The 460,163-nt window shown below is 43.6% G+C and overlaps 5 protein-coding genes and 1 long non-coding RNA gene across 9 annotated transcripts; 1 reads left to right on the top strand and 5 right to left on the bottom strand.

Moving 5' to 3' along the window:
- Positions 1 to 12,224: 12,224 nt before the first annotated feature.
- LOC117069312 lies at positions 12,225 to 28,484 on the bottom strand. Its single transcript, XR_004431499.1, has 3 exons — positions 28,190 to 28,484; positions 19,905 to 20,080; positions 12,225 to 12,884 (listed from the first exon to the last, which is right to left on the bottom strand). It is a non-coding gene; the product is annotated as an uncharacterized LOC117069312 (long non-coding RNA).
- On the top strand, positions 25,928 to 61,988 carry DNTT (DNA nucleotidylexotransferase). Of its 2 annotated transcripts, none has more exons than XM_033187378.1 (11): positions 25,928 to 26,298; positions 39,246 to 39,420; positions 40,146 to 40,274; positions 41,506 to 41,676; positions 43,582 to 43,653; positions 45,210 to 45,333; positions 48,908 to 49,040; positions 50,168 to 50,276; positions 55,293 to 55,535; positions 58,791 to 58,871; positions 61,036 to 61,988. In XM_033187378.1, the coding sequence occupies exons 1-11, from the start codon at positions 26,096 to 26,098 to the stop codon at positions 61,120 to 61,122; spliced, it is 1,527 nt and encodes a 508-aa protein (XP_033043269.1). In that variant the 5' UTR covers positions 25,928 to 26,095; the 3' UTR covers positions 61,123 to 61,988. The 2 variants fall into 2 exon arrangements, with proteins under 2 accessions (XP_033043269.1, XP_033043261.1); XM_033187370.1 differs by having other exon boundaries at positions 58,788 to 58,871; positions 61,036 to 61,459.
- Positions 61,989 to 68,810: 6,822 nt separating this feature from the next.
- OPALIN (oligodendrocytic myelin paranodal and inner loop protein) lies at positions 68,811 to 82,866 on the bottom strand. Its single transcript, XM_033187353.1, has 6 exons — positions 82,660 to 82,866; positions 78,985 to 79,020; positions 75,116 to 75,148; positions 73,448 to 73,567; positions 72,003 to 72,059; positions 68,811 to 69,539 (listed from the first exon to the last, which is right to left on the bottom strand). The coding sequence occupies exons 1-6, from the start codon at positions 82,660 to 82,662 to the stop codon at positions 69,366 to 69,368; spliced, it is 423 nt and encodes a 140-aa protein (XP_033043244.1). The 5' UTR covers positions 82,663 to 82,866; the 3' UTR covers positions 68,811 to 69,365.
- A 5,557-nt stretch (positions 82,867 to 88,423) lies between these two features.
- Positions 88,424 to 239,279, bottom strand: TLL2 (tolloid like 2). Its single transcript, XM_033187340.1, has 21 exons — positions 238,633 to 239,279; positions 205,103 to 205,213; positions 170,180 to 170,257; positions 156,258 to 156,413; positions 152,054 to 152,171; positions 144,877 to 145,055; positions 143,439 to 143,544; positions 135,777 to 135,901; positions 132,949 to 133,064; positions 127,516 to 127,618; positions 120,204 to 120,320; positions 118,938 to 119,083; positions 118,251 to 118,446; positions 109,985 to 110,110; positions 109,081 to 109,241; positions 107,619 to 107,799; positions 102,757 to 102,882; positions 100,507 to 100,634; positions 97,400 to 97,613; positions 93,852 to 94,102; positions 88,424 to 92,026 (listed from the first exon to the last, which is right to left on the bottom strand). The coding sequence occupies exons 1-21, from the start codon at positions 238,805 to 238,807 to the stop codon at positions 91,892 to 91,894; spliced, it is 3,048 nt and encodes a 1,015-aa protein (XP_033043231.1). The 5' UTR covers positions 238,808 to 239,279; the 3' UTR covers positions 88,424 to 91,891.
- Positions 239,280 to 243,305: 4,026 nt separating this feature from the next.
- TM9SF3 (transmembrane 9 superfamily member 3) lies at positions 243,306 to 315,915 on the bottom strand. The gene is made up of 15 exons (XM_033187328.1): positions 315,615 to 315,915; positions 305,251 to 305,446; positions 293,896 to 294,018; positions 289,730 to 289,890; positions 287,093 to 287,170; positions 280,311 to 280,442; positions 278,228 to 278,394; positions 274,917 to 275,011; positions 270,502 to 270,632; positions 259,491 to 259,630; positions 257,315 to 257,383; positions 253,920 to 254,066; positions 253,300 to 253,383; positions 253,097 to 253,173; positions 243,306 to 247,550 (listed from the first exon to the last, which is right to left on the bottom strand). The coding sequence occupies exons 1-15, from the start codon at positions 315,708 to 315,710 to the stop codon at positions 247,483 to 247,485; spliced, it is 1,764 nt and encodes a 587-aa protein (XP_033043219.1). The 5' UTR covers positions 315,711 to 315,915; the 3' UTR covers positions 243,306 to 247,482.
- Positions 315,916 to 322,103: 6,188 nt separating this feature from the next.
- Positions 322,104 to 451,548, bottom strand: PIK3AP1 (phosphoinositide-3-kinase adaptor protein 1). 3 transcript variants are annotated; one of them, XM_033187302.1, is made up of 17 exons: positions 451,388 to 451,548; positions 440,568 to 440,984; positions 386,789 to 386,925; positions 382,730 to 382,874; positions 381,527 to 381,669; positions 381,270 to 381,402; positions 378,678 to 378,874; positions 375,492 to 375,681; positions 357,797 to 357,892; positions 356,098 to 356,295; positions 352,667 to 352,732; positions 349,580 to 349,785; positions 345,541 to 345,613; positions 338,674 to 338,829; positions 332,945 to 333,015; positions 331,249 to 331,367; positions 322,104 to 324,437 (listed from the first exon to the last, which is right to left on the bottom strand). In XM_033187302.1, the coding sequence occupies exons 1-17, from the start codon at positions 451,398 to 451,400 to the stop codon at positions 324,380 to 324,382; spliced, it is 2,418 nt and encodes an 805-aa protein (XP_033043193.1). In that variant the 5' UTR covers positions 451,401 to 451,548; the 3' UTR covers positions 322,104 to 324,379. The 3 variants fall into 3 exon arrangements, with proteins under 3 accessions (XP_033043193.1, XP_033043199.1, XP_033043207.1); XM_033187308.1 differs by lacking the exons at positions 440,568 to 440,984; positions 451,388 to 451,548 and adding an exon at positions 432,284 to 432,972; XM_033187316.1 differs by lacking the exons at positions 440,568 to 440,984; positions 451,388 to 451,548 and adding an exon at positions 399,823 to 399,895 and having other exon boundaries at positions 323,366 to 324,437.
- Positions 451,549 to 460,163: the final 8,615 nt, after the last annotated feature.

Genomic DNA, 460,163 nt, shown 5'->3' with positions numbered 1-460,163 from the left:
GAAAAGTCCCAGAAGCAATGATGGTCCAAATTTTACATACATCAAAGATGCTCAATTACAAATATAATAAGAAAAGAATTCTCCACTAAAAGGAACCACGTTCTCCTTGAAGAAAGGGTTGATTTCAGGGAAAATAAAAGGTGAACCTGGACTACCTTGTGCCATAAAAGTACTCACTCATGGGAGGGAGAAGGGAGCTGAAAATGGTGGAGAAGTGATAGGGATTAGATAGATTCCCTGGATTTTTTTTTTTTTTTTTTAAAGACAAGTTCTCACTTGTCACTCTGGCTGGAGTGCAGTGGCGCCATCATGACTCACTGCAGCCTCAATCTCAATCCCCTAGGCTCAAGCAATCCTCCCACCTCAGCACCTGAGTAGCTGGGACCACAGGCACACAGCACCATGCCCAGCTAATGTGGCACAGATCTTTGAAAGAGGCACATAGGAGCAGATCCTTGAAAGAGGGTCCAGTAGACAATTTTGGGACCATTTGAGCATTTATAAAAAAAAACCTGTAATTTATTTTAAAACATGAAACAAATAAAAATCCACCAGTCCATAAAAACATAACCAAAAAACAAAGTCATTTGCCAACACTGAAGGTAACTATTCCATCAACTTTTTAATTGAAAATTTAAAAAATTAAATCAGTTGGAAATTAAAGAATAATAAAGCAATTACCCTGATGTGTTTAGGAGAAATCAAAAATCCTCAATTTTCACAGAATATTAGCTAATAAATGTAGAATGAATGACAGAATTAGAAAACTACCATTTTGCAACCCCAAATGAAGAATTTATTTAGGTAAGGGTCATCAATTAATGCTAAAACCAGTAGGTAAAATGCTGTTGGGGAGCATCATATCCCTATGACATCACAAGGTATCAAATTCCCACGCCCGAGGCTGCTGGCTGATTGCAAGGCTGACCTTTACAGAGTTGACAACGGACTCTACTCACGTGATCAAATTCAGTATTATCCATTTTGCTTCCGATGCAAGATGAAGTACATCTCACCTATGAAATATCTCAATTTAATCAACTTTTAAATATAACTTCCAGCTTATACAGAGTGAACACATAATGAATCATCCAAAGTAGGGCATCTCTGGGAGGGAAAGAAGACTCAACTAACAATTATGCCAGGACTGCAGGTGTAATCAGGGAAGACATTCCCAGGCAAACTGGAATGTGAGATCCTGCTAAGTTTAGAGGAAATAAAAGGGATACAGGAACAGGCTGAACAGCATTAAAAGAAAACAATTATAATAATTTAAAAATCCAGATGTAGAAATTTTACAAGACTACCACTTGGTCTTCTTAATGTTAGAAGACCAAGGATGCTAGATGGTATGAGGGAATTGTTAATGTTCTTAGGTATGGTAATGGTACTGTGGTAATGTAGAGGAAGATCCTTATTCAGATATTTTTGGGAGGTACACTGATGAATGTAAGTTTTAAGTGTCATGATGTCTATAACTTATTTTCAATTGGTTCAAAAAAATGTTAGCAATGATCAAAATTGGGTGATGAGTGTATGGGTATTCATTGTACCAGTCTTTCAACTTTGCTACATATTTGAAAATTTCATGTAAGAGTTTTAAAAATGGCAGGACTTGAAATGTCTCTAACCCTCAACCCTTTCTAGAGAGCCATCTAGGATATTGGAACTGCCTGGTATCCCAGGCCTCCTCATCAATGCTGTCTCCATCAAGGAGAAATCCTACCTGGGGCTCTCCTGACATAGTCATCTCATCTTCCAAATATTGTTCCAATCTTGACCATTTTCTTATTTCTCGTGGCCTGTCCAAATCTTACTCACCATCAATGGCCACTTTCTTTTGGAAGCTTGTCTTATTTCCTTCTAGTCCACTTGGGCCTCTACTCTGATCTCCTCTATCTCCCTGTCTTTTGACCATAGTTTTGACTTATTTTTCATAAGTATATATGCTGTTACCATGATAAAATTATAAACATCCCAGCAAAATGACTATATTCTATTTCTTTGGTCTTTCTCTATGGCAAGCACAAAACTAGACCATTCTTTGTACATAATAAATATTTTCTGAGTTAAATGTGGAAGTTGTTAGAAGACATCGACAAAAAAAATAGTTGTGAGATGCAACTACTTTTCAAACTCAGGAACTGAATTGATGTTGAAAATCATTGATATTCTAATTGTTTACCTATGCCGAATGGGGAACTATATGGCCATGGAAGCCCTGCTTTCCAATCACAGTATTTCTTTCAACGGAGCCTGGTCATAAACTAAGAGCCCTTTTCAAAACGTGTTCAGGAAGTCACTGCTAAGTACTCAGAGCAGACGGTCCAGCAGAAATGTATATGTCAGACTGTCCAAAGAGAAGAGTAAGGAATCAAACTTCCATCTGTCATTAACACCAGTACTACAGTCTCTTTCATATCGTGTCTCCGATTCCACTTGCACATCTTACCTACCTCCAAACTCTACTTTTAGTTCCCTAGCTGTCCAAAGGGATCCCTGGACTCTCCAGGCTTCCTTTGCATTTCCTTTACTATCATCCCCAGAACAGTCTCCACTGGACAATGGTAGCCCCTGCACTATGGGACCTGGATTCCCTTTTCTTCAAAGTGCTGTGATATTGGACTACATTTTATGCCCTGCATTAGTCATAATTTGTCAGATCTGGAATAGGCCCTTGAGAGAAAGCTGCCAGATTTAGCAAATAAGAATACAGGATGCCCAGTTACACTTTAGATAAACAATGCTTTTTCAGCAAGAGCACATCCCAAATATTGCATAGTGTCCTGTTTTTTATCTGGCAAATCTGAGATGAGGAAACCAAGGCCTAGAGAGTGAACTGACTTGCAAAAGTCCATTTTAGAGAAAAACCCCAAGCCAGAAAAAAACAAGAGCAGAAAGAACTAAGATCTCCTTACTCCTGACCCATGTATAATGTTTTTTTGTGTGTGTGTATAAAAACAACAATGTCTGTGGTCAAGATGTGTTGAATCAGTACAAGGAAGCAAATTTCTCATGAAAAAAAAAAATTTGTACTTGCTTTTCTATCAATTATTTAACCAAATAATTTGGGCCCCTAGGGTGAAATGGCTTAAGGAAATTCTCAGATCTCCAACCTGACACTATCTGAGTGGAATAATTCAAATTCCTTCTTAACAAATGGCAAACCAAAGACTGGACAGACTGGAATATCAAAGAATGTATGTGGAGCTGGACTGAGGGAGCTGAATGCGTCACTACCATCCTCTCGGACCACGACTGCCAATCTGCGTGATTTCAATGTTCTGCTTTTTTACAAAAGAGAAGACCCTGGATATAAAGCGTAACAAATATTTATAGAAAACCACTTTTTAGGAAGAAATCTTTTTAGATATTCTATAACATTACTATCTTTCAAATCAATACATAACTGGCTAATATTCCAATAGGAAAATGTGCAAAGAACACAAAAGGTTAATTCACAAGAGAAGACATCCAGATGGCTGATAAAAATATAAACCAGCTCACAATCCCGCTAAACCAAAGAAACACAAATTAAATCAAATATAAAATACCACTGATTTTTTAACCTACCAAAGTAAGCTTTTAAAATGTTAAAAAATTCAGGTTTGGCAAAGGCATTGTTAAATGGGTGCTCTTGCCACTGATAGGACAACAAATTGATAGAAACTTCCTAGAAGGCAGTTTGGTTCTAGGTATTAGGATTCTTAAAATGTTCATATGTTTAAAAGAAAAATATAAAATTTTATTAATTTTTCCTAAGTGTAGAATTATTTATACCAGTATAGAATTAGAAACGATGTAAACATTCAACAATAATATAACTTCATAAATTATGATATAGCCATGAGTGGAATGCTCTGCAGCCATTAAAAACAGTGTTTTCAAATAATCTATAACTATATAGGAAAATCTTCACAATGGACCAAAAAAAAAAAAAAAAGAGCAGGGCCCGAAACTGTCCATATAGTTTGATTCAGGTTTTATAGTCTCACACACCAATACAGAGGAAAACACACTGATATATTAAGTGTAAGTGTGGTTCTCTCTGAGTGATTATCATATCCACTTAAAAAATGTTCCTAAATTTAAAGAATCTTAAAATCTTAAGATCTTTGGATTTATTTTTAAATTACAGTACAAATTTGAAACATACTTTGTGTACAGGTAAAATATAACTGCTTTGTATAAGTTCCTTACAGCTGCCATAACAAATGACGACAAACTTGGTGACTTAAAACAACAAATTTATTGTCTCGAAGTTCTGGAGACCAGAAATCTGAAATCAAGGTGCCAGTAGGGCCATGCTTCCTCCAAAGGCTCTTGGGAAGAATCCTTCTTTGTCTCTTCCAGCTCCTTGTGGCTCCAGCCACTCCTTGGCTTGTGGCTGCATAGCTCAAATCCCCACCTCTGTCTTCCCATGGTCTTCTCGCTTCTCTCCAAGTCTCTCCTCTGTGTTGCTTATCGGGACACTTGTTATTGAATCTAGGGCCGGCTCACTTAATCCAGGATAATCTCAAATAGGCATCCTTAATATAATTAAATCTGCAAAGACTCTCTTTCCAAAAAATGTCGCATTCACAGGTTCTAAGGGTTAGGCAGTAGACTTATCTTTTGGAGGACTCCCATTCAACCTGGCGTAGGAAGTGGGACTGGACTCTGGAGGCGGGGCTCTGACACCGACCTAGTTGAGGGACTAGCAAAAATAGGTCCGTGGCAGAAGCACCTCCCCCTAAGGCACGCCCAACAGTGTGCTGTGTCAGTTTATCACTGCCATGGCAACACTCAGAGGTTACTGACCCTTTCCATGGCAATGACCTGACAACCTGGAAGTTACCTCCCTCATCCTAGAAATTTCTGCATAAACCAACCCTAAAAGTGGGCATAAATATGAATGCTTCACTATCTCTGAGCTGATGCTCTGGGCACATTGCCTATGGGGTAGAACCTCTGCTGCTGCTGTACACTGCTGCTTCAGTAACAGTTGCAGTTTAACACCACTGGCTCACCCTTGAATTCTTTCCTAGGTGATGCCAAGAAGGCGCCCAGGCTAAGTCCCAATTTGGGGGCTTGCCTGTCTTGCATCAAACCCACTATATACCCTAAGATGGTGGTTTAACTTACAAATGTCAAATACATAAAAAGTATTTGTGTTTCGTTTGACTCTTTTAACTGCAAGTAACAGAAAACCCGACTCAGGCTGGATTTAAAAAGAAAGGAAATTGTTGGTATACCCAAATATGCTGCATCTGAGCAGGCTGCAGAGTTTAGGAACCAAACACTATGGCTAGGACCATTTTTTGCACTCTCTGTGAGTCTTAGCAAATTTATTCCTTAAAGATGGCCAGCTGGCTCTGGCTCAGTGGGCTGCTGGATCTAGCTCATATCAACTATTCAGAGAAAATTGTTAAATTTTCAGAAGTTTTGTGAATCTATTGCTAACACAGCCATTATTTGAAAACAATAAATTATGTAAGATTGCAATTCAATAAATTATATTTTCAAAATGTAATAAATACTTAACATTCATGTCTTCCTATTTTACATTTTACTATTGTCTATGCTCTTGAGGTGAGTTTCATCTATTGCACTTATATCTACGGTGGAAAGACTATAATGGTCGTCAACATTACGTTAGAGCTTGAAATCGGCATGGTGGAGGTGTTTCCACCACAGGAACTGGCAAATGCTACAAATCAGAGCTGTTTTTTGAGAGCCAGTTGTTAAACATTCACCACCACACCACCATTCTAGCTGCCCCAGACTCACAGCCCCTCAGGTTCAAGTACAGCAGGATAAAGATGGCACCCTCAAAAGTAATGAGATTCACCCTCATTGGATATTTTGCCCGTCTTTCCATCTCTGAGCCAAAGACCAAAGACAAAGGGAAAGTGATACCCTGTCCTCCATCCTGGAGCTAGGTTAGCACACACCCAAGCCTGTATATTTAGGGTGATCACTCCATGACTATCAGGAGACGTCACTGGAAGAAGGGAAAAACGGCTGCTGGGGAAACGTGAAAGTATACCCGCCATAGTTGTCAAGCAGTAGCTTACACACGGTCTCAATGTCTCCTTCTTTCATTCCTCATTGATAAGAGGCACATGGTTCTGGACCAATGAAGCTCTGGTAAATGGGGTGAGATGGGCAGGTTCTGGTGTAAGATCTCTTCCCGATAACCCCCAAACCTCTCTTTTTGGTGGAATGATGTCCCCACTCTCTTCTCCCTCAGGCCTGTTTTTTGTTTTGTTTTGTTTTGTTTTGTTTTGTTTTTTCTTGAGACAGAGTCTCGCTCTATCGCCCAGGCTGGAGTGCAGCGGGGCGATCTCGGCTCACTGCGAGCCCCGCCTCCCGAGTTCACGCCATTCTCCTGCCTCAGCCTCCTGAGTAGCTGGCACTACAAGCGCCCACCACCACGCCCGTCTAATTTTTTGTGTTTTTAATAGAGACGGGGGTTTCACCGTGTTTGCCAGGATGGTCTCGATCTCCTGACCTCGTGATCCGCCCGCCTCAGCCTTCCAAAGTGCGGGGATTACAGGCCTGATCAGGCCTGTTTTTTTAATGCTCACAGCTTGGCTCCAACTTAGATGAATGGAGCATACATTTATAGGTTGTGTAGGTTCCTGCCCTGAGATTTTTTAAAAAATGAATGTATTTCTTCCTTTTGAGGGGTTCCTAGTCAAGTGGAGGAGACATATACAAATAAATCATGACCACATGATGAAAAGTGTGCTTTCATAGACATGTGGAAAAGCTGCACTGAGAGCTAGTGGGGAAGTTCAGAAAATTGGGGACAGACTCCCAGAGAAGAGGACATGTGTGAACTGGACCTTTACATCCAAATAGGAGGTTTCCTGTGTGGCTAGAGAAGATGTTCCATTCCAAAGGAACACAGAGAGCTAAGGTACCACAAGGTCACCTGCATTCCTTTATACCACCTTTCTTTCAACACCCCAGACACCCCAGAAAGATTTCCCTTCCTCTCTCACTCTCTTTACCATTCTGAGCCAAAAATAGAACCCAAACTTGGGAGTCACACAAAAGCACTGCTGGATGCAGACTGGGGTGGAGGATGAAGAACACACTCAGGCTTTAAATTGAACACACAAAGAGCCTGGGCCATTGGAAAGACCCACAGGCACCTTGGAAATCTCCAGCTGCCTCCACCACGACATCAGGTGAAATCCATTCCTCTTGGAGCATAAGCATTCAAGGCCAACCATTCCTTGCTTTGTTAGCTTTTCTTTTTGGCTCAATTACTGTATCAGCACAGAATCATTTTCTATTTTCATCGCCAGGGCAGACGTTTCTCCAACAGTCTTTTGAGCCTGGGGACCAAAGCACCATTTATAGCTTTGCTTCTATGGGAAAAAGTGCTTTTAAGTACCAAACAACCAAACAACTGACTTACAAATAAATGATTCAACTCAACTGCCCTTAAGCAATGAGCTTCCTGTAATGTTTTGCACAGTTCAGTGCCAAAGGCTAATGTGTGTGTGTGTGTGTGTATGTGTGTGTGTGTGTTTAACATTTCTAAATATGGGCGCCAGGTGTTGCATTTTCAGAGTGACCGAGTCTAACTTTTTTCTTCTTAAAGCAACAGAGTCGTTTTTTTAGTGAACATGTATCTGTTTAAAAGGAAAGGTGAAAGAAACGGCAGGGGCCACAAAAGAAAAGCCACACTGAAACTTTAGTGGAGAAAGATATATTTGCACGATATAAGAAAAGAGGTTAACTTATTTTTAAAACTTTATTATTACAGATTAAGGCAAGCCTCCAAGCATAGGGAAAGTTCAGAGATCAAAGCCTCTTGCACAGCTTGGTTTTACTTTGAGTCCAGCAACCCAAATATATCTCCACGATGAGGTTTCTAGTCTCTTTCAAAGCAAGCCCAGATGAACAAAAATTTTAAAAGCACGCAGTGAAGATAGTACATAAACGATGTCCCTGATAAATCAGTATCAGGGTGACCCCATCAGAAGGAGTGACCATGCAAATTGCTTTTTTGCATCAAAAGAAAGCGACAGGGCTTAGTGCTTCATTCATTTCAGTCTCCCACTCCTTGATTCCTCTCTATCTCTTTTCTACACCCTTGACTGATCTTCTGTTCTCAGCCTTTTCATTTCTCTCTCACTTCCTCTAACAACAGCGTATGATATAGTGAGGATTAGTACTCCCAAACCAAAAAAAATTAACTATAGTTTTTTTCCTTTCAAAACAAAACCACTTCTTTACTGCTGTTCTTTGAAGATTCTTGACCTTTGTGTATACTGGCATGATGAAGCGTTTTTCCCTGTATGCATTGGTATATGATTTTTCTATATCCTGGAATCGTAGGTATTTTAATAATACTGATAACTATCAAACTTTTAAAAACTTGCTTGTGGCCAGGCATGGTGGCTCACGCCTGTAATCCCAGCACTTTGGGAGGCCGAGGTGGGTGGATCACCTGAGGTTAGGAGTTCGAGACCAGCCTGGCCAACATGATGAAACCCCATCTTTACTAAAAATACAAAAAATAAGCTGGGCCTGGTGGCAGGCACCTATAATCCCAGCTACTTGGGAGGCTGAGGCAGGAGAATCACTCAAATCTGGGAGGCAGAGGTTGCAGTGAGCCGAGATCAGGCCACTTCACTCCACAGTGAAACTTCATCTCTAAATTAATTAATTAATTAGTTTAATTAAAACATAAAAACCTGCTTGTGCTTTTGAACAACATCCAATATTTCATGGAGGGCAGGACCGGCTACATATGTTGTGAGATCCAGTGCAGAATGAAGATGAGAGTCCCCTTCTTCGAATTGTAAGACAAGGTGAGAGTCTTCTGAATGTAGGGCCCTGTGTGACTGCACAGGTCCAGGTCCATGGAGTGGGCTCTGTGGGTGGGTTTTTTTATTCATGAGAGCACACACACATGGACACACGGACGATTCTCTAGACTAGTACAGAATTAACCAAAATTCACCATGAAAATTAAATCACGTGACCCCCATCAAAAAGGCCAAAGTATCCTGTGCTGGTTTCCAGTATACTTCCTGAGAATTCACTTACCATCACTGACAGAGAGAAAATATTGTTGTAATTCGTTACAGCACCTGGACCAACTGATGAGTGGGGTGTTTTGGGTAACTTGTTTACAAATTTTTAAAACTTAATAAGCATACACAAAATGTGCTGAACAGAAAAGGAATTTTAGAGCCACCTTTCCCTCAGGACTGTGAGCATTTGTAATACTGTGTGTGGAGGGTTCCAGTGCTGGGAACCATGATTGACAGCAGCCACCATGTGATCGACTGATGACCAGACTGATGGATTGATAAGGCCAGGTTTGCAGAAGAGAACTCTGAAGAGCAAGTTTTTCTGGTTCCAACAAATTAAATCACAGTCACATTTTTCTTCAATTAGTGACCCATATCTGTTTTCACTTTCTCCTGGACCTTCTGCTGGTCCCATGGATTCCCCCTCCCCCTTTAGCCCCTACTCATTGTCCCCACCCCTTGTTATCTGGACACTTTTCCTTCCCCTGTGATAATAGAGTCATTATCCCATGTCCTTTCTTGCAAACTTGACAGGATATTAGAGGCATCTTCTTCCTCCCAGGCTTCTGTTGCCTTCAAAGTGGGGTGGAGCATTTGTCTATGGGATGGAGAAGAGCGAGTGTCCAGATTCCAGTTGCACCTCTTGATTGCAAATGGTTTCTACTGCATCTCCCAAGGGCAAACACAAGTCACCATCATGAATTTACAGTTTGTTCTCAATTGCCCACTCCAACCTCCTATCTAGAGTCACATGAGCATTGAGAAATGAATGTTGTCTCATTCAATCTTTATAATGCCTTGGGCACAGATGAGAAGAAGGCTTTGGAGAGGTTAAATAACTATTAATAAGAGGAGGGATTGTGATTCGATCACTGCATTAACTGACTCTCACCATTGTTCTGTACAGTCCACAAAACCTTGCTATAAAGTAAATCATAAAACAAAACTTTAACTAGGTAATCATTATATGTACAAGATTCTGAATAAGCTCATTCATTCTCCCTGTGGTTTCCCATTTTCTACCTCCTTCCAGATCATTCTTCCAAGTGTGGCCTCAGCTCCCTCTCCCTGGCAACCCAGTGGATGATTCTAACTTCCCAGTCACCTCTTTCTTTCCTACCAACCCCTCACTGCCACTCAGATGCTGTCAGAAAACACATTTAACCAAACTAAAAATAGCAAATCCAGAATATTCTCCAGCAAGGAGAAATAAGCTAACCATCTTCAAAGAAGGTGAAAGGATTTCAAGAATGGTGAAACATTCACAAATCTAGAATTGTGTTGTACGAGTTAACTGGCAATGGTGTACCACCTTGTAAAAATTCATATAACAACTCATGTGCCTGTAGTCCTGTATAGTTTATAAAGCACTAATGCACTTTAACTGCACAGCATATTATGGCATAGATGCCATTATTAGGTCCATTTTTACAAAGGCAAAAGCTGAGGCACACAGCAGTTGCATAACTTCCCTACAATTAGTCAATATGAGAAGTGAAGTCAGGTTTTCTAACTTAAGAGCCTGTGTTCTTTCCACTCTCCCACACAGCTATTTGTTGAATTAAATTTTCAGATCAATGCACTTTTATTTCTTCTTTTTCCAAATAGCAAGAGATACAATTCAGAAAGAGCTCAGAGCCTCGTCTAACATTCTGCAGCTTAGACATCCTCCTGCTGCCAAATTTAGAAGTCATGGGCCTTTGTGTATTCTTTCAAAAGTGAACTTGGTTTTAAATAAGTGGAGAAAATATGGATTATTTAATAAAAGAATCTAGGACAAGTAGGAAGCTACTTGGGGGAAGAGAAACTTGGATCCAATACCTCACTTGATACACAAAAATAAATTCCAGTGGATTAAAGATTCAAATGTGAAAATAAATCCCTAAAAAACCTAGAAGAGAACATTATTCCCACCCCTCACCATCCCACTCCACCCCATCCCACCCGCTGCTGCCTAGGGTTTAGAATCTCTGAGTGGGAAAGGGCTAAGTATGACACAAACGGAGAAGCCATAAAGAATAAGATTGATATATTTGACTACACTTAAAAAATCTGCACGTTTAAAAGCCACCACCATTAACCAAGTCAGAAGTCAGAAATCAGATTGGGGGAAGTATTTGAAACCTACACACAGGAAGAAGACTAATTTTGTCATATATAAACAAATCACACAAATCAATAAGGAAACACCACACACCCAATAAAAAATATGCAAAAGACAGAAAGGATGATTTATAGAAATACACATGGACCTTAAACAGACAAAAAGATGCACAACCTCACTCATATTGAAGAAAAAGCAAATGAAAACTCCATTGGGATAGCTTCTTCTACATTTCGTATTTGCAAACATCCCAAAGCTTGACAGTACACCGTGTGTGATGAACGTGAGACAACGGGCCCATCACCTCTCCGGTGTGTAATCTGAGTGCAAACTGGCATATTGTCAATAGAGAGCAATTTGCAGATTGGCAATAGCTATACAAATTTAAATGCACATATAGAGGATTTAGGCAAATTATCTGTCATCAAAGTGCCATTAAGTGTAACTGATGGAACTTGGATTTGACTCCAAACCCCATGCTATTGGCACAGCCCAGAGCTGGAAGACTACACAACCAGAGCAGCCCCTACCTACACATTAAACAGCTATTTAATTTGTACCTATGAATGCAAGTAATATTTTCCATTTTTAATATTTAAATTTTTTATAGACTTAGGGAGTATAAGTGTTGTTTTGTTACATGGGTCTAATGCATAGTTATAAAAAGTCCAAGCTTTTAGTGTAGCCATTACCTGAATAGTACACATTGTACTCATTCAGTAATTTTATAATATCTCCCCCTCTGTCCCACACCCCTCCTAGTCTCCAATGTCTATTATTCCACTCTTTAGGTCCATGTGTACACATGATTCAGCTCCCACATATAAGTGAGAACATGCAGTATCTGACTTTCTGTTTCTGAGTTATTCATTTAAGATAATGGCTTCCAGTTCCATCCATGTTGCAGCAAGAGACATAATTTCATTCTTTTTTCATGGCTGAGTAGTATTCCATTGTATATATTATATATATCACATTTTCTTTATCCAATCATCCATTGATGAACACTTAGGTTGATTTCATATCTTTCCTATTGTGAATAGTTCTGCAAGAAACATACCATTGTAACACCTTCCATTTTTTAAAACATTTATTTTTTAGAGCAGTTTTAGGTTCACAGCAAAATTGAGCAGAGGTAAAGAGATATCTCATACACCTCGTGCCCTCACAAATGCATAGCCTCCTCTATTCTCAACACCCCCACCAGAGTGGTACATTTGTTACAATCGATGAACCTACACCGATACATCATTGTCACCCAAAGTCCGTAGTTTACGCAGGAGGGTTCGCTTTTGGTGTTGTACACTCTACGGGTTTGGGTAAACATATAATGACCATTATAGGTGTCATACAGAGTAGCTTCACTGCCCTAAACATCCTCTGTGCTCTGCCTATGCATCCCTCAACATCTTTAATTTTCATGATAAAACTGGAAGAAAAGTGTTTATTATGTATGTCTTATGTGTGAAGAGACTGCAGCTCAGAGAGGTTTATTGCCCACAGCCATATAGCTGCTAAGTGGTAAAACCAGGCTCAAAGCCAGGGTTAGCCTTTCTTTCTACAGAACTGCTGCCTCCAACAGCTGCCTCTGCCCTGTGCATGCTGCCCTCTAGAATCCGAAAAGCTCTGTAGAAGGAGGGACCTGCGTTACAAGATGCTGGTCCTCAAGATTTGTTGGTCAATGAATGAAAGGTGTAATTCTGATGTTCGCCTTTGCAGATGAAGAGAATGCTGCCTTTTTTCTGCAAAAAGAAAAACAATTACAAAGCAAAAAAGAAAGCAGTGAAGGCTAAAAGGAATATTAAAGTCTTCTGAAATAAAGTTATTTATTCACAATAAAATACTCCAGACTTTCTCCAACAGGGCCTTTGCTTTATAACCCAGAGGCCTTTTAGGATAGAAAACGCTGACACCAAATGGTGACAAGTAGAACTCCCATGTCTGGGACAATAGAAACATCTGAAATGAACTCTGCTGTGTCTGGCCAGCTCACTGAATGGCTGCACTAGTTCCCAGAAAAATTGTCTTGTCAACAGCGCGCAGCGAGTTTCATTTTGCAACATTTCCCACACGTGTATGTCAGGATTTGCTCCCAAGAAGCCGGCATTCCTTCTCTGCCACCAGAATCCCAGAACATGCCAGGTGTGGCCCACTGTTGGCTGCACTCCCTAAGTGCTAGTTTTCTCTGCCTTGGTCTACAGTGGGTGGATGTGCATATCCACATATGCACATGCAAATGGATAGATGCATGTGTATATTCATAAGCTCGTGTTTCAGGGTCCAAAATCCCTTACCTTTCCTTATGTGTACAGAGAAAATGTGAGCTTTGTTATTTTGTCTATAGAAGAGCTGATTTTCTTTCTTCTTGCTGGGATGTGGGAAAAGAACTAAAGCTTAGTTCCATCTTGCCATTTCAGTCCAATTCAATAATTTTAACTGTCCCATCAGGTAACTCAGTTTTCTCTGCTTGGATAACTCCAGGAAATGTAATATCTTTCAAAGTTCTGTCTCCTCCCTTCAAGATGGTACCCGGGATATGGGAGAAGCATGTGGCTATTTGTCCTTGTGGCATTGTGGAACACTGTCTCGTAGGTTGGCTGGTGAAGTGGAGCTGGTACTTAATGGGAAGGCAATACCTTCCAATGTCCTGCTTTCTGCCACCTGGCAAGGGCTTAGTGGTGCAAGTTTGAGTTGTCTAGACTATAGAGGAAAATGACCCACCAATTAAAAGTAGTTATTTCATTTAGCAAACCCAAATATCAATAGAGAGTAGGGAAAGAGTCTATGCCTTTCTATCTTTTTAGCTTTACATGCAGGAGGACAAGTGGAGTTATCCGTCTCAGCCGTACTCAACAAATATTCTAAACCACTGGTTTTTCAAGGTTGGTGGCACAGGAGGATAACTATGGAGTTTGTAAAACACATGGATACTCACCCCCACCCCCACCCGCACCCTTTGGGATTCAGATTCTATTAGTGTGCAGTGGAGCCTGGTTACTGATATTTTAAAAACTCAGGTAGTTTATTGTGTAGCCAGGGTTGTGAACCAAAGTTCTATGTAGAGAACAAACATGTATGTAACAATGTATTCATGTAACAGGCAAACTGGTTTTTTGTTTGTTTTTGCTTTGTATCCATTGCTCTGGACTGAATGTTTGTTTCATCCACAAATTCACATGTTGTTGCCGTAATCCCCCATGTGAGATTAGGAGTATTTGGAGTTATGCCTTTGGGAGTAATTAGGACATGAGTGTGGAGCCCTCCTGAATGGGATTAGTGCCCTGAAAGGAAGAAACACAAGAGAGATGATCTCTTTCTCCACCATGTGAGGATACAGCAAGAAGGTGACCATCTGCATAACCAGAGCGAGAGCCCTCACCAGGAAACTTATGAGCTGGCACCTTGATATTGGATTTCCCAGACTTTAGAATGGAGAGAAATACATTTCTATGGTAATTTTGTTATAGCATCCCAAAGTGACTAAGACACCCTGCTGATCTGGGAGACTCTAATGTGTGGAATTTACCTAGTTTTCCTGTAAGAGCTGCCAGCCTCCTCTTGGATTTTCCTGGCACTCTTCCCCTTCTCTCCCTGTGCCCTTCTCCTAAGTTGTCTGAGGCAAACCTCTTCCTCCAGTAGATGTTTTTGCTGTTGGACACTCTTCTGCCCTTTCTAACAGAGCTGAGATTTACTAGTAGTACATAGGTTTACTTCCTCTGAGACTAAGTAACCTGCTCTCTCAGAAAGCTTTGGAAAGGAGCTAGGCCCTTTTTCACCAAGTTAAAACATTTTGGTTAAATATAATCACACCATTTGGCACCTAATTATAAACTATTACCCCCACAACTTAAAAATATTGAATATGAGATTTTCTGTTATTTTTAAAAGGTAAACAATTACTCACAGACCTTTATAAAAAAGATTACTATGTTGAAAGTGAGTCCCCACTTCCCCCTACTCCCATCAAATTATTCTGACTGAAAAACACATGTTTAAAATAAATGTCTCAAATTCATTGCATTGAGAGCTGAGTTTGGTACCAAATTCACAATGTGACATTGTTTCTGCTGGGCCGTTGAACCCCTTTTTCCTCCCAGGTGGTGATGAAAGACTTTCACTTCCTGGCAAAGAATAAAAGAGGGTTTTGGCTGCATCCCCAGCAAAACCAGCTTTCGATAAATGGTTTGGCACAAATACTTGTGGGTCTGAGCTCTCCCCTTCTATGCATTAAGGGTGTATCATTGACAGAATTGTCACTGGTCTCTCTGGATGGAAGAGGAATGGTGTTCACAGCCTATGATTTGGGCCTGTCCTCTATGTACAAAGACATGTGCTAAGCCCTCTAAGGCATACAAAGAAGGTTACACTCTAAATGGGAAGACAAGCCATACTTGTGTATATAAAGGAAGGCGGTCAGGGGCAGAAGGTAACTAAAATAGGGTAAGTATCAACAATGTGTTCTTAGGGTGAGTTCCCAGGAAACCAGACCTGAGATGGGAATTTGTGTGCGGAAGTCTATTGGGGATGCCCTTGGGATCATCACCTATGGGGGCATGAAGGAGTAGATTGGGCAGAGAAAGAGTTGAACCACGATTTGGTTACAGTACAGATCTCAGCCAATCTAATAAGATGCTCTAGAGTTAGGCTGGTCTTTCAGAGTTGTCACCCCTTGAAACGAGATGACCTGGCCTTTGTAATCTTCCCCCGATTGTTAACCAATAAGTGGAGGGGCCTGTCCTTAGGCAGGTGTCTGTCTTTGTCAGTGAGCTATCACCTCCTAACACTAAGCCATCAGCTCTGCCATTGTCAGTGGCGGAAGGAATGGTGCCTCCCTCCTGAAGAGGGCTCTGGGCAGCTCACCACAGCATCCACTACAGCGGGGGATCTGTGACCTTGAGGATAAATGTGTTTTTTTTGTTGTTGTCGTTTTGTTTTTTATTCTTTGTTCTTTATTCTATTCTTTGTAACCTTCTTCGTATGCCTTAGAGGACTTGGCACATGTCTTTGTACATAGATGACAGGCCCAAATTATAGACTGTGAACACCATTCCTCTTCCATCCAGAGAAACCAGTTACAAGATGGAGTCTTGCTCTGTTGCTCAGGCTGGAGTACAGCAGTGTGATCTTGGCTCAGTGCAACTCCGCCTCCTGGGTTCAAGTGATTCTCCTGCCTCAGCCTCCTGAGTAGCTGGGATTATAGTTGTGTGCCACCATGCTCAGCTAATTTTTGTATTTTTAGTAGAGACAGGGTTTCATCATCTTGGCCAGGCTGGTCTCAAACTCCTGACCTCAACTAATTCTCCTTCCTCGGCCTCCCAAAGGGCTGGGATTGCAGGCATGAGCCACCGTGCCTGGGCCAAGGATAAATGTTTATAGCACGATGTAAAAAAGGTACATTACTAAGGCACTGGGAGTAACTGGGGAATCTGAAGCATATTGTTATGATCAGTCTCTATTTGCTATTCGTTTCACTCTGATAAGACTGTCTCAATCCCCTAGTGTTATAAACACTACAAATACTACTATAGCATAAAATGCCCTCCATAAGATCCAGTAAACAATAACTGAAATATTTAACTGACTCTTTTCAAACCATAAAGGTCAAACACATTTCAAGTTTGGTTTAATTCTATTTTACAATTTTGGTTTTATAACCCAAAACTATTGTTTTCCAGTTCACTGCCTAAATAATTGTGAGATTCTCTCTGTCTCTCTCTTTATTTATTTATTTATGAAATAGGATCTGGCTCTGTTGCCCAGGCTGGAGTGCAGTGGCACAGTCGTGGCACAGTCATGGCTCACTATAGCCTCAACCTCCTGGGTTCAAGCAATCCTCCTGCACCACCACACTCAACTAATTTTTTTACTTGTATTTTTGTAGAGACAGGGTCCTGCTTTGTTGCCCAGGTTGGTCTTGAGCTCCTGGTCTCAAATGATTCTCCAGCCTCAACCTCCCAAAATGCTGGGATTACAGGCATGAGCCTGGCCTCAATTTTTTTTTTTAAGGTAGACTTTTTTTTTCCAGTAGTTTTTGGGGAACAAGTGGTGTTTGGTTACATGGATAAGTTTTTTAGGTGTGATTTCTGAGACTTTGATGTGCCCATCCTCTCTCCTTTTAAAATGATTTCTTTATGATCTGCCTCCTTGGTCTGGCACATTTATGCCTGTTTCCATCACTACCATCATTAGTTTCTTTCAGATCTTTGCTAAAATGTCACCTCCTCAATTAAGCCTAATTGGATAATCTTAGACTGCCACCCCAACCCGATCCTGGCATGCCCTGTCCCCTTTATTTCTCTCTACAGCATTTATCACCATCTGGCCTGCTTGAGATTCTTGAATAATTTTATTTATTGTTTGTTTCCTTCCAGTAACAGACAAGTATGTAAATCTCATGAAGCAGGGATTGTTGTATTCACTCTGTATTACTAATGCCTAGAAGTGCCTGGCATATAGTAGGCACGTAGTCAATATGAGTTGAATGAATGAATGGTACCAGTTGAGGCTTCCACGGTTCTCTTCTGGCCATTTGCAATAGTGACCCAGCTGGAGTAGCAGCTTCAGATCTCTGTACCTTTAAGGAGTCCCGTTCTGGACCGTGATACATACACATCACTGCAGGGCTGCCCCTCTGTGGCCCTGCCTCAGGCCTGCCACTGTCCTGCTCGGAAGCTCCCATGACTTCTCAGTGCCAACTCAGGCTCTGGGCGGTCTGTGAGGTCTGCTCCAAACCTGGCTTCTCTCCGTTTCCCCCATCTGCTCAAATCCTTCCAGCCCTCCTGGCCCGTGACAGGCTCCCTCCCCTGTGAGTGCCCTTCCTGCCACCTTTTCCCGCCCTCCTCTGAATTCCTCCAGCAGATGAGTGTAAGGGGACAAGTTAAACATCTTCCAGGGCCTTCTGAGGAATGTGAGGATAAATGGTAAAGCACTTCACAAAGCCTAACGTCTTTAGAGATGACTATCACTACCCGTATGTTTGATAATATTATTGTATCATAAACTTCTCAATTCATTTATATATGTCTGGAAGGTTGGAGCTAAAGCATCAAGCCAGATTCTCCAGTTTACCAGTAATAAAGCTGATCTTGTGACTCTGGTCACAGTGGTGTGCTGGAGTCAGCTGATGCCAGTTCACAAGAACCCATGGTCAAATATTCTGGAACTTTGCGAGCCGGCTGCTAAACATTCACATGCACCCCACTACCAACAGACCCATGCTTGTTTCGCACTCAGTTCATAAGCCCCAGGAGAGAAAGATGTGTTTAACTGCTTACCTTAGAGACAATATCAGTCAAGAACAAGAATTAAAAGGATGTGGTGAGAGAAGAGAAGGAGCAGTTTGGGGAGTGATAATGAGTAGTTCTGTTTTAGCGATTTTGAATAATATTTTTCAGTGGAATATAAATGGGTCTGGTGCTCAAGAGAGAGAAATGGGCTAGAGATAAAGATTTGGAAGTTATGGGATATTGGCAGGACTAGAGGATTTTACCCCCAGATACCCAGGAGCCATGGCCCCAACCACTGATCCACAGCACAAGGTCTATCATCTCGCCCAGGCTCTGTTCTCATTCTCTCCAGTGGCCCCAAGTCACATCTTATTGTAATTGTCTCCTGATTGCTTCCCTTCTTTCTCCCTCATCAATTCACCCCATTCATTATTGCCTGATTAATTTCCCTAAGGCACCATTTTGGTCACCTTCAGTGTTTGCTTAAACACCTTCGACAGCTCCTAACTCTTTGCAAATAAAATCTCAACTCTCCTATTCAAATTTGTCCTTGAAGCAAATCCCTGTACTTTCTCCCCTCCATGCCTGATATTCATGCTGTCACCCATAATTTTGTATACAGCTAAGTTTAATACACATTTTGGAATAAAGACTAGAAGTCACAAATAAGCTGCTGTTGTACATCAATTCCATTGTTCTAACTATCACTTCTTACCTTGTAGATGAAGGTGAACCCCTGTTATAACTAAAATTTCTTGTTCTTGTTAGACACCCAACATGTATAGCTACCGAATGCTTCTTAATGGCAAGAAACAAATTTTCCAAGCTTTATTTTTCATTCAAGACACCCTACACATGTTCCTGGCAAGGCAGTTCTAAGCTCCAGAAGACACTTGCTGCCAAGAACCAAACACAGCTGTTCAGGCAACAGAGGAAGCTGGTGCTCGGTGAAAAACCAAACCAAAACAAAACCCTGCCCGCACATTTGAGGATGGCACAGGTCCCAGATCTACACCTTGAAATGAATAGATGATACAAGATATTTGATATAAAAGAAAATAAAAGTGCCGGAAACAGAAGTTTTCTCTCTCAAACTGACTTCCTCCACTGTGCACAGAGAATAACAACAGGACTCCTAAGGATAAAAATAATGTTTGCTGATGGGGAGAGGACTGCTTCTCCACTGAACCATAGAAAACCTAAAATCCTCCCCATTGTTTCTTGCCCCATACACTTGTACTCAATAAAGATCTGTAAGAATGATCATGTGGAGACTAAATATTACCCAAAATGGAAAAAATTTAAAAACAATCCCAAACTAAGAGGAGCAGCGGCTACCTGGGAGCATCAGCACGGAGGCCAGTGAGCTGCTGTGTTCTTTGTTTCCTCATAGCCATCATCACCCGAACAGGCAGGAGCATTGGTCACATCTGCCAGCATCATGGTGTTGGCAGCGTGGAGGGGAGGACAGAACAGTGGCCCAGCTCCCATGTGGACCAGGCAGGCAGTTGTCATGCTATCTTATTCATCACTTACATTGTGAAGAAGTTGGCACTATGACTGCTATTTTACATGTTGGAGGCTGTGATCCCCCCACGGGGTAAGGGAATGGCTCAAGCTCACACATCTGGCAAGTAGCAGGAGGTTCAGGCTTGTACAGCTCCTTAGGCACCAATACTTCCAGTTGTGTTGAGAAGGGTGCTGTAGGTGTTCTAAAAACAAACAAACAAAAGGTAAGCACGCTGAGAATATAATGGGTGAACACAGTTTATTACAAACCTTTAATGTTCTAACACACATTGTATAGAGTTTCTCTGGTTTCCCTATACTTAATTCACTACAGAATTTTTGTTTTGCCTGGAACACTTCATGGGACCAGTGTTCCCATGAATCATTGCAGGACACCCCTCTGGTCTCATTGGAGTCCTAGGTCCGTTTTATTTTTTTGTCTTGTTTTATTTTCTTTTTTGAGACAGGGTCTCACTCTGTTACCCAGGCTGGAGTTCGGTGTCATGAACAGGGCTCTCCGCAGCCTCGACCTACTGGGCTCAAGTGATCCTCCTGTGTCAGCTGTTCCTAAGCGGGCCTGGCACCACTTTTGGAAGAGTCTAGGGAAAGCAAAAGGCCATTGGGAAGGACTGTGACAGGGTTACCTACAAAGTATATGGGAACACAGGGAAGGGAAGGGGGAACAAGGAGAAACCTGGGCTATTACAATAGCAATGGACAGTTGTGGGAACTTGCATGCCAGTGCTCTTTGAAGTGCTTTAGTCCTCATAGGCACCTGTAAGATAGAAATCATTCTAACCTCCGTTGCAGAGATAAGAGAAATGAAGCACAGAAAGGTTTGGTAACTTGCCCAAGGTCACACAGCTCATAAATGTCTGGGTTTTGATTTCAGGTCGTCTGGTTCCTTAACACCTGTATTCTACTTGCTCATATTGAAGGGACATTTAATTGGGAATGTTTAGGATGGAGAAAGGTGGTTGTGGCAGAAGATTTATATCACAGTTGCCCAAGCAGTGTAAAAGCTTAATAACAATATCAACGGCCAGATGCAGTGGCTCATGTTTGTAATTCTAGCACTTTGGGAGGTCAAGGCAGGTGGATCACCTGAGGTTGGGAGTTCGAGACCAGCCTCGCCAACATGGAGTAACCCCGTCTCTACTAAAAATACAAAAATTAGTCGGGTGTGGTGGTGTGGACCTGTAATCCCAGCTACTCAGGAGGCTGAGGCAGGAGAATCACTTGAACCTGGGGGTTGGAGGTTGCAGTGAGCGAAGATCATGCCACTTCAGCCTGGGCGAAAGAGTGAGACTCCATCTCAAAAATAAATAAATACATAAATAAATAAATAAATAAAATCAACTACATTTGAATTTGAATTTGTTCTTCAAACACTTACTAGTCAGCCTAACTTACCAGGTACTGTACTATGGTGCTGGGGATTCAGCTGTGAATACAGCAAGACTTATAGTTCAGCGTGGGGTGTACACAAAGGATTAAATCATTACAACACAGGATGGCACATGCTTTCATGGGCAGAGAGGCACAGAAGACTGTGGAATCAGGAAAGGCACCTGACTCACACTTAGGATAGCCCTTTGATGCTGTATTAAGGATTTTTCACTCTAGATGCTGCTCAAAAGGAGGAATGGATGGTATGGAGATGTTTCAGAAGGACCACACCTTCTTGTCCACAGATCCACACTAATAGCTTGGAATTGTAGAAAGGCCCCAGAATGGCCTGACCACTGCACACTGTGGTCCTCCTTTTGAAGGTTCTTCTCCAGGAAGTGCAGGGCTCTGGGGCCTCCCTGCTCTCTGCCCCAGGCTTAGTGCAGATGTAGTAACAACCCTTTAACTGGGAGTCTCCACAACCATCAACCAGCACATCATGTAATCCTGGGTGTGGCAAGAGTAGGAATACTTCCTTCCAAATCCCATGTGCTCCCTTGCATTTCCAAGCCCTGCTGCAGTTAGGTGGGACTGCGTGACTAGTTCTGGCCTGTGGGCTATGACCAGCAAGAATGTCTCTCATTTCTGAGACAAAGCTTTTAATTGCTGATGCAAGACATCCTCATCTCAGTGCTCTCCTCCCTGCCATGGTGACTGAGATGGGCTCATAGCTCAGGTGGTACAGGTACACAAATGTGAAACCTCCATCAGCCTGAGTCTTGAATGGAGCAGAATTCTCCACCAAGTAGCATAAGCAAATAAACTTTTCTTAAGACACTGAGATTTGGAGATTACTGACCAATCTAGTAGATCAAGGAGAGTGCTCAACATCTGATGCAAAGAGCTTCGGAAAATTGTTGTATAGTAGGAAGAAATCAATTCCTGCTATTGGCAGCAATGCCAAAGAGGATAAGGGAACTCTGTATAGTGTTTTATTATGTTCGAGGCACTTCATGAGCACGATTTAACTGAGTTCCTGAAAAGGCAATGAGACATCTGTGTTCTCAGACCTTATTTCACACCTCCCTTCACCACAGGGATTGGTTTCACTACATTAATGGCTGAAAAAGCAAAAAGAGGACATTGAGGTAACTCAGAGAAAGAAACTGCAAGAAGCACAGTACACCACTGGGCTAGAGCAACAAAGGGATGGAGCCGGGATTGTTGAACACTGGAAAAGGGATGGAGCCGGGATTGTTGAACACTGGAAAAGGGATGGGACCAGGATTGCTGAACACTGGAAAAGGGATGGGACCGGGATTGCTGAACACTGGAAAAGGGATGGGACTGGGATTGCTGAACACTGGAAAAGGGATGGAACCGGGATTGTGGAACACTGGAAAAGGGATGGGACCGGGACTGTCGAACACTGGAAAAGGGATGGAACCGGGACTGTCGAACACTGGAAAAGGGATGGAACCGGGACTGTCGAACACTGGAAAAGGGATGGGACCGGGACTGTCGAACACTGGAAAAGGGATGGGACCGGGACTGTCGAACACTGGAAAAGGGATGGGACCGGGACTGTCGAACACTGGAAAAGGGATGGGACCGGGACTGTCGAACACTGGAAAAGGGATGGAGCCGGGACTGTCCAACACTGGAAAAGGGATGGAGCCGGGACTGTCGAACACTGGAAAAGGGATGGGCACTGGAAAAGGGATGGGACCGGGACTGTCGAACACTGGAAAAGGGATGGGACCGGGACTGTTGAACACTGGAAAAGGGATGGAGCCGGGATTGTTGAACACTGGAAAAGGGATGGAACCGGGATTGTTGAACACTGGAAAAGGGATGGAACCGGGTTTGTTGAACACTGGAAGTTTGGAGCAGGGCTCCCATGGAGCTGGAACACAGATCTTTAACGAGGAAGTGCTGCTTGTCGCCCCTGGTGCCATAGACGTTCATAGGGAAACCTCTGCCGAGCTGGGACCTTTCAGATATCGCTTAGCTCGTATTGATACCTCTGAAGGGTACAGTAAGGCTGGGTCTGGTTGTGCAGAAAAGACAAAAAGAAAAAGAAAAAAGCTAAAGACTCGAACCAATCACTGCTGTCCGAGTAGAGAACCATTACTGTGAAGACCCTGACAGTAGCAGCAAGCAAACAAAAAAGGTCATCTCTTTCCTCTTATCCAGACTTTTAGTCTCCCTCTGGTATCGCCATTGGCAGAGCCTGACATAAAGTCAGCTGGCAAATGAGAAAGAGAATTTGCTAAGTCCTGGCCTCAACCTCATGGAATCCACCACAAAAAAAGGTAGATTTGCAGCCGAGAGATGACAGCCTGATAACCAGACAGGCATCGGTACATTTGAAATTTTTGTTGGTAATCTTTTCAATACCAGTGACTCAAAGCAAATTAAATATGACATTGGATGATTTAATAGTTTTACAAAACATATATATCTGATTTCAGATTGAACTGGAATGTCTCTGAAAACAAAACATAAATTACTATGAACTGACATTTATTGAAAGGGCTACCTTTGTGTCATGCACTCTGCCCAGCAGGTTATGTGGGCTATCTCAGTCCTCATTTTACAGAGGAGGTAAAGCTGAGGCTTAAAGAAGTTAAGCAACTTGTTTTGAAGCTTCAAAGCAATAGAGACAGAATTTTTATGGGCAGCCTGACGAAGCCTGAGCTGTTAGCCACATCTCAGTACTACCTCCACATTCTCTTTACTGCTTAGGTGGCGCACCATTACCATTAGGTGGCTATACCTTGGAAACAAACACAACAACCCCAGATTCTTGCTAGAATGATTTACATACTCCCTGCTGCAGCACCATTTGGCAGCTACGACTGCATTCTAACATGAAGCATTCAGCTCTTCAGTAACCAAACACCTAATAGTGAGGATCAAAATGGACTCTCATCTCCCAGTTGATCTCTAGCAAACAGTCATAGTATCTGGGAATTTCAGAGCTGTATTATAGGCCCTTACCAGATGTCTGAATTCCCTTCTGTTACAGCTCAATAAACAGTTATCCAGCACCTGTTTGAATACTTTTCATGACATGTAACATACAACTGTATAAAGCTGCTCTCTGTATATTTTTAGACAGCTGAGTGACTAAACAGTTCTTACTTGAGGAGAACTGGAATCTATTACTCTACAAGTTCCACCTGAAGATTTTCGATTTTGCTTTCTTGAGCAACACAGAGTGCTTTGCCCATGACTTAAGGCAGCTGTCACGTCACTCTTCCCCTAGCAGGGTTGTGAGGTGCTCATGTGCTTTTGGAGATAGCAAAAGTCTCAAATAACATGGCACAGACAGCCAGGCATGGTGGCTCACACCTGTAATCCCAGCACTTTGGGAGGCCGAAGTGGGATGATCACCTGAGGTCAGGAGTTCGAGACCAGCCTGACCAACATGGTGAAACCCCATCTCTACTAAAAATACAAAAATTAGCCAGGCGTGGTGGCATGCACCTGTAATCCCAGCTATTCAGGAGGCTGAAGTAAGAGGATCGCTTGAACCCAGGAGGCGAAGGTTGCAGTGAGCCGAGATTGTGCGACTGCACTCTATCCTGGGCAACAAGAGTGAAACTCCATCTCAAAAAAAAAAAAAAAAAAAGAGGGACAAAGAGTGTTGGAGAAGACAAGTACAGAGGAAGGCTCCTTGGTGGTTAAGAGTGTGTCTTTTAAAATCAGACAGATCTGAGTCCAAATCCTAGCTCAAGCATTTCTCAGTTGTGACAATTCAGTAGCTCTGTGACCCTGGGCAAATTGTTTAGCCAAATGAGAAAGGTAGGACCACCTGACAGTGGTATTGTGAGGATCCAGTCAGCTAAGGCTGGTAGGTGCTTACCTTGGCCATGTAGCAGATGCTCAGGAAATGAGATCTATAGCGTGTGTTAATGAAAGACAAATTTAATTTTGCACATAAAGTTATGAAATGTCTCCTTATGGCAGTGATTCTGATCTAAAAGTCATACCATCCCACTGAAGAAGACCTATTTTAGGGTTTATAACAGACTACACTCTGGACAAACTTAATCCACTTAAAAAAACTAATAAACGTATACAGCATTTGCAATCCAAAGAACTGAATTCAAGATCTGGTTTGGCCCCTTATTCTGTGATCTTGAATGATTGAGCCTTGGTTCTCTTGTTTATAAAATGTACCTATGTAAGTGAACAGGTGGTAAATGCCCACCATGAAATACTATGGAGCAGTTAGAAGCAACAGAGCAATTAGAACACAGACCTGGAAAACATAGTTCCTAGTGAAATAAAAAGGTGATTGGCAGAATGAGAAATGTAACAATGTCATTTATGTAAAATCAAAACAACCACAAGCAGAATAGAACACCCATGCAAATTACAGACATCTAGTACAGTGTCATGATTGTCTACAAAAGGAGGAGAATGCAAGTGAGTTGGGAGGTTTAAAAGGGATCAATAAATAAAGACCACAGAGGGGCCTCAGTACATTTAGAAACAAATAACATGCAAACCATGCTTCCCTACCTTCCTCACAAGGTTACTCTGAGGAGCTAATGAGATTGTGCGTATGAAAACAAAGGTTAATTGACTGTCTTCATTATGATCTCCATATTGGACAAATGAACTGAACAGAGATAAAAATTCCCCATCATACTTTGGCAGGAAGCTGTTGCCAGGGCAGCACCCGTGAAGCCCTGCCCTGGCTTCAGAGTCTGCTGCTGAGATGACATCAAAACCCTTCATGTAGGAGGGTGGCAGTCTCCTTCCCTTCTGGAGACACCACCTGATGGGCCAGCCAGAGGCAGCAGCAGCCTCTTCCCATGGATCCACCACGAGCATCCCACTTGAGCCCTCGGAAGAAGAGACCCCGGCAGACGGGCGCCTTGATGGCCTCCTCTCCTCAAGACATCAAATTTCAAGATTTGGTCGTCTTCATTTTGGAGAAGAAAATGGGAACCAGTCGCAGAGCGTTCCTCATGGAGCTGGCCCGCAGGAAAGGGTTCAGGGTTGAAAATGAGCTCAGGTAGGACAGCATCGATCTTGCTTTGTAAATAGGCAGGGGCTTTGTGAATAACTTCTTGGGAACCCAAGGAACCTGTTTTTTCTTCCACATGTGGAAGAGGCGATCTTCCCACTGGGAGAATAGCAGATTTGAAATCAAAGAACAACTAGTTAAGGAAAACGAGATAAGTGGGGACTGAATACAATTATATTGAAACTAGTTGACACCAAAAGATGAGATAAATTTTTTATTTTTTGCTCTTCACTCCTGTGAGATGCATTATTTAGGGATGATAAGCAGAACACTAATTGGTAAATGTAATGCTGAACTACTCAATTTTATTCTTGACCAAATTGAACAAAGTATCACTGAGTTCAATAAAAAAAGTTTTGGCTACTTTGATGCAGAAAGTATGATTTGGTTGCTTGGCTCTTACCTATACATCTGGGCGTGCTGAGGCAACTAGCATCTGTGGTGGGCTAGGATGACTAGCCAGCTTACCACAGGCACCCAGATGTGGCCTTGATCACGTTTTTCCAAAGAGCGGTCCTAGTGGGGTTCTTAGAAAGAGAGATGCTGGGTAAAGATGTATTCACTGTTAAGACAGCTCTGTCCAGGGGTGACAGACACCACACTGAGTTAGATGTAATCAGAGCTCAGGCAAGGAGGTAATGGAAGCATTTGGACCACATAGATTGGTTCACTCACTAATCCACTCACTTTGAACAGCAATTATTCTTGTTGTTTTTCTAACTGCTGTATAAACTTTTCACGGGTCTCAAATAGATGAAGAGAAAACAAAACAAAATCCAGAAACAAATGGTATTGTAACCTTTACATAAGTGATGGTTCTGGATTAAACTGTTAAGGGGCTTGCAATGAAGGAGTAATGGTTTATGCAATTGACTGATTTGACTGTGCAGGGAATAAATTGACCACAAATTTTCAGAAAAACTATAAAAATTTTATATGAAAAGACATTTTTATTGTAAAAATAGTCTTTGATATTTGAAAATAAAACTGACAACCATGTCATGAAGAAGAAATGTCAGCTTCCAAGTGTTGAGGAGACATATTTCAAAAGTCAATTTTTAGATATATTCACGTTCACAGCACCATGATTCATATGATATTGACTTTTCATTCATTTTTTGCTAAAATGCCCCATTCAGAAATTCCTGAGTTTCCCATGGCCTTTCTTCCGCCTGATTTCTCTCTTTGCAAGGTCTCCTTTTCTCTCTTGCTGCCTCTTTTTAACCTCCTACAGCCACTCTGAATCTCATTTTCTAACATCTGTTCCAAGAAATCCTACATTTCATCTAACTGTTAAGGCTGCCTAATCTTACGGACTTACATAGAAGGTTAGAGTTGGAGAAGACAGGAAGATTATATAGGTAAAGAAGCCAAAAAAAAGATTTCTTTTTTTTTTTTTTTTTGAGACGGAGTCTCGCTGTGTTGCCCGGGCTGGAGTGCAGTGGCACAATCTCGGCTCACTGCAACCTCCGCCTCCCAGGTGCAAGTAATTCTTCTGCCTCAGCCTCCCGAGTAGCTGAGACTACAGGCACGTGCCACCACACCTGGCTAATTTTTGTGTTTTTAGTAGAGGCAGGGTTTCACTATGTTGACCGGGATGGTCTCTATCTCCTGGCTTCGTGATCTGCCCGCCTTGGCCTCCCAAAGTGCTGGGATTACAGGCATGAGCCACCATGTCTGGCCACAAATAGATTTTTTAAAAAAGAAATTAAAAGCCTTTGCAAATATGGAACTGCTTTTCATGGTAAAGAAATTTGGCAAGGGTTAGGCAGGAAGGAAAGAGCCAGAAGTGCCACTTACTGGAAAGCTCTCCATTGAAACGTCCAAGCTTCCAGCAAGGACCCACTGATTTATTATAGACACAGCAATGAATACATACATGGCAGCTGAGGCAGGCACTCAGGAAGATGATGGGAGGTAAGTTTCTTCTGTTGGCAGGACAGCTGAAGAGGCAGCTACATGCCCCAGATGCCTGCTGCCAGAGACCAAGCCCAGCTGCTCAGGAGCCAGAGGAAGCTAACTGGTGCATGGTGAGCAAACTGCTGCTGTGCATTTGATGATGGCAAAGTTCCCAGGCTGGTAGCTCAGAAGACACATTACATACAAATGTGCTCTATGGCGCAAAAATAAACCACAGGAAGTAGAAGTTCTAGGTCTCAAACGGAATTTCTGTACATAGATATATAGACTTTAATTGGATAGAAAAATAAAAATTATTGTAGGGTAAAAATCTCTAGATAAGAAATTTAGAAACCTCAAATCCTGGCTCTGAGCCTCCCCAGCCATGGGGTATGGGGCACGGTCCCCTCTCTTCCCATTGATCTTAGTATCCTGATAAATGGCCTGTCTGATGTGATCACCAAATGAGATAATGCATGTCAATGTGCTTTGATAAACTAAAACAGTTAGACAGATGTAAAGTGTCATTATTTTCTTGTGAATTGCTGGATCCATTGACCTTTACAGCAAAACCCTAAGGAACGGGCTCTCCCTCCACAATATGAACTAGGTCAAATGATATAAACAAATAGAACAAAGACAGGAAGGAAACCCATCAACATGTTATAAGTGGTTTTTTGGGGGTGGGGGTTAGTAGGGAGAGATTATGGCTGTTTTTATTTTCTGTGTTTTCCAATATATTTATTTATTTTTTTGATACGGAGTCTCGCTGTCTCCCAGGCTGGAGTACAGTGGTGCGATCTCAGCTCACTGCAACCTCCACCTCCCAAGGTTCAAGCAATTCTCCTGCCTAAGCCTCCCGAACAGCTGGGACTACAGGCGTGCATCACTATGCCCAGATAATTTTTTTTATTTTTAGTAGAGATGGGGTTTCACCATGTTGGCCAGGATAGTCTCGGTCTCTTGACCTCGTGATCCTCCCGCCTTGGCCTCCCAAAATGCTGGGATTACAGGAGCACTGTGCCTGGCCTCCAATATATTTTTTACAATAAGCATATATATATATATATATATGTTCACATATACATATATAAAAACTATGTATATATAAGTGTATATATATACATATATGTATTTTTTTGAGACAAGGTCTTGTTTTGTCACCCAGGCTGGAGTGCAGTGATGCCATCTCGGCTCACTGCAACCTCCATCTCCCAGACTCAAGGGATCCTCCCACCACAGCCTCCCAAGTAGCTGGGACTACAGACGCAGGCCACTGTGCCCGGCTAATTTTTGTAGAGATGGGGTTCCACCATGTTGCCCAGGCTAGTCTCGGACTCCTGGCTCAAGTGATCCTCCTGCCTTGGCCTCCCAAAGGATTACAGGTGTGAGCCAGCATGCCCAGGCTACAATAAGCATGTATTTTAAAAATAAAAATAACAAAGAAATCTGTTTTTTCAGCTGATAGGCAACAATTTCATTGCTCCTAACACATTCTTTTGCTGCCAGGAGGATTAAATTAGAGGAAAAACCTGATTCCTGCTTTACCTGGGCCTGAACACACAAATTAGAAATGGTGTACCTCAAAGTGTTGCACTGTCAGGAGCTATTTCATTCTCCAACATGCATGCAACATATTTGGGTGGGATTTCGCTAACATTTATGCTATATTGCAAAATACGTGCCATTCAGTGTGCCATAGGAAGCTGGTTTTAAAACGTAGATCAGGGAAAGTATTAAAACTCTTGAGGTATTTTTGCATATTTATTAAAAGAATACTGAATTTTATTCCATGGCTAACTTCCTAAATTTTAGAGCAACTTGTCACCCAGGTCGAGCTCGAGAAGGATCAGAACCTACTACTTGTCACTTTATTTCATCCTGGGTTCCAATACATAGAGCTATTTTAAAATTTCATTCTGTCACCAATCCTCCTCCATAAACACATTAGTTAAGCCCTCTGTGTCTTGACCCAAATCATTGGTGTTGAGGAAGAAAATGCACGGCCAGGAAGGTTGGTTCTCCATCTTTGCATCTCCCTAGCAGTTTAACACTTGCCAAGTTCCATTATTCAAGCAGCTTGACATGACCAGAGGATACTGTCATCTTTCCTAGACTTCCATAGTTTATCTACAAGGGTGCCACTGGAAGGCATTGTCTTCAATGAAAGCAAGATGCAGCATCATGTCATCACCAATAAAGGGCTTTGTTAGTGCCCACTCTGTGCAATATTTGTCAGGTTGTGGAGACACAAAATAGTGGAAGGCATGAGTCCTGCAAACAAGCAGCTTACAGTCAGACAGGAAAGTCAGGAATTGTACCTTTGTTGCCACCTGGAATTAGAAAAGTAGCATAGCATATTCCAAGTTTGAACGAGTTTTCTTTAGAAAAAAAAACTAGCATTTGCCTGCTCATTTTTTTACTTTTAGTCTTCTAGTATTATTTTGGTCTAGTTTTATCTAAACTGGCTGCTTGCACTTTCCATCCAGACACTATATAATGTTTGACACGTGGATTCTGTCTCACTCATTATCCCAAAACCATTGCCTCTAAAAGTCCTTGTCAATCTCATGGTAGTAAAATGCATGATTTTTTTCCACCTCAATGTTGGTAAAGACTCTCTCCTTGACCAAACTGTAGCATGGCTTCTAGCAGTTATCCATGTCCCCAGGATGGCCCCCTTTAAAATGCCTGCCTGAGAAAGTTCATCACTGCCAGGAGAACGTCCTGTTTATTCCAGTCAAACCCTGGCAATAGGCAGCTGGCCCCGTGAACCCTCTCTTAAAGCAGTTACTTAGAAAGTTGCAATGATAAATCCTTTCCCTGTCCCTTTGAGATGTAAATCTTCTAACCATCCAGAACTGTCTTCCAAGGATCTGAGAAAAGTAACTCTTCAAGGAGACAACTCCGAGTTCCAGATTCTGTGGGAGGGTGAGGGCCTAACTTCAGAGGACCATGCTCTAATTTACACCACAAAAGTTTGCTTCTCCTCCAGATAAGCTCCAATTAACAAACCCAGATGGCCTAGTCACAGGGACCAACACCCCTACTACCCCTCAGGGCTTTCCCCTAGCAGCACACCCCAGTTTTTTAAAAGTCTCATGCCTTTTGTTCCCATAAAGTTGAATTCACTTCACACTGGAGCCTCTTTCCTATTGCCATCATTATGACTGGACAAAACCATCCTTCCCACTTTAACTAGTACCCAGCTTTGTTTGTCTTTAGCAATGTTCTATTCTACACTTCAAATTTATGGTATCTGAAATCAAAATATTCAAAGTCATTGTTTGCAAAATAAGCAGAACACCAGTTGAAGGAGGTCAGTTACCTGCTCTAGAAAATAAAAGTTGAACTGGCCACTCCCCAGGCCTCTTCCAGGTCCAGAATCCAAACACCGCTTATCTGGTTTTCTTTACAGTTTTTCTCGCTCTTTCCCCACTACCTTGAGTGCCTTCTCCCTTTACCTCTCTGCTTCCAAGACCTTAGACTCCTGAAAGCCCCCAGAGAGAAGCCTTCCTGTCATGCATGTCCGTGCAAAGACACCACCAACAGGCTTTGTGTGAGCAACAAGGCTGTTTATTTCACCAGGGTGCAAGCGGGCTGAGTCCGAAAAAGGAGTCAGCAAAGGGTGGTGAGATTATCATTAGTTCTTATAGGTTTGGGATAGGCGGTGGGGTTAGGAGCAATTTTTTGTGGGCAGAGGGTAGATCTTCTTACAAAGTACATTCTCGAGGGTGGGGAGAATATTACAAAGTACCTTCTTAATGGTGGGGGAGAATATTAAAAAGTATCTTCTTAAGAGTGGCGAGGGTGTGTTGTCACAAAGTCAATTGATCAGTTAGGATAGGGCAGGAACAAATCACAGTGGTGGAATGTCATCATTTGAGGCTATTTTCACTTCTTTTGTGGATCTTCAGTTGCTTCAGGCCCTCTGGATGTGTACATGCAGGTCACAGGGAATATGATGGCTTAGCTTGGGCTCAAGGCCTGACACTTCCTCCCTAGAATGCTGGTGGGAGTCACTGCCTAGGGTGGGCTCCCAGCTTTCCCTTTTGATGAGCAAAAGCTCTTAATCTCATCCAATTACCCCTCTCTGACTCCACGAGGCCACGTGTAGACTTCATCTACAGACTTAGACAATTTTCTTTCAAATAGGAGGCCTCAAGAAATATTTGCTCAGAGAATGATTTATCTGGTTAATATAAAACCAGCCCAAGGAACTTGTGTTTACCAAGAGTAATTTTTGTAATGAAATTTTTTTCTGCAATGCATGAGTATTACTTTTGTAATCAGCAACATAATAAATATTTTATTTTTATAACTTCAAGAGCATGAACATGGGATGTAAACTTTAGTCTTGCTCCAATCCAAATGACTTTGTATTTCAAAATTTGCGGCTTTAAATTAATAAAAATTTTCTTAATCCCATTTAAGGTGGATCAAAAAAAATCAAGGCAAGATTGTCTCAGTCATAAGTACAGCAGGACTGGAAACAGAATCCTGTCCTTTGTGGTGCTAGTAAGAGTTTGCGATAAAACCAAACATAACTGCCTGATCTTTCTGTTCCAAGGATCCTGAAACAGATTAGTTGCTAAGTGAAATTGGTAGAAGGGTTTTTAAACTGTAAACAGTTCAGTTTAACTGTAAATGACTATTTAAGTCATTGTTTACAAAGTAAGTCCTACTTTGGGAAGAATCAGGAATGACCTCTCCCTGGAAAGAAAACAGCAGGTGACCATCCATGAGGATCCAGAAAGTCAGACAGAGGGTGGGAAGGAGTCTATGCCTAGGCAAACAAAAATAGCTGCCACTTTCCTCATGGAGGGTTTTTCTAATTATGCTTCGTGAAAGGCAGGACTAACTAGGAAAAGAAAGACAGGGAGAACAGAAAAATTGTTACCTGAGGAAAAAAATGCAGAACTGAAGTCTGTGAGTCAATTCCATAACCCAGGGCTTTTCAGACATCTGAGTGCCACAGTCACGATTCTTGTAATATCTTTTACCACATCTATTATTATAATATATACGTAATCTGTTTCGTTTCTTTGTTTTTTTGGGGGGGATACAGTGCCTTGCTCTGTCACTCAGGCTGGAGTGCAATGGCGCGATCTCAGCCCACTACAACCTCCACCTCCTGGGTTCAAGCGATTCTCGTGCCTCAGCCTCCCGAGTAGCTAGGATTACAGGTGCGCGCCACCACACCCAGTTAATTTTTGTATTTTTAGTAGATACGGGGTTTCACCATGTTAGCCAGGTTGGTCTTGAACTCTTGACCTCCAGTGATCCACTCAGTTGGGCCTCCCAGAGTGCTGGGATTACAGGCATAAGCCACCACACCTGGCCAGTGTGTTTCTTTTCATTGTTCCTAAACTGACTCATTTAAAATAAAATTAGCCTTTTTCTAAGGAATAATATCTATAAAAACTATGATCTGAGATGCATAATTTAAAATATAGATATAAATGAACACGTAGACCTTTTAAATATTCAGTTGTGTACCTCCTAAAATGATGTCATGTCTCTGCAGAGAAACAAGTACCATGTTGGAAAACAAAACCTTGCTGTCATTGAGGCCAAAGGCTCAAGTGGGAATCAAATCAAGGCTCTGGCAGTTCAATAGAAAAGATCTTTCTCTACAGTGGTGTTTCTCAAAGTAGAATTGTGGGTTGGTTTTAAAACATAGGTCCTCCCGTGGAGAGAGAGGGGCGATTTCCCTGTCCTTTGCATCTGAGAGGGCTGGTGACTGATTCAACCAGTAAGGTACAGTGGAAGTGACACTGCGTGACTTTCCCTGGAACACAAGCTCTGGGACCCCAGAGCCTCATATAAGACATTGGAGCCTCGTCTTAGACCACATAAAGTTGCTTGGATCCCCAGTCCCTAGTTGCACTGAACCCAGCTTTCCAGCCATCCTCACCAAGGTTGCAGAATGTGGAACCACAGGGAACATCAGCACCTCAGCAGAACAATACAGGACAGAGGGATCACCCAGCCAAGCCTGCCTGAAGTCCTGACCCACAAAATTGTGAGATATAATAAAATAGTTGCCTTTTTAAGCCCTTATATTTTGGGATCATTGGTTATGCAACAGTAGATAACGAAAACAGACTGACTATATCAGAATCACCAATGGAGCTTGTCAAAATGCATATTCCTGGGCCCCAGGTGCAATTCCCCAGGGATTCTGAAGTCTGGTAACGGGACTCAGTAATCTGATTTTAACCTAGCTTCCTGGATGTCTCTCATAGACACTAGAGTTTGAGAGACATTCCTTTAGAGCTATTAATTAATTCATTCATTTATCCAGTCTACCATCATCTTTTTACCATTACTACAAACCTGGCCATGTGCTGGGCTCCAGGGATAACCCAGAGACCATGCCACTGTCTCTGCCCTCAGGGACACCAAGGACCAAGCTGGGCACCTGACAGTCAAGCGCTAGTTGAAGGAGGAGACCCTGAATCTCCTTCCCTGTAGGAGGCTGAGGGACCAATCCCAGTTCCCTCAGAATTGCTATAATTGGTTCAAGACCTCCCAAACTCAGTCCAATGCATTAACAATTGGTCGTGGCCAAAGAATTAGGAGAAGATTGAATTCACTGATATTTCAGGAATAGCCGTCTCAGCAGAACCTTGGGATCTCTGAGGTTGAGATTGGCTACCTGAGGGTTTCTGTCACCTTTTATGATAAGAAGGAAACCAAGGTCTCTATGGGCAAGGTAGAAACAACTTCAGCCCCAATCACAGATTTATTTGTCCTTGAAAATGACATTCATGTATATTTTCCCCCAAGTAGAAAAGTGACCATAGATAATTCATTACAGAAAATGAGAAAATACAGAAAAGCATTTCAAACAAGCAAACAAAGTGCCCCTCAGGCATCTAACCACAGTCTAGCAGAACGTTAAGAGGCTGCTTGAGTCAGGCACACCTGGGTTTGAACCCCGGCTTCATGTGAGCTCCCCCAGGCTTGGTTTTCTCCTCTGTGATTATATTGCCTACTGTGCAAGGCTGTTGTGAGGATTAAATAGGAATATCTGCACGTGTGTATGTCATTACCATTATCTTTGCTAATAGGGGAGTATTTCTTTCTAGTCTGATTCTCTTTATATGCCAGTATTTATTGTTGGTTACTTAATAGTGCCTTGAGCCCCCTCCCCTCTGTACCCCCCAGCTTTCGAATGTCCCCATCAGAGGCAGGGCTGTGTCCAAAGGAATCCTAGGTGAAGAGATGGTGGCGATGGAGCAGGGGTGTAGGAGTGGATGATGAGAGGCCAGAATTTGGACGATGAGTCCAGGGCTCTCCCTTGACACATCCAACTCCCTCGGAGGTTTAGGGAAAACCCAGAGCCCAGAGAGCCTGACAGCTTCCCTGTGGCTGCTCCGTCTTGATGTGTGGTTATGGCAGCTGTTCTTTCAGATTTTCTGGGGCAGTGCTACATGTCCTGTAGTCTAGTTTAGTCCATATAATATTGTACATAAAATAGCAAAACATAAATTCTATGTGGCAGCAGCAAGGCAATACATTTACTGGTGTTATATGAGAGGTGCTATTCCATCTGTATTTCTGCCCTTGGGAGGAAATCAGTTTTCTTGTTATTATGATACTCATCCAGATGTTGTCCCTCTGCAACAGGAGGAAGTGAGCAGCTCCCTCCTTTTCCAAATAACACAAAGTAATGGATGGACAAACACACAGACTTTGATGACAACAGCTATAAGATCAAATCCCTGCTCCATCAACTAATTATTCGCTGGAAGAAATTTTTAACGTCTCCAAGTTTATCTCTTCCAATTTTTTTTTTTTTTTTTTTTTTCTGAGACAGAGTTTCACTCTGTCACCCAGGCTAGAGTGCAGTGGCATGATCTCAGCTCACTGCAACCTCTGCCTCTCGGGTTCAAGTGATTCTTCTGCCTCAGCCTTCCAAGTAGCTGGGACTACAGATGTGTTCCAGCACACCCGGCTAATTTTTTATATTTTTAGTAGAGACAGGGTTTCACTGTGTTAGCCAGCATGGTCTCGATCTCCTGACCTCGTGATTCACCCGCCTTGGCCTCCCAAAGTGCTGGGATTACAGGCATGAGCCACCACACCTGGCCCGACTTTTTGGTTTTTGTGTAGGCTTAAGATTATTGTTGCTGTTTTGTTTGGTTTGCTAGTTCTTAATGAACAGGAATTGGGAGTTTCAATCAGAGTCTTCCTTCATATGATGTACAGCCTGTCATCCGCAAATTTGCTTGTATTAATTAAGAAATGCATATGGTTCTCACCCAACAATGTGAGCACGGACATTTCCACACTGTTTCGGAGAATCCCAGAAGAAGAGGCAGTAGGGGGAGTGGTAAGAGCGTAGGTGGTGAGGGGTCCTCTTTAGCATACACTTCTCCCTCTAGGGTTAGGCAAAACTCTATTTATTGTAATACTATTATAATAAATAAGAATATATCATAAGTATAAGAATATAATAATAATGTTTTCCTCCAAAGGGCAGAAATATAGATGGAATAACAATTCCTACTAATCCTTGATCCAAAGAATCCTTCAGGAATTTTATTATACATAAATTTTGGAACAATGTGGATCTAGAATAGGGAAGCAGTTATCCATCTTCCTTTAATTCTTGTAGAGCATTGCTTTGCCACGACTTATTTCTGCTTGGGCCTGCTGCACATCCTGCCATCCAGATGGTCTCAGCTCTGACCCCAGCCCCCACCTCTCTCTGAGCACCAACCTCAGATCCCAACTGTCAACCAGATATTTTAATTTGGATCTCCTGCTGTCCTTCAAATGCAGCATGCCTGAAATAAACCTCAATTCCACTGCTCCACCCGTTCCCCCAAAGAGACGCAACTTCCTAAATCTCGATGTCTACCAAAAGTGCCATTACCTTACTGTGATGAATATGCTGGAGTACTATTTAACTCCCTCCCCGACTTCATTTTTCATAGGTAAGCTGATGCAGATGTCCACCATATTTCTCCTCTGCCTTCCTGTGCCAGACTGGGTTAAAATCATCTCACACTTACACTATCGTTTCATCTTCCTAAGTAGCTCCCCAACCCTTCCTACCCCATTATGCTCCCCTCCAAATCACTGTTATGTACCAGACTCATCTTTTAAAATAACACTGTAGTGCCATCAACGTTCTGCTCACAAAAACCTTCACTGGCTCCACAACCCCAGAAAATAAGATCAAACCTCAACAGGCTTCTAAGACCCTCTAGAATGTAGTTGTCCCTACCAATTCAGCTGCATCTACAATTACTTCCCAATATAAACTCTCCACTCCAACCCAGGCCATTCTCCTCCCTGTCCTTCTGGCCCCTGACCCTTTTCTTCCAGGAGAACCCTAAGTTCTGCCTGTTAGGTGTGTCATTTAAGACTAGACACGAAACAGCTCTTCCACCAACCAGCTGCCTCTCCCAGCTCACACCATGTTCTTTTCCTTCTCTGAACACGGCAGATCTTCATGCCTCATGTCTTGTCGTAATTCACACCATAAGCCATCTGTTTCACATAACATACTAATGTCCAGGAACTTCCTTTGTCTTCTTTGGTACCCAACCTCCTCCTACTACCATCACCACCACCATTATCACAAGGAATCTAGGGTTGTGCGTATAATAGTAAATAAAAAAATACCTCATGAATCAGATTCTATCAAAAAAAGAAGATAGAGAAAGAGGAAATCAAGGAAACAAAATAGGAGGAGGAAGAGAAAATATTGCTGTGTTTTCTCTTTGATGCCTGGGTATGCTGTGTGCTCATGCTATTGCTCAGATTTATAGACTATTTGAACTGAAAGGATCTTAAAAATCACTGAGTGCAGTAATATAAGGCTGACCATGAAGACTTATTAAAAACTAGAAATAACGTATCTGGCCCAGAAAAAACAATAAAAAAGATGAGTATCATTTGCCAGCTGTGTGACCTTTAGAATGTCACTTGACCTCTCTGTTCCTCAGTTTCTTCATTTTTGAAGTGTGAATGATGTAACACTTATTGAGGAGCTAAATGAGATGCTGTAGGTAAAGCACTTGGCCAATGCCTTAAACATGGTAAGTGCTAAGTACCCGCTAAGAAGAAGATCCCTGTCCAGACTTTGAAAACATGTAAAGCAAAATTTCTTGAAGGCTGGTTATAAATAATTAATTTATTATTAATAATAAACTGTGAGAACATTTAATGGGATATTTCTATGGTCTCAATATTTGTGTCACCCCAAAATTCATAAATTGAAACCTAATCCCCAAGGCGATGATATTAGAAGGTGGGGCCTTTGGGAGGTGAGTAGGTTATGAGGGCTCCACCTAGTGGATGAGATTAATGTCCTTAAAAACGAGGCCGGAGAGAGCTGCCTTCCCCTTCTGCTATGTGAGGACACATAGTGGGTGCCATGTATGAAGAATGGCCCTTCACTGGACACCAAATCTGCCAACCCCTTGATCGTGGACTTCCCAGCCTCCAGAACTGTGAGCAATAAGTTTCTGTTGTTTATAAATTACTCAGTCTAAGGTATTTTGTTAAAGCAGCCTAAATGGATTAAGACAGTTGCTTAATCCATGTAAGAATAGCTACGTCTGCACCTATTTCTATGTTTACTTTGGATCATGATATAAAACGTATTTCTAACTGTGGGTCACAGTAAAACAAGTTTGAAAGTCTTTGGATTATTAAAGTCCTCCACTAGTAAAAATGGAGCAGCATGCCAAAACCTCATGTGGAATGCTAGGTGCTACTTTAAGAGCAATTTCATCTTCCATCTTATCTGGACCTTGGTTTTCCATCAACACCTCAGTCCTGCTAATGTTGTCTTTATTTTTCATGCATCTGACATGTAATCCAGACCACTGTTGCCACACTAATTAATGTAGAGAGAATTCACTTGCATGCAGGCCTAAATTCTCCATATCTATGGTTAGGTCTAGTGTGTGTCTTTCTCCAGCAGATGGAATGCTCAGAAACCTTGAGGAAAGAGGAGACCTTCCGATTTTTGAAAGATGCTTCAACTGGTAACTCTGTCTTGCATTTTGCAGTGATTCTGTCACCCACATTGTAGCAGAGAACAACTCAGGTTCAGACGTTCTGGAGTGGCTTCAAGTACAGAAAATACAAGTCAGCTCACAACCAGAACTCCTTGATGTCTCCTGGCTGATAGAATGTATAGGAGCAGGGAAACCCGTGGAGATGACAGGAAAACACCAGCTTGTTGTAAGTGTCATGAGTGTGATTTTCACTGTTCTTTGCTTGATGGTTAAGAACATAAGCTTAGAATCAACAGAGTTGGGGTAAACCCTAGATTCTCTGCTTACTTCCTGTGTGACCTTGGGCAAGTCACTTAGCTTTACTAAGCTTCAGTTTCTTCCTTTATAACATGACATAACAATAATGCCAGCCTCACAAAATGGTCATGAAGATTAGAATAATATACATGTAAAGCACTTAATACAGTGTGTTAAGTATAGTAGGCACCTTATGAGTGATACCTATTTTCCTGAACACATTTATAAACAAATATTTCAAAACATTTAAACCTTGATATTCTGGCAGCCAGAAAAGCAGGAGATTCCTTTTTTTCTCTTACTGTGATTATTCAGAAAACAAAAGAAAACAAAACAAAAATTAAGCTCTCAATTCCAAATATTTGAGCAATTGTGCTAGAATCTTTGGGAAGAGGGGTTGAACCATAAGTACGTAAGTTCATAGAAAAGGAAGATGATATTTAATTGATAGGTCTTTTCATGTTTTTTTTCAGATTTCAAAAATAATACATGTTGATAATAGCAAGTTCAAATATTAGAGATGTATATAACATAAATTTTGAGTCTCCTATAATTTTATCCTCCAACCACAGACATCTACTTCCAAATTTTTCCATACATATCTATTATTACTATTAATTTTTATTGAAAATGGATGCTTATGCATTTGTTTAGGTGAGAAGAGACTATTCAGATAGCTCCAATCCAGGCCTCCCGAAGACTCCACCAACTGCTGTACAAAAGATCTCCCAGTATGCGTGTCAGAGAAGAACCACTTTAAACAACTATAACCAGATATTCACGGTAACAGGACTTTACATCAATACCCAGGGCAAACGAAGGGCGTGCAGCTTCTTTCCATGGAGCCGCAAATTACATTATAAATTTTTCTGAAAACCTGGGGAAGTTTTCCTCCCACCTACCCACAGCCCTGGCCTGATCTCTGATCCTTCTATCCTTCTTTCTATCAAGAATGGGTCTCCTTCCTTCCTGGAAATGGACAAATACATTTAGGTTATATTCTTTAGAGACAGTAGATTACTATTTACAGAGAGTTGTCATTAATGGGCACAACGCTTGTCAAAGGCAAATATTCTGAAAAACCAAATATTGGAATTAGTCCAAAACATAGGAAGAGTAAATTACATAGAAATGGCAACAATGCATCAACAGCCTTTGCTGGGAAACCAAAAAATTGAGCAAACCTAGATTCCAGCCTTTCTGATAGTCACTAGTTTGGGCAAGTCAATTTCTCTCTCTGAGCCTGTTTCCTCATCTATTCAAAAAGAAATTGGATAGATCATATCTAAAGCTCCACTCAGCCCTCAGATTGGTCATGGTGTTTTGAACGGCCCTGGCACTAAAAGCTCACAACTGCTTGTCTGTTAACCTAGAGTCAGTGGTTAGCTGGATGAAACATGTAGTAGTAGATCAATACAGAGCTTTTCATTTCTAGACTTCCAGCTCTATGTCTGTGTTGGAAAGACCAGGAAATTGTAGTTACTGGATACGCTGAGCATGGTATCACACAGCTGCAGCGGCTTCCTCCCCTGCTAGAAATGCAAACATGCCCTACCTTAAATAATCCTGGCTCTGGGTCAGTGTGCCTATGACTAAACTCATTCATTCAACAAGCCTGTGTTAAGCGCTGTGTTTTACAGGGATGCTCAGTGATCAAGGCAGAATTCTAGCCACAGGCTAGTGGGAAGATAGTACAGAAGGAGGGATTATGCTGAGTCATGACTAGCAAGATGCTGTGAGCACCAAAGCACTCTTTAGTTAAATCATCTGTGAATGTTTAATGGCAGTGTACTCCAAGTTTCTGTATAATGCATTCTGGTACCTGTGTTTTCAATTCAACTTTACTCCATGACACAGGAGAGGAATACAAGGGTATGGGAGACCCCATCCTGACCTAGAAGGAAACACTCAAGTGGTATTCCAATATTTAAAGGAGAGCAAGAGGCCTTTGTGAGTGATCACTGACTCAGGGGCTTGGAAGCAGATCTCTTGCTTATCTGGTTTTATCCTTTAGGATGCCTTTGATATACTGGCTGAAAATTGTGAGTTTAGAGAAAATGAAGACTCCTGTGTGACATTTATGAGAGCAGCTTCTGTATTGAAATCTCTGCCATTCACAATCATCAGTATGAAGGACACAGAAGGAATTCCCTGCCTGGGGTCCAAGGTGAAGTGTATCATAGAGGTAAGGGTGAAATGGGATTTGTCCCACTTCCCAATTGGTAGGTGGGGATGGGGGAGAGAGAGATGTAGCTAACAGATTTTCCTGTCAACTATGTAGATGTGGTGTACATCACAAATTTTCCTTTATACACATTCCTCTCTCTCTCCTGTTTCTGTGTGTGGTGTGTGTGTTTATTTAGACTATATATATATGTGCATATATATGTATGTATGTGTGTATATATATATATGTATGTATATATTAGGGGTTGTGAATATCCTAGTCACATGGCACCAAAATACGTTAGTGGTGGCAGGTGTCAGAGTTACTGATAGTGAATCCGTTCGGTCTGCAGCAACCCCAATTATTGCTTCTGCAGAAGAAAGTATTCGGCTGAGGGGCATAAGGCAGAAAAAGACTGAGGCAAGTTTCAGAGCAGGAGTGGAAGTTCATTAAAAAGCTTTAGAGCAGGAAAGAAAGGAAAGTACACTTGGAAGAGACCCAAGTGGGCAACTTGGAAGGCAAGTGCAGCGTTTGACCTTTTGACTTGGGGTTTTATACGCTGGCTTACTTCCGGGGTCCTGTATCCCTTTTCCCGTGATTCTTCCCTTAGGGTGAGTCACCCGCGTGCACAGTGCCCTCCTTGTGCTTGGGAGGGGTGCACGCACAGTGTGTCTACTGGAGTTGTATGCATGCTCACCTGAGGCATTCTTCCCTTTTCCAGTGGAATGCCCCAGAAAATCATACTCTGCCATTTTGTCTCTTAATGTGCATGCTCATGCCCACTCACCCAATTCCTGAGATTTTATTGGAAGCTGCTGATTACCAATTTCAAGTGTTTTTATCTATTGGGAAATTGCTTCTCCCTGGCACCAGCTGTGACCAATTATCATTTTATAGTGTGATAACTGCCAGACCGTCAGGGAATTGCCTCTCTCTAGCACCAGCTGCAACCAATTATCATTTTAGAGCCATAGTGGGATAACTGCTGGACCATCACCTGATGGTCGCCTGACATTCCTGGTTTGGAGCGGGGAGCCCTCTCCTACTCCGCTCATGGCTAACTAGCTACGTACTATAACATATAGATAGATAGAGGCATGTTATGTATAATCCATACCCTAATATTATCACAGCTGGAGTTACATGGAGCCAGTTAGTAGGAACAGAACTCTCCCATATTGTTATTAATCACAGTGAAAGACTCAAGTGACTTACAAGCTTGACAGCAGGGTAATGGTCTGATTTCAAACAGAGGCTGCGTGGAGGACCTCAGTTCCACCTGGGGGCGCCACCTTAGAGCAGCGGTGCATTTGACATCAAGTGGAGTTGGTTCTACTTCTCTCCAGGGAGAGCGCTGGAGGTTGTGCTTATTTATTGAACGGTGTTTAGGGATTCCCCAGCAAAGCAAGTCGGTCATCTGGTAGTAAGTTTCTATATAGTCAAGTGCAAGGTATATTATTCAATAACAATTATCCCAACTCTACTCAGAGGAGAGGGGCTCTGAGCTAGATATTACAAAGGCTTGAATGTAGATTGGCTTTTTGATGGGTCCAAAATTAACCTTCTCAATGGAAAAGTCTTCTTATTTCAGTGGTCATATTCATTTAAGAGAAAATTATTACCAATATTTGGACATACATTTTTCAGCGAAAATTTTGGTTTGGAATTCTGTAGATCTGGACCCTAACCATTTGTATCTTTGTTCCTAAGGATCATAAAGGGGTCCTTGGGTATATGATGAGCTAGCATTTTCAAGATTATAGAGAACTGTCTTGTTTTCTCCAGATCAGTTAAGGAAATACCCCAGGATGCGATGCATGCACATTTCATGAGAAACCAAGCAACTAGATCCGTGAATTTGAGAGTCTTAGACAGTAATTGTCCAACATCACTAATTTAAAGTATTTTTCAACTATCCACTAGGAGATTATTGAAGATGGAGAAAGTTCTGAAGTTAAAGCTGTGTTAAATGATGAACGATATCAATCCTTCAAAGTAAGTGATTTTACATATATTTATTGCAAATAGCTTTTCAGTTAATCTTATTACTTATTCTGGCTGGTTGTATTAGTCAGCTTGGGCTGCAATAACAACATACAGAGATGGGTTGGCTTAAACAACAGAAATTTATTTTCTCACCATTCTGGAGGCTGAAAGTTCTGGATCAAGATGTCAGCAGGGTCAGTTTCTGGTGAGGGTTCTCTTTCTGGCTTCTTGCTGTGTCCTCACATGCTCCCCTGCTCACATGGCAAGAGAGAGAGAGCAAGAACAAGCAATCTTTCTGGTGTCATAAAGATACTAATCCTGGGCCGGGCACCATAGCTCATGTCTTTAATCCAAGCACTTTGGGAGGCCAAGGGGGGTGCACTTGAAGACAGGAATTTAAGACCAGCTTGGCCAACATGGTGAAACCCCATCTTTACTAAAAAATATGAAAATTAGCCAGGTGTGGTGGGGCATGCCTGTAACTCCAGCTACTTGGGAGACTGAGACATGAAAAAAGCTTGAGTCTGGGAGGCAGAGGTTGCAGTGAGCTGAGATAGCGCCACTGTACTCCAGGCTGGGTGACAGAGTGAGACTGTCTCAAAAACAAAACAAACAAAAAGACACTAATCCCATCATGAGAGCCCCACTCTCATGACCCCAAAGGCCCTGTCTTAAATACCATCATACTGGGGATTAGGACTTCAACCTACAAACTGGGTTGGGAGGGGGAATTCAGTCCATAGCTTTGGTCTAGGAAGAAAATGCCTAAATAAATTCAGGTGCCCAGATAATTGCCATGCTATGGTGATGTACAAATTGCCTTACCCTCCAAGAGTCTGTCACTCATGGGTACAAACATCATGGGACATGAGGATCACGGGGGGTTGGTGGGGACAGGACAGAACTGCTCTTAAAGAGCAGATTTGTGTCTGAAAATCTCCTTACTGCCTCTCCATTTAATTGGAAGCAGGGTTTATCACCTCCCAATTTTCCCTGCCTTAGAGTTGCAGGTGGAAGGGACTTCCACCAGTCCCTTCATTGCAAACGTGATGTACAGGCCTAAAATATGGCCATGAGCAGGAGCACAGGCTTGGAGTGTAAATAGACCGGGGTTTAACTTTGGGCTGTGCCACTTCTCACCTGTGTGATGGTGGAGAAACTATATAACCTATAGGAGCATCTCTTTTCAAAATGCGAGGGTACCTATGCAGAGCACGAGTGTCGGTAAGAGACCCAGCAAAGTGGAGAGCCCTATAGAGATACCGTATCACTCATGGACAGCACAGGCAGGCCATCCATTAGACTACACCTAAGCCCTGCACAAGTGCCAGAACCTGCTTGTTACTTCTGTTTCATTTTGTAATGCCACATGTCAAGAAAGGACTCATCTGAAACAAAAATGCCCTTAAAAATGACCATCACCCACCTGCTTGTCATATTCAGGAGGAACTAGGTCAAAGAGTGTTTATACTTTTTCTTCGTTGCGTGAGACCTAGAAAGGGTCATGACTCGGATGTTATAATGATTATTTTAGAGACTGATAGCATACCTTCCCTCCATTTTAGCTCTTTACTTCTGTATTTGGAGTGGGGTTGAAGACTTCTGAGAAGTGGTTCAGGATGGGTTTCAGAACTCTGAGTAAAGTAAGGTCGGACGAAAGCCTGAAATTTACACGAATGCAGAGAGCAGGTAAATTCTCTCCTAAAAGTCATTGTTGCTATGGGCTGGTCGGGTGGTGGTGGAGCTCTAAGTCAATTACACTGCAACTCCAATCTGGGAGAGCTGGGACACTTCTCTGATGTCCGTTGATGCTTGGATCTAAATCCTAGCTACAGCAGTTTCCAGTTGTGTGATCTTGAGCAAGTTAGTTAAAATCTTTGAACCTTAGTTACCTAATCTATAAAAGGGAGATAACATTGATACTTAGCTGGGAAGTCAATCAGATAATGCAGGCAATGCCTCAGCACTGTGTCTAGCACAAAGCAAAGGCACCCTCCATGGTGGCTGTTGGTGGTCCTTCATCCAAATGTCAAGCCAGGTTGTGCTGCTGATCTGGTCCTTACTGACTCTTCTGGACATTGGGTCCTGGCTTTCTCCCTGGGTAAGAGTTGTGGGTGAAGGGTCAAAGACAGAAGGGTTGGCTGCTTGAACAAACTAGAGCTGTTGCCTGGCACAAATGTGAAGATGCTCTAGAAACTGTAAAACACCAGGAAAATAGAAGGGAAGTGGTAGAAATCTAGGCACAGGGTTGATGTACCCAACCAAGACTCTTTAGCCTAAGTGAAGACTGTGGTGGGACATGAGTGCTGTCATCACCCACCTGAAAGCCTGGCAGGGCCTCTCAGAGGTTGAAGGTAGCCTAGTCACTTCCATTTATGAGGCTCCCAGTAAGTTTTTTAAAAATGAAGGGATGACAATACAGTGTCAAAAATATTGTGTTTAAAAAAAATGTTTACTTTTAACAGGCAATAAAAATACAACACAGTTGTGATTCAAAAGGAGTCACAGCCACAGTCCCCAGCACCATGGCTCCTGGAGTTATAGAGAATGAAGTCATCATTTTTTTTTTTAATTTTTATTTTTTTGAGACAGGTTCTCACTCTTTTGCCCAGGCTGAAGTACAGTGGTGTTATCAAGGCTCACTGCAACCTCTGCCTCTTGGGTTCAAGTGATCCTCCGACCTCAGCCTCCCAAGTAGCTAGGACCACAGGTGTGCACCACTACACCCAGCTAATTTTTTGTAGAAATGGGGCTTCACCAATGTTGCCCAGGCTGGTCCTGAATTCCTGGGCTCAAGCCATCCACCTGCCTTGGCCTCCCAAAGTGCCCAGATTACAGGTGTGACCCACCACACCTGGCCCCAGATTTTTAATGATGTGAAAGTAAGAAAATCTGTTGCCAGAGAAGACCAGGAAAAAAAGGTAGACAGAGATTTTCTGTTTAAGTAACGACAAAAACAAACAAATAAACAAAAGCAAGCAATGGTAGAGGAAGCAAATCCAATCGTGGTAGGTCCTATCAGTGATGCTACAGAAGACCCCTACTCATGTTTTTGTAAAGTTGCTCATCTTTGAAAGATTGCTGATCATACAATGCCACATAGGAAATAAAAGAATCTAAGAAAAAAAGATCCAGTATTTATATTCCAGGACCCTGAAAGCACACGTTTAATAAGCATGATTTACACCAGTTCTCAAGATGCCATTCAAAATAAATTTAAATAAGTATTAAACATAAGTAGCAAGTAAGTGGTTTGGAATGATGAGTAAAGACTCTCAATGCTTAGAGAGAAATTGGGAAGCAATATAGTGTTTCACTTGGATGAAACCCTTATCAAATGACGTCCAGTGCTCTCAGGATCTAAGGGCTTCTAATTCCCCAGCTTTGTAAACTGGATTTTTTCTCTTCCTATTGAGCTTTTCCAACCCTTTGAATGAAGCAGCTTTATTCATTTAGTCAATCAGTGATTTCCATGAAACTGTTTAATGCTACCAGTTCTATGCAGAAATCAAGGAATGCCCTCCCACTATACTTATACCCCCACAAGTGGTTATAGGCACCCCTTGGAGCAGCACTACACTGAATGGAATTGTCAATGGGAATAGCTTAGAATACTGTGAAGGGTAAGCTAATTGAACACACTGAAAGGACAATTCATGGGTCAGATGGATAACCTGATTAAGTTTTACTTATATTTGCACTTGATTGCAGTTCCCTGAGGCTTGAGCATGCACATGCCACATTTGCCTTGAAAAGTCAATTTATGAACTATAGCAGCACATATTTAACCTTATGCTGTGTGATAAGTTTCCTGTGATAAGTTAGTCACCCTGCCATACCAAAAAGGAAAGTCAATTAAATTACTTTCATGGATGTCAACAAATCATCATAGTCTTACACGTTCATTCCTGATACCTGCACATCTTCTTAAAGAAATAGTTGTGAATCATGACTTTTGGATCATGTATATCACTGCATAAGCACAGGTGTTTGTGGTTACCCAGTGAGTTGTGCTTTGAATCTTAGTCATGATGACAGGTTTCTGCATTAGAGCCTAACAGAGCATTACTTCTTAGATCCAACTCCTCATGCTCACAAAAATGGCCATGTTGCAATAATTTTTAGAAATGTGGCTTTTTATAAAAATAAAAAATAAGTATCCATATTGATATAAAGAAAGTAGTGTTCCACAAGTGGTGTGGTTTGGTATTGGACACAGTTTATAGGTGTGTTCATATGAATGCCATTTTCTCTTGGTCTTGCCAGCATATTTCTGTGACTGTCTCCATTAGAGATAACATGGGAAGTTTGGCAGGGTGTGCAAGCCAAATGGCCACCCTGCTGCCTCCCTTCCACAATCCCACAGTGAGAAACAAGGACCAATAGATTTACTCTTGTCATTTCAGAGGGCCAGTGGTAGGTGAAATCACACAGAAGTAGACTTAGGCTTTTCAAAAGAAAGAACTGGCGCAACAGAGTTTACAATTAGGAAACAGGCTCCTCTGGAGGTATCAGAGTTCCCCATTATTAGAGTCAAACAGAGTTTGAATGGCCCCCTCTTGGAGACCCTAGATAGGAGAGCAGTGATACGGAAGCATGATTTTATGTCCCTCAGGCTCTATGGATCTAATCACCGGGCTCATCTCCTCGCCAATACTTCACCCCAGTCCTTGGAGATAAGCCTCCCTTCTCCTTTGCTCTTCCCCTCCAAATCTCCCTCCACACCGCTCTGTGGAAACCAAGTTGTTAGCTTTTCATCATAGCAACTCTGAACTTCCATTAATTCATGCTGGTCAGGCAAAGAAGCAACAAGCTAAACCACCTAAGATATTTCCTGCCTTGCTTCAGACACACATCTACCCTGCTCCTATTCTTGACCTTAATTTTTTAATGGATCCATCACCTTCCAACTCCAGATCTTTATGTGTTACCTTTTAAAAAACAGTAGGACAGAGCTTATTGATCAAGAAGGCTGGTTCTTCGGTAGGAAGTCAGATCTGAACAGTTTGGATTCCAGAGGGATGTGAAATATTGTCTCCTTCTTAGGAAATTGTGAGCCTCTCGGTTAGAAAGCAAAGATCCAATGTTACCCTGCAAAATTCACAACCAGGAGAACCACATGGGTTGTCCTGTCTCCATGGAAATGGATTTTGGTGTTGATGCCTGTAGTCATGTTAGCTCTATTGTGGGGACAGAATCCCCTTCCACTGAGGGCTGGTTGTTTCACACGCTCTCTTCATTGACCTGTCAAATGGCCTCTCAGGATTTCTGTATTATGAAGACCTTGTCAGCTGTGTGACCAGGGCAGAAGCAGAGGCTGTCAGTGCGCTGGTTAAAGAGGCTGTCTGGGCATTTCTTCCGGATGCTTTCGTCACCATGACAGGAGGGTTCCGGAGGTAAATAACTTGGGTGGCTTTGCCTCCTCTGCCCTAATACTTCAGTGGCTCCCTGACTCGGACAGGCATCTGAAATGGCACAAAGGCCTTTTGTGATCTGGTGCCAGCTTCTTGCTGCAGCTTTGTCTCCTGCCCCTCACATTTCATTTCAGCAACCCCAAATGGCTTGTCATCCCCTACACATTCAGAGCTGTTTCTTGCCTTGTTGCTTTGCTTACTCAGACTTTTCTGCTTTGACTGCCATTCCTCAAATTGTCACTTGGCTGACTTCCCCTCATTTTTTAATACTCAATTTAGATGGCACCTCCTATAGAAAGCGTTCCTTGACTCCCTCCTTCTCCATGCTGGATTAGAGCCCCCTCTTCCATGCTCCCTGAATACCTGCAAAGCCCTTGATCCACAGAGTTACAGTGATTTGTTCCTGTGTGTGGTTTCTGCACTAAGTTTGTAGAGCTTAGTTCTCAGCAAGACTATTGCATGATGCCTAGCACAAAGTAGGTGCTCAAGAAATCTTGGTTGAGTCAATAAATGACTGACAGAATGAATTCATGAATGAGTGAACGCTTCACACGGATGTGTGTGGTTGTTGGATATTGAGGCCTACATTTCAGAAAGGGATTTCTTTCCTCCCACAGCCTCCACCACCTCTTTCTCCAGCCCTCTTACCTGGTGGCTGTTGGCCATTCTAACCAAATAGGTTTGGGCAAGGGAGAAAGTAAGAGAAGATCAAATCTAAGACAATGGCTTTACTCCATGTCATACTTCCAAGAGTGCTACCTTGTATTATGTGATAACAATTCTTGGTTTGCTTGCTGTCATGCTTGTCTCTATGTGTGTATGTGTGGGTGCATGTAGGTTTGTGTGAGTGTGTAGAATAAATAATTTTTTGTTATTTTTTGCCCAGATATACATAATCACATACATGCTATATATGACTTTTTCTGTGTCATAAATTCGTTTTGTAAGGAATAAAGATGTATAACCAAGGATATTTTGTTTCTTGAAAAAAATGTCAAGAACCTTCTATGTTGCAAATCTTAAATATAGGGTATAGAAACAAAGGTTATTTTTTTTAATGAAGACTAAAATCTAATTGATTTCCATTTTATACTGCTTTTGAAAATTAGGGGTAAGAAGATGGGACATGATGTAGATTTTTTAATTACCAGCCCAGGATCAACAGAGGATGAAGAGCAACAACTTTTACAGAAAGTGATGAACTTATGGGAAAAGAAGGTGAGAAGAAAGATGAAAAATACATGCACACTCATACATTATGTTAACACTTGAATTTTGCACATTACTTGCCTTATAATTGTGTAATGACTGTCTAATCAATTCTCAATTATTTGCAGCAGCTTATACAAAGCCATATGACCTACAATAAGACTTTCCTGTTTGGGTCCTAGAGTACATGTTATGAATATGTCCTGTATCTTGTTTATTTGTACTTACCCTATTGCCAACAGGGCCAAGGGTGGCTATGCATTTGTGTTTGACATACAGAGGCACCCAAACAAAGTGAAAAGCATGCATTCTAAAGACCTGGGAAATGTGAGCCAGAAAGCTGCAAGCTTGGGTGAGGGGGCAGGACTGCAAAGACTGGGATAAAATCAGTCTAAGAGGTGTTGATAGTGCCTTGAATTCTATGCTGGTCAATTACCATCTTGACTTTGTACTGAGATGGAATGAAGGAAACTAATGAGGGCAAGCTGAGCCCTGCAGAGGTCATGGTTCAGAAGCCCCCATGTATTGCAGAGATCAGACTTGTGACAGGCCTATTGCCTGGTGGAGGAAACCAAAGTAAGCTGAACTAACCCTGCAGCCAGAGCCACATGCAGGCCCTGACTCCTGTCCGACTCTAGTGAGAGCCTCACTTCCTAGAGAGACCAGAGGGTCCTACTCTTGGGACCTGTAGATAGGCTGGTGTTTCTCCTCACAGCTTCATCTTTCCTGAATAGTTTGCTTCTCTTGGGTGTGGACCAAGCTTACTGATATCCCAGAAAAGGAAGACCTCAGATAAAGTGAAAATAAAAGCTAGAAACACAACCCTAGGGCCAGGGGCACTGGAAATGAAGACTCAACTTTAGAACCAGATCCAAATTCTTCTCTGAAGCCATTCCCAACCCCCTCTGTCCCTCTCAGGGGAACGAACACAGGGCAGCCAGTGGCCCTAAGAGTGAACATAATAGACAAAGCCAGGGGATGGCAGCACAAGGAAGAGTCAGCGAAGTGGCCCACTGGTCTGCTCAAGATTTTGTTGACAATCTTTCTTATCAACGAAAGATTCTCACTGATAGACAAGGGAGCATGGCTTGTGGACCCTGCTAACTGAGGCCTGGTGGAGAGTGGGCTGTCTGGCTCCGTACCTGGAGGCCCTGCAAAAATGAACCTATCTGACCTTGTCCTACAGGCACCCTCCCCTCCCCATGCCAACACTATTAAAGACTGGAATGGGGTAGGGAGATAGCAGCAGAGAGTCCTCTTTCCATTGGTCTTTCCCTAGTTTCAAGGAAGTCACACTTACTGCTGGTCCCCAAGCAGGGATGGGCATTTTATATGCTGGCGCTGCACAGAGGCTGATGTTAATGTAAGCACGTGGGTTTTAGATTTGGGATTTTAAAAGCACAGCCCCCCCGTTCACTAGCTATATGACTTGGGATGGGTTACTTAATCTTTCCAAGTTTCACTTTCCCCGTCTATAAAACAGGGGTAACAACAAGCTTCTCTCATTCATTAAAGGAGCAGATTAAATGAAAGAATCAGATAGAGCACTTGGTGCAGTATCTGATGAATGGTAAAAGCCTAACAAATGGTGCTGACTATTATCATTATCTCTTGTGCACAATTATTTGTTGAACTCTGCCTGAGCGCCTGGCACTGGGCTAGGTGAGGGACTCAGGACTGGGTAGGGGCTTACTCTTCCCCTTCACTCACTGACAAACATTGACAGCAGGGAGAAGCTGTGGGGCAGTTTGCAATTTGGTGTCTCAGCCCTGATTAGACCCCTGCAGCTCCAGGCCTGCCCACAACACCTCGGTTGTGAAATCGGCAGATGACTTCTTCATATTTAATTTCCCCCTCTGCCTCACTCCCATGCCCTGCCATGCCGACCAAAAGCTGCGCTTTCCAGATTATAAAGTCTGTGCAGGTACACACATGCACATTCTCTCACAACATGCACAACATACGCATCCAGTGTTTCAAAACACCTGCAGAGCATAGTGAATAACCAATGGTATCCGGTCAAGTCACCCATCAGATGACTCTAAATGTGATCTTTGCAGGAAACCCCTTGGTCAGGGGTGGGAGACAGGGAAGCAAAAATCTTGGAAATATTGATCTTGGGGGGAGGGCTGCCATCCCCAAAGACTCCATTAGCCTGAGTTCTCAATGGCACCAGTGGTTCAACCCAAAGAGGGGAGGTTAAATGACTTTGGTTTTGGTTCCTGCCTGGTGGGTGAGACCTTGGGTATGGGACCCTAACTGTTCCGTGTGGCCACATCCCCAGTTCATGGAACTGCTGGGAGGTGGAATGTATTGACAGACATTGGAGGGTAAAGAACATATTCACTTTGAGAAACTGACATGAGTTTGAATACTGGGCGTCGAGTCTTCCCAGAAGGAGTTGGAGGGAATTGGAAGCAAAGGGCAGGGAAGGGATCCTGGCTAGAGAGCCTCACACTCAGCCATGTGACCCTCCTCGGAAGGCATCTGAGACTAAATTCGGATGGATCCTTCCTGTGGGAGGTCAAGCTGAGTGCATCTCACTCCTGCCCCACAGCTCTCGTCCTGAGAACTGGCCGCTCTGTACCCTGGGGAGGGCAGGAGGGACGGAGAGGCAGGGAAATGTCTCCTCCTAGTCAGGAGTTTCTCAGTGTCTGGTAGGAAAAAATAAAAGAACATGCTGATGTAAATATTCAGTCAACCAGTGGGTATTGATGGGGAAGCCTGAGCCCAGAGGGCTGCCCCGTAGATAGCCGGGGCTGGAGTTCTAGAGGTGGCATCAGGGATTGTGTGCATGTTTGACAGCTGTGGCCTGCTGCAGATAACCTTCTAAACACACAGACAGGAGCATTACGTTCAAGGATGCGTTCTCAAACACCTTGCAAAATTCAAGACAAAAGCCCAATAAAGAATGGCCCATTTTTCTCTCACCCACCAAGTGACTCCACCATGTGGCAACAGGACAAGCACAGTTTACTATTAGGAATCCAGCTTTGTGGCCTTTCTTTTTTTTTTTTTTAAGGGAAGGTGTGTTATTACAAATTTGGCTTTCATGTGAGACTTCTTCGTATTTTTTATATCTCCTTTTTCAAATTTACATGATTGAAATTTACACAAAAGGCTGCTATTCTGTACTAATTTTAGCAAGTTTCCTTAAAAAAGTAGAAATGTGTTTTCCTGAGCTGGTGATTAGAGGTTAACTAGGGCAACATCTCCCACCTCCTCCAGAGGGCCTCCCTAGCATTAGTGCTTCCCCCTTCAAATAGTGTTTGTTCTTCAAGATGTTGAAGGGTGAAGAATTCCCTCTATTGAAGTCAACAAAATAAAAAGTATCTTTTTGAATTGAAATAATGTCTTGTGCAGGTTTGTAGAAGAAAGGCAAAGCATGACTCCTAACAATAATCAATTTACCAATGATGCTCAAAGTGTAGTCCTGGCCTGGGAACACCAGCATTGCCTGGGAACCTGTCTGAAATGCCTCCCTCCCCCTCCTGCATCACTCTGGGGACAGAGGCCGGCAAACTGCGCTTTAGCAAACCTTCCAAATGCTTCTGAAGATAAAGCTTTTAAACATTGAACCTAAGGAGTACATGGTAACAAATCACACATCCCAGTAACTTGATGACATTATTTGAGGGTTACTTGCTGTTTTTGTTGCCAGATTTAGCGGTTGACAGCATGTTTCTCTCTCCCGTTCTCACATCTGCCCTGTGCCATCAGGAGCTCCCACCAAGAATGGCAACTAGATTGGTCACACCTTAGAATCACTTGTCCACTTTCTGGATAGGCAACTTTAGATGACACGTGTCATTAACTTTATCCCACTTTCTCCAAGGCAGGTGGAGTAACACTGTCATGAGAAAGAGCCTCCGAAGTGCTACCTAGAAATAGCAAGTCATCCTGCCCCAAAGTTAGACTCAGCCTCCAGCCACAACGCTTTGGGCAGGTTAAACCTAGTCATCGGTATAATATAAAGGGACACTGTCTTTGTCCATTTACATTGCTATAAAGGAATACCTGAGGCTGGGTAATTTATAAAGAAAAGACGTTTACTTGGCCTATGGTTCTGCAGGCTGTATAAGAAGCATGACACCAAGCATCTGCTTCTGGTGAGGCCTCACGGGGCTTACACTCATGGCAGAAGGCAAGGAGGAACTGGTAGATGCAGAGGTCACAGGGTGAATGAGAAAGCAAGAGAGAGTGGGGAGGAGCCAGGTTCTTTGTAACCCCCAGCTTTCATGGTTGCTGACATAGTGAGAACTCACTCATTACCATGAGGATGAGTCATTCATGAGAGATCTTCCCCTATGACCTAAAGACCTCCCGTTAGGCTCCACCTCCAACACTGGGGATCAGATTTCTACATAAGGTTTAGAGGGACAAACATCCAAACTGTAGCAGACACTACTAACTCAAAGCTGCCCTCCCCAGAAACAATATGATTTTTTATTTTATTATTTATTTATTTTTGAGATAGGGTTTTGCTCTGTCTCCCAGGCTAGTGTGCAGTGGTGTGATTATAGCTCACTGAAACCTCAACCTCCCAGGCTCCAGGGATCCTTCCACCTCAGCCTCCTGAGTAGCTGGGACTACAGACACATGCCATCATACCTGGCTAATTTTTAAATTTTATGTAGAGATGAGGTCTCATTACGTCATCCAGGCTGGTCTCAAATTCCTGCAGCATGGCTTTTTGTTTATGGTTGGTTTGTTTTTAAAGGACTAAGAAGAGCCCAGAGCACTAGCTGAGGTTCAGAAGTGGAGACGGAGATTTTCTTGCAGTTTGGCCATTAAGTGGCTTTGCCTCAGCCTCTCTCATCGCTAAATTTCTTTTCTGTAAAGGGAAGATAATGTAACCACTTTCTTAGTGTTTTCTCCTAGTGTTTGCGGGTAGACCTTTAATGAAAGATCAAACACATGTCCACATTCTGCTCAGATCTGTGAAGATTTCGTTAAGAATCCAGTATAAAATCATGGCTCCTCTTCGTCAGGGCCTTTTCCTGACGCCATTCTGTTTCTTTTCAGGGATTACTTTTATATTATGACCTTGTGGAGTCAACATTTGAAAAGCTCAGGGTGCCTAGCAGGAAGGTTGATGCTTTGGATCATTTTCAAAAGTGCTTTTTGATTTTCAAATTGCCTCTTCAAAGAGTGGACAGTGACCAGCCCAGCAGGCAGGGAAAGACCTGGAAGGCCATCCGTGTGGATTTAGTCATGTGCCCCTACGAGCGTCGTGCCTTCGCCCTGTTGGGATGGACTGGCTCACGGGTAAGCGCTACATGGACCCATGGGATGATGTTAGCTTTCCGAAAGACGTAGGTCGAGTCTACCTGGGCCCAGGGGAGAGATGATGGCAACAGGGGCTGGGTGACAGGGGAGGGGGCAGTACCCAGAAACCTCTAAATCAAGGCATCCTGTCCACACATGGTCAATTTAAATTTAATTTAAAACAGTTATTCCCAGTGTGTGGTCCCCAACACCAGCAGCAGCAGCCTTACCCAATAACAGGTTAGACATGGAAATTCTTTACCCCACTCCAAACCTATGGAATCAAATCAGCATCTCTGGAGAGTTCTGCCCGGAAATTTGTGTTTGGAAAAGGCCTCCAGGTGTTTCTGATGCAGCTCAAGTGGGAGAACCACTGAAGTACAGAAACCAGCAAGGGGATTGAAGTAGGAAGCAATTAATAAAGTGAAGAGGCAACTCACAGATTGGGAAAAAATATCTGCACATCATACATCAGATGAGGGGCCATTATCCAGAATATACAAGGAAACCAAAAGACTCAATAACAAGAAAACAAATAACCCTGTGTAAAATGGGCAAAGGACTTGAATAGATATTTCTCGAAAGAAGACATATAAATGGCAAGTAGATATTGCCATCTTGCTTAACATCTCTAATCATCAGAGAATTGCAAATTAAAACCACAATAAGATGTTATCTCACATCTCTCAGATTGGCTATTACCAAAAACATGAAAGACAGCAAGTGTTGGTGAGGCTGGGGAGAAAAGGGAACCCTCTTATATTGTTGGTGGTGTTGTAAATTACACATTTTGGAAAATAGTATGGAAGTTCCTCAAAAAACTAAAAATAGGGCTGCCATATGATCCAGCAATCTTACTTCTGGGTATATATCCAAAGGAAACGAACTCAGTGTGTCAAAGAGAGGTCTGCACTCCTGTGTTCACTGCAGCATGATACACAATAGCCAAGATATTATATGAAAGCAACCTAAGCATCCACAACAGATGAATGGATTTTTAAAATGTGGTATATGCACAGTGGAGTATGACACAGCCTTTCGAAAACAGGACATTCTGTCATTGGAGACAAGATGGTTGAACCTAGAGAACATTATGTTAAGTGGAATAAGTCAGGCACAGAGAGACAAATACTGTATGATCTCGTTTCTGTATATGTAGAATCGAAAACAGTCAAATGCGTAGAAGTAGAGAATAGAATGTAGAATGGTGGTTAGCAGAGGCTGGGGGTTGAGGGCAGAAAATGGAGAGGGAAAAGGGTCAAGAAGTACACAGTCAGGTAGGTGGAAGAAGCTCTGTTCTATTGCACAGTATGGTGACTATAGTTAATAAAAATGTATATTTCAAAGTACCTAAAAGAGAGGATTTTTAATGTTCTTAGCACAAAGAAATGGTAGATGTTTGAGGTGATGGGCATGCTAATTAGTCTGATTTTATCATTCTGCAATGTATATACATGTATCAAAATATCATATGATCCACAAATACATACAATTATTATATGTTAATTAAAAATAAAATCGAGCTATACAATTTTTTTGAAAGAGTACCAGTTGATCCCAGACCTGGTTGCAAGCTCCTGCTCTGCTTCTTACTGTTGGGTGATCTTGGACAAGTTCCCTATATCCTGTAAAACTCAATTTTCCCATCAGGAAAATGAGGACGATGACCTTAGCTACTTCCTTGGGTTGCAGAGACATTAGGTGATGCCTCAGCACCAAGCCAGCACGTGGCCAGTACTGGATAAGCAGTAGTTCCCATCTCCTCTCACTCACAGGAGAGGACACCTGTGATTTGAGTCCCACTTGCATGTGTTCCACCCTCCCAACTAGACACCTCACACTGTTTCTCCTGTTTTCCCAGGTAGCTGGCTGTTGCTTTGAGTGAAATGAGTTCGTAGAGGGTTTTATACAGATGAATGACACAACAGAAATTAATTGTTCTCAGCCTTGGGTTAAATATCAGGTGTCTTTGCTTTGGACTGGAATTAACTCAGTGCAGCATCTTAGCAGTGGGATTTCTTACTCTAATCACAATGTTGACTGACAACTAAATGCTCCTTTCATTCTTAAAAAAGGGGGAAGAAAAGAAAAAATATACCATAAATGCAATTTGTCTGATAGACATAAATCTTTGGGAACACATAGTTGATTGAGAAAGGGGAAAGTTCCAGAAAGAAGTCCTTGGTTATGCAATGTAATGCCAGTTAAGCATCACTGACTGAAGTGGTTGACCTTTGCCCATTTTATTTTTAATATGGACATGTTTTCAGCACATTCTAGTCTCTTTTCTCAGAGTTCTCAGAAATTGTTGCTGTTGGTTCTGCAAGGCACTGGCAGAGCACTAAACTCTTTTGCTTGTTAGCCGGGTGAATAAAGGACTTCTGATTGCAAAGTCCATCTCCTCACCCATCCCAGGTTAGCTTTCCTAAAATAGCAAATTGTTCCTTACCACTAGAGGGCACCAGTATCCCAGGCTTGCTCCCTAATCCCACATGAAGAGGACAAAATTTCTAGATTGCGTTTCTCTCAGGATAACTAGTCTCCATGGCAATTCGTTGCCCTCTTTTGCCAAGGTGTTCCTGTCCTCTGTCTTAGGCTTCATGTGTTGCTCTCTTCAGTCTCAGAGCCCATTCCTGACGTGGGAGATGTCATCCAGGAGCAGGATGACTTAGAACATCAGTTTCATGGCATCTCCGTGTGAAAGGATGTTAAAGCCAGAGGGAGCCTTAATCATGTCTTTCCTCCACCCTTTCATTCACTCAACCAAGATTCAGGGAGTCTGGATGACTTGTCAGGGGATGCACAGCCAGGAAGGGACAAAATCCAAGCTGGAATGGGTTCCCTGACTCCTCCATCCTCTTTTACAATAACAATATTCCAAATCATTTAAAACCCACCAAACTAGTATTTATCCAGCATTCACTCTGGACCAGGCATTATTCTGGTACAATGCTCATGCTATTCATTTATTCATTCAATAAAACATTTGCTATACATCTTCTACATGTGAGGCACTATTTGAGGGAATATGGTTGTGAACAGAACAAACCAGGTTCCTGCTCTCACAGAGCTTACATTCTAGTGTGCTCGTGGGAGCACAGACCTCTGTCACCGGAGAACTTGGCCATGGGGAAGGAAAATCACTTTGAGAATGTTTAGTGGAGTTAGATATTTCACTAGAGGGATGTAGCCACCTAATACTGAAGACATTCTAGATGTGTTAATAATTTATTTTAACTATCTCCTGTCCAGCAGTTTGAGAGAGACCTCCGGCGCTATGCCACACATGAACGGAAGATGATTCTGGATAACCATGCTTTATATGACAAGACCAAGGTACAGTTCTCTTCCTAAAATGGGCTACTTTGATCCTCATCCCCAAGGCTGGCCCCCGAGCTCTTTTCATGAACTGATTTTAGTATCCAAGTATGGTTTCCTTTGTTATGCGTGTTCTATTTCCAGTTGATGAGAGTTGAGGGCAGCAGGAAAGATTTCCATAGACTCACAGTTTCCACCTGGCCCAGAATGCACTTCGAGAGCTTTGGCTGAAAGATGATGAGCTAATTGGGCTTCCAGAACCAGTCCAGCAGTGAATATTAACGGGTTTGGTATATCCTTGGTGTTGGCAATGAGTAATTCCAAAGTAAACCAGGGATCCCCAGAAATCACAAATACTACTTGTGTACCCCTCAAATGCAGGGGCAGTGGCATTCTGAGTGGCCACGTAGGCCATTAACAACAGTCTGCTGCAAGAAAGAGAGCAACAGGGCTGCCCTGAGACATAAATGAGCAGCCAGCCAGTCTCACTCACCAGCCATGTCACTCATTTGACGTGCTAGTCTTACTGTGGTCATGATCCAATTTAGCCCTCAGCAAAACGATAGATGACTGGAGAAGTTATGAAGAGTTAAATATCCAACTGTTAAATCCACAGTACTAAGGGCTACTCTTCTTACAGTGATCAAGGACACCAAAATAGGCTCCAGGGGAAAGAAAACTCAAAATAACTAGAAGTAATGGTACTAGCCAGGCACAGTGGCTCACGTCTGTAATCCCAGCACTTTGGGAGGCCGAGGCGGGTGGATCACTTGAGGTCAGGGGTTCAAGATCAGCCAACATGGTGAAACCCCGTTTCTACTAAAAATACAAAAAATAACCAGGTGTGGCAGCTCGCACCAGTAATCCCAACTACTTGGGAGGCTGAGGCAGGAGAATCATTTGAACGCGGGAGGCGGAGGCTGCAGTGAGCCGAGATCACACCACTGCACTCCAGCCTGGGCAACAGAGTGAGACTCTGTGTCAGGAAAAAAAAAAAAAAAAAAAAGTAATGGTCCTTTCCCTCTAGGAGCTTATAGTCTAAATGAGGTGTACTCAGTTAGAGTTGTCTCAGTTACAAGTGTCAGAAATCAAATCTAAAGTGACAAAAACGAAAAAGGGAAGTTGGGTTATATACCGCAATATCTAAGGGTTCAGGGGCAGCCAAATATGGGTGTTCAGGCAGGCTTCCCTCAGTATTGCCTTTATTCACAGGCAGGTTTTCCCGTAAGTCCCACTCTTCCAGTTACTTCAACAGAGAAGAGCCTGTTTCCTAATAGTTTCCCCAAGAATCCTACCTGGTGCTCATTGGCCAGGACTGGGTCATGCGCCTATCCCTGAACCCATTACTGTGGCTCTGATTGGCCAGACTTGGGTCATGTGCTTCTTCTTGGATTTGGGAGCAGCTCCACCTAACCCTCCTGGACTGAGAGTCAAGAGGAGCGGTTTCCCATGGAAAAATCCAGGTGCTGCTCAGAGAAGAGGGGGCTGTGGATGCTGGCAGGAAAGCCTCGGACACTAAGCATGTGGGTGAAGGCAGATTCACATAGTACAATGAAGGAACACTTACCAATTAATACATTCTAAATAGTTCAATGTAAGCAAGTACCTTCTATGTGCCTAGCACTGGGCTATGTATAAGAAGGGACGGAGAAGAGCTGCTTGGTCTTAAAGAGATAACAGGGTGGGAGCCTGCTGGGGTTAGAGGCAAGCATGGAAAGCTAGAGGAAAACCCAACACATACAAGTATCCTATAATTACCAGCAGTACATAATTATGACTGCATGTTAGAATTACCCAGTGCGTTCAAATAGATTGATTACAAGACCTCTCCTGAGCTTCTGATTTCGTTGGACTGGGGTATGGCTCAAGCTTCAATGTTTATCTTTTAAACTCCATCAGGTTGTTCTAATAAATAGCTGTGGTTCAGAACTACGGCCCATAGGAAAAAATATACAAATGGCTTTCGCTGAATATGTTAAAGCTGTTATGATTTTGCCTTAATTCATTTAGTATCATATTTTGGAAAGTCATTTAAAATGACATTTATACTCAGAAGCAGGGCTCCTGTTTGGGCTATAATTCATTCTGACAAGGCAGTTTTGTAAGTAACACTTTCACGGTGTCCACGCCATGGCACTTATGAAAAATATCTGAATGCACATATTTCTTGTTATGTTTTCAGAGGATATTCCTCAAAGCAGAAAGTGAAGAAGAAATTTTTGCGCATCTGGGATTGGATTATATTGAACCATGGGAAAGAAATGCCTAGGAAAATGTCAACCTTTTTTCCCTATTGTTTTCAAGTTAAATAAATTATGCTTCGTATTAGTAAAAGATGCCATAGGAAAGTTCGGGGTTATTTAGGTCTTAGTGAAATGCAGATCGCTACTAGAAATATATAGCTTTGGAAACATGGGAAGGCGCCGCTGGTAATGGGTAAGGTTCTAATAGGCCATGTTTATGACTGTTGCGTAGAATTCACAACGCATTTTTCAAGAGAAATGATGTTGTCATTGGTGGCTGATTCAGGGAAGCTCATCAAAGCCCACTTTGTTCACAGTGTAGCTGAAATACTGTCTATCTCTAATAAAAACAGAAGGAAACAAGATGATGGAATCTGTTTTTCTTCACTCAAATATTATAAACTATTTTAAAACACAAGTGTAACCAAGCGGAAGAATGAAGAGCTTACAGTTTCTCTTAAGGGGACAAACAGGCTTAATTAGAAGATGCAGAGATTCCAGAGGGGATTTGGGTCCCTTCTAGAGCTTGTGGAGGAGGGGTGCTGCCTCTGGACTGGCTCAGCTCGGCTCGGTGCCTGCTTCTTCCTGGCCATCGTACAGCTGGTTCCCTAAACATCCCAGCACAACACCACGTAAAGGATGTATTCTCCCTGCCATCATGCTGAAAGAAAAACAATGTCCTCAACCACCAAAGAAATATCTCCCTCTTTTTTCCATCTTGGAGCTTCTGTCTACACCTATGGCTTAGTCTCTCTCAGGAAGTCAATCTCTCTTGGCTTCTTCATCTGAGGGTACCCAAGGGAAGGGAGGGAGCCCTGGCTGAGGGAAATTTCGGAATTCCCAGGCTACAGACCTGTTCTTTCCTCCTGCCTCCTCCAGGAGGCATAGACCCTTTGCCTTGAAGGGAATTAACAGGTCATCTGTTCCAGCTGCTTCCGTGTCTTCAGCCTGCTAAAGAGCTGGGAGGCCCATGACGACCCTTCTCCCTTCCTTCCAGTCCCTCTGGGAAGAGAATACTGGGAGATACAATACCTTTTGGCTATTGTGACTAATGCTGCTATGAACTTTGGTGTACAAGTATCTGTTTGAGTCACTGTTTTCAATCCTTTTGGTAGGGACCTAGTAATAAAATTGCTGGACTCAATGGTTATTCTACACTATGTTTAACTCTTTGTGGAACCACTGTACTGTTTTCTATAACAACTGCACCATATTACATTCTTAACCAACAGTGCTCAAGCGTTCCAATTTCTCCACATCCTCAACACTTGTTATCTTCTGCATTGTCTGTTTTGTAATAGCTATCTTAATAGGTGTGAAGTGGCGGGTGAAAACTTTTGCCCATTCTGGAACGTAAAGACAGTCCAGGCTGAAACTAACACACGGAAAGGGCCTCAGGTTGTGTGTGTATGTGTCACATCTTGAGCTGATGGCTAAAAAAAACTGGGGACAACAAGAGGGTGAACAGCAGTCACCCCCACTGACCTCAAATCCCAAAATCCACACAGTATTCTAGTCTTTTCTGCTGTCCAGTGTTTCTCAGTTATGATATTCAAGATTATTCTAGGTAGTAAGTAGATTAATATTTTCATACTGATATAATCAATAAATATTTATTGAGTGCTTACTATGTCAGTCATTTTTCTAGGCACAGGGCATAGAAAAGATAACAAAGCTGTCAAAAATCTCTGCCTGTATGATTATAAGCATAAAGCTTATGTTCTAGAAAGGTGTTCGTGTTCGAGAGGTGTTACGAAAATGGTTCCTTATTGATGATAGTGATATAAAGCTTCCTTTTTGGAGTAGGCTTATTTACATAAGAAAAGCAACTCAAGGTCAGGGAAATCATTTAGGAAATATTACCAGTGGAATGGGGGTGTGGCAAGAATGAGGAGACAGGGACGCAGGTGGCTGACATTTGGGAAATGTGCAGGTGGCCTTGTCGCCTTTTCTGGAGGTCCCCACCACACAATAACCCCAGGAGGTCCATGCCAGAGGAGTTCCCCCATCAGAGAACCTCACAGATTCTAAATGCTACTTTCCTTATTTGAAAAGGCCTGTTGGATATTTCACAAATGCCCATGTCTTTGTTTTTCTTTCTTTCTTTTTTTTGTTTTTCTGTAAGCCAGAATTTTTAATCAGTTCTGGACATTTTTTTTTTTTTTTGTGCTGTAGGCCAGAATTTTTTTCAATTATTGTGGTGCCTAGTTACCAGAACTCAGCCTTCGTCAGTGCCTCCTACTTTGGGAGCAGAGCGCCCTCTGATGGCTGACAGAAGAACTCTTGGAGGCAAGCACAGTATGATACAGCACATAAAGTAGGAAGTCGATTGATTATCTGTTAAAAACATTGCAACTATACGTAAGAAGCCATGGATCACCGATGCTCTATTTGTTCACTTTTTTCCCAGTCTTTAAAATCTGTGTTTTATTTGGGGTAATTTTTATTGCTGTATCTTCATGTTTACTCATCTTTTCTTCTGCAATGTCTAGTTTCATTAATCCTCTCCAGTATTTTATCTCACACATTATAGTTTTCATCTTTAGATTTATGAGTTAGGATTTAAAAACTATCTTCCATGCTTCTATTTAACATATTCAATTTTTCCTCTGGCTTATTAAATACCTGGAATATAGTGTAACTGTTTCAATGTCCTTGTCTACTAATGATATCATCTGTGTCAATATTGAGTCAGTTTCTATTAACTGAGTATTCTCCTCATTATGGGTCACATGTTCCTCCCTCTTTGCAAGCTTGGTAATTTTATATTGGATTCTAGACATTGTGAACATTGTGAATTTTTTCCTGAATATTTTTGTATTCCTGTTAATATTCTTAAATTTTGTTCAGGATGTGGTTAATTTACTTGGAAACAGTTTAATGTGTCCTCATCTTGCTTTTGAGCTTTGTTAGGCAGCACTAACATAGTCTAACCCGGGGTTAATATTCTTCCCCACTACTGAGGCAATACTTTTCTCAGTGTTCTACCTGATGCCTGGTGAATTATGATGTTTTCTACTCTGGCTGTTTGGGAACAGGGACTGTTTCTGGCCTCGCACTGAGAGGCCTGGCCCATTAGAGCTTAGAGTATTGTTCCCTCTAATCCCTTTGTGTGGTTCTTTCTCCAGCCTTGGGTAGTTTTCTCACATGCATATGCTGATCAATAGAATAATCAAAGGGTCTCCTCTGTTTCTGTGCAACTCTGTCTCCAGTACTCTACGCTGCAAATTCTATTCACCTTGACCTCCATGAACTTCCAGCTCTATCTCACTAACAGCGTGTGCAAAGGCCATGTGGTGCAGGGACCATGATGTCAGAGAAAAGGCCCACATGGCAGGAGGGCCATGGCATAAAACGAGCAGAGACAAAGCTCTTGCAGCCGGAGGTTCCCATGTGTCTGAGTTGCAGAGAGAAAGCCTATGTTTGTGGACAGACCATGGCATCTGAAGGGCAGAGAGGAGGCCTAAGTGGTTGGGGCAGAGAAACTAGAAGGGCTGGGACACAAGGCTAGGCTTTCCTTAGCTCTCAAAACAAAGACCCATCTCCTTACCTTGGCTTTCATAAGTGGGTAATCCCTGGCCAGGTGAGTCAACAGTAATCACTGTTTGACTCTTCATGACAAAATCAGTCACATTTATGGTAAAATTTTATCAACATGATTTGTTCTCGCTCACAATCAAATCTCTCAAATCATTTTAACCTGGAAACGAAAGTCTATGATACATTGATTCTCTGTCATTACAAATCAGATTTTAAGCCCCAGGGTACACTAAGCCTGTCCTTCAGAGGCCCCCATCCATTTTAGAAATAGTTCTACAGCCTATTGGACAGACTCAGCCAACTTCCAAAATGTTCCCCAGTCTCACCTGTCCAGTTTTTGTATTTTTCACCCCTTAACTTGTTGGAGTTCAGGCAGCCTCTCTAGAGAATGGAGGAGAGAAGGTTTTTTTCTGAGTTTTACTTGGAGGTACAGCACTTTTTTTTTTTTTTTTTTTTGAGACGGAGTCTTGCTCTGTCACCCAGGCTGGAGTGCAGTGGCCAGATCTCAGCTCACTGCATGCTCTGCCTCCCGGGTTTACGCCCTTCTCCTGCCTCAGCCTCCCAAGTAGCTGGGACTACAGGTGCCCGCCACCTCGCCCGGCTAGTTTTTTGTATTTTTTAGTAGAGGCGGGGTTTCACCGTGTTAGCCAGGATAGTCTCGATCTCCTGACCTCGTGATCCGCCCGTCTCGGCCGCCCAAAGTGCTGGGATTACAGGCTTGAGCCACCGCGCCCGGCCGGTACAGCACTTTAATGTATGCCCTGACATAACCAGACTTTTCAGTCATTTGGAATTCTCAGAGGATTGAAGTGTTATGCCCATTTCTCCTTCTCCTTTAACTTCAGATAAAGGAAAAAGAAAGACAGTATAGATTCTTATCTCATTTGAGCCTGAGAGAGCTAGTTTTATGTCTTTGAGCTTAGAAGCAAAGCACCTGTATAAAAGCTTTCCTCATATTATTTCCTTGGATGGAGATTCACATTCAATTGGGTGGAGAAATGTTTCCACAAATGTTTAGCATTTTCGTTATGCCCCCAACATTGTCTTAGGACCTGGCAGGTTGTCTGACATTGGAAGGAAGCCAGTGCACATTTGTTAAATCAATTCATGCATTAAGCAATAATTCTCATCAAGATGGTGGGAGTGCAAAGATTATATGACTTCACATTCTTTCAAAAATTAGTTATCACTTTTTTGTCTTCAATTAACATCGCAATGTTGCAGGGAGAAATGCCTTAAGCAAAACTAATAATTGTTATTTCTTGGCAAAATAAATAAGTAACTCTCTCTCTCCACCAGCAGTCAGGAACTGAGAAGAATCATAGAGGGTATAGAAGGCTGTGCTGATGGGAGTGAGGAACAGGCAGGCAGAAGGAGTGCTTTGCAGGGTTTGGGGAAAATCAAAGCAGAATGTTTGGACTGGATGGATGTCACTTTAGAGACAGACCAATTCAAACACCAGATGATACAGGAGGAAATGAGACCCACACACTTCGTGCAGCCTGCGTAAGGTGACTCTCAACTTACCAGCAGCCCTGGGTTAGGGAAGCAGAGCTTCTGACTTTGGGTTTCATCATTTTGTTCACCACACAGGGCTGCCCTCCATGAAAGACTGAACATCTTCTAGCCTGGCAGAGAAAGTGCCAATATCGGGAACATCCCTGGGATAATCTTGGCTCCAAGGACAGGGCCAGTGTTCTCTAACATAGACAAAGAAAAGCCACAAACATTTTGTAGGTTCATAAGAATGGCCATTTTACTTTTCACTTCATTCCAACATAAGTTCTTGGGTATCATAGCAGAAGTAAATGACAGAAATGCTGAACCTTTCTAGTTTAATAGAAACAATGTTTAAATAAAGATTCTAAGCCACAGATTATAAGTAGAATTAAAATAAGTGATACAAAATACAAGTCATCCCTCACTTTATAGCTACATGGCTTAGTCACATGCATATTTCAATCCAGCTTCACAACCACTCCATGGGCTAGGGGGATGAGAACTGCTGTCTCCACTTCACAAGTACAGAACTGAGGCTCTGGATGATCAACAATCAGCCCAAGGGCTGACACCTGTAAGTATCAAAGCCAAGGCCACGGCTGAGTTCTCAGTAAATCCAAGGTCCTTCATGACATGCAAGAGAAGTACAAGCACCAGGATGACTGGGCACGTCTCTTTAAAAATGGCTAAATCTGCTTGTTTAAGGTAATTAGATCCAGAAGACTCAGCACAAAACTAGTTTCAAAAGGGGCTTTGAAGAGCAGGTGTTGACATGTGGCAGAGATTGGGTTTATAGAACATGTTCTTGGTTATTCAGGGAAGAGGGGCATGTTTCTGAGCAATCAGAAGCCTTGTGTGAGAAAGGAATATTTTCTAGGATATCTGTGTGGCTCACAGAGCTGGTGGATGAACTTAAGATGCCCTGGACCCAGGCCTTCCCACTGGGAGGAACCAGGCTGCCTGGAAGCCTCCTCATGGGAGTGAAAGTGAAAGCCTGTCCCAAGCTGGCTGAATGACAGGATGTTGCTCCTTGGCCCATTCCTGTGGTCCTGTCTCCATCCACTTGGGTCCTCTCGATTTTTCTTTCTGCCACACAGCTTTTCCCCATGATATCCAAGGACTTGGATCTTTTCTCCATTCCCACAGAATAGATACAGCCCTCATTTCTAATAATATCTTGGAGAAACTCTTGCCTTCCCCCAGCCATCTTTACTTTCCACACACACACACACACACACACACACACACACACAGAGTCCATCACAGAACTGCCCTCCTTAAATACTCTCTGATTACAGACACAAGTAGGAGCAATGAATGATGTGTCTCCTAGGCCAGCTGGGTGGTGGGTTGGCTGACACATGCTAGAAGGAAGTCTGCCCAAAGTCACAGAGGAAATGAAATTTGTATTGAAGGCAAAAGAAGAGTACAGTAGGGGAAAAAAAAAAAAAAGGCTAGGGAGGGATTGGAAAATGGGAAGAGGAGTTACTGGGATAAGAGAACGCTGGAGGGTGGCCTATCCTGGAGTAATCCACACAGAATAAGGCAACCTGGTTCTAGTTTGCCCAATAGGCTCAATGAGCCAACATCACTTGAAGTGGCCTCTCCTTTTCCATTTGGCCTCCTTGGAGACAGTCCTCAGCAAGCTGAAGCGGCAATGCTATGCATGGGTTTAAGGGCTCTTGTTTAATCTGAAGCCTTTAAAAAATAACATAAAAGAAACTGTAAGTTTAACAACTATCCCTAAAGCACAAAAGCTAAAGTTATTTGAGGAGTTGCCATCAGAGGTATCATAATGTCTTACTTTAAAAATTAAGCAAAATGTTTCATTGTAAAGACGAAGTGTTGTTTTAATATGAAACATGAATTTCCATCAACATTAACATCTTTAAGGTTAAATGTAACACTACCAGTCTCTGTATTTGGAATTTGGAACTTGTAAGAACCTGGCTTTTCCTGATTCATATGAGGACACGATCACACCTAGATTGGAAGATTCACATACTACCCGCAACACCTAGAATCATCTTTAGATAACAGTTTGGACCACAGGTCTTGCAGAAAGTTTGCCCTAAATGTTCCCTTGTGTGACCCTGTGACTATGGGGAACAAATGCTGGTGACTAGCTATTTTATCAGACAAGCAATATGGGAAGAGGTGGGAGGAAGAGGGCAGAGAGAGAACTAACATTTTGACTGGCAACTGAGTAGCAGAACTTCCCTTTATTTCTTATTTAATCTTTTCAATTATGACATGAGGCAAATAGTTCCCCTCCTTTAAAAAAGCAAAAACTGAGGCTTAGAAATGTTAAAAAACTTCTCCAAAGTCGTACAGCTGCTCAGTGGTAGGTGTGACTTAAGAATCCATATTCAAGGCCGGGCGTGGTGGCTCAAGCCTGTAATCCCAGCACTTTGGGAGGCCGAGACGGGCGGATCACAAGGTCAGGAGATCGAGACCATCCTGGCGAACACAGTGAAACCCCGTCTCTACTAAAAATACAAAAAACTAGCCGGGCGAGGTGGCGGGCGCCTGTAGTCCCAGCTACTTGGGAGGCTGAGGCAGGAGAATGGCGGGAACCCGGGAGGCAGAGCTTGCAGTGAGCTGAGATCCGGCCACTGCACTCCAGCCTGGGCGACAGAAAAAGACTCCGCCTCAAAAAAAAAAAAAAAAGAATCCATATTCTTTCCACTGCTGTATGACATGACTGAGCCATGTGCTTCCCTGTGGTCAGGGAATGTGTGGCTTCACGTGATTTCTACCCTGAGTTATTCAGAAACAATTAACTGATTCCTCTCATACATCCTGCATAAGTTTCATTTATATCCCAACTTGCACCAGGCTGACCTTGGCAACACTTCCATGGAAGTCAGAGCTGATGGCTTTTTTGAGAAAAAGGATATGAAAAAAAAGATGAGAAGGCAAGACACTCAGAAACCAAGCCCCTTTCCCAAAATGACAAAGAAAAGCAAATTCCCATTGGGAGCAGGAACAGGATCTAAGGACCCTATCTGGTGAGTCACATGTACTAACTAAAGCACAAGGTCTGAGAGTTGGAATTAACCATATTGGGGATGTCCCCTAAGGAGACAAATCAGCCCCAAAGTGTTCCAGATCTGTAAATGAAATTTGGATTGATTAAGAAACAGCTTGGCATCTCTCCTCTCCAAGTACAAAACCCTGCGTTTTCAACCCTGTTCCAGTGCCAGGTCTGCTCCTTGACTGAGCTGCATCATTCCAGGCTCAGTCTCGGCACAAGCCACCACAATCCCCTCCTTCTTTCCATTTCTATAGTAGGACGGTAAGGGTCATGCACAGGTTCCTCGCTTCCTGCTACAGTCTTCACATATATGTGGGCTTCTTGTGCTCCCATCGTATTCTTCTCATGTGTGGGTGATCTAGGATTCTTAAGGAAACAAATAGGTTTTTTAAAAAATGACTGCAGAGAATTCTTCCATACAAGATGGACTAACAGCAACCACATTTACCCTCCCACCTGAAATAACCAAAATCAGACACAACATTTGAAGCAATAGTTTTCAAGACATTAGACAACAGGCAAGGAAGGACAGTGGTCCTTGAGAGACAGAAAACAAATGAGGAGAGACCCATAATTGCCTGCTCTTACTGCTTTGGGAGAGCTTTCAGGCCACTCAACTATCTTTTGTTTATTGTTAATAAAGTATCTCATTTTTTGTCTTTTAACTTTTAATCTATTTGTGAATTTATATTTAAAGTGAGTTTTGTAGGCATCATATGGTTGGACCTTGTTTTTATAACCAGTCTGAATATCTCTTCCTGTTAATTCGGGTATCTAGACTATTTACATTTAATGTGATCATTGATATGGTTGGGTTTAAATCTACCATCTTGCTATTTATTTTCTGTTTGTTCTACCTATCTGTTTGTTGTGTCTTTTTAACTCTTTTTCTACTTTATTTCATATAGATTTTAGAAGGACCTCATTAAGTTCCATGAAAAAAATTGATTGGGATTTGTTTTGAAATTACATTTATTATATAGATTAGCATTGTTTGACATTGTAATATTATTAACACTTTCTATCCAGGAGCATGGTATATAACCCCCATTATTTAGGTATTATTTAATAGTTTTTTTAACCAAAGTTTTATTATTTTCCATAAAGGTATTACATATTTTTGTTAGATTTATTCCATAGCATTCTACATATTTTTATTACCAATTACCATCACAAAATGGTAATTTTTAAAATCACTTTTTCTAATTATTGTTGATGTTGAAAGTGTAAATTACTTTTGTATATTGATTTTTGTATTCAGTAAATTTGTTAAAATTTCTCGTTAATTCAAGTAATTTTTCTGTAGATTTAGCTTTTCTTTTCTTTTCTTTCTTTTTTTTTTTTTTTTTTGAGACGAAGTCTCACTCTTGTCCCCCAGGCTGGAGTGCAGTGGTGCGATCTCGGCTCACTGCAACCTCCGCCTCCCAGGTTCAAGCGATTCTCCTGCCTCAGCCCCTCTGAGTAGCTAGGATTGCAGGCACTTGCCACCACACCTGGCTAATTTTTGTGTTTTTAGTAGAGATGGAGTGTCACCATGTTGGCCAGGCTGGTCTAGAACTCCTGACCTCGGTGATCCACCCGCCTTGGCCTCCCAAAGTGCTGAGATTACAGGCGTGAGCCACTGCACGCAGCCAGATTTAGCTTTTATATGTCGACAATCATATCATCTGCAAATAATCACAATTTTGTTTCTTCCTTTTCAGTGTTATATTTTCTAATTTTTTGTTTTTGAGATGGAGTCTCACTCTTGTCACCCAGGCTAGAGTGCAATGGTGCGATCTCAGCTCACTGCAACCTCCACCTCCTGGATTCAAGCAATTCTCTTCCCTCAGCCTCCCGAGTAGCTGGGATTACAGTTGCCTGCCACCACACCCAGCTAATTTTTTGTATTTTTAGTAGACACGGGGTTTCACCATATTGGCCAGGCTGGTCTCAAACTCCTGACCTCAGGTGATCCACCAGCTTCAGTCTCCCAAAGTGCTGGGATTACAGGCATGAGCCACTGCACCAGGCTTATACTGTCTAATTTTTTAAAATCCTACTTCATTGACTAGGATCTAAAGTATAATATTGAATAGAAGTGGTGTTAGTGAACATCCTTGTTTTATTTCTGATCTAAAGAGAATGTTTTCTACATTTTACTGTTAGGTATGACATTAGCTGTATTTTTTTTAAAAAGACATCTTCTTTCAAGTGAAGGAAGTTCCCATTCTATTTTTAGTTTGCTGAGAGTTCATATCACTGTTACATTTTTTTTGAGATGGTCATGTGAGTTTTCCATTTTAGTTTGTCAGTAAAATAAATTATATTAAATTGATTTTCTGCCGGGCGCGGTGGCTCAAGCCTGTAATCCCAGCACTTTGGGAGGCCGAGACGGGTGGATCACGAGGTCAGGAGATCGAGACCATCCTGGCTAACACGGTGAAACCCCGTCTCTACTAAAAATACAAAAAACTAGCCGGGCGAGGTGGCGGGCGCCTGTAGTCCCAGCTACTCGGGAGGCTGAGGCAGGAGAATGGCGTGAACCCGGGAGGCGGAGCTTGCAGTGAGCTGAGATCCGGCCACTGCACTCCAGCCCAGGCGACAGAGCAAGACTCCGTCTCAAAAAAAAAAAAAAAAAAAATTGATTTTCTAATATTAAAGGAAGCTTGAATTTCTGTTCAGCCAATAAAAATGCACTGAGAATCTTCTTTGTGCTTGAACTTCCTCTTGGTCATCTCCTTTCCACATGTGCTCATACTGTGCTTCTTTTGTGCGTGAAAGGCTTTAAAACACTTAGCTTGTTTACTGTGTGAATGGTATATAGAGAGTATAACCAAGAGTTCTTACCTCAGATATCTTGGGATTGTCATCAATTTCTGAAATTTCACATGGTCTGTCACTTTCCTAAATTGGAAAAAATAATAATAATAAAAGAAAGAAAGAAAAAGAAGTGAAGGGGCATAGCATTTGACCATAACTATGATTAAAATCAGTGGTTTTTAAATCTGAGTGTGCATTAGAACAAACAAAACAAACACAGAGACATCTAATAACATCCCCACCTCAAACCAAACCAAACCCATACCCAAGCCAAGAAATATCATTGTGAGTTATCCAAAAATAATCCAGGGTGAGAGTAGAGATGAAACAATATTGGCCATGAGTTAATAATTGGCTTCATTATACTCTCCTCTCTATTTTAGTATAAGTTTGAAATTATAATTAAAAAGTTGTTTTTGTTTTTTTCAAGATCAGTGCCACAGCTTTGTCATCCAGAAATTCTGATTTAATTGGCTTTGGTGATTGGAAATTTTGAGCTTCCTAAGTAATTTTAAAGTGCACTAGAGGTTGAGAAACTATTAACAATACCACCACTAACCACAACACTTCTTAATGTGCTTCAAATTTACAGCTTGTCGACTCATCTTTACATGTAAAGATGTTCATCATCCATTATCTCATTTCATCCTTAGAACTTTCCCTACCTCTTAAAATAGGGAGGATAGTTTCTATGACTCCTGTTTTGGCGTTGAACTAACCAAGTTGTCCAGGATCATATAAATCATAAAGGGGCAGAGTCTGGTTTAGAACCTGAATTTTCCATCTCTTAATTAATGCTTACCCATATGATAACAACTGTGAATGCGAATAAATAGAGAATGGAGTTAGAACCCAGAGTCCATGTGACACAGTTCTGTCACAACCATGGAACCTTGTTGGATATGGGTCTAGGTGGCCTTTGAATTCTAAACACAGTCCCCAGAACAGTCTGGCATTGGGGGCATGGATTGGATGGGGAGGATATAGATTCCCTTGTGAATTATACATGTTCAGATGCGTGAAAAAGGCAAAGATAGATAGAGCCACGTACTTCTGGATACATTCCTACCATGGACACCTCAGCCCCTCTTCGTCTCCTATCTTTCCTAACATTATCTCGATCCTCTCTTTGTGAAGCTTGTGCGCTTTTGTTTCTCAACTTTAGAAAGCACACCCACTGTACAGACATGTGTTTGCCATGGCAACAGACATCCCTCTCCACTGCTACTTTTTGTTACCCCAAATACTATCCTTGCCAGGAATTCCTCAACTGACCTGAAGGTTTTATGACAAATCAGCTCTGTTTGGTGCCTAATGTCGTGTCTGCAATGGAAATTATGGCCCAGAAACTTCCAGCATCCTGTGCTCAGGAAATAGACATGGGCCCTGAATTCTGACACCCTTAGTCCAAAAGCCAGTTCACTGAAATACTGCCTGCCTACACATCTGGACCCAAAGAAGCTGGTAATCACCTCCATGGCCTCAATGCTGCTTCTTCTTCGGTGAATCAAAGTAAATAGTAAAGCCACCAGCAGGGCTGTGGCCACCAGGGATGGGATGCTCGCCGCTAATCCAAGAGAGGGCCCGCAGTTCTGGCACAGAATGAAAAGCACAGGGTCAGGGGAAGCCCAGAGTCTTCAAGAATAAAGGAAAAATTCAATAGAATAAAAATAAAACAAAAAATCTGCATGGATCACAAACATCATCTACAAAATCAAAAGGGTAATGAAGTACTGTGCAAAAATGTTTGTAACACACATGAGAAATGACTTACTTTCATAGGACTTAATTTAAACAGTTTAAATCTATTGGAAAGGGTAATGATCAAGCAGAAAAATGAGCAAAGGATACAAACAGGTATTCTTTAGAACAGAAATACAAATGTCTCCTCAATATAGGAAAAGCTGAGATACAATTCAGAGCAACAATTAGATGCCATTTTCGCCTGTTTGGCTAAAAATAAAGGCTTTTATTATATACCACACTTTTTTTTTTTTTTTTTGAGATTGAGTCTCGCTCAGTTGCCCAGGCTGGAGTGCAATGGCACAGTCTCGGCTCACTGCACCCTCCACCTCCTGGATTCAAATGATTCTTCTTCTTCAGTCTCCCAAGTAGCTGGGACTACCGGCACGTGCCACCACACTCAGCTAATTTTTGTATTTTTAGTAGAGACAAGGTTTCACTATATTGGCCAGGCTGATCTCTAACTCCTGACCTCATGATCTGCCCGCCTTGGCCTCCCAAAGTGCTGGGATTACAGGCGTGAGCCACTGTGCCCAGCCATACCACAATATTTTAATATGAATTTTAAAAAATTTATTTGCACTTAATGTAAAGGACGAGTTAATGGGTGCGGCACACCAACATGGCACATGTATACATGTGTAACAAACCTGCAGGTTGTCCACATCTACCCTAGAATTTCAAGTATAATAAAAAATAAATAAATAAAAGTGACCTTTAGCCTTTCAAAAAAAATTTATTTGCACTAAATGCATTAACCAATTAATTTTCAAATTCCTATTTTGCTTTGACTGGAGTGGAAATAGTCATGCTTTTAGTCGCATAAGTTTTCAGATTTGCAGACTATCTGGAAATATTGAAGATAATCTGCAGAATCCCTATAAAAGTGCAACTCATTTAATAATGGATTCATCTTCACTTTTGGGGGGAATTGATTTTATTGAAGAATAATAAAAGTATATGAATCATAAATATATAAGCTGATGACTTTTCACATGAGGAATACATCCATAAGGCCAACACCCAGATCAAGAAACAAAACATTAGCAGCATCTCAGGATCTCCCTCAAATCGCTTCCAGCCTCCTTGTACATGACCACTATTCTGAAATCTATTGCCATAGAGTAGTTTTGTCTGTTTTTCAGCATAATATAGATGCAAATATAAGATATACACTCCTTGTGTCTGGCTTCTTTTGCTCAATACTTTGTGAAATCCATCTGTGATTTTGCATGTTCTCCCTCACTTTTGAGCTGAACTGGTCAAGAATAATTGTTGAGCCAGATTTTGTGCTTAGTGACAGTTCACCTATCAAACTTTAAAGCTCAAAACAAATACACAAGACGGATGGAGCATTATTATTATCCCCATTTTATAAATTTAAGTGTTATAGTTACCGTTTCTTTCCCACTTGTAACAGGAGAGGATGTCTGTATGGAAAAAGAACATATATTGTAAAATAACAAAAAGTCTATAGAATACACATTATATAAGACAATCTGCCAAAAGTTAGGCCACAAAGCCTAAAGTTTATCCCTTTGCTAAACTTTCTGTTAACAACTACCAAACAGAACCTAACTTGATTGCTTCCCAGGTAAGAACTGGAATAAAATTTGGCTACCAGGAGAAAAGAATTAGGAAATTCAGGCAATGCCTTCATTATTCACCCTGCAGATGTGCCGTGACACATTTTACAACTCAAAAGGGCTTCCTTGTGTCCCAGTCAGCACACCTGGCACACTTTGGGCCTACTTGTCCCCATTGCTAGAAGGGAAACACATATAAATACTGGTGGAAGCAAGGCTCTTTAAGGAAGCCTTGCTTGTTTTCAAGTAAGTATGTGATGAAGCAAATGGCAGAAGTTGTCAAATACCCATGCTCCTGGGGATAATTCCACATGAAACGAATGCATTACATGCTTCTGGTTCACCTCTTAAGCAAGGTTATTGGATTTCACTCATCTATAAGATATTTCAGGCGAGAGTTTACCTTGATTAAGAAATCTAAAGGAACAAAGTTCTGCATGAGAAACTACGTAAACCACACTAAGTGGTATGCTATGGGATTAAGAGCACAGGTCCTGGGCTCACACTGCCTGCCATAGAACAGTCATTTCTCCATTCACAAGATAAGGGGCTGCCTGTCTCCATCTATACAATATCTACAGGGATAGTAGTAGCTGCCTCTAGGGTTATTAGGAGGATCGAATGAGGAGCAGAAGTATGAACTCTTGTTATCCCTTTACACTTTGCAAAGCTCTGTCCAGATCTGTTATTTATTTAATACTCTCAGCAATCTCATCGAGTATATTGGAGTCCTGGGGCTTGGACTTTTGAAAATTATTAACTCCATTTTACAAAAAAAAAGTAATAGATCTCAGAGAAGTTACGGGATTTGTCCAAGGTTTCACAGATAATCATAACTCTAATCTAAACTTGGGTGTTTGACTTCCAAGCCCAGACCTCTTTCCCAGAGAGCTCCCATCAAAAGAAGGTTTTGATGACCAGGCACTGACACGTGGTACTTAAATGGTTGTACTTTGACCTAATCACAATCTCCCCCATCCCCACATTACTTTAATCCTGCATTTCCCTAAGGTGTTCTGTTTCTAAGGGTAGTAGGAAGAATCAGCCATTGTTTCAGGTAAGAGTTCCTGTCTTCAGAGTACAGAAATATATTTAGGGTGGCTTTGACCAAAAAGAAAAAAACAAGGAAGGTGTTAACCCTAAGAATATAGTAGTGTCCCATGGAGCCCAAGGACAGGTGAGAAGCTGGTTTCTCCAGGGACTGGAGCTGGGAACGGGGAACTTGTGTGAACTGAAGGCACACTCCTTTCTCCTTCACTCCGGAGCAGCATGGCCTTCTGCCTACACTGTTCTCTGATGTTTGCTTCTCTCTTTCTCTTCAGATGAATTTTTCTGCCCTCATAAACTTCTGCTAATTGTACCAGCTAATGCCATGGAGCACTTAGGATGTGCCAGGCTGTTCAAGAATTTTTCCCATATTGACTTATTTATTCTATACAACTGCCAGTGAACACTAATGGGACTATGACGATCTCATTTTACAGATGAGAGGAGCGAGGCACAGAGAAGTGAAGCAACTTGTGTGAGGTCACACAGCCCTAGGTGACACCCCCCCTCAAGCAGTCTGGCTCTGGGATCCATGCTCTTAACCACTGTGCTACATGGCCTCTATGGCCTAACGCAGTGTCTTAGCCCCATTTTTCATACTTGACAGTTCAGTATAGACTGAACTGACAAATTGACTGAACTTGACATTTCAGTCCTCAGCAGGGACTGGCCAGCAGGGAGCCCTGTTCCAAACTCCCCACAGAGATCCAGGTGTCCACCTCTGTCCCACTTCCCAGGGCACTGGCATTCCCAGGCTACCCAGCTGCACTGAAGTGGAAGGGTTATGCAGGAGAAATGTGACTTCCAGGCAGGATGACCTACCATCCCCATTGTCCAGAGCGCTGCCCAGGACTTTCGGTGCTAAAAACAGACAACACCAGGCAAAGCAAGATGGTTGGTTGCTCTACACGGGATCAAAGGGGTGAAGAGACAGTTCTCAGAGAAATGAACTGTTAACCACGAAAGTACTCCAAAGGGTGATGACTGGCCACATAAGGGCCCTCTTCTATCCTACTCACCCCCACTCCCCAAGAAATGGCTTCTTGCTTCTCTGCATTCTCTTGATGTGACAGGCCAAGATAACACAGAATCTGGAGTGTCTATGGACCTGCTGGGTTCCGACAGCCAGGGGAAAGTTCCAGCAGTGATGGAAGGGAAAGGTTTTAACAGGAAAAGGAGGAAGAATTAGGGAATTTGCCTGAAGCCAACAGGCAGAAGCTGAAGCAGGGAAGCAGAGCAAGTTGGGGAAGTTCAGAAGTGCCCCCTACCAAAGGCTGGAGCAGGTGCCAGTGTATTCAGTTCACAGAGGTCTGGGCAGACAGTGGTGGGCACCACAGGTCCAGCAATAAGTCACCAGGTTCTAACCTGATGCTACTCTCTAGAACTGTGCCCCCATGTTTCAGTAAAACGAGCACTGGCTTAGGAGTCCTCTTACGAGTAAGAATCAGTTTATTCTCTTTGAATAATCATACAACTTATCAGAAAAATGTGGCACAGCCAAGCCCACTAAAAAACTGGGCCAGAAAAATGCCTTGCTCAACCATAGCAGCACTGCTGATCCGATAACAACCTTGGCTGTTAGTGTTATCTACATGCAATGTGCAAACAGAAGATGGAGGATCAGCTGTGGACCGAAACTCTACCACTGACAGTTGAAAACCTCAATTTTGATTTGCAACTAAATGCCATAATCAAGAGCCATAAAATGTTCATTCTTGTTGACCCAATCACTCTCATTTTAGAATACATACAAGGAAATTACCTTAAATGCAGACGAGAATTCTCTATAATGCCATGTATCACAAAGTTATTCCTAATGATAGTTAATCAACTAAAGAAATAATTAACTTGAAAAAATATTGTGCGATCATAATATGATCACATGATTATGTGATCAACCATATAACAGTTATGGTTATAATGACTAGTGGAGGACATTTAGATATAAAATTATATAGAGAGTAAGGAAACGATAGTACAAAGCAACAAAAGTCAAAATTTATGTAACGTCAAGCAGGACAGGAAGGGGTTATACCAGTTTTCTGCTGATGAGAGTTTAGATGTTTTATTGCTGTTGTTGTTTTCCTATTTTCGTTTTCAAAATGTGTATTTATAAATTTTATAATGGAAATAAATTATCTCAGCATCTCTCAACTATTCCTGAGTGCGTTTTGAAAGTCTATGTAAATGGCTGGGCGCGGTGGCTCACACCTATCATCCCAGCACTTTGGGAGGCTGAGGTGGGCAGATCACCTGAGGTCAGGAGTTTGAGACCAGCCTGGCCAACATGGCAAAATCCCATCTCTACTAAAAAAGTGCAAAAATTAGCCGGGCATGGTGCTGCGCGCCCATAATCCCAGCTACTTGGGAGGTTGAGGCAAGAGAATCGCTTGAACCCAAGAGATGGAAGTTGCAGTGAGTCAAGATCATGCCACTGCACTCCAGCCAGGGTGACAGAGCAAGACCTTGTCTCCAAAAAAAAAAAAAAAAGAAAGAGAAAGAAAGAAAGAAAGAAAAGAAAGTCTGTGTGACTTATCACCATGTGTGAGGTTTATGTGAGCTCTGGAGATCTACTGTAAATTCTGCACTGGTCTTCTCTGCGTTGCCTGGTGAATGGGGGCTGCTGTACTTACTGTGTTCGCCGGCAAGGTGAAGTTCAGTGAAAAACTCTGCAAGATAGAAGTAAATATTAAAGCTCCCAGGGATGGTCAGCAAGCCCCTGACTTCCTCAAATTCACTGACCCTGGTGGATTCCGAGAGGTCGTTGATCCTATAGACTCAGCCAGCCCCCATCATCATGTCCAATCTGGGCCCCAAAAGAAGGAAGGGGAGGAAAGAAGCCTGTCATGAATTCCTCCCTCAGCATCAAGTCAGTCTTGCCACCACCCTCAACCAGGTCCTGAACCAGGATCAGATGAAGAGGCAGCCTGCAAGGCTATTGCCTGAGGGGTCCCATTCATAAGGGCCCCAAACACTTACTAGAAATTCAGCAAAATGCTAAAATTATGTTTATTCCCCTAGAACTCCTTTGAGAGAGAAAACTGGTGAATTTAGAAGTACTTTGTGTTTTCTCCTTGGAGTAGAAGGTAAGACCCCCAAAGGGCATGGTCTGACAAGAACACCTGATCCTTACCTGGGGAAGGCAAGGCTTCTGTTTTTGCTGCATCTGAGGCAGAGGTTCTAGGCTGCTGGAGCTGAAGTGGCCAGGAGGACAGGGGAGCAGCAAACCCTTCTCTTTCCTCCCCTCACTTAGTAGCTGGTCTCATCTCTCCCGCATATATGGAGTCCAAATTTAAAGATCGTGGGCTCAATGGAGCACCAAATAGCCTGCCCAGGGCCTCAGGTGGCTCCTTTCTTCTCCCTGTCCCCAGCCCCTGTTACTCCAGCCTTTCCAGGCTGCTCCTTACCAAGTCCCTTCCGTACCTAGGTTGGAATGATGGGTGGATCTGTTCTGACTCAGCCGGTGAAACTATTTTCCCCTCTTTCCGTGGGTGGAAGTGGTCTTGTTCCCACTTTCTGCACTCTCAGCCCTTTGGGTCCAGCCGCCCTGGATGAATGCCTCCTGGCTGGGCCCTCCTTCAGCCTTGGCCTCCCTGACCCCCAGAGATTTCCCTGGGCTTGGCCTATACCACAGCTCCCCATCTTTCCAGCATCCCAAGACCAGATTCTGTCATTCTAGAAACAATGCATTTACTAAGTTTTAAAATTAAATGTTATCCAACAAGAGGAATGTTGTGAAACATTAAAGAATCCAAAGGAATCGTGTTTCACACCTGAATTACCTGAAAGATCATCTCTCTCAAAATCCTCATTTTCCAGCAGAGGAAACTGAAACCCAGGGACTCATCAAAAATCACCTCATGGACAAATGAGAACAGTTAGAGCCTATGTCTCAAAACCAGTCAATGGGCTCTGGTCTATGTGACTCAACCCCAACCCGAAAGACAGTAACAGAGGAGCTCACCCCAACACAGGCAAACTGACAAAACACCTGTTTCAGCTGACTTACTGATGGGTTGGAATTCAGATGGGTTAATGAACAAGAAAATCTTTTGTGAACCAGAAGTGTTTCAAGCACGTAGAATGGGTAAGTCCCCCTAGCTTTTGCCTCATATATTATGTCCTTCAATCAAGGTGGCCCTGCTCAGCTAGCACGCTTCAGTGGTGACTCTGCTCACTTCTCTGCCTCTTGGCAATAGGACACCCACATTTTATAGAAAGTAAACCAAGCCTCAAGAATTTGAACAGGTTTCCCAAGTCCAAACAACTACTTAGCCGTCACCAGAACCTGAGAGTCCTGGTGACAACCTCTTTCTACCCCTCTGCAGGGCTTCCAAGCAACTCCAATAGTCTCTGTGGATGAATCAGAGCACCCAGGCCGACAGCACTGTGCACCTCTGCTTCTGGGATGATGCTGGAACACAGGGACGTCTGGGCCTCTTAGGTCAGGGGCCTCTTGCTTGAGGGACCTAACCACCTCTCTTCACACTAGCACTAAACCAACAGGTGCTGCAAGGACACTGGATGGTCGCTGCACTGAATGCAGCTGCCCAGAGCCTTATCTCATCAGTGGGCACTGAGGACTGATGTCAGCAGCCCTAAGACAAAGCTTCCTTTGGGAGGACAGCAGAAGAGGGCGTGCAGCAACAAGTGGGCCATGCATGCGTTGTTTATCAACATTTGGATGACGGAGATTTTGGCCAATTTTAGAAAGACACTCATATTTTGTAGAAACACAGTACAGTGCTCTCATGGAGAGAAAAACATCGCACAAATTGGGGTGGAGAAGAATCTGATGCAGTGCCCTTCAGAGACACAGTTGAGTAGGGTGATGCAACCCTGGGCTTGGAGCCACCTGATCTAGATTCGAGTCCAGACTTAGCCACTTAGGAGCTGTGTAGTCTTGAATAAGTCACTCAAACTCTCTGGTCTCCATTTTCTCACAAAAAATCTATTCTCCAAGGCTCAGTTTTCCCATTCTCAAAATGGGATGCTATTAACTTGCCTTGCCCACTTCACAAGATAAGACCCAAGGGAATACCGTAATATCATCTGTGGCAGCTCCTTTCTCCTAAACTGTAAAATGCTCTCTGTGTCTTAGGGATCACGTGGTAGCATATTCTTTATGGCCTGGCCAGCACAGAGCTAAGGATAGGAAAGTTCTTGTGGAATGGAATTGCAAGCATGAGTTAGCAATAATCAAAGTACTAAAATTTGATATAATACAATTATTGCTTACTGCTATTCTGAGCACTATGCAATATCCACACAATGATTTTGAAGGTGCTTTGGGATCTCAGTGGCTGAACATCCTTCATTATAAGTTTGCAGTTTGTGAGAGAAAGGAGGAAGAAACAGGATAAAAACTTACTGCTATTGAAGGTATGCCGGGTATAAGAGCCTGTACTCACAACCTCCCCATGAAGGGAGCACTATTATTCCTATATTATACCTGTGGAAACTGAGACCAAGATAGGTTTTTGCTCACCAGCTTATAAGTGGTAGAGATCAGGTTAGATTACAGATCTTCCTAACTCCAAAGACTGAGTTCTACTCCTTTTAATAATCCTTTCTGTGAGAAAAAAAAAAAATATTCCACAAGAAAGAGAGATCATGCAATATTTTTCTTTTTGTGTCTGGCTGATTTCACTTAGCATAATGTCCTCCAGGTCCAAATAGGACAAACATGGCAAATGGCAGGGGCTCCTCCTATTCTGAAGCTAATATTCAGTTGTATATATACATATAAACCACAGTCCCTTTACCCATTCATCCACTGATGGACACCTACGTTGTTTCCATAATTCTTTAGTAAATCACAGAACCCTCTTCTGTTTTCTCTTCTAACTTAGCAAACTTCATTTGACTGAGTCACAACCAAACATGTATCACAAGTAAACAAGAAAGATGGAAAATTTCTGATCAGTGATGACCATCCATGTCGCTGATAATGGAACAAAAAGCCAGATTAAACAGGTAAGACAGATAAAATCGCTGATCAGATCCATTGCTTCAACCAGAAAGTGAACATAAATTAAACATCTACTCTGCACTCTTGTATGTGGGGGTGGGGGTTTAAAAACAAACCTTAATATCAAAATAAAAGACAGACAAGATCAGCAAATATTCAGTGAGAAGTTTAAAAAAGTATTAGTATTTTGCATATACGAAAATAATTTAAAATCAAGTCCGTTTGCTTCATTGTACATTTCATTGAATTAGGAGATGTGAGCTTTAGAAGCCTGGAAATTGTTTCTTATAGTAAGCAATGAAAGTTTGATTGAGAAGAGATGCCAGCTCTCACTTACCATTTCTGACAGTCTCCCAAGAACCTTCTTCGTACACTGCCTTTGGCAAGCTCCTTTCTCACTGGCGTTATTGGCTTGTGTCTTTCATTTGTAGGAACAGTTAGCTAACAAAGCTGCAGAGGCAGGCTGAGAGGTGGCTCCAAGAGAACCCTAGTCAAGCCATTTATGGTCAGGGGAGTAGCCAAGCCCTCAGTCCATCCCTCGGGAAAGATGAGCTGCTGCTCCATGGCCACTGTGTATGGCCTGGTTCACCCACCCTCTTTGCCTTGATGTTTTGTCCTTCTTACTTTTCAGGCTGCTTTCTTGGCTATACCTCCATCTCAGCAAAGAAGCCACAGCTGGCCTGAGAGCTTGGGGCCTTCTGCAGCCTGTAGCTCTTTGGAAACAATGGGTTACACAAGGCTGAGGCTGGCCACTCTATCCCCAGCTAACAGGAGCCCACATTAACCATGTTACTGCTCATGATGGAGTCAATGTGTTACATGGACAACAGCATGGACGTTCAGGATGTCTGGAGGAGCGGTGGGGTCCCATTCTGTTGCAGGAGTAGCACTGCTGGGGGCTCCAGCCGCCTCAGGGTGCTGCACTCCCTGGACAATGAACTGCCTGATGTGAGTTTGGCCTCACATCCTCTTTGTTTTTGCATTTTGGGTGAGAAGCTCTCTAGACCTGGAGGAAGCCATGGACTTGGGCTGCTTTTAACTTACAATTTCCCTGTTAGGGATTTGCCTCTTTAAAATGGTGAATGAGTTGCCAATAAAACCACAGAATTAAACCAATAATTTGACCATTGAAATGAAAACCGCTGTGAAAGGAGCAGACGGAGTGTAAGGAGAGAGCGACTCAAGTGAGAGAGGAGGCCATTGCTTTAGATGACTCTGGGAGATGGCACTGAAGCTGTGCATGAAAGATGAGAAGAGGGCAGACATGTGAAGGGTTGAGGGAGGACAGTCCCAGGCAGAAACCACAGCAAATGCTAAGCCCTGCAAGCTTGGTGCACTCGCAGAACCCGAAGGAGTGAGTTTTAGCCCTTTTGATGCAGCACGGGAGGGCATGGTAAGATTTTCATCCTTAGGGCCTTTCCCAAGGGTTTTTCAGTGGGAGAGATGCATGATGTAATTGCTGGTGACCGAGATTGGTAGGGCTTCTCTGTGGAGTGAGGATTACAGGGGAAGAGAGTGGAAGCAGGTGGCTGGCTAGTGGAGTTCAGGTGAGCGATGAAGGTGGCTGCTGTAGGAAGAGAGCAGTGAATGAGTGTGTGACTTACTGCGGAGGTGGAGCCACTGGCATTTGATGATGAAAAAAATATGGGGCAGGGGAAGGGCGAGGTGAGGGAAAGAGAAGAATAAAGCCAATTCCTGGGTTTGGGGCTTGACTAACAAAAATGGAGACACTATTGGCTTAGGCAGGTAATACTGGAGAAACAGATTACCCTTATACCTGAGTAGCCTAGGGGCTGTCCAAGTGGAGGTGCCAAGCAGGCAATTGGATAAAGGAGGTCTGGGGCTGAAGACGTCCGTTTGGAAGTGGCCAGTCTGTGGATGGTTTTAAAGCCACAGGTGTGCATGAGCAGGTAGACAGGGCAGAGGACCAGGACAGCTGCCAGGGGTTGACAGATATTTAGCAGCCTGGAAGAGGGGGTGTCGCCAGCAAGGAGAGTTCAGTGAGGCAGGAAAATCAGAGAAGTTTGAGGGTCACAGGAAAGAAATTTGATTCAAGAAGGGGAATGGATGTTGGTTAATTGTATCAACTGCTGCTGAGAGGTAGCCTCCGAAGAGGTCAGAAGAGCCTTCTGATTCCCAGTATGGGGGTTGCTGGTGGCCTTGACAAGAGCAGTTTAGTGGCACAGTGGAGACCAGCTTGCCTTTAATCAGGTGGTTTTTCCATCCTGGTTGCACACCTGAATCACCTAGGAGGCAGTAGAGGGGCTGGTTATAAAAACTCTTGATGCCTAGAACCTGCCCTCAGAGACTCTGACTTAATTGATCAGAGTGAGGCAGGGGCATCCTCAGGGGACGCTAATGAGCAGTCAGGGGTGACAGCTGCTGTTCTAATCAGTTCTTGGACTGTGGTAATCAGCCACTTGCAACATGGCAGACACTGATGCTATCCTCAACAAGACCAGTGCCACCTCTGCCTCGTGGGCTTCCAGTTTCCAAGACTCCACAGTGACGGCCTAAACTGAACCTACTGGAGACAACATGGTCTGGAGAGACCTATGTTTGGAGCCACAGCTGCCCTGCTGGAAGCTGCATGGTCTTAGGCAAGTGAAATAACTTCTTCCATCTGAGTCTTTTAATCTACAAAGCAGGGATGATACAATTTACAGCAATTAGACTACTTAAATCAGCACAGCTTGTACAAATGATGCTTTTAATTTTCCTTGACTGGCATAGAATCAGCCTGGACCACAGAACTCCAGTTCATGGCCCCAGCACTCTCTGGCAAGGCTGTTTGTGGATGGGGAGGGCCAGTGAGGTCCTTTTTGGCACTTTTTTTTGCTGTCCATCCACTGATCCATAACTCTCCCTTCTGACACATTATCTCTTTAGAAGAATTGTTGACATCTTCAGGCAAATGGTGGCCCTACCTAAGTGTCCATCAGTCATGATCGCCTGGTCACAAGCAACAAAACCAGATTGTGCTTAATTTTTTAAAAAGAAGAATTTGGCCCTGGCGTGGTGGCTCACGCCTGTAATCTCAGCACTTTGGGAGGCCGAGGTGGGTGGATCACGAGGTCAAGAGATCGAGACCATCCTGGCTAACACGGTGAAACCCTGTCTCTACTAAAAACACAAAAAATTAGCTGGGCGTGGTGGTGGGCGCCTGTAGTCCCAGCTACTCGGGAGGCTGAGGCAGGAGAATGGCGTGAACCCAGGAGGTGGAGCTTGCAGTGAGCCGAGATCGTGCCACTGCACTCCAGTCTGGGAGACACAGTGAGTCTCATCTCAAAAAAAAAAAAAAAAAAAAAAAAGAGTGAGATTGCTCCCAAGCCTTCAGGATCAGCAACTACCAGATAGTCTTTTGGAGGTGTCTTTCCAGGGAAAGTGAGCTCCAAAATATCTCAGCCCTTTTGCCTCTCTGATCAGGACTCCAGTCCCAGGAAGAGGACTTGGTTGGTCTGGCTTGGTTCATATGGCCAAGGATGAGGTACCACCTGGCTAACAGTCCCCCGAATGAGGGTCCCTCCAATGGAAGAAGAGGTGGTTCTGCAAAATGAATTTGGCATTGTTACCTAAAGGAGAAGGAATGGATAAAGTGAGTAAGCTCTCCTTCTTTGCAAGTTAGGCCTGGAAATCACCTCCTTAGAAACCACAGATGGACTGCCCTTAGTGGGTGAAAGGTTGGGGCCACCAACTCTGAGAATCTCGGATCATTTATATTTTGTCACCATTTAAATTTGTACAAGCCCAATCACATGGATATTCTTCTCTGCAACAACTGGTCAGCTTAAAAAACTGAACCATTCTAAATGACAGGTGGCTGTCTTAGTCCGTTTGGGATGCTAAAACAGAGCACCACAGATTGAGTGGCTTATAAACAACAGAAAGTTATTTCTCACAGTTCTGGGGGCTGGGAAGTCCAAGATCAAGGTGCCAGGAGATTCAGTGTCTGGGGACGGCCTGCTTTCTGGTTCCTAGGCAGCTGTCCTCTCTTTGTGTCCTCACACGGAGGCTGAGGGATCTCTCTGGAGCCTCACAACCTAATCACGTCCCAAAGACCCCACCCCTCAATACTATTACTTGGGGGCTGGGGTTTCAGTATATGAATTTTGTGGGTATACAAACATTGTTGCAGTGGTCTTGTTCTAATTTTTAGAAATCTTTATCTAAAATATTAAGGATAAGGTAGGGATAAAGTGAAATTTTAGAACAAACAGAAGAATTATAGTCATTTTCCTGTCGACAAATGTCACACGTGAGAGTCATCACTGCTGCCCACCAGTGTTGCTGGTTTGCCTTGTTCTTGTCATGAAGTTAAGGACATTCATGTGACTTGCTGTGATCAGTGAAATGAGTAGAAGTAATGTATCATTGCCAGGCAGTTTTAAAAGCCAGTGTGTCATGTGTCACCCTTTCTTTCCCTGTATTATAAAACCCAGCGATGTTCTGATGCTGCTGCTCCATCAGCCTGGTCCTGACTGAGGATGATATGGAAGAGTTTCCAGATGACCAGAAATGAATGTGTAGTGTGGACAAGAAATAAATCTTATGTAAAGCCCCTGAGATTTGGGGGATAGTTGTTGCAGCATAAGCTAGCCTATGCTGACTGATATACCAGCATTCATACCCTTGCACCAATGGGACTCATTGTTAGGTCTAGAAGATAAACCTTGCTGAAAATCTATAGCTATATATCACCTTTCTTTCTTTTCTTTCTTTCTTTCTTTCTTTCTTTCTTTCTTTCTTTCTTTCTTTCTTTCTTTCCTTCCTTTCTTTCTTTCATCTTTCTTCTTTCTCTTTCTTCTTTTGTTGATTTTCTTTAGCTTTCTTTTTCTTTTTCTATCACCTATCTACCTATATCATCTATTTATCATCTATCAATCACCTATCTATCATCTCTATGTAATCGGTAACTGCAAATGGGCAGAAAAGTCATAAAATCTTGAGACTATGTATAGCACAAAACAACTGCCTGTGTTAAAGGATTTTGCATTGAGAGCAATCTGAGTGCTTCTACAAACACAACTGTATAATTACCCTTCTGTAATATAACCCACAAAACTCCAAAATACCCCCAAAGCCTCTTCATCTAATCAACCTGAAGAAGATGTCCTTTATCAGATGGAGTCCCTGTCTTTGTGTTAGAAATGACCCTGTAGGCCAGGCGTAGTGGCTCAAGCCTGTAATCCCAGCACTTTGGGAGGCTGAGACGGACAGATCACGAGGTCAGGAGATCGAGACCATCCTGGCAAACACGGTGAAACCCCGTCTCTACTAAAAAAATACAAAAAACTAGCCGGGCGAGGTGGCGGGCGCCTGTAATCCCAGCTACTCGGGAGGCTGAGGCAGGAGAATGGCGTAAACCCGGGAGGCGGAGCTTGCAGTGAGCTGAGATCCAGCCGGTGCACTCCAGCCCGGGTGACAGAGCGAGACTCCGGCTCAAAAAAAATAAAAACACAAAACAAAAAAAAGAAATGACCCTGTATCAGTCAGGTTCCCTGCAGGAGACAAGTAATATACCCTCATTACTACATTTGAAATGGGTTTATTAAAATGACTACCTATAAACATTCCCCTTGGGGGAAGTGCAGTACCCCAAGGTTAGACAAGCAGGGTGTCATTACCACCCCTAAGCCTGAAGTGGCAAGTAGGAGGGACTTCCAGGGCCCCCAGCGGTGAGTGGGGGCTCACCTACTGGGAGCCATAACCTTCAGTCTTGGGTGTCAGATATAGTCCTCAGACGCATGTCCAGATAGAGGAGGGTGGCGAGGGGAGCTGAGGGGCAAATGGAAGATGTCTACCACATCTGGATGGTTTTGGCAGCAGACATCTTCACAATCAGGTTGTCAGATTTTCAGCTTGTTTTGGTGTAAGAAAGGGAATAAATTTGAAAACCATCTTTAGTTTTGCTGGTGACTTTCTGGGTCCATTAGTGAACTCTGTTCTGGAGCTAGGCAGTTGGGTACTCACCAGACAGTGGAAGGCTGTAGAGAAGGGCCCCCTTTTAGTACTCTCTCCCAAGCTCTTGTGATATTGGAGAAAATTATCACTGAAAGAACCTATCTGGTCTGAATTAGCAATACAAACCCAAGACACATCAATAAATCCACATTCTTTAATGAAACCATCCTTTCTAGGTAGAGACATATGTTAGGTCCTCTCTACTTTCTCTTTGAAACTGACATCATTTCATGAAATGTAAAATTACACAAAATAAAAAATACCCATATGTTTACATATAATACTTTAAACAGTTTTCCTTTTTAAAAAGAAAACTTTTAGGCATTTGGGATTGATGTTCAGAAGTTCAGTCTACAAAAGAAACTTTAAAAACATCTGCTAAAGCCCAAGGAACATTCACTCACAAATGGAACGCTAACAATATCAATCTGGAAGTTATCAAAGGGACCCAATCAACAGGACAACTCACTGTGAATTTGCTAGTTAGCAGGATTTTACGAATTATTTCAATCAGCTGAGCAATTCGTGAGTGATATGAAACTTTACAGCAGGGGTGTCCAATCTTTTGGCTTCCCTGGGCCACACTGGAAGAAGAATTATCTTGGGCCATGCATAAAATAGACTAACACTAACGATAGCGGATGAGAAAAAGAGTCACAATAAGAATCTCACAATGTTTCTAAAAAAGTTTACAAATTTGTGTCGGGCCACATTCAAAGCTGTCCTGGGCCATGGGTTGGACAAGCTTGCTTTAGAGAGAAATTGTAAAATAGAAATAGAGGGGAAACTTCACCTTACAGGCAAATGCCTCTAAATATTTACCTTAGAGGAAAATAGAGGGAATAGTGGATCAATGAACAGCCTCTCTTTCTCTGAAGAAATTCCACTGGCTAAAGTTAATTCCAGACTTTTTCCTGCCCTGCAATCCAGGCTTAGGTTTTGCTAGACCAGATTACATCAGAACTGAGCCAGACTAAAAACCCAGACCCCAAATCCTTCATTAGCCTGTTGTCCTAAGACAATTCTCTGAACTAAAACTATTTTTGCAACTCAGTGTCATCCCAAGGCTTGGTACCCAATTAAAGCACAAAGCAGGCTGCAGCCGTATCTTCTACCTCTACTGTTTGCTTCTGGGGATGCTTGGAGGCAGGTCACTGAGCAATTGGAAGCACCAAGGCAGAGGCCTGGGTCTTTCTGCTGAATGGACTCTGTCTAGTGAAGCCAGCCTCGAGTTTCTTTGCAAGAACCCGTGTCATGCCCCAAGTCCCCACAAGTGTGGGCTTCCAGAGGAGCGGCCCAGCTAGCCCCAGCTGAATCAGAGCTTGTCTTTTCTGCGGATACGTCACACAGAAGGCCTAAATAAAGGTTTTTCATAAGAGTCCCATTGTTGCAAATTGGCCATATGGTGACAATTGTTGAAGCTGTGTGTTTTTGAAAATGTTCATACTTAGGAGATAAAAAGAAGTATCATTGTTTCACCGTCCTGCTGAGCAGCACCAACTCTGTTTCTGACTCCCTCCCACTTTGCTATGAAATTTGTTAATCTTGCTTAGACTTCTAAAGGTTAAAACTGCAGAATTTTCATTTTCTTGGAGAAAGAACCTTAACAGCCATCTTAGGTATCCCAGTTCCAGTTTCAACTCTCATAGACAAGATGAGACCACATAAAACCTCAGAAAATACAAAAATCAGAGAAATGGAATCTACCCTAACAGGCAGGTGGGATTGGAGCCATGAGGTCAGCTGCTCCATTTGCCCTATCAAAGCGCACGTGGGGCAGGGTCTGCCATATGCACAATATGAGCGTGTAGGCAGAGCCTCAGTCCAGTGCCGAGAAAGGCGAAAACAGAGTTTGGTGAAAGGAGAGGCAGGAAATGGAGAGCCAATCCCGCAGGGCCCACAGTAAAGTGAGGACCAGGGATTGGCATTTTCCACACTGCATTGATTAAGGCTTTGACAGCTGATCTTTTACATACATACATATATACAGACATATATTATTAATAAGAATACTTTAATTTTTTTCTATTTTAAGGAAAAAAATATTCCCACGCATTTCTCTGACCTTTCCTTGTATTATTCTAGTTTTTGCTCCCAGCAATCACTTTAATGAGACACAGTCCTCTAGTGCCATATTCTGATCTGTAAAAAATATAACCTTTCACCTTTTTACAAATACTTTGTCTAAAACGATGCTGATTCATCCCAAAGGAATTCTGGCGCATGGGAGCTCTCTTGGCTCTAACCAAAATCACTCGTGTGCCGCCCTGCGTTCAACACCAACCAAACAGGACTTACAGTTATGTAAACATTATTTAAAAATTATTCCAACATAAATACTCTTTTAAAGCTAACATACCACAGCTTTTAGCTCATAATGCCCATAGATGCCTTAATGAAATGCCATTCAAAACTACCTCGCTGTTTAAATTATACCTTGAGGTGCTAAAATTATGTAAACATCATCCTCTACACTTCTCTAGAACAAGTGCCAAGTGTTGTGAATTCTGATTGCAAGTTGGTGATTGAATATTAGTTAATCAGAACAAAGTTACCAAAGCATTCTTTAACCTGATTGGCTACAGGAAGCTAGTCACTGATTGACTTGTTCCACAAGGTGATGATTCTTACATAACTTATAATTAACCAGTCCTCAACAGTGTTCACCCCACAAGGGACCTGAATTGGTCCCTCATAAGATGTCTTTGCACATTTTGCAAATGCAGTTTGAATTGGATGTCAAGGAGTCCAGGTGTGCCACGGCAAGTGCCTCCAAAGCTAAAAGAAGAAATGTTCTTCAAAGCCCGTGGAATTCCAAGCACAGGTGGAGTCTTCTCAAAGTCAATGAATGAAAAAATTTCAGGACGAGCCACAATATTGTCTTCTCAGCAGACGGGACTCTCGCCAGCAAATGTTCTGCTGTATTCATAATGGATGCCTTAGCCCCCAATGCAATTAGGGAGTGGGGAAAACCAAAGGGACAAGGAGTGTGAATGACTGAGAAATGGCTTCGTGGTCTCCTAATTTCATGACAATGATGTTCATACTCGAAACTTTCTCTGTGCACACTGCTTACTGTGATGCCTTTTTTAGTCCTGACATCCATCCGTATTTTCAGGTTTCTTGGTTGACATGTCCCTGGCAGAGAGAAAGAAAATGATTCCAGCCAAAGCTGTGAGCCATATGTTAGTCACAGCCAAGCTTTCATCCCTTATGCCCAACATAGACAGAAGACAGGCCAGCACCTTTGCAACCAAGTCCAGATTAGAGGAACGGCCAACCCCAAGGCTGGCCTTTTGCCACATAGGAGGAAGGGACAAGGAGAATGGGTATGAACAAACATAGCTTGAATGGTCAGTGACTTCAATCCTAATCTTTAACAGTTCATAAGTGATAACATTGCAGACAGAATCAAAAGAACATTTTCTCTTCACCTTGTTGGCCAAGCTTACATGACTTTCATTCAAATATATACCTCCAAGACTGGATTCTGAGTTTTTGTTTGAGAAAAATACTGTACACTGTTTTAGGGCAGATTTTTCAAGGTGCTATTGTTGTAAAAACAAAAACAAAACATTCTCAGTTTCTGTCTTTCAAGAACATCAGCACTATTTCTTCATGTGCAGGGCATCTTGGAACTTGGTGCTGGTATATCGGGCATGAAAGCCTTTCTTGCTGATGGTGTCATCTGTGTGGAATCGAATCATCAGGGAATCTCCCGCAGAGTAGATTTCTTCTAATGGCTGAGGAAAGGAGAAAGGGAAAGGAGAAGGACTTTAGCTGTGATTGGAGTTGAAAATTAGGAGGACGGGAGAGGATCTTATGCAAGGACACAGGATGTGTCCCTGGTACCAGAGACTCTGAAGAGCATCCAAACAAGCTTCTTTCCAAAAGAAAACATTGCAAATTCTGCTCCAGAGAGCTTTGCAGGCCCTGCTCTTCCAAAGATGATGCTAGGTGCATAGCTCATATAGAATCTATTATTTATTAAGTACGCAGGTGGGTCAGGTGCTACGCTAGGCACTTCCAGATCTTATGTAAACTTTACAGCAACCTTGTAAGGCAGGTACTATCCCCATTTTTCACTTCAAGAAACTGAGACTCAAGTTCTCCCAGGTAGGCGGGACCCAAGCTCCGGCCCTTCTGATTGTAAAGGATGCACCATGCATCACCGAACTCCAGGGTCATCATTGTGATGTGTCTCCCAGGAGACCTGAAACAAAGACCATTGTTCAGGCCTCTGTCCCTTCCAAGGACAAAAACTGGGATGGAGCCACCACATTTGTCAGAAAGGTTTTGCCAGGTGGTCTGTGAATGGGAGCCACATTCCAAGGCTGTTGCCTGCGAGGTTCTAGTGGAGCCAAAGTGAGCTTCCCCCACGGTTAACCGCTCAGGACTCTCCAAGAGGTTCCTTTCCACAGACCCCACAGTTGGAAAGACTTTATCAAAGGCAGTGCATTGGCTAAGTGCCACTTTGTCATTCTTTCTTTTCTAGAGGGTGAAAGAAGATGAAGGGAATTATTCAAAAAATATAAATGACAATTTGAATTTCTGTTTAGCACAGGAGCACTGGTGACTCCAAAATGATGTGATTTAAGTCCAGCCAATAGCAAAGAAGCTTGAGCGACCAGGCCTGGAGGCAACAGAAAGGAGGGGGCTGGTGCCCAGTATGGGCAGTGTCCAGTGTGGTGCAGCCAGGGGAGTGACCGGGACACTGTACTGGCCAGTGCACAAACTCCCACCAAGCACCAACTATATGCCAAGCCCTATGTCGGGTGCTGGAGAAACAGCAAACACAACAGGCCCACTGAAAAAGTGAACAATGAGAACACTGATGATGACCTTGAGTACAACTATTGTTGTGTATAGTGTGAGTGACTTGTAATTTTCATAGGCATTTGGTTTTGCTTGAGGAGAGAAATGTGAATATAAGAAATATATAAAAGCATAATTAACTATTTTTAAAGCCTGGGGGCCAAATAAAAATGGAGGAGAACGGCTGTGCGTGGTGGCTCACGCCTGTCGTCCCAGCACTTTGGGAGGCCAAGGCAGGTGGATCACTTGAGGTCAGGAGTGCAAGACCAGCCTGACCAACATGGTGAAACCCTGTCTCTACTGAAAATACAAAAATTAGGTGGGCGTGGTGGCACATGCCTGTAATCCCAGCCGCTTGGGAGGCTGAGGCAGGAGAATTGCATGAACTCAGGAGGCAAAGGTTGCAGAGAGCCGAAATCCAACCTGGGCGACAGAGCAAGACTCCGTGTCGGGGGAAAAAAAAAAAGTGGGGGGAGAGGGAAAGACTTTGCAAAAATAGGGGGAAAGTCCCAAAAGGAAAAGTGCTCTTCCATGGCTGCCTCAGTAAGGGGCCTTCAAGGACTGGTCCCTTGGCTGCCTCCCAGCCTCCTGACATTTCTCCCGCTTCCCACTCCACTTCAGCAAAACGTGCCTACTCGCCGTTGCTCGTAAGTGGAGGAGGTGGCCAGGACTGAAACCCAGGTGTGTCTCACTCCACAACTCATGCTGTGATTCATCACACTCTGCCCCGGCCCCAGCGTCTCCGGGACTTACACCAGAGCCACAGAAGCGGCCGAGCCTGGGCGCTGAGCTGTCGTAGCCGTCGTAGGCTTCCATGAAGTCGTAGCCGCAGTCGGCCTCCTCCTCAACCTCAAAGGTCTGGAACGTCAGCTCCACGCCGTAGCCGTCCTCTGCCACGATCACCCAGTCGCAGTGGGCCTGGCTCGGGTAGTTGTTATCCCCAAACTGGGCATGGGAATAGAGCTCTTTGGTCTGCACTTCAGCCTTCAGCCTGCCCCCGCACTCTGGAGCAGAGAGAAGTGAGATGTCCCCTCAGCACAAGACACCCTCGTGCCTCCCGCCTGCGTCTGCTCAGTTTTCTCTACAGAGCCTGGTGCGTGCCTGGCAGGAGAGGCCAGGGAGTCTTGTCACCCCATCTGATGGAGGAGTACACAGAGGCCCCTGACTCCCAGGTCAGGGCTCCCTCGGGGGTGCAAAGTGGCCCTTACAAGCCAAGGTCGCCTGTTACCAGCTTGAGAATACGTGAGCATGCCATTGAAAAGAGCTGGCTGCTTTTTGCTTTTTCCAGTTATGGAGACATGGAGCCAATGGATGGTTCGCTCACTGGTCGCTGGGATGTGGGTGGACCTATTTGCCACTTTATTCCCTGGAAGGGTTGGATGCATCTGAGAAGGGCTCACGCTCGCCAAACGGACTGACTGTAATTTGTCATTTCTACCAACAGAGGGCGATAAAAGCACATCAGAACTGCGGGTAAGCGCTCAATCCTGGAAACTTCAGATCCTATATGACTGGTTCTTGCAACTGAGGGCATTGACCATAGGCAACTTTGAGGTGCCCGTGGGTGTCACAGGTGAGCTGCCCCTCAGGTTCTGGGCTTGTATCCTGTAGCCTTTGTTTCTGGGTTTTTTATTATACAAGGACAGTAACTCTTGTTGGCCCTGGTCCTATATACAGTACCTTGTGTCTTGGACACTTAAGCCCACATAAAATAAAATGGATATTGGCCGGGTGCGGTGGCTCACGCCTGTAATCCCAGCATTTTGGAAGGCTGAGACGGGTGGATCACTTGAGGTCAGGAGTTTGCGACCCGCCTGGCCAACATGGTGAAACCCTGTCTTTACTAAAAATACAACATTAGCAGGGTGTGGTCGTGGGCGCCTGTAATCCCACCTACTCGGGAGGCTGAGGCAGGAGAATCACTTGAACCTGGGAGGCGGAGCTTGCAACGAACTGAGATTGTGCCACTGCACTCCAGCCTGGGCCACAGAGCAAAACTCCATCTCAAAAAAAAAAAAAAAAAGTAAATAAATAAATTAAATAGATAGACAAGATTGGTCTAGATTAGCAAGCACCAGAAATTCTGGAGGCAAATTCTTGCACAGCCCCTCCCCTGTGTGCTCCATGCCCCCAAGGGGCCCAGGCAAACACTGTTGTAGATTCTGGGCCACCTGGCCCCTAACACTCCTAGGCCCCCCTGGAGCTCCACGCCCCGACTGGCCCAGTCCTGTCTGACTGCCCATTCTGAGTCCTGTGTTGGCTCTGGCTTAGAATGTCTTACAGGTCTAACCCGTTTTGGGGAAATTTCAAATTCCTGAGAGCTGGGTGGTCATGAAATGAGCACAGAGCAGGGCGGGACACCTCCCCCTCCATCCTGCCGGACGCCCCCACCCTCCCCACCTGCCTGGACCCCGGGAGGTGGACCCCTGGCCTGCATCGGTGACCCCCGTGCCCTCTGCTGCAGGTTCAGCCATGGGAGCACCAGCAGATCAGATGGAGGGAGGAGAGAGAGGCCAGGGTATTTAGTCCCCTGATTGCCACAGCTGTTCTTCCACTTAGGTCACAGCTGCAGCCACAGGGTCTCTGCATGCAGCCCTCTCTGCCGCCAGCTTCCAGGAACTGCTCCCTCCTTTCATCCTCTGGGTCTGGGATTGCAGTTCCTTGCTCTGTTGGCTTTACTGTCCTACAGTGTCCCATACCCTCTCACCCCTTTGCAACCTGTCCCTTTATTAACTTCTCTTCAAATAATGACTGTGAATGTGCCCCCATTTCCGGCTAGGACCCTGAAGCACCTCTATTCTTCCTAGTCTCTATCTGCAGGGACAAGAGGGCTTTTAAACTTCCCTGGGGGAAGCTAAAACTAGAAGCTAGAACTCCTCAGGGAGTTTGACAGGGTTCCACAAACCATGCAGTGTTTTCTGCTGCGCAAGGGGAGGCCCAACTGCCTCAGGATGCTGGTTGCCATTTTGTTTGACCTAATTTATATTTTCTGGTACTGAAAAAAAACTGGGGGTAGGAGCTGTTAAAAGGATCACAGGGTCGCATGATCGTGAGCTCAGACTCAGCATTACAGAAGCAGAGTGGGCTTCGGGTGGCCACCGGCTCTGACAAAGGACACAATTGTACATCAGGATCAAAGGGTCAGATTTGCTTCCGTGGGCACTAGTCCCAGGTGGTAACATTTTAATGGCTAAAGAGCAGAGCCAAATTTCCTATTGACATTCTTCTACTTAACGAAGTAGATAATATAAGTTATAAGCATATACATTTCCCACCAAAGCACCTAATACAGCTGTTTACATTTTGAGTGGAAGAAAAAATCATGGGGAACAGAAACATTTTTCACTTTCCAGAACTGGTCCTTACAGGGATAAAAGTCTGCTTTCACCACTCAGTGACCCAACTTCTGGCTTCATACACCAGCAAAATGCCCGGGCTGGAGTGCAGTGGCGTGATCAGAGCTCACTGCAGCTTTGGACTCCTGAGCTCCAGCAATTCTCCTGCTTCAGCCTTCGGGGTAGCTGGGATCACCACGCGTCACTCTATTTCCTAGTTTTTATTTTGTAGAGATTGCAGTGGGGGGCGGGGTCTCACCATCTTGCCCTGGCAGGTCTTGAACTCCTGGGCTCAAGCAATCCTCTCCACTCAGCCTCCCAAAGTTCTAGGATTATAGGTGTGAGCCACCGTGCCTGGCCAAAATATATTTTTAAAAAGACAGGAAGAAAGGAAGGAAAGAAGGAGGGAGGAAAAAATGGGGCACTAACAAAAGGTTGTCCATTTCAAATTGTGTCCATTAAGGGCATTGAAAGAAAACAGCCATTTTCCTATGGCTGCTGAGGCTTCATTTTATTTTTTTATTTTTTAAGAGACAGAGTCTCACTCTATCACCCAGGCTGGAGTGCAATGGCACAATCTTGGCTCACTGCAATCTCTGCCTCCAGGGTTCAAGCAGTTCTCCTGCCTCAACCTCCTGAGTAGCTGGAATTATAGGCACCCACCATCACACCCAGTTAATTTTGCATTTTTAGTAGAGACGGGATTTCACCATGTTGCCCAGGCTGGTCTCGAACTCCTGACCTCAGGTGATCCACTTGCCTCAGCCTCCCAAAGTGCTGGGATTACAGGCATGAGCCAGCGTGCCCAGCCTGATGCTTCATTTTAATAGGACATTTTATCACGCACCTTCCTCCCCTAGCCCTCCCCCGGTCAGAATAAAAGGCAGTCCTTGTCCTGCCTTCACCATATCTCTGTCTCCTGTCCAAGTGCTCATCAGCCGGAAGCCAGTGTCCCACCCCAGGTACCTGTGCTGTGCACTGCCTGGAAGCCTTTCCTCTGCACTGAGGCATCCGAATAAAACCTGAGAAACATACTGCTGCCCGAAGCCACCATGGGGTCTGGTTTCTTGCTGCCGCAGAAACGGCCCAGGATGGGGGCCAGGCTGTCAGGCCCGTCGTACATTTCCAGGTGATCATAGGCACATTCCTGGTGCTGCTCGATCTCAAATTCACTGAAGGTCTGGGGGGCAGAAGAGCAGAAAGTAAGGCAAGGGCCTGACATTCAGCCGGGGCGGGGCCTCCTCTCCAGTTCTAGGAGAGGAAGAGGTGAGGCAGTGTGGGGAGCCTTCCAGTTGGCTGTGCAGGGGGTGTGTGGCCATGGTGATGCTTGGGGACATCTGTAGAGAGGGTCTCAACCTCTGCCTTGCTTTTGGTCCAGCAGGCGGTCCTATGAGGTAGTTACATGAGCTATTGCTACAATGACCACACTGCAGATGAGAGAGCAGGGGTTCAGAGAGTTTAAATGCTTGACATTTGGACAGCTATTAAGTGACAGAGCCAAGCTTTCCACAGCCCAAATCTGTCTTCCTTCCATCCCATCACACAGCTTCTCTCTCACTTAGGGCCAAGAGCCAGCAAGGGCTGAGGGCCCACTCTCTGTGTTGGCAGCTGTTCTAAATGCTTTACAAGTATCACCTCATTCAATCTTTACAACCCTGTGATGTGTCTAATCCCCACTTTACAGATGAGGAAAGTGAGGCTCAGAGCTGCCAGATGAGTTGTCCAAGGTCTCACACTGGTAGAACTGGGCCATGATCTGGCACTCTGGCCTCAGAGACCCTGCTGTTGACCTGTGCACTCCACTGCATGATCCTTCAGTACAACTGACACTGGTGAGGTTGTATGAGGTGCACGCTGCTCCGTGCAGCACCCTCATGGTGGCTGACACTCACTGAGTCTTTATTCCATGCCAAGCATTTGTGGGCATTTTCTCACTTACTTCTGGTGATGCTGGGAAGGAAGAGCTATTATTATTTCCAACATGCAGAAGGGGAAAATGAGTCTTAGAGAAGCTGGCTGACCTGCCCAAGCTCACGCAGCTGGAGACAGGTGAAGCTGAACTTGACCCCAGCTAGCCTTCTCCAACCCCCACTGCTACCAATCACCAGGTTATGCTGCCTCACTTGACCCTGTTCCCCCTAAGGACTGTCCCCTAACGCTGGCCAGGGGCGCCCCACCATTCCAGCCTGCTTTTAAGACCGGAATGCAGGCTCCTCAGGTGCTGGGTAGGTGGTCGACTGATGGCAGCCCCAGCGTCAAGGGAGATGGGATAAGGTGAGTGGGAACGGTGTTAGATGAAGACCTGGACCAAACGACAGACCAGGGACACAGGACATGAGCTGGGGCGGGGGGAGGGGGTGCTCAATTCATCTCTGGCCTGGCAGCACAGAGATGGAGATTGGGAGGGGGAAACAGGACCAGCACCGCAATGCAGGCTTTCAGAAGAATGACTCCCACACACTAACGCACGTGGGCAAAGCTCTCCCGCCTGTGAGATAGGGGGCGCTGGGGCAAAGGTGGTGGGTAGAGACACTGGACAGGGGAGCAGTGGCACCAGGACGGCCATGCAGTGGAAGGGAGCCTTAAGCTCAGCAGGCAGGGAGCTCCCAGGAGGTCCATGGGGCGCCCTGTCGCCATCCCCATGCAGCGAACACCACCAGCTTCCTTGAGAAGTATTCAACTCACATTCTACAGTAGCGAAAAGAGCTCAGTCAATATATCCACCATCCGTTTCCCGAGGAAACGCCTTTTGGAAACTACCAAGTGTGTCTATGAGCCTCGGGCAAACGCTTCCCGTTGTGCGTTTGCGCGCTCCCAACGCCAGAGGGCGCCTCCCCCGGGGTCCTCGGGGCTCTATGTTGCCATTGCGAACATTTCCCAGCAGATGGCGGTCTTGGAGAAGCAGTGCCTTTCCCTAAGGCGCTCTCCAGTTGATCCTCACCCGATTCAAGGCTGACCCGTGACAGCCGCTCTTAGCAGAGCAGCAGTTTCCCTACCGGCGGCGCAGCGTGTGAGCTGTCCGCTGGGAGCACCCTGTGGTCAGAGGCCCTGTCTTCAGCCCTTGACGCCCTGGGGGCCCATTCGCCTCTTCTGCTCCTTACTCATGGCTCTCACCAATAAACATCCTGCAAGTCCCTGTGCCATAGTCCATTGATCATGGACTTCTCCCTCTCTGTTCTCCTCCATTCTCCCTGAGTTATTCGTCCACAGTTCATAGGGTCAATCCTACTTACCTCTACAGTCAGAAAAACCCATTTTAAAAATGTCCATCTGCCTGAAGTACAATACATTCTCCAGCTGGCAAAAGGGTTTCTTTATTCGCCAAAATGTGGGAGTCCCTGGGGGTTGAGAAATGAGACTCCTAGGAGATTCAACTCCCCTTTGAAATAACTGTGCAAACCACACATCATATATGTGAAAAAGACTTTAAATAAAGGCTTGGGGAAAAAATTTTAATTCAAGAGGGAATTTGCATAAAGAACTTAGTCTCCTATTACTAATGGGGAAAAAATTAAGTTGTAGAAAAAATACGAATAGGATTTTATTAGAGGAATTTGAGTAACAAAAACATATATATTTCCCTGTGCACTGACAGTCATGATTGTCCACAGAAAATTTCTGGAAGGATCCATAAGAATGTGTTCAGAGTGGTCATTTCTAGAGTGGAAATGGGGGCTCTGGGGTCTTTTGATTTCTATTTCCAACCTCCTGTACTGATTTATCTTGTTTTTAATCGTGAGACTATATTGTCTTGTAAAAAAATTAAAACTAGAAACAAGTGAATCTCAAACAGCACTGCAGATGTGGGTGGTGGATGCCGCCTCCTGCTGGTCCCACTGTGCCCAGGAGTGATCTATAGAGCTTTTGTGTGTTGTTTTTTTTAATCTGCACAACAGCCCGATGAAGTAAGCTTCATTAGTATCCATGTTTTGCAGATAATGAAACTGAGACCTGGAAATGTTGAGTAACCTCCCCCCAGTTACAGAGCTAGGAAGTGGCAGAGCAGAGATTCAAACCGCACATCTGCCTGATACCCAAGTCCATGTTCTCAATAAACTACAAAAATGACTCACGAGTTTCACCCTGTGGCCTGCAGTCGAAGAGATGTTCCAGGTACACTCCCTCCGGCTGGGGTATTTGTCAGGCCAGTTGGGGCTCGCCAGGGTCCCCTCTGCACTGCTGATCTTGTGTGCACAGCCAGCTGGGGGTGGCGGGGGGACACATACAGAGAGAGAAGTCATTCACTGTGGGCAGCACGAGAAGGATTCTAGGGGGTTCTCCTCCCCTCTCTCCTAATTGTCTCAAGGTCTTTATCAAATGTGGGGGTGGGGTGTCCTGAATCAGGTGTATCCTGGCTCAGGGATGTGTTAGTTTACTTGCACTGGCTTTTCTGCCTTCCTGGCTGTGGCTCGGGGGCCAGGCTGTCTTTCTATTCCTATCCACATTGCAGTTATCCCTGCAAATATGTTAAAAGCACTGGCAGTGGGGTCAGGTGGACCTTGACCCATCTGGGTTCTGCCATCTGTGGGACTTGGGGCTCTTATGTAAGCTTCGGTGTCCTTATTTGTAAAAGGGTGCCACCCTAGTCGGGGTGATATGTGATCAAATGAGATAATGCATGGGAAAGGCTTAGGGCGTGCTCAGTGCATCTTGGCTAACAGAGGTCTGTTTCATCATTGCACCATCCATCCATAAGCTTCTTTTAGTTTTTCTAAGTGGTTTTATTTGGGGTCTACCAAGCGTGTCCTGGTTACAGTGCTATTTGCCAAGAGTGATCCCACAACTCATTCGATGCCTGGCATCTTGGCCAATAACTGGCATTTCTCTTCTTCTGTGTTGGGCACTGTGGACAGCATTTTCCATGCATCATCTCCTTGAGTCCTTCTCACCTCCCAAATAAGAAAATAGGTTTGGAGAGGGACAGTGCTTTGCTGATAGGGGGCGGAGTTGGGACTCAAACCGGGCCTGGCTGGCTTTAAGGCCAGTGCTACCACTGCTTAGAAAGCACGGCGGACTGTATCACAAACACAGAGGCTCCACGCTGAAGAAGCTGGAGAGGCAGGTGAGGAGGGCCGGGGTGAGGAAGGGGAGGAGGCAGCTTTGAAGAGGGTCCAAAGAGATTTGTCTCTGCTCAGTGCTACATCTCTGCTCTGCAGCCACACAGAGAACAGGCGCCCAAAGGGAGAGTGGCTCGGCTCCTGAGACATGTGCTCAGCTCCTGGGATATTTGTTCTGACACCCCCTGCCCTTGGGGTCAACCCACACAAACACACCCACTATGCAGGGGTGGGAACTTGGGAGAGTTGACCTCCCTCCTGTCCTCTCCCACACTGCAGGAGGCAAGCCTGGCCCTAGCCCGGGCACGCCTCACAGGGGCTTGACTGTTCCTTCCCTGTTCGGTTCTTCCACCAGCCTCCCACCCAGCCCCTCCACCACCTGTGACCATGCCCTAGGGCTGGGCTTGGAGGGTGGCCGCCTCCTCCTGAAGACATGTCAGCGCCTCCTGTAACATTCTAGGCAGATCCTGACCAGACTCTGCGGCACCCAGCCAAATCTCCTAACTCCAGACTGTTTATTCCAGAGATCGGGCTGTGTCTTCCACATCTTCCTCCACCCTTGACTTCCTTTGCAGGGCTTCATGGCTGGGGCCAAGGCCTGGAAGCCTGTGTGTTTGTCATACATGTTCAAACTCCCTTCACTGGGCAGGGTAAGAACAGAAGGAAGGCTTTTTCCAGAATGACTGGACAGTAAAAGCCACCTGGTCCTGAAGAATTTCCTACAGTGAATGGAGAACGGAGCAAAGCTTTTCAAATCCTATTTTCCTATGGGACCTGCATATGGTAATTAATATATGACAAAGACATAAATGGCTTATCTTTATTGATGTTTCAGGGCATAATATGTGTCAGAGAGTCTGAAATACTTTGTTTTAATCCTCACAAAAACTTTAAGAAGGAGGTTATGTTTAGACCCTTTTAAGCAAAGAAAAAACTGAGGCTCAGATTAAATAGCTTGCCCAAGGTCACACAGCTAGGGAACGGCAGAGCCAGGATTTAGACCTAGGTATTCAGATTCCAGAGCATGCAGGCTTAATCATTTGTAAAAATAACTCAGCCTACAGCACCTGAGGCCCCCAGGTGCCCCCTGAAGGAGTGAGATGCCCTGGGGAAAACTTCTCTCCCACAAGGACAGCAGTGGCTGGGCCTCAGCTCCGAAAGTGGAAGAGCTCCTCACCCCTACCCCTCATTCATGCACATGCTCACAGGGGTTTGGGGTGTGGCGAAGGTCAGCCCACCCCCCAACAACCGGAGGTCCAGCCTCACCCTCTTTACAGTCATGCCCGTTCTCGTGGAGCCGGTAGCCGTTTCGGCACCTGCACAGGTAGCTCCCGAAGGTGTTGACGCACTCGTGCTGACACCCGCCATTGTCTTTGGCACACTCGTCCTTGTCTGGGGAGATCAATGAACTCTTCTAAGAGGAAACACCAACTTGTGAACGTCCCTCAGGGCTCAGAATCCCACTTAAAAACAGCCTCCTCCAGGAAGCTTCTCTGATTGCTCCCCTTCCCCCTGACTGTTCCCTCACTGGGGGAGAAGCGGGAACATCTTCACCTCAGATTTCTTGCATATCTACTTGTTTCATTTTCCAAGCACTTGGCCCTGGTATGTGTTGGATTCTCCAAGTACTTTTTCTATCTTCTCTGGCCCTGCTCCCTGCTCAAAACAAGGAGCTCCCTGGAGGACAGGCTAGTATTAATCACAGTAGTAACGATAATGACAGTAATTCCTACTTACTGAATGTTTACTATGGAACAGGCACAGCCCCAAGCACTCTATGCATTATCTAAGTTAATTCTCATCCAACTTTAGGAGGGAGCTCTCTATCCACCAGTCTTTACAAGCCGGGCATGGTGGCTCACGCCTGTAATCCCAGCACTTTGGGAGGCCGAGGAGGGTAGATCACCTGAGGTCGGGAGTTCAAGACCAGCCTGGCCAACATGGAGAAACCCTGTCTCTACTAAAAATACAAAAATTAGCCGGGCGTGGTGGCGCATGCCTGTAATCCCAGCTACTTGGGAGGCTGAAGTAGGAGAATTGCTTGACCCTGGGAGCCGGAGGGTGCAGTGAGCCGAGATCGCGCCAGTGCACTCCAGCCTGGGCAACAAGAGCGAAACTCCGTCTCAAAAACAAAACAAAAACAGGTAAGGAAACTGACTCTGAGAATGGCTAATGTGACCAAGGTCACTCAGTGAGCAAGCATCCTCTGTGGCTGACCCCGAGGCCTGGGCTCAAGTGCCGTGACTCCACACCGCCCTCTGCACGTGGAGGAGCTGAGTGTTGGGGACACACGGCAGAGGGCCAGCCCTACCCCACCACTTCCAGCTCTGGTGGCCACAGGCAATTCCTGCCCTCTGTGCCTCAGTTGCCTCGCCTGTAAAATGGAGACAGTAACGGTATCCTCACTTCACAGGTTGTTGGGAGGGGTGAATTAATTAGAGCAGCACTCAGCCCACAGTGTTAGCTGCGTAATTATTATGTGAGAACTCAAGTGCTGGCCCTTGTTAAACTTGTGATCCTTGTATGCAGCCCTATCTAAAAAAAAAAAAAGAATGCAGAAGAGACGAAGTCGCCCAACACCCAGCACTGACCCACCTCTCTCCCTTCCTTCTTCTGAGTCCTTCTGCAGATGACTCACAGGTCCTCACTCCTGCTCTGACCCTCTCCCCTGTGCTCTGGTGTCCTATTGCAAACATGGAGCTGCCCTGCCTGTGATGCTCTGCTACATCCTCCGCTGAGGTGGCTCCTGCCCGCCCTGCTGCCCTGGTCCTCCAGCCGCCTGGCCCTCCCAGCTCCACACTGCCTGGCATGGCTTGGTCAGATGACAAGTTTAGGCTTCCCCTGCTCAGGAACCTGCAAACAGTCCCCTTCCTGTTTCATCAGGTCCCTACTCTTTAGCCCAGCGTTTAGGGTCCTTCATTGCCTGGCCTTCCCCAACTTGGCCCATCTCATGCCCTTGGCTTCCCAGCATGGGTCAGGGCTCTATGCAGGCCCATCTCATCTCTGTCTCTGTGCTCTGTTGAGACCTTAACCTGTGCTCACACTGCTTCCCCTACTGGGGACCCTGTACTTTCTCTCTAATCATCCTATCTCCACCTCCATGTCTTCCATCCCTTAAAACTTGGCTTAGACCACCCCAAATCCTGCAAAAAGCCTTCACCCACTGCTCCAGGCAGCCATGGGCTTCTCTTCTTCAAACATTAGCCCTTGTTGCACCGGCCCACCCCACAGTGCTCCAGGCTGGGACTCAGCAGGGTGTGTATCCCTGGCCTCCCTAGCTGGCATGTAAGCTTGTCCAGGGTTGGGGGCACTTCCCTGGCAACAGCTCTGAGCCTAGTAGTGTACTGTGCCCACAGCAGACACTCACAACAAAAAACGTGACTTGCTCAATGAGAGGCTGCCAAAAACACCCATGGAGACAGAACTCTGGGTATCTATAAAATCAACAAATAATTTGGTCGTTTCTATGCCAAGCATTAAGACTATAAAGATAACCAAAATACAGTTCCTGCTTGTAAACAGTTCACACTCTAATATGACGTGACATGCAGGACCTGCTATACAATTTACAAGGCTCAGCACAAGATTTGAACTTTGTTTAAACACTATTATGAATTTCTTTTTTTTGAGATGGAGTCTTGCTCTGTTGCCCAGGCTGGAGTGCAGTGGCACAATCTCGGCTCACTGCAACCTCTGCCTCCCTGGTTCAAGCGATTCTCCTGCCTCAGCCCCCTGAGTAGCTGGGACTACAGGCGCCCACCACAACGCCCAGCTAATTTTTTGTATTTTTAGTAGAGACAGGGTTTCACCATGTTGGGCAGGATGGTCTCGATCTCTTGACCTTGTGATCCGCCCGCCTCGGCCTCCCAAAGTGCTGGAATTACAGGCGTGAGCCACCGCTCCCGGCCATGAGTTTCAAGATGATGACAACAGAACCTTAAACCAGTGTGGGCCCTTCTGAGAACAGGCTCTGTGCTATTGCACAGGCCACAGGCCCATGGAGCTGGCCCTGGTGACAAGAGCCCTAATGGAAGGGAAGGAGAGAGTGCTGTGGGAACACTGGTAAACAAACAATCAATATGCTAAGAGGGTGCTACGGCTTGAGTGGGTCCCCCAAAGTTCATGTGTTGTAAACTTAATCCCCAATGCAACAGTGTTGAGAGATGAGGCCCTTACATGTGATTAGGTCATGAGAGCTCATTATTGCAGCAGTGAGGTCCTGATAGAGGATGAGTTTGACCCCCTTGCTGCTCTTTCTCACCCATGTGGTGCCTTTCACCCTGTTAGGACACAGCAAGAAGGCATTTGTCAGATGTTCCCCCTTGATTTTGGACTTCCCGTTCTCCAGACTCATGAACAAAATACATTTCTGTTCACTATAAATTACCCAGTTTGTGGTATTCTGTGATAGCAGCACAAAATGGACTAAGATAGAGGAATAAGATGAAGCCAGAGAATGTTACAGAAAGTGGCATTGTGGGTCTTCAGGTTGAAGTAGGAGTTTCCTAAGTAGGGAAGGAAGAAGGATATTCCAGAGAGAGGGAAGGCCACAGGCAGGAGGTATGACGAGAGAATGGGATGGGGGTTTAGGAGTAGAGGGTGATGGCATGGGGGAACAGTGGGGGGTTTATTCGTGATCACAGCACAGGGCACCTACAGAGGGAATGTAGCTGGTAGGACAGGTGGGCCAAGGCAGTGTCCAGCATCAGATGCTGCACTAAGGAGAATGGGCTTTTTCTACAGCTGCTGTACTGGCCCTGAGGGTTCATGGCCTTCAGTTTGAGAAGTAGGGTCCAATGTGCTGCTGTAGTGGGTTTAGTACTGTCTTCCCAAAATTTCTGTTCATGTGTGATATGGTTTTGCTGTGTCCCCACCCAAATCTCATCTTGAATTGTAGCTCCCACACCTCCCACGTGTTGTGGGAGGAACCCGGTGGGAGATAATTGAATCATGGAGGCGGTTTCCCCCATACTGTTCTTGTGGTAGTGAATAAGTCTCACAAGATCTGATGATTTTTTAAGGGGTTTCCCCTTTCACTTGGCTCTCATTCTCTATTGTCTGCAGCTATGTAAGACATGGCTTTGCCTTCCACCATGATTGTGAGGCCTCCCCAGCCATGTGGAACTATGAGTCCATTAAACCTCTTTTTCTTTTTTTTTTTTTTTGCTCCAAGATGGAGTCTTGTTCTGTAGCCCAGGCTGGAGTGCTGTGGTGCGATCATGGCTCACTGCAACCTCTGTCTCCTGGGTTCAAGCGATTCTCCTGCCTCAGCCTCCCAAGTAGCTGGGATTACATGCACACACCACCACCCCCAGCTAATTTTTTTTTTTTTTTTTTTTTTTGTATTTTTAGTAGAGACGGGGTTTCACCATGTTGGCCAGGCTGGTCTAGAACTCCTGACGTCATGATCTACCTGCCCTGGCCTCCCAAAGTGTTCGGATTACAGGCGTGAGCCACCACGCCCAGCCTAAACCTCTTTTTCTTTGTCAATTACCCAGTCTCAGGTATGTTGTGAAAACAGACTAATACGATGTGGAACCTTAGAATGTGATCTTACTTGGAAATAGGGTTTCTGCAGAAGTATTAGTTAAGAATCTTGAGATGAAATCATCTTGGATTTAGGATCAACCCTAAATCCAATGACTGGAATCCTTCTAGGAAAAGGAGGGGACACAGAGACCCAGAGAAGAAGGAAGGGCATGTGAAGATGGAGACAGAGATCAGGATGATGTAGCTACAAGGCAAGGAATGCCGAGGACTGCTGGGAGCCACCACAGACTAGGAAGAGGCAGGGAGGAATTCTGCCCTAGAACCTTCCGAGGCAGCATGGACCTGCGAACACCTAGATTTTGGAATTCTGGCCCCCAGAACTGCAAGAATAAGATTCTGTTGTGTTAAGCCAACCAGTTTGTGGTAATTTGTTATGGCAGCCCTAAGAAACTAACACAGCCACCAACAGATATATTTTAAAAGCCCTGGATCCAGGCACGCCCCCTCCAAGGCAGCCATACCTGGAGGGCTACAGGAGCAGGCAGAGAGAGAGAGGAGGGGTCCAGGGACCCCAGAGCCTGGAGTCTGCAAAGCCGCCTCACCTGCACTGCATCAGCCTGACCTCCGAACCCACGTACCTGAGAAGAAGTGGGCCCTGAAGCCGCGCTTAGAGACAGTGTTGTCGGACTTGAACTCCACATGCATGTTGTTGCTCTGCGAGGTGATGACCTCGGGTGTCTCAGAGCCACAGAACTTGCCGTGCAGCTTGGCGTCGGGAGACAGGCCGCTGCGCACCTCCACAAAGTCGTACTTACAGACCTGCAAGGGAGCATGATGGGGAGCTGCCCAGAGTCCCTGTCCCCACCCCAGACCCCCAGCACACTGCTGCACCTGCTTCCTGAGCACCTCACCCTGTCATGTGGGGGGGTCCCTTGACTCTTGCTATGCTGGTTATTTGAATGAGCTCCAGAGGGCACAGGGGGACCCCTGGCTTTCCCACTGAGGCTCTGTGGGGGCGCCACTGCCTGGCACGAGAGCACAGGGCTCCCAAACCTGCATCCCCATAACTGTAGCCTTGCTTTAATTTATTGTATACATTAGGCTTCCACACAAAATTTTACTTGAAGAAAGGGTCCCACTGCTAGAAGGAGAAGAAAAAGAAGAAGAGCCAGGGAGAAGCAAGAGGAAGAGGAGGAGGAAAAAGCTGCAAACCACCGACAGAATCTCACTCCCTTTTCAGGCAGGGAAACAAGCTCAGAGGGGGAAAGACATTTGTCTGAAGTCACATAGCTCAGCAATGGTGGAGCTAGGACTAGAATTCATGTTCCCTGCTATAGCAATGATTTTTCTCAAAAAGAACTTCACTGCTAAGGGGTCTTATCAATTGCTTTCAAGGATTATTTTTTTCTGCACAATATTCACTTTGGGGTGACGCCCTCATGGGCACCATGGCCTCCATGCATTGGGGTCATCAGCATTGAGGTCTCCTTCCAGTACCCCAAAGGCCTGACTCTCAGGTGAGAGCTACACCAGTACTATTCTCGAGGTGAGACCCCCCAGCTCAGCTGGGGTGGGGAGGGGGGTCTCAGGAATGGCTTGTGTGCCCCAGGGTGTCCCTCCAGCCTAAAGTGCAGATGTAAGCATGCGTGACTAGCACTCCAGCTGTAGGGCACTGCCTGGACCTCAACTGACTTGATCATCCATGATCATTGCCCGAAAGAGGAAACGGGCTGTCTGTAGCGTCCTTGTCCCTAGCTGATCCTCACCCCCTTTATTCACCTCAGCTGCACACCAGCTCCCCAGATTCACAGCCCAGTCCTGACACCTCCCACCCCCGATACCTGCCTCCTCCACTCTTGTCCTGATTCTCCTTGGATGTATCAGCGACAAGAGGGCCGCAGGTGCTCTATCTGCAGAGGGCGTGCGGCTGAAACTGCTGGAGAAAACCTTCCCCGAGATTCTGCTAGTGCAGGCCCTATCACTGTCCAAAGCTCCAGTTCCCACACGAGTCATCTCCCTGCCCTCCCAGCCCCTCACTGGTTTCCAGCTCCAAGTCACCCCTCAATACACTCCCCAATCAATTAGAGCACAGAGACATACGTCATTGCCTTCCAGTTCAAACACTTCAAACTGAAGGGAGATCCGGTACTGAGCGGGGGCCACCACCTGCCAGACACAGTTTTTGTTTGTGGGATACTCCTTCGGCCACCCAGGGCTGGTGATGGTTCCATTCAGCTTGGTAATGAAACCGCCACAGGCCACTGCACGGGGGAAACAGAAACAGGATTTCATTTATCTTTGGCTCCAAGTGACTGTGGTTTCCCACCAGGAGCAATAGAGCCCTGCTGTTCTATAATAATAATTTTTAAATGTTAGACAATTTGAACTGATTAATTCAGTGTCCTTTGCTCAAAACTATGGTTTCAACTGAATATTTGAAAGAAAAAAATTGGGGATAAATCTTTACTGCTTTTAAAAACAATGAATGCATTTGTGCTTTCCTTTCACCCAGTGACAGAGCTGGGGGCTCCCTATGGCTTGGGCCAAAGGAGAATTAGAAATGTTTGCAGCAAGCTACTCACCATACCAAGCTTGCATGAACAAGCAGATTCACGCACGTGGACAAGGAAGACGAAACACAAGCCAGGTAGAAATAGAATGGATGAAAAGTGCTATTGGTTGAGTCACTGGAGTGCTCACGGTTTTTCTTTGCTTTTGTTTCCTACCTTAATAATCATGTCAATTTCACACAATCATAGAAGAAAATAAACCATGGCCTCGATTTCAGTCTCTAGGGCAGGGTATATGTAATTTGGGCAGTTTTCTGACATTTGTGACAGCTGTCAGGCTGTTTCTCCTTCTGGGAGGTAGGTGGGTCTTCCACCATGTCTGCCCATTGTCCATTGTTCCTACACAGCCAGCCGGTTGCCCCATCTCTGCCCCCGTTCCCGAAAGACTTGTCCCATATCCCCTCTCATTCCAGCTTGGCAGATCCCACACCAACCTTCACACATCTTCTTATCAGCGGCCAGCTCGTAGCCAGGGTCACAGGCACACTTGTAGCTGCCCAGTGTGTTCACGCAGCGATGCTCGCACCCTCCGTGATCTGGCCAGGAACACTCATCCACCTCTGGTGGGAAGGAAGGTGACCCCGGTTACATCGTCATGAAGCCTCCTGGCTGTTCCCAGCCCTTCTGCATCCCAGTTTCACCAGCAAGTGTCCTCTAAGAAACAGGAGCCACTCCTGGTGACCACCTCCCAAAGAGTGCTATGTCCACCTCTAAAAACCAGGCACCAGGGACAGTGAAGGCAGGACACTGACAACACAAGCAGGAACCTTGTTAGCCGGGGTGGGCTCTGCCAAGAGGAGGTCAGGCCTGGAGAAGTGAACTCTTTGAGGTGTTCAGTCATTGGTCATTTGAGACTTCAAAAAATCTCACAACGTTCCATACCAAAGACTTCATCCATTTTAAAGCCATGGAATTGAGGACTTTCCCTACCCCCATAAATAAGCAACTTCTCAGAGACATTAAATAAAGGGTGAAGACAAAGAACACGTTGCTAGATGAAGATGTGTCAGTATTCTCTAGACATTAGAGACAGAATATGTTATTTAGCAGTTTTAGAAATACTCTTAAGAGAGGTATGCACAGGGAGATATTCAAGGTTACAGAAAACACGGGCTCTTAGGTTAGCCAATGCTGCCAGGAAAACCTGCAGGAAGAGGCCATAATGAGGCTGAGTTAGCAGGTGCTTTGGATGGGATTTGGCACCAAGTGCCTAGTGATGCGTTTGGGGTGACTAAGTAACAGCCCATAGCATGCCATCGTTGCTGTTCAGAGGGAGAACCTGGAAGTCATTAGAGACGCTCACCAGACACATTAACCCATGTGCACTGAAGAAAAGAAAAACCAAAACAAATATTAGAAATAAAAGGAAAAATATGATTATCTGTTGCCAGCCACAGTACATCTAGTCCTGAAAGACAGCATGTGGGATGTGGCCTAGCAGAGCTAGAGAGGAGTCTAGTGAAGGGACGACTAAACACTGAGACATCTTTTTCAAAAAAGTTGAACCTAGGAAGAAGAAAGGACGTGGGGAGAAGTGGGAAGGAGAGTTCTGGTCCACAGCACCACGGAAGGTAGGAACACAGTAAGTATAAAGTTGTTGGCCAGATACGGTGGCTCAAGCCTGTAATCACAGTACTTTGGGAAGCTGAAGTGGGTGGATCACAAGGTCACAAGTTTGAGACCAGCCTGGCCAATATGGTGAAACCTTGTCTCTACTAAAAATACAAAATTAGCCGGGCATGGTGGCGCATGCCTGTAATCCCAGTTACTCGGGAAGCTGAGGCAGGAGAATAGCTTGAACCCGGGAGGCAGAAGTTGCAGTGAGTTGAGATTGCGCCATTGCGCTCCAGCCTAGGCAACAGAACAAGACTCTGTCTCAACAACAACAAAAAAGTTGTTCACTAAATCTTGAAATAACTCATTATACATAAACTAAAAGAAATTAAGAACATCTGTGAGTTGGTAAAGACCTGGAAAGATACCCAGTCTTGCCCTCTCAGGCAGGAATCCTTTTGATAATGTTCTGGAGAGATGGCTCTTCAGACCCTGCTTGAAAACTCCCAGAGACAGGACTCTCACCAGTTTTCAAAGATATTTTTTGGGTTAAAAGTCTCACTCCTTACAACTTCCAATCCACTGGTCCTCAGAAAACACAAACGCTCCAATCATCCAGCTTCCCTCTACCCTGCCCTTTTCCAACTCAAATATACCCCTTTCCTTCCAATCTTCCTTGTCTGTGATGCATAGAGTCTTCATCAACCTGGCTGCACGTCACTGAGTAAAGGAGTGTTTGTAAATATCCCATCATTTCACATAGTGGACAGTGAACTTAGCTAACTCTAATGGTGATGTATTCTTGGGCTCAATAAAAGCTTATATAAATTAATCGCTTATTAGGGGAGATTGGGTTTAGAGAGACAATCCAGGCAGGGAGTTGAAGTTGCCCATCGCCTCAAATAAATGTAAGTCTTAAGTATGCTAAAATAGTAACAAGGTGCAGTTACTTTTTTTTTTTTTATCACCTTACCATATTGAAGTGCTTTCATAGACATTTGCTAAAAAGCATAGAAAGAAGAAAATAGTTGACAAAAAGTAGCGGAAAGAGTCCAGGCTTTAAAGTGAGTCAGACCTGGGGTGGATCCTCCAGCAGATCTTCCTCCAATAAATGGGATGACTGTTTGTGATTTAGCCTCACTGAGGCTCCCTCCTGCTTTAAAGTGAGAATGATAATATTTACTTTTAGGGTTGTGACGACTGAAAATGATGCATGTGAAGTACCCAGCATACAGACCATCGACACACAGAAGCCATCATGATAGACAGCAGCAGGGTTGCTTTCAAATTTCCAGTGAGTAGAGAGACACAGTGACGGGGCAGTGAAAAGATAAGGTTATCTGGGCATACCTGGACCAGGTGGGAGTGGAGCAGTGCAGGCCTGAGGAGGGAAGGGAGACAAGGCAAGAACAGAAAGAAGGAAAATGCTTCAAGGATGAGCCAGTGGAGGAAGATGGATGGGCAGGAGGGCAGCACAGCAGAACTCAAGACACTGGCTGGGGGACCTAGTGAGGAGGCAGAAGGAAACCAAGGAAAGAGCCCATTGGGAGAGACAGATAGACAAAGGACCAAGGCCAGGGGCAGAAGGAAACAGAGGAAAGAGCCCATCGGGAGAGACAGATAGACAAAGGACCAAGGCTAGGGACAGAAGGAGACTCTGATACCAGAAGACGCTGTGGTTGTGGGCAGGACACATAGGCAAGAAAGAGGCGCACAGAGGAGCAAGTGTCTTGGCACCATCTTAGCCAGGTGAAAGGAGAGAGCCCAGTGGATGGACTTGGGCCAAAAGCAAAGAAAATGTAATTCCTCCAGAGACTAAAAGGTAAGGTGCTTGGCCTTGGGAGGTAGACGAAAGGCATGCTTTTACACCTGAGCTCTCTCTAGCAAGAGGCATGACATGTTTGGCCAGTTGCAGCCCTGCTTCAGCCTGGCTGGATGGCACAGAGGTGCATGGGGCCTCCCACTGTGGTAAAGCAGCACCTGCTCCAAGCCCGCAGGCTCGTGCTTGCTCTGGGCTGCAGAGGCGAAGACCAAGGCCAAGCCCCCCAGAAAAATCTGGGAGAGCGTGGGAGTAGAAGAGACTGGAAGCAGGGCTCAGCTTAGCATAGCAGGAGCTCTGGAGTCTTCTCATGGTCCAGGTGGAATTAGTGAAAGAAGGAAGTAGTTAGATGATGAGATGGCTCAGGTAGGATCCCAAAAATTGTTCCAAGGAAAGTTAAGGAAAGGGAAGGCAGAGCACATTCTTAGGCTTTTGAAGAAATCCCTTGAAGGAAGCCAGTCCCCTTACCAAACCCTTCATGTGAACCTATCAGCACTGGGATAGGGGATGGAGGGATCAAGGTGGGAATCCTTTAATTCTTTATGTGGGGGCATAGGACCAAAATGGCCCTGCCATCCCTTGAGTGCTGCTGCCTTCTCCCAAAAAAACCAGAATTGTAAGGTGCTCTGCTTGCTGCCGGCCAGTAGGCTCTGAGAGGGGCTGCCATCTGGCACCAGAAGGGGGTGCAGAGGCCAACTGGCACCCTGGCCAGCGTCAGGCACCAGCTGGGCCCTGGGCAGAGCGCCTGCTAACTGGCACCAAGGCAAGAGCTTCTTTGGCTTGCTCCAGCTCTTCTGCTGGGACTTTGAGCTCCTCTCCAAGCTTCTTTCACTGGAGAAGTTCTGACACACGTGCTAGGAACTTTGTGTTCACAGGACATCTGACTGATGGACTTGCTGGGAAAAGGCTGGGCTGGGGAAGCTGGCTGGGTACAGTCTCCTGACCTTCGCTGTCTGATACGCCAGCCACCAGCCACACATGGCTACTGAGCACCTGAAATGCAGCTGGTCCAAGTGGAGATGTGCCATGAGCATAAAACACATGCTGGATTTCTAAGACTTAGTATGAAAAACATAAGATCTCTCATTAATATTGTGTATATTGATTACATATTAAAATGATATTATTTTGTACCTTAGAGTAAATAAAAATATCATTGAAATTAATGTCACTGGTTTCTACTTTCTTATAAGGCAGCTGCCAGCAAATTCAAGGCCACCTGTGTGGCTCCTGGTTGTGCCTCACATCCCATTTCTGTTGGACAGTGTTGCACAAGGCTGTGGTCTCTCACCCACTCTTCTTCCGGAGAGCCTTGCAAAGGAGGCAGAGCAGGCAGCAGGATGCCCACTCCACCAACAGGGCAACAGAGCCCATTCATTTATTGATCTATCCATTCTTTCATCGCTCACCAGGTATTTACTGAGCCTACTGTGTGCCAAGCACTGGGACCACAGTGAGGAGCAGAGCAGGTATGAGCCAGTCGCAGAAAGGAAAGCTGATCTGCAAAAGAGTGGATAGCTAGCAGGCAACAAGGGACCAGCGCTCCAAACTCCACTTGCCACGTCCAGAGCCCTTTTGCCTACACCCCTGTGGTATTGGGAAGGTGGAAAGGTGATCAGTGTCAGAATCGAATCACAAACATTAAGGAAAAATTCCACCCCCTTCACATTCCTTCCCTGTGGCTTTCAGGTCTCCTTATTGGAAAGAGAGTGGACTGTGGAATCCTACAGATCTAGATTCTAGTTCTAGCCCAGCCATGTTAGGAATTCAGCTTCCTCAACTGGAAAACGGGGGCAGTAATAATTCCTACCAGGGGACTGTAATGAAGAAAAGTGAGATAACCTAGATGTCCTTTCCCCGATTTAATAGGTCTAGATGAGGTTTCCGTTAATCCTGATTCCTACTTTAAGATTCACGGTCAAGGTCAATGGTGTATATTTCTTCTTTTGTAAATGTTGTTCTCTGCAGTTGTCTTTACCATAAAAAAGTCAAGCTGAGTCTGTGCACTAAGTTACTTTGGGTGGGCCTCAATCCACACTTTGACAGGCATCTGAAAAGATGTTTGCAAATTGAAATGTCCTCCAAGTAGCACACTGAGTAACCTGGGCCCTGTGGCAGACTGAGTCTCACAGCCTCCACCGAGGTCCACACCCACATGGCAATGTCATCGCGCATTTGCTGCTGATCTCCTTCACCACTTTGAGCACTTGAAGACAACCACTGTGTGCTTTCCTCAGCGTCTCCAGTCCCAGCACCAACACATTAACTGATGAATGTTGAATGCATGCTAGATGGGGAGGAGGGAGAAGGTGGCATCTTCTAACCAGCAAATGGAGCCGGCTATCATGGTTACTTGAGCAGGTCCAGGCACTTCCTCGGTCTCTTACAAACCAGTTTAGCATCACAGAAACACCTTCCATTGCCCTGACTGGCATCTCCAGCAAGTTTTCCATAAAAAATTCAGGAGGTCCAGTTAAATTTGACTTTCAGATAAACCATCAATCACTTCTCAGCACAGTATGTGATCTTTGGGACATATACTGAAAAAAAAAATCATTCTTTATCTAAAATTCAAATGTAACTGGGCATCCTGCTTTTTTTTTTTTTTTTTCTAAACCTGACAAGCCTAATCTCCAGCTTTAGCTGGTACTCTCAAAACTGTGCATTGCTGACCACCAGCAGCATCAGCAATGAGGTATGGATGGTCAGTGGTTACCAGTTATCCCTCTGGAATGGAGTTCCAGCACCCAACTTACAGAACCGGGGGTGGAAGTCAGGGGAAGAGAAGGCCAAGAGGACTAGAATAAATAGAATTAGAATGACAATCTCATAATCATTCATGACATGTGGTAGGCAGAATAAGGCCTTCCAAAGCTGTCTACAGCTTGGCCTCTGCAACCTGTGAATCTGTTACCTTAATGTAAGATTCTGCAAGTGTGGTTAAATTAAGGATCTTAATTAGGTGAAAGAAGGACTCTGCCAGTGTGGTTAAATGAAGGATCTTGGAGACGAGGAGATTCTCCTGGATTATCTGGGTGGGCCCAATGTCCACACCAGGTCCGTGTAAGGGAAAGAGGTGGAAGGAAGATAAGGTCAGAAGGAGGAGATGTGCGGACAGGAGCAGAGATCTGAGATGCAGCAGAGAGAATGTGGCATGAGAATGACACACTGGCCATTTCTGTCTGGCTTTGACTGTGGAAGAGGACCATGAGCCAAGGAATTCAGGCAGCTCCTAGAAGCTGGAAAAGGCAAGGAAATAGATTCTCCCTTAGAGCCTCAAGAAGGAATGCAGCCCTGTCATCCCCTTGATTTTATCCCAATGAGACCCATGTTAGACTTCTGACATCCACAACTGTAGGATAATAAGTGTGCCTTGTTTTAAGCCACCAAGCCTGTGGTAAATTGCTGCAGCTGGAATAGGAAACCAGTCCATCACAACAGCAAGAAGAAATTGTCGCATCGGCTTTTTCAGAAAGAATAACCACCTCAAAGATTCCTTCCCTAGCAAAGACAATTAATGGGACTAAATATTACACTGGGTGTATTCACTTGCACGATTCCATTTTCTTCTGATGACAACCTTGCAATCATCCGGCAGCATTGTCTCTCCAGGTAGAGGGACTGGAGCTTGGGCAACAGAAGCTATGCAGCTGGAGAAATCATGCAACTTGCTTGAGGCCACCCAGCCGGTGTCACTGCTGCCAAGTCAGACAGAGGCTGCCCCAGGCTGGGAGACAGCAGGCATGTGCAGGCTGGGCCAGGGAGGGGTGGGGGCTGTGAATTTCCAGGCATCTCAACCAAGGTTGTCATATCTTCCCTCTGCAATCACAAGCTGACCTGCTTTCAAAATACACTTGCCATGGTCTGGCTTTTTTTTTGTTTGTTTTGGCTTGAGAAAGAAGCAACTCAAGTTTTGTCTCCAATCCTTCAGCGCCATCATGATTCTTCCTCTGCTACTGTTTGGGTTTTACTCTTCCCCGATGCTTCAAAATAGGAAAAAATAACAGCCCCACCCCTTGTTTGTCACTTGCCAGCTTTTAAAGTGCCTCCACAGCCATCCTTTCTTTGGGGCTTCACAATAATTGCTTAGGTACAATAGGCAGATGTCCTTTCTATTTCACAGAGAGGAAAACTGAGGCTTCAGTAAGGACGAATGGCTGCCTGCTCTGGGTGACATTGCAGAAGTGGGTTCTTCTGACACCCAGGCTGTTCATGTAGAACCTGGGAGAAGGCCTAAGATGGGGCAGAAAGGGAGAAGGGGAGCAAGGGAGGGACTGGGATTTCTGTGCTGGCTCAGCCAGGAGTCCTAGGAGAGGGGGGAAGAGGAGAAAGCAGCCTCAGGCAAGCACAAGTGGTGGGGGGCGGGGGCTGGGGAAGTGGGGTCACTGCTTAAGGGACAACAGCAGCAGAGGACTGAATGTCTCTACTCAAGGGCCGCTGCTGTGCTCCTGGGCGCCCAGGCCCAATGCAGCGGGGAGCAGCCATGCTTCCCTCTTAGGGTGTGGTCTTCAGGGCTTTCAGGGGCCTGATGGCAGAGAATGAGGACCTGCCCATTCAAAGGAGGCTTGGAAGCTGGCTCTTCTGGGGCCAGGAAAGCTGGGTCTGCTCGTGCCGTTCTGGGCCTGTTTCCATCAGGACCCTACAGAGCAGCAGGTCCCCAGGGCAACACGGAAATTTGTTCCCAGAGTGCCACCCCTTCTTCTCCTCCCGACCCCCATCACGTGGGGGTAAGCATGTAGTCTGGAGGCACTGACGTTCCAGGAGCTGAACACCGGGGTTGCCTCTCTGGCCCACATCAAGGAATAGTGGCAATGTCGTCGAAAGAGTTTGAACTTAGGAATTAGGCCAACTGAATTCAATCCCTGATCTGCCACTTGACTACCTGCACGATCCTGAGAAGCCCTTCCCAGCCCTGATCCAAACCTAACTCACAGGGTTATTTGGGGAATTAAATGACATTATGTAAATTAAGTACCTTACACAGTTCTTGGTACACAGTAGGTGATCAATTAATGATAGCTGCTCTCCAAATATTTGCTGTCATTCCATACTCAGTTTCACTACCGTGTAGTTTGCCCTTGTAAACTTATTAGACCTAATTTCCAAGTATAGAACTTTCTATCGTGTGGAAGCCAAGGTTGAGCCTGCTCCTGATCAGCTGGGAACTCTGTTGGGGGCCCACACCCAGCTCTGAAATGTGTCGCTGCCTTTTCTCCGCAGAGAGCCTTGTTTGGTGGTAAGCTTCCATATGGTTTTGTGTGTCTTAAGCCAGAGGGAGCAATATTTCTTCTTGTGCCTAAAAGTGGGAACAAACTGCTAATTCATACCCTTGAAAAAATTGGCCGCAAAGCCCGCTTTATTGATAGAGCCATCGGACACAAACTTCATCCACAGTCTGTTGGAGCTCGATTTCACATCCTCCGGCTTCTCATAGCCACAAAAGTGGCCGATCAAGGCATTCTCTTCCGTGGGGCCATCCCGGATTTCCAGGTAGTCATATGCACAGCTGTCGTGCCTTTCAATCTAAAGGAAGAAACAGAGACAAGGTGGATGGCAGATGGTTCCGCTTTAAGGTTTTTGATTTAAGAACAGAACCCAAATATCACTCTCAAAATCTAACCAAGAGACCAAAGGACCCAAGTGTGTCCCAGGTCTCTCCATGCTGCTTCCTAGTTCGCTCCTTACTTGCAGAAGTCAAGGGTGAATCAAGCTGAGAAGAGTCTAAGAGGATAAACAGAGAAGAACAATTCTACCAAACTTCCCTGGATCCCATCCTGAATTTTCACTTTGATTATTATTCTCAGTCTCTCTTAGGGCCCTCAGAAAGGTGGCGAACCCCATTTCAAAGCCTGCATAGACGTTGATGTCAGATGTCCGGGCACAATTCACAATGGGCTTGAGAATGGCCTCTTAGGTTCCTGTTTTTAGCCAAAAATGAAAATCCATCTTTACAGAGTGGACAGTGTCTAGCAAAAGTTGCCTTTCCTTGGGAAGCTGGTCTGAGCAGCACTCACCTCAAAAGCTTGGAAGGTAAGTCCCACGTGGAACCCCTCCGAAACCGTAATCCTCCAGACACATTCCTTGGAAGGTCTGTAGTCATCCGGATAGTTGGGAGATTGAATCTGACCGGCATCTTTGTTAATGTCTCCCCCACAGGTAGCTTTAGAAAGAGACAGCAGGAGAGGAAGATGGTGGGCCCTGGTCAGTCAGATATTAGGAAGGAAGGTGGCGGGGGCCGCTTGCCACCACTAGGTGACTCCACTCGCCAACATTTTCATCTCCACCCCACAAACACGGTGCCTCCAGAAAGGCACGATTGCATTTGTCTTTAACTCTGATTTTTTTTTTTCATATAAAGAAAAAACCACGTAAAGCAGTGGTTCTCTACCTTCGCTGTGCATCAAAATCGCCTGGGGGAGTTTGCAAACTGTGGAAGCTGGGGCCACACCCACCAGAGGTTCTGATTCCAGTGGGTGCGGGGGAGCCCTGCGGAGCCGCGAAGTTCTCCAGGTGATTCAAGGTAGAGGGTACAGGATCGCTGGTAGGAAGGGACCCGTGCGCACACACGTGCACACATGTGTATACATGCACATTACTTATTTCACAAAGACAAAACTTTGGCCTCTCTAAAATTGTAATAATTTAAGGCCAAAGGACCCTTGGTAATTTTCTCGTAGTTTCCCCTTTTTCTTTTTTGGCAGAGGGTACGGTGGGGTGGGGAGTGAGCCAGAGAAGCTCAAGACATAGAAGAAATAGAAGCAGCATCGCCTGGTGGCAGCTGCCTAGAGCCCAGACCTATTGATTCCCTCTACTCAGTCACCAGGGTGGCCTCAGAGGCCCTTCTAAGAAACGCAGTTGGAAATTCCTTGATGTTGCCCAAAGCCTTCTTTTCACAAAGCAAACAAACAGAGGCCCAGCGAGATCAGATGCTTTGCTTAGGCTCACACGGCAATTCAGAGGCTGCTATCATTTCCACAGGGTTCTAAATCCCCCCAGTACCATCCTGTATGGGGGAAGCCGATTCCTCAGCTGGCCTGGAATGAGGGTTGAGCGGGATGGCATCAGGAGGATGGCACCACTTCTGAAGTGGGCACAGCTGGCCTCTGCTTCCAGAATGTTGCCAGAGGGGCTGTGGAATCCTCAGCTTGCCCCCTGCGGTGGCTGCCCCCACCCCCGTGGCTCTGCTTGGAGTGCCTGGGCTGGGAGAGGGACAGTGGGCTGCCTGGGAAGGACAGAGCTTATGAGGGTCCACCGAGTGGCTGCTTTCACTACGCACGAACCTTCGTACACTGCAAAGAAACCCTTGCCCAGGATGTTGCTGCTGCTGCGAAACTCCACCCAGAGCCGGCTGTCTGTGGAGACGAGGGGCTCCGGGACCTTATCGCCGCAAAACCTGCCTGGAAAGTGGAAAAAGAAGCAGTTAGGAGAACTGGGGACAGTAAGAAGGCACTGGCTTCAGGCTAGGAGGAAGCCGAGGTTCTTCACACATGGTTTGAAGTGAGCAATAACGCTGGCTGGGACAACTTATCCTGTAGCACACACAGGATCAAAAGATGGGATTGGAAGAGTTACACAACAATGTGTGACTTAATTCTTATTCAGGATGACTTCAGGGGGATTCCAGATTCCCATCAAGGTATCCAGAGAAGAGCCAAGGCAGCCTCTCCCCTGCCGAGTGGGTGTTGCTGAGGCTCTGAAGGTGTGGCAGGGGAAGAATGGTGAGATAGTAGCGCAGATTTCCTTTCCTGGTATTTCTTGTTGCATGTATGCCCTTCCCTTTTGGGGGCATTAGACATTCTGCTTTCCTTGCCTTGGGAAGGGATGCCAGGGAATACACAGCAAAGAAATAAAACCACCTTGGCATTTACATTTCACAAGCCTAGTTGCAATAGCAAAGATCTGGAAGGATGCACCATATTTTCCCCCATCCTGGTAGCCGTAGGAGGGTTCCTAGGATTGAGGAGAGGACTAGTGGGACAGCACGCAGGGAGCCCCTAAAAGGACCCATTCCCCATCTCACCTTGAAAAAGAGATCCCAGGTAGGTTTAAGGATCTAAGAGAAACAGAAAACTGTTTCCTCAGTCCCTGGGCAGAATCCAGAGTGGCAGCAAGACCCTGGACTCCCCTGCTGTGCCTGCCTCCCAAGATCAGCAGAGAAGTGTCTATGTGATTGTCCAGACACTTGGCCATGAGACAGGCATGCAGAGCTCTTCAGGCAAAGTGTGACAGGATGGCAGCAACATGATTCCAGCCCGAGAGGGTGATGGAAGTGACTTTCCCATTGCCAAGAGGATTAGGGGAGCCATAGAATGTCTCCCAAGCTTCTAGGGGAATGTAAGCCTGCACCATTCTGAATTGGCCTAGGGTTGATACAAGGAGGAAGCCCAGCAGCCTCTATCTGGACAGAGGACTCATTGGTTGGGGATGAGGACATCCCAGCAATGCCAGTCAGGGTGGCAGGATAGATGCTCCCCCACCACCACCATGCCTTGGCATAAACTATGCTCCCCCACCAGGACATACAAATTGACCAAAGCTGAAAACACAAATTAACCAAAATCAAGTCCCTACTACCTGATGGAAAGGGGGCTCATCATAGACAAACTTTTGTTATTGGGAAAAAAAATTAACACATTTGTATTTCTTAGACACTTGGGTGCATGGTCTGAAATCTGGAGCCTCCACAGAAGCCTGGTCTTCCCAGTATCTGGTCATTCTTGGCCATCTAATCACTACTGCCACATCAGGATGGCAGCCCAGGGCAAGGTGGGAGATGGGTTCATCTTTACTGATTGGTTCAGAACACAGACCAGTCACAGTCCATTTGGACTGGAAGACCATGGTTCTACCAAGCACCTACTGTGTGAGTCACTCAGAGAACGTATTTAGCTGTGGGGGGAAATGGGGAATGGGGAGTGGCTGCTAATGAGTATGGGTCTTCTTTGGGAGGACAAAATTTTTTTTTTTTTTTTTGAGACAGAGTCTCACTCTCTCACCCAGGCTGGAGTGCAATGGTGTGATCTCAGCTCACTGCAACCTCTGCCTCCCAGGTTCAAGGGATTCTCCTGCCTCACCCTCCCAAGTAGCTGGGACTATAGGCGCATGCCACCATGCCCAGCTAATTTTTTGTATTTTTAGGGGTTTCACTATGTTGGCCAGGATGGTCTCAATCTCCTGACCTCATGATCTGCAAGCCTCAGCTTCCCAAAGTGCTGGGATTACAGGCATGAGCCACTGCGCCCTGCTGTAATGAAAATATTCTAAAATTGATTGTGGTAACACAACTCTGAGCATGCTAAAAACCATTGACTGGTATATTTTAAGTGGTGAATTGTATGGTCCAGAAATTTTATCTGAATATTTTTAAAGCAGGTATGTCGTGGGTACTCTTACTGCCAGTGCTATGTTAGGCAGTGGACAAGCCACTTGAGGCCATGAGCAGGTGAGGTTAGGGGAGGAGTAAAGGCCACTGTGGGCATCTCCTAATGGCCATCTGTGTTGTACATGTTTTGGGGAAACATGGGGGTAAAGGCTGCTAATCTCCTCTGCTTCCTTCCAATTCTGACCACCTGTAGCCTTTTGGATTTGGGGAGATTAATATTAAGTGAGATGAGATGAAACTCCTGCCAATAATTTGGCAAGAAAAAAAATCCACCAGAAGCCTCTAAATTTTCAGTAATGGTTTCTCTGGCACGGCCAATTAGTGTTAAGTGATTTTTTGGAAAATGACAGGCAAGCCTGGGGAGGTACTGCTTACCAATGAGGGCACGGAGCAATTAGACAGTGCTGGTTCACGAAAGGAATTCCTTCTTAGCCTAGCCCAAGTTTCAGATCCAAGTTTCTCCTTTTAAAACCCAGCTGTCGGCCGGGCGCGGTGGCTCAAGCCTGTAATCCCAGCACTTTGGAAGGCCGAGACGGGTGGATCACGAGGTCAGGAGATCGAGACCATCCTGGTCTACACGGTGAAACCCCGTCTCTACTAAAAAATACAAAAATCTAGCCGGGTGAGATGGCGGGCGCCTGTAGTCCCAGCTACTCGGGAGGCTGAGGCAGGAGAATGGCGTAAACCCGGGAGGCGGAGCTTGCAGTGAGCCGAGATCGCGCCACTGCACTCCAGCCTGGGCAACACAGCGAGACTCCGTCTCAAAAAAAAAAAAAAAAAAAAACCCAGCTGTCACAGCCACTGAGGCATATTTCCAAAAGAGAGGGGGGACTTTCACAGCCTTGCCTCCTAAAGACCTAGGCAGATGAGATGAGCCACCCACCACCCAAGGGCCATGAGACAGCCTGTCTCTGCTGAGCACTCAACAGGAGGCAGGAACTGCAGCGTGAGGTATATTTTCCTGCGTTGGCAAAACTAGACTTGGTAGAACAAATTACAAATTATTCTTAAGCACTCTCCCCAAATCACGTTGTAACTCTTAACTAGAATCCTCTACTTTGTCCCTTAACTGATGTCTCAATGTTCTCATCTTCACCGTAGTGGTTCTAATAAAAGTCCCTTTTTTATTGACTCTGTCTGTGCCAGACACTGTCCTAAGCACTTTACATGGATTATCTCATTTCATCCCGATACTCTCTGAATTTTCAAGGTACTATTATTAATCCCATTTCACAGACAAGAAAACTGCGGGTCAGAGAATTTAAGTCTCAAAGCTGTAAGGAAGAGCAGGATTTAAACCAGAGCAGTCTGAGACCTTCATTATCGGTATCACCTTCTTCATCATCACCACCACTACTATCAAAAAGAAAACCTTCACTGACTGAAGTACAGTTCTGAACATTGTATAATTTTGGATAAATAGACATGTAATCTACTCTCTAGTAATATAGATGTCATCCCCATTTCCCAGTTTGGAAACAGACAAGTAGGAATGAAGATCAAAGCCTCAAACCATAAAGCAATTCTGTGGAAATGCCAGGCTTGGCTGTTTGACTCACTCCATCATTTCTGCTCATTTGGGAGGCTGCCTCTGGCTAGGGAGCCTGAGTAGCCGGGCCACACGACACTGATTGGCCAGCCTGGCCTTTCTGAACTTCCCTCTCCCCATTTCAGGGAAAGAGGGGAAAAGGGCTTTTGTGTGCATTGTGGTGATACAGAATGCCCAAAGACAGTTCTGCATACAAAAGTGCATTGTTAGAGTAATTCCTCTAACAGAAATAAGGGAGGGAATCCAATTTACCGGACAGAATTTAAGATCACTGGATGAATTCTCTCTGCAGCCAACTTCCTCCCCGCTTTAGGTGCAGTATCATAAGTGACCCCCAAAACTGATAAACCAATTTGATATCTTTAGCCAGCCATGAAGTGTTCTCAGTCGACTTCTCCCTTAATCACTATGTGAAAACCTGGGTCTCAAAAAGTAGCCTCCTTCCAAGGAGACTAAGCAGGCTGGAGAGAAACTGGACTAGAGAAAAGGTATCAGATTCCTGCACTGAAATCCGGTTCCTGGATTTAGAGGAGGAGTTTAATAAGGATATCAAGAAGAGGAAATGCAGATGAGGACACTACAAGTGGGCTCCATGGGGAGTCATAAAGGGTTCATTCATAAAAAGTTATGCGTCCATTATGCCTGGATTTTCACACACTGCCCTGGGAAAAAATGCGATGCACAGTTTTCAGAGCAAGATGCATACTTTCACAATCCGCCCTAATCCGCTCTCCCTCCTGCCAAAGGGGCATTGACCTGCCTCCTCCCAGCAGATTTCATGGCACTGACCCCTCCCAGGGACCAGCTCGGCTGACACAATGCACTTGTTCCAAACACAAAAGTTCACTAACAACTGCATTTGGAAACATCAGAGCAGGCCAAATAGTTGGCAAAGGAGAACTGCAAATGAAGAATGATGGTTACAGGCGCTGGCACTCTACACACACACACACACACACACACACACACACACATTAAAAGTGGGTAAAACATGAGCCAAAAAAAAAAAAAAAAACTCAAAACAAAAAACAAAACAACAAAAAAAATCACCACCACCAACAAACGGCAAAAGTCCCATTTCATTAATGAAATGTAGCCAGAGATACCAGGATCTATAATGAGAACATTATTGTTTCAAGTTCAAGAAAAAGGAACTCCTGGAAATCGTTCTGCCTGTGCCCATTCTCAGGAACGTGCCTTGGCCCTCTCTGGGGAACTTCAGTAACAGAGAACTTCCTCCTCTTTAATCTATCCCATTCCAGGGAGGTGGGGGTAGAGAGTTGCCAGATTTAGCAAACAAAACGCAAGGAAGCCCAGTACATTTGAATTTCAGATAAACAACAAATAATGTATTTTATCTGGCACCCTTGGGTTCAGCAGTCACCTCTCCCCTTCACCAGGACATCAGAACTCTGGTCTGATCTCAGCCACTAGCTGTGTGGCCTTTGAGTTAGTCCACACTTGGGGAGCCTGGCTTTCTCATAAAAGTGTGGGATTCAGTGACTGCAAGGTCTCTGCCAGGTTGCGGGGTCTGTGATCCGATGTTCTCAGGAAACTCCTCCCACATAGCTCTTTTTATTATTTCATTACAGAATGACACCTGAATGTGTTCTTACAAAAGAGTCAAACAATGGAGAAGTATACAAAACAAGACTTCATGAAGCTGCTCACCACCTCTGCACTTCCTTCCTCAGAGGTAATCACCTTCAACCAGATGGATGGGCATCTTTGTGGTCCTTTCTACGTATGTGGTACTAGATTTGGGCACATGCCCTTTTATATAAAGGTAAATAGGATCATTCTCTGACCCAACTTGTGGGGATTCCAATTCAGGGTCTCCCAGGAATCCGTATTCACAGAAATCTTCCCAGGAGGTTCTCATGTCCAGCCAGTTTTGGGAACCTCTGCTACTGGGAATGCAGCCCTCTGTCTTTTGCCACAAGCAAACAGTGCTACCTGTAAAGCCAGACCCTCCTTTTGGCTGCTAGAGAGTGCCATGCCTGCTCATGGTAGGCAGGAAACAGAAATCCAGGCCTGCGGCCTCCGCCCTGACACTGAGGGGTGGACTCCACTGGTCCTGCAGTAGACGCGCTCCTGTCCGTGCTTGGCATGGGGATCATTTTCTTGGCTTGTCTACCTGCACAGCTGACTACTTGACTGACATCTAGTGGTGGCAGCCTGGGACCCCTCGGTCATATGAAAGATTAATGTCTGCCAAGCTACCTGGACTCCAACCAACCCCTCTGTCCAGCCTCTTCTGACCTACCCCAGCCTTGGCTCCCTAAAATCTGGCATGAAGTCAGGGCTTAGTCTAGCAGTGACACCTCCCAGCTTAGCCCTCTCCCTTCTTTCCTATCTCCATCTTGGCCAACCACCCGACACCAGCTCACTCTCAGGCTCGTCAGTTGCAGCATAACAAGCTGAGCTTTCTGCTCATGTGAATATGCGCCAGAGACAAAGTCCTCACTGAGCGCTTAGACTTGTCCAAGCCAGAGGCCACCCTGCAGACCCCTCTAAGGGTGAGGACAATACACTCTCAGCTGAGACCCTCCCATCTGGCTCCTCGTCACTTCTGCCTCTCTCTCCAGCTCCACCACGGCGGCCATTGCTGGGCTGAATGAGTCCCAGTGTCTACTCCCGAGACACTGGAGCCATCGGTCCTCTAGGCAAGGCTAACCTCCCCTGTCATCCATGAGAGATCTCTCTGGGGTGAACTAACTTTCTGGTTATACCACCTGCCCACTGTGTCTCACTCAAAGCTCCAAGCTAACTTTGCATGGGTGAGTTCATGCTGTATTCATCTCACAAAAACAATACACGCTCATCACAGAAAAAGTAGAAAATATAGCTAAACCAAGAACAACAGAACACATTTAAAAAATACTCTATCACCCTGAAATTATTTATGTATATTTATAATTTTACTTGAGATTTGTATTGCAGGTCACAAAGTGGTGTCTTCTAGCTAATTCAGCCTGTATGCATGTTTTAAGTCATTTTGCTTTGAATAATTTTGGACAGGATATTTGGTGTTCAGTTCACCACACACCCCCCACCCCTCCTTATTTTATTACACAAATCCCATCTCCTTCATTTACATGTTATCCTTGAAGCCATCTACATTTGCAACACCTGCATTATATATATATGTGTATATATGTATTTAATACGTAAATGTATTTTTAAATTAAAATGCAATCCTACTGCTTATTCTATTTTTGTCACATACTTTTTTGTGTGTAATGGTGTACCATGAACACCTTTCCGTATCAGTAGTCAACTCCAACTTCATTTTTAATGGCTGGGAAGTTTTCCATTGAAAAGATGGATCATAATTTATTCAGCCAAACCCTACTGTTGAACATTGAAATTGCTTGCAATTTTTCCTGCTTCAGTGAACATCCCTGTAGTTAGAGCTTTGCACACTTCCTTAATTAGTTCCCTAGGATGAATTCCAAAAAGTGGAATTGCTGGGTCAAAGGGTATTTGCAGTTTTAAAGGCTTTTAACATGTGTGGCCAAATGGAGTGCTCCGAGTTTTACAATGACAGAGGCCCTTGAGAGTTTCCTGTGACCGCTGTCAAGGTGGACCTTCCAGACATTAACAGCATCCCGGGGAACATCCCATCACTCCCTCTTAACGGTGTCTAAAGTCAACTTACCCAAAAGGGGAGCTTTTCTCCAGTAACCATCTCGGACTTCCACGTAATCGTACCAGCACAGCCGGCTTTTAAACAAATCCATGGATGTGAAGTTTAAGACGATCTGCAAAGAATTACCATAAAGTGAGTTTTGGCAGCAAAGCCTGAGGAGTTTGGGAAGATATATCTTGCATTCCGGTGTTCTCACGTTACCCTTTAGCATGCAGAACTCTCAGACCGCAGTAGGAGTGTTGTCTCAAAAGCACGCTCACAGGAAACCTAAGGACATTAAATAATAAACCTTAAGCAGGATGGGGAGTAAACAGAAGGAGATGGGTCCTTCGGTTCTGTCTGGGGAGTCACTTGAGCTTTTGAAGTCACTAGGTGGTTTACAGAAAGCAAGACGCATTAAAAAGACTGGCCAGGGCACATGGAGACTAAGGATTTGGAAGGAGGTAAGGGGTCAGCGAAGTTCAGAGATACAAGAAGATCTTATAACATCATCAATCATTCCAAAGGGTCTGGGGTTAGCCCAAGTGCATCTGAACATCTCTGTGATCAACCTCCCCTCAGCCATCACCTCACTGTCCTGAGGTGTGGTGTGTCTAAAGACCTTCCTACAGTTAGTCCATTCATTCATTCACTCCACCATTGTTTGTTGACCACCTTCTGAGTGCCAGCCTGTGCTGGCCAATTGAGATAGAAAGATCAGTAAGACAGGGTCCTCTGCCTTTGGGGAGCCCAGGGAAGGGGGGAAAGGCAGATGGCCAAACCAATGGGAACACTATGGTATAAACACTGAAAAGAGAGGGATTGTCGTGATGAGCATCTTGGCAGCCCTGTCTGGACATCCCTGAGGTCAGGTATCGGATGCTCCCATGGCCAAACAGGTGATTACTTAGTAGGGGGAAGGGGAGGGCTGGGTAGCCCCATGGACTGGGCCTCAGCACACAGGTGCTGTACCCATGAACTGGCTCTGGTCCCCCTGCAGCTCGCCAGCCTGGGGTTTCCCTGGCAGATGGCCCAGAGCAGAGTTCAGATTTCCCCTGGCCTTTCACCCCCATGCAAGCTCCACTAAAGCAGGTGCCTGTGGCTCCTCCCACTGTCCTGAGGCACAGTGGCTTGTCTGGCCCAGGCTCACCTTTCCTCATGCCCCACATACCTCTGCTCCACCACGTCTCCACTCTTCCTGATCTCCAGCCCTGCCCCAGCCCCTGCACCCCTGACTCTATTCCTTTTCCAATCCCGGGGAACCTTGCTCTCAGCAGTTCCTGTCTCTCCAGCGTCTCCACTCACTGCCCCTCCACTAGCCACTTTTTTTTTTTTTTTTTTTTTTGAGACGGAGTCTCACTCTGTCGCCCAGGCTGGAGTGCAGTGGACAGATCTCAGCTCACTGCAAGCTCCACCTCTGGGGTTTACGCCATTCTCCTGCCTCAGCCTCCTGAGTAGCTGGGACTACAGACGCCCGCCACCTCGTCCGGCTAGTTTTTTTTTTTTGTATTTTTTTAGTAGAGACGGGGTTTCACCGTGTTAGCCAGGATGGTCTCGACCTCCTGACCTTGTGATCCGCCCATCTCGGCCTCCCAAAGTGCTGGGATTACAGGCTTGAGCCACCGTGCCCGGCCAACTTCTTTATATTCAAACAGCCCCAGGGGCCCTCTAGCTCTAAGTAAACTCTTAGGCTGGAAGGCTTCCTCAAAGGTTCCCATTCCCTCCCCACCAAATCTAAAGGACTGTTATTTGTCCTTGTGTCCCATGACCCTTCTGCCCAGAGCTTATCCTTTCTGGTTTCCACCACACTGGCCTATCTTCTCCCCACTGCTCTTGCTCCTCTACCGTTCCCGCTCCCCACTAGGTGAGAGCACCTCCAACCAAAGCATTTCCTTTCTAGCCTCCTCCACTGTAGGAGACACCACTGCCCCGATGGCCAAGGAGCCAAGCTTTGGTATTATCTTTCCTTCATCCTGACTGTTGATCCCTCATGTCTGTTCAGCATCCATGCTGTAGCTCTTTTTCTTTTAAGATATCCGCATCCCTCCCCTCCAACCCCATCTCGCTCCCCCTGCCTCACCCCCTCCTGGATTGCTCCCACACGATTCCTGGACTCCTCCCTGCTGTGGCCCCGTTTGTTCTACACACTAGGGCTTCTAGATCAATCTTCCACTCATATTTCATGTTTACCAGACTCCTCCCAATCTTCCACTCATATATCATGTTGATCAAACCCCTCAGGAAACCTCAGTGGCTCCCGTGTCCCCATCTCATAAATTAAATTCTGCTTACTTTCCACGCCCCCAGAGCCTATCCTGTGCAACCTATTTCCCAGTGTTCCCTGATAGTCCCATGTCAGAGAAACCCTCCCCAGGCCTGCTCAAGTGTCCCCCTCCTCGAGCCTGGGTCTGATTGCCCTGATGAACATGATAGATCTTTGCCTCTTTGGAATGCCCCACCCTCTGTCTTATAATGATTCTAGAGCTGGTGTCTTTAGATCTGCCTAGATCTGGATTTGCTTCTCAGCTCCATCTACTAGCTCTGGAGTCTTGGGGAAATACTTGTTTTCTAGTTTCCTCATCTGTGGCACAACACGCACATCACTGTGCTGTTGAGGGGACTGTGCGAGAAACCATATGTACAGTGTATATTGCTATGCCTGGCACGTCATAGGCACTCGACAAATAGCAACTTAAAATACCAGGCAGGCCACACTAAGTGTACACTTAGCATACCACAACTAACACTAACCACACCTCGCAGGCTGCCCCTCTTGATTAGTGTTGAGTGCCCGTCCCTTCCCTTGGCCCCATCCCACCCAATGTTTCGTCTCAGGACAAATCATGTCTTCCACAAAGCCCTGTGATCTCCTAGGAAATGAAGAGTCAGTGCCAGGAAAAAACAGTTCCGTTCACCTTCTGTCATGTGTGTGTGTGTGTGCACGCATGCATGCATGCATGTGTGTGCGCATATGCATGTGTGAGCGCACTTGTGTGTGCGTGTGTGTGCGACACTGTCACTCCTCTTTCAAACTAGACTGTGTTTTTCAACACTACTTGCACATTAGAATCACCTTTGAAGCTTTAAAAAAAGCTCTTACCAAGCAAACACCCTTCCTTCCATTAAATCAGATTCCCTGGGAGTTGGGGGAGGGGGACCCAAAATAAACACTAAGTCTCTCAAAGACAGGGGTGTGCCTTAGATTTCTGCCCTATCCCACACCGTGCTCATATTCAGGTGGTAGAGCTTAGTAACACCTGTAGGCTGGTTTGCACAATAATTCTTTAGCCTGTGCTTTTTTAAAATTACAGAAAGGAAATGTTAGTACAACTTCCTTGGTAACACATTCACGATCTGAATGAATGGGATAATTATTCAGGCTAATTACTTTAAGTATGTTAGTGAACCATAAAGACCATAGGGGAAAGAGGTGGGGAACAAGAGGTGATACTCAAATCAATCAAGTTGCTAATTACTAGCAGCTCTAGGGAAGGCTGGGTAAAGCAGAAATGGAAATAATTGGTGCAGAAATTTCAATGATGTATATTCTCTGTCCCCAGTTAGCACTAATAATTAAGGCTTGATGAAGTTTACACAGTTCAAACATATCACACACTCTCTGCTGTGCAGGGCAATTCAATAATTTGGAAATTATCAGACCTCTTCCTCTTCCCCCTTTCTGCCTCCCTCCTGTTAGCCTCCAGCAAGCACATAGTTTTCACATCTACCTAAGGCAGACAGGTCTAGGGTCTCAGACACAAGATGACAGCCATACTTAATGTCTTAGATGCTTAGAGCCAAAGGAAGTATGTATACATGTGTGCACACACATGTGCATTCATGTATGTGTATAAATGCACGTTCAAATGTCTATCTACTAGCCTGGCCCCTTTGTGTAATAATATAAGATGATGGTCAAGCATTCAGGCTCTTAGAGTCCAGTTGCCTGGGTTCAAATCCCAACTCTGCAACAAACTTAGAAGCCTTGGGCAAGTCTAATTCCTTACCTGTAAATAAGTATGGTAACAGCACCTATTTCATGAAGTTGATGTGAGGACTAAATTAGATGATCCACATGATATGCTAAGGATAGTATCTAGTCCACAGAAAATGCTCACAATGGTTCCTAGCCATTTGTCTCTAGTCAGCACACTATGCTTAACTTGACATTTAGATGGACATTTTAAAAAGTTATGAATTAGAAATACCTGAAGGTTGGCTATAGGTGCCTGAAAAATTCCATCACACCCCACTGCCACTCCTAGCTGCAGGTTTTTCACTCAGCCCCTCATCCATCTACACATCCATTCAACAAATACTTATCATGTGACCAGTCTGTGCCACAGACTGTGTGGAGTGCCGGGGCCCTAGGGGTGAACCATCTCCAACCTTAAAAAGCTTAAGATTTGGAAGTGGGACAGATAAACCAGTAGTGACAATACCATGAGACATGCTACAACAGGTACGATTGTAGACAGCGCTGGGGACACTGGGGGTATCCCCTAACCTAGACCTAGGGAACAGTTTCTCCAAGATAGTTGTATCTAGTCTGAGACAACTTGAAGAACACTCAGATTTGTAGAGACATGTAGCAAAAAGATAAACTTTGGAGTGCAAAACCTCAGTTCTCAGTTCCTAGTTCTGTAACTTACCTTGACTTTTGGCACTTTCCTTAATGTTCAAGCCTCAAATTCCTCATCCATATAATGGATACAAGAGTATGTGCCATGCAGTAGGGTTGAAAACATCCCACCCTTAGACCAGAGTGAAAGAGAGCCTTGCCCTGGGTTCAGCTCTAGGGGGCCATGGAATCTTTAAGACCAAAGGAATGTGTCCACCCAGGGCTTGCCTAGCTCCTACGCCACACTCCAGGAACCCAGGAATTCCCTGTCCTCACAGCTCTGAGCCCACTGCCAGGACATGCAAGGGTCTCTTCCCTGGATCCATCTTCTTGAGTGTAGACTACATGCCTGGCCAGTCCATCCCACTGGAGGGGCAGCCAAGGAGTGGCTGTTTGCAAAAGAGGAGTGGAAGATGCCTAGGGAAGTGGACTGGGTTGTCAACAGTGATGTTCTTTAAGCCCAAATAGTGAGACGGAGGTTGGAAGGAAGAAAAGACAGCTGTGGGCTTCCTGTGTCACCATCTTCCAGAGCAGCAATCCGAGGTGTCACAGAATTCTAAATTCCAGGATATTATAATAGTGTATTTATTAAAGTTGGGGGGAACTGTGAGCTTGATTTACAACTAAGTGGATATTTAGTACATGCCAGCCTTCATTTGTGTGGGTGAGACTGGTTGAGAAGTCCAGAAATAATGCACGTAGAGCAAGCAGCACCATGCCTAGCACACGGTGGGTGCTCATAACAAAACAGCTGTTATTTTTACTATTAACAATAAGAATTCTTCCCACCTCACCCAACTCAAGGAGTGCCATCCCATTTGCCAAGGGAGTTTCCCACCTACCTTTTCCCCTGGGGTGACTGAGATCCTCCAGACGCAGTGGGAATAAGATGGGTACCCATTTGGGAAACCAGGTGCAGAAAAGTTTCCCGTTGTGTCCTGCAGGGTCTCCCCACACGCTGCACAAGCAAAATCACAACTGTGATGTGGCATATGCACCTCTCCCTGCCCAAGCAGCTCCCACACAAGGCAGCAGAGCAAACATACCCCTTTACCAGCCAAAGCCCTCGGAACAGGTTGGTGAGAGTGTAGCAAGCAGATTGACGCTTTCTGGCTAACAAAAGCACAAGTAGGATCTGGGAGCCAAAAAGGAATGCCCAGGAATTTCTTCTGAGGCTCTCAGGACTGAGCATGGCCTAGAGCTCATGAATCTCAGCTCTCTGGCCAGCTGTGTGGCTTGGGCAAGTTTCCTAGACTTGCTGGACCTTAGTTTTCTTATTTGTAAAATGGTCAGGACCTACCTGAGAGGGTTAGTGAAATCGTGTGCATTACATGAAATGGATCAGCTCAGTGCTTGGAACATAGTGAGTGCTTCATATATAATAGACATTATTATTGCTAATAATAATATCGGTGGCAGAGAGAACATGAAAGTGCAAGTAGGGGCCAGGCACGGTGGCTCACACCTGTAATCTCAGCACTTTGGGAGGCCAAGGTGGGTGGATTATTTGAGGTCAGGAGTTCGAGACCAGCCTGACCAACATGGTGAAATCCCATCTCTACTAAAAAAACAAAAATTAGTTGGGTGGTAGTGGTGTGCACCTGTAATCCCAGCTACTTGGGAGGTTGAGGCAGGAGAATTGCTTGAGCTTTGGAGGCAGAGATTGCAGTGTGCCAAGACTGCACCACTGCACTCCAGTCTGGGTGACAGAGTGAGACACTGTCTCAAAAAAAAAAAAAAAAAAAAAAAGGAAAAGAAAAGAAAAAAAGTGCAAGTAGGTAAGACAAAAAGAAAAAAATGCTTTGAAACTTATTTCAGTTGTTAGTTTAAATCTTTCCTCTTCTTTTTCTGCTACTCACTTCTGAAAGAACTATCAAGCAGTCAAGAAAACAAAAAAATGCAGGGGCACAGGGAGCTGAAATCTTCTATAGCAGGCTATTCTGCCCTTGAATGTTTCAGGGTTGGTTATGAGTCTAGAACCTAGTCTTTATGTACGTGAAAAGTATTTCCCCTAATTTGTCCTCACAAAAGAAGGGTACCTGTATGAATCTTTGGAAACTACAGGTTTTGCATTTCTCTAATGCCTGGGGATTCAGACTCCAAAGACAAAGACACTGGTTTGCTGAGACCCCCTCCTCTTATGTGGCCAACCCTAACATGTGGAGATCCAGCATCCTTAGGCATCTTTTCCTTACATGCAGTTCAACCTCTGCATGGCGACTGACTGAGCTTTCAGTTACTACTCGGAACTACTAGAAGCACCATATTTTTTGGAGCTGCAGGAAGAGATATGTGGAGAACCGCCCATTATCGGCCTCAGGAAATCCTGGATGTCGGGGCTTCAATATCACATTACTGAACAACTGCCAGGCATCATGAGGATTACGCCTGGCAGTCAACACCCCCCAAGGGTTCCATGGAAATTATTTTAGAATAATCATAAACATTCTGCAAGAACAAATACATTACTGTGTGGCTCCACGGTATTTTGCTGCAAATCATTTTGGGAAGTAAGCAGCATAAATATTATAACTGAATAAATACAATGGCATTTCCCAGGGAATGCTGTAAGGTTTCCCGTTCAATTCAGCAAGGTTATATGATATGTGTGTCCTGCACTTCAGCCCTAACATGCCCCCAGATGACTAATAGCTGGATGGACATACTTTCTAGAGTTTCTTGAGGAAGCAAGCCCCACACAGCACTTTGCATGCCCTGGGGTCCTGCTTAGTAAGGTAATGTGACAGCTCAGATTTTCTAAGATGGTCCTCACTTCAAATACTTCATCTCATGATCAAACTCTGTGTCTGGTTTGAAAGTCTGGGAAAGGCTATTGGTAATGGAACTTCCTTCTATCCTTCTAAAACCACTGAAATGGATTCTCACCCATCAGTGGTAAAAACTCAGCTGCCATAACCAATGCTTTACGTTGAGGCTCAAGAGCTGAAAGGGGTCTAGAAGAACTCAGACGGTGTGTGTATGATGATGATGCCAAGGGGATGGAAGACAAACGGGACAAATCCAAGGGGAAGGAACGCTTCCAAATGGGCCGGGGAACAGGCATTTGCTCCAATCCCTGTGTATTGTCCCATCTTCAATGGCAGACTCCTGGCCACTGACCAGCACCTTGGATGGCCGGGAAAGCCCCAAGACCAAAGCAACAAGCTCGTTAATAGCACTGAGACTCCCTCCACCTTGTAGCATTTGGGAAACTGACCCCCATACTCCCAAAAGCATTCTCCCTCACTCTTTGTCTTCCTGCAAAATCCTGCTTGGTTCTTGTTTTTCCAAACCCACATCCCCTAGTTCCACAGAAAGGAGAGGTGCTCTTACTGTTATGGGGCGCGCACTGCAGTGTGCCCCTATTTACTGTTGTTCTGTTATGCCTTCTTCCCCTTCTGGACACAAAGGCTTTGCCAGAGAAGTCTGAAGCCTCTCATGAAATTGCCTATGAACTCTAAGACCTATTATTCTCTTCACTGCCTGCCACCATGTCACCATACATTTCGCCTTTCTATACTGCCTAGCACCTCCTACCAGAAGGACACCAGAAATAATTAAAGCTGCCAAGGAATAGTCCCTTTAGGTCCCCCAAGTTGTTTTCCCAGCACAGAGACTGTGCTTTGGAGATGCTAGGGAGGTGCTGGCAGTCCCCTCGGCTCATAGTTACCTGGGCATTTGTACAGCTTCCGGGCTTGAGCTATGTCTCCCTGACTGAGCCGCAAGCGCTGGCCAATGGTTGGCCTGATGCCATTGTCATCTCGACGGGGGAGGATGGTGTCCAAGAAAACTCCTCTACAAGAAGGAAAAAAAGGGAGAGAGAAAGAAAAGTCAAGGCCATCAGTCTGTCCGTGCTGGGATTTCCGGGCTTTATTCCCTTGCCCACAACCCCATCAACATTCCTGCCTCCGGGCCTGCCTGTCCCGGGCTGGCATGACTGAAGAGGTTTCCTTCGCTCGTGCTGGCAATTTCACATTCCATCTCATCAGCTGCCTACTCGCTTTCCAGTGGGAAGATGACTCTGCCAAGTGTAAAAATATGCCCTAGTGCAGTAGCCCAGGGGCTTCCTTAGGAATGTGTCCTGAGCATTTCCATGAAGCCCCGACAGGTCCAGGCCCCAGAGCCACCCTGCTGCACAACTGCAGGGAGCTCCACTCAGAGAGACCGCGGTGTGAGTGGCGCCCCCTGCAGCTGTGCATTAGGAAGTACTGTGTGTGGTTAAGTCCTGGAGCCACCCCGGGAGAGCTTGGGAACTGGTCCAGTGTGAGACTCTCAGGGGCTGGTCAGCAAGTGCAGGTTGGTGAATGAGTGGTCAGAGTTTGGAGGCCCTGCTGGTAAGAGGGAAATCAGATGGAAAATGAGATAAAGGCAGAGAACAAGAAGTAGTGAAAAGAGCCCTGGACTAGACACTTCTACACTAGGCCTGTGTGTGCTTGGACAAGATCATTCCCCTCTCTGAGCCTCTCTAAGCATCAGTTTACCCTACTAAACAATAAGAAATTTGCTGAGATGGTCATGGCAGTCCCTTTTATCTCTAACATTTATTCTACTCCTACTTGACTGAAATCTAAAATGACAGCTTCATTTCTAAACCAGACAAGTGGAAACCAGGTTGCCAGCTGAGTGCTGGCCCTGTTGTAGGCATGGTTTACACCCCGCCTGCTGCCTTGTCTGCTGCCAGCTCTCAGCCTCCTCCTCTGCTTCCAGACCTGGGGCCTCTGCTACCAGATCTGGGGCCTCTCCTGGATGTTAGGCCTGTCCTTGAATCCACGCCTCCTCCAGTCACCACCTTGTTTTTTTGCTTCCCTTCTTAACCAAGTTTCTAGAAAGTATTGTCTCCATTCCCCGAGTACTCGACTCTCTTTCACTCCTCAGTCCAACGATGATCTGACCCCATCAGCAACTGTCACCACTCGTCTGCCAGTGGACACCTTCCAATCTCTGTCTGCCCTCTCTCCAGCACTGGGACCTCTGATGCCCCCTCCCTCCTCACTCTCTTCTCCCTGGGTCCAGGCCACAGCTCTCTCTGAGCAGTGAGACAAGAACCACTTCTGCTTCCCTTTCAATGATGTCCCTTGGGTTTCTGCCCTCTCCCTCTGTCCTCTCTCTCCATGTTCCATCTACTCCTATGGCTTTTAACCAACATCTGCAGCCTCATAGCTAATCCTCTGTTTCCAGCCCAGGATGCTCTGCTGAGCCCCAGATGCCTCGTAACACCTCCCCTGGGCTGTCCTATGGGCCTCTTATATCCAACATGCTCAAAACCAAATTTATCACAGTTCCATCCTTCTGCTCACTCCATGATCCTCATCTTCTGAGCCAGAATCTGAGGGCATTCTCAGGTCCTCCCTTTCCCTCATACTCTCCTACCAAACCAGGAGCCAGGTCCTGTCCACTATACCTTTTTTCCACCCCTGGAACCCATACCCTCCGCCTTGTTCCCAGACTATTGCCATAGCTCAAGTGATCAATATCCCCTTCCTGAACTCTTTACAGTAGCTTCTTAACTGACCTCCCTCCCTGTAGACTCAGCCACTTCTACTCTACTGCTCCCCTTGGCCACAATGCTGCAATGGAATCATCCCAAAATGCAAGGGGAAGCACGTGCCTTCTTCGCTTAGAACCCTTCACCAACTTCCAGTCACCACTCGGATCTCTAGGCTGTTTGCTCACTGACTTCTGCCTTCCTCTCCAGCCTGACTCGTTAATCCCATAACCAAAATAATACTCAACAAGAATAAAGCATATGTCATTATTTTAAGCAACACTAAGCTCCTTGTAGGCCCCAAATATGTCCTCGCACATACTATCCGCTCCCTAGGCTGCCCATGCCCTGTATTTTTTTGTCTACTTGTAAACTCCTATTCATTCTCCAAAACCCCATCAGATGTCTTTCTCTATTAAAAGACTTCCCCAAGCCTTTTCTACTCCCCTCATCTGGAGTTTATCATTCCCTGCTCTGGGTCTTAATCATTTGTGTAGTCTCTTCTTATCATACTGTATTGTCTTTTTTAAGGAGTGGTGGTATTCGTCTTCCTTGCTAAAAGTAAGTTCCTCAAGCAGAGAGACTGGGTGTTTTATCTCTGTCCTTAGAAACTAGAGCACAGCAGGCCTCAAAAAACGCTTCTTGAATTAAATTATGCAACCAGGATAAAGCACTGTCTTTTAAAAACTTTGCAAAATAGTTATTTACTTCCAAAATGGAAGCGAAAATGTACGTCACCTAGCTATTAGCTGTGCATGCTCGTGCTCTCTCTCTTTCTCTCTCTGTCTCTTTTAAGCACTGTTTCTATTTCCCTAAATTCTGTAACACGTTGGAAAATAACTATTATTCCTGGTTCTTCCTGGTTACATCACTTTGTTATCTTTTTGTTTTTGTGTAGACTTTTCTTTTTTTCCCTAAAGCAGATTTTAAGCTCACTTTCCAATCTTAGCCTGTGGGAGTCTAGATCATCTGCTGATTTCCTTTTCAGCATCTCCGTACCCAATATGTAACCCTTGACCTGTCTTTCTCTAGCACCCACAGCCTCATCTCTGGGTCTGGACTCCTGTAGAGAAACTTTAGTGGAATCCTTGGCCTCACTCACTGACTTTACTACATTTTAAACCACAAGTGTTGACTCTGCGGAAAATCCTAAATTCAATCATCAGCTACTCCAGAAACAGCCACTCTGCCCTAATGAAAGGTGTGTCCTTTTGTAATTATTTTCTTGGTTCCCTTGCAGAAAGGAATTCTGCAGCACAAACATAAGGATCACTACAGTCTCTAAGCACCCCACGCTACCTGGCCACATCACGTAGGTGACTTCTCCAGTGGGCCTGGTGCATAGAGGCCATGTTCTTGCACTTACTCATCGTTCATAGGACTTTCCGATGTGCCAGGCCCTGCACTGGGCCCTTTCCCTGCACCACCTCATTTCATCTTCATAACACCCTAAGAGTCAGGTGCCATTATCACAAGAGCTCTCACTCTACAGGGGAGAAGACTGAGCCTGCAGAGCTTAAGTGACTTTCCCAGGGCACAGAGCTGGTCATGGAGAGGCGGGCCTGGAGCTCACCTCTGGGAATCCTCCTCCTTCCAGCCAGTGTTTCCTGCTGCCCAAGGAACAGTAGGCCTTACGATGCATTAAATTATAGAGCTAAGAACATCGCAGATTTCAAAAACCAAAACATCAGGAACAACATTGGCTCACACTCAGACCGCTCTTTGGTGCTGGACGTCCTCCCTTGCATATCCTAAGCTGCCAGCAAGAGCTTCCAGCTCTGGAAGATGTTTACTACAAGAGCCGTCCCCTGTGTAAACCACAGCAGTGACGTTCCTTCCCTCTTTCATGTAGGACAACTCTAAGCATTGACATTCTGCTAAACTAAGACAGAGTTCAGCAGATGCCTCAGGGAATAAAACTGTCAGCTCTGAGTTCTGAAACAAAGAGGCCCCTGTACAAGAGAACTGTCTCCTCATCTCCTGGATCTTTGCCCAGCAAAACCCCCAAAGAGACTGCTCCCCACAGCCTGGGTCCAACCAAAGGGGAGGGGAGAAGAACTGCAATAAACTAGAGGGAATAAAGTTGGAAGGAGACAGCTCAATCGTAAAGAGACACAAAGATTGAGTTTCCCATCAGCAGGGTATAGCATTTGCCCGCCTCCCCAGATCAGCATATGTTCTACGGGCTCTATTCTGCTCTTTTACAGAATCCAACATGAGGTACAGGCCAGCTTCAGGGTCTTTGTGACCAGAAATAATGCCATGGAGTTGGGAGTGGGGAAACTATTGACAAAATGCCAATAGAAAAGCCCCCAGTAAAAACCCACTGAACAAGATCGTTTTCTGAAAATCCGTGTAAAATGTTGGCAGAAAGGACAATGCAGTTATCCACCTGCAACAAAACACATTTGCTGAAACCATTCTCAACTCTGGGGCAGAGGTGAGAGGGTAGTAGTGGCAGATTGTTAAATAAAAAGTCACTCCTCCTAATAGCCATATCCTACTGCAACGTGAAGCTGCCATACCTCCCAGTGAGAGGTGGAGTCTATTTCTCCACTCGCTTGAGTTTGGGGCTGGCCTTGTGGCTTACTTTTACCAATAGAATGTGGCAGAAGTGATGTCACGCAAGTTCCAAAGCTGGGGCCTTAAGAGGCTTGCAGCTTCCCCGCTTGCCCTCTTGGAACTCTGAGTCCCCATGCAGTGAAAAGTCTGGTCTAGCCTACTGGAGGATGAGAGGCCACGTGAAGGAGAACCAAGGGGCTCCCAGAGAGAACGGAGGGGCATGAACAGGCAGCACCAAGTGCCAGGCGTGTGACTGGTCATCCTGGACTCCCCAGCCCAGTCTGTCAGATGACTGCTGCTGTGAGTGATCCCGGGAAAGACCAGAAAAGAACAAGCCTGACTAACTAACCCACAGTATCATCAAAAATAATAAGCTGCTGTTTTAAGTCACTAAGCTTGGGGGTCAATTGCTCTGCAGCAGTAGCTTATGTAACAGTAGCAGGAGGGTCCACCTGCCCTCGGCGAGCTGCTCTGCTCCTAGCTGCCCATCCTCCCGTGTGCTGCCCCTGCTGATCTCCCTCCTAGATACTCTGGGGACTTTTGATGAGGAATTTTTATTTCATGGGTTTGGCCCATGGATTTCCACTGGTCTGGGCTGATGGTTCACATTGACAAGCGCGTTAGAAATGGTTATCCCCTGAGGGACAACAGGCATGGCATTATGAGCTAGCAATCCTAGAAAACTATATATATATATATATTTCAAAAAGAAAGACAAGAAAAGAAATGCTGGGACTGGAAGATCCTCTGCCTGCATCCTGTCCTGGCCTCTGGGTCCAGGGCTTGTGCGGTGCCTGGCATGGAGCAGGCGGTGAGAAGGCAGTGCAGTTCCTACAGCACACAAATGCCCTACATGGTACAGACTTGTAGATTCACCTTAATAAAGTAGCCATCGCATTGGTGAGCACATGGAAAAACTGCAAAGAGCATAATGGAAATTTCTACCCTCACCTATTCCCCAACATTGCCAGGTCCCCCTGGCCCCTTTGGACTCATTCATTAATTTATTCATTTAGCAAATATCTATTGAATATCTACTAGGTGGCAGGCACTATGTTGGGTGTTGGGGACTAGAAGAGAATGAGATAGTCTCTGTCCTCAAGGATCTCAGTCTACTGCCAGAGAAGGGAATACAAGAGATAAATATGAATATATAAATTAATAATTAGTAATAGATAAATTAAAAAGCAATATGAAGAGTTATGGCAGCTACAGAAACAAGACCCAAGGAAAAAGCTTCTCCCTTGGGCCCACTTGACATAGATTCCCTGACAAAACTGATACTTGGTCTCTAGTAGCAGCCTGTTACTCCTGGATGATGGGCTTGGCCTTTGGGTATTCCCTGCACCATTTCCCAAACAGGTGAATCAGCCCACCCCAAGACCCAAGCATCGCCTCCCCCGTGGATATCTGCACACTGCACTGGCATCCTGAGACTCCCTGCACACAGCCTCAGGGTGGATCCCTCAATGTCTCAGCTTCCCAATCTGGAAGAGGAGGCCCTTCCAGCTTCAGATTTCCTGTATGGCAGTGAATGAGATCCTATCTGTCAACCCCTCACCCACCTGCACCAGACTGAGAAACTGCAACATGAAAGGTTGGAGCTGGAAGGGGCTCAGAGAACATCTAGTCCAACCCTCTCACAAGGAAACCAAGGCCCATGGAGGTGGAGATTTAACCATCACACAGCTGCCCCTAATTACTGTCTGCCTCCCTCAAAGGCAAGGGTCACATGAGAACTAGGACTAGAACCCAGCTTCTGCCTCTCAATTCGGTGGTCTCTTCATCACACCGTGTTTCTTCTACTATCTTTGGAAAAGAGCCAGGAGAAGATCAAAGAGGCCAGGAAGGCTCAATTTCATGCCACTCCCAAGTGCTGTCAAAGATGCCAGCTTCAACAAAACTCCACCCATTAGATCTCATGTCTGGGAGCAGGATAGAGATCATGACTAAAGCAGCTGTGTGGCCAGAGGAACAGCGCCCCCTGAGAACTTGGGATGCTGAGATTTAGATGATTTCTGCCATAGTCCTAACAACAAACTCATCAACAGGATGCTTTTGGCAGCCTTACCCAAGAGCCAAGGAGCCCTTTGCAAACAGTTTCCCTTTCACTCCCAAGAGCCATATATTTTCTGAGCAAATCTTTATGGACATGGAGACTCATGGAATGGATTATTTCCCTCTTTGCTGTGACTGCTAGGGAGCACAGGGCAGTATTTGCTGTCAACTTTAACCAAGTGTACATGACCTCACAGCATATACTCTGAGCACTAAACTTATTCTGGGACTCAACTTAGCTTTCTAGCCTTATTTTTTCCTTCTCCTTTCCCCCCGTTTTCTCACCTATTATTTATCTTTGTTATCCCATGTGTATATTGGAAGTTACCACAGATCTTTTTGGGGGAAATAAATAAACAAACCTGTGTTTTATTTCCCCCATTTTGGGGGAAATAAATAAATAAAAAAGCAAAGAACTGGTTTTAACAGGAGACTGAAGAGAAAGCACCAAGAGAGAAAATATTTGTTCTCTGTGCCTCCTTTAACTCAAGGGTAGAAAGACCTACAAAACTGGGACAAGTAGGGAAAAACTTCTGCACGCAAAGCACTTACAGGGTCTAGAAGCAAGGACAATACTGAAAATCTTTAATGTCTGCCAGGCACAGCACATCAGAACAGCTCATCAGAACAGACCCTGCCCATGCCAGCCATAAATAAACGGCCCAGCCCTACTTGAATACAGCAGCTTCCATCATCTGTGACCTGCAGGTGGGAACCTGGGTCCTTGCTCTCACTCCAGTCCTCAGTTACCTGTGCATCTGAGAGCCGGCTGGAACCTCATTGTCTTCACCTCTAAAATGAATCGATGATTTACAGCCCTCCCAGCCCTGACACTGCCTAGTTTCCAATAAACCAAACCTCTACGAGGAGAATTGGTGAGCACCACCATGCTTCTACAAAAGACTCCCCCCACCCACTGGAAATTTGACACAGAGCCTCTAAGTTATTATCCCAGCCAACCTCTCGATAATTTCCCTTTTCCAGTTTGCTGCTTGTGACATTAGGGCATGATGGAATGTCAGCTTCACAATGGGATTCAATCTTATTAACGGGAACCTGATTAGATTATATTTCACTGCAGCCCAGAGGCCACTGTATTTCAAGGACAGACAGGCCAGCCGTGCTAGGAGCATGCAGAGACCCACTCTCCGCAGACCTCCAGGAATCCGACCCAAGCCTGCGGCAGGCACAGTGAAACACAGACGAGGCATAAGCATAGATTCCGACCTTGAGAAGGTGTTCCGGGCGTAGTGCATGATGCTGTCAAAGTCGTATGTCTCTCCCAGAGAGCTCACTTCCCCAGCTTCCATTTTTAAGAAATTATACTCCTGACCTGTGACACAACACTGTGTTAAGGCCTTGGAAAACCAAGTCAGGCACCTGAAAGGAGGCAGAGGAAGGAGAAGGAGGGCCCATAGCAACTTCCCAGGGCTCTCTTGGCCCAATCAGTCAAATAACAGGGCTTGTAGTGGTTCTTGTTGTTTTGAATAATTAGATATTTGAAACTTCCAGCAAGCCCTGTGTTCTCCCAACTCCACCACCCGAGACCTATCCCCATATGCCACTCAAACCTCTTAAAGTAAGTTTGCAGACAGATTAGTTATCAACTCACTTGCCCCTGCAAAAAAACAAAAAGTAAAAATAAAAAGCTCTGGGCCGGGTGCTGTGGCTCACGCCTGTAATCCCAGCACTTTGGGAGGCTGAGGTGGGTGGATCACCTGAGGTCAGGTGTTCGAGACCAGCCTGGCCAACATAGCGAAACCCCATCTATACTAAAAGTACAAAAATTAGCCAGGCGTGGTGGCGGGCACCTGTAATCCCAGCTACTCAGGAGGCTGAGGCAGGAGAATCGTTTGAACCCGGGAGGCGGAAGTTACAGTGAGCCAAGATCACGCCACTGCACTCCAGTGTGGGCAGCGAGAGTGAGACTCTGTCTCAAAAAAACAAACAAACAAACAAAACAAATAATCAAACAAAAACCTGATCTTGCAATTTGAAGAAACAAAAGAAAACGAATCAGAAAGTTAAGTTCAATCCTAAATAGCTCACAATTCAGATTCTCTAAAGTATTTGTAAGGCAATCATAGTCTTCAACTAGCTACTTTCATGCTTAATATTAACTTCCATATAAAATTATTTGACATAAGAAAGGTTTTTTTTTTTTTTTTTTTTAATTCTAGACACTTTATCTGCCTTGGGGCAGAATGTTTCTAGGCAGTAACACTGTTTTTACATGTGTTCATGTCCTAATTGTATTTCAGTTTCAGAAAACATGTTGCCTAAGTCAGCAAAAATAACTCATAAAAGCAGCCAGGAGAACTCTTTTTTTTTTTTTTTTTTTTGCTTATCAGCTCTGATGCTGCAGCAGTGTTCTGGTCGACTGTGTTCCTTTCAGGAAACAGAGTTCGATTTCATTATCCTATAAAACATAGAAAATAATTTTGCTTCTGCTCCAACCTCCAAGCTATAGCAGATGACCTCCCAGGAAGCCACAGACGGACAGTGGTCATACTGGTGAGAAGGGCCTGCACAACACAGTCATTGCTCCATATTCAGCAATTAGCATTGCTCAGCTCCTGGCAAGTCCTCTCCTTCCCTCCCTCCTGTCCCTGAGGTTGCCACCTTCTCGACTAGTGCCTTCCAGACTGCACACAGGCCTCCTTACCTGGCTGGATGTTTTCCCTGATGATGGTGACATGTTGGTCTCTGTCTGGCCGGGTGTGTTCATGCCAAAACCCAACCACATGGCCCAGCTCGTGAGCCACAATGCCAAACTTGTCACAGTTCTTCCCAATGGATATGGCCTGTGGGCCTCCTCCACGGCGCCCAACATAGGAGCAACAGCTGGACAATTGCGGGAATACCCAGGTCAGCAGGTCAGAAGACATTCAGAGCAAGAGGCAAGTCCCCCCTCCCACTCTGTATGTGTGCGCGTGTGTGCATGTGTGTGTACGTGTGTGCATGTAAAAGAAACAGAATTTCAGGCGGGGTGCAGTGGCTTACGCCTGTAATCCCAGAACTTTGGGAGGCTGAGGTGGGAGGATCACCTGAGGTCAGGAGTTTGAGACCTGCCTGGCCAACATGGTGAAACCCTGTCTCTACTGAAAAGACAAAAATTAGCCAGGTGTGGTGGTGTGTGCCTGTAATCCCAGCTACTTGGGAGGTTGAGGCAGGAGAATTGCTTGAACCCAGGAGGCAGAGGTTGCAGTGAGCCAAGATCACGCCACTGCACTCCAGCCTAGGAAACAAGAGCTTAACACTGTCTCAAAAGGAAAAGAAAAGAAACAGAATTTCAGTGTCCGACTTCCCACCCAATGACCCAATGCAGAAATTCCCTCCAAAAATAGTTCTTAACCTTTTTGTGGTTATGAATCGTCTTGAAAAGCTGACGAAAGATATGGTCTCTTCCTGACATAAAGTGTATACCATACTCCACCCTCCACCCGAAAGGTGCTGGAGTCCCTGCTGGGCCATTTTTAATGAAAAGGAGGAGTCAGGGGAAGGAGGCAGATGAATGTCTATCATGCATGCAACTTGGTGTCATTATCAGAGGAGGCTTAGAGATGACTCCCTTCTGGGCACAATCATTTTTTTTCAAATAATATTTATATACATTTTCGTAATACTAAAATTTATTTCATCAGTCTTCCATTAATGTACATCTGGGCTGTAACTCCAGTTTTTGCTATTTTAACAAGGCCTCGGGGGAGAGGATGACAAGCAAAACAAACAAAAACAACAGCAAATGAAACAAAGAAATGGTAGGGTACATTTCTACCAATGGGATTCATGGATAAAAGGATATGTACATTTCCACCAATGGGATTCATGGATAAAAGGATATGTACATTTGAAATTTTGACAGATACTGTCAAATTGCACTCCCAAAATGTTGTCTGTTTATATACTCACTAATAAGATATTAAAAGCCCCTTTCTCTTTACCTGAAAGAAAGGAAATCAGTCTATTGAAGAGATATCTGCACTCTCGTGTTTGTTGCAGCACTGTTCATGATAGCTAAGATTTGGAAGCAACCTAGGTGTCCATCAGCAGATGAATGGATAAAGAAAATGTGTACGCACAGAACATATGTACAAGTACACAATGAAGTACTATTCAGCCATAAAAAAGAATGAGATCCTGTCATTTTCAACAACAGGAATGGAACTGAAGATCATTATGTTAATTAAAATAAGCCAGGCACGGAAAGACAAACATCATATGTTCTCACTTATTTGTGGGAGCTAAAAATTAAAACAATTGAACTCATGCAGATAGAGACTAGAAGGATGGTTACGGGAGGCTGGAAGGGTAGTAGGGGACTGGTGGGGAAGGTGGAGATGGTTAATGGGTAAAAAAAAAAAAAAAAATGAAAGCATGAATAAGATATACTATTTGACAAAAAAACAGGGTGACTATAGTTAATAATAATTTAATTGTACATTTAAAAATAACTAAAAGAGTGTAACTGAATTGTTTGTAACACAAAAGGTAAATGCTGGAGGGGAGGATACCCCATTCTCCATGATGTGATTATTTCACATTGCATGCCTGTATCAAAACATCTCAGGTACCCAACAAATATATACACCTACTGTTTACTCACAGAAGCTTAAAAAATATTTAAGTCCTGTTTCCCTTATCCTGGCCAACACTGGTTTTATCAAACTATTTTTGCCAATTAGATAGGTAAAAAATGGGATTTCACTGCATTGAGGCTGGATAGTTTTTCACATATTTTATGTGACTCTTTTTTTTTTTTTTCTGTGAACTATGTGAGCACCTCTTACCCCTGTTTTCTTTCGGGTTGTCCATTTTCTTACGATTGATATTTATTTATTTATTTATTTATTTTTATTTTTATTTTTTTTTGAGACGGAGTCTCGCTCTGTCGCCCAAGCTGGAGTGCAGTGGCCGGATCTCAGCTCACTGCAAGCTCTGCCTCCCTGGTTTATGCCATTCTCCTGCCTCAGCCTCCCGAGTAGCTGGGACTACAGGCGCCCGCCACCTCGCCCGGCTAGTTTTTTTTTGTATTTTTTAGTAGAGACGGGGTTTCACCATGTTAGCCAAAATGGTCTCGATCTCCTGACCTCGTGATCCGCCCGTCTCGGCCTCCCAAAGTGCTGGGATTACAGGCTTGAGTCACGGGGCCCGGCCACGATTGATATTTAAGAACCCTTTGTAAATTAGAGAAACTAGTCAAGAGTGTTGCAAGTATTTTGCTCACTTTGTGAGTTCTCATTTGACTTTGTTTTTGTTTATGTATTGTTTTGTTTTCTTTTTGCATTATAAGAGTTTTTAATGTTAGTATTATAAAATGTCTTCATTTTCTTATGTGCTGCTTAGAAAGGTCATCCATATTTCAAGATTACAAATAAAATCTACTCTTGCTTCCTTCTTATACTCTTTTGGATTTTTTTCTTTCTTTCTTCCATTTCTTTTTCTTCAATACTTACATCTTTGATCTAGCTAGAATAGTTTTTGGTATAAGGAAGTGAGGTAGGAGTCCAGCTTTTTTTCTTTTTTTCACAGAGAGCTATCTAATTATCCCAATATTCAAATATCACTATTGACTTTCTCTCACGCATTTAAACTGTTACCCAAATTTGTGTATAGGTATATTCATTTTGGACCCTTTTTTCTATATATCTATTTTTCCCTTAAAAATAGATTTTAAGGGAAATCTATTTTTGTTTTGTTATTATCTTCCCTTTGCATTTTAATATTCTGCATGTTTGGTTAGACCATTAGATAGCTACCTCTGTCATTACTGTTTTTTCTCTCTCTCTCTCTCCCTCTCTCTTTCTCTCTCTCTCTCTAGTTATTTCCACATGGTTGTTCCTCCAGATAAACTCTAGTATCATTCGTTCAAGCTCTAAAAATATGTATGCATACATACACATGTACATATATATATATATATTATATATATATATATATATGTTGGTGTTTAAATCAGAAAGGCATGAATTTACAGCTTATTTTAGGGAGTTCTGACATCTTTACTATGTTGAGTATTCCTATACCAGGAAGCAATATGTTTTCTATTTTTACTTTTTTTTGTTAGGTTCCTGGGAGTGTTAGCATTTTTCTTCCTATAGGTCTGGCACATTTATGTTTAGTCTTAGATATAGCATCTATTATGTTTCTATTAAAGTTGTGATTTTTTTTCCATGATAAAAATGTATCAAACTATTTCACGTATAAAGAAAATCAATCACCTAGTTTTGTTAATTAATTAATTTTGTGGTCACTTAATAGAGTCTCCTTGTGTTTCTAACAGCTTTTCAACTGATATTCTGGGGTTTCTAGAAACACAATCACATTACCTCCCATCAGTGCAAACATTGCCTCTTTGTTCCTGCCAATATTCACAGTGTTTCTTTCTTTCTCTTGTCTAATTTATATTAATTAGTATTTCCAAAACAATGCTAAATAATTGTGGTATCCCTAAACATCTTAAACTGGTTCCTGATTTTAACTAAAATTAAACGCTTCTAGAAGTATCATCGATAAACATATTATTGGCTTTTGGTTGGAAGTTATTTATATAAATGTGTATATATATATATAATATATATATATATATATATATGTTGGTGTTTAAATCAGAAAGGCATGAATTTACAGCTTATTTTAGGGAGTTCTGACATCTTTACTATGTTGAGTATTCCTATACCAGGAAGCAATATGTTTTCTATTTTTACTTTTTTTTGTTAGGTTCCTGGGAGTGTTAGCATTTTTCTTCCTATAGGTCTGGCACATTTATGTTTAGTCTTAGATATAGCATCTATTATGTTTCTATTAAAGTTGTGATTTTTTTTCCATGATAAAAATGTATCAAACTATTTCACGTATAAAGAAAATCATCACCTAGTTTTGTTAATTAATTAATTTTGTGGTCACTTAATAGAGTCTCCTTGTGTTTCTAACAGCTTTTCAACTGATATTCTGGGGTTTCTAGAAACACAATCACATTACCTCCCATCAGTGCAAACATTGCCTCTTTGTTCCTGCCAATATTCACAGTGTTTCTTTCTTTCTCTTGTCTAATTTATATTAATTAGTATTTCCAAAACAATGCTAAATAATTGTGGTATCCCTAAACATCTTAAACTGGTTCCTGATTTTAACTAAAATTAAACGCTTCTAGAAGTATCATCGATAAACATATTATTGGCTTTTGGTTGGAAGTTATTTATATAAATGTGTATATATATATATATATATATATATATATATGTTTGTAATGCAAGAACCTATCCTTGACATCTATTTCTGTGCTACCTTGGTTACTTTTTTAAAATAAAAACTGCATGTTGTATTGTACAGGTGCCTTTTAGCATCTATTGAGATATGAATATAGCTTCTCTTCTTTGACCAATCAAACTTGAGAATAGATTTCCTACTGTTGAACTAATCTTGTATTCCCTAGATAAATGTATTTGGCAGCCTCCTCTTCTTTTCTTCTGCTGCTGAATTCTATGTGCTAACATTTTATTTAGGATTTTGCATGGCTATTCATATGTGAGATGAGTCTATAATTTTTTCTTTCTTATCTTTTTTATCATGTTTTCCTTTCTTTCTCTATTTATTTGGTGCCATCCTTTTCATTTCAAGGTAGTAATGTCATAACAGTTCCTCAAAAGTAATTTGAAAGCATTCATCTTTCTACATGCTCTAAAAAGTTTAAGTATACCAGAATAATCTGTTTTTGAAGTTTTGAAAGAATTCACTTGTGAAACTCTGGGTCTGGTGCTTTGTGGGAGATGGCTTTTTCCCTCCGTTCTTCAACTTCATTCATAGTTCTTGGTCTGTACCAGTACTTTATATTTATCTTGAAGACTTTCACATTATCCACATTTTCACACTCTTTGCCCTACAGTTTTGCAAGCTACTCTTTTGTGACTCTGCTGAATCTGTGGCTATTTCTCCCATTTTCATTTCTAACTCTATGTATTTCTGTATGATCATATTTTGTCTCAGTTAAACTAACAAGTGGTTTGTCTACTGTTTTCTGCTTGTTTGTTTATTCAGATAATTTACTCTTGAATTTGTTAGCCCTATAATATTTCACCTTGTCTGTTTCCTTGTGCTCTCCTTAAGTTTATTTTGTTGTGGTGATGGTGGTGGGTTGTAAGCATTTATTTTTGCTAGCTTCCTTAAATTGAATGTTTCATTGTCAATGGGTGATGTGGATATTTAAGTCTGTGGGTTTTTGTCTGGACATAGCTTTAGCTATATCTCTTATTTTGAACCATAGGACTTTCATTATCTAGACATTCTGCAATTTTAATCTTGCTGTTTTTATGATCTAAGAGCCATAAAAAGGGAAGCATGGGGGGACTTTTAACTTACCAGCTAATGTTTATTCTATTTTTGTTATTATATTATGTCCAGTTTCACTGCTTTGCAATCAGAAAATATCTTGGTGCTATTTCTGCCTTTTAGAATTCGTTACTATGTTCTTAATGCTTAATAGATGGGCCATTTAAAAAAATGTGTTATGAGGTTATAGAATCTGATAGACCTGTAGAATCAACTCTATTAACTGTATTTTTCAAATCCTCTGTGAATCTCTACTTATGTTTTGGTCAACGTGACACTGACTTACTTGGGTTGACAGAAATAAATTAAGTCTCGTGCTACTGAGCATTGCTGTCAATTTCCCCTTGAATTCCCTGGGGCTTGTTTTATGACTCTTGATGCTATGCTATTTGGTGCATGAAGATTTATGACAGTTATATTCTCACCGTCGCTTATGCCCTTTCTCATTATAAAGTGTCTCGGCTTTGGTCTTGTTTAACATTTTCTGACTTTAAAAACAAAAACAACAAAACAGTGAAAACGTAGTCAACGACTACAATTGTGATCCCAGCTTTCTCTTTGTTAGCATTTACCTGTATGGCTTCTTTCCTTTTACTTTTAAATCTCTCTAGGTTGTTTTCTTCAGTAATCGTCTTATGTATAGAACATGTAGTTGGGTTTTGTTTTTTTGTTTTGTTTTGTTTTGTTCTGAGATGGAGTTTTGCTTTGTTGCCCAGGCTGAAGTGCAATGACAGGATCTCGGCTCACTGCAACTTCTGCCTCCCAGCTCCGAGTGATTCTCCTGCCTCAGCCTCCCAAGTAGCTGGGATTACAGGCATGTGCCACCACACCTGGCTAATTTTGTATTTTTAGTAGAGACGGGGTTTCACCATGGTCTGGACCACCAGGCTGGTCTGGAACTCCCGACCTCAGGTGATCCTCCCACTCAGCCTCCCAAACTGCTGGGATTACAGGCATGAGCCACCACTCCCAGCCGGGTTTGGGTTTTTGATCCAACATGAGAACCTTTTTCTTTCACTAGGAAAGTATATCACACATATTTATTGACATAACAGATAACTTCAGTCATAAGCCAGTCATTTTATTATATATTGTTTTCTGAAGGAAGTCTGTAAATCTGTAGAGTCCCTCAAATTAAATGCAAAATTTTACATACATATTCATCTATTCTTGAAGAAGGAAAGCCCACCGGTTCATCAGATTCTAAATGGGGACACCAAACCCAAGAGGTTAAGAACCACTGCTTTAAGTCTTCATGTGACACACCACCAGTTCCTTCTGTTGCTCTCCTAGTGGCAGGACCCCTGGTCTTCATGGAGTCTCCTGGAATCTTCCTCTTGACCCACCAGCTTTGCCAATGGATTGTAATTTCACCAAGGGCAGAAAGTTTCTAGCAAACCCTGGACTCCTCTAACTAACAGCTCATTGGAAATACTTAGGTCTACAGAGAAAACTCAAGACTCATGAGCCATCCGACTGATTCTGCAGAGGTGGCCTCGCTTTCGCTTACTTACCCACAGGTTCTGTAACTGAATACAATAAAGCTTTCCTCGTCGGTCCTTTCTATGAAGGTCACACAGGTGTGCTTCTCCCAGTGTCTCATGGCCTGCTTAAAAATGGCCCTCTGGCTCCCTGAAACAACAGGGCAAGCACTCAACTTCAATGATGGGTCCATACTTTCTTTAGATGTTTTTTTTTTTTTTTGAGATGGAGTTTTGCCTTTGTTGCCCAGGCTGGAGTGCAATGGCACGATCTCGGCTCACTGCAACTTCTGCCTCCCGGGTTCAAGCGATTCTCCTGCCTCAGCCTCCCGAGTAGCTGGGATTACAGACATGCGCCACCATGTCCAGCTAATTTTGTATTTTTAGTAGAGACGGGGTTTCTCCATGTTGGTCAGGTTGGTCTCAACTCCTGACCTCGGGTGATCCACCAGCCTTGGCCTCCCAAAGTATTGGGATTACAGGCGTGAGCCACGGCACCCAGCCTCCTTAGATGCTTTAAAGCATGCTGAGTTAAGACAAAGGATGTTCCAACAATTAAAAAAAAAGAGAGATTGTTAATAATACTGTATCGTTTACTTGGAATTTGATAAAAGAACAGATTTTGTGTCCTCACCAGCCCTCCAGTGTAAGCATGAGTGGTGATGGATGTGTTAATTAATTTGATTATGGTGATCAAGACATAATATATCAAATCTTCATGTTGTATACCTTGAATATATACAATTTTTATTTGTCAATTAAATATTTTCAAAAAAAAAGAGAGAGAGAGAAAAAAAAAGCTTGTTCTGGTGACCCAGAATAGAAATATTCCAGGAATTTCCAGGAATCAGGATTTCCCTTGCTGAAAACACAACATAACTTTTCTCAGTTGCCAAAACCTAGAGAGTAGGAGTCTGTGGATTGGAGGGGAGGGTAAAAATAGATTTTCAAAATATCCTGGGCTTCCCAAATTTTCCTTTGTATTGAAAGTATTTTCCAAACTTTTACAAAACCTTATCCAGGTTTTTCCATTTGGAAACTGCAGGCTTTTGAAGTAGTGGGGGAGTCAACTCCAGCTCACCAGCGCTGCACTTCACCCCCTCATTTTCTTTTAGACTTGTAGGAGGGTGCTCCTATGCACTCTAAAATTTCTATTTGCGTATACATCTGTGTGTTTTTGCACGGAGTTTCAGTGTCTTGTGGGGAATCCTTGAGCCTAATTTTTCTTCCAGGCCTTTGAAAATAGGTGAATTTCATACTTTCTCTGAACCTGTCTTGGTATTTCCTTGAGTGGAAATTTGCTAAATAGTAAAACTCCAGGCTGACAGTTACATATAGTCAGTCAGTTCTTTTCAAAATCTAGAAGGAAGACTGTTAAATTTTCCTAGAAGCAATGAGAAGGATCTAGGAAAAAACAGTTGTCTGGGAAGTACGAAGGATGGTGGGAGTCGGAGGTATGAGTTCTCCAGGGCCCTCATTGCAAAACAAAAACAAAAATTACAAGCAAAACAAAACAGCTGACATCACTTGGATGTTTGTCCCCTTCAAATCTCATTTTGAAACATAATTCCCAGTGTTGGAGTGGGCCTGGTGGGAGATGTCTGGGTCATGGGGGTGGATCCCTCAAGAAGGGCTTAGCACCATTCCCTTGGTGAGTGAACTCTCACTCTGAGTTCATGTGAGATTTGGTTGTTTAAAAGTGTGTGGCACCTCCCCGACCTCTCTCTTCCTCCCTCCCACCATGTGATGTTCTGGTTTCCTGTTGCCTTCCACCATGATTGCAAGCTTCCTGAGGCCTCACCAGGAGCAGATGCTGCCACCATGCTTCTCAGATAGCCTGCAGAGCCGTGAGCCTAAACAAACTTCTTTTCCTTAGAAACTACCCAGCCTCAGGTATTCCTTTAGAGCAACACAAATGGACTAGCACAACAGCACTCGGGGAGGCTCCCATCATTGCCTACAGGATGTGGGGATGGTATCACATTGTTGTCCCCAAAAACATTCATATAGAATAAAGAATAACAGCTGGGCATGGTGATTCATGCCTGTAATCCCAGCATTTTGGAAGGCCAAGGCAGGTGGATCCCTTAAGCTTAGGAGTTTGAGACCAGCCTGGGCAACATGGTGAAACTCTGTCTCTACAAACAATTAAGAAAAAAAAAAATTAGCTGGGCTTGGTGGCACATGCCTGTAGTCTCAGCTACTCAGGAGGCTGAGGTGGGAGGATCACTTGAGCCCGAAAGGTTAAGGCTGCAGTGAGGCGTGATCATGCCACTGCACTGCAGCCTGGGCAACAGAGCAAGACCCTGTCTCAAAAAAAATAAAAGAAAGCAAGAAAAAACAAACAACAACAAAAAATAGAATAACTTAGCTGTGCATTTCTTTTCTGACATCTTGAAATTTTTGGCTCAAATTGTTTATAGCTCAATCACTTACCAAAAATAGCAACCCTACTAATTACCTAATAACATGAAATACTTGCGTCAACAAAATTCTTATATATAAAATTAGTTCACTTTGATGAAAGGAATATAAATCTTTGGTCAGAAAAGCACATCAGATCTGAAAGAACACAGTTAGGATACCAAGGAGCAAAAGTTTGTAGCGGTTTATCATTTCTATTTTTTTTTCTTTAGGCACTCAGCTCTCTCTGCTGTGAGAACAGACCTCCTTGAGGGCAGGATGAAATCTTAGTCATCTTTTTTACCACCAATCCCTAGTTAAGCACCTGGCACTAGGAAGCCGTGGGTTAATGCTGTGGGAGCAAAAGGGAACTGCAGGAATTCCGCTGCCCTGCTGCTGAGGTCTTCACCGTTCCCTAACTTACTCATCAGCAGTTCTCAGTGGCTTTGGCAAATCCTCAGGGAATCTGCCTTCATCAGCCACCTCTCAGAGTAGAGGTCACAGAGCCACAGGGAGGGGAAGGACTTGTAAGTGACACTGAGAGCCTGGGAAAGTCTCTCAGTGCAGCTTGTCACTCAGGCATTCCACTGACATTGGCCGCAGGTACGCAGTGGGCATATTTACTACCTGCCTAGGATGTGCCAGGCCCTGGTCTCCATGTTGGAGATACGGAAGCGGAAATGAGACAGAAAAAAGACTGCTGCTCCCACAGAGCTGAGGCAGAGACAAAAATAAATGAAACAGAAATAGAAGTAAAGTGAGTTCAGGTCATGGTAAGTGCTGCCAAGGTTATAAAGCAGGGTCTGGGGACAGGGAGGTGCTGGCGGGGGCAGGGCGGAAGGCCTTCCTGTGAGGTGTCCCTTGACATAAGACTCAAATGATAAGAAGAAGACAGCCATGCAAAGACCTGGGGAAAGGGCATCCAAGGGAGACAGAAGGCAAGTTCAAGTGTGAGTGCGCAGGGGCCTATGAAGTGGGCATGTCTTGGGATAGGCACATGGCTGGTGAGGCCAGAGCATAGGGATGAAGGATGGGAGAAGGGGAGAGAGGGTCAAAGGCCAGGCAGGAGAGGGATGGCGGGGTACTTGAGGGAGGGCCTTACAGGTCCGTGGTCAGGAATTTCATTCTAGTGGCAACAGGAAGCCGCGAATGATTCACATATTTTAAAGGGAATACTAATATCAGATACTTACTCATTACTGTGCACCAGGCACCACTCTAAGCGCTTTATCTATAGTAATCCATCTGATTCTCAAAACAACCAGATGGGGTAGAAGATATTATCATCCCCATTTACAGAAGGGGGAACTGAGGCACAGAGAGGCTAATTTCCTCAGGGCATTTTGCTGGCAAGTACTGGAGCTGAGATTTGGACCCAGGGAGTCGAGCCATGTCCACTGGTCGCTTTGGTCACTGAGTGGAACACTGCTTGTGGGTGGTGGCAGGGGACCTCTGAGTCCAGGATGCTCATCCAGGCAGAGGACAGGGAAGCCAACACGTGCAGTTGCTCATGGACTTTCTTCTATGCGGAGGGCTTGTCCTCAAACAGTCATCATGCAAACCCTGCTTATCCTTCAAGATCCTTCCAAGTCACTCCCCACACGAAGCATCAGGAGCAAGGTAACCAACTTTGAGGACATAGCCCCAACAGAGATTGCAATTTCCCCAGGACTGGTGGGTCAGGCCTTGCCAGCAAGAGGGGGGCACCATCTGTAGGTCTGCTGTCGTCCTGAACATCTGCTCCATCCCACCCAGGTCCTTCCTAGAAGGACTCTCTCAACCCAGGGAGACAAAGCACCCTGACCCAAAGCAGGCCTTGTCTGTGGCTACTGACCAGTGAAGTTCCCTCCAATGACGTAGGGGATGACTCCGCCAGGCCATATCCTCTCTGTCCTGGAGGTTGTGGCTCTTCGGACCCGGGGAGAGAAGGTCTCAGCTGTGGCATGCGAGGTCCCAGGGCTGTGCAGGAGTGTGGTATTCTCCTGGCCATCTGCAAGACAGTTGGGTTACTATTGACTTTGCCCTTTGATTCCTCCTGTGAATTATGGCTGAGGTTGTATTATCCACGATTCCAAAAAGGGGGTGTTAAAACATGTTCTAAAGGGGCTATTTCATCAGTTCAGGGTTTGGAAGCCCTGGGTGGTAGTTTTCCAGATGAGGGAAGAGTACGTGTAATAGACATACAGGGCTATGATGGGAGTGGGTTTGGCTTGTCTGAGGCCTTGAAAGAGGTCACATGGGGCCACAGAATCAAATGGGTGAGGATGCCTCACAGCGCTTTGGGTGGGGCTGAGGTTGGGGTGGACTTTCTGCTCAGAGCCGTAAGCATTTGGGGGAACAAACTGGGTCAATCCCTTGCCTTGATCCAATATGGTCAGTGTTGCATATTTTGAAATAATTTGGCCAGTACAACAAGGAGAGTGGATCAGATTGTGACACTGGAAAAATTATTTGTAAGAAAAACCCTGGAAAAAGCAGACCCTCAGAAAACTCCCAACTCTTGGCATCTGGACCCTTAAGACAGTAGTGTGGGAAACACAAGGAGGTTCGATGGAAGGTTCTGAGTCCACACATTAGGCCTCCCCCAGTGGCAGAGGTAGGTGGGTGGAACAGAACGCTGAAACCCATGGACACCAGTCACTGAATCCACATGCATTTCATTCACCAGTCAGATAATTTAAAATTTTGTTTTCAGTTGGCTTGCTTAGAATCCCTCATTATTCTAACTTGGAGCATTTTCGCTCTAGTTTTTATACTTTTTCCCCTAAAAATCAGGTTTTGTTTTTGCCAACTCTTTTCTTTGCTTTTGTTTATTTATATATTTATTTTTTGAGATGGAGTCTCACTCTATCACCCTGGTTGCAGTGGCACGATCTTAGCTCACTGCAACCTCCACCTCCTGGGTTCAGGTGATTCTCCTGCCTCAGCCTCCTGAGTAGCTGGTATTATAGGCATGTGCCACCATGTCCGGCTAATTTTTGTATTTTACTAGAGATAGGGTTTCACCATGTTGGCCAGGCTGGTCTCGAACTCCTGACCTCAAGCGATCCGCCCACCTAGGCCTCCCAAAGTGCTGGGATTACAGGCATGAGCTACCACGCCTGGTCAATTCTTTTAACTTTTCTTTATTACATTAATGTTATTTACTTTATTACTTCCTTCTATTTTCATTTGTTTTATCCTGACGTTTCATTTCTAGCTTCTTTTCTTTCTTATTTAAAAAAATTGAGATAGAATTCACACACCATATTTACCCTTTTAAAGTATACCATTCAGTGACTTTTAGTATTTTCACCAAGTTGTGAAACCACCATCATTATCTAATTCTACAGTATTTTCATCACTCCAAAGAGAAACTATGTACCCATTAACAGTCACTCCCTATTTCTCCCTTCCCCGAGTCCTTGGCAACCAGTAATCACCTTTGTTTCTATGAATTTGCCTATTCTGGACATTTCCTAGAGATGGAATCACACCACATGTGGCCTTTTGTGTCTGGCTTCTTTCACTTGGCATGTTTTCAAGGATCACCCATGTTGTAGTATGAATCAGTTCTTCATTTTATGGCTGAGTAATATTCCATTGTATGCACATACCACAGTTTGTTTATCTGTTCTTCAGTTGGTGGACATTTAGGTTATTTCCACTTTTTGGCTGTTAGGAATAGTGCTTCTATGAACATTCATGTACACATTTTTGTGGACATAGTGTTTTCATTTCTCTTGGGTACATGCCTGGGGTGGAATTGCTGGGTCATATGGTAACTCTATGTTGAATATTTTGAGAAACTACCAGACTGTTTTTCAAAGCAGTGGCACCATTTTACATTCCCACCAGCAATACACTAGGGTTCCAATGTCTCCACATCCTCATCAACACTTGTGATTGTCAATCTTTTTTATTATAGTCATCCTAATGGTGTGAAGCGGAATCTCATTTTGGTTTTGATTTTCACTTCCCCAATGACTAATGATGTTGAACATCTCTTCCATGTACTTGGTGGTAATTTGTATATCTTCTTCAGAGAAATATCTATTCAAATTATTTATTCATTTCTTAATTGGTTTGTCTTTTATTGCTGTGTTATAATTAGTCTTTATATATTCTGTATACCAGGCTCTAGTCAGATATATAATTTCCAAATCTTTCTTCCATTCTGTAGGTTGTCTTTGCAATTTTATAATAATGTCCTTTGAAGCACAGCTGTTTTTAATGAAGCCCAATGTATCTATGATCTTCTTACGTTGCTTGTGCTTTTGGTGTCATATCTAAGAAACCATACCCTAATTCAAGATCACAAAGATTTATACCTATGTTTTATTCTAAGAATTCTATAGTTTTAGCTCTTATATCTAGGTCTTTGATCCATTTTTAGTTAATATTTGTATATGGTGTGAGGTAGGGCTCCAACTTCACTCTTTAGTATGTAAACATCTAACTGTTCTAAGACCATTTGTAGAAAACACTAGTTTTTCTCCATGGAATTGTCTGGCGCTCTTGTCCAAAATCAGTTGGCAATCCTTTCCTAGCTTCTTGAGTTGAATACTTGGCACATTAATTTTATGTCTTTCTTATAAATATTAAATTTTCAGGGCTAAATTTCTTTCTGATGTCTTCTTTTCCTGTGTCTCACATTTTGAAATGTATATTTTCAATGTTAGATATTGATACATTCTTTAAGTTCCATTTAGACTTTCTTCTTTGACCTCTGAATTATTTCAAAGTATGGGTTTTAATTTCTAAAAATTTGTCTGTGTGTGTATTATTGATTTCTAACACTGCACTGTGTTCTAATAACCTATTCTTCATGGCAGAGGTCAGCAATTTTTCTGTAAAAGGCCATATAGTAAATATTTTAAGCTTTGTGGGTCATATATTCTTTGTTACAACTACTTAACTCTGCCATTGAAGTGTGAAAGCAGCCATAGATAATATGTCAATAAATGGATATGGCTGTGTGCCAATAAAATTTTATTTGCAAAACAGGAGGTTGGATTTGGCCTACTGATCATAGATGGCTGGTCCTTGCTCTAAAGTATTGATTCTTTGGTATTTAGGCCTTCCTTGGTAAGCTAATACAAGACTGATTTTTATAAATGTTCCATGTTTTCTTACAATAATGTGTGATGTCTAATTGATGGGTTTCATATATTGTTCAAATATTCTACTTACACAGATTTTTGGCTTCTTAGTGTATCAGTTACTAAGAAAGATGCTTTAAGCAAAACCTCCAGAACTAAGATTATGAATTGTTATTTTCTCTATCCTTAATTTTTGCTCTAGATTGTTCAAGAATATGTTGGTTAAGTAAGACAAGTTTAGAATTGTTAATTCCAGATAAATTTTTCTTTTATCATTAATAATCCTTTTTATAATAACATTCATTCATAATAATGATTGTTTTGTCTGATATAAATATTGCTATACATTTTTTTTTTCTGAGTCAGAGTCTGGCTCTGTCACCCAGGCTGGAGTGCAGTGGCACGATCTCAGCTCACTGCAACCTCTGCCTCCTGGGTTCAAGCCATCCTCCCACCTCACCCTCCCAAGTAGCTGGGACCACAGGCATGCACCACCACTCTGGCTAATTTTTTTATTTTTTGTAGGGACATGGTTTCATCATGTTGCCCAGACTGGTCTCAAACTCCTGAGCTCAAGCGATCTGCCCACCTTGGCCTCCCAAAATGCTGGGATTACAGGCATGCACCACCACGCCTGGCCTGCTACACATTTTTTTATTTTGGTTAGTGTTTGCCTCATATAGCTTTTTTCTATCCATTTTCAATCTGTTTGTATAATTACTTTTTTTTAGTGAGTCATTGAATGGGTGTTATTCTCTGAGTTAATTACATTTCCCACAACAAACAATACAATAAGCTTTGCAATTATCATAATATTGAGGTTCAATATTATCTTTTTTGGTATCTAAAGTAGCTTTTTGTAAATTGAAATTTTTATTGAGATAGTTGTAGATTCACATGCAGCTGTAGTAAATAATAGAGAGATTTCAAGTACCTTCCTTTCAGAGATTTCATTTCCTCTAATGGTAACATTTTGTAAAACTACAGTACAATAACACAACTAGGATATGGGCATTGATACAAACCACTGATTTCACTCAGATATCTCCAGCACTACTTGTACTAATTTGTGTGTGTATGCCTGTAAGACAATTTTATCACACTTACAGTTTTATGTATCCACCACCACATTCATGATACTGAACAGTTTCAACACCATAAGTATCCCTCATACTGTTATTTTGTAACGATATCTACCCCGCTTTCCCCTTTCCTCCATCCATAGCAAAATTCTGGCAACTACCAGTCTGTTTCCATTTCTAAAATTCTGTCATTTGATGAATATCATATAAATAGAAGCATACAGCATATAATAGGGATAATAATTATGCTCTTCTCACTCAGCATAATTCCCTGGAGATTCATCTAAGTTGTTGCCTGTATGAATAGTTTATTTTTATTGCTGAGTAGTAGTCCATGGTATGGATGTACCACAGTTTGTTTACCCATTCACCTGTTGAAGGATATCTGGATTGTTTCCTGCTATTACAAATAAAGCCATTATGAATATTCATGTACAGATTTTTGTGTAAAGGTAAGTTTTCATTTATCCAGGACAAATATCCAAGAGTAGAATTACTGGGTCATACAGTAATTGGGTCTATTTTTGGGTTCTCTGTTACATTGGTCTACATGTTTATCACTCTGCCAGTGCCATACCGGCTTGATTACTGTAGCTATAGAGTAAGCCTTATATGGGGTAGAGTGATTACGCCCCTTCAGTCTTCTTTTTCATAATTGTTTTAGTTATCTTTCCATATAAATTTTAGAATAAGCTTGTCCATGCCTGCAAAAAATGAAAATAAAAAACTATGTTGAGATAGAAATTGCATTAAACCTATAGAACAATCTGGAGAGAACTGGCACCCTTACTATATGTGTCTTCCAATCCAGGAATGCAGCATATCTTTCCACTGATTTAGGTCTGTCTGGATTTTTTTCATCAGCATTGTTTAATTTTCATCACACAAATCCTGTACAAATTTTGTTAACTGTGTATCCAAGTATTTCATCTTCTTTGGAGTGATTGTCTATACGCCATTGCGTTTTTAATTTTGGTTTCTGCATGTTCATTGTTAGAATATAGAAATGTGAGCCATTATAGAATTTTATATTTCCAATATAGAAATGTGCTGACCTTGAATTTCTGAAATTTTGTTGAGCTCATTGATTGGTTCTAGGAGGTTTTTGGGCTTTTCTTTTTTCTTAATAGATTTCTTAGGATCTTCTATGTAGACAAACATGTCATTTACAAATAGGGACAGTTTCATTTTTTCCTTTCCAACTTGTTTGCCTTTTCTTTGTTTTTCATGCTTTACTGCAGTGTCTGGAACTTCCAGAACTACACTGAATGAGAGTATGAGAGCAGACATTCTTGCCTTGTTCTGGGTCTTGGGAAAAGGTGTTTGGTCTTTCAACCATTGAGTATAATGTAAGCTGTAGGGTCTTTTCTAGACACTCTGTATCAAGTTAAGATAATTCTTCTCTATTCCTAATTTATTGAGTTTTATCATGAATAGGTGTTAGATTTTGTTAAATATGTTTCCTTAATCAATTGCTGTGATAACAGGATTCTTCTTTATTAGCTCGTTGATGTAGCAGGTTCTATAGATTGATTTTCAAATGTTGAATCAGTCTCGCATACCTGGAATAAATCCCACTGGGTTATGCTGTATAATTCTTTTTTATACATTGTTGGATTTCATTTGCTAATTTTTTTTTAGGATTTCTACATGTAAGTTTAATTAGGTTTTAGGGATTTCTCTTTTTTTTTTTTTTTTTTTTGAGATAGAGTTTCACTCTGTCACCCAGGCTGGAGTGCAATAGCGTGATCTCAGCTCACTGCAAGCTCCGCCTCCCAGGTTCACACCATTCTCCTGCCTCAGCCTCCCGAATAGCTGGGACTACAGGCACCCGCCACCATGCCCTGCTAATTTTTTGTATTTTTAGTAAAGACAGGGTTTCACTGTGTAAGCCAGGATGGTCTTGATCTCCTGACCTCGTGATCTGCCCGCCTCAGCCTCCCAAAGTGCTGGGATTACAGGCATGAGCCACCATGCCCAACCTTAGGGGTGTCTCTTGTAAGCAGCAAACAGCTAGATTTTTTTCTTGTTCAAGCTGAGAATCTTCTAACAAGTGAATTACATTTATTTTATCACTGATACATCTGGACTTATTACCTTCCTTTTGTTTTATGCTTTCTTTTTTGTTTGTTTGTTTGTTTTCTTTTCCTCCTTTTATTCTCCTTTCCTGCTTTCTATTAGATTAAGAAATTTTTCTATATTTACTTTTTATTTCCATTATGTGCTTTCTATTCTTTAATATTGCCTTTCATGTTTAACATTCATACTTGACTTTTTAAAGTATAAAGAATTAGTGAACTAAAAAGACAGATCTGGGCAGCCAGGCGTGGTGACTCACACATGTAATCCTAGCACTTTGGGAGGCCAAGGCAGGAGGATCATGAGGTCAGGAGACCAAGACCATCCTGGCTAACATGGTGAAACCCCATCTCTACTAAAAAATACAAAAAATTAGCCAGGCATAGTGGTGGGTGCCTGTAGTTCCAGCTCCTCGGGAGGCTGAGGTAGGAGAATGGTGTGAACCCGGGAGGGGAGGCAGAGCTCACAGTGAGCCTAGATTGCGCCACTGCACTCCAGCCTGGGCCACAGAGGGAGACTCCATCTCAAAAAAAAAAAAAAAAGAAGACAGATCTGAAGCAACCAGAAACCACAGCCTCATTCTAAGAAATGCAGGGTTTTTAAAATATTTTCATTTGTAAGATACCCTCCAATTTTTCATGTTATTATTTGCTTGCTTTCAAGACCCCAAATTAGTCACCATTATCAATGACTTATTTGTGTTTGTTTGCAATACAGATTGATATCTGCCTTCATATTCAACCATTCCCTTGCTCACTGCTATTTCTTACATCTCACTTCTCCCTCCTGGAAATGCTTTTTAGTCTTACACTGTTGCTCAGGCTGGAGTGCAGTGCAATCTCGGCTCATTGTAACCTCCACCTCCCAAGTTCAAGAGATTCTCCTGCCTCAGCCTCCCAAGTAGCTGGGGTTACAGACATGTGCAACCATGCCCAGCTATTTTTGTTTTCAGTAGAGATGGAGTTTCACTATGTTGGCCAGGCTGGTTTCGAACTCCTGGCCTCAAGTGATCCACCCCATTTGGCCTCCCAAAGTGCTGGGATTACAGGTGTCTAAAACTTTTCAATAAACTTTCACTCCTGCTCTAAAGTTTTCCTGGGTCTCTCACTCTGCCTTATGCCCCTTGGCTGAATTCTTTCCTCCAAGGAGGCAAGAATCAAATTGCTGCAGACCTGTATGGATTTGCTGCTGCTAACATTGACAGCATCTGAGGCTTCCTTCTGTGACTTATGTTCCTTATTCTCTTCTGATCATGGCCATTCACCTTTCTTTCCTTTGAACTCAACTCCATATTTTCCATTTGGGGTCGGAAAAATGTAGTATTTTTTTCAGTGCTCCTCTGCTTGTATAAGGGGTTCCTACTCATGTAGTTGGTCATATTTCCAGACCCAGAAAGTTGGTATGTAATACATTGTTAAACCTGAAAATAATTGTCTTACCACCAGAATTTCTAGAACAGAAGTCATACACTTGCAATGTTGGGATGAACCCAACCCGCAGATGTGTTTTTGTTTGGCCTGGATACTTTTGGCCCACACTATGTTTTTTAAAAAATCTCACTGTAGGAGCCAACTTTTAAATATCAAGGGATTTCACATAAGAATCCAGATTTTCTAGTTTTTCTTTAAAAACTGAAAGATTTGGCAAAAGCAGCCCATCTTCCATCATAGTACAACCCACTGGAGTTTAGGAGCACCTGCTCTTCATAGTCAGAGCATATGTTCTGTTTGCTGGAATCTCTCTCCCCCCTCACATTGTCCTATTTGGCTTACTTTACCTTTTAGATGACCTGCCTGCCCTCTACGGAAGATACTCTAATTTGCTATTCTAGCCCTAAACTACAAATTGCATCAAGATGTCAAATGTGAATTGTTCTTGTAGACTGGAAGCTCCATGAGGGCAAGAACTGTTGCCAGCTTGTTCCCCACTTTATTCTCCACACCCTGCACAGTGCCTGACTGGTGGTGAGCATTCAATATTTTTATATTTTGAATGAATGAATTAAAGAAGGGATGAGCTATTCTAAAAATAAACAGCCCAACAGTCCAAACAACTCTGTGTTGGAAACCTCTCCAAAATGTTGGCAACACTGAAGCCCTTAATGTTTACATCCTGAGAATCATCCAGTCTTAAGTAATCACAGGCAGCAATGTAGCAAGTAGAAGTCTGTTGCTCATTTCCCATATGGTTTTCAACAAGTCTCTTAATTTTCCTCTGTCGCCAACTCTCCTTTAGAGAATGGGCAAAAATACTTCTCTATTCAAGGAAATAACACTAAGATATTCCATGTTTCTCTGACAACCTGTGCTGTATATACATGTGACCTGGTATTGTAAGGGTCGCTTTTATGCAGCCAAGTCAGCATGGGAAAATCTTAAGTGCACCTGGAAAGAAGCTAGGGTGTAATTTCCAGAAATGGGTTATTGAATGACAGCTTCCCCTTTGGTCCAGTGAGAAATTTAATTTGCTAAGGACTCAACACAGGAAGCATTTGCCGATTAAAAATATGTCTAAACAGATGTTCTGCTGAGCCTGGAAGAAGGATCTTAATGCAACTGTCATTATTGGATTTTCTTGGATTACTACTATCTGGAATCGGAGTCCAAATAGAAGGATGTAATTATTTATTATGGCCAAGAGTCCTGCATTTGAAGAGGAGCTCAGGGCGTCTGACAGGATTTAACACACTGGGGTAGGGTTGAGGGGGGGATAAAGCCCATTTAAATTCTCTGGCTCCGGGAGTGAGCCCTGTCCTCTCTGAAAGAGCAAAGCGGTTGTTGCTTTTCAATATTCTATTTCCAGCTGAAGGCACAGCCGTGTCATAAACAGAACCAGGCCTGAGCCAGCCTTCTCCAGTGAGGAAGTGCAATTTTTAGATTAGGCAATTGGTCATTCCCACACTGGAAGTAAACACGCTGACAGCCCGGCCATCTGCATAACCCTCACTCCAAAGGTGACGGGTGAATTTGCACCTCACCTGCAGCAGTCTCGAAAGGCTGAAGGTCCCTTAGTAAATGGGAGACTAGATCATTCTGCACAGTGGTTCTCAAACCTGGCTGCACATTAGATTCAACTGGGGAGCTTTTAAAAAATTCTGGTGTCTGCCTCCCTGCTCTGAGACTGAGAATCAATTGGCCTTAGAGTGGAGTCAAGGCACCTGCAGTTTCTAAAGCTCCCCAGGTGATTACAAAGCTCAGTGAAGTTTGGGAACCACTGATACAGCCCAAAGGTTAAGATCAAGGGGTTTGGGGTCAGGGGGACTTAAGCTCAAGATAAATGCTGCCATTTGCTACCTATGTGGCTTTGGACAAATCACTTCCCCTTCGGAGCCTCACTTCCTGCTGCAGGGCGGTGGTGACCCAGGTAATGAATGTCAAATGCCTGCAGTGAGTAAGGGCTCAGTGTGAGCTGCCACAATGGCTATGAAAGTCTGCATTTGAGACGGGCTAAAAAGGAGGGCCTGAAGTTCGTGGGGCTCAGTTGTTACACCCAAGTAAACTGACATAAGTGATGTCAGGAATTCCAGCATCGAGCGCTGTTTTGCACCCAAGTTTGTGGGATGCCTGTCCTCTGATTCCATTATTATTTGCTTTCACACAAAGCCCTTAGGAAATGTTACTGAAAGTGAAAGATCCATTCTCTTTCATGAAAATGGTTCTGGAAATCAGGCTCTATCAAAACAGTCACAGCTTCATTCATGGAGCCGTTGCACACTCCATTTCATTAATCCCATTATCAGCCCTGAAATGCATGCTGAGCTCTCATCTCCAGAGGAGGGACAGCCTTCTGACCAAAGGGTCTGCCGGAGGGGATCTGAGTGAGTATTTCAGCCTTTTCCCCCTCCCCAAAGCTGGAGGCACAAATCCCCACCGTCAGGGCTGAGGGGAGCCACATAATGCCAGGAAATAAACCTGCTGCCGAAACTGGGGGCTTCCCTCAGATCCTTTCTCCTGGCTGGGCGGTCTCTTTTCCTGGGGGTGGTGGAAGGGGGGCAAGTTGTGATTAAAGGGAACCCGAGATTGACCCAACGTGTCTTATCTTTCATTCAAATGAAAGCAAGAGGCATCCAGGGTTGGCGCCAATAGCATCCTGAGGGATGGGATGGGATGGGAAGGATGGAGGGACTGGCTAGAACGGCCTGCCCTCACCTCACTTCGAGGTCTCCTTCCTCCTCAGGACTGCCCCGGATGCTTAAAGACATGCTTGTCTGCTGCTGTAATGCAGAGTGGAGGGACTGGCCTAGCCTGCACATTCCTTATCCTCTTCGAACAAACCAGGGCCATTTGGGGGAATTGCAGACTGGGGAACTGCTATCATCACCATCCCCGAAAAGCCCAAGATCTTTTGTTGCAGTGTGGGTGCTGTGCACAACCCCACTAGAGGCAGAATTTTCATGGGCCACAGCCGCCGTATTCCTTCCTGTCCTCTGTGTTTCCATGCAGCTGTTGCACAGCTGTGGAATCCCAGTCCAGAGGTAGATGATGCACTTTCAATGCTGGATAATATCATTCCTGGAGGTGGAAGTGGGGAGAAGGAAATGGAAGAGCTACATTCCTTGAGCCTCTTTTAAGTTCCAGACACCTGGCTATGTGCTTTACATCAATATTATTTCTAATTCCCTCTAAACCTCATACAAGCAGTTAAACAACTTATCCAAAGTCATAGCTACTAAGTGGGTGAGCTGGGATTCAAATTCCAGTGTGTCTGACTGTCCAAGTTTATAGTTGGATCATTTTACACCCAACAAACCAGTAAATATCAAAAACTCTGACAATATCTATTGCTGGGGAGCAGAGGCAAGGGGAGAATATGGTCTCCAAATATTCTCCAAATATGGCCGCCAAGTCCCCTTATCCCTGTGAGGTCATGCTGCTTCTCCCATGAAGAAGTAGAATCTATTTCTCTCTCCTTGAATCTGGTCTGGTCTTTTGGCTTATTTTGTTAATAGAATGTAGCAGAAGTAGCATTCTTGATGTTTCGAGTCCAGGCCTTAAATGGACTGGCAGCTTCTGCTCCCTCCCTCTGGGAAGCCAATCACCATGCTATGAAAAGTTTCTGCTTAGACAACTGAATGGTGACAGTCCACATGGAGAGCAGGGCCACAAGGAGGTACACTGGGGCACCAGAGGTGTAGCTAAAGTTTTTTTGGACCTTCCAGTCCAGTCCACCTACTAGATAAATTCAATCAAGTGAGTGATCCCAGATGGCATCAGCCAAAGAACCACCCCACTGAGCCCAGTCAACCCCCAGAATCATGAAAATAACAAACCATTGTTTGAAGTCACTAAGTTTGGGTGTGGTCTTTATGCAATAATAAATCACATAAATAAGGAAGAAAAAATGAGTGTGGCATCTTTGTCACTGCAGTGTGATGACAAACCCTGCTGGATTCATTCATGCATGCTCCATTTTTACCACTAAGTGCTGATCATTTGTGGCCAAGTGAAGAAGGACCATTGAGTACCAGATGTCTGGGGAACCCAAAAATTTATAAGTCAAAATACCCTTAAATAAGCAAAGCAGAAAAACACGGATCTGAAAGCAAGCCCTGCACGTAGTCCAAACAGCAACCTATATATATGCTAAGAAACAAATGCAGATAAGTCAAATGGGTGACTAAAGGATCTGCCTCTCTCTAAAAGAAGTCAAATTGAAGAGGAGGATCAGCAACCCAATAGGAAAATGGGCACAGGACAGGAAGAGGCGAGTCCCACTGACAAACATAGGAAAAAATGTTCAAAGTCACCAGCAGTCAGAGGAGTACAAATTAAATATCAATAAGCCACAGCTTACTTGTTAAAACACTGATAATGAGTTCTCCCTCCTGCTAGTAAGAATAAGGGGTAAGGAGTACATTTATAAGTTGCTATGGAAATGTGAATTGTTACACCTTTAGAAACACAACCTAGCAACATCTATTATAAGCATACTAAATATGTAAGGATATATGTTCAGAAACGTTTACTGCAGTCATTGTTCATGATGGCAAAAGCTTGAAGTGAACTGAATGCTAATTGATAAGGAAAACACTGAATAAATTATGATCCGTCCATACCAGGAATATCTACTCAAAAGAATACATTTAAGTTATAACAAGTGCCTTGGAGGGGTTGTGCCCATGAGGTATTGATGACAAAAGCATGATGCAGAAAAAGTGTGTATCAAATGTGATTCTATGTTTTAAAACGATGACAAAGCCTGTATCTGTATTTATGTTTAGATGTATGCTTATATGCATCTATCCCTGTATATATATCAATGTATGTGCATGGAGAAAAATATGAAGGCTGTATACAAAGTCACTAGCATGCATAACCTGGGAAAGCGTAGAGGGTTGGTATGTGGAAAAAGAACCCGAAAGGAGTTCGGCGTAGAGGGTTGGTATGTGGAAAAAGAACCCGAAAGGAGTTCGGCCACATTAAAGGGAAAAGAAAAAGAAGATAACACTTTTAAAAGTATGATGATATTATCACATTTATGCATTTGTGTAAAATTACATATATGCAAGTATATATGTAAAAATGTAAAATAGCATGAAAGCTGAAACACAAAATAAATTATGATTTCTATTTCATTCCTACATGGACGTCCCTGAGACATAAGATTCTGGCATTTAAAAATTATTCCTTTTGCTTTGCTGTGAAGTTTGTGTAGAAGAAATACTACTGCTGATGGTGAATCATGATTCCTACAGGATGCAGGCCAGACAGAAGTCCAGCAGCCCCTCTCCTCCAGCACTGCTTCTGAACAGAAGAAGCTTCTCCAAAATAGGAGATGTGTCCAGTGATCTCCAAGCTAGAAACTCTTAAACAACCAGCAGACCACACTCAGGTCTGAGCATCTGCATACAGACAGGCAGTAGCGGTGCTTCCGGGCAGGCTCCTGGCTCCCTGCCCACAGTCAACCAGCACCTCACCTGCTTTCCACTTAGTAGCCCATGGGGTCTCTAGTCTACACCTCCCTCGCAATCCCCACTCCAGTTTTATTTTTCTTCTTTGCCTCCCTCACCCATTCATTCTCTCAGACACTCAGTTCCCAAAGCCACATAATCGGCCCCTCCCAGGTCTTCAGGGGCTTCGACTCACGAGCCATGCACAAGGCAGAAAAGTCCAGCCAAGAGAGCAGAGTTTATCTGAGAGCCATACTGTTCCTGACCACTAAATGCTGCCCTTCCATCCCTGTCACTGGCGGCATGCCAGCCCTGCTTACGTCCACAGACCTCAGTGCTTCTAGTCCATTTCAGCCACTGAGATAGGAAAAGATTCCATAAGAGCTATCCAAGGCCAGGCACTAGGGAAGGGAGAATGGGAGTGACTGCTTAATGAGTACAGAGCCTGCTTTAGGGGTGATGAAAACGTTCTGGAACTCAATAGGGGTAATGATTACATAGCATTGTGAATGTACTTAATGCCATTAAAGGCTATGCTTTAAAATAGTAAGTCTTATGTCACATGTATTTTTCCACAACTGAGAGAAAACAAGGTACCCAAAGACCTGGTGAGGGCTCACATTACCCTTTCCAGCTTCCTTGGTGCCAGTGTCCGTGGCTGTGGCGTTTGGGCTGCTCTCAGATGCCTGCTCTTCAAACCCACCTAGAGGAATGGAGAAGAAAGAGGCGTGAGGACACATCAGCCTTCTCTGCATGAGCACCAAGGGATGAGGGAGCAAACCTGGTCACCTGGGGATGAGCAGAATCACTGTGGATCCGTAAGCTTCGTTCCACAAATCAACTGAGCCCTTACCACATGGCCCCACACTATTCTAGATGTGAGAGCAAAAACAAACCTGCTTTTTTAAATAACCACACACATCATTCACAAATTAATAAAAGAATAACTCTCCTGGATCAGCTCAAGGGCACCCAGAATCAAATTTACAAAGTTACCAGGCAACCCCAAAATCAGCTTCCTCACCCCCTCAACCTCCATAAGAAAGGCCAAATGCAAATAGCATCCTCTCTGGGCCTGGAGTCTGTGTGGTGCAGAACGCAGGGAGATGTGCCCAGTGCTGCTGAATACTCGACGTGTCCCGTGACTGCTGCCTTTGTTACCCTGTGCACTCTCTCGGCGTTCGGGTTTCCTCTGTTGGGTAAGTCTCTGTGTAGGAACCTACTGTGTTGACCTTATAAATTAGACTCCATAGACACTCTGTTCACGAAGGACAGTGATGCTTGTACATGTTTGCTAGTAGCCATCATTTATAAACTGTGTTAACATTTGTCTCTACCAGGAATGTGGCCAATCACCAAATACATTTGACCTACTATGGGCCAGGTGCAGTTCCAGGCACCATGGATCCAGCAGTGAATGAGGCAGGTGAGTTCCTGCTCTCAAGACATGTCCATTCTAAATGTAAAGTTGGACCATAAACCACAGGTAAGTAAATTCATGAATAAGATCATTGCAGGTTTGGAAAATGCTCTGAAGAAGATCAAATCCAGTATGTGATAGAATGTGATGGGAGGAGCTGCTTATCTGATAGTTGGAGAGGGGCCTCGGGGAGGTGGGATGGCAGTGAGATCTGAAAGGCAGGAAGGATCTGGCCATGGGGAGATCTGGCCAGAACATCCTCCACAGGGGAAGGATCCAGAAGGCGCCTAGATGGGGATTGAGCTTGTCATGAGAGGCACAACCGCGGTGGGCAAGTAGAAACAGGGCTAGAGAGGGAGGCAGGTCCACGGGGCCTTGCCAACCAGGCTGTGTTTTGTGACTTTATTCTCTTTGTCACAGGAACCCTGCAGAGGGTTTAAAGCAGGAGAGGAATGTTTTTTTATCTGTGTTTTACCAAGATTGCTCTGGGGCACAGGCAGACAAAAGCAGAAGCAGGCTGAACAGTCAGGAGCCTTGCAAGGGTCCAGGTGAGACAGGGTGGTGGCATGGGCCGGACACTGCAGTGGAGGTGCTGAGACCTGTCGTATTAGGGAACAGTCATAGGCAGAGCTTGCAGGTAGGGCTGGTGGATTCGATCTGAGGAAAGAGAGGGGCCACCAATGCCACCTGTCCTTGGAGTTCAAATAACTGGGTGGGTAGTGACACCAGGCAGCAGATTTGAGGACAAAGACTATGTCCAGGAGAGACTATTACACACACAAAACCACATCAAAACAACTGAATATGTTTAAACAAAACAATTATTCCTTGCATTTATTTAGAAACTTATAGCTTACAAGTCAGTTTCCCAGTCTCCCCTTTAACCCTGATTAGAACACTTCATGTGTAATCCCATTTTGCAGAGGAGAGAACTGAGGCACAAAATGTTTAGCCCAGGGTTGCCCAGCCCATCAGGGAAGCTGAGGGCTCAGGACACAGTCTCCTGGTCAGACACCCAGTGGTCTTCCCTGTCCCCACAGATAAAGGCTTCCCGCACTGCTCAACCAAGGCTCACGTGGCACCACGAGCCCAACCCCTGGGCCTGGATGACCCTGCAGACAGCCACGTGATCCTGCTCCCAACTCCTCACATGCAGGCCACCACTTTCCCTCTCTGTGACCGTGACCTGGGCAGTGGGTGCAACTGCCAGGTCTCCTGTAGAGAAGGTCCCGCTACAGCCAGGCGGAGATGGGAGGCTCCACGCCTGCATCCTGCTCGTTCCGCTGCCTCCGAGCCAACCTGGAATCCACTCACACACTCCCTGCAGCTGCCGGGTGTTCGCTGCCAGCTCCTGGCCCTTTGGGTATTCATCCAGTTGCGGCAATATCATTTCCTCTCAGGCTAAAGGTCAGGGGAAATCCTGATGGTATGAAATCGCTCAGCAGCAGAGGAATGTACCACCTGTGGCGTGGAGGCCAGCTGGGGCCGATGCTCTGGGTCTAGCTCAGCCTCACTCAGCTGTGCAACTGTGGTGAGGAACTTGGGTGTTAGTATTTTCCATCTGTCAAATGGGCTATTGCGAGGACCAAATGAAGTAATGGTTTGTTTAGGCATTTGTTCATTCAACAAATATTTATCCAACACCTGCTACAGGCCAGATGCTGTGTCTACTGCTTGGGATACAATGCAGAAGAAACTGTACCCTGACCTCACGGAAATTATATTCTGATGAAGGGTAGGGGAGCAAATGACAAACAAATAGTGAACCAGATATTTAGGTCTGGAGGACGTAGGTGGATATCTGGAGAGAAGCATTTCAAACTATGTGAACAGCAAGTGCAAAGGCCCCGGGGTGGGAGTGTGCTTGGTAGGGGGAGGTGGGTACGACCAGAATGGAATGAGTGAGGAAGAGAGAAGGAGATGATGAGATCAGCAGGCAGTGGAGGGTTTGGAGGATCTGCTCATGTGGGGCCTTGCAGGCCATTCAGAATTTTGGCTTTTATTCTGAGTGAACTAGATGGGAACCAGAGGACATGAAAGGGCTTTGTAACTGCACTGGTTTTGTATATGCCAGGGATAATAAGTAGTGAATAGGAGTGGGGAGACCAAGTGCCCCCCAGTGATGGAGGGGGGAAAGAATTAGTGTTTACTAAGTCCCAATTACGGTGCAAACCATGTGCCAGGAACAGTGCCAAGTGCTTTTCCTCACCTTCAGTTTTATATTTGTAGTCTCATGAAGACCCAGCAACAAAAGGACCATGAACAGATGAGGAAACAAGGCTCCAAGAGGTGAAATGACTTGCTTGTCTTGAGGAAGCAGAGAGAGTTAGCAAAGGTGATGGCTGGAGTGGGTCCTGTCTGACCCCCAAGCTTGTACTCCTTCTCCTCAGCCTCAGTCATAGAAAGAACGAAGAGAACAAGGGAGGTGCCTGGTAGAGGCTGCTTATTCCCAGGGGATACAAGGTATTGCCCATCCAGGAGGTCTGTAAGAAGACATATGAAGTCATGGGTCTAGCTCAGCTTGAGATGAGGTTGGAGCCATGGCAGTTAAGAATATAGAGCCCTCCTCTGTCCTTATCAACAGTGCTTCCAGCACTGTCTACCGGGGACCTACCTGGAGTTAGTGTGGCTTGGCCACTCTCCTGGTGAAAACCCTTCCATGGCTCCCTGCTGCCCTTGGGATAGATTCCACCTCCTAACACCACTGATGAGGCCCTTAGTGATATGGCCCTGCCAGCCTCCTCCACCTGGTGCCTCAAGCCTCCTCTCCTACTCCCTCCACTGCCACTCTGTGGTCAGCTGCATTAAGTGACTTAGAGTGCCTTGGCTTTCTATTTTCCTCTTATTGCACACCTTCCTCAACCACACCCACCTCTTCATCTGGCCAAACCCTACTGGTCCTTCCAGTCTCCATGTAGACATCACTTCCTCTGAGCGTCTGCCCCCCTGCTTCTCTTGGGGTAAAAGTCATTCTCTCTGTTCCCACAGCCTCTGGACTTATTCACCACCCTCTCCACAAGGTACTGGGATCCATTTACTCAGCTGAATCCCCCATGATTTAACTTTTCACATCTTGAAGGAAGGGATTTTGCTTTGTCTGACAATGAATACCCAGCACCAGGCCTGGCACATGGCAGGTAGTGAGTAAAATATGGAATGGATGGATGGATGGATGGATGGATGGATGGACATACGAGTCACGTAGGCAGTGTTTAAAAAGAGAAATCAATCATTTCTAACTCAGCTTAACTGTTGGAAAAAAATTGTCTTTATCAGCTTTTACGGAGAGAAGGAGGCAGCTATTCTTGGAACCATGGCTCTCAACTTTGGCTGCAATTTGAATCACCTGGGAAGCCTTTAAAAAACTACTAGTGCCTGGGTCCCACCCCCCTGGAAGGTTCTTATTTAATTGGTCTGGGGCATGGCCTGGGAATGGAAGTTTAAAGAGCTCCCCAGGTGATTCTAAGGTGCAGCCAAGGTTTAGATTTGCCACTCAGAGCACCCTGTAAGAGGAAGCCTCATCTTGTGCTATTTTCTTACTCCCCACCTCTCTCCTCCTGAGCTCACCAGGAATGGAAGACATGGACTTGGAGATACATACTTTGAACACTAGGAAAAGCCATGTCACACATCGAAATCGATGAAAAGTGTTTCTCTGTTTCAATAAAAACTGGCAAACGAGTACGACAGGTGTGGCTCTGGCTATAACTGCAGCTGCAGGCACCATAGAACGAGGAAGACAGAAACAGCCTGAGGCAGACAAAGACTGAAGGCAAGGAGGGGAGAGCTTTCAGGGTATGGGGATGTATTTTTCCTTGGGTGTGACTGCAAGACAAAAAAAAATGTTTGAAAAAAATACGTATATATCCCCATATTTGATCTTTGCTTAATTACCTCTTCAGTGAGAGGATATGCAAAGACCTTGCAGATTTCATTAGTCACAGAGGTTTATTCAAACGTCTCCTTTGCATAAGAAACCCAGGCTTACAGCTGGTCTCTGGGAAAGAATGCCCTCCAGGCCTTGAAAAGAGAGCTCTGGGCCTGTTCAAGCTCTCACTGAAACACAGCAGAGGTCAGCAGCCCGTGATGCATGGGCCAGGCTGAAATGTTTCTGTCCAGCATTTGCAATTCAATCCCACAGTTTCCTTTATGGAACAATTCACTAAATTCAGAGTTGTTCTTTTTTCTAATTCACCATATAATTCACCTCCCAAGTTCAATTAAGAAGCAATCTGTTAGCAACTTTGGGAGCAAGCTGCTTTTCTTTGGGAAAGCCCAATTTTCTTCCGCTCTCAACAAAAAGTGCCTTAATTAGATGCATCATATGAGACATTGATGTACACACAACGCCCCTCCACCATAATTAATGAAATATTAACTGTATACACCCAAAGACATCTAGGCAGAAAGAGATGGGCTTTTCCAAAGCCCGAGGGGCAAAGCCTTGTACCATAGATCAATATTGCCCATCTGAACAACAGTGACTGTGAATTCATATGCATTAATATAATTCATAACCAAAACTCTATATTAATTATTCCTTTCATCTCTTATTCTTAAAGACTAACATGGCCGGGCGCGGTGGCTCAAGCCTGTAATCCCAGCACTTTGGGAGGCCGAGACGGGCGGATCACGAGGTCAGGAGATCGAGACCATCCTGGCTAACATGGTGAAACCCCGTCTCTACTAAAAATACAAAAAACTAGCCGGGCGACGTGGCGGGCGCCTGTAGTCCCAGTTACTCGGGAGGCTGAGGCAGGAGAATGGCGTGAACCCGGGAGGCGGAGCTTGCAGTGAGCCGAGATCCGGCCACTGCACTCCAGCCTGGGCGGCAGAGTGAGACTCCGTCTCAAAAAAAAAAAAAAAAAAAGACTAACATTACTTGGTCCTTGGTTCTCTTGTACACAAGAATACCTACCAATTTTTAACTGCCAGCATTTAACTTTAAATGCCAATTCTTTGCAGGTACTTCACATATGTTCTCTAATCCCCAAGCCAACCTTCTAAGGTGGGTATTATTCCCATTTTATATGCAGGGTAACTGAGGCTTAGAGCAGTTAAGATATCACTAGGGACACACTGCCACTGGGTGGAGAAGCTGAGATTCTCTCCATATCAGTCTGATATCAAAGACCTTCATAGACATTACATACTAAAGAAACCTTGCAGGATGGCAGCCTTAGCTCTCATGTTTACCCACTTTTTAATACTTTATTTACAGCTTTGACCCATGAGAGCTAAATCTATCATAAAACTGCAGTGCTTTACTTTAAGAAAAAGAAAAAATATATATCCAGCACAAGATCCTAAAAATCACTTTATTCCTACTCCATTCATTCAGTACGCCTTGGTGGAGCACCTGCTTTGGGCAGCACCGTGCTGGGTTCCTGCAGGCAGTGCCTGCCCTCTTGGTGCCTGCATTCTGATGGAGGGCGTGGAAATTAACAATATCAAAAATGAGATCATTTCGTGGGATTAAGCACTTTGAGGAAACTAAAACACAGTTGTCTGTCAGAGCAGTGGGGGATGGATGGGAGTCCTGGGAGGGTCTCTCAGAGTCGGTGACATTTGAGCTAAGTGATGAGAGGTGGATATCCATCTGGGGACAGTATTCTAGCAAAAAACAAACAAATGAATACTGCAAGGAAAAAATCCTGAGGAGGGAAAGTAAGAGTTCAGTGCGGCTGGAGCTGGGGCTGGCGAGCAAGAGGGACATGGGTCCAGCTCAGGGCCAGCTGGAGCAAGGCCCTTGAGTCTTAGCTTTCTGACCATGTCTTAGGCCTTCTTAATTTGCTGGGCCCTTAGGTCACATGTAATCTGCACAGCGATCCTGTAAATAATTACTGTTATTCCTCTTTTAAGGAGGAGAAAACCGAGGCTCATGAATAAGTTGTTCAAGGTCACCCAGGTAGTCGACGATTGAATGTGCATTTCAAGGCGGGTCCGTCTGACTCCAGAATCCATGCTCACAAAGCCTGCCCTCTACCCTAGACGGGTACAGGTGTGGCCTGAGCAAGCATCCCAGGGAAGGCCAATGAATGAATGAATGAAACATCTGCACAACTTTGTTGGAAAATTACTTGAAAGGCACATCAATCAGGTGAGGTTTTCATTATTCATTAGAAAAAAAATTAAAAGGCAAAGCCCTTTTAAAAGGTTGATTCAGGAATGAACAAGGCAATCACTACAGCACTAAAGCAATCAATGTGTAATCTTAAGCAATTCAATGCCAAGTAACTTCCATATCCATGCCAAATTTCATATGCTACAGAAGGGAAAGGGAAAATGAGTTAAAAGATCATTGCCATATTTTGTTTATGAAATGATTTAATATTGGCAAGTGTATAATAAAATGGGAATGCTTATACACTTCTGGTGAAGGAGGGCTATAAATTGGTAACACTTCATGAGGTAATTTCACAGGACTAATCAAAATCTTTTAAAACAGGCAATAAGGCTGGGTGCAGTGGCTCAGGTCTATAATCCCAGCACTTTGGGAGACTGAGGTGGGTGGATCACGTGAGGTCAGGAGTTCAAGACCAGCCTGCCCAACATGGCGAAACCCAGTCCCTACTAAGAATACAAAAATTAGCCAGGCGCGGTGGTGCGCACCTGTAATTACAGCTACTCAGGAGGCTGAGGCACAAGAAACATTTGAGCCCAGGAGGTGAAGGTGGCAGTGAGCTGAGATCACGCCACTGTACTCCAGCCTGGATGATAAAATGAGACTCTGTCTCAAAAAAATAAAATGAAAATAAATAAAACAGGCAATAACATGACTTCTAGATACCTGTATTAAAGAATTAATTGGCAATGAAGTCAAAGGATGTTCATCTCAACATTTTGTATAATAAAAAAGGCTATAGCAACCACACCCCCAATGGGGGTGGCAAAATAAATTATGATATAATAGAACACTATGTAACCTTTTAAAGTGTTTTAGAAAGTTTACTAGGTGGGAAAGTGCTCAGATTATAAGTCAAAAAACAGGTTAGGTAATATAATTCAATATAAATTCAGTATAAATTCAATAGAATCCAGTATGATTCCATCTTTTCTTTAAAAAAAAAGCAACAAAAATATGGAAAAAATGCTGGATGGAAATCACCACACTGTCCACTGTGATTATCTCTGGTTTGTGACTCTGGGGTGAATTTTATTTTCTTATATACTTTTGTAATTTCCAAATTCTGTTCAACATATTACTTTATAATTGGGAAATAGAGGCTTATTTTTTAAAAGAACTAGATTACATCATACGCTATGCCTGCACTTTGTAGTGTGCCCCTGCACACACACACACACACACACACACACACACACACACAGTTGTCAGGGAAACCTTTTTCTGATGGTAAAGAAACATAGTTGTGTTTATGCAGATGGAAAAGTTGTAGTCAAATCTTTTTTTTTTTCCTGCTTTTCTGCTCTGATCACCGGAAAAAAATACCGAGTCCACACCTTGGCAAGATGGAGGAAAGATAAGCTTTTGAGGGGGAATGAGATGGAACCTGCCGGTGCTTTCTCTCAGACAGCGCTGGGAGGGCTCTTCTGAGATCCCATCTCCCATTCTCTAGTCAAGATCACTGGCTCCTGCCTGGGTCCTGGCACTGGCTGATGAGGTCTGGGAATTTGCTCCTGCCCCCAGGCAGAGGCCCTCATGCAAATTTGAGCTGTTTCCAGTGCCTTCAGCCAGAAGTCCATTTTGCTTGGTGTTGGACCCTCCTCTCCTCCTGCATGCCTGCATCTGCATTCTCCCTGTTCTCTGGTTGTTGGATGAGTGACTGCCAGACCTTCCCCTTAGGCATCTCTTAGAGTACCTCTGTTGCTCACCTGGCATCAAACCTCCAGTTCTCCCCTGGCCCCTGGACTCCAGGTATCCTTGTCTACCTGGTCCATTATCTATTACATCTTTTATGGCCTTGGCTTCTTGGCTGTGCCCATTATTTATTGCTGTATATCAAACCATCCCTCCTTATAGGGTTGTTATGAGGATTGAGAGACAGAATACATCCGAGGCGGAAAACAATGCCTGGCCTGTAATCAGCACTCATTGAGTTAGTGATCATAGCTATTATTACTCTCCTTATTGACTCTAACTGTTCTGAAGTCTGAAGGAGCAGAATAGATTGAAACAATAAGCCATATTTTATACCTGAAGCACCACAAGCTGAGGAAGAAGTTCAAGTTCTCCTTAAAGCAGATTTAACAAAACCAAGTTTAGGCTGAGAACCCACGGACAGTCACTGATAGTGAAAGGAAGGCTTCCCCACTGTTCCCCAGGCATGGTATTTCTGTAAACCTTTCTCCATATGGTACTTGTCCATAACAATGTGAGATATCAAATAGCAGTAAAAAAATTAACTAATGATAAATTAGCCAGGCGTGGTGGTGGGCACCTATAGTCTCAGCTACTCGGGAGGCTGAAGCAGGAGAATGGCGTGAATCCAGGAGGCAGAGCTTGCAGTGAGCCAAGATCACGCCACTGCACTCCAGCCTGGGTGACAGAGCGAGACTCCATCTCAAAAAAATAATAAATAAATAAATAAATAATTTATTAAAGATATACTCTAAGAAAGGACTCAAGGGACTAGGTTATATGGAGTCATCCTGTTATCCCTGGGACAGTGGAGCTGATTGGCCAAGATATACTGGGTAATTGTCAGAGGCATTTGAATCACAGCAACTGCATCTCAAATAGGGGATGGGTAAAATAAGGCTGAGACCTACTGGGCTGCATTCCCAGGAGGTGAAGGCATTCTTAGTCACAGGATGAGATAGGAGGTCAGCACAAGATACAGGTCATAAAGACCTTGTTGATAAAACAGGTTGTGGTAAAGAAGCCAGCCCAAACCTACCAAAACCAAGATGGCCATGAAAGTGACCTCTGGTCATCCTCATTGCTGCACTCCCACCAGTACCGTGACAGTTTACAAATGCCATGGCAACGTCAGGAAGTTACCCTATATGGTCTAAAACGGGGAGGCATGGATTATCCACCCCTTGTTTAGAATATTATCAATAAATAATCACAAGAACGGGCAACCAGCAACCCTTTTGGGCTTCTCTGCCTTTTATTCCTTTACTTTACAAATAAACTTGCTTTCACTTTACGGATTCACCTCAAATTCTTTCTTGTGCAAGATCCAAGAACCCTCTCTTGGGGTCTGGATCGGGACCCCTTTTCAGTAACATAATGGCTTCCAAATTGCAGGCTAGGGCTTCACTGAGGAAACTGATCGTGTTTATTGGTTATTTTGTATGTGCCAAGGACTGTGCTTGCTACCTTATGAGCATTTCCTCATTTAGTTCTTAAGCACAGTCCTGTGAGGTAGAGTCTATCACTAGCTTTAGTTACAAATGAGAGAAGTGAGGATTAGAAAACATTAAATAACTCACCAATAGGCACACAGGTAGTAAGAGGCAAAACCCAGATTCAATCCCAGGCCCATCTGACTCTACCAATAGCCTTTATAATACAAGGCTAGAGATTCCAGCCTCAATCCTCGATAGCAAATATCCCAATAGGAAAGGTCAGGAAAATCCTAGCTCCTTGTTCCCTGGGCAAGACAAACGGTCACCTTCACAAGGAGATCTTTCAGAGTGCATATCTCAGGGATGATTCTGAAGGCTCACAGACACATGTGTGTATTCTGAGGTGTGAAGTTCCCAGGAGACAGGGGCAGGGCCTCTAAGGAAGAGAAGAGAGGAGCTGGCAAGGAGAAGAAGGCAGATGACAAATGAGGCCTGAGTCCCCAGGGAAGCTGTCCCTGGTAACCCGCTCTCTGCCTCCTCAGGGTAACCCCATTCCACCAGGGGGCTGCCCTAAGGGTACGGACAGTCAGACCTCTCAGCCCCCAAACCAGGAATCAGACCAGAAGTCCTTGAAGACTGAGCAGGTCCTTCCTCAGGAATAGAAAGCTGTCCCCTCCAGACATAAAGGAGGGCCCCTTCAGTTCCCGCTGAGCTCAGAACCACTGGACGCCCTCGGAGCCATCCAAGGTGCAGACCTCTGGCCAGGGCTCACCACCTGCCTCAAATCAAATCAGATCCACAATGTGCCAGGGTATGTGAGAGACACAGCTGTGACCCAGGCACTGCCCGCCTGCAGGAGCCACAAGGCACAAAGAACAGTGCAAGCAACCTGGTGAAGGAACTCATACTCCCAACCTGGTCCCCAGGGGAGCTTGCTGGAGGCAGCATTAAGGAGAAGAAGGTTTTCAACAGAGATGGGAGGGAGTCATTTAGGATAGAACATAGAAGGGAAACAACACGTCCAATTTGGTAGCACAGCCTTTCTGACCCCAGTGGTTTTGGCAAGATACCTAATTTCTCTGAGCCTCAATTTTCTCATCCATACAAATCGGTATAATAGGTGCTAACTTTTCAGGTTTGAGCAGCACCTGATGCTATGTCTGGTACACTGAGGGACCCAGACATGGCCTTACTGATGATTATTCTTTGGGTCGCCTGTCCAAGCCTCAACCTCCTGTATCTTGGTGACCACACTGCAGCCTAGGCTGTGGGCAGGACCACAGCTGAAACCAGCCTCCCTGCCTCCTCAGGGAAAGCTTTTCCCAGGCCCCAGCCTGCTGCACCCCAGCCTCCCTCTATGCAGGACTGCCCGGAACTCACCTGGCTGAATGACAGCTTGTCTCTGTCCTACCCCGTGGTCCAGACTTTAGCAGGGTGTTCAGAGCACATTCTGGTTTCATTTAGTAGGAGAAAAGGGAGAGGGAAGGGAAGGCAGACAGGAAGGAAGTAGCTGCTCCTTCCGTCACAGAAACAACTGTCAGCTGAACAGCCACTGGGGCCTGGCTCTTTTTGGTTCAGTGAAAATGTAGAGGGAAACTCCTTTTCCTCAAGGGCTCTCAGGGGATTCTTAAGGGGCCTCTCGTTCATGTAGACTTCCAGAAGTTTCTAAGGGGGGTGCTTTCTGAAGCAGGAAGGAGTTGGGTATGGTGGCTGTGGAGGCATAGAAATGCTTGGGGGTAGGGTGGGGAGATCAGACCACAGCCTTCACAGCTGAGGGTGAAGAGGAAGGGACCGCAGGGATCTGGGCACACAGCGGGACACTAGTTAAATTCTTCCCAGAGATGCTGAAGGCCAAAAATTGGACTGGAGGCTAAAAGCCTAGGAGGAAGATTCTAGAATAAACTTCTCAGCCTCCATTTGTTTCCTTCATGCCCACTGGGCATCATCAGCCATGATCTCATTTATTTGCTTACATTTTTATTGTCTGCCTCGCCCACACCTTCTAAAATGCAAGCTCCATCTCCTTTGCTGGTGCTTCCCCAGCTCTCGGAAGGTGCCTGGTGCCTGGCCTACAGGAGGTGGTGGCTGCTGGGGGTTGGGGTGGGAGTATTGGGGATGGGGGAATGGGGAAAAGGAGGCTGTAGGATGTGAGGCCAGCAGGACGTGGATGCTGCTCGCCAGGCAGGAAACCATGATGTTCCGAGGTGTGGCAGCACTGTGGGGAGGGGGAGGAGAGCTGCTCAGGTGATGAGACGACCACTACCCTGCTGGATGGGAGGAGATGAAGGGAAAGCCTTGCTTCGCTCTCAGAGACCTGACAAAGGCACCCACTTGGCCATTCTTCACACTAAAATGTGTCCGCCAGGCATGGTGGCTCACATCTATAATCCCAGCACTTTGGGAGGCCGAGGCGAGTGGATCACCTGAGGTCACGAGTTCAAGACCAGCCTGCCCAACATGGAGAAACAAGGTCACTACTAAAAATACAAAAATTAGCTGGGCATGGTGGTGTGCACCTGTAATCCCAGCTACTCAGGAGGCTGAGGCAGGAGAATCACTTGAACCTCGGAGGAGGAGGAGGTTGCAGCGAGTCGAGATCGCAGCATTGCACTCCAGCCTGAGGGACAAGAATGAGACTTAGTCTAAAACAACAACAACAAGAAAAAAGCATTAGCCAGGCGTGGTGGCACACACCTGTAGTCCCAGCTACTAGGGAGTCTGAGGTGGAAGAATTGCTTGAACCCAGGAGGCGGAGGTTGCAGTGAGCCAAAATCATGTTACTGCACTCCAGCCTGGGCAACACAGCAAGATTCTGTCAAAGAATAAAAAAGAAAAAAGAAATCTGTCAATAGAAAGGAAAATTTGGCCAGGAGCGGTGGCTCACACCTATAATTCCAGCACTTTGGGAGGGCAAGGTGGGAGGATTACTCGAGGCCAAGAGTTCAACACCAGCCTGAGCAACATTGCAAGACCCTTGTCTCTGCAAAAAAATTTAAAAACAAAGAAAAAACAAGGAAAAAAGAGAGCTCAGTCACAGTGATCAACATAAGAGACTTGGAATAACTTTAATAGGAAATGTGTATAACTGCAAGAGGAGAATTATGCATTTTTATTGCAATTTATGAAAGTGATAAATAAGTAACAGAGAGAGATTCCATGTTCCTCAATGGAAGGGGTAAATCCTATGAATGTGTCATTTTCCCCAAATGAAGTTATGGGTTTAATGCAATCATGACCTACATTCTAAGAGGATTTTGCTGGAATCCTCTCATGTTTTTGTAGAAAGTGTTCCTTAAATTCATCAAGAAGAATAAATAGTGAGACTCCTCAAGAAATTTCAAAAAATCAAGAGCAAGGGCAATGAAGAAGGATGTACCCACCAAATATTAAAACACACAAGGCCGGGTGCAGTGGCTCACACTTGTAATCCCAGAACTTTGGGAGGTCAAGGCAGGTGGCTCACTTGAGATCAGGAGTTTGAGGCCAGTCTGGCCAACACAGTGAAACCCCGTCTCCACTGAAAATACAAAAATCAGCTGGGCGTGGTGGCACACCCCTGTAATCCCAGCTACTCAGGAGGCTGAGGCAAAGAAGAATCACTTGAATCTGTGAGGTGGAGGTTGCAGTGAGCCAAAATTGTGCCACTTCACTCCAGCCTGAGTGACAGAGCAAGATCCTGTCTCCAAAAAAAAAATATATATATATATATATATATAAAATATATAGCAGCTAAAATGAAAAGACACATGGATGGCTGGATATAAATGCCAACCCTATATATAAAAACACACTGTGGGGGCTGGGCACAGTGGCTCATGCCTGTAATCCCAGCACTTTGGGAGGCCGAGGCAGGTGGATCACGAGGTCAGGAGATCGAGACCATCCTGGAGAACATGGTGAAACCCTATCTCTACCAAAAATACAAAAAAAATTAGCCAGGCGTGGTGGCAGGTGCCTGTAGTGCCAGCTACTTGGGAGGCTGAAGCAGGAGAATGGTGTGAACCAGGGAGGCGGAGCTTGCAGTGAGCGGAAATCATACCACTGCACTCCTGCCTAGGCAACAGAGCAAGACTCCGTCTCAAAACAAAACAAAACAAACACACATGTGATAGGGGAGACATCACAGACACAGGTAAAATATGAAATAGATGGCATTGAGATTATTATTTAGAAACTGGGGGGTATCAATCCTACCCCAAAATAAAACCCAAATGGATTGAAAGTATAAGAAAGAAATTTCAAGTACAAACAAACCATATGGAAAAACCCTACCAAAAAATAAGTTATTTCCCAAAGCTACAGTATGAATAATTTTTTAAGTTTAGAAGTTTAAGAAAATTTGGTTTGACATATTTAACTTCAAAAGCCTTAAAAGTTTGTATAATATTTCAAAACCTTTGTATGTGTTGAGTAATTTCCCAAAATGAAAACAAACCACTCATACAAGGGAAAATATCTGCATTGAAGATAATAAATGGTTACTATCCATATGATATAATTTGCCCATGCAAATCAAGGAGAAAAACTTTGTATCAAATAGACACATGTACAGGGGAAATTGGTAAACTTATTACAGAAGAAATTCTAATTTAGTAGATGCTATATACAGACTGAATGTTTTTGTGCCCCCTCAAAATTCATATGTTGAAATTGTAACCCTCCAATGTGACGGTATCTGGAGATGGGACCTTTGAGAGGTCACGAGGGATCAGTCCTCATGAATGGGCTCATGCCTGATATGTTTTGGCTTTGTGTCCCTTCCCAAATCTCATGTCAAATTGTAATGTCCAGTGTTGGAGGAAGGGCCTGGTGGGGGTGATTGGGTCATGGAGGCAGACTTCCCCCTTGCTGTTCTCATGATAGTGAGTGAGTTCTCACAAGATCTGGTTGTTTAAAAGTGTGTAGCACTTCCGCCTTCTTTTGCTCTCTCCTGCCACCATGTGAAGATGTGCCTGTTTTCTCTTCGCCTTCCTTATAAGTTTCCTGAGGACTCCCCAGCCATACTTCCTGTACAGCCTGTGGAACTATGAGTCAATTAAACCTCTTTTCTTCATAAATCACCCAGTCTCAGGTAGTTCCTTATAGCAATGTGAGAACAGACTAATACAGTGCCCTTATAAAAGAGATCCCAGAGAACACTCTCGTCCCTTCTGCCATGGTACCACAAGAAGATACCATCTATGAACCAGGAAGCAGGCGCTCCACAGACACTGAACCTGCCAGCACCTTGATCTTGGACTTTCCAGCCTCCAGAACTGTGAGAAATCAATTTCTGTCATTTATCAGTCACCCAGTCTATGACATGCTATTATGGCAGCCCTAGCCAACTAAGGGAGTAGATAATCATGTAGAAGACATTTAGCCTTGGGAAATGAAGATAAAAGCAAAAACAAGGTACCACTTTCCAGCTGTTAAATTAGCAAAATAAAAAATTTAATGGTGTGGCTCAATCATGAAGAGTCTAGTAGAAGTAGACTTTTCATTGTGTGAGCAGTCATTTATTCACCAAGTTTGTTATGCATCTAAAATGTGCCCATTACAGGACTAGGCACTGGGAATGCACCAATACATGAGAATTCACATACCTCAGGCAGAGCCTGTGGTCCAGTGTGGGAGAAAGAGGAAGCAATGTGGGCATCCGGAGGCTGCCTGGAGAAGGGTTGACTGATCTGGATGGAAAGACAGGAGGGGAGTGGCAAAGACCTTCCACACATGGAAGTAGAGATGAGGGCAACCTACAGAGGGGAGGCACAAGGCCTCAGCCCAAGCTCTGCCTGAGTCTGATCCCAGCATGCTTTTCCAACTTCTCTCTCCAACTCCCATGTCCCACCCTCCTGCCAACCACTCTGGACTCTACACTTCCTGTGCTGCTCAGTTCTCACTGCCAAGTTCTCACCTCCATGCCTTTGTTCAGCCTCTGCCCTCCACCTGCAATGATCCTCCTGCACTGCAACCCTGATGAAAATCCTTCAAGGTCCACCTCAATCTCTTCCATGAAGCCATTTCTGTCCTCTGTGCTTCTTTTACATCTCTTCCATGGCCTTGTGCTCATGCATTAATTCCCTCATTTGACAAGCTTCTATAGGGCATCTCTGTGTGCCAGCCACCATCCCAGGCGCCAGACAGACAAAAGCAAATCAGATACAGTCATCACCCCCAAGGAGCTCCTGATGCTCACCATATCAGGCCCAGAGTATAATTCTCTGTGACCCCATCTATCACCTCTATGAGATGCTCTACTTCTTAAGAACTGGAGCAACATCCTCTGCATCTCCACCCACATGGTGTTCACAGCAGACAAAATATGTCCAGGTGAAGTGGACTGAATTGGATTGACCAGTACTTGCATATATTATCTCAGTTAATTCTCACTGCATCTGTGTGGGCCATTGTTATTGTGAGGTATTATTATCTGTAAGTTATTATTATCCCCATTTTACAAATGAGGAGACTGAGGCTCAGTGAGGTAAAGTCCTTGGCCTGTGGTCACTGTGGTGTTTAGCACAGCTGAGAGGGTCTGCCTCCCTGCCCAGCCCTTTGCCTCATTACTCCTTCCCCTAGTGTTGTAATAGGAGCAGAGATGGAGAATGAAAACCTCCAGACAGTGCAGAATATTCAGTGAGGTACTTTTGTCCTGCAGAAATAAGACACTGTCAATTATTGTTACTTGCAGTAGTTATGTTCTCTAAAGTTGCTGTGAATAAAGATCAGTGGCTGATGAATGACAGAAATTGATTTCTCATAGTTCTGGAGGCTGGGAAGTCCAAATTCACTGAACTAGTGAACACCTAACCACTGCTCCCAGGGGATCAATATAAAATCTAGTATAAAATATAGTACTGTCTACTATATACTGCACAACATATAGTACTCTATACTACACTGGTCACAACATTTTCATCAACCGATAGATACATAACCTTGTTTTAAGTGTGTTTCTGTTTAAAGACATCTAATTTAATATCTATCATTAGGTCATTAACATTGGATTTCCAGCCAACAGCATGGTATTTATAACTCATGCCTGAATGAATTTTATCTAACAGAGGGACTTTCTCCACAAGGCACATCACAGCCATCTTGCAATTAGGAACACCGCTAGTCAGCACTTCAGCACTACACTTGGGGGCCATGCTAAATAGCAAAATCACCAACAAAAAGCACAAAAATGCTTAAAATATGGCACTAAATATAGCAGAAGAGGGACACTTGTTTACAGTATGTGAGTTGAAACAAGAAGGCAGATCATCCAGACTCAGCTGGGAACATGCAAATTGGGAGACTCAGATTTTTCATTGCTTTGCACATGTCTGTGAATAACCAAAAAAGTGCCATGAATATTGATTTTTAGGGTTACAAATAAATGTTTGCAATAGGCAGATTCTCGAATATGAAATATGTGAGGATCAACTGTACCTCACTAGAGAAGACAGAAGGGAGAGGCGTTCGATTTAATGGGTCCAAGGACCCCCATGTAGTTCCCGAAGCCAGCACTGATGTGCTCATTGTGGCCATGGCATCTGAGGCATTGAGCCTGCAGCTTCCCACTGCATCAGAGCAGGAAAGCAAACGAACTCAGCAAATGAAGCCAGCTCTCACGACCCAATGTTCATTTCAGAGTAATAAAGGAGAGCCCCTGAGAAAGAGGCCAGTCCTAGCCCATCAGCAGCAGGTAGTCAGGCATTGGAAAGAACCTGAAGCTGAGGTTCATGACCTGTGTTCTCCCAGCATGATGGACCAGACTTCGGGACCTCAGGCAAGCCAAGGACTCCTCTGGTCCTCCGTGTCCTCAACTGTGAAAGGGCAGAAGGAGCCTGTTTAGTTCCACAACTGACACAAATTAGAGTTGTGAGGGGGCTTCAAGCACCACCCAAATGTAAAATGCCTTTGCCAGGCTCAGTGGCTGTGACAAGTGCATGCTGAGCCACCAGTGCACCCAGTTCCCTCAGGACCTTGGTCTACACATACAGGATGCCATCGAGCAGGGCAGGCACAGCTCACAGCCCCTCGTGGGAAGTGAACCTGTCACCTGGCCTCATTAGTTTGTCAGTTGGACCAAATGAGTTAAAACTAATAGATGGAAAACAGTCATCTACTAATAAGTGGACTAGCCAGGGCAGCAGAACTGAGTTCTGTCAGGGCTGAACCAGGGCAATGAAGTGGAGATCAGGACCCAGAGCCAACCAGGAACTCAAAGAAAGAAATGAACACCCAAGCCCTCTCTCAGGGCACTAGAGGAGCCCAGAGCTTTGAGGCAGGAGCCCAGAGCCTGCTGAATGGCGACCTTTTCTGTAGAAGCTGCCGGAACAGGCCAGGTACGGCAGCTGACGCCTGTAATCCCAACACTTTGGGAGGCCAAGGCACGAGGATTGCTTGAGTCAAGAGTAGGATTGCTTGAGTCAGGAGTTTGAGACCAGCCTGGCCAACATTGTGAAGCCCCGTCTGCACTAAAAATACAAAAATAGCCAGGTGTGGTGGTAGGCACCTGTAATCCCAGCTACTTGGGAAGTTGGAACAAGAGAATCATGTGATCCTGGGAGGTGAAGTTTGCAGTGAGCCGAGATTGTGCCACTGCACTCCAGCCTGGGTGACAGAGCCAGATTCCAACTCAAAAATAAATAAATAAATAAGAAGAAGGAGAGGAAGGAGAGGAAGAAGGAGAAGGAGAAGGAGAGGGAGAGGAAGAGGAAGAAGGAGGAGGAGGAGGAGGAGAAGGAGAGGGAGTGGGAGAGGGAGAGGGAGAAGGAGAGGGAGAGGGAGAGGGAGAGGGAGAGGGGGAGAGGGAGAGGGAGAGGAGGAGGAGGAGGAGAAGGAGAGGGAGAGGGAGAGGAGAGGGAGAGGGAGGGGAGAGGGAGAGGGGAGAGGGAGAGGGAGAGGGAGGAGGAGGAGGAGGAGAAGGAGAAGGAGTAGGAGAAGAAGAAGGAGGAGGAGGAGGAGGAATAAGAGGAGGAGGAGAAGGAGAAGGAGAAAAAGAAGAAGGAGAAGGAGAATAGGAAGAAGGAGAAGAAGAAGGAGAAGAAGAAGAGGAGGAGGAGGAGGAAGAAGAAGGAGAAGAAGGAGAAGAAGCAGCAGCACCTGCCAGAACATGGAAAGATTCAACCTGTGAGCTGTCACAACTCCAGCTCCCCTACACCCTAGAATGTTGGCCTTGTGAGCGGCAGCAGTGCAGGCAGGGATGGATTGCTCACTTAGCGCACGCAAGCCCAGGGCAGGAAGCAGAGTGGCCAGATGGCAATCAATCCAACAACTCTAAGCTCCCTGGAGGCAGAAATGGTGTATTCCACCAAGGGACTTGCACAGTGCTTAACATGATACTGCTTCTGTATCAATAGTGTCTACATCACCTGCTTTCAAACAGGCTTGCAATTCCTTTTAAGAGAAGACATATCCATAATACATGTTTTCAAATAGAAATAAAAAATTCTTAAATGTAAACAGAAATGCAAATAAATATACCCCAAAACAAAGTTAATGCAGTTTGAGGACTGAACACTGAATTTCAATCTGAGCTCTGAAAAGCAGAAAGGGTTGCCTACACTCAGGGATTAAGTCTTTCTCACTACCTGATTTATCCTTACAAAAAAATCTTAGGATTTTATCACATGGTCTTTGCATAAATGCAATAGATCCAATGAAGATTTACAGATGTCTCAGAAGGCAAGCCAGACTCATTAGGTCATAGAAAGAGTAGCAAGGAACTCAGGAGGTCAAAGAAAGGAAGAGACCAACTCCAGCCCTGTCTCGGGGAACTGGAAGAGAAGGGCAGAAAGAGTAGCAAGGAACTCCACCCCCTGTCCTTGACCTTTGTGGGACAGATGTCGGCTCTGTTCAAGAAGAACTGCAAAGCAGTGACCTTAACTTTAAGAGAGAATGTCGGTAAATTGAGGTTAAGGTAACCAGTGCGTTCTTGGGGGATGGCATTTGTCAGTAAAATGCAATGGTCCCTTTGTTTTAGAGAAGTTAATACCTACTAACGTAGTCCCCCCTCACTGATTGACTGGCGCAGGAAGAATCTGTCTGATGCTAGCACATGTACAGGGCCATAAACCATCCCATGCAAAACACTGAGTGTGTTCTGTTTGTCTTTTCTGTGTCCCATCCTACCCCAGTGCCATCTAGTGCCCAGGACATGAGCATCTGTATTACAACAGGTTACAGAGACTGAACCCTCAAGAAAAGGAAGAAAAGAAGCTCCAGAAGAAGAATCTTCTTCCAGATTACCTGGCAATAGCTGAAGCTCTAGGATCCTCCTCCTTTAATGAAGAAGGAAAAAGCGGCCTTGACCAATGTCATGGGACCTGAATTAGGACCCAAGGTGGTGCCTCTTACCCACTGGCCCAGTATACACACCTAAATACCTAGAGTTGGCAGGGGGAGAGGCAGCAGGGAGCATGGGAGTGAAAGGGGTTGGGTGTGAAGATGAATAGGGAGTGGTGGGGACTTCGGCTCACCATGGAGTGCAAGCCATTGTTATGCAACTCTGTTGATTGTTGCCATGTGGGATTGCTGGACCAGTGTGGCCAAATGTTCCAGCTTTTCAGGAGAAGCCAGAGTTCTGGATTTTTATGAGAAATCTGATTTTTAAGTGTTGGCAGTAAATTAGAAAGATGCAAGCACTACAAAACAAACAAAACACATCTGCAGACGAGATTTGCCTGGCAAGCTGACCACGCAGGACCTCTCACTTGAAGGCGAATGGGAAAGTCATGCCTATAGGTGATGCCAATGTCAGAGGAGAGAGGGAGTCCTTGGGCAATGGCAGCCAAGGTCCAGGGATGAACGAGGAGACAGAGAACCTGGGAAGCAGAAAGCAAGGAGCGGCGGGAGCTAGAGGTGGGTGGGACCAAGTTCACCGGCTCAGAGCCAAGGCCAGCTGGGCCTTTCTTCAGTGTTTATGGGCAAACAAGGCTCCTTAAAGAGTACCAAAGAGAAATAGGATGACCAGAACACAGAAGAAGATTCCAATGGCAACTTTACCACCATCACCTTCTCTCTCTTGATCTCTTTGGAAACCACAGAAATAATGACCTACAGACCTTGGTATAAACAGCTTCAGCAGAAATGCAGCTTTGTCTGGGCCATCATGCACTGGGTACCAGGAAGGGGAGCCTCATCCCAGACTCACATCAGCAGGGTCCCACTGAGGCTCCTCAGGCTGTGTCCTCAGCCTTCATGGCCGGATGCACTTGTCGGGTGCTCAGTTTCACAACCCTCATGCAGGCAGCCTGGTCTTTCTGCACCTCCTCTCTCCAGCCCACTGTTGTCTGTTGTTTTCTAAGAAGGGATAAAGGAAGCTCACAGCCACATCACTGCCAACACCTCTGGGAGCCCACTAGTGGGTCTCTGCAAGGCTCCTGGTTAGATATGATCTAAGCAGACTATTCTGAAGTTCCACAAGGCATCAAAGGAAGGAGAACCAAGACACTGTGGTTATCTAATCAGTAATGCATGCAGCAGACGCCATGTATCCAGTCCCCATTACACTCAGGGAATTTGGCAAAAGAACCCAAGGACTCATTCTTGGACCTCAGGAAGCTTAGAGTCCAGCACCCCATTTTATAGATGAGGAAACCGAGGTTCCCCAAGGTGAAGTAACATCTTCAAGATCTGTCATGTCATAGGTAACTCTAAGAATGGTGGCACTGGTTTTATAAAACATTAGTTCATTATCATGCCCAGTAAGAACATGTTTGAGTAGCAAATGCATTTGCAACAAAGATCAGTTTCCAGCTGTAACAAAGTAGACCCATCTAAAAAGAGGCTAGGAAATACAAGAGCAAATATATATAGCTTTACAAAAACTAAGATGCTAAGTTTAAAAATTTAGGGATTTGAGGAAAGTTTTTTTTTTTTTTCTTTTTAAGAAACAGGGTCTTGCTCTGTCACCCAGGCTGCAGAGCAGTGGCTCACCACAGCCTGGAAATCCCGGGCTCAAGCACAGTCATAGCTCACCATAGCCTGGAAATCCTGGGCTCAAGCAATCCTCCCACCTCAGCCTCTCAAGTAGCTGGAATTACAGGTATATGCCACCATACCTGGCTATTTATTTTTACTTTTACTTTTACTTTTTCTGGAGACAGAGTCTTGCTATGCTCCCCAGGCTGGCCTCAAACTCCTGGACTCAAGTGATCCTTCTGCCTCAGCCTCCCAAAGTGATTACAGCTGTGAGCCACCATGCCTGGCCATAAAAGATCCTTTATTTTGTCAAAAAGAATTCACCACAATGTTCTTATATGTCATGGTGGAAACATTTTTTCTACATATGACACTATACTGGAAAAATGTATTGGAGGCTACATAAGTAAAAAGCCTTTAGTAGGGTTTATTTCATTTCGTTCTGCTTTAGATATCAACTATTATTTAGAATAAGAAACACAGAATTCCATTCAATAAATACAAACAAAAATATATACACAGTTAAAGAAAGGAAGAGTGGAATCAGATTAAGAAAAACCAAAAGAGGGATGCTTGAGAGGCTGAGACACAGTCTTTCTGTTGGTCAAAGCTGAGAAGCCAAAGACTGAATCCTCAACCGATACATATGATACACGTGATCCCCAACACTCATGAGACTGTGTCCCCAAGTTCCATGTATTAAGATGGCTGGTGAGAACTCAAAGTATTTTCCCATGACAACGGCATTATAAATGGCCATGTGGGGGTGGTACTCCCAGGCTTGGTCCTTAAAACCAGGTGAACTCGAAAGGAAGCTGGGCTACCCCTGGGGGTCAATGCACTCGTCCATCACCTCCCCAAACCAGAAGCTTCTCCTTCATTCATTCATTCTCTTGGGCCACAGATATGGAGCTGCCATCTGTTCTCATTAGTACTTCATTTCCACATCCTTTCTCCCCAGCACTCCTTGTCAGCCTTCTGCTTGGCTCATTTTATAACCCCCTCCCTTAGAGATCTCTTCCATTCTCAGAACTCCCACAGTGCCTTACACAGGTAGCTGCCGGAGGCATTCAGTAGGGGACACTGCAGACGAGGGATCATGACGGGGCTCCAGCAGACTGGCCATGGGGGGCAGGTGCAAGAAAAGGAGACAAAACAAAAATGAGAGGCACTTCGTGGCCCCTAAGAAGAGAGATCAGCCTTGCTCCTTTCTCTCCAATTCCTAGTCCAGTCCCCAAGAGGCCAGTTCTACTCTGTTTTTAGAGGGCCATGAGAATATACTTTTTTTTTTTTTGGAGATGAAGTCTCGCTCTGTCGCGCAGGCTGGAGTGCAGTGGCGCCATCTCAGCTCACTGCAAACTCCACCTCCTGGGTTCACACCATTCTCCGCCGCAGCCTCCGAGTAGCTGGGATTACAGGCACCCGCCACCACGCCCAGCTAATTTTTTGTATTTTTAGTAGAGACGGGGTTTCACCGTGTTAGCCAGGATGGTCTCGATCTCCTGACCTCGTGATCCACCCGCCTCAGCCTCCCAAAGTGCTGGGATTACAGGCGTGACCCACTGCACTCGGCTGAGAATATACTCTTAAAAGACGCTCTTCTATTTGAGCTATCTTGAGTGGGATTCTGTATCTCACAACCAAAAGAGCCTTGGTTAGAACGTCAGGTACTAAATTCTTGTTTGTCCCAATTTCTTAAGCTCGTCTCCCAGTTTTGATTCAGGGTCTCAGATTCATGGCCCATGAGGATGCCCACTTCCTGGATGGACACTCAAGAGGAGGCACCACCCCTGCCCCACCTAGCCCTGCACCCCATCGTGGCCCCAGGTGGACTCCCAGCCCAGCTTCTCCAAATCCTGACAAACGCGCTCATAATAAAAATTAACTTAAAGGTGAATTTGCTTTTCCAAACACTTAAAGTTCTCAGTGAACTCTGGCTTCAATCCAAGGTATAAGTCAGCCCCTGAATGAGGCCCTGGAGGATGAGATGATCAACTCCTTCTGCTGCATTCTTTTTCCTTCCCCAAGAGCAGATGTGCACGTTATCAGATGCCTCCTTATCATCTCAAATCATCTTACTAAATTCAAAACTTTATGGGTGGAATAACTGCCAGGCTGCGCCTGATTCCTGTGCTGACATCCCCCTCCTTTCCAGCTAGCACCTGCTGATTGCTCTCTGCAGGCTGAGCCCAGCCCTGGCTCTGGGGCCAACCCTGTCCTCTGTCAGAGGGATTTCAGGGGTTTGGACTCAACACACGAGAGTCTCAGCAGCACACCACCCTTCCCTCCAGTCTGACTCTGACCTGGGCTCCAATTTTGACTTGTGGATTTCTGTGTTATCTCTAACTCTTGCTGCCATCTTGTTCTCTCAGGCCAGCTCTCTGCTTTCCTCCCTAATCCTTATTTCCTGCAAGAACCAGTGGCTCTTGCCTTGTTCTTCTGAGCTCCCAGCATGGAAGAAGAAGCCTGCTTACAGCCTCTCTGATGGGATTTGCCTGGGTCTCTGGCCCACACACCCCAGCCTCCCTGTGCCTGTGCCTCTGCTCTGCCTCTGGTAGGGCCCTGTGCACCCAGGCTGGACCCCCACCACCAGCCTCCTGCCTGGGTGACAGCTGTCACCTGGGGCCTTTCTTGTAGGTGTGGGTTCTGCCTGCCTTGGGAGGGCAGTGGTTCCCCCACCCCAGTGGGGCTTTGATCCCAGATCCCACCCTCCAGTGCCCCCAGAGCACGACAATCATCACTCCCATCTTAAAAACACAATCTCCTTAATGGTGGGAGAAAAAGCAGTTACTGCTGTATCCTTGGTGCTGAGCACAAAAGAGGTCCTCAATTAGCATATTTTACATGAAGGAAGGAGAGACAGAGAGAAAGCAATCATAATCATGAAATTGGCATCAGAGAGGCAGCAGAGCTGTGGGGTCAATTCCAGGGAAGAGTGTGAGGAATGACAGGCTAGGAGGGCATCATGTGAAGATCAAGTTCTGACCTGTGGGAGCCAAGAAGTCTTGTGGGCGGGGCAGGGTGACGATGAGGGCAAGCTGGACACTCCCGAAGGTCTGAGAAAGAAAGGCTGAAAGTGCATGGGAACCCTAGCAAGCTCTCCTTGGCTTGCAGACATAAGGACCACATTTTCCATCTGAGAATCTGTACAAAGGGTCCTGTAAAGGGAAGCTAATGACCACGTAGCTAAAGGGTGTCCTTTCCAGACACTCCCTGCAAGGTGATGTGGGCCTGCCCAGCTCCATTCCTGAGCCTGAGAGTTTCTCTTGCTGCTGGTACCCATCCCCAGCAGGGGGTGGGAGGCATCACACATTCAAACAATCCATCCTACCCCTGACAGCCTCATGGGGGAGCAGGAGAGCAGGCGAGGCCAACAGGCAGTCTTGAGCCTCCTGGCCCCATCCACAGTTCACATGTGTTTGTCTGGCACCATTGATGTACCCAGCCTGATGCTGGAACAAAAGAAGGAGGGCCAGACTGTCACTGCTGTTGACAGTCTGGTTGATGGGTCGGGCAGATGCTGAATAAATAATAGCAGGCAGGATGAGGTTTAACCTCCCTAAGCCTACAGAACACATCTTGTGCACCCCCAGCACCTCTCAAGGGGAGAGATGGAGAGCCTAAGTCTTCAGCAGCTCAAGGAAGCAGGGTTAGAAGTTATGCCAGTGGCTGTTTCTAGAAGCAATGGAGTGTAGGAGCTAAAAGCAGGACCTCTGACACTTCAAAGACTAAAGTCCTAATCTTGGCTCTGCCAATGATTAGCTGTGTGCTCACCGACAGCTTACTTACCTCTCTGAAAATTCATTTCCACACCTACACGTACTAATAGTACCTACCACATAGAACTGTTGTGTGAAGATTAAATAAAATCATGTCTATAAAGCATTTAGCCCATAATTGACACAACAAATGGTAGTTGTTCTCATTCTTTTATTGTTACTACTAAAGGAATCAGCACTGAAACCATTCTCAGATCCTTGTCAGGCCAACTTTGTGATGACCCCAGAGTGTGGCTCAGGACAACTCGGGAAGTCTTTTTTTTTTTTTTTTTTTTGAGATGAAATCTTGTTCTGTTGCCCAGGTTGGAGGGCAGTGGTGTGATCTCGGCTCACTGCAGCCTCTGCCTCCTGGGTTCTAGTGATTCTCCTGCCTCAGCCTCCCAAGTAGCTGGGATTACAGGTGTGTGCCACCACACCTGGCTAATTTTTCTTGTATTTTCAGTAGAGATGGGGTTTCACTATGTTGGTCAGGCTGGTCTGGAACGCCTGACCTCAAGCAATCCACCCGCCTTGGCCTCCCACAGTGCTAGGATTACAGGCGTGAGCCACCGCGCCTGGCCACTTGCGAAGTCTTTATGTTGGAGATTGATTCAGAGATTTCCCTTGTGCTGGTTGGAATCCAAATCCAAGCGTCTGATAGAGTATACTGATGCAGGCCCAGCTCCAGAATCCCCTGCAGGTTCCGGAAGAGCGCCAAAATGAAGAACTCCAAGAGACTTGGGCATTCAGGGAGCATGGGGTTTGGGAGACAGAAGTTGGGGGTCACAGAGAGAAAAGAAGACAAGAGAGCCAGCAAAGGGCCAACCCTGTGGGTATTACCGTTATTATTTTTGGTGTCAGACCCTGGAATAAGTGCTTTACCTATCACATTTATTTAATCCCCGCTGTGAGGCAGGTATTATTATTCCATCTTACAAATAAGGAATAAGTTGCTCTAAGTCCCACAGCTAATCAGTACAGAGCCAGGGGCACAAACTCAGGCCTGCTGGGCTCCGACACCCACGTCTTTCCGCACGGCAGCCCTCCAAGGTCCTGAGGCCCATGGGCACAGCTCCAACAGTGGGGAGGCACACCAAAGACAGAACTGGGGTCAGAATTTTGTAACTTGAGATCCATGGATCTCAATCTGAAAATTGCAAGCACAATTGTGTGTATGTGTCTGTGTGTGTGTGTGTGTCTACCTATGAGAAGGTTCATAATGTTCATCAGATTCTCAAAGGAGTCTGTGAATCTCAAAATGTCAAGCACAACATACTTAGAGAAAAGAAGTCACCAGGACCTTCTTCTCTGGACCCCCTCCTCACCTAGCTTTTAAGGAGACAGTGGAAAGATAGGGATGTGTAAGAGAGCTCCCTGATGGGCCCCTGTGACTCTCCAGATTTCCAAACCTGTGGCTGTGGCAGCAGAGGCCCCCGAGATTTCTCAGAGATGGCACTTGGCAATGCACGATGTGAGAGAAGACAGTCTTGAATCCAATGAACTGGCCCAGCAAGAGTTCAGCCTGATGTTCATTCACAAAATCGAGACATTGTCCCTTCTGTAGGATATCACAGGGAGCCCCCCACTGATCCATTCTCATTTGGACACTCGGCAGTCAGTAGCACTCCTACCCCAACAAAGAAAACTAGTGAAATGATGAAGCCATGTCTACAAAGCTTGGGGAATGTTTCCACAGGAGTAGAGGCTGAAAAACCACAGCCCCACCTATAAGTTCTCTCAAGAGCCTCAAAGTTGGGCCAAGTGCAGTGGCTCACACTTACAATCCCAATACTTTGGAAGGCTGAGGCAGGAGGATTGCTTGAGCCCAGGAGTTCAAGACCAGCCTGGGAAACAACATGACACCTTGTCTCCACAAAAAACACAAAAATTAGCCAGGCATGGTGGTGTGTGCCTGTGGTTCCAGCTACTCAGGAGGCTGAGGTGAGAAGATGGTTGGAACCCAGGAGGTTGAGGCTGCAGTGCACCACTGCACCCCAGACTGAGTGACAGAGCAAAACTCTGTCTCCAAAAAAAAAAAAAAAAAAAATTCAAAGTTAAAAATATTTTGGGAACAGAAACATGTTGGATCTATTTTTAGAGCCTCAAACCTTGGAAAGCAGAGCCCAGAAACCCTAAATCCAAGTTCTCTGATTCTGGACATTGGGTATCTCTTGGGTATGCATTGGTGTTCAATACCTACCTTTAGCCCTGTAATGCCTGATAGCCTTTGGTTCCCCTCTTTTCTTTAGCCGGAAACACCAGCACTCAAATCCAGAGCTCAAACTGGCTCGAAGGAAGTCAGAATGTGGTTCCATCAGCCCCGCTGATCAGATGGGAACACTGAGACCAGGTGAGAGTAATGCGTGCCACTCAAAGTCATGGACAGCATACAGAAAGGAACTCTAGGAACCAAAGGGTCTGTGGGTAAAGAAAGAATCCAAGGCTGGGCGTGGTGGCTCACGCTTATAATCCCAGCACTTTGGGAGGCTAAGGCGGGTGAATCACTTGAGATCAGGAGTTCAAGACCAGCCTGGTCAACATGGTGAAACTCCATCTCTACTAAAAATGCAAAAATTAGCTGGGCATGGTGGTGGGTGCCTGTAATCCCAGCTACTCGAGAGGCTGAGGCAGGAGAATCACTTGAACCCGAGATCATGCCACTGCATTCCAGCCTGGGCAACAGAGAGAGACTCTGTCTCAAAAAAATAAAATAAAATGAAAAAAAGAAAGCATCCCCATGATTCAGAGACAGGGCCCAGAGAGGGGACATGTCTCAGAGTCTCTCTTGCTAATGTATTATCTTGAACCTGATGCCCAAACCATTGGGGTTATGCAGACATCCTACACAGACGGCAGGTGTTTAGGAAGTGAGGATTTAGAGCAAGGTTGATTTCTTAAATAGAGATGGACATGGCCCAGTGGCTCAGAATAGATGAGGCGGGAAACGTCAACTTCCATCTGAGCCAATAAGTAATTAAAACCATTTCCCCTTTCAAAGTCCTCATTACAAACGTCAAGAAATCAGATCCAGATTTCCTCTTCAGGTACAAAGAGGATGTGTCCAACACAGACTTCCTGGACTCTTAAGGGAACAAACAAACAAACAAAGTTGAAAGCATCAGTCACACAGGCTTCTCCTCCACATCTCACGTGGCTTACAGGAGAGGTGTCTAAGAACTCAGGAATGGGGCTGTCAGGTTCGGCCACTGTCCCATCGAAGAGGGTGCAAGAGGGTCAGAAAGTTTGTGCGCGCCTGTGTGCGCGTCTGTGTGTGTCTCCCGCTAAGTACTTCCTTCACTACACAGCTAATCCGATTAGCAGCTTTAGGAAACTCTGCAATGTTAATTCAAGGGCCCCATTCATAGAACAGATTGCCAATGCCTGCTCAGGACTCCCATTCTTCTCACTGCAAATAAAATGCACACAGAAGGACTTTCTCTCCCTGAAGAATCCAGTCTTGCCGCCTTGCCCCCACACACATACAAAATGTGGCTGCCATATCCTCCAGCAGCCCCACGGCAAGGGAATGGGCCCATCGGAGAACAGGGGAGAAAGAGCAGTTCTCTCCATCCCAAGCACAAAATTAGGCCAATTTTAACAGCACCATCTACCCAGGCGATCTCCCCAAGCTGGGAGGTGTGCAGAGTAAAGAGGTGTCACGAATGCAGTTGGGTAGAGATGGATAAAGAGGCTTAAATGGGTCGTCCAGCCTTTCCGGGGGCCTTCATTTCTTTACGTGTAGAATGGGAACTTTGAGCAGAGGGAGCAGCTAGAACAGAGGCTGTCAGGAAGGAAACTGGGGGCCTGCACAGGCACACATCATAGAATTTGGCTGGAGGACCAGGAGTGGGAAGAGAGGTTGGATAGATAGATTGTGGACATAGCGTGAAGGGTCTTAAGAGTCCGACCAAGGAATGTTTCTAAGAAGCAAGGGGGAGCTATTGAAGGTTCTAAAGAGCACAGCTGTATTAGTTTCCTAGGACTGCCATACAAATTACAACTGGGTGGCTTACAACAGAACTCTATTCTCTCACAATCCTGGAGGCTAGAAGCCTGAAGTCCAGGTGTTGGCAGCATTCTCCCCGAATGCTTGAAGGGAGAATCCAACTTTGTTTCTGCTTAGCTTGTGGTGGCTCCTGACAACCCTGGTGTTCTTGGCTTGTGGCTACATCACTTCAATCTCTGCCTCTGTCTTCACATGGCCTTCTCTCTGTGTCCTCTTCTTTTCCTATAAGCACATCAGTCAGTGGATTTAGGATCTACCCTAAATCCAGGATGATCTCACCTCAAGATCCTTAACTAATTAGATCTGCAAAGATTCTATTTGCAAATAAGATTACATTCTGAGGTTGCAGGTAGATGTGGGTTTTGGGAGGACTCACTACAGTGGTCACAAGGTTGCCAGGAAGATAGAAGCTGAATGGAGTAAGAGAGACTAGAGGCAGGGAGACAAATTGGCATGACATTGACACAGCTCATGGCCCCAAATGAACAGAAGACATGCTCCCTGCTGTGAATCCTAAAGCTGTCAGTGACTTTTTGTGGACATTGCAGTACCCGAAGTGCGCTCTTAAGCCAATCCAGGCATAAGGTCTTGGCTCAGCATTGGCACAGAAAGACTCCAGCCTGCTTTCCAAGTGACAGCAAAGGAATGACCACCTGCACTCTTGTTCTCAGCTCCTCTAGCTGGCAATGTGACAGGCAGGTTGGTAAAGTAGAAGACACAGCAACCTTGGAGTTGAGAAACTTGGGTTCTAGTCCTGATTCTGCTACTGACTACATTTGGGCACATCTAGCAAATGAGGCTGACTAGGTCACCTCTAGGGCAACTGACATGGTTTCCTTCTGCAGCCAAAAAAGCAGTTCCAAGATCACAGAATAAACAGGCAAAGGAGGCCTCTGGGGCTGCACTGCAGGGTTCTGGACCCTTCCCCCCATGTCCCCCTCCAGGGACCTCAGACCTCTCCCTTTGAGCCCTCTCTCTACCCTCCAACAAAAGAAACAGAATGATAGTTTGGCTCTGTGTCCCCACCCAAATCTCATCTTGTAGCTCCTGTAATTCCAAGTGTTGTGGGAGGGACCCAAAGGGAGATGATTGAATATAGGGCGGGTCTTTCCCATGCTGTTCTTGCAATGGTAAATGAGTCTCACGAGATCTGACGGTTTTAAAAACGGGAGTTTCCCTACACAAGCTCTCCTTGCCTGCCCCCATCCACACAAGATGTGACTTGTTCCTCCTTGCCTTCTGCCATGATTGTGAGGACTCCCCAGCCATGTGGAACGGTGAGTCCAATTAACCCTCTCTCTTTTGTAAATTGCCCAATCTCGGGTACAGCTTTATCAGCAGGGTGAAAATAGACTAATACACAGAGGCACTTACCAAAGCTTGGAAATGAGATTAACTTGCATCTAAGAATACATCTTCCCACACATTTGGATGTAGGAAAAGAGGGTAAAGGTGCGGTTCCTTTTTAATGATTTTTAAAATTAAAACAAATGTTTAAAAATATATGCAGAAAGTTATTTATAGAAACGTTTCTTCTAAGAGGAAAAAAAAATACAGAAAAAAAATGGGAAACAACCTTCACATTTATCTATAAGGGCTTAGTTAGGTAAATCCTGGCAGAGTTGCACATTGGACCACTAATGCCATTAAAATAAGAGAGACCACAACGTTCTGCATAACAAGATGTCCGTGATAGAGTGGTAAGTAAAAAACACAGACAACGCCCAAACACATTGAGTAAAATCCCTAGTCCCTTTTATGTTACACACAGACACACACACACACCCATACACACACATGCACACACACAGCCCGAGCACATTAAGTCTGGAAAGAATCCAGCAAACTAGTAATGCCGGGGATCTTTGGGGCTCAGATAACAGGGGATTTTCACTTTCCACTTTATACAATTATGAGCTATTGGACTTTCTTTTTTTTTAACAACAAGCAGCACTAGTTTAATCAACAAAAACAATAAAAAATATTCCCATTCTGATGATAAAATAACTATTCCTACTATTCTAGGTAGATGCAAAGTACTATTGGCCCCCAGAGAAAAATGATCAGGATAAAAATCACGTTGCCATAAAAACACACTAGAAAAGTGTGTTTCAAGCTTGGGAAGGAGGAAACACCAAGTATTATATATTTCAAAGGCCTCATTCCTAAGCCCCCACATTCCCTCTGTACCCAGCAAATTTCCCTCATTCTCCACTTGTTTTAATTTTAATTTTAATTTTTTTAGAGACAAGGTTTCACTCTATCGCCCAGGCTGGAGTGCAGTGGTGTGATATTGCTCACCGCAGACTCGACCTCCCAGGCTCAAGTGATCCTCCTGCTTCAGCCTCTCAAGTAGCTGGGACCACAGAGGTGACATGCCCAGCTCCCCACTCTCCACTTTAATCATAAACCCTCCCAGGTCAGTCTTCTCTCTGCGAATATTAATCATAATGAGGAGGAAGCAGATGAAATTTATAAGCACTTGTTATGTGCCAGGCACTGTGCTAAGCACTTTGCACATATTCTTTCTTTTCATCCTCACGGCATTACTCTGAGGTAACTATTATTGCTATTTGCATTTGACAGATGGAGAAACTGAGGCCCAGCTCAAAAATGCAAGCCCAGGCAGTCTGACCCCAAACCCTGTGACCATGGTCAACGCTCTCACCACCCTTCTGGGAGCAAAGCCCTGCTGAGGTTCTGGATCTCTAAGGCCCTGGGAGATGGCTCCAGGGTCTGCCATCTTCATCTGCCTCCACCTCCTCTCTGGTGATGTTGGCTAGCACCTTCTGGGTACAAGGTCCTGGCCCAGACTCTGGGGGATCTAAATCCAGGCAGGATGTAAGCTCTGTGCTCTATCAGCTCTATCAGCTCATAGGAGAGAAGGGAGAAGACAGGCCTCTGAGTTCTTAGGTCATGTCCACCTTGAGCAAGTGGCATGAGGGAGAAGGCAGGGCTGCTGGGCTTCCTCCACCACAGCATCCTCAGGCAGCCTTCCCTCAACACAACCCTCTAGGAGCGAGGCATGCAGCTGGCGTGGTGGCTGGCCATTGCCCCGCCTCTCTTTGGGGTCTCTCTCTCCCATCTGCCAACCTTAGGCCCCCAAGGACAGCAGGAGAGCTGAGAGAGACAACCCTGAGCATTCTTGATGGTGGGCAGGCGTCAACTCAGTGAGACCCAAACTGGGGAGACCAAGACTCAAAGGCCTTACTGGATCGTGTCCAGATACCACTCCTGTCTTCTAAATGAGTATGCATCCACTTACAGCTTAAAGTGGTACAACCACTTTGGAGAACTCTCCGACAGTACCTACTAAAGCTGAACTGTGTGTGCCCTATGACCCAGCGACCCCACTCCTAGGCACAGGCCCAGTGGAAATGAGTGCTCGTGTTCACCAAAACACTATGTCTAAGAATGACAGCAGCAGCTTTATTTATCGTAACCCAAACCACAAACTCCCCACATGTCTGTCAACTGAAGAACAAATAAACCAGGGTCCGTTCACACAATAGAATACTGCACAACAATGAAAAAGAGCAACACAACAACATGAGTGAATTTCAGTCACAGGCTGCATAAAAGAAACCAGACACAGAGTAATACAGACTGTACGACTCCATGCAGGCAAAAGGAATCTGTGGTGATAGAGGTCAGACCAGTGGCTACTTTGGGTTGCGTATTGACTGGGAGGGGTGTGAGGAGTCTCTGGGGTCTGGAATGTTCCTTATCTTGGTCTGGATGGTGGTCCCATGGGTGTGTACATATGTAAAAGTTCATCATGCTGTATGTTTGAGATACATGAAGTTCACTATTTTTAAGTAACACCATCAAAAATGTTTTAAAAATATTTTAACTACACACACAAGGTTACAGTCAAGTCAGTTTCTCTAGGCCTCCAGGTAAGAACTGGGAAGAAAAGTGTGATTAGATGGAGTGGTAGAAGTATGCAAAGATGCTTCCTTTGGTTAGGGTTTAAGTAAAGTTCTGGATACATTGGTATTAAAAATAATTGAAAACTCCATTTACAATGTGAATAGACTTTCAAACCTTATACGAGACCTCAAAAATCCTAAGAAATGACACTCATGAAACAAGACACCAAAAAGAAATCCTAAAGTACATAACTGCTCCACCTTCCTCCCAGCCACTGGCGATAGGTCCCTGTGGCCTCCTGGCAATGTCAGCCCTCATCCACCAACCCCTGCAAGGAGCTTTGAAGGCAGGTCCCTGTAGCTGCGTGGGTTCCTCATGAACTGTGGAAGGTGCCCCAGGCACATGCCCACCTACTTCCCTCCAGGTTCCAGAGATCTTCCTAGATGTCACCACGTACATGAGCAGCCTGGGAGAGGAACTGCCTGATACAACCCTCCCCCCAGCAGCATCCCCACTGTAATCGGCATAGTGAGGCTGCCCAAGCAGCCAGCCAGGAACCCAGCACCCCAACGGCACCTGGTGGGCTGCAAAGAGCAGTGGGAGACGGGCCTCCACCCAGGCACCCCTGATGTCAAGATGAGCCAGTCATGCTCCTGTTCACCAGAACCCCTACTGCCCAGTGGGCAAAGCCCAAGCTCATAAGCTCGACAGATAAGCCCTTCACCGTCTACCCCAGCTAACTTCTCCAGATGCATCTCCTGCCACAGCCCACCCCAAAGGGCTGCCCTCCAGTGACTTGCACCTTACCTCTGTTTCTCAAATAGAGTCCCCTCATACTTCCTGCCTTTGCAAAAGGCTCTCATTCCACCTGAAATGCCCTTTTTCCCACTCAGGACTCCTACTCACCCTTCAAGACAACACACACGAGTGCCCATTCACATGACACCAGGCAGGCTTCTCCACTCACTCTCTGTCTTCCCACTGCTCGTGGTTTCTCACACACTTGCTATGAGGTGTTGTGGTTATCTGTTTCCATTTCACTTGACTTTCCAATCTGGAAAGTGCTGAACCCTGAGGCCAGAGTCCTAAGAACCAACACCAAGCTCCAGCCTGAACCTTCTGATAAAGAGACAAATGGAGATTTTCTTAGAAGAATCAGCAAACTTGGAAGCCCCAGCTCCACTGACTCCAGTGGAGGAGAAGTGACCCCTCTGATTTTCCACAAATAGGGGGGCATTGGACCAGCAGGTCAAATACCGATGACTCGTGGTCCACATCTCCCCCTGCTGGAGTCCCTCGTCCCTCCTGTCAGGGCAGGAGAAGGGAGGATGCAGTACCTACCTGTGCTGTGTCCCGTTGTCCCCACTGTTCGCTTGGTCCAGTCTCTGGCTTTGTCAATGTGAAATAGCTTCAAGTCATCTTCATCTAAGGCAATGTCTCCCCAAAAGACAGCTGGGAAGAAAACACATAAGTGGGTGAATTTATGCTGGAAGTCAAGAAAAATGGATTCACTAATGCCCCAAACGGCATTGGCTGTTGGGTAGTAAACTTTGGAAAAGACAACCCATCCAATAAAATTTCTCCTTGAGCCAAAGAGATAGGGCTGGTGGAGGCAGAGGAACAGCAGGTATTAGTTCTGTGCATCAGAGCCCTGGGGCTGGGCCAACCACCATGAAAATCCACATCCTAAGTCTGCAAGGTATTTTGAAAGGTCACCTGTCTTGTCCTCGCTCTAAGCAGCTCTGAGCAAAACTACCACAAAAAGACAACTGCTTCTTTCTTCTTTATGGTCCCCAGGATATAGAAGAAAACAAATAATGTGATAAATTATACTGTTGTCCATAATTTTTGTTGCCCTTCCCTGGAGAGACATAGTTCCCTGCCCTATTGGTGTCAGGATTGGCCACACAGCCTGCTCTAATTCAGTATGAGCAGAAGCTTTAAGATATAGTACATGATTCATTGCATCCTCTTTGCCCTGTCTCAGAAGACAAGCAGTGTTCCAGATGGGGTTCATCTGGGTTCATGGGGATCACCCTAGGTTCTGGAGTAAAGATGATGTATAGCACAGTGTGGCTTATCAGGATGGATATGTAGCATGGATTAAAAAATGAAAACACTGTTTTATTGTTGGGGGGGAGGATGGATTTTTTTTTTTTTTTTTTTTTTTTTTTTTTTTTTTTGAGACGGAGTCTCGCTCTGTCGCCCAGGCTGGAGTGCAGTGGCCGGATCTCAGCTCACTGCAAGCTCCGCCTCCCGGGTTCACGCCATTCTCCTGCCTCAGCCTCCCGAGTAGCTGGGACTACAGGCGCCCGCCATCTCGCCCGGCTAATTTTTTGTATATTTTAGTAGAGACGGGGTTTCACCGTGTTAGCCAGGATGGTCTCGATCTCCTGACCTCGTGATCCGCCCGTCTCGGCCTCCCAAAGTGCTGGGATTACAGGCTTGAGCCACCGCACCCGGCCCGATTTTTTTTTTTTTTTAAGAGAGACAGAGTCTCGCTCTGTAGCCCAGTCTGGAGTGCAGTGTCACGATCATAGTTCACTGCAACCTTGGAAGCCTGTGCTCAAGCAATTCTCCCATCTCTGCTGCCTGAGTAGCTAAGACTCCAGCCATGGGACAGCATGCCTGGCTAATTTTTAAAATTTTTTTGTAGAGACAGGGTCTCACTATGTTGTGCAGTCTTGAATAATTCTCCTGCCTCAGCCTCTCAAAACACTGGGATTACAGGTGTGATGTTGTTTTCATAATCTTCTGAGATTCACGGGCATTCATTACTGGAACACAATCTCTTTATCCTCACTAATAGAGAAATTGCTATCAGAAATAGTATGTTGTGTAACAAAAATCCATTGTCTTTGGGCCAGGTGTCAAGGAAACTGTTACCAGAGGCTGAAAGGAAGTCATCTCTATGTTATGCGGTGACAGTGACGAAGCATTCAGTCAAAGTGTTGCCTGCCTTCACTCGGAAGGCAGATTATGAACGGAATGTGCTATGGTTTCAAATGAAGACATGGAGTAAGAATGTTGATAGCGTGCCTTGGTTGTTATTAACTATGTTTGACAAGGCACTACAAGAAATAAACGGGCTCAAAAAAATGACAATTTTTGTAAGAATGACAAAGAATAGAGAGTCCAAAACTTCAGGGTCTTAGAGACTTGGAAGAGCTAACCTATTCTCGTAACTACAGAAAAAAAGAAAGCTGAGAACCTCGAGTAACAGAGGTTGATGAAAATTCAGCGTTGTAGTGTCAAGAACAGCCTTTATGGAAAACCGGAAGGTTCTCTAAAAAGTAACTTAAATTTGTCATGAGACCCAGCAATTCAACTCTTAGGGATCCTCCCAAGAGAAATGAAAACATGTTCATACAAAGACATGTTCAAATGTTTATGGTGGCCTTCTTTCTAATAGCCCTAATCTTGAAACAACTTAAATGTCCATTAGCTATTGAAATGGACAAACACAATGTGGCATATCTATACAACGGAACTATGTAGCAATTAAAAGGAACAAACTATAGACACAGGCTCCAACATGTATGAATCTCAAAAACATCATGCGAAATGAAATAACTGTTGCCAAACACTGCATATTATATGATTCATTTGATATGAAATGTCTACAAAAGGCTAATTTATAGAAGTAGAAATATTTGGCCGGGTGCGGGGGCTCACGCCTATAATCCCAGCATTTTGAGAGGCCAAGGCAGGCAGATCACGAGGTCAGGAGATCGAGACCATCCTGGCTAACACGGTGAAACCCCCGTCTCTACTAAAAATACAAAAAATTAGCTGGGCGTGTTGGTGGGCGCCTGTGGTCCCAGCTACTCAGGAGGCTGAGGCAGGAAAATGGCATGAACCCAGGAGGTGGAGCTTGCAGTGAGCTGAGATCGCACCACTGCACTTCTGCCTGGGCAACAGAGCGAGACTTCGTCTCAAAAAAAAAAAAAAGAAGTAGAAATATTTGTAATTGCTTAGGACTGGGGGCAGAAACAAGGATTGACTTGAACATGTAGAAATTTGGAGGTTGCTGGAAATGCTCTAGAACTGGATTGTAGCTATGGTTACACAATTATAAATTTACTAAAATCACATGTACACTTACGATAAGCGAATTACACAGCATGTAAATTATACTCAAGATGTCTGTTAAAGAAAAAAAATTCAACCTTGTAGCAAGGACCAACCAAGATAGTACCTGGCAAATCCTTTCAGTTGGGAAAGAATTGTTCAGATGCAGAAAACTAAGAATATGTTTCTCTCAGAAGCTTCATAAGTGCAAGGTAGCAATAATTAAGTCTGGAGAGGGATAGACATGTTTAGAAAATAATTGTATGTGGCTATGGCACACACAGCTGAACCAAACAGATAAGAAGATGATTAATGTTGTAGAAAAGCATAGGACCAAAAAAAGTCATTAGCATGACCTCTAAGAGGCTGCCAATGTTTGACACTTAAAATGACACAAAATGACCCTTGGGCCCCCATCCTCGTATGGGAAAGAAACAGGCTGAAAAAGCTGCCCCTACGAAGGGCATATTCTCTGATGCCCTCTTCAGATGTGGTCAATAAGAATAAGGGAAAAGGAAGGGCAGGACCTCCCAGAGTGTGGAGCTCAAAGCCACGGAGGGAAAGTGAAAGGAGAGCTACTCGCAGGAGGTGGCATCAGGGCCTCATGAAGGAACCTTCCCCATCCTAGGGGCCCCTTGCAACATGTGTCCAGCCTGAGTTCAGAATTGTTATGGATCAGTGACTGTTGTGCCTACCAATCTTCCTGTTTCCAAATGCAAGTGTTCGTTTCAGTTATCCTATCCCTTATCTATCGTTGTATATTGAGTATGTATTTGGGGGTGGGGTGGGGAAGTATATGATTGTTTTAAAGTTCACAAGTCTCTGGATGAAGAGGAGTCATATCCTGACTTAGCATAGAGATGACCACAAGATCTTGGACTTGGAGCCTGGTACCATGACTGGACCGGACTTTGGGGAAAGGTAAGTATGTTGTATATATGGGAGGAGAAGGGAAGCAAGTATTTGTTACAAGAGGGGAGGAAACCTGTGACAGAGTCTATTATTGTTCATCATTTTTGCTGCTTCTCCTGGGTACAAATTACGCTTTCCCCTGTCTCAGATGTCAGGCTTCACCATGTGATTTATTTTATTTATTTATTTTTTGAGATAGAGTCTCTCTCTGTTGCCCAGGCTGGAGTGCAATGGCATGTTCTCAGCTCACTGCAATCTCCGCCTCCCATATTCAAGCGATTCTCATTCCTCTACCTCCTGTGTAGCTGGGATTACAGGCATGCACCACCATGCTGGCTAATATTTTTGTATTTTTAATAGAGTTGGGGTTTCACCATGTTGGCCAGGCTGGTCTGGAACTCCTGACCTCAAGTGATCCTCCTGCCTCGGCCTCCCAAAGTGCTGGGATTACAGGCATGAGCCACTGCACCTGGCCCACCATGATTTTTTTCTGGCTAATGAAAGTGAGGGGAAGTGACATGTGTCACTTCCAAGCAGAACCTGTAAGACCCAGCACATGGTTTGCCATGTTCTCTTTTCCCAAAGCCATAAGACAAAGAATATTCCAGAAACAGGCTGCTCTATCAGGCTGAGACACAGAGTGAAGATGATATGATCCAGGCTGAACATGTAAAATGAGACAAAAACTTCTGTGGTTATAAAGCACGGATACTTAGGGATTATTTATTACTGTATCATAATTTAGATTATAACAATTGACACATACAGCCTTTGCAAAATGATCTGTATTCATATTCTGGCTCTGAAACTTATTAGCTCTGCAACCTCGCACATGTTACTCAACCTCACTGAGCACAAATCATTCATCTATAAATAGAGATAATATTGCCTATTCTGGAAACCTGTTGAGAAAATTGAATGAGATCATACCCATAAGTAAACACACACACATACCATGGCTTTCTTTTTTTCTTCAATAGATATAATCTTACTTCAGTAGATGTAATCTATTGAAGGAAGAAAAATAAAATTTGTGGAGCAATGAAGAACCAATGTGTACTTGACACATTGATGCTTTCCCTGCAGAGATCAAACATAACTTGAAATTTGAAACCCAAGTAATCCATCCAAGCTGTCCATATTACAAAATCTATAAACTGGCTCACGCTTCTCCCTGTACTTGGCACATAGTAGGGGATTTCCCCGCAGAGGCCAAATATAACTTTCGAAACTTTGAAACCCACATCATCCATCCACGCTGTCCATACTGTGAAATCTATGAATTGAGACTCATGCTCCTCACAGCACTCATTTTTATATTTCTAGGTTGGAGTTTCCCAGCTCTCCATTCCCCTTTCTTGTTTAGTTACAAGCCACCAGAGGCTTTTAAAAGAAACAAATGTGCAAAAGAATAAAGTTGAATTCCTACTTCACACCATATACAAAATTTAACTCAAAGTGAATCAATGACCTAAATGTAGGAGCTAAAAGCATAAAACTATTAGAAAAAAACATCGGCATAAATCTTCATTATCTTAATTTGGCAATGGCGTAGATATAACATCAAAAGCATGAGCAACAAAAGAAAAAATAAATTAGATTTAATCAAATTTATAAATTTTTGTACATTGTGACATTATCATAAAAGGAGGACATTATCAATAATGTGAAAAGACAACTTACAGAATGGGAGAAAATTTGTGGAAGTCATATATCTTCTAAGAGCCTAGAATCCAGAATATAAAATGAACTCTTACAATTCAACAACAAAAAGGCAACCCAATTAAAAATAAGCAAAGGATCTGAAAAAACACACCTGTAAGGAAAAGATATAAATGGCCAACACATGAAAAGATGCTCAAAAGCATCAGTCATTAGGGATATGCAAATCAAAACCACAATGAAGTACCACTTCACAGCCATTCGGATGGCTAGAATAAAAAATTAGAAAATAAGAAGTGTTGACTGAATACAATAAATGTCTCTCAATTTAAAGCTTTTCTTGGAGACTCGAAGTTTGTACAAGGCAGTCTATCTGACAATTCCTTGAATTCTGACTGTCATCTAGAACTCCCTTGAAATGTGTGGGAAGGTTGGCTACATCAAAGATGATTTCCAGCTGCCTGCACTGAACCCTTCGGCTTCCCGCTTTCCTGAAGATTTGGCACCAGACAGTCCCCAGTGCAACGCAATTTTTCCCCCATAGAAAAAGTGTCCGATGTCAATTATGGCAATGGCAATGGAGGCAATCAGGAATACTTCTCAAACATTCTGAGAGAAGAAAGAGAGAAGCAAGAGGGTGGCAGAAGGGAACAGATGAGCAGGCACTGGGAAAAGCACCCAAGCCAAGGAATTAATATAGTGGTCTTCCAACTTCTGTGTTCACGTGTTCCTAAATCATTTTGAAAAGCTACATATCCCTTTGTTAACCTGACACTTCAGATTTTTCACAATAAGTTTAAATACTTATTTTGTTCATGAGAAGAAAATAATAAATATTTTATAAGATGAGGATTGACTATATGTGGAATAAATGTTTCATGATATGGTTTGGTAAATAGGTTTAACTACCTCATGGAATAGCATGCTGAAACCGAAAGAAAACAAGAAAAATGTTAATCCTGGGTTTTATCCACATAGCTTGAAAAATTTAGAGGTCCAGGGAGCATTCTAGTTATACTTAAGAGAATCACTATCATTAACTACCTGACTTCAGTTGTTCTGAATTCAAAATATTCCCCCCTGCCTCAGGCATTTCCCTTAATAGAAATTCCTCTAGATGAGAAGACACAGAAGAGCTGTAGATCTAAGATACTCTGCTCCTCATCGAAGAAGGCTGCTCTATAACCAACCATTTCTCATTTTTCCTTTGACACTGGGGGTTTTGTACACAGTGGGATTCCAGATGGGTGACAGGTAAGCCTCTCTTCCGTGAAGTGCAGGAAGGGCCACGTGCCAGCATCCTCCACCTGTCTTAGTATAGAATTCTAGACGTATGCTTCAGAACCCAGAAGTTCACTCCCTTGAACCATCTGTAGACAGCACCCCTGCGAAGTCCAATGCCCCTGCACACCGTAGTTTGAAGGCAGGCAGACCACGGCAGAGGGGCCAAGCAAGGCAGAGCAGTGGGGGCCGCTCTGCAGCAGCCCCTTCCCAAAGTCAAAGGGCTGCTGGGAAACTCCTCCCACACTGTCCCCTGGGTCTGCTCAGCCTGCTTGGTCTCCACCTCCTCATGCCCAGTGCTCAGGCATCCTCCTGACACCAAAGGGTGGGAACCCCAGGCTGATTCCCTTGCAGGGGAATCCTCCACAAAGGCACTTTCTGCCTGCAGTCTTCATATTGTTCACCTGGGGAGGCAGGCTCATTAAAAGCATGTACTTTTAAGTCAGAAAGACCGGGGTTCCAATCCCAATGCCATCACTGAAGAGCTGTGTGACCTCGGGTAATTCACTTAGTCTCTCTGAGCCATGGTTTCCTCATCTGGAAATAGAGGTGCCTAGCTAGTAGAAGTGTGAGCGAATTAAATGATATGAGGTCTGTTAAGCAGCCGGTGCCAGGCCTGGCCTGTGGCAAGCACTCAGTGAACAGTGGTGCCACTCCAACCTCTACTTTGCTCCTCCTGGTTCCTGTCTCTCCCCCTCCCACACCTGTCCTCATCCAGAAGACCCCACCCTGCAAAACTCAACTCAGCTTCCATCATCAGTATTTGCCCTCCCACCCCGACACACTCTTTCCTTTCTCTGTATTCCTTTAGGACAAATGGTCTCAACCAGACAATATTAACCAGACAGTGGGGGCTAAATCATGCTACTATACTCACCTAACACTTAATGAGGCAGCACACGCCAGGCATTGGCAGGGGTAGGGGTGGAGGTTGGAGTAGGTGGAGCTGGGGGAGGGAGAGGAGATCACGTTTTCTGTAATGCTTTACAGTTAACACTGGATTATACATAGGCATCGCTTCTTTTAGTTTTTGCATCAACCTATATTGGTCTCCTTCCAGTTTTACTGGTTAAGAACCTGAGACTCAGAAAAGAGAAGGACTTGCTTGGGGTCAAAGGGCCAGCAAGCAGCAGAGCCAGGACCCCCAAGCCAGGGTTCTTCCCAGTCCCCCAGCGGCTCCCTTAACTCTTAGCATCTACTCAACTTCCCAGATTGTGCCAGAGTCTAAACGCCATGACGACAGGCTCCCACGTACATTTCACTTGTGAAATCCCATTTTATACTTGCCAAGGAAAGCCATCATACAGTGCTGTATGGGCCTAGCGGCTGATGGTAAAAGAACCTAATCAGATAGCCCCCGGCTCACGTCCTGCCTGGGAAGCCTTGGACAAATAACTTCACCTCTCTGAGTCTCAGTTTCTTCATCTTCCAAGTGGGAATAAAGAGTCATAGTATTCCACGTGGGGTTGTTGCAAGCATCAACTGAGATAATGTGGATCCGTGCTCAGCACAGAACTGGCACCAGGCCCCACTCAGCAAATATGAGATGGAAGATCTGCACCCTGCAGCCACTGAGGTGGCCAGCCATGGCCCACATCAACGTGATATGCAGTGAGCTAAGAGACGTTTTTACAGGTCTGATCCCCTCGGGACGCACTGACTTAGTGCTTGCGTGCCCAGCCCAGGACAGCCCTTACCCACAACAGCTGCAAGAGGGCGTGGCCTGGCCCTTCTGCAGCACCCACAGGAAGCCCCCATGGTGTGGGACTGGATCCTAGCCCACCTCAAGGCTCAGAGAGCCCCTTCCCATGCCAGCCCAGGCTCCCATGCTGCGGTCCTGCAGACTCTTCCTTTGTGTTCTACAGATCCTACCCCGGGATCCCACAGACAGTTCCTGTAGATCCCACTCAAAGCCAGTCCAAGAAGGTCACCTGCTCTTCACTCAGAGGGGGCACAGCCCATGGCATGAGTCCTCAGCGCTGCCCCTTAGGCTCACAGATACAGCCTTCAAGCCAGAGTGGTGGCTGCACCCCAGGACACAGGTCTAGAACGTCAGCTGGAGTCTCCAAGCCACCACCGCCTTCCATAGACAGCAGCATGTTCTGCAGGGGGTCTGAGTGATTCATTCAAGGTCACATAGTGAGTCATTTGGCAGAGTGAAGACTCAAGTCCAGGACCACTCATAACAATGGGGTCTGAACCAGAAGGGCCCACATGCATCTGGGAGCCAAGGATGGAAACCGCTGTGTGGAAGGAAGAAGAAACTGCCCTTGATACTCTAAATAAGCCAAAGGCTGCCAAGGGAACCTAGACTCCTGACACAATGCGTTCTTCATAACAGAGGTCCTTCCATGATGTGAAATGTGTGTCTTCAGAGAGAAGAGCAGGGCACTAAGGTGTAAGTTCAAAACCAACATAGCCCAGGAACAGCAAAGAGCGCTGTGACTAATTATGATGTGCGCCATGGGCATGAGTGCAGAGGGCAACCTTCGTGGCACACATTTGCCATCCTTGCCTTCCTCGTTAAGAAGGAAATCAGGGTAATGCTGCTGCAGGAAAGAAACCAGTAGTTTGGTATCAAAGCAGCTGCTCTCCTAGAAAACCTAAAAGAATAAACTGAAGTGATCCCAAGCCAGGTGCAGTGGCTCACCTGTAATCCCAACACTTTGGGAGGCCAAGGTGGGAAGATCACCCGAGCACAGGAGTTTGAGACCAGCCTGGGCAACAAAGTGAGACCCCTGTCTCTACCAAAAACTCAAAACATTAGCTGGGCATGGTGGCACACACCGGTGGCCCCAGCTACATGGGAGGCTGAGGCCGGAGGATCACTTGAATCCAGGAGGTCGAGGCTGCAGTGGGCCATGATGATGTCTCTGCACTCCAGCCTGGGCAACAGAGTGAAACTCTGTCAGAAGAGGGGAGGGGAGAGGAGGGAAGGGGAGGGAAGGGAAAAGAAGGAAGGAAGGAGGAAGGAAGGAAGGAGGAAGGAAGGAAGGAAGAAGGAAGGAAGGAGGAAGGAAGGAAGGAAGGAAGGAAGGAAGGAAGGAAAAAAGAAAGAGAGAGAGAGAAAGAAAGAAGGAAGGAAGGAAGGAAAGAAAGAAAGAAAAAGAAAGATAAGAGAAAGAAAGAAAGAAAGAAAGAAAGAGAAAAGAAAAGAAAAGAAAAGAAAAGAAAGAAGGGAGGGAGGGAGCGATCCCATCAACATGGTACCTGCTAACCACATGTGGTTATTGGGCATTGAAATGTGATTAATATGATTGAGGAACTGAATTTTACATTTTATTTCCTTTTAATTAATTTAAGTTTAAATTGTCACATGTGGCTAGCTATATTATAAACATAATATAAATAATATAAATTATAAATGATACAATACAAACCACTATATATTACTTATAAAATAAAATCATATAAAAATTCTATTTAAAATAACATATCTAAGCAGGGCATGGTGGCTCACACCTGTAATCCTAGCACTTTGGGAGGCCAAGGTGGGTGAATCACTTGAGGTCAGGTATTCAAGACCAGCCTGGTCAACATGGTGACACCCTGTCTCTACTAAAAATACAAAAATTAGCTAGGCGTGGTTGCACGCCCCTGTAGTCCCAGCTACTTGGGAGGCTGAGGCAGGAGAATCACTTGAACCCAGGAGGTGGAGGTTACAGTGAGCTGAGATTGTACCACTGCACTCCAGCCTGGGTGACAGAGTGAGACTCTGTCTCAAAAAAAATGAAAACAATTGGAAAAAAAATTAAAATAACATAGCTAGGAACAACCTTGCTGACAAAAATGTGTTACTAAGTCAAGAAATGTAAAATCCTACTAAAAGCTATAAAAAGTGACTGACATGAAAGTTGAGACATGTTTCTGGTAAGAAAGACCATTAAAGAACCATTAACTCTTTCCAAATGAATGTGTGCGTTTAATACACTTCGATCAAAATCCCAATTTTTTTTTTTATTACTGGCAAGATGATATTAATGTTAATCTGCACAATCAGGTGAGAACAGCTGAGAAAAAGAGTACCAAAGGAGGACTGGCTTCATTAGACAGTCTGCAATGGAGAATCATTTGAAAGCAGTTCCTAGATTATATCTAATAAAACTTATATGGGATAAAACAGGTCCTGCACATTTCTGAAAAGTAGGGAACTAAGCAATCAATGATGTTGAAGCAAATGGGTTACCCCTTTGAGGAAAAATCAGTTGGCTTTGAACCTTATACTGTACACCAAAATTAACGCCAAATAAATAAAAAATTAAATCAACAAGTGGAGTGAACAATACTTAGAAGCAAATGAGTTATGTCTATGGATTCAACACACAAAGTTATTGAATTCTTACCAAAAGGCAAAGAGAAAACTTTCAAAGTATTCCCATCACCTCTTCCACTACCAATCCCAGCTATTCAAGGTGTAATCCATAGACCAGCAGCGTCAACATTATCTTGGAGCTCGACAGAAATACAGAATCTCAGAGCCCACCTCAGACCTGCTCGGTCAAAATCTGCATGTTAACATCCCTCAAGGGAATCGGGTGCACCCTGGAGTTGGAGAAGCACTGACCCAAGGCACCAGGGACTCTGTTTCCAACTATGACCCTGGGGTCATGGGCTCCCCTCTGCCTCTCTGTGTTCGACATGACCGTAGTGAAGAGGGTAGACAGGGCTATTCTTTACAGGGATGTAGAACTTGAACATGTGGGCTGCAGGAAACATTTAAAATGCACATCCAGCTGGGCGCGGTGGCTCTCGCTTGTAATCCCAGCACTTTGGGAGGCCGGGGCAGGCGGATCACCTGAGGTCAGGAGTTCAAGATCAGCGTGGCCAACATGGTGAAACTCTATCTCTACTAAAAATACAAAAAATTAGCTGGGCGTGGTGGTGGGCATCTGTAATCCCAGCTACTCGGGAGGCTGAGGCAGGAAAATCGCTTGAATCCGGGAGGCGGAGGTTGCAGTGAGCCGAGATTGCACCATTGCACTCTAGCCTGGGCAACAAAAGCAAAACTCTGTTTTTTTTTTTTTTTTTTAAAAGAAAAAGAAAAAAAGGCACATCCATTAAAATGCCCTTAGCTCCAGTCTTGGCTGACCCCACCGGAGCTTCAACCTGCAATTGAGGGACTCAACACCAGGTGGTAGTGTTTCCTTATGAAGCTCTGGCTAGTAAATGTTTCAGGAATAGATTATGAAGTACAATAGGAAAAATGTTTTTCGGAAATCAAAAAATTGAAATCTTCATAAATCAGTCAAACACAGTTTTAAAGCTGTTATGTAATAAATTTGGAAATGTAAAAGGACTAGCATTAAAGACACGCTTTCTAATGATATCTATTAAAGACACGCTTTCTAATGACATCAGTGGTGTGCTGCTATTTAATAATTGGCTGGGGTTGGGGAGAGCCTTGGTTTGTGCTGCTTACTGATTTCCTTGTGTAAATGCTCCCACTGTGACTGATTTCAGGTCACTGAACATCGAGTTGGGAAAAAGTGGGCACAGTTGGGCGTCACAAGGAGGTAGCAGCCAGCTCCAGGCCACTGCAGTAATGACAGTAAGTGCCTGTAAAGTGCCTCACAGTTTCTGAAGTTCTGTTATGTTCCCCATCTGATGTCATGTGTGTGCCTGACTTTGGGGGCTGCAAAAGATGACCATGATCTGAGCTTTGCAGGGAAAGGCTCATTCCTGCAGCTCCCATCCAGGATTTGCACAGCACAGATCTTGCCCTGGCTGTCTTATCCCCATCGACAGCAGAAGCATGCAGCACTCACTGTGTCCCTGGGACCAGGTTGAATGTCCTCTACATATTACCACAATCTGTCCTCTCACCAGTTTCAAGGGGAAGCCATTCTTGTTTTCTTTTTATAGAAGGGAGAGAAAAAAAGGCCATGAGGGAGGTAGGAATTGGCCAAGGTCATGCAGGCAGGAAGAAGCTGCACAGGTTTTCTGAGTCAACACAAGTCTCTCTGATTCCAAAATCAGATCCCTGCTAGGCGCCGTGGCTCATGCCTGTAATCCCAGCACTTTGGGAGACCGAGGGGGGTGGGTCACCTCAGGTCAGGGGTTTGAGACTAGCCTGAACAACATGGTGAAAACCCGTCTCTACTAAAAATACAAAAATGGGCTGGGCATGGTGGCAAGCACCTGTAATCCCAGCTATTCAGGAGGCTGAGGCAGTAAAATCGCTTGAGTCCAGGAGGCAGAGGTTGCAGTGAGCCAAGATGGCTCCACTGCACTCCAGCCTGGGCAACAAGAGTGAAACTCCATCTTAAACAAACAAACAAATAAACATCAGATCTCTTATCCAATTTTCCCCAAAGTTCCACATTCTAAAAAGTTACTAAGAAATGCTGTTAAACCATGTTGTTTACTGCAGGACTTCCCAGAGCCTTAAAAATTCTAACAAATATCACGGCTCTCCAAGAGAAAGACTGGGAATGCAGCATTTCCCAACATAGTTGCCTCTGAGCTCTCCTTTCACTGGGTCTCCTGACCTAAGGAACACATTTTGGAGACTGTTGTACTGTTCCACAGTCCTCCAGGAATGACAGACTTCTAGGACTGGTAGGGGCCATACAGGTCATCGGGTCCAATACTCCATCCAGAGACAGGGAGCTCATGCCCTTCCATCATGTCCCCATTGATCTTTGAACAGCAATCTCTATTTCTTCCAAATCTGGTGTTTTAGATCTCCTCTCAGGACCAGTGCTGAAGAGAAAGGGACTGATGGTTCTGCAGAACCCACACCGTGCAGGCTCCTCTCACTCCCCTAGCCCTCAGGACAGCAAACCCGTGCAATGAGCATCATCATACCCAGTGTCAGATGAGGACTGTAGGCACAGAGAGATTTAGGCAGCTTCCTCCAGGCCCCCTCTCAATTCTAACTCTTAACTGCCATGTATCTTTGGCTCCCTTAGTAAGATGGAAGCATGGAGAGGAGGAATGACTAATTTACAGCCTTGGAAATGTAGAATTAGGAAAGCCTCACAAAGGGGATGAGTGGGAGGATGATGAGTGAGCCGCAGTTTGGCAGGTGGATAACAAGAGGAAAGGGCATGCTGGCTAAAAGGACAGCATGTGCAAAGGCCCTGGGGTGAGAAAGAGCAAGGCACTGTCAGGGCAGGAGCAGGAGGGGTGCAGTGAGGGTAAGCCAGCTAGAGTGGGGGGCCCAGCCATGTGGACTGTTGCAGACAGTAAGGGTAAGGCAGGACAGGAGGCCAGGGGATCTGACAGGCTGAGCAGGGGCAGAAAGAGAGGCTGAGAATTGGGAACAGGATCCTATAGCTGGTAAAGCACCGGGTGGAGAGGGTAATCAGGAGTCCGTCATTCCGGTATAGCACTTTACAGTATGCCACCCCTTCCATGCACACATCCTTCTCTCCTGCAAACACTCCCCATGCCTGAAACCCCAGCTTCCAGCACAGGGTCTGGCACTGATCTTCAGAACATTCTCATTCCTGAATCAGTGAGTAAATAAATGCCCCCTTGCAGAAGTCCTAGAGGAAGGCAGAAAGGCCACCAAATCTTATAGGGGAAAGAGAGACTTGGGAAAGTTAATGACCAGCCCAAATTGACAATCCGTAAGAAGGGGACAGGGCTTGAACTCAGACCTTTTGGGTCCAAGACTCAGAGCTCGGTTCACTGCCCTGAACAGGACACTGGTCCCAGCATTGGGATTCAAGGTGGGGACTGACCTCAGGGTCAGCAGGAAGTGCTCTGCCAACAGAGGAGCCACCAGCCTGGCCAGCCGGGGGCAGCCCGGGCAGCTGCTTTCAAGGGACAGAGTGCAGGAGGGATTGGGCCTGGAGGAGTCCTCACACCCCTCCACACTGAAGATTCCAAAAGTCTGGTGGGGGGATTCTGTGGGTGGTGAATGGCCCCTGAGTTGGGGTCTACAGAGCTGGGGAGACTTCAAGCCAGGCAGCAGCCAGCCAGTTGGAGGGAGACCCCTTCCACTCCACTGCCACCTTCTATCACCAACTACATTATCCCCAAGACTCTGTTCCCTGGCCCCCAGAGAATTGCAGGCCCAGGGCAGCCCCTTGACCTTCCTGGTTCATCCTGGCCATATGCCCTGCCCTGTCCCAGGGCTTGCTCCAAACCAACGAGGACCTGGGTCTTATCCGAGGAGAGTGGCCTGCAGGAGATACCCACCTTACCTCAACTCACCCTCATCAACCAGGACACTTCCTGATTTTCATTTGTACACTTAGATCTTGGGGCTACAGTAGGGCATGGTTTATTGTTCAGTCAGCTTCCTACCCATGGACCTAATCACAAATACTCTGCAGTGGCTCTGTATCTTGGGGAATGAAGCATGGTCTACACGGGAAGAGATGTGGTCTGCATCTCCACGGTCTGTATGGGAAGCTGTGTGTTTCCCCTTTGAGGCGTTTTCTTCACTCACACAATGAGACAGCTGAACCAGCTCAGTGTTTCTGGAGGCATGACCCAGAAACCACTTACATCAGAAGTGTCAAAGGAGAGTGCTGACACGTGGATCCCCAGGCCCCAACCCAGATCTATGAAATCAGAATCTCTGAAGTCAGCAGCCAGGAATATGCATTTTAATTCATGCCCTGCCCCACCCACTCAGGTGACTCAGATGGACACTACAGTTTGGAAACCAACAGAGTCCATGGTCTCTGACCTAGTCTTTGATTTCACTACACTTTCTTTTAGAGAAATATAGGGTATTTGTCTGGGGCCTGCTGTTTGTCCACTCCAATAACTTCCTCACTCAGGAAGTGAGGAAGACTTCATAGATGTTCCATAAGATAGTCCCCTAGAGATAAGCCCAGGTTATTGGAGGAACTAAATATGTAGAATTCAAACCATTGGAATTCCTCTCAGGAAACAGGCTGAGGTGGGCTGGAGGGGCCAGAGGCGGGGAGCGTCACAGGGAAATCCTACCCACAGATGCATTTAGTTCATTGCAAGTTTCCAGCGGAGGGATTTAACAGGTTTAAAGAAGTTTTCTGTGAATCTTTGTTAAGGGAGTGTATGTACAAACAAACAGGGAGGGTTTTTTTTAGTAAAAAGTTAATCGGCTTAAAGTGTGCAACTAAATAAGCAAAGCTTACATTAAAGTGACCCACAGAGAAAGGACCCCTAGAAAGAAAGTTCTAGGAAATACAATATGGCCTCTATGTTCTTTTGTAGTTCCACGCTATAAATATTCATGGGACGGTGTTAATGGGGTCCACAGCTCTATGCAACCACAATAGTTTTTTTGTTTATTCTCAGGACCATGAACTTTGAAACCATGACCCTAAATTTCAGGACTCTGCATTCAGGCGCATTTGCAGAACAGGAGGGGAGAGGTTCGGGCTCTCGGAGGAGAGGAAACAGGCGAGATGTGAATCACGCCTCCTGGATCTTTTGGTTGAGATTAAAGGGTAGGGTCTGTTTAGTGTGAGAAGCCTCCTGTCTCCAGGGTCCCCAGCTGCTCCTGCCTGGGGAGATGGCCTTCTCCAGGAATAGATGGCTCAGTTGCTCAAGCATATGGCAGAGAGGAGTGGAGAGCTGTAAATGTTTTAACAGGATCAAACAGATTTGGTGCAAGTTTTACATCGAAGACTTGGAAAACTTTAAAATTGAGGAATTTCTAAGACAGAGAATTTGAAAGTCATCTAAGCGATGTCCTTGTTTTCCATATGAGGAAACTGGGGTCCAAGAAGGTCAAATGACTTGCTTAAAATATTGCATCTAGAAGCCACGTCTGGGACTCTCGACCATGGGCTTTCCCTACACCAGAAATGGCATATAAGAGACAAGCATGTGCCTCCCCTTACCCACTCTTGCTCAGGACAGATATTCCTAATTGATCACATCTCTCCTGTCCATTGAGCCTGGACACAGTCTCTGAATCCATCTCAACACAGTGCTACAGAGGGCCAACAGAAATGGACAGATATGGCGCGTGAGTTGAGACCTGTTTGCCACCTATGCCCTACAGCATGCTGGCAACATTCATAATCCGTTACCCATTTTTTCCAGCTAAGGATTTTCCATTTTCTAACTCTCCATGTTAAAGGTCAGTCAGGACCTAGGAGAGCGCCCTACACAGCTAGGTCCTCTACAGCCGCTCTGAAAGCTGACTGTTCTTCAAGAGAACACACAGCCCTGCCCTCTGCCTTGGCTGGCATCATCCTACTTAACAGATGAGCCAAGAGGATCTGGCTGGTGCCTGGGCTGGTGACCACCTTGCTTACAGCAGATACAGTCTCTGGCCTCGCCTCCTCATCTGTATCATAATATGGTTGCACCACTACATTTCAGAAATGTCACAGCTTGGCTTTCCCAGCAGGGCTCAGTTGAATCAACAAACACACCTGCTCAGCTAATTTCCAAAAAAGAAAAATTAGCCACAGATTGGTTTCGCCAGGCAGGCCATATCTGTAAGGCTGTTTAAGTTTTACAGCTCCAACTAGGTTTCATCTCACATGCCACCCCACTCAATGGGTGGTGTTTCTTTGAGCAGTGTAAGGTGACTTCTTGGACCCATAGGAAAGAGAGGCATGATCAATTAGTAATATATGCCATTGGCAGGGGGTGTGGAGTGGGGAGAGGGTCGCATGTGCCACACATTTGCCAGTCACAAATTACACTGTAAGGACACTAAAAATGGCCAGGTGCGATGGCTCATGCCTGTAATCCCGGCACTTTGGGAGGCCGAGGCCGGTAGATCACTTGAGGTCAGGAGTTTAAGATTAGCCTGAGAAACATAGCAAAACCCTGTTTCTACTAAAAAAAATACAAAAATTAGCCCGGCATCATGGTGCACACCTGTAATCCCAGCTACTCGGGAAGCTGAGGCAGGAGAATTGTTTGAACCTGGGAGGCAGAGATTGCAGTAAGCTAAGATTGCACTCCAGTCTCGGCAACAGAGTGAGACTCTGTCTCAAAAAACAAAAACAAAACAACAACAACAACAAAAATACAGATACTAAAAACATTTCAGTCCAGGTAATAGCTGGGGCAAGGCCTGAACCAAGATTAACATCATTGTTTGTATACTTATTCTTCACCCTCTCCACTCTGCTCTGTGTCCAGGAAGCCTGCTTCTGTGGATGGCATCCTCCAGTTTCCCCTCAGGTTTCCTCCAACTTCTGGTTGCTTTCAACTAGGAAGGGATCCTGGCAGACCCTAGGGAAGAGGAGAGAGGCCATGCATTTCTTCCCTGCTGGATGCTACAGGTCTAGCCATAGACACATCCATCCACAACTTCCCCTCCTACCCAGTTCCAGCTCCAGTAGCTCTGCTCCCTCCCCTGCCCTCACCATAGGGATAACGGGCTCATCTCTGGGTGTCTCACCTCTCCTGTTTGCTCCCTTAACTCTGCATCTCTAATTAGCCCCTTCGTGAAGGTCTCTTCATCTGAAACAGCTGGGATAAATTCTGTTTCCTGCTGGGACTCTGACTTATAGAGCTTTTCTAAGAAAATCTTTCCATTATTTCCATAGCCAAATAGGAAGATGGGATTCTGGCTGGTAATGGAGATGACTACGTTGGCCTATGCCGACACCTTTCACTGCTTAATTGGGCAGAATATGACTTACTGTTATCTCATGCCTGCTGCGTTCCCACAGCATGAGCTCACACGGACTCCATTAGGTAATGGAGAGAGGATGCAGTTTAGGTCCTAATAAGCCAAAGCTTCTTGGGCTCTAATTTTACATCTTATGTGCTTGATTTGAGGACCAGGCACATCTCATAAGCCCTAATATCTTCACTGTGAAATGATCTTTTGTAGAGCCATAAGGTGCAATGTAATTATGCAGGACTCATTCTGAAGACAATGGCCATGGGAGACCCTAAGTCACAGAGGATGGAAAGATACACTAGGTGGAGAGGGAAGGAGGACTGGGATCTACCTCCGGCCATGCCAAGAGGTATTCAGATGGCCTTGGACAAGTTACTGCCCCTCCCAGGCCTTCAGGGTTCTCACAGGAAACATTAAAAGCTTAGAATAAATAATCCTTTAGGTTCCTTCCAGCTTTAATGTTCTAGAAGATTTGACTCAAAGACCTTGCTTGGTGTAGCTGGCTAACTTTCAGTCATGGTAGTGGGCCTGTTGCCATTTTGACTACATTTTCTTCATAAAGGTCCAGCCAATTTAGCTTATTGTGGCAGATATTGCTCATTGTCCATGAATACTTCTCTCCCTTCTTTCATTTTAAGAGAACCTCTGATTTTTAGCTCCAGGTCCTCCAAAATAAAGCTTTTCCAGACTCCCAAATAGCTACCTGTGGCCAAGTGACTAAGTTCTGTCCAAGGAGATGAAGCAGAAGCAACAAATGGCAGCTCCCAAGAAGCTGGTTCTCCCACATTCTTTGTCCCTTTTTCTTTTCCACCCCTCCTGTATCCAAACCATGCCCGTGATGGTTTGAGTTCTGCATACCATCTTGACCATGAGGACAAGGACCTCAACTGAGGGAGAGTGGAGTGGCAGACTGGAAGGAGCTTTGATCTTAGATCTTGAAGGACTTCCTGAAGCAGAACTGCCATATCAGCCCTGAATGGAGACCTCCAGATTTTGATGTGAGAAAAAAATAGACTTCTAGCTTGTTTAAGCCAATGTCCCAGATACCAGTATATTGCCTCTTGGCTCCAAATCTATCCTTCTTTGTCTTGCTTTGTGACACTGGAGCTGGACCCTATAAACATTGCTCCTTCACCTGTTGACACCATGTCAGGCTTTATCAGTAGAAGACACTGGAAGGACACTGCAAATAGAAGGGGGCCTGCTCTTCCTGGTTCCAGCGGTCTCACATTGCACCCATGGGAGGGGCTGCCAGCAGTGTTCAGGAAAACCGTTGGCACCAACCCTCCAGCGTCTTGCCAGTTTCCACTGGGTAATTCCCTGTTGGTCAATATTTCAGTGAACTCCCCCATTCCAGCGGGCCAGAGCTACTCTCTCTTAAGAAGCTAGAATTTCAGCCCAGGATGGGTGGAGGTGGGGGTGGCCTCCTCCTTCCCTAGTAGTTGCTCCTTGCATCTGCTATTTTTGTTTTCTTCAGTGTTCTCTTTACCCCATTTGGTAGTCAATCCCCTTTTCCTAGTTGATAATTATATTACATTTTCTAATTACTGTTCAAATTACTGGTGTGGTTTCAGTCTCCTCACTGGACCCTGATGGACACAGCAAATTAACTTGGGTCTGTTCCTAGCAATTTAACTTGATCTGAACTGATACAACCACACAAACATATGGGAAAGTCAATGATATGGTGCAGAATAAGCCTTCTGCTTTTTAAAAATACTCTCTCCAAAAATTTTTTGTGGCAAATATGACGGAAAGATAATTAAAGTCCTTAATTTAGTAGGAAAAGGGTTCCCACTAAATGTTTTTTAAAACTATTTAATTAGAAAAATGAGCATGAACAGAAGAAAAGGTGCGTGAATAGGAATTGCAATTAGCAGAAGAAATACAAATGATCAAAATGTGTTTTAAAACATTCAAAATTACTGAAAAAAATACAAATTACAAGTGCAAGTTGAAGAAATAGAAAAATACTTTTCTCTAATCAGCAACGGTTTTTTAAAACTAGAATATATAAACTATTAATCCTAATGGGAGTGTAAAGGAACAAAAGACTTTTAGCTGGGCACGATGCCTCACACCTGTAATCCCAGCACTTTGGGAGGCTGATGTAGGTAGGTCACTTGGGCCCAGGAGTTTGAGACCAGCCTGGCCAACATGACAAAAAAAAAAAATTAGCCGGGTGTTCTGGTGCACACCTATAGTTCCAGCCACTCAGAAGGCCGAGGTGGGAGGATCACTTGAGCGCTGGGGTTCGAGGCTGCAGTGAGCTGTGATTGCACCACTGCACTTTAGCCTGGGTGACAGAGTGAGACCCTGTCTCAAAACACAAAAACAAAAAACGAACAAAAAAACTTCTGAAGGGTTGTTTGGAAAGGAGAATCAGAAAGCCTAAATTCATTGGTACTTTTGACCCAGCAATTCTACTTGTAAAAATTTATTCTAAAGAGATAATTCGTGATGTATATAAACATCTAGCTACAGAGATGACTCCAGCATCATTGTTTATAAAAGCAAAACAAAAAGATTGAAGCCAGGTGCAGTGGTTCATGCCTGTAATCCCAGCACATTGGGAGGCCGAGGCAGGCGGATCACCTGTCAGGAGTTCGGGTCCAGCCTGGGCAAAATGGCGAAACCCTGTCTCTACGAAACATACAAAAATCACGTGGTGCATGCACCTATAGTCCCAGGTACTCAGGAGGTTAAGTGGGAGGATCACCTGAGCCCAGGAGGCGGAGGCTGCAGGGAGTAGTGATTATGCCATTGCACTCCAGCCTGGGTGACAAAGCAAGATAAGGAAGGAAGGAAGGGAGGAAGGAAGGGAGGAAGGGAGGGAGGGTGGGAGGGGAGAGACTGAGAAAAAAATCTGTATGTCCAACAATAGGAGATTGCTTAAATAAATCATGGTGCATCTATACAACAGTGTGTAAAACAACTTAAATTGGTTTTGTATCAAGAATGTTTATTACATAAGCATCTTTATTGTCATAGAAAGAGGTTCATGGTACTAAGTGAAATTGAAATAGAAGCAGGTTCAAACCAGTATGTACAGCAATTTCAGGAGAAGAAAAATGTTACAAACATGCCTAGAAAAGGTGTGGGAATATCATACAACAGAATGTTCACAAAAATTACTTCCAGGTAATGGGATTACTGGACATTTTTACTTCTACTTCCTGTATACATTTTCTAAATGTTTTCCAGTGGATGGGAATTAGCTGTCCTATTATGTTTTAAGGAAAACATTTCATGTTAAACCATTATCTCCCTTTCCACCACTTCAAGGGCACCCCAGTGCCTGCTGAATATGTTTGAATGAACTCACACACGTTTCAATGCTGACCTTGGGGCACAACTCAACTCAAGACCCCCCTGCCAAACCACAGAGCCACTATCTATTCCCACCTTCCCTCCCTTCCCATTCCCAAGGCCATAGCCTGCATCCTCATGCTGCAGGCCTCGAACTCTGGGAGGTCCCCCTGCTTCCTGCTTCTACAGATCCTAAGCATCACAGGTCTTCACTGTAACAGTCCTCTGCTGAGAAACCATCAATAGCTCCCCATTTCCTTAGGGATATGTTTCAAATGCCTCAGCTTGACTCCCACTGTTCCAAGCTTATTTCAATCCTGTCATTACCATTCTGCAAAGTAAACCAGAGTAAACTTCCAACTCCAGACACATCACAAACATTCCTCACCTTTGCTGATGCTGTTCATTCTACCTGAAATAGCTTATCTCACATCTCAGCTTCCGCAAATCCAAGACATCCTTCCAGGCCCACCTCAGAGCTTACCAACTCCCTCACCAGGAAGTCTTCCTTGAGTTGACTGCTACCCTTTCTGAGTCCCTCTGGTATCTCATTGACTCAGTTTTCCATTTGACAAATACTGGTTGGGCACCCACCACATGCTGGCACTGTGCTGGTGACTGTGAAGCAAAATCAGTCGCATTTATACTCCTTAGAGCTCATTGTCCAGTGCAGAGACAGTCACTGAACAATAATACATCAGTAATAGACCAAGTTATAAACTGTAAAGAGTGCTTTTCAGAAAAACAAAGGTGATGAGAAACCTGAAAGGGGACCTGATTGAGATTGGGAGCTGGGAAGACCTCACTGGGGAAATGACATGTAAGCTGAGTCCCGGAGGATGAGTCAGAGTTGACCACATATAAAGTCCAGAGACATTTCAGGCAGGAAGAAGAACTGATGTGAGCTGGAGCCTGGCAGGTAAGGGAAGGGAAGCTGAGTCAGAGGAACAAGCAATGACGAGAGCACCCCGGGGCCTGCTGATTGCTCTTATCCCAAGTGCAATGGGGTGACATTAAAGGATTCTAAGCAGGTCTGATCTTGCAAACATGATCACACATGAGTTTGAGAAAGATCACTCTGCAACGCGGAAAACAGATTTTGGGAGGCAAGAGCAGCGTCCAGGAGACCAGTTCAGCCACTACTGCAGCAGCCCAAGTGTGAACTTGGACCAGTGGTAGTGAGGATGGAGAGAAGTGGATGGGCTCAATTTGGAAATAGAATTGACAGCACTTGGGTTGGGCTGAGTGAGAAGAGGAGGGAAGTCAGGTGTCCAGGTAGCAACTGGGTTTCTGTTTTAGGCACCTGGGTGGACTCTGGTACCAGTGTGGTATCTGCACCCATGGGGTCCAGTCCTTAGTGAGCCAAGGAGGAGAGGACAGGAAACCAGTACTGACTTCACAGGGAGGAGAGGCGACCCTGAGACCTGAAAAAGAGTTAAGAAGGAAGGTAGCTTGAGGCTATTGCTGTGGGAAGCCAGCTCACAGGACTCACATCGACTCCAGGCCAGTAACACGGGTGGGAGGCAGGGAAAGAGGCTGGGTGCAAGTTGCAGGATGAGACGGAAGATAAGTGGCCCAGCTGGCAGAGCAGGCAAAGACTCAGGGCTGAACATTTCCACTCAAGTGCTCATGCAGGCGAGCTTGAGAATATTTATTGGTAATTGGCAGAAGTGGTTAGAGGTGGCGTGATCAGAGATAGGTCTGTAACCAATCAGCAGGAAAGCTCTGTTCCTGTTGCTATGTTTGCATCCAGGCAGAACCATATTATGAGCAGGCTGAGTGGGTACCATGAGAAAGCTGCTTCTACACATTTGGTTTATCTGTCATCCTCTCCCTGCTTCATGGGTGAGAGCAAGTGAGCTGTGGAGCAATTAATTATCACTTGCCACATGCTATGTATCCCAGGAGAACTCTTGGCAGCCCTGAGATGGAGAGATTGGCATTCACAGGCCAGTGAAGTTGCTACTTATAGGGAAATTCTAAAATAGGGAATAATACTATGAGTAATAATAATAATAGCAAGAAGGGCCAACAATTAATGACTGCTTGCTAAACACTTCATGTTCACTGCCTCATTTAATCCTCAAACAAGATTATATGATGGGTTTCAATATCATTATTTTCCAAATGAGGAAACTGAGGCTCAAAGAGATTAAGAGACTTGGCAGAAGCAGGTTTAAAGCCATGGGCTGCGTGATGCCAAAAACAATCTCTACAACACGATGCTCACTGCTTCTGCTCTTTATCAGCCTGAGCATCCTTGGGAAAGACTGGCCATCGAAGTCTTCTCCCTCTGGAGATGAGGACAGTGACTGGACCCATCGCCCTCAACTGACCTGACATCCATGCACTGACCCCGGGCCTTCTGGAAGAGTAGTAGAGGAACAGAGACGGGGACAGCTGCATTTTGACACCTGATATTATTCATTTATTCTTCCCCATGCTTTAGGACAGAGAGTACTTGGAAAGCCAGAATTCTCTCATCCTTGTCAGATTCCTAGACAACGGTAAAGAAAAAGATAGGGAGACGGTCATGGGCTTTGGTGCTCAGGGAACAAATACACAAATGTGGCCTTCAGACTGGGCAGCAAGGAGAAGCTCATTCACTGGGGGTGGAGGCAGCCAGGCAAAGCTGGAGGCCCCAGGGTTGAAGAGGTCACATGGCATACAGGGGAAAACAGGGATTAGAGGTCTCAATATCCTGTGCTGGTCCTAGCCCAGGCTCTCCCCTGTGCAAGCACCCTGACCATGGCCTGTAATGCCCCTGAGATCATGTGAGCCCAGGCCATCTCCTGCGAGTGCTCACATCAACTCCTAATTAGAGCTGAGATGACATTACATTAGAATCATGTCTGAACATGGTAAGCATCCAGTAAATATTATTTTTAAAATTATTATCATCCCACAGAAATCCAGCAAGGTTTCTAAGTGGCAGGAAAGTAAATATCTGAACAACCAAAGTGATAGGGTTTGGCTTTGTGTCCCCACCCAAATCTCATCTCCACGTGTCAAGGGAGAGACCTGGTGGGAGGTGATTGGATCACGGGGGCGGTTTCCCTCATGCTCTACTCGTGATAGTGAGCGAGCTTTCGTGAGACCTGATGGTTTACAAGCGGCCATCAGCACTTTTAAATGATGGGAGAAGCCATCAGCTGAATGGAGGCTCAGGCCCAAAGCCACTTATACGTCTCCAAATAGCCAGGGACTGGTTTCTTCGGTGGGGCTCAGACATCTGGTTGGCTTGCAGGCACCAAATGCCTTAGCCTAATGCCATCCTCAGTGAGGCCATTGAGATTCATGGAAGATTTAAGTTTTAGGTCAAAGTGTCTGGGTGTAGCCAGGCATGGTGGCTCAGGCCTGTAATCCCAGCACTCTGGAAGGCTGAGGCAGGCAGATCACTTGAGGCCAGGAGTTCGACACCAGCCTGGCCGATATGGCGAAACTCCATCTCTACTAAAAATACAAAAATTACCCCGGTGTGGTGGCGCATGCACTGTAATCCCAGCTACTCAGGAGGCTGAGGCACAGAAATCACTTGAACCCAGGAGGCAGAGGTTGCAGTGAGCTGGGATCCCACCACTGCACACACACACACACACACACACACACACAATCTCTGAGTATAGAGGAGCTATCAGAATTGGCACCATCAGAAAACATAAATCCCTTAGAACATCACCTGGCTTTGTGTATTAGTCCATTCTCACACTGCAATAAAGATACTACCTGAGACAGGGTAATTTATAAGCAAAAGAGGTTTAATTGACTCACGGTTCTGCATGGATGGAGAAGCCTCAGGAAACTTACAATCATGGTGGAAGGTAAAGAAAGGGGAAGCAGGCACATCTTACATGGCAACAGGAGAGAAAGAGTGCACAGGGGAAACGGTCACTTTTAAACCATCAGGTGTCGCGAAAGCTCACTCACTATCACAAGAACAGCATGAGGGAAACCGCCCCCGCGATTCAATCACCTCCCACCAGGTCTCTCCATTGATGCATGGGGATTACAATTCCAGAGGAGATTTGGGTGGGGACACAAAGCCAGACCCTATCACTTTGATTGTCCAGATATTTAGTTTCCTGCCGCTTGGAAACCTTGCTGGATTTCTGTGGGACGATAATAATTTTAAAAAATGTATTTACTGGATGCTTACCATGTTCAGACATGATTCTAAGTGCTTTCTCTATTTTAATCATTAAATCCTCATAATAACCCTATGTGGGTAGATATTAGTAACCACATTCATAGATAAGGACAGGGTCCCAGCAAGCCTAAGCAGGTTTACCCACAGCCGTGAAGTGGCAGAGCCAGTATTTGAACCCAGGAAATTTGCTTCTAGCACCTGCTGCTTTGCCCCAAGGCTGTCTCAGAAGTACGGAAAGCAGTGCTGTTCATACAATTCAGTTCACTCCACACACTTGCTGGAACATAACAGGTTCTTCAAGGGCGACATAACTCTAGCACTGTGTATTTCATATTTATAGAGTGCTTCTGTTTCTAAGCACAGTACCAAGTGCTTTCATATCAGGTACCAAGTGCCTGTTAATCAGAGTTTCTGTTAACAGCATGATATACACTCGGACACTGAGGCTTTGAAGGCTGAGGGACTTGCTCCAGGTCTCACCACTAGAAAGTGATAGAGCTGAGGCTGGGCGTGGTGGCTCATGCCTGTAATCCTAACACTTTGGGAGGCTGAGGCAAGTGGATCACGAGGTCAGGAGTTTGAGACCAGCTTAGCCAACCTGGCGAAATCCTGTCTCTACTAAAAATATGAAAATTAGCCGGGCGTGGTGGCGGGCATCTGTAATCCCAGCTACTAGGGAGGCTGAGGCAGGACAATCAATTGAATGTGGGAAGCGGATGTTGTAGTAAGCTGAGATCGTGCCACTGCACTCAGGCCTAGATGACAGAGCATGACCGCGTCTCAAAAAAAAAGAAGAAAAAGGAAAGTGACAAAGCTGAGAAGAAAAATTTAAAAATTTAAGTCAGCCCAATTCCAAAGCATGGGTACAGAACCACAACATGTCAGCAAGGTCTTTGTTCTCTACAGTCTGGGGAGGGGCCAGGTGCTCAATCAACCATAGTCCAGGCTGGGGAGTGCCCTGAGAATGACCGGAGAAGCAGTGGTCAGTTGGACGGCCAGAGCTGAGATGCCCTGCTGACCTGTCTACAATCAGCTTCCATCTGGGAGCCTATTCTGCTGTGTAGGCTGAGTCCAGCCCTGGGTAGGAGGCTCCCCAAGGGCAGGGTTGAGTCTAATCAGCACTTAGACCCTCAGCACTCATGCCAGGCCCGCATGCCTGGTGCACTGCATATCTGGGGCTATGTGAATGGCTCAGTGGCATCATGCCTGTCCCCACTCCTCTCCTCTCACTGTGCAGGACAGCAGAGGAAAAGACGCTCTCCAAACACACATACTCCCTTGAGGAAAGGGTGTGCCACACTGATCACTACACTACTGGGTGGGAGAGAAAAGGAAAAAATGGGTTCCATGATGTGACTTGGAGATCTACCTTTGATTATGTTGTTGTGGACTTTTCTGTCTACCAAATATGGGCTCTGTCCACAGAGGCATCGAAGGACCAGCAAGGTCAGGCAGAAAGTCTAGGCCTGAAGCTCAGTTTCCTCATATACAAATGGCAGCCATCACAGCAGCTTGTCTGCTCTGGGGGCTGTGCTGAGGGTCAGTGGGTGGTGTTCTTGCTGTCATTCAGCTCCCAGAGCAGCCCCCTCCAAGAGGGGCCTGATGTGTCTTCCTTCCCGGTCCCCCCTTTCCCAGACTCTGGCACCCCAGTGTGAGACCTGGCCACTGTTGAGAACTCTAGGTTCTGCTTGGCATTGGATGGTCACACACTCCACACGTGCTTGGCTGAGCTGAATTCTCAGCTCGAGCAGCTGTGCCAGTCAGCCAACTGTTCCTCAGGGGGTAAGGCCATGAGCTTCCTCCCCCAGCTCTGCCCCTGGCCCTGTCCTCATCTGCATTTCCTTAAAATCTTTATTGAGATATAACTCATATGCCATAAAATTCACCCTTCACTTACTTTTGAGACTCTATTTAACCACAATGATCAGGTCTGAAATTAAGAATCTCTAACCCTAACTATACTAGATGAAATAAATTGTTTATTGCAAAAATTCAATTTCCTCTACAGCATTTCAACAAGAGTTCAAGAAGTGCTGTGAGCGCCTGCTCTGTACTTTGATAATGTAAATATCATCATATACTTGCCTTGTGCCAAATACTGTGCTCAGCACTTGACAAACATTGTATTATTTAATCCTTATAGCAATCCCAAAAAGTGGATATTACTAGTTCTTTTTTTCCCTGAGGCTCAGGGAAGTTGAGTAACATACTCAAGGTCACACAGCCTTGCCTAGGTGGCAGATTTGGAATCTAGGTCTGTCAGGCATCAGAGCCCGTGTTCTTAACTGGCTCACACCCTGCCCCATTGCACAGTGGAGTGTGAAATTGTGGAGAGAAAGTGGACTAGATTCTGCTCCTGTATCATCTGGAGAAACAGAGAAGACAAACACTTAACTTCAATATGGCCCTGAAATATTTTAATTCCATCAAATCAGCACCTGCCTATCAGCAATGAAATCATAACAAGTTAGAATGAAAATAAAGATGTAAAAATATCAGCCACCCTTACCTAGGTGTGGTCCATGGTGTGGGAGTCTGATGAAGGGCAGGTGGAGTACCAGAGAGATGGTAGCTCACCTTCTAGAGATGCATCATGCCAGGGAGACAAGCTTCCAGGAGGCACCATGTGAGCCTCATCTCTGCTTAAAAACCAGGATGCCCGCCCTGCCATGAAGGTTGGCAACTCCAGAGGAGCACTATCCATGACTCTACAATCTTCCCAATGCCACTCTGGGCACTTTTAGGAGTCCCCAGCACACTGGCCCAGAGCTGCTTCAGTCTCTAGGCTGACAGTACCATGAGGGCTGCTGGCAATAGCTGCCCGAGAGAGGGCTCTTGGTGAGCTCCCAGATGAAACTTGATTGGTAAGATGTCTTGGAGAGAATGGCAGAGTGAGGTGAAACACCAGCTTCCAGATAGAAGTCTGAAAGTGTGGGCTGCTGGTTCCTGAGCCATAAGACACGAGGGACCACCAGCTATATTCATCCTATCTGAACATGGGACCCAGAGCGGTGAATAAGGCCCTGGTATTTACCAAGCCATCCTCTGAAAAGTGAAGCTGGCTATCAGGCAGTTCCCTTAGATTTAACAAACCCAAAAGGCTGTGCAGCATTTTCATATCATTTGAGCCTCATGTAGACAGTTTTTGAGTCACATACCCTCAGCTCACCTCTGGGCAGTTCCATATTTCTGCCGCATGTCTCCCCACCTTTCTGCTCGAGAACTTTTTCTAAATCTGTAGAGCCCTCTATTCCCGGATATTCAGGGAAGTGAATGCCTCGGGGAATGTGGCAAGTCATCTTTTCCAAAACTGGCTGCAACCACATCTCTCATTTCATGTGCCCTTTTAACAATGTGATATTGACATGCCTCCCACGGGAGAGGTGGGTCTATGCTCTCCCACCTTGAACCTGGGAGGGCTTGAGGCCGTGATGGCAGTGACAATGTGTGATTCTGAGGCAAAGCCATCCAAGGTAACACAGCTTCCATTTGGTTCTCTTGGGATGCCTGCACTTAGAATCCAGCTGCCATGCTTCAAGGAAGCCCACATAGACCACATGGAGAAGCCACCTGTAAGAGTTCTGGCCAACTGGTCCCAGGCAACAGACGGCCTCAACAGCCAGACATGTGAGTGAATGAGCCTTCAGATAACTTCAGAACCCACTTGTTGAGTCACCCCAGCCTGTAAGTCTTCCTAGCTGAGGCTCAGCCATCATGGAACAAAGACAAGCCTCCCCTGCTGTGTCTTTTCTAAATTCCTTTTTTTTTTTTTTTTTTTTTGAGGCAGAGTCTCGCTCTGTCGCCCGGACTGGAGTGCAGTGGCCAGATCTCAGCTCACTGCAAGCTCCGCCTCCCGGGTTTACGCCATTCTCCTGCCTCAGCCTCCCGAGTAGCTGGGACTACAGGCGCCGGCCACCTCGCCCGGCTAGTTTTTGTATTTTTAGTAGAGACGGGGTTTCACCATGTTAGCCGGGATGGTCTCGATCTCCTGACCTCGTGATCCGCCCGTCTCGGCCTCCCAAAGTGCTGGGATTACAGGCTTGAGCCACCGCGCCCGGCCTTTTCTAAATTCCTAATCAACAGAATCATGAACATAATAAAACAGAGGTTGTTTTACCCCACTGGTCTGGAATACTTTCTTACATGGGAATAGAAACTACAGCAAGGAGCAGACAGTGAAGGGCAGCAGCCTTTGGATAAATGCTGCAGCCTCCTATTCTCTGGGCAGATAATTTGGGAGGCATTCTGTAAGCTCCTCAAAGGAGCTCCCAGTGGGGTCAGGGGCCCATTGCCTAAAGCAGCTCCCTTGATTCCACTCCCTTCATTGGATTTCCTTCCTCCCTGTCTCATTCCTGCTCCCTCAACCCTGCTTCCTGGGATCACCTTCCACATGAACTATCTACACCAAAGTCCTTGTCTAAGGCTCTTCTTTCTGAAGAATCCAACTAAAACTGGCCTTTTGTCTACCCTGCAAAGCAAGCATTTTTGCTCCCACTCCCATTTTGTAGATGAGGAGACTGAGACATGGAAAGGTAAAAATGACTTGCTCAAGGCCACACAGTGAGTAAGGGGGGCAGGGTCAAGATAAGAACCTAGGCCTTCTGACTTGAATCAGCTTAAAACCTGTGGGTGAGGGCAGGCAGGCAGGAACAGTCCTCCCAAGCTTTGCTCTCAGAGGCATGGTGGTTGGAAGAATGCCTTGTGATTTACTGCCAGTTGAACCCTTAGCTCTATTAACAGTATCAGAAGAAAAACAATTGGCAGAGCTATGGATGACCAGACAGAGAACATCCCCCAGAAGCCCCAGGCCCCTCACCAGCCCCAGGCCAGGAGGGCTTCATAGACTAACTCCCACTCCCCAGTCATTTGATTTAAAAGTCATCCCTTTTACAGCATCAAATAGATTGTCTATTAGTACATTTAAATTTTCCAGCTTAAAACCTGCCTTAAGGTCAGCATGAATATATTCTTTCCATCAGTTTCTAGAAAATCCGTTTATAAAAAGTATCTAACTGTATTTCACCACTGTTCTAAGTACTTTATCAGGAATCATCCCCATTTACAAATGAGGAAGCTAATGCCCAGAGAAATGAAGTGATTTACCCAAGGATACATAGCTTGTAAGTGGCAGAGTAAATGGTAAAAATGGTATTAAAAAATTGCAAAAGTAGTGAAATGATAAAATTAGAAATGGTAAAATTACCAGTTTGTTCAGCTTCTGAGAGGCTGGGCTAGAACCAAAGATCATAGACTCATAGAACACTGGATAGGAAGCAGCCAGCAGGCTCACACTGAAGTGCCTGCAAGGTATGAAGTAGGCCACAGCAAGACGGTTGATGTGGACCAAGAGCACAAGCTCTCTGGACCTGTCACTTTGCAATTCTAACAAGGCAGACATTTTCATTCTGCAGGTAAGGAACTGGGGCCCAGAGAGGAGGGGAATCGTCCAGGTAACACAGCTCCTGAGAAGCCAGGGATAGATTCAAGATCCTCCCCTCTGCATTCTGAGTCCACAGTAGGATGGAGACCCACACCAAGAAGGGAGAGTGGGAGGCGTTTTAGTTTTGCAGCCCTGAGGCAGGTCCTAAAAGGAGAGCTTCTGGCCAGAAGAGTCAGGGAGTTAGGATTTCACTGAGATAGAATGGGAGGCTGCCCCTAAAGGTTTGCATTAAATATGCAACCAAGAAGTACAGTGTCCCCCTAGCCAAGAGGCAAGTCCTTTCTCTGAAACTTCAGTACACTGATGAACTGCTTGCTGGCCTTCCAGACCTAGCTGTGGCTCCACCTCAGGCAACTTCCGCGAGGATGGGCTGACTGAGATGTTACCTTTTCCCCCAGGTTGTCCTTATTATCGCCCTCTTCTGGCCACTCTTAGCATCAATGTAGCCCAGGGAGAGGCCAATGGGTTGGGAGATTTCAAGGAGTCTGAGGAGGGTGCCTGAAGTTGGCTGAAGCTACACTGGCCAGATTCTCTGCCTTCCAGCCCTGCCTGCACATCCCATCCTGTCTGTGAAGAATCACAGAATATGCATGCCCCTGGTTATCTTGTATTTTCTCTAAAATTACTGGGGAAAATGAGGCTGTAACAGGCAAGCCTGCCTCAGGGTTATCCTCCAAGGCTGAGACCGGGAGCTGGGATGTCTCTTTCACACCTGGATTCACAATGCCCAGACCAGCACCCAGCATACTGGAGATGCACAATACATTCCTGAGCAAATCAATCACTTCCCCCACTCCAGCTGCCCACACTGCCTCCCAGAGGCCCCAGCTCACACCCAGCAGGGTCTAGGGTCTGGCAAGTGTGGGAGGTGGTCCAGCCACTCCCTTTATCCCACATCTATTTTCCCAGCTTCAGTGGCCCTCTTTTCAGGCCCAAGCTGCCGTTCCAACAGTGCTCTGGAGCCTCTTCTCCCTGGCCTTGAATTAGGTCCCATGAGGAACTCATGGTACCTGGGCCAGGCATGCTACCTGCTGAGGTTTTCTCCAGTTGTCCAGGAACCAACTCCTCTGCCCACCTTCCTAACTCAGAAGCCCCATGAGGTACAGCAGTAGGTGGATATACTGCAGGAAACTTCCCTTACTAAGATCAGGCCCCTCAAGACTAGTTTGATCTTAAACCTTCACAAGATTCTCAAGTCTCACAAACTCCTCCTGCCTCCTAGTAACCTGGTCTTCCCCAGACTTTACTCAGTCCTGACTCTCCCAACCCCCAGCCTAGACCCGAGCCACTGCAGTGATGGTAACAATAAAAAATAACGACAATGCCACCATTTCACTTGCAGAGAATTTTCCCATAAATCACCTGAGTCCTCCTATAATTACTGCCACCAGTTTAGAGATGAGGAACCTGGAACTGATAGAGGCTTCCAGGGCTTGAAGGGGCGATCACCGGCCCACAGGCCCCGCATAGACCTGGCCAGCCACAGCCCCGGGAAGGAGCACCTGCCCCTCCGAGGGTGGAGGTCGCACTCTTCCCTCCCCATTCTTCTCTGCCGACCGCCAAGGGAAACGGGGCCGCACAAAGCCAAAGATAAACACCACTACCCGCGGGCCACTGGCCATGGGCCAGGAGCGTCTGTGCGAGCCTCTGAGCCCAGCCTCTCCCTGGGAGCGTGAGCACCCCTCTGTCAGTGCTGGAACCGCCCCACACTCATCAGCTTGCTGGAACATGCGCTCGGGGCCCTTCGGAGGCTAAGGCTTCAACGACTCCAGCTCGGAAGCCGCTCCCCTCGGCACTCACGAGCCGGTCGGTGGCCCGGGGAAGCGGGAGCTGCAGCACCCGGGCGGCAACTGCGCCCGAAAGGCCCGTACGCCCCGGGCGCCGCTTCCTGGCGGGATTAGAGCACCTGCCGGCTTCCATCTCCACCCGCCCAGGGCGACCCTCAGGCCGGGACCGCTACAGGGAAGTTTTGCTCATTCTTCCTCGGCGACCCCTTTCCTTTTGCCCGCTGTGACGCTTTTCTTTTTAAAATCTCTTCACAAGAGTAACCACTGATCTTGGGAAACTTTGCGCGAAACTTACAAATGCTGTGAAATCGGAGCCAGGAACTCCATCTGAGCCTGGGAGCGCCGCGCCCAGCCCGGCTCTTCTGCTACGGCCCGGAGCGTCCGGCGGTGGCCAGTGCTGCCCACTCGCTGCCAGGCGGCCCTGGCACCCACCCTGCCCCTGAGCGCCCTCTCGGCCTCGGGCACCCGCCCTGATTAGCTTCGGGAACGCGCCGGCTGCCGACCCCCCGGTGCGCACCGCAAACCTGGGGCCGGGACGTCCCAGCCTCGGAGTGGTTTTTAAGCAATTCCTCGCAGGCATTGTCTTCCCGGGGAGCCGGGGATCTCAGGGGAGGGGAGAGGAGACCCGCCCCACAGACGGTAGCGCAGGCTTGCCCACCACCTCATTTGCATTTCAAAGGCAAACTTCTGCGGGACTTCCCTGGCGGCGGCGGCGGCACCTACCGGCTTTGCAAGGGTCGTGGTAATGCTCCAGCTGCTGCTCGGTGCCCTCCTCGCCGTCCAGCGCCGAGTAGTCTGCGGTGGCGTCCGGGCGCTCCCCGAGTTCCCCGGCGCCGCGAGGCAGCGGCAGCAGCAGCAGCAGTGACACCAGGGCCCCAAGTGCAGTTGCCTGGGGCATGGTGGCGCGGGGCCGGCGGGGGCAGAGGGAGTTGCGTGCACGAAAGCTCAGCTCGGCCGAAGGACGGTGCACACTAGGTCGGTCGGCTGCGGCTGGGACTCGGTGGTTACACAGGGCTGCCGGGCATGGCTCGGGCGCGGAGCAAGTGGAGCGCGGCGCCCCCTGTCTTCGTCGAGGCTCCGGGAAGCAGCTGCTCGGAGCTACTTGCCCGGCGGCCGAGGCTGCGGCGGCTGCGACTGTGGCAGTGGCGGCGGTGGTTGGAGCAGTGGCCGCTCCGCCCCTCTCCACTAGGGCTGGACGACAGCCTTCGCCAGGAGCCCTGGGCAGCCAATCACTCGGGCGCCCGAGGCGAGGCCCCTCCTCTTCCCGGCACCTCCGCAACTTCGGAGGAAGGCGAGCGAGGTGATGATGCTGAAGCCAAGGGCCGGGGGAAGCTCCACGCCCACCCAGCCAAAGGCGCCTGCCCAGGGTGCCACCTCGGCCTCTGGCTCCCAAGAATGCTGTTTCTGAAGATCGAAGCTGGGCTTCCCGCCTTGTTTTATTTCCATAACTCACTTTACAACTCCCCGATGCACACGTGGCCAGAGGCAGCAACAGTGGTTAGAACTCCGAGGGCTGGACCAGGAGCCCTGTGTACACGATTCATGTCACTACCAACGGGCTATGTGCATTCGGGCAGCTGCTTCTCTGCAGGGATGAGTGAATGTCTCTGAGGTCCCTTTCAGCAAAGAAAAAAAAATCGAGGATTTCGATTCTCTCAGCTCTCTCCACATCCCCCAGTCCAGCCATGAAGGGCGCTTGCTGGCGGCACCCACCTACCCTAACCTAGAGGCTGGCAATAGGTAGGAAGAAAGATTTAAGTCCACAGATTTCCCCTCTCGGTGACCCTATCTTTCAGTAAAACAGTCTAAGATTCTTCATACAGTCAAAAAGACACAAATGAACAGCTGTACGTGCTATTTGTGTTACATTACAGACATGTTTTTATTAAATAAGCCACTCACTGTTCACTTGATGGAATAAAAAGGACCAATTTCTGAAGTCTGGTTTTATTTTTTTGCCAATTAAAAACATATGCCCAAATAATTTAGGAGACTAATCAAGAGATACTTGAAAACCACTTCTATTTTGTACCTTAAATGTAAAAATTGTCAGAACTGAGCCATCTTGATTTAGAGATATAAAAAGTATTACTGTGAGGCTTTTCAAAGATCTTTTTACACAAGTAAAATGTCCCTGTCAAGTATAACACACAAATGTGTATGTGTAGACATGTTTTGCATCATGCCCAGTAGAATCTTTTTCCAATTTAAACTGCAAGCAGAAAAATGGACAACTTTCCTTTTGGATTTCCACATGGTTTCACATACATCAATGACAAAATAGTCAACAGGGATCCCAGAGCTGGGCTTCACATCAAACTCCGAAATTTCTTGCACTTACGGGCATCTGTCTTCTCATCTATCAACTAGGATAACAAGTCCTTCACACAAGTAAAGGGCTAGAAGTTAACTACTGGAAGGATGCTACTCATATTTTGTCCTCGTTCTTAGAAATGCAATGTTGACCCTGCCTCATGCTGTTTTCATCAAATGGGCACATAACATACAGAATGGAGCCAGACAGGGCAAGATCTGGTTAGAAACTGGCAGGTGGGAGGAAGGAATTTGAAGGGGATATATGCCACCAAATGGCAGAGAAGGCCAAGTGGCCACAACATAGGCAAAGGAGTGTGAGGGGGTCGAACGGCATGCATTTCTGCCTGAATACCAGAAGGAGTCAAACCCAACGCCATAGCTCTCCGCATTCACCCCTATGAAGGTCACCACCTTTGGGGAGGCAAGTCCAAAGAGTCAACATCTAAAAGGCCTAACAAACTTCTGTGACACTTCCAGGTTTCCAGATGGCACTAGGCAAACCACCAACTGGCTTCCTCATTAGAAGGGAATTCCTCTGGAAAACAGACATGAGAGGCCACCTCTTGTGCAAGCAATGAGGTTGTGAGCTTTTATGACCTCCAATCCCCACCTGGTGAGTAGTGGCCAGTCTTCTCACCAACACCCTTTGTCCAAATATTTTGAAGACAGTGGTGTCGAAGAATGAGCAAGCTGTAGTTTTATGTTATTAAAGTAGAGGGCCAGTTTAGTTGCTACTTTGGCTATCAACCAATAAATGGCAACAAAATATTTGGTTCACTAGAAAGATCAGAAAGGAATGATAGAAAAGGGACACCATAAGATAGAACTATAAAAGCTAAACTCTAATCTGGGTTAGATGATTTTTTTAAAATGTATTTTTTCCTTAATTTAAAAACCATGAAAAAACTGGAGGTAGATTTAGAATAACAGGCTTTATGACATAAAACTGCTCAACTTAGCTCCATTATTACATTCATAATTACTTCAGGGTTTCCTCTGCCTTATCTTTGGGTCCTCTGTGAACCTGAACAAGTGTTTTTCTCCTCTCAGATGTCCATCTCCCACCCAACTCATTCCATCTCTACCCCTATGCCCAAAGTAACTGGGTTCTCTTGCCCCTTCAAATCTACTGAGTTTTATCCACCTGGGCCACTTTCTCATTTTGCCTTTCCAGGCCACTATACATGATAATTTGTTCCAGTGCAGGCAGCAGAACCTCCAAAATAGAGGGCACTCTCATCATGCCAGCTCATTCTTTCATTTACATTGCTGACCACTGAGAAGATACTGAGTTTTTTGGAGAATGTAATTAAATATATTACAATTTTTAGCAGCTGCTTAAAACCCTTCCTGGCTCTCCAAAACCTTTATCCAACCTCCTCAGGGTGGCATACGAGGTCCTCCATCCACCACCAAGCCTTCCTTTTACCTTTCCAGTCTTGGCTCCTTACAACTCCCACATTCCAGTTTTCTGGCATTAAACACCCTACAGTCATCCTAACATGGCCTCGCTGCTTCACACCCTCCATGTCTGCCTGGGACACCTTGATAACCGCATATCCCACATCCTCATACCAGCATCACAGCTACCCTATCTGTGACACTTACCTACCCAGGACTGCCCTACCTTTCTGGTCTATAATTGCAGCAGACCTCTCTGACCAACTCCAACTCAGAATCACCTTCCACGTCTCACTCTCCAGACTCTCCCTTTTCTTCACTGACCTTCAAGATTAAGTCCTGTAATCCTAGTGGCTTAGATTGAGACAATAAGAATAACCATAACATTGGCCAGCCCCACTTATATCAATTTTCCCCTGCAACCATCTCCTGCATGTTTTCCCCTTTGAAATGGCTGTGAAAGTAATCATGCAAACTTTGAAAATCATTTTAAATAATTAAGTAATTTAAAATACATTTATAAACTACACTGATTCCACATGTCCCAATTAGGCTTATTCCCCCCTTTTCTGTTACATTGCACAGTAGCAGTTCCACAAAAATAGTTCACTTGAAATCAAGAAGCTGGTTGCATAAGAGTCCCTTCTGTCCTTAGTTTTCCAACCAGACAAAAAGTGTTCATTAAAGAAATCAAAAGTAATCCAAATTTGTACCATTTGGCTAATGGGAACTGCCAAGTACAGGTGTTGACCGAGGCAGCTAATAAAACTAGAAGAACCAAGAAGGTTGGTCAGGATTTTTAAAAACTAGTCAGAAATGGAAAAACAAAATGTACAAATAGACATGGAGAAATTAACCACTGATTTAAATGTGGCACAATAAAAATAATCTCTTCCATTTGCATAGAACACTAATTTTCAATGCAACTTCTGCATATATTATCTGCCTCCCAGGCTAGAGAGGGTGACACTCCCATTTTACAGTTACAATAGTCAAGACAACAGGGCCCTGAATCTTGATTACTTCTGGGCTAAACATAAGAGCACCTTCAGCTGCTCTGGTTTATCCACAAAACAAGGCTATTTACTCTACCAGCTTCACAGGACGGTTGTGAGGGAACAAGTGAAACTGCTTTGAAAAAGTAGTAAATGCTAAACAAATGCAAAGTATCATCAATCAGAGGATGGCAGGCAAATAGATGGTAAAGTCTGAGTATACAAAATAGGTATACAAAAAAGTCAAAAGAATGGCAATAAAAGAAAAATCATTCCTAAGAAAGACAATCTTACTCATTGGACCATTCTCTCAACTTTACGGTACATTAAAGTCCTTTTTCAAAATATAAATTTAAACCTTTTTTAATACATCATTCTAGGGGTTGGTGGACTATAGCCTGCGGGCTGTTTTTGTGAAGTTATACTGGAACACAGCCATGCTCATTAGTTTATATAGCCTACTATGGCTGCTTTGGTGCTACAATGATAGTTTCAGCAGAGACTGGATGGCCCTCAAAGTCTGAAGTGTTTACTATCTAGACCTTCACAGAAAGTCTGCAGACCCCTGCCTTATTTAATTGTGGACAACTATAATTAAGTTCTTCATTTGCCTGTCAATAATGGGTTATCCCTTATGCTTCGTTCATGTTTCAAAAAGGAAAGAAATAAGGAATCCAAGGGAAGTACATTTAACCTTTTATTACTTTTAAAAAATCCAAATTCAGATAAATTAACACACTAGGTTAGAACCTCAATTGTATTTGATACATTATATACTGGACTTCTATTACTAAAAAGCCAGTTGGAATATGGCCTATATGAACCAAAGAGTGTATACAAAATGGAAGTGATCATCGGCAATAATTGTTTCCTTGGAACTCTGCACCGACTGTCCATGCTCTGTGGGGACTTACAAATTCAAGTTTGACACAGTTGAAAAGCCAACTGGAGCTGCTTTTCCAAGAATGTTCTGTTGTCCTTCAAATGGAATTCCATGTTATTTCTTCCTTGCCTTAAGCTCTTATATCTTTCAAATGACCCAAGTTGATGAACTGGAGTAAACACAAACTATGCTGCAGTTATCAATTAGCAAGCGCCTAGTTCACCAATACTTCAAAATAAACAGACTTCACAAGTTTACTTCCATTCCTAACAGTGGAATAATAACTTAGTTTTGTTCACTTTTGTCTTTGTAGATTTCTGTCTACAGCTCCAGTAAGAATGCCAAATCAGATGGCTTTTAGGAAATCCTCATAGGAGAGAACTAGAGTTGTTTCTCACACTGAATTTAAGTCTTACAAGATCTCTGCAGGTTCATATGTTAACTTTCTGATCTAGCCTACCTGTAAGTCTAGTTTATTTCTGTACACACTTCCAAATAATCTTCATAAATGTTCACTTCTCTGATTGAAATATAACACCTTGATTGATGAAATAGTTTCATAATTATATAATTTTAGTGAAGATATAAAACATTAATGAATACTTGTGTTTTAATACGTCACTACTCCTATTTATTACATGTTCCAATAAACCAACAGAATGAAGCACTAAGACACGGTGAAATCTAACCTTAAAACCTAGATGGAACTGCCATATAGATTACAAATGGGTCTCCCTCCCCACCACAGAATTCATATACAAAAGCCCTTCGGTATGTAGCTTTTCCTGAACAAATACATTAATACACTTTTCACATTTGTAAAAATTCAAGGTTTTAATAACATTTCTTTGCAAGACATTTGGTATAAGGTGGTTAATAAACATTAGAAAACAAACACTATATCAAAATGGGTAAGATTTGTGAATAAACCCTAAATAAAGTGGCTTTTGGAAGAACTGGATTTTGCAGCAACCAACTTTATAAAGAGGTCCATCCACTCTCAATGGAAAACACCCAAGCATACCATTTGCTAGGTTCGGATATCACCACAATATAATGAATTCTGAGAGTATGGGGTTTGATTTATGGGCAACCCCGGTACAATCTAGGAGCCCAACATGATAAAAAATACTAAAAGAATGCTTCACCATCCCTCAGGCCAGTACAATTCCACCTGATCCTACTCTTGTATTAGGCTATATGTATACAAATGTCAACTACTAATGTAGTTAAACTTCAGGAGAAGCATGCTTAAAGATACACAGGGAATGTCTAGCCTTAGTTTTTGATAGTATTATTCAAAGTGTCAGTTGAAAGAAATTAAGCAAAGAATGTTAACAAACGAAAGACAGATACACAGCATTAGTGGGGGTATGAAAATCTCACCCTTCAATTAACTTAAATAATGTTCTATTTTCTATTCTACAACTTAGCGCTAGGGAGCTAAACTATTTGTGAATTACATCTTCTGTAAGAACAAGACACACACACACACACACACACACACACACACACACACACACACACATTCAGCCCCTCTACGCAGCCAAAAACCAATACAAGTCCTTTTCTAAAAGACTTTAAAGGTGATTAATATTCATTGTAATGCTCTTAATGTATTCGGAAATTAGAAAATTATTTTTCACCAGATTCCAAAGAACTTCAAATAAAGCTCAATTTGGTAGAAAGAATTGGTGTACCTGAAAGTATTTAACCCACACATTTTCAATAAACTCTACATCTTACCTGCAAGATTCATATCATGAGAAACAAATTTCATTTTATTAAGACAAAAGCTTACTGCCCAATTTATACTTCAATCAGACAGACTACGTACTGGTATGTTAAAAGTACTTTTGAATAAAAGCGGTGAGAAAGAAATCAAAAAAGTATTTTATATATAGTTAAAAGGTTACATAATATAAGCAACTAAATATTAACTTTTAGTTTCTTTTTTAGAAGATCTTAAAGGCAAGTAAGAAGGAAGAGAAAATGGAAGTACCAATAAATTACATTTAATATATCATTTTGGCCTCTTGAAGAGTAGATTTACCTACAGCTTCTGATCAAATATGTTGGATCATATCAATCATACTTAAGAGGTAAAAAATCGTACTTTTCACCTTTTAAAGGACTTACATGTCACAATATAGGATGTGGAGTCCATCAATATATAGATACATATTTTGAAATGAAAACATCTTGTGTAACTATTAATCACATGATTTTCATAGTAAGGTTTAAATACAGGTGTTTCAAGTCTTTCTAAAAATACCAATATACAGTATTGTTTTAGGTGGTCATTTGCATAGCAAACTATTAAACTAGAAACTCAGTGGTTCTAGGAAAACTTCATATTATGAATAGTTCCGGAAAAATGTATTCAAATCACTTCTCTTACAAAACTGTAACTTTTATTTGCTGATCCAATAGTATGTTAACCACTTTTACCCCATCTCCACTTTACACGGTACACCAACCTGAACAGATTTTGTGCCACAATTTCATTCAAAGGGTTTGTCATTCACTTTATGATTGTGCTGGATAATCCAGATATAAGCAAGTCTGGAGATTTCAAAGTATGGGTCCCCTGTATGAGAGTAATATAGTTTATATTTTTTTAAATGGCATTAATTTTGCCTTTTGAACAGAAAGTTATCTTCAAATTGCAAACATCTATTTCCACAAAACAATTTGGTCAGGAAATTTTATTTGAACATTCTAAAGCAATAATGCTTTAGATGTTACTTAAGTGTCCCAGACAGGATTAACAAAATTAAATGTCTCTAAATTACAAATTTGGCTCCTGTAGGAGTCTCAGAAAATAAACCAAAGAAAACAACCCCCCTCCCAAAAGAAGTATGACACACACATTTTGAAGAAACCCCAATGTTTCATGCAATGGTAGGCAAGATGTAAAAGGCCACCCAAATCACACATTTCTACACCAATCATCATAAGAAAAAAGTACTCTGTAGTCGATTTGTACATCCAAATGCATTTGGGAATCTATACCTACGTTACATTATTTAATGTTATATACATTTATTACCCACCCCCCTTGTTTTTAACAATTTCTTATGTAAAACCTTCATTCAAACCCAAAAGATGTAAGACTAACTTGGGGGGAAAAATGATAATCGCTTTAGACATTCAGTTAAAATGTAGTTTATCTAAATCTCAAAATGTTTAATAAAAACAAGTATCTTCTCCATTTAACACTTTTGCTTTCTAACTGTACAGTAAATTGCATTGTAGAGAGTACACCTCTGTCTTCAAACTGTATCTTCTTTGGATGGAATTAAGATGTAACTGTAAAGTTTTAAGATAAATAAATGGGAAGTTGGTCCAACTAAGATGACAGCAGATATATTACATGCAGGCTTTAATATTTTCTAATTCCCTCTTAAAAAAAAAAAAAAAGGATGCAGTTGGATTGGGGGGGAAAAAAGAAAAAGTCAAAAAAAAAAACCAGATTCAATATATAAAAATGTCCCACAATAGGTCGACAATGGCGGTAAAAATAAGAGGAAAAAAGTAATCTTTCTGGAACATCATTTTTCAATAACATAGAAACACTAAGTGCCAGGAAGATTCCTATTCATGTAATTTTAGCATCCAAGTTTCCCTCTATTTATTTTATTGGAACAAATGCTTTAAATAAACTATTTGTCCTCTTCACTGAAGAGAGCTGGTCTATTTCATCTTTAATGAGCTAGTTTTTGGGAAGATTAGCCATGTACTGTAGTAATGCCTACTGCATAAAATCCAAGCATTTGCTGTGAACAGTTGGAGAAAGCAGTCAGTAAGAACCTAGGATCAATGGAAATAGATGTTACTTTAAGCCATTGACGAAAGAGAGACCCACAAAGTACCCGGTGTGTTAAAGCCCAAATCTCTTCTTGCGTTTGTTTTTGCTGTGCGAGTTCCACCCCTATGAAAAAGAAATTGATCTGAAGTTCCAGGTTTTCTTGGGTCTTAGTCAATTTTCACATTAGTATAGATTTTTCGGACAAAGGCACTTGTTCCCATGTAACCAATCGCTCCTGCAAAGATAAAATAAGATGTTTTGAAACAAATACATACAGAGCAGTATCCATCATTTAAAAACACTAAATACTCTATGCTCTGGAAAGTTACTCTTTTTTTTTTTTTTTTTTTTTGAGGCGGAGTCTTGCTCTATCGCCCAGGCTGGAGTGCAGTGGCCAGATCTCGGCTCACTGCAAGCTCCGCCTCCCGGGTTTTACGCCATTCTCCTGCCTCAGCCTCCCGAGTAGCTGGGACTACAGGCGTCCGCCACCTCGCCCGGCTAGTTTTTTGTATTTTTTAGTAGAGACGGGGTTTCACTGTGTTAGCCAGGATGGTCTCGATCTCCTGACCTCATGATCCGCCCGTCTCGGCCTCCCAAAGTGCTGGGATTACAGGCTTGAGCCACCGCGCCCGGCCGAAAGTTACTCTTTTTTAAAGGTAGTATCTTTATGTTAGTATTCTCTCTGAACTTACTAAAACTGTATAATTTGCTTTGCAAATCACCTGATACCATAATACACCGAGTCTGACCATCATACACCACATGTAATCAAGCAGCAATTATTTCTTGTATAATCAGTAACTACGGAATTAAAATACATCTCTTATAAAGCAAGAATAATTTCATAACGGCAAAAGGCTGTTAAATGAAAAAACATGCCTTCTTTGATTTGAAGATACATTATTCTAGGTCATTAAAGCAAAAATCAATGTATCTTCCCAAAATCCAATAGATAAAGTAAGAAGGGACAGGGGATTCTCTTAAGGAAGGACAGGGAACCATGTCCCAATAGCAACTGAAGCTCTAGAGAAGAGGCATTTTCTGACGGCTTCTTTTTTATGTTTAAGTTGTAGAAGCTATGTAGTTGGTAGAAGGGATGACGTATTTGTGGGAATTGACAGGAGAGAGATGTAAGTGGGTCAGAAGTTTTGAAATGTTGTTTTTTAATAATTAGCCTCAACTAGAGCTTAAAACACCAGAAATCAGGGGTATTTGTTTGTTTTGTTAAATATTTACCTCCTGTGTCTAAAATAATGCCTGGCACATAAGATACTTGGTAAATATTTGTTGAATGAATGAATGAATGAATGAATGAATGAACTGGATGGTTCTTTATTGCAAATACAGGTTGGTGCACAAGTATTTGCAGCTTTACAATTACTTTTGCAGCAACCTACTAATGGCTCTTTAGAACAATGCAGTTGGTTACTGAACTGTCAGAGAAAAAATCTACATTGGTCTTAGGAAGATATGATGTAGACCAGTATTATTGAAAGCTTAAAAGAAAACCTTCCGTTAATTAACAATGGCAAGTGCACAACAAATGCCTAATTAATCACCCTTGAACCAACTTTTATTCACCGAACTGGTGAATGAAAGGCAAGAAACAAGCATCTTTCCTGTTTCTCCTATATATGAACTATACCCCAAGGCTACCAACTGGTTGATGAAAGGAAGGTTATCCTTATGGAAGTATTCCAGCTAACAAATATAAAAGAAACAATAGAATTAGACTAGTGTAACCATTAATGAATTATTTGAGCTAGGCAATAACTATCAATGGCTGCTAACTTCACATAGAAATAGAACCAGAAATTATGTGCTCCCCTGATAAAAGCTTACAAACCACCTGTTAAACATTCTTGGACAAGTATTCCTGAGTATGATCAAGCCTACAGATCTAACTACCACTTGGAGAAACTTTAAATGACACTTCAACAATATAATCAGCAAAATCCAGAGTGTAGAAAACTCCACAGAAATTTTTTAAGTTTTAAAAATAAATTACAAGTGAGAGAGAGAACATCTATAGATTAAAAGAGCCTTGAGACATTTTAGCCAAGCAATTCATGAACCTTAATTGATCTCAATGTAAATAAACTATATTTAAAAAGAAGTCATTACAAGTGTGGTAAATTTGAACACTAACTGAATTATTCCATCATATGAAGAAATTATATTTTTATTTTTCAGGGAGGGACATACACTGAAATATTTACAGTTGAAATGACATAAGGTCTAAGATCCATGTCAGAATAAAAGGGGGATACAAAGTGGGTATATAAATAAAACAAGATAGGCCATGAGTTGATAATTACACTGACATGGGGACTCACTATATATAGTATTGTCCCTATTTTTGTATATATTTGAAAGTTTCCCTTTATTAAATATTAAAATACAAAAAAAAACACAAAATGACAAAGCAACACTATTTGCATTTATTTTTGCAATGACTAGTCATTTCTTTTATAATAGGAAATAACGATACTACATTTTAAAATATTGATAATGCATTTTAAAATAGTTACAATACAATTCTTTACAGGATAAGAGAAAAATCACTCAATTTTGTGAAAATATATCTGAATCCTTAAGGCATGAAAAGATGTAAAAAATTTTAATTAGCATTGAAAATTTTAATGGTATAATACTAGAGCCGAACCAAATCCAATTTTCCAGATGTACAAAACATTGTTCCCTTTGAGCAGAAATATGCTTAAAATCAAAACAGTATCAACCTAGAGAATCATTTTTCCTAATCTTTTTTTTTTTTTTTGAGACAGAGTCTTGCTCTGTTGCCCAGGCTGAAGTGCAGTGGCACGATCTCGGCTCAATGCAAGCTCCACCTCCCATGTTCACGCCATTCTCCGGCCTCAGGCTCCCAAGTAGCTGGGACTACAGGCACCCACAACCACACCTAGCTAATCTTCTGTATTTTTTAGTAGAGATGGGGTTTCACCGTGTTAGCCAGGATGGTCTTGATCTCCTGACCTCGTGATCCTCCTGCCTCGGCCTCCCCAAAGTGCTGGGATTACAGGCATGAGTCACTGCGCCCGGCCGCATTTTTCCTAATCTTATGAGTACCTCAAGAATAAACTTACAAGGGCATGATTTTATAAAAAGAGAATACTGAATATGCCCTCTAGAAAAGTAAATATTTTAGGAATAACAAAAGTGCACTATTAAACTTAATTCCTCAAAACAAAAATGCTATGCTCATAATATCCCACCTTAACATAGTCATTTTTTCCTACATTTAAAAAAATCAACAAATATGTTTGTTCTAATTACTGACTTAAGCATTTTAGCAACATAAATTGATGGATATAATTTTTGTATTATGGTGACACTCTAATCACTTCCAGTCTAAACAGCTTCTCCCTACCTGCCCCTGAAAAATGAAGCACTGAAAGCATATAAACCCATTAAAGAATAAATGCTGGGACATTGCCAGAACAGCAGGGAACTGTAAATGTGCCAAGATTTTCAGGCAGCAAGATGAAATTTCAGCAGGAAAAGCACTCAAAAAATTTAGCTACATTTTCTTTGTAAATGTCAAGACGTGTTACCTCTCTGGGTCTTCCTAAGATCACTTATAGAAAAAGTCAAGAAAATTTTTTTTAACTCTCTGCCTAATTGATTCTATACCTCACTGAATGTTGGTGATAATCAAGAAAAATCAGATAAAATAAAGAGGAGTCCAGATAATCAAGAAAAATCAGATAAAATAAAGAGGAGTCCAGTGAACAATACTCTGAAGAAAGGATGGCCAATAATACTAAAGAAACCTTCTGACTGCCCAAGAATAGGGATGTTTCCACATGACACAATTTAGTTTTAACCTTCAGTCCCTCTCATCTTTTCCTCAAAGTTGGTTACTAATTGTCACAGGGAATGGCTATCACAGCAGCTATAAATAAAACATGTGACTATAACATAGAGAATGATCTTTCCTTGTGGAATGTTTCACTACTTTACAGACAATCTCATTTGTGTGTACGCACACACGTGATCACATACATAGTGTATATGAATTGAACAGACTCTTTTGATGGAGAAACAAAGCAATCTTGGTACCCCATAGGTGTCCATAAATGTCACACCAAGACCTAGCTTTTAATAAGATTATCATATCTTATATATATGTATCTTATATAGCCAAAGATGGAATTATCAAATACACACATATATACATAAATAGCCAATGGCAAATAACAGAAAAAGGAGGAAAAGTACCCACTCTCTGGAAATGTTTCCACCGTGATTAGTCCCTCAGACTTACATCATTCCTACAAAGTAACTAAGGGACCAGTCTCATTTATCAGGTAAAACACATCATTCCTACGAAGTAATTAAGGGACCAGTCTCATTTATCAAGTAACACTGAACCCCAAAAAAAGTGAGTTACTTGTATGAGTTTCCGTTAAGGTACCTCTGCCTGGACTTGGTGTCATAAAGTTGTTTTGAGATGAAAACACAAGGTGTGAAATCCCACAGAGACTGTGCAGAACACAGACACAATTCCAGAGCAGAAGGAAGCACAAGGACTTCTAGGCTTCATCAATAACAGCAGCAGGTACCCCTCACTGAGCATCTACCAGTCATACCAGTCACCTGATGTTTATCCACATTTAATCACTGAATCCTCTTTACAGCCCTATGAGGTAAGTATTATTTCTATTTTGCAAATGAGTAAAGTTGACGAAGAAAGGTTAAATAATTTGGCCAGAGTAACAGGGCTATTAAGTGGGGAATTCACACCCAGAACAGACTGACCCCAAAAGGCCAGATCTTTCCATACCTCACCATGTAAATGGCTATCCTTACTGCCTAATAACAGTCCCAGCAGTACACTTGGTGCTTTACACACATGACACTATTCCTCACAACTACTCTGAAAGATATGCCCATTTTACAGATAAAAATGAGACCTAGAAAGGTTAATGTGACCTTCATGGCCACAAAAAAGGCTGGGCAACAGCATGGACATTTATTCCAGTGTTTTCAGGCTCTCATACTTATGCCTTTCCCATTTATCATACTGTTTCCAAAAGTTCTTTATTTTCTTTCTAGCTACTTCACACATTCTAGAGACTCTATCATATGGTGAAAACTATTACCTCTTCCTTTTAATAGATGATTATGATAGATCCATAAATAGTGGTTTTATCCCCACTTTACAAAAACTTAGAGAGCTTTGGGAACTAGATCAAGGTGGAAAGCATACATATGGTACAGCCAGAACTTAAATCCAGTCTGTAGATACCCAAGTATGCAATCTAACAAGTAAACTGTGCTGTCTCATAGGTATCTCCTGGTTTCTCCAAGAATAGTCTGAGAAGTTTCCAAACAGGAATCATTCAGGCAACACCTTAACATGCCTACATCATGATCTTCCATTGAACTTAAGCTTTAAAAAATGCCAATTCTCACACCAGGCACAGTGGCAGGTGCCTGTAGTCCCGGCTAGTTCAGAAGCTGAGTCTCTAAAAATAAATAAATAAAATGAAAAAGCCAATTCTCAACATGAATGAAAAACTAACTGTGGCATGAAATTCTGTGCTATACAGAATTACTAGAATTTCTATAAAAACAGAAATTAATAAGGTAATAAATTATGTTGTGGGGAAGAGTCAAAAGAACTGAAATCAGACTCAGGTTTATTTTGGTGTTTCTGATCAAACAACAGATAGAATTTCTTAATTTCCATTTACTGTATTTTTCCGATTCAGAGAAACTCAAATTTACTCATGATGTTCAAAGAATTTCAGAACTTACCACACATTATCCCCAAGGCTGTGCTAAATACCGCCATATATCCAAAGTAAAATGATGTCTGAAATAAGCCATACATCCTGAAATAAAACAAAATATATATAGGATATCCATTTTTACGTTTAACAAAATAAGGCCTTAAATATTAGTATTTAAAGGACAAATTTAGCTTCCTAAGTAAAAAGTGAAAAAATGTCTCCACTTACTTTGTTTTGAAAAAATAGTAGTAAAAGGAATACATGTAAACATAGATTGCAGTTGATGCAGCAGAGAGAAAACTTGTCCATTGCCTGGTGTGGGGAGGGGGAGAGAAGATAACTCTTTTGAATGAATGACACTAAAACAAAGATTTTAAAGCAAATAATTTAATAAAACATCCTTTAAAGTCCTTTAAAACTTATTTAAAAAACAAATGCATAGATATGGTATTTAAATTTATTAACAAGGAGAACATCTAAGAATTAGAAAGTTCGATATTGAATTTTGTCAGATTCCCTATTACCAGTGACCATAAATACACCATCTCCTTTTCCAGATCTAAGTGTCCTTGTGTTTAGAATGGAGCAATGCTTCTCATAAAACTCTTTTCATATCAAGCACTTTGTAAAAAACGTGTCTAACATAGAACTCCATTAATACATTAAAAATTTGATATTATTTTTTCTCTAAAATATGTATCATTTTTATAACTGGAAAAAAATCCCTATGTTATTTTAAGTAACAAAATTTCTATACAGCTCTTTTACTCCACTTGATAGATTTCAAAGGAAATCTTATTTTAAAATATTATGGTTCCCCAAATTTCTTTCCACAAATAGGTACTTACCACCTGTAATCTTCTGCATTTAGTAGAAAATATGTGCACACAATAGTCACACAGACAGTCACAATGCACAGGATAACCAGCACCAGCATCATGAAGCCATAGACATAATAGATCTTATATGCCCAGAAAGATGTGAAGATGAAATACCTAAGTAAATGCAATAAAGACACAGGTTTCCAGTCTTTATTCTTAAAGCTCACTCTGCTCTTCCTAGAAGTCTCATATTTCAGTTCTCATTTTTTTCTCACTTAATGATTTTCTTTCAAGTATCTTCCAACAGTTTCTCTTACCATGTCTTCATCAATTAAATCCACTAGAATTCTCTCAAAAAATTTCTTGGATAATCTTTGAAAAACAGATTCTTCAGTAGGGCATTCACCTCTACACAAACTGAATAAAACAGAAGCTTAAAGAAGTATAATGTAGAAAAGAACAAATGAAAATAGCTAAAAAATCCGTATTTGTATCCATATTGTTTTGTAGATACAACACAATTCAAGCAATGTAGTTTGTATTTTATTAAACAGGAAATATAATACTCTATTAAACAGAAAAATAAGTTAGAGCAATAATGTGTAAAATTAGGAAAAGCAAGCCTAAAGAAGATTCACACTGTCTTCAGAGGACAGCAAGTGAAAGGGCTTTAAGATTTTTAATTAAGAAAAAGATCTTTCACTCTAATCCATTACCAAGTCATCATTAAATTACACAGAGCCTTTCAGCCTCTTTTCTTTTTCTTGTTGCCCAGGCTGGAGTGCAGTGGTGCAATCTCAGCTCACTGCAACCTCCACCTCCCACGTTCAAGCGATTCTCCTGCCTCAGCCTCCTGAGTAGCTGGGATTACAGGCGTACACCAATATGCCCAGCTAATTTTTTGTATTTTTAGTAGAGACGAGGTTTCATCATGTTGGCCAGGCTGGTCTCGAACTCCTGACCTCAGGTGATCCATCCGCCTCAGCCTTCCCATCATCCATTCTTTCAACAAATATTTACAGAGCCCCTATCATGTATCAGGAAAGCAGTGAGAACAGCAGTAGACAACTCTACCCTCAAGAAGACTACTAGCTAGTTGGGAAACACCAGTAAAGACCATGATACACTGTAATATGTGCTACATGAATGCACATAAGGGGTTATTTTCCCATTGTGGCTGAATGGGGCTTTATGGGGGGAGAAGAATCAGATAAGGAATGCAGAGGGTAAGGGGAGCTAGAAGAATGTTCCAGGTATGCCAGGCATGGTGACTCACACCTATAATCCTAGCACTTTGGGAGGCTGAGGCAGATGGATCACCTGAGGTCGGGAGTTTGAGACCAGCTTGATCAACATGGTAAAATCCCGTCTCTACTAAAAATACAAAATTAGCTGGGCATGGTGGCGCATGCCTCCCCAACTACTCGGGAGGCTAAGGCAAGATAATCGCTTGAACCCGGGAGGTGGAGGTTGCAGTGAGCCGAGGTAGTGCCACTGCACACTCCAGCCTGGGCAACAAACGAAACTCTGTTTCAAAAAAAAAAAAAAAAGAATGTTCCAGGCACAGGAGCAGCAAAAGCAAAAGTGAGTAAAAAGTGAGTAAATAAAGGGGATCCACTGTATTTTGAAAAACTAAAAGTAATTCAGTATGGCTAAAACTTTAAATGAAGGGGAAAGAACTAAGAAATGAAGTTGGAGAAGTGAACAGGACCAGTTCTTAGGTTATTAAGACGCTTAACAGCCATGTTATGGAGTTGGGACCTCACCTCAATTAAAATAAGAAGTGTTAAGCAAAGAAATGACATGACACCTTAAAAAGACCACTTTGGCTACCAGGAGGAGAATGGGTTTGAGGGTGGACAAAACAGATGTTGAAGAAACAGCAGAAAAACTATCTAGTGGAACACAGTGCCTGGAGAAGCACAAAGACATGTGGTTCAGAAATACTGGGGACAGGGGTACAAAGGAAAAAGTAGTCACAGGTCAAGTATGGGTGAAGGCACAAAGCATTGTCAGACTGGAACTAAAGAAGAAGTTCCTGAACCGACTTTAATAAACCACAAGTTACAGAGACACACACTCCAACTCCTAAGATACTAATGCCCACAGCATATGCAGAACTCGTAAGTGACAACGAAGAGTTGTTCCATACCTACTTATGTCAGTTGTACCTGTTAGTATAATTAGACTAAATTGAATAAATTAAATGTTACATAAACCAATAAACATCAGAGTAAAAAGGATGTGTGGTGACTATAAAAATTATGTTGAATGCTTTGGAAAGATTTGATAAGGTGAGTCCCTTTAAAAAAGTTGTAAAATTCGATGTGATTGAGATGGCTATAGACTGGGGGACAAATGTACAAATCTAGAAGGATTCTGCACTTAGAATGCTTCAGATAGGACCTTATGTTCTTGCTTCACTTTAAAAAGGATGGAAAACACAGAATCTGTATTACGAATGTCAAAGAAAAAAAAAATGAAAAAATTCCAATGAAGAAAAAGACCGTGGCTCTACATGGAAAAAAAAAAAAAAACAGCGAAGGATGCACATTTACTTGTCTTAAAATATTACGTATGTATCTTTTTAAATAATTCTCTTACATGAGTCATCGTTTTCAATTAACCAACTATCAAATCCAATTACGTCTGTTAAGAAAACTCCTACCATACAGGAAGACAATCCGCAGTGGGGCATCTGGAAACATGTAAGGCTACTTTAAGTTGTCACAATGACTGGTATTTAGTGGACAGGAGCCAAGGGTGTATAGCTGCAATACCTGAGAAAGCCCCATATGGTGAACTGTCTTGCCTAAAATAACCAGAGCATTCCCATCGGGGGCACTGGGACACAGACTAAGAAAAGAAAGGCTTTTTTATTTTGCAATGGTGACAAAGGATGCAGATGTAAAGCACAGTAAGTGGCACAAGGTGGCATACCTCTCACCTCCAATTACATACACACTTCCTAGCACTCCTGCAGGCCTCTATGGAAGGAACCTAGGAAATGACTACGCATCAAAAGATGTCAGGACCTAGACGGACTAGTAGGTAATGGTTTACCTAGTTCCGTAGATCCTCAGAAATATTTTAAAAATACAATAAAACCCAGGAATTCCTTAAATCATGCCTATGATCAAAGGCTGGTCTACCATTCTTTAACACATAGCTTTGATTTCTAAGATTTCCTCTTAGGTGAGGGAGGTCTAGAATACAATACAAAAAGGTATAAACATCACCTGAATATTTAAGAACACAGTCAACAGCTACCTTTATATAGCCTATTAGACCCCTTTCTGGAATCATGGAATTAACAGACTATTAGATATTCTCCCAACTGATGACTTTACATGTTCCCTAACTCCTAAATTGTCTTACTATAATCAAATCCCTCAAAACATAAATACATTATCAAAACTTACATTTCAATAAAGATTGAACCAAAAGGTAAAATTCCGCCCAGGCAAACAATAACTGCAGGCTCCATGAACCTGGAAAATATTAAAATTAATAGTAAACTTCTAGTATGATTTCCATATTACATAAACACTGATAACAGAAAGCAGGTACTTGACACTTAAAATCATCTCTGAAGGATAGAAATAAACCAGTAAAATGAAAAGCCAAAACCAAAAGAGGCACAATATATAGGTGGGACTTCAATTTAGCCATAGGTTATAATCAATATTCTTTCTGCATTAAAGGCTGAAACAAGTACATGAAGAACAAAAATTACTGACACTGGCAAAACTTGAAAAAGTCTCTAAGTGTTCCCTCTGGTTCTACTAGACTTCCATAACTTCTTAGAACTCTATAGGCATTTATTCACAAAAAGCCAAAGGGAAAGAAAGTAAGAGTCGAGAGACCTCCATTTGAAATAATGTTTCCCAAATTGTGGCCTTGTCATCTCTTTGCTCACTCTCTCCTTGGTTCCATAATTTCTTTTCCTAAAAATTATGCAATTAAGGTATTATGAGTTCTTATTTATAATGGCACCAAAGAAATAAAAAATAAAATTCGAAATTCATTCATTCATTCATTCAACAAACATTTACTGACTGTAATTGGTAATTCCCCACCTGGATGCCTTCTCTCATCTCCTATTTCTCTCCTGAAAGCATTGGCTCAAATGTTTTCCCTTTAAAACCTTTGCTGAGTCTCCCAGAAAGAGGTGGGTCCTTCTCTCATTATTCCACTGCCTCTTGAACATATCTCTACCACGGTACTTACCACACTATACTGTAACTGTTCAATTCCAAATACATGTGTGTACATATATATAAAAAACCTCACTAGATTATAAACCATGGCAGGCAGAAGCTACTCATCTAGGTATTTCCAGTGCCTAGCACAATACCTGGCACAAAAAAGATCCTAAACTAATAACTATGAAATCAACAAACTAAAAAACTGAGAAAAAAATTTTAAAATTTGAGAGCTGAAAAAAAACTTAAAAATCACTTAATGTAGTCTTCTTCCATTACTTTACAGGAAGCCAAGACTCACTGAGGTTAAGAGTGATCTGCCCAACGTGACACAGTCAATGAGAGGCAGATCTAGTATTCAGATTTAGGTTCCCATGATTATACTCCCCAAAACAGAGACACACACAAGCCTTCCTATACCTAAATGCAAAGCATCTTTGGTGAGGAAGCTCTCACCAGACCTCCTCTCCTTCACTAGCCCTAGTGACTTAGAGGAACTTTTGTGACTTCTGACTATGATTTCCCTTTAACCTTACCTTTCCTAGTAAGGATACTGATGGGTCCTAACAGTCTAATACTGATTTACAAAAAAAAAAAAAAATTACTTTAAAAAATAAACTACAAAACTTCTAACCAAAGTCTCTCATAAGCACCAATCTAAGGAAAGAAAAAAATGTGGCCAATTCAAACTATAGGAGCTATTTTATTCATCCTCCATTTCTATAAATGTCTACATGCTTCCGGTCTAGAAAGGGCAGAGCAAAATTATCACCTATTTGTATAAGCACCTGAATATGCTATATTTATAATCTGGTAAAATATCTAGGGACAGAGACTTCATATATATATATATATATACACACACACACACCACACACACACACACATATATATATATATATATATATGTACAGTACTAAAATATCTGGAAAGATAGTAAATACTTCAGGTTCTGCAGGTGATAGTATGTCTGACATAACTACTGATCTGCCAGCTCTGATGCTGTACTATAAAAGCAGCCACAGGTAATTCATAAACAAATGGGAACGGCTGAGTTCCAACAAAACTTTATTGACAAAAACAAGCAGCAGACCAGATTTGGCCTGCAAGATTAGTAAAACTGCAGCTTTAGTTCACACCCAACTCTACACCGTAGGAAAGCATTTGACTTAATTGTAAATGGCACGATATTCAGAAAGTGGAATAAGGGTATAATTTATTATTACTCCTAACAGTGTAGGTTAAAGGAAATAGTAAAATGAACTCCTTAGGCTCAAACTTAAGATTGTCATTCTCATAAATACATGCCAATTCTGAAGTTACATGTACACAACAGCCTTAAGAACTTATATATTGTGTGAAACAATCGCATAAGATTTAGCATTCTCTTTACCATTTTTTCTCCGGTATAGGACGAGGCACAGCATTGACACGACAAGGAAAGTTGGGCTGACCTGACAGATTTCGGCCAAGTATTGTACCAACAAGATTTAGAGGAAGAATAACAAAAAAACAGATGCAACAAACGGCCACCTGTAAATTAAATAAAAATGTGTGATTACTCAGAGAACAATAACATTAATAAAAACAAAAGGGACACAATTTAAACACAATTTGATCACAAAAGAAAATGTTTAAGTTCAATATGGGCTAAAATTGTGCAAGAAGTACACTAATGAAAACAGAAAAAGGTGTGCTCTAAAATATTAGAAATAAACTAAATACAAGTTGAACTAGTTCTTATCCAATTTAGTTTACCATTTTTTCCTATTCTCCCACACTATCTCTGCCATAGTCCTTTTTCCTCCTCTTACACTCTCTCAGCTGTCATGCTTTTTAAAACATATTTATCCATTGTCTTTCATTATTATAACCAATTTACTTATCTGGCTACGCTTTTTGAACTCGTAATATGCACTAAGAGCTTTATATGTGTTATTTCTTTATTTTACAGATGAAGGAAAGGGGACTCAGAGAAGGATAAGTAACTTCCCATAATCTCATAGCTAGTGGAGAGCCAGACCAAAATTTCAACTCAAATCTGCCAGCCTCGAAGCCCATGCTCTTTTCTATTCTACACTGCCTTGGAATCCTAATAGAAGTAGATCACTATCTATGTGTTATTAGTAAAATAGTACAAATATTTTTCTGCCTATTAGTAGTGCAAAGTCTAAAATTATAGAGAAGACCATACAGAGATTCTAGAACCAAAGTGGCCAATTAGAAACATTTATTTTTGTGACATTTTTCTTTATAAAATCAGCTCTTTTCCGGCGAACGATCTAATTAAGATCACTTCACTCTGACCTCCTGTAAAATGGAGTAGAACTGAATCACCTCTAAGATCTCTTTAAATTACACATTTTAGGTTATAATAAACAGAAAGTAAAAGTGAGAGAAAAATTGAATGAAACATGTGAAGACACTGATTGAGAGAAATGAAGAGGGTAGGAAATCCATAGTGATTGCACAAGAAGGAAAGATCTCTTTGAACCAATATTAGTAAAAATTCTTCATTAGATCCTTTTGTGTGTGTATGTGTTTTTAAACAAGCCAAAGGGTACTGTCATCTCCTTTTCAGATACAACATAAATGTGTCAGAGTTACAGAGCTCCATAATACCATTTTAAACATCAGACTCAGGAACCCAATTTATCTGTGTTTCAGTTTAGGCCTAAGCCTATGAATAATATGAATTTATGCTCATATTATATTATGTGAAATGTGAAAAATAAGCAGGTGTTTTTAAGATAGTTTAAGTCTTATGTTATGAATTATACATATGTCATAAATATGGGGAGTGATAAATTCCATCTCAATTTTTGCTTTTACTTTCTTAATAACTACAAGACTCATAAACCTTAACACACTGTAATCAAGACCTATGTATTTTTCCCTTAGTTTGCCAGAACTCTAATTTCAAATAAGAATTAAAGACAAAATTATTTCTAGGAAGAAAACATTCCTAGACCATGTAGAATTATATGGTCTAGAAGAATGGTTTTCAAGCTGTTCCAAAGAATTCTCAGGTCCTACTGAAGAGCTTCCGGGATTCCACAAGCATTTGATTTGAATATATTTTTGAAAATAGTTTCTTTTTAAAATACTTTTAATTGTAATAAGATACATACAGATCAAATGAGTTTTATACCAAATATCAGTACACTGGATATCACAGCCAGGTTAACTCATTTTCATGCAAACCTCAGAATAAAGTTTCTCCTGCTTTTCTCTGTGTATATACTGAACTGAATGAATTTTGTCTCTGATTAGGAAGGCTTATAATGTTATATTAGTCTTTTATTCTATCTCCTTCGCCCCCATCCCAATTAAGGCCTGCACATATTTGTTCACTAAAAATTGTATAAGCAAAAGTACTATTATAGCACAATGTGTGTGACACAATTGAGTGGCAGCTAAAGTGAGGGCACATCTTGCCTTCAGTGCACATAACAGTCAATAAAGGAACCTATAGTCTCAAAAAGACATTAGCAATTGCTTAGTATTTGTCAATATTTTCTCTTTTCTTGTCCAACTCTTTAATATATGATTAAAAATGTGAGCAGTTTGTTAGAAATAGTGATTAAGCTGTGAAACCAGTTCCCCACTCCTTTATGATCAAGTTCTGGATGAAGTTACTTGAAAAATACTCCAAGATTACAAGGCAAGCTGTTTTAAAAAAAAAAAATTCACATGGAATGAACTCACTTGTGAAGTAAGAATTTTTCTCAATACTAATAACTAAATAAATTGGGTGCTGAAGATAAGTAATAGCTTACTTTATTCATACCCCTTGATATTAGATTTGTATCCATCACAACTTTACTGCTCTTGTTAAATTTAGAGTGTTAAAAATACTTAATTTACAAAATATACCTATAATAATAAAATCATGCTTGTATCTGTTTTCCATCTGGGCTTCCACATTATTTTGGAACACAATTTAGCAGCTAACAGGGTCTAATATATTGGTGAAAACCCTGGAACTCAAATTAATATGGGACTCTCCTCTATTCCCCTAGTCACTGTTCAGAGGAGAGTGAAAGCAGGCAGTGGGGAGAAGATAGATTTACTCCATGTTGAGGGCCTCCCTTACCTACAACAAGAACAAGTTAGAAACAAGTACTGCCTCTTGGTACTTAATACCCAAAGATCTACATACTGATCACATCTTCTCAATCTCAGACATAAATCAAGAATGTGGCTATTACTTATTCTATCTTTGCTTCCAGACTGGCCTACAGGTCAACATCTCTCATAAACTTAGATGTAAAAAACAAATTTTAGCAAATGTAATCTAACAATATATCAAATAAAGAATATATCATGACAGAGTGAAGTTCATCAAACGAATGCAAGACTGATTAAAGATTAGAAAATTAATGATATTCACCATATTATCAGAATTAAAAAAGAAAAATCACAGATCATCTCAAAAGATGCAGAAAATGCTGCTCTAAGATCCAACACTCATTCAAAATTAAAAAAAAAAAAAACTTGCAGCAAACTGCAAATAGAAGGGAACTTTAACAAGCTGATGAAGGGCATCTACAAAAAAAAAAAAAGCTATTATTTTAATTCACAGCATAAGACTAAATGTCTTCCTTCCAAGATTGGGAACAAAGAAAGGATGTCTGTTCTTCTATTCAAAATTATATGGGAGGTTTTAACCAGTGCAATCAGACAACAAAAAGAAACAACAGACATACAGACCAAAAAAGAGAAGTGAAACTAAACTGTCTTTGTTTAAATAATTTGATAATCTATTTTTTTAAATAACACTATGTACCCACAAAAATTTAAAATAATAAAAAAACTTTTAATCTATGTAAAAAACTAATGTAAAGAAACTAGAATAAGTGAATTTAGCAGGGTTGTAGGATACAAAGCCAGTATCTCGAAAACTGTTTTCCTACATATAGTCAACACTCAAAAACAGGGTATAAACTGTTTAAGTCCACTTATAAGTGGATTTTCTTCTGCTTCTGCCACCCCTGAGACAGCACCCTTGAGACACCCCTCCCTCTTCTTCCTCAGTCTACTCAATGCGAAGATGATGAAAATGAAGATCTTTATTATGATCCACGTCGACTTAAAGAATAGCAAATACATTTTTATCTTCCTTATGATTTTCTCTTTTTCTTTTTAAGAGACAGGGTCTCACTACGTTGTCCAGGCTGAAATGCAGTGCCTACTCACAGGCACGATCATAGAGCACTAGAGCCTCAACTCCTGGGCTTAAGTGATCCTTCTGCCTTAGCCTCCTGAATAGCTGGGATTATAGGCACAAACCACACACCCAGCTAACCTTATGATTTTCTTAATAATATTTTCTTTTCCCTAGCTTACTTTATTGTAAGAATGCAGTATATAATACATATACAAAATACATGTTCATCAGTGAGGCTTCCAGTCAACAGTAGGCTTATTCGTAGTTAAGGTTTTGGGGAGGGTCAAAAGTTACATGCAAATTTTCAGCTGTACGGGCAGGGGGTAAGGGTCAGCACCCCAACCCTCATATTGCCCAAAGGTCAACTGTACTCTCATGTGCAACATAACAATTTTTTTTGGTCAATGATGGACCACATATCTGACATTGGTCCCATAAGATTATAAGACTGTATTTTTACTGTACCTTTTCTATGTTTACAGACACAAACACCACTGTGTTACAACTGCCTACAATATTCAGTACAATAATATGCTGTTCAGGTCTATAGCTTTGTAAGATTAGGCTATAACATACAGACTAGGTGTGTAGGAGGCTATACCATCTAGGTTTGTGTAAGTGCCCTCTGGAATGTTCACACAATGAAAAAATTGTGAACCAACTCATTTCGCAGAACATATCCCTGGCATTAAATGATGCATGACTGTACTAGCAATAAACGATCAGAATTTGAAATTTAAAAATGGCCGGGTGTGGTGGCTCATGCCTGTAATCCCAGCACTCTGGGAGGCCAAGGCAGGCGGATCACCTAAGGTCAGGAGTTCGAGGCTAGCCTGGCCAACATGATGAAAGCCTGTCTCTACAAAAATACAAAAATTAGCCGGCTATGGTGATACGCACCTGTAATCCTAGCTACTAGGGAGGTTGAGGTAGGAGAATCGCTTGAACCCGGGAGGTGGAGGTTGCAGTGAGCCAAGATTGTGCCAATGCACTCCAGCCTGGGCAACAGAGCAAGACTCCGTCTCAAAAAAAAAAAAAAAAAAGAAAGAAAAAAAAAAGAAATTTAAAAAATATCATTCACCAACAGAATAATATGAAATACTTGACAATAAATTCAACAAAAGATGGACAAAACCTGAACACTAAAATCTATGAAACGTTGCTGAGAAAAATTAAATATATCTAAAGAAGTTGAGAGATATCCTGTGCTCATTAATCAAAAGACTCAATAATGTTAAGACGTCAATTCTTCCCAAACTGTGCTACAGATTCAATGTAATCACAATCAAAACCCCAGAAGACTTTTTATAGAAACTGACAAGCTGATTCTAAACTTTATATGGAAATGCAAAGAATATTAGAAAAGCCAAAACAACTTTGAAAAAGAAGAATTGGTTTCAGGACTTATAAAGCTATAGTAATCAAGACAGTGTAGTATGAGCATTAAAAACAAGACAAATTGAAATAGAACAAATCGAAATGAAACAAGAGAAAATTCAGCAATAAAAATCCACACATACATGGTGAATTGGTTATCAACAAAGGTGCCAAGGCAACTCAACAGAGAAAGGATAATCTTTTCAACAAATGGTGCTGGAACAACTGACCAGTCATATATAAAACAAAACAAAACCCCTCTGACCCTTAACTCATACTATACACAAATTAGCCAAAAATGGATCCTAGACCTAAACTTAAGAGCTAAAACTGTAAAATTTCTAGAAGACAACATATAAGGAAAGCCTGGTGATGTCTGGTTTGGCAAAAGACTTCTCAAATGGAATAGAAAAAGTGCAAAGCATAAAATTAAAAAACAACAACAATAAATTAGACTTTAAAATTAGTAACTTTGCTCTTCAAAAAATACTCTTTAGATTATGAAAAGACAACTCACAAAATAGGAGTATATACTTACAAAATACATATAAGACAAAGGACTTGTATTTACAATATGTAAGGAACCCTTATCACTCAATAAAACAATCTATTAAAATAGGCAAAAGATCTGAACATTCATTAAAGAAGATATACAGATGGCAAAAAAAAAAAGGCAAATAAAAAGATCTTCAACATGATTAGTCATTAGGAAATGCTAATTAAAACTGAAAGACACCACTATACACTCACTAGAATAGCTAAAATTAAAAAGACTGACTCTATCAAGTGCTGGCAGTGATGTGGAACAAGTGGAATTTTCACAGAATGCTGATAGAAATGTAAAATGTCAAAACTATTTGAGAAAAGTTTAGCAGTTTCTTGAAAACTTAAACTATCATATGACCCAGCCATTCTACTCCTAGGTATTTATCCAAGAGAAATGAAAATGTAATTCCACAGAAAGACCTGCACATAAATACTCACAGTAACTTGATTTGCAATAGCAAAAAAACCTAGTAAATTACTGGGTAAATGGATAAATTATGGTATATCCATGCAACTGAATACTATTGGGCAATACAAAGAACAAATTATTAAAAATGCCTGTAATCCCAGCACTTTGGGGGGCCAAGATGGGTGGATCATCTGAGGTCAGGAGTTCAAGACCTGTCTAGCCAACATGGTGAACTCTGTTTCTACCAAAAAGACAAAAATTAGCCAGGCATGGTGGTGCTTGCCTGTAGTCCCAGCTACTAGGGAGGCTGAGGCAGGAGGACTGCTTGAACCCCAGGGGCAGAGGTTGCAGCGAGCCAAGAGCACATCACTGCACTCCAGCCTGGGCGACAGAGCAAGACCCAGTCTCAAAATAAATAAATAAATAGATAGATAGATAGATAGATAGACAGATAGATAGATTAATAAAATGCAACATCAATAAATCTCAAAATAACTTTTATGAGTGAAACAAAAAAGAATATATACTGTATGAACTACGATTCAAAGGAAATTCAGCAATGCAAACTACACTATGATATGAGAGAGTCAGCTGGTGGTTACCTAAGAATAGAGAGAAAAAAGAAGAAAAGAAAGGATGAATTACAAAGGTATATAACAAAACTTCTCGACGTGACAAACATCTTTATCTTGAGTGAGGTAATGACTTCAAAAGTGTGTGTCTGTGTGTGTGTGTGTATTAAAATTCATCAAATTGTACACTTTAAATTTATGCAACTTATCACATGTTAATTATACCTCAGTACATCTGTAAAAACACACAAACAGAAAACGGCAAAAAAACATACCCACTGCTCTCACAATTAAGCTAGGATTCCTTTTGACAGAAAGGAAGAAAAGAAAAATGGCCAAATACAAAAACAAAAAACCCATCATCACCACCATCAGCACAACAAAGAAAACTAACTATGGGAGAGTCTTGATTTTCTGTTCTGTAAAATAGGAATAACCACACCACTAGCTCTGCCTATCCCTTTGGGTTCTTCTGAAAACCAGACAAGATAATACATGTGAAAATGCTTTGTAAACTACAAAGTACTATACAAATGCATTATTATTGATCCTTATTATAATTCATCTTCTTAGGTTTGGCACATCATTTCAGTCTGATGAGATCTTTTTAGATGCTGCCTTCATTATTTCATATTACCAGTTCATTATTTTATATTACTAGTTTCTTCCCTAGTCTCACACTCTTTTTCAATTGAATCAGCACACCACCATGTCTCTAAGTTATTAATAATCTTTTGAATAGGTCAGAGACAAGAATATCTGTCACCTTCTACTAAAGGATAGGATGTACATACTATGGCTAATACCTCAATACTCTTATAAGGTAGAACCACTTTCTTCTTTTTCCTCCTGGAAAAGTAAATTTGCCTGTCCAGTTTTACACACCTTTGCTCTCATACAGTTACTCAAACATTACTTAATATAATCTCTCAGTACCTCTAAAAGAAAATTTTTATGAGCAACAAGACTTTCAGCTAAGGCGGCTGGGTACTCACTCCTGTACAATCAACTGCTTTGTGTATCTCAGGCTTCACTTCCCTCTTACCAGGGATCTTTCCTCCTACTTTTTTTGTTTGAGGGTTACATTTTATTTGAAAAATAAAGAGGAAGAATGGGATGGAGACATTCTTTTTTCTTTTTTTACTCTGTTATATCACTGATCCCACATAATGAGCCTTTGATCTTGATATCTTTATAAAATCCTTTTGCTTGCTTTAGTATTTGTGAACAGCTCACCTTAGATGATGAAGTTTTTCTAACATTAGTTTTATAGATCTTTCTTTTTTTTCGAGACGGAGTCTCGCTCTTGTTGCCCAGGCTGGAGCGCAGTGGCGCGATCTTGGATCACTGCAACCTCCACCTCCCAGGTTCAAGCGATTCTCCTGCCTAAGCCTCCCGAGTAGCTGGGATTACAAGTGCCCGCCACCACACCTGGCTAATCTTGTGCTGGGATTATAGGCATAAGCCACTGCGCCCAGCCAATTTTATAAATCTTTCTAGAAAAGAAAGGTGATTAGTTCCCATGCTAGCTTGCCTCTATGAGTTTTAAAACTCTGTAATTTTGTTCTTTGTCCTTTGGAATCCTACAATAAGATCAAAATTTAGGATCTGAGATTTACAGCCCACAAAAGAAAGACTTCATGTCTAAAATCCTTTTCCAGAACATCTTGGCAAATCCTTTCTCATTCCCAAGGAACTCTTACAGGACCAAAATCTCTGGGTATAGCACCTAAATCATTATTGGACAAATTCCCAAAAGAAAAAGTTTTTAGCTTTCCAAAATCAATCTAATTTTTCTTTTTTTTCCTTGAGACAGAGTCTCACTCTGCCGCCCAGGCTGGAGTGCAGTGGCGTGATCTCGGCTCACTGCAACCTCCACCTCCTGGGTTCCAGTGATCAAGCGATTCTCCTGCCTCAGCCTCCCGAGTAGCTGGGTTTACAGGCCTGCACTACCATGCCTGACTAATTTTTGCATTTTCAGTAGAGATGGGGTTTCATCATGTTGGCCAGGTTGATCTCAAACTCCTGACCTCAAGTGATCCGCCTGCCTCAGCCTCCCAATGTGCTGGAATTACAGGCGTGAGCCACCATGCCCGGCCAGTTGTGGAAACTTTCATAGAACAGAGAATTAGAGTGAAGATCACCCAGAAAAAGGGCTCAATAGCCAAGAGATCAAAGGAATGGGGGATAGAAAGAGATAAGGCCTGGGGAAGAGCACTTAGGAGGATCTGAAGACTCTGATTCTCAAATTAAGGTATTCAGTTAGTAGCGGCACCTGGTTTCTCAAACACCTGGTACCTATGGTCTGGGAGCCTTTTGGCTAACAGATCCATCCCCAGATCCCAGGAACTGGAATCAGGTAAACACTACAGATTGGGTTTAAAGCAGGACAGACTAATTAGCTTAAAAGAAAGCCCTGAGCATTAAAATTTTTAAATCCCCAAGTGATTCTAATCTGTGCCCAGGGTTGAGAATCACTGAGTTTATGAGAATATGTAACCATTTCCTTCAGAATGTCAACAAGTCAAAACAACTAAAACCACAAACTTAAGTAGTTCAAGTACTTAATGAAGACCTGGGTGAAACATTCACCTCAAGTTCTTCAAGCTCATGTTCAAAACAAGTTTTCACACTCTTAAGCGGAGAAAAGGAGACCCTAAAGCACACATCGGGTTAAAACATGAGGCCAGGAGAATGCCCTTCCCCCAGTATTCCTTCATTAGAATGCAGATTAAGAACATAATATTGTAGGAGCCTGCCAAGTACCAACAGTCTTTTTATTCACTAAAGATCAATTTTATAAACTTTCTCTGGCTCAGCACAGACTTTAAATATTATATTCTAATAATTTGTAATTATTACATTATCTAAAGGCAAATTACATTGAATATTAACGTCTAAAACTCCATTTACAAAGTGGTAAAAATTTACAATTTTAGCGAGACAAAGTAACTTTGAAATACCAGTTTCACCAATACCAAATTCAAAACTTTCTGATAAAAATTTTAACAGAATCAGAATTTTAATTTTTAAAGCACTATGAAAATAACCAATTCAGCAGATGATCTCTGAGAAGTAACCTGACTCACTCTATGTACTTTCTGATGGCCTGCAACTACCATAAAGCAAATTCTTTCCCGGTCTGATATAATTAATTACCTTTCCCTTTTCTGACCATTATCACTTACTTTGGCTTGAAAAAAAAATTTTCCATTTTGAAGCAAGTTTCAAAATATTCCTAACTAAAAGATATTACAGATTTAATAAAAATGTATAATATTCAATGTGTCTTTGAAAAAAATTGGACTATAAAACAAAGTCACCTGAAATTTTTGTGAAACTCTTTGTTACCTCCCATATAATAGAAAGAAAACCCAAACAAGATTAAAACAGAGATTGTGGGCTCTAGTGGCAGTTCTACCATTAACTGTCTGTATGACCGTGACTAAGTTATTGGGCCTCTGTTAAAAGCAGTAACCACCCTGCAACTTGCATTGGCATACAGATGTATGAACATGTATGCACAAGTGTACATTAAGCCTTCACTCTAGTCTAGGCCTAAAATTCTGTTTCTAGTAAAAAGGTAACACCAAGATTTGGGAGACTGTGGGTTAACTCATTTTATGTGTTCTAGTTTTAATATATTTAAATAATTCAAAGCATTTCCAAGCCTGTGCTTATAGGTAAGATATGTGAACACATTTTAACATCTATAGCAACGTATATTATTGACATAAATGCTTAGTGAGGATTTTTTTGTTTGTTTTTTTTTTCTTTTGAGACGTAGTCTCGCTCTGTCACCCAGGCTGGAGTGCAGTGGCGCGATCTTGGCTCACTGCGACCTCCACTGCAAACTGCACCTGGGTGCATGCCACTCTTCTGCCTCAGCCTCCCGAGTAGCTGGGACCACAGGCGCCCACCACCACGCCCAGCTAATTTTTTTTGTATTTTTAGTAAGGACAGGGTTTCACTGTGTTAGCCAAGATGGTCTCAATCTCCTGACCTCATGATCTGCCCACCTTGGCCTCCCAAAGTGCTGGGATTACAGGCGGGAGCCACCGTGCCTGGCCAGTGCTCTCTTTTAAAGTCAGCCTTTCACTTTACAGGCTTACAGAATCAAGAAAAAATAAAAAGCCAACTATAGGTTTAAACTTAACCAAAATTTTATGGAGGCTAACAACAACAGTATTTTCCTCATCTAACTTTCCAGGACTGGGCAGGAACTGACTGAAACTATTAAAACATCTAATAAGACGTATTTTGGAGGGACAGTAGGTCTATTAGAATGTGTATACTTTTTCAGTTTAAAAGTAAGATTCAAGCAACTCACCATTGTTCCAAAAGGAATGGCTCTTGAAGCATGGTAATAAATGGCTATGAAATTGATGAAGAAGGCAGTGCCACACACCATAGCTGGGATAAGGAATGCCCCAATAAACATCTGCTTTATCCATCTCCTTCCTGAAAAGAAAGGAAACTATGAGAGTTTAACATAATTATTTAGTACCAAATTATTTGTTTGAAATTTTAATATAAAGATCATGAAATTTAACATCTTAATAATTGTTTCAAAACAATAGCTAACAAATACCACAGCTTTTCTTTTTTTTTTTTTTTTTTTTTTTTTTTGAGACGGAGTCTTGCTCTGTCGCCCGGTCTGGAGTGCAGTGGCCGGATCTCAGCTCACTGCAAGCTCCGCCTCCCGGGTTTACGCCATTCTCCTGCCTCAGCCTCCCGAGTAGCTGGGACCACAGGCGCCCGCCACCTCGCCCGGCTAGTTTTTTTTTGTATTTTTAGTAGAGACGGGGTTTCACCGTGTTAGCCAGGATGGTCTCGATCTCCTGACCTCGTGATCCGCCCGTCTCGGCCTCCCAAAGTGCTGGGATTACAGGCTTGAGCCACCGCGCCCGGCCAGCTTTTCAAGTATGTATAGTGAAATCACAGCTTCTGAAGTGGGTGCACTGGAAAAGAGCAATGACCTGCAGTAAATATTCCGACGTTTTGTCTTGACTCTGCCCCTGAACTGCTGTGAACTTTCATAAGCCACTCTATCTCTCTAGGCTACAAGTTGGCCTAGAAAGGGGTTTTTATTATTGGTTTAAAATAAACTGACCAAAAAGAAAGAGAAAGGGGCTTTTAAACTATTTCTTGGAGTTCTGGAGCTTCTTGGCATGCCCATGAAGTCACTGGTGAAGAAAAATCCCAGATCCCCTTACCCATGCTTCAACCAGAACAATTATGTTTTCAACAGTTTTACACACTGGAGTTTCATGTAAGCTTTCATTTGAAAAGCGGGTTATACTGCTTTTAAAAGAAGAAAAAAGTCTAAAAACCAGTGAGTCAAAAAAAAAGAAGAACTTCACCAGAAACCCACTTGTGATTTTTCAGCACCCTAAGACAGGGAAAAAAAAAAAATTAAACGTGAAATAAAAAATAAAAAACTCTGAGATAGATAGTCTCTAAGTTTGTTCTTAGCTCTAAAATAAATATATACTTAAGAGCATTTCTATGTTTGAAAAGAATAAAAACAATGTGTTTCATAAGCTTTCTCTCAGTAATCAGAACTACAGATTTATAAGTTTTACTATTTCTCTGTACCTCTGTGTATTGCCAAAATTCTAGACATTGAGCTTCTATTATTCAAATACTCAAGGAAACAAATTTTTTGACTATGCAATAAAAAAATAAATCTTCAACTGTGCTCATATAGACCAGAAGAGCAATAGGGAGCTGTCTTTCTAATTAATACAGTAGAGTGTAAAACTGGTAGAAAATATCTTCAAACAGCTTAGAAACACTGAATCACTATCAAAATTCAACTCAGTAATAGGCAACAGGGACCCAAACAGAAAGTACCATAGAAAAATAAGCAATACCCTAACTTTAGTTTTCTGCTATATAAAGTTCTTTTAAAACATCTGTTACAGAAATATTACCTAAAATCGTAACGTTCCTCCAGAAAAACTCCTTAATTCTGCGCTTTCTCTCCTGTTTCATTTCTTTTCTGGGTAAGTTTCAAGAATTTCTCCTTTCTAACTGATACTCAGCATTTGAATAACACAAAAAGGTGGCGATTAATTAAAGTATTACTTCTATTTAATTCCAACACCTTTCTAGCATTTTTTCCTATATTTTCCACTACCTTCTCAGATTCACATATGTATCAATAAAACTGTGGCCAGGTGTGGTGGCTCATGCCTGTAAACCCAGCACTTTGGGAGGCTGAGGTGAACGGATCACCTGAGGTCAGGAGTTCGAGACCAGCCTGGCCAACGTGGTGAAACCCTGTCTCTACTAAAAACACAAAAATTAGCTGGGCACGGTGACACATGCCTGTAATCCTAACTACTGAGTAGGCTGAGGCAAGAGAATCACCTGAACCCAGGAGGCGGAGGTTGCAGTGAGCTGAGATCGTGCCATTGCACTCCAGCCTGGGAGACAAGAGTGAAACTCCATCTCAAAAAATAAAAATAAAATAAAATAAACAAATAAATAAAACTCCTTATCCAATTCTCTATTTCTCCCTTTCCTTCTAACAGTCAAAAATAATCCCATACACTGGGTACAATCAGTAGCCCAAGTATCTGCATTGCTGTGCTTTCTACTGCTCTCCAAACCCTTGAAGTCTCTGGCTAAGGTCCTGGATACTACTGGCTTCAAACTAGATCTATAGTGCTATAGTGCACTGAGGACAGTGTGAAGACCTTGAGCTTCACTGTAGTTCAAATCCTGAGATAACTCTGAAAAATTCTTGATTCCCTGGGTTGACCTCTACATTAAAAGTTTTTGCCGGGCACGGTGGCTCAAGCCTGTAATCCCAGCACTTTGGGAGGCCGAGACGGGCGGATCACGAGGTCAGGAGATCGAGACCATCTTGGCTAACACGGTGAAACCCCGTCTCTACTAAAAAATACAAAAAACTAGCCGGGCGACGTAGCGGGCGCCTGTAGTCCCAGCTACTCGGGAGGCTGAGGCAGGAGAATGGCGTAAACCCAGGAGGCGGAGCTTGCAGTGAGCCGAGATCGCGCCACTGCACTCCAGCCTGGGCGGCAAAGCGAGGCAGGACACTATCAGATCTCCTCAGGACACTACCAATCAGAACATAATCTTTAGATTATATTTTGTAAGACTTGATATTCCTAGACCTGAGCCTGAACTCTGTCAGCTTTCAAGAATAAGTGTAGTAAAGGAAAGTTGGGCTGGGTGTTCTTAACTTGCAATCAGACTAAAAACAAATTTATGTCCAACTTTAAATAAATTTCCTGTTTTAAATAAATCTGTTTCTGCTGTGGATACTATTTTGAGAGTCATAAACTAAACTTTTAGCCTAACTAGTTTCCAGGTCAAATTCAAAGTAAAAGTTGCCTCATGCGTCCTTATTTCCTTAGGATGTGGTCCTTTATGATAGGACTCATTTCTCATACCCACAAGTCGAATTTAGAGACTGAACGAACATCTACCTAAAATAGTCAGGAACCCATAATGATACTCCCTCAGTCAATCCAAATAATTATCTATACTGAAGGTACAGGTCACATTAAGGTACAGGTCACATTAAGTCAAGAAGATTAATAAAAAAGCAAGGGTAAACCAAGATATCCTGAGAGAATTTTAAATAATCCTATGCTCTGATTTCCTATAACCTATAAGTGTGCCCAGTCTACGAAAAGAAGGCAGGATCCCCTAATACTGACATCGCTTAAGATGGGCTGTGGAAAAGGAAATATAATTTTAAGGTATTTCAACAACACTTCATTCATAAACTAAAATATGCAAATCTACCAATTTTTGTACTTTTCTGACCTCAGACTACTGCAGGGAATACAAGGGAATTTAAAGACCCCTGAATGCCATTGCAGAAAAAAACACCAAGGAGCAGTATCCTTGTACTATTGTGTTATTAGTTCCATCAATTTTAGGTAATAGTATTAAAGGAGCAATAGGATATTTAAGACAAAGTGCTCTTAGCAAGAGACTGTGACAAAGAATAGCAGAAATATTTGCAAAGGGTCCTTTGATAAACACTAACAGTCAACAGAAATACATAACTTTCCTTCCTATTCTCTTTCCATTGTCCAGAAACTTTACCCACAGGCCATTACACATGCCTTTATATTCATCTATAAAGCTTTTTTTCTGTGTAGATGCATCACATGGAGCACATCTAGAGCCAGGCACCTCAAAGCAAATAGTATCAATAACTTAAATGCACTCTCCTACATGTTCATCAGGGCAAATTACATGGTGCACAAAGGAGATTATCTACTAATTATTCATAATTTTAGGAAATAAAATGTGATAATTCCACAAAAGCAAGATAGAACACACAATAGGTTTGGTAGAAATTATGTGAAATGAGATAACAAAGAATTTTACAACGGCTGTTCTGCCCATTTTAAATTCAAATACCTCACAGTAGACCAGGCACTTTGGGAGGCCGAATCACTTGAGGTCAGGAGTTTCATAGCAGCCTGACTAACATGGTGAAATCTCGTCTCTACTGAAAATACAAAAATTAGCTGGGCATGGTGGCACACACCTGTAATTCCAAGCTACTCAGGAGGCTGAGGCATGAGAATCACTTGAACCCAGGAGGTGGAGGTTGCGGTGAGCAGAGATTGCGCCACTGCACTCCAGCCTGGGAGATGGAGTGAGACTCTTTCAAAACAAACGAACCAACAAAATCTCATAGTAAAATATTAGCATCTATAATAAACAACATGAAGTGAGAATTCCTAAGTTTACCTCCTTGTCTAGCATACAGACTTCCTCCAAAATAACCATTCACTGGAGACGTAGCAGCATAGACAAATATGGCTGTACTGAGCATTGATCCCCTCCTAAAAAGGCAAAAAAAAAAAGATAAATTAAAACCAACAATTTAAAGAAAACATCATATAGTCTATTATATTAACATTAGTTTAATTTCAAAGATAACTTTAACAGAAACACAAAAATATCACAACCTGGACTACAAATAAAACTCAAAAGATTCTCTATAGTGAATGAACTTGTAGTTAAAACTGCATTTACATGATACCTGGCTGATGCTAATTTTTTTAACCGCAGTTAAATGTTTTGATATATTCTAAGCAAGTATTTCACATTTATTTGGCAAAAATACTAGAAGCTGACACTAAAACTGTTCTGTGACCCTGTAAACCAATCCCATAATATGGAACAAGATGTTCATCTGTTCAGAAAAATGACTAGAATCATCTGTTTCATAACTTAATTCAACTGCTTATGATTCTTGCCTGCAAACAAATAAAATAGTAGTATCATCTATATTTAATACTAATATTTTAGATGGAATAACACTGAGACTTTCCCTGTTTCCCTCATACTGCTGAAAATGGTTTTTAGGCCGGGCACAGTGGCTCACACCTGTAATCCCAGCACTTTGGAAGACCAAGGTGGGCAGATCACATGAGGTCAGGAGTTTGAAACCAGCCTGGCCAACATGGCAAAACCCCGCCTCAACTAAAAATACAAAAATTAGCCATGTGTGGTGGCAGGTGCCTGTAATTCCAACTACTCAAGAGGCTGAGGCAGGAGAACTGCTTGAACCTGGGAGGCAGAGGTGGCAGCAAGCCAAGAGCGCATCACTGCACTCCCTCCTGGATGACAGAGCAAGACTCCATCTCAAAAAAAAAAAAAAAAGTAAAAATTTAAAAATTAAAATCAGACATACGATTTTAAAAAAGTCTATAGGTCTTTCACTTCTTTGTTCACAAATATTCTATGGGCATTCCCTCCCCCTGTCCCTCAAATACACCATTTTTATCTACACTGAAAAATCTGCTGAGGGAGGTAACTGTCCTCCTTATTCATCTCTCCAAGATGGGATAAGGGGAACACCTAAAGAGGTGTTTAGCCTACACCTGCCACAGCCTTACCACTCTCTGCTGAAAAGTTTCAGAGTAGCTGCAGCAGCAGCAACACTAACAAGCTTACTCCTCACCTTCTCAAACTCTATGCCTTCTCAATATCACACTATTAACAGGCACCCACACTGATACTGATCCTCTACCTTATACCCTCAAAATATTTTCCTCTGATTGCTATAGTGACCATAGAGGCAAAGTAATTTTTACGTTACATTATCTGCTCTTTATCCTTTAGAATCATTCCTATTCAAGTGATTTGTTCCAATTCTGTGTGCAAATTTTTCATTTTCTCACCACTTTGTATTATTATTATCTCTATTTTCATTTCTGTAACATAGCAAATTAAGAAAAGAGTTCTGGAATAAGATCGCCTAGGTTCCAATCCCAGCTCACTAAAACTCTTTACTAATAAAGGGTGCTCATTGATCTCAGATTATTTCTCTGAGCTTTAGTTTCCTGGTCTGTAGAATAGAAATAGAATAGTTCCTTCACAGGGTTGACGTGAAGATTAAGGGATCAAATGTGCATGAAACACCTAAAGTGATACCTCAGTAAGTTGGCTGCTTTTATATAATAATAAATCCTTAATGCTTTAGTTCTTATATAAGTAATGAATTACATTCACTTCAAATAAACACAACACAGAACAACCACTTACAGTAATTATAGGCTAAAATAACAATGCATGACTTGCCTGCTAATATTATACATTAGTGAGTGGTTTCTTATTTATAAAAGTTGAAGGTCTCTAAGTAGAAGAGCTTCTGCATTAAAAAAAAAAAAATGAGTTGCCAAATTGTAACACTAACATTTTGAAAAGGAAGCGGCAAAAACTTGGATTCTAGAAGTGATTATCTTCTAGTGGCTCATAAGACTGTGACAGCACAGCCAGTGTCAATCCGATAGTGATTAACTTAATCCAGTGTTTAATGTAAAGTATAACTTCTTGGTAGATTTGAAATGTTCTCTTGTATTTAGGGTCCAGTTTATCTGAAACACGTTATACCCGAAAATATGAACTACTCACCAGAACTCTGAAGTTTAGATTTGGGTTATTTTAAAGCTCATGTGGTAAATGAATTAAAAAGGTTATATTAAAGAAATACAACCAACACTAGAGAGAAATAGCTTTGTTGGTTAATACATATTCATTTCAGTTCAACAAGCATTGACTGAATACCTTCCACATGCAAAGTTCCTTAAGTAGGTACTGTGAGAATTCAAAGGTAAGTTATGACCTGATCTTTACTCTCAAGGAACTTACTATCTAGCAGAGGAAACAAATATTTAGCATACAGTTAAATATTTAATATGCAACTAAAGAGCCATTCTTTCAGCAAGGATTTATTGCTTGCCCACCAAATGCCTGGCATATAGAGGAAAGAATGCATTAAGAACTAAAATAGAGGCATGAAATATAACTAGAAAAAAGTGTCATTCTGATTGAGGACTTCATGAGGCTGCACCTGAAATGCCTGAATTACAATCGCTACCACCCAGGCACCAGAATGTGTTTGCTTCATAGAGGACTGAATAGGGACCTGAGATCTTCTGTGAATGTATAACTTTTTCACATAATTCAAAGACCTAAAATTGAGAATTTCTTACAAATGGTTTTGTTTGCAAAGAAAGAATTACCAAAAATCGTGTCAAGATAGGATGCATATTGAACTAGGAGTTCTTTTCTAAAGAAGTCATCAATTATTTTTCTAACCTTACGTGACTTTTTAATCACTCTTTTTACTATTATTTACAGTGCTTTCTTCTACTCTGATGTTTTCCAGTTCTCAAGGTAAATATGAAGTAACTTAGTAACTGAAATTCTTGTACTTCTGATGAAGCTCTAATTGGATCTTCAACTTTAAAAAAAAATGCCTATTTACTTTGTCAAACAGCTATGAATTGAAAGTAACCTCTGTTTGTATCTTTAATGGAACATGTAACCTTTATAACAAACCACAATGTTCAGTAATGCTAGTAAGTTTTGCCATGTAACAGAAAAATACAGATTACTGTTCATTATTTGTCTGTCTGCATTTATTATATTTATCATAAATTTTAAGATAAAGGAAATAAGTAACAATTTAATTATGACTGACTTAAAAGATTCCAGTATTAAAACTATTTTAGAATAAAGACATAATAAAGTTAAGTGTAGGCACTTACTCAGTATATAAATCTTCTATCATTGCAACAATAATAACGATGAGAGACACAGCAAATATCTGACATCCAGAACCAATGAGAGAGGAAAATATCAGTGGGTGACTTGATGGTCTAAATACATCTCCATGCACCTGTTTCCATCCATATTCATCTCCTAGGTCTCTATCCTACATACAAATATATAGAGAGAAAAGCAAATCATTCAGAATCAAACTAAAACATAGTAAATAGGTAAAAATTACAGTTGTAAGTTTCCTCCCTCCAAATTTATAGCTACTTAAAGAAATTCAAAATATTGAGAAAATATATTCCAAACTTAAAATGATCACTGCCTTAATAACAATGTTAAAATGCTGAGGTTCAGGAAGCTGACTTCTGGTTGTGCTCAGAGAATCTCAAATAATGGAAAAAGAAAAGGTTTAGTAACAAAAAGAAATGGTCAAATTGGGAGAACAGTGCACTGACTCTCTCAATGTCACTTTCAGACACTATTCTTGCCATTCACCTCATAGCTGTACCTCATATACAATCAGGGGCTAGGTGGAGAGCGAAAGAGAAGAGTATCAAAACCAGTACTAGATGCCCTAAGAATGCAGAAATGTCCGTTAGCATCTAGAATCTAAGAAAACATATGGGGGAAATATTCGATATGAATATTTTTATTTAAGAGTCTATATAGCATTTTTTTAAAAAGAATTCAATTTTTACTTTGCAACCTTAGTAAGCAAGTGCTCCTTAAACAGTTTCTAACACAGCTTGCTTCTAAAACAATATTTACTAAGGAATAGCAGTCCCTCAAGGTAATCTGTTGTGGTGGGGAGAATCCTAATCAGATACAGTTAAGAGACACCAAATGCTTTATCAACCCTTTGATACTTCACAATATACCCTAGTATATCAAAATTTAAAATTTTAAACTATTTCCCAAGCCAGGCACAGTGGCTCACACCTATAATCCCAGCACTTTGGGAGGCCAACGCTGGAGGATTGCTTGAGGCCAGGAGCTCAGGACCAACCTGGGCAGCATAGTGAAATTATCTCTACAATAAATAAAAAAAATAGCCAGGGGTGGGGGCTTGTTCCTGTAGTCCTAGCTACTCAGGAGGCTGAGGCGGCACGATCACTTGAGCTCTTGAGTTTGAAGTTACAGTGAGCTATGATCACACCACTACACTCCAGCCTGTCTCTTAAGACAAATTTCCTATTTAATGATACAGTTTACCTATATGGAATATCCATTAGCTAGCACTCCATATAACACACTTTTTGTTCTCTAACTTAGTGAAAGAACTTAGAAAACAAATCTTTCCTCTGAACCCACTAAACTAAACATAAATTAATCCTTCTACCCATTCCCTGAATTTTTTTTTTTTTTTTTTTTGAGGCGAAGTCTCGCTCTGTCGCCCGGACTGGAGTGCAGTGGCCAGATCTCAGCTCACTGCAAGCTCCGCCTCCTGGGTTTACGCCATTCTCCTGCCTCAGCCTCCCGAGTAGCTGGGACTACAGGCGCCCGCCACCTCGCCCGGCTAGTTTTTGTATTTTTAGTAGAGACGGGGTTTCACCGTGTTAGCCAGGATGGTCTCGATCTCCTGACCTCGTGATCCGCCCGTCTCGGCCTCCCAAAGTGCTGGGATTACAGGCTTGAGCCACCGCGCCCGGCCATTCCCTGAATTTTAAGCAATATTTAACAGTATTAGAAAGTTACTAATACAGGTCTACATCCTCCTAGATGCAATTCTGAAATAAAGAGTTCTAAGAACTAACAGTTCGTTTCTTAGGTTTGACATACTCTTACTTGGTGGCAAAACTTGGCTTGAACTAACAAGAGGTTACACTATTTATTTATCCCACTTCGGGTGAATGTTCATATGTTTTGCTGAAAAAAATAATATTATTTGATTACAGGGCATGGTTACAGAGCACAATGGGCATTTTACATCTTTCTTAACTCTAAAAATCCTGAATTCTGGAAACCCATCTGGCCCCAAGACTTCCGATAAGAAATTATGACCTACCTTCCAACATTTAAAACTTAACACTCAGTTAAAATGTTTTTACAAATATAATGTGAATGTTTACTCACCATATCATCCATTTCTTCCTCTTTACTGTACCGAGCATAATCTTTTCTTAATGTTCTCATTAAAATCATTGAAACTAAGCCCACCAAGAAGATCACCATCATGAAGGAGTTGAAAATTGAAAACCAATGAATCTAAAATAACAGAAAATAAAATGTTACCAACCTGCAATATCAGCCCAAAATTCATAGGTTCCACAAGGACAACTGGATGTTAATGCAAAGAAAAAAAAAAGTCTTTAACTCTTTTAGACAAAAATCCAAATTTAAGACACTTTGAGGATGAGTATTCATTATGCCAAGAGGATTGGCTTTCTTTACAATAAGCTCCCGTATGTTGAAAAGAAGCTACCATTTATATAAATTTTCAAAATCAAAGTTATTGTTAAAAAAAAAAAGTACAATTGGCCAGGTAGCCTATACTATTCAGCATTATATGGAAAAAACATGGGCTCTGGAGTCAAACATAGCCAATTTCTGGTTATGTGACTGCAGTTTTCTCATCTGGAAAATGGAGGAGATAATACTTATCTTGTCATTGCTTTGTGGAGTTTAATAATGTATATATAAAGCATGGCACCTTAGATGCTCAGTAAATGTTAGTTCCCTTCTCTCTAATTGAACAATCCGAAAACCTCCTTAAAATACTAAGACTAAACCATTATAGTTGGCTGCCATGGACTTAGGTCACCATCCTGAATGATTTGCTTCACTTGCTCCAGGTTAGTTCATCCTCACCCTATCACCATCATTATGCAGCCCTTTCCAAACCCATGTTACATAGAATATTGAGGGATCCTTTAGTTCCTCAATGTTCTTGAAGCACTTGGCTTTGATTTTATCCACACATTTGTTACAATATTACATCTAGATTCTGGTTCATAATCACAAGGTACTAGTCAAAATGTAGCACATCTGATTTGAACTAGGTCTGTGGCACTGCCCAGTTATTTCTTTATTTACATTTTAATTCCCAAAAGATCTTTAGGGATAGTGCCCAAATTTCTCTCCTCTCTTCAAGGCCCCAATATCATCCTTTCTCCTGCCTTCCCTTGAAGCTAATTCTGTCTTCTACTATCCATCATGACACAATCTTTCCACATCCACATTTTGAGGTGTTTTTTTCTCCTCTCATTTTGCATCCCAACCCCTGCACCTTTCACCAGCATCAGCAATCTCCAAAGGTCCTTATCTACAATGATGTCTACTCCCTGGGGTTGTCATAAAGTTTAAACAACAAAAGTAAGCCTGGCACATCATAAACACTAAATAAAATCTAAAAGTTATTGTTATTGCTATTATTCTCTTCTGAAGTGTCTGCTTCATCTTTTGTCCCTCATTCCTTTCATCTTCTCACCTCCCGATCCTTTCAATGTCAATACTTTTCAAAGCAGACACGTTCCAGTTCTTCCCTCACTTCCTCCAAAACACAATACAATCTCACTTTTGTCCCACAAAATTTCTCTCAAAGGCCTGCAATGAACTTCTAAACAGATTCAGCGGCCAATTATCTGCCTCACTCTCCTTGATCTCTCTGCCACATCTGACCTTTCCTGACACTACAGCATCCTACTTCACTGACTGCTGCTTCCCCTCTTTCATCTTCCATGATAGCTCCTCCCATCCTTTGTGAACTTCTCCAAAAGCTCCAGTCTTAGTACTCTGCTGTGACTTCTTTAGGTTCTCAGAACTTTTAACCAGCATTCCAATGATGATGATAACACCCTCTCCCCCACCTCCCATCCCACCCCAAATCGCTAGTCTTCTTTCGCCCTCATGTTTCAGGTTTTTGCTAACTACAATAATTTCCACTTGAATGTCTTTCTGGAATTTCAGACTCAGACTGCCCTAAAGTACACTCATAATCTTCTACCTCACATATAATACTTGTTTCTGATTCTCTAACTTCTGCTAATGGTACTAACATTTGGCTTTGAAATTTTACAATTATCTCTGGCTCTTCCTTCTCCTTAATTCTTCATAAGTATTATTAAGCTTTTTTTTTTTTTCAAAATGACTTGTATCCATCCATTCTGCTTCATTCCCATGCTGTCACCTCATACCGTGATAGCACTAATGGCCTCCTAGTTGGCCTGTTTGTTGGTCTCTCCCCTTCCTATCTATCCTGTAAAAAGCTATCAAGGAAATCTTTCCAAAGCATGTTCATATATCACTCCACTATTATAAAACTTACAGTTGTATACCCTATTTCTCTTATATCAAATCTAAGCTATTTTCTCCAATATTCTATACTCCCTGTAATATGGCCATCACCTTATCTAGTCAACTTTTCTTTCCATTATATGCTATATTCCAATAAGGCTTATTCCTCTTCAAGAACCCACAAGCACAGTATACTCACTTTCACCTCTACATTTTTCTCATAATTTCTTCTCAATGGAATCTATTTCTACTCCCCTTAGCAAATTCTACCCAGTCTTTATATTCCAACACAAGCACCTTCACCTCCATGAAACCTCTTATCTACATATTCCAGTTCTTCATAGATATCCTCATGCTCTAAAATTCTATAGGTACATACATATGTATTGCTGTGTATGATTAGGACATATGTTAACTTGGACTAACGTGCTGAATATGTGCATCAAGCCGCAGTCCTGGCTCTACTACCCACCCTGAGATTTCAGGGACGGGATAAACTCTACGGCTCTTCTTGAATAACAGGAGACAGCCTCTTCAGAAGATTATTCCTTACTTCATTCAACAATTTATTTGAGTAATCTAGTGAAATTATAAAGGAATCAAGAAATGCATTGTTTTTTGAAATGTTTGCTCAAAAAAGATTATACAAATCTAGTTTATTGTAAAAGTATCATTTAAGGTTCATAAAAGCAGTCTATGATTTTCCAAAGATTTTATTTTGCTCCCACCCTGAGATGTTAACCCAGAAAAGCTCGAAAGGGAAAGAAAAATGACACATACCTTCTTTTAGTCAATTTATCAAATTTTTTAAGATAAAAGTTTTATATAATTACTAGTAACTATACTAATTAGACACACATTAAATGTTGAAATTTCTAACAAAAGCTCTGCTATTTTCTAATCTAAGATATATACTAATCTATTATAACGTAGTAATAACCTGAAATTTTATAACATTCCTTTATTCTAAAAATTATGAGATGTTGTATAGTTGTGAAATTATTATACCAGGGAAAATACTTCTTAAAAATAAAGAAACCTGATGTCACAAAGAGGTTTACTAACCCTACTAATTGCTGCCTGCCAGCACCCTCTAGTGTCACTAATCCTGAAGCTGCACCCTCAATTTGTCATAAATTTTAGAACACAATTGGAGATAAATAACTATACCAACAATACTGCCTCTTACCTGCTATGTGCCAAACACTGAACTGGGTGCTTTATATCAACGTGAAATTCCCCAACAGCTCTGCAAGGTACTATAATCCTTGCTTCACTATTAAGGGAACAGAAGCTTAAGGACCGAATCATTTAACCAAGGTAATAGTATGCAGCAAAGCATCAGAGTTTGAATTCAGCTCTAACTCCTTTGCCTGTGCTGTAAGTCACCGTATTAGAAGCAATCCCTATACTTGTACAGTACATCATATCCTCTCCTTCTACTTAAGGAAAACGATGCAATATTTCTCTCCTTTTTCTCCTGCACTGCCAGTTTTGCAACCTCCACTGAATCCCATCAGCATATAAAGTTAATGTTTTTCTTACATCTTAAAAAAAAAGAAAAAGAAAAATCTCCTAATTCCATTTTCTACACTGGCTACTGCACCATTTCTTTGCTCCCTTTAGCAGCCAAGCTCCTCACAAGTCCATACTTGCTGTGTCCAATTCCTCTCCTCCCATTCTCCCTTACAGAAGCTCTCTTCAGATTCTGAATGCCCCATCATTATACCAAAATTGTTGTCAAGTTCACCAATGACTCCAGGTTAATGCAACAGTCACTTTTCAGTGCTCATCTTACTTGACCCATCAGCAAAAACTCAGGACTCATCTCTCGATCCTCCACGATACACTTTCTTCTCTCGGCATTCGGAACACCATGCATTCTTTCTTTCCCCCCAAAGCCCTTAACTGAACTCCCCTGTTCTTCCTAAACTCTTAGTACTGTACCCAGGGCTTAGTCCTTGGTACTCTTCTCACCCTACATTTCCCTTCCTTACCAATTATTACATTCAGTCTCATAGCTACAAATATGATCTATATGCTGATTACTGCAAAATTTGTGTCCCTAGCCCAGACCTCTCTCCTGAACTCCAGGACTGATATATCCAATTTGAAGGTCAATATTTCCATTTGGATATCGTATAGACACACCAAAACTAACATGTCCCAAACCATACCCTAACCTTCCCCTCTAAATCTCCTCCAAATACAGCCCCAGGGATGTCAGCTCCACTCAGACTAAAAACCCTAGACATTGTCTCAACTCTTCTTCACCTTCCTATCAATCAGGAAATGCCTCCAGCTTTAACTTCAAAATACACTCACTATCTAACATCTTTTCATCACCTACCCTGCTACCACCCTGATCTGAGTTATCTTACCTCTTACCTGGATTGCTGTAACAGCCTCTCCACTGTTCTCCCTTCTTCTACCCTTGACTTCCTGAACCCATATAATAATCTGATCCTTTTAAAACAAAAGTCAGATTTGTTGCCCCCCTGCTGAAAACACTACAGTGCTCCCCTGCCCCCTTTGCATTCAAGAGTAAAATCCAAAGTCCTTAAAATGACCATGGATGATCTGGCTCCTGCTACCTCTCTGACTTCATCTTCTTGCAGGTCCTCAAACCACAATAAGCATATCCTCACTTTAATAGGCTTTTCAATGGTGTTGCCTCTGCCTGGAATACTCTTTCCCCTAAATACCCACATTTTTTATTTCCTTCAACTCCTTCAAGCTTTTGCTCAACAGTCCATTTCAGAGGCTTACCTTGACTACAGAATATAAAACTGTAACTTACCCGACCCCCGGTACTCTTGTTCTCCTGTCTACTTTTTCTTTTTTGACACATTTCTCTTTGAATACAGTGTGTTTTACTCATTCTATTTATTTCACATCTCCTCGAATAGAACGTAAGCTCCTAGAGGGTATAGATCTTTGCCTTTATTTTCTAATGTATCCCTACTTACCTAATATAGTGCTTGGCAGATAGCAGGTGCTCAATTAATATTTGTTGAAATAATAAATACAGTATACTGTTCTATAGTGAAAATACTAAAAGGCAGTCTTTCCCCTAAGTTGTCAATGCCCAATGGGGCTAGAAACAAGGCAGACCTAAGAGTTCCAGTAGGGAGTGCCAGTTAAGAGCCTTCATATCCTCAAAAGTTATCTAAATCTTGAAATTATCTGCATCCATACCCTCAGGATTGCCTGAGTATTATACTTGAGGAGAACACATAGCAGGTGGAATTGAGGTGGGGATTGAGGTAGGGGAGAAAATTTTAGCTCCAAGAGTAGTATGCTAAATCCTTCAGTAAAAACAGTCCAGGCAGGGCGCAGTGGCTCACGCCTGTAATCTCAGCACTTTGGGAGGCCAAGGCAGGGGGATCACTTGAGGTCAGGAGCTCAAGACCAGCCTGACCAACACGGTGAAACCCCATCTCTACTAAAAAAATACAAAAATTAGCCAGGCATGGTAGTGCGTGCCTGTAATCCCAGCTACTCGGGAGGCTGAGGCAGGAGAATCGCTTGAACCCAGGAGGCCGACGTTGCAGTGAGATGAGATCATGCCACTGCACTCCAACCCAGGGGACAGCAAGACTCTGTCTCAAAAAGACTAAATCCCAAATAGCTTAGCTGTTAAAATCTTTGAACTCTGAGAAAGATCAGAAATAGTGATAGGTTCCAGTAGAGTCTAAGAATGGAACCTAACTGTAATATGTAAATCTGAGACAACAAAAACGTATGGACCATCTCAAAAATAGGTGATTAATAAACTTTAAAATTCTAGTCCAAAAGATTAGATCAAAAGAAAGAAGCAGCAATTCAGGAAGAAAGTCAGAAGAACAGATATATCCTCTTATGCCTTGTCTTTTTATCTCCATCCTTGAGGAGGAAACTACCAAAACAAAGTGTGATTTTTGCTATAAAGAATCAAAACTACCTGTACAAAACCAACACTAATGTCACTGGCTTCATGAACTAAAATTCAGCGAGTATCTGTCAGTGTGGGCTGGCAGAAGTGGTGGGGGGGGGGGGCATTTCTTCCCATTCCTGATGTTTCTTTCTACATGGATGGATTTCCATAAGCAGAAATTCCGGATCTTAATCCACTCTCTCATTACCTCCTTCTGATGCGCACATTCTGTTCTTTCTCACACCGTAAGTTGTATAAGGGCAAGTGCCTATGTAGGGAAGCCTACAATATACTCTGATTGTGTTAAGTCCAATTCTGAGTTTCAGTAGTAAGAAGCCCACTTGATCACAGATATAAGCCACATTCTCCACTATTCACCCTATTAGAAGTCCAATACGCTATCCATTCTGCAACGCAGTCACCTAATATTCACCTTATTAGTGATATTTTGGCTTCCCATATGTTATATTCTTCTCTGTATATCTCTTAATTGGTTTAAACCACAAGCACAAAGAAGGAAGTTTTTGATTGCTCCTCTAAAACTCCCTATCACCCTTATGATTTCAAGCTCATGCTTTAAATCACTATTACCTAAATCTTTTAATCCACCATCCTCAACACAGTGCCCGGCAAATGACAGATGCTCAATGTCTGTTAAATGAATTGGTGCACATATTCAATGTCTTAAATTACACTATTTACCTACCCGATGTTGGAAAAAGGACGGATCAAGGTATTTGTCAAATCGATCTTCAAATTTTACATCTGACTTTTTCCATTTTACCTGAAAAAAATTTTTCATTTGAAAATAAAGGCCAGTGAACAAATTAATAATCTGATGACAAAACTCTGAGCAAAATACAGAACTATTTACACACACCTAGAATTAAAATTCACTAGAGAAATGGAGGAAAGTTACTTACAACATGAGAAATGGAAACAGTTATGATAAAACTAATCAACTTTTCTGTTTATTGACAAAACTTAACAACTTTCCTTAGAGGGGTCATTTCAGTTCTCAAGGATTGTTTATTTTCGTTGACTTACATATTATAACCTGATAAATGTGACATGAACTGAATTAGTATAAGCTCATATCACAAGTGTCTAAATCAATTAAAATAAGAATCTGTACATCTGCCTGGTGTGATTCTGTCCTGCGCAGCTGTTCTCTTGAGCAGAAGTCATTTACCTCTGTATGCCTTCTCTCCCACCTGTGTGCTGCCACCCCATGGAAGATTCGATGGACACAGACATGTGTCCCTGAGGCCCCAAAACTATCTTTTCGGTTGTGAACTAAAGGCCAACAAAGATTATCACTTTAAGGTGGATAATGATGAAAATGAGCATCAATTATCTTTAAGAACAGTCAGTCAGTTTAGGGGCTGGTGCAAAGGATTGCACATTGTTGAAGCAGAGGCAATGAATTACAAAGGCAGTCCAATTAAAGTAACACTGGCAACTTTGAAAATGTCTGTACTGCCAACGGTTTCCCTTGGGAACTTTGAAATCACACCACCAGTGCTCTTATGGTTGAAGTGTGGTTCAGGGCCAGCGCATATTAGTGGACAGCACTTAGTAGCTGTGGAGGAAGATGCAGAGTCAGAAGATGAAGAAGAGGAGGTGAAACTCTTAAGGATATCTGGAAAGCGATCTGTCCCTGGAGGTGGTAGCAAGGTTCTACAGAAAAAAGTAAAATTTGCTGCTGCTGCTGATGATAATGATTTTGATGATGGGGAAACTGAAGAAAAAGCACCAGTGAAGAAATCTACACGAGACAATCCAGCCAAAAATGCACAAAAGTCAAATCAGAATGGAAAAGACTCAAAATCATCAACACCAAGATCAAAAGGACAAAAATCCTTCAAAAACAGGAAAAAAAAAAACTCCTAAAACACCAAAAGGACCTAGTTCTGTAGAAGACATTAAAGCAAAAATGCATGCAAGTATAGAAAAAGTGCATTGAACAGTCCTGGGCACTACTGGTAAATTAAGCCCAAAGATGGGGAGAAAGGAAAAGGAGAAACAAATATAGTCCATACTGAGTATCATCAACAATCCAGACTGAAGTCTTCTATTTTAATCTCAATCCCCTTTTGTGATTTGCCATGGATGCCTCTTCAGGCTGGAAACAATCTCACTCTTGGTTCCCTAAAGCACTTTCTTGTGACTGCTGTGATTCAGTGAACCTTGCCCTTTGCTTTCAATTACTTGTGCATTTGCCTCACCCCTGACCACGTTCTGGATCACCTTTGTATCTCCTTAGCTGCTCAATAAATATTTGAATGAATAATAAAAAAAAAAAAGATTCTGTACATCTTTTTTTTTTTTTTTTTTTTTTTGAGACGGAGTCTCGCTCTGTCACCCAGGCTGGAGTGCTGTGGCCTGATCTCAGCTCACTGCAAGCTCCACCTCCCGGGTTCACGCCATTCTCCTGCCTCAGCCTCCCGGGTAGCTGGGACTACAGGCGCCGCCACCTCTTCCGGCTAGTTTTTTGTAGTTTTTAGTAGAGATGGGGTTTCACCATGTTAGCCAGGATGGTCTCGATCTCCTGACCTCGTGATCCGCCCGCCTCGGCCTCCCAAAGTGCTGGGATTACAGGCTTGAGCCACCGCGCCCGGCCGATTCTGTACATCTTTATTTTTAGACTGCATTACTTTAATTACAACTATAAAATTTCTTCATTAAGTTCAGTTATACAAGGATTATTTGCATCAGGTACATATGCACAAAGCTTGAAAAACTTTCAAAATTGACTACTAGCAATGGACTCATTCCAGTTACGAGGCAATCACTGGCAGAAAGTCTATCTACACTGAATTTCTCTCTCATTTCCACTGTTTTTAAGCCTAAGAGAACAGAAGTAGCCTGACAGTTGCTAAAAGGCTCTGACAAGCTCTCACTGTGCAGGAGTATATTATTCCAACTGACAGAGCAAGCCATGATAAACTGTATCTATCCAGCAACTTTCAATACAGCATCACTTCTATCTGCAACATTAAAAAGGAAAGGGAAACAACATGAAGTACTGCAATCTAAAAACATAACCATAAAAATACATGACTGGGTTAGTCTAATTACCCAGTTACAACAGTAAACTTGGCTGTACCAAAAGGTTTAGGTCCTGCAAAGGCATAACTGGTATCTAATACTACAGACCTGAAGCAAATCCTCAATTTGCTTTTAGGGGGCTTACTTAGATACACTGAGAAAATATAGTTTTAATAATATTCTGTTGCATCCCATTTCAAGCTACATATTCATTTACTAAAGCTCAAAGCCACAAATTGTTGACATCAGGTCACAAACACTACTTCCTACATTAAACTATTTGAATACTTACTGAATATGACATCTGGATTTTAGTATTCGGAACCAGTTTCACCTTTCCTTCACTAGTTAGATTAACATCAACAATTCGATTTCCATTAAAACCTATTTCAAGTTTTTTGTAGGTCCAAAGATAGTAATCTTCTCCATTTTCATCAGCCTCACCAACAATACCTAAAAAAGAAAAAACACTTTATGCAAGGTAATACCACTTAATATTTAAAATATCCTAGAAGCTAAAGACTCATTATGTTTGTTTTTTTTTCTTTCTTAATAAAAAAGCAATATTACCATTATTCTTCATGGTTAGAATAAGGCAAAAGTGCAAACTGGACTTCTACTCTTCATTAACTAGTTAGCAAACACACATCATGGTCATACTACAGTGAAAAAGTGATAAACAGCTCAGCATAACCAAACACTAATTTGATTCACAAAGTTCATGCTTTGTCATTAGTATCATTTTCATTGTAACAATTATCACCTTATATATGTATACTACTGATAGGGTTTGGATCTGCATCCCCACTCAAATCTCATGCTGAAATGTAATCCCCAATGCTGGAGGTGGAGCCTGGTGGGAGGTGATTAAATCACAGGGGCATCTTCTAATGGTTTGACACCACCCCTACTTGGTGCTGTCATTGCGATAGTGAGTTCTCCTGGGATTTAATGTTTAAAAGCATGTGGCACCTCCGTCCTCTCTCCCTCCTACTCCTGGCCACTCTTGGCTTCCCCTTCACCTTCCGCCATGATTGTAAGTTTCCTGAGGTCTCCTCAGAAGCCGAGCAGATGCCGCTATGCTTCCATTATAGCCTGCAGAGCCTTGAGCCAATTAAACCTCTTTCCTTTTTAAATTACAAAGTCTTAGGTACTTCTTTATAGTGGTGTTAGAATGGACTAATACAACTCCCTAACATCTCAAAATTTCAGGGAAGTGCTTACATCACCATCTGCCGAGGTTCCCCAGCTACTAGTGGTCAAACCAAAATTAAAATCAAGGTTTCCAGATCCCTAGTCTAGTACTTTCTCTAATAACCTATGATCTACCCACTCCCAGTAAGATGTACACATGTATATATAGTACCAAAACTTAACATGTCTCCTTTTCATACCTCAACTACTGGATCTGTCTCTGGGAAATCAGCAAAATAAAAGGAATGCTGAAAATAAATGGCAATAAGGATGCAGTTTAAAATTATCACTTCAGGCCGGGTGCGGTGGCTCAAGCCTGTAATCCCAGCACTTTGGGAGGCCGAGACGGGTGGATCACGAGGTCAGGAGATCGAGACCATCCTGGCTAACATGGTGAAATCCCGTCTCTACTAAAATACAAAAAAAACTAGCCGGGCGAGGTGGTGGGCGCCTGTAGTCCCAGCTACTCGGGAGGCTGAGGCAGGAGAATGGCGTAAACCCGGGAGGCGGAGCTTGCAGTGAGCTGAGATCCGGCCACTGCACTCCAGCCCGGGCGACAGAGCGAGACTCTGTCTCAAAAAAATAAAAATAAAATAAAAAAATTAAAAAAAATTAAAAAAAATAACATAAAATAAAATTATCACTTCAATCATAATTTGGGATATTGGGAAAAAAAAGATCCACAATGTTAGGGAAATATCATAGGTGGTAGCTGCGGATACATCTCTCATGCCCTCAGACTGCCAGTTATTTGTCCAATGTCCCCCACCCAAGCCTAAACAGTTCCCAATAGCTTTATGCTCTATAAGTTACTCCTTAGGGCCTTCCCCCTATGCTTTACTAAGTATTAAGGAAAAATATAATCATTTCTTATAAAATACTATTTATTAACCAAAGTGATTCTAACTGGTACAAATTCAAGAAGTATAGTTTTGTTTTGCTTGGGACTGTAGGGGGATAATGAAATCCTTCTTTTACCTTTATTTTTTGTTGAAACAAGGTCTCACTCTGTCACCCAGGCTGGAGTGCAGTGACACAATCATACCTCACTGCAGTCTCAAACTCCTGGGCTCAAACAATCCTCCCACCTCAGCCTCCAGAGTAGTTAGGACTATAGGCAAGTGCCACCACGCCTCGGTAAATGTTTTATTTTTTGCAGAGACGAATCTCGTTATGCTGCCCAGGCTGGTCTTAAACTCCTGGCCTTGGCTTCTCAAAGTGCTAGTATTACACACATGAGCCAACACACTCAGCATGAAATCCTTCTAATAATTAATTATTATTTATTTATTTTTTATTTTTTGAGACAGAGTATCACTCTGTTGCCCATGCTAGATAGAATGCAAGTGTGCAATCTTGGCTCACTGCAACCTCCACCCGCTGGGTTCAAGCAATTCTTGTGCCTTGGCCTCCCAAGTAGCTGGGACTATCGGTGTGCACCACCATGCACCACTAAATTTTTTGTATTTTTAGTAGAGACAGGGTTTCGACAGGCTGGCCATGGTGGTCTCGAACTCCTGGCCCCAAGTGATCCACCTGCCTTGACCTCCCAAAGTGCTGGGATTATAGGCATGAGCCACTGCGCCCAGACAACAATGAATTTCATAAAGGTTTATTTACCTATCTACTCTGAAAACCAGACTTTGGGGGTAAAGACATAATTATATCAAGTAAGAAGCTACTCTCTAAGAGGCTTTTAAAAGACTCTGAAACCTTTACTCCACGAAAAGTCAGATACAAAGTTTTTTGTTTTTTTTTTTTTCTGACAAGGATTCCCCATGGTTCAGACATTCAAGGACATCCAAAAGTATTTCCCCAAACAGGGAATATTCTAAAATCCCAGGGCTATAATAAATTTAACACAGGAAAGCAGTTGTCACTGTTGCTAACAAGCCCCACAGCTATGACTGAAAAAATCTAAAGCATGATGGCTTATGCTTATAATCCCAGAACTTTAGGAGGCTGAGGCAAGAGGATTGCTTGAAGCCAGAAGTTCGAGATTAGTTTAGGTAATAAAGCAAGACACCTTGTCTCTACAAACACACACACACACACACACACACACACACACACAGAGCCAGGCATGGTGGTGTGCACTTGTAGTCCCAGCTGCTCAGGAGACCAAGGGACAAGGATCACTTAAGCCCAAGAGTTCAAGGCTACAATAAGCTATGATGGCATCACTGCACAAACCTGTAAACAAGGGAAGACAACAGGGAAGAAACCTGTTCTCTCAAAAATGAAGGAAGCCCAAATCAATGGGATTCCCTGAACTATAGGCTCAGAAAAATCTAGTGAATATTCAGAACATATTCCTATCACTGTCAGAGCTGATCAGAGAAATGTCTGTGTTACCATAATAGTAACTGCAGTCATTTACATGAAATGCTTACTAAATATTCGTAATTAACATGCAACACAGTAATGATGATGCATATAATTATCTCTTGATATTAACTGTCTTATAAATTTCATCTTAGTGTGATATTAAACTCTGATCTGGTATGTTCAGAATCTGAGTTTACTGCTCATGACAACAGTAATCTGCTAACCATTTTAAGAATCTTAAACATTCATTATACATAACAGCAGATTTCCAGAGACAAAAGAGAGAAACAATTAGACAAAGATGTGATCAAACATACTGGCCATGACAGCGGGCTGTACTTTGCATTATAAATAATTTAATCAAGTCCAACATAAATGATTTTGGATTATTCATAAATTGGCATTAACTATGCCATAGCCCTTCTCTACTAATATGGATAAACAAGAGCAAAAACATAAACATTTTTTAAATTGAAGAGTTATGGCAAATAACACAGGAACTAGCAAAATAAGCCATTCAAGAAACTATCATAACAAGAAAACATACTACCACAGTACCAACATGAGAAAAAGACAGAATGAAACTTCAAAATCCTATTCGTCCCTTTAATTGTATTTAAAAAAACAAATTAAAATAAGATATGAAAAAAATGGAAGCAGAAGAACTTTTTAGATTGTTCTAAGCACTTTTTCATTCTTGAATCTGACATGTTATACGATATAAAAGTTACATTTTAGGCAAGTTTCATGTAAGGCATGGCAATGTCAAAAATTCTTCAACAGGTGACCATAAAACTGGTATTAAAATCATTCTGTAAAAAACAGTGAAAACACATTTATATCATGATCCAGTATACAATCACCTTAACAGAGTCTTTACATAAATTGTGATTATGCAAATTTTCCCAAATCTTAAATACAACATACAATACTTACCCCATATTGGTAAATCATCTATGTACATCTGGTACCAGTAGTGATTTTTTATGGCATATACAAATGCATCTCTCTTTTCTTTATCTAAATCAATTTCACAGTAAGTGGCTGGCATCACATCATCTGCATAAAATAAAAATTGCAAATTAGCCCCACTAGTTTGCAAAATAGATACATTAAAAAAAAAAAAAGAAAAAAGCCAACATTTTCTAAAGTTAAAACTTCTATTCACAATAGTTGATATCTGAGTGACAAATATGTGGGGGTTCAGTGCGCTATTCCTCCCTTTTTTTGTGTATCTTTACGACTTTTTATAATGAAAAAATTTCAATCATCTTTATTTTCAAACATTACCTTACTAAGTGAAGAAATCACCCCTTTATATAAAGAAAATTATACAAGAAAATTTATAAAGTAACTTTAAAATAAATTGATTTTAAAAACAAAAAAAGCTTAAACACATAACAAAGTTTGTATTTAATATATACAAAAGCTCAAGAATATGATCATAAACAGAGATAACCATTTCTAGCTATAAGATCTCTCTGAGATAAACATTGATTTTAACATTCTTGGAAAGACAAGTTACTAGAAGTCACAGATTCTACAAAAACACCCAGTGACTACTCATAAGTAGGAAGATTAAAAAGCAACCTCTATTCAGCAAGCATCACTGTTTATAAATTGCCTTAAAGTCCCCTAAAGATGAGTCATTTTCCACCATTGACTGCTTTCAAAAATACTACTACTATAATTCTATTCCGATGGTTTCTAACTTAGTAAATTTAGTATTTCAAAAATGTACCTATGTTTCTAACAAAACGAAAGAAAATCCAAAAAACCTACAAATACTCAACATGTCAATCAAAAGAAGTTGTTTTGGTATATTAAGCAATCAGAAAGAAAATTAAGAAATCATTCTGAACAAGAACAAAAAAGAAAGCACAAGTTTGTTTTTAAGTTCTATACTATATTTGTACTATAATATTGGTTATTTGAAATACACAATGCAATTTCTCTAAAGAAACATTATTAAACTTTTTGTTGATCAAAAGTTCTTAAACATAAATTGTAGCTACATCATTTAGTGGCTCAAAGAAATAGCAACCTAATTTATAACTCAAGATACTCAGCAATATATCTCCCCAACCCTTAACAGAGATAATAGCATCCCACGTTATAGACCAACCTAGAGTGGGTACCCCAAAACTACAACACCAAAGATGGCAGTAAACACTGAAGTCCCATGGAAGAATGTCAGAGAAATGGCATCCTCAAAGTATGGGAAGAAAACTAATTTGTCTCCAACAACAACTCCCCTATAGATTTTCTTTCTGCCCAAGCCCTCCTAGGCAGCAAGGAATTTAGGATTTTCATGATGGCAAAAAAATAAAAAAACCCTGAGGCTAAGCAATGAAGCAACAGAGGGTTAAAAAATGAGATTGCTTCAAAGGGTTTCTATAGCAGGAACTAGAAAAACTGGCAGCAAGAGGTCCCCAAATGGGATCTCCATGGAGTGTGATAATGAACAAAAGGCAGCAGGCAACTGCAGCTACAGAAGGGATATTCAGAACCAAAGGAAGGTCCAGGCTTAAGGGACAACAAATGGCCACAGTGGCAGTAGGGGACCTCACAGCTACCTCTGCAAAGCCATTGAATTTCTTGCCTTTAGAAACAAACATTAATTAATAATGGTCATTAACAATGTGGTAGATTTAAGTAGGAAGCTCTGAAATATATACAGTATGGCATTTATCTGTATAAAGCTTTTTTTTTTTTTGAGACGGAGTTTCGCTCTTGTTGCCCAGGCTGGAGTGCAATGGCGTGATCTCGGCTCACTGCAACTTCCACCTCCCAGGTTCAAGTGATTCTCCCGCCTCAGCCTCCCGAATAGCTGGGATTACAGGCACATGCCACCAGGACCGGCTAATTTTTTGTATTTTTAGTAGAAACGGGATTTCACCATGTTAGTAGGTTGGTCTTGAACTCCTAACCTTAGGTGATCCACCCGCCTCAGTCTCCCAAAGTGCTGGGATTACAGGCGTGAGCCATCGCGCCTGGCCTATCTGTATAAAGCTTTTAAAAGATTCCTCCGAGTCTGAACTTAACTCCAACTCTTGTGTTTCCCAACTGTTATATCTGCCTCTATGCTCAAGCCAAACTCAATTTCCACATACCTTGTGCTCTCTTGGCCTCTGAACTTTTCTGCTCATGCTGTTAACTCTACCTAAAATGTCCAGTCCAAAATCCTCCCTATCCCCCAACCCTTTCCTCCACAAAGGAGTCCGATTCCCCACTCCCCATACCTCTCATACCCACTCCCATACCTCCCTTATGGTATGTAGGCCTGTACCATTTTCTACCTTATACCAGTATCTTGCTCCTCAAAAACACCATTAGGTCTTGAGTGCTTTGTCCATAACTGATTATATCCTTTTTATCTCCAGCCATGCCTGCTTCAGTACCCTGCACAGACTAGGCAGTAAACAAACCAAAAATTTTAAGAGCATAATTTTCCACTTATTTGGCAAAGGAAATCACTATGTATATTAGGGTATGTACCTATACACGCATCTGTGTATGAATAGTGTGTATGTTTGTACAGAAAGCAAGGTTAGGTAGATTCTGGACACTACACACCAATAATCTACCATCAATTACCAATAAAACTCCACACGAATAATTGAATAGACAGTGAAATCACTGAGAAAAGAAAGTGGTAATTATTCATGAGTTCTCGAAGAACACAGTATGCCATACTTCATTTACTTTCTCTTTTGATAATATTACATTTGGAAAATGAGAAACAGTTTACCTCTAATTCAGCAGCACTTGGCAAAGTCTCTCATCAAAGAAATCAATATAAAAATTTATAGAGGCCGGGCGCGGTGGCTCACGCCTGTAATCCCAGCACTTTGGGAGGCCGAGGCAGGTGGATCAGGAGGTCAGGAGATCGAGACCATCCTGGCTAACACAGTGAAACCCCATCTCTACTGAAAAAAAAAATACAAAAAATTAGCTGGGCGTGGTGGCAGGCGCCTGTAGTCCCAGCTACTCGGGAGGCTGAGGCAGGAGAATGGCGTGAACCCGGGAGGCGGAGCTTGTAGTGAGCCGAGATTGCGCCACTGCACTCCAGCCTGGGCAACACAGCGAGACTCCATCTCAAAAAAAAACAAAAACAACAACAACAAAAATTTTATAGAGAAATAGGCAGAAAGGTGAGGTTTATTCTGAGCTCTAGTATCCAGTAGCTATGTGAATAAAAAGCAAGTTACTTAACTTCCATGAACCTCTCAGTTCCCTTAACAGAGATAGCATCTATGCTATCTCCTTCCCAGAGTTAAGAATTAAAAGCATCAGGCCAAGCACGGTGGCTCACACCTGGAATCTCAGCACTTTGGGAGGCCCAAGGCAGACTGATCCCTTGAGCCCAGGAATTCGAGACTAGCCTGAGCAACATGACAAAACCTCATCTTTACAAAAACCAGAAAAATTAGCTAGGCATGGTAGTATGTGCCTATAGTTCCAGTTACTCAGGAGGCTGAGCCCAGGGAGGTTGCGGCTGCAGTAAGCTGTGATGGGACCACTGCACTCCAACCTGGGCAACAGGGAGACCCTGTCTCCAAAAAAAGACAAAAAGGATTGAAAGTGCCAATATATTCACAGAAAGTGTTCTTAAGTTTCCTTGGGCCTCACACCCCTTTGAGAATCCAATGAAAGTGATCTCTCCCTTGCCCACCCCCTGAAAATGCACATTCACACAAAATTAAGGTAGAATTTCAGAGGGCCTGAAGACCCCAGAAGCCAGAGCTCTTGGTTGAACTATGCATATCCAGAGCCTACCATAGTGCTGGAATGCAGTAAGATACTCAAGAACTGCTGAATGAACTAGAGGAAAACAAGAACTGGAAAAACTGATATATTCACAGTTAATTAATATATAAAGAGTATTGATTAAATGACCACCCTGACTAGCAGTATAAACACTGTAATTTTTTTCTAAATGACAATTTCGCAACCTGTATCAAAAACTGCCTTAAATATGTTTATACACATTGATTCAGTAATTCTACTTCTAAGAATTCATCCTGCCGGGCGCGGTGGCTCAAGCCTGTAATCCCAGCACTTTGGGAGGCCGAGACGGGTGGATCACGAGGTCAGGAGATCGAGACCATCCTGGCTAACACGGTGAAACCCCGTCTCTACTAAAAAAATACAAAAAAAAAAAAAAAGAATTCATCCTAATAACAGATTCAGAGATGTATTGAAATACTTACGTGCAACAGCAGAGAAAGAAAACCAAAGAAGGATGGAAGGAAGGATCAAAATATCATACAACTAGAAAATGGGAGAAAAGGTTGGGCGTGGTGGCTCACATCTGTAATCCCAGCACTTTGGGAGGCTGAGGCAGGCGGATCACGAGGTCAGGAGATCGAGACCATCCTGGCCAACATGGTGAAACCCCGTCTCTCTTAAAAACACAAAAATTAGCTGGGCGTGGTGGCGCAAGCCTGTAATCCCAGCTACTCGGGAGGCTGAGGCAGGAGAATTGCTTGAACCAGGCAGTCAGAGGTTGCAGTGAGCCAAGATCGCACCACTGCACTGCACTCCAGCCTTGTGACAGAGCGAGACTCTCAAAAACAAAAGAAAGAAAGAAAGAAAATGGGGGGAAAAAAATCACAGTATCTAAATTACACAACACTATGTAGCCATATTTTTTTAAAGAGTAATTAACAATATGGGGACAAGCTCATAAAATGTCAAGAGAACAAAAGCAGAACAAAAACTATATATCACTTACTAAATGAGTTAGAATGTGCTTAAAACAGTGTCTTGGCACATAATAAGCACTATATAAGGATTTGTTAAATAAACTTTAAAAAAGTTATACATATAATGAACAAACAATGTGGATAAACAGAAACACAGAAGAACTGACGAAAATACAACAAAATGTTAATGGTAATTACAGCCAGTTTATGTTTTCCTGTAGTTACTAAATTGTGTATGTGAACTTGTATCACTGTTAAAATCAGAAAAATATATATGCATATACATTCCTTTAAAAAACAAAAAACAGAGATGCCCATATTTATCAAATCTGCAGTTAGTATAAGGTATAAGAAATCAGTAATAAGAATTGACAAATGTCAGATTCAAATTATTTGGTCTGGCTAAAACACTTTGGTTGAAACCAATAGGACAAAACATTGCACCAAGTTCCCAGACTTCCACTTACAAACAAGGCAGATTTAACCACAAGTATGTTTTTTCTCTCTCCTAAAACACATTAAAATGTCAGTGAAGGAATAAAAAGGATGTTAAGTCCACAAAGACAAAAAGAAGAGAAGACAGTGGGAAAAAAAAAAAAAATATATATATATATATAAAATATGTATATATATATACACACACACATAAAATATATATATTTGAAATATATATATATATATTTTTTTTGAGATGGAGTTTTGCTCTTGTCGCACAGGCTGGAGTGCAGTGGTACAATCTTGGCTCACTGCAACCTCTGCCTCCTGGATTCAAGCAATTCTCCTGCCTCAGCTTCCCGAGTAGCTGGGATTACTACAGGTGTCTGCCACCACCCTCGGCTAATTTTTGTATTTTTTTTGATAGAGACAGGGTTTCAGCATGTTGGCCAAGTTGGTCTCGAACTCCTGACTTCAAGTGATCCACCTGCCTTGGCCTCCCAAAGTGCTGGGATTACAGGCGTGAGCCACCGCACCTGGCCATGGGAAACATTTTAACACATTTTTAGGAAATGGAAAACAGTTGTAAGATGACAAACTACTAATAAAGCAGGAGAAAACATAACAGGAGAGTGATGCCTGTAAGGAAGGGAACTGGTGTCACAGAACCCAAGAGACACTCAGGACTTGGAGGCACTACAGAAGCTAGGGGGACAGATGTAGGACTGAACACAAAGGGAATTGTATTAAAATATTAAATATGTACACAGACGGGTTGGATAGCTAAGTCCCCTCCTCTACCCTTCATACAGCTAGACACATACTGTACCCTCAACGTATCCCTGTAGTAGACCAGTGGCACCTTCCTCTAGAGAACTTAAACCAGAGGGGCTCCAGAATCAGGGACAGCAGGAACAGCAGAAGCCAGGGACTGAAAACAGCATGAGGGATTACCTAAAGTAAACATCTTTAGGCTGAATAAAATAAACCTGCCATCCCCCCCAATCCCTTTTTCTCACCCCTTGGCAATCAGGCCTATATTCCCCAGGCAGGTATCTGGAGGGAAATACTGCATAGTGAAGATATGAACAGCCAAGATTGAGAATCACTGAACTAAAAATATATAAGGCTCTAAACAGCCCTTGGCCTCTCTTCATATCTGCAGTACTCTCAACTTACCACTTAACTCTAAAGAAAAAATACTTGTAAAATAATTTCAGCTCGGCCGGGCGCGGTGGCTCAAGCCTGTAATCCCAGCACTTTGGGAGGCCGAGACGGGTGGATCACGAGGTCGGGAGATCGAGACCATCCTGGCTAACATGGTGAAACCCCGTCTCTACTGAAAAATACAAAAAACTAGCCAGGCGCGGTGGCGGGCGCCTGTAGTCCCAGCTACTCGGGAGGCTGAGGCAGGAGAATGGCGTAAACCCGGGAGGCGGAGCTTGCAGTGAGCTGAGATCCGGCCACTGCACTCCAGTCTGGGCGACAGAGCGAGACTCCACCTCAAAAAATAATAATAATAATAATTTCAGCTCTCTGTTAAGTTGGGAAATTCAAGGAAGAAAAAAGTTCAAGAGAAGATCAATAAAATAAACAGAAGGAAGGAGTCCTGTAGAAGTCACTGACTTTTCCACAATTAACACCCTTCATTATACTGCAGGAATTCTTAAACGGGGGAAGGGGCAGGACGGGTGGGTGGTGATCTCTTCTGGTTAAGAATTACTATTCCAGATCATCTAATGTTCATAATGAACCAGTTATCATAACAACAAGTAGGCACAATCCGTCGGGGTGCTAGACAATTTATTAAAAGCATACTATGTCTTAATAGCTAAGGGTGCAATGGTGAACATGAGTGCTATTATAATAGGCTAGTCCAGCAGCTTGGGGATAAATCTAAGTCTATAATCAATAAACTAACATTTCATAATCACAAATACAAAATCAAGTTGGAGTACAGACCCATACTATGTGCTATTAGTATTCCTAATTACCATTTTTTGAATATAAACTATATACCAGGAACTCTGATAAATGCTCTATATGCATTCTCATTTAAACCTGACACTTCTATCAAATACATATTATTTCCCACACTTCACAGATAAGCAGTATGAGATCAAAGAGGTTGAATAATTTGCCCATGACCACACAGGTAAGCAGAGGCAGAGCTGGATGCATCAAGTCTCTCTGACCCTAAAGCACATCTTCTTTCCACACTATGATGGCAAGATTCCAAGAGGTACCCTCTAAAACTGAAGGGTACTGAATTCAAACCAGGTTCAAGGAGGCCTAACCTAAGTCAGCCCTTCTATATTTAATGCATTTTCTTAAAATAGTCTCAATTTAGCATTTTTGTCTAGTGCTAGAATATAAGATTATTAGCAAGAAAAAGTTGTATATAAAATCTTAAGTGAGAGGCATCCTGTATTAGAGTTAGACTAACGTTGGTTCCTTTAAATAGTCTCTTTAGTAATCTTCATTTTACAAAATGATACCAATCCATGGAGCCTGACACAATCCACTAGGTTAAAAAAAGATGTGTGTGTATGCATATTTAAACATGTATGTATGTATACGTATAGTTTTCTCTGGTTTCACATTCCCAAAATTTTGTTTTATTTGAATATGCCTTCAGAATAATCTTTAAAAGTCAAATATTTAAGAGATGAAAGATTAAGAATATATGGTAAATATTTCTATAGTTCACAAGAGGCATAATGTTCCAGTTTCTATTATTAGTATGCTATGATACACCATGGATAAATCATTTTTACCTCTGGGCTTCTGGGAGAGGGAACTGGATGACACAATCTCTAAGGTGTATCCTATTTTTTAAATGTTTGGCTATGTGACAACCTACAACACTTTTCAAAGCATGATTGACTTTATCTTTGAACACAGCAAGCAAAGAGCTACAATAGAGGGAGAAGATAAATCTAATCAGCATTTACCATTTCATCCGGGCACTTAATTTAACAGCTTCTTTAGCAGCATATCCAGGCTGGACATGGAAACTTGGTAAGACCCCTAGGAATCACCAACTCTCAGGGAATAACACTTGGCTAGCTCTTCTTTTTTTAATCTAATGGTGCTTAGCTTAGTCTGAAAAGAAAATAAATCCCACTTTTTACCCATGAAAACAATCTTCTTCTATTTAAATAATCCCTCCATCTCAGTCAGCCTCTAGGAACTAATAAAAGGGGGTTTAAGATTGCCAGATAAGGTACTGGTACCAAAACAGATATATAGACCAATGGAAAAGAACAGAGGCCTCAGAAATAACACCACACATCTACAACCATCTGATCTTTGACAAACCTGACAAAAACAAGAAATGGGGAGAGGATTCCCTATTTAATAAATGGTGCTGGGAAAACTGGCTAGCCATGTGCAGAAAACTGAAATTAGACCCCTTCCTTACACCTTATGCAAAAATTAACTCAAGATGGATTAAAGACTTAAACGTAAGACCTAAAATCATAAAAATTCTAGAAGACAACCTAGGCAATACCATTCAGGACATAGGCATGGGCAGACTTCATGTCTAAAAGACCAAAAGCAATGGCAACAAAACCCAAAATAGACAAATAGGATCTACTTAAACTAAAGAGCTTCTGCACAGCAAAAGAAACTATCATCAAAGCAAACAGGCAACCTACAGCATGGGAGAAAATTTTTGCAATCTACCAATCTGACAAAGAGCTAATATCCAGAATCTAAAAAGAACTTAAACAAATTTACAAGAAAAAAATCAACCCCATCAAAAAGTGGGCGAAGGATATGAACAGACGCTTCTCAAAAGAAGACATTTATGTGGCCAATGAACATATGAAAAAAAGCTCATCATCACTGGTCATTAGAGAAATGCGAATCAAAACCACGAGATGCCACCTCATACCAGTTAGAATGGCGATCATTAAAAAGTCAGGAACAACAGATGCTGGAGAGGATGGGAGAAACAGGAATGCTTTTACACTACTGGTGGGAGTGTAAATTAGTTCAACCATTGTGGAAGACAGTGTGGCAATTCCTCAAGGATACAGAACTAGAAATACCATTTAACCCAGCAATCCCATTACTGAGCATATACCCAAAAAATTATAAATCATTCTACTATAAAGACACATGCACACGTGTTTACTGCAGCACTATTCACAATAGTAAAGACTTGGAACCAACCCAAATGTCCATCAATGATAGAATAGATAGAAAATGTGGCACATATACACCATGGAATACTATGCAGCCATAAAAAAACATGAGTTCATGTCCTTTGCAGGGACATGGATGAAGCTGGAAACCATCATTCTCAGCAAACTAACACAAGAACAGAAAACCAAACACCTCATGTTCTCACTCATAAGTGGGAGCTGAACAATGAGAACACACGGACACAGGGAGCGGAACATCACACACCAGGCCCTGTCAGGGGGTTGGGGGGTAGGGGAGGGATAGCATTAGGAGAAATACCTAATGTCGGTGACGGGTTGATGGGTGCAGCAAACCACCATGGCACGTGTATACCTATGTAACAAAACTACACGTTCTGTACAAGTACCCCAGAACTTAAAGTATTAAAAAAAAAAAAAAAAAAGGTTGCTGAACAAGTACTCTTTAGTAAATATGAGTGAGGATCTCAAAAACTAATGAAATCTGTACACAGTAGCAAAGTAGGATTCAGGAGTTCTGCCTATTCTCTCTTGTTGGTTCCCCTTTAATAAACTAGAAATGTACACCAAATACGGAAAAAGAGCAGATGATTACATATAGACGAAATCTCAAAGATCACATTTTCTAGTTTAAGTTTTCTCGTTACTTGTGACTAAATACTTAAATTATCTAATTAAATTAAAACACAAGCCTCAAAGGTATGTTTACAGTGATTCATAAAATTACAGGCCATGCCACTGTGGTTTAAATTTACAACTTAATTTTATTATTAAGCCCCAAAGACTATAAAGAGGGGGATAGGGGAGGGGGAAGAATGTAAATATATACAGTATACCTATTTTCAACAATAACTGAACAATTTTAAAAACAAGAATAAAATTTAACAAATCGAAATTAAAGTAATATTATCTTTAAAATCTCATTGTCATTCTTTTCCCCAAAGTACTAAAATAATAACATCTTTAGTACTAAAAATACCATAAATCAGTGACTATTCATCTTACACACGAAGACAATGAAGTCAAAACTGCAGTAAACAATTTTACTAAAATGAATACAGCACCAAAAACAACAACAACAACAACAACAGAGGGGAATTAAAATCCAAAGCTCCTGTTTACCGGATCCGTGATGTATTCAAAAACCAAGACACCTAATCAAAGATCCTGCAAAAATTCAATTACTCAAGCTTCTGATCACCATTCTAAAAATGCCTCTGCAGGAAATACACTCTCTGACAAACTTCACAGAAAAAAAATGAAAAGTATAAACACACTCAAAGGACCTGACAAACGGATACCCACATAACTAGATAAGGTGAAGTTTTTTTCCCCAAATTTAACAAGTCTTTGACTTAAAATTTAAATATCCTATAGGTATTCAGGATAAATCAATACAACGCTGATAAATAATACATGCTAAGCAAGTACAAGTCTGAATTTGAGACTTTACACAAGAATTTTAAGTATCCACGCACCCCATTAAAGCCTCAGACCTCCAGAAAGTAGTTTGTTAAATATCTGTGAAGGTCTTCCCAGGCCACATGTGTCTAATCAATAGGGGATTTACTAGAGAACACTTTTCAGAAGGAAATATGTTAAGGAAATACAATTTTATTAACAATTATCTATGTTATTATCTTATAAATATTCAAAGGAAATCTTTGTTAATTACTAATATACTTTCCTAAATGCAATACACTTCATTTACAGATTAAAACACACGTTAGAGTCTAAAGCAGTGGTTCTCAACTGATGGCAACTAGCAATGTCTGGTGACTTTTCTGGTTTTCACAACTGGAAGGTGCTACTGGCACCTGGCGGGTAAGGCCGGGGACTCTGCTAAACTTCCTACAATGTACATAACAGCTCCATACAACAAAGAATTATCCAACCCCAGTGTCAATAGTACCAAAGTTAAGAAACCCTTGTCTACATTCCGAATTGCACTGTAAGGACTATTAAGGTTTACTTACCTTTAAATTTAATATCCAGACCACTAAATTCCAATTCAACCCCTTGAAGTGCTTCTCCCAGAGTTTCATGGTAATGGCTGATACTTTTTTTTGACCCCACACAGAATGGAAGTGAAAAGTACTTATATGTTTCTTGACGATTATGGTAGGGCCCAACAGTATTCATCCATAAGACAACTTCCTCTTTATCTTGATACTGAAACAAGAAAAGCAAATGAATTTAAAAAAAAAAAAAAAAAACTAATTCAAATTAAGGGAATATTTGTTATGAGTTCTAAACAAAAGTGCATCGAAGCTATAAAATAAAATACTGGAAGCTTAATCTGATGATGAATGTCCACATCATAAAAATGAAACTTTGTGAATTTTAAAATTATATCCTCTGATTGTAGTCTCGGGAAGATACAACTTTTCCAAATTTGTTTTATAGAAGATAGCGTTTAAACTAAGTCCAATAGCTCATGAGAGTACGTCTATTATTTACACTTATACTATCAAATAATGGCAAACCTGCAACCAGCATGATTCACCATGCTAACATGGACAAAGAAGGAGGAAACAAAATCAATAGTTTATGCAGAACCTCATGTTAATCAATAAATTAAAAAACAAAAAAACAAAAACTAACATTGCCAGCAAGCATAAATAAAATTTCATTTCCTTGCGAGACTTTCTCACAGCCACTGGTCAAAGTACTACAGAGGACAGAAATGACCAAACACAAGGAAGAAGACTACTATAGAACCTCCACAAGTCCATTCAAGCCAATATTCTATCTTGTTAGCAGCCTGAAAGACATGCACTATATGCATATTTCTTTGAATAAGTAATTATGGAAATACATATCAGTGAATACTATACATAGGTAAATCTGAAGTGTGGTCAATAATGACTTTGGGTAGTTCCAAGGTACAAGTGGGAGGCCTGTCAAAGATTTCTAAGATCTCTACAAGTTTAAAGTTCCAATGATTCTATAGAAAGTGATTCCCATAGTAATTTTAAAACTAATAATTCTAAGTAGCAATATAAATTAAAGACAACACTGGATGCATTTAAATCAACTAATAGTGCAGACATTAATTTACTAAACAATTATTTACTAAGTGCTTAGCATGTGAAGCAACTGTGTTTATAACTGAGGATACAGCTTTGAACAAGATGTGTTCCCTGCCCTTCTGGGGGAAAGATGGGCATTAAACAATAAGGTAGGTTGCTATGGAGCATATAATAGAAGAAGCTATCCAACTGGCCTACTGTGAAATCCTTATCTCCAGTCCTCCATCTAAAACTAGTTAACAAACATTTTCAATCAAAACCTAACATCTCCAAAACCAAACTCATCTACCCAAATCCACTTTCCTCAGCTTCATTTTTCTAATGGTACTACCATTCTCTCAGACATGGAGACTCAAACCCCAAATCTCTCTGCACTCCAGGGAACCCAAAAACATTTAACTTACATGTTCTTATCCAAAACATCTGCCTTTTTCTTTTGATTCACACGACTACCACCCCAAGACCTAGACCTAGTCATCTCATTTTCAAACATAAATGCCTCACTGTTCATATAAGACAACAGCCAGATCATTAAGGAAATAACAAATGATCTCACCTTTTGAATACATACGTGACAGGTACCAAGCATAGCGTTAGGTATTAAGAATATAAAAGTAAATAAAATACTGTCGTTTCCTTAAGAAGTTCATAATCCACAGTGGAATCAGACAAGTAAATGATTAACAAAGAAAAAATAAGTATTATAATTAAGGTAATAAAGGGCAACAATAAAGGAATGATTAAATTCACTTTGGCAGAGAAGGTCAGGACGAATAACAATTTGGAAAATCATAAGCTGTTTCAAGGGAGTTCAGAAAAACTGTAGATAATCTTCATGTAGGAAGTAATGAATCAAACGTCTAAATGTTAACATATCTGTATATCCGCATTCATTACTATTCTTTTTGTCTGGGGAGACTGACAAATTTATGTATGCCCCCACTCTTCCATCCAATGCTCATGGCCACACAGCACTAATCAAAAAGTTAACTCCTTTCTGCTGAACATAGATACTGCCTCAGAGTTCTCAAAACAGTGCTCTAAACCAATCACTACCAACTAACAAGAGTTGATATTAGAATTAAAACTTGTTCATGGCCAGGTGTGGTGACTCACACCTGTAATCCCAGCACCTTGGGACACCAAGGCCGGCAGATCACTTAAGGTCAGAAGTTTGAGACCAGCCTGGCCAACACGGTGAAACCCCATCTCTAATAAACATACAAATATCAGCAGGGTATAGTGGCACATGCCTGTAATCCCAGCTACTTGGGAGGCTGAGGCAGGAGAATCACTTGAACCCAGGAGGCGGAGGCTGCAGTGAGCTGAGATTGTGCCACTGCACTCCAGTCTGGGTGAGAGAGTGAGACTCTGTCTAACAAAAAGAACCTATCCACCAAGGCAAATAGATATTTAATAAATATGATGGGAAAACACTGAAGAAATGCTGAAATGTAAAGTTCATTGGCAACTTGGTAAAAGAAGTTTGAAGGATGTGAAATAATATGTACACTGACTGTAAGAGTTACCTTTCCAGAAAAATAAGGGGAGGTAACATAATTCATCTATTTAAGAGCAGAATGCTGAATGAGACGACCTGTTAAAGAGCACCTTGCCATTAATCCTGCTGAGTCTGCAGAAATGTTATAAATGTAATTTGTGAAAATAAGCACAAAAATACTTTTCCTATAAATTCCAAAACTTTTCCTTTAAAAATAGACAAAATCTTTGAAAATAAATACCTTTAAAAATAGGGCATCCATTTATTTTATACAAATTAAAACATAAGGACTAAAATAATTTAAGGGTCCCAGTCAAAGTTAAGCCATATACTCCGAAGTCACTCATTTTAAACATTCAGGAACCCTCAACAGAGTGGTAGAGTTACGATGTGATGCCAGAACTGTAACAAAACTTACACCATTCTGCAGTATAAGATTCTTTCTGGGAAGAGGACTGAAATAGTAATTAGAAATACACATATTGAGAGTTCAGGGTGAATAGCAAGGCAAAAATAATGCTTTTTTTCTTTTATTTTGCTCCTTATTATGCAGACTGTGGTTTAACACAATGAACTTAAAATGTTTACTTTTCATTGCAGCCCTTGATTGTCCCTGAGAATAAGTGCTTCCAAGACAAGATATCAAGAGTTCTTTCTCAAGAGAAAATGTTTTAAAATATTTTGAAACTAAAAAATACCAAAAGACTTCACACAACATCTGAAGGAGAAAACAAAACAAATAAAAACCTTTCCTTTCCCTAAAGCTCTGACAAAGCCCCTGAGCTCCAGTCTGTGGCAAGGGAGTGCCAGGCCCAGAAGAAGGTGGGGGGTGGAGTCACAGAAGCACAGCAGTGAATCAGGGAATCCCTAAGCTGGATAATAATCCCTTCCATCTGAGGCTTCCCTGGGAAATGGCCAAGTGAGAGGAGGCCAATTCAGGCTACCGGCATTCTTCACGTACTTATTTTCCAGCTCTCAGAAGAATCTCACTGCTACACTTAAGTCGTCCACGCTGGCCAAAACGGTTTATGATATTGTCTTTCTCCCCTTTTCTGCTTCATCTTCTTTCGTCATTCCCCCAAATTTAGAATGCCCTCCTTTTCTCCACTTAGCCAAATTCTACTAACCCTTCCGAACTGCTCAAATCCTCCTTTTTCAAATCCTCAGGTAAAACCTTAATTCACCAAACCCTAACATGACATGATCTCACCATTTTTGTAACAATAACATCACTAGCTAACAATAAACACATACTATGAGCTAGGTATAGTTCTAAGGTCTTCACATGAACATTTAAATAATCGTCTCAACACTCTATAAAATAGGTCCTATTATTTCCCCATCTTACAGACTAAAAACAAAAACAAAACTAAAGAACAGAGATGTTAAATCATTTGTCCAAATTAATCAGCATCAAGTTTGAAAGGTCAGTATTTTTGCTAATCCCTAGTCAGCTTCATTCATTAAAGAGCAAAAAACTAAATCAAGGAAATATGAAAACAGTGCAGGTGTACAAAGCAACTAAAGGCAGTCCTGAATACCGAGTAACTTTTCCACATGAGCCTTTAATCTGCCTGGAAGAAAAAAAAAAAAAAACCTTCTAAGAAATTATTGGCATTCTAATCTCAAAAGGAACGACCTTTATTCTCAAGAAGTCACCAATGTTGGGCCCCTCTTGTTTAAATACTGTTTATGTGTTGGGGGTTACCAAAGTTTTCCTCCTTGACAGAGGTCACGAATTAATTATTCTCAGGAGAAACACTTTAGAAGATAATATTGCTGACGTAGTCATGTGAAATCTGAATAAGAAATCACAATTTACATAGATGGGCAAAGGACTGAGGATTCAGAACAAGCACCAAAATGCTATCCTTCCTTTTCATACAAAGGAGAAAAATATGTGTGTTTACTTCAAAATAAATGTTCCAGAAATCATAATTTCACAGCCTTTTAATTATTAAAACACACATCGGAATTCTAATACAAATAAATTAGAAATGTATTTTTTTGAATAGCCTCTTGAGATAACTACTCTCTCTCAAAAATAGCTTTGTACCTAAATAAACTTTCAGTCTATCATTGAGTAGAGCTGAAAATAGGACAACGAACTTTGGTATTTAACAATCTACATTAGATAACTCACAAATGCACTTACAGTAAACAGCTTATACTCTTTTTTTTTTTTGAGACGGAGTCTCGCTCTGTCGCCCAGGCTGGAGTGCAGTGGCCGGATCTCAGCTCACTGCAAACTCCGCCTCCTGGGTTTATGCCATTCTCCTGCCTCAGCCTCCCGAGTAGCTGGGACTACAAGCGCCCGCCACCACGCCCGGCTAGTTTTTTGTATTTTTTTAGTAGAGACGGGGTTTCACTGTGTTAGCCAGGATGGTCTCGATCTCCTGACCTCGTGATCCGCCCGCCTCGGCCTCCCAAAGTGCTGGGATTACAGGCTTGAGCCACCGCGCCCGGCCAACAGCTTATGCTCTTTACAAATTTTCAGTAAGTTTCAAGAGTTCATATACTCCCAACAGAGACAAAGACAAAAGGTTGCCATTTGCCAAAGTAAATCAAACAAAACATTTCTGAAACCACTCGGTGATATAATACAAAGTATTTATGAGGCAGAGGCTGAGTAAACGATTCTGGCAGGCATTCAGTCCGTCCAACATTAGAAATCTCAAGATTACCAGTATACTGGGCCACAGAGAAATAGGGAATTTTAGCCTAGGTAGGACCCCCAAATCAAAACAGGAGACAATGCATCTTAAATGAATAATGGCCTGAGTTTGTTCATTGTGCTTCCACATTGCACATCCTTGTCACTAGTAGCTCCCTAATTATTCAAGTCATTCAACAAGCACTGATCAAATACCACTTGTGCCAAGCACAGTGCATATGTATGTAACAGACCAAAAAAAAAAAAAATCTGACTTTGTGATCTTGTTAAGGAAACAGAACCCATAAAAATTCAAGGCTACAGTGCAAACCATAAAATGCTCAAAGATTCCTGCGCCCCTAAGTACTGGGTTTTTGGTGCTAACATCTTTACATATTAAAACTATGCAATTATACGTACAAGACAGGTAGAAAAGGCAAGACTAGCGATCAGGAAGCTCTGATTCTTTCTGTGGCCTTGAGCAAGTCTCTGAACCTGTACAGGCCATTAGGAAAATGAGGAGTTTTGGATTAAATTACCGAGTCTTTCTAGTTCTAAAATTCTATGATTCTCAATCTGAAATCGTTTTTAATGGAGCCCTTCGGAATCTTAGAAGACATAGTAATCTAACTCTAGATGCTTCCAAGTGCTTCGAGTTTCAGAAAACCAAATAAGCATAAACACACCTTTCATTGACTCTATAAAAAAGCCTATATCCCTTCAATCACTTATTAAAAGCCTGTCTTCCACAAAAGTGTTAATTTTCATTTCAAAAACATGTCTGTAATGCATATATAATTCAACTTTTAAAAATTAAAAGGAACACATTCTTACATATTCTAGATATGTACATACAGCCTCTATTAATTCTATTTTATTTATTTATTTATTTATTTTATTTATTTTTTTTTTTTTTTGAGGCGGAGTCTCGCTCTGTCGCCCAGGCTGGAGTGCAGTGGCCGGATCTCAGCTCACTGCAAGCTCCGCCTCCCGGGTTTACGCCATTCTCCTGCCTCAGCCTTCCGAGTAGCTGGGACTACAGGCGCCCGCCACGTCGCCCGGCTAGTTTTTGTATTTTTAGTAGAGACGGGGTTTCACCGTGTTCGCCAGGATGGTCTCGATCTCCTGACCTCGTGATCCGCCCGTCTCGGCCTCCCAAAGTGCTGGGATTACAGGCTTGAGCCACCGCGCCCGGCCCAGCCTCTATTAATTCAATAGCACATTTCCTTTTCAACACTCTTCAGAGACTATTAAAAGAACCTTGGATAAATAAGCACATAAAAATATGTATATATATACCATAGGGCCAGGCACAGTGGCTCAAGCCTGTAATTCCAACACTTTGGGAGGCCAAGGAGGGCGGATCACCTGAGGTCAGGAGTTCGAGACCAGCCTGACCAAGATGGGGACTTCCTGTCTCTACTAAAAAAATACAAAATTAGCTGGACATGGTGGCACATGCCTGTAATCCCAGCTACCCAGGAGGCTGAGACAGGAGAACTGCTTGAACCCAGGAGGCAGAGGTTGCAGTGAGCCAAGATCACACCATTGCCCTCCAGCCTGAGCAACAAGAGCGAAACACCGTCTAAAAAAAAAAAAAAAAAGAAAAGAAAAAAATAGCATATAGGTCAGATGGCCACCTGAATCCTAATTCAGTAGGTACAGTAAGAGAAATCAGGGGCTTTGGGGAATGGACATAAGGTATTGCCTCCTGTTAGGACAAGCTATATAGTTTGTGGGACCCAGTACAGAATAAAAATACAGAGCCCTTTGTTCAAACATTTAAAACTTCGAGATGTTACAGGACAGCATGAAAACAAGCTCTCCCACAGTCTTGTGTGACTATTCAGGGCACGTGCCCATGAAGTCAACCCTATTGCTCCTTAATGCTAACCCAAACATCTCAGAAACAACTCATTATAGAGCCACACTTATCTCAGCATTTAAGCACTTAAAAATCAATATAGAGAACCGCTCAAGACCTAATTGAGCTTTACTGTCTTATTTTTAGGATAAAGCGGAGTAGAGCATATGGCGGCTCACAGTGTAGAAGACTATCAACTCAGAATGCCTAAGTTCAAATCCCACCTCTACCCCTACCAGATATGTGTTATCTGCAGGTGATCTCACCTCTCTAGATTCACTTTCCTCATCTATAAAAGGGGCATATTACTCACCTCATAGGTTATTAATAGATGACTTCTCACGCTCACGCCTGTAATCCCAGCACTTTGGGAGGCTGAGGCAGGCGGATCACCTGAGGTCAGGAGTTCAAGACCAGCCTGGCCAACATGGTGAAACCTCGTCTCTACTAAAAATACAAAAATTAGCCAGGCATGGTGGTGCGCACCTGTAATACCAGCTACTAGGGAGACTGAGGTAGGAGAACTGCTTGAACCCAGGAGGCAGAGATAGCAGTGAGCGGATATTGTGCCATTGCACTCCAGCCTGGGTGACAAGAGCAAAACTATGCCTCTTAAAAAAAAAAAAAAAGAACAGTGGATAGCCCATTTTGCTACAAAAGACATACTAGCTATTATCTTTATCTGGAAACAATCTTTACAGGCAATTATTCTAAAGGCCAGCTTTAGCTTCTAAAAGTTATTCTTTGATAATTCAATTATACATATATTTACTAAACACCTACTCAGCAACCTGTCCATACCAATGTCTCCTCTTCCTTTAGTATTATTCTCCCTTTACTAGCTACTTCTGCTTCTTTGATAGAAAAAAAATAAAAAAATAAAACTTACTTGACCATACAGCTTTTTCAGTACTGTTATCTGGCTAAGATGAATGCCTAGTTTTTGAGAAATATTTTTAAGAAACTTAGAAAAAGCAAAAGATTTTGGCTAATAATGAAAAATAATATAATGACACATTTGAATTTTACGCTTATTTTTAAATACTATTCTTCCTGTAACTTTTTTTTTTTTTTTTTTTTGCTTTTTAAAATACGTGTTTAGCCAGGCGCAGTGGCTCACGCCTGTAATCCCAGCACTTTGGGGGGCCAAGGCAGGCAGATCATTTGAGGCCAGTCGTTTGAGTTCAAGACCAGCTGGGTCAACATGGTGAAACCCCCTTCTACTAAAAATACAAAAATTAGCCAGGTGTGGTGGCACATGCCTGTAATCCCAGCTACTTGGATGAGACACAAGAATCGCTTGAGCCCGTGAGGCTGAGGTTGCAGTGAGGTGAGATAGCGCCACTGCACTCCAGCCTGGCCAACAAAGTGGGACTCTGTCTCAAAAATAAATAAATAACAGGTATTTAATAATGGGTAACCAAGTAAGAGCAGTTCAATGCAGACATGAAGTAATATGGATTCTAAATTTTTTGTCTAGCAACCATCTCATATATACCATATTCTCTTTTGTGGCAGTCAACAAAAACCTTTCATGAAATATCTTATATTCAATTACTAGAATAAAAAACTGAAATAGTCCTAGCAATAAAACTTCATTGAAATTAAACTTTTAATTTGTAAATTATTCTAAAGCCTTTATATATATCCAATTTTTAAAATTTTAATTGTGTTTCCCTATTTATAGCAGTATGTCACAAGATAATTACAAGATTAAAAAGTAGAATACAGTACACTTTCCAGCCTATATGCCTGTATCATGGAACTACACATTGAGATTCTGAGTATCATATGGTAACTTTTCATAAGTGTTTTTTTAATTGGAAATATATTAGTAATATCATTAAACAAAAGGATGGATGCCCACTGAAAATTTAAAAATAATCAAAGACCCAAATCTATACATGGTCCCTGCATACTATGTGAAACAACAGCAGTTCTTAAACTTTGAGACAGCTTATCTGATAGAAGAAAACAAAAGGAAATCGTCCTACGCTGTTTAACCTCCCAAAAAAATTATCTTAGGTGAACCACCACAAGTACAGCACAAAAACATGTCACCAATTCAAGATTTGTGTCCCTAAAGAAATATATACCTACACAGGTAAGAAGTTTCTGGCTGTGACCGAAAGTAGAACAGCCAAAAGTTTACAGCTTTTATTAGCTAAAATAAGAGCCCGGCTAGCCAAAGGTCCAGCGAAAAGTTTTGTTGATTACAAATAAAATCGGGTCCATTAAATATGTAAGGACGACTGCTTCATTTCCTCACTTTCCAGAAATGACATGACTCCCTCAGATCTTTCTTACTTGGTCAAACACAGTCTCTCATGGAAACTCCTATCATCAATGGTAAAGGTATAAAAAACAATTACTCGTCAAGCAAACTCTCAATTTACCTGACCTTCCTGCCTTACTCAAGTCTACCATTCTGAAAAGGAGAGTTACAGCCCTAAGTGAAAGCCACTTGAAGAGTCGTTCACATGCACGCTTTGATGTGAGAATGCCAATTAAATAAACTGCCAATCAACTTTAGGCCAAATGCAAAAGGGACTGTTCCTAGCCCTGACCTGAAGACTGGGAAACATTAAGACCCTTTACTTGTCAGAAGCTGCCTTAGTTAGACACTATCCGGATGGGGGCCTCATTTGGGGGCTGGAAGGTGAGGAGAAAGTTACAAGAAAGGCCTAGGAATTGAATGTGTGTAGGTTGGGTGCACTTACAAGTAAGTGTAAACTGCTCCTCAATTCAAGTTTATTAACGCTACCCCACCCCAGGGTTTTAATCCGGTCTGGGTAGAAACGGGCGAAAAAAGCCAAAGAGCACCATAAAGTGTAGGATATTTCCTGGTTAGTGGCTGCCGGGTAATCGCGATGCATCCATCTTCCTCCGCGTCGCAGCCCTCAGTAGCCAAAAGGCAGTCTCCTTCCCTGGGGGCAAAAGCCCCAAGCACAGCCTGCCCGTTGCCCCGCTCCCACGGCGGCTGAACCCCAACCCTTCCCAGGCTCCTTCCCGGCCCCAGGACCCCCGAGACCCTGGGGTGCGGCGCCACTGAGGCGCAGGCCGGGTGAAGGAGGCCCTGGCACTCGGGAGCGGAGCCCTGTCCCAGGAGCGCACGGAAATGCCTGCTCCACGCTCCCAAGGTTCCTGCTCCGCCAGGCCCAACCGGAAGGAGTCCTCGGGACGCCGCGGGGATTCACCGGACCGCCGGGCCTTCCAGGCTGCGCGGGGCCTGCCTCGGTGGGCAACTGGGGAGCCAGCCCGGGGCGGCCGCACCGGCCGGGGCGCCTCACCGTGTGTTCGTGCTCGTCCGCCCGGGCCCGTGGCAGCAACAGCAGCAACAGCGCGGCGGCCGCCGCCACGCCTGGAGCGCCAGGCAGCGGCCTCATCCTCCGCGCCCCACCGGCCCGGAGCCGGCCCACCGACTCCTCCTCCGCCGCCGCCTCCGCCGCGGCCGATTCGCATCCACGGGGCGCGGACAGACGCACGGGGCCCGCACCCAGCCGCTGCCTCCTCTGCCGCCGCCGTCGCCGTCACCGTCACCGCCCGCTCCTGAGCCTCCCCCGCCCCGCGCGCCTCCTCAGCCTCTTCCTCTGACTCAGCCACGTCATCCGGCCACCCCGGCACGCGCCGGAAGTGCCTCGCGACGCGGGACCGCCACCGCCGTCGGGCCGAGGGAGGGCCCTGCAACCGCCGCCTGCGCGCCGGCTGCTCGCCGGCTCCTGGGAGCCGCGGAGCGACCGGCCTGGCGAGCGCTCGGCCAGGCGCCGAGCAGGCTGGGCCCCGGCGCAGTGGCCTGGCCTGGACCGCAAGGCCGAAGCCGCCTCCGGGCCGCGTCCCGGTGTTTAGGGTTGTGTAACCTTAGCCAAAATGCTTAACTTTCCCTGGCTGCCAAATGGGGCCGATCGTCTGACCTCCTGCCTTCGGAAGTTGAGGGATCAGATCAAATAACCCTTTCCTGCCGCTGTGAATGAATCATGGGCTCCTGTAATCACCGTTAGGAGATATAGTTAAACTCGTACAGCGTTGGATAAGTGTTTTAAAGTTACTGAATACTTACTGGACCCCTACTATTCAATCAAGAAATGCTAAATTAATTTGCCATTCTTGTACATTTGTGTGTTTACTTAACTATTTCTGGGTCTCCTCTCCCCTGTCATGAATACCTCTTGGAGTGTAAGCTCCTCTGAGGAGAGGTCCTGTTTCCATATTTCCTGTACCTAAAACAGTGCCAGATCCGTAGTAGAGACTCAAAAAAAATCTTAAAAAAAAAAAAAACACAAATGTGGCACCACCGTTTACACAGTCCTCTAAGCCAAAAATTTGGGACTTGTCAGATTTTCTCTTCTTCTCGGCCATCAGCAATCAACAAGTTCTAGCATTTGGTCTCTTAAAAGTGGTTAAAGAGTTTATTTTTCTTCTCTTTCCTCTGCCAGTACCAACCAATTTTCCATATCACTATGTATTGCAAGAGTCTCCCAAGAGATCTCCACCACTGACTGATCTTCCTCCCCTGTTTATCATCCCCAACAGGTACCAGAGTGATCTTTCTAAAAAGAAACCAGACTGTATCGCTCACTCCCTTGCTTAAAACACTTCTTGAATGTGAGGTAAATCAATCATAGAGTCACCACTAAGGTTTTCATCTGCGAGGCACAATTCTGAATGATATTGGCTCATTAAATCCTCATGTGGCAGATAGGGTGAAAATGTTCATGTTACAGATGAGGTAACTGAAGCACAAAGAGCTTGAGTGGCTTGCTGAAAGACCAGACCCACTCAGTCTGGCTCCATGATAGGTCTTTTTGCTACTAATGATTTACCAACTATACAGCCACTTTAAAAAAATGAAATAGGTGAGTACTGGCATGGAATGATAACCAAGAGGTACTGTTAAATTTTTAAGTTGAAGAAAATAATAGTTTAATTTCATTTTGTATGGCAATATGTTATCCTGCCCACAGAAAACAATCTGAAATATGACAAACCATTATCAATGGTTAACTTTGTACATGCCTATAAATGTTTGGTTACTTTTTTACAGTGAGCATGTGCTAACTATGTCATCAGATAAAAAGTTCCCTGCCAAAGGATAAAGTCCAAATTTTTGCCTATTTTATCCCTATTTCCCTAACTTTACCTTCCATCAGTCTCTGTGCTCTGCCTTCACCCGTATGTATTTTTACACCTCTGTGCCTTAGGTCTTTTTACTCCCTTTATCTGGAATGCCCTGCTTCACCTTGTGCCTTCGATATTATCCTTTCAGACCTAGCTGATGATCACCCCCTCAGTGAAACCTTGCATGATCCCTTGGGAAATGGAGCATTCCTTCTTTAGGATTTCAGTAGCATTTGGTGTGTTGTATTGTAGTTATTCACATTTCCTCTTCTATACTGCATTCTGACCTTTTGATTGCAGAGACTATCATTTGTTTGTCTTTGTATCTGTCCCAGCTGCTGAGATAGTGCTTGTCACATGTATTCAACTCTTTGCTGAATGAATGAAGACATTAACAAGTGAAAAGTCAAATAGCATAGCAGGATTTGAAGAATGCTTTCTAGATAGTGTAAGAAACATCACAAGGCAGTACATGATTAATTGCTGAATGAATCACACACCAGTAATTGCTGTAGAAATCAGAGGAGGCATCTTATACATCTTTGTATATCCTCCCAAGCACCTAGCAGGGTGACTTGCTCATAGTGAAAGCTCAGTCAATTCTGTGAATGAATAATCACTGCTTTTGAATGAAGTGATGATGGGCAATTGAAGAACAAGCCATGTAAGTGCTACATTAAGATGGATGTGTAGTTTCTTAAGTATCCATCACCACCCTCCACAGATTTGAGGTAGTATGCATGTGGCGGGTATTTTGGGGAGGACTGTGTTGGCGAATGTTTAGAGGTAGGCAGGACAAAAGAAAAAGTATAAAGTATTCATTTGGGGAGGATAGATTAAAACCAGGAAACTTTACACACAGAACAGAGAACAGGCATGACAGTGTACAAAAAGGAACACAAAAGTTGACCAGCTGTGCAAATTTTCAACAGGCAGTAAAAGCAATGGGCAATGAGAGAAGTGGAAAGAAACCCTATTTCAGAGGTGTATTTGGGAAAGTTTAATGGATGGAAGAGCCGGTAGAGCCATTAATTCAATGGCTATTTATCGAGCATCTACTATGTACCAGGAACTCTGATAGGTACTAGGGGAATAATGCTGATAAATGGCATTAGGTGATACAAGTCTGACAACAGTAGGTGTGGAAAGAAGGAAGGGGAGAAAAAGTAAGTGATTAGAGTAAAAGAAGTGTGGCTTCAAAGATCCTTGGAGCCTGATGACCTGAACAGGACCATCAAAATTAGGGTTGTTTCACTAAATTGGGGAGTGAAAAACATTAACATACCTTATGTCACCACTTATTTCATCTGAATGAATAACTTCATTCCCTGACACCAAAAAGGATGGCAGCAGTGGAGGGGAAATGCCAGTGAAAGGAGATCCCCACCTCCCCCAGTGACTATACAGCCTCTTTCTATGGTAGTTCTAATAAGATTCCATTTTGGTTAAAGAGCTTATGACCAGCAAGCAATCCAGAAAACCAAAATTTCAGTCTTTTATTTTCATTCTGGGTAAACATGATCATCAAAAGTATTAGGTATGGGGACTGGGCACAGTGGCTCACCCCTGTAATCCCAGTACTTTGGGAGGCCAAGGCGGACAGACTGCTTGAGCTCAGGAGTTCTAGACCAACCTGGGCAACAGAGTGACTCACCCCCGTCTCTACAAAAAATACAAAAAAAATTATCTGGGCATGGTGGCATGTGCCTCTGGTTCCAGCTCCTCAGGAGGCTGAGGCAAGAAGATGGCTTGAACCCGGGAGGTGGAGGTTGCAGTGAGCTGATTGTGCCACTGCATTCTAGCCTGGGTGACAGAGCCAGACCCTGTCTCAACAACAACAACAACAAAAAAAAGGGTTAGGGTATGGATTGACCACATATCTTCTGATTTCCATCATCAGCTAGTTTTTCTTTGAAATTCTATTTCTTCCTTCTACTTTGTTATGTTTGTCTTGCCAGTTACGTACTTCAGCAGGGTGGGGGTGGGGGACAGTTCATCTATTGCTATTTGCCATTTTCCACCTCCACCATTTCTGTTCTAGCTGTAATGTTCTAGACACGGATCTTCATGATTGCTCTGAGTTCTTTCTTTAGGAAGCCATTACTGAGAACATTTAGTTCTTGGACTGAAGAGCGACTAAGGCCATTAGTTTCTCTGTGTGGTTCTTCTTTCACTGTCTTTCAGTTTTTTAACTGATATAACAGTGAGACAGAGCAAAGAACAGCAGGTGCCACATAATAAAAAGAGCCTTGCCAGTTAGGTGGTGACGCCACTAAGGCTGTCTCCCTGCTTCTTCCGACAAAGCGATTCCACACCCTCTTTCTGAGACTTAGACTTAACAGAGTTGAAGGGACCTAGACTGTTACCAAAGACACAACTCTCCACTTCATAGGTGATGAAACATAGAACGATGTAGTCAAGTTATATGAACTGGTCAAGTAAGTAGCACACCAAAATAAAAAACCAGGTTTCCTGGCTTCCAAAACAATCTTCTCTTCCCTACACCATGCTAACTCTTACTGCAGAGATAGCAAAGTTTATCCTAAATGGGCTTTGGCGACTAGCCTAAATATTAAATTTGAACTAAATTGAACATGGACACAAACAATGGTCACCAAGTCCCAGAACGGATTGTGTGAACCCTTTGAGGCATTCATCCAGTGTTGTTTCGGATAAATCTCTATTTCAATCTATTCCTATACGTTAGTTATTGAAAAACAATAGACAACCACAAAAACAAGTTGGCCTTTTTGTGTTCCTTGAGCCCAGTCACAAAGGGCCTTCGTGACTGGACCTCATGCCAAACAACTCATTACAAAAACAGCTAGGGTTCCAGACTGCGCCAAAGCTTCGAGACCTCTCCTTGTCTACATGGATGAGTGGCTGACTCTGGAGCCCAGGCTGTTGCTTCCCAACCTGGTGGTGAATCTTGCATAGTCTGGTGAGTGTAAATATATATATATTATACATATATCTCTTTCCTTCTCCCTTCCCGTTGCAATTTGCTTATTATATCATTTGCTTATATCTGCATTGCCATTTACATGGGATAAAACTTGTTTACCCTTAAAGGTATTGTGTGTGTGTCTTCTCCCCATGCGTGTTTCCCACACAGGACACCTACGAACCTATTTTTTATGATTTTTATGAGAAAATGAATTCCAAGTTGTGCCTCAGAATTCAGAATATATCTTTCAACCTCCTACTCATCCCTTCACCACCCTGGTGAACACAGTATCTGGCCAGCAGGAATGAATGAAGAAGACCATTCTATGTTCTTAATAACTTGCTTGGAAATGAACAGAGCACAATTTATCAAACCAAAGCAAATATTTATACAGGCAGATCCCTCAAAATTGAGGATTAATGTTTAGGAAGAATTTTTTAGAATTATCCAAATTAACCGCTTGTCTTTCTCAGAAATAAATCTGTTACTAATGCTTCCTCCTCCAAACCACACACTATTCTTTGAAGGAGGAACACAGAAAACCAACTTACTTCCTGGGGCATATGGGATGGGGATCTAAAAATCCTAGTGATATGGGAATGACTAGAACCTTTTTTTTTTTTTTGTAACAACAAAGCTAAAAGGGAGTGTGTAACTTAACTTGTAAAAATATTCATGGAAGTCATCTATATATTACCACTTTGTGTAATTAAGGCAGAGCATTAGAGACTGTTCACATCATTAAATATGTCCAGTTAAATTATTAGATTACAACACCAACCTCTTGTTCATAGTCTCTCAGTCTTCAGCTGGGCACAGTGGCTCACGCCTGTAATGTCAGCACTTTGGGATGCCGAGATGGGTGGATCACTTCAGGTCAGGAGTATGACACCAGCCTGGCCAACATGGTGAAACCCCGTCTCTACTAAAAATAGAAAAATTAGCTAGGTGTGGTGGCAAGTGCCTGTAATTCCAGGTACTCGGGAGGCTGAGGCAGGAGAATCACTGGAACCCGAGAGGTGGAAATTGCAGTAAGCCAAGAAGGCACCACTGCACTCCAGCCTGGGTGACAAGAGCAAAACTCTGTCTCAAAAAAAAAATAGTCTCTCAGTCTTCATACTTTGTTGCTTATATAGTTGGATTATCTGCTCCTAGGTTTTAATATAAGATGAAACAAAAGTGCTAGCCTAGGAATTGGAGGCCAACTTACCTTAGGGGCAAAGGCAATGGTGGTGAATATACCCAACAGCTTCACTTTCTATGGAGCCAGCTTGTAAAATCTTGGGCAAGGATGGTGGCAGCAGAGCTGTCTGCCTAAGCATATGTAGAAAACTTTTTAATGGTTTCTTTGGACCCTAGCTTGTAGTGTCGTTTCTGATCCTCATTGTATTGGAAATCCATGGTTTTGTTATATAATGTATTCCTTAAAATGTGTACACATGTGTTGAGTATGTGGAAGTTGAATATATTTATGTTATAAATGAGCAGTTCTGTTTCTGGAAAATGAAAATTTTCACCTCATCATTACAGACATTCTTTGATAACAAAGTCCCAGTGTTTCATCCAAATTCTTTGATTTTCTTCTTTTACATATAACCAAGCATCTTGGATGTTAAAGGAACAACCAGTGAGGGCTTAAGATTCTGCTGCTTTTGACTTGGCACTCCTGATCAGTTCCATCCATGTCTCAAGTGTATCACATTCATGAGACACAGGCTTCTCATCAGCAATTTCAATTTTATGTTTTCTACTTATTTTTATATAAGAATACAATGCAACAAAATACTCATATATTGCACAAACAGTGATGTGCATACAAAGATGCTAACAACATTGGCTGGTAATAGGCTTTACCATGTTATGATCTAAATGCTTGTTCATAAGAGAATGTACAAAATTCTAAATTTGGCATCCAAAAGGGGGCTTACAGTTACTGAATATTTTTCCCAGCCCTATTTTTAAAATGTCACTTAATCAAATTCAAGTTTGCCTACGATGGAGACTGTCTATAAGTAACAGTAAGGGCAAGCATACCAACATCGAAATTCTTCTTCTTCTTATCTCAGGTGCCTCTGTTTTCCAAAATAAGTGACAAGGAGAGTAAAAGGACCACTGAGGGAACATTTGCAGCATGCTACTAAGTGCCAGGCCCTGTGCAAGGTAATTAATTACTACAAACACTCTCGTGATGGACATAGCCAATAGTGTATTTTATGTCAAAAAACAAAACAAAACCCAAGACTCCAGAAGCTGTTAAGAGTCCTTGTTTCAGTACTCTTCAGTAAGAGTCCTTATTTGCAGGACTGAGGAATGAAATTGAGAAAGAACCTTTAATCATTAGAAAATGACCCAATAAAACTGCACTTAAATGGATCATTAATGTGGATTTTTAAATTTTGTGTGAGATAGAGAATAATCCCATGGGAAACAAACACATTTTGAATATTTTTTAAAGGAATATTTATGATTCTAATTTTACTGTATGTTTAGGCATCATTAAGGACCTCTGATTTGAAGGTAGATGTATGTGCCAGGGAATCCAAATTCATGACATATGTTAAGGCTCCACATTCTATGCAAAAATGGATTTACCAAGCATGATGGTAATAATAAGTATGTAAAAAATAGATAACTATAGTTGTACTTTGGTATCCATGGAGAGTGGTTCCAGGATCCCCCAATATCAAAATCCACAAATGCTCAAGTCCCGTATATAAAATGGCATAGTATTTGCATATAACCTACACACATCCTCCTGTATGCTTTAAATCATTTCCAGATTTCTTATAATATCTAATACGATGCCTACACATCACTTCACTTACATGAATTCGACATAGTTCTTGGCATGCAGCAAATTCAAGTTCTGCTTTTTGAAACTTTGTAGATTGTTTTTCAAATATTTTTGATCCAAGGTTGGCTGAATCCACGGACACAGAACCCATGGATTTGAAAGGCTGACTGTATTTCCATTTTAGGTTTGTTTTTCTTCCTCAGAACCCTCAACAAAGAAAAAGTCAGAGGTCCTCCTCTCTCTCTTTATGACCAGAACTAAAACCTATAAAGGAAACAGAGCACTAAGTGGGGTCCTGGGAATCCCCAGCTTCTGGTTTCCAACCACTTCTAGATGTTCTCTGGAAACATAACTGTGTTGAAACCATACTGAAGTATAAATTCCCAAATTGAAAAGAAAACGAACAAACAAATTTGGTAGTCTTATCCCTGGGAGATATGGAAGATGGAAAATTCTGCAAGACCAGTAGGCATTGATGAATTTCTACATCTGGGCATTTCTTGAGGGAGAGAGGAGCTGGCTATTTGGAGATGGAAAATGTGGTGACCTAGAACGAGCAGGCCCAGTGTAGACTAACTCTTTATTTAACCAACTGAGTAGTCTTGGTTCCAGACTTCTGTGGAACCTCAGATTTGCCTTCTGTATAAGAGGAGTTTGTACTAATCACTGTCTAGTCTTTTCAATCTGTTGTGTGTGACCAGCCCTAGCACTTAAATACCCTGCTGAATATACAGAAAAGTAGAAGAATTATTTTAAAATTAGTCACTTATCTTCTTACTTGAATACTACAAATCTTACATTATAACCTCTTCTAGAAATGAGGCTGAACTAGCAAATACATAAAGACTAATATAAGTGCATTTCAGTAAAATCACTGGTGAAGTACATTTATGATCATTCTTTTTAGGCTTCTGATATAGCAAATTAGAGGTAAGTATTTCAATTAAGTCTTCATCCTTTTTAAGTATATGGTTTAATATACTTGGTGACGGTGAATAAAGCCCTTAGTTTTTCACTTCTTCATGCCTTAATAAAGTCTTCAAGGCAAGCCCAAACCAGCAGGGCTGCAATATTGTCAGCAAAGAGACTGATCTTAAGGTCAACAGTCATGCCGTAAAACTCAACATGAAGACATCATTAACAGGCTGAAGACTGTGAATCTTGAAAGTCCTGAAGTAGGCAGGTTTTAGGAGGTGGAATCAGCGTCCTCTGGGTGGAACAGGTGGAGGAGGATGGAAGGTCTCCCTGGTCGGAGGCCTGAAATGAAAGATAAAGCAACTCTATTTAAAAACTAATTTGATTAAATAGTTCTTAGGAATGCACAGTTGGTTGCAAACTTGGTATACTATGCAAAGTGACACAATCCTCAGTTAATGAGACAGGAACTAAATGAGACAGGAACTAAACACACATATGAATGTCTGAGTGACACACACACTAGCTGTGGCTTGCAATCTTGGCGGCACATTAGAAACACCAGTAGAGCTTTTAAAAATACCAGTTCCAAGGATCCATCCAGACCCATTGCATTCTAAGTTCTAGAGGGTAGGACTCAAGCTGCAAAGCTTTTGAAGTTTCCCTCCCCAACCAGTTGTACTCACCAACCCTTTCATTATCTGATACTTTGCCATCTTGGGGCCTTGCTGACCCTGGAGAGACTGCCCCTCCCAGGATAAGCCAATTCCTAGAAACAGGAAACAAGCTACCTGCCTTCCACTGCTAAACATGCCTTTCATATGTAAACCAACCAGTCCAGATGCATGCCCCAACCACCTCCTCTATGGGGCTTTCACACTCCACTTTATTGGGCCACCATCCACTTGCCCTTATCACCCTAGGGCCAGTTATGCCTCAGAGCCAATGAAATTATTCAAACTAGCCAATTCTAAATCTTACCCAGCTTCACCCATGGAAACCACAATAAAAGCTCTTGTCCACATTTTCCCCTGCTCCTCTGCCTCCTTACTGGCCCTGATGCTTCCCCATGTAGCCCCCTATGGGGTGATGTACCCCTTTTTGGGATCTGTGAGTATACCAAACTATCTTTTCAATGGCAGTTGTCTCCTGAGCTGTTGACTTTGCCATACCTAAATAATAATGAAACCTAGATTTTAAAACACCACCAATTCTAATAGCCACGCAGGAGACACACTGTAGTAGGGAGATCTGTTGAGAGAGGAATTGGAATTTCCAAAGCCTGCTTCTCATGACTGCTTCCTCATGGGATAACTGTTATCCAAATTCTGCATCTGCCTTCCTGGAAACTTCCCTCCATGTTATTCTGTATGGTTTTTGAACAGTCTTAAATGACGTTCCAGGTAGACTAGGGTGAGTCTATTTACAGACAGGTTCAAGGATTACAGATGGCATTTCCACGTGTGTGCTGTAAAACCAATATTTAATTCCCTTGGAAGCAAGTCAATAAGAAAAAGAGCTTTGTTAGGTGCTATAATTGAACTGTGCTACCCTGGAGTTGCATACTTGAGGATTGATCGAATCAATGAGTAAATATGTACTAAATGTCTCTTGAATGCAAGGTTTGTGTAGGTCAAGGAAATGACAACAGAGTTGGGAAAAGAGGGGCTGCCTCAGGAGCAAAAGAGGGAGGGAGTAGCAGAAAATAAGAATCACAGACAACCTTGGGAGGTCCCACCCTAGTCCTAGGATTAGATGGCATTGTCTGGTTGTCACTGAGTGACTGAGCTTTATACCATGAAAACAAAAGGATGGTCTCCTTCTATCTCTTCACCCTGCCCTGTGAGCTTGGGGTTACAGGAGAAAGCCAAAGGACACAATACCACTTTTACCTGAGCAAATTTAGCCTGCCTGCCTCTCTGCCATCTTTCTTTCACTCTTTCTTTCTTTCTTTCAACAAACATTAATTTACTTTATATCTACTTCTGGGTATGGGATATAACAGCAAGTAAAGTGGTCATGGATTAGGCCCTCAAGATGTTGCAAGTGTGTGGATGAGACGGACAATAGGCAAAAATCAGGAAACTCTACGGAGTGTTTTGATAGGGGAGATTCAGAACCTATAAGAACATATAGCATAGACATTTATGCATACATCTCTGTGTGTGCAAGTTCAGCGCCCCTGAAATTGTTTTCTCATCTGCCAAACAGAGGTACTGATCCATACGTTGGAGTACCATGTGAGGCTTGGAGATGACAGTAGGAAAGTAGGTAGCAGTTTGTGGCTTGGAGTAGGCACTCAGCAAGTAAAGCTAATAATATAATGATGATGATTAAAGATCTATTCTGAAATCTGTTCCCCAGTTATGCCTCATGAGCCTTACATTTTATCTCCCACCACAAAGACAGCCATGATTTCCTCCCAGCCCCTCTTCCTCTTTCTGCTGCCACACTCTGCAGTTGGAGTGAGCCTATGGGCATACCCTCTCTAGGTTTCATTCTGAGGAACAACTCCAGCTAAAGATTGGAAGCTACATCTCAAGGAAACTTATTTATAATTTTAGACCTGTAATTATAGTGTTTGTTTGTTTGTTTGTTTTGAGACATGGTCTCACTCTGTCATCTAGGCTGGAGTGCAATGGCGCAATCACAGCTTACTACAGCCTCAACCTCCCAGGCTCAAGCAATGTGCCCACCTCAGCCTCTCCAGTACCTGAGACTACAGGCACACATCACCACACCCAGCTAACTTTTTTTTTTTTTTTGGTAGAGATGGGGTTTTGCCGTGTTGGCCAGGCTGGTCTCAAACTCCTAAGCTCAAGGGATCCACCTGCCTTGGCCTCTCAAAGTGCTGGGATTACAGGCATGAGCCACTGTGCCTGGCCAGGAGTGTGCAGTTCCTTTCGCTCATCTATAACCCACCTGTATATGGTGGTAGATGACTTGGTGGCTACTTTTTTTTTTTTTTTTTTTTTTTTTTGAGACAGAGTCTCGCTCTGTCGCCCAGGCTGGACTGCAGTGGCCGGATCTCAGCTCACTGCAAGCTCCGCCTCCCGGGTTCATGCCATTCTCCTGCCTTAGCCTCCCGAGTAGCTGGGACCACAGGCGCCCGCCACCTCGCCCGGCTAGTTTTTTGTATTTTTTAGTAGAGACAGGGTTTCACCGGGTTAGCCAAGATGGTCTCGATCTCCTGACCTCGTGATCCGCCCGTCTCGGCCTCCCAAAGTGCTGAGATTACAGGCTTGAGGGTGGCTACTTTTTTAAGAGCTCTGGAAGTCCAACCCAAACAATACCAATCTATCCTTCCATCCATTCACTTAACACAGTGAATATCTTTTAAGTTCCTAGTATGTGCCAGTTAACTCTGCCAGGCACTAGGGATAGGAGAAAAAAAATTAAAAATCAAAAGTAGTGTCTCACAGGTTCACCATTCATTGAGGAGACACATCTACACAAGGGTTGCAACACTGAGTGTATTATTAGAGTATAGAATATAATAGGAGTGCTTGGGAAACCAAAAGAAGATTCACTCTGCATGGGAACATTAGAGAGGGCTTCACAGAGGAGGTGATGTTTGAACTGAGTCTTAAAGGATGTATAGGAATTTTCTAAGCGGAGAGTAGAAGGGAGGAGGAAGACAGCATTCCAGGAAAAGCAACAGATTGGGCAAAGAAACAGTACAGAGTGGCAGAGCTCACTGGGAATGCTGAAGTGGCAGAGCATTGGTGAATACAGGAGAGGGGCAGGACTTGAGCTAGGCAGAACCAAAGAATGCTGAAATACACAGAATTAAATGTGAAGGCTTTCATGCCAGGCAATGGCATCATCAGCTATTCCTGTTCTAGAAAGGGCACTCTGACTGCAATGTGGAGGAGGGAGTGACTGGAGGAAGGGAGGTAAGTGTGGGCCTTCAAGAATGAACTTAGGTGCTAGCAGATGGAAAAGAGGGTGGATCTAACAGCTGAAAGAGCAGCAGAATGGACAGAGCCTGAAGACACACTGGATATGAGAGCTGCGAGGGGGGCAGGGATAGAGGATGACTCCCAGGTTTGAGGCTTAGGGAAGGGAGAGAATGGTCCCACTGTCTCAGGCTGGGAACTCATGAGAAGAAGGCAGTCTGGGGTACAGAATGGTAGAGAATAGTAGGTGGGTTGATGAGTTCCGTTTTGCACAGGCTATGTTTGAGATATTGGTGGGGTCCCTGAGTGAAGATCCCCAGTCAACTGTAGGAAAGAGAAGGCTGAGATGGAGATGGAGACTTGGGGTCTTTGTCTGCTGGTGGCAATTCAAGCTGTGGGACAGCATGTAGAGTGAGCAGAAGCATGGACCAGAACTGGGATGGAGTGGGATGGAGGCTGTACTACCAGTGCTGTTTGGTTTGGGCCAGGGTTTAGCGGGGAGTTAGAACACAAGCAGAGAAGAGATGCTGATTCCCAGATCTGACAGTGGAGTCTAGGACACCAACGTCAGCCTTCAATCCTGTCTGTAAGCAGGTCAAGCATTGAAGCCATTCTGGAGAGAGACCCATTTTATTATCTGCTCAAATATCTCCTTATTTTATTGTGAAAATTGCATACTCACACATCTTTTTTCACACCAAAAATGCACCCACACCCCCAGTTCTATCAATTACAAACTGCTTTGTAAACATTATTTCTTTAGCAAAAAATGTTTTCCTCCTTTTCTCTCCCCATTTCTATCACAACATGCTTCCAGACTCCCCAAACAACTCAACCACTGTCTCTTTTTACACATTTACATGCTTCCTAGTTTCTATCCTTTAATTTTTGGAACCTGTTTCCCTGGTTGTTTTCTCTTTCTCTTCTGTTAACAAAATCCCACCGAAATTTTATAGCTAAAGTTTCAAACTTGACAACTCTTTTATCTTGGTACATTTAGACAACTGCCTTCAAAGTCCTCAACCTTCAGGAATAAAAGGCCTTGGATCTTGAACCTCCTACTCTAATACTTAGACTTTCTTGGATAGGTATAAAACAATGCCTATGAGATGAAGTCTGGTAGGTTTGCCACACAGAGCAAGTCTCAACCCAATCTCAAGCCCCAGTTTCTACATCTGCAAAATGGGATAACACTAAATACCTACCTCTTAGGATTGTGGAGAGAATTAAACAGGATAATGCATTTAGTGTGTTTAACAGAATACCTGCCACATAGTAAGTTTCAATAAATAACAGCATTTATCACCATCACTGCTCTTGGTAAGCCCTCCAATCACCAACTATGTAATAATTTTCAAGCAACAGAGCACAATGCAAATTCAGGTGATGGGACTAGATTGCTGCTAAGCTTCCTTCCAGGACTAATATTCTAATCCATGCCCTCCAGTCTACACCAGGGAGGCATGCCCGGTGGATGTGGCACAGCTTGGGCCTGGGCGATGTTTGAGTAGCAAGTGCCAACACACAAATGTTGCTGTGAGCACATGGGAAAGTGATAAATAGCAAAGGGAGAAATGGAAAGATCCTTAGCACAGAGCCAGCTTCTCTTTCCAGAAAACCAGAAGAAAGGCCTCCTTGTTGCACTTTCTCAACAAATTCCACTGATGAGCTTCATCTAAAAGTTTCAAAATGCAAAAACCAAACCAAAACCCTGGTTGAAGAAAAGCTTCCTCCTTCCTTATGCCCCATCAACACATGAACATTTTATTTTAAACATCAAAGAATTAACTCCTAAGACAGGCCTTGGCTTTTATTCCCAAGGGCTCCTTTCTGCATCTGTGGACACACAGCTAGCTGTGACCACTTTTTCCGTACTCCACAAGACCAGACCATAAAAAGGTTCCTACCAGAGGCCCAAGTATCATATAAACAAAGGCATACGTCAGAGTCTAGTAAATTAGTCAAATTCTTTAGTCTAATGCTCATCTCCAAATCTCTAGATATTAACTCCTCTCTTGTATAAAATAAAAAATCACTTATATTGCTGAGTTCTTACTATAGGCCAAGAACTCAATGCTTATGACTCTGCAGAAAGTTCTGTTATTATCCCCATTTTATAGACAAGGAAATTGAGGCTGGGCATGGTGGCTCATGTCTGTAATCCCAGCACTTTGGGAGGCCGAGGTGAGCAGATCACCTGAGGTCAGGAGTTCAAGGCCAGCCTGGTCAACATGGTGAAACCCTGTCTCTATTAAAATTACAAAAATTAGTTGGGTGTGGTGGCAGTTACCTGTAATCCCAGCTATTTGGGAGGCTGAGGCAGGAGAATCACTTGAACCCAGCAGGCGGAGGTTGCAGTGAGCCGAGATCACACCACTGCACTCCAGCCTGGGTAATAGAGCAAGAATCTATCTCAAAAGAAAAAAAAAAGAAAAAAAAAAAAAAGGAAATTGAAATACATGAAAGTTAAAGTTAAATAGTTCTTGCAAGTTTGCAAACAGCTGCTGGAGACTTGACCCCAGGTAGGGGGGGTCTAGAATCAGGCTTCCCACCACCATATGATGTGGCCTGTCACCTGCATTTTCATTTCCAATTCCTTCATATTTTCTGTTCCCCAAAAGGCACTGTCCCTACAGTCCAGCCAAGGGAGTTAGTTATTGGAGAGTTGAATTCTAGCCAAATGGATAAAAACTATTTTAAAAGTTGACATTTTTCAATGTATTTCATTTATGAAACATTGAATTTGCTATTTAAAGTATTTGCAACTAAATAATGCATCACTTAATTAATGAAGGGTCCACAGTAAAATATGTCCAATGGAGCAGGCATTTCAGTTAGCTCTGTGCTTTTTTTTTTTTTTTTTTTTTTTTGAGACAGTCTCACTCTGTTGCCCAGACTAGAGTGGAGTGCAGTGTGGAGCATGATCTCAGCTCACTGCAACCTCTGCCTCCCGGGTTCAAGCGATTCTCCTGCCTAAGCCTCCCGAGTAGCTGGGACTATAGGTGTGTGCCATCATGGCCAGCTAATTTTTTGTATTTTAGTAGAGACGGGGTTTCACCATATTAGCCAGGATGGTCTCGATCTCTGGACCTTGTGATCCACCCACCTTGGCCTCCCAAAGTGCTGGGATTACAGGTATAAGCCACTGCGCCCAGCTCTGTGCTTATTCTTTAGTCATCTTAGGTGTTTCCAAGTCCTATTCTCCCCTAGGATTCAGAGATAAGGGAAAAATTTCATATCAGTTTTGATGTTACCTCTGTGAGGCAGCCCTCGGAGGCACCCTGGGGGGTCTCTCAAGGGACATGGTGGGTGTCCCATCCACTTGTGGGGGACCTGGACTGCGGCTTCTGGTAACCTCAGGGACTTCATTATCCTACAGGAAACAAGATGAGAAAGAAAGGCGAAAACTACATTCAGCAACCAGCACAGCTGGACAACCATAACCCAAAAGCCCCTTGGTCCTCCTTAGGCTGGGGCTGAAGGTTGTTCGCAAACTGAAAATCAACCCAGCCATACCTGGCAGCTTTCCATTTCCTCCTGAAGTCACTGAGGAAGACAATCTGGCCCCAATGATCATTAATTGCCTGAATTCTAATTGCTTGCTACTCAAAGTGTGCTCTGTGGCTGGTCAGCATCAGCACCAGGTGGAAGCTTCTTAGAAATGCCCACCCAAGGACCCTTCTCAGAAGGCTTCAGAGTTGGCAGTGACCCATGTGGCCCCTCCTGCTTGTCCCAGCCACTGGTCCCTGGATCAAGCTATACACATGTCCCAAATTGAGCCAACTTGGAATGGGGCCTCAACCTAAAGCAGCAACTTACTCCCTGCTCGGAGGCCTAGTGGACTCAGGGGACTGTGGAGAAGCAGAAGGCAGCAGTGTGAGGGGAAAGAAAGCGGATGTGTGCAGAGAAGCAGAGACCAAAGAACTTTTGGGCCTGGGACACACAGAACAGTGACCCCGGCTCCCTCTGGCAGGTCCTGCAGCTCCTAATCCAGACCCGGAGGGTGGCCCCTAACCCTGGATCCCCTGAGACTCATCGGCTCCTTCCCACAGATGCCCCTTTTGGTTTCACTAGTAAGAGTGGATTTCCAGCTGTCTATTTCCTTCCTTCCTTTCTTTCCTTCTTTTCTATTTATTGAGGTGAAGTTAACATAAACTTAACCATTTTAAAGTGGACAATTCAGTGGCATTGAGTGTATTTATAATGTTGTGCACCCTCTATCTAGTCTAGTCTTAAAACATTTTCATCACCCAAAAAGAAACCCTGTGTGATGGTGAATACTGACTGTCAACTTGATTGGATTGAAGGATGCAAAGTATTGATCCTGGGTGTGTCTGTGAGGGTGCTGCCAAAGGAGATGAACATTTGAGTCAGTGGACTGGGGGAGGCAGACCCACCCTTAATCTGCGTGGGCACTATCTAGTCAGCTGCCAGTGAATATAAAGCAGTCAGAACAATGTGAAAAGGAGAAACTGGCTTAGCCTCCCAGCCTACATCTTTCTCCCATGCTGCATGCTTCCTGCCCTCAAACACTGGACTCCAAGTTCTCCTGTTCCAGGGACTTGGACTGGCTTCCTTGCTCCTCAGCTTGCAGGCAGCCTATTGTGGGACTCTGTGATTGTGTGAGTTAATACTACTTAATAAACGCCACACACACACACACACACACACACACACACAACACACACACACACACACACGTCCCTCTAGAGAACCCTGACTAATACCCCTGTCCCCATTAAGCAGTTTCTTCCCATTCCTCCTCCCTCCAGCCCTGGCAACCACCAATCTGCAAACTGTCTCTGTGGATTTGCCCACTCTGGCATTTCATATAAATGGAATCCTATAATATATGACCTTCTGTGTCTGGCCCCTTTCACCTGGGTTTCTCTCTCTTGCGATGAAACGACCCCTAGGACAAGATAGGTGGGGTGGAGTCCCAGCTCTCACCTCATTGTCCCCTTCCATCCCACTGCTCACACTGAGGAGGCTCCGGGTGCTGGAGCGGTTACTCGTGCTACCTAAAGGGTAGAAAGAAAATCAGCTGGATTGAGGATTCTTTCAGGCTAAAATAAAATAGAGAACTCTAGCACTTACTTAGTTTTATTGATATAAATAATACATAAGCTGTAAGTATGGGGTTCTTCAAACTTTGGCCATCTTATACTTTTTGTTTTTTTAGAGACAAGGTCTTGCTGGAGGGCAGTGGTATGATCACAGCTCACGGTAGCCTCAAACTCCTGGACACAAACAATCCTTCTGCCTTAGCCCCCTAAGTAGCTGGGACTACAGGTGTGTGCCGCCACTCCTAGCCCATTTTCTTTCTTTTTTTTTTTTTGTTAGCAACAGGATCTCACTCTGTTGCACAGGCTGGTCTTCAACTCTTGGGCTCAAGCGATCCTCCTGCCTCAGCCTCCCAAAGTGCTAGAATTACAAGTGTGAGCCACTATGTCCAGCCTTATACCATTTTATTTGAGTTCAGTTTTTCTTTCAGCATGGAAAAAATTATTCACTTTCTGATGACTAACTTTGGCATTACTGCTACCATTGACTGAGGGCTTTGAAAATGTGATTGCCATTTAACCCCTATGAAAATCATGTTTGATATTAGTGCTCCAAATTGAAGGACAAGACAGCAAAGATGTTCTGATTCTCAGCTCTTCAGTGGTATTTCTAAAATCTGCAAACTAACTTTGTTGCTGCAGTTTTTTACTTAGAAATTCTAGCAAACGGGTATGTATCACCCATGCAGACATGCCTTGTAATAAGCGGCCAGACCCTTTGACACAAAACAAAATGCAAAGTACACACTCAAAAGTATAATTTTTTTTCCCCCAAAAACTGAGTTTTGCTCTGTTACCCAGGCTGGAGTGCAGTAGCACAATCTCAGCTCACTGCAACCTCCGCCTCCCAGGTTCAAGCGATTCTCCTGCCTCAGCCTCCCAAGTAGCTGGGACTACAGGCACATGCCACTGTGCCTGGCTAATTTTTGTATTTTAGTAGAGATGGCGTTTCACCATGTTAGCCAGGCTGGTCTCAAACTCCTGACCTCATGATTCACCCACCTTGGCCTCCCAAAGAGCTGGGATTACAGGTATGAGCCACCATGCTGGCCCTCAAAAGTATAATTTATGTTCATGGTCAGAATTGTGACTGTGTGAGTTTAGGCGCTTGAGGCTTTTCAGTTGGGAATTTATCACCTGCATCATTAGAATAGCACCATCCAACAGAACTTTCAGGGCATCTTTTATTATGTGTTATCCAATATGGTAGCAAGTGGGAAACATGGCTAGTGCAACCAAGGAAATGAATTTTAAATTTTATTTAGTCGTAATTAACTTAAAAATTTAAATAACCACATGTGGCCAGTGGCTACCATACTGGACAGCACAGCATTTTAAGCCCCAGCACACGGTGATCTAGCAGAGAAGAAGAAAGAATAAGAGTTAATCAACAAAAACAAGGAGATCTTAACTTTAATTTTCCAATATTCTTACTAACAACATAGTCAAGATCTTAGGTTTGCTGGATTTCCACTTCAAATAGCTCCTGATCATGTAAGTTTATAGGTAGTCAAAAAATAGTTTTGACTGCATTCTGATATCAACTTTGAGTGAATTAATTTAAATGTTAGCTTGAATAGAGCAAGTTAAGATTATAATTTTAAATTACTTTTGGGGGGCAGATTTTTAAATTTAAAATAATATGTCAAAATGTTTCTATAATTCAGGGGATGCAGAATTTGTTTATTAAGGAACATGAGCTGGGTGAGGTAGCTCACACCTGTAATCCCAACACTTTGGGAGGCCGAGGTGGGTAGATCACGAGGTCAGCAGTTCAAGACCAGCCTGGCCAAGATGGTGAAACCCCGTATCTACTAAAAATACAAAAATTAGCTGGGCGTGGTAGCGGGTGCCTGTAATTCCAGCTACTTGGGAGACTGAGGCAGAGAACTGCTTGAACCTGGGAGGCAGAGATTGCAGTGAGCTGAGATCGTGCTACTGCACTTCAGCCTGGGTGACAGAGTGAGGCTCCGTCTCAAAAAAAAAAAAAAAAGGAACATGTGATCCTGTCGCTTTCTACTCGTTACCCATAAGTAACACTGTTCAAGGACCAGGCTGTCTTTTTCTCCCTACTCTTCCCAGCCCACAGTCCACTCTTGTCCACAAGTTTAAAACCTCCTCAGTCTCCAAGGCTCAGGACAAATGCCATCAAAACCTTCCCACATTCCCCCAACTAAAAGTAACCCCTCGGGCCCACGGGCCCCCATCCCTTTGTGGCTAAGCCTCCCCATGCCATTCCTCATTGTCCATCACATTCCCTTATGATGAGCCATATCCCTTTGAAGTTTATCTACTAGCAAGAAGTAATAAAGCTGCCACAGGCATCGGCTCCATGACTTCGGAAACTCATAGCCATCAGTTCCCCCTGTCCCTTCTGCTGGCATTCTTAAATCTTCAATCCCAGTGTTTGGCTCTGAACCTTGGCCCTGGCCCTCCTCCTCTCCAGGCTGATGACTTGCTTGCCCAAATCCCCTTTAGGCTGACAGTTGTTAGGAGACTCTCACCCCAGCTCCCATCATCTTCACATTTGCCAGGGGGAAGAGGGGCAGTGCCCACCCCTTGGTAGGCTTCTACTATCAGGGGAGAAGTACCGGACAAGCATCTAATGCCATGCTACTCGTGTACTTTCTCTCCTCCGTTACAAGCCTCCTAAGGACAGGCTCTGGTTCTTTTTCATCTTTGGTTCTCTAGCATACAGCCTAGTTCAGTATACACAGAGCTGTCCTCAGTATTTGGTGGATCAATGAGTGAGAGAAAAAAATGACCATATAAAAGTATACTATGATTCTTAAGAACCTTGGTTACACTTGAAATTAGAGGTTGTTTTAAAAAAGAAAGAAAGAAAAAAGAAACTTGGGCCAGACAACCTAGGAGGTCAACAACCTTTCTGTTATGCAATTTTTGTTCTCTTAAACATAACACTAGTATCTGGCGCTTGAATTTTTAGTTATAACCAGATTTAACCTGCAACTGTTTTTCCATGGTTCCCAAGAGATGACAGCTGCACCATAATACAAACAGTGCTTTTTTAAGGGTGTGACTCAGGGGGTTAAGGGGCAGTTGGTGGATAAGCTGGGCCATCCTCACTCTCCCTCCCTGCCATGGGAACTATTTCTATTTGGAAGGCAGTGCATCCCCACAGTTGAAAGCACAGGAAGATGTGGATGTGAATCCCAGACCCCCTGCTTGCTTGCCAAGAGACTTGGGGCAAGTCGCCTACCCATTTTCTTATCTAGAAACTCACAGCACTGTTATATAAAATGAACCCGAAAATATGGTGACATGCTTGGCACAGGGCACGCAAAGAGTAAGCATTTGATTAACGGAAGCAGCTATCTGCACTGTTATCCATTTCAAGATGGTAAGACTAACCCCTAGTGACCCCCAGTCAACCCTCCCGCCCAGGATCCACACCTTTGTATGCTCCTGCCCCCTGCCGCACTCTAGCTTAGCCACATGACCTGCTTTGGCCAATATGGCATTAGCAAGTGTGATGCAAGCCAAAGCTTGATAGGCACTAGCACACTGGGGCTTTTCCTTTTGGCCTATTCCCTCTACAGATCGTGTTGCCATATAAAAGGCTATGAATTAAAGGCCACATGTAGAGAGGCCCTGGAGAATGAGAGGTTTCCTTGGATGTTCCAGGACAAGCAGAGCTTACAGCTGAATGCTGACTCATGAGTGACCCCAGCCGATGCCACAGAGGAGAGATGAACCACCATCCCCACTGAGTCCTGTTTAAGTTGTAGGATAAGGCATAAATAAAGGGTTGTTTTAAGCCACTATGTTTTGGCATGGTTTATTGCATGGCAATAGATAATGGAAACTGTATCACGGGCTGGATGCAGACCACAGCCACAAAGTAGAGTAAAATCCATTGGTCTGTCATTTAGTAACATTTTCTAACCAGATGAGCCAGCCAACCCTGGGTACTAAACCACTGCACAAGGGGAAAAGTACAGTTTATTCTTCCCATCTTCTCCTCACCCCAGGCTATCCCCCAAAAAACATATACACAAAATCTGTTCAATTACTCTGAACCTGAAACTAGTGCATTTGTCTTGTTAAATTTCCAGCTGTCACTCTCCTCACCAACCCTGGGATGCGCTGTCCTCACCCTGAGAGGGTTCTACCACTTCTCCTCTCCTCTTCCACAGGTCTGAGAGACAGAGATAGCCAGCTGTCCCTTGCTCCTTCTGCCACCTGTGATCCCTGAGGACATCTCTCCCATTCCTGAACTTGTCAGAATTCTCAAATTGCTCCCAGTGGGCTTTGCATACAAATGATCACCCCCATTAAGTAAGGGGAAGTTTTCCCCTCTGTCCAAACTAGACTTCCCAGGCAGTCATGTGATAGGCTGTGGGTCTGTTTTGACAGGTAATGATGGCAGAAACATTCACCTGAAAGAGAAAGGAGCTAGGATCTACTCGCACCTTTGCCATTCACTGGCTACGTAACCTTGGGCAAAATTCTGTCTCTTTCTGGGTCACAAATACCCCATCTATACAGGATGAAGGAAAACTAGCTCAGAGGTTCTTGACCTAAGTCCATGGGTGGGCAAAATTGTGTGTGTGTGCACACATACACATGCATACACCTGTGCGTGTGTCTGGGGGACAGAACCAAAGTATATATCAGATTCTCAAGGAGCTTTGTGATGCAGAAAAGATTAAGAACCCCTGGGTTAGATAACCTTCCTGCTGCAACATGCGTTATGGGGTTCTCTGCCCGACATTTAAGGAGATAGGAGTCCTGAAATTCAGTTGCTCTCTGGCTCTTTTATTGCTTTCCTAGCTGTTTTGTTAGCACTGAAATGTATGAAATAAGAGAAACTCAATCTATGTGGCTTGTGAACCCAGTGTGTCTGGAGTCAGCTAACACTGCCCTGGATACGGGAACAAAGCCCTCAGCTCCTGCCTGGTGCATCAGGCTGTATTGTCTATGCAATCAGATGACTATTGAAGCCTTCCAGCCAAAAGGAAGGCATTTCCTCATTAGATCCTCAACTTGCCTGTAAAGTTGGAACGTTCGAATTTGAGTCTACTATTTTCTTTTTTTCTTCTTTCTTTTTATTTTACTTGAGTCCATTATTTTCTGATATTTCTGACTCTGTGCCCTTTCCCTTGCTTTATGATAGTTGCGGAAGCAGCAAAGAATGGTGGCTAAGAGTCTTGGCTCTGTATCCAGAATGAGTTCAAATTCCGGCTACTCCACATTAGCTATTTAACCTAGGCCAGAGCACTAAGCCTCCTGCTTCCTCCTCAGTAAACAGAGATGACAGTCCCTATTTCATAGAGCTTCAGTGAGAATTAAATTAGATAATCTATAAAGAGGCTTAGAATATAGTAAATGCTCAATAAATGTTAACTATTAGTATTAGGTTTTGATATTTAGAAAAGGGCTAGAGTAATAATTATCAAGTAACCGGGCTTCATGGGATACAAAGCAAACCTCACAGGCAAACAGTAACTCTGCCCCACCTTTTACACCTCTCAAACCCAAACCAGGCCCCACTGGAGATCTCCTGGGCTCTTAAGAGGATGTTTCCTAAGGCCCAAGGGCGCCAGCTGGAGCCCAGCCGAGAAGACCCCACCCCCTGCACCCCCAGCTGCTCACTTGCTGTGCTGGAGGTGCTGTCTGTTTTCCAGTCTCCCCGTCTCAGCTCCGTCCTGGGGGGAATGACACTTTTCCTGGGACCACTCTCATAGACTCCAAACTCCACTTTCGCAGGCAGGTGCTGTGAGTGCCGAATTGGGACCGTGATCTCCAAGTCTGGAATTGGAGGAAAGAGGGATAAGCTGTCAAGATACCAGACTGTCCCCTACCAAGCTGCCCAGCGGCCTCCCTCCGCCTGGAGCCTGCAAGGGAGGGGGAGGGGAAAAGACCACGGGAGAGGGAGCGGCCCTGGGTTGGTGGCCCTCTCCCCTTCAGCACTGAAACTACTGAATCCTGTGTGGCTGTCACTGAGAGACTGAAGAGAGGGATAGAATAATGTGAGAAAGGGACAGAGAAGTGCTTCTGCATCAGGGAGCAGAAAGAACAAACCATAAGAGAAAGGTTTGGGCCCTCAGCCCTGCCACTTAGCAGCTGTGGAACTCCAGCAAGACAGCTGTCCTCTCTGAATCACTACCCTCATCTGAGGAGGGGTATGTCCATCCTTGACTGTACAAACAGGCTGCGCTATGCAACAAGCACACTTCTGAAAGCTTTAGTATTTTTCACTCATTTAACCCTCACAACACCCAAGAAATAAGTATTATTATCATCAATGCCAGCAGAAACTAAGGTACAGAGAAGTGATGTAGCATGTCCTGTCAAACAGCTGGTAAGCAGCAGAGCTGGGATTTGAACCCAGGCTCCGGAGTCTAGGCTCTTAACCACTGCTCGTACAGCCTCTCGCTCTCTGCATAAGGGATGGATGGTGGGTGGCCCACACGCACAGTCATGACCCAGAAAGCTAATGAAAGGAGGTCCTTCGGGCCTATGAAAAATTTTGTGACTTGCAAGGCCCATGGGGTAAAGAGAGCTGATGCCTTTGTCGAACAAAGCACTGATCTGACCTCCTTACTGGCTTAGCCCTGCCCAGAGGTTATCTCTATTCCTCCCTACATTTCCAATGCTGGATTCTAGGAGCAGAAAACGGCTCCTCTGATGAGTAGAAAAAAAGTCTGGGGGCAGCAGCACCAACTTCTTCCTGAAGGCAAGATGTGCTCCTAGCTCAAGACTCACCCGGCTGCCTGGGACCTTCTCAAGCCCAGGGGCAGGGTTTATACAGCGGTGGCTGTACAAACTTGGGTAGAAGAGGTGTTAGCTTTGGGGACGTGTGCTTTTATCTTCTGGTACCACTTCCTCCTCCACCTCTACCCTTCTAGAGGACAGGTGTGGCAGGAAGTTCAGAGAGTCCAGGGGCAGAGGTGGCTCCACCTACCAAAGCCAGAAATCTGGCAGGGTGAATGGATAAACTGGAATAGGATGAAGGAGCAGCCAGAGGACAGGGCACACCAAATCCCCCAGTGAACATTCTGCACAGAGAATGATCAGAGTGGATTGTTGGCTTGCATAGGCATGAGCCTTCCTCATCTGGAGACTCTGGCTTCAGGTGTAGTGTATGGTCCAAGTGTCCAACCAGCTTCCTAGGTTTTTGTGTAATCCAGGTCTTTCTTACATGCTGGGGCTCTCTTGGCTACAACCATGCCATGGAAACACCCACCCCAGCTTGGAGCTACTTGGGCAAAAGATAGCCAAGGGCAGTCTCACATGGGTGGAACCCACAGTATCTTAGAGACCAAATGAGTGTCAGTCTTTTTATTTTTCTTCCAGCTCTGGCCTAGATTTTTAAAGATCATTTTTTGTTTGTTCGTTCATTTGTTTGTTTGTTTGTTTGTTTGTTTGAGACAGAATCTCGCTCTGTCACCAGGCTGGAGTGCAGTGGCACCACCGTGGCTCACTGCAGCCTCCACCTCCTGGATTCAAGCAATTCTCCTGCCTCAGCCTCCGCGTAGCTGGGACTATAGGCATGCGCCACCACGCCCAGCTAAATTTTGCATTTTTAGTAGTGACGGGGTTTCACCATGTTGGCCAGGATGGTCTCGATTTCTTGACCTCATGATCCACCCATCTCGGCCTCCCAAAGTGCTGGGATTACAGGCATGAGCCACCGCGCCCAGCCAAAAATCTTTTTTTTTTAAAGGGAGATTCTGGTTTGCTTAATTAACTTCAAGGAGGCAACTTTTTAACCTCAACTAGTTCTATAAAGAAGGAAAGTAAAATATACAGGAAAAAAACAGGGGGTCAAAAGTTCAAAAAATCAGGTAGAACCAGTCCGAATGTTTATAAAATCCTGATATCTTTGAATAAAGGTACAATGCTAGGAATAATTATCACGACTATATTGCACAGTGCTTTCCCAAAGTGCATTTAGATGCATTATTATACCTCCTTTAAACTTCATGACTTCTCCATTAAGTAAGTAAGTCAGGTATAGCCCCCAGTGAGGAAACTGAGGCACAGAGTGGTTAAAGGAATTGGATCATAAAGTGATTCAGTGACAAAACGGGAATCAGAAGCCAAGTTTCCTGGGACCCGGTTAGCTCCTCTATGTCCTGCTCCACAGGACACACCCAGAACACAAATATTGATTATCTTCTCTGTGAGGCCATGGCTCTCACCAGCCCTTCTCTAATTTCCTGCGCCATCAACGCTCTGGACCAGCCCAGTAAGAGCAAACAATCCCCTGGGGTTGAAGAAAAACGGTCAAGTTATTGAGAACAGTCTTAATTTTTAATTCTCTTTGGCGTTCTAACCCAAATTAAAGATTAATATTTTTTCCCTAAGGCAAACAAAGTTTTCAAATGAAAAATCAGTCATTGTGTTTAGAATGGGTTACATTCTTAGAAAAGATCCTTTAAGCACAAACGTTATTCATCAACCCTAATTTTCCTATAGATCAATGTTACCGTGTGTCAATAATATGTCATATTTACTCAACCATAAATGATGCCCTCACTTTGGTAAATGCCACCCTTGGACCTCAGCATGCAGTACAGGGTCCAACTTCCAATTGCCTGAGGCTGTTTCTCGTAGCAGAATGATGAGTAACCTTCCCCAAGCAGGCCTCTACCAATGGCGGATGGGGGCTGCTGTGTAAACGTCCCACCTGTCTCATCGCTCAGATGGGTGTTCTCCACTGGCTCCTACCTGTCTCACTTCTCCATCCCCTACCACATTCCCTGGGATCACCTCCCACACCAGCTGTTTGCTCTCAAATCCTTATCAGGGGAGAAAAGTTCTAGAAATGGAAGTGGTAATGCTGGCACAACACTGTGAATGTACTTTATGCCACTGAATTGTATACTTTTTTTTTTTTTTTTGAGACAGAGTCTCGCACTGTCGCCCAGGCTGGAGTGCAGTGGTGCCACCTTGGCTCACTGCAATCTCCACCTACCGGGTTCAAGCAGTTCTCCTGCCTCAGCCTCCTGAGTAGCTGGGACTAGAGGCACATGCCATCACACCCAGCTAATATTTGTATTTTTGTTAGAGACAAGGTTTTGCCATGGTGGCCAGGCTGCTCTCAAACTCCTGGCCTCAAGTGATCCTCCCACTTCAGCCTCCAAAAGTGCCGGGATTACAGGTGTGAGCCACCACACCCAGCCTGAATTATACACTTTAAAATGGTTCACATGGTGAATTTTATGTTATGTATATTTTATTACAATAAAAACCACTAATAAGGAGGCCCTTGGGGCCGACAGGCAGAACATTCTCCCATATAGATTGCTTGCTGTGCCTGGTCATTCTTCTTTGGTATCAAATTATATACAGTTTAATCTCTCCATAGTTATGACTTGATTAAAGCACCTGATATAAAAAGTACAAATACTTAACATCCCTCTCCCCAAAATGTCCTTGTCAGAAGGTCTGCTTCTTGGAGAGTGGGGGATGGGGGCTGCAGATGGGCAAACTAAGCCATGTTCTTTTGGTAAATTGTAGACATTGACCATTCTGATTTAGACTATAGCTACTGGTGGGCATAAATCATTTGTTCACAGCCTGAACAGCCTTGGGTGAACCTTGCATAATGTTTTAGAACTTGTTATTCATTCTGGATGGCCCTGCCTGAGAGGACCCCAGCTGGTGTGTGGACCTCTGTGTAATCATGAGTGCGGACACTTTTAGGAGTACTCCCATGTGCCAGGCACTGTGCTGGGCACTGGTTATACCCTCAATCATTCAATGCTCCCTACTGGAGTGGGCACTTTCACTTTTACCATTTTGCAAAGGAGGACTGACGCTCAGGAAGGTGAAATATCTTGCCCACAGCCCCCAGCTAGTGAGGGGTGAGCAGTGAGAAGGAATTTGATCCCAACCTCGCTGGCTCCAGAGTCCATCCCTGTACCCCTCTACTCCTCTGCATGTGCGTCTGTCCTGCTTCAGTACCTCCAGTGGCACCAGGCGGAGCCCAGGTGAGTGGTCAGAATGTGATGAGACCCAGAAGGCTCAGGTCTTGAGCCCAGACTGCTGAGCACACGTGACTCCAACACTAGGACTCCTGGGCCTTCACACACTGGGTGCACCGCCAAATCACAGGTTTCTTGATGCTGTCTGTATTTAAAAACCTGAAATGTTTCATTTCATCAACACTTCTATCTTTGGATTATCTATGGACTCTAGTTTTAAAAAGCATCTCAGCTCTTTTATCACTGAGACCCCTATTATCTGACCCTAGGATGACTGTGTAGATCTCGAAAAGCTTTTCTGTTTTCTCTCCTTTCTCTTCCTCTCAACCAGGAGGACAGACAAGTGTGAACTCAGGTACCAGCAGCATAAATTTAAAATCCAGACACCCAAGCAGAAGTCATAGGATGATCTCTCTGACCTTCTGCAATGGTTAAAATCTCTTAACCCCTCTTCTCCCAAAATCATTAACATTCGCTAGCTTAGTACTATCTTCAAAACACTGTGTTAGGCATGGTGGAACAGACCCTAGTAGGGCAAGCCAGACCTGTGTGAATACAAAATAACTGACTCATTAGCTACCAGATGGTGAAGCGAGTGTCTCATAGGTCTCTGTATTTGGCAGAGTGCCTGGTGCTTGTTAAGTGTGGAATGAATGAGTGGTGTCACCAAACAGTTTCCTGAAACCAACCATTCCAACAAAGCCTTCTAGAGCTCCATCACTGTGCTGTTCTGTGCACTGGGGACTCCCCGGAGCACACAGCAGACAAGTTTTTGCCCAAGTGGAGCTTCTAGTAGGAGGGAGATGGGGTGTTGGACCATAACCTTGAGGACAGAAACCTAAGATGATTCCAGTCTGTGATATGTGAAAAGAGAGGACGCCAGGGAACAGGAAGTGAGTCGTGGAGGGCTACTCTGGAGAGAATGGCAGAGAAGGCCTCTGATGAGGAGATGCTACACTGAACTCTGAAGGATGAAAAGGGCCGGAAGGTGAAGATATGGGGAAAGGCAGGGGAATGGCAAGTGCACAGGCCCTGAGGGAGAAATGCTCTTGGCTTGTCAGAGCAATAAAAAGGAGTCCAGGGACTGTGGCACAGGGTTTGGGGGAGAATGGAGGATGAGCTCAGGGGTCAGATCACATAGGGCCTTGTAGGCTGTGAGCAGGAATGTGATTTTACCCTGAGTGGGACAGGAGCCCCTGGAAGGCTTTCATCAAGGGTGTAGCATTATCTGATTTTTAAATTTTTTAAACATCATTGGCTACGATGGGTTAACTATAGAGAGACAAGAGTGAATATGGGGAGATGACTGAGTGGCTACTCTCTTAGTCTAGTCACGAGATGATATGGCTTGGCTGCAGCAGTGCCATGGGAGATGGTTAGAAATGACCAGATTTAGGATGCGCTTTGGACATCTGTGGACTGCTGATGGCTTGGATGAAAGAATGAGGTGATAGCAACCAGAGACAGAAAAAGAGAAGTGCCAGATTAATGGAAGGAGTGGTAGGTCCCACATATGCTTGAATGAGTAAGGAATACCATGTCCTAGGGTGGTCCAGGAAGGCATTACTGAGAAGGGACTGCCAGGGCTGGATCTTGCAGCCCAGTAGTTTTCATACAGGTAAGAAGGAAGAGGCGTGGCATGAGCAAGGGGCCCATGGCAGGAGAGAATGTCCTGTTTGGAGACCAGGGTGTTACCAGTCCCACTAGGTTCATGGGAAGTCAGGCAGTTGATGGCAGCTGGAGAGAGACTGTGGAAGCTGTGCACAAACAGACCTAGATTTTAACTTGGTTCTTCATGTAATAGGGCTCCATCCATTCAAGATCTGAGTGCCTCTGAAAGCCTTCTCCTGCATGCTCCTCTTGCTATAAGGTTGGCCTCGGTTAATCACAGAGGCCCACTATTCCAGAAACTCTCTGTGGGAAGATGCATTGTGGGTAAACGCCAACTTCTTGCTCAGGGATGGTGGTGCCACATGGCTGGCACAGAGGGTAGGCTTAAGGGGAGCGGGCCCAGTCCATAGTGTGCACCACTGGAATTTGTGGCCCTGCTATTGCACCGTGGGAGCCCTGCTACACCTGGGGCATGGGCTTCTGAAGCACTAAATGGTGTGGATGCAGATGACGCCATTGCTCACCAGAATCAGAAACAGACACCGTGTATACGGGATTTTTCCTTTTTCTGCTTAAAAAACATACATCCTCCTAACTGCCAAGGGGAGAGTGAGGGGCCTACAGAGGAAGTATCACCATCCTCTTTGAGTGAAAAGGTGGAAGGATGCAGAGCTGAATCCACTTATTCACTTCTATGCATGTCTTATGTATCAGGTACCAGATTGTTTACAGAATAAATAAGATATAACCATTGTGCAAAAGGTCTTTATAGTCTAGTGGGGGACCCAGATCTGTAAAGAGTGTGACGAATGCTGGGCAGGTGCTCTGCCCACTCAGGCCACAGCCAAAAGGAGAGTCAAGGACAACAGATGACAGCAATGTCCCATACAATGCAGCACCCTAGGAAGCCACATACCTGTCTGCTTTCCTGATTTTTGCTTCTCTCTCTGTCTTCGGGTGATGCTGTCTCTTAGCCGTTTAAGATTTTCCTGGAAAAAAATTGTTTTTTATTTATTTATTTATTTATTTATTTTGAGACGGAGTCTCGCTCTGTTGCCCAGGCTGGAGTGCAGTGGCGCTAGCTCGGCTCACTGCAAGCTCCGCCTCCTGGGTTCACGCCATTCTCCTGCCTCAGCCTCCCGAGTAGCTGGGACTACAGGTGCCAACCACCACGCTGGGCTATTTTTTGTATTTGTAGTAGAGATGGGGTTTCACCATGTGTTAGCCAGGATGGTCTCGATCTCCTGCCTCATGATCTGCCCGCCTTGGCCTCCCAAAGTGCTGGGATTACAGGCGTGAGCCACCGCGCCCGGCCGGTTTATTTTTTAAGTGTACAACAGAATGATACCCTCCGAGAATGAGAGTTTCTTTCTGATTGTATGCTGTTTGCAGGGTATATCACATTGCAGTCACATTTACAACATGCAAATGAGGCTCAGTGCATTCACAGTCAGCCCCCAGAGAAATCCAAATACTCACAGAATCTGTGCCTGAAGAGATGCCGTCTCTTCCAGAAGAAACTGTCTTTCCTCCCCTCTGGTTCCCAGCTCTGTTCTATACGGCCCCTCTCATGTATGCCTCTTAGCCCGGCTCACAAATACTCCACAGGTATTCCCGTCTCTGAGACTGTGTTCTCACATCACTCCCCTGACCTTCAGGGATGTTGGTTCCTCTCCATGAGTCTGGATCAAGGCCCACTTTCTCCCTGATGCCTCCCAAGATGCTCCAGTCCTTAGTGACTGCCCACGCCAACCATCCAGCACTTGGGCTACGCTGTCCCATCGTGTGTGCACACTCTTGTGCCTTGCCTCTTCGAGATACTGTGAGCTCTCCAAGGTCAAGAGACCAGGTCTTGTACCTTTCCATAATCCTGCCATCTGGTCCACTGTAGTCATTCAATAAATGTTGAATAGATTTATTCAATGTGAGGCTCAAGATTGTTGCTATTTTAGTCAATTAACAATAATCCCAAAGTTAAGTGCCTGAGCATTCTAGGGAAAATGTCCAGACAATCTGGCTGGAGCAGAAGGTTCATGTGGGGGAGTCGCAGGAGGCCAAACTGGAAAGGGGGGTTGATCTGCAGCTGCAGGCTGAAGAGACTGAGCTGTGTCCAGGAGACAGCAGGGAAACATTGAACATTGTGAGCCTGTCATGGCTCTAAGGTTCCAGTCAACTAGAGAAGAAGGAACGGAGGCCAGCAGACCTTCCTGGAGACTATGGAGTATGCCAGATGCAGGCAACAGAAGCTGACATGGGGATGTGGCTGGGGGAATAGAGAGACAGGAGCAGATGCAAGAGGACAAATGCCACAGAGCAGACCAAGCAGGACACGCCGCTGGCTGGGTGTGCAAAAGCACGGGAGAAGGCCAAAGAGACTCTGAGGTCTGATCTCTGTCTCCAGGAGAAGACAATGTGATGAGCACAGAGACAGTGTTGGGAAAAGAAAGCAGCCTTGAGGGACGGTTTGTTATTAGACATGCTGCGAGTCTGGGACACCTCATGGGGACAAAGCCAACTGGTGGCTGGAAACGTGGAACCAGAGACACAGACTGCACAGAGAAGGAGCTGAAGGAAAGCTTCAAAGTCCACTTATGAGAGGGCGACATGAAGGAGACAGAGCAGTGGACAGAGAGGCAGAGGAAAAGGAAGATGAGGCCTCCACCCAGAAATGTCTCCACACCACCAGCCCCTGGAGGGGGGAGATACTCAGGAAGTGCCTGGAGGCTATCAGGACCAAACAATGTGAGCCCCCATGGGCTGGGCTTCTGCCATATTGAATATGAACCCCAGTTGTCTGCTACACCCAAGAGTTCTGGGCCAGTTCATGGGAAAGGAAGAGGTCTCTTGGATATAAACAAAGAAAGACACGGCACATGTATACCTATGTAACAAACCTGCACATTGTGCACATGTACCCTAGAACTTAAAGTATAACAACAACAACAACAAAAATACTTGGAAAGGATTTACCTTTCTGCAACAATGGACTGGTACATACAAGTTGATGATAATGATAAGGCACGTAAATTATGTTCCCACTGGAAACCTGCCCTGTCCACCCCTTCTCATTTCCTTTCAACTTATCCTCAAACTACTTTAGCTGAGAAGCTTTTCAGCAGACTAAGTTAGTGGTGGCTTTTACCTATTTATATTTGTATTAATTGCTTACAGATTATACCTCATATTAGCAATTACATTATACTACAAGAAAATGTGAAAAAAGAAAAGAAAAAAAGAAAGACAACTAACATTTATTATGTATTTACTATGTGCCAGTGATGCTGCTTATAGTGGCTTATATCACCTAGACCTCCCGCTTCACATTTCAGAGGTGGAAAAACAGAGGCACAGCAAGGTCAAGGTCATCCAGCCACAAAGAGCAGGACACAGATGTAAATTCAGGCTGCCAGCTCCAGAGCCCTGGCTGTTCTTAACTACTGTGCCACGTGGTTGCACAACTTGGCAAGGAGCAAAAAGATACTGTTTAGCCAGGGCCAGCCTTTTCTCAGCAGGACTGCAGCCTCCTGGGGGCTCCTGAGTGAGGAGCACCCATGATTCCTGCATTCAGCTCTCCAGAGTGCCCTCCCACCCTTCAGGCCCCCAAAGGGAGGGAGGCATCTGGCAGAGCAGGTGCCCCTGTCTTAAGGAGCACTAAGAAGGCAGAAGGTATAGCGAAGGGAGCACAGACTCTGGGGTGAGAAAGGGGAGGTTTGAATCTTGACTGCCTCTTTGCCTCTCTGAGCCTCAGTTTTCTGTAGAACAGGAGGAATAATACCTATTTCATATGCGTGTATGAGGAGTGAAAGAGGTCAGGTCTATTTAATGTTGAACACAATGCCTAACATAGCACTGTCAGAGGTCAGCAAATGCTGCCTGATGACACGTTTCCCCACTCTTCACCACTAATCCTGTCCCAGAAGACAGGCGCCCATCTCAGCCCTGGAGGGATGCTGGTATGTCAGATAGCGTAAGAACAGAGATTAGAATACACAGCACCAGGGTCTATGGCCGTACCACCCTGAACGCGCCCAACCCCACCTGATGTCTGAGGGTAAGCAGCGTCGGGCCTGGCTAGTACTTTGAAGGAAGCAGCCTGGGGAGGTGGAGAGAGAAAGCAATAGTTCCAGTCCTGACTCGACCCCTCACTAGGAAAGTTGCCTTGGATGTGTCCCTTAACCTCCTGAGCCCCATTTCCTCCTTTTTAATACAAAGGCATTGGTGGACTAAGAAGAAACTTCCTAATGTTGAGTTTGAGATTTTTTATTGTTTTTAATTATATATTGTGTACACTTATGATACAGGTATGGAGTTATATATTCTCATAAAAGCTTCAAACTATACAGGTAAAGCAAGAGTCTCCTCTGACATCCCAGTCCTCCAATCCCAGTCTTCTCCCGAGAGGTGGCCCCTGGAATGGGCCGGAGGCAGCCATTTTCCAGATCTTTGTCCTTGCATTTATATACATGTCCACAGAAATACAGAGTTTGTGTGTGCAGGTGTCTGAGTTGTTTTAATTTGGGTGGTTTTGCATCTGCAACTTGTTTTGTTCATTTAATCATATTTCTTGGTAGTTTTCCAAGTTCTCTTTGAGTGCTAAAGTGTGATAGTTATGAGGGTATTTGGCAGTAGGAATAGAGAGAGGGACTCTGAAAAGAAAAAAGCTGGAAAGCAGAAGCACGGAGCCAAATGCAGAGAGACACAGCAGCAGAGTTAGTGTTTATAGCTGAGTCTTTGTTCCTGATCTCAAGCCTCATGGCACCTAGAAAAGCTACCCAGCTCTCAGCCAGGGAGCCATGTGGTTACAGACCGAGGTGACACTCATACACACTCACTGGTTCACAATGAAACTCAAACGTTTGCAGGCACAGGTGTCATGTACAGCAATACACAAGACAGCCATGGCCCAGCCCTCCTCCACTGTCAAGTGGAGACAAATTCCATACGAAGCTAGTTACCTGCTGGAAACGAAAGGACTCCGATCGTTTCTTCTGGTTGAGCTGCCACTCTTTGAAGTGGAGCACAGCCTCATCCACGTTGACAATGCCCAGCTTCACCTGCTCCTGGAGGGTGATAAGCTGCCGCTGGCCTGGTGTTTTCATCCCCGCAAAAGGGTCATATATACTCGACTGAGGTCTGTCCCTCCACGGTCTGACAGGCGGCCCTGGAAAGGATGGCAAAACTCAGCTTGACAGTTCCCCCACTGGGGACCGCTCACCAGAGGCGTAGGGTTAATGAGGTTGGTCACAGGCTCAAGAGGACTCATCTCAAAAGAACAATGACTTGTGGCCAAGAAGGGGGAGATACAACATAAAATCAGGGCAGAAGAACGCAGCTAATAATTCCAAAGCCTATCACACTAAAGCAGACAAGGCTGCAACATTTAAGGGAGGTGTGAAATCTGCTGACTCTCCCAAGTCTTAATTATTATTACTATTATTTTTAACAGACTTCATTCATTTCATTTTTCTTGTATAAAAACCCAATGTTGTAACCACAGCTGGAACCTGAGTCTTCTGCTTAGAGACTCTGGTGTGGGTCTTGAGAGATGGTCAGTGAATTCCTGGTAGGGAAATTTGGTGAATACAGTCTCTTTCCAGAGGTCAGGGATCAAGTTGCTATCAGTCTTAGAGATGGCATCAAAGGTGGCCCAGGGTGGCAGTGCAGTCCCTGGCCAAGGTGTAGCAGCCATCAGCAGCAGCTTCTTGGGCACAGAGGCCAAGATAATGCTAGTGCCCCTGGGGACAGGGATAAGGCACACCAGCACAGAGCCAGTGACCTGTCACGTTGCAAAAGCTGGCGTGGGGCTTGCTGATCTTGTTCCCCCTGTAGCCTCTCTGTGTAGGTCCAGTGGAGAGCTTGGCTGGGATGATGGTCCCTTGGATGGCAGTGGCTAACCCCTTGGAGTACTTAATACCCAGACAACATGGCCACTGTAGTCCTCAAAGGCAACAAACACCTTGAACCTGGTGAAATGCCCAGCATGGGTCAACTTCTGTGTCAGCATAATCTTCAGAACCCCATTCTTGAGAGATGACCCCAGGAAAAGGTCAATGATCTTAGACACCTTGATGGGCAGAGAGAAGAGAGCTCTCCCAGGACTTGATCTTCATGTCTTTGGCCAGGTGGTCTAACTTAGTGATAGGTGTCCACTCCTTGTTCTCAGCCTTACCTCCATGAATTCCAGAGCCTTGGCCCCAGCCACAGCCACAACCTCGGCCTGAATGTCACTGCCAAAGCCTCCAGGGAGGCCGTCACAATCTCCCATTCCAGGACCCCCAGGCTCTTCCTCTGCATCAGCATCACCCACCATTTGGTGTTTTCTTGAAGAAGCAGCCAAGCCTTAACTATTGAGATGCCTTTAGACAAGCATTTCTCAACCTTGGCACTATTGACATTTTGGGCCAGGTAATTCCTTACTGTGTGGGTGCGTCCTGTGTATTGTAGGATGTTCAGCAGCATCCCTGGCCTCTACCCATTAAATGCTAGCAGCACCCGCTTCTTTAGTTGTGACAACCAAAAATTTCCCTTATATTGCCAAATGTTCTTTAGGGAAGGGGTACAAAATCACTTCCAACGGAGAACCACTGCTTTAGACTTAAATCCACACCCAGAAGAGAATATACTGGAAGAGTTTAGCCAGGATGTTTCTCTTAGCCCCACTCTCGTCCCTCACTGTCTCTAAGCAGCATGGGGCACAGTGATTGTGGACCCATGGGCATGAAATGCCCCAGGAGACTGGAACATCAGTGGAATCATGACCCAGGCCCAACAGCATCAGGTATAAAGTAGGTGCTGGCTTCCAGCTGGCTACCCTTGGGTTGTTCCTGTGCCAACCTCTCTTCCACATTACAAATTCACAGTTCTCTGCTTTGGAGCTTCTAGAGAAATATGAAGCCAACCCTCATCTCTCTCCAGGCTGTGATTCCAGTTCTGTGGGGAATGAGCTATTCGCAGCGACCGTGGGGCCACTGAGGCAACTTGACGTTTCACTCAATTCGTATGAGGCTATTTGAATCTGAATTTCTCCAGCAGGACCCCATTTGGGTATTGTGATTCAGGGACATAACATGAAGAATAAAGAGAAATGGCTTCACCAGTGAGTACTGAAAAAGCCTCAAAGACATTTATCTATCATTCTGCCCAACCACTCACTATCTGTCCACACACACCCACACATCCTTCTCCCAGGTCTGCCCTTCTCAAGGCTCTCTTTAATGGTGTTGGGAGATGCAGTGGAGGAAAAAACAAAATGCACAAGCCAACCAGTTCCAGTCTCCCACTACCAGAGCCCTTGTGGGATGCCTTCAAATGCTTACATGGTGTCATGGCTACTTTTCAAAAGAATCCTCAATGGGATAATACTGAGTGTTTCTGCTTAGCACAAGGAAATCAAGAAAAAAAAGAGCACTTAGCTCCTCAAACTTCCTTTACAACTGTTTAGAAAAATGAGACTTCCAAGTTGTTCCCCAATGGCAAGCAAAATACCTTTTAATAAAAGTTGATTCAAAGTATAGTTTAGCTAGTATAGATAAGGTAAGTAAATAGCCCAGCAAGACTGTATCATTAGGTAAAGACTGGGTGCTGGGCCACCTACTTTCATCCTGTTGGCATCAACCTCCATTTTTAGATTATACTTTTATGTGCTTTATGGACACTTTCCACTAATTAAGGCCCTTTGTATGACCAATTTGTACCACATTGTGGAGGACCCTGATCTCTTTCCCACCCCCTTTACCATCAGTACAAGACTCTCAGACAGTGCCACCCTAAAGTATCCTTGGATCTTTCTATTGTATTTATTTATTTATTTAATTTAAGAGACAGGGTCTCACTATGTTGCCCAAGTTGGTCTCAAACTCCTGGCCTCAAGTGATTCACCCCCTTCAGCCTCCCAAAGTGCTGGGACTACAGGTGTGAGCCATGATGCCTGGCCTAGATCCCTCTATTTTTCAATGCCAAGGAGCTATTGTTACACTTGCAAATCACTGACCTATGAACACTTCAACCACACAAAAGTTCAGTTCATATAACATGTGGCTTACCTTTCCTGAGGCTCTCTGAGGAAACGTAGAAATTCCCAGGCTGCTCTTGACTTTTTTCTGCAAAAACTATGAGATAAACAATATTCTGATTACTGAAAAATTATCAAAATCCAGTACAAAATAATAATAATAATGAATCCATACCTAGGACCACCATGTGTGGTTCTGTAAATCAAAAGTGTAGAAAGAGGCAATTAATGAGAAGGACTAGGAATTGTTAAGTAATGGCAGACTAAGCAGACACAATCTCAAACTAGAAAGACAAAGCTAGCGAGAGGACATGATCAGCATTTACAAGCTCATTGAAAAAAACGGTAATGGGAACAAGAACATGTGCCTGGACTCCTGAGCACCTGAAGCTAGCCATGGAAAATGTGAGCCTTAAAATTTGAGAATAAAAGGAAGTACCACTTAAAATGCCAACTAGTGCCATAAGACAGAACTCTAAGCAGTAGAATAGTAAAATGTGTGCACAGCTCTAAAGAGATTAACGGATCATCACACACCGGGTCCTATTGTGGGGAGGGGGGAGGCAAGGGATAGCATTAGGAGATATACCTAACATAAATGACGAGTTAATGGGTGCAGCACATCAACATGGCACATGTATACATATGTAACAAACCTGCACGTTGTGCACATGTAGCCTAGAACTTAAAGTATTAAAAAAAAAAAAAAGATGAGGTCACTTATGAGGGACAGATTCATGAAGGTTAGGAGAGAAAACTGGGGCATGACAAAGGCTCACTTAATGGTAAGATGACATGGTGATTATGGCTCCCTGGGCTCTGAAAGAGGCTCTCTGAATCCAAATACTAACTCTGTGGCTTGTGAACCATATGATCTTGGACAAGTGGCTTGACTTCTTCCTGTCCCTGTTTCTTATCTGTAGAATGAGGATGATAATAGTTCTTACACTGGATTGTGATGAGGATTAAACAAGTTAATACATGGAAAGTGCTTAGAACAGTGCTTGGCCCATGTAAACATACTAAGCGTTAGCTTTTATTATCATTATTCATATCTAAACTTTGAGACTGTTGCCAATAGTCAGCAATACCTTGGCATGCTAGTTAACCCAAGTGATGTCTCTACAATGCCTTACAGTTTATAAAGTACTTCCTTCTGTATTATTTCATCTGACCCTCACAATAAGGCTATGGCAGAGTATTAGTATGTATTATAAGGACATGTATTAATCTATATGTGTATCATTACAATACTCATTTTATAAATGAGGAAATTAAAGCTAAAAAAAAAGGGTGAAATGGCCTGGACATGGTGGCTCACGCCCAAAATCCCAGCATTTTGGGAGGCTGAGGCAGGAGGATTGTTTGAGCCCAGGAGTTCAAGACCAGCCTGGGCAACACAGCAAGACCCTGTCTCCAAAAAAAAAAGAAAGGTGAATTGACTTACCCAACATCCTATGCTGAACAGCTGGAAAATGAATGCAAGAGCTGAGAGATGAACCCAGGTATTCTGGCCTCCAAGCCACTGCCTCTTTTGTCATCTCCTGCCTCTCTCCTTTCCTTTGCTTCTCCACAGTTTCCTAGCAAGTCCATCAGGGCTCTTGAGGAATCACCTGTGCCCCTGTCCAAACACATCCCTACAAGGAGCCATGCCATCAATATTGTTCCCTACTCCCTCCGCTATTTAGGAATTGCCAGCATATATTTGCACGCTTCTTAGATTGAGTTCTCTCAGAAGCAGCACCCAAGACAAGGATTCAAATGCAAGTAGTCTATTTGAGAGGTGATGGAGGTGAGACAGGGAAGTGGATGGTGCAATAAATGGTGGGTTAACAAGCAAGTTACACTGCAGGCAACCTAGGAATCACTAGAACGCAATGTAGAATGCACAACTAAGAATTCTCCCACCAGAGCGGCAAGTAAGCTGGGGCACTGATCCATACCTCCTGTCAGGCACTGGTTGAGGGCAGCAACTCTGTGTGTTAATTCCCCAGTGCTTTCAACCTGTCCTGTAAGAGGGCAGAGAAGGCTCCAGGTGCCAGAGGAAGCCCTCAGGCTGAAAGACACTGGTGCTGACAGGTAGGGTCCAGCCAATGAGCACAGAAATGCAAAGAGCTAGGGGACATGGGCAAGGAACCAACAGTGTCTGCTGCTCATGCCACGGAGATGATACCCAAGGAGACTGTAGGCAGGAAGCACTGACAGCACCTGGCAGTACGTAATATCTCACAACTGTATTCCTACCCAGTTCAGGGTTGCTGGATTTCGCAAAACAAAAATGTGTGTACTATTTGGGACATACACTCATTTGCCATTTATTTGAAATTCAGAGTTAACTAGGCATCCTGTATTTTATCTGGCAACCCCAACCCAACTACCTAGGGCTCTGGGTGAATGCTATCTTCCCCAATTTATAATTCCCTTTTGCCACACCTCCAACCACATGATGAGACCATTGAAAAACAGAATATAGTTCAGGAGCACAGATCTGGCGATTCTTTTTTTTTCTTTTTCAGACAGGGTCTTGCTGTGTTGCCCAGGCTGGAGTGCAGTGGCTCAGTCTCAGCTCACTGTAACTTACACCTCCCAGGCTCAAGCAATCCTTCCACCTCAGCCTCCTGAGCAGCTGGGACTACAAGTGCGTGCCACCACACCTGGCTAATTTTTTGTATTTTTTGTAAAGACAGAGTTTTGCCATGCTGCTCAGGCCAGTCTCAAACTCCTGGGATCAAACAATCCACCTGTCTCGGCCTCCCAAACTGCTGGGATTACAGGCATGAGCCACCTCTCCTCCTATTTCTAATAGTCTTATAGTACTTGTAACCATATTATTGCAACCAAGTCCAAAAAATAGTGAAACTAACAATGCTATCAGTATCTAACTAATGTCCCAGGGATAATTATGAAAAAGTCAAAACCTTAATTTTTAATAACATGGGTAGATGGACAGCCTCGCATAGTGTCTAAAAGCCAGGGCTGTGAAATCAGACTCCCTGAGTTCAAATTTTGACTTTGCTATGCAATGTTGAGTGACCTCTGTAAAACCTCTATTTCCTCATCTGTAAAATGAGACAATAATGGTCCTTACCTAATAGGTTATTGTAAAGATTAAATGGCATGTTCCAGATAGAGCATTCTTGATAGATTTCAATAAATGTTAGCAATTCAAAATTAATAATATCAGGAAGGGTCTCAGGAGATAAAAACGTATCAGGGTTCTTGTTTACCTGCCTTTGCAACTGTACATAAATACTTCCAGGAAGACTGGCACTCACTCTGGTCATTACTCCTATTCTAGCTTCAAAATCTGTCCCAAGATATGACCCCATCTCCTAGGGCTGGTTGAAGACCATTTAGAAGGGGATAGTCTCTGAGCAATGGTTCAGAAAACCAGGTCATCCAGGAAATCCCTGTTGAGAAGCTCCAAAGACCCAGCTGGACATCATTCCCTGTCACACTTGCCTTTACAAATGTATGGTTCGTTGTCAGGCAGCTGGTGAGCACCAGGGGCAGTGGTCTCTGGTCTGGGCACTGGGACAGGGGGCCTGCTGGCCAGGTCCATGGAAAAGGCATCATCATCATCCACCATGTGATAAACGTCTTCTTCCTGACCAAGATGGCACTGATCTCTCTCCAGATTGGTCATTCCCATGCTGTTGCCTAGAAACGCAGAGAAAGGTGACTGAAAGCATTGGCCAAACAAACTGTTTGATCGCCAGTCATAAAAGCAGAGTGAGGGACCCTACCTTGTTTCCTCAGTGCTGCCCCCTGGCAAAGAACTTTCCCCAATATCACTTCCTGTATCATCTGCTCAGAACACCACACAAAGCAACTGAGAAAACACTCGTGTTACCTTCGTTGACATCCAGTGATGCAGTGAAAGGACAGGAGCACAAGGATTTATCATCTCTGTTTTACTGCTGGGATTCAGTTATTCATCCCATTAGAATTAGGAAAAGTCCTACATAGGACTAACTGTCAAAGCCCTAGTTAAGAAAGGTGGGGCATTCACTGCCAACTATCCAATGAAAGTGGTACTTCTTAAAAGGGCTTAAAAACAGACTGCCCAGGACTCCCCTCTCAGGAAAACTTTTTGTTCCAGAGTTGGGGTCAGCATACGTTTTTTTAAAGATCCAAACAGTAAATATTTCAAGGTTTGCAGGCCATAAGGTCTGTTGCAGGGACTCAACTGCTCTTGTGACATGAAAGCAGCCATATACAATACTAAATAAATGGTCGTGTTGTGTTCACCAATAAAACTTTATTTACAAGACAGGCAAATGGCCAGGCTGTGGTTTGTCTACCACTGCTTTAGAGTTTTTCCCTCCTCTTCACTGTGAAAACTACTTTTGTCCCCTTCTGAGCCCCCTCTTCTTAGCACTCTGCTTTCTGTAGCTACTTGATCAACAGACTGCACCATACATTGTAAACAACTGGACAGGGTTAAAGAATTACCCATGCAACTTAACATCCTCCACCTTTGAAACCTTCAGTAATAATAATAACAATAATAAATCTTCATTAACTGCTTGTTATGTGCATGGTGGTGCTCTGACACCTTAATGCGTAATAACTCATTTAATTATCACAACATTTATCTCATTTTACAACGGAGGAAACTGAGTCCCAGAGGAGCTGAGTAACTTGCCTAAGGTTTTCCAGCTAACTAGATGGGAAAATTGAGAATAGATCAGAGTTTATGTTCCTAACCACTATACAACACAGCCTCAACTTAGTATCTTTGTATATATTCGCCTCCTTCACCAGCGAGTAAAGGCTCCTTGAAGGCATTGATCACGTCTTATTTTTCTTTGTATCTCCAGCCCCAATATCCAGAACAGTGCTTTGCACATAGTAAGGCCTCAATACATTTTGGCCAAATAAAAACAACATATGCATTTTAAAAGAGGTCTTGCTAGAGGCAACTTGTTTACCCAAACAAGTGGCTCCACTGGTTGGAACTCCTGGCCCACCTCTAAAGGGCTGATGGGGGAGCTCACGGTAGAGGGGTCGGGGAGACAGAGTGCCTCTATTCACATCACATGCCATGTATGCTGCAGCCCATTCCTTGAGGGGAGCAACCCTTATAAAGAATCAGACAATGTCTTGTATTTGTTTCTCTTTCACTCTTTTGGCTTCCCTGCTCATGGCTATGACTTACCTTCTAAAAACTTGCGGATCATAGAGTCCTTAGTGGCCTGAGAGAAACCATCTCCAGGGATTGGGTTAGATGTACTGGCCTGAAGCATTTCAACATCTAGATGGAAAAGGAGACTAAGATTTTTATATTGTTCTCCTCCACAGGCAAGGAGGTTTTTACAGATGGAACTATGAGGTTTGGCAACTCTCTTAAGAGATTCAAGCATTCATCAATCTATCCATCCCTCCATCCATCCTTACTCAAGAAGGACACCCAGTAAGTGTGGGGCATGAAAGAGAGCAACGTGCACAACCCTCAGGTTCTTCCTTGCACCACAGGTCTCAAACAGTAAAGATATGCTCATTTGCATTTGAAAGAATAGGTTCAATTTTGAAATACTACATTGTCGCATTGTTTGTTACAGAAAAAATGGAAGCAGGAATAACAGGGAATAAATTGTGTTTTTATATATATAAATAAATATATATAATATAAAAATATATATAAAATATATATAAAAATATAGAAATATTATATATATATATAAAAATAACAGGGTCCCAGGCTGGAGTGCAGTGGCCATTCACAGACACAACCACAGCACACTGCAGCCTCGAACTCCTGGCCTCAAGTCATCCTCCCACCTCAGCCTCCCAAGTAGCTAGGATTACAGACATGCACCACCATGCCTGGTTTACAAATTGTGGTCTATTCAAACAATGGAACATTACGTAACAATTAAAAATAATGTACTGAAGCTATTTCTATCAACATAGTTACTTTTCAAAAACATAATGTTGAGTGAAAAAGTTAGACAGGTATTACGGTATGATATTGTTTATATAAGGTTCTAAGGCCTATAAAAATATAGTACAAATTGTTTATGATTTCATAAATATGCAGTAAACACATAAATGTGCTGGGAATGATAAATAATGAATTTTTGGAAGTGGTTACTCTATGGAGAGGGAGAGAGGATCACTGGATTCCGGAGGGGGTTGACAGAGGACTATAACTGGAACCATATTATTCAATTAAAAAAAAAAATCTGAGACAAAAAAAGGAATGAAAAGGAAATACATATTCTTGAAGATTCAGAATCTTCAAAAAATACAATATTTTAGATAATTGATATGCTACCCAAAGGGGGCAAAATAAGATTCTATTTTTGTATTTGCTTATATATGTAAAAAAGAAACTCTGGGTCAGGCACGGTGGCTCACACTTTTAATCCCAACACTTTGGAAGACCAAGGCAGAAGGATCACTTGAGCCTAGGCGTTCGAGTCCAACACACACAACACAGTGAGACCCCATCGCTACAGAAAAAGGAAAAGAAAAAAATTAGCAAGGTATAGTGGCACCTGCCTGTATTCCCAGCCACTTGGGATGCAGAACCGGGAGGATTACTTAAGCCAAGGAGGTCAAGATGGCAGTGAACTGTGATCATGCCACTGCACTCCAGCCTAGGCAACAGAGCAAGACCCTGTCTCAGTAACAACAACAACAACAACAAAAAGAAGAAGAAGAAGAAAGAAAGAAAAGAAAAGAAACCCTGGAAGGAGATATAAGAAATTAATATCAGTGGTTTTCTAGGAACTGAGAAGATGGGGATAAATAATACAGAAAGATATTCCACTGTTCATCTTCTTATATTTTAGCTTTTCAGCCTATTTGAAAAAATAAAGAAATGCAGTATTCTGACATGTTTGTGTTACCTTATTAACCAAAAAACACACAAACAAAAAACAACCTCCTTATTTCTACTTCTTCAGTTTATGTCTCCTGGCAGAGTGGACGCATTACATAAATATAATGTACCTTGATGTCTTCCAGTTCAGGGCACTACAATTCCAAATGAGGAACCAGTAAACAAATCCCACCCGCCTGCTCTTGTCACCACTGAATTCCATAACAGACTAGAAAGATTAGGGTAATTGTACTAATCCTGAAGCATATCTAGAGATGCATTCATTATTTTAAACATGTTCTGATAAGAACTCACACCTAATTAATTCTTTAAAAATTCAAGACCAGAAAAATTCAACTTATATGAGACTTTCAGTTTAATTTGCTTAATTGTGTTTCATGGAACATTTTCCTCATGGAGTTAGAAAATGGAGGCTGGGCACAGGATGTCACACCTGTAATCCCAGCACTTTGGAAGGCTGAGGTGGGAAGATCGCTGAGCCCAGGAGTTCAAGACCAGCCTGGGCAACAGAGTGAGACCATGTCTCTCCAAAAAAAAAAAAGCTGGTCTTGGTGGCTCACGCCTGTAATCCCAGCACTTTGGGAGGCCGAGGCAGGCAGATCACGAGGTCAGGAGATCGAGACCATCCTGACTAACGCGGTGAAACCCCGTCTCTACTAAAATTACAAAAAATTAGCCGGGCATGGTGGCGGGCGCCTGTAGTCCCAGCTACTCAGGAGGCTGAGGCAGGAGAATGGTGTGAACCCAGGAGGCGGAGCTTGCAGTGAGCCAAGATCGCGCCACTGCACTCCAACCTGGGCGACAGAACAAGACTCCGTCTCAAAAAAAAAAAAAAAAAAATTGACTGGGCATGGTGGTGTAGGCCTATAGTCCCATCTATTCAGGAGGCTCAGGTGGGAGAATTGCTTGAGCCCAAGAGATCTGGCTGCAGTGAGCTAGGATCATGCCACTGCACTGCAGCCTGGGTGACACAGTGAAACCCTGTCTCAAAATAATAAAAAGAAAAGAAAAGAAAAATGGGAAGGAACACATATTCTACAGGTGTGTGCCCTGCTAAGAGCAGGACCCTCCTCTACCTGACCAAGACTCTGTATTGCCTTCCCTCTTCTCAATTCTTACCCCAATCTCCACTCCCACCTGCCTGACCCTGACCCCAGTTAATTTTTGAAACTCCAGTTTGAAACTCATCATTAACCCAACAATGAAGCACCAAGGAACTTACCCCCAAGGGAAGACATGCTTGGGTCAGACACCTGTAAAGATGAGGGGAGGGAGAAACTCCACAGACCTGTGATCCAGCTTTATACTGCCCAATGCTGAACCCTCTAGAAAACCATACCTGTCTCAGGCCCCAGCATCTCCAGGAACCTTCTCTAGTGTATAGCAACCTCAGGACCATTTTAATCACTAATCACCAAATCTCCCAGGCTGATAATATCAGAGTGCCAACCTCACACACACAATCTGTCAACCCTGTTGACAGAGTGGTAAAAGCCTCATGCAATGGTCCAGCTATTTTCACTAACAACGTTCAATTTGAGAGAGTTGATTTGCATATCAGAGACGTAGGTGCGAAACTGAAGGAGCTATAAAGAGAATTTAGGGAAATAAAATGTGGAAGAAAATAGTAGAAGCAAGAGCAGTCCTGGCTGGTCCTGGCATGCTCATATATATGGATGCAGGCTTCCACTCTGGGTACTATAACCCCTTTCCTAATGTGCTCATTTTGGGAGAAATTAAAGAAAGAACTTAAAAAGAGAAAAGAACAAGCCAAGTACGGTGGCTCATGCCTGTAATCCCAGCAATTTGGGAGGCCAAGGCAGGTGGATTGCTTGAGGTCAGGAGTTCGAGACCAGCCTGGCCAACATGGCGAAACCCCGTCTCTACTAAAATACAAAAATTAGCTGGGCATGGTGGCGCGTGCCTGTACTCCCAGCTACTCAGGAGGATGAGGCAGGAGAATAGCTTGAACCCGGGTGGCAGAGGTTGCAGTGAGCCGGGATTACACTACTACACTCCAGCCTGGGTGACAGAGCAAGACTCCGTCTCAAAAAACAAACAAACAAAAAAGAGAAGAACAGAAAAAAATGTGCACCCGTAATGAGACTTAAGAATATCATGACTCCTTCCACCAAGAAGGACATCATTTCTATAGCATTCTTGCCAAAAATTCATAACCTCAGCCCAATTATAGAAAACATCAGACAAATTCAAACTGAAGGGCATTATACAAAATAACTGATCAGTGCTCTTCAAAAGTATCGAGACAAGGAAAGACTGAGGAACTGTTACAAGCTGAAGGAGACTGAGAAGAAATAACTAAATGCATTATAAGATCCTAGAAAGGATCCCGGAACAGAAAAAGAATATCAGCGGCACAACTAGAGAAAAGTGAACAAGGTCTATAATTCAGTTAGAAGTATTGTGCCAATGTAATTTCTTGGCTTTGGTAATTGTACTATGGTTATGTAAGATGTTAGTATTAAGGGAGCCTGAGTGAAAGGTATGCAAGAACTCTGATGTTTTTGCAACTTTTCTCTCTAAAAGTAGTTCAAAATAAATTTTTTTTACAAAAAGGAGAGGAGGGACCACTATAGCAAAACTAAATAATCATAGCTCCTGGGGATGACCCCATGATCGTCCTTCCTGTCTGCTTACACTATCAAGCTAAGTACCTTCCAATGACACTGTGGAGCACATGTGTGTGGATGCAATGATCGAGGTGGTGCGAAATGAATCACTTGTGAAAAACAAATATTTTTACTTTATAGTCACACCTTAACTGGTGGTTAAGAGCATGATTTTGGAAGCAACAATGTAGGTGGTTAAATGTCAGCTCTGTGACTTGGTAGAGTTCTTCGGCCTCCTTGAGCCTCCCTGAGAGTGTCTCACAGGATGATGAGAAGCATGGGCATTAGGATCGAAATGCATAGGTTCCAATTGTGTTTTTCCCACTTCTGGCTGTATTGACTACACACCCACCAGTCCAACACCAACCAGTCTTTTTAGGTTCAATCAAACATTCAGACTCACAAGATGACCCTGGGACATGCTTGACACCAGTTCACTCAGAAAGATACAGGACACAAGCTAGCAGGGCAGTGACGAGAGCTGGTCTTCCTTTGAGCCAGTCCTTGCACCTGACCAGCAGCTCAGATGCAAAGAGACAAGATCCATAGCAGGCCGCGCTGGTGAAAAACCTCATGTCCTACAAGAACAATTTCTCTCATAGCAACTCCAGAGGCACAGCTTCCAGGGTCTGCATGAGAGATATGCCACAGTCAATGCCCTCAGGAAAGCCCAAAGAACGGTGTCCCTTTGAAGTATTTCTAGTTCCTGTACAGATCCTCCCAGTTCCAGATGCAATTTACCAATCAGGAGCCATTTTTATTGTAGGCAATGTTGCCTGGAAACATAGTTGACATTGGCTCTTATCAGGTTACCGGGGTAACAAAGCTAGGAAGTCAACTGAAGGTCAAAATCTTATGCAGAAAGGGAAATGATAGCTATTATATTTTCTCTTTGCCCATAATTATCTTGGGCCAAGTTTTAAAAATCCTCTCAGCTTCTCTCTCTTCTTGTCTGTAAAATGGTGATAATAATAGTATGTATCTCACAGGTTTGTCATGAGTATTAAATTAGGAGCTTGCCAACTGCTTAGCACAGTATCTAGCACACCGGAAGTGCTAACGGAATGCTAGCTACTATTATTACTATTACTATTATTTTTATTATTAAATTCTATACCCAGGCTAATGTCCTAAACAGAGAAAATTCAAAAAAGAGGATTCAATTTACACTTCTTTCAACAGGACCTTTATTTGTTTGAACCCAAGTTTTCTGTCTTCAAAGTAATGAATGCTTATGAGTTCATTGTAATATTTGAATTTCCACACATATTCTCAAATACTTCATTATTATATTTAGCCTAGTAAAAACTATGCCTACTCAATATATTTATATTTGAATATACCTAAAGCACGGGAGGAATCTTCAGACAACAAACATCAATTCTTTACAATAGAGTTATTTATGGAAATCTGACTCACAGACAAGGCTGGCCAGGTGCATTTCCTTTATCATGGCTTCTGGACACTAAGTACTGGCTTGACAGAGCCAGCAGGCTTCTTCCCTCCTTGGTGAAGGGTCTGCCACTGCGGTCCAGACCAGACTTGGAGCTCCCATGCCCATTTGCCTTACACTTCCCTGACACTTCCCTGACACCTATCACACTCTTTATTAGCGGCCCAGCAGTGAACACCAAGGGGCAATTCCTGCAGCTCTTTCACCCCTGCTGGCACCACTCCATGCCACCAGGACCATAGGGAGAGGCCAACCTTCAGGACAGAGCCTAAAGCCAGAGGATCTGAGGCATGGCTGGAAGAACATGATGGGGGCAAAGGTGCAGGGGGGAGAGACAGGGTGGTCTGCAGACACAGGGAAGACCCGAAGTCAGGAGTAAAGGCACTGACGAGGGCTAGAGCCAATTGAACAGACTGCATGCAGGGGACAAACTTAAGTCAGAGAAAGGCAGCAGCTGAAACCAGGCAATTAATAGAGACCCAGGTGCTGGCCACTGAGCAACCAGTGCAGGTCGGCATCATGATCAGAAGCATGGACTTTGATATCTTGGAGACCTGGGTTCAAGCCCTGGTTCTGACTCTTCCTAGCTCTGTGTCCTTGGGCAGTCACCTGACATGGCTAAGTTTCTATATCTCCATCTGTAAAGTGAGGATAAGTAACTGTACCTACCTCATATGATGATCATTCAGGCCAAAGGAGACAATGCTTATAAAATGCTTACTAATAGTGCCTGGCACTAAATTTTCGTTGTTACCATTATTATTATATTGAGGCAACTTAGTTGGCATATCAGTTTTCTATGGCTGCTATGACAAATTACCATTTAAAACAACATAAATTTGTTATCTTATAGTTCCGTGGCTCAGAAGTCTGAAATAGGTCTCACTGGGTCAAAGTCAAGGTTTTGTCAGGGCTGCATTCCTTTCCGGAAGCTATAAAGGAGGATCTGTCTCCTTGTCCTTTCCAAACTCTAGAGGCCACCTGCATTCCTTAGCACTAGGCCATCTTCTGCCATCTTCAAGCCCAACAATGTTGGGCAGAAAGCTTAGCTGAACTAAGTCTTCTCCTTGATGCCCTCTGTCTGGTCTGTTTTCTGACACCCTCTTCCACTTTTAAGGACCTTTTTGATTATATTGGGCTCACCAAGGTGATCCAGGATATTCTTCATATCTTGAAGTCAGCTGATTAGCAAGCTTGATGCTGTCTGCAATCTTAATTCTCCTTTGCCATGTAACTTAGCATATTTACAGATTCAGGGGAATTATTCTGCCCCCCAAGATAGGCCCAAGTATCAGGCATAGTCATTCTGCCATGAATTTCCTTCCCATACTGGGTCAGTGAAGGGAAGAGAGGACAGGAATTAGGGCACACTCAAGTGAGTCCATCATGTTTACACACAAACTAGGCAGCCTTGCTCTGACGTAGACATTATTCAGTCTCTAGATGTGCACTGCCTTAAATGAAGTTACCTAAAAATGATTTTTCCATTTATATTATAAAGAAAATGATATATATTTTTTTCTGAGACGGAGTCTTGCCCTGTCACCCAAGCTGGAGGGCAGTGGTGCGATCTTGGCTCACTGCAAGCTCTGCTTCTCGGGTTCACGCCATTCTCCTGCCTCAGCTTCCTGAGTAGCTGTGACTACAGGCACCCACCACCATGCCTGGCTAATTTTTTGTATTTCTAGATTAGAGATGGGGGTTCACCGCGTTAGCCAGGATGGTCTCGATCTCCTGACATCATGATCTGCCCGCCTCGGCCTCCCAAAGTGCTGGGATTACAGGTGTGAGCCACCGTGTCCGGACAAGAAAATGATTTTTTAAAATCTTTAGTTGAACATAAATATCTTTGTACACCAGGAACAGCAGTTACCATACACGGGCCTCCATGTCCCTATTCCATTTTCACAGCAAACATCACTAACCAATCATAGCATTCTTTCTGTCCTTCTCAACACAGCACCCAGGCACTCAATACTGGCCAACTGGGGCCAGTATTTATTAAAGGTGTGGTAGCTCATGCCTGTAATCCCAGCACTTCGGGAGGCCTAGACAGGAGGATCACCTGAGGTCAGGAGTTCAAGACTAGCCTGGCCAACACGGCAAAAACCTGTCTCTACTAAAAATACAAAAATCAGCTGAGTGTGATGGCGGGTACTTGTGATCCCAGCTACTTGGGAGGCTGAGGCAGGAGAATTGCTTGAACCCAGAAGATAGAGGTTGCAATGAGCCAAGATGCACCACAACACTCCAGCCTGGGCAACAGAGCGAGACTCCATCTCAAAAAAAAAAAAAAAGAAAAAGAAAACAAAAAAACTAGGCTGGGAGCAGTGGCTCACACCTGTAATCCCAGCACTTTGGGAGGCCGATGGGGGTGGATCATGAGGTCAGCAGTTTGAGACCAATCTGGCCAACATGGTAAAACCCCATCTCTACTAAAAATACCAAAAAAAAAAAAAAAAAAAACTTAGCCAGGCATGGTGGTGTGCACCTGTAATCTCAGCTATCGAGAGGCTGAGGCAGGAAAACTGCTTGAACCCAGGAGGTGGAGGTTGCAGTGAGCCAAGATTGCACCACTGCACTCCAGTCTGGGTGACAGAGCAAGACTCCATAAAATTTTAAAAAATAAAATGAATTATAAAAGAAAAAAATACTGGCCAACTGGCATTGGCATGTGAAATTATTTTTAAAATGCTCTTTTCCACACCTAATTAGGCACTAAGTCCTGATAGTAGCAGATAGTACCTTTGTAATACCACATTTTTTTAAAGGTATCTGGTTGTCTGGGGTTAATGAGTGATAAAACCCTCTCAGGCTCTAAATATGACAACCCCACATGTACACACAACCTGGGCATACAGTGAACTACACAGAATATTCTGTAAGTGAAGGGAGTCTGTTTCTAGACAAAGAGCATTTTGGGAGGGAAATCAGAACAAATCCCTGCATTCCTGGATGTTCAGGGTTTGTACTTCAGATCCTAAGCACTTATATTTCATGACTTGCAAATTAAAAATAAACCAAAATGGCCGGGCGCGGTGGCTCAAGCCTGTAATCCCAGCACTTTGGGAGGCCGAGACGGGGGAATCACGAGGTCAGGAGATCGAGACCATCCTGGCTAACACGGTGAAAACCCGTCTCTACTAAAAAAAAAAAACAAAAAAAACCCAAAATGCACTGAAACCTATTGGTCTGAGGAGAAAGTGCAAAGTTCTTTTATTTCAGCAAAGAAAAACAACAACAATGACAAGCAGACTCTGGGGCCACGGCTTCCTACTGGAAAAGCCAGCTATAGAGTCACACTGCACTGTATTTAAGGAGTCAGTCAGAAAGAACCCACTCCTGGAATGCAAGAAGCTTGAACAGATGAGAGAACACCCAGGCAGGCACTTAATTAAAGAATGAATCAAGGGCAATGGTGAATTCTCAAAGACACCCATATGATACTCCTCGTGGGACACAGACCACAGAGCTGCAGTGGAAACTCCATCCAGATTATATGCTGTTAATTTAACAGAAAGCCAAGTGAGTATTTAATACAGTGAAATGTCAGCTACTGAAAGACTATGCTTCTAGAAGGCTTTCAAACCCTGAAAGGAGGCCAAAAGAATTTTTTTTCCCCAGCAAGAATCTTTTGTGGCTAAAAAGAGAGCCTTAGAGCAAGGAGCATTATAGTCAAACATTTGAAGATAACCTAGAACCTAATGGGTCAGTTTGCCCCCGGGTAGAATGGTTTGACTGACCCTGCCAATAAAAAAGTCCAGCTTTTCTGTACCCTAAAGAAGTAATGGGATGGAAGAAAGAGGGAGAGGGAGAGATGGGAGAGATATGCAATCACACACACAACACACACACACACACACACACACACTCTGTGATAGTTAATTTATTTTATTTTTTGAGACAAGGTCCCGCTCTGTCACCCAGGCTAGAGTGCAAAGGCACAATCATGGCCCACTGCAGCCTCGATTTCCCAGGTGATCCTCCCACCTGAGCCTCCTAACTACAGGCATGCACCACCACGCCAGGCTAACTAAAAAAAAAAAAAAAGTTTTTTTTAAAATGGGTTTTCGCCACATTGCCCAGGCTGATCTTGAACTCCTATACTCAAGCTATCTGCTCACTTTGGCCTCCCAAAGTGCTGAGATTACAGGCATGAGCCACCATGTCTGGCCTGTGATGGTCAATTTTAGGTGTCAACTCGACTGTATTAGGGAATACCTAGAGTGAGGGTGTTTCCAGAAGAGGAGCATGTGAGTAGAAAAGATCCACCCTCAATGTAGGCGGGCATCATCTAATCAGCTCAGGGCCCTAATGGAGCAAAAACAGACAAAAGGTGAACTGGTCTCTCCCCAGGGGCTGGCATACACTGCCATGCACTCTTCTTCTCTGGGTTGGACATCAGAACTCCAGGCTCTCCACCCTTTGGACTACAGGACATACACTAGCTGCTCTCCCCTCGGGTTCTCAGGCTTTCGAGCTGAGACTGAGAGTTACACAATCAGCTTCCTGGTTCTGAGGCCTTTGGGCTACGTATTTTAGACTTCTGGGTTGACGCTGGAACGAGTTAAGACTTTTTTGGGTGGAAATGAATGAATGTATTTGGCATGTGAGAAGGACATGAATTTTGGAGGCTAGGAGTGCTGATTTGAATGTGTGCCCCAAAATTTCATGTGTTGCAAACTTAATCCCTCCATCCTCATTAATGGATTAATGTTGCTATCGTGAGAGTGGATTTGTTATCACAGGAGTAGCTTTGTTACAAAAGCAAGACCCCTCTGGCTCTCCTACTGTTGTCCTTTTGCCATGTGAATACTTTCCACAATGTTATGATGCACAAGATGCCAGAACGATGCTCTTGGACTTCACAGCCTCTAGAATTGTGAGCTAAATAAACTTATTTTCTTTACAAATTACCCAGTTCATGGTGTTCTGTTATAGCAACAGAAAACAGACTAAGACACACACACACACACACACACACACACACACACACACGAGAATAGCAGTGTAAAGTTAGAGGGCTAGTGAGTGATGGCTGACATTGGCAATGAAGAAAGGACTAAGGACAAATAGTTTAGGAGAAGCTGCAAACAAGTTCTGTGGTTTTCTTATGCAGACAAATGCCTCAATACAGTACCCCCGGCAAGCACAAAGACCTTCTGCCATGCAGGAGTGAGTCTGTGGGATGCATTTGTGGTGCTGTGCAGTAAGTCCCGTGTGGTAGCCCACCTGAACACAGCCCCACCTGCATTCTCAAAGCAGTGTCCTTTTCCTCCATAGCACTGTCACAATTTGTGGTGATATATTCAGTTATGTGGTGTTTTTGTTTAACATTCAGCTCTCTCACTAGAATGTAAGCTTTGAAAGGCAAGTTTCATGCCATCTTGTTTAATGACTCATCATCACCTAGCACAGCGTGATTTAAACACGAGAGGTTTGATAAATATTTGTTGAATGAATGAATGAACAAACTAATAAAGGAAAAACAAACGAACACATGAATATGAAGGCATTTGGGCTTTGTGAAGGAATCTGGGCATTTCCCAAGCTGAGAAAAGAGAAAGGCAATTTAGGCAGAAGGAAGAATCAAGTGCATGGGAACATGAAAGAAAAGGCAGCTTGTAGTGACCAATGGAGTTCCTGCCACCCTGAGATGTCCCACACTCGGGGACATCTGACAGATGTCTCAGTACCACCTGGAATACCGACACTATTCCACCCACAAAGTCGAGAATTACATCTTATTTTCTGGTAGCTCAAATTCAAGAAATCGTTGAACACCTGTTGTGTACAGCACTGGGATGGGCACTGTGGATGATACAAAGCTGTAAGACATGTTTACTATCGAGGCCAGGAGAGGGTAACCAGAGAAGCCTGTATATAACTAGAGCCCCAGGGGATGTGTGTGCAGTGTCCCAAGGAAAGCGTGACCTGCAAGCTGTGCAGGTTCAGAGGGGAGCAAGGTTGCTGCTGGCGATGGGGATTTTATCTTTTTAAAACATTCAATCCAGCATGCTTTCACTAAGTCCCTATGTCCCCAACATAGTTCGTGTATTTATGGAGGAGCAAAAAGCAACAGGAAGTCAGGAGGTACATTGAGCTCATCTCCCTGCTCCCCAGTGGGTTCTGTCCTTGCAGGTGAGAATTCATGCTGTGCACCCAGGCCCACGGGCCTTGAGGCATCTCTTGGCTCTACTCACCAGAATCCTCCCAAAAGGGATGGCAGGAGGATGACAGAGCCTCAGCAGTCACAGAGAGGGAGGCTCCTGAGAGAAAAGGATGCAGATAGGAAAGACAGTATGTTTCATAAGCAAACCAGTAATGTAGTCATTTTGCATACAAATCATCCTTCAGTTGGTTTCAGACCTACAGGGCTGGGCTGTGAGGTTCTTTACAGTCCCCAAGTGTGCCCCCAGCTCAGACAGAACCCAGCTTGCAGAGAGGGGCTGTAATCAGAGAGATCAGGTAAAGAAAACACTGCAGGAAATGATCTGTTACAAAGATGCCAGTTACCAAGGAGGTTGCTAAGGGAAGCTGGCAAGTTAGCTAGAGCTAAGTCAGCTCTCCACTACATAAACACTTGAGCTACAGAACCATGAGGTAGGGGTCAGGGGTTCAGAAGAAAAGTTCAGTGCAGGGGTAACATGAAGCAGAACAGTCCTCTGGGACTGATTAGTGAGTCGGCCGTTTCTAACGGCAAGATGATAACACCTTGCTCCTTTCGCTCCTTTCGCTCTGTGGAAGAAAAATGAGGCTCTCAGATATTGAAGCAAAGCTACAACCCACAAAGCAAATTACCTTGGAAACAGACTGGACAAGGGCCTCCCAGAACTGGCTCCCAAGGCCATTCTACCCAGAGCCTCAGAAAGGTGACCAGTCACTGGGCAAGCTTTTAACACAAAATTAATCACCTAGGTCCAGGGACCACCAGGACTTACCATATCATTCTCCAAGGTAAGGGCAGGGGACAAAGAACTAAGACAGAAAAAGATGAGGAGATAGTGAAAACACCCACGGACATTTGCCTTGAGTTTTATTTAATGTTTGCATAAGCTTGTCCTCAATAAAGACATTTTATCTCTTACATAATAAGGTGTGGAAGTTGATGCTTTAAATGTGTGCGGTCTTTTTTTTTTTTTTTTGAGACGGGGTCCCATTTTGTTGGCAGGCTGGAATGCAATGGTGCAGTCATGGCTCACTGCAGCCTTGAATGCCCAGGCTCAAGCCATTCTCCCACCAGAGCCTCCTGAGTAGCTGGGACCACAGGCATGTGCTACCATGCCCAGCTAATTTTTAAAAATTTTTTTGCAGAAACGAGGTCTTACTATGCTGCCCAGGCTGGTCTCAAATTCCTGGGTTCAAGCAATCCTCCCGCCTCAGCCTCCCAAAATGCTGGGATTACAGGTATGAGCCACCATGCCCGACTGATCTGTGGGGCCTTGATCAAAAAATTCTCAAGAGAATTGGGAGCAAAGTCGAAGGTTTGATAACAAAGACACGTAGTTACCACCTGGTGGCAGCATATCTAAACTAAAAACTTGTGAGTGTAATGTGTGTGCCTGTGTGTGTGTGTGTGTGTGTGTGTGTGTGTGTGTGTGTTCACCCACGCAAGCAAGTTCAGGGGAAGGAGAGATTGGAGCAGAATTGTACGATCTCATGGTCAGAACCCAACACCTCTCTCCAGCCCCATTTCAATGAACACTGGGAGCTTCCCCTATAACCTTCCAACTCAGGTGGTTTGTCTTGGATTCTCCTTGGAGAAGCAACCTCATTACCACCCCTTTCCCAAACTCACGTCAGAAAGATATGTCCCAACAAGTTAGGTGATCTCCAAAGCAGTGGTCCGGAACCGGCCTAAAGCCTGCCACCCTATAATGTTTGTCCTGTGAGCGAATCAATGAGTGAGCGAGTGAGTGAATGAACACAGCCTGATTTCCTTAATATGGTTATTTTCAGCCTCTAGGGTTACCACAGTCAATGGTGCGGCACTGATAAACGTGGCAATCTAGACATTCAGAAATAGCTCCTGTATAAGTGTCCATCTCAGGGCTGACAAATGCAGACCCCAGAGGGACAGGCCAGGAGAGCCCTATATTCCAGTGGGACAGCAGACAGATTTGCCTCCTGGGAATTCGAAGACACAGATTCCTGATCCAGTCCTCCCTTGATGGGACTTAGGTAAGTTACTAAATCTTGGAGCCTTAGTTTTCTTTCCTGCGAAACGGAGATCATCCTATGCACTAAACCCTAGGATGGTCAGGTGAGATCACGGAGATACAGGCAGTTCGTGGGCTTTGAAAGGGCTGCCAGATGTTCCAAGTTATTACTCTGCTGGCGGGTGCTGTAAATACACATTTCAGATTTAGCAGTTTGTCCTTTATCCTACTTCTTTATGAATTAAGCTACCTTGTCACCTACTGAGCCACCCTTAGGAAAATGAATTATTCCTCCCCAGGTCCAAGTTGCTGCTGCTTCTGAGCCAGGAGGTAAGTGATCATTCTCAAACTTAAACTTGACAGCCACAGGGACAGAAACACAAACCAAACCATGTCTAGAGTCAGAAAATGCAGAGTTCATTTAATCGGGGAAATGAAAAATGTGGGCCAGTCACGGTGGCTCGCGCCTGTAATCCCAGCACTTTGGTTTGGGAGGCCAAAGCAGACGGATTGCTTGAGCTCACAAGTTCAAGACCAGCCTGGGTAATATCACAAAATCCCATCTATATGAAAAATACAAAAAATTAACTGGGCATGGTGGTTCATGCCGGTAGTCCCAGTAACTCAGGAGGCTTAGGTGGGGAGGATGGCTTGAGCCAGGAGGCAGTGGTTACAGGGAGCTGGGATTGCTGGGATTGTGCCACTGCACTCTAGCCTGAGCAATAGAGCCAGAACTTGTCTCAAAAAAAAAAAAAAAAAAAAAAAAAAGGCAGGCAGGCAGGCAGGAAGGAAGGAAAAAGAAAAATGCGGTGAGTTTCCTTTTCCTATGCAAAAAGCAGCCAAATTTGACAGCCTGCCTCCCCCACTGGTAGCCTCCTTCCAGCTCCATGGCATCCAGAAGCCCCCTGGCCCGGGTGACTTTACAAGTTGCCAGTTGGCTACAAACCAGGCTAGCTCCACAGCACACTGCTGCCTTGGGAAGCCCTGGTAAACCTCACCGATCCTGCTGTGAGGGGCCCAGCAGACCAGGAATACTGGGAGAGACACCTTTGGCATTCCCTGCAGATTTCCAGTGCTGTGGTGGGAGCATGGCATGTGTTAGAATATCCAGGGAGACAACAAGTGTAAGACTCTGTCAACACTAAACTGCCAATAAAGTAGGGCTTTCTTTAATTGTCCAGTAGTGTCATAGCAAAGACACAGGGCAGAAAGGATGATGCAATCTCCAGATTCAAGTGGGTACTGGTGGTTCTCCAAGTGTTCTTTTGTGAGTGAGTGAGTCCCTATTCCACAATGGAAAGGACTGGGTCCTACCCACTTCCCCACCTGTATCTCCAACAACCAGAAGACATCAGTAACTGAAATGTACTAGACGCTCCAGAAATGCTTACTGGGTATATGGATAGGATGATGGGCAAGGCTAGGGGGCGCCAGAGGCTGCTTTGTTATCCAATATCTGGAGTTGCAGATAGGGGAAGAAAGGCTATAGAGGCTAGATGGTTTTTCCAAAAGGAACCACAACTAAAATGCGTGGTGTTGGATAACAATTTCTGCCACAGTATACAGAATATGGTCCTAATGACAGAGAAATCTGGATTCAAATCTGGGCTCTATCACTGATTGGCTGTGACACTTTGGGAATGTTCAGTCTCTCTGTGCCTCTGTTTCCCCATTTGTAAAGTGCAGGTAAGAAAAGCATCCTAGTGGGGTAGCTTTCCGACTTCAGTGAGATCAAGGGTGTGGATGGTAGTGATGGTGCTTTCTCTCCCCACATCCATGCCAAGGCACAGCGCATTTGGGAAGAGCTTCCACCAGCACTTCCAAGCCTCCCAGTTAGGTGCTGGAGGGGAGCTTTTACTGCTCTTTCCCCTAAAGGAGCACCCAATCTAACTGACAAACACCTAAACAACCACTGGACCACATCTTGCAGGTTCTGGGATCAGTGTCAAAGGCTTGCTGGCATCAGAGACTGCCTCTGGCCCTCTGACCAACCTATGCCTTCTCTCCAAGGCACCCTGTTGGCACCTGCTCTTCCATGAGTTCATGGATGGGAAAGTCAGGCCCGCCTCCCTGTGGGCCCAGGGCCCTACTGTCTTTTTTTTCAGGCTGAAGGCTTGTAATACTCAATCAAGCCCATTCCAGAAACTCCCCCATCCATAATGCTGATACCTTGGTGGATACTTCTCTTTCTTGAATCTATTAATGAAACCCATAGGGAAGGAGGGCTAAGTCTCCGGTGGTGCCTCCGCATGCTTAGCATTTGATAGCAAATGATGGTAACACATGAATAAGCCTCTTAGAGGGCCTGCTGTGTGGGTCTCCTGCTTCAACTCCAGTATGTGTGTGGAGATCACATCCACTGTTACTAGATCAGTGGTTCTCAAGGGTGGTGGCACTGCCCCCCAGGGCCGTTTGGAAAATCTATGAGGGTGTTTTGGGTGGTCACCAAGGAGATGGGATTTAGTAAAAGGGGGAAGGACCCTAGACATCCTGCCGTGTGTGGGACAGCCCTGCCCATTGAAGAGGTGTTTTATGTCCCTCGTGACTTTCAAATATTCCCCTAGACATACATGTAAGTTTTAAAAAGGACTTATGATACCTATTTATACCTTTATGTATATTTCTGCATATCTGTGTATCTGTACATGTATGTGTATATTTTTAAATTTAATGTCAGCAGATACAAGCAAAAATATAAACAAATATACCTATCATTTTATTACTAATTATTACTAATGCCATATTGGCTGGGAGTCACAAGTCACATAACTTCTTTCAACTCAGTTATACATTCCTATTTTGTTTTGAGTTTAGGTGCTGGAGGGGAACTTTTACTGCTCATTCACTTTTGTCAAAATGTATTATTTTGCATTGGAAAAAACAAGATAATAAAATATGGGCAAAGTTTGTAAACTGTTTACAAGGAAAATTATGATCCTGAAGAATATTTTGAAAATAAGTTTACTATATATTAATGCAATAAAATCAAATTACCCCTCACCCCCCAAAAAATCTGCTTATTATTTTCTGAGCCTAGAACCTAAACTGTTTCACATATAAACACATCTTATTTTTGCAAACACTTAATTTGTTAGAAATTCAATTTCTATGAAAATGGAAAGGAAATCATAAAGAGTTGTTCATCATCTAGGAAAATCCAGATGCCAGTGCCAACATTGCTCCCATCATTTGAGCCACCAAGACTGCAGACGTGTGTCAGTCAACGTTTGAAGCCGTAATGTTGACAGTGATTCTGCGTGTGTCTGCATCTGACTATTTTGTCATGACTTCTGGTGCAGGCATGTTTGAGCATGTTCTCTTCTTTAATTTCTCTTTCCTATTTCAATTAGGGCAGTATATTTGATTTCTGATAATTTTATATGTAGGTAGGTTATATAATATATAAACCTCATGTCAGAGTAGGAAAGGGGGTATTACAACATGTTTGTTATAAAAAGGACCCATGGAGTCTGAGGGCTGAGAGCCACCGATTTGGCCTCTCAGATCATGAGGCAATGACTTCATCAATTCTGACTTCCAGATATTTGCTTAAACTCTCCCAGCAGTCACAACAGAGGAAGTCTGGAGAAGAATTCTGCTTGTCATAGCCATGACTGCAGCCCTAGCTTTGTGTAAAACAGGACTTTCATCTCTCTGGAGTGAAGTGAGGGTAAGTAGGGACTGCCCCACGCCGTCGTCAACTGGAATGAGAAAAGCTGTTTCTCAGCAGAAAGGTGGAAGCAGAACTGGGTCGTGCTACTTACAGAGGTCTTCAGTGGCAGCTGGGACGAAGGCAGCCATGGACTCATAGAGATCCTCGTCACAGCCGGGGTTGAGCGAGCATTTCATGAGCAGGTCTGTGGAAAGGTGGGCCATGGACTCGTACACAGCGTCAGCCTCCTCCCCTTGCATCAGTTCCTCTTTAATGTGACTCTTGAGCATGTCCACCGTTTCCTGAAAGAGATGAGGCCCACGGCGCACTGAGGCAGCCTGGCTTTCTGGGTGGAACTTGGCCCCCAAAGGCACTTGTGGCCAGCAAAGTAAAGGTTCCCATGAGTCAGGATTGCAATTGGTTGTATGTATTTGTATTTTCCCGCCTGACTGAATGCTCCTTGAGGCCAGGCTTCCCACCTTTTTTTGGTTTCTTTTATGTTTTTGTTTTAATCTTCGTATCTTCCTACAACACTAAGCACAGAGTTAGGCACTCAGGAGATACTCACTAAATGTCCACTGACCAGAGGATACAAATTAAAAATTACTTTCCCATGGCCAGGTGTGGTGGCTCACACCTGTAATCCCAGGACTTTAGGAGGCCAAGGTGAGTGGATCACCTGAGGTAAGGAGTTCAAGACCAGCCTGGCCAAAATGGCAAAACCTCGTCTCTACTAAAAATACAAAAATTAGCCGGGCATGGTGGAGCATGCTTGGAATCCCAGCTACTCAGGAGGCCGAGGCATGAGAATTGCTTGAATCCAGGAGGCGGAGGTTGCAGTGAGCCAAGATCGCACCAGTGCACTCCAGCCTGGGCAATAGAGCAAGACTCTGTCTAAAAAATAATAATAATTAAAAAAAAAACTTTCCCGTGAGCACCTTTTAAATGTCAGGTGCGATGCTAGGTATTTGTCTATACCCTATCTCCTGTAATCCATTCCACTACTGCTAGAGAAAGGTATAATATTCCCTAGTTTACAGACCAGAAAAACAAAGCTCACAAAAATCTAGTGTCTTACTCAAGGGCTTGCAATCCTGATCTTTGATCTTTCTTCTACACCCTAGTGGTTCCTCCAAAGGGAAAAAAATGACACAAGAAGGTGTGACCTTTCCTGACTAGCCATGCAGAAATTCAAATGAGCTGAACAGGAATGCAGCTAAGGTGTTCTCACATTGTGTGCAGTCAGAGGTGACTCCACAGCTTGGCACACTAGCCCCTGTTCCTTTTGCAGGCTCCTCCAAACTGTCAGGAACCCTGACTGTTTCCAGGGGTTCTGGCCTCAATTTTATGTCCTGTGTGCCCAAAAGGAGAGATGATCTTGGATAAAGTGTCCTGACATCAGAAAGGTTCTCCCCCACCTCCCACTGCCATCCTGCCTCCATGTGATTGTGAAGCTAGAGAGGTGACTTCCCTGAAACCTCTGCACAACTTTTCCTGGTAAGCACCTTTGGTGTTTCACAATCTTTATTTCAGCATCAACCCACAAAAATCCTCATTTTCATCACCACTACCCTAAGATAACTAATATTTTATTGACACTTCGTTAGTTTCCTCACAAGACCCAATAAACCAGATGACAGCTGTGAGATGTTGGAGATTCAAGATCTGGCCTTTGGTTTTGATGTGGTGAAAAAAGGAAATGGGACAGTTCTAAGAGGCCATAAGCAACACAAAGGGACAGTCTTTTGATCAGAATGCTGAAGCTGCATCGGTTGAAGGTGACCATAGGAAGAAAGCAAAGATGTTATGACCTAGATTAACTTCAGCACCAACTGAAAGTGCATCTTTCAACATGCCAGTTAAATACAACAGGGTAACAAGCCCTGGCTTTAGTATCAAACTAGGTGCAAATCCTATCTCTGCCCTGAATGGTTTGTGGCCCTAAGCACAATGACTTTGCCTTTCTAAGCCGTTTTCCTCTTTTGTAAAGTATTGGCTCTCAATACTGTCAACTTCAAAGGATTGTGGTGGGGATTAAATGAGATAATACATTTTTCAAATCAAATACATTCAATAAATACTACTTACTAATATGAACACAGTAGGTTATTAATAAAAACTATTGGCATGGAAATGAAATGCTACATTTGGTACATTTGTGACTTTAAGAAAAAGCTGAGTAAGTACACCCAGACTGAGAGCACCTTTTAGCCTTATTTGTGTCAGTGATGCCCAAAAAAAGGACTCACATCATTTTATTCAAAACACTTATACACCTGTAAACACTGGGAAGTCCCCTCTGTGTGCCTCCGTGAATCACTGTCTTGTAGATTTTCCAGCACAGAGCAGAGAGTTAAGTTTCTGGGGAGATGTCAGGCTCCCTCCTATCTGGAAGCTGACAGCAAGACTGGGCTGTGTTTATTGCTCCCTGTGAGGTCACAGCCCCATGCGAGAGGCTGAGCTATTCTCAGGTACCCTCTGGGAGTCTGTGAAGAAGGAGGAAAATCACAAAGGACTGGGATCAGGAAGAGCAGCTGCTTCCCAGGCATCAGAGGCCATACTGGGGCATGGAATAAGAGGTAGACATGGGGTGCGATCAGCCTCAAAGAAGGACCCAGAAGTCAGTGTTCGAGCAGGAGCTGAGGGCCCCAAACCAGATGATCAGATAAACTGGGTGTGCCTGCCTGTCTTAAGATGGGACCCAGGCAGGGGGTTAGAAAGAGAAAGCAAGGCTGTCAGCAGGAGGTGGGCCTCAGAGTTGCTGCCCTGATGCTTTCCAGATGCATAGCTTTATTGTGGTCTCTGCTAAAGAAGAAACCAAGCCTAACACAGTTCACCGGGCCCTGAAGGTGGGCAAGGCAGCCGGGAGCATCCCACCAAGGTGCCCTGGAGGCAGGTGGGGAGATATCAGTCTCTACTTTCAGCAGGTTCACTCTATAAAGGTTTCTGTAAATTCTTTGAGGGTGAACCTCAGTGCTTAATAGAAATGATTCCATTTTACCTTCAAAAGAACTCTATGACTCGAACTATGATTAGCTTCCTCCTGCATATTAGGAAACTGAGAGAGGATACGTGACTTACCCAACGTCACAAGGCTAACAAGGGTTGGTACAGGAATTTGGACCCAGGTCCATGTGACTCCAGACTTCATTTCTTAAGCCCACACATACTACCCACAGCCAGAAGAGGCACATGAGGACATGCTAGAGATAAAATCTGTTCGTATTTTGGGTGAAAGGGTAGCCATACTATCACAGGGTGCATTTCCAATCCTGGGCCCCTCCTGCCTTGACCTTACCACATACTCGTCGATGAACTGCCGCAGGTCCCTGAAGCCATGTTTCTCAGCGATGGTGTTGGGGTAGTGGCCATGCTTGTTGGCCACGCTGTATGCCTGCAGGGCTCCTGGGCAGGTGAGCAACAAGGCAGTGAGGTTCTTCAGTCCATACTTCGCAGCAAAATGCAACAGGGTGGGCAGCTCTTCATCCCTCTGATCTGAAAATTATCAAGGAAAACTTGATTGACAGATCAAAATAAAAGCACAGGGTGCCCTTGTTCATGGAGATGAAGCTGCCAAGACTAGCATGGCAACAGTAGGCACTCAGCCATTACTTATTGATTTTCTGACCTAACATCTAACAGCTTCCTTCAGGACACCACTGAAGATCATGTCCTCAGATGCAGAGGAAATAATTTTTTTTTTTTTTTTTTGAGATGGAGTCTCGCTCTGTCACCCAGGCTGGACTGCAGTGGCATGATCTTGGCTCACTGCAACCTCTGCCTCCCAAGTTCAAGTGATTCTCTCGCTTCAGCCTCTCAAGTAGCTGGGATTACAGACGTGCATCACGCCCAGCTAATTTTTGTATTTTGAGTAGAGATGGGGTTTCACCACCTTGTCCAGGCTGGTCTCATACTCCTGACCTCAAGTGATCCACCTGCCTCAGCCTCCCAAAGTGCTGGGATTACAGGCATGAGCCACCACACCCAGCCATAACATTTTAATTAATTAGCAAATCTAATAATGAATATCCTACCATCTTCTCTAACAGGACTGGAAAATCCTGACAAAAAGTACCAATGCAAAATGTGCTGGGTTTTTTTAAAGGCTTAGCTAGCAGCCACAAAGTACAATAGGAATCATGTTTTGAACTTCTCTGCAAAGTTCAGAGCATGTATTTTTTAAAGCTATTGTTTCGTGCTGATTAAAAGAAAGAAGTTCATCCTCTTAGCCCTTATTCCTAATTTCATGATAAGTACACCAAGTAATCCTGGGTATGTTCCTTAGACTTTCCGCAGCCTTTAGTTCTCAACCAGAAAATACTTCCAGACTATCTCAAAAGGACCTGGGAGGATTCGTAAGATAGTATTCAGCAGGGTTCTTATTTAGGAGAGATTTGAACGTTGGTCTTAATGCACACAAGCCCCGCCAGGATATCAGTTCACTCTCTAATTGGTGGAAAGCAAAGTACTCCAGAGAGGTGCTGGGTCCCCACGGACCCCTCCACCCACTGACATCTGAATATAGCAAGTTAAACTCAACTAAGAAAATGAACATGTCTGTGTTTGCGGAGCTGGGGACAAATCTCATTTTTTCATAAACGTTTATTTTTAAGCCCAACAACTTTATAGATATATATTTATATACAAATGTATATTTTTTAACATGACAAACCTAGCCTTCTATTTCAAATATGATCCTTGGAATGAAGGGTCTGAAAGTATTCCTAGGATCCAGGATTGTCAGGTTATGAAATACTTCCTCCTAAGCCCCAAGCTTAATAGAGAATAGTCACATCTACAAAAGTGCTGTAAGAACATTCCATAGTAGGAAAACGGGGAGAGGCAATATGAAAGAGAATCCCCCAGGAGAAGGCCTTGAAGGTCATGTAACCTCATCCTTATGGTTCTCTTAGACTGTAGAAGGATGGACCGTAGGCAGAAGGTAACCAGAGACTTGGATCTCATTTGTGTAGTGCAACCACGGCATGAAGGAACAGTGGTGTCCATCAAAACACCACAATAGGCATCCTGTCACACCAAGCACCATCCCTGTGCAAGGGGTGTGACTCTCCCAGCTCCCAGCATGTCACACGTGCACAAGACGCTGCTTCTCCCCCATTAAACCAGTACTTGTTTAGAGCCTACAAAGAGCCAGCCGCCCAGGAACAGTTCCAGCTCTCACTGAGCGGACAACCTAGCAAAGAAGACAGACACAGCTGAGGAGTGCTAGGTCAATGGCAAACGACGTGCTGGTGGTCGGGGGGCGCTAAAGCAGGTGAATGGAACCTATTGGAGGTTTGGAGAAGGCCTTCTGGGGAAGTGCTACCTAAGCTGCTACACGGAAGTGAGAGAAGTTAGCCAGGTAAACAGCAACCAAGGCAGGGAGGAAGGACTGTCTTTCCATGAGTCTAAGTGGCACAAGACAGGTGAAAAAAGCTCATACCTCCTGCAGATCAAAGCATAGAAAAGACAAGAGGGAGTGTGGAGAGAGATGAGCGCCTGTTTATAGGTTAAGCAGTTCGGATTTTATCTAGAAGGCAAAAGGGAACCTCCCCTGACAGTACTTAGCTTATCTGTTCCTCACACTATCCCTATGAGGAATAATCACAACAAGCTCCATTAGCTTACGCCAAACTGATTTTAAATCACTCAATTCCTACTCCTCCATAAGCCACCACATGCGTTTTGAGAAGGGGGTAAAGTATTCAGATTTGCAATTTAGAAGAATGAGGCTACCCAGTCAAGAATGAGTCCTTACCACAGGATAGGTTATAGAGAAGGGACCCAGAAGAGTTATAGCAGAAGGTAAAAGCATATGTTGATGGGATGCTAAAACCAGCAGGCTGAAATCAGCCCACGTTGGTTTCCTGAGGTTTGACTGTCGACTTACTTGTCATCATATCTTCTTCTTCCAGCTGGTTGATTCCAAAGAGGTGCAGTCCGCTTGCAGGGATATTGTTCTTCAGGGATTCGGTTAGCAGTTTATCAAGGGTCTCTGTGTTGTAGGGCACAATTTTAAAGGCCTGAATACAAAAGTGAAGATGGTCAGATCTGAAATCCAGCTCTCTTCCATCCCACAGATTCAAGACTGATAAGCCATGAGCAGAAATTACATGCCCAGAAAGCTCAGGCTTGCAATATCCTTACCTGACACATGAATTCTACAGGATTCGCAGCATTGGACAATAAATTCCCAATTTCTTCCATGTCAGTATAATAGCTGATAACGGTTTCACACACCACTAAGTCTCCAGAATATATCTTCAGAGAAACGTTCCCAGATGAAAGGTCTGAACAGAAGAAGAGACGCTATCAAAATTCCCAGGAAAAACAAGCATCCAGGGAAAAGTGGCTGTGGATATACAAACTCCATCTAAGCAGTGAGGACACTGATTGGGGGCTGGAAGAAAGATCTTGGAGGTGAGCTGGGGCGGGAGTGAGGGAAAGGGTGGAGGTAGCAGGTGAGTAAACCAGCACATGGCAGGGCTCTGGGCCATAGCAATTTATCCTCATTGGGTTTGCAACTTAATTTTCAAAAATTTTCATCTTTTTACTCACTACTGTAGGCCCAGTGCCTCAATGCACAGGAAGAAAATTCGGGTTTAAGGCACTTTACACAAAGGCCAGTGGTCACAGAAGGAGGGAAAAAATCATGGGAGGTGAAACTGTGTTTCTGCCACATTGGGGCCGCTGAATTAGCTCACTGCAAGTCATGAGCTGCTGTCATGACTACACGCTCTCCCTCGGGCGGGATGCTATACCACAGGAAGGGGTTTTGAGGGGGAAAGAGAAAATTAAAAATAACACCAACCACAGAGATTTACAAAAGAGGAAATGCGACAATAGAGACCATGGAAAAATATTCACCCACACTAGTAATCAAAGAAATGCATAGGAAAACAATGGACCACTCTTTAACAAATATCAAAGTAGCCGGGCGCAGTGGCTCACGCCTCTAATCCAGCACTTTGGGAGGCTGAGGCGGGCAGATCACTAGGACAGGAGATTGAGACCATCCTGGCTAACACAGTGAAACTCTGTCTCTATTAAAAATACAAAAAATTAGCCGAGTATGGTGGTGGGTGCCTGTGGTCCCAGGAGGCTGAGGCAGGAGAATGGCATGAACCTGGGAGGCGGAGCTTGCAGTGAGCCGAGATGGCACCACTGCACTCCAGCCTGGGTGACAGAGCGAGACTCCATCTCAAAAAAAACAAAAAACAAAACACAAACAACAAAAAACAAAATATCAAAGTAGCAAACATACTTAAAATGATAATACCTGGCATTGGTGACAGCATAGCAAATAAGCAATGAAGCCCTATGGCTTCACATTCACAGGGGACTACTCACTGGGAGCTCTCACAGAAACGGTGTACTCATTCTCCAGCTTGGCTTCCATCCTTACAGAGGGAGAATCCTCAGGAGAAAACTCTGCTTCCGTCGCCACCCTGTCATCCAACTTACATCTCACAATAACGTAGACAGTAGTTTCTGCCTGAAACGGGAGGCCGGTCATTGTCCCCTCTCCCTCTCAGATCCCCGTAGGGTGTTAGGCCCGAGGGTGTCCCCAGCTCTCTTGCCCCAGCTCTACCTAGTGAGGGTCCTCGGGGACAGGGTGGACTCAGTGGTCCAGTGCTGGGCAGTGAACTGTTTGCTACCAGTCCTAACAAGACAAGTCACAAAAACCAAGAGTAAATATTTATAGCAATTGGATGGAGTCATTTTATGTCTGTTGAAGCTGATAATAATAATAACAATAACAATAATAATAATAGTAAAACTTGGCAGGGCACGGTGGCTCACACCTGTAATCTCAACGCTTTAGGAGGCCGAGAGGGGCGGATCACGAGGTAAGGAGTTTGAGATCAGCCTGGCTAACATGGTGAAACCCTGCCTCTACTAAAAATACAAAAATTAGCCAGGAGTTCTGGTGGGTGCCTGTAGTCCCAGCTACTCAGGAGGCTCAGGCAGGAGAATCACTTGAACCCGGGAGACAGAGGTTGCAGTGAGTCAAGATCGTGCCACTGCACTCCAGCTTGGGCAACAGAGCAAGGCTCTGTCTCAAAAAAAGACACAAAAAACAAAACAAAACAAAAAACTTAAGGTTGACACTTTATAGGCTTTTTTTTCACTCTGTCACCCAGGCTGCAGCGCAGTGGTGCGACCTCGGCTCACTGCAACCTCCACCTTCCCAGGTTCAAGCGATTCTCATGCCTCAGCCTCCCAAGTAGCTGAGACTACAAGCACCTGCCACTACGCCCAGCTACTTTTTGTATGTTTAGTAGAGACAGGGTTTCGCCATGTTGGCCAGGCTGGTCTCGAACTCCTGACCTCAGGTGATCTGTCTGCCTTGGCCTCCCAAAGTGCTGGGATTACAGGTGTGAGCCACCGTGCCTGGCCATTTATATGTCTTTTTATTTCATTTTGGATAGCATTTCTGTTGCATTGTTTTTAATGAAATCATTGGTGCATTTCAGAATTGGACATCTTTTTAGAAGTCCTTTGCCACAGATAGCTTGAGAAGCCCTGCTCTAGACCAGTCTTGCTACTCAAGGTGGAGCCAAGGGAGCAGCAGTGTTGGCATCCCTTGGAGGCTTATTAGAAATGCAGAATCTCAGGTCCCTCCTGGCCCCACTGAGGCAGAGTCTGCATCACAACAAGATGCCGTGCACCTTGCAGCCTGAGAGAAGCCCCCCTGGGTTCTGTTCTTCATGCAGTCTTGGATTTTACCATTGGGCAAAAAGAACTTCTCAGGGGATTAATTTTCCCAAACCATCGAGCACCTCGAATTGCTCTTTTAGCTTGCTTTAAGATCTCACACCAAGCCTGCCAAATGGAATGACTCTGCTGTGCTGGTTACGTGGGGGAATGAGCCTCTCATTCTGAACTGGTGAGGGCAGACTCTCCAAAAAAACACGGGGAAAGGAGAGATTCCTGGCCACAGCAAATCTCCAAGTGTTCCTCTTAAGACTATGCTATAAAGTCCTCAGATTAGCCCTTCATGACAAGGATCATGAGAGGGTGTGGCAAGCTTGGACTTTATGACAGGTGATGTGGGGGTGATCCTGGCTCCCGGGGCTGCTGAGGCTGCACACACATGTGCTGTGGTGGTCATCCCTCCTGCTGCAGGCCCAGCCTTGTCCCACCTACACCTTCTGCCAGGGAGCATGAGGAGCCAATGAGAATATGTGTCTCTCCTACTGACAGGCAGGACCCAACCCCGGCCTGCCCCTTCCCCTCTCCCCAGGATCCAGAAGCCTGAAATCAGCAACAAGAATCCTGGGATAGCAGGCAGTCAAGACAGGAGAAGGAACGAGAGCCTGGAAAAATCATGGAGGACAGTGAAGGAGATAATGCTTTGGTTCCAACCCCCCTTTACCCATGGGCACCCAACAGCCTGACCAGAGAGGCATGGGGAAGGCAGGAAGTGGCATGGGAAGATTTCAAATGGAAATGTCCACAAAGGCATGGCCAGTAAGGTAAGGAGTGAGACAGGCTGAGTATAAAGAACAGGGACTGTGGGGATCTGCCAACTGGGGGATGCATGGCCCATGTACAGAGTTGCTCAGCCCCTGCCAGTCGTCTCAGGCCTAATATGACCAGGTTCTGATTCAAAGGAAGCTGGAAACACAGATTTTTATGCCTAACTTTTAAAAATAATTTTTAAAAATAAAATACAAAAATAAAGATGGGAGTCTCACCATGTTGCCTAGGTTGGTCTCAAACTCCTGAGCTCAAGGGATCCACCCGCTTCAGCCTCCCAAAGTCTTGGGATTACAGGTGTGAGCCATTGCACCCAGCCAATGCCTAACTTTTAAAATACTATGCAATCTAGGCCAGGCATGGTGACACATGTCTGTAATCCCTGCATTTTGCGGGGCTGAGGTAAATGGATCACTTGAGGCCAGGAGTTTGAGGCCAACCAGGCCAACATGGTGAAACCTCTCTCTACTAAAAATACAAAAAAAAAAAAATTAGCTGGGCATGGTGGTGTGTGCCTGTAATTCCAGCTACTTGGGAGGCTGAGGCATAAGAATTGCTTGAATCTGGGAAGCAGAGGTTGCAGTGAGCTGAGATCTCACCACTGCACTCCAGCCTGGATGACAGAGAGAGACTCTGTCTCAAAAAATAAATAAATACTGTGCAGTCCAAACCAAACATGTCTGATATGGTTTGGCTGTGTCCCTACCCAAATCTCATCTTGAATCATAACTCCCACAGTTCCCACGTGAGAGGAACCTGGTGGGAGGTGATTGAATTATGGGGGTGGGTCTTTCCTGCGCTGTTCTCATGATAGTGAATGAGATTCACGAGCTCTGATGGTTTTATAAAGAGGTGTTCCCCTGCACAAGTTATCTCTCTTTTTGCCTGCTGCCATCCATGTAAGACATGCTTTTGCTCCTCCTGGCCTTCTGCTATGATTGTGAGGCCTCCCCAGCCATGAGGAACAGCAAGTCCAGTTAAACCTCTTTCTTTTGTAAATTGTCCAGTCTCAGGTATGTCTTTATCAGCAGCATGAAAACAGACGAATACAATGTCTATCAGTTAAATCTGGCCCAAAGAAACAGTTGGCAACCCCATGTAGGAAGTGCTTGCCCAATGCCTCATGGCCTCAGCCTGCACAAAACCACCCACAAGGGTGAGGAAGCCAGTGCTGCCCACTGCCAAGGCTCCCACGCCCTCTCGCCTCAAGGAGCCCACAAAGCCAGCTTAGCAAAGAGCTTGTATCCATAAAGAAAGCATTCTGCTGCTCTGAACTATCATAAATGCCACACGTTTTTAATTAGGAAAGGATAAATAATGCAAAACCATCAGTACTAGGGTAGGATTCAAATGGCAGTGGCTCATCAGTTGAACCCTCACACTCAAGTCATCTGTAATGTATGCCCCACCCCTGAAAATGCTAGTCATATGATGTATGGCATTGATCTGATCCTTTTAAAAAGCAATATTGGCCAATGGGTTTTAGCCATCAAGCTTCAGGGCACTTCCTTGGGCCGTGGCAGTGGCCAGCATTGGAGAAGCAAGCTGTCAGATGCCCAACAAGCATTTCCTTCCTCCCAGCACCAGGCTACCAGGAACAGACACAGGCCTCTACCACTAGGGTTAGCATTAGTGTCTGGAATGCTCCTGTCAGGTGGTCTCCCAGGTGCTCTATGTTGTTACTGATTCATAGAACAGAAGTCTTAGACTGATGACACACATCTCCCTCAGCTAGTCTCTCTCTTACTCAGGGGAACTGGGTGTCTCCAGGGCCCAGGTAACAGGGTACTCAAAAGAAATCCCAAAGGAAGGTTGCGATTATACTGAGCTGCAACAGGAGAGCCCACTCTCTTTACTGCAGTAAATGCATGCATTTGAAAAGCCCAAGTGCTGACATCCAGCTACCAGGCCCCCAGCAGTGCCTACCCCACAGCGAATGCGGTCCGGCTGCACCACCATCAGGTTCCCAGGCGAAGTCACCGTCGGCAGGCTCTGCTGCTTCGAGTAGGAAACAACCTTCTCGTCCTCAGGCTCAGTGTCAGTGACTGAGTCACAGCCAGAATCTACGGAATAGAGGATACCGCTGAATGGGAACGGCAGGAAGGAGAACTGGTGGACATGTTCCACCCCATGAGAGCCCCAAATATTGCAAAATAAGAAACGGCTCTGAATGTCAAACCAATACAAGCAGAAGGGACTGACTCAGGAAATCATGAAAGGGGACCTAATGAAGAAAAGCCAACCAGCATGCAGGCCACAGGGCAGGATGACAGTAAGAAGGATGACAGTGGTGGAGGGGAAAGCCAGAAAGTCTGACGCTGCAGGTTTAGTCTTAACCAATGGATTTCCGGTAGCTTTACCTGCAGACTTCCTGCAGGGATGAAGAGGAGTGAGGAAAGGAAGAAGGCCGTTTCCCCTTAGGTGGGTTCAAGTACAGACTGCCCACTTAAAGGTCATTCTTGGAACATCGAGTAAAACCTGCACTGTCCAGAAAGTCACGAGGTCTCCGGGTTATGGCTAGCCAATATATCCCCTCTGGAAGCAAAAGTGAAAGGCAATCCTTTTCAACAAACTTTAGACAAATCTAACCAGGCTCCACAGGCAACACCTGTACTATGGAAAGATTAGAGCATGCACAGAGTCAGGGCTGGTGAGCAGGGGTGAGAAAATGTGTAGGGTGTTGGCACAGAATGAGATGCTGCTGAGAACCTACCAGAGCTCTAAGGTAGGGGCTCTTAACCAGAATCTGTTCATTGATAGACCTACCTCTGAGGCTGTGTGCAAGATTGTGTGTGTGTGTGTGCACATGCATGCACATGTGTATGTATTTGCCTGCACTTTTCTGGAGATAGATCAAAGCATTCATCAGATCCCCAAAGAGGGACAGAATCCCAAAATGGTTAAGAACGGTTGAGAGGGCTGGGCGCAGTGGCTCATGCCTGTAATCCCAGCACTTTGGGAGGTCAAGGTAGGCGGATCACCTGAGGTCAGGAGTTCGAGACCAGCCCGGCCAACATGGTGAAACCCGTCTCTACTAAAAATACAAAATTAGCCAGGTGTGGTGGCACATGCCTGTAATCCCAGCTACTTGGGAGGCTGAGGCAGGAGAATCGCTTGAACCTGGGAGGTGAAGGGTGCAGTGAGCCAAGATTGCACCAGTGCACTCCAGCCTGGGTAACAAGAGCGAAACTCCGTCTCAAAAAAAAAAAAAAAAGAATGGTTGAGAAAAGTTTCATCAGTCTATTTTTTGGGCTTGCTCTTATTCATTCCTTAACCACTGATACAACCAGCCAAATGGGTTAGGTACTTGAGGGAACCTGAGGATAAATCATACTCTAACCCTGCCTTCAGAGAGTCCATCATCTAAAAGGACAGAGGGGGTGAGAAGCAAGGGTTACTTTGGCTGATTCCTGCAGCCTGGTTTCCTGGAAGAAAATTGGCCTCTGCAGAGTTTTTGGCAACTGTCCTGGTAGAATGCTAGGGTTACAAATCAGCTGCTGATAGGCACCCTAGAAAGCTGTAACCACAGGCTTTCACTCTAGACTCCAGGTCATGCTAGGAAGAGGCTGTGCTTCCACAACCATAAGGCCAAGGTCGGGGCAGGGCTACAGGGCCACAGTATCACTGTATCCTATTGCTGTAACTATAAGGCACTGACACCTGGCCTGCTCAGGCCAGTGGAGGGGCCGGGACTTCTTCCCTAGCCATGCAGCTTAAAATCTCAGTATCCTAGAGTGGAGATCCCGTCCCAGAGCCTGGCGTCTGAGTGCTGAATGTCTATGGGCTGCCCTAGAGAGCAACGGGCAATGAGGCGTGTACTCTGGCCACTATTCCTGCTCCGTGATTTTTCCCAAGACATGCTACTCCAGAAGGCCTGTTTGAATGCCGCCAGGTCTTTGTCTTTGTCTGTACGTCAGGCAGAATTGAATGTTAAGACGTAGAGCAAAGGACCCAGAGTGTTCTAAGCAAGGCGATATGGTTTTTAGCTGGGCATCAGAACCATTAGTCTCCTCCAACTCTCCTTTCTAATCCTCCTGGTTCTCCCCTCACTCCCTGCAAAAGCTAACACAGTAGGCTGCCATTTTCTCTGCTGGATATGCCCTTCCTCACACCCTTCTCTCCTTGACTGATCAATTCTAAAACAGCCAGGGCCCATCACCCTGGACAGAGCTATACGTGCCACCCAAGGAACCCTCACCCAGCACAGGAGCTTGTAATGGAAAAAGCCAAAAAGATCAGGGACAATTCATAGTCTTCTTCTTAAGGATTTTATGAAGTGTCAGTTAATTATTATTAGATTCCTGGACATGCCATTTAAAAAAATATTTCTGAGGTTCTTCTGGGATGAGAAAATAATCCTAAGGACTTGAAACATTCAGTCGGTGACTTAAAACAGAATGAAGCTCCTTGGAACTATTTCTCGCTCTAGAATTGTTTAGATACTATCCTGAGTGGCCACAGTGGCTGGAATGGCTCAACCTCTTTCCAATTACCTATTCTAATATATCACACAGGTATAACCTCTTTGGGATGGACCCACAGTGCAGTCTACCATTGTTTCAACGAAGAAAAATCCTTTATTTCTCCCAAATTACTGGCCCACTAGTCTTCTGGCCAAAGAGTCAAAGCTCTAGTAAATATAACTTAGAAAAAATGGAGAAAATATAAATTAGTCAAATGAGAAAGGAATGGTAACTACACATATTTTAAGAAATTTTAAGAAACACATTGAAGTGAAAAGTCTATGGTAAGAATTCATATTAAAGTGAGAACTCTGTGCTAAGAAAATCTCAATGCAGCCAGGTGTGGTAGCTCATGCCTGTAATCCCAGCACTTTGGGAGGCTGAGGTGGGAGGATCACTTAAGGCCAGGAGTGTGAGACCAGCCTGGGCAACCTAGTAAAACCCTGTCTATACAAAAAAAAAAAAAAAAAAAAGAAGAAAGAAAGAAAGAAAGAAAGGAAAAGCTTAATGCAATTTTAATAGAAAAATATAAAGTATCAAAATTGTCTTTAAAGAAGTGAAAAACCTGACTAAATCAACAACCATGAAAAAAGTAATAACCATGAAAAAACTCTCCTCAGTTTTAAAATAATATTTAGAGTAAAAGCCACACAACTTTCTTTCAATTGAATTTAAAATCTTATTTGGGACAATGTTCTTCTTTATAATACTAATTTTTTCCTACCCTGGAAAACTCCATTTATATAGGTATTATGTCTTCTAGTAAAGTTTTAAAACATAATAAAGGATTGTCCTATTTTATATTAAAGCTATCAAAAAACAGAATGGACAGAGCAATTAAATACAAGAGATAGTCCAGAATTAAGGCTTCATTCCCATAAACACTTAATATGGGATTTAAAAAAGCATTAAAAACCTGTATAGATCTGTTCTGCAAAAGACATTGTCAAGAGAATGCAGAGATAAGCCGTCATCTGGGAGAAAATATTTGCAAAAGACCTATCTAATAAAAGACTTGTACCCAAAATATACAAAGAACTCTTAAAACTCAACAAGCAGAAAACAAAAAGCCTGATTTTAAAAAAGGGCAAAAGACCTGAACAGACACTTCACCAAATAAGACACATGGATGGCAAAGAAGCCATCTGTATATCTTGAAAAGATGGTCCACATCATATGTCATCAGGGAAATGCAAATTGAAACAGCAATGAAATAGCGCTACACATCTATGAGAATGGCCAGAATCGAGAACACTGACATCACCAAATGCTGGGAAGGAAGTGGAGCAACAAGAACTTGCATCCTTTGCTGAGGTTCTTCTCCTTTGCTGGTAGGAATGCAAAATAGTACGGTCACTTTGGAAGACAGACTTACAAAACTAAACCCAAGCTTACTAAACAATCCAGCAGTCGTGCTCCTCAGTATTTACCAAGGAGAACTGAAAACTTACAGTCACACAAAAATCTGCACACAAATGTTTATAGCAGCTTTGTTCATAACAGCCAAAACTTGGAAGTGACCAAGATGTCCTTCAGTAGGTGAATGAACAAAGTGTGGTACACCCAGACAATATAATACTATTCAGCACCAAAAAGAAATGAGCTGGCAAGCCCCAAAATGCCATGGAGAAAACCTGAATGCATATTACTAAGTGAAAGAAGTCAATCTGAGCCAGGCACGGTGGCTCATCCCTGTAAATCCAAGCACTTTGGGAGGCCAAGGTAGGCGGATCACCTGAGGTCAGGAGTTCGAGACCAGCCTGGCCAACGTGGCAAAACCTTGTTTCTACTGAAAATACAGAAATTAGCTGGCCGTGAAGCTAATACAGAAATTAGCCTCTCAGGAGGCTGAGGCAGGAGAAACACTTGAACCTGAGAGGTGAAGACCGCAGTGAGCCAAATTGCACCACTGTACTTCAGCCTGGGAAACAGGAGCAAAATTCCATCTTTAAAAAAAAAAAAAGGAGAAGAAGAAGGTCAATCTGAAAACACACTGTATGATTCCAACTATATGACATTTCGGAAAAGACAAAACTATGGATCGGTGGTTGCCAGTGGTTAGGAGGAAAGAAACAATGAATAGGCAGAGCACGGAGGCTTTCTAGGGCAGTGAAACTACTCTGTATGATACTATATTGGTGGGTGCACGTTATTAGACGTTTGTCCAAACCAATAAAATATACAACACTAGGTGAATCCTAATATAAGCTACAGCCTTTGGGTGAGAGATAATGATGCATCAATGTAGATTCAGCAGTGGTAACAAATGTGCCACTCTGGTGCTGGATGTTAATGGGGGTGGGAGGAGGCTGTGTGTACGTAGGGGCAGCAGAGCGGACATGGAACTTTGCATGCTTTCCACTTAATTTTGCGATGAACTTAAAACTGCTCTAAAATATAAAGTCTATTCAAAAATATTAGCCAGGCATGGTGGCATGTGCCTGCAGTCCCAGCTACTCGGGAGGCTGAGGTGGGATGATTGCTTGAGACCAGGAGGTGGAGGTTGCAGATCGTGCCACTGCACTCCAGGCTGGGTGACAGAGCGAGACACTGTCAAGAAAGAAAGGAGAAAGAGAGAAAGAAAGAAAAGAAAGAAAAGAAAGGGAAGAAAGGGAAGGGAAGGAAGGAAGGAAGGAAGGAAGGAAGGAAGAAGGAAGGAAGGAAGGAAGGAGGGAGGAGGGAGGGAGGGAGGGGAGGGAGGGAGGGAGGGAGGGAGGGAGGGAGGAGAGAGAGAGAGAGGAAGGAAGGAAGGAAGGAAGGAAGGAGGAAGGAAGGAAGAAAGGAGGGAGGGAGGGAGGGAGGGAGGGAGGAAAGGAAGGAAGGAAGGAAGGAAGGAAGGAAGGAAGGAAGGAAGAAATCAGTACAGACTAAATGAAATGGCTAATGAGACAGATGATTCAGCAGATGGTGGCGGAAAATATTATCTATGAGGGAGAGGGGTAAGTGAGGGGTATTATTCAGATTCTTCCTAATTCTTTTTTTTTTTTTTTCTTGAGACGAAGTCTTATTCTGTCGCCTAGGCTGGAGTGCAGTGGCACAATCTCAGCTCACTTCAAGCTTCACCTCCCGGGTTCACGCCATTCTCCTGCTTCAGCCTCCGGAGTAGCTGGGACTACAGGTGCCTGCCACCATGCCTGGCTAACTTTTTTTTTTTTTGTATTTTTAGTAGAGACGGGATTTCACCGTGTTAGCCAGGATGGTCTCGATCTCCTGACCTCGTGATCCGCCCGCCTCGGCCTCCCAAAGTGCTGGGATTACAAGCTTGAGCCACCACGCCCAGCCCAATTCTTCCTAATTCTTATAACTCCAAAATGAAACTTAGATGGATTAGAAGTTAAAATGCAAAATAAAAATAAACAAATTTTAAAAATTAAAAAGAAAATACATGTGAACATATTACTAGTGATTTGGGGAAAGATTTGTTAATCAAACAAATAAAAAAATCACAATCTAAATAAGCAAGACTTGATAACATGAATTTAAAATTTTAGTAAACAAACAAAAAACTAAAATCAAAATGCTGCAGCAGCATCATTCCTAATAGCCAAAAGGTGGAAACAACCCAAATGTCCATCAGCTGATGAACAGATAAACAAAATGAGGTACGTCTATATAATGGAACACTACTCAGCAATAAAGAGAAATAAATTTCAAAACAACGTGTTGTTTTATATAAATAGAGGCACACTTTCTTATTATAATAGATAAATAAGGCCAGGGCAGTGGCTCACACCTGTAATCCCTGCACTTTGGGAGGCCGAGGCAGGTGGATCACCTGACATCAGGAGTTCGAGACCAGCCTGGTCAACATGGTGAAACCCCGTCTCTACTAAAAATGCAAAAAATTAGCTGGGCATGGTGGTGGGTGCCTGTAATCTCAGCTACTCAAGAGGCTGAGGCAGAAGAATCACTTGAACCCAGGAGGCAGAGGTTGCAGTGAGCCAAGATGGCACCACTGCACTCCAGCCTGGGCAACAAGAGGGAAACGCTGTCTCAATAAATAAATAAATTAAGTAGATAAATAAATAAAGATGAATGATGCACTGATACATGCTACAGCACGGATGAATCTTGAAAACAATATGCTAAGTGAAAGAAGATAGTCATAAAAGACCACAGATTATATGATTTCAAGTATATGATATGTCTGGGACAGGCAAATCTATAGAGATGGAAAGTAGATTAGTGGTTGCTTTGGGCTGGGGAGAGTGGCAGGATTGTGGGACAATAGCTAAGAGGTATGAAATCTCTTTCTGAGGTGATGAAAATATTCTAAAATTGACTGAAAATATTCTAAAATTGATTATGGTGAATTTTGCACAAATATGTGAATATAAGAAAAAACATTGAATTGTACACTTTAAACGGATCAACTGATGGTATGTGAATTATACCTCAACAAAGAACCCAATGGCAGACTGAGCGCAGTGGCTCATACCTGTAATCCCAACGCTTTGGGAGGCTGAGGCAGATGGATCACCTGAGGTCAGGAGTTCAAGACCAGCCTGGCTAACATGGTGAAACCCCATCTCTACTAAAAATACAAAAATTAGATGGGCATGGTGGCATGTGCCCGTAATCCCAGCTTCTCAGGAGGCTGAGGCAGCAGAATCACTTGAACCCAGGAGGCAGAGGTTGCAGTGAGCCGAGATCACACTACCGCACTCCAGCCTGAGCAACAGAGCGAGATTCCATCACAAAAAAAAAAAAAAATGGCAAATCACAATAGTTTAAAAATTTGAAGTAAAAATGACAAGGGGTTGATCTTCTTAATATATGAAGATGTCACGAAATCTCTTTAAAAATGCCCCAAGACCAATAAGAAGACAATTCATAAAAGAAGGAATACAAATTACCTCCCTATTCAAACAAATATCATTTGTTCTCACTAGTCGTCATGAGAACGCAAATGGAAATACAATGCTGTCTTGCTATTTTACCTTCTCAAATTAGAAAATGCTGTGAAGTACACTCAATACACTTTAAACTTTAAACAGTGCGCTGTGTAAAGGTGACTGGAGGACAGATACTCCCTAGCTGCTGAGGGAAGTACAAACTGCGATCTTTCTGGAAAGCCACGTGTTCACATCCAGAGAAAGAAAAGGCCTTTAAAATGTTCACAGTTTTTGCCACATAATTCTATTTCCAGAAGTCTCTCTTAAGGAGGAAAATAAAAGTCCAAAATAAAGATTCTGAACCAAGAGGTTTTGCATCAGTGAAAAAACTGAAAACAATGTAAAAGACTATTAAGGCCTGGCACAGCAGCTCACGCCTGTAATCCCAGCACTTTGGGAGGCCAAGGCGGGCGGATGACGAGGTCAGGAGATCGAGACCATCCTGGCTAACACGGTGAAACCCTGTCTCTACTAAAAATACAAAAAGTAGCCAGGCATGGTGGCGGGCGTCTGTAGTCCCAGCTACTCGGGAGGCTGAGGCAGAAGAATGGTATGGACCCGGGAGGCGGAGCTTGCAGTGAGCCGAGATCACGCCACTGAATTCCAGCATGGGCGAAAGAGTGAGACTCCGTTTCAAAAAAAAAAAAAAAAGGACTATTAAAAACATTATTTTCAAAGAGTTCTAAGTGACGTGGGTAAAAGCTTATGGCATGCTAAGCAGAAAAGCAGGATATAAAATCATATCTCAGATGCTGCATGATTTCAATTACATAAGAAATGCATTTTAAAAGGTCAGAAGAAAATGTGTGGCCGGATTCTGCATGCTTCTTTCCTCTCTCCCTCCCTCCTTCCTTCTACCATTTTATGTATGTTAGTATTTTCCATAGTGAGAAAGCATTTCTTTCATAATGGGGGTAGGGTAACAGAAAAAGTAGCAACTGAATCTATTAGCTAATCATTTTTTTTAAATAGGCACAAAACCACTGCAATCTATTAGCTAATAATGTTGCCCAAGAGCCCAGCTTGACACAAATGAGATTGATGCTAATAGTACAGCACTTGGCAGATAGTTCCCAGCATTCAGACAGGCCATACAAAATAAACAATTCCTTCCAGTAGGTCTATTCATTTAGTCACCTTGGATAGCCACCAGCAGCTCACTCATTTCAGGAAGTCGAGCAGGATGTCATTCATTCTGCAGGGTTATTCTGGTGGCGCTGATTGACAAGCCACAGTGGCCTCTTCCACAATGCACTATGGAGAAGGCAGAGTCCCAAAAGGGCCAGGGTCCAAGCACTTCAGCAGATTAAAAGTTTCCTTCAAAGGAAATGGCCACTCAGACATAAGTATTGCTCTTACCCACCTGTCAGAGTGGGGTGGTCTCAGACCTTCCCACTTGAACATGTAGATCCCTCTTGGACCACTTCCCCCTTTGAAGATAATGCCACCTTTGCTGTCCTGAGACTCAAATAATAATGCTTGAGCGAAGGTACTCAGAAAACCCCAAGCATCCTCCCAGTGTAAAGTATTATTAAGATGCCAATGGCATCCTCACTGCTTTAAAATTTCAAAATATCCTCTCAGCTTTTACGAAGTCTAGAGAAACTCTGGAGAAATGATTGAAAAAGACATTCTGTGTGTATCTGGTTCTTCAAAGTGTTACCTATAAAGGATTCATGTAATAAATACTCCTCCTTGAATTCTATGGCAGGAAAAGTCTATCTCTTCAGAGAACTTGAGTGCTTTCTCTTATTTGACAAAACAAATGAGTGAACATTGGTATATTTCACCTTTGTCCCTTGCTGCCAGGTAGCTTGGTGACAAATTTGGTTCTTAGCCTCTTTCACACTCCTGTCCAGGTCCTTGGTCTTGCCTATTTCTCTTTTTTATATTGTGTTTAATTTTGAAGACTGCTTCAAATACTTTGGAGATCCAGTCAGTACATGAGTCACTGTCTCTCAAACCAGTGTCTGGTCTGCAGAAAGTCCTTAGATATGTTCTTTATGAGAATCAGTATCTGGGCTCTTCATTTAGATGATAATGCCTTTTAAATGGGATGCAAGAACTTTTCAGATTATCTGAATGATCACGTTATAAGGGGGTCCTGCCACAGGATTCTGAGCCTGTGTTTGTGTCTGCAGTCGCTTTGCAGGTAGGTCATGCTATGCTAAATGTCAGAGGTTACTGAGGAAAGAAGGGGGCAGGATGATATGGAAATGAGGCATTTGTGCCAACTGAACACAAGGAGATTTTCCTGTACACTACTTTAAATAGAGAAATGTGGTGGGAGATCCAAGCCCCAAAATAACCCAGGAGAGATGCAGCAAGACTCCCTACAGATTGGCAAGTACCACAGCCTCCACGCGGTGCACAGGACGCTACCACAATAAACTAGCATCCTCTATGACAAAATGAACGTGGTCGATTTGCCTTTTATTTATTTTATACCTGTATTTGTGTCTTGCTCATTTGTTTTGCGTTCGGAGTTGGGAAAGAACAATAAACATAAAGAATTAAAGATGTATGACTATAGAACATATAAGTAAAAAAAGTTAAATATGTCTATGCATATTTAAACAACATCAAAATCATTGATTAGTGGACACTAAAGCTTCGTAATATTTATTTCCTTTAAGGGGAATCTATACACTATTTGGGTCTGAAAAAAACTGTATGAATCTTAAATGTAATAAATATACGTATGCATTTGGGCCCACAACTAAGCTACATGGGGTAGCTCATGCTAGGTAAGAGCTGGTGACAGTCATTATTATTACTCATAATGATAATGATCAAAGTTCCCATTTGTTAAATATTATGGTGACTGCTCAATAGTCCTAATCTCATTTAATCCTCAAAACAACCCTGTAAGATAGGAATCAATGCTTACTCCCATTTTATAGATGAAAATACAGTGCCCAGAAGGAATGAAATTACTCAGCCAAGGTCAAGCAGGAGCACGGAGCAGAGGTAGGAATCCACTCCCCACCCCCGAGGTGCCACTGCCCTGCCTCCCTTCTACATGTGGCCCAGGGAAGTGGAAGGTGGTATCACTTCCTGGTCTGGCGTTGTGACTCCGCAGCTTATGAGACACAACCTGGGGCTTTTGCTGTCACTGATGCCCAAAGGTGCTGCCTTGTTCTGATCAATGCTGCCCTGGTTAGGTATGCTATGACCTGCCATTATGGCAGATGGGCACATTCCAAGGATGGGGTTTAAGTCAAAAAATATTTCATGCCAATTGAACCAGCCAGGGTCTTTCATGCCCTAGTGGCCTCCAACCCAAGGCTGCACTCTCCCATTTTCCAGCTGAGCTTTCACACCACAATGCTCACTGCCCCTTTTCACTACACAATATCTGGTACTCAGTTGGTGCTCTGGAAGGGGTGTGGAAAAGAATGATGTTTGCTGGTCTGGGAGAATATTTTTCAGGGGACACAAACTAACTACTCTTGTAAGGCAGTATTAAACCTTGAGAAATGCATAAATAATCATGGTTCTTAAAAACAACCAGAACTGCCCTTTTTTGAGCAGTTAAAATATGCTAGGAACTATGCAAAACACAACAGAAATGATTCCATTTTATCACAGCAACTTTGGTATCATTCTGCACATTTTACAGCCAAAATCTAAGTACACTGTCCAAGTCACCCAGTGTGTGCTGTCAGGCAACCTAACAATTGAACCAAACCCATGCTGTCATCCGTCTGCTAGGGTTTCCCATACCATGCGCCATGCACCCTGGTGAGACAGGGATGGTTCTAGAGTGTAGAGCATCAAGTTGGATGACAAAGAATTTTTTAAGGAAAAAAGAGTGTACAGCAAACATTCAAAAACACTGAATCACACATTAAGAAAGCAGTCCCCTTTCAAATATTTCAGTTCCACTTATATCAAAAAGAAAGACTTCAACCAGTAAAAGGATGCCTTCAACACCTCAGGGCCCTAAGCCCACAGGCTTCTGTAGGAATCTGTATACCATAGAATTTAATACCAATGTGTACTTTTTATTATCTATATTTTTATATCTACCTTCTATCTATATCAAGAGATACTGGTTTTTTCATGTAGAGTGGCAAAGTTTCCTTTTAAAATAAACTTACTTAGAAAATATGAATTGACTTAAAGAAAATATTAAGTCAATAGTACAACGAAAAAATTTTGGAAAGAGTGGTGATGGCTGTGCAATACTGTGAATATAATTAACGCCACTGAATTGTATACTTTAAATTGGTTAAAATGACAAATACTCTGTTACCTACATTTTACCACAATTTAAAAAAATTAATCTCATACACCAGTGATTGCTGAGTTGTACACTTAAAATGCGTGAATTGTGTGGTACACAAATTGAAGAAAATAGTAGCACTATGGTACAAACATAAGCCAAAAACAAGGTTGGTGGTTCTCAAATGACTGAAGTTTGGGAAAAGCTGCATTATGCTATTTTGCTTCCATTTTGTTAAACCAATTATTTTTTTTAATTTAAATAAGGTAAAGTCATGATGGGAAGGCAGGATGAAGGCCTGTAGCACAAACATGCTGAATTCTTTCTCCAAGTTTTAGATACAAGTAAAAAGAAAGTGAACAGAGAAGGACACTAAGGTGATAAATCTCAACTGAGAATTAAGAACTTGCCATCAATCTAGTCAAAAATGGAATTAAACAGAAACAGTCACTGGGGCCAGTCAGGGGAACCTGTGTGTCTCCGTGCTGGGACGAAGTAGGCGGGTATCGTGGTTCATGTCCAAGACTTCCAGTGTGGCTGATGAAAAAAACAATGAAGAAGATTCAAAGATTTCTTAGAAGGATGCAGACAAGCAACCCAGGTATTGGGGTTCACAGAAGAAAGGACTGTGTTCCCTCTGCATTTGTATTTTAAATTGAGGACTCAGATTTAACCACCACACGGGGCCAGGCGCAGTGGCTCACACCTGTAATCCCAGCACTTTGGGAGGCCAAGGCAGGCAGATCACTTGAGGTCAGGAGCTCCAAACCAGCTTGGCCAACATGGTGAAACCCCGCCTCTACTAAAAATGTACAAAAATTAGCCAGGCGTGGTGGCACATGCCTGTAATCCCAGCTACTCAGGAGGCTGAGACAGGAGAATTGCTTGAACCCGGGAAGTGGACGCTGCAGTGAGCTGAGATCACACCACTGCACTCCAGCCCTGGACGACAGAATGAGACTCCATCTCAAAAATAAAATAAAATAAAATTTAACCACCACACAAATGGGGTAGGAATATAGAGTTACCCAAGGTCTGGAGAAACTTCCAAAGGCTTTTCCACTCAGGATGAAATTTCTCATTTGTCATGATGTTCATTCATCCTACCTAAGCCACAATGATGAAATCATGAAACAGCTATTTTTCAAAGCCCTGAATAAAACGTTCCAAAACCTGAGCTTACTACGAAGTTTCCTAGTCACATAGCAAGTGTCTACCGAACATGTCTGCCACGTTCTAGCACTGGCCTGGATCCCACAGGGGAATTCCAGAAGTGTGTCCTGTACAAATGTGTACCTTAAGGTGCTTCCAATTGAATCGGGAAGATGAGGTCCCACATGAAAAAATAGAGAGGCCGGGCGCGGTGGCTCATACCTGTAATCCAAGCACTTTGGGAGGCTGAGTCGGGAGGATTGCTTGAGTTCAGGAGTTTGAGACCAGCCTGGGCAGCATTGTGAGACTCTCTCTCTACCAAAAATACAAAAAACTAGCTGGGCGTGGTGGTGTGTGCCTGTGGTCCCAGCTAATCATGAGGCGGAGGTTGCAGTGAGCTGAGATCACACCACTGCACTCCAGCCTGGGTGACAGAGCGAGACCCTGTCTCAAAAAAACAAAACAAAACAAAAAACAAACAAAAAAAAAACAGAATTATGTGATACCTTATCACCAGGCACCAACCTGTACAATGAGACTATAAATAGAACTAAATTAAATTAATGTTTCTAAGTGCTTAGAAAAGTGGGGCCAGATGCGGTGGCTCAGGCCTGTAATCCCAGCACTTTGGGAGGCTGAGGCGGGCGGATCATGAGGTCAGGAGTTCAAGACCAGCCTGGCCAATGGTAAAACCGCGTCTCTACTAAAAATACAAAAATTAGCCAGGCATGGTGGCACACGCCTGTAGTCCCAGCTACTCGGGAGGCTGAGGCGGGAGAATCACTTGAATCTGGGAGGTGGAGGTTGTAGTGAGCCGAGATTGCGTCACTGCACTCCAGCCTGGGTGACAGAGAGAGACTCCATCTCAAAAAAAAAAAAAAGAAGAAGAAGAAAGAAAGAAAAGAAAAAGAATAGGGCTTGCACATGAAAAATTCAGAAGTTGAGAAAAACTTCCTAAGAGATGAAGAAAGCAAGCTCCCCTCAGTCAAATAGCGTTGGGATGTTGAACTTACCCTTCTGTGAAAAAGGCGTGATATTTTCTATTTAAAGTAATAAAATAATTAATTGTTCATTTCCTTATCCCTTCAACAAATACTCATTATTTATCAACAGATAATAAATATGCAAAGCCTATCCCAGGCTCCTCAAGAAATGGAAGAGTGAGAAAATTTCTGTCCTCACTGGTACTGGAGAGAACACACAGAAGAGCTGGGAGGACTTTCCTGGCAGAGGAAAAGCGTGACTAAAGGCACAAAGGCATGAGAGCAAATGACGTGTCTGGGCCACAGGAAGCACCTTCTCTATGGGGGAAGGGCTATGGGAGAGGGGAAGGGAGTTTGGGTGTCTGAGAGGACCCTGAATCCTATGCAGGGTGTATATTGAAGACCTGTCAGCAAAAAAGCATTCAGGAGAAAAGGAAATTCTGTAAAATACAGATTGAAAATGCAGTTTCTTTTTCTTAAGTTGAAAACTGTCTTTGCTTTTTTTTGAAATAATTCCAGACATTCAGGCAGAAGATATCAGCTCTTTTGTAAAGGCTAGTCAAAATTGAGAACACGAGTAGGTGACCACCCATCCCACCCTGAGCAAGCGCTGCCTTCAGATCATAAAATAACACAAACGAGTGGCTAACAAAGTGTTACCAACATCCTGCTCGATCTGCTTTCAGGAACAAATAAGATGCTATAATTAACCAATGTCTGAAAATGTACCACAAGCATGGTTTACAGTATGCTTAGAAAATTATTCTGAAGTAGGCTATAAACATGTCTCCTGTTTACACTGCATTTATCTTGTTTGCACTGGCTATTAGCTCAGAAATTCAGCATCAAGGCTATTGTCATGTCCTTAGAAAGCACAAAAGGAAACCTCAGGCCCGGCCTTGTGTCCAAATTCCCAGTGTGTGGATCCCAGTGAAGGAGCCTTTGCTCTACTGCAAATATATGTGGGTTCACAGGGTGGGAGGTGAGAAGCTTGCAATGGTGGTACTCAAATCTTAAGTTTCAATACCCCCCACCTTCCCCTACCTTCCTGGCAAACATCAAGACTGCTTTTTCATTTCAGTCATCGCCACAGGTCTTTCTTCTCCTTTGCTCACCCACCTCGGTTATTGGGTATTGAATTTCCCGTCCAACTAACCCCTTTCACTTACAAAGCTCCCAACAGAGAGTGACAGGTATACCCAACCCATAAGTCACCAGCTACCCCCAAAGTCACATACAGTCATCAGACTGATGGTAAGGAGATCAGTGGAATGCCAAGTTCTTACCCACCAGATGTCTTACTGACACTAACGTCAGGGGAGGGAGGAGGTGACAATTATTTAGAGGTGTTAGTGTGAGTTAATTGAAGTGACATCAATCATCGTTCTCATCACCGTCATCATCATCATGACGCCAAAAAGATAAGGTAGAGTCCTACGGACAGTTTCCTAACTCAGACTTTAAATACAGTCATGGCCAGGCACGATGGCTCACGCCATCTCAACACTTTGGGAGGCCAAGGCAAGCAGATCGTTCAAGGCCAAGAGTTCGAGACTAGCCTGGGCAACATGGCAAAACTCTGTTGCTACAAAAAATACAAAATGTAGTTGGGCATGGTGCATACCTGTAGTCCCAGCTACTTGGGAGGCTGAAGTGGGAAGATCACCTGAGCCCAGGGAGGTCGAAGCTGCCGTGGCCCATGATTGTGCCACTGCACTCCAGCCTAGGAAACAAAGTGACACCCTGTCTCAAAAAAACAAAGAAAAGAAATACAGTCATGGTGGTCACACTGTCTCCCTGGAAACAAAGAGAAAGTTGTAGAAATGAAGAAGGAGGAATGAATCCACTTCTTCCACACTCCCATGCTGGCTTCCAGAGGCAGTTGGAGCTGCTCACTTTTGGAATGCAGGTGGGCTCACCCATCATATGCAATCAGTTTGCCATCCCAGTGTTCTGTGCCAGATGCAGGCTCCTAAGGCTGCCTGATTTCACTGCACATCAGTGAATTTGCAGCCCTGGGTGGAGGGTTCTGGGTCAAGGATCTACTGACATCAGCCCAAATAACTTCCAGCTCGCACAGACAAGGAACAGTATTTTCTTCATTCATCAGGTAATTCACCTGGCCCTCCTCAAGGTCCTTAAGGTTCAAGATCAAGGGAGCAGGACAGGAGGAGAGATGACCTCAGGCCTCTAAGACTTTTATCCAGCACTCCCCAACCTCTTAAATAAATAACTATTAGCTCTAAATGAGCTATTCAAAGTGCTCATTTCTTGTTGTTGTTTTTTTAAAGCAAAGGACTATAGCTTTTCCCTTCCCCTCCCCAACCCACCCTACCTGCTCTTCAGCTTGAACAAAAATAGCAAAACAGCTGAGGCTGCCATGACAACCAATGAAAGCACCGCAGTGCCCACCCTTGTCCACCGATGATAACACCTGCCTGTGGCTCTCCCAGTCCTCTCCCGGCTGGGGCTGGGGCCCTCTAACTTTCTTCCAAGTTCAACCTTCAGGAAGCTTTCCCAAATAGAGCTGCTCTATCCTTAACCAAGAAGCCAAGGGTCAGTTGGAGTTGTCTCAGCACCCAGTGCCTCTGAACTTTTTGATTTGTTCTCCTTTGTTCCTTTCAGTGTCTCCAGGCACATGTGACAGAGATGACTATCTCCATTTTGCAGATGGAAAAATAGAGGCATGGGCCATAAACTGACCAGCCCTAGGTCATAAGCTTCTGGTTTAATGGTAGAACTACATGTAGAATTCAAAGCTCCCAACTCCAGATCTGGTTAGCAGACGAACAGAAGGAACAGCCGCTGTCAGAAAACATGACCCAAAAGGGGAAAAGATTCTGCTAAGTGAGCTGCTTCCCCGCCACAGACTGACATTCCCTCAACCAGTCTCTGGGATTTAAACCTGGGAAGGGTTGGAGGAAAATCTGCTTCCCCACCATGGTAAATGGGCTGCACAAAACTCACCTCTATTCTGGATTCAGCGTCTTGGGCTGCATCTACCATGTACAGGCAACCAGAAGAGCACAGGAAAGCTTCCTTGGCAGGGTTTATCAGGATCCTTAGGGAGCACTATCCAACCTGCATCCCATCTCCACACCTGTGAGAAAGTGCTCCCCCCCAGACACCCAGGACTGGAGGCCTGCAGGCCCCCGTTTCCTCGTTCAGGAAACCCCAGTGTTGCTAACGAAGCAGGAGCTACCACAGCCCCCCTGAAAGGCTTCCTCTTTCTTCATCTCTTTCCGACACTTATAAATGTGCTTCCTCTCCCTATGTAAATTTTGTTCAAATGGCACAATGCAGGCTTGTCATGAGGCCATTAATAACTCACCTTTTCACAGGCTCTTCTTGGTTTCCTGGTTCGGGAATCAATTCTTACCTAGACAGACACTGATGTCTGGATTTACTGGTGTGAGGACGGACAAATGGGCTTTGTTTGGGGCAGGCCACATAAACGTGATTTATTTTCACTAAGTCAAGAACTGAGAAGCTGAAGGCAACTCTTGACAGTAACTAAGCTGAAGAAATTGAGAGTAAAATTTCTTCCCTTTTGTCTCTCTGCCACTCAGCGGTCAAAGTCCCAAAAAAGGCTGAAATGGTGTTTACTTTCCCCCACTAATGCTGACCCTTTGCATTCTGACCAGCTGAAATGATGGAACTGGCTGGTCAGTTTCACTTTCCACTTTCAGGAAGGATAACTTTCTGTTCTCGTCCCTCACAGTGAAATGCTGGTCTGGCTTTGTGGCTTGGTCAAGGCTGGGTGGAGGTGGGGGCGTGATGCTTCTTGGTGAAGGGCTTAAAGAAATATGAAACAAGATGGCATTCCAAATTCTGCATAAATACAGGCCAAAATTAAAACTCCTTTAACCCAGGAGTTGCTGGCCTTAGTAGTTCAATATTAAAATCAGGGCTATTAAGGCCAAGACTCTAAAGATATTCTACGGTATTTCCTGGCAACACAAATGCAGTTACTAACAGATTCTGGAAAAGCACATTCAGCTAAGCCACGGAAGACCTGGATTCAAGTCCTACCTCTGCCACTTCCTGGGTAATCTTGACATTTCTAAGCCTCAATTTCCTCTCCTTTAAGATGGGTTTATTTATGCCTGCCTGGTCTGTTGCACAAGCTTATTGGAATTAAGTGATCAACATGCAGAAGCCCTTTGAAAACTGAAAAGTGCAAGAGAAAGTTAAATCAATTAGTGTTGCTTATCTGTTGACCAAAATGTTCTTCTACTAGACTGTGATTTCTTTGCGAACAGATTCCCTGACATTCATTCATCTTTGTATCCCCAGGGCTTGGAATATAGTGAGAAATCGATAAATGCTTTTTGCATGAATGGATGAATTGATGAATGAGATAAGACCAACCACCTAAGTTACTAGCAGGGAAAGCAACACCTCAGGGAGGACCACTGTAAGGCTTTGTGCCTGGAGGCTTTTAGTGTGGAATCTGGAGAGAAACAGGAAACTGTCTAACCCTCTAATTTATGATACCAGACTAAACCAAGCTGCCCTGAAAATTCTGCATGGTACACTGTGTTAGTCCCAGTCTTCTGAGAAACAAAGGCTAAAATGAGATTAAACATACAAGGTTTTTTGTTTTGTTTTGTTTTTTGAGACAGAGTCTCACTCTGTCGCCCAGGCTGGAATGCAGTTGTGCGATCGCGGTTCACTGCAACCTCCACCGCCTGTGTTCAAGTGATTCTCCTGCCACAGCCTGCCTAGTAGCTGAGATTACAGGCATGTGTCACCACGCCTGGCTAATTTTTGTATTTTCAGTAGAGATGGGCTTTCGCCATGTTGACCAGGCTGGCCTCGAACCCCTGACCTTAGGTGATCTGCCTACCTCAGTCACCCAAAGTGCTAGGATTACAGGTGTGAGCCAGTGTGCCCGGCCATACAAGGATTTTGTCAGGGAAAGTGCCTGGGAAGGAAAATGGGGAGGGAGGGTGGGAAAATCTTGTAGCTGTCTGAGCCCGAATGAATAAGAGGGGGAAGGAAGGTTGGGTAGAAGCGTCCTAGACCACTGAGCGGGCTAAGGGAAGTTGTGCAAATCTGTCAGGGAGTCCTCAAACAGAAGTTAGGCATTGGAGAGTCTTGCATCTTCCAGAAATGGGTCTAGTATCCCTGCCATGCTCAGTTATTGGCTGGTAGCAGCCTGCAGGAAGCAAGGCCTTGGTTGAAAGCTATGATGGATTCAGAGGGTGGCACAGGAACCCTTGGTCAGTTCTACTCAAAGCAACTGGAGATCTGACAGGCATATTCTCATGGCCACCACATACATGGCAGTGCTTCAAAGCATGGAGTTTAGGGTCTATGTAAATGGACTGAGTCCCTGCTATTACTGGCTGGCTATCTTGGGCAAGTTACTTGATCTCCTAAAGCCTCATTTTTCTTATTTATAAAATAGAAATTATAATTCCTACCTCTCAGGACTGCTATTGTTGAACACTGTGTCTGCCACATAGTAAGTGCTCAATAAAAGGAAGCTGTCATTTCTCTGACTGTTAATATTAATAACAATAAGGCCGGGCGCGGTGGCTCAAGCCTGTAATCCCAGCACTTTGGGAGGCCGAGACGGGCGGATCACGAGGTCAGGAGATCGAGACCATCCTGGCGAACACGGTGAAACCCCGTCTCTACTAAAAAAATACAAAAAACTAGCAGGGCGAGGTGGTGGGCGCCTGTAGTCCCAGCTACTCGGGAGGCTGAGGCAGGAGAATGGCATGAACCTGGGAGGCGGAGCTTGCAGTGAGCTGAGATCCGGCCACTGCACTCCAGCCTGGGCGACAGAGCGAGACTCCATCTCAAAAAAAAAAAAAAAAAATTAATAACAATAAGAATAATAATTTATTATTCACAAAGTACTTCTATTAGCAGTTAGGGCCTAAGAACAGCCCCTACTGTTGCATACTTGTATTAGAATTGTACGAGGCCATCACAGGGAGGTGGGACATGGCCTAAAACCACAGTTTGGCAGTATCACACTTCAAACAACCAAACCAGTTTGCCTACAAATGAAAGGTCAGAGGGACTTTCCCAGTTTGGCTCTTTCCAGGAGGGGCTGCCAGGGTGGGTTGCATTGTGCCAGAATCTACCTTCAACCACAACTCCTCTCCTCTCTTCTGCTTGCCATGGTTCACTGGCAGTGTCCTCAGCCTGTCCCGTGCCAGCTGTGAAACCCGTCCGCCTCTGAAAGCAAGCATTATTGGGGAACCTTCACCCCAAGAACAGGATCATCCTCAGGCTCTGAGAGACAAGATTCTGCTATGTTGTATCCATTGGAAGCACCTATCTCAGGACTTGTTGCTAGTCTTTATCTGTGTGACCTTGCTTTTTTTTTTTTTTTTTTTTTTGACTTTGGCCAACTGATAGTGGTCACTGCTGGCTACTGTTGGTTGGTGGCCCTTACATCTTACTGGAGTCACAGAGCGTCCCCTCGTTGGGCTGGCTATGACCCGAGGTCATTACAGATTTCGTGGCCCCAGCTGAGCCAGCTCAGGCCTCTCCCAGCCTTGCTGATCCTCAGGTCTTCGTGACAGAAAAGACCAAGAATCAACAAGGAACTCCAGACACATGGAAGCCAGGCTCTTTCACCGCTGCCTCAGAGGCCGTTTTCCAACTCCCTTTTCCAAGAAGTTCACCAAAAACACACACAGGGATTTTCTGGGGCTTTTATTTATGTATTTTGTGTGTGTGTGGTTTTTTTTTTTTTTTTTGAAAGAATGACCTTCAGTTATTCCAACTGAAAGAGTCCAAATTAAACTTAAAAACATTGATTTTGTTTAATAATTAATAGCTTACAAAGCTGGTTAAGCTGTATCTTCCAGAATAATAATTTCCATTCCACAGGGACTTTTCTAGGGAGTTTTAAGTTTCCGTATTGGAGCTGGAATCTAACCCTTGAGCTGCTGATGTCAACCTGAGATTGGACAGCAGAGGACACAGAGTCAAGGACGGACTGAACCCTCCCAACCAACCCAAACTGGGCCTTCCCATCTGAGGAAAGAGGGGGTCATGCTGAGGTGGAGGGAAAGCCTCAGGGTAGGAGAACAGGCTGCCCACTCGTCATACAGCCTCCAGCAGGAGCACCGAGCCCATCTCTGAACACAGTTTGTTTTTCTCCACTGGTCCTCTGAGCCCGAGTGAGGAAGGGCTGGGCCCACCTGATGCCAGACATGGCCAGTGTTTGAGAGGGGGAACTGCCATCACCAGGCAGAAACACTGACTCAGCCCTCTTCTGCTCCTGTGACACATAAAAGTATTTGCAAACTCAGTAACTAGCCTCATCACACCACCTTCTTTTGCCTCTTGTTTACATTTACCCTTCCCACCAACTGAAAAACCAATCATGTTTGATTTCTTTGCAAATCCAAATTCTTTAAGAAATGATACCCTGAAGTAAAACCCAGCATTCTCACACCCATACCCCGAGGTCCATTGTCCAAAAACCCACCATTCACCACTTGGCCTTGGGTGAGCCACTTCCCCTGGCAGAGTCCAGTTGTCTTCCTCTGTATTAAGACAGGGTGAAAAATAACCATGTGATTTCTGAGGGTCTGTCCTGCCCCGATGCTCTTTGAGTCCACTGGCCTTGCTAACTATCTCATCACTAAGCACACGCACACACACAAAAGGCCTTTGACCTTCTGCAAACATTTATCTCCAACAAACCCAGTTTGGTCACGTGCAATACAAGACATGAAATGAGACAACACACTTTCTGGTTTGGAATCATAAGCGTGAGGACGAAACACGGTTTTCACTGTTCATTTATGTACAGTTATAGAAACCACTAGAAACCTAATCAACATTGGGATCAGGATCAAGAAGAATCTGTCCCAGGGGTTCTCATCTCCTTAGAGGGAGGTGAGAGTTTTTGCAAAGGTCTTGCCAGAGTGATGAATTAGAATGGAGAAATTGTGTAGCTTTTAGAAGCATAGCCAATATTATATTACAATTTTATTTATTTATTTATTTATTTATAGACACAAAGTCTTGTTTGCTTTGTTGCCAAAACTGGAGTGTAGTGGTGTGATCATAGCTCACTGCACCCTTGACCTCCTGGGCTCAAACGATCCTCCCACCTCAGCCTCCCGAGTAGCTAGGACTACAGGCAGGTGCCACCACACCCAGCTAATGTAAAAAAAAAAAAAAAAATGGTAGGCTGGGTGCAGTGGTTCGTGCTTGTAATCCCAGCACTTTAGGAGGCCGAGCTGGGCAGATCACCTGAGGTCAGGAGTTTGAGACCACCCTGGCCAAGATGATGAAACCCTGTCTCTACTGAAAATACAAAAAATTAGCTGGGCATGGCGGCATGCACCTGTAGTCCCAGCTACTAGGGAGGCTGAGGCAGGAGAATCACTTGAACCCAGGAGGCAGAGGTTGCAGTGAGTCGAGATCGTGCCATTGCACTCCAGCCTGGGTGACAGAGTGAGACTCTGTCTTAAAAAAAAAAGAAAAAAAAATTTGTAGAGGCAGGGTTTCTCCATGTTACCCAGGTACCCAGGTTGGTCTCGAACTCCTGGATTCCAGGGATCCTCCTGCTTTGATCTCCCAATGTGCTGGGATTATAGGCTTGAACCACTGCACCTGGCCTATACTATAATTAACATTTTTAACTGTTATTTTAATAATATGCACTATAGAAGGAGGGTGTAAGTCAAAAGGGAGTATGGGTTAAAACAGGTAGAAAATTCCTTCCCTGTGATCTTGCAACCTATGACCCACCTCTCCACCACTCCTCTCAGCCTCTGTGCCCACCGCCTCAACACCTTCCTCTTTTTCACTTTTCCTTCTCATGATACTGTAGTCCTTTGTTTGTCGTGTTTTGCCAACCCTGCAGTCACAATACAGTTTATTTCCTCTTTGTTCAGGTTCAGCAATCTTCCAAAAGTAGAGACACAGACCTCTGTAGGGCGAAGAGGAGAGTGGCCCACTAACACCAAGTAGGCAAGGAGCACCTGGAAGGTTCCCCTACACAAAAACCTCCCCCACCTCCACATTCAACTAATAAAAGCTTAATCTGTGTTATCACACTGAGGATGATGCAAATTCTCTGGGGAAGGTTCAGCTTCACAGACAGTCACACTTTAGTAAGAATTACTTTTGAATCTTAGATGATCAGAGTTTAAAAGAACCTGAAGAATCATTTAGTGCAAATTATACTCAAGGATTTTTTTAAATCATTGCCAACCTCTACTTGAATATTACAGTGACAAGAGCCCCCTTCTTCAGTCTACTCCACTGAGGTGCATTTTGAATTATTAATATCTGGGCTGGATGCAGTGGCTCCTGTCTGTAGTGACAGAACTTTGGGAGGCCGAGGTGTGTGGATCATTTAAGGTCAGGAGTTTGAGATGAGCCTGGCCAACATGGTGAAACCCCGCCTCTACTAAAAATACAAAAATTAGCCAGGTGTGGTGGTGGGTGCCTTTAATCCCAGCTACTCAGGAGGCTGAGGCAGGAGAATCTCTTGAACCTGGGAGGCGGAAGTTGCAGTGAGTCGAGATCTCGCCACTGCACTCCAGCCTGGTCGACAGAGCGAGACTCTGTCTCAAAAAAAAAAAAAAAAAAAAAAAAAAAAAAAAACCAACCACAAAAAAACAAATTACTAATATCTGTGAAAGCTCATCCTTATCTTTAGTCCAACCTTGCAGAATCTGTCAAGATAGTTCCCAATGCAAAATGCCTGAAACATTAAAGACATTTATCTCCCGGAATCCAAAGTTCAGCATTCAGGCAGGTTTGGGGTTGGTAAGTGTTCAGCCACAGCACCAAGGTCCCAGGTTCTTCCCATTTCTCTCTTCTATCATCATCAGCACAAACTTCATTCTCAAGCTGGTGGCAAGACGGCTGTGGCAGCCACAGGCTCACTTCACAACAAGGTCCAAAGGAAAAGAGAAAAATATTCCCACTAGCATGAAACAGAAACTCTTCCCTTCATTCTAACTGCTCCAATTTAGTTCACGTGAACAGTCACCGTCCCCAGGGGAGTGCCATGCAATCCCCGACTTTGTAATCACCCAGGGTGGAAAGGGTGATGGGACTCCCACTATCATGTCCACCCTTCCTGCCTTCCAGCAACCTCCACCTCAAATAGAGATCTCCCTCACCCAGCAACTCGGAACACAGCCTCAGTCCTTTCCAAAAAATGGTGCATAAATGATTCTAGGCTTCTTGGTTGTTCTTCTCTGGACATACTCTAGTCAGCCAGTTTCCTCCTAAAAAGGTGGCACCCAGAATGGAACACCATTCTTGGTAGAACATATTGAAATTATTCTAGGACAAAGGAGCTATTCTCTTATTAAGGTAGCTTAATACTATGATAGCTTTTAGTGGCCACATCATACTACTGACTTTTTTTTTTTTTTTTTTTTGAGACGGAGTCTCGCTCTGTCGCCCAGGCTGGAGTGCAGTGGCACGATCTCGGCTCACTGCAAGCTCCACCTCCCAGGTTTACGCCATTCTCCTGCCTCAGCCTCCCAAGTAGCTGGGACTACAGGCACCTGCCACCTCGCCCGACTAGTTTTTTTTTTCGTATTTTTTAGTAGAGATGGGATTTCACCGTGTTAGCCAGGATGGTCTCGATCTCCTGACCTCATGATCCACCCGTCTCGGCCTCCCAAAGTGCTGGGATTATAGGCTTGAGCCACCGCGCCCAGCCACTATTGATTTTTTTTTTAACTTTTAAATTCAGGGGTACATGTGCAGGTTTGTTATATAAGTAAACTGATGTTATGAGGGTTTATTGTACAGATTATTTTGTCACCCAGGTACTAAGCCTAGTACCCAACAGTTACTTTTTCTGATCCTCTCCCTCCTCCCACCCTTTGTTTTTAGGAATGCCCGGTGTCTGTTGCTCCCCTCTATGTATCCATGTGTTCTCATCATTTAGTTTCCAGTTATAAGTGAGAACATGCAGTATTTGGTTTTCTGTTCCTGTGTTAGTTTGCTAAGGACAATGGCCACCAGCTCCATCCATGTTCCTGTTAAGGACATGACCTCATTATTTTTTATTGCTGCATAATATTGCATAGTGTATATGTACCGTATTTTCTTTATCCAGTCTACCATTGGTGGGCATTTAGGTCTATGACTTTGCTATTCATATTATTGATTTCTTTTTAACAGGTAGTCAACTATAAATCCTGCAATTCACTCTCACGTGGTGATGCCATGTTGGATTTCTGCTGTGCTGCACTAGTTCAATTGCATCTATGGACCTAAAAGCAGAACTCAGGATTATCATATTGAACTAGATCAAGACAATGTTGAGTAATGATTCAGTCACTCAGTGTAAAATCTACCCAGTCACCTACAAGTGTTATCCATCAGTAAATCTGTATTTATTTGCTAGGGCTGCCATAACAAAACACCACAGACTGTGTGGCTTAAACAATAGAAATTTACTTTCCCACAATTCTAGAGGCCACAAGTCCAAGATCAAGGTGTCCGCAGGGTTGTTTTTTCCTCAGGCCTCCCTGCTTGGTTGCAGATGGCTGGCTTCTCACTCTGTCCTCCATAATCTCTCTTCCGTGTGTGCATACATCTGTGTCCTAATCCCCTCTCCTTCTAAAGACACCAGTCATATTGGATAAGGACCCATCTATATGACCTCATTTTACCTTAATTACCTTTTTAAAAACCCTATCTCCAAATCCAGTCAGGTTCTGAGGTACGAAGGGTTAGGACTTCCAAATATGAATATAAGGTAGACATACTTCATCCCATAACAAATGTGATGTCTGACTTCTGTGTATGCCTCAAAATCAGTGAATAACTGGCCACGAAACCTAAGACCAGGGCTCTCCTCTAGACACTCCCTCAAGGACGACCATTAATCCAATTATTTTCTCACGTTATACTGAGATTAGTCTCTCTGGAGAGCAGATTTCAGGTAGGTTTGGGAGAGTGTTGAAGAGAAAGATCATTCTGGAAACTTAAGCCCAAAAGGGGGCTCTAGTAGGGTGTTTCCACACTCAGAGTAGGTGACTCTGAATATGAAGGCGCTGAACTGGGGGCTGCTGCGCAGGAGATGAGTCATAATGGAGAAGGGTAAGGGAAGAAGAGCTGGAAGGTTATCAGAAGGCAAATTTGATGACTTCCCAATTTTACTTAGGACATGGGTAGCAGCAACTGCATCTGGAACACTTTTAAAATTATGCTGAGTGCCGGTATCACAGAGAGAATATGCCTGTATGCAATTACCCAGGAGGGCAGTGATGACCACATTTTGCTCAGGGACTTAAGGATCCAGGTTTCTATAGATGTGGTTAATGAAAAGTAATTGGTATACTTCTCACTCTTATGGTCTTTAAAAAATATGCATACAGGCCGGGCACGGTGGCTCAAGCCTGTAATCCCAGCACTTTGGGAGGCCGAGACAGGCAGATCACGAGGTCAGGAGATCGAGACCATCCTGGCTAACACAGTGAAACCCCGTCTCTACTAAAAAATACAAAAATCTAGCCGGGCGAGGTGGCGGGCGCCTGTAGTCCCAGCTACTCGGGAGGCTGAGGCAAGAGAATGGCGTAAACCTGGGAGGCGGAGCTTGCAGTGAGCTGAGATCCGGCCACTGCACTCCCGCCTGGGCAACAGAGCGAGACTCCGTATCAAAAAAAAAAAAAATGCATACATAAATATATATATGTATACAGAGAGAGAAAAAGAGAGAGAGAAACAAGGGGGGGGTGCACTATTAGAGCAACTACACACAAATACTAGAGAATGAAGTAGCTAGCACTACAGAATAAGATTTCAATAAACAAACACCTGTTCATAGATCAGTTACTCCTGATCCTTAAGTGTCCCTTCTTAGATTAAATGGCTTAACTTAAGAGGCAAAGCCTGCTCTCCAGGTCGATTTACAATTCTAACGATTGAAGCTTTAGGGTAACTCGATGTTATAACTCCTCTGCTGATTTTTTTTTTCTTTCCTTCTTGCTGGGAAGAGCAGGTACTCAAAGGATGGAAATCGTGACTGGAGGGTATCAAGATGGCTGAGTCCAGCTCCTGCATCTGATGCTTGCAGCTCCTTTCCCACATGCCAAATGCCTGCTTCAAACCAGTGACACTGGCCCATGGGAGTTCACCTTTGCAAGAGCTGCCTTCTCTCCAAGGAAGCTTTCCTTTCTTCCGTTTCCTCCAGGAAGAAATCAAGGGAAAAGAGAAGCACCTTTCTTCCTTCCCTGCTCTAATTTGTACCGTCTCCCCATGAAGAGATAAGCCTGTGCCGACTGATACCTGGGTGTGGAGCGAGCTGCATGTGACCTCGCCATTCTTTTTTCTTTTCGCCCCATTAATAAATGCTTTTTAGCCACTTCACCAACTGACCCCAAGCTTCACCTCTGGTCTCTAATCAAAACCTTAACAGGGTTTTCCATAAACTGAAATTTACATTCAATCATCACCATAGCAACCATCACACAGAATTAGATACAACTTTTCCATCTCTGATGTAATCTACTTTTTTTTTTAAAAGAGCTGCTTTCCTCTTCAATTGCAAATCCAAGCTATTCAGAAGATAACCATTAAAAATCTATTTTGAAAAAACTACATTTAAACAGACTGTAGCAAGGTTCTTAAAACAGGTATTTGAAGTGGTTTCTAGACACTTAGCAACATACACTTATTCCCCCTCATGGTGGCCATCATTGCACAAGTCTTCAGGATTTGGTCCAGTGTTTAGAACTGAACAACGCTTCTGTCAAAACTGTCACAACCAGAACTTAAAAGGTGCCCTGAGATAACAACTGCAAGCCAGGGCACACAATTCTGTTAATTTCTAAAGGATGTCTGCATCATGTCTAAAATGAAACAAATAAAACAAGGCTGGAATGTTCACTGTGTAACTGGCGAATCCCCCACAATTTCTGGAATTCACCTCATCATCCAAGAGGAATTATTCAATTGCTGAAGTGGCCTAAGACTACGTGAGAATAGGCAACTGTAAGGAGAGTACGCCACAGATAAACAGCTAAATCCTCATCCAAGAAGTCTAAATGCTTCCCATTCTACGAGTACAATGCTGTAAGAGAGGCTTTGAATATTCAGAGATGTCGGAAAAATGTACTGACCAAAAAAATCTACTTATGACACTAATCCCACTAACAAATTAATGAACACCCACGCATCTCATCACTCCTATACATCTCATTCCCTTGCTACTTACAATCCCAGAAACTGGGCAATTCAGTTGTATTGAAAGTTGAGATAATAAAATCAAGTCATTTTCCACAAGCCAAATCATTTCATCCTATGTATTTACAGCCGAACTGTGATGTAGTGATAGTCCATTCATTTAATTCATTCATCAACCATTTATTGAGCACTAGATGCTACCATGTGCTGAGAGCTGCATTTAATAAAGATAAGTGATACATCATCCAAGACCTCATTACTTTTCTAATTCATAGGATGGCAGATGTTTTATGCCCAAATGTCAGGGAAATTGTAACCCACTTCCTCTGAATAAACATTCAAGATTGTGTCTATATATAGGAAGTAATGCTGGTCACATGGCTGTGCTACTCATTTTAATAACTGCAGTCTGGACACTTGAATTAGACTGATGGCTAATAGTCTACCACTTTTATTATTAAAGACCTGGTAGGCCTCACCACAGGACATTTACTTTGAGATTTCTGAAAACACCCTAAGTTCCAGTGCCACTCTGCCACTTAGGAGACAGGGCTGAATTCCACCCCAAATGACAAAAAAAGCTCCCCTAAATGCTCCTAACAGTTAGGCATTGTGTAGAGCAAAGAGAAGCCATTCCTAAAGCTTCTCAGCCATTCTTTTTTATTAAAGACCACTGGCATAGCTAGTTAGGCAATGTGAGCAAGGCGGGGGTTATTTCCAAATAGTTGCCAAAGCATCTTACATGCCCAGAAGTGAGAAGACTTGCATATTAAGTGGGATAATATATACAAGAAAAACGTTAGCCCAGGAATGGGATGCTGGTTTCCTCCTGGGTGCCAACTCTAGTGGAATGGCAGTGGATGGCCTCCCCTGAGCGAGGCTTGTGCTGAGACCAAGGCCCAGCTCAGTGAGACAAGATGCCTTGATTCACCAAAAGTCTGATCTGGGAGCAGACAGGCTGTGCTGTACAACGTGTTTCACTGTCCAAGGCAGCCTGGACCATGCTGCAGGGGGAGAGGCAGACCTATGCCACTGAGTTACTGGAGAGACTTTGCAGAAATAATCAGAAAGAACATCCCAGTGCATTCAAAGACCAATGAACCTGTGCTGGCAATCTTAAGAAAAACTTTGAGGTGCAATTGGCAGAACTTAAGACAGAATGGGCACCTTCCAAATCGTTGGAAAGGATAAGAGCCAACCAAACATATTCCATATTGAAATTTTTTAAAAACTTCACCAAGAACTCATCAACAATGGAAAACCTAAATAAGATCACAGAAATTAAAGATCAGAGCAGTTGAGGCAGCACTCTCTGATAGATACGCCATGTTGCCAATTAACAAGACAAGCTGAAGATAAGGATAAAATCCTTTTGTAAGAGTTGAACCAATACATGCATTGCAACCATCACCAGATTCTCGGTTTTTCGTTTGTGTTTGCTTTTTTTTAAAGATCAGTAGGAAGATCATGGCTGGGCGCGGTGGTTCACGCCTGTAATAACAGCACTTTGGGAGGCAGAGGCGGGTGGATCACGAGGTTAGGAGATTGAGACCATCCTGGCTAACACAGTGAAACTCCGTCTCTACTAAAAATGCAAAAAATTAGCCTGGTGTGGTGGTGGGCGCCTGTAGTCCCAGCTACTCGGGAGGCGGAGGCAGGAGAGTGGCGTGAGCCCAGGAGGTGGAGCTGAGCCGAGATTGGGCCACTGCACTCCAGCCTGGGTGACAGAGTGAGACTCTGCCTCAAAAAAAAAAAAAAAAAAAGATCAGTAGGAAGATCACAATCTCCCCAACACGGCCTCCTAGCAATGATGCAGATGTGTGGCTTTTGTGGTAGAAGGAAGCAAAGAATGCTTTGGGTATCTTCTGTAAACTTACTGCTTTTGAAAAATATAAATAAATATATCTACAAAAGCCACAAAATTCACTTGTGAGTTATTTATGTTATGATTTTCTTTTTTAGAGTTCCTTAGATAACCAGTGTCAAATCTAAAATGATTCTTGCATGGTTTGGGAGTGGTCATTTCAGTGGTCACAAACCCACCGCTGGTGTGAAATAGGCAAAGAGAGAGTACCTCCAAATCTCCCCCATCCTGGGACTTCATTGTTCAGGTCCACAAAGCTGGGAGGAGCAGAGGTAGCCAGGCTGTGGTTGGGCAAGAAAGGACGCAAACCATCTTCAACTGCCCACAGCCCCTGGAGCCATAGCTGGGCTGGTAGCCAATGCTAATGAAATAGCAGACAGGAGCCCTGGTTGAGGAAGGTGGTGACAAGGAAAGAGGGGAGATGTGTCTCCATTCACCATCTCAGTTACATCTCCCACAGCCCTGCGAGGTGGGCATTTTCAGTGCATTTTACCCATAACTGAAATGAAGCCTATGACTACCGCCAGTATTAGAGTTCTGGCCCGCCCTGGTCTGAATCTTAGACTTGCAGCTTTGACCAACTGAGTTCCTTCATATTCAGGGTCCATGTCTGCAAGTCCTGATCCGATGCAGCAGTAGGGAACTAAAGAGTTAATTCTGACAACACAGGGCAGAGCATGGAGGCGTCTGCAGGGATGACATGTGTGCCCATCCCTGCTGAGTAGTAAGTCCCAAATGCTGAAACTAGCCACCGACAGACTAACGCCCACGCACTAGCTGAGCTCCTGAGACCCTGGACAGCAGGGCCTGTCTTTGCTACAGAATCTGTAATCCCTCTGCCACGTCCCATATAGCACCAACTCCTCACTAAATTCATGGAGTGGGTGTTTAATAAATACATATTAATGGGAGGGCAGCAGAAGCACCTGAAGCAAATATGAAACTGCCCCATTTGACGCTTTATTTAGATCATGAGTGTTCTGAAAGCATTTTTTTCCTTCACAATTCAGGATGTAGGCAGTCAATGCATATTTGTGTCAGATAATGACTGTCACCCTAACAAGAGAGTAATTTAATCACTCTGTTCCAAAGCTGCTTCAGCGGAGAACTAACTAAAATATCTGTGCTCCAAGGCCTCAACCCAACAGCCAACCAACTAAACAGCATTTACTAAGATCTCTGAGAGCCCACACTGTGCTAAGCACAAGGAAAATCCCACAGAATAATAATATGTGGGAACTGCTCCTACTGGACTTACACGCTCTAGCTCAGGAACCAAACTGGAATTCAGGAGATGATTCAATAAATGAGTGTTACCTGTGGGTGTCCCACAAATGAACTCCACAGGAGTCCAGAGCAAAGAGAAACCACAGGTAACAGAATTTGAGTTGGACGGGCTTGGGTGGTAGGATAAAGGAGAGAGACAAAAAAGATACAGATTTTCCCCCAGGCTCTTCAGGACATAACAGCATTTCACAGTATCCACAAGAGCACCCGTAGCTTTCATGATATTCACCTAGTCAGCCCTCAGCATTGTGTGGCTGCTTGACTAGGACTACTTTATGCCCCAACCATCCTCTATTAAATACCAGAGACAGAACTGTCAGGTTCCTGCAGACTGCATATGCAGCTGTGCATCATACCTCTTCCACTCAACATTTGGAATGCAAACCCAAACCAACTTGGTTCATTAACATTTGCAGCAAAAATATGTAAAATTTCAACATGGATCCCACATGGGCCTGCTCTGCCCTGTGAAGGGCAGGATGGATGGAGGCGGGTGTGACCAGGCCCTGCCTTTGAAAGCCACTGCCTTGAACACTCCTTTTTCCCTCTGCGGTTTAGAAACTGATCTCTTGATCTCTATTAGATGACTCTGATGAAGATCTCCTCCTTTCAAGGATGAATTGGAACCTTCTTTGATTTTGCATCCCTAGCACAGAGCCTGGTCCATGGTGGGTGTTTGATAAATAGTGAATTAAGGGACCCATCCATTTGTCCAGGCCCACCCCGTGAATGCCAATCTCACACTTCCAAATGTCCACTCTGCAGTGACTTTGGGTTGTGTCACCACTACCAGATCAGCACTCCTGAGAGTGAATGCCCAACCCTCCTCCAAAATTAGCTGCCCCTGTAGACTGTCATTTCTCTCAGTGGCATCATTCTTCCAGTCACCACGCTCAAAATCTTATCTTCTTGTCCCGCTTTCTCTATTTTTCCCATTGAATTTCCCACCTAAATCTCATACACATAACTCTTGCTTTCTAATTCCGAGGCCACCATTCGTTGAGGTCCTAACCAACCTCATGTCTGCATTAAAGACCTTGTGCACTAACTTCCTCCACAACTCAGGGAAGCATGTAAACACTAGACCCACCCTTCCTTCCCTTCCTGCTCTATGGAACCCACCACCACTCATCCTTCCTCCTCATGAAATGCACATGGAGCCTGCCCATCCCTCTCTGCCATCAGCCCTGTCCCTGCTGTATCCTAAGGCCTGAACCTGGAGTGGCATCTGGGTAGGCAACGGTTGGGAAGCTAGTTAGGGTGACTTATTCACAGAGCTGGTTTGGAACAAATCTGATGGGGAGGCAGGAAGGGGTGGGGGGTAGGAAATTTCCCTTGAAGAAGCCTTGGCAGCGTAAGCACACTCTTCTTCGTCAACATTATGTTTCTATGCCGGGGGGCTATTGCAGATTTAGGGGCAAACAACTCACCCACCCGCCCTTGCACACCTCATGGCATTTTCACTGTTGATTCAACAGGCACTTCAGGGCCTTTTGCTCCTCCCAGCCAATGTCATTCCCCACCCAGGCTGAAGATGAGGCCTTGCAAAAACACACCACCTGAGCCCTCTATAGTTCATAAACAGTGCCAGTAAAGGGGGTTGGTGATAAGAATCAAAGGGCAAGGATAAGATGTCACAGGAACTCAGCACTTGATACTATCTCAATAAAATACGAGCCCATGGAAATGTACTATGATACATTCCTCAGAAAATCTGTTTATACCATGGCTTTCATTTCTCTCTAAAATTAATTTTCTAATTAAAACATAAAAATTACATATATTTATCATGTACTCCACAATGTTTAAAAATATGCACACATTAGGCTGGGCGCGGTGGTTCACGCCTATAATCCTAGCAGTTTGGTAGCCCGAGGCGGGTGGATCACTTGAGGTCAGGAGTTGGAGACCAGCCTGGCCAACATGGTGAAACCCCATCTCTACTAAACATAAAAACATCAGCTGGTGTTGTGGCACATGCCTGTAGTCCCAGCTACTTAGGAGGCTGAGGCGGGAGAATCACTTGAACCCAGGAGGCAGAGGGTGCAGTGAGCTGAGATCATGCCACTGCACTCCAGCCTGGGTGACAGAGCAAGACTCTGTCTCAAAAAAAAGAAAAAGAAAAAAGAAAGAAAGAAGAGAAAATATGCATGCATTGTAAAGTGGCTAGATTAATTAACATACACATTACCCCACCCCGCCCCCGCAATCTTTTACACAGGTAGGATCTAGATGTGCTTATCTCTCCATCCAACTGACTCAAGAACGAGGGACAGCCCTTTAACTGGGACATTTCCATAGTTTCCCCAAATGCCATTTTGGTCATATTGCTGTCCCAGGCAACAGAAGGCTCTCTGAGATAAGATGGGTAAGGCTCTTACCACATCCTGATGTTGAAGGTTCTTCTTTCACTGACTCAATATGACCTTCATAATTATTTTTCCCCACTATCCCACTCAGGTCACTTCTCAGCCCAAATGTAAATGCATCCTGTGCTTTCCTCTCCCTGTGCCTTGCGCATGGAGTTCCCTTGTCCTGGGATGTCTCTCCCTTTCATCCTTACCGATGCCTCTTAAAATCCAACCATTTCTTTCAGTGCCATCCTCTCCATGAAGTTTCAACTGTCCACTCCATTGAAAGCTCTTTCTTATTTTGCAGATTCTACGTACATGCCAGTCCCACAGCAGGCAACTTCCACGCTTAGCAACTGAACTCACCCACTGAGTTCTCCGTCCTCCCTCTACCCCACAATCATGCACCATGTCCTGCTGGTCCTGTCTGCTTTTTACTCCTCCAAAGTGTTCCTCCTTCTCCTTTCCCACTGGCCCTGCTCAGCTCAGGCCTACAGCACCTCTCCCCTGAAAGAATGCAGCAGCCCCCTGCCCAGGCTCCAGCCTCCAGCCCTGCCCGACACGGCCATTCTGGTGTCAATGTTCTCCCTTAAATTTAGTAGAATTCTGTTCTCTGTTATTACTGTCCAGGAATCCTAATCTGCCCTCCAGGGCATCTTCAGACAACACTGTTCTTATTTCCGCATAAGAGTCCTTCACATGTTTGAAGATAATTATCATGTATCTCCTTGGTGTTTTCTTCTTTAGGAAGACAGCAAAGTATAGAGGATGAAACTCTTGAGTTCAGTGTTGGAGGCCTGGGACTTTTGATTTTAACCAGTTGAGTATCCTTGGGCAGGTCATTTGACAATGCTGAGCCTCTGTGCCTCAGTTCCACCCCACCCCAAGTCTCGCTCTGTCACCTAGGCTGGAGAGAAGTGCAGTGGTGCAATCACAGCTCACGGTAGCCTTGACTTCCTGGGCTCAAGTAATCCTCCCACTTCAGCCTCCTGAGTAGCTGGGACTATAGGTGTGCACCACTATGCCCAGCTAATTTTTTATTTTTTTGTAGAGATGGGATCTGACTCTGTTTCCCTGGCTAGTCTTAGACTCCTGGGCTCAAACGATTCACCTTGGCTCCCAAAGTGCTGGGATTATAGGTCCTGGGATTGTGCCCAGCCCAAAAGTACATACACTCCCAGTTCTTTCCTCTAGTCCTCAGGCCCAGGCACGTTTACAGATTGCTCACCTTCACATTGCTTGATAAGAACAGCAAACTCCTTTTGGGAAAATCTTGACCCCTCCACATTCACCAAGTAGTGTGAATGGCAGCTGCCAAGTTTTTAGAAAGCCCACACTCCAGGCTACCAGAGTGGACCAATCATAGTCCTCTAAACTCCTGGCCACAGTTAATCAGCCTAGAGTAAGGCACCTGATCAATTAGATCCTACCCTGAGATTTTTAAATTTGGGGCCAGAGAGAATAAATACTGGTTCCTCCTTAGGGGTGGAGTTGGAAGATGTGAGGTATGGAAGCTCCTAGGGGCTGTAATTCTTCTTGGAGATGACTCATCAGAGAGAATGATGCCAATATTCGGAGACACAGAAATGAGAAGTGGAGAGGTAACCCCATGGAGTTCAAGTCCTTGGCTCCAGGTATCTCTGAGGCCTAACTGCACCCCTTCCTTGCCCATAGCTTGCTTAATTCCTCTTTTTCCCAGATTGGAGTCCCCTCCTTCCAAGCAAACAAGCGCAAAGCAATACATTAACCTTTCAAAGCAGGCCTCACATGGAGATAGCTGTGGCTTGTCTGTACCTCCCGCAAACCCTCAAACTAACTCCCTACTCTCCCCACCTCCCGCAAACAGCTACTGCAGATGCGTAAATGGAGTTTGTGTATAATACAAGAAAGCATGCTATATCTTACTGTATGGCCACTGCTCCCAAGGGAAATTCAAGATGCATCTTAGAGCAATTGTGCCCCTCGCTGATTCATACTGAGCATGTGGTCACCTCAGAACATGAGCTCTTTTTCATGTGAACTGTGGAAGCCAAGCCCTTCCCTTTGCCATGCTATGACTGTAGAGTTGGGTTTTATTTTTATTTTTTTCTTGGAGCGGGGAGGTGGTGGGCAAGGCTTGGGACCTAATTGCAACAATTCAACACTTAACTTAGTCAAATGTTATACGTTGGACTGGGGCCAGTGTTCCAGCTCATCAAGATTGTTTTAACTCAGGATTCCATCACTGATGGCAGAATTTCCCAACTGGTCTACCAAATAGAATGAATTATAGATGTGCCAGGATATTCATTCCTTTCATTCTTTGCTTGGTGAAGTGAAGCTTAGGACACTTAACCCATGTTAGTGGCTCCTAACTCTTATCATTTTCTGAGTATTCCTATTTCAAGTTCCCATAGTTATGGTAACATTGGGAAGGTAAATGTTTTATAACATAAAATTATTTACTAACAAAAAAACGCTCATTTATGAAATCAGTCCCTACTTAAACATCTCTGCTTGCTTAGTCTTGGTGCATATTTTCATCCATCAAGTCATACTCTGGTTTCTTAGTCTCTCCCAGATTTATGATTTCTCCACAATAAACTATGAATGCAATGTGATTTGGTTTTACAGGGTAATTCTAGATTTTGCAAAACAGAAATTTTTTGAAGTTGATGAAAGTGATGTTGGAAAACTGTATCACAAGTAAAGCTGCTGACAGTTGGAGAGGTTACCTTCTGGACAGAAGAAAACCGATAGAGATGCTTTCCAATAATCAAAATCGAATAAAATTACATGGTGGTTAAGAGGAGGCCTTAAGAAAATTGTAAAAGTCAAATGTATTGTGAATCATATTTCAATACTGCTGTTTTAAAAAGCCAAATGTGAACTAAGAAATGTTATGTTGTGGCTGGGCACAGTGGCTCACACATGTAATCCCAGCGCCTTGGGAGGCCAAGGCAGGTGGATCACAAGGTCAGGAGATAGAGACCATCCTGGCCAACATGGTGAAACCCCATCTCTACTGAAAACACAAAAGTTAGCTGGGTGTGGTGGTGCATGCCTGTAATCCCAGCTACTTGGGAGGCTGAGTCAGCAGAATCGCTTGAATCAGGGAGTCAGAGGTTGTAGTGAGCCGAGATCACGCCACTGCACTCCAGCTAACTCCAACAGAGCAAGATTCCATCTCAGAAAAAATAAGAAATGTTAAGAAATGTTATATTGTTCTAGCACAAAATTATCTCATAAAAATGTACTCAACCCCTCCTGTACAAAACCTAACAATTGATTTAGTCCTTGTGGGGTTTTAGAATTAGCCTGTAAAAAGGGTATAGTGCAGTGGTAAAGCATTTGACTGCAGAATTAGCCTACAGTTGAAATTATAATCAAAACTGTGTTAATATAATAAATAAATTTATTTTCTTAATGTTTAGTTTTGTTTTTCAAAATAAAAGTCCCAATCAAAAATTTATTTTTGTATTTACTATTAAATTTTGACCCAGGCTTGATGGTATCCACCTTGAGTGAGCTTTTCCCAGGATCAGTTGTCATTAGATTATGAGGGCTTCCTAAACCTGCCTTGTTGCCATTCCTGCCATTGTTGCAGCTTTCATCCATTGCTCCTTACCCTGTCTACTGTAGAAACATAGAAAAGGCCCTGCCCTCTGCTCTTCCATGTGACAGGCCTTCAAAACTCTAATGATAGTTCTCATGGCTCCAGTAAAACTTATTTTCTTTACAACAAGTTCACTTCCTTCAACTATTTGTCATCTGACAGAATTTGAAATTCTCACATTCATTCTATTCAGTCATTCAACAATGTATTGAGGGCCTGCCATGTCAAGTACTGCTCTAGGCCCCAGGAACACAGCAGTGAGCAATCCCCCCAACTTCCCATCCCACCCTGCTCTTCTGAGGGAGGCTTCCAATCTGTTAAGGGGACAATAAAAAACATGAGTGAATAAATGAATGAATGGATGGATGGACGGACAGACAGATGGACAGACGGATGGATGGATAATTGGACGGATAGATGGAAAGGTGAATAGTTGGATAGATAGATGAGTGGCTGGATGGATGGATGGATGAATGGATGGATGGATGGCTGGATGGACGGATGGATGGATGATTTGCGTGTGCACTCCTCGGTCAGCCTGCCACTGAAATGTCGAATACTTCTCCAGATAAGCTGACAAAAGCAGGGTAGAAGAAGAGCTTCTTCACTGATGCCAATACTTCTGTTCATAAACCTTCACGTAACACTTTCTTGGAAGCGACATTGCTCTGTTGACTCATGTCTTCAACTAAAGCCACCAGATCTTACGTACGCTACTCTTAAAATACATAGCCCTTTATCCTGTTCTTGTGCAACTGCTGGACTCTGTGCAGAATTTTATATTGATCCTTATTAATTTGCAATAGACACACATTTAGAATGTAAAATCTGTAAACTGTGGGAACATATTAATATACGCACATCAGCATCACTGCTGTCTACAAACTTAAGAAGCAAAATGCTAATTTTAAAATTGAGTGCTTGAATAAAACGACTCTAAAATTTTAGATAGTCCTAATTACTACTCTGAAAAAATGACTGCCCTGACTGAAAGCCATGGTTAACCTGGGCTCTAGGATACCATTAAATAGCCAAGCATATAGCATTTGCCATAATTACAAGCTGGGTCTTTTCTTCTCTTTTTCAAGATGTTTGCTCAGGGCACTCATTTTTTTCTTTGAAGGATGCTGTAAGGACCTATCAAAGAGGCCCCCATGATATCTCAGGTCTGCTTTATGATTCAAAGGCAGCATCCTTCATACCTCTGGATACTCCTGGCATTAAGTAATTAATAGGGTAACTGGCTGTTTAGTTTCCCTCTCCTGCTAGAATGCATAAACTTCACAAGGACAGGGGGTGCATCTGACTTTTTCATCAAGTCTCCCCTGGATCCTGCACAGTGCTGCACCCATGGCAGACACTCCAAAAACTCAATAAATGTTTGATGAATATAAACATAAATTTACAGTCTCATCTATGCGACTAACTGTGTAATATTGGGCAAGTCGTCTAATCCCTCTGGGTCCTATTTTGTTCATTTTAAACTAAAGGGATTAGTCCAGATGACCCCAAAGTTCCCTTCCCTTCTCTTCCCTTCCCTTTCCTTTCCTTCTGTCTCTCTCTCTTTCTCTCTCTCCTCCCTCCCTCCCTCCTTTCTTCCTTCTTTCCTTCCTTCCTTCCTTCCTTTTTTCCTTTTTTTTTAGACAGGATCTCCCTCTGTTGCCTAGGCTGGAGTGCAGCGGCACTGTCCTAGCTCGCTGAAGTCTTGGGTTCCTGGGCTCCAGTGATCCTCCCACCTCAGCCCCTCAAGTAGCTGGGTCCACAGGTGCATGCCACCACGCCTAGATAATTATTTTATTTTATTTTTGTAGAGATGGAGGTCTTGCTATATTGCCCAGGCTGGTCTCAAACTCCTGGGTTCAAGCAATCCTCCCGCCTCAGCCTCCCAAAGTGCTGCACTTGACCCTTTTCTAATGTTCATATTCCATATTTCCATCTTGTTGAGTCAATGGCTTCTTGTCTCTGTTTCCCCATCAAAGACTCTAAAGCTAGATTGTTTTGCAGAGTATGGGCAAGTTTTAATCACATGCATACCCTGGACCATGGGAAGGACTAGGGCAAAACACTGTTTAAAGGATTTCTATAACCTACAGGGACTCCTAATTCAAAGTGACTACAAAATAAAAATAAATATTTAGGCTGCCAAATAACTATACAGTTAATTCAGCATTACATTTTTCTGGAAAAAAATCTATAACACAAAAATGCAATCACAGTCAGAGACCTTTTCTGGCAACAAACTAAGGCTTTGAGCAAGGATATTCAGAAAAGTTTAGAAAATAAAAGAAAAACCCTGGTTCAGAACAAGGTAACAGGTTGGTTCTGTTTTGAATAGTAAGTGCCAGATCCTACAACAGAAATGTTTTCCCACATTTCACATGCTCAAAAAGCCGAGTCAACAGCTAGTGCTAATATTATTCTATATGCTAGTTATGATGAAAGTCCTTCCTATCTTATTGCAAGCTTTAACTACAACTATAGCCTCTAACATTAGCTGTACGTGTAAAAAGAAACTTATTTTAGTCTAATTTAAAAGTAGAGCATTTTCATTTCATCATCAGCCTCCCCCGCTATTTCCTGTGTTATCAGATGTTGGAGAGTAAACCAGCAGTCTGTGAAACTGGCAAATTGGTAGACAAACTAGGCACATTCAACCAGCATTTTCTTAAATAAGAACCTAAGATGGTCTGACTTCTTAATGGTGATGGAGAAGATGCACATATTCAGAAGTTATAAACCCAGAAGAAAAAGTACCAAGGAACTCCCAAAATGACTAAGCCAATTCTAAAGGTTTCCTCCAAAACTCTATAGATTGCCTCACTTTTATGCTCTCCTTTAAAAAAAAAAGACACAGCCAATTTAATCTCTGCAGAGACAGACCTATGCATATCCCAAGGAACTAACAATTCCAATTGTTGACTAGCTCCTGGATTGGCATACTCAGTTCTTCTGTGGGACAGGTTGCTGTATCTGGCACATTTTTAAGTACGGACACAGAAAAACACATTTGCTGTATAGGCTCTTGTTCTGAACTTGAAGAGTAGTTTTCTGTTTATAACACCCTATGTTACCAAAGACAAATTTGCTCCATGGAAACGGTTAACAATCCAAAGGGCATCAAGCCCCTACATAGGATGTTCATGGGAAGGACATCTTTTCTGCAACTGGGACATTCAAAATGGTCCCAAGAGTTAGGAAAAAGGACAATAACTCATGAATATACTCACTGCTCCAGTCATCCATCCAACCACCATTTACTAGGCATCTACCACACATAAAACATTGTCAGTAAGAGACCAGTATTGTTTTTCTAAACATAAACAGTGAAAATTTTAAAAGTCTCCCAATTTTTCCCCACAGAACAGGCAATTTTGATCAATTACTGATTTTGTTCATTTTTATGTGTCTTAGAAAACCAACTGTCCTATTTAAGTCTAAATTTTACCAAACTGGCTGAAATTGAAATTTTTCTGCCCAGAATGAAGACCATATGACAAGCCTATTGTGGTTTCAATAACTTCTCCAATGGGCAGATCAAGAATCATTTAAGGCATTAAATCATCCTCTTTCTTGGGCCATCTCAGACCTCCCCTGGGTCATGTGAATGCCTGGTGGAAACCAATTGAAAAGCTGTGAAAACATCCTGTAATAACAGGGAAATTAACAAACCCATTCTGTAATGCATATTGACCCGCATTTCCTCTGCCCCCATTATCTACCTATGAACCCACATGCATAAATCTTCATGCAGACCATAGTAAACAGTACATGTAAAATGTTAAATACATACATTCCTTCATACCCACACAGATAATGGTATAATGTGATATACTCCTAAGACTCAACTGGAGCTAATATCCATAAACAGAAAGTTATTATTAATGTATTTAAAGTTTCATTTAAAATTCTATTGAGAAGGATAATTTGTTAGCTAAAATGAATATACTACTATACCTTGATAGGATTTGGAAAAATTTTAGATCGAGACCCAGCAATGAAATGCAAGGTATATAAAATCACACATAGTTGGAATTATGAAATTTCATGGCTATAAATGTCTGAGATGTCAACATGTTTTCCCCATAAGCATTTTAAAGAGAACAAAAATAGATCCAGAGTGACCAAGTGAATTGCCTCAGGTGGCTCAACCAGTTTCTGTAATCTGGAAATACACACCCTTATTCTCTTACTGATTGTCATAAAGAGTGTAGTAACCTAAGAAGACAGCAGCCTAAATTTGATAAGAGTCAAAATATGACTCAGTGATAAGTAGCTGTTCTCTCTTTATAGGCATTAGCCCACCCCGAGTGAGTGATGGTACAGTCATTACAGCAATAACACAAACCAACACCATGTTGCTTCCCCTTATCAGGTAACCCAAATGAAGCTGAGGAAAACATCCACCAAGTTTGTACATGCAAATGTAACTTGAAGCGCACCCTACTTGGATTATCTGAGTGCAAGCCCAGCATCTTCCTCTAGATTCTATTTTTCTCTTCAAAATTACTAACTAAAAGTAAAACAGGCTGGGTGTGGTGGCTCATGCCTGTAATCCCAACACTTTGGGAGGACAAGGGGAGGATTCCTTCAGCCCAGGAGTTTGAGACTAGCCTGGGCAACATAGTGAGAACCTATCTCTACAAAATATATATTTTTTTAATTAGCCAGGCATGGTGGTGCACACCTGTAGTCCCAGCTATTCAAGAGGCTGAGATGAGAGGATCGCTTGAGCCTGGGAGGTTGAGGCTTCAGTGAGCTGTGATGGTGCCACTGCACTCTAGCCTGGGCAACAGAGCAAGACCCAGTCTCAAACAAACAACAAAAAGTAACACATGAACATAGAAAAATTAAAACTCTGGAGAAATGTCTAAAACAAAAAGTTCAAAATGTCCTCCATCTACCCAAAGGTCACCACTATCAGCAGTTTTTTGTGTATCTTTCAGGAAAAAAAGTAATGCATATGCCAACATAGATATATTTCTTTTTAAATATACCTAAATCACATTATACCATATGCACTCTTCTTTATCTTAGTTTTTTTCTTTTTATAAATCCTGGCAGACTTTCCATATCAACACAAAGAGAACTTCCTGGTTCTTTCTGAGGTCTGGCTGGTATTCCATTGCATAGACGCAACAATAATCTATTTAATTGGGCCCAAGGCCAAACATTATTTTTTGAAGGGCAGACAAGCACCCGGGTTTGATTTTGTCTTCACAAAGACTGCCAGGAGCTCTGTTTCATTAGTTCTGATGGTAAGCTGTCATTTCGAGGACAGAAACTCTATTGTTAATCAAAGCCAATTTTGTCTCAACTAACACTGTATTTCTGGAGCCTGGGAACACAGCTAAACAAGTGACAAAATATAGAAGGGAACAAAGAAGGGAGGAGTGGGAAGGAAAAACAAGAAAGAAGAAAGAAGAGGTCAGTAGTGAGGGAAAGAAAGAAAAAAATAGGCCGGACGCTGTGGCTCACGCCTGTAATTCCAGCACTTTGGGAGGCCGAGGTGGGTGGATCACCTGAGGTCAGGAGTTTGAGACCAGCCTGGCTAACATGGTGAAACCCCATCTCTTCTAAAAATACAAAAAAATAAAATAAAATAAGCTGGGCACAGTAGTGCACGCCTGTGATTCCAGCTACTATGGAGGTTGAGGCAACAGAATTGCTAGAACCTGGGAGGCGAAGGTTGCAGTGAGCAGAGATCATGCCACTGCACTCCAGCCTGGGTGACAGAGCAAGACTCCATCTCAAAATAAATAAATAAATAAATAAATAAGTAAAATAAGCACCTGGCAGATGCTCATTCAATACCTTTGGAATGACTGAATAAACGAATGAATGAAGAAACGAGAAGAGGTATACTTTTAACACTTAAAATATTAAAATATTAGGCTGGACATGGATGGCTTACACTTGTAATCCCAGCACTTTGGGATGCCGAGGTGGGTGGATCACCTGAGGTTGGGAGTTGAGACCAGCCTGGCCAACATGGAGAAATCCCATCTCTACTAAAAAAAAAACACAAAATTAGCCAGGCATGGTGGTGCATGCCTGTAATCCCAGCTACTTGGGAGGCCGAGGCAGGAGAATTGCTTGAACCCAGGAGGTAGAGGTTGCAGTGAGCCGAGATAGTACCACTGCACTCCAGCCTGGGAAATAAGGGCAAAACACTGTCTCAAAAAATTTTGTTTAAAAATTAAAATATTAACTGATATATGGCTCCTATTCTCTGAAAAGCAGACATTCTTTTTAGCTTCACTGTCCAATATGGTAGTCACTGGCTACATATGGCTACTGAACATTTGAAATCTCTGTTGTCTATAAAACACATACTAAATTTCAAATATGGAAGAAAGATGTAAAATATCTCAATAATTGTTATATTGCTTATATATCGATAAGAGAATATTTTAGATATATTATTACATAAACAATATCATTAAAATTAATTTTACTTTTTTTTTTTTTTTTTTTGAGATGGAGTCTCGCCCTGTCGCCCAGGCTGGAGTACAGTGGCCGGATCTCAGCTCACTGCAAGCTCGGCCTCCCGGGTTCACGCCATTCTCCTGCCTCAGCCTCCAGAGTAGCTGGGGCTACAGGCACCCGCCACCTCGCCTGGCTAGTTTTTTGTATTTTTTTAGTAGAGACGGGGTTTCACCGTGTTAGCCAGGATGGTCTCGATCCTCTGACCTCGTGATCTGACCGACTCGGCCTCCCAAAGTGCTGGGATTACAGGCTTGAGCCACCGCGCCTGGCCTAATTTTACTTTTTTAAATTACTGCAGCTGCTAAAAAATTTTAAATTTCACATATGGCCCACATTATACATTTTTTGGATAGTGCTGGTTTTGAATGTAGATGCCATCATAGCAGTGACTGTGTCTTTCCTGCGCTAACTTAGCACCCAACACAGGGCCTTGAGAATATAATAGATGCTCAATAAATAACCATCAGATGAACAGCTGGCTCTGATATCTACATAAGGCAATAACCAGGCCTTGGACTACAAGACAGGAGGCCCTCACCCAGATCCTAGCCCTAAGGAAAAAGCAGGTGTGTGACTTTGGGCAAGTCACTGAACCTGCCTGGGCCTTGTTTTTGTCATCTTTAAAATGGAAATAACATTAACATCTGCCTTATAGGGAAACTGCACAGGCCAAATGAAATAATGTTGATAAAAGGGTTTTGAAAGGGTAACACAGATGTCAGGTCCCTCCTGAATTCTACTATTCTCTTCTAGTAATAGTTCCAGGAGAAGTGAGATGCAAAAAATACTGAAACAACAGGGTAAGAAATTGACCGAGAAAATTCCTACATCTGATGTTTCCATTCCGGCCTACATTAGAAAATTCAGACAGAGACAGGTGCAAACTTGAAATTCTCACATGAGCGGAAGTTTCAGCATTCATGACTCCCTTTTCCCCACGGCTCACCAAACACAATTGACATAGGGACTTGCAGATACTTCTTTGAGGGACTACGAAAGTGTAACGCAACAGGAGAAGGCCATCTCTGGGTGGCTGCCGAAGCAGCAAGAGAGGCTGAGTTTACCACCCCACCAGGAGCTCTTGGCTTTGCAGGAAAACTGTAATCATGGGTGACTCTGAAGGCTCAGGGGAAATTTTCCATGGGCACAAAATCTATTGTAGGCATTAGTCCTCGTTAACTATTCCAGGAGCAGCAGGCAGTGACCCACAGTTAAGAGTGCGAACAGCCCCTGATTCTGCAAGGCAGTTAGGGTATCAGGCAGGGGAAACCCCAGATGACTCTTGGACAGGCTGTAGCTTTTTAGTGACATTGGAAGGAATTCACCATCCCAGCTGGGTATCTTCTTCCCCAAATCAAAAAGATCATTTCAAAAAGGAAGAGAAAAAGAAAGCGTCCTTCAGCAGGGGATATTTAAGGAGGATCCTGGAGGAGGCGATTGCAGAGTAGCTTAACCCACAGCAGAGAAAGAGCAAATCCAACAGCCCACAGCCACAAGGCAGCAGGACAGCAGCACCACAATCGTTGCTTTCAAGAGATCCAAGCCTAGACTTTCCCCTCAGTCCTGCAAGGTGCCCCATAAGCCCCAGAAGTCGCCCATGACTTACCATCTGCGAGGCTACCCCACCGAGCAGAGTGCAGCAACTTCCCCTTTGCTCAGAGGGTCTGACTCCCTTCTCTTCTCTCGGGGCTGCTGCCTGTGACGTGCCAAAGCCAAGCTCTGAGCCCCTTGGGACTACTGTGTCATGACCTGCCCATAACGGTCCATAATAGCCTGTAACAGACCACAGGGCCTGAGCTATCGCAGGCTCCTGTGACCCAAAACCCAAAGGACAAGACACCAGGCATGGAGCAAAGCTCAAAGCTGGGCTGCACAGCAGAACCAACCTGAAGGCTTTTTGAAACTCATATTCCCAGGACAAACCTCTCGAGTTTCCTCTTCAGTAGGTCTAGGGTGGGGCCCAGGTACCTACATTTTAAACATAGTGCAGGGAAATTGCCAATGCTCAGCCTGACTTGGGAATTTGTGGCCTGGAGCACTCGGGGAAGCTTCATTTTCTCTGATCCTTTCTCTTCCTTGAGCTTTTTCTTCATTCTTTGTCTCCGTGTGGTGAGGGAAGACTTAGGGGAGAAGCAAGGCAAAGTGTAAGCTTTCTAGGCCCAAAGGCCCTGTGTTCCAAGGTGAGTTCCAGTGCTTACCCCAGTCATTTAACCTCTCTGAGCCTTAGTTATCTCATCTGTAAAATGGTGCTGAAACCATCTGTGCACTCGGGGTTGTGGCAGAAATAAATACATGTAAAACACCTGATGCATTACGCAGGATAACTGTCATAAAAAGCATTCATCTTCTTATGAACTCGTTCCCTGAGGGGAGGAGGGTACAAGTTCTCCATACGACTAACTTTGCAAGAGAAACTGCAAATGTAAACAACAGACTGAACCAAGCATAAAGGGAAGAAAATAAAATAAACAGCAGTAAGGAAGGCAGTAGATTCAGGCTGCATGGGGGAGAGTGGGGAGATGCGGAGAGCAGGCTTGCAACCCTGTCTCTGGGGGCTCTCTACAGCAATATGATCCAGAGAAAATTAACAGAGATTCACAAAGATTTAGGCATGAAGCTGTATGAAAACTTATTGCAATATTATTTATAAAAGGGGAAAATTTCAGGAAAAAAGTTTCTTTTTAAATTTAAGAAAAGTTACACAATGGAATATTTTCAGCTATAAGAAAGAAGAAAAGCTTGCCATTTGTGACAATGTGGATGAACCTGGAGGACATTATGCAAAGTGAAATAACCCAGACACAGGAAGGCAAATACAGTATGATCTCACTTATATGTGGAATCCAAAAAGGTCAAACTCACAGAAGCAGAGAATACGACAGTGTTTACCAGGGACGGGGCAAAGAGGGGGACTGGGGAGATGCTGGTCAAAGAGTTAAACTTTCAGTTGTAAGATTAATAAACTCAGGCCAGGTGCAGTGGCTCATGCCTGTAATCCAAGCACTTTGGGAGGCCAAGGCAGGAGGATCATGAGGTCAAGAGATCGAGACCATTCTGGCCAACATGGTGAAACCCCATCTCTACTAAAAATACAAAAATTAGCTGGGTGTGTTGGCACGTGCCTGTAGTCCCAGCTACTCAGGAGGCTGAGGCAGAAGAATAGCTTGAACCTGGGAGGTGGAGGTTGCAATGAGCCGAGATCACACTACTGCACTCTAGCCTGAGGACAGAGCGAGACTCCGTCTCAAAAAAAAAAAGGCCGGGCGCGGTGGCTCATGCCTGTAATCCCAGCACTTTGGGAGGCTGAGGCGGGCAGATCATGAGGTCAGGAGATTGAGACTATCCTGGCTAACAAGGTGAAACCCCGTCTTCTACTAAGAAAAAATACAAAAACTTAGCTGGGTGTGGTAGCAGGCGCCTGTAGTCCCGACTACTCAGGAGACTGAGGCAGGAGAATGGCGTGAACCTGGAAGGCGGAGCTTGCAGTGAGCCCAGATCACGCCACTGCACTCCAGCCTGGGCAGCACAGCGAGACTCCGTCTCAAAAAAAAAAATAAAAAATGAATAAACTCTGAGAATCTGATGTCCAGCATGGTGATTATAGTTAATAATATCACATTTTTTACTTGAAATTTGCTAAGACTAGACTTTAAGTGTTCTCACCACACACACACACACACAATGGTAACTGTGTGCTGATGTATGTGCTAATTAATTTGATTGTGATAATCACTTCACGAAGTATATGTATAAAAAATCACCTTGTATACCTTGAATATATACAATTTTTTGAATATATACACAGTTTTTATTTGTCAATTATACCTCAATAAAACTAGAAAACATTAATTAATTAGTTAATTAATTTAGGAAAACATTTTGGAATCCATTTGATTAGCTGAAAGCATTTTTAAATATTCCTTTATTTTTCTTTCTTTGAGACAGGGTCTCGCTCTGTCTCCCAGGCTGGAGTGGAGTACCAGAATCACAGCTCATAGCAGCCTCGACCTCCTGGGCTCAAGCAATCCTCCCACCTCAGCCTCTCCGGTAGCTGGGATCACAGGCACAGGCCACCACGTCCAGCTAATTTTTGTATTTTTTGTAGAGATAGGGTTTCCGCCACATTGCCCAGGCTGGTCTTGAACTTCTGGCCTCAAGCAATCTGTTCCCCTCAGTCTCCCAAAGTGTTAGAATTACAGTTGTGAGACACTGCACCCAGCCCTTATTTTTTCTTTTAAACTGTAGTTTAATATTCAGACTAGAACATTAATATCAACAAAGGAAGGACAGATGTAGACATATAGACATATTCCTCTAAATTTTTCCCATGGAAATCAAAGGCAAAATATATGACACTTGTGGGTACCATGAGAGCTTCTGAAACACAATGGGAATGGAGAGGGAGAGGTGAGGCAAAGAGAAAATAATGCATATAAAGAGGCAGACAAGATCTCCATTGTAATACTATTAATAAATAATATTGGGAGAATTCAGCTTAATGCTTCCCTGCACCCTCAACACACACACACACATACACACACATCACACGAATGAGAACTTTTGCAAAAACACTGAATATCACCCACAGAGTCCTTTCCCACACAGTCTAACACAATCTATTTTTATATTCCATTGAGATTTGAAGCAAAGAATACAGCTCCAGTAAAAAGAGGAAATAATTTCTGTGCTGTACCTGGGGTTTTCTCACTTCCTTATTTTAAAATAATCTTCCAGCTAGTCCAAAAAATTCAGATCAACCGTCCAGTCTTCTATGCAGACATTTTGGAACTAAACTGAATCAGTTAAAAAGGTTCTCGGTAATTTGCCATCTTCTTAGAAAACTTACAAAGATATATTACAGCGCTGGAGGCTGGAAGAAACCTTCCAAATCATCTGATCCAACCCCATCATTTTATAGATGAAGAACTTGGGAAATAAACTGGCTGATCCAACACACTGAAGACTCTAATTAAAACATCTGCTTAATTTTAAGGCGGCTGACAAATTTGGAGAGTGGGGTGGGAAATAAAACTTCCAAAACATATTTTAGTAGTAATTTTGATCAAGGGGTTTATTAAATTAAGAAAGAGTAAAGATTGTGATCCCAGTAGCACCCCATCCCAACAACTAGAAACCTGAGAGACTGAAAACTGCCAGAGTGAATGCACAGAATCTATGAGCAGGGGCAAAGGAAGAGAATGCAGGAGCTCCACCCTGAAGTCTGATGGCTTAAGCACCAAACACTGGCCTAATTTTATACCTAATTGATGGGTGTCCAGGAGTTGCCCTGATGTGATGGTGCCTCCATTTCCAGAGAAGTGGAGATTTGAGAAAACACTTCCCATGCGACAGAGGTACATGACCATTGACCTGACAAAAGAAAGGTGTCTTAGACCCCTTGTTGGTACTCAGTGGTACCTGGACCAGCAGCATCAACATCACCTGTGAGCTTGTTAGAAATGCAGAATCTGGCCGGGCGCAGTGGCTCATGACTATAATCCCAACACTTTGTGAGGCTGAGGCAGGCAGATCACTTGAGGTCAGGAGTTCAAGACCAGCCTGGTCAACATGGTGAAACTCCATCGCTACTAAAAATACAAAAATCAGCCAGGCATGGTGGCGCGTGACTGTAATCCCATCTACTCAGGAGGCTGAGGCAGGAGAATTGCTTGAACCCAGGGAGGCAGAGGTGGCAGTGAGCCGAGATTGCACCACTGCATTCCAGCCTGGGTGACAGAGCAAGACTCTATCTCAAAAAGAAAAAAAAAAAGAGAGAGAGAAACGCAGAATCTTGGCCCTACCCAAGGAGTCAGTGTATGCATATTTACAAGATCCCCAGGTCCTTCTGTGCACATTAAAATTTCAGAAGCATTGTTTAGCTAGCACAGCAGCAAAAGAAAGTATAATTGACTACCTGTAATCTAAGTTTCAAAAATAAAATAACCGCCTCTACTCTATTACCCACTCCACTCTCTTTGATCTTTAAGCTTTACTTTAAACTTTAAATGGTCTAAAATTTAGCCTAAATTTTAAATGGTCTTAGTGAATATCTCATTAAATAGTCCTTTTTATCAAAAGGTATCTCAAAGTTAAGAAAAATATACATATAGACATGTAAATATTCTGGGACTTTTACCATTTTAAAGAGTTACATAAATTATAAATTGAGGTATTTTTCCTGCTATTTACTGCTGGGGTCTGAGTAGGAACATGACCAGTATTTCTTCAGTTGGGAGTCAAAAACCTCAGGTATACCAGGTGAAGGAGGAAAACTGAATTCAGAAGAGAAATGTGTTCCTGGTGAAAAGGGGAACTTCTTGTAAGGGAACGTTATGATCAAAAGGCTGTAAAGGTCACATGGCCCAACCCTGGTCCCAAAGCTAAATCCCTTTACAGCACATCTGCAGCATCTGCTCTCTTACTCCTGGAAATGTGGTGCTTACCACCTTCGAAGGCAACCCATTCCACCTTCACACAGCTCTAAGAATTAGAAAGTGTTTCCTAAAATTCGTCTCCCTGTAGGTTTCAATAGCCCTACAATCAATTACTCCACAATTATTGTCTCTACTATTAGTTCATCTCCATTATCAATTATCCATTGCACTTCTCTCTTTATTTATTTATTTATTTATTTATTTTTTGAGAAACGGTGTCACTCTGTTGATCCCCAGGCTGGAGAGCAGTGGCTCAATCACAGCTCACTGCAGCCTCAACCTCCCAGGCTCAGGTGATCCTCCCACCTCAGCCTCCCAAGTAGCTAGGACTACAGGTGCACAGCACCATGCCCAGCTAATTTTTGTATTTTTTTGTAGAGAAGGGGTTTTGCCATGTTGTCCAGGCTAGTATCAAACTTCTAAGCTCCACAAAAATCCTTCTGCTCCAGCCCCTCAAAGTGCTGGGATTACATGCTTGAGCCACTATGCCCAGGCAATTTCTTATTGGGATTTTTTTTAAAACACAGAAAGTCAAAGAAACAAGTTTCATGTATTTATTTCTCATGGCACTGGGCAGCTGGTGGTAGTAACATATATGAAAATATTAACTTTTGCTTTTATTTTGAGGTTCCTTAGGAAAACCTCATTATGCAAGAGGGGTATTTTTAAAAGATGGGTTATCACAAGTCATAGGCAATGTACCTAAGGACACAATTATCCCAGAAATGTAGTTTAGGGAGAGTACTGTCTTTAGACACTATTCTAGCCCTAAGCTTCCTGGGAGACAAAGCAGGTATGAAATGGGGCAAGAAGGTCATACTTCAAAAATATTTAAGATTTTCTGGCCTAGGTGAATCAGATTTTTAGCCTGAGAAGTGTCTTACATCTGCCACGTACAGAAAGGGAAGCTGGAACTCAAAGAGGCAAAATGACTTGCTCAGTATTAGGCATCTGGTTAGCAGCAGAGCCGGGGTAATGTAATGCAGTGTCCCTAACCCTGGTCAATGCTCTTTTTTCTACACTGCCAGACTCTGAGTATCAAGTTTGTTAAGAAAGCTTCTCCAGCAAAACAAATCAAGAATATGGCATCAGAGTCAAGGCCAACCAAGGGCCATGGCTATGGAATACCCAAAAAGCAAACCCAAACCATCCTAGCACCGACAGAGATCCTGAATCCCCAAATTCACAAGCCTAATACCAGATAAGAAAGTTATATTGGGGCTATAAGCCTTCCTTCTTCCTCTTTCCTATAATTCCATTTGTTCCCTATATCCATTGATTCTGAACTGCAAAGATATCCCACTAAGCAGCTTATTTTAATCTCCCATTAAAATAATCTCTTTCTGATGAGAAGTTCCTGCTCTCAGAATAGGAACACTCCGTGAATTAGTTCATTCTTTCCGAGACACTTGAAGCTAAAGGCTCATAGCAAACTGAACTAGAGTCTTTGGTAAAAAGTGAAATACTAGAAGAGATCAATTTATCCAGGCATTGAATCACTGGACACATCCAAACAATATTAAAATAATCCTTTTTACTATCTACTTCAAAAAAATAACACTACTGTAATTTTTTTTTTTTTTTTTTGAGACAGAGTCTTGCTCTGTCGCCCAGGCTGGAGCGCATTGGCACAATCTCGGCTCACTGCAACCTCCACCTCCCAGGTTCAAGTGATTCTTCTGCCTCAGCCTCCTGAGTAGCTGGGACTACAGGTGTGCACCACCACAACCAACTAATTTCTGTATTTTTTTAGTAGAGACAGAGTTTCACCATATTGGCCAGGCTGGTCTCGAACTCCTGACCTCATGATCCACCTGCCTCAGCCTCCCAAATTGCTGGGATTACAGGCATGCACCACCGCGCCCAGCCATACTACTGTAATATTTTAAAGAACAATCTGTTACAGCATACAGTGTGAGATGCCCAGTCAGCGGGAATACATCCATGGTGGGTTCCAGGGGCTGGCCTGTGAGATCCTAATGGACTGTTGCAGTGACAAACTCATCCACAGAAACAACCAGCTGTGTCTTAGTTTTTTGTAAGTTAGGGCAGATCACAATTCCTTCAAAGTAATGAAAGACAATCATGCAAAAATGAATTATATGCTTTTTCCATCACTGCCTTTCTAAAGTAACGATAAGCAAACCCTAGAAAAAGTACTAATCCAGGTCCCAGGATTTCAGGTGAGACATGTCTTACATTCACACCAGTGATTTATGTTACAAAATTAGATGGAATCATACTTTGTTAAAAGATGTGGTCATATTCATTGGTTTAGAGTAGGCAATTCCAGGGACAAAAGCACCTAGGAAGTCACATTAGCTTTTTAAGGTCACTGAAAATTAGTAAATTCTTGATTTAGTTTATCAGATGGCATAGGGGTGGGTGAGACAAATTAATGCCCAAGTCACACCAGGGATAACTGAGGCATAGTTAAATCAGGGCCATAATTTTCCAGGCTTCTTTGCTGGCGTCAGGTATATAAGATCTTGTGTGGCAAGAGAATAGAATATAAACGTATAGCCCATTCATAGCCCATACTGAGGCAAAAATAGAAAACAAAAAGAGGCCGGGTGTGGTGGCTGATGCCTGTAATCCCAGCACTTTGGGAGGCTGAGGCAGGAGGATCACCTGAGATCAGGAGTTTGAGACAAGCCTGACCAACATGGTAAAATCTCATCTCTACTAAAAACACAAAAATTAGCCAGTGTGGTGGTGGGCACCTGTAATCCCAGCTACTCAGGAGCCTGAGGCAGGAGAATCACTTGAAACCGGGAGGTGGAGGTTGCAGTGAGCTGAGATCGCGCCACTGCACTCCATCCTGGGCGTCAGAGCAAGACTCTGTCTCAAAAAAAAAAAAAAAAAAAAAAAGCAAAAAGAGGAAGAAAAGCTGTGACATGTGTCCATCCCAGAGCATGTCTTCTGTTATTGTTAATCAGAGTGTGTGTCACACTTCCTGGGGCCACTGAAGTCACTAACCCTCACAGAAAGGATCGGAATTTTCCTACTCTAAAAGGAGAAACAGGGCAAAATATAGAAGCTAGGCTGATGGGAAATAGAGAAGAGGGCTAATTCTCTATAAACACGTTATCAAAAAAAAAACAATGCTTTGGCCGGGCACGGTAGCTCATAGCTGTAAGCCCAGCACTTTGAGAGGCTGAGGTGGGTGGATCATTTGATATCAGGAGTTCAAGATCAGCCTGACCAACATGATAAAACCCTGTCTCTACTATAAATACAAAAAAATTAGCCAGGCATGGTGGCACACACCTGTAATTCCAGCTACTCAGGAGGCTAAGGCAGGAGAATCGTTTGAACCTGGGAGGCAGAGGTTGCAGTCCGCTGAGATCGCTCCATTGCACTCCAGCCTGGGTGACAGAGAGACAGTCTGTCTCAAAAAAAAAAAAAAACTTTTTTGACAAAAATGTGAAGGTCGCATGATGATAAAATGGAAGTAACATGCAAGCAGGAGAGTGGGCAGTCTCATTCCTCACACCAACAGCAAACTAAGTCTCTGCCTCCCACCCCCACTACTTTCTAGGCTGGAACTCTGTCTTGTGTCTTCCAAGGTATAGAAAATTCTAGAAAGAGGCTTTTGCCCTAGTACAGAAGACAAGGGACAGTGTCCTCTTCCTCTCCTGACAGTCCAGGAGACCTGTCCTGCCCCTACCCCACCCCAGGAATACGCCGCTCTAAACCCATAAATATGACCAGGTCTCTTAACATACTGAGATCCCTGCTCATTTTGGAATATAAACTTACACCTAGGACCTGGATTAATAAGTCTTCTAGGGCTTGCTTATCTTTAGAAGAAATGCTTACCTTCGGAAATGGCTTTTTTCACAGCTGCCACGTAGGTCTCTGGCTCATCGTCACAGGTGAGCTCCTGCCAGTGGGCCCAATCTGGAAAGAAGTCTAGGAACTCCTCGCTGTCCCGCACCCCGCAGAGCAGCCTGACCACGCGTTGCGGAGGATGGAAGGCTCTCTGCAGCAGAGGCAGCAAGGCCGGCTGGTGGAAGTGCTGCACCAGCTCCGCGGACAGCAGCACCACGACACAGCGGGTGCTGAGGAAAAGGTTTAGGTCCTCTGCCGAGAAGGAGGCCTCGGGACCCAGCCTGTGAGTCAGTATCTTCTGGCTGCAGACTTGCCGACTGGACAGGAACAGGGTCTGCAGATACTGGCACCATTCCTCAGCATCCGGGCTGTAGATGATGAGGATGTCGCATCCTCTGGGCACCCCTGAGCAAGAATGAGGCACAGAAGCATGTTAGCACACCTGTCCTTCTAGGTGGCTCCCCAGAATCTGCAAAGGTAGAGCATCCAGACGCCAGGTCTGGCACCCACAGTCTGTTATGGTGTGCCTTCAGCACACCAGCACACCTCACTCACTCATTTCTTTCCCCATTTACAGTCTGTGTTCCAATCATACCAGACTCCTTGTCTTAGACCAAACATACCACACTGTTTTATTTATTTATTTATTTATTTATTTATTTAGAGACTGAGTCTTGCTCTATCACCCAGGCTGGAATGCAGTGGCCCAATCTCAGCTCACTGCAACCTCTGCCTCCCAGGTTCAAGCGATTCTCCTGTCTCAGCCTCCCAAGTAACTGGGATTACAGCTGCTCACCACCACTCCACGCTAATTTTTGTATTTTTAGTAGAGATGGGGTTTCACTATGTTGGCCAGGCTAGTCTTGAATTTCTGATCTTAAGTGATCCACCCATCCCTGCCTCCCAAAGTGCTGGGATTATAGACTTGAGCCACCAGGCCCAACCCCATACCGTTTTAGATCCTTGCACAAGTTATTGCTTCTGCCTGGCATGCACTTTCCCCCGACACCTGATGCAGTATGAGATTGTAACAATAACAATAATAATAATAAATAATAATAATCCCAACAGCAAGCACTTATATAGAGGTTACTATGTTCCAGGCACTCTTCCAAGCACATTGCCTACTAAACTCATTACATCTTCACAGCAACTTTAGAAGGTAGGTACTATTATTGGTCCATTCTTTAAAAAAAAATGAGAAACCTGAGGTGTGGCAGGTTAAGTAACTTGCCCAAGATTCACAGTGGCCAAGCAAGGATTTGAGTTAAATTAGATATTTCACATACACTGCTAAGCATAGTGCTTGTCATGTAGAAAACCCTCAGGAATTGGTAGCTGGTGTCATTATCCTCACATGAATATAAATAATGTATAATATTAAAGTGCATGGTAGTTGTGGTTGAATTAATGCTGTGACCTCCACAATACAATCTGCAAGGTGTCCCTAACCACACGTGGCCCATAACACAGGCTTTCTTCCTCTAACAAAGCATAAATGCCAAAAAGAGAGTCAAAAAGGGCTTTCAGGGATTACTTGATCCAAACTCTTCGTTTACAGATGAAAGAAACACTTCATCTAGGAAGGTTAAGGGACTTGCTCAACTTCACACTCTAGATTATTGGCAGAGCCAGAACTGATGCTCAGGTTGTTCCCTGATTCCCAGTCCAGCCTCCTTCCCAACTCACCTGCACCACCCATCAGGAACTATGTCAAGAATCTTACGAGTAATAAGTCATAGCTTCCAATTACCAAAGTTCAAAGAAGCTTGGCTCTTAACATAACTGTTACCACTGTTTTGGCTCATCATCTCTCCATGAATTCAACAAACTGTTCTGTGTGTGGTTTGGAAGAGGTGAGCATAAACTGTCCACACGACACAACAGGGAACTCAGAGAAGGAAGCTGGTCACATTTTATGAAGGTTGGGAACCATCTAAGTTGTAGACTAAAACAATTAAACGCTAGGCCTGGGCCGCATTTCGTTGATGTTTCTTGTTGAAAAGGACAGAGGCACGACTTAGGCAAGACCTTAAGGCTCTGAAAAGATCATAGGATGAATCCTCTTTCCTGCCCCCATCCAACCCACCACTATATTCAAACCAAAAAGCAACATGTACAATGCAAGCCCAACATAGTTCTGATTTCCCCCAGGATGATATTACCAAATTTTGAAAAATAGCAAATAAAACGAATGTTTGCAGTTTCATTCTTTTTTCAGCTCCCCTGATTTTCTGGAGCCCTACTCCAGTGCTAATATAGAGCCCAGTAGCCTTCTCAGCAGGAGCAAGCTGATCAGCCTGAGAGTATTTTTGAAGGGAAGGTGTACAAATCTTCTAAAAAGTCAATCTTAGACAAACAGTATGGAACTGGAGAGAACCAGTCAACAATTCTGATGATGACCTGGACATTCGTGGTTCTACAGAGAACTCAATTGTGATCACGGTCTGTTCCCTCAATTGTGAATATAATGGTCATTTTCAGGAATGCCTACCCTGATTCCAAAGCTTACATGGATTAAGGACAAAAACTTAATGCACCAGTGCTGCAGCCTTCCATAAAAATAAATAAATAAATAAAAATATTTGCTGTTTGGATCTTTTTTTTTCTGTGTAGAATATTTCTTTATATCTCAATGGAAAAATAATTTCAAGACTATAGAAGGCATAGCATTGGCAAAGCTACATAACTATACAGTTAACACTGAGAAGCAGAGTTAAAGTATCAGAATATTTTTACCTTATTTCTGTCCTTCCTTCATATGTGGCTGGTTTATCTTAAGAGGCAAACGTTCTTCTAAGTGTGAAGTGTCACTGCAGATGTGTGTGCATGCGCACGAGCCATCAGGTAGGAAACATGCAAGACTTTACACTTCATTATAATATTAAGGATGCAATGCTAGTGATGCTGTGCAAGAAGCCTAGAGCATTTTGTAAAAATGCAAAAGTGAAAAAGGATGGCCACCAGCTTCCTCCACATACATACGCATATCATGTCAACAATTTGTGCAATAGAAGGAGAATAAAATCTCAGGAAGGGATGGTTGTGGTCCCATATACTAGTGATGAAGAAACCATAAGTAGTGTGTTTTTTTTTTTTTTTTTGAGATAGAGTCTTGCTCAGTCCCCCAGTCTGGACTGCAGTGGCGCGATCTTGCCTCACTGCAAGCTCCACCTCCCGGGTTCCCGCCATTCTCCTGCCTCAGCCTCCCAAGTAGCTGGGACTACAGGCGCCCGCCGCCACGCCCGGCTAATTTTTTGCATTTTTAGTAGAGACAGGGTTTCGCCGTGTTAGCCAGGATGGTCTCGATCTCCTGACCTCATGATCTGCCCACCTTGGCCTCCCAAAGTGCTGGGATTACAGGCGTGAGCCACCGCGCCCGGCCAAGTCGTGTTTTCAATAGGGTTGGCAAGTGATGGCAAAATGAAGAAGAGAGAAGAAAAAAATGTCCTAAGCACAAGTAGAACCCTTAAGAAGGCAGCTTGGGGCCAGGCCCAGTGGCTCATGACTAATACACTCACTTTGGGAGGCCAGGGTGGGCGGGTTGCTTGAGCTCAGGAGTTTGAGACCAGCCTGGGCAATATGGTGAAACCCTGTCTCTACAAAAAATGCAAATATTAGCCAGGCATGGTGGTGTGCTCCTATAGTCCCAGCTACTCAGGAGACTGAGGTAGGAGGATTGCTTGAGCCTGAGAGGCAGCTTGGGTTTGGGGTATTGACTGTCTTAGTAGAAAAGCAACAACTTTACACTGTTCTAAAGACCACAGGGCCATGAGTGATTGCTCCAATTTTATGAGAAGAATTTAGTGACCCAAAAGTAAGTGAACATTTTTAAAATGATAAACTCTAGGGCCACTGAGGGAATGGGTAATCATTTCCCCCTGGATCCTGCCTCCCCAGTTAACAGCATATCCTGCTCCTCTGTTAACAGCACATCATAATACTTGCTGTTTATTAAAGACTCCAAGTCAAAGGCTGGCCGTGGTGGCTCACACCTGTAATCCCAGCACTTTGGGAGGCCGAGGCAGGCGGATCACCTGAGGTCGGGAGTTCGAGAGCAGCCTGACCAATATGATGAAACCCTGTCTCTACTAAAAATACAAAAATTAGCTGAGCATGGTGGCATGTGCCTGTAATTCCAGCTGAGACAGAAGAATCGCTTGAACCCAGGAGGCGGAGGTTGCAGTGAGCCAAGATCGTGCCATTGCACTCCAGCCTGGGTAACAAGAGTGAAACTCCATCTCAAAAAAAAAAAAAAGACTCCAAGTCATCAAGAAAAGTTTAAATTGTGATTCAGCTCTGTTTCCTGAGCACTGACCATGTGTTAGTCACTCTGCTAAGCATCTCATGTACATTCTCTCATTTAATCCTCAGAACAATCCACAAAGTATATATTATCAAAAAGCCCCATTTTACAGACAAAGACATTAAAACTCGCTGAAGATTTGCTGCTACTGCTGCCCAAGCACACACAGTGCCAGAGCAGGGATCTGACTCCAAAGTCCATGCTCTTAATCTCTAAGTTGCACCCAATTTAAAAAGTCAAGGAAATACAGAATATAGTTTAAGAAATACAGTTAATAAAACACATCTAGTGCCATGGGTTTCTCATACCATTCTCCAATGAAAGGATTCAGGATTCCTTAGAGAAATGATGGATTCTAGGAATGAGTCTAGGATTAAATATTTCCTGGGGCAGGAAATAGTCAATATGAGCCTGGAGCATCTTGTAGTGCCAGAAAGTAACAACTGCTCAAACAAAAATTCAATGACAAGCATATGTCAAAGGAACACATGAGTCAATTCAAAGCGCCCAGTGGCAAAAGCTGGAACCATTTGAGCAACAAAACAAATAAAATAATATTGAATTATAACCCAAAGCATAAAAGAAATATACAGGAGTCCATACTGATACGAAATAAATAATCGAATAAATGCATTGGGGAAAAAAGACAAATCTCCCGTGCATAACAATTCTGAATAACTTATGTAGATAACTCCACCCTCAAGGAGGTAGAGTGTAACTCCTTATACAGAGAACTTAGTGTGGGCTGTGTTGAGTGAGTTCTTTCCAAACAGCACAGTGTGGAAAAGGAGAAAAAAAAAAAAAAGTAAATTTACAATAGAGAAACCCAGTGATCAAGGTCTGCATCGACAGTCACAGATCATGTTGAGAGTGTGTGCCCTGAATACCATGGGCTGAGACTCGCACTTCACCTCTGTGTTCTTCCTCCCAGAAAGCCAGCACCCCAGTCTCATTATGGGAAAAAGTATCAGACAAATCCCGACTGAGGGCCATTCTACAAAATAACTGACCAGTACTCCTCAAGACTGTCAAAGTCATCAAAAACAAGGAAAATCAGAGAAAATCACAGCCTTGAAGGGCCTAAGGAGACACGCCTACTAAATATAACATAGTGCCTAAGATGGGCTCCTGGAACAGAAGAAGGACATTACATAAAAACTAAGGAAATGTGAGGAAAGTCTGAACTTTTACTTATTAATAATTTATCAATATCAGTTAGTTAATTGTCACAAATACCACACTAATGTAAGATGTCAATAATAGGTGAAACTGGATGTGGTCTATATGAGAAGTCTCTGTACTATCTCTGTAGTTTTTCTGGAAATCTAAAACTGTTCTATAATAAAATGTTATTTAAAAGTATAATTGAGGCCGGGCATGGTGGCTCACACTGTAATCCCAGCACTTTGGGAGGCTAAGCCAGGTGGATCACGAGGTCAGGAGATCGAGACCATCCTGGCTAACACGGTGAAACCCCGTCTCTACTAAAAATACAAAAAATTAGCCAGGTATGGTGGCAGGCACCTGTAGTCCCAGCTACTCAGGAGGCTGAGGCAGGAGAATGGCATGAACCTGGGAGGCAGAGCTTGCAGTGAGCTGAGATCTCACCACTGCACTCCAGCCTGGGTGACAGAGCGAGACTCCATCTCAAAAATAAATAAATAAATAAATAAATAAATACAATTAAAATAAAAAACACTTAAATCTCCTATATTTAAAAACAAACAAACAAACAGAACAGTTATTCAAAATGTCTCATTCCTGGCCAGGAACAATGGCTCACATCTGTAATCCCAGCACTTTGGGAGGTCAATGCAGGCGGATCACTTGACATCAGGAGTTCGAGGCCAGTCTGGCCAACATTGTGAAACCCCATCTCTACAAAAAAAATACAAAAATAAGCCAGGCGTGGTGACACGCACCTGTAGTCCCAGCTACTCAGGAGGCTGAGGCATGAGAATGTTTAAACCTGAGAAGTGGAGGTTGCAGTAAGCCCAGATAATACCACTGCACTCCAGCCTGGATGACAGAGTGAGACCCTGTCTCATCAAATGCATACATACATACATACATACATACATACATAAATGCACAATGTCTCGTTCCTGGGGTTCTAGTGTTAAATTCAATTCCCTTTGAGTGAAAGTATTTGAGGAGAAATTAATTACTGCCTCAGACTAGTTAACATTACAACATATTTGGTCACTAACTTGTGGTGTGACTTAGACCAATTACTAAGTCTAGGCAAATTTGCCTTGATGTAAATGAGGATAATGAAATCTATCACCTTCCTGAATATTGCTGTGCTGGGAAACTGAAAGATGGGGAAGTTTTTAAAAAGTCCAAAGTGAAAGTTCCAGTCCCTTTTGGATGTGCTGGGTAACAACACAGGACTAAATGCTTTGTCAGCAACTCTGCCTCATATGGGGGAAACTCCTTTCTTCAGCAATAATCCTTTTCCTTTAACCATAAGTCGTTTTTCCACTTGTCCCCAATCACATTTCTCCTTTTTTTTTTCTGCTTGTTCATTTGTTAAGAGAAATGAAACACATGAGCCCACAAGGAGTCCACAAGTCTAGACAGAAATGAGGAAAGGTCTTTCTTTATCCTTGTAAAACATAAAGAACAGGTTTGGCTATAGAAGGAGAAAGAAATGGATCACAGCAGAGGAAGGGGAGGCTGTAGCAGCAGGGAGTCCACAGGGTAAAAAGCTGGGGCTGAAAGAGGTGGATTTGCAGGACTCAGAGCCCAATGGAGGGCCTAGCGTGGTGGCTCACAACTGTAATCCCAGCACTTTGGGAGGCCGAGGCGGGCAGATCACTTGAGGTCAGGAGTTCAAGACCAGCCTGGCTAACATGGTGAAACCCTGTCTCTACTAAAAATGCAAAAATTAGCCAGGTATGGTGGCAGGCACCTGTAATCCCAGCTACTCGGGAGACTGAGGCATGAGAATCACTTGAACCTGGGAGGCAGAGTTTGCAGTGAGCCAAGATCGTGTCACTGCACTCCAGCCTGGGTGACAGAGTGAGACTCTGTCTCAAAAAAAAAAGAACTCACTGGAGAGAAGCGCAGACAGGAAGTACCAGAGAGCTTCTCAAACCACTCAGCCCAGACCATTTCTTCAGCCTGCAGGTGACTCTGGCACCCCATTCATCCATCCTGAAGCCCTGTGTTTGAATCTGAACACCGTATTTGAAGAGGGATGAGAGATAGGGAAGGTAACCAGGATAAGAAGAGATGTGGTCGATCATATCAGGAGCTTCCCACCCCAGAAGGTGTTCAAATTCAGATGCTGGCAAGAGTACTGAGAGGCCTCAAAGATCACGTGTAAGTTAAGATCACAAAAGGGTTAAAAGACACTTCAAGCGCCATGGTCCTGTAAGTCCAGGAATAGTTGAAGGATCTAGAAAGAAGAGGAGCCTTGGAGAGAGGGGGCAAGAGATGGTATGAGAACTGACACACAGAGGAGAGAGTCCTAGTCTTTCTTCACCCAGTCACAGACTTGGCCACTTGGGAAAGTCACCCACGGATCCTCTCTCTTTCCTCTCCCTCACATGTAAATACACAAGATGCCATCAGGGGCCTAGAGAATCTTGTGGAATAAGCCGAGTCTATTTCATTTTATCTTCCTACCCAAGGTCCTTTCAAAGACAGGGAGCCTAGATTCTCCTGGATTTCAACAAGCAAATACATCTTTCAGAAAATAATATAGACTAATGCTTCCCCTTCAGTGGAAGGGAATTTAAGAAGACCAGAGAATTAGGCCATGAAAAGGAATGAAGTACTGATATAAGCTACAGTGGGATGAACTTTGAAAATACTATGCTGTGCAAAGGAAGCCAGTCACCAAAGACCACATACTATGTGATTCCATTCATACAAAAGCCCAGAGTAGGGAAATCTATAGAGGCAAAGTACATCTTAGGGCTGGGAGAGGAGAATAAAAGGGTGATAGCTAAAGCATACAAGGTTTCTTTTTGAGGTGATGAAAATGTCCGAAAATTGACTGTGGTAATGGCTACATATATTGTAAAGATACTAAAAATCACTGAATTGTATGCTTTAAATGGATGAATTGTATGGCATGTGAATTATGTCACAATAAATCTGCTTTTTAAAAAAAGAACATAGGCCGGGCGCGGTGGCTCAAGCCTGTAATCCCAGCACTTTGGGAGGCCGAGACGGGCGGATCACGAGGTCAGGAGATCGAGACCATCCTGGCGAACACGGTGAAACCCCGTCTCTACTAAAAAATACAAAAACTAGCCGGGCGTGGTGCGGGCGCCTGTAGTCCCAGCTACTCGGAGGCTGAGGCAGGAGAATGGCGTAAACCGGGAGGCGGAGCTTGCAGTGAGCTGAGATCCGGCCACTGCACTCCAGCCCTGGTGACAGAGCAAGACTCCGTCTCAAAAAAAAAAAAAAAAAAAAAAAAAAAAAAAAAAAAAAAAAAAAAATAAAAAAAGAACATACAGAAGAGTGGTTGGATAACTCCAAAGCCCACAGCTTCTGGTGAGAGGCATTGCTCTCACCACTATGACCTTCCCCCATGGCTCCCTGTACTTGCAGACCTCAGGGAACCCGAGGGACTCCAGAGAGCCAACTATCAATTGCAGCACCTGGAGGGGTGTCTCGCCACAGAAGATGCAGACAGCAAGACAGTTTGACAGCTCTAACCATTACGGACACCTGAAGAAGCTGCTACAGAGCGCATAAATAGCCCCAGGTTTGCCCACTGGACTACGGTCCCCCTCTGAACTGGAGCTTGCCTTCCTAGTCCCTTCAGCTGTGCCCACTGCAGAGATGTACACAGGAGGCTGGACAAGAGGAAAAGAGAGGCCATTTTCTCAGACTCTTCCGCCCAAAGGCCCTCCCAGTTTGCGGTTTCCTGGACTCAGCAGCCCAGGGCCTGTCCCCGACCATAGAAGGAGGAGGTGGCTTCACTGGCTTATTCTCAGGCCTCATCTCCCTCTCCCCCACAGCCCACCTACTCCAGCCACGCTGGCCTGCTGCCTTTCCTTTAACACACCACATACACTCATTGCTTGGAGCACTCTTGCCCAAAGAGCCTCCTCCCTCTCCTCCTTCAAAGTTTGGCTCAAATGTCCCTTTCTCCACCCTGGCCACCTCATTTGAAATTCTAACCCCAATCTCCCTCACCCTTCTTTATTGTTTTCCCATAGCACATGTCATACCAGAGACTTTCCTTATTAAGTGTATATTACCTGCTATTTCTAGGCCTCCTTATGCACAGTACAGCTTCTTTTAGCCTCCAGAGCCCAACTGGAAAGCCAGGAGACTGTGATTAACTACCTTCCCATCCCCTTTAGATAATGAGCCTGCAGTACCAAATCTAATAGAACCATCACACCCTGGCCTTTTCTACCCCTGCTTCCAAAGCACCGTTACCACATCCTCAGAGGATCTGGAGAGAGCTTGCTCTTCATTCCAGTGTTTGCTCACCTCCTGTAAGAACAGTGCCTTCTCCTGGTCACCTAGTCTCTTTTTCAAGGGGCACCTGCAACCTGTTTTCACACGTTATCCCTACTAAAACATCATAAAGTGGGCTGGGAAAAGAAAAGTAAACCCATTTGTAAACACCGTAACTCTACCTCTTCTCATCTAGTAATTCCTTGTTTACTTACTGCTTTCCTCTACAGGACCATAAACTCCTGGAGAGCAGAGACTAGGTGTGTCCTGCCCACCATGGAGAACATATTAGGTGCACAGTATCCATTGGAGTGCAATAGTAAGGACTCTTTAATTTTCTGTTATCATCATTATGTGGTTTGTTCTGGATCTCCGTGAGTGAGCAACTTGCCAAGTGTGTACACCCATGAACCAGAAGGCAACCCAAGACCAGACAGAAAAGACGCCTGGTACCCTTTAATGAGTGTGACCACCAACTCTCCCCATTCCCCAAAGTTCTACAAAGGATGTAGGAAAAGTAAAGTTCAAGGAATAGTGTTACTAGATCCCTAGCAAAGTTCTAGACCCAAAACACAAAGCCTGGGAGGGGTGGAGGAACCGGGCTTGGGAAGCTGCCCCAAGGGCCCCCGGCTGATCTCTCCGCACCACCTAGGACTGCCTGAGCGCCCCCTGTGGGTCCACGTAGCCCAGGACACTCGTTTGGCCGCGTAAACCGTCCACACTGCCCGCACTCCGCTTCTCTCAACTCGCCTCTCGCTTCAGAGTCGAGGGACAGGGGAAGAGACGCTCAGACACTCCGAGGGCCAGAGGTGGGGGAAGCGAAGGAGACTCTGAAGAAGTGGGAGGGAGTTGGGACAGGCAGGGGCTGAAGACAATCGCGCAACAGGCTGGGGCGGGAAACACGGGAAAGTTGAAGTGGGAAGTTTGCGACAGGGAACAGAGAAAAGAGCAGAAAAAGGGCAAGATCCCCGCACTGAGGACGCAAACAGAAGCGAGCAGGGGAACGCGCCCCAATGGGTGCGGGGGGCGAGAGAGGGTCCGAGGGCCTGGGGACCCGCGGCGCCCGCCTACCCACCTGAGATTGCCATGCCGCGAGGCGCCGCTCACATCCCTGGCTCGCTGCGTGCCCGGAGCCGGGACCGGGACTGGCGGCGTCCTGGCTCGGGCTGGAGGGACGCTGAGCTCCGCGCAGGACCGGCCGCCGCTCTGGCGCTTCCTCCCGCCAGGCAGCCCGGCCTCGCCACGAGGGCGTGTCCACAGAGTCCGCCCCGCCTGCGGGACTCGGCCCGCGGCACCTGCACCCGTGGCCGTTGGGGAGGGGAAGTGAGAACCCCACGCCGGCCGCCGGCCAGCTCCCCCCACGGCCCCCTGCTCAGGGGCAGCGAGGAGGCGGGGGCTTCGCGCCACGTGCCCCCCACTCGTCGGGAAACCAGCCCTGATCTGCCACCAAAGGGCAGCCCGAGGTGGAGGGGGTGTGGGGAGGGAGCAGAGGGGGAGAGTGTGGGGCTGCCAGGCCTCTGGGAGACAGGGCGGGTGTGTGTGTGTGTGAGCACCAGCTGTCCAAGCCACCTCCTCATCCCCTGGGGCTTTGTCCCTAAGCCCCTGCTGCCCCAGCAGGAAAGAGGAGGGGACAGGAAGGGGAACAGGAGGAGGGCTGGGCACCTGGCCCTGGGTGCTTAAACGTTGCCCGTGAGTGCCCTCCTGTGACCTTTCTGCAATTCCTTGGATCTGGTCTCCTGATGGCACATGAACATTAATTATAATCTCACATGATAAATGTCTAGTCGAGTTTCTTTGCCATTCATTTCCTGTGTTGCTCTCTGATGGGCACTGCGTTTAGCACCTTACACACATTATCGCATTGCATCGTCACAGCAAACTTCTGAGGTAGCACCTATCACTGTCTTTACATTAGAGACGAAGAAACAAGCCAAATACCTTGCTCAGGCTTCCACAGAGAATAAAAGCTCCCGGAGGTTCAGTACCAAGCCAGTCTGCTTCCAGAGCTAGAGCTCTTGCTTAATCATTGCCTTCACCTGCCCTCTTCTTAGACTCCTCCCTTTGCCTGCTGCTGAAATTCACCTGAAAAGCACATCCCCTTTGAGTTCTCAACAATTCAGGGGCCAGAGGACCGACCCAGAGAGCAGAGATGAGGGAAGGTTAGGGCTCAAGTCTAGGTGGAAATAAATGAAATGAATTGAAGAACAGAAATATCAGGAAGAGGCCGTCCATTCATTTTCTACTGTTGCCATAATAAATTACTACAAATTTAGTGGCTTAAAACAACACCAACTTATTATTTTACAGTTCTGTAGCTCAGAAGTGTGACAGGAGTCTCCATGGGCTAAAATCAAGGTGGTGGCTGGGCTGGGTTTCTTTCTGCCAAATAGAAGGGAATCCATTTCCTTGGCTCTTTCAGCTTCTAGAAGCCATCCACATTCCTTGGCTCACGGCCCCCTTGTTCTATCTTCAAAGCCAGATGGCCCTGCTTCTGTCATCATATCCCTTGCTCTGACTCTCTTCTGTCTCCCTCTTCCAGTTTTAAGGACCCTAGTGATTGCATTGGGCCCTCCTGGATAAGTCAGGAAAATCTCCCTATTTGGAGAACCTTGCCTGAACACTGGTCTTCCTGACTCCACCCTCTTCCTTCTCTCCCCAAAGCCTCTCTCGCTCTTCACAAGTCTCTGGGCCTGGCCAGTTTGTGTTCTTTGTCAGAGACATTTCTACTGAGGGTGCATCTGTCTATTCAAGGTCAACACCCCTAACGTCCCCACTGTTCAAACACATGTTCCTCCCTTCCAGCTCCGGATGTTAGGGAGAGAGGGCCCTTTCCTTCCTCCTAACCAAGTGCGTCTGGACAACTTTTAACCTAAAGGATATTTCTAACTTGTTAAACTATTAGAAGGCACCTGCTAGTTGCAGATAAGGTTTTGGGTGCTAGGTCAGCTATCCAAACTCTGCTCCCACTCCTGGCTAGCACTGACCACTGGAATTGGGGAGAGAAAAGGACTCAGAGGACAGCAGTCCCTTGGTGAAAGGACATGACTAGTCCCTGACTCTGGCAATTTCAATCAACAAATTTCTTTGTATAGCAGGTGGAGCCAGATTGGGGGAAGTAGTGTCTGTTTGGTTTTGCACCTCTGTGTGGCAGGTTTTGCAGAATGGGAGTGGCAGGAGGAGAGTAGCTGCCCCTCTCGAAGACCCTGCACCCGCACCATGCACTGACTCTCCTGAGCAGGCTCTGCAGTCAGTCCCTGCAGCGCTGGGTGGTAGGTGAATTGGCTTGAGGAAGAATGGAGAACCCGAACTTGGCTGCTGCCCTACAGTTCTGTTTGGCCTGGCAAAAGGGAAAGGCTGGAGAGGTAAACGTGTCATCCTAAGCAGTGGGGGCCTGAGGGCAGGGTGGCAGAAATCCCTGCCTCTTACATCTTCAAGATGTTATTTCATAGTCTCTCAGACCTGGGGATCAAAACCTTTTCCCTGGTTAGCAAAAACTCCCTTACTAGGACAAAATGTGAAGGTGGAAGAATGTGTCACCATAGATGCTCACACTCCACCTTAATGGATCATAAGGAAGTGGAGTACCTTCATGGAGGTACTTTCATGGAGTACCTTCCTATGAGGAGGGTACTAAGAGTATACACATTTTACAGAAAAGAAGCTAAATAGGCTGGGTGTGGTGGCTCATGCGTGTAATCCCAGCACTTCGGGAGGCTGAGACAGGTGGATCACAAGGTCAGGAGTTCAAGACCAGCCTGGCCAATATGGTGAAACCCCATTTCTACTAAAAATACAAAATTTAGCTGGGTGTGGTGGCACACACCTGTAGTCCCAGCTGCTCAGGAGGCTGAGGCAGGAGAATAGCTTGAACCCGGGAGGCGGAGGTTGCAGTGAGCTGAGATCGTGCCATTGCACTGCACTGCAGCCTGGGCAACAGAGCAAGACTTTGTCTTAAAAAAAAAAAAAAAGAAGAAGAAGAAGTTAAACAACTTTTGCCCAAGGGCACACAGCTAGTAATTTGCAGCGCTGAGTTTTGAACCCACACAGTCTGACTTCGGAGCCCATGCTTCTGCCCACTAGATTAGGTGGTAAATGCTTGAAGCAGGCCCTGCTATGACCTAAGGGCCCCACAAGTCACCACTAGCCTTTGTTAGTATCACCTCACATTGCAGGTAGACAGCAGCTCTCTGTCACCTGTGAGTTCCCCTGCTCTGCCAGAATTGCCTTACTCTCACAAAGGGCAAACATCCGTAAAGAGCCCTACCTTGGAGCGCCCCCAGCATCCCCTACCTCCCTGACCACCTCCCTATCAGTGTCCTGTGAGACCATCAGTGTCTTGATGGCAGGGCTATGTCTCTTTCACCACTACATCTCTGATGCCCAGCACACAGTGGGCCAGCACACAGTGGGTGTTTAACTGCTTTGTTTTTAAATTATCAAGTCCTACCTGCTCATTTTACAGATGAAGATACTGACATATAGGTTGAATGACCTGCCCAAGCTCCCACAGCTTTCATTCAAAGGACTTGTTCTTCGTTTTGTTCAGCAGAGCAAGAGGATTCAGGCATGTTCATATGGATAGGGTGGAGTGCGTGAAGACTGGACTCCATAGGACTGGCAGGTGGCAGTGGGACATTACAGGTGGGGACAGGGATAAGGAGTTCGAGGGCATCAGTGCCTCTTTTTGCCTTGTGAACCCCCTGGCTTTATAAAGACTCCTGCCCTTCCTATCTGCCTGAGACAGTTTCAACCCAGTTCCAACCCAGTAAGGCATCATATCAAAACTCGATGCAGGCAATTTGGGAACATTTGTGACTTTCAGGAACAAGTATCCTTGCAGATGAAACCTAGAAGCCTACCCCTCCTTCCCTACTCACCGAAATGGCCACTCCCCATGAAGGCCATGCCACCGCCTGTGGGCCCCTCCTTGGGCCATTTTGAGTGGTGGCAGTGCCCATTTCCAGGCCCTGGACCTCAAATTCAGAGAAACAAAATGTTGGGTATCTGCTGTGTGGCTCTGATAAGGTAATTCACCTGACTCATGGTCACTGGGTTAGTAAGTATCAAAGCTAGATTTTGAATTCAAATCTATTTATTATGCCAGAATTGCCTCTCTTGTCATATGTTGTGATTAAGAAGCCATGACAGCTGTCTCATGGCCATTGTCCTCAAGGGCAGCTGAGGACGACATCTTGGAGCAGTTGTGCCACCTTGCTGATTCATTTTGAGCATGTGGTCACCTCAGAACGCCAGCTCTTTTTCATGTAACTTGTAGAAGCCATGCCTTTCCCTTTGCCACATCACAGTTGTACAGTTGTGTTTGCTTTGTTGGTAGGGGTGCTTGAGACCCAACAGCAATAATTTAATGCTTAATTAAACATATGGGCCGGGCGCAGTGGCTCACGCCTGTAATCCCACCACTTTGGGAGGCCGAGGTGTGTGGATCACCTGAGGTCAGGAGTTCAGCCTGGACCAACATAGTGAAACCCTGTTTCTACTAAAAATACAAAAAGTAGCTGGACGCAGTGTCGGTCGCCTGTAATCCCAGCTACTTGGGAGTCTGAAGCACAAGAATCGCTTGAACCCAAGAGGCAGAGGTTGCAGTGAGCCAAGATCGCACCACTGCACTCAGCCTGGGTGACAGAGCAAGATTCCATCTAAAACAAAAACAAAAACAAAAACAAAAAAAAACAAACATTGTATGTTGCGTTGGGTCCAGTATTCCAGCCTGTCAAGATTGTTTCAACTCAGGATTCCATCACTGATGGCAGAATTTAACAACTGTTCTACCAAAAATAACCTTAGCAACAAGAAAAAGGGGTGGCACAGAGATTGCTCATTGCCTACCTAATGTTCATTCTCCCTTGGTTTCTTAGGAACAGAATTCCAATTTTATTTGGGGACCACAATGTGCTCCACTAAAAGACTCCATCCCTCAGCCTCTCTTACGACTTAGAGGAGGCTGATAAGGTACGAATGGAAGGGGTGTCCCCAAAAATTCTTTATAAGAGGAGGCTGATAAGGTGTAAATGGCTGGGGTATCCCCAAAAATTCTTTTTAAGAGACTTAACTCTGCTGACAGACACGCTTTTTGCTTGTCTCTTTTTCTTTTACTTCCTACCTGTAATTGAATGGGATGGCTGGAGATCCAACAGCCCTCTTAGATCATGAGGTGACCGTGTGGATGGAACCCATACACTAAAGATGGTAGAGCAGAAAGCTGGGCAGAGCCTGATTCCCTGATGACCACGGGGCGCCCAAACAAGCTCCAGGTTTCACATCTCTGACATCCTTTACAGGAGAGGAAAAATAAATACATCTCCATCTTGATGGAGCCATGATTATTTGGGTGTTCTGCTGTGGGTAGCCAAACCTCATTCTTTACTGATAAGGGAATGGAAGCTAGCATTTATTGAGCACCAACTATGACCCATGAATTCTCTTATGCTATCTCAGTTAATTCTCACAATAATTCTGTGTCACAGGTATTCACTTCACAGATGAAGAAACTGACAGTAAGTGAGATTAGATAATGTTTCCTGGGTCATTCAGCAGGCAGCAGACCTGGAGTTCAAACCCAGATCAGAGCCGGGAGTAGTGGCTGACACCTGTAATCCCAGCACTTTGGGAGGCTGAGGCGGGCAGATCACCTGAGGTCAGGAGTTCAAGACCAGACTGGCCAACATGGAGAAACCCCATCTCTCCTAAAAATACAAAAATTAGCTGGGCTCGGTGGCACATGCCTGTAATCCCAGCCACTCAGGAGGCTGAGGCAGGAGAATTGCTTGAACCTGTGAGAAGGAGGTAGCAGTGAGCAGAGATCGCTCGCAGCACTGCACTCCAGCCTGGGTGACAGAGTGAGACTCTGTCTCAAAAACAACAACAACAATGACAACAACAAACCCAGATCAGTCTGAGCCCAGAGTCCATGATCTTCCCATAGTACAATGACAGTACAATGACATATTGAATGGCTTCCAGAGAGTTCATTTGAAAGTACTCCCTGAGGACATGTGGTGCTCTCAAATCGGGCCCACCGTGAATCCCAGGTACTTCAAGTCCCGTGCAGATGGTGGCTTCATTCATGCATGAATGCATATCTTGCACATTTTCTACTTCTGCTTTTTGAGGTGCTGAAGCGGAAAGTCTAGGCAGCTGTGAAAAAAAATTTAGGACTTGGCTTCATAGACTCTAGAGTGTTAGAGCTGGAAAATACTCTAATAGGTCATTACTGGACACATGTGGAAACTAAGGCCAAGAGAGGCAAAGTGACCTTTCTGACACCATACTTTGAGTTGGAGGTTGAACCAGGACTAGAACCCTGGTCCCTATTCCTAATCTGGTGCCTTTTTGCTATATCCAACCACCTACTTTCTCCCTACCAGTACATTCAAAAATCTACTGTAGAAATTCTTTTCTTAATCTGATGCTTTAACTTTGTAGTTCTTCTCTGTAAATCTACCACTAGCACCTACAGGGCTAATCAAATCTTGAACCTCTTACACACACCTCGCTTGGTCATAATATATCGTTTTTCTGATATATTGCCAACTTGCTAGTATTTTGTTAAAAATTTTTGCAACTATGTTCATGGGAGATATTGGTCTGTAATTTTCTTCTTTGTAATGCCTTTTGTCAGTTTTTGGTATCAGGGTTAATCTAGCCTCATAAAAGGAGTGTGGAAGTGTTCCTTCTCTATTTTCTGGTAGACAAAGACCAGTGTTTCCTTAATGCTTAATAGAATTAGCCAATAAAACTCTCTAGATTTAAATTTTTCTTTGTGAGATTTTGCTAGAAATTTCAGTTTCCTCAACGGATATTCAGATTTTACATTTCATCTTGTGCCAGTATTAGTAAGTTGTCTTTTTCAAGAAATTTGTCCATTTTATCTGTGTTCATAGATGTATTGACATAAAGTTATTTATAATGTTTTCTTATTATCTTGTTAATGTCTGCAGGATTTGTAATGATAGCTCCTCTTTCATTGCTTTTTTAATTTTTAATTCTTATGAGTACATAGTAGGCATATATATTTATGGGGTACATGAAATATTTCCTCTTTCATTTCTGATACTGGTAATTAGTATTTTCTCTTTCTCGTGTGTGTGTGTGTGTGTGTGTGGGTGTCTGTATCTCTGTGTGTCTGTCTCTATCAATCTAGACAGATGTTTATCAATTTTCTTGAGCTTTCCAAAGAACTAGTTTTTGGTTTTGTTAATTTTTCTATTGTTTGTTTTCTACTTCATTGGTTTCTGTTCTCTTCTTTGTTATTTCCTTCCTTTTATTTACTTTAGTAAGTTTAAGGTTCACTTTGCTCTTATATAACAACGGTTGAACCTTTGGCCACCGATTTTATTCCTTCCATCTTTGCTAGTGTAAGCATTTAAAGTTATAAATTTCTCCAACTCAGTAGTTTTGCTGTATCTCCCAAATTTTGATATATTGTGTTTTCATTGTAGCTCAGTTCAACATATTTTCATGTCCCCTGTGATTTCTTCTTGGAGTCATAGGTTATTTAAAAGTGAGTTAAGCAGAGCACAGTGACCCATAATCCCAGGATTTTGGGAAGCCAAAGTGGGAGGATCACTTGAGCTTAGGAGTTCGAGACCAGCCTAGGCAAAAAAGTGAGACCTTGTCTCTACAAAAAATTAAAAAAAAAAAAAAAAAAATTAACTGGGTGTGGTGGTGTGTGCCTGTAGTCCCAGGTACTTGAGAGGCTGAGGTGGGAGGATTGCTTGAGCCTAGGAAGTCAAGGCTGCCGTGAGCGGAGATTGTGCCACCATACTCCAGCATGGCTGACAGAGTGAGACCCTGTCTCAAAAAAATAAAACAAAATAAAAAGTGAGTTAATATTCACATATTTAGGCTTTTAAAAGTATATATTATTGTTATGGAGTTCTAATTTAATTATGGTCAGAAAGCAGACTGTATGAACCTTTTAAATTTATTGATTTTTTTGTTCAAATCTTTGTTAAAAATATAAAAGTAAAAATAAGATTTAAAAACATGTGGCGGGGTGCTGTGGCTCACGCCTGTAATCCCAGCACTCTGGAAGGCCGAGGCGGGCTGATCATGAGGTCAGGAGATCGAGACCATCCTGGCGAACACAGTGAAACTCCGTCTCTACTAAAAATACAAAAAAATTAGCCGCGCATTGTGTCGGGCGCCTGTAGTCCCAGCTACTCGGGAGGCTGAGGCAGGAGAATCTCTTGGAACTCGGGAGGCGGAGCTTGCCACGAGCCGAGATCGCGCCACTGCGCTCCAGCCTGGGCGACAGAGCGAAACTCCATCTCAAAAAAAAAACCACACACCCAAGATTTAAAAACATGTATTGATACTTGTTTGATGGCCCAGCTTGTGATCGATCTTGGAGAATGAGCATTTGAAAAGAACATGTGTTCTGCAGTTGCTGGGTACAATGTCAATTAAATCAAGATGGCCCGGTAATACTGGATTGTACTCGACATTGTACTTGACACTTGCAGAGAATCTGGATTCCATTATGCCTCTGAAAAGTTTTATTTTTAAGCGGCAGTTATTTTGGCTCTACTGAAACTGAAAACTCTGTCTTCTTTACTGTGGTGGGCAGCAGCAGAACTCGCTGCCCAGTTTCTTCAGCCTGTAATGGGCTGCTTAGAGCCTGCCCTACAGAAGTCGCCCAGAGGTTTGGGCAGAGTTCATGCACATTGGGAGGAGAGCCTGGAGCTCTCCTCCATTGCTCACTCCTTTCTGAAATAACACCCTCATTTGCAGCTGCTGTGTCCTTTGGTTCTCCAACGCAGTTACACAGCATAGGATCTATCTGAATTTTAGTTGCAACCCAGGGCATGGAATGGGGCCTGCCCTCTGGC

The sequence above is a fragment of the Trachypithecus francoisi genome, unplaced genomic scaffold, assembly GCF_009764315.1.
Source record: "Trachypithecus francoisi isolate TF-2019V2 unplaced genomic scaffold, Tfra_2.0 Contig01579, whole genome shotgun sequence".
NCBI classification, from domain to species: domain Eukaryota; kingdom Metazoa; phylum Chordata; class Mammalia; order Primates; family Cercopithecidae; genus Trachypithecus; species Trachypithecus francoisi.
Note: the sequence above shows the minus strand (reverse complement) of the source record. Positions and strands in the feature narration are given on the sequence as shown.

Bases quoted from the DNA above. Each gene is read 5' to 3' on its own strand.
- DNTT (XM_033187370.1), top strand. From the start codon at position 26,096: ATGGATCCACCACGAGCATCCCACTTGAGCCCTCGGAAGAAGAGACCC. The intron at 45,334-48,907 runs GTAAATTCTCTC...ATGGCCTCTCAG, and splicing joins TACACGAATGCAGAGAGCAG to GATTTCTGTATTATGAAGAC. The intron at 49,041-50,167 runs GTAAATAACTTG...TTTGAAAATTAG, and splicing joins ATGACAGGAGGGTTCCGGAG to GGGTAAGAAGATGGGACATG.
- OPALIN (XM_033187353.1), bottom strand. The intron at 72,060-73,447 runs GTGATTACCAGC...TTTCCAATTTAG, and splicing joins GCAGCATTGAGGCCATGGAG to GAAAGTGACAGACCATGTGA. The intron at 69,540-72,002 runs GTAAGAACTCTT...TGTTTCCTTAAG, and splicing joins ACAATCCCAAGATATCTGAG to AATCCTAGATCACCCACACA.
- TLL2 (XM_033187340.1), bottom strand. From the start codon at position 238,807: ATGCCCCAGGCAACTGCACTTGGGGCCCTGGTGTCACTGCTGCTGCTG. The intron at 145,056-152,053 runs GTAAGTAAGCGA...GCAATTGTCCAG, and splicing joins TTCAGTTACAGAACCTGTGG to CTGTTGCTCCTATGTTGGGC. The intron at 94,103-97,399 runs GTACCTGGGGTG...TCTCTGCTCCAG, and splicing joins CCAGGCAGTGCACAGCACAG to AGTGCGGGGGCAGGCTGAAG.
- TM9SF3 (XM_033187328.1), bottom strand. From the start codon at position 315,710: ATGAGGCCGCTGCCTGGCGCTCCAGGCGTGGCGGCGGCCGCCGCGCTG. The intron at 305,447-315,614 runs GTGAGGCGCCCC...TTCTTGTTTCAG, and splicing joins CGGACGAGCACGAACACACG to TATCAAGATAAAGAGGAAGT. The intron at 253,384-253,919 runs GTAAGTACCTAT...TCCCCACACCAG, and splicing joins AATGCAGAAGATTACAGGTG to GCAATGGACAAGTTTTCTCT.
- PIK3AP1 (XM_033187302.1), bottom strand. The intron at 381,670-382,729 runs GTGAGTAGTCCC...TCTTCTGTTCAG, and splicing joins CGTTTCTGTGAGAGCTCCCA to ACCTTTCATCTGGGAACGTT. The intron at 378,875-381,269 runs GTAAGTCGACAG...GATAATTTTCAG, and splicing joins AGAAGAAGATATGATGACAA to ATCAGAGGGATGAAGAGCTG.